General features: G+C 48.1%; 4 protein-coding genes, 1 non-coding gene and 3 pseudogenes across 6 annotated transcripts; 4 read left to right on the forward strand and 4 right to left on the reverse strand.

The window, feature by feature from the left end:
- Positions 1 to 5,083: 5,083 nt before the first annotated feature.
- TXNRD3 (thioredoxin reductase 3) lies at positions 5,084 to 62,906 on the reverse strand. The gene is made up of 15 exons (XM_010380580.2): positions 62,560 to 62,906; positions 53,076 to 53,136; positions 51,923 to 52,032; positions 50,103 to 50,207; positions 49,788 to 49,860; positions 47,842 to 47,961; positions 39,740 to 39,882; positions 37,041 to 37,156; positions 35,966 to 36,191; positions 33,133 to 33,225; positions 19,672 to 19,748; positions 18,952 to 19,108; positions 8,631 to 8,726; positions 6,032 to 6,166; positions 5,084 to 5,505 (listed from the first exon to the last, which is right to left on the reverse strand). The coding sequence occupies exons 1-15, from the start codon at positions 62,596 to 62,598 to the stop codon at positions 5,443 to 5,445; spliced, it is 1,614 nt and encodes a 537-aa protein (XP_010378882.1). The 5' UTR covers positions 62,599 to 62,906; the 3' UTR covers positions 5,084 to 5,442.
- Positions 29,010 to 29,552, forward strand: LOC104675922 (annotated as a pseudogene).
- Positions 62,907 to 91,577: 28,671 nt separating the features above from the next.
- On the forward strand, positions 91,578 to 95,662 carry LOC104675917 (nuclear pore membrane glycoprotein 210-like). Its single transcript, XM_030937300.1, has 3 exons — positions 91,578 to 91,652; positions 94,380 to 94,460; positions 95,261 to 95,662. The coding sequence occupies exons 1-3, from the start codon at positions 91,578 to 91,580 to the stop codon at positions 95,660 to 95,662; spliced, it is 558 nt and encodes a 185-aa protein (XP_030793160.1).
- A 4,942-nt stretch (positions 95,663 to 100,604) lies between these two features.
- LOC115892230 lies at positions 100,605 to 100,708 on the reverse strand. The gene has a single exon (XR_004052119.1). It is a non-coding gene; the product is annotated as a small nucleolar RNA U13 (small nucleolar RNA).
- Positions 100,709 to 111,124: 10,416 nt separating this feature from the next.
- Positions 111,125 to 113,023, reverse strand: LOC104675928 (annotated as a pseudogene).
- A 34,732-nt stretch (positions 113,024 to 147,755) lies between these two features.
- CHCHD6 (coiled-coil-helix-coiled-coil-helix domain containing 6) lies at positions 147,756 to 386,256 on the forward strand. 2 transcript variants are annotated; one of them, XM_010380582.2, is made up of 8 exons: positions 147,756 to 147,907; positions 170,748 to 170,856; positions 174,405 to 174,474; positions 176,893 to 177,037; positions 281,037 to 281,123; positions 339,102 to 339,172; positions 383,269 to 383,404; positions 386,029 to 386,256. In XM_010380582.2, the coding sequence occupies exons 1-8, from the start codon at positions 147,821 to 147,823 to the stop codon at positions 386,032 to 386,034; spliced, it is 711 nt and encodes a 236-aa protein (XP_010378884.2). In that variant the 5' UTR covers positions 147,756 to 147,820; the 3' UTR covers positions 386,035 to 386,256. The 2 variants fall into 2 exon arrangements, with proteins under 2 accessions (XP_010378884.2, XP_010378885.2); XM_010380583.2 differs by having other exon boundaries at positions 281,040 to 281,123.
- LOC104675923 lies at positions 210,146 to 225,873 on the reverse strand (annotated as a pseudogene).
- Positions 386,257 to 409,363: 23,107 nt separating the features above from the next.
- Positions 409,364 to 463,534, forward strand: PLXNA1 (plexin A1). Its single transcript, XM_030942522.1, has 32 exons — positions 409,364 to 409,418; positions 414,590 to 415,859; positions 417,417 to 417,599; positions 429,310 to 429,450; positions 430,585 to 430,685; positions 430,858 to 430,981; positions 431,063 to 431,216; positions 432,055 to 432,154; positions 432,701 to 432,815; positions 436,788 to 436,988; positions 438,844 to 438,940; positions 439,016 to 439,209; positions 439,326 to 439,477; positions 439,554 to 439,674; positions 440,023 to 440,159; positions 441,332 to 441,499; positions 441,758 to 441,851; positions 442,233 to 442,472; positions 442,557 to 442,700; positions 443,101 to 443,335; positions 445,016 to 445,158; positions 446,909 to 447,165; positions 447,576 to 447,642; positions 454,005 to 454,151; positions 454,248 to 454,407; positions 455,078 to 455,181; positions 455,525 to 455,621; positions 455,961 to 456,151; positions 456,333 to 456,502; positions 458,511 to 458,723; positions 458,811 to 458,961; positions 460,089 to 463,534. Exons 2-32 carry the CDS (start codon positions 414,609 to 414,611, stop codon positions 460,182 to 460,184), a joined length of 5,748 nt encoding a protein of 1,915 aa, XP_030798382.1. The 5' UTR covers positions 409,364 to 409,418; positions 414,590 to 414,608; the 3' UTR covers positions 460,185 to 463,534.
- The last annotated feature ends 111,423 nt before the right edge of the window (positions 463,535 to 574,957 follow it).

Here is a 574,957-nt window from a genome sequence, read left to right on the forward strand (position 1 = left end):
CTGTTGTGCATGATACTGTAATCATATTTTCAATTCAATATGGTTTGTTGTTAGTTCTTAGAAATACAATTGATTGGCAGGTGTGGTGGCTCATGCCTGTAATCTCAGCACTTTGGGAGGCCGAGGTGGGTGGATCATGAGGTCAGGAGTTCGAGATCAGCCTGACCAACATGGTGAAACCCCGTCTCTACTATAAATACAAAAATTAGCCAAGCATCTTGTGGTGCATGCCTGTAGTCCCAGCTACTCAGGAGGCTGAGGCAGAAGAATTATGTGAAACCAGGAGGCGGAAGTTGCAGTGAGCTGAGATCATGCCACTGCACTCCAGCCTGGGCAACAGAGCAAGACTCTGTCTCAACAAAAAAGAAAGAAAGAACGAAAGAAGGAAGGAAGGAAGGAAGGAAGGAAGGAAGGAAGGAAGGAAGGAAGGAAGGAAGGAGGGAAGGAGGGAGGGATGGAGGGAAGGAAAGAAAGAAGGAAGGAAGGAAGGAAATACAATTGATTTTTTAAGTTAATTTTGTATTCTTCAACTTTTAAATTCATCTGGAAGTTCTAGTAGTTATTTCTGGCAGATTTCTTAGGATTTTCTATGTACACAATCATGTCATCAGCAAATAAGGACATTTAGGTCTCCCTTTCAAATTTGTGTGCTTTTTATTCATATTTCCTGCACTACTTAACTGACTAGGACCTCCATTACAATGTTAAATAAAAATGGTAAAGTCGGCATCCTTGTCTGTGCTCAGTCATCTTAGTATAATGTTGGTTGTACTTTTTCTGTAGCTGTCATTTATTTGTTTGAGGATGTTCTATTCCTAGTTAGCTTAGAATTTATATCATAAATGCAAACTTGAGGATAAGTGATAAACATAATAAAAAGAACAAAAAAAATCCATCTTCTACATCTATTGAGATAACTCTATTGCTTTCTTTCATTTCTCATATTATTTCATTGCATTCCTGGGATATAAACTTGGTCATGATGTATTATCCATTGTATAATTTGTTGGATTGAAGATAGAATTTTTAGGAATATTGGAGTTGACTTCCATATGTTGTATTGGTCTATAGTTATTTTCTCTCAAAATCTTTGTCAGTTTTTGGGTACCAGTGTTCTGCTGGATGCAAGAGCTGGGAAGTGTTCTTTCCTTCCATTTGTGTAGAATTGGCTTCTTTTTCCCCTTAAATGTTTGAAAAAATTTGACAGCAAAGCCATTTAGTCTTGTCTTTTTCAATGCAGGAAGGTTTTAATGATAAATTGTATTTCTTTAATGAATACAGCAATATTCAAATTTTCCATTTCTTCTTGAGTCAGTTTCTCCAGGTGTTTGTCCATTTTCCATAAGTTTTTTTTTTTTTAATTTAGTGGGATAGAGTTGTTTAAAATATGTTGCTATTATTTTGTTAATTTCTGTATATTTTTCATTAAAAAATGAACATTTTAGGACAGTTTATATTTACAAAAAATGGAGAAAATAATACAGAGTTCCTACACACCCCCTCACCCCACCCAGTTTCCCTTATTAGTGTGGTACACGTTACAATTAATGAACCATGTTACATTATTAACTAAAGTCAATAGTTTACTCAGATTAGATAAAAACATTAGTTATTTTCTGTTCCAGGGTCTCATCCAGGACATTACATTATATTTGACTGGCATGTCTCCTTAGGCTTCCCTTCACTATGATAGTTTTTTAGACCTTCCTTATTTTTCATGACCTTAACAGCTTTCAAGAGTACTGGTGAGGTATTTTGTAGAATACCTTACTTTTGAATACCTTAACAGCAACTTGTCTGATTTTTTTTTTTTTTTTTTTTTTTTTTTTTTTTTTTTTTTGAAGGAGTCTCACTCTGTCAACCAGGCTGGAGTGCAGTGGCACAATCTCGGCTCACTACAAGCTCCGCCTCCAGGGTTCACATCATTCTCCTGCCTCAGCCTTCCAAGTAGCTGGGACTACAGGTGCCCACCACCCAAGTCCGGCTAATTTTTGTATTTTTCGTAGAGATGGGTTTTCACCGTCTTAGCCAGGATGGTCTCCATCTCCTGACCTTGTGATCCACCGCCTCAGCCCCCCAAAGTGCTGGGATTACAGGTGTGAACCACTGCGCTCGGCCGCTTGTCTGATGTTTTAATTAGCTTAAATTGCAAATATTTATTCTCTCACAGTTTCTAAGGATCAGGAATTTGGAGTAACCAACTGAATGGTTCTGGTTAAAAGCCTCTCAAGAGGTTACTGTTAAGCTGCTGGCCCAGGGATGGTTTGAATGGAGTAGCATTCACTTCCAAGCTCGTTCACACAGACATTGGCAGACCTCAGTTTCTTGCTGACTGTTGGAGACTTCAGTTCTTCACCATATGGGCCTCTCCATAGGATTCCTGAGTGTCATCAAAACATGACAGCTGCCTTCTCCCAAAACAAGTGACCTGAGAGAGTGCATTAGGGTGACCAAAACTTAAGCTGCAATCTCTTCATGACCTAATCTTGGCAGGGACATACCATCACTCCTGCCATATGCTACTGGCCACACAGACCAGCCCTGGTGTAACAAAGCGGGCATTATACAAAGGCGTGATTTCCCATTGGTGGAGATCCAATTTAGAGGCCAACCTGGAGGCCCTCTTGCACAGTGAAAGTCTGCAAGAGCAGCAATTTGTCCGCCTTCTTCCTGTCTGCCTGCCTACTGGTTGTACTGTTGAGTGTCTGCAAGAGCTTTCCTTAATGGGACCCTACTTATCATCACAGAAGCCAAGATTTTCCATCCAATGTGCTACATTAACAACTTAATAAATGTTGCTCAATTCTTTAAGTCTGTGAGACAGGTAATACTGTCCATACTTAATAAATGAAGAACAGGAAAAGTTAAGCAATCTATCACACATCTAGTAAGTCATGAGACCAGGCATTCCCAAGTTTATCATTCTTCAAGGCATAGGATCTTCCTATAGCTCTCTTCTTCCTGTGAAGCGGCTCCTGGTTCTACTAACTCTCCAGCTTATTCACTAACCCCTCACTTCTCTCACACCAGCTCCTCCCTCTACCTTCCATCATGCTACATGGAGTTTAAGGTCTTTGGGTTCCTAGTTAGTTCCACAGCTGAAATCCTCTTGCCCATGCCTATATGACACTAGCCTTTTGAAATTTCTTAAGCCTAGCCTTTATGGCCTAGCACAAGGCAAACTCCATAAATATTCCATGCGTGCTTGAAATGAGTATGCTTTCATATTGGGTGCAATCTTTGAGTTGAACTTGTTAATTCTGCTACTCAAAAATAAATCTTTATTGATTTTTTTGTGTGTTTGACCTAATAATTTACTGAAGTATGTTAAAATCTCCACTATAATGGACGGTATCAATTATTTCCTGCAGATCTATATATATCCATATGTTATTAGATGCATACTAGTTTTATCTTCCAGGTAAAATTAGTCTCTCACCAATATATAGGTACCATATTTACCCCAGAAGAGGAAAAAAGAGGGAGAAGAGAAAGAGACAGAGAGGAAAATAAAAGGGTGAGAGGAAGCCAAGACAGAGAGATTTATACGTAAGCATCCTCCCCTCCTTGCAAAAGAAAGATAATTAGCCGTTCCAATGGTCTGTAAACTGGACAGTGGTTACAAATGCTTAAGATGGATTGCTTCTTCCCACCTACATCAGTGAGAAGACAGGCTTCTCTGCTGCCTCTCTCGGCAGTCTGTTTCCCACTCAACTTTCCATTGGGGTACAGCCCATTGGGCTTCCAGCTTTACACAAAGATTTCCTATTAGAAACTCCACCCATGCAAACCTGGGATTTCGTGTTTTTTGCCCCATGCTCAGTGCAAAACAGGAGTTGAAGGCTTCCAGGGTTCTTGGTTTTGCTTCATTTGGGATTCTGGAAAAGCTGGCTCTGTGTGTATGTGGCACTCAGCAATACAGTAACAAAATTATTAAAAATATATTTTATCAAGTATTTAAATCAAGTCTGTCGAAAGCATTAATCACACCCTCTCCATATTGCTTCTAATCTTTAAAATCCCTTTGTCTCCTGCAATTCAGCTCAAATATGGCTACTTTCATTAAACTCTGTTCAATTACCCTACCCCTGCCCCACAGCCAATAGAAATTAATAACATTTCCCTCTGCCTCCTGCTGCACTGTTTCTGCCACATGGATAGCAATTACCCCACCACACTTTACACCTTTTAGACACATTTGTACTTTTTTTCTCCCAAATAAAAAAGCCACTCTATAATTTGGTCCTATGTCAGTTTTCTTTGGGTTCCCAGTCCCACTACCCCGCTGCTCCATTCCCTGCCTCCAGAGAGGGTAGCAAAATGCCTGTCTACAAACAGTGTTCCTAACTGTTGGCTTAACATTTGTCTTTTAAGACAAATGGCTAGAAATTCTGACCCCAGCCTATCCAATCTTAAGCTAAACAGCTAGTGTGGCTCATGAGAGCAAATGGCTTAAAAGAGCCTTGCATTGGCTACTGTGTGGCATACTCAAGAAAACAGAGGTTTTCCAAAAGGACCTTGGATGGGCCTCTGTCTTCAAGGACCTCCGAAATGCTGACATGTTTGTAAATTCTCATGCAACCACTTAATATTACCTGTATTCATTTATGGAACTTGACCATCATTAAATAGACTGTGATAGAATTATTTCACAGTTAAATTAGTTAGATTTCACATAATACAGTATTAAGAACTTTTGGAAATATTACTATTAAGATCAACATGAAAAAGCAATTCAAGTACTTTTATATTACATGAGATATTTTGTTCAGTGTAGAGATATTAATTAGGGGAGAATAACTTCAAGGTTATCACCACCAAGTAATGAGTGTGAGTGTGAAGCACGAGTCAGCTTAAATGTGCCTCAAAAAAGAAAAGAGATGACTAACCTTACATAGTGTGTACAGCTTCCTGCTAATGCACATGGTCCTCTGCAGACAGCTATCCAAATGCAGCCCACAGACACTGTTCACCAGTGAGCATGTGTGAATTCTAGGCCCACACACTAGAAAACCACCACTTTATAGAGTTTCATAACTGAAAACATATTTCCATAGAAACAACAAAGCAAAGGGGATGAAAACAATGGCGACCAGAAAAGCTAACTTAGGTTAATGGTGCCACTCAAAGGTCTTTCCAAGGGAAGCTCAATCCTGGCTTGCGAGAGTCGGCCTTGGCTCACCTCACAACAGGGCTCCAAGCTAAGGCGTCAAGGAAGCAGTCCCACTGCTTCTCGCAGTCAGCGAGACTACAAGGCAGATGCCCACTGCTGTCCTGTCTCCTTGTCTACTTTCTCATCTCAGTGTTGTAAGGCAGCCCTGCACTGGTCCCTGAGTAACAGAGCAGCTGTCATGAGCACAGATTCATGTTATCCAAGAGTGTTCTTATCTTTGAGAGAAATGAGAACATGACAAGGAGAACTAAACAGCAGCAGGCCTAGCCTCAGCAGCCTTTCTGAGTGATGTCTAGTCCCGACGACTTTGTGATTTCCAAAGTCGTGAACACCTGTTCAAGAGAAAGAAAACAAATACATATTAGATGTTAGTACTGCTTTAAGAAAACACATTCTGAATATTACATTTATGCTATTCTTTAAAATATACAAATCTGGCCAGGCATGGTGGCTCATGCCTGTAATCCCAGTACTTTGAGAGGCTGAGGTGGGTGGATCACTTGAGGTCGGAAGTTCGAGACCAGCCTGGCCAACATGGTGAAACCCCATCTCTACTAAAAATAGAAAAATTAGTCAGGCATGGTGGTGCACACTTGTAGTATAGTCCCAGCTACTCAGGAGGCTGAGGTGGGAGAATCACTTGAACCTGGGAGGTGGAGGTTGTAGTGAGTCAAGATCATGCCACTGCACTCCAGCCTGGGTGACAGAGTGAGACCCTGTCTGAAAAAAAATTAAATTAAATTAAATTAAAAATAAAATATACAAATCAGTTACTAATATGACATCTGACAAGTGCTTTATAATAGTTTTTCAAACTACATCAACTGAAGCCAATTTTTAAAACCTCCTGTTTCCTACCTCCCCACATGTGGGGTGAATTCCAATGGTGTCATCAAGTAGCTGTTTTGTGAGCCCACATTTCATCGCAGCTGCAAATCCTTGGGTAACCTCACCGGCGTTTGGTCCAAGAATATGAAATCCTATCACCCGATCCTTTAATACAGAAACAAAACAAAGAGAATCCCTGTAGGTTAATGGTCTGAGTACGGATCCATTCACTGCAAGTTCACAGTTAAAATATACAGTATCTACTACAGAAAAGGAACTTCAATGTCAAAGTCAGCAGAGAACATTACCATGAAACTAAGCCACTGTAAGAGTCTGTTAAATGAGCCAGTAAATGCACATCCAGAGTTAATTTGCACTCAAATTTACTAGAACAAACAATTTACCCACCGCATGAAGGAGTTCATTAGTATGATGTAAATTTCCAAATTATGCTGAGACAATGCTCAACAACAACATAACAAATCTGAATTAAAGTCCAACACTGGAATAACTCTGGGGCAGCAGGTTTTACTGGAAATAAGAGGTTGCTGGCCCAGGAAGCAAGATGCCCTGCTCCCAACATCAAGTGGAGACAAAGGAGAGGCTGGTGCAGGGCTGCCACCCAGGACTGTGTGCTGAGAGGTATGGGGTGCAGGCAATGAGCTGACCCACCGAGATGGGAAGCAAAATGTGCAGTCATTTTCCACAGTAACGGTGCATTCTAGGCTGTCCATTTGTCAATGTTCCTTCATAGCATTATCCTTCACTGTGATCTTCAACAGTAAAAGCATACAAGAGATGAAGAGAAAGACTATAAAAGGGCAACAGAGGCCAGGGCCAGGAGAAATCCTTGCCCACTGAGCTTCTGAAAAAAGCAACAGCTCAGAATAGTCACACACATCTGCATCTGCTAGCGGGCACTCCAGAGGGAAGGCAGGCAGAAGCTGCCTGGGCTGGGGCTTCAGAGTGAGTTCCCAGGGCCCACGGAAGACTACTGCATTGGTACCTGAGGTGATGGGTTGCTCAGCAAACAGAAAAGGGGGACGACTCAGAGCAAAGTAAAGACACTTGGTGAGAATCTCCACTGATAACTGTAAATGAAGGTCCTGAGTGAGGGAAGTCTCATTTACAATTTTGACCTTAGAGCTGGAGTCAAGTATTTCCATTTCATAAGTTCGAGGGTTCTGCTCAAGAAATAGGCATGTGGCCAGGGTAAAGGAAAAGGACACACTCCCTATGGTTAAAGAGCAAGGCCAAGAGTGTGTCCTGGGGACCTAGGCAGGAGCCAGAGGGGTGGCGTGGGACACAGCAGAGGGGCTCAGAGATGGGAAATGGGGCTGACAGCCACAGAGGTGCAGCCCACACCCTCATGAGGAGGTCAGAACTAGCATGACAGCTGCAAGTCCCATCTTCAGCAGCGGCTCTCCCATCAAACCCCAACCCTCTCACTTTCGGAGAGTAACAGTGTGTACAGTCTCTCCCTGCTCCCTTTGGAAAGGCCGCCCACAACTGCCAAAAATTGACCTCAGATAACTCTGTCCCAAAGAATCAGGATGTAGCCCAGCACATGAGCACCCACCCTCAGGAGCACAGCTGCGAACCTGCCCAACCTGGAGCATTTCAGGGCCATTATGACCACCATCCCTGTCACTGCCCTGTAGCCATATGCAACTACCAAGAGACTAAGCCCTAGAGCTCTGGATGACTTCATCATTCAGGCAAAAGAGCACATGCTAATGGGCTACTAGCCTGGGACACCCTGTTCTATTATACTGAAAATAAGATAACTACAGAGATGTGAGAATTAAACAAGATAACAACTGCTGTTCAGTAAACTTTTATGTAAATGTCAATTATTGCAGTTCATATTTATCTATTTGTATGTTTCCTCTCCCCAGATAGATGATAAACTCTTCAAGAGAAGAACCAAGTCTTAACACTGCTTTCTACATTCGGAATTCTTTATAAAGCAAATTATAAATAAACTGTGCTTTAAACTACGCTACTGAGGGAGGCTGTTAACCATTTTGATGCTCGCCACTGGTAACTGGGAGGAGGAAAGCCTCCAATAATGGGCTGCTGCTTTAGTGAAAGCATCAGGAATTAGCTCAGTAAGTCAGGTTTCACTTTGCGTGAAGATCTCCATCTAAAGACTTTTGACACACATTCAGTCTGTTTATAAAATGCATACATACAACTTATTATTTGATGACCAAAATTTTCACAGATCTTCTAGTTCTAAACTATCAAGTTTAAACTATCAGGCTATCAAGATGGCCCTGGGAAAAGGCAGCTTTCAGTGATGTATTTTGAGTGGACACTGGTAGGGCTCAATCACAAACTGTCACTGCTCAGCCTCTGTGACATGTTAACTAAATGACAACAAGGAGGTGCTCTGCATTGTCCTGAAAGCTACCTTAGAAAGATTATAAAAACAGAGCAGTCCCAGCTGCTCAGGAGGCTGAAGCAGGAGGATCACTTGAGGTCAGGAGTTGGAGACCAGTCTGGGCAACATGGCAAGATTCCCTCTCCAAAAAAAAAAGAAAAAAAAATTACAGACATCCAAATACTAAAAATAAAAGCTACATTTAAATATCATAGCATTTTGGCTTCTAGTGATATTACATACATGGTCTAATTTATTGCAGATTATCTTTGCGTAACAAGTGTTGTTCTCTCTGCCAGCTACTGTCCATTCAAGAGGCCAGAACAAAGTATGATATATCTGGAAGATAAAAGAGAGAAAAAGGGCAGAATTAATGTATATGGAAACCATTTCTTGATAGGCTCTTTAATTCTATAAAGGCAATAATCTCCATAGCAGCTTTCAGAAATTTAAAGTTCAGTGACCCCAACTTTATGTATCTGTTGGGAGCCCCGGGGTCAAGGCTCCTGAAATGCTAGCTGTGTTGTGTCCTGTGTCCTGAAATATGTGTGTTGGCTGTTGTTTTGCTTGCTTGGCTGTAAGTCCAAGCAAAAATCCACAAACAAAATTTAGTTTTCAAACATGTATCGAGTACCAGCAACCCAAGGCACAGCACCAGGCACAGGCTCTCGTGCGGGCTGCAGAGTTGAAGACTGAGATCCTGACGTCAAAGCTGACCCTGATAACAGGGCTCACGTTCCAGCAAACTTAAGGAGGAGCAGAAGAAATAAAACAGCTCCAGTCATTTAGAGCTCAGAACATGAGCTCCTGCGATGGGAGAGCAGGAATCATGTCTCTCACATTTCTGTCCCCAGGCCCTCACGTCAATGCCTCTATGCCTCTTCAATCTGGCTCAGTCTTCTAAGAACCAGAATAAAATGCCATGTGCCCTCTCTCCAGCTTGGGGTTGCTGTGGTCTCCCAGTGTTGCACCTCTGAAACACTCCGTACACAAACAGGCAGTTAATACTGGGTGACAGAACTGGAAATGTAGTATGAACAATAATCCACAATGGATGGATTTAAATTTTAAAATACCACCCAGAAATAATCATTTTGAATGTTAGGGAAAAGCATCAATTGCTGGTGCATGTAGAGTTAAAACAAAATTTTTATTAAGGAGGTATCACAATAAACAGTTACTTGCAGCCAAAAAAAAAAAAAAATTGATTTAACTTGTTTTTAACAGAAGAGAAACAAACTCTTCTACCCATTTTTTTGTTTGTTTGTTTTGAGACAAGGTCTCACTTTGTCACCCAAGCCGGAGTACAGTGGTGAGATCTCGGCTCACTGCAGCCTTGACTGCCAAGGTTCGAGCAATCCTCCTGCCTCAGTCCCTAAGTAGCTGGGACTACAGGTGCGCGTCTCCACACCTGGCTAATTTTTGTATTTTTTGTAGAGATGGGGTGTCGCCATGTTGCCCAGGCTTGTCTCGAACTTCTGAGCTCAAGTGACCCACCTGCCTCAGCCTCCCAAAATGCAAGGATTACAGATGTGAGTCACCACCCCCCACCACTTCTACCTATTTTAATACAAACTTTTTAATCTCTGCAGCTACTAGAAACAGAAGAGAAATGTTTCTTTATCTTAGAATACAGTTTCCTAAAAACACATCTCTAAGGTTAAAAAGAGATGGTACAAACTCTTACCAGGTTTTGGGTTTTTTTTTTTTTTTTTTTTTTTTTTGTGAGACACAGTCTCACTCTTTCGCCCAGGCTGGAGTGCAGTGGCACGAACTTGGCTCACTGCAAGCTCCGCCTCCTGGTTTCTCTTACCAGGTTTTAAACATGATTTTTAAAACAGTAAGCTACTATTTCTGATGTGTTCCATCACTTCTGCTATGAAGGAAGGAGATGAACACTCACACTTCTCCCCCATCTCCTTTCATTCTTTCACTGGTTTCGTCAAATGTGGTTTTTCCTTCTAGCACTTTGAAGATTTTACTATATTTAAATTTCTTACCCTTCTGGTTCAAAGTGGATGTGAAGTGTGGATCCAACTTCCAACTTTATATTTTTCCTTAATAGCTACTCACTTATTCCAGTACCCTTTTAATGGATGGCCTGTGTTTTACCATGGATTTAAAATATGACCTTATCACATACTAATTCTTACGAGCATTTGAATTCATTTCTGGGTTTCACATTCTGTTCTACTGATCTTGCTGTCCATCTGTGTGCCACTGCTGCACAACGGTAAGCACTGCAGCCATGTGGTAAAGTTTCATATTTAATTAGGGCTCTCCTCATTATTCTTGAAGTCTTTTTATCAACTTATGCACAATTACAGACATAGTTTTCAAAGCTCTGCTGTGGAAAACAGTGATCTCTGATCCCACCTATTTCAATGAACCTAGAGGCCACTATGTTCAACCTCTTTTATTTAATCATTTGGGTATTTACCTCTATGTTTCTAAATAACATGCTTATATTGCTATTGCCTGATTTTCCTATTTTAGGCTTTATTTATTGATTTGGCTCTATGCAAGAGCAAGATGAGCTCTCTTCCCTGGCCCCTAGCACTCACTCTAGCTCCTTCCTGCCCTCCCCATCCCCATCTTCCCAATACAGTTATATACTCTTAGCTACCACAGTTACCAGTGTTTCCTTTACTATGTAAAAGCTATTGACAGACAACTTGAAAGCAACAAGCAAAGGATGAAGCTGCACCCTTAGCTCACACATTGACAAACATTAACTCAAAATGGACCACAGACCTAACTGCACTCACAATTCCTCCCATCTCCAGTCATGCACAGCATGTGTTGCAAAACAATGCTGGTCTACGATGGACAGCATATATGACTGTGGTCCCATAACATTAAAATGGAGTTGAAAAATTCCTGCCACTTAGTGACATTATAGCCATTGTAACATCATAGTGCAGCACATTATTCACTATTTGTGGTGATGCTGGTGATGCTGATACTGCACTGCCAGTCTCCAACAGTCCAGCATATATAATCATGTACAGTACATAATACTTGATAAAGATAATAAATGTGATATGACTATGATATTGATTTATGTATTTATTATACCGCACATTCTACTATTATTTTAGAATGTACTCCTTCAACTTATAAATTAACTGTGAAACTGCCTCAGGCAGGTCCTTCAGGAGGTATCCAGAAGAAGGCACTGTCATCATAGGAGGTAACAGCTCCATGTGTGTTACTGCCCTGGGACAGGATGTGGTGGGAGAAGACGGTGACATTGATGTTTCTGACCCTGTGTAGGCCTAGGCTAATGTGTGTGTTTGTGTTTTCATTTTTTATAAACAAGAAGTAAAAAAATAATAATAGAAAAAAGCTTACAGAATAAGGATATAAAGAAAGAAAATATTTTGTACAGCTGTACAATGTGTTTGTGTTTCTCTGTAATGGGAACTTCAAAAAAATACTAACAGATCACATTTTAAGTCCTGTCGAAAAGCAACAAATAAATAAATAAAACAGGTGAGTTGATCTGCAGCAAACCTTGGTGAAAAGACCTTAAAGTAATCCCAAAAACTTGGGGAACCTTGTTTCCTATAAAGATATTCCTTTGACTGGGACACAGCCTTCTACATCCTTTCTGTCATGTGCCTGACATCTTTCTACCTTAATTTTTCATTAATTTCAGAAAGTTTTAAAACTAAATGTTAAATCCATAATTATTATCATCAATTTTCCAAGACCAATGCAAAAAGGATAGTAAAGGCCGACCAATGCAAAAAGGATAGCTTATTATTATATAAAGAGTTAATTATAAAACTCTGATAAAATGTTCTCTAAAATGTAAATTTCAAAAATAACCATCTAAAGTAACATAAGGTTTTAATTACACATTTTCCCAGCACCAGAAATTTAAATAGGAGTCTCTTAAATCCTTAGGCCATTTAACTAGGGAATATCAGTGCTATGATTTAAATAAATTCCCAACAATAAATCATACAACTAAAATGCCTTCAAGGAAAAGGACTATGATTTCAATTCTCTTTTACTTGAAATATCAAGTATTAATAACCCTCCAATTCTTTTTATCTCTCTCTCTCCCGCCTACGTTGAGAGAGTGGGCAGAAAAAAGTCAATCAAACTTCCCAGCAAGAGACAATGTAAGAAAATATTTTTAAGATTATAATTGGACAGGGTTAGGGTGTAAAGGAGAGGTAGCAATAAAGGTGTGTAGAGGGCATCCTTTTGGAAATCTGAAGAGCCCACAGGCAGACAACCCTGGAACTTCCCACCTTACCACCCATAGCCATTCCTACTCCTGCATTCCCGAAAGATCTTAAAATAACTTTGAGCTTCCTTGTATAAGTTCGCTCAAATAGATTTTTGTTATGTGTAATTCAAGTGTCCTGACTTATAGATTATACTCTCCTCTTTCCCAACCATATTCTTCTTGTTTACTAGACAGACAGGGTTTAAATTAATTGCTAATTTTCCTAAAATAGGAATATGATTTCCTACAATATAACCATCATAGTAACTTGCAAATTGCTGAAATAAAAAGTGACTGCAAAGAAAAATTGTTGATTAAAACAGTTTTTTTTAAGGAAGTAATAAAACAATCTTACTTCTAGATTCTCTTTTTTATATACTTCAATAGCTTTTTCTTCAGCTAATCCGCAGCAACCATACTCCAGAGGAGTAAACACCGTAGTCGGAACATTAATATAATCACACTGAAAGACAAACAAATTACATTGTTTTATTTTGTGAAACTTTATAGCAAAAATCTATATTACATATATTTATATAAAGAAAATAAATGAGTCCAGTTCAGTGTAACTGATTTTTAAAACATCAACAGCTTCAGGAAAATTCTAAGGTACCTTAACAGAGACCTGGGATGGGCCCCTGACTCAGGGGAAGAGACCACACACTGGCCAGCCATCAACAAATGGGACCGGCTCTCCTGGACCTCTGAATAGAGGTCTAAAAACCAGAAGGAGGAGGTGGAGGTAGTGCCACCCATCTGCCCCTAAAGACACTCTCCAAAATGTTTTCTTTCCACGCCCATGATTCTGGGCTCTGCTCTCCTGGAGCACTTCTTCCAGGCAACCTTGAATTATGCTACTTCACTGGAAGCTGAGACCACCTCTTTGCCTTTTCATATTCCTTATGCCACTGAGAGGCGAGACAAGTATGCAGCTCAACGGTGCTGGACTGAGTGTTCCTGACCATCAAAGTGGGATGGTACATGTGTGAGTGTGTCTGGAGGGGGGTGCTAATATACGGCATGGACAAGGATGACCACAGGTCATCTCTGTAGTCCAGGGATTAAGAAAGAACTATCTCCAGAGCCTTTACCAGACTGAGTCAGAGAAGAATGGACATTACAAGGTGGCACTCCTGCCTAAGAGAGGCCCCAACTTGGGAGAAGAGAGGGCCTCTCTGGCTATGTGGAAAGGAGCTGGAATACTTTGGTGGGTGAACCATGAGACCATGTGCATGGACAGAAAACTGTGTGTAGGTGGCAGAGAAAAGGTGGAAGGTGCCTACCCAGTCACAGTCCCTTCAAAGGACACCACCATCCACAGCACTGTATGTTCCCCAACCCCTGCCAGTGGCCACAAGTGATTAGACTGGGGACAGCCATCTGATCTCACAAGAGCCAACACAAGCTGGCCAGAAATCTACGGAATGGCAGAAAAAGGTGGGCTGAGTCAATCCAATTCTTTCTTTTGTAGGAAAATTAACTAGAAGCAAAGAAAATTTTCCAGGTGGTAGAGGAATGGGAAGAAATGGACCTGCACAGTTGTCGCCAAGTTAGGCCAAGGAAGAGCACATCTCTACAAACCCCTCACTGTGCTGCTGGGCCCCAGAGCAGCTGGGACCTCACCTCCAAATGCAGGCAGGCCCAGCCCCAGTATAGTTCTCTTTCGAGGTTCTTCTGAGATTCTACCTATTAATGCCAGGATTCTTACAGTAACCTCCCTCAGTTTGCCTAGTTTGATTGAGCTTCTATTGTTTGTTACCCCAAAGAAAACCAAAACACCACCAGGTATCTCCCGAATCAATGAGAGGATTTGCATACAACACAGGTAAGTTCTCCATCAGCCTAGATTCTTATACTCTCATGCCACTTCATGGTTGCCTACCTGCAAACCATGGGTTTTATTCTCAAGCATTTATTTTCTTTTCCCAACATGGCTGAGAAAATCGTATAACTATGTGAACTGCCTGGGTACTTTCTGACTTCTCTGAGGCACTCACATGTTGCCAATCCATTTATTGACTGGCAACTGACCCCAGATTCCATAGCTTACATGGGAGGCCTCATTCTTAACAGATGCCTTTGTTTCCTGTTTCATATCAATTAAGAAAAATAAACAGGAAATGGCTCAACTTTGCCCCTCTCTCCTAAAAACCTTCTCCACATCGTAGACCATCTCCTCCACCTGGACTTGACTCATGCTACCCTTCTCATAGGCTTCTTTCTATCTTGTGCCTTTCATCTCTTTCTTTATACTCTACACATATTGCTCCATATTCTAGTCCCTCCTCCCCATAGTCACCACGATTAACTCCTTACAGCATTAGGCAACTGCTCTGCCGACATATACCCCAAAATGTTATTCGCAGTTGAGATAATTCCTTGCACATTTAGCATTCCTGGCCTCCATCCATTAATGCCAGCAGAGCCCCCTCCCCAGTGGCCGGCCTCATGCACCAAATACACCCACCCACAAGGTCTCCATGCAAGGCCTTGGTAGGTACCTGGGGGATGAAGCAAAGCAGCACATTGCATTCTTCGTGAAGAATCCATGCCCAAACCTCTTCATCTGAACACACTCATGCAAAAACAATTGGAGAAATTCAGAATGTGGGACATTCTACAAGAAAAGTAACCTGGATTCATCAAAAAGTCAGAGTTAAGAACTGGAATAAGACAAGGATGCCCACTGTCACCAGTCTTATTCAACACAGTACTAGAAGTCCTAGCCAGAGCAGTCAGGATGAGAAAGAAATAACAGGCATCCAAATTGGGAAAACAGGAAGTGAAATTGTCCCTCTTTGCAGACAATATGATCTCATATGTAGAAAAACCTAAAGATTCCACCAAAAACTCTTAGAACTGATAAATGAATTCAGTGAAGTTGCAGGATACAAAAATCAACATACAAAAATCAGTAGTGTCTCTATACACCAACAACAAACTGAAAAAGAAATCAATAAAGCAATTCCATTTACAATAGCTACAAAAAATAAAATAAAACATTTAGGAATAAATTGAATCAAGTAGGTGAAACCACTCTACAACGAAAACTGCAAAACACTGGTGAAAGAAACTGAAGAAGATACAAAAATATAGAAAGATATTCCATGTTCATGGATTGGAAGGATTAACACTGTTAAAATGACCATACTACTCAAAGCAATCTACAGATTCGATCCAATCTCTATCAAAATACCAATGACAGTCTTCACAGTAGTAGAAAAAACAATCTTAAAATTTTCATGAAACCACAAAAGATGCCAAAAAGCCAAAGTAATACTGAACAAAAAGAATCAAGCTGGAGGCATTACACTACCTGATTTCAAAATATTCTACAAGTTATAGTACGCAAAACAGCATGATAGTAATATGAAAACAGACACATAGACTATGGAACAGAACAGTGAACTCAGAAATAAAACCACATGTTTACAGCTAACTAATTTTTGACAAAGGCACCAAGAACATACATTGGAGAAAGGACGCCATCTTTAGTAAATAGTAGTGGGAAAACAGTATATGTAGAAGGATGAAACTGGGCCTCTGTATCTCACTATGTGGAAAAATCAATTCAAAATGAATTAAAGACTTAAATATAAGGCCCCAAATTATAAAATGCTAGAGGAAAACAGGAGAAATCCTTCTGGACACTGGTCTAGGCCAAGATTTTATAGATAAAACCTCAAAAACACAGGCAACAAAATGAAAACAGATAAATCAGACTCTATCAAACTAAAAAGCTTCTGTAATCAGTAAAGGAAACAATCAACAGAGTAAATAGACAACCTGTAAAATGGGAGAAAATATTTGTAAACTATCCATCTGAGAAGGTACTAATATCCCTATACCAGGAACTCAAACAACTCAGAGCAAAAAAAAGAATCTGATTTAAAAATGGGCAAAGGATCTGAACAGATGTTTCTCATAAGACATACACATGGGCAACAAGTATATGAAAAAATGCTCAGTATCACTCATCATCAGGAAAATGCATATCAAAGCCACAATGAGATACCATATCCTGATTAGAGTGGCTATTATCAAAAAGACAAAAAATAACAAAGGTTGGTGAGGATGTGGAAAAAGGGGAACTCTTACACACTGTTAGTGAGAATGGAAACTAGCACAGCCACTATGGAACACAGTATGGAACGTCTTCAAAATACTAAAACTAGAACCCCCATATGATCCAGCAATCCCAGTACTAATATTTATCCAAAGGAAAGAATCAGTGTATCAAAAAGATATCTGCACACCCATGTTTACTGCAGCACTACTCAAAACAGGAAAAATATGGACTCAATCTAAGCATCCATAATGGATGAATGGATAAATAAAAAGTACTATATAAACACAATGAAATACTATTCAGCCATAAAGAATAAAATCCGATCCTTCACAGCAACATGAACGAGCCTGGAAGACATTATATTAATGAAACAAGCTGGGCACAGAAAGACAAATACCGCATGTTGTCACTCATATGTGGGAGTTAAAAAAGTTGGAGAGGTTGGTTAACAGACACAAAATTACAGCTAAACAGAAGGAGTTAAGTCCTAGTGCTTTACAACACTGTAGGGTGAACATAACTCACAAGAATTCATTGCGTATTTCCAAAAAGTTAAAAGAGGATATAACAGAATGTTCCCACACAAATAAATGACAAATGTTTGAGGTAATAGATATGCTAACTACCCTGATTTGATCATTACACATTGTATCTGTGTATCAAAATATCACTCTGTATCCCATAAAGATGTACAATCATTATGTGTCAACTAAAAATAAAAGGAAAAAAGAGTCATAAAAAGTAAAAAACAAATCAAGGCAGGGGGACTGTATCAGACTAAGAGACTTAAGCGTCAGTAAGAGCCACAGTGTACTGTGCGAATCAAAACACACACACACTCTTACGGAACAACTGAGGAAATGAGTATTATAGTACTTTTGTTGAACTTCTCAGATATGGCAATGGAACTGTATTTACAGAGGTAAACATCTTTGTACTTATGAGGTATATGCTGAAGTAGTTAGGGACAAATGTCATTGATGCCTGCCACTTCAAAAAGTGGCAGCAAAAAAGCTCAGCAAAAGAAAAAAGGAATATGAACTACACATACACATATTCAGAAAAGGAGAGACAGAACAAAAACAGCAGGATGTGAATAACTGGGGAATCTAGGTGAAAGGTTTAATATAGGCGATTGTTTTGGTAGTCTTTCTGTCTTTTGACATCTTTCTAAATAAAAGTTGGGGGACATAAAGGTATCAACAGATCCCTACTGCCTAGAGAAGGCCCTACCAATTCTTCTTTGTGGCAAAGATTTTTGATGATCTGGCACCAAATTAGTTTTCCAACCTCCTTTTCGATTGTACTTCCCTATCACCAGCTACTCTGCCTACACACATTCCAAAATGTTCTATTGCACTGTGTTTTGGACAATTTTTCTTTGCATGAGATGGTACACTCAGCATTCCTGACCCCACCCACTAATGCAGCAGGGCCCTTCCCCAGTCATCCAGTCTCCCACCAACTCTACCACACGGCCACAGACAGAGCTCCTGATGGAGCTGAGCAGTACTTCCCCAGCTGAAAGCTCCTGGGACACTACTCATAGTCCTTAGCACAAGCCAAGCACTACAGGTCTCTGTGTTCTTAGCCAAGCTATCTGCCCACCTGAAAAGTCCTTTGCTTCCTCAGTTTTGAATTACTCATCCTATAAAGCTCATTCCAAATATTTGATTTAAAAATATGGAAAGTGGAAATCCTCTGTAGACATCATCTGATTCACATTCTTGGCTTTGCAGATGATGAAACTAAGGTCCTCAGAAGTTAAACAACCCGACCATGTTTACAGGCCAAGCGGGCACTGAAGCCAGGACCAGAATCCTGACTCATGCCAAGAGCTCCTATGCTATTACAGCGCAACAGTCCACTTAAGAAAAGTTTTCCCCCTCCCTGCAGCTAGAATTAAACAATCCCTTCAGTGTCCCTAGAGCAACCTGTAGACAGCACTCTGGCACACAACCATACTCTGTCTTCTGTTCAGTCTCTGCCTGCCTGACTCGTGATCCCACCTACCGGATAAGCCCCTGGGGCTGACCATGGCCACTGCTTTGTTTATCACCCAGCACAATATCTTGCACACAGTGGACACTCAAAAATATTTATTTTAATCCATTAGTAAATAGTAAGTCTACTACAAATTATATCTCTGAGGAACCCTTTACTGGGAAAACAAGCACACAAGTTTTACTTGTATTAGTTTTAAAAATCATGATCTTGATCACGATATTATCTCAAAAACAGCAGAAACTTACCTTTTCTAAAGAGGCCCCAAAAAGTCTCCGAGCTAGCAGCTTGCCTGACTGTATGGCAACAGGAGTGAGCTCTGGCCTACCCTCCAAAATATCCCCAACAGCATAGACATATGGCACACTGGTCTGTTCCACATCATTTACAGGTATTTTTCCACTTCTATTAGTTTTTGAAATGGGAAAAAAAATATATATTACAACTCACTCTACACTTCTGGGTGACTAACACTATTAGCCAAAAGACTATATACATAGAGAAAAGACCTCTCTTAAAACTCATGCACCTCAGGATATCAATTATCTATAAGGTCAATGACTTAACGTAACAAGGGTTTCTGTAGCTCCAAAAGAAAATATCTCTGGTGAAACCACGGGCATTTCCCGGACGCCTACGATATCTGCAGACTGCCTCCACAGACTCACTTAGAGCTTTGGAATTTATCTCTTTGCCTGACCAAGGACATAAAGATGTGCTCTAAATCACAGACATTAGGTGCATATATCTCTGCAATTATTTTTTAAAGTCATCGTCCAATATATGAGCTTTTAAAGGCATGCAATAAGAGTTACTGATTGATGAAGAAATTGATTATAAAGAGCTGGTACTGAACTTATAAGATAAATTAAGATATATCTCAGTAATTAAATGAGAATTTCTTAGAGGTGACCTGCAGAAACCTGTTGCTTTGTGCAGCAACAGTGCAATGATCCCAATATACTTACTTCTCATTAATTTTGACACCAATCTTCTCCAAGCCTATTTTCCTTGTACAGGAGTCACGACCAATAGCTAACAAAACCTGCATTTGGAGAGAAATCAAAAACACAAATTATCCATATCAGGAATGAAAGAGGGAACATCACTATAGATCCTTCAGACATTAAAAGGGTAATAATAGAATATTACAAACAATCAATGCCAATAAATCTAACAGCTTAAGGTAAAATAGATTCCTTAAAAGACACAACTTACCAAACTTACACAAGTCTGAAAAGCCTACAGGCTAAATTACGTCCCTTCAAAATTCATATGCTGAAATCCTATCTCCAAGTACCTCCGAGGGTGACTATATTTGGAGACAGAGCCTTTACAGAGGTAATTAAGGTAAAATAGGTCATATGGGTATGCCTTAATCCAGTATGACTGGTGTGCTTATAAGAAGAGGAGGACATGGGCAACACAGACCAAAGGATGACCATGTGAGGACACAAGGAGAAGACAGTCATGTACAAGCCTAGGACACAGGCCTCAGAAGAAACTAACCCTGTCAACACCTTGATCTTAGACTTTCAGCCTCTAGAACTGTGAGAAATACATTTCTGTTGTTTAGGCCCCCCCGGTCGGTGGTACTCTTCCAGAACTGTGAGAAAATAACTGTTGGTTAAGCCACCCAGTTTACGGTATTTTGCTATGGCAGCCCTGGCAAACTAATATGCCCTATACCGTTAAAGAAACTGAATTCTCAATTTGTAAACTTCTCATAAATTAATTCTAGACCCAGATAGCTTCTCTAGGAAAGTCTATGGAATACTTCAGTAAGAAATAATGCTAATGGTATAAAAACTCTTCCAGGAAAGAAAGAGGAAAAGGTAGCACTTCTCAACTCCTTTTTTATGAGGCCAGTATAAGCAGCTGACACCAAAATCAGACAAGGGCATTAAAAGAAAAGAAACCCACAAGGCAACACTCCTCATGAATATAGATGTAAAATCCTTAATGAAATGTTAGCAAATCAAATATAAGCAATATATAAAAAGGATAATTGTTTGTGACCAAGTAAGTTTGTCCCCAGAAAGCAAATCTGGTTTAACATATAAAAATCCATCAATGTAATTCATCATATTAACAGAATAAAGAGAAAACAATTCAATCATCTCAACAGATGCAATAAAGCATTTCACAAAATTAAACACTCTTTCATAATTAAAATCTTCAGAATAAAAGAAAAGAAAATTTTCATCACCAGATAAAAGGCATGTGTAGTAAACTTACAGGTCACATCCTGGCAATGATACAAGACTCAGTGTTTCACCACTGACACCAGGAACCAGACAGGCATGCCCACTCTCACAATTTCTAATCAACACTGTATTGGAGGTCTTAGCCAGTGAAGCAAGTCAAAAAACAAACAAAAAAAAAGATTAAAAGCATGCAGACTGGAAAGGAAGAAACAAAATTGTTTTTATTTGTAGATATGAATCCTAACAAGCTACAAGGTCAATATAAAAAAAAAAAAAAAACCTGTATTTTTATATACTACCAACCAACCATTTAAAAATGCCATTTGTTACCTTTAAAAACATGAAGTATGTTTAGCAAAATATGTGAAAGACCTCTAGAGTCCAATGATAAAACACTGCTGAGAAGAACTAAGGAATACACAAATAAATGGAAAAACATATAAGGTTCGTATGTTGGAAAAATCAACATTGTTAAAACGTCAGCTCTTCCAAACTGACTATGGAAAAAAGACAATTCCAGCCAAAATCCCAGCAGACTTTTGTTTCTAGAAATTAAAAAGCTGTTTTTAAAGGTTATATAGAAATGCAAAGAATCTAAACAAAATTAGAGGACTCACTCTACCTGGTCTAAGACTTACCACAGAGATTCGGTAATCAAAACAATGTGGTACTGGGGAAAGGACAAATGGTCTACGGGACAGAATGAAGAGCACAGAAATAGGCCCACAGTTAAATGGTCTTTCATTGAAGATTCCAAAGCAATTCAAGAGAGAAAGGGAAGTTATCGGGAGAACCCACTCCTGATGTTTAACGTGGGTTCTTTTCTATTTCCTAAGTGTCTTGGCTGTGTTGAGAAATAAAGGGAAAGAGCACAAGAGAGAGAAATTTAAAGCTGGGTGTCCGGGGAAGACATCACATGTCGGCAGGATCCATGATGTTCCCTGAGCCGTAAAACCACCAAGTTTTTATTAGCGATTTTCAAAAGGGGAGGGAGTGCACGAATAGGGTGTGGGTCAAAGAGATCACATACTTCATAAGGTAGTAAAATATCACAAAGCAAATGGAGGCAGGGTGAGATCACAGGACCACCAGATGAGGTGAAATTAAAATTGCTAATGAAGTTTCAGCACGCATTGTCATTGATAACATCTTATGAAGAAACAGGGTTTGAGAGCAGATAACCTGTCTGACCACAATTTATTAGGTGGGAATTTCCTCATCCTAATAAGCCTGGGAGCACTATAGGAGACCGGGGCTTATTTCATCCCTTCAGCTTTGACCATAAAAGACGGGATGCCTTAAAAAGTGGCCGTCCACAGGCCTAACTTCAGGGCGCATTCTCTTTCTCAGGGATGTTCCTTGCTGAGAAAAAGAAATCAGCGATATTTCTCCTATTTGCTTATGAAAGAGGAGAAATAGAGCTCTGTTCCATCCGGCTCACCAGCGGCTAGTTCAAAGTTACCTCTCTTGTTCCCTGAACATCGTTGTTATCCTGTTCTTTTTTTAAGATGCCCAGATTTAATACTGTTCGAACACACATGCTCTACAATTTGTGCAGTTGATAGAATTACAGGGTCATGAGGCGACATTCATCCTCCTCAGCTTACAAAGAAGACAAGGGAATTAAGAGATTAAAGTAAAGACAGGCATAGGAAACCACAAGGATATTCTTTGGGGAAGTGATAAGTGTCCATGAAATCTTCACAATTTATGTTCAGAGATTACAGTAAAGACAGGTGTAAGAAATTATAAAAGTATTAATTTGGGGAACTAATAAATGTACATGAAATCTTCACAATTTATGTTCTTCTGCCGTGGCTTCAGTTGATCCCTCCTTTCAGGGTCCCTGACTTCCTGCAACAGGAAGTCTTTTCTTTCTTTTTTTTTTATACTTTAAGTTCTAGGGTACTTGTGCATAACGTGCAGGTTTGTTACATATGTATACTTGTGCCATTTTGGTGTGCTGCACCAATCAACTCGTCAGCACCCATCAACTCGTCATTTACATCAGGTATAACTCCCAACGCAATCCCTTCCGCCTCCCCATAATAGGCCCTGTTGTGTGATGTTCCCCTTCCTGAGTCCAAGTGATCTCATTGTTCAGTTCCCACCTATGAGTGAGAACATGCGGTGTTTGGTTTTCTGTTCTTGCGATAGTTTGCTGAGAACGATGGTTTCCAGCTGCATCCATGTCCCTACAAAGGACACAAACTCATCCTTTTTTATGGCTGCATAGTATTCCATGGTGTATATGTGCCACATTTTCTTAACCCAGTCTGTCACTGATGGACATTTGGGTTGATTCCAAGTCTTTGCTATTGTGAATAGTGCCTCAATGAACATACGTGTGCATGTGTCTTTATAGCAGCATGATTTATAATCCTTTGGGTATATACCCAGTAATGGGATGGCTGGGTCATATGGTACTTCTAGTTCTAGATCCTTGAGGAATCGCCATACTGTTTTCCATAATGGTTGAACTAGTTTACAATCCCACCAACAGTGTAAAAGTGTTCCTATTTCTCCACATCCTCTCCAGCACCTGTTGTTTCCTGACTTTTTAATGATTGCCATTCTAACTGGTGTGAGATGGTATCTCATTGTGGTTTTGATTTGCATTTCTCTGATGGCCAGTGATGATGAGCATTTTTTCATGTGTCTGTTGGCTGTATGAATGTCTTCTTTTGAGAAATGTCTGTGCATATCCTTTGCCCACTTTTTGATGGGGTTGTTTTTTTCTTGTAAATTTGTTTGAGTTCTTTGTAGATTCTGGATATTAGCCCTTTGTCTGATGAGTAGATTGCAAAAATTTTCTCCCATTCTGTGGGTTGTCTGTTCACTCTGATGGTAATTTCTTTTGCTGTGCAGAAGCTCTTTAGTTTAATTAGATCCCATTTGTCAATTTTGGCTTTTGTTGCCGTTGCTTTTGGTGTTTTAGACATGAAGTTCTTGCCCATGCCTATGTCCTGAATGGTATTACCTAGGTTTTCTTCTAGGGTTTTTATGGTATTAGGTCTAACATTTAAGTCTCTAATCCATCTTAAATTAATTTTCATAAAAGGAGTAAGGAAAGGATCCAGTTTCAGCTTTCTACTTATGGCTAGCCAATTTTCCCAGCACCATTTATTAAATAGGGAATCCTTTCCCCATTTCTTGTTTTTCTCAGGTTTGTCAAAGATCAGATGGCTGTAGATGTGTGGTATTATTTCTGAGGACTCTGTTCTGTTCCATTGGTCTGGATCTCTGTTTTGGTACCAGTACCATGCTATTTTGGTTACTGTAGCCTTGTAATATAGTTTGAAGTCAGATAGCGTGATGCCTCCAGCTTTGTTCTTTTGACTTAGGATTGCCTTGGCAATGCAGGCTCTTTTTTGGTTCCATATGAACTTTAAAGCAGTTTTTTCCAATTCTGTGAAGAAACTCATTGGTAGCTTGATGGGGATGGCATTGAATCTATAAATTACCTTGGGCAGTATGGCCATTTTCACAATATTGATTCTTCCTATCCATGAGCATAGTATGTTCTTCCATTTGTTTGTGTCCTCTTTTATTTCACTGAGCAGTGGTTTGTAGTTCTCCTTGAAGAGGTCCTTTACATCCCTTGTAAGTTGGATTCCTGGGTATTTTATTCTCTTTGAAGCAATTATGAATGGAAGTTCATTCATGATTTGGCTCTCTGTTTGTCTATCACTGGTGTATAGGAATGCTTGTGATTTTTGCACATTAATTTTGTATCCTGAGACTTTGCTGAAGTTGCTTATCAGCTTAAGGAGATTTTGGGCTGAGATGATGGGGTTTTCTAAATATACAATCATGTCATCTGCAAACAGGGACAATTTGACTTCTTCTTTTCCTAACTGAATACCCTTTATTTCTTTCTCTTGCCTGATTGCCCTAGCCAGAACTTCCAACACTATGTTGAACAGGAGTGGTGAGAGAGGGCATCCCTGTCTTGTGCCAGTTTTCAAAGGGAATGCTTCCAGTTTTTGCCCATTCAGTATGATATTGGTTGTGGGTCTGTCATAAATAGCTCTTATTATTTTGAGATATGTTCCATCAATACCGAATTTATTGAGAGTTTTTAGCATGAAGGGCTGTTGAATTTTGTCAAAGGCCTTTTCTGCATCTATTGAGATAATCATGTGGTTTTTGTCTTTGGTTCTGTTTATATGCTGGATTACGTTTATTGATTTGCGTATGTTGAACCAGCCTTGCATCCCAGGGATGAAGCCCACTTGATCATGGTGGATAAGCTTTTTGATGTGCTGCTGGATTCAGTTTGCCAGTATTTTACTGAGGATTTTTGCATCGATGTTCATCAGGGATACTGGTCTAAAATTCTCTTTTTTTGTTGTGTCTCTGCCAGGCTTTGGTATCAGGATGATGCTGGCCTCATAAAATGAGTTAGGGAGGATTCCCTCTTTTTCTATAGATTGGAATAGTTTCAGAAGGAATGGTACCAGCTCCTCCTTGTACCTCTGGTAGAATTCAGTTGTGAATCCATCTGGTCCTGGACTTTTTTTGGTTGGTAGGCTATTAATTATTGCCTCAATTTCAGAGCCTGCTATTGGTCTATTCAGGGATTCAACTTCTTCCTGGTTTAGTCTTGGGAGAGTATAAGTGTCCAGGAAATTATCCATTTCTTCTAGATTTTCTAGTTTATTTGCGTAGAGGTGTTTATAGGATTCTCTGATGGTAGTTTGTATTTCTGTGGGGTCGGTGGTGATATCCCCTTTATCATTTTTTATTGCATCTATTTGATTCTTCTCTCTTTTCTTCTTTATTAGTCTTGCTAGCGGTCTGTCAATTTTGTTGATCTTTTCAAAAAACCAACTCCTGGATTCATTGATTTTTTGGAGGGTTTTTTGTGTCTCTATCTCCTTCAGTTCTGCTCTGATCTTAGTTATTTCTTGCCTTCTGCTAGCTTTTGAATGTGTTTGCTCTTGCTTCTCTAGTTCTTTTAACTGTGATGTTAGAGTGTAAATTTTACATCTTTCCAGCTTTCTCTTGTGGGCATTTAGTGCTATAAATTTCCCTCTACACACTGCTTTAAATGTGTCCCAGAGATTCTGGTATGTTGTATCTTTGTTCTCATCGGTTTCAAAGAACATCTTTATTTCTGCCTTCATTTCGTTATGTACCCAGTAGTCATTCAGGAGCAGGTTGTTCAGTTTCCATGTAGTTGAGCGGTTTTGATTGAGTTTCTTAGTCCTGAATTCTAATTTGATTGCACTGTGGTCTGAGAGACAGTTTGTTATAATTTCTGTTCTTGTACATTTGCTGAGGAGTGCTTTACTTCCAATTATGTGGTCAATTTTGGAATAAGTGCGATGTGGTGCTGAGAAGAATGTATATTCTGTTGATTTGGGGTGGAGAGTTCTGTAGATGTCTATTAGGTCTGCTTGGTGCAGAGTTGAGTTCAATTCCTGGATATCCTTGTTAACTTTCTGTCTCGTTGATCTGTCTAATGTTGACAGTGGGGTGTTGAAGTCTCCCATTATTATTGTATGGGAGCCTTAAGTCTCTTTGTAAGTCTCTAAGGACTTGCTTTATGAATCTGGGTGCTCCTGTATTGGGTGCATATATATTTAGGATAGTTAGCTCTTCCTGTTGAATTGATCCCTTTACCATTATGTAGTGGCCTTCTTTGTCTCTTTTGATCTTTGATGGTTTAAAGTCTGTTTCATCAGAGACTAGTATTGCAACCCCTGCTTTTTTTTGTTCTCCATTTGCTTGGTAGATCTTCCTCCATCCCTTTATTTTGAGCCTGTGTGTGTCTCTGCATGTGAGATGGGTCTCCTGAATACAGCAAAGTGATGGGTCTTGACTCTTTATCCAGTTTGCCAGTCTGTGTCTTTTAATTGGACCATTTAGTCCATTTACATTTAAGGTTAATATTGTAATGTGTGAACTTGATCTTGTCATTATGATATTAACTGGTTATTTTGCTCGTTAGTTGATGCAGTTTCTTCCTAGCATCGATGGTCTTTACATTTTGGCATGTTTTTGCAATGGCTGGTACCAGTTGTTCCTTTCCATGTTTAGTGCTTCCTTCAGGGTCTCTTGTAAGGCAGGCCTGGTGGTGACAAAATCTCTAAGCATTTGCTTATCTGTAAAGGATTTTATTTCTCCTTCACTTATGAAACTTAGTTTGGCTGGATATGAAATTCTGGGTTGAAAATTCTTTTTTCTAAGAATGTTGAATATTGGCCCCCACTCTCTTCTGGCTTGTAGAGTTTCTGACGAGAGATCTGCTGTTAGTCTGATGGGCTTCCCTTTGTGGATAACCCAACCTTTCTCTCTGGCTGCCCTTAACAGTTTTTCCTGCATTTCAACTTTGGTGAATCTGACAATTATGTGTCTTGGAGTTGCTCTTCTCGAGGAGTATCTTTGTGGCGTTCTCTGTATTTCCTGAATTTGGATGTTGGCCTACCTTACTAGGTTAGGAAGTTATCCTGGATGATATCCTGAAGAGTGTTTTCCAACTTGGTTCCATTTTCCCCCTCAGTTTCAGGCACCCCTAGTCAGATGTAGATTTGGTCTTTTCATATAATCCCATACTTCTTGAAGGCTTTGTTCATTTCTTTTTCCTCTTTTTTCTTTAGACTTCTCTTCTCACTTCATTTCATTCATTTGATACTCAATGGCTGATACTCTTTCTTCCAGTTGATTGAGTCGGTTACTGAAGCTTGTGCATTTGTCACGTATTTCTTGTGTCATGGTTTTATCTCTGTCAGTTCATTTATGGCCTTCTCTGCATTGATTATTCTAGTTATCCATTCTTCCATTTTTTTTTCAAGATTTTTAGTTTCTTTGCGCTGGGTATGTAATTCCTCCTTTAGCTCTGAGAAGTTTGATGGACTGAAACCTTCTTCTCTCAACTCGTCAAAGTCATTCTCCGTCCAGCTTTGATCCATTGCTGGCGATGAGCTGTGCTCCTCTGGAGGGGGAGATACACTCTTATTTTTTGAATTTTCAGCTTTTCTGCCCTGCTTTTTCCCCATCTTTGTGGTTTTATCTACCTTTGGTCTTTGATGATGGTGACGTACTGATGGGGTTTTGGTGTGGGTGTCCTTCCTGTTTGTTAGTTTTCCTTCTAACAGTCAGGACCCTCAGCTGTAGGTCTGTTGGAGATTGCTTGAGGTCCACTCCAGACGCTGTTTGCCTGGGTATCAGCAGCAGAGGCTGCAGAAGATAGAATATTGCTGAACAGTAAGTGTACCTGTCTGATTCTTGCTTTGGAAGCTTTGTCTCGGGGTGTACCCCGCCGTGTGAGGTGTGGGTTGTCGGTCTGCCCCTAGTGGGGAATGTCTCCCAGTTAGGCTACTCAGGGGTCAGGGACCCACTTGAGCAGGCAGTCTGTCTGTTCTCAGATCTCAACCTCTGTGTTGGGAGATCCACTGCTCTCTTCAAAGCTGTCAGATAGGGTCATTTGCGTCTGCAGAGGTTTCTGCTGCTTTTTTTTGTTTGTTTGTTTAGCTGTGCCCTGTCCCCAGAGGTGGAGTCTACAGAGATAGGCAGGCCTCCTTGAGCTGCTGTGGGCTCCACCCAGTTCGAACTTCCCAGAGGCTTTGTCTACCTAACTTAAGCCTCAGCAATGGCGGGTGCCCTTCCCCCAGCCTCACTGCTGCCTTGCGGTTAGATCGCAGACTGCTGTGCTAGCAATGAGGGAGGCTCCGTGGGCATGGGACCCTCCCGGCCAGGTGTGGGATATAATCTCCAGGTGTGCCATTGGCTAAAACCCTTGGTAAAGCACAGTATTGGGGTGGGAATTACCCGATTTTCCAGGTGTTGTGTGTCTCAGTTCCCCTGGCTATGAAAAGGGATTCCCTTCCCCATTGCGCTTCCCAGGTGAGGCGATGCCTTGCCCTGCTTCAGTTCTCGCTGGTCGGGCTGCAGCAGCTGACCAGCACTGATTGTCCTGCACTCCCTAGTGAGATGAACCCGGTACCTCAGTTGAAAATGGAGAAATCACCTGTCTTCTGTGTCGCTTGCGCTGGGAGCTGGAGACTGCAGCTGTTCCTATTCGCAGGAAGTCTTTTCAATAAATGGTACTAGATATCCATACGGAAAAAAAAGAACTGCACAGTGAGGCACGTATGCTCTATACAACCCATAACACATGTGATGAGGTAGAAAATAAAGTGGCTGCAGATCTAGGATGTGGCTGTGGAGTGCTTAGTCTTGGAACTGCAATGTTAGGAGCCACATTGCATGTTGGATTTGACATAGATGCAGATGCACTAGGAATAACTAATAGGAATGTGGAAGAGTCTGAATTAACATATGTTGGCATGGTTCAATGTGATGCATACTCATTATCTAATGGAATGTCCAAGTCATTTAATACAGCAATTTTGAATACTCCTTTTGGGACCAAAAATAATAAAGGGACAGACATGGCTTTTCCAAAGACCACTTTGGAAATGGCAAGAACAGCAGTATATTCTTTACCCAAATCTTCAACTAGAAGACATGTTCAAAAACAAGCTACAGAATGCAAAATCAGGACAGATGTTATTGCAGAGCTTCGAGATGATCTGCCGGCATCACACAACTTTCAGGAAAAGGAATTAATGGACAGTGAAATGGACCTAATTCAGTTTTCTTTTCAAAAGCCTCCAAAACCAAAAGCAGCTTAAAATCTAATTAAAATGAATGAGAATTCATTTGTTTACTAAAAAAATTAATTCAAGGTAGATTACGGACTTAAACATAAAAGCTAAAACTATAAAGCTTCAGGAAAGAAACAAAGGGATACTTTCATGACCTTTGGGTTAGCAAAGATTTCTTACAGCACACAGAGAGCATGCACCATAAAGTAAAATACTAATAAAATTGAACTTCATAAAAATGTAAAACTGTTAACCCAAAGATACTACTAAAAAATACATAGGCAAGTCACAGCTGTAAAGAAAATATTCAAAATACATATATCTGAAAAAGGAATATGCCCAAGATATATAGAAGCCCTGCAATTCAATAAAAATTCAAACGGTCCAACAAGAAAAGGCTGAAGACTTGAACAAACTTCAAAGAAAAGATACATGAATGGCCAATAAACACATAAAAATTGCTCTACATCATTAGTTATCAGGGAGATGCAAATTAAAGCCATAAGATACTGCTACACATCCAATAGAATGGCTAGAAGGGGAAAGTCAGACAGCCCTAAAAGTCCTAAGGGTCTGGAACAACCAGGCCTTCACATATAGGTGATGGAAATACAAAATGGCATAATCATTTGGAAACTGTTTGGCGTTTCTTAAAAAGTAAAAACCATCCCATGATCAAGCAATTTCACTCCTAGGCATTTGTCAAAGATAAATTGAAATATATGTTGGCTGGGAGCAGTGGCTGATGCCTATAATCCCAGCATGTTGAGAGGCCAAGACAGGAGGATTGCTTAAGGCTAGGAGTTCAAGATCAGCCTGGATGACATAGTGAGATCCCATCCGTAAAAAAAAAAAAAAAAAAAAAGGCTGGGTGCGGTGGCTCACGCCTGTAATCCCAGCACTTTGGGAGGCCGAGGCGGGAGGATCACGAGGTCAGGAGATCAAGACCATCCTGGCGAACATGGTGAAACCACGTCTCTACTGAAAATACAAAAAAATTAGCCAGGCGTGGTGGTGGGCGCCTGTAGTCCCAGCTTCTAGGGAGGCTGAGGCAGCAAAATAGTGTTAACCCAGGAGGCGGTGGAGCTTGCAGTGAGTGGAGATCATGCCACTGCACTCCAGCCTGGGCGACAGAGCGAGACTCGGTCTCAAAAAAAAAAAAAAAAAAATTAGCCAGGCATGGTGGCATGTGCCTGTGGTCCTAGCAACTCGGGAAGCTGAGGTGGGAGGATCATTTGAGCCAAGGAGTTGGAGGCTGCAGTAAGCCTTGATCTCACCACTGCACTCCAGCCTCAGTGACAGAGTGAAACAATCTCTTTCTACATATCTCCCCATAAAAAGATTTCTACAAAGAATCTTCACAGAAGTTTTAATCACAATAGTCCAAACTGCAAAGAGCCTGGTTATCTATCCACAGGAAAATGAATAAACTGCTACATTAATAAAATCTATACAATAAAAAGAACTACTGATGCACACAACACGGATACCCCTAAAAACATCAATCTGAATAAAAGAAGCCAGATACAAGGAATATATACTGTACAACTCCACTTATATGACATTTAGAGGCAAACCAAACAAAATGAGTCTATGGTGACAGAATCAGAATAGTGGTTGCTTGGGGGTCGATGACTGGAAAAAAGCACAGAGCGCTTTCTGGACTCACAGAAATGTTCTGTTACCTAAAGGAGTGTGGATTACATGGAATGTGGACATCTGTCAAAACTGACTGAACTGTACACTTAGGATCTGTGCATTTCACTACATGAACATTATACCTCATTACAAAAATAACCAATTTACAGTTAGATATTATGGACAACTTCATACCAATATATTTGAAAACTCAGATGAAATGGACTAATTTCTGGAAAAACTATAACTAATCAAAAGTAAATCAAGGAAAAAATAAAAAGACTTAAAAGTCCTTTGACTATTAAAGACATTAATCAGTGGTCAAATATATCTCCACAGAAAATTGTATGTGTAGACAGTTGCATCAGTGAATTCTATCAAACATACAAGGAACCAATTCTAATATTACAAGAATTTTGTTAGATAACAGGAAATGAGGAAACATACTCCAAACTTCTTTCATGAGCAGGAATACCTTGATACTCAAACCTAAAATTAAAATCTTTAATATATAAAAGGAAAATTACAAGCCAATATGATTCATAAATATAAATTTATAAATTCTAAATAAAGAAGTCCAACATTACCAAGTTGGGTTTATACAAAGGATACAAAGTTGGTTGAATATTAGAAAATCAATGCAATTCAACAAATTAACAGATTAAAGAAAAAATTCATCATCCACAGCTGCAAAAGAAACACTGTTATAACTGAACATCCATTCCTTTTAAAATATACAAAACAACATAAACAAAAAGACATTGAGAAAACAAAAAACAGAAAAGGAGTTCCTTCACTTGATTAATAGCATATAACAAAACCCTACAGAAAACTACTGGTTTTTAGTGAAACATCTTTTCTTTTGATGTTGAAAATAAGACAAGAGTGCTTGCTATTGCCATTTCTTGTAAGGACTGTACTGGAGGTCCTAACTAATACATTTATACAAGAAAAAAAGAGAAAACCAGTAAAAAGGAAGAAACAAACTGTTATTATTCACAAATAAATAAATGTGTACATAGGAAATCTGAAATAATCTAAGGATAAATTTTTCAGTAAGAGTTTAGCAAGATTACTGAATACTAAATCAAAGAACAAAAATAAGCAGCATTTTTATACACTAGAAACAGTTAAAGATAGCGACATTTTCATTTAAAACACCATTTGTAACTACATATAAATTACATAAGTACCTAGTAATAAATCTAACAGATATTCTTGAAGCCTAAGGAGAAATGTATTAACTTTGCTGGGAATCATTACAGAAGATCTAAATTAATGGATAGATATACCATGTTCATGGATGGGAAGACTGAATATTGCAAAGATGTGTTTCCAAATTTTCCTATATATCCAATCCAATCCTAACCAAAATCTCAGTAGGGTTGACTTTTGGATTTTGGTTTTGTTACATGGTTTTTGGCTTTGTTGATGCTCTCTAGGTTGTATTTTTTAACTGAAAAAATATCTACATAAAAGTATATAAAACACAAATGTATAGTTTCTGTCAAAACTATAAACTAATTACAAAAGAATTGTTGGCCTCCAAAGTATTCCATGGGTTATTTCCCATTGTTTGGACATTTTGTACTGTTTGTTTTTGAGAAAGAAAAATAGCTTTGTTGTTGTTTTTCATTATAAAATATATTCAACATTTATTGCAAAAATATTCAAATTAAGAAATGTATAAAATATCTAATTTTCCAAAAGTAGGCACAAATAACATCTGGATATATATGCTTCCAAATTTTACGTGTAGTCGCATACACATATATTTTACCATGATATTCCTCATGTATTACTGAAAATTCAAATGTCAGCAGCCAAATTATCTTCTATGATAATGCTCTTACAAAGAATTAAAAAATGTAAAAAAAAAGTTAATCCTGGTATAATCTTCCCATAAGTTTCATTTCTGTTAATTTAGGAGTGTGTTCAATAACTTAGTAATGATAAAATAAAAACTCACTGTGTTATAGACTCCTTCAATTGTTTCTGTTCCTTCCGTGGATTTAGCCAATACTTTCAGCTTTCCAGGTGAACCTTTCTCCAACTGTTGAATCTAGTAAGAATGAAGAGTATAATGATGCTATCTAAATATGACAAAAAAGAAATGCACAAAAGGGTGTACACTGGTATGCTTGTGCACATTTGTGTGTTTGGTGGTGGTACATATAATAGGTGTTAGTATAGTTAAGGTGTCTGGACAAGGCAGAAATAGAGAAAAGTGGACTGTCACAGATACATTTTGGAGGTAGAAATGAATTAATGAATTAGCTGAGATTGGAGGGAGCAAAAAAAGAGAAATTAAGGGGTATTCCTAGATACTGGCTTAATACACTGTGTTAATTTACTGAGTCCTGAGGTGGGCCAGAAAGATTAGCAGGATAATATATCTTTTTTGTTGTTTTTGTTTTCTTTATTTTGAGACGGGGTCTCACTCTGTCGCCCAGGCTAGAATGCAGTGGTGATCTCCGCTCACTGCAAGCTCCGCCTCCCGGGTTCACGCCATTCTCCTGCCTCAGCCTCCCAAGTAGCTGGGACTACAGGCGCCCGCTACCACGTCTGGCTAATTTTTTTTGTATTTTAGTAGAGATGGGGTTTCACTGTGTTAGCCAGGATGGTCTCGATCTCCTGACCTTGTGACCCGCCTGTCTCGGCCTCCCAAAGTGCTGGGATTACAGGTATGAGCCACCGCACCTGACTGCCAGGATAATATATTTAGGTAAAAAATCTAGTTTCATTTTTGTCTTGTTAAATTTGAAATGCTTATGAGAGATTCAAGTGGCAATTTCCAGTAGTCAGGAGTATAAATGAGTGTGGAATTCAGGAGAGACTCTTAAATGAGTCTAAATGCTAATGAGAATCATTAGCATTTAGATGTTTAAAACTATGGGCCTAGAGAAGATCATCCAGGTAATACAAGTGCACAGAAGTGAAGAGGGGCCGGGAGGAAAACAAATGGGTGCTGGAGTCTGTAGGTTGAGTAGATGTAGATGGGAAAATATTATAGACTGGGACCACAGAAGCCAGAAAGGAAGGTGCTTCAAACGAAAGGCCAATTTCAGAGCATGCTGCCAAGAGGCCCAATAAGATAAGGACAGAGACACGACCACTGGATTTGATGACAGGAAGTTTGCTAAAAGCCTGACAATCAGTTTCAAAGAAGTGATGGAGATGGAAGCAGCTGACAGTCAGGTAAGTGTGAAATGGAGGCAAGAAATTAGAAGTAGCATGCAGTATTGTTGTTTTTTTGTAAAGGAGAAAGAAAAATAGGGACCCAGCCAGAAAGGCAGCAAGAGTAAGAGAAGGTTTAATTGTTCAAGATGAGAAACAGTGATAAGAATAAAGAAAAAGATTTTCTAGTTTATTTGCGTAGAGGTGTTTATAGTATTCTCTGACGGTAGTTTGTATTTCTGTGGGGTCGGTGGTGATATCCCCTTTATCATTTTTTATTGCGTCTATTTGATTCTTCTCTCTTTTCTTCTTTATTAGTCTTGCTAGCGGTCTGTCAATTTTGTTGATCTTTTCAAAAAACCAACTCCTGGATTCATTGATGTTTTGGAGGGTTTTCTGTATCTCTATCTCCTTCAGTTCTGCTCTGAACTTAGTTATTTCTTGCCTTCTGCTAGCTTTTGAATGTGTTTGCTCTTGCTTCTCTAGTTCTTTTAACTGCGATGTTAGAGTGTAAATTTTACATCTTTCCAGCTTTCTCTTGTGGGCATTTAGTGCTATAAATTTCCCTCTACACACTGCTTTAAATGTGTCCCAGAGATTCTGGTATGTTGTATCTTTGTTCTCATCGGTTTCAAAGAACATCTTTATTTCTGCCTTCATTTCGTTATGTACCCAGTAGTCATTCAGGAGCAGGTTGTTCAGTTTCCATGTAGTTGAGCGGTTTTGATTGAGTTTCTTAGTCCTGAATTCTAATTTGATTGCACTGTGGTCTGAGAGACAGTTTGTTATAATTTCTGTTCTTGTACATTTGCTGAGGAGTGCTTTACTTCCAATTATGTGGTCAATTTTGGAATAAGTGCGATGTGGTGCTGAGAAGAATGTATATTCTGTTGATTTGGGGTGGAGAGTTCTATAGATGTCTATTAGGTCTGCTTGCTGCAGAGATGAGTTTGAGTTTGTGTCCTTTGTAGGGACATGGATGCAGCTGGAAACCATCATTCTTAGCAAACTATCACAAGAACAGAAAACCAAACACTGCATGTTCTCACTCATAGGTGGGAACTGAACAATGAGATCACTTGGACTCGGGAAGGGGAACATCACACACTGGGGCCTATCATGGGGAGGGGGAGTGGGGAGGGATTGCATTGGGAGTTATACCTGATGTAAATGACGAGTTGATGGGTGCTGACGAGTTGATGGGTGCAGCACACCAACATGGCACAAGTATACATATGTAACAAACCTGCACATTATGCACATGTACCCTAGAACTTAAAGTATAATAATAATAATAATAATAATAATAATAAATAAAATAAAGAGAAAAAAATGTTAAAAAAAAAAAAAAGAATAAGGAAAAAGAAAACTACTAACTGAAGGTGGAACATCCTTGAACAGTTGAAACAAAGTGGGAGATGAGGGAACTCAGCCTGAGAGGAGCAAGGACACCTCCTATATCAGAAGAGGATATGAGGGGGCAAATGAGGTTGGCTCTGTAGACTAGGGAGTGGAAACACTGTTTTAACATTATTTGAATAGACTAATTTATGTAATGAAATGAAATAAGGTGGGATAAAGTGAAAAGTTAGAGAAAAGAAATTGCAAATGCCATGCTGCCTTACCATCACAGGTATGAATTTCCGTAAGAACTTCACACCATGCTGCTCCATGTAGGAACCCACTTTTTCTGCCATTTCTTGGTCGAAGCCACGGAGAAGGATTGAGCGTACCATAACTGTGACATCTAGGCCAAAGCCAGCCAGAAATCCTGCACACTCCAGGGCGACATAAGAGGCACCCACCACTAATGTTTTGCCAGGGCAGTAAGGCAGAGAAAAAAGGTCATCACTGAAAAATAAAAATGAAAAAAAGAATATCTAGGCAGTAAGAATGAAATGAGTTATTCATGTTTCAATGTATAATGGTCTTGTGATGACTAAATTATAATTTAGTGCTTGAATGAAGCAACAGCCTTTTGAAATTTGTAACTGAGTCTGCTGTGGAGAGAATGTGGAACAAGAAGTATACTTCAGTTTTTTCAAAATCAGACCACAAGCAAGATTTTAAAAAATAAAATAAAATAGTATAGAAAATATCAGACTATAGAAAATATCAGACTATATTATATGTAATAAAAAAAAAAAAACCTGTTTGTTTCAGAGGTGTATGTATGTGCTATGTGAAGGGGTGTGTGTTTGTTTACCTGAACAAAAAAATGCAACAAAAAAATGTATTTTTTAGTGTGAGTCAGCTCAAAAAAGTTTGCAAGTCATTGCATACAGGTCCTGTTCGACCACTAAGGAAAATTCCCATGAAATCTAAGTGTTAAGAAGAGTGGTACTGCTCCTCTCCAGCTGGTTCATTTTTATCATAAGGACACTAAACCCTAGAGCTAACTGTATTTACTTCTTTGTTTTGGCCTGTAAGAAGTTTAGAACGAAATGCCCAGGCTACTTGTAGCAATCACCAAGACACATATGGCATATTTTTGTACATAAATTTTGCCACTGGCCTTATTTACCTGACCTTATATTCTCTGTTTCATTACTTTTGGCTATTTAGCTTCTTGCACTGTATATATTTTCATTTGCTAATTGAAGTCTTTTGTGGAATAAGACAGGAAGTAAATAAACTGGAAACATGTCAACATAATTCAATTTATTAACAGTAAAGTTAAAATGGTCTATTTAACCTTACCTAGTAATACAGTATTCTTTATCTCCTTGGATTCCTAAATATCGTGGCCTTTCACCCGTTGCTATGACAAACTGTGCAGCAGTATAATAAGTCTCCTGTCCTTTTTTATTGGTCGCCTTGAAAAAAAAGAAGTAAACTTCACTTACTCAGCAAACACTACAGAGTACCAGACACCCTGGACAAAATAGTTACTACCTTCATGGAGCTTCTCATTCAACAGGAACAGCAGACATGTGAAAAAGTAATAACGTAATGTGATAAGCACAAGCACAGAAAACGGAAGTCTTTATGAAATATTAACCAAAGCCCCATGGTGAGGGTAGGGTAGTGGACTAGAAAGCCAATCAAGGATGTATTAAAGAAGGAGTAGAGATTTTCAAGCGGAGATAAGAAAAGTGAAATGATAGGAGAGGAACGGAGACCTGGAAGACAGAATAATGCACACAAAAGCACATGGGCCCAAAAGGAATTGGTGTTTGAAGACTGGAGAGCAGATTCATGTCAGAAGTGACATGAAACAGACTAGAGCCAAGTGCGAGGGCCCTTATGTCATCCTAACAGCTTAGGCTATGGGGAACCAACAAAGGTTGCTCACAATTTTTAAGTATACAAATAATTCATAAAAATATTTTCATTTAAAAAAATTCAAATACTTTCGGAGGCCGAGGCGGGCAGATCACAAGGTCAAGAGTTCGAGAGCAGCCTGGCCAACATGGTGAAACCCCATCTTTACTTAAAAAATACAAAAATTAGCTGGGCATGGTGGTATGCGCCTGCAATCCCAAATACTCAGGAGGCTGAGGTGGGAGAATTACTTGAACCTGGGAGCCGGAGGTTGCAGTGAACCAAGATCATGCCACTGCACTTCATCCTGGGTAACAGAGCAAGACTGTCTCAAAAAACAAACAAACAAAAAAAAAAACCAAAAAACACAAAAACATTCAAGTACTAATGAAGGTATTTAAAGAAGTGTGTTGGCACCTTGAGTGGGATGGAGAACAGAGCCTGGAAAAAGAGCCTTGCTTAGAAGGGCTCTGAAACAGACAAGGAAGTACAGGCTCTGGGGTGAAAGGGAGACTCTGGAGTTTCTCATCTGCAGACTGGGGATGTGTTAGCATCACTAAACAAGGAGCCACACAATAGGCTGGCTTGGTTGGGGCTTATTCAACCATCTGTGCCAGGCAATTTGAGAAATAAAACATGCATTTCTGCGGTGTTTCATGTAAATAACATAATTCAAATTGGCCCATATAAGGTTTTAAAGGGCTGGCTTTATCTTATTTTTTTTTAGGGGTGAAATATATCTTTAACTGACTAAAACACATCATCCAAAATATAGATTATATGGCAAATGATAACAATCGTTAAACCTAGGAATTGAATATTTTGATATTTACTATGTTATGCTCCCAATTTCCTGTTAAATTTAAAAAATTTAAATAAAATGCTGCATATAAGCACTGAAGGGTAGCTTTAAATGGACCATACCTCACATTTTTTTGAGATAACAACTGAATACAAAATAATCTAAAATCTTGTGAAGATTATCTCACACTGTGCTAACAAAGTACAAAAATAAACTAGATGATGACAATATCTGATTGTCTGTCATAATTCCAATGTAAACTGTGTTCCTCAAAATGATCTCATTTTCCATATGTATTAATCTAATAATATATACATATTACAAAGATAAAAGTATAAAATACACTAATTCTAATGCTACTTCTATCAATGCTTTTATGAATAATATAATATTGGAGTTCTAGTTAAGGTTTCATTTTTAGGAAGGATTCCACTAATAAAATTTTGATCTTTTTAGTCTTTTAAACTTTGAACTGCTTAGTTTAAACATGTTCTCTTTTAAGACGGTAATAAAATCAAAGGCAAATAATTTTAAATTAAGAGTTCTTTAAAACACAATTTCTGCAAGTTAACCAAACATGTAGAATCAACAAACAATGGGGGAGAAACACACATACACATGCATGGCCGTGTATGTGTGTGTGCATGCCTGTTACACTCCTTAACATGCAACATGAAATTTTAGTTCAAGGCAACTACAAACAATTGTAAAGAAAGGAGATAAACAAGACAAGAAACTCAAGCAGTACCTTTATTTGATCTAGAACTAGAAATACCATTTGACCCAGCGATCCCATTACTGGGTATATACCCAAAGGATTATAAATCATGTGCTATAAAGACACATGCACATGTATGTTTATTGTGGCACTATTCACAACAGCAAAGACTTGGAACCAACCCAAATGTCCATCAATGATAGACTGGATTAAGAAAATGTGGCACATATACACTATGGAATACTATGCAGCCATAAAAAACGATGAGTTCATGTCCTTTGCAGGGACATGGATGAAGCTGGAAACCATCATTCTCAGCAAACTATTGCAAGGACAAAAAACCAAACACTGCATATTCTCACTCATAGGTGAGAACTGAACCATGAGAACACTTGGACACAGGGTGGGGAATATCACACACTGGGGCCTGTCATGGGATGGGGGAAGGGGGAGGGATAGCATTAGGAGATATACCTAGTATAAATGACAAGTTAATGGGTACAGCACACCAACATGGCACATGTATACATATGTAACAAATCTGCATGTTGTGCACATGTACCCTAGAACTTAAAGCATAATAAAAAAAAAATTTTTTTTTAAAATAAACAGTACCTTTATTTTATGATGTTCAACAAATTCTCCATAGGAATTGACATAGGCCACAGCCTTTTCCCTCAGAGACAACCTGTAGCCCCAGTTTAGAGAGCTGATGTGGTTCTGAATCGCTTTTGTCATCGTCTCCCAGTTGTGCTTCACTAAGAAGAAATAATCAGGGTGAAGATGTTAGGTGAATTTTACCTTTAATGGTAAATTATATATAACTACACGTCAGCCATACTAACAGTGCTTTAAAAATCAAGAAGTAGAAAAGATAAATTAGTAACTTAAATATTTTGTATGCCAGTCATAGTTTATACTCTTCCTATTTTATATTACAAAGAATGTGCAAAAAGCAGAGTTCTGAAAAGAAGAAAACTGGGGAAAAGTCCACGAAGGAGAGAATGGGGAAACTGGCCCTCATGTGGTAATGCCTGCCACGATGTAAGGCAGGAGGCTCACCTCTCCTCAGTAGCACCTCCTAGAACCCTTTCCCATTCCATGGGACTTACTTTACTTGGCCCTTGGATGGGAAGAAGGCCTCAAGTCAGTGAGCTTGGTACACTCACCTCAACAGACTGGCATGGTTCCACTCTCATTTGGTTCACAGGGCATTGGCTTCACGACAGTGAATATCTTACATGTCTTTACAACAAACATGGTTCACGCTCACCACTGTCAACTGTCTATATTACAGTGTTTACCCATTCCTTTGGAAGGTGAGGCAGGATTTGGGTGTTGTAATTCCACGTCATCCCTGTATCTTCTAGGTGGGATTTACTGCATAGTGTTGACCTTGTCTAAAGATGCCAGATCCTGAAGGTCACCCTGTGCAGCTATGTTTATAAGATGCAGGGGTCAGCCCAGCCAGGGCTTTCATCATAACTGGATGTGATCCCCGAAGACAAACCAACAACCTGAGGTCAAGGGTCACATCTGGAAACTTACCCCATCTACCACTGTCAAGAAACGTCCCCCTACTGATCCAGGGACATGGGATGTTACCACACAGGAAAGGGAGATGACTGGAGGAGACAGTCAGTGCACAGAGAGGCTTAGCCAATGTCAACACACACAGCCCTTTCTATGATGCCAGTGTACCACAGTCTCCTAAAATTCTGTAACCTAGAATAGTCGTTTTTGTTACTACATTACCTCATCCTCCCACACCCTGTGATGTTGGTTACAATTCCCGAACCTGTCCCAGCGGTGACCATGTCGCCACAATGGCACATATCCTCACATCCTAAAGATACTTCCTCCCCATCCCCCAGAAAAGCTTTTCTTCCAACCCTTAAACTATTTATCCTAAGAATCCTGTCAGCTCAACTAACAGTTCATGTGTCCTTTTGTTTCTTGTTCTTGTTGCAAAAGGCATCTTAAATTAGAGGCTCTCAAATACAGCTCACATCATAATGGGAATCGTGTTCACCTATACAAATCCTAGGACCTGCCAGAAACTATGGAATCAGGAGTGGGACCCCAGAACCTGTACAGCTAAAAAGCTCCTCCTGGAGTTTTTGATATGCCAAATCAATGAACTGGCACTTTGAAACCACCTGTTCTACTGTTTTATTGATGTGTTTAGTCCTGCAACAGTATAACATTTTTAAATACTGAGAAAGGTCACCCTCTATACTTTCTCAAAGGTTGCTTAGCTATTTTCATATATGTATTTTTCAATACAAATTTTAAAATAATCAGCCAATCTCCAAAAAGAAAAAAAAATGTCTCATGGAGATCTTACTGGACTTATATAAAATTTACAAATAATTTTTAAGATACTGTCTTAACAATATTGAGACATCCTCTCTAAAATCATAGTAAATTTGTTATTATGCCTTTATATTCTTTCCTTATATATCCTGTACATTCCTGGTTGAATTTATTTCAAGTTATTTTCATTTTTTCTTACAATTTTCCATTATACATGTGAGTATGTGTATATATGTATATTACACACATCACACATATATATGCACATACACATGTATATATACCTATATACACATAAGCATACACACACACACACACACACACACACACACACACACACACACACACATACATATTTTAAGAGACAGGGTCTCACTCTGTTGACCAAGCTGGAGTGCCATGGCATGCATGGTCTTGGCTCACTACAGCCTTGACCTCCCAGGTCTAAGCAATCCTTCTGCCTCAGCCTCTCAAGTAGCTGAGACTACAGGCATGAGCCACCATGCCCAGCTAATTTTTCTGTTTTTTATTTTTTTAAAGAAGGAGTCTCACTATGTTGCCCAGGCTAGTCTCAAACTCCTCATCTCAAGCAATCTTCCTGCCAGTCTCGCAAAAGCAATCAACTTAACTCATTAGTTCTAATATTTCTTGTTTCATCTCTTATATATTCTACATACGTTGTATATAATCATGTACAACATAACTCATATTATATATTTAAAATATCTTTTTATTACTCCTTTTCCACACTAATCCAAAGCTCTCAACAGTGCAGATATCAGTAGTGAATGTCGATTCTTGACTTAATTCAAATACCCCAAGTTCTTCTCCCTTAAGTATTTGCTTCTGACTCTTCACCATGTGAAGAGGTATCTCTTTGTTTTCTAAAGCAGGAATGGGTATGAGATTTGTTTGAAATGCCCTCAGAGCTGAAATCCTGGCCTTCATGCTGATTCTGTGCACTCCTGCTGTGCTATCCTAGGCTGATCCCCCTCCTGCACCCCATGGCGAGCCCTACCCAGTCATGTTTGTTCCTTCGAGACACTACTAGAGAGGATTTGCCAATGCTTGTCCTAGAGTTTTGGCACCTCTACGGGGTATAGTTTTCTATTTTTAGACTATCTTTCTGTATTATAGTTATCTCAGCATCCAAAAAAAGGTGGCTTTTCTAAGTCTAGCTTTCCTAGAACAGTGTGAATCAAACTTGTCCAACCTGTGGCCCACGGGCTGCAGGAGGCCCAGGATGGCTTCGAATGTGGACCAACACAAATTTGTAAATTTTCTTAAAACATGAGGTTTCTTTTGCCTTTTTTTTTTAGTTCATCAGCTATTGTTAGTGTATTTTATGTGTGGCCCAAGACAATTCTTCTTCCAATGTGGTCCAGGGAAGTCAAAAGATTGGACACCTCTGGTTTAAATTATAGAGGAAGTGCCTGTTACTTGCAGATTCGGAAAAATTTACCTGTAATGCTAATGGTACCTTTTGGGGACTGGGTTATTCTTACACAATGTTTTTTCTTTGATCATTCAAGTCAATTCTGGTCATTTATATTTTCATAGAAGATATTCCTTTTCATTAAGATATTTAACATTATGACCACTAATTTTTATGCTCAATTTGTGGCATCTCTCCCCACCTGTAGTTATACTTCTTTTCTCGTGTCTGATGCTGCGTATCTGTATGAGCTTCTCCCCTTATTTCCTTAATTGGATTTGCCAAACATTTGCCTATTTTATTTGTATTTTCAAATATACTCTTGGTTTTATCAGTTCTATTTGGGAAGGGAGCTAATATTAATTTCTGAGTTTTTCTGTTTGCTTACTTTTTGTTTATATTCTACCTATCTGATATTAGCTACCACTGATATTATTTACATTTTCCTGCTATATTGTTTCCTATCTGTTTAAAAATTTCTCATCTAAAATTTTAAATAGGAAATTTTTTTCTACTTAAAATGTAAAATTTCCATATTTTCAACAATTATTTCTTTTGGTTTTAGGTATTTGTCTTAAACATAGCATATGGAAGAATTTTGCCATCTACTAACCCAAAAATCTGACTCATTCAGCTTTATCCTAATAAGTAGTATGACTACTCTTATGTAAGGTATCTTATTTTCTGTTGCTATTTTTGTATGTTTGTTTTAACTTGTAGTTTCATGTTGCTTTGCTTTCTATTTTCTCTTTACTACCTTCTCTTTGTATACTTTCCCTTCTTTCTAAACTTTTACTTGAAAGTTCATTCAGTTTCTAATCTGGAAATTATCTATACATTTTAAACTTATTTTAACCTATATTTCTCTCTCTCTTTTTTTTTTTTTTTTTTTTTTTTTTTTTTTGAGAGGGAGTCTCGCTCTGTCACCCAGCCTGGAGAGCAGTGGCATGATCTTGACTCACTGCAACCTCCACCTCCCGAGTTGAAGCGATTCTCTTGCCTCAGCCTCCCAAGTAGCTGGGACGACAGGCGCATGCCACCATGCCTGGCTAATATTTTGTACTTTTAGTAGAGACAGGGTTTCATCGTGTTAGCCAGGATGGTCTCGATCTCCTGACCTCGTGATCCGCCCGCCTCGGTCTCTCTCCCAAAGTGCTTGGATTACAGGCATAAGCCACCGCGCCCAGTCCCTCGCCTCTGTTTTTTGTTTTTGAGGCAAGGTCTCCCTCTGTCACTCAGGTCGCAGTGCAGTGGTGCAATCTCGGCTCACTGTAACCTCTGCCTCTCTGGTTCAAGTGATTCTTCTGCCTCAGCCTCCTGAGCAGCTGGGATTATGGGCACACATCACCACGACCAGCTAATTTTTGTATTTTTAGTAGAGACGGGTTTTACCATGTTGGCTAGGCTGGTCTCACACTCCTGACCTCAGGTGATCTGCCCACCTCAGTCTCCCAAAGTGCTGGGATTACAGGCGTGAGCCACTGTGTCCAGCCTAGCCTCTATTTCTTTATCAATATCAAGAATGTAAGTATCTAGAACATTCTCCCAGAACACAATTTTGGCATCCTTTGACTTCCTCTCTTTTGTTGCTCAGATTCTGTTGACTTCCCTTGGCCCTTTATTGAGTCTATACCTAAATACACCATGTGTTGGCTAGCTAAATACTTCTTAGTCAACCCCCCAAAGCTGACTTAGAAAGCATTTTGGCCAGGCACGGTGGCTCATGTCTGCAATCCCAGCACTTTGGGAGGCCGAGGCGGGCAGATCACCTGAGGTCAGAAGTTCAAGACCAGCCTGGCCAATATGGTGAAACCCCCACCTCCACTAAAAATATAAAAATCAGTCGGGCGTAGTGGTGTGCACCTGTAATCACAGCTACTCGAGAGGCTGAGGCAGGAGAATCGCTTGAATGCGGGAGGTAGAGGAACGCAGTGAGCTGAGATCACACCCCTGTACTCCAGCTTGGACAACATAGTGAAACTCCTCTATCTCAAAAAAAAAAAAAAAAAAAAGAAAAAAGAAAGCATTTTGTATAGGGGGAACTTTGAGACTTTGAGGAAGCTATTTATAAGATTTTACGCATTCAAGAAAATTAGAAAGTATTCAGCACTTAGAACAGAATTAACGTCAATTGACCCCACAGGGGCAGGGAGTGCAGCAAAGCAATATGTGCAGACATCTTGCTATCTCTTCTCTGAGACTGTAAGACAATGAAGAATAGACAGAAGTAACACACAGAAAGGTCCCCAGCTGGCACAGACCACACAGGTCTGATATCACCCACACAAGCCACCTCTGCCTGCTGTGTCTCCAACACAGAGTGAGTGCTATGGTTCACCCTTTACAGCCTCTTCCCTACCAGTGAAGTTTTAGGGGCTTCTCCCCTCTTGGACTCAATTATTTTTAAAACACTGTACTTATTTTTAAAAGATTCCATAAGTACCTGCCAAGTCAAAATGTGCATAATTCAAATCCCATTCCATTTAGCCTCTCTGCAGCAATTGATTCAGTTAGCGCTCTTTTTAGACTACCTAAGGCCCCAGTCATGACCTTAAAAAAGCCAAACCCCTCTTGGCTTCTGTGATTCAACTCTCTTGGTTTTCCTCCTCTTCCTCACCCAGTTACTATAGGTATTAAGATATCTCAGCGTTCTGTCTCTGTTTTCCATGATTTTCATTCTCCCCAATCCCCCATGTGTTGTACCTCTCACAACTCAGCTCTTGCCTAGCTCTCTTTTGGGAACAAATCCTCCCCATACAGCAAACTCTACCAGGATGTTCCCAAGGCACCTGAAGTACAGTGTCCAAGTAAGATGAAGGATTTAGGGAAAAGAAATATTTTTTCTTTTTCGAGACAAGGTCTCATTCTGTTGCCCAGGCTGGAGTGCAGTGGTGCAATCAGAGCTCACTGTAGCCTTGACCTCCTTGGACTCAAGCTATCCTCTTACCTCAGCCTCCCAAGTAGCTGGGACTACAGGTGCATGCCACCATGCCTGGCTAACTTTTCTATTTTTTGTAGAGACAGAGTCTCACTATGTTGCCCAGGCTGGTCTCAATCTCCTGGGCTTGAATAATCCTCCTATCTCAGTCTCCCAAAGTGCTGGGATTATAGGTGTGAGTCACTATGCCTAACCAGAAGAAGGATTCTTGAAAGTGAATAAAACTACCCCAAAATTACACTGCCAAGTAGGGAGGCCTCACTTTATCTACAACCAGCTGATCCTAGCTTGACCTAAAGCTCTCCATTGAGTTGACTGGAAAAATGTGTCCAGCATCAACCCATTATCCTGAACTCAACCCCACCCGCAATAAACAAAAGCTGCCTGTGTTTCCTATCTCAGTGAATGGTATTCCATTTCCCCCTAGTCTCTCTTCCTGCATTCTTTCCTCTCCCTCACTCCATATCCTACCATGACCTGGATGCCCTGTCATAATCACCTGGCTATGGTCAGAACCAGGATCATCTATGATGCTTTAAATGTGCACATTCACTGCCCACATCTACCAGATCAAAATCTCTACAGAAAGAGACAAGTGGTTTGTAATTTTTCTGAAAGTCCACAAGACATTCTGATACACAGCCAAGTCTACATCCAACTGGTCACCACATCTGGTCAATTTTATGCCTTCAACTACCCTCCAACCTGACTTCAGTCTTTGCTCAACCCTCTGTCATTTCTTGTCCCCACTTTCCTATCCTTTCCTCTCTTTTCTAAGTTCCTCAGTGCCATCAAAGGTGTGAAAGTTGTCAGAATCAAAACGGAGTAACTTGTGTAAAAAAAAAACAACTCTCCGACAAACAGAGCTGGGGAAGGCCATGAAGAAAGGGTTTTCTGGTTTCTATGCCTGATAACAAAATCATCACAAAGATTACAAAAACCACAAACTTGACCAAAGGCCATCATAAAACCTTACATAAAAATACATCTTCCAGGACATCTGCCTAGCAACTGCCTGTCCAACCTCGGACTTGAGTCACCCTAGTTATTGATCCTTGTAGCCAATGATAATCATTTCAAAACAATCATATCCTCCTCCTCATTTTTGCGTAGGAAACCCTTGTCTTCGTTTATGTCCCTGAATATGCACATAGTTTACTATGGCACACATATTCCAGCTGCAGTGCCCAATTCCCAAATAAGCATCATTTTCTTTAGGGGGCTTTTTTCTGCTTGCTACTTAGCTTGACAGCGGGACCTGGAATCACAGCCGTGGCTTATGCTCCTCTCCTGCTTCAACTCCCTTCACCTACTCTTCACTCCAGCTGCTACTAACCCCCCAAAACACCATGCTTCCTCACATCTCCATAGCGTTCATCAAACTGCTTCCGGTGTTAAAGGTCCCACTCCTCTGTGACCTTGCTGACACAGCTCAAGGGTCACATTGTCTGAAGAGCTTTCCCTGACACTCCCCCACCACCCTCAAGGCTACATGGAGCCAATACTCAAAACAGCATGGCTAATTTGAGTGCACTGAATGGATCTCCTTGTCTCTCTCCCATGGACTACGTGCTGCTTACAGGCAGCTCTGTCTTCCTCACATCTGTATCCTCAGAGCTTGGCCAATACATGTTTACTGGATGAATTTCTTTTCCACTTTTCATTAACCAAAGATATATATAACCATTGAGAAAAAATGTTATAATAACAGATATAATTCAAACAATAACCTTTGCTATTCTATTTTTCTTATACTTGAAAGAAATCTGAAAATAGTGATTATTTAATCTTTTACATTCTGCTAAGGGGGTGGGATTGCTGCAGCTGAGACAATTCCCTCTCTAGGTGGTGAGGTTCACAAGAGCAGGCCCTTTTGCATCCTCTATGCCTGGCTGACACAGTGGCTTCCTAATGAATGTTCATTAAATGAATTATGAACTCAACTATAAAAATATGAATACCAAGTCTTTATCTAAAAAACTCACTTTTTCTTTTCTCTCAATCTATATTTTATATACCATTACTCACCTTGTTGATCATACTCCCAGCCAAATTTCCTTGAGTCACATAATGCCTGCCCCAAAAGGGCAGCCTGATGCATCAATTTCTTAGGAATACAACCTACATTTACACAAGTGCCACCAAGACCTGAGAAAGAAAATAAGTATTAATGCCTCTTTGTGTGTCTAGTTTCACACATCTGCAGTCATATTATATTAAAACATGTGGAAATGACAAGCTCAATGGTAGGGTGGATGATACCCTACCCCAAAACAAGACACAAGGGATTAACCCAAATTTTCCGACCACAGGTCCACAGAAGAGACCCAAGGATGAGTAAAAATACAGATGTGCACGTGAGAAGTTTTCTGGGCACAGAGTCTAAAACTTTCACTTCAGTCTGATCCACAGAGATCAGAATGATCTAAGATTAATTAGATTTGTACTACACCAGCCCTGTACTCTCCATAACTCTGACTCCTCGGAGCCACGTCTTCAACAGCAAGCTTCCTGGTCACATTTACTCTGAGTCCTTAACAACAAAAAATGGATTATGCAAAACGGAGTTCCCCTTTGCAGGGCAGGTCTCAGATTCTCTCTGACTGCAGTGTCTTCTGGTATGCCAGATAAGTAGGATTATTTCTGGACAAGAAAGGGAGAAGGGGAGGAGAAAAAAAGGAAAGAGGCCAGGGTGAGGGACAAAAAACAAGTGTACACACACCACAAGAACATTATGAGAAAAATCAAGGTAGATTAGCTTTTGTATATAAAATTCTAGGCTATAACCTTCTGAGTAAGTTTGAATTTTAAAAATTGATTTTCACACTTTATGTGAAAAAATCTGCCAGAAAATTTTTTCTAGCAGAAAAGAGAAGACACACTCGAGTTGGGTAACTGAAGGATTAACAGAGAAATTATCACAAAGGTGTAAGCAGGAGGAGCAAAAAGGGATAGAATAGTTCCCTAAACTAGTGACAGCAGGGTACCACTGGCAGCCCCATGTGAAGGGGCAAGGAGACTGACTGCCACCACCCAGAGGGAGCCAGCCATCCAATGGAGGGGGTGGCCTTCCACAGGAAGATGCAGGGACCCAGCAGGGAAGAAGCCAGGGGAATAAAATCCCAACTCCACTCTCCCTCTGCCCTCTTCCCATTACCCCAAAGTGGCCAAGCTGCCCCAGAAGCCAGACGGCAAGGCTGCCAACAGATCAGTCTTATCCCCATAAGGCAGTCTTATCCCCATAGGGCAGGGCAGACGCAGAGGGGGAATGCATTTAAAGAATAAATGGAAAACATCCAGCACAAAATCTATGTGCTCTTTTCACTGTGGAAAAACAACATGGAAAGGTGAGTGCTCTAGTCTACAGTAGACAGCAGTCATAGAGCTGGTCATTGGTCTCGTTAAGCTAAACTGTAATTATTATATACACTCACTCCATCAGCTATTGTGCAGCTAATATAGTCAATTATGAAACCGACACAGAAACAAAGAAAAATGTTTCTGGCAAACTTATGTGATCACGACACAGTATATACACTGTGACCTCAACTATGTGACATGCACACAAAAAAATACGATGGCAGAAGTGCTGAAATACTGGGGTCATGGAATCTTTTTTTCTTTATGTAAAATCTTCCTTACTAATGTTTATATTATCTTTCCAACATCACTGCTTGTTAACGATATCCTCACTAAGACTCAGTTTCTTTTTTTTAATTTTTTTAAAATTTTTTATTTTTTTGAATAGAGACAAGGTCTCACTATATTTCCAGGCTAGTCTGGAACTCCTGGGCCTCTCAAAGTGCTGGGATTATAGGCATGAGACTCTGGGCCAGGCCTAGACTTGCCTGTTTTCTTATCCAAGAAACAGGCGAGTTATACCTCTTGAGATTGTTGTGAGGATTAAATGAGATTACACAAAGCAAGCAACATACGTAAAGAGCAGAGAGGAACAACAGAGAAAAACAGCTTACCCCAGGATGTGCCCTGAGGTGACGGGACAACAAAGTCTAGCACCATAACTTTCTTTCCCAAAATGGCAGCTTCCTACAAACAAACAACAACAACAAAAATTACATATAAAGATCTTGTCACTTTCCTGACACTCCCTCAATTTTTGTCTTCCCTAAAAAACTGTTTTTGTGTGACACACAATCTTTTACCTGAATTATACCAGCTATTACAACAAAAGCTTAAACTGTAACGGTAATTTTTTTTTAAGTAGCAGAAGAAATGACTATGGCAATCATCAGGAAGATTATCTATGAGTTTCATTTCTACGTTCATACCTTCGCACATGAAAGGCCGCCAGAACCACCACCAACAATGATGAGATCATAATCATATGCTGACTCTTCCTCAAGGAGCTTCTGTAACAAACCACTCTGATATGCCTATGGTTTAATTACAGGAGAAAGAACACTGCAGAATTTAAAGTTTTACAGCTGTTTATGTATACCCTATGTTTAACTAGTATGGATTTCTTTTATAAAAATCTTAGGAACAATCTATAATTAATCTAAGTTAGAACTGTAAATTTATCTGGATGCTATTTAAAAATAGGGTCCAACTAGTTAAAACTTATACCAAAGTGCATACGTTTTTGTCCCTTCTGACACCTGACAGCTAGGCATGTGTCAAATAACCTAGAAGGCTGTGGCTCTGTATCGATGTAAAATGAAGTCATTTTCCTTGGTCTAATTATCAAAATGTTATAGTCAAGTGCAGTGGAATAGCCAAGTATCATTTTTCAAGATCCTTGTTCACTTGTGCTAGTTTTCATTTTGAAAACAATTCTTATGCATTATCAGCAAATTTTGTCATAGCTTCTCATAAATCAATCTAACCTTTGTAGTTACACTGGTGAGCTTCCTATACAACACCAACATCTCGCATTTTCTTTCAGCAACAGTCATGAGGCTGGCCCTGGGCCATATCCTCTTGCTCATTTGGCCCTTCTTGTGATCAGAAGTAGCTTAGTTGATGTTAGAGGTTCGATGTGTGATTTAGCAACAGTTTTCTTTATGCCAAGTCAGTTGCTCACTCCCATTACCTTGGCTTTAGACAAATACCATGATCAAACTAGCCCTTCCTGAACAGATGCTTCATAGCTACGTGGATTCACCAGATGCCATGTGTTTCCATGAAGAATGGGTGCCCAAGAAGGTTTTGGGGACATTCTAAAAAGGGCCCCTCTGGCCTCCTTACTTTTAGGTACCCTTAGGGAAATCCACCTCCTCAGGATCTGCCATCCAAAAAATATCTTTCTGTCTTGAAATAATAGAATTGCTCTCTCTGCATCTATAGATTTATTCTTGGACATTATTTTCCAAGTTAGGATTAGCAAGACAAGCACTTCAGAAGGTGTTTAGTGGCTATAATTACAGGACTTAACCACTATGTGCACTAGGTTATAAATTCTAGGACTAATAAAGCAGATTGTTACTGCATAAGGATGCTGATCATAGATTAATACACAACGTAGACAATCTTTTTTCTCCACAAAAATATAATTCTTAATTAAAGCCTCAAATACAACTATTTAATCAATCACTGATTACTCATACTGTATACACATATAAAGGATATCACAGAGTAAAATTTTAATAAAAGTGAATAATTATAAAATAAGGACCTTATTTAATAAACATCAATTTTTATCTATCCCTGCTTACCTAACAATTCCTGTTCATTTGTAGCATTCTAGGAATCAAAATATGAAAAGCCATAGGCCTTTGGAAACCACCACAAAGTTAGAAGTCTTAACAGGAATTCTAATTGCCCTAGACAAGAATGTCAGTGTTGACCTCTTTTTACTGGACAAACAGTAATGCTATCTCTCCCCATCAGGAGGAAAAGACCTGGGATGTCTCCAGGGTGGTTTGTCCTGGTGCCCTCACACAAAAATCCTAGCTTCTGAAGTTCAGGCTGGTAGAAAAGCTAATTTCCCTTAAAGCAATCAATATTATCTGACTGATAATTATCCTATATGCTTCATTTCATAACTTCCAAAAGATGAGTAGACTCCTAAAAACCATTTTCTCCTCCTTTAAATACTTTTTAAAAATGTGAACATACAGCATTGAATAACATATAATACTATTATTACCTGGAAAGTTTGGTCACATCCACCTACATGCACTTTATTCACAAAAACATTGGGCACAGTTTTCTGATTAGTGATTTCTGACAGCACTTCTTGAATCTTGGCCCCATCATCTAAAGAAGAAAAAAACTATACATAAAAACAATGAAAAGGGCTCCAAATCTTTGTGAGTTAAACTAAAGTGTTACAACACTCAAATGTTCACATGTACATACCCATAACAGGTCAGTGTGTTATATAACTTTATGAAATGATAACTCAAGAGGGGAAAACATCCATGCTTTTAAAGAAAATCTTAAAAAATAAAGATCTACTTATTCCTTCAAAGATAAGGAATAAAGACGAAGATAAACTCTTCAAAATTAGATTTTGATATATTATTCAGTGACTATGCCAAGACAAACAGATAAGAGCCCTCTTTAAAGAGCAAATACCAAGATAAAATCTGCTGTAACAAGAACTCAGAAAATACTTCTTACAATTACATTTGAAAACTGTTTATGATCATAGTCCACTATTTATCTTCCATCCCTAAAAATAAAACTGGTCCATGACTACTTAAGACTACCTTATTGGTATGCCCTTTAGAAAAGTCTCCAAGATTCAAGAGCATTTCACTCAATAAGGCAACTTGGTTAAAATGAGTCAGTGAGGTTCTATGAAGGCAGAAATCAAACTTGTTCAGTTCATCACCATGTCCTCACCCTTGAAAAGCTCCTTATGTGTAAAGTGCTCAACTAATATTAGATGTATGAATGCCAAGAATTCAAAAGTATAAAGCTAAAAACTTAATGCACTCTCCCTGGTGGATGACACAGCCAGGAAATGGGAGCGGATCCTTTTCATTTGTTACAGCTTAATCTATTCTGCTAGAGAGCTGGCAGATACATCTGAAATGCCTCAAGTACTTCAAAGGGAGCAGCTTATATATCTTCCTCCCACTCCCTTCCCTCAAATATGGAAAATGTATAAATAAAAATCCTACACCAACTTATCTGCCACATAAGGGTTCATTTTCTGCATGGCTGAATGTAGACAAAAATGCCTCATTTAACCCGAAGACAAGAGTAATCTGAATTGAACAAAGTAAATGGAAAGAAGTCAATCTTGTTGGCATTTATTATAAACAACACCGTGTAGTAACTGGTCTACTTACCAACTTGATCAAGTTCCAAGACGTTACATTCGACTCCCAAAGAAGAAAAGAGTTCTTTCACCTGTAACAAAAATTTAGCTAAGTTTCACTCTCACAAAAGATTCAACAGCTGTGAAATATGAACATAGTAATGAGAGATGTCAAAAAGAAATGTTCTGGAGGAACAGGAGTTCTAGCTGATGGGTGGTTTTTGTTTTTGTTTTTTATTTTTTTCCTTTCCTCTATACATTTTCCCAAAATAATCTTAGGCCATCCCTTGCCTTCTTTTTACCATCTCTTATGACTTTCAAATCTACAACTTTTGCCCAAATCTCTTTTCTGAACTCAAGATAGGCAGTATCTATTTTCCACCTGCATGTCCCACAGGCATTTCACAGGCAACACACCCACAATACTACTCCTTTCCTTCCACGTACCTTTTCCTCTTCCCGTGTTTCCTTTCAACAGTCATTAAATCATTCAAAAAATTTTTATACATCAAACACTTTGAATGGTTCATCCACATTTCTAAGTACTCAAAAGAAAACAAGGAATAAGATACAATCTCTACCCTTTAGTAGGGGAAACAGACAAGTGACAATTTAATTTATAGCACCGTCTCCAGTTGATTAAATAAGAGCAACTACAGCCTTGCTACTCACGCAAACAGAGGGCAGAGGAACAGAAGGACAGCATCACCCAGGAGCTTACCAGACATGCAAAATCAGGACCTGCAGCAGGATCTGCACCTTAACGACTGCAGAGCTCTAATTGGGAATCATTTTTATGCCTCCGTCTCAGGGAACATCTTCCTATCCCACATGAACTCCTCAGCCATTCACTGTCATTACAAAGTTTTAGCAATTCTCTGTTGAACTGGTTCATCTTTCTAGTTCCCCATAGTTGCTATCTTAATCCGAGCCATCAACATTGACTACTGGAAATTCTCAGTAATATCCTACAAGTTCTTTCTGCACCAGCTTTGTCCTCTCTACTTCTGAAAATTACATCCAAAGTGGTCATTTAAAACCACTTTTCACCACTTTACTTAAAAGCCTTCAGTGTCCTCAGCCCTTAAGGTAAGATCTAGAGGTTCCACTTTCAGAATGGAAGTGTGAACAGGGGAAAACTGGGGAAAATTATTTAAAACAACCACTAGAAACTATCTGGAAAGTTCCTACAGGCATTGAGCAAATGAAAAAACACTTATTCAAGAAAATATACTAAATCTCAATTAAAACATGGAGATGCTATGCCATTTGCACCCAATCCACCCCTTCCCTCCCATGCCCTGGAGCAGTTGATGGGAGCTCCACTCTAAATGAGTGTGGTCCAGAAAAACCAGGCTCCCTAGCCCTAACCAGGAAGAAGACAGTGATGCTTTCACCACTTCTTTTTTTTTTAACTTTTAAGTTCAGGGGTACATGTGCAGGTTTGTGATACAGGTAAACTCATGCCACAGGGGTTTGTTGTACAGATTATTTTGTCACCCAGGTGTTAAGCCTAGTACCTATTAGTTATTTTTCCTGATCCTCTCTTTCCTCCCACTCTGCACCCTCAGGTAGGCCTCAGTGTCTGCTGTTCCTATCTATGCGTCCATGTGTTCTCATCACTTAGCACCCACTTATAAATGAGAACATGCAGTGTTTGGTTTTTTGTTCCAGAATTAGTCTGTTTAGGATAATGGCCTCCAGCCCCATCCATGTTCCTGTAAAGGACATGACCTCATTCTTTTCTGTGGTTGCATAGTATTCCATGGTATATATGTATAACGTTTTCTTTATTCAGTCTATCATTGATGGGCGTTGGGTTGATTCCATCTCTTTGATATTATGAAGAATGCTGCAATGAACATGCACATGCATATGTCTTTATGATAGAATGATTTATATTCCTTTGGGCATATACCCAGTAATGAGATTGTGGGGTTTACCCTTCTATTCAAAACAGTAGTACTGCAGCTGAGCACAGTGGCTCACACCTATAATCCCAGCACTTTGGGAGGCCAAGGCAGGAGGACCGCTTGACCCCAGGAGTGTGAGACCAGCATTAGCAACTGAGTAAGACCCCATCTCTACAAAAAATAAAAAATAAAAATTAGCCAGGCATGATGGCACATGCCTGTAGTCCCAGGTACTCTGGAGGCTGAGGTGGGAGGATTGCTGAAGCCAAGAAGTTTGAAGCTGCAGTGAGCCATGATCACATCACTTCACAACAGCCTGGGTGACACAGCAAGACCCTGTCCCCCTCCAATAAAGTACTATTAGTCCTAGCCAGAGCAATACCACGAGAAAAGGAAATAAAAGGCATCCAAACTGGAAAATAAGTTAAATTATCTCTGTTCACAGACAACATGATCTGATGTGTAGAAAACCTAAAGATTTCACAGATGCACACACACCAAAACCGTTGAAATAAAGAAATTCAGCAAAGTTGCATTGTACAAAATCAACACACAAAAATCAGTTGATTTTCTGTATACCAATAATGAACAATCCAAAATGGAAATTGAGAAAAAATTTTCATTTATAATAGCAGGAAGAACTAAATACTTAGGAAGAAACTTAACCGAGAAAGCAAAAGACTTGGATGTTGAAAACCACAAATGTTGCTGAAAGGAATTAAATAAGATAGCAACAAATAACAACATCCCATGTTCATGGATTGGAAGATTTTATACTGCAAAGATGTCAGTAGTACCCAAAGCAATCTACAGATTTAATGCAATCCTTATCAAAATCCCAATGATTTTTTTTACAGAAATAGAAAAATCCATCCTAAAATTCATATGGAATTTCAAAAGACCCTGAATAACCAGAACAGTCTTGTAAAGAAGAACAAAGTGGAAGAACTCATGCTTCCTGATTTCAAACTTTATTACAAAGATACAGTAATCAAAACAGTGCCATACTGGCATAAAGACAGGCTTACAGACCAAGGAAGAGACCAGGGAGCACAGAAATAAAGCCTCATATATACAGGGAAATGATTTTTAACAAGGGTGCCAAGACCATTCAATGGGGAAAGCATCATTTGTCTTTTCAACAAATGATGCTGAGAAAACTGGCTGTCCACTAACAAAAGAATGAAACTGGACCCTTACCTAACACCGTGTACAGAAACTAACTCAAAATGGATCAAAGACCCAAAAGTCAGAGCTAAAACTATAAAACTCTTAGAATAAAACATAAGGCAAAAGTGTCATGGCACTGGCTTTGTCAATGATTTTATGGATATGATCTCAAAAGCACAAGCAACAAAAGAAACAACAGACAAATAGCACCTCACAAAAATTTGAAATTCGTGGTCATCAAAGGACAGTATCTACTCAGGAGGCTGAGGTAGGAGGATCATCGAGTCCAGGAGTTCGGGGCTGTAGTGCATTTTGATCACACCTGTGAATAACTGCGGCACTCCAGCCTGGGCAACATAGCAAGATGCCATCTCTTAAAAAGAAAAGAGGACATTATCAACTGAGTAAAGAGGCGACCCAAGGAACTGAATAGGATATTTGCAAATCACATATATGATAAGGGATTAATATCTAGATTATATAGAGTACTCCTAAAACTCAAGAACAAAAAGTTAAAACCCCAACTTAAAAATAGGCAAAGTACTTGAATAGATATTTCTTCAAATAAAAGATAGAAATGGCCAATAAGCACATGAAAAGTTGTTCATCATCACTAATCTTTAATGAAACGTGAATCAAAATCACAATGAGATAACACCTCACATGCATTAGGATAAGTATTATTTTTAAAAACACAGAAAATAACAAATGTTGGTGAGGATGCAGAGAAACTGGGACCCTTGTGCACTTTGGTGGGAATGTAAAATAGTGTTGCCACTATGGAAAACAGAATGACAGTTTCTCTAAAAATTACAAATAGAAATAGCATATAATCAAGCAATTCCATTTCCAGGTATGTATCAAAAGGAATTGAAAGCAGAGACTCAAATAAGTATTTGTACACCCATGTTCATAGAAACAATATTCATAATAGCCAAAAGGTGGAAGCAATGCAAGTGACCATTGACAGATAAATGGATAAACAAAATGTGTTATATACATACCGTGGAATATGATTCAATCTTTAAAAAAAAAGGAAATTCTGACACATGCTACAACATGGTTGAATGTTCAGGACACTACTCTAAGTGAAATAAACCAGACACAAAAAAACAAATACTGTATGACTCAACTCATATGAGGTACCTAGAGCAGTCATATTCATAGAGACAGAAAGTAGGATGGTGGTTGTCAGGGGCTGGGAGAAGGAGGAAAAGGGAGTAAGTGTTTAATGGGTATAGAATTTCAGTTTGGGAAGATGAAAAAGTTCTGTGGATGGATGCTGCTGATGGTTGCACAACAATGTGCATGTACTTAGTGCCACTGAACTCTACACTAAAAAATAGTTAAAATGGTAAGTTTTATGTTATGTGTATTTTATCACAATATTTTTTAAAAAGCGAACCAATGGTAATATAAATTTGTAATTCACAAATGTATTGAATTCATACAGGACTGGGGAAACATGGCTTAAAATTAATGTGGGGAAAGTACTTCTAAAAGTCAGGACATTTTATTCACTGTTCAGTTTGCGTTATTATTTTACATTTGCCCTTTAACATGGACTCTCCAACTAGTCTAGCTGCCTCTACACTGAGTCTAGTTTTATATGATGGCTAGATTTCAAATCACAGGTCAAATGCTGCTCACAAGTGTGAGATGACTTTTCTTTGCCATATCATTAAGTTCACACTTATTAGCAAGCATTTTAAGACCTCCTTGGCCAGGCATGATGGCTCACGCCTGTAATCCCAGCTCTTTGGGAGGCCAGGCAGGTGGATCACTTGAGTGCAGGTGCTCGAGACCAGCCTGGGCAACACGGTGAAACACTGTCTCTACAAAAAATACAAAAATTACCCAGGTGTGGTGGCATGCGCCTGCAGTCCCACCTATTTGGAAGGCTTACGTAGGAGGATCCCTTGAGACTGGGAGGCAGGAGTTGCAGTGAGCCAAAATCAAGCCACTGCACTCCAGTCTGGGCAACAGAGCAAGACCCCATCTCAAAAAAACAAAGACCTCCCTAAATCACCTTTGAAACTAAATTTCCAGCCATTTTCCAATGAATCTTCCTGATTCCCTTGCATATACCTTGTGCTCAGCCATACTATTTTCCTTTTATCATTATCTATCTTTGCTGATACTAGTTTCTTAACTAGATGCTCTTTCTTACCTACAGACTAACTTATCCCTCAAGGACCAACTTATGTGGCATTTTCTTAGACTGTTCTGATTCTCAACAGAAGCCACTGTTTTATCTCTTATTCCCACAACTCTCGTTTTTCTTATGCACTTCTTTCTACACATGCAAGCTGGCTGATTACAGCTCAATTAGACTATGAGTTTACAGGAGGCAAGACCAAGGTTTGTTCATTTCCGTGTCTCTGCGACACTAAGCACCCAATGACGCTTACTGAATGCCATTAGCAGCCCAATCAAGAAACAATCTCTCTCCTTGACTCTGCAAGGATAAGGACACATGTGGAATATGGTGTCTAATTTTGGGAGATACATTTAAGAGGTTCATGGTCCAAAAAAAAAAAAAAAAAAAACCTGTACAATCAAGTTAGTGAGCGGCCACATGTAAAGACAGACATGTAAGAAAGCAGGCTACTCAGTCAAGCAAGAAAAACACTTGGCAAAAGTACTGGAAGATCTGCCCTCCAAGCAGAAGCAAAGTTCTTAATTCTGCCCACTGGAGCAATGCTCACCTCCAAGAATGAATAAACATTTCAGAGAGGCAGATTTCGCTTCACTTAAAAAAATTCCGATAATCGGCCGGGCGCAGTGGCTCAAGCCTGTAATCCCAGCACTTTGGGAGGCCGAGACGGGCAGATCACAAGGTCAGGAGATCGAGACCATCCTGGCTAACACGGTGAAACCCCATCTCTACTAAAAAATACAAAAAACTAGCCGGGTGAGGTGGCGGGCGCCTGTAGTCCCAGCTACTCAGGAGGCTGAGGCAGGAGAATGGCGTGAACCTGGGAGGCGGAGCTTGCAGTGAGCTGAGATCCGGCCACTGCACTCCAGCCTGGGTGACAGAGCGAGACTCCGTCTCAAAAAAAAAAAAAAAATTCCGATAATCAGAGCTGTCCAAATATGTAATGGGACTCAAAATCGTGGCCACATTACTGAAAATGTTAACACATACAGAATAGAGGATCATTTGTCCTAAGATTTTCTGTATCAGCAAAAGTTTGACTAAAATTATTTAGGATAATTCACCCTATATTATGTGCCTGACACTATTGTCTAGGCCCCAGTAATACAGCAGTAGACAGACACAGTTCTGATCTCTTGGTATTTATGCAAACTACAAAGGAAAACTCTTAAGAAATAGAGACAGAAACAGACCCCAGAAATAGTCCAACACATACATGAGAACCTGACCAATGATGAGTGAGCATACAAACTAGTGTGGAAAGGATGGGGTCTCCGAAAAAGGAAACAGGAACACCTGGTAAGTCACAAAGAAGAAAATAAATTGGATCCCTACTCATATTACCAGTATCAATCCCAGGTAGATGTCAAGAAGGTGGGTATGAAAAGCACACTACTCACTACTCAATTTTCAGGAGCTAAAACAGGAGAATATCTTTATGATCTCTGAATAGAAACAGATTTCCTAAATAAGACACCAAAAGCAAGCCATAAAAGGAAAAGAATGATAGAAGCAAATACATTAAACTTACAAACTTCAGTTAATGAAAAGATCCTTACATTAGTCTGTTCTCCCATTGCTATAAAGAAATATGAGACTGGGTAATATATAAAGAAAAGAGGTTTAATTGGCTCACGCTTCTGTAGACTCCACAGGAAGCATGATGCTGGCATCTCCTTGGCTTCTGGGAAGCCTCAGGAAACTTACAATGATGGCAAAAGGCAAAGCCAGCACTTCACATGGCCAGAGCAGGAGCAAGAGAGTGGGGTGGGGAGATGCTACACTTTTAAATGACCAGATCTCATGAGAACTCACTATCATGAGGACGGTACCAATGGGATGATAATAAACCATTCATGAGAAATTCACCCCCATGATCCATTCATCTCCCACCAGGCCTTACCTCCAGCATTGGGAATTACATTTCAATATTTGGTTGGGGACACAAATCCAAACCAAACCATATCAATCCCATAAAAAGAGTGAAAAAGGAAGCTAAATCTGACAGATTTTCTACAGCAGCAGGTCCTCAAATAACATTAGTTCATTACAACAGTGATTAATAAAACTATTCCCAGCCAGAGCCACTGTCAAGTGGAGTTTGCACCTTCTCTTCATGTTTTCTCCAGGTACTCCAGCTTCCTCCCACATCCCAAAGATGTGCATGTTAGGCTAATTGATGTATCTACATTTTCCCAGTCACAGAAAGTGTGGGTGTGTGTGCAAGTGCACCTGCAATGGGATGGTGTCCCAGCCAGGTTTGGATCCCGCCTAGCACCCTGAGTTGTCAAGATAGGCTCTGGCCACTTGCAATCCTGAAATGGAGCAAATGGGTTGGAAAAGGAATGAATAAGCAAATATAAATTATTGCCAAATAAAGCTTCATAAAGTAGACAATAATCATATAGATGCAAACAATAACGAACGCAGTAAGAGAGCACTCAACAGTGTACCCTCCATATTTCTGATTTTGTTTTTGAACTGCCCAGTGGCACAAGGTGCTCCTTAAAATCCTGTTTTGCAAACATTTTTTGATTTCACCCACTACCATTAGAACCCAACCTCTCCTGATTCACCAGAAATTGGGTAAATAATTTTCTTCCTTGTTCTCTTTAATCTCTCTTAAATGTATGTATAGTTCACATTTATTTCAATGTTTAATACTAGACATGTTTTGGGTCTCTATTTAAAAGTTTGGTGATTTTTTTTTTTTTTTTTTTGTGGTCAGAAATATGCCATAGGAACTTAACTCTTACTTCTATCGATTAGCCTACAATAAAACTGGTTTTGTTACATGTCATTTGGCTTAAGGTTGGTTTCCAAGAACCTATCAACAATGTTGAGTGAGCACTTACTGTATACATAACCAAAGGATAAGCATCCTAAATATATAAAGAACACCTACAAGTCTAGTACAAACAACTAAAAACCACTGCATAGGAAAATAGGCAAAAGGCCTGAAAAAAATGAAAAACACACTATAGAATTTCATAGAAGAGGAAATTCAAATGACCCATGAACACACTGGACTTCATTTGGGAAATGCAAAATTAAACCATAATGGAATGCCATTTCAAAATTGCCAGAATGGCAAAAATTAAAAATATCAACTGTTAGCAAGGATGTAGAGCAAGATGAATTGTTATAAACTAGGAGGAGAATAAATTGGTATAACTACTTGGAAACTCAGTTGGGCATTACCTTGCTAAGGTAGAAATCATGCATCCTTTATGACCCAGCAACTCAGCTTCAAGACATCTATCCTAGAGTAAGTCTCTTGCAAGTGCGCTGGGAGTTATGTGCAAGAATAAGCATATAGCTGTACTGTTTTTTAAGACCAAAATACTAGAAACAGCAAAATGATAAACTCCGGAATGATTCATCCCAGGAAATAGTCAGCAATGAAAATTAATGAACCCCAGCTACAGATACTAATATGCATGAATCTCTGAAACATAACTGTTGAGGAAGAAAACTGCAGATGTATGTATGGTTCGATTTATCTCAAGTCCCAAAACAGGCCAAAAGGAACCAAATATTGATTAATAATGTATATATTTGGTAAAAATGTAAAAAAAAAAAAAGAAATTTTGCATAGTGGTTAATCCTGAGGGAGGGAGGAGACAGCCAAGGAAGTTTCTAGTGTCACTTTATTATTCTTAAAAATGTATATGCATAATATATGTTTTAAGAAACTATACACATCAATGTAAACTTCAAACATATTTGAAAAACACAGCCTATAATTTCATGAACTCAACCTAATAGTTTATGCTTTTGCATACTGTCTTCCACGTATCATTTTTCAACTTTCTGTAAAATGAAGTAAATTCCTGAACGTTGAAAGTCTCTGCCTTACACGTAGGTTATCACCCAAAGACTCGTTTTTAAGTGAAGTACTCTTAAACTCAGAATACATTTGTCCTTAGAAATAATGCCGGATTCCTAGCCCGCGCCGAAAAGTTAAGGCAGTGTGCATGAAGCTGAAATTACCTCACAACCTTCCTGTACCTTCGTTTCACAAGACGGGGAACTGAGGCTCGGCACAGGGTCCTAACCCAGGTCGAGGTCACGCAATTAGGAGTGTTTCTGTTTTGATAAACTATCACAAGCCCACCTCAGGGGAAGCCCAGGGAGAGGAGAGGACGGGCGGCTGACCTCACTGCCGCAGCCCGGGACCCGCGGGCGCCCCAGCCCGGACCCGCCCTGCCGGGAGTGGCGTCCGCGTGGCGGGTCCGGTGGCGCGCGGTGGAGCCGGCGAAGGCCGCGCCTACCCGAGTACTGTGGGGACAGTAGCTCTTGCTGAAGATCATCACCCGGCTGCGCTCAATGAGCTCCCGGAGGCGGCGGCGCAGCTCCTCGCGAGCCTCGGACGAGCTGCTGGGCCCGGGGGACGACAGGTGGGCGCGGCGCCCCGGCGGCGACAACACGCGCGCCCCTCGGACATGGCCCGAGCGGCGGTTGGGGGCATCGCCCGCCTTCCCCGGCCCTGGCGACTGTGGCGGCGACTGCTCCACGGTCTCGCTTTCGCTCCCGGCCGGGCCGGGCCTGCTCACAAACCGAAACGCAGGCGGCGGCGGCGCAGGGACCGGGCTGAGGGGCGGCGAACGCTGCCTTTGCTGGCCACTCTCAGCACCCGCGCGAATCCGCCAGGCAGCCGCTCGCCCCACCCCCAGCACCGCCCGGCGCATGCGAACTGGGCCCCCCGCCCGCCTGCCCGCCTGCGGCGTAGGTATCACCTGCCCTTCTCAAAGAGGCGGGTACCAAGCGCGAGCCTCTTTATCTCCAGGTTGTGCGCGCGTCCCGAGACCAACCAGTCTTGGCGATGCCGCTTGGAGATGGCCTCTGTGCAATGCCTTTTACTCCTAATAATGCCCAACAGCCCATTTAAACCACCTTAAAATATACGTTCTTCAATTTTTATGGGAAGTGTGAATTGGAAAGATTGATATTTTTAAAAGTTTAGATCACAGAAGCTAAATAAATACATTGCGTTTGCTATTGCAATGCAGCTTTAAGATGAGTTTCCTAGGTTGCTACCCGTCAGTTCACTTCTACATAGAATTCCAGAGCCGCCCCTAACAAAGGAACTCTGAAACCTCGAGAACAGGAATCCTCTGTCCATTTCGGGGGGTGGATGGAAGATCTTTGAGCTGAACTAGCCTGCAGTGACTTACAGCCCCCTTCACCACAATGGGTGAATAAAACCCCAATAAAGAGAACAATCAACCACAGGACCAGCAGGTATGAACCGGTTCCTGCCTACCTCTAGGCTGTCATCCCCTGACAGTGTCCCTCGGGTTCATTCTGCTTCAGCTACACGGGCTTTCTCCCTGTGCCTCAGATGCGTCAAAACCATTCTCGCCTTAGGGTCTTTGCACCTTTAGCTTTATCAGTCTAGGATGCTGTCTCCTGCAATGGACTGAATGTATCACCCAGATTTCATATGTTGAAACTCTCATCCTAATGTAACAATATTTGAAAGTTAAGACCTTTGGGAGGTAATTAGGTCATGAGGGCAGAATCTTTGAGAGTGGGATTAGTACCAGTAGTTAGTATCACTAAGAAGAGGCCAGAGATCTAGCTCACTCTCCACCATGTGAGAACATAGTGAGACCTTACAACTGGAATGGGCAAGTCGGCCCTCATCAGAAGCAACCATGCTGACACCTTGATCTCAGACTTCCAGGCTCCAGAACTGTAAGAGATAAAATTTTGTTGTTCATAAGATGCTCTGTCTATGGTGCTTTGTTCTAACAGCTCCAACAGACTAATACCTACTCCAGCAAGTCTGGCTCCTCATTGCCAACTAAGTCTTGGCTTAAATGTTACCTCCTTAGATAACCTTTTCCTGTGTACCCAAAATGAAGTAGCTGCTAATTTCCGTCATTTCACACATGTTCCAGTCCCTTCATGACACATTTATTATTATTTTCAATGACCTCCTATATTTCTGGTTTCCTTGCTTGTTGTCTGCCCTACCCCTGTCTCCATGACCTTGACTGGAATGTGAGTTCTGTGAGAAAAGGGCCTTATCACTTTGGCCCACAACTCTAGCCCCAGAGTTTATCACAGTGTCTGGCTCATAGTAGGCACGGAATACAGTTTTACTGAATGAATGAATTAGTGATTCACACATGTCACATCTTACCAGAACATATATTACCGTATTTTGCTTCTCCTCTTGTCCTCACATGACAGGCTAGGATCTCAAATTCCTCTTCTTCCTACTCTGTTCCTCCAGGGAGCCACAAGTCGGGGAGGTGGAGTACAGACCACGATGTTCAGGGACTGCCTCATGCCACTCCTGTTGTCCCTGGGCCCACATAGCTTATTTCATGCCTTGACTCCACAAGCACTTCCTGAACACCTCAGTCTGTGCTAAGTGTTAGGGAATAAGCACATGGAAAAAAATAGCACCTGTCTTCAGGAGATCAGAGCCCTTCTAGGAGAGATGTCAAAAATAAGAAATGCAAATAAGGAAGTAGTTCTAAAGAGAAGAATAATACCTGAGCTGGATGTGATGAAATGAAGAATCATTGGCCCAGACAATAAGCACTGGAAGAGGGTATCAGAGGGAGGCAGCAGAGCTGAACCACAGAAGCAGGGGAAGGCTGGTATATTGGGGGGAAATGCTGAAAGATCCAAAAATGAGCAGAGGTGAGGGAGAAATGAATGCCATTGAAGTGAGCAGGGGCCAGATGGCTGCGATCTAGTTGACGCTGTTTAGAAGATCTCTAGGAAGGAAAAGGAACATGAGACAATGACTTCAGGCAGCAGGAAGATGACTTTCCTATTAGCCCGAGCAAAAATCAGATTTTGGAAGAACTGAAGAAGAAAGGAAACAGAACAAGAGAGAGGTCCCCTTTATCTTTTTATTTTTATTTGTATTTTTTAAGAGACAGTCTTCTATTGGGACTCTGGACATCTAGACATCAGTGCAGGGGCTTTCTGAGGAGACCAGCCTCCCTGGCAGGCTTAGATGTGATCTAGCCTGAGTCAGGAGGGGAACACACGTGGGGCTGGATGTTCTTTCAGATCCCTGGCAGAGATCAAAGACAGAGTGGTCAGCTTGACCTAGCTTCTGCAAGGGCTGGCTCTGATGTGGGAGAGGGAGGCAGTCCCCAGAGCAGGAATGCCTTCCCTGGGGCTCCTATCCTTGCAGGGGAGAAGCTGGCCATTGTCCCCTCAGAGCCTCCTTCACTGCAGCCCGAGGGGGGCGACTGACAGATTCCTCAGGGGGGCAAAGGGAACGGGTTCCCCAGGGGAGGAAACCTCTGGGCTCTGGCTTCAACCCCCTCCCGGGGAAACATTCACAGTCCCTCCGGAGGAGAGTCCTGCTGCAGGAAAATTCTAGGGCAGAGCCCAGCTGCGAGGGGCCTGGGCTGTTTGTGATAGTACCCCAGGCTCCAAACTCTCTGGGCCTGGGAGCAGTTCCCTTCCTCGGTTACAACAGATTCTTACCCCGCCGTGCCCTACAGCCCGCCCCGCGAGGAAGGGGCCCAGGAGTGGACGGGTGGACAGGTATTCCGGTGTCTCGAGTAGGGGCCAGCCTGAGCAGCACCGCCCGCGTGGGGCAGACAGGGCACGCAAGGCAGGCGCCAGGCTCCAGAGCAGCACCTGACAAGTGTTCCGGCGGCGTCGGGTCTCCATGGAGACGGGGGCGGGGCCAGGCGGCGGTGATGGGGTTGGGGCGGGGCTTTTCAACTGCCAACGGCCCCGCCCAGCCTGGGCAAAGAGACATAGCCTGGCCTGGAAGACCGAGTCAGGGACCCCCAGGCAGAGCCTGAACCCTGACGGCGGCCAGGGCCTCCTCCCTCCAGGCGCTGCTGCCCCTACACGGACGGGCGCCCTCTGCGGGTCCCACGACTCCTCGCTCAGCGCCACCAGATGCCTCACCCGGGCCCACTCCGCTGGGTCACTAGGGACCTTAAAGCGCTGGCCCAGCCGCGGGATCACTCCCATAAGCCTCCCGACCCTCCCATGGGTCCTTTGGAGCCCTGGATTGTGAAGCTGATACTTCCTCAGGGCCGCGCGCCCGGACGCGGCTGCTCCAGGACCACAGCTGACTGAGTGCGGCCGCGTCCCCTGCAGGCCACCCGTCAAGGGCACAGGCCACAGGAGCCCCAAGGCGCAGTGGCTCACCCTGCCCGGTGCTGATCCTTGAGGTGGGGAGAGGGCACTAACTCGGGTCCTCTCCCCTTCCTCAAGGCTTCTTCCTCCCCTGGGGTGAAGGGCTCCCAATCCCAGCACCTTGGGGCCGTCCTGTTTAATTCATGCCCACAAATGATCATGCAGTGTGCTGGGACAGAGAAGACAGGCACGCTGGCCCCCGAGGGGTGAGACAGACTAGTCTATCAGTGCAGAAAATTCCCAATAGGGACAAGGGCCAGGAAGGAAACACCAGGAAAAGTGAGGGTGGAAGATGGGGGTGACCCTACTGCAGGTGGGTGCTCAGGGAGGGCTTCTCTGAGTAGGTGACATTAACTAGATTGGCAAAAGGGATAGGCAGTGCCTGTGTAAGTCTTCTAAGAGAGGGAATGGCAGTGTCCAGCGGGCTGTCCCAGGGATGGAAATAGGGCAGCGGGTGGGGGAGGGGGTGTGAGCCAGGCAGGCAGGACCCAGACACCATGTGATGGGTGCAGTGGTGGGATCCATGGAGGCTCTGAGGAAGCCCTGGGCCTCAGAAGATGGGGAAACAGGAGGACCCACGTAGAGGCCTTCACAACCTTCTAGGGCACAGACAGTGCAAAACAGCTCAGGCCAGAATGCAGTTTAGGTTTCAGAAGGGTGCTGGGTCCCCTACGCTCTTCTTGAGGCTAAAGGGCTCCGGCTCCTTGGGACCTTTCCATGGAGACATGGTTCTGGGGCCCCAGCTACATGGACAGCCTTCTGATGGCTGTCTACAGCCAGGAAGGGGGCTTGGGCCGACCCACCCCTTCCTTGGCCAAGTGGACAGATGAAGGGAGCCTCTGGGAGCAGGATTGCTGGACTGAGAATTAGATTTGGAATGTAATCCAAACCCCCCAAAAGCCACCTCTTCTCTGGAGCTTGGCTTCTTCAGGAAAACTGGGGACAAAGGACAGCAAGAGTAGCTCTCAGGACCCTTGCCTCTCCACCCTGTGATGCTTTTAGATGGTTCTCAGGGGCCACCCTTTTCAGAAAGAATTCTTGGGCTATAGGAAAGTAAAGGCAGGAAACGTGTTTTGAGTGGCAATTAGCCCGAGCTCCAGACTAGGTGTTGGTTTGGTGGGGTTTGCTTTTCCTCCTGCGCCAGCCCCCTTCACAAAACCTGAGTCCTGGCTGGGGCCAGGAGTGAGATTCCTGTTCTAGATTTTCATCATTCCGTGTTGCCCAGGAGGAGGTCTGGGGGGAAAGGAGACAGATATTAGCAAGTATATAAAAGACAATTTAGCCAGAGAAAACCTAAAAGAAGAATCAGGATGAGGGGATTAGGAATGGCAAAGGAGGAGCTGGGGGAGAGGGAGTTGGGGGTGGGGCTGGGACAAACAGAAAGGAAGTGGGTGTGGGGGCCAGGGAAGTAAAGTCCAAGAGGTCAGCGGGACTAGAAGCCACAGCCTTAGTGGGGCCTCAGGAGAGCAGCAAGCTGCGTCTACCTTGGAAAGGTGGAGAAAGGACTGCAGTGAGCTGGGCAGGGAGTAGTGGGGAGGTGACAGGGCAGAGGGACAGACAGGAGAAAGAGATGATGCCCTGGGCCAGGTGGCTGCCACTACTACCATCACTGTAAGTGGAAAACTCTTTGCCTTCTCCTTACCCCTGTGGCTGATGCCCCCAATCTTCTTCACCCTGCTTCTTTAGTAATAGGTGCTGGCAACTAAGGAGCAGAGTCTGATTTGAGGTTGCCTAGGAAACACTCAGGGGCAGCTGTGAACCCACGAGACTTGCCCAGTAGGGAGCTCAGGATACCCAAATTGTACGAGCAAATAAGCTTAGTGAGTGACAGTTCCACCAACGTTCCCCAAAGTCACAGTAGGCATCCACTGCCCCTGTGTGTCCCCAGGCCTGCTCTGCCAGGTGGCTTCGGGGATCCAGGGCTGTACTTCCAATGCTCTGCAGACACCCCTCGGGCTTGAATCCCATCTCACTGATTCCACAAATATTGATTGAGGGCCTACTGGGTGCGAGGCCTGTGCGGCTGTGAGGGAGTCAAGGTCCCTGCTCCAGTGCGGGTGATGGGCATAAAACAAGACAACTTCAGAACCTGAGAAGGGGGACAAAGCAGAGTACTGGGAAGTGGCTGGGTGGGCATGAGGCAGCCTGGAATGGGGTAAACAGCCAATGCTTTGCCATCCATTCTTGGCCAGATATTATTGGGGATCCTACCTGCTCTCTCTACAGCCTTGGTTTCCTCACCTGGATGGTGGAGCTGGAACGCCCACCCCCCGCCCCGCCTGACCCTGCTCTCTGGGTTGCCTCTAGGGAGCCGGCCCTGCTCAGGCCTGTTCCCCTGCTCCATGACTATTAGTTCCTCCCAAGAATGTTCCCCCAAATGGAGGCCACTGGCAACAAAGAAATGAGCAAGACAAGATAGCCCGGCCGGCACCGAGGGCTGCATGGATCCGGAGGCACGGCCTGGGTGGACACTAGAGGGTGCTTTCCATCTGTGAATTTTGCTCAGGTTCCTGGAGCCCCTTCCCTATGGTCCCTTGACTCAGCCCAGCTCACTGAGCCTGGAGCCCTGGCTTCTGGAGAAGAGATGTCAAACTCTACCACAGGTCACAGGTCACAGGTCAGAAACAACTCTGGCCTTATCCGATGCAAGTGGAGGCCAGATCTGGGGAAGGCACCTCTTCTCACAGGGCTGGCACTTCCAGAGGGTGGATGGCAGCAAGGTAGGGAAGACTCTGAGGGACTCTTGGGGAGCTCCAGTGGGACCCAAAGGGGTCCTCTGTCTGGGGTGGCAAAACGGCATTGGGTGGAGGGAGATTCAGTATTGACACCTGGGGGACCCTTGCCCCCAAAGTGGATTTTAAGGACAGCAGCACACTGGGAAGATAAGGGGCCCCACAGCACTCCCACCCTCTCCCCAGCCAAGAGGGCACATGGGGGCTGAAGTTCAGCCCACCCCAGGCCCAGCTCCCTGACCCAGGCTACATCCATCTGGAGGGTGGATTTTCAGAAAGGCATTATACAGGCTAGGAGTGCCCTTCAGGCGGCCGGCTCTCTCATCTGTAAAATGGGCGTCAGTGTCTGATGGCGGGCGCTGAGAGATCCCTGTGGCAGTTTGGACACCTCTGTCCTCTGCTGGATGAGGCCCCTGGGCCAGGCATGCTGGGCTGATGGCAGCCTGGGCATCTTGCCTGGCTCCTACTTGCAGCTGTTAAAGTCCACATATTGTCGAGGTTTCAATGTCAGGTTTTAATGTTCTTGGACCTAAGGATCTTCATTGTCTCCATTCTAAATGCAGGGAGACCTTTGATGTGGACTCTCTCAGGTGTTTTTGCAGTATGCAATGTGTTCTCATTGGTCACCCTGCTGTGTACTAGATGTCAAAACCTCTTCCTCCTGTCCATCTGAGACTTTGGTCCTTTGACCAACAACTCTCCATTCCCTAACTCTGCTGCCTCCCAGCTTCTGATCACCATCAACCTACTCTCTACTTCTATGAGATCAACATTTTTACATCAACACTTCAATGACATCATGAGAAATTTGTCTTTCTGAGGTTATGAATATGCTAAGTAGGTTGATTTTATCATTCCAGTGCACACATCTATCTAATCATTATACTGTACCCCATGAATGAATACAAACATGATTTGCCAATTGAAATAATATTTATAAACATAGTAAATATAATCAAATGCAGGCAGTGCTGCTTGACTGCCCAAACTACTTGGTTTTGTCTTGGTCACAGCTATCCACCTGGTTTGTCAGTGCTATCTTATTAAGATGAGGTTTTTGGGCTCGGCAGAAACAAAGTAATTTCAGCATGAAATTGAGACATCTTCTGGCAGCCCTGTGGAAGCCCTGGCTCATTTTATTCAGAGAGGCTGAGGTTATACCACCTGGCTGCCCAGCATGGAGGGAGCTGGCTTCCTGGGATGTTCCCTGGAACAAGGATTCTTCTGGGTCTCCCCTACTGCTGCTGGTGCTCTGGGAGAAGAGGAAGGCCACAGGGCCATGCTGGGGCGCTTTGCTTGAAATGGTTCATTTCATCTGCAGAACTGGTAGGGGACTGGCAGGAACAGTGGCCTTTTGCCCTGACTCCTGGTCCTCCTCAGGCATCTGAAAATGGGAAAGGCCAGCTGGCTTTGATTCCTCTTTAGCTCCACAGGGAAGGTGGAAACCTTTGCAGATGGGGAAGTTCAGGTGGGGCCTACAGGAGGAAGGGACTGTGCTCTGATGTTTTTCCACTAGATGCTCTGATGCTTTCTATTAGAAATGAAAAAAGTTGGTGAGTGGTACTTTCTTTGAGTAATTTTTTTCTGTAGGTCCTTAGAGTTCTCCAAGTAAAATGGCAGGACCCTGGCCAACATAGTGTACAGGATGATGCCAAGGCTCCAGACACTGGTGGTAGGGACATTGGTATCCATGGCCCAGGAAGAGTTCTGGGGCTACATAAGAGTAAGTCATCTGAAAGGTTCTCAGCCTCTCCCCCTCCCTAAGTGTCATGCTGAAGCCAAAGTCAGTGATATTAACATTGTGTGTGTTCTACATCCAGTAGGATGTTTTGCGGCTGTAGCTCTCAATGTGTGATGTTCTTTCAGTGGCAGTACTGCAGTGCCTACAGAATCTGCCTGAACATAGTCCAGGCCTCCTCCTCCTCGATGTGGCCATGGTGGCATATCTGGTGGTGCAGCTCTCCTCCTCCAGTATACTCCATTGCCAAATGGACAGTGTTTGCTGTGTCGATGTTCAGGTGATTGAGGGTCTTCATGATACTTATCTCTCTCTGGAGAGTGATGCTGGGGCAGCCACGCTTCTTAGAGATGATTTTGATGGCCACCTGGGTCCCAGTTAGCATACGCTGGGCCAGTTTGAGGTCACTGAATGTGCCCCAACTGATGGTCTCAAAAATCCTGTACTTTTGTATCTCCTCATCAGGTGAGTTTGAGACCAAGCCCAGCTCCACAGTGCCTCCTAACTATGCTGAGTACAAATCAACCTCTACCAACTCTTCTAACTAATGAGAAGCACTAATTATACTTCCTAGGTTGACAATACTAACAAACCACACTAATTATACTAAATACACTAATAATACTATAATAACTATGCTAAAATACTAAGCAATGATACTGAATATACTAACTACATTAAAATACTAAGCAATTAAACGGAATATAAACACTACACGAGAATACTAAGCAATGATACTGAGTTACCAACTATGCTAAAACACTAAGCAACCATATAAACTATGCTAAAATACTAAAAACCATACTGACTATGCTAAAAGACTAGGTAACAATACCTACTGTACCAACTATAAGCAAAGATGCTGATGTTACAGACAAAGAAACTAAGGAACAATGCTGACTACACTACACTAACAGTACTACACAATGATACTGAGTGTGCTGACTACTACAAAATACTAAGCAACAATATAGACTATAGTGATCACAATAAGATATTAAGCAACCATATCAACGATACTGACTACACTAAAATATTGAGCAACCATAAAAACTTTGCTAAAATACTAAGCAACCATGCTGATTATGTCAAGTACACTAACAAAACTAGGCGATAATAATGACTATTATAACTATGCTATAATACAAAGAAATAATACTGACTATAATAACTATACTAAAATATAAAGAAACCATGCTAACTATACAAACTTCACTAAAATATTAACTAACCATATTGACTGTACTAGCTGCACTAAACTGCTAAGCAATGATACTGACTATACTACCTATGCTTAAATATTAAGAAATTATACTATCTATATTGACTGTGCTAAAACAGTAAACAACTATACTAAGTATACTCACTAGACTAACAGTGCTAATTAATGATACTGATATATGTTTCCACCCAAATATCATTTTCAATTGTAATCCCCAATGTTGGATGTGGGGTCTGGTTGGAAGTGATTGACTCATGGGGCAAAATTCTTATGAATGGTTCAGTACCATCACCCCTTGGTCCAATATACTGAGTGAGTACTTGGTAATGTGAGTTCTCACAAGATCTGTTTGTTATACAGGGTGAAGTACTCACCACTCTCTATCCTCTCTTGCTCAAGCCAGGGAGTGCTGCACCCATAACACCTTCCACCATGACTGTCAGTTTCTTGAGATCTCCTGTAGAAGGGAAGCAGATGACAGTAACATGCTTCCTGTACAGCCTGTGGAACCATGAGCCAATCCAAACCCTTTTCTTTATAAATTACCCAGTCTCAGGTATTCTTATAAGGTAATGTGAGAATGTACTAAAATGGAAAATTGGTACTGAGGAGTCACGCATGGCTCTACAGGTACCTGAAAATGTGGTAGTGACTTTGGAACTGGGTAATGGACAGAGGTTGGAAGAGTGTTGGGGGTTCAGAGCTCTGAAGACATGAAGATGAGGTAAAGTTTGGAACTTCCTAGAGACTAGTTAAATGGTTGTGACTGAAATGCTCATAGTGATATGGACAATAAAGTCCAGGCTGATGATGTTTCGGAGATGAGGAACTTTTTGGGAACTGGAGCAAAGGTCACTTTTTTTATGTGTTAGCAAAGCCCATGGAGGCATTGTGCCCCTGCACTAGTGATCTGGTCTTTGAAATTGGGAGTGATGATTGAAGGTACCTGAGAGAAGAAATTTCTAAGCAGCAGAGTGTTCCAAGATGTGGTCTGGCTGCTTCTAATGACTGCTGATGCTCATATTCATGAGCAAAGGAATGATGTAAAACTGGATTTTATATTTGAAAGGGAAGCAGAGTGCAAATGTTTGAGAAATTTGTAGGCCAGCCATATGGTAGAAAATAAAAACCCATTTTCAGGGGAGGAATTAAAGCAAACTGCAGAAATTTGCATAAGTAAAAAGGAACCAATGGCTAATAGCCAAGACAATGGAAGAAAGGCCTCCAAGACATTTCAGAGACTCTGTGGCAGCCCCTCCCATCACAGGCCCAAAAGCCTGGGGATGAAGCATAATTTTGTGGGCCAGACCCAGAGCTCTGCTGCCCTGGGTAGCCTTGGGACACTGTTCCCTGCATTCCAGCTGCTCCAACTCCAGCCATGGCTGGAAAGAAAGGCCCAGGTACAGCTCATGCCTCTGCTTCAGGGGGTGCAAGCCATAAGTCTTGGTGGCTTCCAGATAGTATTAATCATTTATAGGGGCATAGAGTGCAAAAGTGGTGGCTTGGGAGCCTCTGTCTAGATTCTGAAGGATGTATACAAATCCCAGATGTCCAGGCAGAAGCTGGCTGCAGGAGTGGAGCCCTCATGGAGAACCTCTCCTAGGGCAGTGGGAAGGGGAAATGTGGGGTGGGAACCCCACACAGAGTCCCCACTGGATCGTTTTCTAATGGAGTTGTGAAAAGAGGGCCACTTCCCTCCAGACCCTAGGAGGGTAGATCCACTGGCAGCTGCATGCTGTGCCTGAAAAAGGTGTAGGCACTCAACACAAGCCTGTGAAAGCAGCCACAGAGGCTGTACCTTGCAAAGCCTTAGAAGCAAAGCTGCCCAAAGTCTTGGGAGCCCACCCCTTGCACTACTGTTCCCTGGATGTGAGACATGGAGTCAAAGAAGATTACTTTGGAATTTTAGGATTTAATGACTTCCCTGCTGGGTTTCAGGGTCGCACGGGGCCTGTAGCCCCTTTGTTAGGGCAGATTCCTCCCTTTTGGTAAGGGAGTATTTACCCAATGCCTGTACCCTCATTGTATCTGAGAAATCACTAAGTTGTTTTTCATTTCACAGACTCATAGGTAGAAGGGACTAGCCTGTCTCAGATAAGACATTGGACTATGGACATTTGAGTTAATGCTGGAATGAGTTAAAACTTCGGGAGACTGAGGGGAAGGTATGATTGTGTTTTGAAATGTTACAGGACATGAGATTTGAGAGGGCCTCAAAACAGAAAGATATGATTTAGATCTCTGTACCCACCCAAATTCTCATGTCCAGTTGTAATTCCCAATGTTGGAGGTGATTGGATCATAGGGGCAGAGTTCTCATAAACAGTTTAGGACTCTTCCCTTTTAGTGCTGTATAGTAAGTGAGTTGTCGTGAGATCCGGTTGTTTAAAAGTGTGTAATGGCTCCCCGCCCCCACTTTTTCTCCTGTTCCAGGTGTGTAAAATGCCGATTCTCCTTTGCCTTCTGCCTTAAGTTTCCTGAGACCTCCCCAAAAGCTGAGGCGATGACAGCATCATGCTTCCTGTACAGCCAGTGGAACCATGAACCAATGAAATCTCTTTTCTTTATAAATTACACAGTCTTGAGTTTTCTTTCAAGCAAAGCAAGAAAAAACTGATACAGATATTAACTTTGCTAACTGCACTAAAATACTAAGCAACCATACTGACTGCACCAAAATACTAAACAACAGTGCTGACCATATTGATGGCTGTAATGATGATAAGCAGCAATACTCACTGTGCTAACCACACTGAACTGCTAAGCAACAATACTACCTGTACTGACTATGCTAAAGCCATAAGCAACCACACTGACCATACTGACTATGCCGAAATACTAAGCAACTACACTAACTATGCTGACAATGCTAACATAGTAAACAACCATACTGACTATACTGACTACTCAGGAACACTAAGCAATGATTCTGACTATAGTGACTACACTGAAATACATAACCAACTATCCTAACTACACTGACTGTGCTAAAATAATAAGCAATGATACTAACTGTACTGACTGCACTAATGATGCTAATGATACTGACTACACTAGAATACTAAGCAATGATAGTGACTATACTGACTACACTAAAGACGCTATGCAACAATACTATTGTTCTAGCATAGTAACTATTGCTACTATACTAGAATACTATCTATGCTAGAATACTGACTAAACTGACTATGCTGTAATACTAAGGAAGTACATTAACTATAGCACCTATGCTAATTTATTAAGGCAACAACAGTGACTGTATTGACTATGCTAAAATATTATGCAATGATACTAGACTAACTTTTTTTTTTTTTTTTTTTTTTTTTGAGACGGAGTCTCACTCTTTCACCCAGGCTGGAGTGCAGTGGCACAATTTCAGTTCACTCCAAGCTCCGCCTCCCAGGTATTCTCCTGCCTAAGCCTCCCAAGTAGCTGGGACTACAGGCACCCACCACCACGCCTGGCTAATTTTTTGTATTTTTAGTAGAGATGGGGTTTCACTGTGTTAGCCAGGATGCTCTTGATCTCCTAACCTCGTGATCCACCCACCTCGGCCTCCCAAAGTGCTGGGATTACAGGCATGAGCCACCGTGCCTGGCCTAGACTAACAACTCTTAACATGCTTAGACATGATACTGACCACACCAACTATGCTAGCAATACTTAACATTGACACTGCCTACACTAACTATGCTAAAATATTAAGAAACCATACTGACCATATTAACTACACTGAAAGGTTAAGCAACCATACTGACCATGCTAACTATGCTAAAATACTAAGCAATGATACTGACTGTACATTTATGCTAAGATGCTAAGCAACACTACTGACTGTATTAACTACACTAAAACAAAAAGCAACAGTACTGACCACACCAACCCTGCTAAAATACTAAGCAATGATACTGAATATGCTGACTATGCCAATATGCTAAGCAACAATATTGACTATATTATGGTAAAATAATGAGTAACAATACAGACCATACTAACTACCCTAAAATACTGAGCAACAATGCTGACTATACTAACTATGCTAAACTATACTAAGCCACAATACCGGCTATACTAATTACCATAACAATACCAACTATCGATACTAACTGTACCGACTATGCTAAAATACTAAGTAACCACACTGACTATACTAACTGGGCTAAAACACTAAACCATGATACTGACTCTCCTGACTACTGTAACGAAACTAACCAATGATACTAACTATACTGCCTATGCTAAAACATGAAGCAACCCTACTAACTATACTAACTACACTAAACTACTAAGCAATCATACTGACTTTGTTAATGATGCTAAAATACTAAGTAACAGTACTGACTATACTAACTACACTAAAGTACTAAGCAATGATAGCGATTATGCAGACTACGCTAAAATACTAAGCAACCATACTGACTCTATTGACTACACTAAAATCCTAATCAACCCTACTGACTATACTAACTGCACTAAAATACTAAGCAACTATACTGACTATATTAACGATGCTAAAATACTAAGTAGCCATATTACTATACTATGCTAAAGTACTAAGCAACGATAGTGACTATGCAGACTATGCTAAAATACTAAGCAATCATACTGACTCGGCCGACTATGCTAAAATTTTAATCAACTCTACTGACTATACCAACTACGCTAAAATACTAAGCAACCATACTGACTAATTAGGCTAACACACTAACATACAAAAGAACCATAGTGACTATGCTAAGTATGATAAAATGCTCTACAACCATACTGACTATACTGACTGGACTAAAATCCTGATCAAACATAGTGACTATACTAACTACCATAAAACACTAAGTGTATTTCCCACACTAAAATTCTAAGCAACAATGTTGATTCTACTAACTATGCTAACATATCAAACAATGATACTCACTATACTAACTATGCTAAAATGCTAAGGAATGAGAGTGACTTTACTGATTATGCTAAAATACTAAGCAATCATACTGACTATGCTAAAATACCAAGCAGTGATACTGAGCATACTAACTACATTAACAATACTAAGCAATAATAATCACTATACTAATTTCAGTAAAATACTAAGCAACAATACCGACTATACCAACTGTGGGAAAATACTTAGCAATGATACTGACTATATTAACTATGCCAAAATACGAAAGAGTGATATTGACTATACTAACTACCCTAAAGTACTAAGCAATTAATCTAACTACACTGACTGTGCTAAAACAGTAAGCAATGTTACTAACTATACTGACTGTACTAACAATGCTAAGCAACAATACAACTATACTAACTGTACTAAAATACTAAGCAATGACACTGACTATACTAACTGCACTAAAATTCTAAGCAACAATACTGACTGTACTGACTGTGCTAAAATACTAACCCATGATGCTGACTAAATTGCCTATACTAAAACACTATCAACAATACTGAGTGTACTAACTACACTTAAGATACTAAGCAATGATACTATAATATCTGCACTAATAACGTTAACTAGAACAACACAAAGTAAATCAGTGAGAGTCCTCCAGTCACCAAAGCAGCTTCCAGAGATAAATTAGACCAAAAACAGTCTCTGTATGTGAATCCATCACAGGGGCTGTTCGCGAGGTCAGAGCTAAACATGGACCATGCCTGGGGATCATTCACAGTGGTTTTCTCACTTTTGTTCCTAATAACATTTTCCCTTTTGAGTAAAGGGTGTTTTATGTCTAGATGGGTTATAGAGATTGATGTTTCGTTTCTTAGCTATTTAAACTGTACAATGCTTCAATGGCATTTTCATTTGTAGTTTGAAAATCTGTAATAACTTTTGGTTTTCGAAGATTTCCTAATGTCTACACTCAAAATATTCCATTCCTTTTCCTTCAACTCTGAATGGTTAGTCCCCATGATTGAGAAGGGAGGGAACATTTTCCTTTCCTTGTGGATCTTTTCCTTCCTCAAGTGGTTGAGATCATGCTGCGGACACGGAAGGAGACAGACACACCCTACCCTCCACAAGCCTAGTCAGGGAGACGCCCCAGCCATGGAGCTCCTTCAGGGTGAAGAGACCCAGGTGAAGCGGGGGCCAGAGAAGAGTGACCTGGGCTGCAGGTCGGCGCTGGGTAGGGGAGGAAGCAGCTCTTTCTCCAGGCCAGTGTGCTGAGCCCTGTCGTGTGAGGAGGGGTCGCCTAAGTGACTTAGGGACAAGGGCAGGAGGGTAGCCTCTGCAAAGGCCCGGGGATGACTGAGGGTGGCTAGCTGGAGTGATGTGCTAGTCTGAAGGTGTGACTGGGGCCAGGTTGGGAGAGCTCGAGTCCCAGGACAGAAGCTGAGCCTGTGTTCTGAAGGCCGCAGGCGCTGTGGAATAGTTCTGAGCCCCCTTGCTACGCCACAGCCTTCAAACCCTGACTATGCTCCTGACCTGGGAGTGGGCTCAACTGAACTTTGACTCCTCACCAGCCTCGCTGCCTCCAGCCTCCCCTACCCATGACCCTCCATTCTGGTTCCCAGAGGGATCCAAGGGAAAGTCACCTCTGGCCTCCACCACCCACCCGGTGGCCCTGAGACCTATGGAGGGAAGCCCTTCTGCTTGTCCACCAGGGCTTACCTGGGCAGCCTGTTCTCCCCACAGCCCTGCCTTACAGACCACCCAGTGTGCCCAGGTTGGTCATATTTCCTGTACACAGTCCCCAATGCCTGGAATCTGCCCCTTACTCTCCTGCACCGGGTGACCGCCTGTCCTTCCAGTTCCAACTGAGATATCCAGCACCCTGGGCAGCATCTCTGAGACCCAGACACAGAGGAACCCCTTCTGTCCTGGATCCCAGAACTGCTTGTGCTTTCCTGCTGTCACGGTGCAGAAACCCCTACCTCCCGCCACACACACACACATGCATGCACACACATGCATACATACATACACATGCACATGCACACACACCCACATGCACATGTACTCACACACACACACACATACTTGCCATTGTCTGGGCACATGGATAGCTGCCTGCTGGACTGCCTCTCCCCAACCCCAGCCTCTCTCAGGGGCCCCAGGCAGAGGCACTGCTATTAATAGTATAGGTGCACTAGACTGCCCAAGCCTGTAATCCCAGCACTTTGGGAGGCCAAGGCAGACAGATCACCTGAGGTCAGGAGTTCAAAACCAGCCTGGCCAACATGGTGAAACCCTGTCTCTACAAAAACACAAAAGTTAGCCAGGCATGATGTCAGGTGCCTATAATTCCAGCTACTTGGGGAGTCTGAGGCGGGAGAATCATTTGAACCCGGGAGGCGGAGGTTACAGTGAGCCAAGATCGCCCCATTGTACTCCAGCCTAGAAGACAATGAGACTGTCTCAAAAAAAAAAGTATAGGTGCATTGGAGGTGGGGTGAATTGGAGGTGGGGATGGGAAGGGCTCCCCAGGAATAATCCTGCCTAGATGACAGCCACCCCATGGGGGACACAGCCACCAGCAAACTTAAGTCTTGAATACGGTGAAGGCAGCAGGTACAGGCTGGAAGAGGAAAGTGAAATTAGATTCCCAGGGTCCCTAAATGTCAGAATGAGGAGGTCCTAATGCCTCATGGGGAGCAAGCTTTGAAAGAGGCTGGGGTCACTTGGGGGCAGCAGTAGGGAGGCTGGCCTGGAGGGAGGTGGCGCTGAAGGGACACACCTGTGCCTGTCCCCGATGGCTCAGTCCTCGCTGACACCAGGAATCCCTTAGTCGGGAGCAGGGGGCGTCATGGCCTCCTGCCTGGTGCCTGAACACCCCAACGGGTTCCCCCAGGACTTTGCACTTCCTCCCTCTGCCCTGATGCGCACCCCCGACCCACCCAATTCTGAAGCATTCAAGCTTCCTCCCCTTGTGGTCTCTGCTCCCCTGACAGCTGCTCTCCCTTGCAGACCCCCTCCTTGTCCTTGTCACCCACACTGCACACCTTCCCATCGCTGACTCAGTCTTGCTCTTCCATCCGTGCATTGGAGTCACCTCTCCCTGTGGGCAGCTGCTGCACCCTGAGTGCCTGGCACACCTGTGGCCCCAAGGAGGTGCTCAAACATACAACTCTCTGGATGCCTCAGATCTGGGTGGCTCCCTTGTGTGACATGTAGGGGGAAGCAGAGCTCGGTGGGTCATGTGCCACCCTAGGCGATGAGGGCTTTCCCTGTCCTCTTGTGAGTCAGCCATGGCCCCTCTTCCAAGGGACCCTCCCCCCACTGCCCAGACTGGCCAGCATCCTTCCCATCCACCCTGAGGTGGTGTCTGCCACACGCTCTGAATCTGGCCCTTTACTGTGAGGCCCCGAAGGTCAGGGGGTGCGTGTGAGTCACACACTGCTGGGGACTGGTGGGGTGGGGTGGTGTCTAAGACAGACTATTGCCAACCCCCTCCTTGGTCTGGAGTGGAGGAGCCACAACTCACTCCATCTTTGGGGGCTGAAGGGAGGCCTCAAAGGGGCTGTGGCCATTCTGCTGGGCTCAGGAGCACCACGGGCTTACTGGGGCTTGTGACTAGGAGCAAGGCTAGGCTCTGAGGCTTTTAGGCCTGCTCTTGTGGAGGGGCAGCCTGCAGGCTGGCCTGATGTTGGCTCTGGGGTGGCCTGTGGCCTCCTACATCTGATGGTTTTGCCCTTGCCCTTCAGCACGACCCTCTGGTCCCTGTGTCAGCCTCTACAGAGCTCATCCTGGTGGAGGATGTGAGAGTGAACCCAGAAGAGGAGACCATCTACAACCACCCTGGCGTTCAGATCCAGCCCTTGCCCTGTCACCCCCTGCCTGGGTAAGGCCCACCGGGGGACCCCTCACCCTCTGACATGCTGCTTGCCCTCCCCTAATCTGTCTCCTGCAGGTGGAGCTCCAAGACAGGGAAGACTCGGGCTACTTCTTCCTCAATACCAGTGCCACGGATGGCATCAAGGTGGCCTGCCAGGAGGCCAGGGCCATCACCGTGGTGAGCCTGGGCCATCGGCCCCCCAAGGCAGTTTTCATTCCTCATCTGGGCCACATGTGGTTAGTAGATTGGTTATTTTTTAAGCTGGCACTTTTTGATGGGATTGTTTGTTTTCTTCTTGCTGATTTGTTTGAGTTCCTTGTAGGTTCTGGCTATTGGTCCTTTGTCAGCAGTATAGATTGTGAAGATTTTATCCCACTCTGTGGGTTGTCTGTTTACTCTGCGAAGATTTTCTGTCACTCTGTGGCTGTCTGTTTACTTTGCTGGCCTGAGGACATGAATAAACATTCTCAAAAGAAGATATACAAATGGCCAACAAACATATGGAAAAACGCTCAACATCAGTAACTGATCAGGAAATGCAAATCAAAACCACGATGCGATACCACCTTACTCCTGCAAGAATGGCCATAATCAAAAAATTAAAAAATAGTAGACGCTGGCGTGGATGCAGTGCATAAAGAACACTTTTACATTGTTGGTGGGAATGTAAAGTAGCACAACCTCTATGGAAAACAGTGTGGAGATTCCTTAAAGAACTAAAAGTAGATCTACCATTTGATCCACTCCTGGGTATCTACCCAGAGGAAAAGAAGTCATTATTCGAAAAAGATACTTGCACATGAATGTTCATAGCAGCACAATTTGCAATTGCAAAAATATGGAACCAACCCAAATGCCCAGTCAACAAGTGGATAAAGAAAATGTGATATATATATAGTTCATTACATATATATATATATTTGATGATATATATATATTATTTCATTATATTTTATGGCTGAGTAGTATTCCATCTGCATCATCATATGCAAAATGGTGGCTGGGGTCTTGCCATTTTATGAGTAGAACTGTAAGGATATACAGGAAAAAATACTTAAAATAGTACTACTACTTTTTTTCATTTTAATGGAAAAAAATTATTTTAAAATTCTTCACACTCAACCCCAGGGAGCAGCTCCCACTGGACCAGCTGTTAAGGGACTCCTGGGTCAATAGCAATGAGAAGACGTGGTTCAAGCCATACAGAGAGCCACTCCTGGACCTCCCAGACCCCCCAGCAACCCAGCTTATAGTGGCTATGGGATTCAAGGAAGTGATATTAAAAAAAAAAAAAAATCATCCCATGGCCACCTACCTAATCATGGAGTTCAGAAAAGTGCAGAGGAGAAAGGGGTCCAACATCGGAGCACAATCCCTCCCTCCTGGGGGGTCCCACCTGTCCTTCCCTATCTGCCACAGTTAAGTCAACCTTCCCTGTCCAACCCAGAGAGGGACTCAAAACCAGCCCACCTTCCCCACTTTCTAATTCACAGAAGCATGAACAGGACCATCCCTGGGAGTCAGGGCAGAACGCTACCTGGCCTGGAGATGAAGCCAGCCATTCCCAGCAAAGCCGCCCACCGTACGCCTGTGGCTTCACCTTCCACAAAGCACCAGCAGCTATGGGGGGAACCCCCAAGGAGCCTTGTCTCAGGGAACCCACCAGAAGTCAGCTCACTCCATGTGGAAGACCGAGAGGAGGTGACTTGGTCTGAGGGAACCCCCGGGAAGCCAGATGGTGTAACCTCAATCTCTGTGACTAAAAGGAGCCACGGATGCCGTTGGCAAAAGATGCTTCAGTTTCATGCTCCAATTATGTTGTTTCTGACTAGCACAAAAAAGTCAAAGGGAGAAATAAGGCAGCACCAGTGAACCCAATGGACAGCTGGGCCAAGGAAAAAACCAAGTGGTTGGGGCAGTCAAGCTACACTTCTGTGTTTTACTACATTGATTATGTTCTTCTTAATATTATTTCAGTTGGCAAATCATGCTTGTATTCATTTATGAGATACAGTGTGAGGATTAGATGGATGTGTGCACCATGGAATGACAAAATCACACTACTTAGCATCTGATCACCTCAGAAAGACAAATCCCACGTGATGTCCCTGAAGTTTCCATCTAAAAATGTTGACCTCATAGAAGTAGTGAGTAGATTGATGGTGAACGGGGGCTGGGGAGCAAGTGTGTGGAGGGGTGGCAGAGGGAAGAAATGGGGGCTTGTCGGTCAAAAGACCACAGTCTCAATAGGAAAGGAGGAAGGGGTTTTGATATCTAGTGCACAGCAGGGTGACCAGAGTCAATGGGAATGTATTGCATACGGAAAACACCTGAGAGAGTCCATGTCAAATCCCTGCATTCAGAATGGAGAAAATAAAGGCCCTGAGGTTCAAGAACATTTAAAACCTTGTGAGAGGTTGACCATGTGTAGATTCCAACAGCTGTGGGTGAGAGCTGGGCAAGATGACGACGCTGCCATGTGCCCAACACACCTGGCCCAGAGGCATTCAGCAGAGGACACAGGTGTCCAAGCTGCTGCCAGGGTCAATGAACAGGATTCAAAAGTCAAGAGGGCATCTGGCAACCCTGTGGCCTTCAATGGCCTATCCAAAGCTACGGGTGAGCTGAAGGACAGCCTGGAGTCTCCTGAAGAACTGAGGGCCCCTCCGCCCCACCTGGCACAGGGCACCATCTCTTCCTCCTGTCTGTCCCCTGCTTCCTCTGTCCTGCCATCTCCCCCTTCCTCCCTACTCAGCTCCCTGCAATCCTCTCTCCACCTTTCCAAGGTAGACACAACTTGCTGCTCTCCTGAGGTCCCACTAAGATTGTGGCTTCTGGTTCCCACACCTCTGTGACTTGATTTCCCTGGCCCCCTCCTTCACTTCCTTTCTGTTTGTCCCAGCCCCACCCCAAGTCCCTCTCTGCCAGCTCCCTGTCTGCCATTCCTAATCCCTTCATCCTGATTCCTTTTCTGCTACATTTTCTCTAGCTAAGTCATCTTTTATTTACTTGCTAATAATCTATCCCTTGTTTCCCTGGTTGTCTGTCTTACGCAACGTGGAGTGATGAAAACCTAGAAACTAGAATCTAACTCCCAGCCCTAGACAGGACTCAGTTTTTGTAAAAGGGAGGAAAAAAACAAAAACAAAAACAAAACACAAAAGCAAACCTCAGCAAACGAACACCTAGTCTAGAGCCTGATACAAGTGTCACTCAAAACGTACTTCCTTTCTTTTTTCCTTCCTTCCTTCCTTCCTTCCTTCCTTCCTTCCTTCCTTCCTTCCTTCCTTCCTTCCTTCCTTCTTTTTTTTGAGACACAGTCTCACTCTGTCTCCCAGGCTGGAGTGCAGTAGCATGATCTCAGCTCACTGCAACCTCCACCTCTTGGGTTAAAGCAATTCCCCAGCTCTTCCTACAGCCATGCGAGTGAGGAGAACCTCACATCTTAAATCTGACTGCTTGACCTATGCCTCGTTTTGTTTACTTTCAGAAATTAGAAAAAAACTTCCTCATTACCAAGAAGAGAACAGCTTTAAGTTAGGAAAAATGTGTACAGTGCCATTGAAACCGAGGCATCCTTTCATTCATATTCACTTTGCACTTATTATTTTATGTAAGCCCTAAGGGTGGACCTGTGGCCAGAGAGATAACTTTTATTCAAGAAATAAGAGTTCCTAGAGGTCAGTAATGGACTAGGCTGCCTCTGTAGGTAGAGAGCTCCCTGTCTCTGGAGGCATTTGAGCAGAAGCTGGGACACTTGTCGGAAAGACTCAAGGTGGGATTCCAGTATGGGTGTCAAGTTTCTCCAGGAGACCTCTGAGCCCCTGTTGAATCTTAAAATGCTGCGATTCTAGGAGTGCCTCCGCAGTTCTGTTTTACAGGTGGCCACAGGGGAGCTCGGGCACTCTCCCTCTCTGGATTGTGGACTGGCCCCTGGCCTGGATGAGTGGCACAGAGTGCCCATTGCAGGCAGGACCCAGGATGAGTCTCCACTATGGCAAGCAGCAGCCCACGCAGCAGGCCATGTGAACTGCCATTGTCCAGAAGTTTCCTTACATGGAGGCGCCCTGCCCACTGGGGTCTCCACTTCCCCTCATTCTGGGCTTGTGCCAAAGATCCTCGCAACTCTAAATGGAAATCGGCCGTGGTTCCTCTGGACTCCTCTGAAGCCTGTGGGTAGAATTTTCCAGGGACCGTTGACGTTAGAGGCAGATCCTGGTGGCTTCTCACAGGCGGCTGTGTCTGAGGGACGTCTACATGTGGCTATGCCTTTTTCCAGCTGCTGAGGAGCAGCACAGAGACAAACAAGCCCCCGACACTCCCCAGTTAGCTCACAGATTTCCTTCCTATTGATATACATTCAGGACGCAAGGATGGCTCACGGGCGTGCTGGCTTCGGAGCGTCTCTGGGGGGCTCTCTGGGGCTCATGCAGCAGGGATCCTGTGGAGGTTTTTATGTCCACACAATGGTCATGGGCTGTGCAGGGTTGTGATGAATTCTGCTCACCCAGCCCCAAAACACTCTGTAGGGGCCTTTATTTTGTTTTTGGCTGGTTTGTACATGGAGCTTTATCTGATTTAAACCTAGAGTTTCCTTCTCAACAATTCTTTACATTTCAATCAAGTCCTCTGGGTGGAACCCATGCAATAATCAGAGCAGGGGAAGGAGCCTAGTAGGCACTTTACGCTTTTCATTAACCTATGCACTCAGCGACACTGGAGAGCCTGTCATGTGCCAGATGCTATGCTGGGTGCTATAGATTTGTCAGGGAATGAGGCCGGTGGCCCTGCTCCTATGAGGCATGGCTTCGTCTTTCCATCTCCTGGGTCCCGTGAGGCACAGCCAGTCATGGGGCCCGTGTTTAGGTGAGGACACACGTCCAGGATGAGGGGGAAGTTGGTGGAAGCTATGGGCCTTGAAGTCAGGTGCATCCTCGTTTTCCCTGAGACTGATCTGTGGACATGATGCATGTCCCCAGCCGTTGCCCTCGGGGAGGTCACAGGGCTGGCCAGGTCCCTGCATAAACTTTCATTCAGCACCCAATCACAGTGCCTGTGATTTTCACATTAGCTTGGGTCCTCCTCTTCGAGCCATGATGGGGGGTAATCAGGGACACAGACCATGACACTCTTGCATGGCACAGCCTGGCCCATCACACAACATTGATGGGTCATTGACATGGGCAGGCTTCAGGAAACAGACATTGATGAGTCCAGTGACATTCAGAAATATCCTCAGGGTCCCTTCTCCCCTGCAGTTGCCACCTGTCAGGGACAAGTCTGAAATGCAATCAGGACCCCAGGAAGGGGGGCTGAGATGATGTGTGCAGAGTCTTGGGGCCTGGCAAGCTCCAGGCCATGTGACAGTTTCAGCCCCCACACGCACAGAGCTGCCTCTGGCTGCACTCACAGCATCTTAATGAGCAATGACGCATTTGTCATCTCCCACTCGATGACAGGACTTTCCCCTTGGCTTAGTGTTTCCCGATGTTCTCAGGTGGCACCTTTAACACTCAGAAATTAGAATTCATTCTGGACATGGGTCACCACCACCTCCTTCCCCTCGTAAATGTTCTCCCATGTGTCAATCAGGAAGCAGGTGGGTCCAGAACACATGGAGAGGCCAGGTGGTATGAGCCTCATACGCAGTGTAGAGTTAAGAGTGGGTGCAGGTCCCCACTCTGCCACCAGCTAGTGACCAAGTGTCCTCAGTTCCCCAAGCCTCCAGAGTTGCCTGGTGAGGACTTCCTTAAAGCATCACTGTGAGGCACTGTGAGGCCCAGTGAGCCACTGTGCACCATCCCGAGGGGCAGGCCAGGCTCCGTGGGCTCCAGAGATGGTGGCTGGATGCCTATCCCCTGGGAAGTCAAGTGGAAGAGCAATTGATTTCCCCACTGCCATTTTAATGTGTCTTTAAAATGTGCAAAATGGTTCTGAAAGAGAAGAAAATGAGCAAAAACCCTTCCCTGCGTTACCCTGTGTGGGGCTCCTTAGTGGGTGCACCATGGAATTTCTTCACATTGTGAAGGATCTACCCACTCCTGACAGCAGTAACTTTTGCAGGAGTTTGAAGTCGGAGTCTCAAACTCTGATTCTGGTGAATCAGCCCCAGCAAAACAAGAACTGGTGGTTCCTGGACCCCATTCCTCAGCCCATATTTGACACTAGGCTCATGTGGTGATGGCTCAGATCACATAGCTACTGTTTTGGAGTATAAGCATGACGTCCACTTTGTGATCTTTATTCATCTACTGTAAGTCATTGTATGGAATAACCCAGGCATGCTGCGTCTGTATTGATGTACCCTGAATAGGTGGTATGTGCAGCTCAGGTCAGCTTGTTGATCTCCTGTGCCCCCAGCCAGTTATGGGCTTGGGCCTTTCTCAGCTTGGTCTTTGCCTTTGGCCACTCTCCCTCCTCCCCTCCCCGCAATTCCATTTTGGCTCCAAGAGGCATCCAGCTCCGTTCCCCTGGGAAGTAGAGAGTTGGAAAGGAGCCTAAGCTGGGAGTTAAGAGTATCTGGTTCTATCCCCAGTTCTGCCTTTTCAAAGCCACACCTCTATCCTGTCATCTGGGCCTGTTTCCTCATCTGTATATTGAAGAGGTTGGACTAGAATCAGCATTTGCCAAACAGGTGAGGGTCCATGAGGTTTGCAGGTGATTTTCAGAATTTCCAAGGCTTGACAAAGCTGGTTTTACTCTGTAAAGTCAAGCAGGCTGGAGCACCAGGTTCCATGACCTTATCCAGAATTACTCAGAGCAGTGGCCCTGGAGCTCATCCAATCAAGACATGCACGGGGGGACCAGTCTGGGCCAGATGCTGGGCTGAGTCCTGAGGGTATGTGAGTACTGGGGACAGCCTGGAGAGGAAGGCCAAGTGCACTGCAGGCCCCATCAACAATGATGGCCTGCAGCAGGTCCAGCCCCCGGGAGAGGGGAGCAGAGGCACTGAAACCACTGACCTGGATGAGGCAAGATTGTTCTGAGGAAGAACACTGGACCTGGGCCTGAAGGATGACTTGGAGCCAGCAGGTGGAGGCTGGGGAAGAGCCCTAGGTCTTTAAGGGGGCTTCGAGCCCCAGAGGCAGGCAGACAGAAGGTAGCTGGCTGCATGAGTGGGAGAGAAGGCCTGTGTAACTGGAGCATAAGCATGGTGGGGGAGTGTGATGTGTGTGGAAACTGGAGAGGAGGCAGGGGCCAGACCACACCAGGGTTTACAGGGCATTCTAAGGCTTTGGGCTCATTCTCAGAGCACTGGGCAGCTGTTGAAGGGTTTTCATCTGGGTGAGAAATTATCCCATTTGGTTTTCTCTTTTGGGTCAGAGACCTGATTTTGTATGTGTGTGTGTAGGTTCTTGATATTGAAACTAGCTTTGCAAACCCTGAAGTGCTTACTTTAAAAACCCCTGCTACTCACCCCATGAATATGAGACCACAAACAGCAAGCAACAAAGCCAGGCCCAGATAGAGGAGTGGGGCAGCTGGCTGGACTCGCTCACTAGCTCCATGACCTGTTCCTGCCTGCCCAGCTCCAATACCACCTGGATGAAATACACGCCTAAGCAATAAGGCAAGTTGTATGCAGTCCATCAAACAGACACGTTACGTGTGTGAATCCTGTGCAGCATGAGAGGGTGATTTTGATGCACTTTTTTAGGGGAGAAAGTCCTGAAGACAGAATACCTAAAAGTGGGTAGATGGCCAGGTGCAGTGGCTCATGCCTGCAATCCCAGCACTTTGGGAGGCTGAGGCAAGTAGACAAGGAGGTCAGGAGATTGAGCCCATCCTGGCTAACACAGTGAAAACCCATCTCTACTAAAAATTAGCCGGGCATGGTGGCACGTACCTGTAGTCCCAGCTACTCAGGAGGCTGAGGCAGAATTGCTTGAACCTGGGAGGCGGAGATTGCAGTGACCTGAGATCACGCCACTGCACTCCAGCCTGGGTGACAGAGTGAGACTCTATCTCAAAAAAAAGTGGGTAGACAGAAAATGATTAAAGTGGGGGCTCTTAGGCTGGGGCAAGTGGATTGCCTGAGCTCAGTAGTTCAAGACCAGCCTGGGCAACACGGTAAAACCCCGTCTCTACTAAAATACAAAAAATTAGCTGGGAGTGGTCCCAGCTACTTGGGAGGCTGGGGCAGGAGAATTGCTTGAACCTGGGAGGCAGCAGCTGCAGTGAGCCAAGATCGTGCCACTGTACTCCAGCCTGGGTGGCAGAGCAAGACTGGATCTCCAAAATAAAAAATAAAAAATAATGGGGTTCTTGCCTTGAGCCCAGGAGTTCAAGGTTGCAGTGTGCTGTGATGATGCTACTGTACTCCAGTCTAAGTGACAGAGCTAGACCCTGTCTCTAAAAAAATGAAATAAAAAAATAAAAACAAGGATCTATTTTAGCCACAGTGGCATACACCTGTCATCCCAGCTGCTGCTCTGGAGGCTGAGTCAGGAGGATGGCTTGAGTCCAGGAGTTTGAGGCTGCAGTGAGCTGTGGTGCTACCACTGCACTCCAGCCTCAGAGAGAGAGCAAGACCCTGTCTCTTAAAAAAATAATAAATAAATGTTAAAAGGGTCTTTGGCAGTGAAAAGGCTGGAAAATCCTAACTCTGGTTTGTTCATTCACTCACACCTTTGCGGTCACTGCTTCACACACAGCTGGGGCTATTGATCAGATACAGAGTTGAGCGAGATGCATGGAGCTTACACTGGGGTGACCTCGTGGGCTGCTCCCAGGTTCTGCGATTCAGTCCGTTCTGGTTGGAACTTCTCACAGACAGCTGCCGCTGAAAAGTAGCTGTCTTGTTTCTGCCAGTCCCTGTCTTGCAGTTTCACAGAAGACCTCACGGGGTGCTTCTCTACCGCCAGGGCTGCAGCAGCAGGTGGCCAGCTCAGGACGTGGCATCCTGGGACTGCATTCTCACTCTGCCCCCAAGTTCCTGCACATCCCAAGGTTGCTGACTGCCCCTCTTGGATCAGCTTCCATTTTCTTCTCTTTGTAAAATGTGCAAAGTGGAGATCAATGTTCAGTGAGATCTAGCGCAGCACTGACATGTTATATCCCAAGCCCATCTCCTGGCCAGCAGTGGGGCTCGTGATGAGAGGTGGGCAGGGCACTATTTGTGGTAGGATTTCCCTTGTCCACTGCTTTCCAGTGCTGGCCTGGTGGGCTCTGCCAGTGGGGTGATAGGCTGGTGCTGAGGGCGAGGCACTGCTCATGGACCTAAGCAGAGGGGGGCTATGCATGTAATCTACCACCCACCCCTCCACCCCGGCCCCGAACCTTGCAGGTGCACCCTTTGCGCCCTGGCTCGTCTACCATCATGACCCATGACTTGTGCCTCGTCTTCCCGTCCCTGGCCAAGGCTGTTGTTTACGTGTCAGACATTCAGGAGCTGTATGTCCGTGTGGTTGACAAGATCAGTGGAAGCTTCATGACAGGGCCCCCTCAGCAGACCTGCAGGAACTGAGAGTGAGGGGGCTGTGGGATGTTTCCTATGGCCTTCGCTTTTGCTCCTGGAGTCTGCATCCCTTCCCCTGTGAGCCTGCAAAGCTGTCTTCTATCTTCTTCGCTCCATGTTGATGATGCAGAGTCCCTCCAATAAGGGACTTCTTCATCCCAGGTGACATCTCCATAAGGCTTGGCAGTAAATCCTGCTGGAAGCTGCCTCTAAATTAGCCGTGACCTGGGAATTCTTGTCTTTTAGCTAGTGTAGGTTATTAACCAGCCAGGCACACGTCTTGCTGAGCATGGATTTTCCCCCGAAAATACAGGTTTTGGGTTCTCTGGAGTTTCAGTGGCAAATCAGTACAACTCACCCATGCCAAGCACCACTGCAAAAAAGGACAAGGAATAGATCTTGTTTTATCTTTCACATCAATAGGGAAATTTTACTACTCCAAATATCTGAGGTGACTGAAGCTGGGCTTCCAGAGGGCTGTGGTTGTGATCCCGAGTGGATAGAAAGGCTGGTGATTAAAAGGGCCTACTAGGCTCCTTAAGAAGCTATTATGCTCTACCCAGTGACCACACACTGAGAACTGCTGATCCAAAGGGAGGGTTCCAGCTGCATGAAAGGTCCTTGTTTTCACTTCTCAGGAAGTGGAGCACAGTCACAAACAGCAGAATACGCCCTAAAGAACCAGAGAGCCTCGGCCGTGGCTGGGAGGCAGCCCCCAGAACCCTGGGGCCCACGCATGGGTCACTGCTCACAGAGGGGTGATGTCCACACCCTGACTTTTCCTCTCATGAAACATGTAAGTCATACTCGATGCCGTGGGTTCAGGGCACAGCAGTTCCTTCTCTCCTCTATCTCAAACGGTCCTTCCCCCGCTCGGGCTGACTCTGAGGAAGGCAACAGTGCTTATCGGGGTCATGATGGAGGTGAGAGCTGAGAGGCCACATCATGCTCCAGCCCCAGCGTGGGCCACTGCATGGCAGCCCCGGCTCCTGGCACACTGCCTCTGTCCCAGCACGTGGTGACTGTGTAGAGGTGGAAGCCATCAGCACTGGGGCCCTGGTTCCATCTGGGAGAGACACAGGCTGGCTGGCACAGTAGGCAGTGATGCACTGCTGTTTCCTCCCCACTCAGGTCACCTCTGAGGGCAGCCCCCAGCCTCAGTCCAACATCCTTTTCTCCATCAGCAACGAGAACATTGCGCTGGTGAGCACTGCCAGGCTGGTATGAGGCCTCACCATGGGGAAGGGCACTGTGTCTGGGCTTGTGCAGGTGGTGGATGCAGACACTGGCAAGGTGGTCATCATCTCTCAGGTAACAGACGTGCTCTTGGAGACTGGCACTATCCGAACTCCCCAGGACAGCCAGCTCTGGTGATAGGCCACTGCTTCCCAGAGCAGCTATGCCTGAGACAAAGGCCTCTTTACTGTGTTTGGGTTCTACCTCTGAGGACCACCTCTCTCCAAGGGTGCTGCTTCTGCCCCCTGGGTCTGCAGTCCCTCCCAGGGCCCCCTGTGCAGGACAGCCCTGCTGACATGGGAGCACCCAGACCCCCAGAGGTTGCTCTTCTCCAGGCTGAGTCTCCCAGTCTTTCCAGCTGCTCCTTACAGGACAAGGTTGTCAGCAACCCCCGGCCCCAAAGGGCCCTCCCACTGGTAGGGCAATCGTGGTGAGGGCAGGTGCTGCTCTAAGCACTCTGCCTTCATGTCCTTCAGTCCTCTCGGTACCCTGTGCATTTTCCTGCTGTCCCCCTTTGATGATGAGGAGACTGAGGGACTAGCTAAAGGCCCACAGCCACCATGTGCCAGTTCTGGGATTGGGCCCAGGGCCGCCCAGCATCAGAGCTCTCGGGCCTTTTTTTGGTCACTCGAATCTGGGCTTGAGCATGTGCTGATAGTAGAGAAGGGATGCTGTGGGCTGAGCATGTGCTGATAGTAGAGAAGGGATGCTGTGGGCTGAGCATGCCTTCTGGGTGCATTGTATGTCTCCAGAATAGTGCAGGTGTATGTGTGGTGAATTAAAAAATTGCACTTCAGCCCTAGAGTTGTATTTCCAGGTGGGAGAAAAACCTGGGTCATCTGCTAGCATCTTCTACACCAGCCGACGTTAAGTCATCCTCCCAGTCTCTGTGCAGGGTGGAGGACTTTCCGAATTGCTTTTCTGGGCTGGCAGTGAAGGTAGGAGGCCAAGTTAGGACAGTCTTCTCCCCGGAGGGTCTCCCTGCCCCACTTTGGTGGGATTGACTCAAGCAGATGAAAGTCGGTGTCTGGAGAGTCTGACAACTTCCCTGCTTTGTGAGGGGTGGGTCTCCTTTGGTCCTCTGGAGAGGAGGTGAGAAACCATTTCCACCTTCTGACCAAGGCTCAGGGCTAAAATTGGGGCCTTTGCATTCTTCGTGACCTCCTTCGCCAGCAGTGACTTACAGAAGCATCTCAGGGAAGGTTGCTTTGGGGTTCCGCTCACGGCTGGGCCAGAAACTTGGTCTGTAACAAGAGCCTTCTGTGATGTTTAATGCAACTGTGGACAGAAACCTGTTTCAGAATCAGTCATCCCATTCTTCATGAGAACTAGGTCCCCTGGAAGCAGTCCGTGCAGTCCTGAGTGTAGAGCATGTAAACACAGCGCCCCAGGAGCTGGAGAGTGAACTGCCCTAGAGGGGGTGCAGGGAAGTCCTTGTTTTCAGAGGCTGACTTTGATCCGCCATTGAGTTCAGTGACTTACTCCTTTTCCCAGCATTTTCCGTGCCTGTCCAAGTATCCCCGTTAAGCCACAAAGTCTGAATCGCAGAGGTGGATGCCCAGATCCAATGTGTGTCGATTTCCAAGACAAAGTCTTGGGGATGTTAAAAACTACCCTGAGAACGTGGCAGGGTTCAGATTGGCTTCCCAGAGTGTCACATGCAGGACTGTGACTTACAGACAGGAGGCCTGGGTTTTTGTTGTTGTTGTTGTTTATTTGTTTTGTTTTGTTTTGTTTCTTTAAAAAGGATTGCAGCCTCAGGAACTGGTTCATTTTCCAGTAGCTAAAAGGGTAGCTGGCTGGAAATTCAGCCAGAGGGGCACAGACCACTGAGTATCCCTCCTCTTTGTTGTCTGACTTTGCTGGCATTCTCCCCTCTGGGTCCCCCATCTGGTGGGTTGGGGAGGTGCTGGTGAAAGGCCCTGGTGGCCCTTGGCAGGTGGAGGGGCTGCATCACCAGCCCCATCTGAAAGGCATCTTCTTGAGCCCAGGCAGGCAAGGGCTTCGCCTGCAGCCCCCGTGTCCTTGCTTGGAATGTGATTCTGGTCAGATGCTTCCAGTTCCATCTGTCCAATCCAGGTCACACGAGCAGCACCCCAAGGCCACAGGGAGGGCCAAGACTAGCAGGAGGAGACTGAGCAGAAGGATAAGTGAAAGGAGGGGAATGGGTGCTTATCAAGCACCTGCTATGTGTCAGGCATTAGCCCAGGTCATGAGGCACAGAATGTGGGCTCAGCATGAGTACATGGCAAAGAGTCTAAGAGGTTTAATCACGTCAGTTCCACATTAGTCAGCAGCACTAGAAAGAAGCCAGGAGAGTTAGATTAATAGGAGTATGGAGTTGAGAATGAAGGAGGTTATAAGGTCTGCTCTAATCAGATTCCACTGGACTCCTGCATTTGTCCCTGTACTCTGTTTAGTCAGATACAGGCAAGCTGGATTTGGGTTTGGGAGGGTCTGGAGACCTGTCGCTTGAGGGCAGCCTGGCCTAGAGAAGAGCAGACCCCAGTCCCTGGCCCCAAGTCTGAAGTGCTGACCTGGAGCAGCTGGATGAGACAGGGTGGCAGCCTCAGAGCACTGGGCTGGGACCTGCGGGGCCGTGGGAGAGGCAGTGGCTGGCTCATGCAGGGTGAGCCACCCACTAAACCAGGCCTCTCTTGGCAGAGGAGCACGGTGCTGGGCATCCTGAGGGGCCTTCTCACCACAGCCTCTGATCTGCAGCCTCCTTCCCTTGAGGGGTCGCATTCCTGGCCAGCACAGCGTCCCGGCACCCCGCGCCTGAGTGCCACGCTCTTTCCCCAGGACCTCGTTCAGGTGAAGGTGCTGCTGCTTGAGGCCATGAGGATCTGCGCCCCCTTCACGCGGATGAGGACGAGCACTCAGGTGAGGGGACCTCCTGGGCTCTGAATCCGGGTTGCCAAAGAGCCACTGCTGGAACTCTGTCCTTGAGCTACAGCACTTCTCCACCTCCTCCGTCTGCCCAGCCTGGGTATCTAGGGGCACAGTGGCAGCTTCCCGCCCACCCCTACCCAGAGAGACCCCCTCCTGCAGCCACTGAAGAAGGCCTGCTTCCTGCTAGCCTGTCACCTTCCCACACCTCAGATAGCACCAGGCGCCTAACAGGAGCGTGGTGACCGTAGCACTTACTCCACTTCATGCTGTCTTGGACATTAATCCGTTTGGTGTTCATAGCAGCCCTGGGAGGCTGGTGTCAGAACCATCTCCATATCGCAGATGAACAAATGAACACACAGAAAGCTTAAGATTCATGCCAGGGCCACATAGCTAGGAAGTGGCAGCACTAGCAGTAGACTGGGCAGCTCGGCGCAGCACCTGCTGTGGCCTTTTGCCGTCTCACCTCCACTTGTGCCCTCAGCAGACTCTCAGCAAATAGAGACTGATGGAGCCAGGGACCCCACCCTTGTGTTCCCTGTGAGCAGGGACCCCAGCTAGATTAGGAGAGAGGGGCCCGGAGAAACCAGCACTGTGGGGCAGGGCAAGCTGTGCTGCTGGGGAACACACAGCCTCCTAGACCTCCAGGGACTCCTTCCACAAATGGGTCTCTTGGCCATGGGGGGGCACAGCCCACTGCAAGGGAGGGACAGCATGGGAAAAACAGTCCCGCCTCTGGTTTGACTGGTATTTCATCAAAATTCCCAAACGTGTGCCGTGTCCTTCTCTAGTTGGGGAAGAACTGGGTACATCTCCTACTGCTTGAAGGAGGCAGCACAGCTTCTGGGGGCATTCCTAGTGCTGGGACCCCGCTGGTCACCAGGCCTGACTTCTCCCCACCGATGCCCATCTATATCACCCGGATCACCAACCACCAGAACCCTTTCTCCTTTGGCAATGCCATGCCAGGCCTGACCTTCCACTGGTCTGTCACCAAGTGGGGCATCCTGGACCTCCAAGGGCAGCACCACAAGGTAGGCAACCACCCACCGAGAGCTCACCTCCCACCCCTGTCCCAGGCCAGCACCCTGAGAGACAGGGACTTCCCACAGGAAGTCCCCACCCTCACACCCAGAGAGGCCCTTTCTGTCCTCTCCCAAGTCTCAATGGGACTCCCTTCAACTAAAGGCTAACCACACAGACAGGGTGGATAGGTTCCTCTCCTAACAGAAGTGGCCATGTTGGGAAGTCACAAAAGTCCTAGGAGGTCAGAATCTGCAGCTTCTGACCGTTTTCTGAGATGATGTCTGGCAGCCCTCAGTTTCCCCTGGTTTATCCCAGAGGCCAAACTCCCCTTCCCTTAGCACAGCGAGGGGCCCTGGCTCCTCCTGAGATGTCAGAACTGGAAGGTGCCAGGGAGAACCTACTAAGTCCCTCTTTGTGTTAAGCAACGCCAGAAACGGGAAGGGACTTGCCCAGGGTTGCCCAGCAAACCAGTGGGGAAATGGGACTGGACACCAGCCCCTGTAACTCCAGGTTCAAGCCCAGGTGGACCTTGGGCACACAGGACCCAAGCGGAGGATGGGTTGAAAGGTCGCTTCCTGCCCGCTTCAGGGACAGTGGGGATGGAGGCTAGGGTAGAGGCCCAGGCCTGGGAATGGAGTTTCCCAAAGGCTGTCTGAAGCTTGTCTAGTGTAGGACGAATGCCTTCCGACTCCGCCCAGTGGGAACAGGGTCCTGTCCCCAGTGCCTGGGGGCTCTCCCAGATTGCTCTAATGGAACACAGGCAGTGAGACTTGTTAACAGATATCCCAAAATAGAGCCATCTGTGGGTACACACTGCAAAACCCAGCATCGCTCTGGGGACCTACACGCACTGAAGGCTGTGGGACGTCCTGTCATGAAGACCCCTGGCTTGCGCCGGTTGGCCCAGTGTTTTCCAAATGCGCATTGTGAGATGCAAGCAGGGCGGGGCCCATGTGCCTTTGATGGGGGGACCATGTCTGTGAGACCTGGCCCTGAGAAGCTTTCAGTCTTCGGGGGAGTGACGGCAGCTCATTGCAGTGGGGTGAGCATCCATGTGCATTGGGTGCTGTGAGAGCTCAGAGCTGGGGCTGAACGAAGTCTTCACAGAGGAGTCATGTTTGAGGATGAGAGGAACTGGCAAAAGCCTGGAGGTGGGAACTCACTTGACATGTGGCAAAAGTAGCAAGGAATTCTGAACTTAGGGTCTGGGGTGCCCCTTCACGCAGCGAGAGACTGGAGCTCACTGTGTCCCAGTGGTCGTTAATGTAATCATCTGTGTTTATTTAACAAACATGCACAGAGCACCCGACAGAGGCTGAAGTGCCCTTGCGCACTTTCCAATAGTACCGCGTCCAGTCCTCAGGTGAGGCCTGCGGGGCAGGGGCCACAGGGGCTGCTGCCTGCTGATGTCCCTGAGACGGGGAGGAGCTGGGAGGGAGGGAGTCAGACCAGTTTCCTCTTGGACAATCACAAGTTAGTTCAGATGATATTAACCACAGGCCCAGGGCTCAGGCCCAAGGGGCGTCTATCAGGTCTGATCAGAGGCCAGTGCGGGGCTCAGGGCACAGCTTTACCTGCCAGTGAGTGACTGCCCCTGAGCCAGGCTGGGCGGCCGAGGAGGCAGCAGCCCCGAGGGGCCTTAGAGAGGGGATTTACACAGGTGGTGGACACATCTGGAGTCTTGCAGAGAAGGGGCCTGGAGTTCCCAGGTAAGTGCTGCCACCATGGGCTCAGGGAGCCACCAGGGCCCCGGAGCACCTCCGTGACCCAGGATCAGATCTGAGCCAACCTCATGAGGCTGATCATCTGCTGGACTGACTCCTCGCCAGGCCCCTGTGTGTGTCTATGTGGATCCTGCAAGAACATGGCCAGACAGAGCCAGCCAGAGGGGCCTGGGAGGTGGAACGGGGGTTGTTCTGAGACGGTGGCAGTGAGGAGCAGGATGTCTCCATGAGAGGAAGGTGGTGCCTTGCCCAGGCTCAGTCCTGGCACAGTTACTCTGAGCAAGACCCTGGCACTGGAGTTGTGTGTGCTGCCCTCCGAGCTCACATTCTAGCAGGTAAAGTTCTCTCTCACTGGGCATGGAGGGAGAAGCTTGTGTTTCCAGGCTCCTTGAAGGAGCTCCCATTAGGCTGCACAAACATGAGTCTGCTTGCCTTTTCTCATCACATCTCTGACCTTTTCCTTTTTTTAATTTTTTTAAATTTTTTATTTTTTTCACACGGGGTCTTGCTCTATTGCCCAGGCTGGAGCATAGTAGTATGATCACAGCTCACTGTACCCTCGAACTCCTGGGTTTAAGCGATCCTCCCAGCTCAGCCTCCTGAATAGCTGGGACTACAGGTTTGTGCCATTATACTTGGCTGTTTTGTAAATTTTTTGTAGAGACGAGATCTCACTATTTTGAGTCATGCTAATCTCAAACTCCTGGCCTCAAGCGATCCTCCCACCTCAGCCTCCCAAAGTGTTAGGATTACAGGTGTGAACCACTGCACCTGATCTCTACCTATTGTTAGTTATTTGTGTCTTTCCTCTTTATATCTACATCAGTTTTCACCATAGAGTTGTCTATATTACTCATTCTTTTCAAAGGAAGTTTTTTATTTGATTGATCAAATTCACTTTTGCTTTCTAATTCACACATTTGTACTTTTACCTTTGTTAGTTCCTTTGTTTTATTTTCTTGGAGTCATTTTGCATTTTTTCCTATTCCTTAAATTGAATATTCAATTTATCTCCTGTTTCCTTTTATAAAATAAACATTAATTTTGCAAAAATAATACATGTTTATCTTTTTTTCAAATAACTCAAGCGACACGTAACAGTTGAAGGGTTGGGAGGCCGAGGTAGGTGAATCACCTGAAGTTAGGAGTTTGAGACCAGTCTGGCCAACATGGTGAAACCTTGTCTGCACTAAAAATACAAAATAATAATAATAATAATAAATAGCCAGGCGTGGTGGCGGTGGCCTGTAATCCCAACTACTCAGGAGGCTGAGGCAAGAGAATTGCTTGAACCCTGGAGTTGGAGGTTGCAGTAAGCCGAGATCACATCATTGCACTCCACCCCGGGCGACAGAGCAGGACTCCATCTTTAAAAAAAAGCTGAAGGGGACAAAGCAAAATATAAGGTAATGATCATCTCAGAGTCTCGCAAGAATGATTTATTGTCAATGTATGATGATCATTATTCCAGATATCTCTCTAAACATTTGAATAGATAGAATATAGAGAGATACTATTTTACAAAATATGGTCATGCTAATTGTAAAATAAAACATAAATTAAATTTTAAGAAAAAAGGCTAAAGTAAAACTGTAGGAATTATTCATTCAAAATTTTCAGACTTTTTTTTCAAAAAAGATGTTAGTTCCTCAAAGATCTCTTTAAAAAAAAACATGATTATGAAACAATGAAATTGAAGTCATTATTATTAACAAGTTCCAATTGTCAACTGTATGTTTTCACTTCTTGGTAAGAAAAATAAAAAAATTAGAACACTTATACTGTCTCCTACCTCTCACTCACGATTTTGTACATTTTATCATTATTTTTTTACATTGTCAGCCTCTGTAATATTAGTATTCTTCTTGGTAACCATACTTCTCACAATTTAGTTTTACTTGTTGAAGTGAATATTTAAGTAGGTTTAATGTCAAACACTAATCTTCTTCTCATGGCTTTTGCATTTATGAATTTTAATATTTTAATCGCTTCTTTGTTGCTTAGTTCGAATTGTTCCAAGTACATTTTTTTCAAAAAGGATCATGGTTGTTGTCTGCCCTGAGCTTTTTCATGCTTGAGAAGGTCTACCTGGTACATACATATATACATGAATGGTTTAGCTAACTGTAACATTCCTGGTTCATACTTTCACTCTGAGCTTTGTACATTTCCCTCTCTCTCTTCTGGAATGGGGTATGGAGATGGACAATTCTGAGAACAAATTTCCACCTTGTATTGTGTATTAGCTATTTATTGCTGCATAACAAATTATCCCAAAACTGGGCAGCTAAAAACAATACATACTTATTATCCCACAGTTTCTGTGGGTCAGAAATCTGGAAACAGTTTAGCTAGATGATACCGGCTTGGAGTCTCTGTGAGGTTGCGGCTAAGCTGACAAATGGGGCTGCAGCCACCTGAAGCTCACCCAGGGCTGATGGATTTTCTTCCAGGCCCACTCAGATCCTTGTGACATGGGCTTTTTGGGGGTCTTCATGGCGGGTTACTCCCTTGATGAGTGACTGAAGAGACAGAGAGAGAGAGACAGACAGAGAGAGAGAGAACCCATTCTAGAATCCACATACTTTCATAACCTAACTTCAGAAGTGACATACCATCACCGTCACTTCCTGCTGCCTTTTGTCACCTACAGATAAACCACTAAGTCCAGCCCACATTCAAGGGGAGAAGAAGTAAGCACCACCTCAACCACAGAAGAACAGAAAGAAGTTGTGAGCATATCTTTAAGACAACCACATACCAGGAACTGCTTTTTTGTGGTATAGATAACTATCTTTTTTAAAATTTACCCTTGACATTTGGAGACTTCATCCAGTTATGTCTGAGTTGCAAATTCAGGTATATCTCTAAAATAATTTTCTTTGATTACATCTTCACATATTGTTTTCATTTTACTTATTCTTTCTTCTTTTTCAGGAAAACCAATTATATGTTGGATTTTCTTTGCCTTCATATTTAATATATCTGTAATTATTGTTATAACTATATTGTTTTCAATTAATTTTTTCATTAACTTGTGTTTCTTCTAGCTTATTTACCACGTCCCTGTGTTTTTAGTTGTGTTTATTCCATGTGCTTCAGTATATAACTATTTGTATATAGATTTACTGCAGAGCGCAAAAGCACATAAAAACAGCAAATATATTCTATATGCAAACAGCTATATATAGTTGCTGCTTTTAATGTGGTCTTGTGCTCTGTATTATTTTTGCTTTTTATTTCTTTTCTAGGCTCTTCCCCTTTCTCTTAATCATCTAATCACATTCTGTGGGCTTATTATCTCTTCTTTAAAACTTTATACTTTTTCTTAAGCTTCCTGCTATTTTTTAAAAGACCAATCATGGGGATTTTTTTTCTTTTTTCATGTCAAACAGGTAATGTGCTAAAGTTGTAACCAGGTTTAAGGGAGGCACATCTCATATATGAGTGTGAAAATCCAATCGTCACGCTTATGAACCACAAAAGGATCTAGATAGTTTTTCTAGCTTTTCTGAAATTGTAAAGAATTGTTTGTGTAAATTCTTTCAGTGTCTAGTTGGATGCTGAAATTCATCCATGATGTGTGCACTTCATCTGCAGTGTGCCTGCAAGCTAATTTCTTCATCCCCTTTTTTCCTTTTTTTTTGAAATGGAAGTCTTGCTACATTGCCCAGGCTGGTTTCCAACTCCTGGGCTCAAATTATTTTATTTTTCCGCCTCAGCCTCCTGAGTAGCTGGGACTACAGGTGTGCAACTCCATGCCCAGATCCTCATCCCTTTTTGGTAGCATTTTTGTATACATCTCAAATGCCACCAATGAGTGCCATGGATTCAGATGGGCAATTAAATTCACAGTCACAATCATCTTTAGTTTAATATGCCATGCCGATAGCTCCACAGAAGGACACAGCACAGAGGCTTCAGCATTCGTTACCTCTTAATCTGACTGGAGGTTCCAACAGCAACCCAGGCACACAACTTACTACATTCCCTTACCCACATGGGACAAGGGCAGCTGCAAGACTAAATGCTCGTGGGCAAACTTGACACAAAAGCATCCCCTCAGTTTCTCTCTAGCTTTTTCTATTATTCTGATCATATAGGCCCAACCCTGATGCCCACTCACAGCTCCCCATTCACGTGTGAGCCCATGGACGAAGGAGGAACAGAAAAGAAAGTGCACACAACAGGACATGTGTATCCACCCCTGTAATTCCCAAGGAAATAGCACTGAGAGAGGAGGCTTGAGGTAATTTTCCCAGATAGGCCACAGTCAGTCCAGGTCTGGTCTCAATCATTTGCTCACAGAACCCTTGCTGGCTTTTTCTAAGCATCACTGTTTCCTTAGGATTTCGCTTGTCCAACCAGAAACCTCTGTGGCCAGTGGCGCCTTTGCCCGAGTTTTGCTCAGGCCTGCTGGGCTCATTCCTCCCACTCAGCCCAGCAGGTTGCACTCAGCTCACTCTACCAGTCCAGATCCCCACCTGCCAAGGGTGATCCAGGCTTGGAGTGGCAAGAGGCATGTGAGTGAGTGAGTGTGGGGTCTGGCCACTGCCCATAGCCAGGCATGCCAGCTGCTGTGGCAGGGTGGGTAGCTCCAGGTGCTAGCACAGGTGACTGCTCCATGCAAAACTGCAGCTGGATCAGATGTACCACAAACAGCTTCTGCTGTGGGTACCCGCATCTGGACAAGAGAAACATGGCAGTGCCCAGAAGCCAGGAGCTGCAGAGCCCCAAAGAGGGTGTCACAGCCCTTGCTTGGGAAGCCTGTAGGTCTGGGCTCCCCAAAGGGCCACAGCTCTTCTCTCTATCTTGTCGCCTGCAATGTGGCAAGCAGCGGGGGGCATGTTTCAGCCCTGTCAGTCCCACCATTCAGTGGGTCCTGAGTTCTTGTCCCATGTCCAAGAAGAACAAGATACATGGACAACTGGAGGGTGAGCAAGGTGGAGAGGAGTTTTATTGAGCAACAGAACTGCTCTCAGGAGACCCAAAGTGGGTAACTCCCTTCAGCAGGCAGGTTATCCTGATGAATGTCCAGCTCTCAAGTGGAAAGGAGACCTGTAGTGGGTAGCTCCTTTCCACAGGCAGGTCGTCCTGACAAGTATCTGAGCCTGGATTAGTCTGGAGTTTTTACGGGCTTAGAAGGGAGGAAGTGCATGCTGATTGGTCCGTGGGTGGTCATGGGTAAGCCTGGAAAAAGTACCATAAGTTCTCACTCTGGGCTGCAGCCTCCATCCAAAACTGGTAGCCCAGGCCCCAGGCTTCAGGTCATCCCTGACTTGAAGGTGGGGTTTCACTGGGGACCTGTCCCTTCCTGCCCAGGAACCTGTCTGCCATTAACATGCCATCCATGGCACCCAGACTGTCCACACCGAGAGGTGCCCAGAGACATGCCAAGCTGCCCTCAGCGCCCCCACCCCCACCCCACCAGCCCCCTTCAGTGCTCGTCAGTGCCCAAAGTCTGGAGGTGGCTGAGGCAGCAGGGGGCTGGTGTGTCAGCACCAACCTGAGTGCACTCACACCCAACTGGGTTATGACAGTACCCAGGCTTGGCCATAATTTTCCACCCTAGAGCAAGTGCTGGGAGCAGGGAGAGCCCAGGGAGCAGGGAGAGCCCAGGGAGCAGGAGCAGGCACTATCAAGCCTACAGGGGCAGGGAGCTTCCTGGGCCCCTGAGAGCACAGGGATGCTGGGGTCTGGAGCCACAGTTGGGCTGCTGCAGCTACACCTGAGAGCTTGGGCTCCTGCACCACCAACTCAGTAGGGGGCGGGGTTCTCATCTGTTTCCAGCTTCCACTGGCTGTGTGTCTCCTGCTGCAGCTGGCATCCTCCCAGCAGCTGCTCCAGATGGGCTGTTGCCACCATCAATCCCCTCTCTGAAGAGGTACATCTAATGGCCATTAGGATAGGGTTGATGACTGCTCTTCAACAGCTTCTTGCTGACAGGGGGCGCTGTTTCAGGGAAAATGGCAGCCAGATCTGTCTCAGAGGCTTATCTAAGGATACCTGGTAAAAAGAGAGCAAATTGTCCAAGGCTCCAGTTGCATGACCGCTTGGAATTTGATGACCTCTAGGTGAGAAGAAACAAATTTTACAAGGAGGTTAAGTATGCTGAGAACAACATTTGGGCCTTGATAGGTTTTATCTTTACCAAGGTGGAAGGCTTGGTGGAGGATTTTAAGAACTTTCCATTGACTGGAGGCTGGTAAATGAAGCTTGCTGTCCTCTGATTGCAGCCATCCTGAGGACTGAAGGGCATATCCCCAAAAGGTGGACCATTCTATCTCCACAGAAGAATACTGGGGTTTCATTTCTTTTATGGAGCCCTCCCAGATCGGAGGGGCCTCAAGTGGATCAGAAATCTGGGGCCCTCTTGCTACTGGCTTAGCTGCTTCATCTGCCAACTTGTTTCCCTCAGCAATTTCATCTGTCCCTTTTTGGTGGCTTTACAATGTATTACTCCACTTCCCATGGAAAGAAGTCTGAGGATAATAGTCTATTGACTTCCTGATGGTATTTAATGGGAGACCCTTTGGCTGTGAGAAAGTCTCTCTCTTTCCAGATGGTGGCATGGGCGTGGAGGACTAGGAAAGTATACTTAGAATCAGTATAAATGTTAAGTTGTTTCCCCTTGCTTAATTCAAGCTCCTTTGTGAGGGCAATTAGCTTAGCTAGTTGAGCACTTGTGCCCGAGGAGAGAGGCATGCTCTCGATAATGTCATTCAGGGTGACTTCTGCATACCCGGCCTTACGGATCCCTTGCTTTACAAAGGAACTTCCAACCATAGAGTTCAGTCTGGGTTCTCTAAGGGGGTTTCTTTGAGGTCCTCTCTGGCCACATAGCTTTGCACTGCTTTCTGTTCGCAGTCATGTTCAAGCTCCCCAGCCTCCTCTGAAAGGGAGGGACAGATTCTTAACTGAACGCAGATCCCTCTAATAGCAGAACTTGATATTTGAGGAGGCAGTTGGCTGTTAGCCAAAGACTTCCCTCAGAAGACAGCTGTCCTGCCACATTTTGTGGGGTCTAAACAGGTAAGTTATTCCCCCATGATAAACTTAGCAGCCTCTGGTACGAGCAAAGCTACCACTGCAACTGCCCAGAAGCAGGCCAGCCATCCTTTAGCTACCAAATTAAGCTTTTTGCTTAGGTAGCCTACAGGCTGCTGGGCTGCACCTTGGGATTGGGTTGGAACTCCCAGAGTTATTCCCTTCCTTTCTGAGACATAATGATTGAACATTTCCCCAGTGGGAAGACTAAGGACTGGTGCCTCAAGCAAGGCTTGTTTTAACTTGTCAAAGGCCCTGTTAGCCTCTGGTTCCCAAGTTAGGGAGTGGGACTTAGCTGCCTGAGTTTCCTTTATTAGGTGATATAAGGGACAAGCTATTTCACCATACCCAGGTAACTATAACCTGTAGAATTCTGTAATGCCTAAGAATCCCCTCAATTGTTTGAGGTTTGGGGAGAGGGGAAAGGAGGAGATAGTCTTAATCCTTTCTTTGCCTAGTGCCTTGGTTCCCTCTGACAAGACTAGACCCAGGTACTTCACTGCAGTCTGACAGGACTGAGCCTTAGAGTTTGAGACCTTGTATCTTCTGTTAGCCAGAAAAATTAAGAACAGCCTTACTACACTCCTGAGAGATTTCCTCAGTTGGGGTACAGAGAGAATGACATCTACATATTGTAAAACCTTAACCTGAGGATAAAGGAACTCAGAGAGATCTTTTTACAATTCCTGTCCAAACAGGCTGTCTCAGAATCCCTGAGGTAGCACTGTCCAGGTTAGCTGGGTGGACTGGATGAGGGATCCTCAAACGCAAACAAATACTGGGAGTTGGGGTGTAATGGTATACAGAAAAATACATCCTTTAGGTTCAGGACTCTGAACCATTAATTCCTTCAGGTATTTAAGAATGTAGGCATTGGGAACCACCAGATGAATTGGAACCACAGCCTCATTAATGAGGCTGAGGTCCTAAACTAGTCTCCACACCCCATTGGGTTTCTGTACTCCCAATATTGGGATACTACAAGGGCTACTGCAGGATTTGAAGAGGCCCTACATCCTCAAGTTATTGATGATGGCTTCTAGTCTTTTCCTAATTTCTGGTTTCAGGGGATATTGTCTTTGGATATGGAAGGAGGTAGGATCCTTAAAGTGGATCCAGACCAGTGTGATGGTTGTGGCTCAGTCAATTTTCCCTTGAGTTGCTCAAACTTCTGGGATAGTACTGGTCTCCACTAGAAGGAGACAAAGTGTTTGTCCTGGAGCTATAAGGATGGTGGTTCCCATACAAGCAAAAATATCCCTGCCCAACAGATGAGCTGGGCTTTCAGGCATGATTAAAAAGGTGTGAGTAAACAAGAGGTCTCCCCAACTACAACTAAGGGGTTGGGGAAAACACAGGGTTAAAGGTTTTCCTGAGATGTCCCTCACGGATGTGCTAAGAGAAGAGGGGGCCTGGATTGGAGAGGAGAATTGAAAGGCTTATTCTGGTTTCCAGAAGGAGGCTCACCTTCCTCCCTTTGGCTTCCAGAATCACCTGGGCTCTTGAATGGTAATGGCAATCTGAACCACCCGCCGAATCTGGGGAGAGGAGCCCTAGGACCTGTCAGTCCTGGTGGACCATTTGGGAGACTGGTTCTGGACCCAGTGACTTCGGTCTCCAGGGATAGTCTACCCTACAGTGGTCCCCATTGCAAATTGGACAGTGTCAGCATGACTTCCTCCTGCTGTAGGGACAGTCCTTCCTAAAGTGCCCTGGCTTGTCACATTTGTAGCAGTTAGCAGGTGCATCTCAGGGACCCTAGGGTTTGTGAGCCTGCAAGGAGGCCATTAGAACCTTTGCCTTTTTCTTGTATCTCCTTTCTCTTTTTTGAGTTTCCTCCTCATCCCTATTGTAAAAGACTGAGTTTGCCACTTTCAGGAGATTCTCTAAAGTACTATCAGGTCATATAACCTGTTTCTGGAGCTTCCTCCTGCTATCAGGGGCTGCCTATGTGATAAACTTATCCTTCAGGATCAGTTGTCCCTTGACTTAATCAGGAGATAGAGGTAGGCTTTACCAAGACCTCTTTGAGCCTTTCTAGGAAGGCAGTGGGATTCTCATCTAATCCCTGGTCTATCATGGATAGTTTGGAGTAATTGAGAGGCTTGGTTCTAGTCCTTCGTAAGCCCTCCAGTATGCATATGTGAAAGTGTTTTCTCCTCCATTCTCCCATTTCATCATAAATTGGTGTCCCATTTACAGTCCTCCAATGGTACTGCTATTCTTCCAATTGGATAAGGCTTATCCCCTTCCTGGGCACTAGATGAGATATGAAGCTCATACCTCAAATTCTCTGCCACTTGCAGGGTGGCCTCTTTTCCAGCGGTAGTCAGGGTCTAATTCAAAAGTAACAAATATCCTTCCAGAAGAGTTTGAATACTTAGGTTAAATTCTGGGAAGCCTCTATACACCTGTCAGGGTCATCTGAAAACTTGCCAAGACTCCTCTTAATTTGCCTTAAGTCCTGTAGTAAAAAGCAGACCTGGACCTTAATGGGGCCATATTCATCAGGCATCTGTTGTAGGGGCAAGAGTGAGACTGAGACTTACCTAAAATGAGAATTTCTAGGATGGGGCAAGCTTGGAAGAGAAGCTGGATGAAGAGGAGCAGAGGGAGTTGACTACCAAACTGGAGTTATCTCTGGGGTTTGCTTCCCTAGTTTCCTGGGATTTTCCCTTGCAGTCTCTCCTAAGATGACCACTAGAAGGGCTGAATAAATCCTACAATGTTGGCAAAGGTCAAGATTACCCTGCAAGGCAAAGAAAGCCTGCACATAAGGGGCTTTGGACCATTTGCCCTCATGTTTACAGAAAAGGTACAGCTGCAGAATGGTATTGAAATTAATTCTTCCTTCCTGAGACCATGCTTCTCCTTACTGAGACCATGGTTCTCCTTCCTGCAGAACATAATTCAACCACACCTTCATGCAAAGGGATATGAGTCACTTTTTCTCCAGAGTCTGAGGGTGAAAGGAGCCTCAGTGATTCAGGATGCACTCTAGAGGAGTGGAGGCTGAAGATGATTGGTTACCATCTGGAAAAGAAGACAAAGGATGAAAAAGGCATTTTTTTCTTTCTCCGGGGTCTGATGGTCAAAGAGTCCCAGTGATTCAGGATGCACTCAAGAGGAATGCAGGCTGAAGATGGTTGGTTATCCATCTGGAAATAGGTGAAAAAGGCATCCCTTTGTTCCTTTCTCTTTCCAGCAAATACCTGAGGTATGTGAGGGAGATTTAAAAAAAGGTGCTCCCTTATTTCTTCTGACCTTATATCCCCAAGTTCCTGTGACCTTTGCAGGTGCCAACCATGGGTGCAAGTGCGACTTTCACCCATGAAGCAGGAAGGCATAGCCAGCAGGAATATTCACACTCACCTATGTGCTGCTTAAGCCTCCCACTGTCGGTAACCTTTGAGTTCCCCGGATTTCATCTATGCCATGGATGTGAGCATGACCTCCCTCCATTAAGTGGGGGGGCCTAATTGGCAGGAATTAGTCATGCTCACCTGCATTGTGCCCTAGACTTCTGCTGTCATCTGCCTCTGGGTCCTTTAGAGCTAGCTTTCCTTTCTAGGGCTTCAAAACAAAGCTTGGGACAAAAAAGCACCTCAGAAGGGTGTATGGATCCATTAAATTAGTCCCAGGTGGCCATCACCAAATTGCAGCCAGCAACTGGGAGGGCAGCCCCTCTGTTGCTTCCCTATCATAAACAGGTGAAGATGTGGGACCAGGTCCTCCTCAGACAAGGGAGAGAAAGGGAGTTCTGGGAACTGGGGACCTGGCCTAACAAGGTGCCTCCCAAGAGGGAAAAACTAATAGGAAACCTCCCTGTATTTGCAGGACTTTATGGACTCCTGACATGGTGGAGGAAAGAGGAAAAAAAACCAACATAAGTGCAGGGGAGAGGAAGGTGCCTGGGGAATCCTCTTGCCCTATGCATGTGGGTTCTTTCAATAGAGGAGAGAAAACTCTCAATTGTTACATCTTCCTTGCTTCTAAGAACAGACAGATACAGCATTGTTCTGATTTACATTCCTGATGACTAAGCCACGTGCTCATGCTACTCTGTAATATTTTGTATGTGGTTTGCAATAACACCCTTAACATTGTATATAAAGAAGAGGACAGCAGCTGGGGCAGTTGTGAAAGAAAGTGTGATAGGTAAGACTGGGGGTGCTAGTGCCAATACTCTAGTGGGTGGTCAGGAACTGTAGTCCAGGAGCCTTTGGAGTTGTAGCCAACATGGATTTGTAGCCTCAGCTGGATACCCTTAGTTGCCCCAGGGCCTCCCTCCAATCCCACACAATGGGTAGACCTCCATGAAGGGAAATTGGATTGGAACAAAACCAACATTCCCAACACCCAAGGGTGGCAGGAGATTGACAGTGTCCTCCCCAGCAAGCTGGTCCTCTGTGTCTTAAGTCTGGTAGCCATGCTAATTGCTTTTAACTGGCTGACAGAGGCCCCATGTTTTTCTTTCATTTTGGATATTGTGGTGTTTAGGGATTCTGATAAAAGGACAGAAAGCAGCAAGTCTGCATTTACTTACCCTTCCCAGATGAGCCCCCACAAGATGTCATAGGATCCTTTTCCTGTGGAAACCTCTATGGCTGGTCGTGCCTTTGCCCAACTTTTGCTCAACCTACTGGATTTGTTTCACCCACTCAGCCCAGCAGGCTGCATTCAGCTTACACCACCAGCCCAGATCCCACACTGCCAAGAGCAAGCCAGGCTTGGAGTGGTGAGGGGCATGTGAGTGAGCAAGTGTGGGGTCCGGCCACTGCGCATAGCCAGGCATACCAGCTGCTGTGGCAGGGCAGGCAGCTCCAGGCACCAGCTCCGTGCAAGGCTGTGGCTGGATCAGATATACTGCAAGCAGCTTCTTTTGTGGGCACCTGCATCTGGACAAGGGGAATGCCATGGCACCCAGAAGCTTGGAGACACCAGGAACTGCAGAGCCCCAAAGAGGGTGTTACAGCCCTGGAGCTCTTATCTCCTTCTTATTGCACACAATGTGGTGAGCGGGAGGGTGTGTTTCAGTCCAGTTTGTGTTACAGATCTGTCAGTTCTGCCATTCAGTGGGTCCTGAGATCTTGTCCCGTGTCCAGGAAGAATGGAGTACATGGTCCACTGTGGAGTGAGCAACTTTATCGAGTGGAACTTTATCCAGAGAGGAACTTTATCGAGTGACAGAACAGCTCTCAGGAAACCCAAAGTGGGCAGCTCCTTCCAGCAGGCAGGTTGTCCCAGTGAGTTTCCAGCTCTCAGCAGAGAGAAGACCCATAATGGGTAGCTCCTTTCCACAGGCAGGTCTGGGCCTGGCTGAGAGTCTGAGCCTGGCTGAGGCTGGGTTTTTTGTTTGTTTGCTTTTGAGGTGGAGTCTCACTCTGTCGTCCAAGCTGGAGTTCAGTGGCATGATCTTGGCTCACTGCAACCTCTGCCTTATGGGTTCATGCCATTCTCCTGCCTTAGCCTCCCAAGTAGCTGGGACTACAGGTGCCTGCCACCACGCCCAGCTAATTTTCTTGTATTTTTAGTAGAGATAGGGTTTCACTGTGTTAGCCAGGATGGTCTCGATCTCCTGACCTCATGATCCGCCCAGCTCAGCCTCTCAAAGTACTGGGATTACAGGTATGAGTCACCGTGCCCAGCTTAGGCTGGGGTTTTTATGGGCTCAGAAGGGAAGAAGTGCATGCTGATTGGTCTATGGGTGGCCATGAGCAGGCCTGGAAAAAGCACCATAATTTCTTACTCTGGGTCAGACTTCACCCAGATCTGGCAGCCTGGCTCCCAGGCATTAGGCCACCCCTGACTTGAAGGTGGGGTTTCACTGGGGACCCGCCCCTTCCTGACAAGGAATCTGTCTGCCATTAACAAGCTGTCCATGGCGCCCAGGCTGTGCACAGCAAGAGGTGCCCATAGGCCTGTGCCAAGCCACCCTCAGCCCCCACAGCCCTCCTGCTGTGCTTGTTGGTACCCAGAGTCTGGAGGAGGCCAAGGTGGCGGGTGGTTGGTACATCAGTGCCACCCTGAGCATGTGCACACTTCACTAGATTGTGACAGTGCCCAGGCTGGGTCACAACTTTGCTCCACCATGGAGCAGGCACCAGGAGTGGGGAGAGGCCAGGGAGTGGGAGCAGGCACTTTCAAGCCTGCCAGGGAAGGGGGCCTCCTGGGCTCCTGAGAGTGTAGGGATGTTGGGGTCTGGAGCCATGGCTGGGCTATTGCAGCTGCACGTGGGAGCATGGGCTCCTGCCCTGCCAACTTGGTAGGGGGCGAAGTTCTTATCTGATCCCACTGGCTTTGCACAGCACACAGTACCAGCCACACCTTCCCTGCTGCGGCTGGCATCCTCAAAGTGGCCACTCCAGATAGGCTGTCATTGCCCTCACAAGTATAATTTATCTTTCAATGGAATTGGCTATTTGCTGGAAAATATTGTAATAAGAAGCAGAGAAAAGACTGTCCACAGCTTCAATTTGGGTTTATTGTCCTTCCTGTGGCCTGAACATCTTGTGTTCCCAAAGTTCACGTGTTGAAGCTCTAATGCCCAGTGGGGTGTTATCCAGAGGTGGCACCTTTTGAAGGTAATCAGGTTTGGATAAGGTCCTGGCGGTGGAGCTACAACGGGACTCTTGGTATGTGGGAATGAAGGGACCAGCGCTCTCTCTCACTCTTCACTGACTGAAGGATACAGCAAGAAAGGGTCTGTCTGTAAACCAGGAAGAGGGGTCTCACCAAGAATGGAAATGGCCAGTACCTTGATCTAGATTTTCCATCCTCCAGAACAGTGAGAAGTAAATGTTTGTTGTTGAAGCTACCCAGTCTGTAGTAATTTATTTTTCTGTTTGTTTGTTTTGCGGGGGCGGCTGTTTAACGAGCGGGGGACAGTACAAAGGAGCAGTTTTCTCTCCATGGGAAAAGATAGGAGCACCTGGCACGGGGCTTGCTTGGGGAGGGAGCAGCTTCTCAGTTGGTTGGGGGAGGGGGAGGTATGTTCCTTGAACCTATGGAAGGGAGGGGGGCCTCAGTGTTGGAGGCATGGGAGTTGGGGGTGTACCCCAGGATTTGAGGGGTAAACTCCAGGAGGCTGAAGATGGACCCCAGGAGCTGAGAGATGGACCCCAGGAGATTGGGGGTGGACCTCCATGGTCTGAGGGTGCATTCCTGGGTCTGGTGGGTGCACTCCCAGGGCCTGAAGGTGAATGGCAGGGGCTGCCAGATGCACCCCTGGGCCCTGGGGGTGAACCCCCACTGATGGGGGAGGATGGACCCCTGGGGCTTGTGGGTGGACTCTGGGGGCTTCAGGATGGACTCCAGGAGCTGGGGGTGGATCCCAGAGATTGGTGGGTGGACCCCAGGGGCTGGGGGATGGATGCCAGGAGCTGGGGGGATGAATCCCAGGAACTGGGGAATGGACCCCAGATGTGGGGGGTGCACCACTGGGGCTGGGAGGTGGACCCCTGGAGCTGGCCGGGGCAGCTGGGGTAGTCCCAGGGGCCCTGAGGGTTCAGGCCCCGTAAGGGGAATGGGTGGCAGAGGCAGGCCTCCTGGCAGGGGTGGTGGCAAAGACTTGGGCAGCGATGGCCGAGGGGACAGACCGTTCGTCAGCGGGGGTGGAGGCTGCTTCACCCCAGGGGTCTGGTGGAGAGGCTGGGTCTTCCCCGTCTTAAAGTGGAACTGGAGGAAGAACTGCTTGGTCTCCCGGTTCCAGTGTGTCCAGAATGTGCCTTCCACCTTGTTGATCTCCCTGCTCGGCATCTTGAAGGCGATGGTCTCATAGGGCTCATCGGCCATCAGCAGGTAATGCCAGCACTAGTACAGGGGCTTCATCCTCTGTTCATATGCAGACATGAAGCAGTGGCACAGCATGATGCCCTCGGCGATCTCAAGGTAGTCGATCTGGAAGAGGAGGCTTGGCTGGCCCATGTCCGAGTCCCTCTGCTTGGTCACTTAGTTGCCTGGGCGGCTGATCTTCACAAACTTCTTCACCTCCGCCTTGACCTTCTCAGGCGAGGCTGGGCAGGGGCCTCCTTGGCTTCCTTGGCTGCTCGTAGGGCCAGGTTGGTCTGGTGCTTCTTTCCCTGGGTATGTGCCAGATAGCTCCACTTCTTGTTGAGAAGCATCAGGTAGAACTTGCATTCGTAGGAGCCCAGGTGTTTTTTCATGAAGTATGGGTCCTTATTGATGTCGATGGACTCCAGGGCCAGCTGCCAGAGGTGCTCCCTGCTGTCATGATTGCTCTGGAGGAGGAGGCAATGCCCTTGCTCCCAGGCTTGCCCCCAGGGTGATGCTGGAAGTCGATGGTGACGGCCTTGGGGCTTTAGCAGACTGGGAGACACTGGAGCCCGAGGCTGCACTACTGCTTCCTCAATCGACCACCACCACGACTTCGCGACTTTGTTTGGCGCACCTTTAGTAATTTGTTGTAGCAGCCTGGACTAAGCCTGTCCTCAGTATCTTTCACCAAATCTGTTATCTCCTTGGCACCAGGGAGGCATCTAACCTTAGTTCTCAAAATTCAAGAGGTTAACAATCATCAAGCCTGTATACTATGAGCGTTTGTACACTGCAGCTCAGTTGTCATTGCTTCTTCTCCCGTCCTCACCCTCTGTAGTCTCCTCTGCCAGAAGCTGGATCATTGAGAGTGAGGAGACCATATTTCCCATTCAGCCTCTCCCACTTCTGGGTATTCCTTGTTTTTCTCTGCATCCTGCTCTTGCCCTTAGAGTTGGTTGATCCATCACAGAACCATTGCATGGGCCTTTCAGAACCATGACACAGTTCTTAGAAAAATCTGTCTTCTAATTAAGATATAAAGAAGCACAGGCTCTAAGACCAGATACCCTGACTTTGAAACCCAGCTCCACTACTCACTAGTTGGTTGTCTTAGCCAATGTTTGTATAAGACTAATCCCTTGTTAAACTCCTACCTTAAAGTTTTGGTATGAATTTTAAGTGAGCTAATTCACATAAAGTACTTAGGACAGCATCTGGCCTATGGTAAGCACTCAATAAGTATTTGGATAACGTCTCGTTATGTATTCCTCTTAACAGCCCTATAAAGTAGAGATTAATGTCTCCATCTCACAGACGAGAAAAGTAAGGATGAGGAACAGAATGTGATTTGTCCAACGTCACAAAAATGGTAAGGAGGATAACTGAGACTTAAATCCTGGCTCATTTACCTCTGGTGGTAGTACTTTTTCCAGAATGAACACTGTACAATGTTGTATTGTTTTTGGTGGATTTTGAGGGAAGGAAGAAAATAGAATTGACTTAACTTCATCATCTTTAACTACAAGTTCTTTTTTCTTTTTGTGCCCATGATGAATACATCTTAAAGCTATGAATTTTCCTCTAAACACTGATTTGGCTCCCCATAGCAGTTGTAATGGTTGGCTATCATTGTCATTTATTTCTAAATGGTTTTTATTTTTTAATCAAAAATTTAAAATCACTTTTTAAAAATTAGATTGATTTTAATTTTCTCTTTGAAATGCAGCAGTTATTTAGGAGGTATGTTTAAATGTTTTTAAAGGGATGGATTTTTTGTTGTCACTGTTGATGCTATGCTTTATTGGGAATTTTCAAATTTATTATCATATAGACCAAAAACTTGGATTCTTTGATTTCTACTTATAAGTTATTAAGATCCTCTTCACAGTTTAACAGCAATTATTTTCTGTCAATGCTTCTTAACTGTTTGTAAAGAATGTGCATTTTCAGCATGCTACATACAAAGTAGAAGCTTGAAATTGTGTCATTTACATTGCAGAACCCTTACTTATTTCTTGTTTTCTTTATATGCCAATTTCTAAGAGGAGTGTGTTAAAAATCTCCCACTATGATTACAGATTTGTTAATTATTCAATCTATTTACTCATATATGTTTTGGACAATGTGGTTGGCTTCCCCAGAATTTGTTCCACCTCTTCTATATTACATCATTTCCAAGTGTTTGGGATATTATTGAGTCTTTTCACAGCACAATAAACCATCGTAATCTTGGATAATTGAATAATTTCTCCCCTTTATTCCAATTTATTTCAAAATTTTCTGCATAAGCCAAATCTAAGACAACCAGTCCCTCTCATCCCCCTGACTGGCCACATTGATTAGTTCAGTCATGGTCATATGACCTAACTTTGTCCATGAAGATTTAGCCCAGGAATTGGTTTTTGTTGGTTGAAATGAGAGATACCTGTCAGGCTACATGCTAATAGGGAAATGTTTGACTCCAACTGCTTCATCAGCCATCCTCTGATCACAAGGAGAGACGGCAGAAGATGAAATTAATGCCCTGCCTGAAAGCAAGGATGAGAGAAATAAGGAAAGTGGGTCTCTGGGAATGTCATTGAGCCACTGGATCAGATTCACCTGACAGCTGCTCTGTCTTTGGACTTTTGTGGTCCATTGAATTCCTTAATTATGTCAGCCAGCTTGAGTTGCATTTTTCTATTACTTGCAACCAAAGCATCTTAACAAATAAATATATTTCAAGGTTCTAATATTAGGTGAAGAAAAATTCATGACTCATAATGTCTTAATGAATTAAACATTTTTCAAAAAATATTATTATTTGTCCTAGTTAATTAGCACATTAGTCCTTAAATTTTTTTTTTTTTCTAAATACTAACATGACCAAATCTACTTTCTTTTGTTGGTATTTGCATACCTATCTTTTTCTAGGCCTTTCAATGTAAATTTGTCGTTTTCTTCTATGTATATCTCTTAGGACAGGATATGGCCTAGTTAATCACCTTTTATGCCTTCTAAGTTCTTAATTAATTGAAGGCAGGTACAATACATCAGATGATAGAGCCAAGAACATATTCCAACAGAAGTAGATTCGTGGTTGCCTTGGGCTGGGGGTGTTGGAGGGGTGAGAAAATAGGGAGGGTGAGAATGGGAAGTGATGGCAAGGGGTTATAGAGTTCATCATTCATTTTGAGTAATCCAAATGTTCTAAAATTGATTGTGGTGATTGATGCACAGTTCTGTGAACATGCTAAAAGCCATTGAGTTGTACACTTTCAATGGGTGAATTGTATGGTATGTGAATTATGTCTCGAAGCTGTGAAAAAAGAAGATATTGAATACATAAAACAAGAATAGGATGCTATGGAAAAGAAGCTGTTATAAAGCCAGAAAATAACTCTTGTAAATTTGAAGTATTATTGTCAAAATGTGTGTGTGCGTCTGTGTGTGTGTGTGTGTATATATATATATTTAAACATCTTATGTTGCATTTTTTCTGTTACTTGCAATATTAATAGTAGTATTTGAAAAAATACATATACACATTTATTTGTCTACACACATGTGTGCACATATATCTATGTCTATATGTATAATAAAATTTCCCACAGTATGGGACAATAAGGTAAAAAAGTTTTTAAAAATGAGAGAAAAGATAAGAAAGCAAGAAAATCAATGCATGAGGTTGAAATATCTAATAGACTCAAAAATAGAAGACAGAGAGAAAAGGACAGAAATAGTAAAATAATAATATAATAATAGGAGACAATTTCCCAGAACTGAAGCGCCTGGGTTTTCAGTTTGAAGGGAACTCAAATGCCCAGCATAGTGAATAAAAGAAGGCCCATGGGACATCAGCACAAAATTCCAGAATATCAAGAATAGTGGAAATATCCTACAAGCTTCCAAAATAGGTGGATGTAGGGAAGGAACATTTTGGCATCAGCTGCCTCATCAGGTACTCCAGCTGCCAGAAGAAAGTGGAGGACTGCCTCCAAATTTCTGGGGGAAAGGAATTTTGAACCTAGACATCTAGGACTAGCCAGCGTTTAAAGGCAAATAGATCTTTTCAGATCTGAAAGGACTCAAGGTTGACCTTGTACACATTTCGAGAAGTTATTTGGGATTTCTCTCCACCAAAAAGGGGATACACCTTGAGGAAGGGCTCCAAGAAGAAAGTGAGTCCATCCTAGGAGGATAAGGAGTAGCAGTCCTTGGATGATAGCCAAACAGCAGTTAGAGAGTGACTGATCCAAAGAGAAGGAGGGAATTGTCCAAGAACAAACCAGAGACTGTAGAGCAGCCTCTTCTCGTCGGTGGGGGCAGTTTGCCCAGTGGAGCCTATCCTCAGCTGATTTCCAGGGTCTGCAAGCGTGACTTTCCAGCAGGCTGCCTTCCCAACACCCAGCCCTCAAGGGCAGATGGTGGAGAAATAACCCACAGACACATAACTACCCAGCTGGAGGACCTTGACCAAGTCCAGGAGCAGAAGAATGAAGGAAGAAGCAGAAGAAAGGAGGTGAGCAGGTGTATCAGTTAGCTGTTGCTGCGTGACAAAACACCCCAAAGTTCAGTAGCTTCAAATAACAACTGTGTAGTACTGCTCATGAGTCTGTGGGCTGGCAGGATGCTTCTGATCATCTGAACCAGACTCAGCAGGGCTCACTCGGGTATCAGCTACACATCAGCATCTGGGATGGCTCCACTGCTGCTGAGTGGTGTCTTTCATCCTGCAGCAGGCTAGCTCAGAGATCTGAAAGGAAGAGGAAGCATGCAACAACTGTTACGGCCTAGCCTCACAACCTGAATGCCCTTACTTCTGCCATGTTCTGTATACCAAAGTTAGTCACAGGCCAGCTCAGATCCAAGGGGTGAGAAATGCACTCCGCATCTTCACGGGAGTTACTGCATAGTCACCGGGCTGAGGACACAGATGCAAGGAGGGCTGCAAAACCACAGCCCCACTGTTGTAACCAACCTACTATGGGGATGGAGAGTAAGGATTTTTTAAAGGTAGCAAAAGGTTACTTCTTCTACCATGTGGGATCTCTTTTCTTTTCTTTCCTTTATTTTGGTCAAGACAGAGTCTCACTCTGTTGTCCAGTCTGGAGTGCAGTGATGCAATCATAACTCACTGGTGCCTCAAACTCCCGGGCTCAAGCAATCTTCCTACCTCAGCCTTCCAAGTAGCTAGAACTACAGGTACATGCTACTGCATCTGTCTGACTCTTTTTTAGTAGGGACAGGGTCTCAATATGTCGCCTAGGCTGGTCTAGAACCCCTGGCCTCAAGCCATCCTTCTGTCTCAGCCTCCCAAAGCACTAGGATTACAAGCATGAGCCACTGCACCCAGCCAGATCTTTTTTCCTCTGTGACCGGGGCAGAAATGGACCATTTCCCAGATGAGAAATCTAGACCTTCTGTGCGGTGCAGACATTGCCGTGTTCATTTCCTTATATTCCACATATAACGAAGTCTCGGGGTGGTCCCAGGCTGGAATTCAGTACGTGGCTGGAGCAGAGCATTGGAGGGGAGACTCTCCCACTGTAGCACATGGTGGCAGCCTAGGGCTCCAACTAATGCTGTAAAGAGAAGGAAGAGCTAGTCACCCACCCGCGCCTGCTTCTTTGCTGAAGTTGATCTTTCCGGAAACCAAGCATGGAGGTTCTGAGGGTAATGAAAGTGCCTGCTCAGGCGGAAACTTAGAATTATGCCAGCTGCTCCCTCGTCTGCAAATGGAGACCTTAAGTCACCTTGGAACAGACTCGCCTTACTATCTCTGGAATCTCCTTAAGCTGTATAAATGCAGGGCAGGCCGGCACTGCTTTTTTTTTTTTTTTTTTTTTTGAGAAAGGATGCAGATTGACCCTCGCTTTCTCTGACTTGGAAATGTCTGCCCTTCCAAAGAATCCTTAATATACAATGCCAGGGAGAAGGGGGCGGCAAATTCACCCAAGGGCCAAGAGCCTGCCAGAAAAAAAGGGATTTGGGACTCTGTTCCCTTCTTTTATTGTAGCCAGAGAGGTCCCCGGTGGGAAGGGTGGCCAGGCCCCAGAGGGTACCTCTCTGCGAGAGGACAAAGTCTGGCTGGCGGTGGCCTAAGCAGCCATGCAGCCTCGGGTACTTACACAGGTTGTGGCAGAGGCTCAGGCCCTGTAAGCAACTAGGCATTCAAAGAGCTGTCGGCTTACAGCCTCCGGGAAACACCTACCTCTGGGGTTCTTGAACAACTTGCGCTGCCGGGAAGCTTGCACGCTCAAGATGCAGGATGCCTGTCAATCGGAGCAAGCGGGCGGACGAAAGGAAACCATGGGGCAGGAGATGGGCCCCTCTGTGTGCGCGACTGGTCTCGGCCCTTTGCTCGGATCCTAGCACTCAGGACAGCTGGCCTCACGCGGAGGTCCTCTGGTTGGCCTCTGCCTCTCCGACTCCCCCACCCCTTAGAACTAAGGCCTCTGGCACTGCTCTCCACAACCCCACCGTCCTCTCTCTGCACCGCCCCCACCCCATCTCAGGGCACAGGACCTGGCATCAGTAGAGGATTCTTGCTCGAATTCGGTACACGCTGAAGCATCCTGCAGAACCCATTTCCACTTTCAGCTGCGTGGGCCGGCAGGGACGCGCTCTTCCTCGCTGGCCAGGCAGGCAGTTCCTTGGGCTGGACGCAGGTACCTCCCCGCCGGGCTTCTCAGAGCGCCTGGTCGCAGCATGCACTTCTGAAGGCTGCCGCGAGGTGGCCCTGCGGCTTCTTGGGAAACACAATGTGAGGTCTCCTTTCAGAGGGTCTGGCCTGGGATGCCCATTGACCCGCGCAAGCGACGGGGACGGGGCACGTGCCTCCCGGGCGCTGTCAGTCGGCCACCCACAGGGACCCAGCACCGCCAGGGCCGGCTAGTCCTGCCCAGAGTGGTTCTCAGGGAAGCTGTATTCCAGTTCAGTGCCTCCACCTCCAGGTCTTGATTTCCTCTTAAAATAAGCAGGATGACATAGATTACGAGGGAATGAATAAGAACACACGCTATGAACTCTAAAGCAGGGCAGAAATGCCTGTTGTGAATGTCGGGATGAAGAGGGAGAGACGAACCCAACACTGCTCTTAAGGAATGTCACCTGGGGGCACTACTAAGACTAACCATACCAGCCCAAGGCAGGCTGAGGCTTGGGAACTGTGAGAGGCTCCGAAGGCATCCTCCTAAAAGAAACATAGAAACTAACAAAACTAAGCGCTTTGGAGCTGGAACTCGTTGAAGCCTCACATCTGCCTCTGATTCTCTACCTTAATTATCCCCATTTTGCAGACGAGGAAACTGAGGCCCAGGGAAGCTGTGACCTGGGGGAGCCCTCATGTTAGTGAGTGGGCAGGAGGGATGCAGAACTGTAAGTGGGGAGAGACACTGGAGGGAGATGGGATGGAGTGAGAGAGAGCAGGAAGGTGAGAAGGATGCCTGCAGGAGGGAAGGGGGCAGCATGGGGCTCCTCGGCAGCCCACAGCTCCTTCCCTTCTCCTCCCAGGAACTCCATCATGGCCCCATAAAACTGGGGCCTGCACACTGGCCTCTCAGATTTGGTTCCTACTCACTTGCAGAAACCACTTCACCTATAAGATTGTATTTTGTTCCTCCACGACAGAAGTATTGTCTGCTGGTAAAAGATGCAGAGTTATAGTTATTGGAGGTGCAACTGGTTTCTGCAAGTTCTGATATCTGGAGACAGATCAGAAACTGGGAGTCACTGGGAGCTGAGTAACTTGATTATTCCACTCCATGTGGTTTCAATAATACATTTATTTATCTCACAGCATTATTTGTGCTTCTCATCCTTCAACCATGATGTGTGGAGCAGCTGAGAATTTTCCAATAGGAGATCTGAGTGTGCTGCTTCCTGCCTGTCTTCCTCCTTTTTTAATGAGTACAAGAATTAGTGGCTAAATAAAATCGACCCACAGGATAGATGCGTACGACTGCTTCATGAACTGACAGATGACAGTAACGGGCAGCAAGCCTGGAAAACCTATCACACAGGCTCAGAGCACCTCTTTTGTCAAGTTATGATGAAGAACATCTATAGGCTCAGGAAAGAAAACTCAGCAGCCAGGGAATGTGGATGAATTTCTTAGGTCTGGCAGACAAGATGTTTATGTCACACGCAGGACTGAAATTCTAAGCCGCAAAGATATCAAGGCTGGGCTTGGAGGAAGATCTGGAGTTTTCTTCATTTACAAAGTCTGTGAATCCTGGATTATCCTGCACTTATCCAAGACACAGGGAAGCAAAAGACACAAGGTTTTTCTTATGAAAAGCAGAACAAGGAAGACTTGGGAGTCCAAGTGAGGTTCCAAGACCCAGCCTGCAGGTGTACGGCTAGGGCTGGAAGTTGTTGCCCATCCCACGAAGACTTTTAGGCCAACCCAGTGTATCCACGCTCAGTCTCTCAATGGCTCAGCAAGGTCAACTATGAGCACTCAACACCCTCCATGGAACCACCTAGGACAGACTTGCTCCACACCCCTCCACACTCGCTTTCGTCCATGCTGGTTCTTCACCAAGGCTGGGTCTCCCCTTTTCAGTTATGTCTGCACCTTGGTTGGATTGGCTGATTTATCTTATTTTCTTGGCTCAACGCTTGGTACAGTCAAGGGAATTTGATACCTCCTGACTTTCTCCCTGCTTCCTTGCTCCCTGCCACCAGGTAGGACACCTCAGCCTAGCTTTGCCTCTCAAGTACCCACCAACTAATCACTAATGGGGCCCAACAAAGCAAGCCATAAAGGAAGGTTCAATGGGTTACAATTTTGAAGCAGTGGGAACAGAAAAGAGAGACAAGGGTGGACAGGAAGAGGCGTGTCAGGACCAGAAGCTGCCACTCTTCTTCCCAGACGTAGCTAAAGAGAACACCTTTGATCAGTTGCCACTTGAGCAAATCCGCAAGAGGATTTGAGAATCTAAGCATAAGTTATTAGAAGGTCTTTGCACTAAATACTGACATTATGAGAGACACCCAATTCAATCAACAATAAAAAGTGTACCTGGGGAATCAGATTTAATAGCGAAACAGAACAGAAATTTTGAATAATCAATGAGTTCAGAGAGGTGTCCAGGAATATTTCCTTCAAAAAAAAAAAAAAAAAAAAAAAAAGGCTGAGCATGGTGGGGTCACACCTGCAATCCTAACACTTTGGGAGGTCAAGATGGGAGGACTGCTTGAACTCAGGAGTTTCAAACTAGCCTGGGCAACATAGCGAGCCACTGTCTCTATTTTTTTTTTTTAAAGGTATTAAATGCTTGATTGCCAAATTAGGAAAAACAATCTCAAAAGATGTGCTGATAAATTAACTGAATATACCTGAAAATGAAATCAACAATCTGAAGATGATAACTGAAGAATTATCCCAGAGCATGACATAAAAGTACAAAGAAATACAAAGGATGAAATAAAAGTTAAGAGATGTGGAAGATAAAGACATTGCAATAGCCACCAAATAAGAGTCTAGAAAGAATAGAGAGAAAGGAGGGGAGGAAATTTTCCAAGAAATAATACAGAAAATTGTCTCCAACCTGAAGAAATGCACAAATGTCAAGATTGCCAGGGCCCCTCCAGAAACTAATGTGATAATAGAACAATAGCTTCAAAGTTCTCAGTGGAAATCAGTTAGAACCTATAGTTATGTTTCACCTATTCTAAAGCTATCATTCATTGTGAGGGCAAAGTAAAGACATTTTCAGGCATGAAAGAAGCCAAACATTTTACTTTATGTAAATGTTTGTGCCACAGGTGCTTTCTAAAATAAATAAATAATAGAAGATGCACTCCGGCGAAGAAAAATGGAGACCTGCAACAGAAATGCGGTGTAAGAAGCAATGGTGATCAAATAAAACAGTAAAAGCCATTTTTGAAGAGTAAAAAAATGTTGATTGTTTAAAAATAAGAAATTTAAAATAACACTGTGGGTACGCTATTTGAAAAAGTGACAGTGTCATAAATGTTCCTGGGTATGTATCCAAAGGGAATGTATAGATATCTGTACCCAAATGATAGATACTAGAATATTCTTAGCAGCATTATTCACACACCCCTAAACTGGCACCAACACAGATGTCTATCAACAGTAGAAGAGATAACCTGTGAAATAGTCATCGAATGGAATATTATACAACACAAGAAAAGTACTACTGCTGTATGCCTTGGTGTGGATGAGTCTCGGAGGCATAGGGCCGAGCAAAAGAAGCCAGACAGAAGGCAATGGATACAACAGTTTCATGTAGATAAAGCTGAGAAGCAGGACACATGGATTTATGGTGATGGAAATGAGAATTGCAGTTTACCTTTGGTAGGGAAGGGACTGAAGGAGACACGGGCAGGCTTCTGGAGCACAGGCAGTGCTCTGCATTATGGGTGTGTGCACCTTGGAAACACATGTAGAGCTGTAGACTTAAGACCTGGGCATGCTACTGTGTGTTTGTTATACTTTAAAATAAAATAATCATGGAACAAAAAATCTGGGGAAGTGGTAAAATGCAGCAGAGGGAAGTAAAAGTGTGGTGTTTGACTCACCATGGGAGTAAAGTAACTACAGACAGTGTTTTAAATATAACTTTAATTACACATTTTTAAAGGGTTAAAATAACAAAATTTGTATGACAAAATGTAAGAAAAAGAGGAAAGAGATGACTAAAAAGCATTGTAAATAGAAGACAAAAAATGGTATAAATAATTATACTATCACACATCACAATAGATGTGAATGGGTTAAACTCATTATTTAAAAGAAAAAACTCTGGCTGGATAAAAATACAAACTCCATCGGTATGCTCTTTAAGTGAAACACAACTAAAAGAAACAATCCAGCAAAAATGTAATGGCAGAAACGGAAATGATAATAAAAACAAAGAAAGATGATAATATTCAAATGAAATGGAATTCAAGGTCAAATCATTTAATAAGAAAAAGAGAGGGATATGTCATATTGAAAAAAATGAACAATACTTAGGTAACAAATGCTAATCCTTTTTTGTTGCACTTAAATCTTAGCTTCAAAAAAAAAGGCAGAAACCTGACAGCATTACGAGTGGAAAAACCTAGATCCTCAATACTTTGGTAGGTGGTTTTCACAAAATTCTCACAGAACAGAAATAAATAAAAAGAGGATTTAAAAAATTAATGAGCTTAATCTAATCTCTCTCTCTCTCTCTCTCTCAACACACACACACACACACACACACACACATGCTCACACACACACCCCTACCTTTCTGCTCAACTAACAGAGATGACATATTCCTTTAACCACAAATGGAATATTCTGAAAACACTAAGCATGCACAAGGCCAGAAAGGAAATCTTAATACATTCTGGAAAGCTGCTACTATTTAGGTCATATTCCCTGATTGAAATGCAATAAAACTAGAAGTTAACCAAAACATTTTAATAGCTCTTAAAGGGAAAATTTAAAAATATAATGCACAAATTACATCTGAATATAAATAGTTCAGGGGCACCATATCACTAAATCTGTGTTTTGAAACCAAAACAGTACGCAAAGGAAAAAATGTGGTTTACATCCATTTATTAAAAAACAAAAAAGGGCTGATCATGGTGGCTCATGCCTGCAATCCCAGCACTTTGAGATACGCAAAGGAAAAAATGTGGTTTATATCCATTTATTAAAAAACAAAAAAGGGCTGATCATGGTGGCTCACGCCTGCAATCCCAGCACTTTGAGAGGCCAAGGCATGTGGATCTCCTGAGGTCAGGAGTTCAAGACCAGTCTGGCCAACACGGCAAAACCCCAGTCTCTACTAAAAATACAAAAATTAGTCAGGTGTGGTGGCACACACCTGTAATCCCAGCTACTTGGGAGGCTGAGGCAGGAGAATCGCTTGAACCTGGGAGGCAGAAGTTGCAGTGAGATGAGATCCCACCAATGCACTTCAGCCTTGGTGACAGAGAAAAAAATAAAAAAGAAAAGAAAAAAGATTGAGAATAAATTAATTAAAAATTCAACTAAAAAACTGTTAAAAAATTTTTAAAGTGGAATGAAAAGATTAACCCTAAAGTAGAAACTAATGAAGAAAAACAATGCAGTTGATCAATGAAATAGATCTTTCAAGAGACAAAACTTTCATGTAACTAAGAAATGGAACTAACAGGGAAACTCAAATAGAGATATATAACGATTTTATTAAACATACAAGACAAAATTATATTTAATAAATATCAATAAATTCAAAGATGTGGGAAAAATGGATGATTTTAAAGAAACCTATAAATTCCTAAATCTGGTTCAAGAACAAATAGTGTGACAATCATCGAATAAAGTTAAAAGGTACTCAGATATCTTCCCTCCAGAGAAATGGCAGTCTGATTTTACAGGGGATTTCCACCAAAACTTCATTTGTGTGATTGTTTCAGGACACAGAAAAAGATCAGAAACTTCTCAATTCATCTTACAGAGGTAATATAACCCAGAAACTTGAAACTAGAGAGGATAGCTCAGAAAAATAAAACAATATGCTTATCTTCCTCATACACATAGATACAAACTCGTAAATAAGATGCCAAATAGAACAGGGCCTGCAGGGCCATCAGAGGACAGGGATGTTGGCTGAACAGGGTCACTTTCTGCCAAAAATCATTTTATGCATTTTTCTGTGTCAACTTATTTTTTTCCTCTTTATATGCCTCTGTCTTCTGGCTGTGTCTCTATATGTTGATTTGTGAGTGTCTTGGCCCTTTCTTCTCTGATCTTTTTTCTTGATTTTACATTTCTGTTTCTTTGTTCATGTCTAGATTTTTCTATGAAAGTGTGTCTTTTTTCTAGGTTTTGTTTTTATCTTTTCTCTTTCTGTCTCTATTTCTCTTTCAAGTAAGGTAAAAAATGTGGAAAATATGTCGATTTTATGATTTTGTGAATTCAAGATGTTCCTTGTTCTTATTTTTAAATTAGGATGAACAGACCAATAAAATGGTCCAATAAAATACTGTTATAGTACAGTATTGTCTTTTAAAATTAAATTTATTTTTTTTTTTTTACTTTTTTAACAGTTAGCAAATTTAAGCTAGCAGTATACTGCAAGACTTTGCATTAGAAATGCAAATATGTGTTAAATTTTAGAAAAATCTACCTATTTAAATCATTGCTTTCCTAGAGTAGAAGAAAAACCACATAATTTCCGTGGAGAACAAAAACACCTTTGAAAATATTCAACATACATACTTTAATGATTTTAAAAATCAAAGCTTCTAAACGACAATGAAATACCACTGCACACCTACTAGAGTGGCCAAAATCCAGAACATTGACAATACCAAATGTTGGAGAGGATGTGGAGCAATAGGAACTCTCATTCGTTGCTGTGGGAAGGCAAAATGGCACGGCCATTTTGAATGGCAATTTCTTATAAGACTAAACTCACTCTTACTACACAATCCAGCAATTACACTCCTTGGTATTTACCCAAAGGAGCTGAAAACTTATGTCCTCACAAAGACAATGACACATATTTATAGCAGCTTTATTCATAATTGCCAAAACTTGGAAACAACCAAGTTGCCCTTGTGTAGATGAGTGGATAAACTGTAGTACATCCACACAATGGAATATTATTGAGCCCTAAAAAGATATGAGCTGTCTTCCGTGAAAACACATGGAGGAAGCTTAAATGCATATCACTCAGTGGAAGAAGCCAGTCTGACAAGGCTGCATACTGGATGATTGCAACTCTATGACATTCTGGGAAAGGCAAAACTATGGAGACAGAAAAAAGATCAGTAGTTGCCAGGGATTAACAGGAAGGGAGGGAAGGGTAGGCAGAACACAGAGGATTTTTAGGGCAGTGAAACTGTTCTGTATGCTACTACAGTAGTGGATACAAGTCATTATACGTTTGTCCAAACCCACAGAGTGTTCAACACCAAGGGTGAATCCTCATGCAAACTAGGGCTCTGAGTGATAATGTGCCAATGCAGGCTCACTGTTTGTATCAAATGTTCCACTCCAGTGGGGATGTTGATAGTGAGGGAGGCTGTGCATGTGAGGGGCAGGGGTACATGGGAAATCTCTGTGTCTTCCACTCAATTTTGCTGTGAACCTGAAACTGCTCTAAAAATAAAGTCTATTTTTTTAAGTGGGGAAAAAACCCCAAAGCCTCTAACAAATTAGGTCCTGTCTTAGCATAATAAAGGGCATCCAAATGCTATGGTAATCATCATACTTGATAATGAAATAAAAGAAAATAGTGTTACTATTATTGTTTTATTCAATGTTTTAGAGTTTCTAGCCAATACCATAATATGCAGGGAAAACAGTATTAATATTCAAAAAATGGGACAAAACTGAGATTATTTACAGAGTAGATGATCAACTGCCTGGAAAACTCTCCAGAGAAATCAACTGATGAACCAATGAGAGAGTCTGGTAGAGCAGCCAGGTATCGGATCTGCACAGAAAAATCAATACCTTAATGGCATACTAATAAAAGCCAATTAGAAAAGAAAATGAACAACAAACTCGTTCTTTTCTTCTTCTTCTTCTTAGAGAGCAACTCTGACTCTGTCACCGAGGCTGGAGTGCAGTGGTGTGATCTCTGCTCACTGCAGTCTTGAACTCTCAGGCTCAAGCAATCCTTGTGCCTCAGCCTTCCAAGCAGCTAGGACTCTAGGCATGCACCACTGCGCCCAGCTAAATTTTTCAATTTTTGGGAGAGATGAGGTCTCACTATATTGCCTAGGCTGCTCTCAAACTCCAGGGCTCAGGTGATCCTCCCACCCTGGCCTCCCAAAGTTCTGGGATTACAGGCATGAACCAACACGTCTGGCCCTCATTCTTACAAATTCCGTACACTATATAGCAAAAAAAACTAATAAAAATGTCTAAAAACTATATCGAAAATCAAGCAAAGTTTACTGAATGGCCTTCAATTGGGTGAGATATGTCAATTCTCCCATAAATTAATCTATGAATTCAATGGAATTCTAATTCCTGTTAGGAATTGGTCTGCACAGCAGGAGGTGAGTGGTGGGTGGGGAGCATTACTGCCTGAGCTCTGCCTCCTGTCATATCAGCTGTGGCATTAGATTCTCATAGGAGTGTGAACCCTACTGTAAACTGCAGATGTGAGGGATCTAGTTTGCACAGTCCTTATGAGAATCTGATGCCTGATAATCTAAGATGGAACAGTTTCATCCCGAAACCAACGTCCCTCCCATCCTCCCCCACCCCATCTGTCCGTGGAAAAATTGTCTTCCACAAAACCAGTGCCTGGTGCCAAAAAGTTTGGGAACCACTGCAACTGAAAGCTAAGTAAGACTTTTAATGGTATATGGCCAGATGATTTTGTTCCCCTGGAAGGGAAACTTTTCAGAGATAGCCAAGTAAATTTGAAGAAAGATAAACAAGGGGTCAATTTCCTTATCAGAGATCCAAATATCTTACAAACTTATAGCAGGTAAATTGGTGATGAATTACTACAGAAATGTCCAAAGAATAGAGAAACAAACCCAGAAACACATTGTGTACACATGGACAAACAGTTTATCACAAAGTTGACTTTTAACATTCAGTAACAAAACAATGAAATAATAAATAACTGGGGGGAGGCAACTGGCCATCTATATGAAAGAAATTCTGTATAGCACAATCCCATAGCAAAATTAAAACAAATTACAAATGGCTTTAAAAGTCCAACATTAAAAGAAAACTTTTTATAATCTCAGGAAATAATTCCTTATTAAGACATAAATTCTACAAGCAAAAATTTTATGATTTAGAGATTGACTGCACAATACAAAACTTGTTTGTCAAAAGTAGCATTACAAATGCATAATGTACAAGTGTGAGCCTGGAAGAAAGTTATTAAAACATCTAACAAAGATGAGTAACACCCAGAACATGTGAGAGACCCTAGAAATCAATACTGAAAAGAACACATTTAAAACAATAATACAAAGATCAAATAAAGAATAAAAGATTAAATATATAAAGTCAGCAAAAGGTAATTCACTGGTAAAATGCATATAAATGACCAAGAAGCAAAGGTAAAAGATGTTTAACTTTAGATATGATACTCAGGGGACTGCAATTAAAATTAAAGAAAAAACATTTTTCTCTACCACGCTGGCAAGAGTTACATATCAACCCCTCTGGCAAAGGTGTGGGAATGAGCATCCCAATAGGTTATTGGCAGGCAGCAGCACACTGTCACAGTTTGTCGAAGGATTCACAAATATCTATGGGAACCTAAAAGGTGCATGAGGTTTGAACCAGCAATTGTGTTGCTAGAAATCTATTCTTCAGAAACACGTGCACAGGTGCACAAAGATATATGCACACTAGAGTTTGTTGTAGCATGGTTTGCATTCATGGTAGTGATCCATTGAAAGGGTAGGGGGAAGGCAGTAGTGGGGGTGTATCCAGGCCAGATCTGCCTCACTCAACACATGTGGCATCAGGAGGCTTCTTGCACCCCTGGAGGGTGGTATGTCCTGCCATGCTGCAGCTCAGAGGGAGGTCTCTCCTAGATCTGTCTGGGTCCCACTGATTGTAGTTGCATGCTGTGGGCAGGTTGGTTCCTTCCTACCCCCAGGGACATCATCCTGGAGATGGGAAAAATAATAACAACAAAAACAATAATAGCACTGCGTCAGATTGTTGTGAGGATTATATGCAACAGCCAGACCATGTTCTAACATTCCCCTATCTTCTTCCTAGGTCCATATCAGAAAAACCGGGGAAATGATCCCTCTGGTCAGGTGGGATGCTCCTTGGAGCTCAGGGAGATGGGAGGGGAGTTAACCCAGCCCAGCCTGCATTATCACAAACACAGCTCCTTTAACATTACCATTATCACAGCCACTATGAGTACTGTAAGAGGCCCAGCTTCACCTCAGCCTCAGATCCACCCAGAAGACATCACATAGCCTTCAACTCCACATCTTGGCTCTTGGCCTATTCTATGGCCCCACCATCTCACTCCTGCTGGGTGCTCTGCCTAGCATGTCCCTCTTCACCCTCTGGAGGCCATCTCTTCTGAGACTCTTCCTCAGCCCCCTTGGGCCCCTGGTCCTCCAGGGACCACTTATGCTGCAGCATCACCACCTGCATGGCACTGTCTGCAGGTCACCCTCTTTCTCAGCAAACGCTTACCTTTCCTTTTGTGTTCCAGGCTCTGACATGCATAGCATGTGGATTTTAATTTCAGGAATCTGTAGTTAAGTTTTTTTTTTTTGGAGGGGACACTGGCCGGACACAGATGTAAATAGGCACAAAATTGTGCCAGCCCCATGGTGGTTTGTGGGGGACTTGGGGGCTTTGGGAGACCCAGTCTTCTAGCTCTATTTGCAATGCAAACACAAAGTTTCTACCTAAAGGGTATTGTTTAGCGGGGCTGATAGAGATTACAGGAGGGATGGTAAAAGTCCCCCCAGCTGCCAACTGGGGTGGTCCCTGCTCTGACGCAGTATTCTGATAGCGACCTTGAATACAGAGGAGGTGACCCTCTCTTTGCTCCTCACCCTGGTAATCTACTCCAACAGCTGCTCAAAGTGCATAGGGTATACAGAGGTCTTTCCTCAATAATCTGTGCCATTTGGCCAATTAGGCAGCTAGAATGACCACTGAAACCTCAAAGGAAGAGTGCCAATGTGTAGCTCTCACTATTGTGTAATGTTATTTCCTTAAAAGTTTGTGCACACATTTAATGAACTCATAAAACTTAAACTATCAGAGTCTTGTGGTGAGGAGGGTGGGTACAGTTCTTGTAACTTCACATTCTAGCAGCTCTGGGTTGAAGTCACCCCTGCAGGGCTGGGAGCTGGGGGCAGGTGTGTGAATGACTCCTCCAGGGGGCTCCTCCCAGGCCAGGTGCCCAGATGGTTTCCCCATCTGTGCTCAGGACATAGGCTAGCAGGGTGCCAAGCCTCCCCAACGAGGAGACTCTTCTCCCTCCCCACGCCCATACCCCTTCCTGAGCCTCAGGCCCTGAGTGCTATGGTCAGACGGACCACTAACCAGGCTGCCTCCATTCCAGCTCCACATCCCACACCCAAGGGCCCAGCCGGCCATGCTCCATGGGGCATGACAAGGCCACGTGGGGTCCTGGAGAAAGCTTCATCTTCTGAGCCATGTGGACCTGGCTGCAAATCTTGACTCTGCCTCCTTCTAGATGTGTGACCTCAGGCAAGTCACATGCCCTATCTGAGCCTCAGTTTCCTCATGTGTAAGATGGAAATATCCAACGTGTCAGGTTCCTTGGAATGCTGTATGTCATAATAATAACCATTGATACTTGAGTGTTTCTGTGGCTGGCAGGGTCCAGGTTCATTCTGCACTCTTGCAGTAAATCAATCAAGTGACAAATTTTGCAAAAGAGAAGAGAGTTATTCCCCTCAAGGGTGCCAAGTGAGGAGGCGGGAGAACAGCCCTCAGATCCTCCTGCTGGGAGATAAGGTTTAGGGATATTTACAGGTTAGGGGAGTGGGGTGCTCTAAGGCTTGGGGGAAAAGGTGATTGGCAGTGGTGAAATGAAGCAACACATTCATTCTGCACAAGTGCAGTCAGGGTTCATGGTATTTCATAGGACATGTGTACAGAAAACGGCAGTGGTAGCATGACCTGAGGGTGGAGGTTTTGGCTCTCTGATGTCAAAAAGCCACCTCTCAGGCACTTGTGCAGACCCAGTTGAAGAGTCAGTGGTCTCAACTGGTTTGAACTGGACAGGAGCTGCCCCAAGTTCCTGAAAAACAATGGAAGTGACTATGAATGTTATCTGTGAAGTGACCAATGAATGTTACCTGTGAAGTAGCCAGTGAAAGTTAAGTTTCAGCATTCAGTGGTGAGGCCTTCAGCTACCACAGACTTTAGCTTCGTGGAAAAATGAAAAAAAATAATAATAATAACAAAAAGTGAGTGGTTGACCAAAAGGAAGCAGGCCAGGCAGTGCTGATCAAATTAACCCCTTGGTTTCATTTCCTCTTTGCCAGGTATTGTTCTAAATCCATTACATGTATCAACTCATACAATCCCATGTCAATCCTACAAGCAGGTACCATTATTATCCCTATTTTACAGATGGTGAGACTGAGAAATGCAGAGATTAAAATACTTGTATATAGTATATTATATATATTACATGTGTGTATATATATATAATACACACATACATATATGTCACAAGCTTTCCTTGCTCTAAGCAGGGTCAACGGCTTGCCCGGCCTCAGCCCCTGCCGTTCCCAGCCCCTGTGAGCTCTGACAGTGCTCTGGGCTGCTCCAGAGTTCAGGCTGTGAACTTTTGCCTGGCTATGGTTGCCCACGCCTGGACTGGCTCTGAGCGTGCTGCAGAGCCCCAGGGCTCCAAGCAGACAGCTCCTGGGAGCGGGCACAAGCCTTCGTTTGAGACAGATCCAGAAGCCCAGCCTCCACCTGAGTCTGGGCTGCCTTTCAGATCACAGCCCTGTGTGCAGGTGTGTGTGTGTGTAGGGGTGTGTGTGTGTGCACGCGTGTGTGTAGGAAGACTAGTGAGAGGAAATGGGATGCAGGCTGAACAAGTTCTGCTCTGAGCAACCTCAGTTCCACTTGCTGAAAGTCCTGTGGCCCATTTGGCTTTGCTGCACCAAATGCTCTCTTTTCACCCTGCTATCCTTGGCCATCCATGTCCCCTGCCTCTCCCACTCCAGCCAGCTCTGCTCAGGAGAGCTGTGATAAGGGGCGACCTTCTTGTGGCACAGCCCCAGGGGAAGCCGCTGGAGATGTTTGGCTGGCTGAGCAGACATCCACTCGGTTGAATGGTTAAAGCCAGGGCTAAAGCTGAAGATTAAAACTCTGAAAAGCAAAAACCAAAAAAAAAAAAAAAAAAAAAGCGGGGGGGGAGGGGATTGAGGCCAAGGAGGCTGATCCTGACTTTCTGCTTGAGCCACTTATGCTTTTCAGCTGATTCATTCCATCTGGAGGCTTTGTTCACACGAGGAATTTCTTGGATGGAGGGAGAGCAAGTGGGAACCGAGCATGGGGACTGGGAACAATGGACGAAGTAGCTTCATTGTCTGGACTCACTCTCTCCCTTTCTGCAATTCAACTCACACACACACACGCACACATACACACTTTATTCACATTGATACACTGCACACACATACACCCTGACACAGATGCAGCACACTCACACTGCACATGCAGCAACCCCGTCACAGCCTGGTCCTGACAGGAAACAGATGGCTGCTCAAATGGGGTACTAGGTGGGGCTTGGATAAAGGTGTGGGCAGGGCTGGTTTTGTCAGGCGGTGCGTCCAGCCCAGGGAACAAGTTGCCATGGTCTAAAGCAGACAGCCATTCTGTGCCCTCTGCCAGGGCCTGGTCTATGGGTGTGTGTGACCCACAACTGCCCAATGCTACTCCAGAAGATTGTTGGTGGCTTCCACAACACATTTCCTTTGTTCTGAGAGAGAGGGAGCTACATGAGGACAGAGCCCTTTTTGCACAGAAGAGGGCACAAGCCATAAGTCTCTGTAGCCTGCATGTGGTGTTAAGTCTCAGGTGCCCAGAAGGCAAAAGTGGTGGAGGCTTGGCACATTTGACCTAGATTTCAGAGGATGTCTGAGGGCCCAGGCAGACGCCTGTCATAGGGGTGGAGCCCCCATAGAGAGACTCTGTTTAGGCAGTGCCCAGTGGAAATGGGGTTGCAACCCCTGCACAGAGTATCTACGGGGCACTGCCTGGTCGAGCTGCAGGAGCAGGGACACCATCCTCCAGACAGCAGAATGGTAAAGCCACCGGGAAAATGCAACCCCAGCCTGGAAAAGCTACAGGCATTCAACTCTCCACCCCTGTGGCTTTGCTGGGCACGGCCCACATCGCTGCCGAAGGCCTTAGGAGCCCACCCTTCACACCAGTATGCCCAGAATGTGAGGCATGGAGGCAACGGAGATCATCCTGGAGCTTTAAGACTGAATGTCTGCCCTGCTGAGTTTCAGACTTGCGTGGGGCCTTGTTAACCCTCTCTTTTGGCCAATTTCTTCCTTTTGGAATTGAGAATGTTTACCCAATGGCTGTATCGCCATAGTATCTTGGAAGCAAATAACTTGTTTTTGATTTTACAGGCTCACGGGTATAAGGAACTTGCCTTGAGTCTAAAATGAGACTTTTGATCTCGGACATTTGAGTTGGTGCTGGAACAAGTTAAGACTTTTGGGGACTATTAAGAAGAGATTATTGCATTTGGCAGTATGAGAAGGATATGAGGTTTGGGGGACCAGCGAAGGAAGGAATGTTATAGTCGGATGTTTGGCCCTCTAAATCTTATGTTGAAATCTGATTCCAAATGTGGGATGTGGGGCTTAATGGGAGGCATTTGGGTCATGGGGGTGGATTCCTCATGAATAATGTTCTCCCGGGGGAAGGGTGCATGAATTCTCACTCTTCTAGTTCCTGAGAGTTCCCTTGAGAGCTGACTGTTAAAAAGAGCCTCCCCTTCTCTTTCTTGCTTCCTTTCTCACCTTGTGGTCTCTGCACATGCTGGCTCCCCTTCACCTTCATTTAAAAGTGGAAGCAGGCTGGGTGCAGTGGCTCATGTCTGTAATCCCAGCATTTTGGGAGACTGAGGTGGGCATATCACAAATTCAAGAGACTGAGACCATCCTGGCTAACATGGTGAAACCTGTCTCTACTAAAAAATACAAAAAAAAAAAAAAAAAAAATAGCTGGGTGTGGTGGCTCGTGCCCATAGTCCCAGCTACTTGGGAGGCTGAGGCAGGAGAACGGCTTCAACTCCGAGGCAGAGGTTGCAGTGAGCCTAGATCACAGCACTGCACTCCAGCCTGGTGACAGAGTAAGACTCTGTCTCAAAAAATAAAAATAAATAAATAAATAAATAAAAGTGGAACCAGCCCAAGCCCTCACCAGGAGCAGATATTGGTGCCATGCTTCTTGTATAGCCTGTAGAATCAAGAGCCAAATATCAATTCTTTTCTTTATCAATTACCCAACCTTGGGTATTCCCTTGTAGCAACACAAATGGACTAAGACAGGCCACATCATTAACTGTCTCCAGGGCTGCTCCAAAGTCCATTTGCCCCCCAAAGCACAGATTGGATCAGGTCCCTCCTCTGCTCCAAAAATCAAGACTTCCCCACTGCCTGCCTTAGGGGCCAAGCTTTGTACCTGTTTTTCAAGGCCATCATCCTCATGATCCAACCACACTTTCCATAATCCCCACTACATCCCATGCTCCTAGCAGTCTGGGCCCTGTCATATCCTCACTCAGGTTCCCCCCTCCTTTACCCCATTAGCCCACTTTTCCCTAACAAAGAGGTTCTTGACAATGGTCCAGGGATAATTTGGGGAAGTCCATTTAGGCCTAATCCAACTCAAAAGCACTGATGACTCAGGCAAACCTTTTATTGGAGATTACATAGAGATGAAAGAGGGGATTGTATTAGTCCTTTCTGTTGCTATAAAGGAATACCTGAAATTGGGCAATTTATAAAGAGGCTTATTTGGCTTATGGTTATGCAGTCTGTAGAGGAAGCATAGCACCACTATCTGCTTCTGGGGAGGCCTCAGGAAGCTTCCACTCATGGCGGAGGCAAAGGGGAGCAGGTGTCACATAGCAAGAGAGGAAGCAGGAGAGAGAGGAGGAGGTGCTCAACTCTTTTGAATAACCAGCTCTTGCATGAACCAATAGAGTAAGAACTTATTACCACAGGGAGGGTACCAAGCCCTTCATGAGGGATCTGCCCCCATTACACCCCCTACCAGGCCCCACTTCAATACTGGGAGTCATATTTCTTTTTCTTTTTTTAAATTTCTTTTTAAATTTTTATTTCCATAGGTTATTGGGGAACAGGTGGTGTTTGATTACATAAGTTTTTAGTGGTGATTCATGAGGTTTTGGCTCACCCATCACCCGAGCAGTATACTTGCACACAATTTGCAGTCTATTATCCCTCACCCCCTTCCCACCATTTCCCCCTGAGTCCCCAAAGTCCATTGTGCCATTCTCATGCCTTTGCATCCTCATAGCTTAGCTCCCACTTACGAGTGAGAACATACGATGTTTGGTTTTCCATTCCTGAGTTGCTTCACTTAGAATAATACTCTCCAATCTCATCCAGGTCTCTGTGAATGCCATTAATTCATTCCTTTTTATGACTGAGTAGTATTCCATCACATATATATTTATATAATATCACAATTTCTTTATCCGCTTGTTGATTGATGGGCATTTGGGTTGGTTGCACATTTTTGAAACTGCGAATTGTGCTGCAATAGACTTGCGTATGCAAGTATCTTTTTCATATAATGACTTCTTTTCCTCTGGGTAGATATCTGGTAGTGGGATTGCTGGATCAATAGCAGTTCTACTTTTAGTTCTTTCAGGAATCTCCATGCTGTTTGCTATAGTGGCTGTACTAGTTTATGTTCCCACCAGCAGTGTAGAAGTGTTTCCTGTTCACTGCAGCCACACCAACATCTATTATTATTTTTTGATTATTGTCATTCTTGAAGGCGTAAGGTGGTATCACATTGTGGTTTTGATTTGCATTTCCCTGATTATCAATGATGTGGAGAATTTTTTCATATGTTTCTCAGCCATTTGTGTATCTTCTTTTGAGAATTGTCTATTCGTGTCCTTAGCCCACTTTTTGATGGGTTTTCTTTCTTGCTAATTTGTTTGAGTTTGTTGCAGATTCTGGATATTAGTCCTTTGTCAGATATATAGATTGCGAAGATTTTCTCCCACTCTGTGGGTTGTCTATTTACTCTGCTGACTGTTCCTTTTGCCGTGCAAAAACTATTTAATTTAATTAAGTCCCAGCTATTTATCTTTGTTTTTATTGCATTTGCTTTTGGGTTCTTGGTCATGAAATCCTTGCCTAAGCCAATGTCCAGAAGGGTTTTTCCAATGTTATCTTGTAGAATTTTATAGTTTCAGGTTTCAGATTTAAGTCCTTGATCCATCTTGAATTGATTTTTGCATAAAGTGAGAGACAAGGATCCAGTTTCATTCTCCTACGTGTAGCTTGCCAATTATCCCAGCATCATTTGTTCAGTAGAGTGTCCTTTCCCCACTTTAGGTTTTTGTTTGCTTTGTTGAAGATCAGTTGGCTGTAAGTGTTTGGGCTTATTTCTGGTTCCATTGGTCTACGTGCCTATTTTTATACCAATACCATGCCATTTTGGTGACTATGGCCTTATAGTATAGTTTGAAATCAGGTAATGTGATGTCTCCAAATTTGTTCCTTTTGCTTAGTCTTGCTTTGGCTATGCAGGCTCTTTTTCGGTTGCATATGAATTTTAGGATTTTTTTCTAGTCTGTGAAGAATGGTGGTGGTATTTTGATGGGAATTGAGTTGAATTTATAGATTGTTTTTGGCAGTATTGGTATGGTATTTTCACAATATTGATTCTACCCATCCATGAGCATGGGGTGTGTTTCCGTTTGTGTTGTCTATGATTTATTTCAGTAGTGTTTTGTAGTTTTCCTTATAGAGGTCTTCCACCTCCTGGGTTAGATAGGTTAGGTATATTCCTAAGTATTTTTTTTTTTTTTTTTTAGATGGAATCTCACTCTGTCACCGAGGCTGGAAGTGCAGTGGCGTGATCTCAGCTCACTGCAACCTCCACCTCCTGGGTTCAAGTGATTCTCCTGCCTCAGCCTCCTGACTAGCTGGGGCTACAGGCGTGTGCCACCACGTCCAGCTAATTTTTTGTATTTTTAGTAGAGATGGGGTTTCACCATGTTAACCAGGATGGTCTCGATCTCCTGACCTTGTGATTCGCCTGCCTCGGCCTCCCAAAGTGCTGGGATTACAGGCATGAGCCACCGCTTCCAGCCAGTATTTTAATTTTTTTGCAGCTATTGTAATAGGGGTTGAGTTCTCAATTTGATTCTCAGCTTGGTCGCTGTTGGTGTACAGAAGAGCTACCGACCTGTGTACATTAATTTTGCATCCGGAAACTTTGCTGAATTCTATCAGTCTTAGGAGCATTCTGGAAGAGTCTTTAGGGTTTTCTAGGTAAATGATCATATCATCAACAAACAAAAACAGCTTGACTTCCTCTTTACCAATTTGGATGCCTTTATTTCTTTCTCTTGTCGATTGCTCTGGATAGGAGTTCCAATGCTATGTTGAAGAGAAGTGGTAAGAGTGGGCATCCTTGTCTTGTTCCAGTTCTCAGAGGAACTTTCAACTTTTCCCCATTCAGTATTATGTTGGCTGTGGGTTGGTCATAGATGGCTTTTATTACATTGAGATCATTGAGATATGTCCCTTGTATGCTGATTTTGCTGGGAGTTTTAATCATAAAGGATGCTGGATTTTGTCAAATGTTTTTCTGCATCTATTGAGATGATCACATGATTTTTGTTTTTAATTCTGCTTATGTGGTGTATCACATTTATTGTCTTGCATATGTTAAACCATCCCTGCATCCCTGGTATGAAACCCACTTGATCATGGTGGATTATCTTTTTGATATTCTGTTGAATTCAGTTAGAGTATTTCGTTAAGGAATTTTGCATCTATGTTCCTCAGGGATATTGGTCTATAGTTTTCTTTTTTGGTTATGTCCTTTCCTGGTTTGCGTATTAGGGTGATACTGGTTTCACAGAATAATTTAGGGAGGATTCCCTCTTTCTCTATCTTGTGGAATAGTGTCAATAGGATTGATACTAATTCTTCTTTGAATGTCTGGTAGAATTCAGCTGTGAATCCATCTGGTCCTGGACGTTTATTTGTTGGGTTTTTTTTGTTGTTGTTTTTTTGTTTTTGTTTTTGTTTTTACAAGAGCTGCTCAAAGGAGCTGTAAATCTTGACACAAATCCTGGAAACACATCGAAAGAGAACCTCTTTAAAGCATACATTTCACAGGACCTATAAAACAAAAATACAATAAAAAAACAAGGTATACAAGCAACAAATAGAAATGGTACCTCTCACATCTCAATACTAACGTTAAATGTAAATGGTCTAAATGCTCTACTTAAAAGATACAGAACTGCAGAACGGATGAGAATTCACCAACCATCTGCTGCCTTCAGGAGACTCACCTAACACATAAGAACTCACATAAGTTTAAGGTAAAGGGGTGGAAAAAGACATTCCATGCAAACGGACACCAAAAGCAAGCAGGAGTAGCTATTCTTACATCAGACAAAGCAAACAGAGGCTCCTGCATTTGGACCCTTCCAGACCTCAACTTACATACCTCTTCACTTGGCTGTTCAATCGTGTCCTTGATAAGAAACTTTAACAGTGAGTAGAGCACTTTCCTGAGTTCTGTCGGTAGTTCCAGTGATTATCAAACCTGAGGGCCAGGGGCGGGGATGGTGGGAACCACTGAACTGGTTGTCAGCCTTGGCACCCCATTTGTGGCCAGCATCTGAAGTGGGGAGCAGTCTTATGTGATTGAGCCCTTAACCTATGAGGCCTGCACTGACTCCAGGAGTTGGTGTCAGAACTGAACTGATCTCTAGGATACCTAGTTGGTGTCAGAGAATTGGAGAACTTGGTGGTATGGGGAAAATGACATGTATTTGGTGTCACAGGTGATATCAGAAGACACCACTGCCACTTTCAACCAAAACCTCCTTTCCCAGATTTTCTCTCCCCACCCAGTTTCTGTCTCTTCTCTTCCCTTCACAAGCCCCACTCCTCCAATACTCTGGCTCTTCCTCTACTCACTTCTCACCCATACCTTGGAAAATCCATCTAGCTTGCAACCAATTCAACAAAATCCTCAGTGGCTAGCCTGAACGGTCTCAACAGGACAAACACTCCCAGACCCAGCTGTTCTTCTTCTTCAGGTCTGAGGAGGGTGGGAACAAGGGGCTCAAGTCAACCCCATCCTACAGCTGAGGCACCTGAGGTTCAGAAAGGAAAAGAGTTGCAGAAAGCCAGGAGATGCTCTGCACCACCACTAGGACCTGCTCCTTCAGCCACTCCTCCCCAGCGGCCCCAGAACCTGACCTTCCAGGGAGCTCCTCCTGCCTACATGTGAGCATCTTCCCTTCCCATCCAGGCTCCATTTCTCACCAGCAGTTTGCAAACTTTAGCCTACAGGGAGCTGTTATTGTTAGGAAAGCAGGAGCCTAGGAGAGTCAGAGCAATGACATTTTAAGTTCAGCTCCATCTTGACTAACAAGACACATTCCTTGCTAGTCATGACCCACAGCCCTAAGATGCTTATGGCTGAGGAAACAGCCTAAAGATCCCTGCAAGGACACTCCTACAACAATGGAGAGTCCAGTTATCCCCATACTCATAACCATATATGCTTTCCAATTAATAGCAACTATTCTTTGATGGACGCACACACTGAAATGTCAAGGAGAGTTTTCTTTAAATCAGCTTTGTCATGCTGTCTGCTCACTCTCACGTAGTCACAGCTTAGTTTAGTCTTTGCATTGACAAGACCCCCTATATAAGAAAAACGTAAAACAAGACTGTGCATTCCTCCACTTGCTTTCTAAGGATGCTCTGCTCTGTAATGGAGTAGCTTTCAATGAACTTGCTTCCTTCACTGAACTTTGAGACTTGCTTTAAATTCCTTCCTATGCGAGATCCAAGAATTCTCTCTTGGGATCTGGATCAAGACCCTTTTTTTCTGGTAACATTATCGGTAAAGAGTGAAATGAAAAAAATGAGAAGTGAAGAGCAGCACAAATAATTTGCCTTCTAAGGTAAATGCATGCCAGCATCGCTGAAAGACCTTTAGCACCCAGGAAACACCTTCCTAAGGCAGAAGATGCATGGACTATAGTTATTGTATAGCAGAAGATATGTATATGCCATCATCAAGACACAACTGCTTATGAAATAAACTGTGGTTTCGTTTCTCTGTACTCTTTCAGCGTGAGGAATGTCTTGGTTATTATCAACATGTTTTTCTTATAGGGACCTTCTCAGAAAACAATAAGGGATCAATGAGTTGTTTTCATCAGTTGTGTGTGATATTATCAGTGCTTACGAGTTGGTTTCCTCTTTCTTCCTATTGAGGGAAGACAGCACCTCTCAGCCTTGCAGTTGGGAGGGGCCATGTGGCCAGCTCTGGCCAGGGAAATATGGAGGGAAGTGCTGGGTTATCCAGGCTGGGAAAGCTGGCGCTCAAAGCTGTAGTCTGGGAGGCTCACTCTACTCTGCTGACTTGCCCTCAGAAGCCACGTGGTCCAGGTAGCACAGTTCTGGCACAGTGGAACCTCTGTTAGCCAGGATTGCCTAGCCCCCTCCATCCACATTTTGCCTGAGTGAGAAATAAAACATGATGGTGTCAAATCCCAAAAATGTTTTATACCTTCCCCCCAGCCATCCTTTTTTTTTTAAGAGATAGGGCCATGCTCTGTCGTCCAGGCTGGAGTGCAGTGGCGCAATCATAGCCACTGCTACTGCAGCTTTGGTCTCCTGGGCTCAAATGATCCTTCCTCCTCAGCCTCTTGATAGCTGGGACTACAGGTATGAAGCCACCATGCCTCGCTAATATTTTAATTTTTTAAGTTTTTTAAATGTTATTTTAGATTCAGGAGGTACACAGGCAGATTTGTTAAGAGTATACTGCATGATGCTGAGTTTTGGGCTTCTCTTGATACTGTTACCCAGATAATGAACATGGTCCCAATAAGGAGTTTTCCAGTTCTTGCCCCCTTTTGGAGTCCCCAGTGTCTATTGTTTCCATCTTTACATCCGTGTGTACCTGATGTTTAGCTCCCACTTATAAGTGAGAATATGTGATATTTCTGTTTCTGCATTAATTTGCTTAGGATAACAGCCTCCAGCTGCATCCATGTTGCTGCAAAGGGCATGATTTCATTCTTTTTTATGGCTGTGTAGTATTCCATGGTGTTTATGTTCCACATATTCTTTATCCAATCTGCTGTTGATGGGCACCTGGGTTGATTCCATGTATTTGCTACTGTGACTAATACTGCGGTAAACATACACATGCAAGTGTCTTTTTGGTAGAACAATTTATATTCCTTTGGGTATATACCCAATAATGGGAATGATGGATCAAATGGCATTTCTATTTTTAGTTCATTGAGGAATCTCCAAACTGCTCTCCACAGGGGCTGAACTAATTTACATTTACACTTGCAGTGCGTAAGAATTCCCTTACAATTTTCTCCACAACCTCCCCAACATCTGTTCTTTTTTTAAATAGTAGCCATTTTGACTGGTGTGAGATGGTATCTCACTGTCGCTGTGATTTGCATTTCTCTGATAGTTATGTTGAACATTTTTTCATATGCTTGTTGGCTGCATGTGTGTCTTTTGAGAAGTGTCTGTTCATATCCTTTGCCTACTTTTCAACGGGGTTATTTTTTTTTTCTTGTTGATTTAAGTTCCTTACAGATTCTGGATATCAGTCCTTTGTTGAATGCATAATTTGCAAATATTTTCTCCCATTCTGTAGGTTGTCTGTATACTCTGTTGCTAGTTTCTTTTGCTGTGCAGAAGCTCTTTAATTAGGTCCCAATTGTTAATGTCTTTTTGTTGCATTTGCTTTTGAGGACTTAGTCATAAATTCTTTAAATTCTTTCCCTAGGCTGATGTCCAGAAGAGTATTTTCTAGATTTTCTTCTAGGATTTTGATAGTTTGGGGTCTTACATTTAAGTTTGTAATCCATTTTGAGTTAATTTTTGTATGCGGTTGAGAGGTAGGGGTCCAGTTTCGTTCTTCTGCATACAGTTCTCCCATTTTCACGGCAGTTTCCCCAGCACTATTTATTTACTCGACAGTCCTTTCCCTGTTGTTTATTTTTGTTGATTTTGTTGAAGATCAGCTGGTTGTAAGTGTGCAGTTTTATTTCAGAGTTCCCTATTCTGTTCTATTGCTCTATGTGTCTTTTTAATTTTTAAATTTTTTCTTGTAGAGATGGGGTCTTCTTATGTTGCCCAGGCTGGTATTGACAAAATGCATAGATGCTAAGTGTCCAGCTTGAAGAATATTGATAAATGTAGACACCATAGCCACTACCCTAATCAGAATAGGGGACATTTTTATCCCTCACAAACATCCCTCAGTCATTCTCCTATCAATTTCCATCCCCCTGCCCAGGCAACAGTGTTTTGCAGTTTTCAGGGAAAAAAATCTTGTAGTTCTTTGGTAAAATTCTTTTGAAGCTATTGTAAGGGGGGTTTTCTGAATTTCATATTTTAATTGCTCATTGCCAGTGCATAAAATAGAATTGATTTTTGTATCTCTTACCCTCAGTCTCGCTCAACTTGCTTATTAGCACTACTAAAATGTGTGTGTGTGTGTGTGTGTGTCTGTGAATCTCTTAAGGATTTTCTACATACAAAATCATGTCACCATGCAAATAGAGATAGTTTTACCTCTTCTATTTCAATCTGGAAGATTTTTATTTCACTTTCTTGTCTAACTGCCCTGGCTAGAACCTCCAGTTCAATGTTGAATAGAAGTGGAGAAGGCAGACACCCCTGTTTCTGATCTTGCGAGGAAAGCTCCCTATTGACTTTTTCTTTTTTTGAAACAGAGTCTCACTCTATCACCCAGGATGGAGTGCAGTAGTGTGATCTTTGCTCACGACAACCTCTGCCTCCCAGGTTAAAGAAATTCTCCTGTCTCAGCCTCCTGGGACTACAGGCATGCACTACCATGCCCGGCTAATTTTTTTATTTTTAGTAGAGATGGGATTTTGCCATGTTGGCCAGTTTAGTCTCAAATTCCTGACCTCAAGTGATTCGCTTACCTCGGCCTTTCAAAGTGCTGGGATTTCAGGCATGAACCACCATGCCTGGCCCCCTTTTGGCTTTTAACATGCACAAAGCAAATTACTTTTCCACTTTACCAGCCCTTCTCTTGTTTGCTTCTGAAGAACCCAATTTAAGACAAGGCACCTCACACAACTGCCTCCTCCAGTGCACCCACCGTATTGGTTGCCAAAGTATTTGTTCCAAAAACACAGTCTTTGAATGACAACAGCTGTTGCTGAATGAGATCCCTTAGTACCAAGCTCTCTGGACAAATACTCCAGGTAATGTCAGCAGCATTCTCACATCCTTCAGAAAAGTGAGGTGCAGAGAGACTCCACGAATTGCCTGAGGGGCTAGTCTAGAAAAAGGCAGAACTCAGCCTTGTCCCCCATCCCACATAAGCACTGTGCTGTCCTGCTGAAGAGCTGGGTCACGTGGTCACTTCCAGTTTTGAGGAAAGCTTTTTTCCCTTCCTCTTTTTTGTTCTGAAAATTTTCACATACATAAAACAGTGAAATAATAATATAGTGGATTCTAAGATACATGTCACCTACAGTCACCTAATGTTAACATTTCTCTTCCACACCATTTGAGTGTAACTTGTAAACATTATGGCACTCCAATCCTAAATATTTCAGCATGCATTTCCCAAGAACAAGAAGATGAACATTAATTCTACAGTATCATCTAGGACACTATTCCATATATAAAGCATTCCCAAAAAACCTAAGTATCTTTTGATAGCTTTCCTGTTGTTGCTGTTGTTGTTTTAGTTCAGGATCCAATTAGCATTCACTGATGCATTTCAGTGCTATGCTTCCTTCGTCTCTTTTTAAATTTTTTTATTATTTTGCTATTTTATTTTATTTTTTAGAGACAGGGTCTCACTGTGTCACCTAGCCTGGAGTACAGTGGTCTAATTACGGCCCACTGCAGCCTTGACTTCCTAGGCTCAAGTACTCCTTTCACCTCAGCCTTCAGAGTAGCTGAGACTACAGGCACACACCACCACACCCAGCTAATTAAAAAAACTTTTTTTTTTTTTAGAGATGGGATCTTGCTATGTTGCCCAGGCCAGTCTTGAACTCCTGGCCCCAAGTGATCCTGCCACCTTGGTCTCCCAAAGTTTTGGGATTACAGTTGTGAGCCACTTCTCCTGGTCTCCTTTGTCTTTTTTAAGCTATCTTTTTTTTTTTTTTTTGGTTTTATTTTCTATGACATTGATATTTTGGAAGAGTCCAGGCCAGTTGTTTCCTAGGATGTTTCTGGATTTGTCTGACTGTGTCCTCGCCATTAGATTCAGGTTACACTTTTCACGAGAATACTACACGGGAGATGTTTTGTGTTCCTTGTTGTATCACTTGGGGAGGGACATTGTGCCAAATGGTCCCACTATTTGAGATGTTAAATTTGGTCATTTGGTTAAGGCAGTGACTTCCAGGTGTCATCATTGTAATATGGTTTTCCCTTTGTAATAAATAAATCTGTGGTTGGGTGGGAGGGAAGGTGTTGTGACAGGTCCACTCATGGCTGCCTAGCACCTGGTTCCCCCTTCCCTGCAACAGAACCCCAATTTCCTTTGCTGCAGGAAAAAATCAGCACAGATGTCTTGGTGGCCCTCTGAACACTCAGTGGCTGTCGGGTCCTGTGGCCAGGTAGGATGGCTCATGCCTGTGATCTCAACACTTTGAGAGGCCAAGGTAATCCCAGCACATTGGGTGAATAGCCTGTTCCTCAACAATTTTTCCACTCAATGACTTTAGTATCCTTTGACAATTTTTGCCTCATTCAGTTAATCCTCTGAAGGTGGAAAAATGGCAATTTAAAAAATATCAAATTCCCACTCTACTGGTTAGCTGGCATTTTTTTGCAAAGAAGAATCTCCCTACTCTCTTTCCCATTCTCTTTGTCACTCTCTCCCTCTCTTCCTCCCTCTCACTACAATAGGCTAATGGATTTACAACAATTAAATGTGCTATAAGCCATTACTCTTTCTATTCTTCTTGATGTTCAAATTGTCCCACATTGGACTACTGGGAGCCTAGGAGGCAATTTTTTTCTAATTGGGCACATGCCTGCACCCAGGAAATTGGGGTTCTGTTGTAGGGAAGGGGAAACTGGGTGCCAGGAAGCCACAAGCAAACCTGTCACAACACCTTCCCTCCCCAGGGCCTCAGTTTTTTGGGCCTTAGAACAGGGTAATAAAACTCCAGGATGATTCTGAGGACTCAATTAATTGGTTCTGGATTAACTGCATGAAATCACGTGTGCTTGTGCCCTGAAGCCTGGCACAAGGAAGGTCCTCAAAAGCTCTGCTTCCCTTCCCCTCCTTTCCTTCACTTCCCTTGCCACTGCCTTTATCCTCCTCCTACTATGGATCAATAATGTTGCATTGTCTTCACCTGTTTGCTCCTCGGTTTCTCATCTGTGAAGTGGGGATAAAGAACATACTGGTTGTTATGAGGCTCACCATTGCTGCTGTAAGTCTGTGAAATTCCAAGACTCCCCAAGGATTCTTCACAGTGGGAGTGAGGCCACAAGTCTCATGGTCACCTTTGGCTCTCACTTGTTTTGTTGAATTAGTTCAGCACAGATGTCTTGATGGCCCTCTGAATACTCGGTGGCTGTCAGGACCCATGGCCAGGTGCGGTGGCTCACCCCTGTAATCCCAGCACTTTGGGGGGCCAAGGTGGGAGGGGTGCTTGAGCCCAGGAGTTCGAGACCAGCCTGGGCAACATAGTGAGACCCAGTCTCATATACATATACATATATATACACACACATATACACAAACACACACACATATATATATGCCAGGTGTGGTGGCATGTTCTGAGAGGCAGGAGGATTGCTGGTGGCATGTCCTGAGAGGCAGGAGGATTGCTCGAACCCAGGAGGTCGAAGCTACTGTGAGCCATATTTGTGCCACTGCACTCCAGCCTGGGCAGCAGAGTGAGACCATGTCTCAAAAAAAAAATTTAATTGGCACTTTGGGAGGCCGAGGCAGGCGGATCACAAGGTCAGGAGATCGAGACCATCCTTGCGAACATGGTGAAACCCCGTCTCTACTAAAAATACCAAAAAAATTTAGCTAGGCGTGGTGGTGGGCGCCTGTAGTCCTAGCTACTCGGGAGGCTGAGGCAGGAGAATGGCATGAACCCAGGGGGCGGAGCTTGCACTGAGTGGAGATCAGTGCACTCCAACCTGGGTGACAGAGCGAGACTCTTTCTCAAAAAAAAAAAAAGTAATTGATGAAGATTATATGTATTTAAGGTATACAATGTGATGGTGTGATATACATACACATTGTGTAATGCTTATCACAATGAAATTAACACATCCTTCACCATCTACGTCATGCACTCGATCCTCAGAACTTGTTCATCTTTTTTTTTTTTTTTTTTTTTGAGTTGCAGTCTTGCTCTGTCACCAGGGCTGGAGTGCAGTGGTGAGGTCCCACTCACTGGAGCCTCTGCCTGCCAAGTTCAAGCAATTCTCCTGCTCAGCCTTTCAAGTAGTTGGGATTACAGGCACGTGCCACCACGCCTGACTAATTTTTTTTTGTATTTTTAGTAGAGATGGGGTTTCATTATGTTGATCAGGCTGGTCTCAAACTCCTGACCTCGAATGATCTGCCCGCCTCGGTCTCTCAAAGTTCTGGGATTACAGGCATGAGCCACTGTGCCTGGCCAGAACTTGTTCATCTTATAACTAAAGTTTGTACCCTTTGACCATTTCCCCATTGCCCCCACTTCCTAATCCCTGGTAAGAAAGGGGTGAGGAGGAATGATTGAGAGAGAGCAGTAAGGCTCTGAGATTGAGAATAGCTGAGGGTGAAGGAGCCAGTAAACATCCCAGAGCTGGTGTGACCATGGAATCTTTAGGAACAAAGGTGTCTGCTAGTTTCATTCAAAATACTTTATTGGCACACCCCACTCCATCCAGGTTGACAATAGGAGCTCCAAATACCTTTTGCCTTTTTCATGTAGCCATCTAGTTTTCCTCAGCTCGGCTTCAGGTGCACTTTTGCAAATCAAAGCCATTCAGCAACTCAGAGGAACAAAAAGGGGCTTAGTTGAAGGTAGCAGTGTCTGACTGGCAACCGTCTGTGTGCTCCCTTACACATAGGGTCCTGTGTAAGAAGCCTACACACAATGCTTGGCACACTGCATTCCACACATGGTGTGTACACTCTTTGGGCAATGCCTCCTAAAGGCTTAGGACCATTCCCTGTCCTCTCGCGGCACCCACACTCAGATCCTGCCTCACAAGACCCGACATGATTTGGTTCCTCACCGTTCCTCTGCTCTCTTCTCACTTTCCAGCCATGGGATGGCCCCTCTTTCTCTTTTCCTGCCTGAGGCTCCCAGAAAATCTCTTTCCCTACCTTTTACATAAATCCTCCTCTCCCTTGGGCTCAGTTTAAACCTTCTGCCTCAGAAGTTGCTCTGGCCGCTGAAATTAAAAGAGGCTTCCTTCTGTTCATTTCACTCGTGGCATCACCATGCAGTTTTCCGTGTATCACCGTCAGTTTCCTTGCGTGCGTGTTTGGCTTTTCACTTGTTTCCCCTCCTTGCACTGTAAACCTCTCAAGGGCAGGACACTCGCTTTCTTGAGCGGCGCTGTCATGCTCTTCACGTGTTTGCTGAATGAATGGAGCGGCGAATGAATGGAGCGGTGAACCCTCAGAAATTCGCCTCCAGATGAGCGCCTTGGCCTTCTCGGCGTCTCCTGGCCTCAGAACATCACCCTTGGCTCTCCCTCAAGTGTGAGCTCCCAAAGCAAGAACGTGACCCTGTCCTGAACCCAGGCCGCCACTCCAGGGCCTCCGCCGGTACACATCTTCAGCCACAGCCTAACGCACTCTAGCAGGCGCAGACCGCCACGCCCCCACCCCTCCAGACGGAAGGACTGCAACCCCCACAAGGCACCGCGACTCAGCGCCACCCGATTGGTGAAGCCTCCGGCAGAGACCAATAGGACGTGGTTTTGTTGGCGTGTGCGGCGGCCGCGCGAGTCCTGGAAAGCGCTGTTGGCTCGGTTACTCTGGAGCCGGGTCCGGATCTGGTGGCTGCCCGCCCTCCAGAGCTCGCCATGGGGAGCACGGAGAGCAGCGAGGGCCGTAGGGTGTCCTTCGGAGTGGACGAGGAGGAGCGGGTCCGGGTGCTGCAGGGTGTCCGGGTGAGCGGCGCCGCCTGGGCCGGGGCGGGCGTGGAGGCCGCGGGCGGGCGGGGGAGGTGCGGGGCGGAGCGCGGGGCCGATGCTTCTTCCACGCGTGAGGGACGTGGGGCGTGGGAGACTCCTGGGGCTCAGGCCAGGAAGAGGCTGCACCGAGACTCGAACCCGAGGCTGGCAACCTTGTAGCTTCGCGACACCGGCTTCAAGGAAGGAGGAGTGGAGAATGGGACAGGTGCGAGGCCCCTGGGACAGGAGGGACGCCCTGGCCACGTCCTGGCTCCGGTCGGCTTAGTTTTTACGTTTCTTGAATTTGCGCCCGGCCTCCCAGCCAGTGTCCCCTCAGGTGCGCGCGTTCAGTTCTGGGTACGCGGTGCCTCCCACCTGGGCTTTGCCTGGGGACTCAGCTCTTCCCCGCCGGTCTGTTCTCCACAGCACTTCTGCGGGGCGCTGGAAGAACCGTAGCTCATATACGATCCCCTTCCCTGCCTGAAACCCTCCAGTGGGTTCCTAGCGCGCTTGGATATTGCCTTACCTGGTTCCAAAGCTGGCCGGTGCCCGCCGACCTCTGGGACTGCATCTCGGGCCATTTCCCTCGCGTGGCACCCGCACGTCGTCCCCAGCCCCAGGACCGCCGTGTTTTCCTGGAGGGTGCCGCTGGCTCAGCACATGGTCTGTGCGCCGGCTGTTCTCTTTCCTTCAGCTCTCCTTAAATCCCGCTCCTTCTTGTAATTCTTGTAGTTCAGATATCCCCTGAGAATCCTTCCCTGACCACCCAATCTGAAGTAGCCTCCTACCACCCGTCACACATTTGTTATTTTCATAGCACTCATCACAATGATCACTTTTTTTGGTAATTGTTTACTTGTTTATTGCATTTACCGCTAGAGTGTAAGCTTGTTGAGGCTAAGGTTCCTGTCTGATTAAAGACTGTCCCCAGAACCCAGAAGAATAAAAGCAGCTCTTATTGCAGTGTAGGGACCATGCGTTGGACTAAGCCCCGTATAAGTAACTGATTTAATTTTCAACAGCCCTGTTTAGCCCATTATTATAGATTAAGGAGAACTAAGGCACTGAGAGGTGAAGGAACTGATCCAAGGTCATGTAAATAGTAAGTGGGAGAACTGGGATTGAAACAAGCCGATTCCGGGGCATGTTGCTGTGCTCAGCCTCTTCCTACACCTGTGTCTACACCTGCAGGTGCTTTGTAAGTAACTGTGGAGAGATGAATGAACCCAGTAAAGGGGACCAAGATTAAATGAAAGACACAGAGCTGGTTACAGGTGAATTAGTTAAGGAGGAATTAGGGAGGTGGCTTAGACAGACTTTAGGAGGTCTTGCAGGTGCTCATTAGCTGTGTGACCTTGGGTAAAAATCTCTTTCGAGCCTCAATGGCCACATTAAAAAAAAAAAAGATGTATCCTGTGTACTGCCTAGGATAAGATGATGTCTGTGAAAGTGTTAAGGAGGCCTCTTTTCTTAGCCTAGCAGAGTACTTGGCACATTTGGTGCTTTCTAGGTGTTGTATAGTTTTGTTGACCTCGCTTGTGGCAAGGATTAAACGGGAGGAGATGGCTTATGTTGGAAGGCCGAGAGGGAGGAACCTGAATTGGAATTTAGAAAGATAAGCTTGGCTCTGTTTGGGCGCTCTCACCCTTGTGATTTGGTCTCCTGTTTTAGGGAATGTTGGAAAGTTAAGTTGGAGTCTTCAGAGGTTCAGGGGAGTACCTTTGGGGGTGCCTTCTTCCAAGTTGATTGGAAACCTCATGTTTTTTGAGTGTTATATAAGACAGGTACATTTTATTTCGAGTTCTCTTAAATACTTCTGCAACATATAAATTCTCTGTATTTAAAGATGGAGAATTGGGCTTAGAGGGGTTAAGGAATTTGCCCAAGGTGTTAACCTGAGTAACTTCTTGGACTTTAATTAAGATCTTTTGGGTGCAAAAGCAACTTTTTCTCACTTCTCTAATTCCCTCCCCTCCCAGCCCCACTGCCCATGATGTATGCAAGGCAGCCTGAAAATTTTGTGACAATACCCGCACCTGTCCTTACAGGGATGATAGTGCCCCACTTAGTTTTAAAACTAGAAGGGACTTTGGTGACTGACTGCTTTCTTTTCCAGCTGGGCAAACTAATCAGAGAGAATAAATGACTTGTCCAGAGGTGCACAGTAAAGTGCACAGCCCCATGTAATGAGAGCCATGTCCTTCCTTCTGCTTGTGTTTGAAAGAGGAAAACTGAAGAAAGGAGGTGATGGTAATGAAGAAAGGATGTTTTGGTGTAGGGGCTTTTTCTGTTAGCAGAGTTACTTGAGGGTTGAGGAATTCACCTTGTCTTTAGGTAAGTAAGTGAAAAAGATTGCCAGATCAACAAAACAGTTGCCAAAGTGAACAAATGAGTTAATTTAATGAGAGGCAGATGCCAAAGAAGATCTGCCCCAGCTTCTTTAGAGCAAGTTGAATATTCTTAATGACCATTTGTATTTAATTCCTGAGGCCTGGTCCTAGAAAGTGTACTAGTCCCTTTAAGGTTATGTATTAGTGGCCAGTAGTGGTGGCTCATGCCTATAATCTCAGCACTTTGGGAGGCTGAAGTAAGCAGATCACCTGAGGTCGGGGATTCAAGACCAGTCTGCCCAACATGGTGAAACCCTGCCTGTACCAAAAATACGAAAGGTAGCTGGGCATGGTGGCACACACTTGTACACCCAGCTACTTGGGAGTCTGAGGCAGGAGGATCCTTGAACCCAGGAGGCGGGGGGTGCAGTGAGCCGAGATTGCGCCAGCCTGGGTGACGGAGAGAGACTCCATGTTAAAAAAAAAAAAAAAAAAAAGATTAAGTGCTAGGCCTTGCTAGTTTACATACTTAATTTGCATAAATTCACAAAGTGTGTTCAAACCGTAATTCCATGGAAGATAAAAGAAATTTAATGAATGCAAAATGCTGCAGTTATATTCAACTCCAGTTTTCAGAGCAAATGTATGAAATATGTAAAGATTTTGTTTCAACCAGTACATTTAACCTCATCCTTCAGTAAGAGAAGGCACACATGGCAGTCATATCCCATATGTGTCCACCTTCCCTCTTCTCCTCTCCACATGAGCTGCCGCCTTTGGTGATTCAGCTGACGTTGGTTGCTTGTGAGCATCCAGACCCCTCACTGTTCACCAACCTTTTCCCCTTTCCCACCACTGAGCCCACTCCTGTTCCAGTCACTTGCATGTTCCCAGAGTCATTATCCCCTCCAGGCTTGATCAACTTTACCATCATGCATTGCTCCCATGAGGCTGATTCTGGACCACGGTGGAGGGGAAGATCAGGAAGAATGTAGTCAGACACACAAGAGAGTCCCCCAGTGTGCCAGTGCCAGAGAGGCCGTGTGCCAGAGCGCTGTACCTGCAGCCGCCAGTTATTCCTCACCTCAGTGAATGTCCACTGTCTTCATGTTACTTGTCCAGCACTGGGCCTGGCCTTGCTGAGACAATGAGGGACAAAGCCGAGGACTCTGTCATCATAGAGACCTCAGCCCAGTAGGGAGAATGGACCAGAAAAGAAGAGACACAGGCAAAAGACTCCAAGAGCTGCAAGAGCTAAGGAGGAAACAAAAAGTGTGCAAAGGCTATTGGGGCTGCCCACTTGAGGTGGGATGGTCAGGCAGTGCCTCTCAGGAGGAGATGTTGACTGTGGCCTAAGCCAGCCCTGTGAAGCGTGTGCATATTCACTCTGTGCTAAGCACTGTGCCTGGTGTATTTGGAGCATCACCCCAGAAATTCCACATGCTTACCTTGTGAGGGGTCATTATCCCCATCTCAGAAGGGGGGAAACGGGTTCAGTGAGGTGAAGTAACCTAAGGTCACAGAGCTGGAACCTCAGGGTCTCTGACTCTGTAGCCCACATGCTTGGCAGCCACAAGGAGGGTAAGATGCTTGAGGAATTGGCAGGTGGCGAGGCCAGACTCAGGGCCCAAATGCCAGGCAGGGCTGTGAACATGTTGTTCTGGAGGCCACACTGCAGTTCTCTGGTCAGGAGCAGAGCTTTGGAAAGGTTCTATCTGGTGACACTGATTTTTCTTTAAAAACAAAAAACAACAGGTTTAAGCCAGGTGCAGTGGTATGTACCTGTAGTCCCAGCTACATGGGAGGCTGAGGCAGGAGGATCACCTGAGCCCAGTGGTTTGAGTCCAACATAGCAAGACCCCATCTCTTGAAAAAAAAAAACAGCTTTATTGAGATGCATTTTACATATTATAAAATTCACCCATTTCAATGCTTTTTAGTAAATTTACACAGAATTGGGCAACTGTCACCACAATCCAATTATAGAACATTTACAAGACCTAAAAAGATGCCTTGACCTGTTTGTAGTCACTCCCCATCCCCACTCCCAGTCCCAGGTAACCATTAATCCTGTTCCTCTATAAATTTACCTTTCTGGACCTTTCATAGATAGTCACCTCTTGGTCTTTCAATGACTTATCCATGGGTCATTGGTTCCAGGACCCCCATGGATACCAAAATCCTTGGGTGCGCAAGTCCCTTATGGAAAATGGTGTATTTGCATATAAATTACACACATTCTCCTGTATACTTTAAATTATCTCTAGATTACTTATAATACCCAGTGTAAACTTTATGTAAATAGTTGTTACACTGTGTTTTTAAATATTTGTATTATTTTTTATTGGTATATTATCTTTTATTCCTTTTTCTCAAATGTTTTCCATTGGATCCATGGATATGGAGGACTGAGTGTAAATGATTCATGCAGCATTTATTTCTGGCTTCTTCCACTGAGCAAGTGTTTTTGATGTTGGTTCATTGATGTAGTAGTATATATCCATAGTCCATCCTTTTTATTGCTGAATGGTATCCTGTTTTATGTATGTACTGCATTTGGCTTATTCAGTCACCAGTTGAGGGCATTTGAATTTTTTCTACTTCTTGGTTATTGTGAGTAATGCTGCTATGAACATTTATGTATTATACAAGTTTTTTTGCAGACAAATGTTTTTAGTTCTCATGGATAGATACCTGAGAGTAGATTTGCTGGGTCATTCAGTTTATGAATTTTATGAATTGTCAGGTTTACTTTTTAAAGAAACTGCTGAACTGTTTGCTGAAGAAGCTGTACCATTTGATATTTCCACGAGCAATATATGGGATTCCAGTTTCTTCATATCTTCACCAACACTTTTTATTATCTTTGATTCGAGCAATTCTAGTGGCTGTGAAATTGTATCTCATCGTGGTTTGAATTTACCTTTCCCTAATAACTAATGATGTTGAGCATCTCTTCATGTGCCTATCCATATATTTTCTTTGGTGAATTGTGTATTCAGATCTTTGCCCATTTTTAATTGGATTATTTATCTTTTTATTATTGAGCTATAAGATATCTTTGTGCATAGTAGGTGTGTGTAGGTTATATGCAAATACTCTGCCATTTTATATAAGGGACTTGAGCATTCTCAGATATTGGTATCCACAGAGGTCCTGACACCAATCCTACATGGATACCAAAGGATGACTGTCCTCAATTCTGCCATTGTAGGGGAAAGCAGCCATAGACAGTATGTTTAAGTGAATGGTTTTGACTGTGTTCCAAATAAAATTTATTTACAAAATCAAGTGGTGGGTTGGATTTGGCTCAAGCACCAGAGTTTGCTGAATCCTGATCTAAATTGATGTTTGCATCATGAGATCTCTTATTTCTCCAGGCTCTGTTGAAAAGATTATTCTTTCCCCATTGAATTACCCAGGAACCTTTGTGAAAATCCAGTGAACATAAATGTAAGGGTTTATTTCTGGACTTTCAGTTCTGTTCCATTGATCTTTATGTCTGTCCTTATGCCAATACCATGCTGTCATGCTGATTATTGTGGCTTTCTTTCAAAATTGGGATGTGTAAGGCCTCTAACTTTGTTATTTTTCAAGATTGTTTTATCTGTTCTGTGTCCTTTGCATTTCTGAATACATTTTAGGATAAGTTTGTCAACTTCTGCAAAGAAGCTGACAGGGATTTTGATAGGATTTGTGTTGACACTATAGATTACTTTTGAGAGAATTGCTATTTTAGCAATATGGAGTCTGCTAATTAGTGAATATGAAGTATCTTTCCATTCAGTAGATCTTTCTTAAGTTTTCTGAGGAGTGTTTTGTACTTTCAGTGTACAAGTCTTGTACTTCTTAAATGTATTCCTAAGCATTTTATTATTTTTGATGCTATTGTGAATGGAGTTGTTTTCTTACTTTTATTTTTCTTTTAATTTTCTTACTTTTATAGTTGGTTTCTGTATATTGACCTTCTATCTTGCAACCTTGTTAGACTTACTTATTAGTTCAGTTAGGGTTTTGTTTTGGGTAGATTTCTTAGGCCTTTTTACAGGTAGGATCATGTTGTTTGCAAATAAAGACTGACTTCTTTTCCAGTCTGGACGCCCTTTTTCTTGCCCTCTTGCTTTGGCTAGAATCTCCAGTACAATGCTGAATAGAAGTTGTGAATGTGAATGTCCTTGCCCCTTGTTCCTGAACTTAGGGAGAAAGCATTCAGTCTTCCATCATTATGTGTGTTAGGTGTAGGGTTTTTGTGGATGCCCCTTATCAGATTGATAACTTTTTCTTTTAATAGTCACAGCCACTGCTTTCTCTGTGTGCCTATGTCCTGTTTTTCTCTTATGAGCTCTAAGAGGGCAAATCCTGGATTTTCATGATAGTGTCTGCTCATTAGTATATACAAGTTGGGTTACATGCTTGGATTAATGAATTGGCAGTCCTTCTCTAGCCAAGCTGGCGATCCTGTGGCAGCTGTGCATGAGAATCTCATTCTTCCAGGCTTTAACACACACTGTTCTGGATGTATGTGGCAGACTTTGTTTTCCGTCACGTGGTTGCCTAGTGAAATGCTTCTGAGCTTGCCTTCTTGACTGTTTCAGCTTGAACATGGAAGTTCCTTATGATATGTTTTACATGATTACTTTTCCTGTTCTTTCTTTTGTTCCTGCTGGATGTTAACCTCTGTGCTTGGGATCCTGTTCACCCTAGAATGTCTGCTTTTTGATTGCAGCATTCATCTTAGTTGACTCGCTTAAAGGCAGTATGGTAAACAGAAAATCCCAGACCTGGACTTATGCCCTGACACTTCAGAAGGATGAGTCTTTCTCCTTATGTGCAAGATAGAGATATGATGTAGCATCTCCATGCACCCGTTTAGCATAGACACTGTGAAGGGGTTGCATTATAAGTCTTCTCTGGTCTTTTACAGCTGTAAAGCTCACCTGGCTAACTGTTTAGATGAGTGCAGTTTGATGGAGCCCACATCAGGAATTGCCAGCTGGAAAGCCAGAAAACAGGTGGCCAACTTCTCTGCTACTTTTCAATGAGAAGTATCTACTTCTGATTTCAAGTCCAGCAAATGGTTCTTGAGTTCACACTGTGTGCCGGTTTCTGGGCTAGCTGCTTTCACATGTGTTATTCTGTTTGATGCTCCTGAATCCATCACATCTTCTGACAAGTGCTGACGCATTAGAAAACAAGGTAAAGCAAATTCTTCAGGGAAGCACGGTGCTTTAGGTCTCTCTACCTTTTCCGCCTCAGCTGCTGAGGAGTGGAAGCTCATCTTAAAGACAGGACGGTTGCAGGCCCAGACACCTGCGTGTAGATTTCCCTCTGGTGCACTCCATTTTTCTGCCTTGGAGGTTCTGAAACTCACTGTGTGTGAGAATGACAGCAGGGGACTGTCTACACAACCACACTGTACTTTAGGTGCAGAAGGAATCACTCTCAAGGGTTTGGTTGAACGTCCTTTAAATTTTATCGTAATAGTAGTACAGTGTAACCAGTAATACAATCTAAATAGTACAACAGTTAAAGTTATTTCCACCTTCTGACTTCAGCATATGACCCTCATATATGATGAGATTCCATTACATTCCTCCTTTCTTATATCACAATACAATGTTGAAGGTCTCTGTATGTAAAAGATACATCTATAAAATAATATAAATGTAAGGTGGTTGTTAATTGTAACTCTTACTAGACTCATCTCGGGCCAGTTACCACATTTGGAAAGTAAAGGTGCTGCACTGGAAGGCAGCCTTGATCCTCCCAGGTTTCAAGTGCTGCCTTTTCCCTTTATTGGAAGGGGTCATTCCTGCTCTCCACAGTGGCACTGGTGTCCAGCATCAACCACCGTCTCTGCCCTTCCTGTGTCTGGTAGGAGCTTCTGACCTTTTCTGAGCCTGCTATCCCTTCTGCGCCCTGTTCCTGGCCATTCTCTTTCATCCTCATTCATGTACCCATGACTTCTGGATTCTAAATATCCAACCCAGAGCTTTCCACATGCCCCTGCCAGCACCCCATGCATGTCCCATGGGTACATGTAATTGACTGTGTCCAAATGGGGCTCACCCACATTTCTTCTCTGCCCCCTTAGAGATGACCCTTGTCTCTTCTGTTGTGAGTAGCTCTACTATCCAGTCCTTCATCCACATTCCTCTCTTTCTCTACATTCATGACAAGTCTTGAGCTTCACCTTCCAGCAGTTTCTCAGTTTTGTCCTCTCCTGTTTGTTCTTTCTACTCTCAGTTCAGGCCTACACCATCTTCCCTTTGACCAGCTGAAAAATTGTTCTTTATTAGCTTGCTTCCTACAAATCTATACTTTCTGGTGCTACCAGGCTACTTTTTTAAAAAAGGTACATTTTACTTTTGAACAGGTTTCCTGCAGATGGTCATTAAATGCAGACAGTTGAAAAGGAGGTGCCCAGGGAAAAGCCCATCTCCCTTCTACTGTGTTTTGTTGGTCCTGCTCCCAGAGGCAGCCCGTGACCAACTTCTCATGTCCCAGGGACTGTTCAGAGTTGAAGGTGATTGTGTCGCATCCTGTCATGTCTCTCCCTTGCCTCGCAGTTAAAGGCATGTTTCCGAGCCTGGCTCACGAGGTCCTCCATGTGTGGGGGCCACTTTCTGCCTTCACTGTGCCTCCCTGCAGGGACACTTGCTCCTGCGGGACCTTAAGCTGCTTCATGCATGTGTGCCTGTGATTCTTCTCCCCTCCTTTGGCTGGCCAAGTGCAAGTGTTGCCTTCAGAAGGAGCCTTCGGTGGTGTCCTCTGCAGACTCTGTGCTCTCCTCCCAGGGCTTACTGCCCTGGGCTGAAATGATCTATTCCACACTTACTTCCTTACTGCCCCGTGAACAGGGGCCACATCTTCTTCATCTCTCTGTCCCCAGCACCTAAGCCAGAGCTTGGCACAAGTCAATAAAATACTTGTTGGATAAACTTTTAAGCCACTGGCTCAGTTTTTCTTGCCTCAAACTATGAGTCCAGAAACGTAATGATATTAATTGATTTTAAGTGATTGCTACCATTTAAAAGTTGGGAGGCTTTACATAAAATTGATTTTTAGCTTTCTTTGAGGAACAAATGGAAAGTCTGCCATTCTCATATGGCAACACTTTCCTGGAGTCGCGAGGTGGCTACACTCTTCATGTGGCCGTGCAGTCTCATCACAGTTACACCATGGTATCTTTGCACGGTGCTTTATATATTTTATTTTTTAAAATCAGGCCTGTTTTATTTGTTTCCACCACCTCCCCAACTCCTGTGGGCATTTGTGTGTGCCATGCTTGGTGTAGGAGGTCTCCAAGGGCTCTTCTTGTTCTGCCTTTCTGGGATTGACATCTGTGGTGAGCAGCCGGTGCATCTAATTTCAGCTCATAGAAAACTGAAGAGCTAGGGAACAAAATCTCCAAGGCAACAGCCTTAGGCAAGGGGGTGATCTTTTTCGGATCACGGGGTTGGGCAACACCTCTACATAGATTGGGGTGTTGGGAATTGGGGTGTTGACTCCAGGAGCTGACAGGCTGAGCCTCTGGGAAGCCTGTCCTTTTGAAACTGGCCGTGTTGGCACTGTCCTGGTGCTAGGCCTGCCCTAGCCCACACTGCCTGCCTGCTGTAGGTCTGAGCTGATTTTATCTCTTCCTTGTTTTCTAGTGCCTGGCACCCGGCAGGCCCTCGGAAAACACTGCGTTGAGTAGGTGGAGCATGGCCGCGTAGGCCTGTCTCGGCTGCTGACCCACTGTATAACTTTGGGAAGTCACTCTCTGTACATCACTGTCTTCATCTTTGGAGTGAGGACGATGACACCGCTCCTGCCTGTGATGCCTCGCTTTGTAAACTGTGTGAACTTTCAATGTAAAGAATAATGCTTGAACTGCTTCCCCATTGTGCCTTCCCAAATGTGCCTAGGTAGTTAACATTTTTAAGGCTAAAAACATGCTCATTTTCACCTTGACATTCAATTAGTTTTCAAAGTAGGTTGTCTGTTTTGTGAGCATACGGATGCTCCACCCGTCCATCTTCCTGGGACTCCATAAAGCAGTGGGTGGGGGAAGTGGGAGCTGCAAATCATTCTATTGTTTCCCAGTCTTCCCTTCTGTGAAAAGGGTTACTTGTCACCTCAGAGCAGCTCCATGTTATTGCCTTTACTTGTGCAGGGGTCCCTGTTAAGTGTCCAGGGTTTGGATTTGAGTCTTGGCCCTAGCACTTCCCACGTTTCACCTCCCTGACTCTAGTTTCTTCATCTGTAAAATGGCGGCTGCTGCACAGAGACTACCCTTACCTGGAGCCTGGCATATGGAGTGTGCTCTAGGATCAGCAAGTCAGGGTCGTTTTTGTCATTAGCCTTAAATAGGCACCCTTATCACTCTTGGGTTGCGGTCTTCTCTTCTAGCCGTGAGCTTTGCTGCCCGCCTCTGGAGTGTGGGGAAATTACATTCTTACTCTGGCCTGCCCTAGGCTCTCGTATGCCAGGGATTCCCTAACATCTTTCTAGAGAGGTAGCCTCTTGCATCTTCCTGTGCAGCCTGTTTGCCTGTGGAACAGAGCTGCATGGATGGACTTGGAACATGACACACTTACAGAGCTCAGTAATGTGGCTCAATAACGATGCCTGCCTTTTTCCCGTGAGCCAGACTCAGGACCTTGCTATCAGTTTTCCCCCATCCCTGTTGCTTTAGGAGTTTTTCTTCTTGTGGAATGCATCTTATTTTTAAATGCCAGCTGGTCACAATTTCTCATGAATCCTTTTAGAATTTTCCCAAGGCCGTGGAAAAGTGCACTGTTTCTGAAAGTACAAATGAGATCACGCTATTCCGTCCATTCCCTTTTCCTCTTACCTGTGCATTCAGTCAGATGGTCTAAATAGTTTTACTTTCTTGGTGTCTTTTGTATCCATTCCATCCTTGTCACTGCTTCAGTTGTCATACTTCTCAGTGCTCCTCCTCCTGATTTGCACTGTTGTGGTAGTGCCCCTGCTACCAGCCCCTTCGTCATCTCAGTCCTGCCTCCTGCTCTGCCAGACCTTCCTGTGCAAAGAGAAGACTGACCACGTCTCTGCTTGTAGGCTTCACTGATTCCCAGGTCCAGCTTCCTTGACTTGCCATCCAAGGCCCTCGACAGGTGGCACTCCAGCAGCTCCAGAAGCTCCTCACACCTGATGTTTTCATGTCCCTGCCAGACTGAGCCGTGATGCTCCTTGGAGCTCCCTCCCTTCCGTGCCTTTGCTCATGCCGCGCCTCTTTCTGGAACGCCACCTTCTGCTCACACCTCTTCTCTGCTATCGTCCCTTCAGGCCCTATTCAGGCCATCTCCCTTCTCTCCTTTCTAGCTGGAACTCAGAGTTCCATTGTTGAACCTCCTGGGCCCTTAGCAGGGCTGCTCGTATCCACTGCTCAGTGGCTTGTCTTCTCTCCCTGTGTGTCTGTCTGTTCCACCCTGCTTGACCGTGAGCTCTTTGAGTAGAAGGTCCATGGATGTCATATCTTTATGTACTCCATTGCACTAGTGCCATGTTATGGACCCGGGCCTCTAATAAATATTTAATTCATGTGGTTCACAAACATTGGAGTGTCTCCAGTGTGCTAAGCCCTGAAGATACAGCAGGAGCATCATGGAATCCCTGTGCCCATGGAGCCGCTGTGCTGTTGGAATGAAGACAAAGAAGTGCTTGGGGTCTGTTGTGCCAGGTGGTCATAAGTGCTGCGAAGAAAGCAAAGCAGAGTAAGGGGAGGTGCTGGCAGGGGTGAGGTCGATGGGGGGCTGGTTCCAGACAGGGGAGTCGGGGAAATGCGTGCAGTCCCCTTTGAGGCTGAGCCTGCTGGGAGTCAGTTGGTTCCCTGGCCTTTCTGCAGCAATCTCGGCCCCTCTGCTTTTTATCGCTTTAGCTTCTGTGGTGGTTGTCCCTTCTAGGGGCTGTTCTAGGCAGTGAGTGCTGCTTAGCAGGTGCATCTCCCCTTGCTCTTGCTGTTGGAGGGACAGCCGGCTGCCCTCAGAGCAGAGCAGCACAGCAGTTAAGCATACAGGCCCGGGGTCAGGTGGCTTTCCCTGCAATCAGGCTTTGGTCCTGCAGCTTCATGGGCTGGGCAAGTTCTTTAACCTCTCTCTACCTTGGTTTCCTCAAGTAGAAGGTGGGTGTGGCATTGTGAGGATTAGTGAGATGGTCTGTGCACAGTGAGTGCTGGATGAATGTTAATCAGTAGGTAGGTAGCGTTAGTAAGGTGGCACAACTCAGTTACAATCACGACTCTCATCCTCATGACCTTATATCATGACCTTATATTGGGTCAGCTGCACACTGCTCACTCCTGTCCTTGTTCATTCAGTTGTTGATAATACCTACTTGAGGTTTTTAAGATGGCACCTTTCTCCTTACAACCTTTTAGTCGCGAGGTGGCCATGTGACTTACTCATAGACCTGTATGGTTTAATAAAGAAACCCATATGGTGGCATGCACCTATAGTCCTGGCTACTCAGGAGGCTGAGGCAGAAGGATCCGTTGGGCCCAGGAGTTCAAGACCACCTGGCCAACATAGGGAGGCCTTATCTCTAAAAAAAAAAAAAAAAAGAAAGAAAGAAAGCTATAGTCCTTTGGGAACTTGCCTCTAAGTTCACAGTTGCTTTTGGGTGAGAGCAACATTTCGGTTAGGGTCAAATTTTGGTTTCTTCCTTGGAAGGAAGTAGAATCTGGGTTCCAAATGCATTTGTTAAGGTGGAAGTGCTGAGGGGTATGTGTGTGTGTGTGGCTAGGGGGTGCTTAGATTGAGGCTTGGGCCTCTCCCTGGCCTGGCCTTGCATCTGACTCAGACTGTCTGTGGGCCTTCCCCACTCTGCACGCCTTCCCACCCTCCATCACGGAGCTTGTAGGGCAAGGACTGTGGGCTGGAGAGGGAAGGAGAGAGAGTCTCTTCTTGGACTCTACTTTGTCATCAGAGACTTGTGGAGGTGCCATCCAAGTGTGCCAGGGTAGTAGCAGGGAAGAGGCCCCTCTCCTTGGTGTCCCCTTGTTACTCCAGGGTGAGGGCAGGTTCAGGTTTGAGCCACAGGATGTCAGAGCTGGAGGGCGCTTTAAAAAGAATCTGTGCAATTTAATTTTGTGTACAATATGGACAAGCTGAGAAGAGACTTACTCAAGGTTGCAAAGTTACACGGAGAGCACTTAGAACAGTGCTGATGGTCTGTGGCAAATGCTAACTGTTGTTATTATTGCTCAACTCATATATTTTTATGTACCCAATATGTGCCTGGTATGGATTATAATTAATATTTGTGTAGCACTCTGCAGTTTTCACTTAATAGCTAATATCGTTTGCATTGTACCAACTGCTTTCTGTAGATTGCTTCATTTAGTCCTAGAAATCACCATAAAGTCTGTGCCATTAATTCTTTCCATCTAACAGATGAGGAAACTGACTTCGAGCTAAGAAGTTCCCTGGCCAAGGTCACACAGCTGGTATGCAGCTTAGCTGGGATTCAAACCTGGGCTGGTCTGACTGCAAAGCACTGAGTTCCTGAGCTGCGCCACAGCCAGGCCAGCCTTGAGGGAGGCTGCATTTCCTAGGTGAGGACAGCGAAGCTCAGAGAAGCTAACGAATTGGGGCAGCAACATGCAGCTGGAGGGTGGGCAGAGCTCCTCCTCCCCTCCACTGCTCTATGTTAGCCCTCTGTCCACTGACCACACAGGACCTCCCGGCCAGCTCTGATGGCACTGTGACCAGCGGACCGTGGCACCAAGCACCCAGTCCCGTCTGGCTCTGGAGTCCTCCCCTCTGGTTCTGTTGGTGCGGGGAGCACTGCCCAGATGGTGTTTATTCTCACATGACTGCTGTGTGTGTATGTATATTTGTTGATTAAAAATATTACTTGCTGTATTTTGTGGCAACATAAAAAAAATTACAAATCTCTCAATGCCAACAAGAATCTTGCCAATGTTTTCATTAACCTCTTACAAACCGAGCTGTGTGGTTCCATTCCCGCCCCCTGGGGTTGCACCTGGCAAATCTGAGCCCCCTGATCACCTGCGCAGAACCCCCGCCATGTCCACCTCATGCACTTGGATCAGATGTGAATGCCTTACCCTGGTCGGCTAGGGGTCATACGGTCTGGCCTTTGCCTACCCCTCTGGCCTGATCGTCTGGTCCCTTCTTTTCATTCACTCTCCTCTGGCCTGCTGGCCTTCTGTGGGGCCCTTGGACATACCAGACTCAGTCCTTCTCAGAGACTGCACTTCTCCCCTCTGCTGGAACTAGGTTTCAGGATGTACGTGTGGTTGAGCACCTCATCCCTGGGCGGGCGTCTAAACAGGAATGTCATGGCTAAGTAGCCTTCCCCGGTGCATACGGCTTCCCTGCGCCCTTGCCCTGCATGCTGCCATCACTTTATGATAGTCATTTCTTCTTTCATAGATAGCAGCAATCACTAGTGCACCTTGTTGGTTCTTCAGCATATGTTTAAGCATTTCTGAAGTGGGGATGTTGTGTATGATAGGAGGAATGTTAGTTCCACTAGAGTTTTTGTCTTTCATCAGGCCGTGTAAAATAATGGTAAGGTTTACAGTTGCTGGTGTCCTGGCTTAGGTGAGGGAGGACATGGGAAACGGTGTATTTACTGTGTATCGTCTCTCACCTGCCATCTGAATGTGAGCTCCAGAAACTCAGGGACTGTGTCACTCCCTTTCAGTGCTCTTGCTCACTGCTTCTAGTGCATTGCCATCACAGTAAGTGCCTCATAAAGAGGGAGAGTGGGCCATGGCTGTGGCACCCTTGTCTGTTTGCTTGTGGACAGGGTGCTTCCTCTGCTCCTTGCCTGGGCTGCACTATCAGAGTCTTATTATTATTATTGTTTTTTGAGACAGAGTTTCACTCTTATTGCCCAGACTGGAGTGCAATGGCGTGATCTCAGCTTACTGCAACCTCCACCTTCCGGGGTCAAATGATTCTCCTGCCTCAGCCTCCTAAGTGGCTGGGATTACAGGCGCCCACCACCACGCCCTGGCTAATTTTTGTATTTTTAGTAGAGATGTGGGTTTCACCATGTTGACCAGGCTGGTCTTGAACCCCTGACCTCAGGTGATCCACCTGCCTCGGCCTCCCAAAGTGCTGGGATTAGAGGCGTGAGCTACTACGCCCAGCCAAGAGTCTTTTGCATGGCAGGGCCTGGTCTTCCCGGTCACGCAGCCCTTTTCCGTGGTGTGGATTAGGACATCGTCAGCTGTGACTGCCATTGTCATGTAGATTACACGTGTCATGGTTGCCTCGTCCTCACCTGCATAGATCCCAGGATCCCTGAGGTTCGTTCCTCAGTGCTGACCTCCCTCAGGACACCCAGCAGGGGCTTTCAGTCCCTCAGGCACCTGGTGCATTCCACAGGGTCCACCCTGAGATGGGGGGTGCTGTCTAGTCGTGTGCTGGTAAATTTCTAACTGGCTCTGCCCTTCACCTCCCTCAAAGGGCCTGGTTTGTAGCATTGGCCAGTTTCTATGGTGGATATACCACCGTGGCCAATTTCAGACTGCTGTCATGAAGACAACCAGCACATGTTTCCTGAAAATTTAAAAATGAGCTCTTAGCCAGTTTCAGCCACCATTCGGATGCCCAGATCTTTTCATTCAGCCTGTGTTCCCTGAAGTGCTGGCTTCAGGAAGTTCCCTGAAGTGTTCCCTCTTGAGTGCTGGCTCCGTGTCCCCACCTACAGGGAAGGATGTTCCACATTCTACTGCTGTCACCTTGCACCCAGCCTGGTATCCTGTTTCTACCCTCAGCGTGTGGCTGAGTGCTTACTGGGAACTTGGGGCTTTAGATGTTTCTCCTCATTCTCCCATACACTGACTCATTCAGGGTCTTAGTTGCTACAGCTGCAAAAAAAGGAACAAATGAGCAAACTTGGGAAGGGAAGGTTTCTCCCTTTTACAAAGGGGGAATTTTTTTTCTTTTCTTTTTTTTTTTTTTTTTTTGGGACAGAGCCTCACACTGTCTGTCACCTGGGCTGGAGTGCAGTGGTGCAACCTCAGCTCACTGCAAGCTCCGCCTCCCGGGTTCACATCATTCTCCTGCCTCAGCCTCCCGTGTAGCTGGGACTACAGGCGCCCGCCACCACGCCCGGCTAATTTTTTGTATTTTTAGTAGAGACGGGTTTCACTGTGTTAGCCAGGATGGTCTCGATCTCCTGACCTCGTGATCCGCCCGCCTTGGCCTCTCAAAGTGCTGGGATTACAGGCGTGAGCCACTGTGCCTGGCCCTACAATGTGGGATTTTTGTATTTGCCTACAATCAAACGGATCTGCTGCCTTCTTAGGATAATTTTCTTAATTTCCTGCCCTTTTTTGTTATTCTCATGTAAGTTATTCCATGAACTTGAGCTCAAAGCTCCTTTTCTTCAACTCTGTGCTCTCATTCATTCCCCACAGTCAGGGCAGCCACCAGACGAGCTTTTCATCCCACCTCCCACGCAGGCCATAATGTTTCCTTGCTCACAAACTTTCAGCGTCTCCTCGGGATGGTCGGACCTCTCCCTCTGCCTGACTTCCAAACTTCTTTCTCTGCCGGCTTCATCCAAGTCCTTCCACCCCACGCCTTCCAAAGTGAACCTATGGCGCCAGGCGCACAGTCTCTTCCTGTCTGTGCCTCTTCCCCGGTGCCCTGCTCTAGGCTGTGAGGCTTCTGTCTTCCGCAGACACCGCCACTTCTCCTGTGTCTAAGTCAGCTTCTGCCCTAGGGAACCCATCCCTCTCTTGGCTGCTTCTGGCCACTGGAATGTTCTGGCGCTTGTGCTGTTCTCAGTGACTTCCTGTCTGGGCTGCTTCTCTTTGTTTTTGGTGTTCTCTCCCTTTTTATTTGTAACAACTCTGTTGAGATGTGATTCATGTGCTGTACAATTCACCCATTTAAAGCATGTGATTTCATAGTTTTTAGTGTATTCACAGGTGTGTGTGATCATTGCCACAATCATTTTTAGAACATTTTCATCACCCCCACCCCCCACCCTCCCCACCAAATCCTACTTACCCTGTAGCTATCAGTCCCCACCCCTGTCCCTGCATTTCCCCAAGCCCAAAGCAATCACGAATCTACTTTTGTATCTAGAGATTTGCCTGTTGTGGACGTATCCTATAATACGCCGCACAGTGTGGCCTTTTGGGTCTGACTGCTTTCAAGGTTCCTCTGTGTTGTAATGTGTCAGTAGTTCATTCCCTTTTATGGCTGAATAATACTCTGTTGTATAGATATACTTCATTTTACTTATCCATTCATTGGTTGATGAACATTTGGGTCCTTTCCGTTTTTTGGCTGTTACAGATAGTGCTGATGTGAATACATGTTTTCATTTGTCTTTGGTACATAGTGAGGAGTGGAATTGTAATATCAAGTGGTAACTCTCCACATCCTCTCAAATACTTATTATAATTTGACTTTAAAAATTTATTTATTTATTTAGAGACAGAGCCTCACGTGTTGTCCAGGCTGGAGTGCAGTGGTGCAGTCATAGCTCGCTGTAACCATGACTTCCTAGGCTCAAGCGATCCTTTTGCCTCAGCCTCCCAAGAAGCTAGGACTGCAGGCACGTGGCACCACACCTGGCTAATTTTAAAAAAGTTTTTTTTTTAGAGAAAGGGCCTCACTGTGTTGCCCAGGCTGGTCTCAAACTCCTGGTCTCAAGTGATCCTCTTGCCTCGGCCCTCCACAATGCTAGGATTACAGACGTGAGCCACTATGGCTGACCCTTACCAGTTGATCTTTTAATTATATCCATCCTCGTGGGTGTGATGTGGTACCTTATTGTGGTTTAAACCCGTGTTTCTCTAGAGACTAATGATGTTGAGCATCTTTTCATGTGCTTATTGACCATTTGTTTATCTTCTTTGGAAAAATTTCTATGTAGATCCTTTGCCCATTTTTAAATAGGATTATTTTTCATTTTATTCAATTCTGGGAGGTGTTTATATATTTTAGATAAAAGTTCCTTATGGTATATGATTTGTAAATATTTTCTCCCATTCTGTGGGTTGTCTTTTCAGTTGCCCTATGGTGTCATTTGGTACTCAAAACTTTAAAATTTTGAAGAAGTCTATTTATTTATTTATTTATTTATTTCATTGCTCATGCTTTTTGTATCACCTCTAAGAATGTATTGCCAAAGCAAAGGTCATAATGATTTAGCCCTCTGTTTTCTTTTTTCTTTTTTTTTTCTGTCGCCCAGGCTGGAGTGCAGTGGCCAGATCTCAGCTCACTGCAAGCTCTGCCTCCCATAGCCATCTGTTTTCTAATAAGTTTTATAGTTTTAGCTCTTAACGTGTAAGTCTCAGATCTGTTTTGTATTAATTTTTGTATGTGGTGTAAGGTAGGTGTGCAACTATATTGTTTTGCAAGGGATGTCCAATTATCCCAGCATCATTGGTTGAAGAGACTGCTCTTTCCCCACTGAACTGTCTTGGCACCCTTGTTGAAATCAATTGACCATAGAGATAAAGGTTTCTTTATGGACTCCTTATTCTCTTCCATTGATACGTTTGGTCTTCTCTTGTCATATGTCATTAACTAGCTGTTTGATTTGTATATATCTTAAATACTACAGGGACTTTATTATTATTATTATTATTATTATTATTATTATTAACAATCTTTTGTTACCAAGGAAATGTTCATGGTAAAAAATTAAGACACAAAAGTACCAAAAGTGAAAATCCTGCCCCAGTTGCTTCTGTCCCCACTTGCAGGACCTCATCCTCTGAGTACTTTGCTAAGTAGTTTTGTAGATTTCTCCTCAGAGCAGACCTGTATATGTGTCTTATATGCATGCATGTGAAATCCAAATGCAATTCACACTTGTGGATATGTGGATATGCATATATTCAAATTCAGCAACATTTATATTTGTATGTCTGCATTATTTTTTACAAAATTGAGATGTCCAAAAAATTCTATGACTTTTTAAACAATCAGCAGTGTATCTCGTGTGTCTTCTGTGACAGTGTATATGTATTCTACCTTGTTCTTTCTTAATGGGTCCATAAAATTCCATAGGGTGTATACGCCAGGATTTCCTCCATCAGTTCTCTGTCGCTGGATGTTTATGTGGTTTCCTTTTCTTTTTTCCCTATTTCCTCCAGTGTCACAGTGAGTGTCCTTCCACATGCCTCTGTGTACATGGGGGAGTACTTTTCTCAATGAGGTATTCTGGAAGTGGAGTTGCTGATCATGTCTTTTGTCTTACAGTAATTTTTAATGTCTTTCCCTCAGCTGTGCTTTATGATGCCTTGCACATATTAGGCACTTAATAAATATTTACTAAAGTGAACGCTTAAGGATTTTTATCCTGGATTGATCCCCAGCTTGCTGTTTCATTTCAGTAAACTGTTTTATGACACCCTTAGGCCTATTTCACATCCTCTAAAATGAATGAGAGTTTTGGTTACCCAGTCTTCATTAGGGGAACTGAGGTGAAATTAGTCAAGCAGTATTTTGATTATCTACTGTATGTGTGGCCCTGGGGATGTACAGAGATGAGTGAGATGCAGGCTTAGCCCTCAAGGTATTTAAAAACCATCAGGATAGGCAGGCGGGAGAGGCAGGCGGGAGGTGTAAGTACTTCTCTGAGAAGCACATGTGTGTTGTCGGGGGGCTCAGAGGAAGGGAAGAGGTGGTACTGGCACACCTCAGAGGTGGTGCAGGCATGGCTCCAGATACCACAGTATAGCGGACATCAAAATAAAGCAAATCATGAACTTTTTGGTTTCCTAGTGTATATAAGAGTTGCGTTTACACTACACTGTAGTGTCAAGTGTAGACTAACATTATGCCTAAAAAGTATATATACCTTAATTAGAAATACTTTATTGGCAAAATATGCTAATGATCATCTGAGCCTTTAGCGAGTCATAATCTTTTTGCTGGTGGGGGGGTCTTGCCTCCGTGTTGATGGCTGCTGACTGATCTGTATGATGGTTGCCGAAGGTGGGGTTGGCTGTGGAGGTTTTACACAATAAGACAACAATGAGTTTGCCATGTCGATCAACTCTTCCTCTCACAAAAGATTTCTCTGTAGCATACGATGCTGTTTGATGGCATTTAACCCACAGTGGAACTCCTTTCAAAATCGGAGTCAGTTCTCTAAAACCCTGCTGCTCAACTCTATCAGCTAAGTTTACGATCCTATTCTAAATCCTTTGTTGTCATTTCAACAGTGTTCACAGCATCTTCACCAGGAGCAGATTCTATCTCGAGAAACCACTTTCTTTCCTCATCCATAAGAAGCAACTCCTCATCTGTTCAAATTTGATCATGAGATTGCAGCAATTCAGTCACATCCTCAGGCTCCACTGCTAATTCTACTTTTCTTGCTGTTTCCACAACATCTGCAGTGACTTCTCCATTGAAGTCTTGAACCCCTCAGAGTCATCCATGAGGGTTGGAATCTACTTCTTTTAAACTCCTATTAATATTGATTTTTTGACCTCTTCCCATGAATCATGAATGTTCTTAATGGCATCAGAGTGGTGAGTACTTTCCTCAGAGTTCTCAATTTACTTTTCCCAGGTCCATCAGAGGAGTCACTATCTATGGCAGCTCTAAGCTTATGAAATGAATTTCTTAAATAATAAGACTTGAAAGTCATAATTACTCCTTGATTCATGGGCTGCAGAATGGATGCTGTGTTAGGAGGCATGAAAACAACATTCATCTTGTACATCTCCATCAGAGCTTTTGGGTGACGAGGTGCCTTGTCAATGAGCAGTAATATTTTGAATGGATTCTTTTTTCCTGAGCAGTAGGTCTCAACAGTGGGCTTAAAGTATTCAGTAAAGCATGTTGTAAACAGATGTTCTGTCATCTAGACTCTGTTGTTCCATTTCTAGAGCACTGGCAGAGTAGGTTGAGTGTCATTCTTAAAGGCCCTAGAGTTTTCAGAATGCTAAATGAGTGTTGGCTTCCATTTAAAGTCACCAGCTGCATTAGCCCCTAACAAGAGAGTCAGCCTGTCCTTTGAAGGTTTGAAGCCAGGCATTGATTTCTCCTCTCTAGCTCTGAAAGTCTTAGATGGCATCTTTTCCCAGTAAAAGACTATTCTGTTTAGTATCGCCACCTTCTTCAATGATCTTACCTAGATCTTCTGCATAACTTGCTGCAGCTTCTCCATTAGCACTTGCTGCTTCACCTTGCACTTGTATGTTATGGAGACGCCATCTTTACTTAAGTCTTGTGAACCAACCTCAGCTCACTTCAGTCTTTTCTTCTGCACCTTCCTCACCTCTCTGTCTTGACTGAATTGAAAAGAGATAGAGCCTTAGGCTCAATTAGGCTTTTGCTTAAGGGAGTACTGCGGCTGGTTTGATCTTCTATCTAGACCACTAAAACTTTCTCCATATCAGCAGTGAGTCCGTTTCACTTTCTTACCGTTCATGTGTTCACAGGAGTAGCACGTGTAACTTCTTTAAACAACTTTTCCTTTGCATTCACAACTTGGCTAACTGTTAGGTGCAATAGGCCTAGCTCTCGGCCTGTCTTAGCTTTTGACATATCTTCCTCACTAAGCTTAATCATCTGTAGCTTTTGATTTAAAGTGAGAGACATGTGACTCCTCCTTTCATTTGTACACTTAGAGGCCATTGCAGGGTTATTAATTGGCCCAATTTTGTTGTGTCTCAGGGGATAGGGAGGCCCAAGGAGAGAGAGAGAGATGGGGGTGGGGGAATGGCTGGTCGCTAGAGCAGTCAGAATACAACAGCATTTATTGGTTAAGTTCACCATCTTACATGGACAATGTTTTCAGTGTCCCAAAACAATTACAAGAGTAACATGAAACATCACTGATCACAGATCACCATAACAAATACAGTAACAATGAAAAAGCTTCAAGTATCGTGAGAATTATCAAAACATGACACAGAGACACAAAGTACATGCTGTTGGAAAGACAGCACCAGTAGACTTGCCTGATGCAGGCTTGCCACAAACCTTCAACTTGTAAAAAAAAAAAAAAAAAAAAAAAAAAAAAAAATGTGTTATCTGCAAAGTGGAATAAAGAGAAATGCGATGGACAGAGGTACCTGTGCTTCACTTGGATGCTGTTGAGGGGCAGCCTTCCAAGAGAAGGGGACACTGAGATACCTCCAAAGAAAGGTTATGATTTGGACAGGTGGAGATATCCCAGAGAGGGAGGTGGCGGGCTGGAGGTGGTTCAGAGGGAAGAGCATGCCTGAATTCAGAGGAGGTGAGAAAATTGATACATCAGGTTCCCCTGAGGACTGGGTGTGTGGAGGGGAGTGATGGCGGTGAAGCTGCAAAGCCAGCAAGGGGCATACATTGGTAGGCTTGAGAGTCCGGATGGGCTCGGCGTGGACCTGGTAGGCACTGGGCCACCACGAGAGGAGTTTTAGTAGAATTGCTTTGTTGGAGTTGGTCTTGAGGAAGCAGTGCATTCAGTTAATTCTGGGACCTGAATAAAGAGGAGGCTTTGCTTCCAGACACTTCTGTGACATAATTTTTTCTTGTTCCTCCTTTCTGTTTCCTTAGCTGTCTGAAAACGTGGTGAACCGCATGAAGGAGCCCAGCTCTGCACCCCCTGCTCCTGCACCTTCTACCTTTGGCCTTCAGGATGGCAACTTGAAAGCCCCTCACAAAGGTATGGGGGTTGTGACAGTTCTGTGGAGTGTGGAGAGACAGTGAAAAGAGTGATGGGTGCTCACCCGAGCCCACCCGACGGCGCGCGGAGCTCAGGTTGGCTTCGGGATGACGTTAAGCAGCTCTGTCTGGTACGGGCTTTCCGGAAGAGCATGGCTTTCTGGGAGTGACGGGCGCTGTCGTCAGAGCTGCCAGGATTCGGGCCAGACCACCTTCCCTCTGTGTCACTTTCTCCATGTGGGAATTGAGGCAGAAGGACCTGAGTTGACAGCTCAGGAAAGAAGTTGCCTTTAAGGGCCCTCAGAGGCAGCATAGCCATGACTCAGCCTCAGCCACTCTAGCCTGACTCCCAAATCAAAGAATTATATGGATTCACGTGAATGGGACCAAATGCGGGGGAATTCCATCAGTGACTTAGGCGCCTGCCACAGCAGCCCTCACCTGAGCCTCAGGTTGAGATCTCCTGTCCTGGCCCTTGGAATGTTTCCCCCTGGGCTTCTAGGAGGGGTCCTAGGTCCTAGGAGTTCCTCTTCCTGGCCCACTGTGAAGCTGGTGCTCAAGCCAGACTGAAAGCTGATTTGTTCCCTACTCTATTGTACCTGTTGCAAATGAAGAAATTTGTGCTTTCCCTAATTAACAACTTGTAGCAAATACAAGGAAATAAAATTTTAAGAAAAAAATTTGTAAGGCATACAAATGTTAAAATATTACAAAATAAAGTCCTTGGAGCAACTGCTCAAAACATACTTGTTTTTGAGAACTTGAGTCTGTCTACCAGACTCAGTAACTTGATTAAAAAAAAAAAAAGATTGGCTGGAGGCACCATGCCACCATGGAAGGACTGACGGTTTACATAGAGAACCACCCACTAGATTGTTCGTCTCGGGCCTGGTCTCGTGTTACAGTTGCCTTTTCTACTCATCTTCCCTGTTGGGTTGTAAGAGTTTAGAAGATGAGAGCTGTATCTTGCCCACTTAGTGTTTACTGAAGGCCACCCAGAGCCAGGTCCCATGCCCTGTGCCAGGACACAGTGATAGGTGGGCAGGGACCCTCTCTCGTGGCACACCTGGCTCTGGTTATGGAGCCAGATGTCGGCCCTGATGTCAGCCAGATGTCAGCCAGATGTCAGCCCAGATGTCGTGTTGTGATGCAACCCTGGAATCTGTCCCGGGAGAGGAGGGACTGTGAAAGGCAGGAGGAATGGTGGTGGGTGGGCACTGCGGGTGGGCAGACAACAGGAACAGAGGTCCGGAGGCAGGGTGCATCCCAGCCTGCTCAGGGGCCTAGAAGCATTGCTGTCTCTGGAATACAAGGTACAAGGGAGGGGGAGATGTTGGAGTGGCAGTCGGGAGCCAGGCCATGGAGACCTCCCCATTGTGGCCAGAGAACTCTGGCTTCATCTTCAAGGGGATGCCTGCCAGGTGTCCCGACACCTCCACCCCTGTGCTGTCTGCCTGGAAGCCAGTGAGCTCCTGGATTTGGACCCACCCCAAGATCTTTCTGAATATCTACCACTGAAGGGGATGTGTGAGATTCCCAAAAACCCCCCAAGAAACCCTTCTCCTTTGCCAATAGGGCTCACTTACTCCCCACGCTGGCTCTAACTGATGAGAAGGGCTTGAGAGGGGTCTAACTTGACCCAATACACTTTAACAAACTAGATTGACTCGAAAGAGGGAGAAAGTGATGATAAAAGTGAAAATTGCCATAATATATAATACTACACATCAGTTTCAGCTTTAGAAGAAATAAGCATTTGCTTCAGTTTGGTAAATTTTGGCAGTTTAGAAAGCAAGAATAGCGGTTCTTTGTCACTTGGAGTTAGTTATAACAATACTTTGCTGTTTAAATGATAGATGTGAGTTTTGTTTCTGAATGTTGAAGAGTCAGCATAAATGACTGTCTTGAAGTTAACTAATTTTAAGATATTTTGTACTTTTAAAACCAGTTTTTGCTTTATTTTAGTGATGAAGTTAGAAAAAGAAGTTAAAATTCTTCTCATACCATACCCCCCAAAAATGTCAGAGGAAATAAAAGATTGAAATGTATGGCTTGAAGCCATAAAAGTACAATAAAAGATAGATTTTCTACACATCATATTAAATGAAGAAACCTTAAATTAAAAACATAGGAAATGTGAATATAAGAAATTAGACAGTTTAGAAAAGAAGTAACAGGAATGGATAAGTTAGAGAAAATATAACATTGGACAGCGTCATAGTAATCTTAATATGTAGCAAGTTCTTAAAGATCTTTAACAAAGACAGCTCAGTAGGAAATGTGCACAGGTGGCCATGCTCATGACAAGATCTCCACGTCAGTAATACTGGAAGAAACGCATATTCAACACTGTGCACTCCCAGGGAGGCGGGGATCGGGCAGGGGCACACAGAAGGGGCAGTGAGGATGAGTGCCACATGCTCTACATCGGCAGGCCTGTTATTTTTGTAGTTAAAAAATGGAGAATTATATAAAAAGCAAAAATACCAGGCATTAAACCTCAGTAAAACTCTTCAGGCAAATAAATAAGCATGGGGAGCACTGGTGTGGAGATGAAATTCCACAGCAGCCTCCTGCATTCACCTCAGTTGAGAACCTGGTGTGTTGCTGAGAAGCATGGGAGGTGCTCTCCTCCCATGAGAGGTGGTTTGAAAGTGTGAGTCACAGCTGACGCTTTCAGAAGTGCCCCCTGAGGTGTCCCTGATGGGTCTGGAGTTGGAGTCACACACCTTTATTGAGCACCTCCCACAGCCTGGTTCTTACATTATGTTCTGTGTGGTTCTGGCTGCTGGTGCATAGAACCCTGTGGTGGAGGGAGGTGTGGGACATCGGAGAAGGCCAAGAAAGGTGGTGAGCTTTGGCTGACAGAGAGCTTTGGAAGGGTGAAGGCTGGGGACAGTGTAGTAACAAAACCTTCAGTATCAGCAAGTGGTGGGGAGAGTGAATTAGATTTGCTCAGAAATCCCCAAATCCGTGATGATCAAAAGGGACTTACTGTAAAAACAGAAAGAGCCCAATAATACTAGGGGCAATAGGGGTTAAGTAGAACTAGGTTTAATATGTGGCATTTGCCACACTGGGGATTGTGCAGACTCAGGTGGGTACTAAGGGAAACAAGATTTAAAGAGCCCCCACCCCTTCCCTTCCCTTCCCTATGCCAAAACCTCTGCCTGGGAGGTTGTCCTCATGAAGCAAAGCAATGACTTCGTGCAGCCACTCCTGGCCTGTGCTTAGGAGATGACCTGGATTCCAAATAACTGTCAGGAGGGTAGGGATGGGTTTGGAACACTGCACCCAGTGTTGTAGGCATCCTGGTGCAGAGACCCCTTCGGGATAAGAGGTGGCTTGGATCATCTGGCTTTCCAGACAGCTTGAATGAAGAGTGTTCCTTGTCTGCCCCTGCGAACACTACTTTGTGGGGACTCATCTGTGGTGCTGCCGTCCAAGGGGCACATTTATTCATGGGGATCTTTCCTCTCTGGGTGACCTCCATATCTTCATGGACCCTGGGGTACCACTGACAGGCCTTTTCTTCTCTTTCCTTTGCAGAATCCACACTGCCCAGGTCGGGGAGCAGTGGTGGCCAGCAGATCTCAGGGGCAAAGGAGGATGTCAAGAGGTGAGCCCGAGAGCCTGCTTGCTCCCGGCACTGCGCTCCGCCTAAAAGCCTCTTTCCTCACTGGGTACCCCTCTCCTTGCCTGAAGCCCTGGAGGGTTTGTCTCACATAATTAATCTCAGTTGCATTGAAGGACAACCCTATGGTATAGGTGTCACTGGTTCTAGTTTAAAGATGTAGAAACACCAAAAGGGCCATAGGGGAATTGATCATTAATGTTCTTCATGCCCAGCAGTTTGAGAGGCCAAGGCAGGAGGATTGCTTGAGGCCAGGAGTTTGAGACCAGCCTGGGCAACATAGAAGGACACCGTTTCTAAAAGATAAAAAACTAGCTGGGTGTTGTGGTGTGTGCCTGTGTAGTCCCAGTTATTCGGGAGGCTGAGGTGGAAGAATCACTTGAGTCCAGGAATCCGAGGCTGCAGGGAGCTATGATTGCACCACCGAACTCCAGCCTGGGTGACCCTGTCTCTGAAAGAAAAAAAAGAAAAAGAATCATTTAAAAAAGCTAGAACTAAACAGTTGAGTGGCTGGAACTTCTGCATGTGTGTGCACATGCAGGCATGTTTTCAGAGAGATGAGGAAGTGGAGCCCTCCCCGTGCTAGCTGTGGTTGTCCAGATGAACTGGCTCCAGGATGTTGGTGATTTTGTCAGTACAGGCCACAACCCCAAGACCTGGCCACACCTCTGACGTGGGGCCTGTTGCCAGAGAAGTTTTAGCAAAGTGGTTAAGGCACAGAGGCCCCAGTGGAGCACAGGGTGGCGTCTTGATCCTGCAACTTGCTAGCTATGTGAACTTGAAAAATCACTGCATCTAAGAAGAGTACTTCTTTAATTGGGCTCTTGTCGTGGTTAAATATGTTAATGTATATCACGCACGTGAGCACAGCACCTGTCCTACAGAGTTCTCAGTGGACCCTCACAGTAGTTGTTACTGACTGGCCTCTTCAGCATCCTTGAGGAAATTGCCCTCAGTATGGTCAGGGGACCCAGTGGGTCAGCTTAGGGTGCCCTGCCCAGTGTCAGCCATGGTTGGGCATTTGCCTTCTAGTAGTTCAGCCATGTTGGGTCTGTTGCATAGTCATGGGTTAAGACCCACGTTCTAAGATTCACTCTCCCTAATAGGTCTCAGCAAGAATAACTGACCTGGCCAGGTGTGGTGGCTCAATCCTATATCCCAGCGAATTTAGGAGGCTAAAGCAGGAGGATTGCTTGAAGTCAGGAGTTTGAGCCCAGCCTGAGCAACATAGTGAGACCCTGTTTCTACAAAAAAATTAAAAACGTTAACTGGGGGTAACACATGTCTGTAGTCCCAGCTGCTCAAGAGGCTGAGGTGGGAAGATTGCTTGAGCCCAGAAGTTGGAGTTTACAGTGAGTTACGATTGCACCACTACACTGCAGCCTGGGCCACATTATGAGACCCAAAACCAAAAAAAAAAAAAAAGAAAAAAAGCCAACTGCTAACCTGAACCCCACTTTTTTGGTACTTTTAAACATTTTCAAAATGGTAAAGTAATACATGCTAATGAAAGATTTAAAAATTTATCAAGTGAAAAAATCACCCATAGACTCATCATCTCAAGACAACCACTATTAATATTTTGGAGTATTTCATGTTCTTCTCCACCCAGAACTCCCTACCCCCTGTTTAGGGTTATTTTTTGAAAGTCATAGATAATTTCATATCTTGCTATTTTCACTTCGTGTTATAATGATTTGTCATTAGTTTCACCTGCTTTATAAGCAGTTTTATTGCTAAAAGCATTTATTGGTTCTCAGTTTTTAGATTCAACCTACAGACAAGTGAAAGACTATATTTTCTAGTGGTGACGTCATAGATCATTATATGATCACACCATATTTACTTTAGCTTGACCTTGATTTTGGGACATTTAGGTTGCTTGCATTTTTTTCACTATAATAAATAATACTATTAAGAGCATCTCAGCACTAATAACTTTTTTCTTCTCTATAGGATTATTTTACTAGGCAGAATGCCCAGAAATAGGTCAAAGGGTAGGAACATATTCAGAGTGAAGAGTTAAATGTTCAAAACAGAGGACTATTACCATCTCCAATCTTCAAGCTCTCAAGTGGAGGCAATCCGTGGATTGAGCCCCTCCCTGAGACTCTCACTGGGCATGGGGCTGCCTACTTGGCCAGGTCTCCTCCTGTTCCTGAGCTGTGTTGTCCTGGCTCAGTGTCATTGTCTCCCCTTGTCTGGGGAGCTGTCACTGATGCCTGAGCTCAGGCGTGGAATGATGGGGCGTGTGGTTTTACAGCACTTTCTCCTTTCCTGGCTGGCCGCTGGCTGGTTTCAGCATTTCCCTGGCAGCTGAAGTGAGTGCGCAGACCTTGTCTTGGCTATGGGCTGCCCGTCATGCCATCTGCATCTGTTTCTCCTCATCTTTCTTCTGCACAGGTATGAACAGGAGCATGCTGCTGTCCAGGATAAGCTCTTCCAGGTGGCAAAGAGGGAAAGAGAGGCTGCCACCAAGCACTCCAAGGCATCCCTGCCCATGGGTGAAGACAGCATCAGCCTTGAGGAGCAGAAGTCAGTCCGGCTGGTGAGTGCAGATTTTCCCTGAACTAGCCTTCTGAGCTGGGCAGCACCCTGGGAAAGAGGGGTGGGCCCTGGCACCTGGTTAGTCTGAAGCCCTGCTGGCTCAGGCTGCCCCTGGGATGTGCTCGGCTTCACGTCTGTGGAAAAGGGTCTTTTGGGAGCCAGAAACTTGGGTTCTCCCAGCCCTGGCTGTGTCAGTGATTTGCTTTGCTGCCTTTGGCATGTTTTTTCAGTCTCTGTGACCTCAGGTCTATACAGTAAGGGACTAGATCACTTGACAGTCTCATTCAGCTCTGAAACTTCACAGATGTCAAGGCTGCAGTGGTATGTGTTTCCGGAGGGTGTGAGGAGAGAGGACTAGAGGCCTGGAGCCATGTAATATATGACAGGGATGGCATCATCTTTAGAGTTAGGCAGGCTGGGTGCAAATCCTGGACACCCTGTCTGTGAGCCTTGCTCAAAGATCGTGATGCTCACACACAGGACTGCCCAGGGAATCAGAGGAGATAGTATTTGTCCAGGACTTAGCATGCTGGCAGACCGTGGGAGTGCACTATTGTTATTGCTATTGTCATTAATACATTTAAGTGATGGGTGGCTATTAGGATATTTTTGCTTAAGTGCAGCATTTATTTTGCAACATGAGAAGTCTCAAAGTGCCCCCAGGGTTGACTAATTCAGTGGCTCACTAGCATCATCATGGACCTGGTGCTTCTCTTCCTGCCACTCTGCCATCCACAGTGTGCCAGTGCATCCTAGGGAGGCTGTCTCCATGGTTAATGAAGGCTGTTACTGCCCCACAAGTCCCATGCAGACAGTAAAACCCTCAGTAGAAGAAGAGAGGCTGTGCTGGCCCTTGTGTCTCTATCACAAGGATAACTTTCCTCGAAGCTCCTGGCAGAATTCCTCTTACATCACACTGACTTGAATTGTACCAGGTGCCCATGGCTAGGCCAGTCCTCAGCAGAGGGGATACAGAGGGCTCCACTGGCTGCACCTAGGGCTCTTTTCTAGTCACATTAGGGAGGTTGCGCATCCAGCCAGAATTAGAACTGACAGCAAGGAAGTTGGGGGAAGGAAGCATGGCTGTGGGCGGCATCTAATAACATCTGCTGGAGGTTTGAGACCAGGAACAGCCTTGCCCTACTTTAGGTGGGTAGCCTGGTACACACGGTGCTGCCTGGAAGGGGGTTGAACACGATATGAGAGCATCATTTGGGATTGTACTCTCCTGGGAGGGGAAGGCAGACATGCTGGCTGGGCACAGGCCTTAGCTTACTAATTTGATGACTACACAAATGTTTGAAGTGTGCAGTAGGCACATAAATGCACGTTGAACCAGGCCCTCTGGGAAATACAAACAATGTAGGATCCTAGCCCTCAGGAAGTTTTAGTCTGTGGAGAAGATAAGCACTGACTTGTGCTTTGAAAAAGGCCAGTTTGGTTACAGTAGTTGTTAAATTGAGGAAAAGATTTGGAAATGCAAGTGTGTAAGCTGCTGGTGGATCAGAGCTGGTAGATCAGAGAGGGCATTTAACCTCAGCCTTAAAGGATGAGGGGCAGCTGGGTTGAGACAGGCGGGTGTTGAGGAGGTGATCAGATCCAGTGAGAAGAGTGAGGTTTGAAGCCAGATTTTAGAAGGCCTTGGATGTGCTGAGGAGTTAACCCTCAAAGTAGCCCACAGTGATCCTGAAACAGTCAATGGTTGCTGAAGTTTGTAAGGATGGGAGTGATGAGATCTGACTTGTGCTTTTAGAACCCTGTGGCATCCTGGTGAAGAATCAGTTGATACAGTGAGAAACTGGGGCCAGGGCATGCCTTCAGAGGCTCTAAGAGTCAGTCTCTGAGAGGCAGATCGGTTGTTACTCCTCTGCAGGCAGCCTGACAACCAAGTAAGAAGGACCCCTATCCTGGAGATGAAGGGTTAATCAGTATGGCATGAGCAGGAAAAGTTGGCCACCTCTAGAGATGTAAGATCACAACTTACAGGTCTGCTGTCTCTTCGTTCTCACCTGGAATGTATTAATTACAGTGAAAGAGAATTCACAGCTTCCCATTCTTCCTTCTGCAAAGGAGGTTGAGCTCCACTTTCTCAGGACTGTCCCTTGGGGAAGAACTTGATTCCCCGCCCCACCCCAGGTCTCCAGATGGATAATAATCTCCTTTTCTGTGCCAGAATTCTTAGGGAATTGTGACGTAAGTTACTTCCTTCATTTTAAAAACATTTAACTGCTTTCATGGGCATTCTCATTTTCTGAATGCTCAGCATTCATTTCTCCATGCAACTGGTGTTCCAGTTTCCTTCCGGGAGTGTTCCTGTTTCCTACTGTGTGTACACTTGGTGGGACTGTAATTCCTCCATGGAAGCTGAATCTGGGCACAGTGCAAGCTCAGCCAGCTTTCACCTCATGCCTGAGGACCTTCAGTTTTGAGTGAGTACAGAGGAGGAATGATGGGAGGCCAGGATGGGAGTTCCTCGTTGTCTCCCAGGTGTTGCGATCAGCCCCTTCATGCTATGAGGTTGTATCTTTTGCCATCTTCTACACTTTCAGCATACCATTGATTTCTGTCTGGTCCTCCTGCCTTCTTGAGGTTTGGATCGTCCACTGATGACCTGCCAATCAACTCTCCTTTGCTTAAGTAAGGTGGAGTTGGCTTCTATTGCTTGATGCCCTTGGAAACGCATCTCCTGTAGGAGGTGCTACAGAAGATGATGTTGAAGGTGTACAATCATATTCAGTATTCAGTACAAAGGAGGAGAAGGGGAGATGGTGTTTGGCATTGTTCCATAAGTTAACAGAGACCCAAGGCAGTCAACTAAATGCTGAGCAGATGCTATGACTATCGCTTCTAAAGAAGGGGTCTCCCTTTGGGTTGGTATGGTTGGGCAGTGCTTTTAGTGGAGGTAAAACTATATTTTCAAAACTATATTCTGGAAGATTTAAATAAGAGGAGAAAGATGGAGAGAAGAACCTTACAAAAGCAGGGAAATTCTTCTTTCCTCTCCTGAGTCGTCCACATGGAAAGATTGAAGGAGGTGGCTAGTTGGCAGCCTGCTGCATGGAGTGCTGAAGGGCCTGGTGGTGTGGCAGTGTGTGGATCACAGCACATCCTCCTAGCCCTCCGGGAGGATTGGACCCTGAGATGGATCTTGCATGGTCGCTGGCAGAATGAGTTGTCTGCCCATTCTTCCTAGGTGCCTTCTCCACTACCCCTACTGTAGTCCTCCCTGTGAACCTGTAGCCTCATCTAGAGGATTTCCTGTTGTACTGAGTGCCGCTTAACATGTAGTGTGCTCTTCCACACTGTTCACTTGCCTCTGACTTTTTCCAATATTGATTTTAAAATCCTCTTCTGCATAAGGGATTGGTCCAGCTTATTATTGGGAAAAGTTCACAAAACTAATGACAAGGAAAGGTAATAATTTTTCTGACCTACTTCTGATGACAGAAGTGTTTCCCTTTCCCATCTAGTGCAGCAGTGATGAACTGTTCTGTGCGTGTCGATGCATGTTTGCTGTCACTGGTGGTGTCCTGGTTCTGGTCTGAGTGAAGGCCATGGGTGTCACTGGATCCTGTGAGAGGTGTTTCCCCTCTGAGTTGATGAAGAAGCTAGGAGTCCAAATCAAACATTCTGGGAAGAAATAAAAAGAACAGTGCTGTTGATCTGAATCTTCTGATGGGTGGAGCCTTAAAAATCCAATGGATGGAGTAATCAAGTCCTGGTTGAGGCTTTATTTTAGGTGAGAATGAGATTTACAACCTTGCCTGTTGCATTTCTGGCACATATTATTAGTTACATAAGAATACAGTACACTTGATAGAAAGCAAAAACTTTCTTGGCGGGGCACGGTGGCTCACGCCTGTAATCTCAGCACTTTGGGAGGCTGAGGTGGGTGGATCCCTTGAGGTCAGGAGTTCGAGACCAGCCTGACCAACACGGTGAAACCCCATCTCTAGTAAAAATACAAAATTAGCTGGGCCTGGTGGCGCATGCCTGTAATCCCAGCTACTTGGGAGGCTGAGGCAGGAGAATCACTTGAACCCGGGAGGTGGGGGTTGCAGTGAGCTGAATCACACCATTGCACCATTGCACTCCAGCATGGGCGAAAGAGCGAGACTCCGTCTAAAGAAAAAAAAAAAAAAAAACTAGAAAGTAAAAAAAAATATATATATAGTGTACACACACATATATATATATATATATATATATACACACACAAATGGACACACACATACTCTGTATTCCTGTTATATGTTAGGCACTGGGTTGATTTCCTAATAAATGGAAATAAGAGACAGCTTCTGACCTTGAGAAGATGTGTTTATTAGGAGAATTAAAATTCCCAGAATTGACCACGTAGTGTTGCAAGGGTCATCCCAGAGGGACAGGAAGACACTCGAGGAGCAAGGAGGCAGTACCACCTGACACTTCCTGGTAGGATGTGAATGAATTCTAAGAGGAGGTGACATGTGAGCTGGATCTTGAAGAATGAATAGAACTTGCCAGGTGGAGAGGAGGGAGGAAGGATGCTGCAGATAGGGAGCACTCTTGAGCAAAGGCCACGCTTTGGGAGAGGATGAGGTCTTTGGCTGGATTATAGGAAGCCGCAGGGTGTGGCGGTGGGGAGGCCAGAGGGGCCAGTGTAGGTGCAGTTGTGGAATGACATCCTGGAAGTCTGATGGGGAGCTCTGTGGAGCAGTTTTCTGAATCTCAAAAGAGATAAATGGGAGACAGCTGGACATTGATCACTAGGAAAATACTTCAGTGGCAAATCAAGAAGCTAAGGTCAAATCCTCCCACTGAAGATTTGGTAACAAGATTGCTTCCCTCCCTGGACGTGCCCCTCTAACCTAAGGATCCACCAGGAGAGTAGCTGTCCTGTCCTGCTCTCCTGGTGGCAGAGGACTTTTGATCTCTTACTCTTTCATTCTCTTCAATGCCCAGATGCTCCAGGTAGCTGCCACCTTAGCTATGTGAACTGGATGCAGTTGGCTCTCCCTGTCCATGGGTTTCTGTATCTGCAGATTCAACCCACTATAGATCGAAGTCCACAGATACAGAGGGCTCACTGTACTATGTCATTTTATGTAAGAGACTTGAGCATCCACAGATTCTGGCATCCGTGGAGGGTCCTGGAACCAATACCCTGTGGTTGACTGTATCATGATTTTAAGATGTTCAAAGTTTTTGAATTGCAATTTTCTAAAATTATGAGGAAGATGGAGGATTGATTTTGGCTTTTTTACAGCTGTAGCCTTTCTTCCTAACAGTCCTCTCCTACATTTTTATTGTCTTATTCCTCAGATCATAAACTCCTTGAGAATAAGAACTGTGGTACAATCATTTTGGTCTTTGTAGTGCTGAGCAAATTTTAGACAGGCAGTGAATGGTGATTAAATGGCACATCTTGAGTAGGTGAGGGTGTGGAGGTGTTACTGCTTTGAAGCCCTCTGTGCAGTCGTCTGTTATCTTTCCCTTGTGATCCCATCACAGTGCCCCACTGCTAATAGTTGGAAGCAAGCACCCATCACAGCCTTTTATAGAAGGGGTGACAATTCAAAGGTCTGACCCGTTTCAAGCAATAAAACAAAACAAAGTTTAAAAAGGCTTTCATTATAATGATATCTGGGAGTCAACTAAAAAGTGGTTTGTCTCCTCGTCAGAGTCTTACAGACTTTAGGTTTATCTTGCTTGGAACAAGGGAGAGAGTGGGCTTTGGGAACTCTGGTCTGAGGTTATGAATTATACTACTTGACATTCAGCCAAGGCAGTCCTCATATCTGGGTCTAGCTGTTTGGCACGGCTGTTTTAGAAGTTTAGTGACCTGGGGACTCTGGTGGCCTTGTTCCTTATACCTCCTCCAGTGTGAGTGTTATGTGGAGATCTGAAAATCCTGTGGAGATCTGCATTGCCTGTGCTCAGATGACTGGTAAAAGGCATAAACTGGTAGAAAAATCATGACATCCATAACCCCTTTCTTTGCTTCCTTGTTTTACTTTTTCATCTCTTCTTATGTCTACTGAGCTTAGTCTCTTGATTAGATCAGAGGTTGACAAACATTTTCTGTAAAGAGCCAGATAGTAAATAATTTACTCTTTGCAGTCGCATGTGGTCTTTACCACATATTCTTTGTTGTTGTTGTTGTTACAACCCTAAAAAATGTAAAAACCATTCTTAGCTCAGAAGCCATACAAAAAAAGGCTGTGTACTGGATTTGACTGGTGGGCAAAAAACCCCTCCTGGACTAGACTATGCAGCTCCAGAGATTTTAATTTTTTATGTCTCTCTGAGTACCCAGGTGTCTCAAGAAACTAGAGGGTGGGAGCACTGGTGGTGGTCCAAGTTGCTTAGTGGCTGTTATTTCTTGTGAGAGGTTTCTTGTCTTGATATTTGACAGCCTCAGTCTTCTGATATGTAAAATGAGAATTTTTCTAGAGATAGCCTAGTGGGCTGTATGGGAAAAGTCACTAACTTCTGCTTTAATTCCTGATTCTTTTATCATTTGGCATTTTTTTATAGTTTGTTTCTCTGCTGAAATACCCCCAGCTCTTTACATGTGTTGCCCACCTGTAGATCCTCTAAACATAGTCTCGATTTGACAGTTCCAACACCTTGATCATCTCTAGGTTTGGTTCTGTTGACTATTTTCTCTCTTGATACTGGGTCACATTTGCTTGCAGTTATATGTGCTTTGTAGTTTTTGATTGGTGCTGGTCATCGTATGCAGGAGACCAGTAGAGACTGAGGAAAATAGTGTTTATGCCCAGAAATGGCTACTCTCCTTCTTTTGACAGGCTATTATTGTGGGAGGTTGAGTAGCCTAGTTGAGTAGAATATGGGCTGTAGTGTTGCCTCAGCTTCAGCCTTTTAATATGTGAGTGTGGGATCAAACCCATTCTGTTTGTCAGGGCTTAGGACCCGAGTACCTGAAGGGTTCGTCTAAGTTCTCGTGACTGGCCACCAGACTATTTTATAGGCCCTACTTGTCTTTGATTGAGGGTCCTTCCTTGTCCCTCCTGCAGCTGCAGACAACTGCTGCTTGGTGGTCAGTGGAAGGCCTGGAGTGCCTACGGGCTTTCTCTCAGTTCTGCTGCTCTGCTCACAGACTTCAGCAGGCCCTGTGCACTGGTGCCTTGGGTGAATATGTGGAGGGAAGGTGTCTCATTCAGTTCTCCTGCTTTATCTTTAAGAAAATAATTAAGAAAATTCTCATGACTGATATTAGAGTTAGTGCACCCTGTTTGTTGTCATCACCTTTAAAGCACCCTTCATACCCCAAAGAAAATGAAAAGGGCAAGGTGATGGGACTGACCTCACTCCTGCTCTGCAGGAGTCCAGGCCTGCATGGCTGCTAATGTACAGGGCTAGTCCTTCCACAGGATATGCAGGGGTCCTGGGTAGAAACACTGGGTAGAAAGGGCTGTGCCACACAGCTGCCCATCTGCATGCCCCATTCACCTTCACATTTGCTCAAAGAACAAGGGTGGTGGGTTATAGTTTAGAGAATTGGAATAATTAATTGGAAGGGACACTGTGAGGCCTCCTGGGTTCCCACTTAACCTGGCCTTGGTGTTATATGATGTGACAAATATTGGAGAAAGGAAAACTATAGATGAGCTTACACGAAAACTGGCTTAATCTTTTTAGTTGATCACACACCAAAAATGAACTTTGAGTTATTTCCTGTATATTTTATCTAAACTGAGGGTGGAGGAAGGCTGTAGAAACCAGACATGGTGTTCAGTCATGGGAACTGAGAGTCTGGCATCTGTGTCCAGGGATGGCCCTCTGTTCATCACTACTGCAGTAGTGATGCCTGCCTTGGCCGGGTTGTTGTGAGAACCAAGTGAGAAACAGATATGTACAATGCCTGGTGTCACAAAATGTTAGAAATGCTATCCTAGCGTGGTGTATTAAGCAAAACACGGGCTGTGAGGCTTCAGCTCTGTTCAGACGGCCCCTGTCACTGTGGTTCCTTCATGTTTCTATGATACTTCCTTACCTGCAAGGCGAGGGGCAGGGAGTGCTGTGCGCTGTTGGGAAAGTTAGGATTTACTCTTCCTCCTTCACTTCCACCCATATCTCCATGACAGAATTGATGTGAACTGATTCTCAAATCAGTGATTTTTTTTTTTTTTCTTAAGGATGTGGAGTCAAGAAACAAGTGAGGTTCATGTAGCTTCTGACTGGTTCTCTGGAGAGAGAGGCTGAATTCATTGCGGGGAGGGGGTCCTAGAAGCATTTTATTCATGGCCAGATGCCATGGGGCATCCCAGAGGTATGGTGTGGGTGTGGAATGAGGCTGTTCCGACTTAACCCTGCTGTTGAAAGACTCTTTTGCCTGTCTCACCTGGCTCTCTGTTCATCTCACTGCCTGGCTTCCACACCTGGCTGTGCATCTGGATCACCTGGGAACTTGTTAAAAATGCAGATAATTGGATCCGATACCGAAACAACTGGATAAGACTCTTGGATGCCTTGAACCTGGAATCTGTATTTCTAACAGCCTCCCATGTGATTCTGGTACAGCAAGCCCAAAGTCAGTGCCTGGACCGATGCCCAGAGCCACTGACCCCAGAGTGGTTTTTGGCCCTTTTTGCAGTCCAGTCACCCCAGGGATGTGAAGTGCTCCCACCAGGGATGTGGCTCCCTGTGGTCCTCAAGCCAGGAGGCTGTACTGTTTGAAAAGTGCACCAGGTGATTCTGATAGCCTCCCCTGCTTTGTCTCCCTCTCCCTGATGCAGCTCCTGCCTAGATGAATAGCTTTGTCGGGCTTATTGACGTCTAAGAGAAACAGATGCTCTTTTCTCTGCCAGGGACTGCTGGAGAAGAGAATCTGCTGTCTGTGTTACCAGTTCCTTGGTGAGGGATCCAGGCCATCTGGGTTCAGCATTTTAGGGGATGGTAGTAAGACCTCTGATCCCGAATCCAAAGGGATGGCTGTGGGATGCAGGTGATACCAAGTGGCACTCATTGCACTCAGCAATAGCTCAGCTTATGTGAGAACCCAGAGCCTCAATTCTTTGCATCAGTGGTAGCCACAGCCCAGATCATACTGGAGGCATGCAGCAGAAGCAAAATAAACCTTCTCGAGGGCTTGTGGGACTCTCAGGAGGGCTGCTGCTGGTCTGGTTATTGTTACTTACTGCTGCCAAGTGGGTGCAACAGACCTGTGGGCTGAGCTTCCAGTATCTCCCCTAAGAAGACTGTTGTGTTCTTGTTTCCTGTCCACTTCATTAGGTGCATTGTGATGGTATCCTGGTGTTATGATTTGAATATTTGTCCCCTTCAAAACTCATGTTGAAATTTAATCCCCAATGTGGCAGTATCGAGAGGTTATTGGGTCATGAGGGCTCTGCCATGATGAATGGATTGAATCCAGTTGTGGATTCACGAGTTGATGGATTAAGGAATTACCATGGGAGCAGGACTGGCAGCTTTGTAGGAAGAGGAAGGGAGACCTGAGAGAGCGCACTCAGCCCCCTCGCCACATGATGCCATGCACCACCTCGGGACTTCTCAGAGTCCCAGCTAGCAAGAAGGTTCCCACCAGGTATAGCCCCATGACCTTGGACTTCTCAGCCTCTAGAACTATGAGAAATAAACTCTTTTTCTTTATCAATTACCCAGTTTCAGATACTCTGTTACAAGCAAGAGAAAATGGACTAAGATACTTGGGGTGGAAGAAATCCTGTTTTTCCCTCAACTGTTTCATACATTTTTAACCACCAGATAGGTGGTGGTTACCCTGGTAGTGGGGAGAAGGACGACGGGGAAGATGTGGGGTTGGGTGGAGAGGTGCCTGGGGGAGGGTGTTCATCAGGACAAGCTGGCCTGTGTGGTGTCATTGAGCAAGGAGAAGGTGAAAGGGAGTCTTTAGCTGTTTTGAACCCTGTGGGGAGCTTGTGGACTCCTCCTCTTTAAAGAAAGCTGTTGCTCTGTGGACTGCTCAGATTCAAGTGTCGGGATTTCAGAATCTCACTGTTCTAGAATGGCCCTGCTGTAGGAAGGGGGAGCCCAACATTTTTTGAGTAGTAGGAGATGTGCATGTGTACTCTTTGTTTAAGAAGCTGGAAGGACACGTGGGTTTTGTAACCTGGGCTTATTTGGATTTTGTGGAGCCTCCCCCATCACCAAATCACAGGTATGCAGATGCCTTCAGTTTTCTTTTCTCTGGCTATGGTGCCTGGCTCAGGTGACCTCTGCTGTGTGGTGATAGAAGCTGGACATCCTCATTAGCTGCTAACTTTGTTAGGCAAATGGCTGATTGCGGTTCCATTCCTGGTGTCACTGCTTCTAATTAGCAGATCGCATGTCTCTGAAAATATCTGTTAGCATCAGGGATGAGCTAAAGAGGCTGACAGCTGGGGCTGGGGGCTGGAGAGAACTGCGCAGAAGTGCTTTCTCTTCAGCCTCTTGAGGGTCCAGGCTGCTGACCTCAGCTAGGCTCCTTGGCCTCTGAGTGCCCACTGGAGCCCAAGGGAAGAGAGCAGCAGGCTTCCTTGAAAATTGCACCAACTGGAGGGGTGATCTGAGCCATCTGGGAGTGGCATCGAAGCAGCAAGTGACACCCTTCCTGACTTCCTACTTTGTTCCTGAGAGAAGCCCAGGCCAGTCTGAGAGTTTTGGAGTTTCTTGTTTTGAACAGAGGTCTTACGTGGTCATGTGTGAAACCTGATTGGATCGGTGCCATCCCTCCTGGCTTACATCAGATGGTGTGCACTGGCAGTGAGGGCACAGACAGTCAGAGGAAGCATCATCACCCCTTCTGCTTGCTCTATACCCGCTCCTCTTCCTTCGGGTCAGTGCCCACCAGCCCTGCCACTCTTCTGTGTGTGGATCAAGTGGGGCAGCCCTTACAGCCCTAGGACAACCTGACAGCAGTATATTTTCCTTTTCTCTCCTGCCAGAGTGAAATTGGGCTGGTGCCTTCCCACTTCTATGCATGCCTCTAGGACACCAGCAGGACTGGGGAGAGGGGAGGGTCTTGGTTATTTTAAGTCTATTTATGCAATTTATTCACATGGTTTTTGGGGAGCTACCATTCTACTTTTTCCTTTTTGTGGAAAAATGTTTTCAATTTGTCAATGAAGCAGATTGTGTTTGCCCTCTTGGGGAGATGCCATCACTGGCTACTGGCAAGGTATAGAATCGAAAAGGATTATTTGGCTGAGAAACGTCAACAAGTGTTTGCAGGGGAAAAGTCCCAGATTATTTCCCTTACCTTTTGTCTACTCGGTGGGTGAGCCAGGGCCCTATCTCCTGTGTGTTGGCTGTGAGCTGAGTGCTCTTGGGTAGACCAATACATGCACCAGCTAGGAGGAGCTTTGGCTGTGAGTGATGGAAGCCCAATTGGCAGTGGCTTAAAGCGGAAGTGTATTCTTCCCATGAACAAGACACCAGGGGCAGCCATCTCAGATGGTTATGGTAGCTTCATGCCTCAGAGGGATCCAGTCACCTGCTGTCCTTTTTTTTCCCCCTCAAGACGGAGTCTCACTCTGAGACCCAGGCTGGAGTGCAGTGGTGCAATCTCAGCTCACTGCAACCTCCGCCTCCTGGGTTCAAGCGATTCTCCTGCCTCAGCATCCCCAGTAGCTGGGACTACAGGCGTGTGCCCCCACACCTGGCTAATTTTTATATTTTTAGTAGAGGCAGGGTTTCACCATGTTGGCCAGGCTGGGACCTCCTGTCTTTTTGACTGGCTGTCCTCAGTGCAGCTCTCCTCATGGTGGCAGAGGGCTGCTGTGCCTTCAACCATCACATCAGTTTTCCAGTCAAGAAGAAGGAAGGGCTGAGAGCCTTGTTCTAGTGAAGTTTTGTTATTTTATGTGGGTAGTGGGAGGGACACTCTTCGCTGGGAATTCTCATTGGCAGAACTGTGTTGCAGGGCCACCTCTAGCTGCAAAAGGAGGGCTGGGATAGTGTTACCTGGACATGTGACTGCCCCAAACAAAATCAGGATTATGTTATTAAAGAAGAGGGAAGAGGGACTGAATGCTGCTCAGGTGGTGAGAGCACTTTCTATAACCTCGTGGCTTAGAAGGAGCCCAGTAGCTGGACTCTGTTACACCTGGGCTCAGATCCCCCAGGTGCTGTCTCTGTGACCCTGGACTCATTATTTAACCAAGTCTCAGTTTCCTCACATGTCAAATGGCACACCTGTCCTAGAGTTGTTAGCATGCTTTCGTAATATGTGAGCAAAGCCTTCAGCACATGGTCTGGCAGATGGAAGGTGGTCAATACATTCTTTTCTTTCTGTTATGCCAAACTCCCCCAGAATGCACTAGAAGAGGAGCTGCACAGGTGACTAATAGAGTCTAAACGATAGAAGTGGGTAGTGATTTTCCACCGTGGCAAAGAAGGGACAGCAAACAGAGTGCTTTTGAGTACAGGATCACCGGCTGTTACTGGGTTGCTAATGTTCTAACCCTCCACCTGGGCTGACTTCAGGCTTCAGAGGCCCCTGAGTACACCCCTCCCCGCCAAGTAGCCTTAATTCTAAAACAGACCTTCCAGATCCCGCTAGTTGTTCTTTCCTAACTCCCAAGGTTAATTTGTGCCTAGAGAGGAGATACAGCCATTCAGGGCTGCTGTCTCTGGGCTTGCATTCTTGCTGATGCCAGGACTGGCTTGTTTCGCTGACCTTGAGCTTGTGAGGGTGAGTGGGTAGGGAGCCCTGGGTGCTTGGCTCCCTGCCCACTTGGGTGTGTTCTTAGCAGAATCAAGGCGCTTTCCACCCCCTACACTTGGTGGTGTCTCCTCCTTCCATATCAAATCTTGGCAAGGCTTCTCTGGAGGATTCTGGTACTCTCTTCTTGGCTATGACTTGGGTGGCTGGGCAGGGTGGCTAAGGGGTATTGCCGAGGAGAGTTAGAGGTGTGTGGCAAAGCCTTTTGCATGACACACATCAAGTAACAAAGCTCTGAGGCCGCTGGGACTAGACACACTGGGGGTGACAGTCTCTGTGGAGGGGCTTCTACTGGGAGCCTTTGCCCCTGTGCCCGTGCCCACAGGGAAGGGAGCACCTGCACATCAGCCTCACACAGCGGGCACGGCCTGGGCAGCCTTACTGGGAAAGTCGTGACTTTGCTTTTCTTGATGCTGACTTCCTGCTTTCTTTCCTCTTCCCTAGTTGATTGGGTGCCTTCCCTAACACGCACAGCCTCTGGTGCTTTTTTTCTCCTTGTGTGTAGTGGTTCCCAAGAGGCCTGGCAGCCCTGCCCTGCCTCGGGCCTGCTCCTTCTCTACACCTCCCCTGGCAGCACCGGCGCTTGGTGTGCGAGTGCATCCAGCGCAGGATCCGCCCAAGAGCCTCTGTTCTTGGGGCTCCCAGGTGTCAGACAATGTTGAACACGGGGCCCATTCTCTAGCTGACTGGTCGTACACGATGTCGGCACCTTATCTTCGTGCTGACACACACTGGACATTAATAGAAATACACCGCCATGTCACATGCGTGGAATTTCAAGCAGCCGGGAGGCGGGTGCTTTCGATAGCCTATCGTGTGCGTAACCTCTTCCAAAGAGGTTTTTGATGAGAAATGAGTAGGGCTGTTAACTCCAGGCAGCCTGGCATGTGGCAGGTTTTCTTTTTTTTCCTTTCCCCTTCTTGATTGTTCGCAGTGCTTCCTTAATCTTCACTCTGGAGGAATGGGCTTTGCCGCTTCAGGACATTTTATTTAATCTGTGGCTGCACAGGCAGCTGCGTGGTTGGCCTGGGTGCTGTGGGGCCGCAAGGTGGCCCGGGAGTACTGGGGGAGCCTCTCCTCAGCCTAAGTTGTCTGGCCCCGGGTTTTTTGCCCTGGTCTCAGCTTTCATGGCTGTGTACAGGGCTTTTGGGATCACTGGCTGCTTCTCTTCTGAGACGGCCTAAGCTTTTGGAGCTGTTTTTGTTTTTCCCGTCATCTCGTCTCCTTTCTCTCTCTCAGGAGCTGCTGGTGATGCCTCAGTTTCTCTAGCTGAAGTCCAAAGCCCAGGAAAAGATCTTTACTCGGATGATCTGGGTCTTGGTGTGGTCTTTGTAGTCGTGTGTGACTTTGCAGTTATCATAAGAGAGACTTGTATTTGCAGCTCATTTCTGCTGCTTCTCTGGGATATCTCCATACACGTTCCGTTTTCCCAGCTGTAAAGTGAGATGATAATGCAATTCGTAAGATTAGTGTGGGGTTTCAGTGAGATAAAATTAAGTGCCTAGGAGAATGTCTAGACTGCAGTAGGCTCACAACAGAAATTATACCTAAACATTTTCTTAGTGAGGCTAAAGGTGACAAACATTCATGGCTACTGGCTTCTGGATCACGCTTCTCAGTCTTCCTACTAGTAAGGCTGGTCTTTAACCTTATTCCAATTGGCATTTTCTTTCTGATGGCACTTTGTGTATCAGAAATCTGCTTTACCACCATCTTAGATTTCATCATGACTCAATTCTCAAGGCCCATCAGGTCTCGTGGCCTGACAACACGTCTCCCTGCCCTCAGGGTCAGTACTGACAACTAGATATAGCCAGCACCCTCCTTCCCTTCATTTCCATGGACTTCCTGCATGTCCACGTTGCTGGATTCCAGCCTTGGGTAAATCCCACCGGCTGGTTTCTCTGCATCCGGGCCTGGGCTCCTGGGAGCCGCTAGAGGCTGAATGAATGGGTTCTCATGCAGTTCGTGCTCTCTGACCTCCTGGGCATTACCCTCTCTGCTGCTGCCTTCCTCTTGCTGTGCTCCAGCAGCACCCTCCTTGCCCTCCCCACATCTACTTGTGAGTTCTCTCCATCCTGGCCTCACCGCCCTCTCCTCCTTGCTTCCTCTCCTCCTAAAAGGGGCCCCTCTGCCAGTGACCTGGATCCTGGATCTAGCTCTTCCCCTCCTCTTAGAGCGTGCTCTGTTACTTCCCCACTTTCTGCTCAGATCTCCTTGTCTAAAACCAATAGCCCTTTCCCAAGCAGCCACTCTGGTTGTCTCCTGGCTCTTCCCTTTCCTTGCCATAGAGTGTCTTGGAATCATAGTGGTAAAGTCATAATCTTTATTCTCAAACTTATTACAATTTGGCGTGATCTCAGAAATTACCATGATTGGTTGGGTGCGGTGGCTCACACCTGTAATCCCAGCACTTTGGGAAGCCGAGGTGGATGGATCACCTGAGGTCAGGAATTTGAGACCAGCCTGGGCAACACGGTGAAACCCCATCTCTACTAAAAATACAAAAATTAGCCGGGCATGGTGGTGTGCACCTGTAATCTCAGCTACTTGGGAGGCTGAGGCAGGAGACTTGCTTGAACCCGGGAGGTGGAGGTTGCAGTGAGCCGAGATTGTGCCACTGCACTCTAGTCTGGACGACAGCGCAAGACTCCATCTCAAAAAAAAAAAAAAAAAAAAAAAAAAAGGAAAGAAAAGAAATTACCGTGCTCTTCTTTCCAACAAATCTGATAACTTTCCTTCTTCACATTTCCTTCAAGGGGTATTTATCACCAAGCAGCTACTCTTCCTTTAAATGTCCCTTGTGTGAGCCTCTGTGCCTTAGCTCTCCTGCCCCCTTTCTGCATGCTCCGTCTGTCCGTTCAACACATGTTCCCTGAGCAGGGCTGCAGCCTGGTCTGGACTGGCCATCCAGAAGTGACCCGATCCTGACCCTGCTAGAGCCCCTGCTCCAGTTGGAGAAACAGATACCAAACAAGTAACTATTACCAGCCGAGATAAGCGTACTGCTGTAGAGAGAGAGTGATAGTGGTGCCCTAATTTAGATTGAGGTCAGCTAATGCTTCTCTGAGGAGTGGACATTTGAGCTGCGACCTAGAGTGTAAGTGGGAAGGAGACAGAGTGAGGAGGAGGAGCTCTGCAGTTCGTGGGAAGTGCACGCCGGACTGGGTGATGGAGAGCTCAGTGAGTGAAAGCAGCCGCCAGCAAGAAGGGTGTGAACAGTGGGTGGGGACTCATGGGCACTTATGGAAACTGGGTTTGAGAAGCAGCAGGGAGTGTGTGAAAGGTTTTCATAGAAGTTCTGGGGAAGATGGCAGAGTGGGCAAGAGCAGAGGCAGGAAAATCAACAGGACTCCAAGAGCCCTTCAGAAAGATCATGGTGACCCAGACAAAGGACAGTGACAGCGTCTGGGGGAAGAATTATGTGGAGACAGAATTGACGCATTTGGTGAGGATGGGGGCTGTGGGGTGAGGAAGAAGGAAGTGTAGAGAATGACTCGGGTTTTTGGCCTGAGCCAGATGCCCTTTTTTGACAAGGAGATGCCTAGACTCCTCTCTGGCTTCCCTACCTCTGGGTCCTTCAATCAGTTATGGTCTAGATTGAGCTGCTGTAGCAGAGAGGCCCCCAGATACAGTGGCATACATAAGAAAGACTTGTTTCTCTTTCATAGAATTGTCTAAAGGTAGTCCAAGGCTAGTGGGAGCTCTGCCAGCCTCAGCAGCCTTGAATGCAAAGTGGTTGCTCCATTTCTCTCCAGTTCCTGAACAGTGTGAAGGGGACAAGGGCCATGTGAGTGCATACCCATTTGGCTCTTTTATGGGCAAGACCAGAACTGGGCTCCATCATTTCTGGATATATCTTGTTGGCTAGAAGAGAGTCACATGACCACTGCTAGTGACAGGTTGTTTAGGAAATGTCTAGACAGTGTAGCTGGATGCCCAGCCAAAGCTCCATACCAAAGGAGGAGGAAAGAATGGCTATGGGGGGACAACTGGAAATCCACCACTGTTGTTTGTTGCCTCTTCGTTACCTCTTGAAAACTCTCACATCCACCTTGGCCCGATGTCTGTTCAGGGCTTCTGTTCTCTAGATGCTGGTTGGCCACACCTCTCCTGGTGCCTTCAGGGACCTCAAACTGAGGACGTCCAGTACAGAACCTGTCTTCTCTCCATACCTGGGCTTGAATCATTTACAAAACATTGAACAATTGGGATAGCTGCTCAATTCTCCATATTTAGCAGTGAAGGGGTCTCGAGAAGGCACAATGCTGTTAATTCTGCCCAGACATTCATGGGGGTTGTTTCTGAGGAACAAGCAAGGAATATCCCACAGAGTTGTCTTTGACTATTTTCTCCTTGTGCTCACCTGGCCTTCCAGGCAGCTGACCTCAGGGCTTCCACCGAGACACCAGATGTGTGTGTTTCTGTTTGGAAGATGATCTGTCAAGATGCCACCCGTGGCAAAGCACACAGCTCTTCCCCTGGCTGGCTGTCCAAAGTATGGCCCTGGCCAGACCTCAGAGAGGGACAGTGTTTTCCACCAGATCAGACAGAATTGGAGAGAAGTGCTCCAGAGTTGGCGACTCCCTCCTGGGAGTTGCTTCAGGATGAGGACTGAGATGGAGGTTAAGCCATGTGGCCTTTGGTGCTAGAGACTCTGCTAGGGGCTGGCCCTGGCTAGGCATGGCTGCTTCTGGGCCTGAGTCTTGAGGGCCTGGACACCCCTGGCATGAGAGGCAAGTTCCCAGAGCTTTCTCCCAAACCTCCCTGTAAATGAGCAGACCCACCTAGCTTTAATGCTAATTCCTTTTGCAATGAGCCTGAACTTCCTTGTTTCCCAGTTAAAGCCAGCCCATTAACACTGCCCCATCTGTCACCATAAATGGAAAGTTTTTCTAACAGGTGGGCAGGCAGTTCTCCCATGCTAATGAGGAATCGATGAAGTTCCTCCAGGGACTGACATTATGGCTATGGGCCTTGCCTTTGCTGTCTGCACAAGAAGGCACAGCTGAGGAAGGGCAGTTGGTGCCCTCTGCTGACCCCAGCACAGCCGTCTTGACCTCTTGAGGCTCTGGAAGGGTAGGAGAGAGAGGAACGGTGGTCTAAGGCTTCTCATCTTTCTTGCCCTCTGGCTTTCCCTGGAGTCCCTACTGGTAGGGCTGAAAAGGAATGTGTGTTTTTCTTTTGTGTCCAGGCCTTGCAGGGCATCTGGGGGACTGTTTTTTGTTTGTTTGTTTTATTTTTTCTTTTCTTCTCTGGGCCTCTGGTTGCACTTCTTTTCCTCACTAAGAATTTGCCACCGTGTGTGGTAGCTCATGCCTGTAATTCCAGCACTTTGGGAGGCAGAGGTAGGCTGATTGCTTGAGGCCACAAGTTCGAGACCAGCCTGGGCAACATGGCAAAACCCTGTCTCTACAAAAAATACAAAAATTAGCCAGGCTTGATGGTGCACACCTGTGGTCCCTGCTACTGGGGAAGCTGAGGCACGAGAATTGCTTGAGCCTTGGAGGTCGAGGTTGCAGTGAGCCGAGATCATGTCACTGCACTCTAGCCTGAGTGACCCTGTCTCAAAAAAAAAAAAAAAAAAAAATGGTGCCTCCATTGCCCTAACTTGATTTTTGTCTGTTCCCCTAGGGTAGCCAGATTCTGCTCCTTTGCTGGGACCCTCTGGCCAGAGCCGACCCGGGTTTTTAGGGTTTTAGAGTGTGAGTTTTTTTTTTTATTCTTCTTCTGTTATGTCTAGCAGCTAGGATTGGAGGCTGTGGTATGGTGTGAATTCAGGAGCCGGGTTGCCTGGGGTGGAATCCTGCTTCCCAGTTGTGCTTCCTGAGGAGGGCACTGAATCCTCTGTGGTCCCTGCTGGTGATCCTGTCTCCTCCCTGGATAGTCGTAAGACTTCTTGAGATAGGGGACAAGCTTAGAGCAGCACCAGGTGCACAGCACATGGAATGTGCCTGTACTGCCCTCTGAGGTTTACCAGTTACGCCCCTCCAAGGGCCCTGTACCCTGTCCACCTCCAGGACATGGCCTCATGCATAGTAAAATTCACTTATCTAATGGGCATGTAAAAATCACAGCTTTTAGGCCAGAGTCTTAGGATGAGGCCAGAGCTTAGAACTTGTGTGTGTGAGTAGGGGCACTCTAGGACTAGCATTTTGGAATTGGCATTCCTGTCCCATGCATTTCCTGTGCTTCACTGGGGACAGGCTCTGGGTGCAGGAGCTGTTTGGGCTTAGAAAAGGTGGGGAAGAAGGCTAGCCTCTGAGAATGCAGCTGACTCCTTCCTATTTTTCATTTGTCACTGGTCCCCAGAAAATGGTTTTCTCCAGTAGTTCTGGTTATTGTCACAGCCTGAGAGAACCCCACTGTGCCTTGTGAATGAAGTCCTGGAACTGTTGGCAGGACTCTGGTCACAGCAGCCTCTCTTCTGGGATCTGGTCTCTTCCCGTTGTGTGTGAGCAGAGCCCACTAGGTGGCAGGCCTGGGCCACTCGTTGACTGGAAGGACAGGCGTGCTGGGAGAAGGTCTTGGGCAGGGTGGGGAGAAGGCCCCTTCCCCCGATGTCATCCTCTGAGGGCCTGTAACCTGGTAACTTTGAGACTGATTAAATCTAGCTGAGGAGGCTGAAAGGCCCTCTACCCAAGGCCTGATCTTTCATCTCCTGTCCTCTTTTTGTTGGGAGACCTGGCTTTTTGGTGTTATCTGACCTCCCTTTGTTGTGGCTACCCTCGGGGGGCAGGTGCAGATGACCAGCTTTGTACTGCCCTGTGGGGATTTAGCATCCCATTCTCCCTGCCCCTTTAGTGCGGTTTGCTGAGGAAGGGCTCCCTTTTCTCTTGCCCTGTTCTCCTCCTCATCCAGAAAGTTACTGATGGCTTGTCTTGGATCCAGAAAATGTGGAGAAGGAGCAGTTGGGATTAGATGAGGAAGGAGAAATGTTGGGGTTTTATGATGGGCTGGGCTGGGGCATTGACTCCTCAACCCCAGCTACTTTGTTCCTAGACCTCGTAAGTCACATTGTCATTGCCAGGTACCCAAGGTTAAGGCCAAATTAAGAACTGTGTCTGTGGACTGCTTCCCCAGCTGGCAGAGGGGTGGGGGATAGGAGGATTCCTCACACTAGGCCTTCTCTTGGTAGCTGGTGGCACCCTTCAAGCGCCTATTTCCTTGGCTGCTTTGTGCAAAACAAGCAGATTCTGACTTTCTTGTGGGCGGATGGACTGTCACACGATTTTGGCAGCCAAGGGGATTTTTTCAGGGCCCAGGGAAGGGACGTGGAGCAAACAGCTAACATAGTAGTGACTTGGACTTCACATGGCAAGCAGCTGTTGCATGAAGGAACCTCAAGTTGGCATCTGTATATGGCCATGCTTGCTTATTTCTGTGAAGAAGCCAAGGTCTGTCAGCAGGAGCTGTGCAGTCCTTTTGCCCACCTGGAGGTTGAGGAGGAGGGGCACTGAGGCACTCATAGCTGGGTGCAGATCATTCCAAAGACATTCCAGGAGCATGCTGCAGCCCGCCTGCATGCCTGCCATAGCTCCAGCTTGTAGACCGGCCTTGGGGTGGAGTTCTCTGTAAACATTGGATGGGGCCTCTGTAGAACTGGCATCAACAGAGAGTTTGTCTCAACCTTATTGGGACCTTGGCTAGCATTCTCTTCCCAGATAAAGATCAGTGTCCTGCCTCTCTTCTTGCCTTCTCTTCATCTGTCCTTGCCCCCGTCTCTCTCTCTGGTGTACAGGCACATTGTCCAGGGCTTCGTGGGCTGCCTTTCTGCAGCAGTGGGTGAAGAGAGGGCCCATGGTCTTGGTTCTTCCTGCTCTGTGGGATGCAATTCTCCAGGAAGAGTCTGGGTGGTAGTGGGCACCAAGGGCTGTGGTGGGCATATGCTGAGCCTTGTTTGAAGTGGTACCACCACGTGGCCTGGAGAAGCTCAGTAGTACCTGCTTTCCCTGAGAGGGGTGGAGAGGAAAGGGATTGCCAGGCTTGAGTGTTTATTGGGAAGGTGATGTATAAATTACATGTGGAGGTGGGGGATCCTGTTAGAATATTCACATGCTTCCTTAGAGTCCCAACAGCATTGACATCCTTGTGACCCCGATCTATAATCTCTGGTTTGTCCACATTAGTCCATAAAATAGTCATAGCAGTTAGAGCTATAGTTCTTTGGATCACAGTCTGAACTGCCTTGCGAGGAAGTAGCAGGTAATAGAAAAGGTTAAAAGAATCTCATCTGTGTTACTGAAACAAGTTGTATGACCTTGGTTAAGTGTCTCTGGGCATCACTTTCCACATCTGTAATACAGGGACAGCAATATTGACTTCACAGGGTTGTTGCAAGGATCGAGTGTAAATATCTTCAAAGTGCCTAACTCAGTGCTTCACCTACCATAGGTCCTAGAAAGCAATCATTCCCTCCAGGAGATGGTGCCAGCAGCTGGCTGTGTCAGCACATGCTGCCCTTCAGCCCACAAGCCATGTACCCAGCCCTTTGGGATCATGCAAATCTCCCTGTGGACATCTGTGCCAGAACACCCAGTGGCACCTCTTGTGGCTGAGCTCTTTCTAAGGTACCAGGTGTTGGCAGAGGAGCAAGCTGGGGTAAGGAGGCGAGCCTGTCCAGGAACATTCTTTCTTTTCCTCTCCAAAGCAGGCTGTGTCTAACAGCTCAGCTTCCGAAGTGAAAATCCAGCGTGCTCCTCCTAATTGGTTTTCAGGGGAGATTGATTTTTGTCAGTGTAACTGCTGCTAGGAACCCTGATGTCTCTCTCCTTAGGGTTCATGTCCCTCCAGATGAATTTTGCTTTTAGCCCCCATCGAATCCACTTGCCACCTTTTCTAGCAGGACCTGTTTAGGAGCCCTGGAGGTGAAATGGTAGGCACCTTTGGCGCTTCGGCCTTTGAAGGCTGTCCCTCAGAATGTCTTCAGGCTAAGAAGCTGATGGGCAGGAAGGGCAGTGGCCACAAGGAGGGAGTGCAGCTGCTGCCAGTCTCCTGGGTCTGGCATCTTCCCGCTGGAGGCAATGAGTTGTCATATTCTAAAATCCTGGGGAAATGGGGAGTGTGGACAGAATCCAAGCTCCTCGAGTACCTGAAGAACAATGGCCTGGAAAAGAGGAGGCCAGTTGTGTTCTGGCTCTAGCGAGGGCAGAGGACAATGGATTGGGCATAAGCAGTGCCAGACAAAAATGTGAGGAGGGAGAAGGGTTCAAAGAAATCAAAGTTGACAGCTTTCCTCAGGACCTGTCCTGGATGGCAGGCAGCATCTTTGTCTTCAGTCGGGAGGAGAGGTACCAGGAATGATCAACAGCTGGGTATGAGTTTTTGAGGTTTCTCTGTCCATCTAGCTCAGCCCTGTCACTGTATAGGGCAGCCCGAGGCCCAGGGTGAGGCTAGGTGGCCCGTCCCAAGAACCTGAGCGAATGCCCATGTCTGCAAGTCCCTGGGCATGTGTCTTGGGGCCCTGGGTAACATCCCTGGCTGGAGGGTCGTCTCTGAGGCTCTGCAGCACAGCAGGTATGAGGAAGTATCTTCCACACTGTTTCTTGAAATCCTGTCATTTTACCAGACTCCCCAGAGAGTCTGCAATATATCTGTATTTCAGTCACTGTAGTTCTCTTTTTGGCAGCCCGATTATTTAGGCCTGACAGGTAGGCACAACTGTCTCATTAGATGCAGATATATTTGTGTGACTTAAAAAAATGGAACATTCCATTAGTCTAAAAAAAGATACCAGTGGCTCCCCTTTTATTCTTAAACTCAATGTATCAAAATTTGTGGTCATTAAATTTATGAGATGGGAATGAAGTCATGGCTTGTACCTTCTTATTGTGAAATATCCAGGTGTTGGTGGCGCTGTTATCTATGTGTGTGTATGCACGCCTGTGCATGTGTGTGTGTGTGTGTGTGTGTGTGTGTAGACACAGCCATTCCTTATGCTGCTGTCCTGGATCAGGTGCTCTGTGTAGGTTTTCTCATTTGATTCTCACAGTGCCCCTTTAGGTAGGGGTAGTGTTGCCCCTTTTTGCAGATGACTTTGAGGCTCTGGGAGGTTAGTAAACTGTCCAGGGCTATACAGTGGGTCTGTGCAGGGCTCGGAGAGAATCCCTGTTGCAGCAGCTGGTTGTCTGTGGGTACTGGTGCTAGAGAGCCTGATGGACATTGCAGCTGGAACACAGGACAGAGTTTCCCACTGTGGTCATGATTCTTTACCAGCCCCTCTGCCCACCTCTACCTTGGACCCATAGCTTAGAATCTGGTGCTGGGAAAGGTAGAGAGAGGAAGTAGAGATTGCAGAAGCCTCTTGGGTGATTCTGTAAAATACACCCACTATTGAGAATCAATGGTTTTTGTAAAAGGAAGAATAGAATAGAACAATAGAAGAACTGAAAAAAAAAAATCAAGAATCATCAATGGGCAGAAAATTATTGGATGAAAGGCTGGAAACAGGATATCCCACACACTAGAAAAGCATCAACCCAAAGATTACTTACTAATTTCAAAAGGGAACAGGTACCTGATATAGTTTGGGCATTTGTCCCCACCCAAATCTCATGTGGAAATGTAATCCCCAGTGGGATGTGGGGCCTGATGGGAGGTGTTTGGGTCATGGGGCAGATCCTTCGTGGCTTGGTGCTGTCCTCACCATAGTGAGCAAGTTTTCACAAGATCTAGTTGTTTAAGTGTGTGGCACCTCCGCAGCCCTTGCTCCTGTTCTCACCATGTGAGATGCCTGCTCCCGCTTTGCCTTCCCACCATGGGTAAAAGCTTCCTGAGGCCTCTCCAAAAGTGAGCAGATGCTAGTGCCATGCTTCCTGTATAGTCTTCAGAACCCTGAGCCCATTAAACCTCTTCTTTATAAATTACGCAGCCTCAAGTATTTCATCACAGTAATGCAAGAACAGACCTTTACCATAGCAAAATGTGGTATAAACCACATTAAATCAGATTTAATGGTGCCAAGAGTGAGAGTAGCTGCCATCATGTATCTCCTGATGCAATACAGTGAGAAGAGCACAAAGGCACCTGGTAGCACCTATTTGACCAAAACATTTAACCTGAACCTCATCATGAGGAAAAGATCAGAGAAATCCAAGTGGTTTTGTAGAGACAGTCTAGCTGGGATCTTCAATGTCAATGTCATAAAAAACTAAATAAGGCCTGGGAAAACTGTTCTACTCGATTAAAGCACGCAAGAGAGACACAGCAACTATAAGAAATGCATGTACTTGACTGAATCTTGGAATTCCAAAAGACCACTACAAAAGACTTGATTGGGACAACAAGGTAAACTGAATGTAGCCTATATGTTAGGTAGAAAGTACAATCATCTTATTGTGGTGAGACAGGAAAATGTTCTTGTTCTCAAGGGGGTGAGATGCATACTCAAGTATTTATGGATGAAATTACAATATATCCAAGTAACTCTTACATGACTCAATAACAATACAGGTAGAGTGAGGCCTGGAGAACACTCTGGCTTTGGAAGGCAGGAAAGGATCTGAGTGAATCATTTCAGAATAGTAGTAGGGCTAACCACTGGATTATAAGAACACCACAAATGAACAGGCAATGAGAAATGAGAGCTGCTGGTAGAAGGTGGCAGGGCTGCAGGAGGCCACAGGACTGGACTGGCGAGAACAGGCAGACCTGACCATGCTGGTGAGCTGAGAGCAAGAGGTAGCGGAGAGTGAGAAAGCACACAGGGCCCACAGATGTGATCCAAAGCAGAGCACAAAAAGTGAAGACTTATTCCAGGAAGGGTATTGACCATTTATTCTTTACTGAACATCAGTTAAAAGGAAATGAGCTTCAATTACAACATAAGTGACGCAGGGTAGACAGAAGGGGTGGCTTTCTAAAAGAACGCATTCTGGCACTGAGGTAACGAGAGAGGAGGACACAGGGCGGTCTCAGACACATCCCTCCTACAAGTGACCTGGCAAAGGAAAGTCTTACTGGCTCCATTCGTCCTCCTCCTATAGTTCAAAGACTGCACACATCTCCTTGCTCACCTACAAACTTGAGAGTGGCTTGAGAATTAAAGCCAAATGCTAAAAATGAGACAGCAAAGAACTGGCTTAATAGACATTATCTTAAGTTAAAAGAACAAAAGTCAACCGCTTAGTGCAATCCCACATGCATCCCATGAAATCACTTTTACCAAAACGTCCATTTTCCCAACTCATCTTCCTCACAAGAAGAAAGCAATCATCCTCCACTGTGTCTACCTTTAGACTGAACGAATGGCCAAAAAGACACAGTGTAACATGCTTTGATTTGCTGTGAAAAATGAGATGTAGTTCAACACCACTGTGATTTGTAATGCCATTTACATAATTAAACATACAGACAAGTGGCATGAGGAAGTGGATATGGTTAATGGAGTTGCAGAAGAGCTAAAAATAGTAGACACAGCTACAGGCTGGAAGGGACGCTGGGGGCGGGACCTACTGATGGGCGCTGATGGCCACAGAAAGATTGTCAATACACCAGAAACATCTTCTCTATTTAGCTGGGGCCTTTTAATCAAGATTTCAAAGCTCCCCACAGACGTGGAGCAGCTGGTAGTGGTCTCTTTCACAGATGCAAACTGAAGGTTATCATTGGGCCACAGAGGGCTTGCCCAAGAGTTCGTCTGCTACTAAATTCCAGCTCAAAAACGTACCAAAAACCTGCCTTCCACCAAAAGACCTGAGAGTGGGTTCATCCAAACCAGTTTATAATCTGGTAGGGCACTGGATCACATTCAGCCTTCAGATTTGTTTTATTTATACCATACCAGTTTCTTCTTATTCTTCTTCCTCCTCCTCCCTCTTCTTTTTTAAAGTCTGAATTAGTTGCTGACACCCAAAAATTCACATAGATACCCCTCTTGGCAGCTGGGTACCCCTGGGCTCATACTCCCAGAGCTCTGCGGTGCTCAGGTGCTCACCAATCCCTGCTGTGTTTTCTTACAATGCCGTACTCGTTTCTGGGGCCTACTTGTCCAGAAGGTATTAAGTTTGCTTCACACCAGTTTTCTTGAAACTGGCTTAGATTTCTAACCTGTACCACCTCATGGTACCTACCTCAAGATATCTATGCAATAAGCAAAAGTGGCATTTCCTATTCTTCAGTCTTTGCAAAATGCCTCCTGGCACTAGTTTGAGCTTGCTGAAGAAGTCTGTGTTCACTTTCTCTACTTTCCCAATGATCTGTACACCACAAAGCCCTTTACTTTTAAAGTTGTCTTTCCAGAGCAATATTTTCCGTCTTCCTTTTCAGCCCCCTTGCCCCACCACCACCTCGTCACTGCTTTAGTGTTGTTAAGGATTTTCCCCTAGACTTCCTCCAGACAGGATGACAAAGTCCCTAAGAACAGGGTCAGTTTCCCTTACCTGAAATGCTTGGGACCAAAGTGTTTCAGACTTTGAATTTTCTGTGATTTCTGAATATTTGCACTATTCTTACATTGAACATCCCATATCAGAAAACCCAAAATCCAAAATGCTCCAAAGGGCATTTCCTTTGAGTGTCATGTCAGCACTTGAAAAGTTTTGAATTCGGGAGCATTCTAGACGGCAGATTTTTAGATCTGGGGGGCTCAACCTATACAACCTGCGATTTTATCAAGAAAAACAAATACGTGTGTGGTTGTTCAGGCTTTCTTCCCTATGCTAAAAAAGAAAGGAGGAAGAGGTAGAAAGCTGTAATATCACCAGTTAATTTACAAGTGCACGAGGATACAGGTGAAAACAAACATACATGAAGTGATTCCTGCTTTAATTAACAAGACACAAGTAGATAAGCAGACTAAGGTTAACCACTCATACTTACCACTGACCTATTATCTACTTGTTTACTATCTCTCCCTCCTTACATTCCATACAACTAGTACGCAAGTGCTAAAGGGTAAGAGCTTTGTTCTGCTCTGCTGTATCCCCAATGCCTGGAACAGAGCATGGTGCACAGAATCTTCAATAAATACCTGTTGAATGAACAGGTAAATGAAAGATTTCCCATTTAGTCCTCATGCCCTGTGAGGCTGCTTGATACTACAACTGAGGAAACTGTGGCCACAGAGTGTTGGTAATTTGCTCAAGGTTATCCAGGACCATCAGCCCATGGTGTGGGTATGACAGAGTAGGGAGACCTGGATTTATAAAGGGAAGCAATCCTGAAAAACACTGGTGAACTACACATTCCACTTCCCCCCTGCCTTACAGCATACAGCATGTACATCAGAATGGAAAAAGCTCTCCACGGTCCAGCTGGGGTGAGAAACAAGTGGACACCCTCCCTTCAGGAAGCCAGGCTCTCCAGCAGCCTGTGGTTCCCCAGGCAGCTCTATTGGAGACAAAGGAGAAGCATTTAGTAATGTTTATCTATTGTGGTAAAATATATATAAAGTAAAATTTGCCATTTAAATCATTTTTAAGTATACAATTCATTGGCTTTAATTATACTCAGAATATTGTGCAACCATCACCACTCTCCTTTTCCAGAACTTTTTTATCATTCCAACATCAAACTGTACCCATCAAACAAAAATTCCCCATTTCCCTTATCTTCAGTCCTGTCAACTACTGCATTCTACTCTGTCTCTGTGAATTTCACTACTCTAGGGACCTTATATGAGTGGAATCATAACAGTATTTGTCCTTTTGTAACTGGCTTATTTCACTTAATATAATGCCTTCAAGGTTTATCTGCATTATAGCATGTGTCAGAATTTCTTTCCTTTTTAAAGCTAAACAATAGACCATTGTATGGACAGGCCACATTTATTCATCTGTTGATGGACACTTGAGTTGTTTCTACCTTTTGGCTGTTGTGAGTAATGCTGTGAACAAGAGAGGGCAAATATCTCTTCAAGACCCTGCTTTCAATTCTTTTTTTTTTTCTTCTTCTTCATTTGGAGACAGGTCTTGCCCTGTCACCCAGGCTGGAGTGCAGTGGCACCATCATAGCTCACTGTAACCTCAAACTCCTGGGCTCACGTAATCCTCCTGCCTCAGCCTCCTGAGTAGCTGGGACTACAGATGTGCACCACCATGCCCACCTAATAAAAAAAAAAAGTGTGTAGAGAGAGGATCTTGCTCTGTTGCCCAGGCTGGTCTCGACCTCCTGGCCTCAAGTGATCCTCCTGCCTTGGCCTCCCAAAGCATTGGGATTATAGGCATGAGCCACTGTGCCCTGCCAATATATACACACACATACACCCATAAGTAAAATTGTTGGATCATGGATTAATTTTGTTTTAAATATTTTTAGAAACTGCCTTACTGTTTTCTACAGCAGCTGCACCATTTTACATTCTTACCAGTTTTTCCACATCTTGGAGATGAGAGGTCCAGCTGTTCCACATCTTTGTCTGTCTCCATCTTCACATGGCATTCTTCCCTCTGTGTCTGTCTCTGTATCCAAATTTTCCTCTTCTTCAAAGGACACCAATTATATGACATTTAGGGCCCACTTCATTTCAACTAATTACATCTGTAAAGAATATAATTATGTATTTCCAATTAAGGTCACATTCTGCACATCGTAGCTCACTCCAGCCTCCAATGGCTGGGCTCAAGCAGTCCTCCTTCCTCAGTTTCCCAAGTATATGTGACTGTAGGCATGCACTACCATGCCTGGCTAATTTTATTTTTTAGTAGGGACAGGGTCTTGCTATGTTGACCAGTCTGGTCTAAAATTGTTGGCCTCAAGTCATCCTCCTGCTTTGGCCTCCTAAAGTGCTGGGATTACAAGTGTGAGCCACCGCACCCAGTCTTGTTAATTGTTCTTTAAATGTTTGGTAGAGTTCACCACTGAAGCCATCTGGTTCTGGACTTTTCCTTGTTGGGAGGTTTTTGATTACTGACTTTGATTACTCTTGTTCTATTTATTCTTGAGTCAGTTTAGGTTATTTGTGTGTTTCTAAGAATTAGTCCTTTTCATCCAGGTTATCCAATTTGTTGGCATATATTTGTTTATAATGCTCTTTATGTCCTTTTTATTTCTGTAGAGTCATTAGTAATGTCCCTATTTTTATTTCTTGTTTTAGGTATTTGTATTTGCTATCTTTTTTCTTTGTCAGTCTTGCTAAAGGCTTGTCAGTTTTGTTGATCTTTTAAAAGAAACAACTTTTGACTTCATTGATTATCTTTTGTTTTTCTATTCTCTGCTTCATTTGTCTCCACTCTAATAATCTTTATTATTTCCCTCCTTTTGCCAGCTTTGGGTTTAGTTTACTCTTTTTCTGGTTCTTTAAGGTATAAACTTAGGTTATTAGTTTGAGATCTTTCTTGTAATGTAAAGATGTATGCTATAAATTTCCCCTTGAGCACTGCTTTCTCTCTATCCTGTAAGTTTTGGTATGTTGTGTTTTTGTTTTCATCCATTTCAAGTTATATCCTGATTTCCCTGTTTTCTTCTTTGATAAATTGGTTGTTGAGTATGTAATTTCCACAATATTTGTGAATTTTTCAGTTTTCCTTCTCATTGATTTCTACCTTCATTTCATTGGGATTGGAGAAGATACTTCTTATGATTTCTGTCATCTAAATTTGTTGAAGCTTGTTTTGTGCCATATATGGTGGAGTGTTCTACATATGTCTGTTAAGTCTCATTGGTTTATAGTATTGTTCAAGTCCTCTGTTTTCTTATTAATCTGTCAAATTGTTTTGTTTATTATTGAGAATAGGGTATTGAAATCTTGAACTATTATTTTAGAACTATTTGTCCCTTTTATTTTATGAATGTTTGCTTCCTATACTTTGGAGCTCTGTTTTTCAGTGCATGTATATTTATACTTGATATATCTTCTTGATGAATTGACCCTTTTGTTAACATACATCCTTTTTTGTTTCTTTTGACTATTTTCTACGTAAAGTCTACTTTTTTCTGCATATTATTATAGCCACCCAGCTCTTTTAGTTATTTTGCATACTTTCAGTTCCAACCTATATGCCTTCGGATCTAACGTAATTCTCTTGTAGACAGTTTATATATCCATTCTGCCCATCTCTGCCTTTTGATTAGAGTGTTTAATACATTTACATTTAAAGTAATTATTGAGAAGGAAGGACTTGTGCCATTTCTGCTGTTTGTATAGCTTTTGTTGTCCCTCAGTCCTTCTATTTCTGCCTTCTTTTGTATGTAGTTGATTTTTCTAATGTAGTTCACTGATTTGATTCCCTCCTGCTTTCATCCTTTCCTTTCCTTTCGTTTCTCCTTCTTCCTTTCCCCTTTCCTCTTTCTCCTTTTTCTTTTCCCTTTTCTTTTCCTTTTTCTCTCTTCTTCCTTTCCTTCTGCTCCTCTCCCTTTCCCTCTTCTCCCCTTTTGTTCCCCTCTTCTCCCTCCCCCTCCTCTTTCAACAAGGTTGTCCTCTGTTGTCCAGGCTGCAGTACAGTGGCATGATCATAGTTCACTGTAATCTCAAACTTCTGGGCTCACACAAGCATGCCTCAGCCTCCTAAGTGCCTAGGCCTACAGGTGTTTGCCACCATGCCCAACTATTGTTTTTGTTTGTTTATTTGTTTGTGTTTTTTTAAAGATGGGGTCTTGTTATGTTGTCCAGGCTGGTCTTGAACTCCTGGCCTCAAGTGATCCTCTTGCCTTGGCCTCCCAAAGTGCTGGGTTTACAAGCATGAACTACCGCACTCATCCTCATTTTTTTTTTAGCGTATATTCTTCAGATACTTTCTTTGTGGTTACAATGGGGATTACAGTTAACATCCAACATTCTAAGAATCCAGTGGAATTGATATCAGTTTAACTTAAAATCTGTGTCAATTCATGGAGACAGAAAGTAGAATAGAAGTTACCAGAGTCTATGGGAGAGGAAGATGAGGAATTATTGTTTAACCAGTAAAGAGCTTTTGTGCGGGATGATGCAAAAGTTTTGGAAATGGATAGTGGTGGTAATTACTCAGCATTTTGGATGTGCATAATGCTGAAATTGTATGCTTTACAAAGGCTTAAAATGGCATATTTTATGTATGTTTTACCACAGTGAATAAAGCTAAAAACAACTAACTCTGCTCCTATATAGCTCTGCTCCCCTATTTATGTTATTGTTACAAATTATATTTTTATACACTGTGTCCCAATAATATACATTTATAATTTTTTTGTTTTTTAAACAATGATGTCATTTATTTAAAATGTTTACTCCAAGAAATATATATGTATAAAATAAGATATATATATATAATATAAGTGTGTATACATATATAATAAGACAATTAACAGCACTAAACCAGGCACCTTCAACCAAATCACAATCTTCTCTTTGATTCCCCTTCATGCTAATCCTCTTTCAAATTTTTTCCCCTGAGGTGGAAGACCAGTCAGATGCCCATGGGGTCAGCGCCAAGCACGTTCCCAGCCGGGCAACTGAGTACCTTTCTCTAGGAGTGCACGACGCCCTTCCCCCCAGCTCCTTGTTTTAAAGGATTTAACCCATTAGGAAATTCATTTTTCGATCTAAGCTAAAAGGAGGTGCGGTTCAAGGCCATCTTCACTTCGACGGGCCCTTTCCTGCTCCAGTCCCTGGCTAGGGTTCTAGAAGAGGCTGGCTGCCAGGTTTACATGAAACTGCCGGAAAATCTAAGTCCAACTCCACCCAGGGCAGCCCCTGCAAAGGTTGGGACCTCGGGTGCTGCGTCCTCAACCCTCTCAGAGACCACGACTCAAAGGAGAGACTTCAAGGATTCCAGGAGCACAGGTGCCTGGGCTGCGTTCCAGGAAAGAGACCTGTCCAGGAAAACGGATTAGGTCGTCGCATGGAAGCATGAGTCAGAGATAGTGGTTTTGGGGTGATTTAGACAAATTAGGTTAGTTTGGCAAAGCTCTGAAGTGGCAGAAGCTTCTCCCCTGGACTACTGATTGAACACAGAACATCTAGAGATGTGCCTGGCGTCAGACTAAGTCTTGGAGAGATGCAGGCCAGTCTGCTCCCACAGGGCCTTGGGACTGGCGGGACAGACACTGCTACGTGCCCTCCAGGGCAGGAGTCACAGTAAGGAGTGACTGGGGTGGAAAATAGCGAAATAAGCAACAACAACTCGATCATTTTTGGCATTTTAACATGGAGACAGTGACAAGTGGTAATAATAGCAAAAGAAAAAAAAAAAAACTTGAAGAGACCAATATTTAACTTTCCCATCCACCCAAGTCTCACATTTAAGTTTTATTTTCATCTGCCCCATAAGCACCACTGAATTAAAAAAACATATATATTTTAAAGCACCCAAACCAGTCCAGACCCTCTGGAAACCACGAGCCCCAGCCAGAGCTGTCGCCTCTCTTGGGTCCAGGCGAGAGGAGGGTTCCAGGAAAGGCACCTTGTAAGTCACTCAGCACAGCGAGCTTGGGCATAGGCACTTGACGGGGACGTGGGTGGCAGTCACAGCATCCGTACTGACACGCAAGGAAGGACACTCTGGTAATCCCAACTATTTGGTACCAGAGCCAAGCAAACATGACTAAAGGGAGCTGGGTCAGCAGAACGGTACCCCGAGTCTCAGCAACATGATGACCTGTGCGAGGCAGGATCCAGGCGGGGGAGAAAAGGAGACCAAAGCACAAGGCGACCAAGGCTGGTACGGAAAGAGCTGATCCTTCTTGCAAGGACTGGAGAATGCCCACTTGACTGCTGGCTGATCAATCTCTAATCGGTGACAAGGCTCAGCCCTGGTTCCACAGGGAGCCATGAAGCTGACTCAGCTGATACAAATGTTCCCACCTCTGCCCCACCCCCAAGTCCCCATGGTTCCACCATCACCTGATTTTCATTTGGACTTCTTTAACAGCTAGAGTAGATATAAATGGCTAAACACAGACCCTGAGTCCCTGTCCAGGGGGAACACAGCAGATTACAGGCAGCCAAGGGGGGAAACAGAACGACATCGGCTTAGGCCAGTCTGCAGGAAAAAGCAGGAAAGGAGGACCCGGAAGCTTCTGAAGCACGCGAGCATGATTTCGGATGGAGGCAGGCTGGAGACTTTGCCTGTCTGCTGCTGGTTCCTGTAAGGGACATTTTTTCTGATTAAATGGCGATTCCTCTTCTATGTAGCATCCGCTTGGATCACGATGCTAATTATAACTGGAAAGGGGTGTTTTGGGAGTGTTTTCAGGAGAGGAAGAAAGAAAAAACTTAAAAAAAACCTAGATTGCTCAAAGTTTCTGCCTCTTTTGTAGGAAAGGTAAGTCAACTATGAGCAAGTATTTTAATTCTACATTAAGGGGGGAAAAACATACTTTGGAAGGCGTACGAAAAAAAGGTAAACATTGGATCACTTGTAAAACGGAACCTCATGGAGTCTAAACAAAAATGCACCTTCGGTCAACTTTTGCTTTTTTAAATTCCTCGTTTGACTTCCCATCCCAGTGAACATGGAAATGACAGCTGCCACGAGAGGTGTAGACTCAGAGGAGTCTCGGGGAGCCTCAGAGGGTTCGGCAGTTGTATTCTGGGTTTCTTGATCTTCTCTTTCTTGGTCTCACTTTTGTCTCTTGCTATCACCAAGGAGTGTGAGTAGCCCATGGTGACCTTCTCTGAGAAAACGCCATCCAGAATCTTCACCTCTTGGGCTGCAGTGCAAGACTTGGGCTTATGGTCCCAATAGCCCAGTTCCCCGAAGGTCGGTGATGGGCCCCAGCTGATGGTGCTCTCGCGTTGGTGGCCACAATGATGCTGTTCTTCCTATAAGTCAGGCTCTGGATTCTGTAGCCACAGAGGTCCTGCACTGCTTTTGGGTACGTGGTAGATTCACGGGAGGTATTGGTGGCCTCCCAGAAAAACAGACCACCCACTTCACTGACGGCAAAGGACCAGGTGTAACCAGCATAGATCTGGGATGCCCCATGCCCAGGGAAGTCAAACAGCTTCACCAGGTGGAGGACCATCTCATCCTTCTGTTCTGCATGGCCCAGCCAGCCATAGCTACCAAAGCCCCAGGAGAAGACTCACTTCTGGGAGTCCAGGAACAGCGTGTGGTTAGTGCCACAGGCTACGTTTCACACAACTACATTTGGTACAAGCAGGATCTGTCTCGATGAAGATGGCCACTCACCGCGGAACCAGTCTGTAGTTGTACTCTATCTTCTGTGCCCAGGCGATGAACTTCCCATCCAAGTTGTGTCCCAGCTGACCATATTCATGGCACCCAAAGGAATAGAGGTTTCCTTTGCAGTCCATTATCATACTGAATTCAGCCCCACGGCCATTTTGGTAATTGGCTGGCCATTGTACATTATCTGTGCGGGGCTGGGGACGGCGTCTGTCTGGTTGCCAAGGCCCAGCTGCCCCATCTTATTCTCCCCAAACGCAAACACGGAGCCCATTTCCATCAAGGCCAAGGTGTGGTTCCGCCCATATGCTGCAGACACGATCACTTTGTAGCTGAGACCCTGATGAGTCTGGGAGATTCTACTCTCTTGGTGTCACCATGTCCCAGCTGCCCTTTCTCATTCCTCGATTTCCAAAGAATCTTTCCTGACTTTTCCTCCCATGCTTGTTAGGTGCTCTCTTTTCTGTTCCGACCATGATTTTGCCACCAGGCACCTGTGTGTTGTTAGTTTACCCAAAGCATTTTCTATTTTTTATTTCTATTTATTTTCAACATTTAGGTTCAGGGGTGCATGCGCAGGTTTATTATGTATGTATGTCACAATGTATTATTATGTATGTCACAGGGGTTTGGTGTACTAATAATTTCAGCACCCAGATAATAAGCCTAGTACTCAATGGGTGTTTTTTCTGATTCTCTCCCTCTTCCTACCTTCCACCCTCAAGTAGGCCCCAGAGTCTCTTGTTCCCCTCTTAGTATCCAAGTGTTTTCATTGTTTAGCTCCCACTTATAAGTGAGAACATGCAACCTTTGGTTTACTGTTACTGTGTTAGTTTGCTTAGGATAATGGCCTCCACCTCTATGTTGCCACAAAGGACATGATCTCATTCTTTTTTATGTCTGCACAGTATTCCATGGTGTACATGTACCACATTTTGTTTATCTAGTGTACCATTGATGAGTATTTAGGTTGATTCTATGTCTTTCCTATTGTGAATAGTGCTGCAGTGAACATATGTGATATGGTTTGGGTCTGTGTCCCCGCCCAAATCTCATGTTGACTCGTAATCCCCAGTGTTTGGAGGTGGGGCCTAGTGGGCAGTGATTGGATCATGGGGATGGATTTCTCATGAATGGTTTAGCACCATCCCCTTGGTGCTGTTTGTGTGATAATGAGTGAGTTTTTATGAGATCTGTTTATTTAAAAGTGTGTAGCACCTCCCCTAACCTCTCTCTCTCTCTCTCTCTCTCGCTCCTGCTTCTGCCTTCTAAGACAGCTGTTCCCCCTTTGCCTTACACCATGATTGGAAATTTCCTGAGGTCTCTGCAGAAGCAGAAGCCACTATGCTTCCTGTACAGCCATGCACAGGAAGAACTTGTTTTTCCTGTGTACCTGTTCATCCTGTACAACAGAACTGGAGCCAGTTAAACCATTTTTCTTTATAAACTACCCAGTCTCAGGTATTTCTTTATAGCAGTGCAAGAACGGACTAATACAATATGCATGCGTGTATCTTTATGGCAGAACAATTTATATTCCTTTGGATATATACCCAATAATGAGATTGCTGGATTGAATGATAGTTCAATTTTAAGTTCTTTGGGGAATCTCGCCACATTGTTTTCCACAGAAGCTGAAGTAATTTACATTCCCACAGCAGTGTCTATAAGCATTCCCTTTGCTCCACAACCTCGCCAACATCTATTATTTTTTGACTTTTTAATAATATTCTGACTGGTGTAAGATGGCAGGCATCTCATTTTGATTTTGGTTTGCATTTCTCTAATGGTTAGTGATGTTGAGCATTTTTTCATATGCTCTTTGGCTGCATGTATGTCCTTTGCCCGCTTCTTAATGGGGTTATTTTTTGCTTATTAATTTGCTTAAGTTTCTTATAGATTCTAGGTATTAGACCTCTGTCAGATGTATAGTTTGCAAATATTTTCTCCCATTTTGTAGGTTGCATGTTTACTCTGTTGATAGTTTCATTTGCTCTGCAGAAGTTCTTTAGTTTAATTAGATCCCATTTGCCAATTTTTGTTTTTGTTGCAATTGCTTTTGGTGTCTTTGTTGTGAAATATTTGCCAGGTCCTATGTTCAGAATGGTATCTCCTAAGTTATCTTCCAGTGTTTTATAGTTCTGGGTTTTACATTTAAATATTTAATCCATCTTGAGTTGATTTTGTATGTTGTGTAAGGTAGGGGTTCAGTATCACTCTTCTGCATATAGCTAACCAGTTATCACAGCACCATTTATTGAATAGGGAGTCTTTTCCTCATTTCTGGTTTCGTCAAAAATTAGATGATTCGTAGGTATGCGGCATTACTTCTGGGTTCTCTGTTCTGTTCCATTGATCTGTGTGTCTGTTTTTGTACCAATACTCTGCCATTTTGGTTACTGTAGCCCTGTAGTATAGTTTGAAGTTGGGTAACGTGATGTCTCCCGCTTTGTCCTTTTTGCTTAGGATTGCCTTGGCTATTTGGGCTCTTTTGTTCTTTCCTTTTTTAGAGATGAAGTCTCACTCTGTTGCCCAGGCTGGAGTGCAGTGGTGCAATCTCGACTCACTACAACCTCTGCCTCCCAGTTCAAACGATTCTTCTGCCTCAGTCTCCTGAGTAGCTGCGATTACCGGCCTGCACCACCACGCCTGGCTAATTATTTTTGTACTTTTGGTAGAGATGGGGTTTTGCCATGTTGGCCAGGCTAGTCCTGAACTCCTGACCTCAAGTGATCCACCCACCTCGGCCTCCCAAAGTGGTGGGATTACAGGCACGAGCCACCACACCTAGCCCGAGCTCTTTTTTGAATATGAATTCAATATGAATTTTAAAATAGTTTTTCCTAATTCTGTGAAGAATGTCATTGGTAATTTGATAGGAATAGCATTGAATCCGTAAATTGCTTTGGGTAGTGTGGCCATTTTAATGATATTAGTTTTTTGTATCCATGAGCATAGAATGTTTTTCCATTTGTTTGTGTCATCTCTGATTTCTTTGAGCCATGTTTTGTAATTTTCATTGTAGAGATTTTTTTACCTCCTTGGTTATGTGTATTCCTAGGTATTTTATTCTTTTTGTGGCTATTGTGAATGGTGTTGTGCTCTTGATTTGGCTCTTGGCTTGGATGTTGTTGGTGTATAGTAACCAATCAGTAATGCTGATTTTTGTGTGTTGTTTTTGTATCCTGAAACTTTCCTGAAGTTGTTTATCAGATCAGGGAGCTTTGGGGAGAGACTAGATGTAGAATCATGTTGTCTGCAAATAGGGATAATTTGACTTCCTCTTTTCCTGTTTGGAGGCTGTTTATTCTTTGTTTTGCCTGCTTGCTCTGGCCAGGATTTCCAATAATATGTTGAATAGAAGTGGTCAGAAAGGACATTCTTGTCTTGTGCTGGTTTTCAAGGGGAATGCTTCCAACTTTTGCCCATACAATATGATGTTGGATGTGGATTTGTCATAGATAGCTCTTATTTTCAAGTATATTCCTTCAATGCCTAAGTTATTGAGGGTTTTTAACATGAAGGCATGTTGAATTTTATGGGAATCCTTTTCTGCATCTATTGAGATGGTCATGTGGTTTTGTTTTTAGTTCAGTGAATGGGTTGAATCACATTTATTGATATGCATATGTTGAACCAACCTTGCATCCCAGGGATAAAGCCTGCTTGATCATGATGGATTAGCTTTTTTATGTGCTACTGGATTTGGTTTGCTAGTATTTTGTTTAGGATTTTTGCATCTGTGTTTATCAAGGATATTGGGCTGAAGCTTTCTCTTTTTGTTGTGTCTCTGCCAGCTTTTTGGTATCAAGATGATGCTGACCTCATTGAATGAGTTGTGGAGAAGTCCCTCCTCCTCAATTTTTTGAAATAGTTTCGGTAGGAATGGCACCAACTCTTCTTCTTTATAAATCTGGTAGAATTCAGCTGTGAATCCATTTGGTCTTGCACTTTTTTTGGTTGGTAGGGTTTTTATTACTAACTCAATTTTGGAACTTGTTATTGGTCTGTTCAGGAATTTAATTTCTTTCTGGTTTAGTCCTGGGAGGTTGTATGTGTCCAGGAATTTATCCACCTCTTCTAGATTTTCTAGTTTCTTTGCATAGAATTGTTTGTAGTAGTCTCTGATGGTTTTTTATATTTCTCTGGGGTCAGTGGTAATGTACCCTTTGTCATTTCTTTTTTTTTGAGATGGAGTCTCGCTCTGTCGCCAGACTGGAGTGCAGTGGCACGGTCTCGGCTCACTGCAACCTCTGCCTCCCAGGTTCAAGCGATTCCCCTGCCTCAGCCTCCTGAGTAGCTGGGACTACAGGCACATACCACCACACCCCGCTAATTTTTCATATTTTAGTAGAGACAGGGTTTCACCATGTTGACCAGGATGGTGTTGATCTCCTGGCTTCGTGATCCACCCATCTCAGCCTCCTAAAGTGCTGGGCTTACAGGCATGAGCCACCGCGCCTGGCCCCCTAAAGGGGGGTTCTCCTCTCTTATTTTCTTTATTAGTCTAGCTAGTTGTCTGTCTTATTAATTTTTTCAAATAACCAGCTCCTGGGTTTGTTGATTTTTTATATGGTTTTTAATGTCTCAATTTCTTTCAATTCAGCTCTGATTTTGGTTATTTCATGTCTTCTAGCTTTGGGGCTGTTTTGCTCTTGCGTCTCTAGTTCTTCTAGTTGTGATTTAGGTTGTTAATTGGGGCTCTTTCTAAGTTTTTGATGTGGGCGTCTAGTGCTATAAACCACCTTCTTAACACTGCGTTAGCTATGTCCTGACAGATTCTGGTATGTTGTATCTTTGTTCTCATTAGTTTCAAATAATTTCTTGTTTTCTTCCTTAATTTCATTACTAACCCAAAAGTCATTCCGTAGGTGCCATATGGCAATAGGAAGTTGTTTTTGGGTGGAGAGTTCTGTAGATGTATATTAGGTCCATTTGGTCAAGTGTTGAGTCCAGGTCTTAAGTGTCTTTGTTAATTGTCTGCCTCAGTGGTCTCTCTAATACTGTCAGTAGGGTGTTGAAATCTACCACTATTATTATGTGGGAATGTTAGTCTCATCATAGGTTTTTCGTTTTTTGTTTTTTTGAGGTAGAGTCTTACTCTGTTGCCCAGGCTAGAGTGTAGTGGCGCAATCTCGGCTCACTGCAAGCTCCGCCTCCTGGGTTCATGCCATTCTCCTGCCTTAGCCTCCCAAGTAGCTGGGACTACAGGTGCCCACAACCACGCCTGGCTAATTTTTTGTATTTTTAGTAGAGATGGAGTTTCACTATGTTAGCCAGGATAGTCTCAATCTCCTGACCTCGTGATCCGCCTGCCTCGGCCTCCCAAAGTGCTGGGATTACAGGTGTTGATCATAGGTCTTTAAGAACTTCCTTTATGAATTTGGGTGCTCCTGTGTTGGGTATATATACATTTAGGATAGTTAGGTCTTCTTGTTAAATTGAGCTCTTTACCATTGTGTAACACCCTTTATCTTTTTTATCTTGTTGAGTTAAAGTCCGTTTTCTCTTAGATTAGGATTACAACTCCTGCTACTTTTTGTTTTCCATTTGCTTGGTAGATTTTTCTGTATTCCTTTATTTTGAGCCTGTGGATGTCATTGCATGTGAGATGGGTCTCTTGAATACCATTGGGTTCTCTTTATCCAGCTTACCACTCTGTGCCTTTTAATGGGGTATTTAGCCCAATTACGTTCAAGGTTAGTATCGATATGTGCGAATTTGAACTTGTGATGTTATTAGCTGTTTATTCAGATTTGTTTGTGTGGTTGCTTCATAGTGTCACTGGTCTATGTTCTTTAGTATGTTTTTGTAGTGGCCAGTAAGTCTTTTCTTTCAATATTTGGTGCTCCTTTCAGAACCTCTGGTAAGGCAGTTCTGGTGGTAATGAATTCCCTCAGCATTTGCTTGTTGGAAATGGATCTCATTTCTCCTTTACTTATGAAGCTTAGTTTGGCTGGATATGAAATTCTTGGTTAGACTTTTTTTTTCTTTCTTAAAGAATGCTGAATATAGGGCCCCAATCTCTTCTGGCTTGCAGGGTTTCTGTTGAAAGATCTGCTGCTAGCCTGATGGGGTTCCCTTTGTAGGTGACCTGCCCTTTCTCTCTAACTGCCTTTAACATTTTGACCTTGGAGAATCTGATGATTATATGTCTTGGGGATGGTCTTCTTGTGTAATGTCTTGCAGGTGTTTTCTCCCTGCAGCATTTTCAAGTAACACCTGCCCTTTTCCAGCCTTAGTTCTGAGTTAGGTGAAAGGGAGAAGTACTTTGCATTAGTCCTACAGGCAACCGTCAGACACGTTAGAACAGATGCACACAATAATTTACTGAATAAGACATGCCCTGCTCCCTCTGGAACCAAGGACCAGAGTCTCACATTGGGAATGTGGCTGCAACTGAGCCATGACAGGGATAGGGCAAAGGCAAGTAAAAACACCAGACAGTTTTCCTTCTGTTTTCAAGTGGCCTTTTCTTTATTCAGCATTCACTTGCTTGTTTTAAACTTTAGACTATTTTTCAGAGCTTTGAGAAAGTTGGTTCTGACAGTTTCTGCGTTTTTTTTTTTTTTTTTTTTTTTTTTGAGACAGAGTCTCAGAGTCCCCCAGGCGGAGTGCAGTGGTGCGATCTTGGCTCACTGCAACCTCTGCCTCCCAGGTTCAAGCAATTCTCCTGCCTCAGCCTCCCAAGTAGCTGGGATTACAGGCACATACTGTCATGCCCGGCTGTTTTTTGTATTTTAGTAGAGATGGGGTTTCACTGTGTTGCCCAGGCTGGTCGTGAACACCTGAGCTCAGGCAATCCTCCTGCCTCGGCCTCCCAAAGGGCTGGGATTATAGGCGTGAGCCACTGTGCCCGGCCTCTGCATGTTTTTTGTATGTTTCTGTGGAAGGATGAGGGCTTGGAATTGCCTGTCCCACCATTTTTCCCTGCTTTGATGATTTTTATCTGAATCACTATGCTAGTGGTTATAAAATGATGATTTTATATTTCTGCAATGTCTTCTATACTTATTAGTTGGCATTCTATTTAAGAGTTTTATTTCCTGTTTATTTTGTTCATACTGATATGATTCAGATATTTTAACAGCATATTTTAAAATATGACTTATTGAGGTATAATGTATAGACAATAAAATTCACACCCTGAGTGCTCAGGTTGGTGACTTTGCTGAGTGTAACATGTCACAACCATATAATAACCACCTTAGTCAAGATACAGAGCATGTTCCTCTTCCCAAAGAGTTCTCTTATGCCCCTTTGCAAAGGCTTTTTTAAAACTTTTTTTATTTGTAAATTACAGATTTACAGGAAGTTGTAAGGATAGTAGAGAGAGAGCCCATGTATCCTTCATTATATTTCCCTCAGAGGTTAAATCTTGTGTAAATATCATACAATATCAAAACCACAAAATTGACATTGGTACAATGTATATGTGTAGTTCTGTGTCAATTTATTACTTGTAAATTCCTGGAACCAGGACTTCGTGCTCCCCACTAGGCCTCTCTTTGGTGCCACCCTGGCTGGGATGGGGAAGGGTACCTGCTTACTGCTCCCCAAGTGATCTCCACCAACAGGGAAGGCCTCACCACACTTCGGTGGTAGTCAGAAATCCACCCACCTCACTCTTCTCTGACACCCTGGCAAGGAAGGTGGGTTGAGGCATCTTGTTTTGTGAAGGTGGAAGTCCAGGGTCTCCAGTTGGCCTTTGCTGGTGGGGGTGGCAGTGCAGCTATTTCTGTGGTGTTAGGCTGGAGCAGTGTAGTTATTATCTAAACATTTTACTGTCTAAAAGTTGCTTGTCTTGCTAAGCTGCTGCTTTCCTGGTCCTTTGGCTAGAAAGAGCTGGCTTTTCTGGGCGGCGGGGGGGGGGGGGGGGCTTTCCTGGTTTATTCCTATTGGCATCTCCTCCAGCACCCAGTCTGAGATAATGAGACAAGAAGAAAACTTAGGGAACCCACTGCCGTGTCGTTCTGGGTCCCGAGACCCCTAGCCACACTGCCTTCTTCTATCCACTTTTCAGAACCTTTTTATATCTGCTTTGTGTATGTAATGTCCAGGGTTTTTAGCTGTATTTGCAGAGGCAATAAGAAGTGAATCTACTCTTGCAGTGTCTTATTTTTTGACTTAAATTTTAAAGATTTGGTTCACATTATCATCACATTTTCCTCCATAAGACAGTAATACCAGTTTATGTTCCCACCAGCAGTGTCTGAGAGTGCCTGTGGCCAACACTGAGTGCTAGCGTCCTTTTCCATCTTGTTGATCTGACAGGCAGAAATGTGTGTCAGTGGTATTAATTTTTGTTTCTTTGGTTTCAAGTAGAGATTGAATATTTTTCGTATATTTATGGGCCTGATTTTTCCCTCTCTTGTGAATTGCCTCTTCATGTCCCAAGAGAGAGAGAATTTAAAATAGAAAGTGAGGAGTAATACGTTGCTGTATCAGTTAAGGCCCAACCAGGAGAAACTACAGCAATTATTGGAGCAGAGAATTTCATATCAAGTCAGTAACTAGGTACAAGGTTGTTAACTAGGTTATTGAAAGGGTAAAAAGGGAACATTAAAGTATTATGGAGGTAGCAACCACAAGAAGCAGCTACCACCAGTTGTAGGGCTGAAGAATCAAAGGGAAGATGTTGCAGTTACTAAAACTCTAGAGGTTAAGGAAAGTCCCCATGTAACTCAGAGCTTCATGGAGGGGCACCTCTTGGCTGGGGCTTTTATCTTCAAGGGTGGGATATGATGAAGTTGCTTCTGTGGATTTTGGAAAAACTGCAGGCTGGAATCAGCGGCTGCTCCAGGGCAGAACTGATCTGGTAAAGGAGCCCTGCTGGGGTGGTGTTCCTCAGAACAAGAAGGGAGAGGAAGCAGACAGGGCACAGGTGCAGATTTCCTGTGGCTTTCCTGAGACCCTCATGAAGCCACATGGCCAAGCGGGAGTGGGATTTGCTGAGTGCCAGCCAGGCCCCGCAGTGTGGAAGACCAATGTGGAAGGTGAGCTGGGATCTGAAGTGCAAGAACATGATGATCAGCTCAGCTACCATTCCCTTAGGAGGTGTTGCCTTGGGGTGAATGTGGAGTGGGAAACATGAATTGGCTGTGCCTCTGGTTGTCTTGGGTCTTCTTTAATAGTTTCTCCTTTAATAGTTTGAACATCTTGCTACAGTGTGTTTTAGTGTGAACATTGTTTTTGGTACAACATGGCTCCTAAATTATATTTTGCATACGGATGCTATCCCGGGTACTCTATGTCACTACCTTTGTAGTATCATACAGAATTGGATATGAAGTTGTATACATGTACTTCACAGGGGAGACAGGGTTTTTCAAGAGTAGTTCTGATTATGTCTGATGCTCTCTTTACTTTAGATCCTAATCCGCCTCGCATTCTCTCAGCTTAGTAAAGTGAGGCTTCAGTTCTATTCCAGTCAAGCTAGAGACCACCATCGGTGACCGCTCCTGCACACATTCCTCTTCTGACTTCCCTGTTTGTTTGTCCTGTTTGAATTGATTCTGAATTCCTAAGGATTGGGATCATATTTATCTTATGCATAGGACCTTGAGGGCACTTAGTAGTTGCTCAACAAATATTTGTCAAATATTGATAGCAACAACAGCAATCATATTTACTTTATATAGAATCACTTAATTCTCATATCAGCTCTGAGTAGTTGTTACCATATTCAATTCTGAGGTGAATTTTTTTCTTATTGTAACATCTTTGAGTTAGGGATACATTTTATAACCAGTGACATAACATCATTTTTTTTCTTAGTGGTAATGGAATAATGGTTCATGTTATAATCGATGGTGTCTTAGATTCAATTAAATATGGTGTTATTCCCACTTTATAGGAAACTGGGGCACAAAGAGGCAAAGTGACTTGCCCCAGGCCACACTGCTAGAGAGCGCCAGAGCTGTGGGTGAAAGTCTGGCCTCTAGTTTGACGGTCTTCGTCTTCACCGTTGCCTCCCTGCCTCTCCATGCCTTTGAGCCAGCCCACCTGTCTCAGTCTGTTCCACCTTCTGTGTCTAGCTCAGACTTCACCTGCCATACCAGCCATTCTCGTCCCATGCTACTCTGCCAGTCAGCTGTCATTTCTTCTCCCCTCCCTTGAAACCCATAGCATTTCTTTTTGATACTTATTTTACCTGGTTTTCTATGTTTTTATTTAATGGATTTGCCTTTTCCAAGTTATTCAGACTTCAAATCAGCTTGTAAGGTAGAAATCATACACAGTCAAAACTACCCAGGCGTACATTTTAGGAAGACTGGTTAGGTTTGGGTTTGCAGTTCAGTACACTCAGTTTTTTCTTCTACATTAGGCAAATCACTCTTTCAGCATCAGATCAGCCCCAGATCATTAGTTACCAAATCAATAGTTATTTCAGCACCAAATCAGAACCACATGAAGTAGTCGCTTGTGTTTTGGAGCCATGTTACAGGAAAAATCCTAATCTTCAACACTGGATGAGCTTGTTAAGTGTAACAGGATACCCTCTAGGAGACACATAGAAATGAGGCAGACTGCAGGAGGCACTTCTTCTGCTTAGAAAGCGCTGCCACACTGCATACTTCCCACTCTGGGGCTCAGCCTGCATTGGCATAGGTGGCAGCAGGCACGATGAGCTCCTTTCCAAGGCATTTGCTCATTGAGAGGAATGGCAATTGTTCTCCATTTTCAAAACTTAAAGAAAACTGGTTTTATTTTAACAGCTGTATTAAGATATAATTCACTTACCATATAATTATCCCATTCAAAGTATCTAACTCAGTTATTTTAAGTATATTCATAGAGTTGTGCAACCATCACCACAATCAATTTTAGAACAGTTTTGTCACTCCCAAAAGAAACTCTCTACCGATTAGCAGTAACTCCCTATTTTCCACAACCCTTAGTCCCAGGCAACATCTAATCAACTTTGTCTCTATGGATTTTTGCATGTACTGAACATGCCATATAAATGGAATCATAGAATATGTGGTCTTTGTGACTAGCTTCTCGTGTAGCATAATGTGTTCAAGATTCATCTATGCTGTAGCATGTATTAGTACTTCATTTCCTTCTATTGCCAATATTCCATTGTATGGCTGTATCACATTTTATATATCTGTTAACCATTTGATGGATATTTGGGCTGTTCCCACTTTTTTAGCTACTATGAATAGTGCTGCTGTAAACATTTGTCTACGAGTTTTTCTGTGGACATGTTTTTATTTCTGTTGGTTATATACTTTGTAGTGGAATGGTTGAATCAAATAGTAACTGTTTAACTTTCTGAGGAATGTTTGTACTGTTTTCCAAAGTGGCTGCCTGCACCGCTTTACATTCGCACTAGTCCACCTGTGTCTGAGCAGATGATGGCTTCCCCACAGTTCTGTGGCCTTTTCCCTCGTGGTCACAAGGCATCCAGTCCTCACATCAGCACCTCAAGCAGGAAAGACACTTCTCCAGCCACTTCTGCACATGTCTCATTGGCTAGAGCTGAGACCTGTGACCATCTCAGACCCACCACCGTAAAGGAGAGTAGGATTACCGTGGTTGCACTAGATTGGGGACAACTTCCCCTGAGGCTGCCAGAAGAGCCTACCTTTCCTGAGATCAGAGGCATGAAGTAAATGCCTACAAAACTATGGCTTCATTTGCATGAAGGAAGGTAGCAGCTTTAGAGGGGAGCGGCTGCTAGGGGGCCAGTGAACAGTGTGTACCCCAGGATCTTTACAGTCAAGACAGTGGAAGAGGCCAAGACAGACATATATGCATGAGACCTCTGTAGGTCTCAGACCAGCAGGGCCATTTCTAGCACAAGAGCTAGAAGCAGTAACACTCTGATTTGGCCTGAGGCAGTGGTAGCATTGAAGTGACAATGTTCATTCTTGCCTGGTTTCATGAAGTAGAACTAGATCCCTGAAGTTTTTTCTTTAAGGGATTTTCCCCTGGAAGTGCATCCTCTAGGAGAACACTTAGTTGCAATCTGCTTGTTAGAAGACAGAGATGCATCTGCTAGCCTCCTGCCTTGTGTGTGGTTTTGGAGTCCAGTTAAGCAGCTGGGCATCAGCCAAGGGATCAGGACTGGAGCAAGGGCTGCCTTGAGTCTGTAGAAAGATGCTGATCTGGAGAAGATGCTGCTGGCAGACCTGCTTTCAGAGCCAGATGTCAGTGTCCTGTGCCCATGCTGTGAGGCCTGCATTCTCCCCGTACCCAACTCATTTCATCCATCTGCCTTTCATTCTTGCTCTTCCCTCCTTCTTTACCCTTGTCTCTCTCAACTTCATTTTCCCACTCTCTTTTTTAGCCTCTTGGTGCTGAGATCCAGAGGCCCAAAGTCTTTTTCTTTTCTTGCAGCAAACAGTATTAGGAAGCCCTTGTCTTTACCAGCAGTGAAGGGGAAAAGCCTCTGCTTGGAGGGTGGAGATTAGGGGAGGGTCTGGGAGTGTCACAGGAGAAATGAGAAACAGATGTAAGATCTGTGGCTGAGCCCAGTCAGAGGAGTTGGCGAGTGGGGAGAGGGAAAAGGAGGCTGGAATTTGGTGGTGGTAGTCATTCGTGTGTTTAATACTTTTGTGGCTTTACTGGTGTTCGTGAAGCAAACGGCTCCCAGCAAGGCAGTGAACAACAAGCCAATGATTAATTGCCCTTTTTAAATTGTAATTATGTCACTCACCAGAACCTGTGAACATTAATTCTCGATTTACAGAGTGAGTAATTGAATAATGAAGGGGCTGCCTGTTTGTTGTGCTGTGTTCTTACTCTTGCATTTCTACAGTGCCAGGCCCTTCTGTCTCTCCTAGTCTTTGGATGTTGCCCACTTCCCTGTTGGTTTTAGCGCCTGTTCTGGCCTCTGACTGCGAGCTGTCTGACATGACATTTCATTGATGGTGAGTAAGGCCCAGAGCGATGTCATATGCTCTAGAGAAAGGGAGGCTAGCCGTTTCTGTTTCCAATCCGATGCTGCCTTTCATTAAATTTCTTCAACGAAAGCCTGCTCTGCCTAACTCAAGCAAAATAATGTGAATTTACTACAAGGATGCAGGGAAGCTCACAGAAGCAAAGGGAAAGTTGAAGAAGCAGGCCTTAGAAGAAGAGAGCTAGACCCAGGGTCCAGGGTGGGGGCACCAGTAGGCAGGTCCTCCCTGCAGGCACCACTCTAGAATGAATCAGCTCCAGCATTTCCAGTCTGCCATTTCACGCTTGATTGCTTCAAATTCCTGAGCAAGTCACACCCTTGGCAGTGGCCGGTGGAGCACTTTGACTGTCTTGCCAGGAATCAGGAATGCACACATTGTGGGAGGGAACAGTCATTCCTCCCTCCACCCCCAAAACACACATAATCAACAGGCTATTACCAGAAGGGGGAATGGATGCTGAGCAGGCAGATGATTTTTGTATATGGCGTAAGGTAGGGGTTCAGTATCAATCTTCTGCATATGGCTGGTCAGTTAGTCCAGTACCATTTATTGAATAGGGAGTCATTTCCCCATTGATTATTAACTATAGTCACCATTCTATACATTAGATATCCAGAACTAAATTCATCTTATGTGTGAAAGTTTGTACTCTTTGACGTACCTCTCCCCTACCCCATAACCTTTGGCAACCACGCTTTGTTTCTCTAAGTTCTACATGTAAGTGAGATCATGTAGTATTTGTCTTTCTGAAATATGCTTATTTCACCTAGCATAATGTCATATGATCATGTCAATAGCTGCGGAAAGCATTTGACAAAATTCAACATCCTTTCATGATAAAAATTGTCAGCTTTCAGTATAGAAGAAATGTTCCTTAGTATACAAAGGCTACATATGACAAGCCCACAGCTAATGTTATACTGAATGGTGAAAGACTGAAAGCTTTTTCTGTAAGATCAGAAACAAGGGTGCCCACTCTTGCCACTTCTATTCAATATAGGACTCAAAGTTCTAGCCAGAGCAGTTAGGCAAGAAAATGAAATAGAAAGCATCCAAATCAGAAAAGAAGAAGTTAATTGTCTCTGTTTGCAAATGAAGTGGTCTTATATATAGAAGTTCCTAAAAACTTCATGAAAAAACTGTTAGAAGTGTAAAGTTGCAGGAAACAATATCAACATGGAAATATCAATTGCATTTCTATATACTAATAATGACCTACCTGAAAAAGAAATTAAGAAAACAATCCCATTTACATAGCATCAACTTTAGGTTTTGAGATGTTTTTCCATTAGTGAGGCTACTTGTTTTGGAGCCTCAGAGGACTTTTTGATCAGCAGCTGTGATCTGTAAGGTAGAGGACTGCATGAGAGGTGCAGCAGCTTGGGGCCATGATCAGGCATGCAGGCCTGCCATTTTATGTGGTGGCAGGGGGGCCTGGTAAACACTGGGATTAAATTCATGAGATTGTCCTTGTTAAGGAACTTGGATCAGAAAGAGATAAGTAATTCAATACTTTTGGGGGAGGGTTAAGAGGGCACTCTTAATGTGAATAGGGGAGAATCTGTTTGAACCTTTTTTTATATCCCTGCCGCACTCATTTTTCTATTGACCTGTCCTGGGAGACACTATGCCTTGTACATGGAGAACTCTTGAGAGCTGCCTGCAGGTAGCTTTCTGTGATAGTTAGTGGATGTGCTTGCCACAAATAGGATGGGCAGGAATCTATTTCACACCCCCCACTGCCTCTTGGTTTTCTGTTCCCCAGTGGTGCCCATCTTTATTCTCCATAAGAAACCCAGGCTTCTAACAACATCTTGAACAACAAAAGTTCTCTCTGACCATAGTTCCACTGCTTTGCTCTTCCTGCTCTCTTTCCTATTGAACTTTCTCTTTCCTTTCAATGCATTCTGAAAACTTCCCTGTTCTCTCAGCCCAGCAGCCTCTTCCTCTTTCCTTTGTCTTCCTACCCAGGGCAGACCCCCTTGTCAGTCATTGTGGATTTCACTCTCCTCCCGCTAGCACTCATTATACATAATATCTGCCCCCACTGCCTTGCTGCTGCTTTTTGCCCCCAAACTGTGGAATGTGGCTGGAGAAAGCTTTGGTGCTAATTTGCAGACTACTTGGTGTACTTCACACAGAACTGCCCAGCCTCGGTGCTGCTCAGCAGCAGCACCGTCCCACCCTCACTCATGCCCCATATAATTTTCTCACAGAAACTTTTCACACATTTCCCTGTTCAGGCATCCCCCAGTGTCAGCAGATACCACTGCCTCTCAGTTCATGGAAGAAAAAAGGGGCCAAATAATCCGACCCCTCCTTCCCCAGTTTCACCCTTTCACATTAGTGTCTGTCTCTTCACTCACTATTTTCCTTTCGTACTTGTGATCCTCACTGGATTTTGAGAGGTTTTTCTTGGACCTTTATATATCAATTGTCATTCCTTTTGCTTATATTTTTCATTTTCCCCTCTCTATTGATTCCTTTTCCTTAGCTTATGTATTTTCCCAGGATTCTCAAAGTACTTTATGTATTTATTTTTTTTCCTGCCTCCAGTGGTTTAGAAGCTGTATTCTTCTATTCTTCTTGTGATTATACTTACATATTTACAAAGGTGTTTAATTCCCATGTTTTCTTCACCCAGTTTTTCTCCAGTAATGTCATCTTGCACAACTTGCACAGCCATAGTACAGAGTTTCTCAGCCGCAGCTCTGTTGACATTTTGGGTTGGATGCTTCTTTGTTGTGTGGCTGGCGGGTGGTGACTGTCCTTTGCATTATAGAAAGTTTAGCAGAATCCCTGGCCTCTACTCACTAGAAACCAATAACACTCTTCTAGGTGTGCCAACCAAAACAATCTCCAGATGTTTCCAAATCTCCTGTAGGCAGCAAAATCACCCTGATGGGGGGTAGGGGCGGGGGAGAAAAATCACCCTAGTTGGAAACTACTCTGTGTTAGTTTTCTATTACTGCTGTAACAGATTACCAGTTGGTGGCTTAAAACACATGAACATTTTATCTTCTAGCTCTCAGAAATGTGACAGTCACTCTAGCTCCCATAGGCAAGGGAGGGCATAACACAATCGTGTGAATAAAAGAAGGGGATCTTTGGGAGCTGCTTGTCACTAATGCTGTACGTTTCCCTCTAAGCTATGCTTTAGCTACAGCTCATAGTTTTTTTTTGTTTCTTTGTAAAATTTACATAATATAAAAAACCATCTTAAACATTTTAAAGTATACAATTAACTAGCATTAAGTACACTCACCATGTTTTACAGCCATATCACTATGCATTTCCAGATTTTTTCATGATCCTAAACTCTGTATCCATTAAATAATAACTGTCCCCAATTAAATAATAAATGTCCCCATTTTTCCTCCCCCCATCCCGTGGTAACTTTCACTTTCTGTTTCTTTTCTTTTCTTTTTTTTTTTTGAGACAGAGTTTTGCTCTTGTTGCCTGGGCTGGAGTGCAGTGGCACGATCTTGGCTCACTGCAACCTCCACCTCCTGGGTTCAAGCAATTCTCCTGCCTCAGCCTCCCAAGTAGCTGGAATTACAGGTGTAGGCCACCATGCCCAGCTAAGTTTCTGTATTTTTAGTAGACCATGTTGGCCAGGCTGGTCTCTAACTCCTGACTGCAGGTGATCCACCCGCCTTGGCCTCCCAAAGTGCTGGGATTATAGGTGTGAGCCACCATGCCAGCCTCTACTTTCTGTTTCTATCAGTTTACATATTCTAGTTACTTCATATAAGTAGAATTATATAGTATTTGTCCATCTTTGGCTTATTTCACTAAGTATAACATTTTCAGGGTTCATCCATGTTATAACACAGATCAGAATTCCCTTCCTTTTGAAGGCTGAGTAATATTCCATTGTGTACATATACTAGTTTGTTTATCCATTCATCCGTTGATGGACACTTGGGTTGCTTCTACCTTTTGGCTGTTGTGAATGATGCTGTTGTGAATGTTGGTGTACAAATATCTGTTCAAGTTCCTGCTTTCAGTTGAATATATACGTAGAAATCCATTATATGGTAGTTCTATATTAAACCTTTTGAGGAAACACCAAACTGTTTTCCGTAGCACTGCACCATTTTATATTTCCACCTGCCATGCACAGGGGTGCCAGTTTCTCCATGCAGCCTACAGACTTTTGATGTTTTATTATTTTATTTTCATTCAGTTCACTATTAAAATACATCTTTTACATTTTTCTTTGAGAAATGAGACCTCCTCTTTGACCCATGATTTGTTTAGAACTGTATTGTTTAATGTTCCAGTTTCTGGAGAGCTCTCTTATTTTTCTTCTGATTTTTAATTTAATACTTTGTGATCAGATAACATTTTAACAATTTCAATTAATTTGAATTTTTAATGTTCATTTTATGAGCTACGAAATGGTCTGTCTTGGTGAATGCTTCATGTATATTTGAAACTAATGTTTATTGTTATGTGAAGTGTTCTGTAAATGTCAGATTCAATTTTTTATAGTGGTTGTTCAGTTCTTCTGTATTCTTGTTAATTTTCTGTCTAGTGGTTGTCTCAATTTCTGAGAGTTGTGTCGAAGTCCTCAACTATAATTGTAGATTTGCCTACTTCTCTCTTCAGTTGTATTACATTTGTTCTGTGTATTTTGGAGCTCTGTTGTTTGGTGCATACACATTAAGATTGTTATGTTTTGGCAAGGAATTGATCCTTTTATCATTATGTAAAGTTTCACTTTTTCTCTGGTTATGTTCTTGGCTTTAAAATCTTCTTTGTCTGGTATTAATATGGCCCATCCAGCTTTCTTTTCATTAGTATTCACATAGTATATCTTTTTCATACTTTATTCTACCTACATAAATTTGCTTGCTAGCGTATAATTGGGTCTTTTTAAAAAAAATCCATTATAACAATCTCTTAATTGGTATGTTTACACCATTTATATTTAATGTTATTAATGATATGTTAGGATTCAAGTTTGCCATTTTACTTTTTGTTTTCTGTATGCTTCTAATGTTTTTTATTCCTTTGTTTCTCCTTTCCAGTCTTCCTGTGGGTTACTTGAACATGTTGTAGTATTTTGTTTTAATTAATCAGAAGTGTTTTGAAATATTCTCTTTGCTTTGCTTTTTAGTGAGTACTGTATGGATCGTGATACACCTACCTATCTCAGTCTACTGTATCAACATTTTACCACTCCAAGTGGAATATAGAAACCTTACCACCAATTACATCCCTTTACCCTCCCCCAATAATGATGTGAGGTTGTCTTAAATATTACCTATGTATATATTGAGAACCACATCAGACAGTGACACAATTTGTTGCTTTCAAATGTCAAACATAATTTTTAAAACTCAAGAGAAGCATTGCGTATTGTATTTACACTTTCCATTGTTCTTTCTTCATTCCAAACATGTTCTAAGTTTGTTCATTCATTTGTCCCTCCTTCCTTCCTTTCTGCCTTTTTAAAATTTTTTTTGTTTCTATCTGAAGAACTTCTTTTAACAATTAGAGCAGTTCTCCTGGGAACAGATAGATTCTTTTCATTTTCCTTCACTAAGTCTTTACTTTTCTTTCTGATCCCTGAAAGATATTTTTACCAGGTACAGACTGTTGGGTTAACAATTGCTTTCCTTCAGATTGTGAAAAATATTCTGCCACCTTCTTCTGGCCTCCATGGTTTCTGTTGAGAAATTCACTGTCATTTGCATCATTCTCCCATAGGTAACGTGTCATTCGTCTCTTGTACTTTCAAGGTATTTTCTTTGTCTATATTCTTCAAAAATTTGATTATGATTTATTTGTCTGGGAGTAGATTTCTTTGGGTTTATTCTATGTGGGGTTTGCTCAGCTTCTTGACTCTACAGGGTTTTCTTTCATGAACTTTGAGAAATTTTCAATCATTATTTCTGGAAGTATTTTTTCTGTATCTTACTTTTCTCCTTTCCTCTAGGACTGTGATGGTTCTTTGCATTTTGTTTTGCCCCCATATTTTTGTTCCAAACTATGATTTTTAAAAGTATAGTTTATAGATATATGTATATACATACATATATGTTTATATATATTTACATTTATTTGTATAAGTTTACACTATCCATTAAGTAATTCCATTTTTATATCTCTATTTCTTATTTTTTAAATTGGGTTCATTTCCTATTTTGCTGGAGTGTTTTCTCCAGTAATCCTTTCAGAAAAAGTTTGAATCTTGTAAACTTTATTTTTTCACATCTAAAAATGTCTTTCATTTTCCAGCTGGTATATAAAACTTCTAGGACTTCTACGGCAAAATAATTTTAACTTGGTACTTTGAAAATATTCTCCTACTGTTTTCTGGTATCTGGTATTGCCAGCTCTTTCCCCTTTCTGCTATTGTTGGACTTCTTACAATAGTATCATATTAGTTGTGTTCACCTCTGATGTCCCTGCTACAGTGTCTTGAAATGAGGGACAGTGTCTACTAAACTTTGTAGATGCAGTCCCTAGGACAATGCTCAGTAAACTACATCAGCAAACATTTGTTACCTTGGATTGAAATGTGGGAAACTGAGCTATATCTGGAGAGCCACGTCAATGATTTGGTCCTCTGGTCTTGCTTATTGTTGATACAATTTTTTTTTTTTTTGAGTGAAAATATTCTCCTAGCCATTTTTAGCTACAAAGAGGTATGCCTTTCCTGAGGGGCTGCAGGTTGCAGTGTTGTGAGAATGGGGAGTGTAGTTCATTCTGAGAGTATGTGTGGCCTTGTTGCTGGGGCTGGCCATCACAGCAGATAGCTGCCCATGTCTCTTGCCCACTAGGAGCTCATTCTCTGGTAGAGACATGCAGACAGGTTCCTGAAGCATAGAAGGACCTCAGTGTGAATCCCAGTTCTGCCATTTGTAAGGTGTTTTCCCTGAAACAGGGTATTTATTCTGTTTTTACCTCAACTTTCTCTTGCATGAAATGAGTTTAGTAATTTCCATCATGCTGGTATGGAAAGCATTAAATAAGAAGGCATATATAAAGCACTTGGCATGTAATTGGCATTCAGTGAATTTTAGTTCTTTTTCCTTTTTTCTTTTGAACTCATTTGTTAGGAAGCTGGAGAGTTTTTCTTTCTGGCTGAGTTAAGAATTGGGCATAGCAAATGTGTTCATCTTCTCAGAATGTTTTCCAGGGTAATGTAACCTAGAAGCAGAAGATTCTGGTTAATTCTTGAAGATCCAACTCAAACCTAGAATTCTAGGATTTTAAGATTTTATGTTTGGTTTGGCTTTTTGGAAAGGAGAGTTCTTTTTCAGTCTCTAGGTTTTCTGGGTTGGTGTCATCTTACCATGTTGGCAAGGTAACTCATATCCCTTGAAGGTTAAATAATGACACTCAGCATTACCTGGTGAGTAGAAAAACCAGTCCAAGGTTTTTTCATTAGGCCCTGCCACTTCTCTCCTGACTTCACTCCTTACTTCAGGCCCCTCTTCTCCATCACTCAGAGAGAACATTCTCAAGGGAAGCCAGGATGGTTTACTTACCCTTCTGCTGGGCCTCTTCATTTATGTTAGAGGAGCCTTCTTGCTTTGGGCAAGGAGAACGGGTATGTATTGGAGGTAAGAGCTCACTCAGGTGATGGCTCACAGTTGGTTTCAGTGGTGGGGTTTGCAGGAAGGGTGGTGACTTCACCTCTTCCCTGATTTTTGTTACAGGTGGCACTCTTATTGGCTAGTGAAATGCATATTCTTGGCCGGGTGTGGTGGCTCATGCCTGTAATCCCAGCACTTTGAAGGCTGAGGAGGGAGGGTTGCTTGAGCCCAGGAGTTCAGGACAAGCCTGGGCACCATAGTGAGGCCCCGTCTCTACAAAAATATAAAAACAAAATTAGCCGGGCATGGTGGTGTACACCTGTGGCCCCATCTACTCAGGAGGCTGAGGTGGGAAGATTGCTTGAGGCTAAGAGTTCAAGGCTTCAGTGAGCTGAGATCATGCCACTGCACTCCAGCCTGAGCAACAGAGTGAGAGACCCTGTCAGTCAATCAACCACTAATTCAAATCAGTGAAATCAGTTAATCAAATGAAGGTTCCTTTCCCCCCAGGATTGCCTGCTCACCTCTCCTGCACTCTCACTCCTTTGGAGTAGTTTCCAATCAAGTGTTTTGTCATCTTCTTGGGGAACATTTGTTCTTATAACTTAGGTAATTTTTCCAAGAGAAGGATTTAAATCTCTGAGAATCGTCATCCTCGTCTGCACCATGGAGTATTGGTATACAGTGGCTCCCAAGGCTGTACAGCTGGCCCAGATATGCCCCAGGGAAGGCCTCTGCCAGCATTGTGCTCCTGGGGTTAGGACTGTGTGTGATTTGAACAATGGAAATGTCAGAGTCCTTCTGTTAGTGGGCTATGGAGAGGGTGCCCTGGAGAGGGTTTCTGTGTGGGGATGGACTCCACCGCACATGTACTTGGGAGAGTTTTTATTTAGGCCCACTCGAAGCCTCTGTGGCTGAACTTGAGCTTCCTTGCCCTCCACTCTTTCTCCGTAGTCCTCACAGTGGTCCTGAGAAGTCAGGGTAGGATCAGGGAATCCTTGGGTGCAGGGCCAGGAGGCCCTTAGATAGAACTCTGCCAGGGAAGCTTTAGGAAAGCTGTCCCTCCCAGTGGCTTTTCTACCCCATCTTTTGCCTATTCCTTGCCCTAGGCTTAGTGTTTTTCAGAGGCTTAGATGGATGAATTGCACCTGGCCCTCTTACCCCTGGAGGTGGAAGAGTGAATGGTGCCTCAACCTCTGGGTCTGTCATACTGTGTCTCTCTCTGCAGGATGTGCAGGAGAGTGGCTGTCTGAGGCTCTCTAGCCTGGCAGGCAGGGAGAGAGGGTCACCACCTGGGCATGTGGAAGCATTCTCTGTGTTGCTTTAGTGGGGAAAACCTTGTGTTTTCTCCTGCCATGAATGCTAAGGAGAGATAGTGAGGATTGTTGAAAGACCACATAAATGGACCTGCCTAAGACAGGGGAGCAGGGCAAGAAACTAGACTTTCCAATTTGACATAGAGCTTCCCTGGAAGTCATTTTCCTAAAAATACTGAAAAGACCTTGAGTTGCTAATTTAAGGGAGGTAATCTCCAGATTTGTCTGTTTCTAGTTATTGTTCCCACTTATTTATAGATGGAAAATGTGGTGTCCCAGGTGTAAGCTGAGGCCCCAAGTCTACCGTGGGACCTCAAGAACATTTTTATTGCCTATCTTGGGACCTTTTTTGTTTTCCAATTGTATTTTTTTTTAATACAGTAGTGACACATGCTTTAAAAAGTTAATACATATTTGTTAAAAACTTAAAAATCCCCTGAAATGTTTAAAAGAAAAAGTGAAAGTCAGCCTCCCTCTCCTTGCCCCCAGGGCCACTCCCAGGATCACTGTGGAGAGGTTGATGGGAATTGTTCTGGAGGCTCCTGACCCAAGCTCTGCTGCTCAGCCCCCCTCCCCACTGGTGTAGTGTTGCCATGTGAGAAGGAAGCGGGAGAAGAGTAACAGGGCACCTCTGTGCCAGTGTCTGGCTCCAGTCCTCCTTGTCGAGGGAGGGTTTGAGAGTAGATGAATGATCTCCTCCGACTGTGCTGTTTCCTTCCCAGGCCTTGTGCTGTATATGCTAATGTGCATTTCACCAGATTTCCCTCTCTGTCCTTTTTAAAAGTTTGTGATTTTTGCTTCACAGTTTGAAGCACAGAATTATAACAGAGGGGTGGTGGGAGGGAAAACCAAGTGGTGCACTGGAGGTTCCGTGGGGGGACCAGTGCAGCAGGGTGACAAGGCACACAGGCCACTCAGGCTTCCTGGGCCAGGGTGTGAGAGGAGTGCTGAGTAGTGAAATCTCCGCTTCATCTCCAAAGGCGAGATAAATGGAACTTCTGAATGCTGATTCTTGGAGTGGCTTTTATTCTTTGACCATCCACTTAGAGATGGAGTGGGAGACACCTGGGCCTGCTGAAACCTTGCTGTTCTTCAAATAACGAAAGTGATTTCATTAGAGGCTTTCTGCTGAGGTTCCTGGGGTCTGTGTTGTCAGCCCACCTCCCTTGCTTTCAGGATGGGCCACAGTTTGATCTGGAAACTAAATGTGCCCCTTTCAGTGGATACGGTTCTCTTTTCCCCGCTGTTTTTCCTTTGTGGCAGGCCTAGTCATGGCGCGAGCATCCTCTCAGCTCCCTGATGGCACTTGCTCTATTATAGCAGGGTGCCCCCGCTCTGTGGCTATGGAGCTGCTCTGGGACCCTCCTGCCAGCCTGTGGGCTCCTCAAAGCAGCGGCTGGGCATGAGTCACCTTCTTGTCCTCCTGGACTCTTCTGGTCAGAGAGGACCTTTGACGGTCACAGATAGCCAGCCGCTCAGTCACTGAGACCAGATGTTGGTTGAATTTCACAGGAATTGCAGCTCAGTCTGCCTTGCCTCTCAGTCCATGAGGGCTCCAGTGCCTGATTCATCCAGGCTAAAAAGATTTGTAGTTGCTGAACATTCTAAGGCCTTTTGTGCCTTGGTCGGTTGCTTTTGTATCCTGGAATGTTCCATTTTTCTTTCTTCCCCAGGTTAACAGGAAAAGTTCCAGGATTGGCTTAAATGTACCTTCCTTCAAGAAAGCTGTCTATGCCCTCTGTTGCTGGCGAGGTGTTCCCTTGCACGAATCCCCATAGCTCCTGGACTTTTGCATTACCAGGCTTGATCCTTTGCTAACATTGTGGTTTGTTTCCCATTTCCTGGAGTGCAGCTTCCTTAAAGGCAGAGTCTGTGTTTTTGTCCTCTCGGAATCTCTAGCATTTATCCAGGAACTTGGTGGGGACTGAAAAATAAAAAGGTGTTGAACGAGTGAAGGAATCACTCTTGTCTCTAGCTGTACTCAACAGATGGGTATGGGCACTGCAAGCTGAAAGATGTACTTGCAAGAGACAGTGGTGTAGAAAGCCAAGGACAAGCCCAGAAGGAGTGCTTATTAGATGATAACTGCTAGGGCAGGACCTCAAGATGCCTTAACAAACTACTGATGTTATTCAACACCCTTCTCATAAAATGTATTTGTTTCTTAGTGGTCTAGTCATATTTATCTTCAGAGTACTCCCGTGATAAAACGTGGATCCATCCTACTTTAGAAAACAAACAGGACGTGAAGAGATGACCATCCAGATGGTCTTTGTGTCAGGGCCGGAACTAGAGATGAGCCAGCTTGTCCTGACTCTGGAAGCAGAGATTCTCAAAGCTCACGTCGGCCCTACATTCCTGGGTGCCTCTCGTGAACCCCACTGACAATGTCACAGCATAGCTACAGTGCTGGGGGGATGCCTGATCTCTTTGCCTGGTGTCTTTTCTCCTGGGTTGGGGTTAGAGGAGAAAGTCGAACAGAACAGCAAAAAGAAGAAAGAAGCACCCAGAATACCACAGCCTAGAGAAAAAGAAGACTGCGCCATCTTGGTCTCTGTCCTTCTAAATAATGCTAGAGTTTTGGGTCATACTTCATACACTGTTTTGTAAACAGTTTTTTTCATTTAGCAAAACATTGTGGATATTTTTCTTGTTCGTAAATACAGGTCTACCCATCATTTTTCAAGTTTGCATAGTATTTCATAATTGGATATGCATAATTAATTTAACCAATTATCTATTATTACACACTTATTTCCTGTTTTTAATGTTAAAATCAACACTGTGCCAAATGTACATCTACATCTTCCCTTCTTTTGTCCATTATTTTCTTAAGGTTATATTTTTAGAAATCATCAACTCATATGCACATTTAAAATTGTACTATATATTAGATTAGTCTTTAGGAAAGATAAAACTCAGGTGATTGTAAGGATGTGAGACTTGAGGGCATCTGGGCTGTGTGCTATAGAAGGTATATTGAACATACTATTTCTCTTTGCTCCGTTCCCAAGCCCAATTAAAAGGAGAGTAAAGACATGGGGAGATAAGGATGATGGCAGCAAAATTGTGATAGCTGGAAAAGAGGTGGATGGTTGGTGGGTAATTGAGAAACTCAGAGACAGCTGGAACTCAGCCTGCAGTGAAGAATCACAGAAGCAGTTGGGTGACAAACCAGGATGTCCGCAAAGAGCTCCAGAATTGGAGGGAGCAGACCCCTCTGAAAGTGGGGTTCAGGTGGAGTAGAGAATGAAAAGATTAGGTTAAAGTCTGTGTGAGGCACAGTCAGATCCCCTCCCTACCTGTGTAACGTGGTAGTTTTATCTCCTTCCCACCAGCAGATTAGTGGTTTATCCTCTAGGTTATCCCCCTGTGAGGATCAAATGAAAGGACTTTGGATGCTGGCACAGCAGGCATCCCAGAGAAAAGGAGCATCATACTCATGACAGGCTGAGACCTTCCACCTGCCCAAGCATTATTCTTCACTATACTCCAAGAAAACAGGCTTTACCACCGCCCTACAGGAGATTAAAAGATGGCTTCATGAGAGGTTAGAGAGCCCAAGGGAAAAGCCTCGTAAACATGGAAATTTGGAAATTCTTCAGTAAAATGTTCTGACCAGATCACTCTACCAATTGACAAATCACTCCCATAGAAACAGACTTTGCAATCATTTTGTCATTGCTTCATTCTTAACTATAAGGAGATAACTCTGTCAAAAGATATTTGATAACTTCCTCTAACATGACCAAAATAAAAACCAATATGAATGTGAGACCAAAACATTCAGCTTCCACAGTCCAAAACAAACACACAGAGAGAAAAGGAAGACACAGAGAAAAAAGGGAAAGACAATGCAGAGGAGCGGAAGAAAAGGTTTTTATTCTTAAGTTAAATCCTCAGAAAAGAGAAAATATTGAATTCATAAAATAAGAGCAGGAAACTGGTAAAAAATCACACTTAGAAAAAAGCTATTAGAAATTAAAAATATGATATCAGAAATGGATAATTCAATAGAAGGGCTAGAAAGTAGATTTGAGGAATTGTCCTAGTAATTAGAACGAAAAGAGAAAGCAATAGAAAATATGAAACATTAGGAAAATTAGAGACTTAGCTCAGGAGGTCAAGCATCCAAACAGTAGTAGCAGTACCAGAAAGAGGAAACTGAAGAAATTATTAATAAAATTATTTCAGAACATTTCCCAGAACTGAGGAATAAGACCTTCCAGATTGAGAAGGGCCCATTAGTTCCTAGCCCATTAGCTTTCGAAAATAGATCTATACCAGGATACATCATGAAATTTTAGAACATAAAGGACCAGAACTGATCCTCGAAGTTTCCAGAGGGATGTGTTATTATCTCCTGCTGTATAACAAATTACTCCAAAACTCAGTGGCTTAGAACAGGAAATGTCAAACTTTTTCACGGTAGTCTTATGGGCCACATGGTCTCTATTGCAGCTACCCATTTTTGCCATTGTAGCACAAGAGCAGCCATAGTCAATATGTGAGTGGTTATGACTGTGTTCCAATAAAACTTATTTACAAAAATACGTGGCCAGGTCAGGCCCTGTGTTTCCTGGCTTAAAACAACAACACTTATGTCTCACAGTTTTTGTGGGCATAGCTGGTTCACTTACCTTTGGATCACACAAAGAGTTTCAGTTAAGATGTTGGTTAGGGCTACGATCATCTGAAGACTTGGTAGGGGTTGGATCCATTTCTGCAGTCATTCAGATTGTTGTCAGAATTCAATTCCTTGTGGGCTGTTGGATTAAGGGCCTCTGTTTCTTGGGTTTGGGTCTCATAGCAGCTTGCCTCATCAGAGTGAGGAAGAGAGAGTGTGAACAACAGAATTCAGTCTTTTGAAAGCTAATCTTGGAAGGGACATTCCATCACTTTTGCCATATTATTTTACTATATTCTGAATGAGGGCTGTAGGTCCAGCCCTTGATATAAGGGTGTGAATACTAGGTGATAGGGATCATTGGGGGCTGTCTTAGAGGGTTGTATAACTCAAGAAAAAAGAAAACATGTTATGGGAAGTAACTTCAAAATGTTTGTGGAAAAATTGAATTAAAAGATAAAAATATAAACTTTGTTTCTCACCATGAGCTTTATCAAGTTCAAGACACTTTTGTACACAGTGATACCAGCCATTTAATCCATTCCCGAAGAATCGAGGGTCCTGGGAATTTAACCATGTCAATGTAGTCTTTTTGGCATTATTAACTGAAGAAAAATGGGTGCCCTTTAAAGATTTTTTAAGATTAAGAAACAAAAAGAAATCAGAAGGAGCCAAATCAGGACTGTAAAGTGGACACCTAATGATTTTCTGTCAAAACTCTCCCCAAATTGCCCTTGTTTGATGAGAGGAATGAGTAGGAGCATTGTCCTGGTGGAGAAGGACTTTCTGGTGAAGCTTTCCTGGGTGTTTTTCTAAAGCTTTGGCTAATTTTCTTGAAACACTCATAATAAGCAGCTGTTGTTGTCCACAGGCAAAATGCATTGAGCATCCCCAAAACTGTTGCCATGACCTTTGAGTGGTCTTTTTTTCTTTCTTTCTTTTTTGAGACAGTCTTGCTCTCTTGCCTAGGCTGGAGTGCAGTGGTGTGATCTCAGCTCACTGCAACCTCCACCTCCCAGGTTCAAGTGATTCTCCTGCCTCAGCCTCCCAAGTAGCTGGGATTACAGGCATATGCCACCATGCCCTGCTAATTTTTTGTGTTTTTAGTAGAGACAGAGTTTTGCTATGTGGGCCGGGCTGGTCTGGAACTTCTGGCCTCAAGTGATGTGCCCACCTTGGCCTCCCAAAGTGCTAGCAGGCGTGAGCCACTGTGTCTGGCCTAAGCAGTCTGCTTTTGCTTTGACGGGACCCCTTCCGCCTCTTGGTAGCCACTGCTTAGGTTGTGCTTGTCTTCAGGATTGTACTAGTAGAGTTGTGTTCTATCTCCTTTTACAGTTCTTCAAAGACATGCTCGGGATCTTGATTTCAGTTGTTCAAAATTTCTACTGTGGAAATTTTAAATTTTACTGTGTAAAGCTCTGCCTTTGTCCTTAGCTGATCTGAGTGCAATAGTTTTGGCACCTATTGAGTGGAAAGTTTGCTTAACTTTAGTTTTCACTCAGAATTGTGTAAGCTGAACCAAGAGAGATGTCTATGTGTCAGCTCTTGTTCTGCTGTTAAACATTTGTCATCTTTAATTAGGGCACAAAGAAGATGAATTTTTGTCCCTGCAGATTGATGTGGATGGTGTGCTGCAGAGGGCTTTATTCTCAACATTGTCTCATTTCTTCTAAAACAAGATATCTATATGTAAACTGCTGATTTCTTTGGGGCATTATCCCCATAAATTTTCAAAAGCATTAATGGTTTCATCATTTTTCTGCCTAAGTTTCACCATAAATTTGATGTTTGTTCTTGCTTCAATTTTAGCAGAATTCATGTTGCTCTGGTAGGAGCTGTTTTCAAACTGATATTTTATCCTTCTCAGTGCTCAAACTAAATCCTGTTCAGACATGTTATAATAAGTTAGTATGAGTTTATTTTGGTGTCAAAAATTGAAATCCATGCATAGTTTTAAAATAATATACATTTTCCATAACTTTATGACTACCCCTCATATACAAAGAGTTAAGAATCAGAGTGTCTTCCTACAACAGCAACACTGGGAGCTACAAGACAATGGATCAATGTCTTTGGAATCCCAAAAGAACAAAATTTAATTTCAGAGAAAACAAAGTTATACTAGAAAAGAAATATAACTAAAGTACATTACATGGCTCAGCTGTGAATAATATTTCCAGTCATACTGTGAACACTAATTATTGAACCATACACACGTTTTGGTTAAACTTGGAGAATTAATAGGGGACAGGAGACTTATATGGAGGAGGTGTGTGTGCAAGAGCGAAATCCTTACTTGTCACAGTGGGAAGTCAATAGATGGCAGAATTAGAAACATTGAGGCGAATACTTGACGAAACAGCTAGACGAATCTAGATTGTCTCCCAGGAAATGGGGAGAGGTGAGCCAAGCACTACGGTTTGTGGTGATAGACTATTTATGTGCTATTTGATGTTGATAGAAATAAACTTTAAAAAGTAATGATACCAAAATGTAGTGTGACATGTTGGATTGGGTACTAGAACAGAAACAAACAGTAGAAAAACTGGTGAAAGTCAAATTGTTTTAAGTTTAATACAGTAGTAAAGTGGGTTTCTTAGTTGTGACAAATGCACTACAGTAATAGAAGATGTTAGCATTAGGGGAAACTGGGCAGGGAGTAAATAGGACTCTGTATTATCTTTACAACTATTTTGTAAATTTAAAACTATTCCAAAATGGAAAGCTTATTAGAGAAAGCTCAATGTGGATACTCTCATACTACCGAGTGAATGCTGGATATTTCCTGAGCTGTGGGACACAAGAGGAAGAACAGGTTGTGGGAGTGGGATGGGGCAGGAGGAGAGGCTGGGCTCAGTTGTAGAGAGAGACCTGTGCCTGGAGGCACATGAGATGTCCTGTAGGCAGGGCCACCAAGTTAGAGACAGAATAATGCACCAGCCCATAGATAATTGGTTGGGAGCAGATGGGATGTGTCTGTGAAATGTGTGTGAAATTGAGAAGAGAAGGGGACTTAGGATAGAGCTCTAATGAATACCAAAAACACTGGGGGAAAAGTGCAGTTTTTACTGCTTGATTTTTGTTCCTAATTTTAATTCTTTGTATGGCTCATTTTTTATGAGACTGGTTGTTGAACCTCTAAATCATTTTATTCTCATCAAGAGCTAACAAACTAAGCTATGCAGAATTAATTGAGCGAAACTGGCCTTGTATGTCAGTAATAGGGAATGGTGTGGACTGGGGTGAGTGTGAATATTCTGCCCAAGGGGTCACTTCAGCTTCAGCTGATCGCTGCCTGTAGGAATATGGCTCTACTGTTAACACATTTTCTTATTTTTCTAAGTGAGAAATCCGGGGTTTCTGGATTTCAAACATCTCAAGTTTTAAGTGTTGGCAATTAATTAATTATTTTTAATGTTTGCTAACCAAACAGAACATCTTGACAAAAAGTGGCTTGCAGACCACTTGTTTATTATTTCCATTCTAATTCTTTCCTGTGAGTGTGGCCAATTTTCCATTTTTTTTTCCCCCTGCCCCAAGCTGTTTTCTGTACTTTGAATCTACACTACTCCAGTAGACCAGCAGCGAGGTGTTTGAGGAGGCTGTTGACAAACTTGGACCAATGACATATTCCTACGCAGCTCTGCTTATTAAATCCCCATGGTCCAGAAGGCACAGGCTTAGTAATGTGAATGGAATGGAATCTGCCAGACATTTAGCTCCTTGCTCAAAGGGACTTTATCTCATAGTTGTCCCTTGTATTTGATGCCCATGTCATGGAGGACAGGACCCAGTATCCTGCCAAGTAAGACAGTATGGCTCTAAGACCTATGTGGCCTATTATTCTGGCCTAGAAGATTAATCTGGCAAAATTTGTTTTCATGTGGCCACGCAGCAACATAGTAAGTTTTCCTTGCAGATATTTGCAAATGAATTTCCATCCCCACCATGTTGCTTGTGGTAAGGGCAAGAGCATAGCTTTAACTATAGTTATTAGAAGAGGAAAAACTCAGGCCCTCTCATGAAGTTTATCTGCAGTTTTCTAGTCTTGTATCTGTGCATGTTTTTTTTTTTTTTTTTTTTTTTTTTTTTTTTTTTTGAGACGGAGTCTTTTTCTGTCGTCCAAGCTGGAGTGCAGTGGCGCGATCTCGGCTCACTGTAAGCTCCGCCTCCCGGGTTCATGCCATTCTCCTGCCTCAGCCTCCCAAGTAGCTGGGACTACAGGCGGCTGCCACCACACCCGGCTAATTTTTTGTATTTTTAGTAGAGACGGGGTTTCACCATGTTAGCCAGGATGGTCTTGATCTCCTGACCTCGTGATCCGTCCGCCTCGGCCTCCCAAAGTGCTGGGATTACAGGCTTGACCCACTACTCCCGGCCGGTTTCTTTCTTTTTTGAAGTGAAAAATCATAGTGGCTTTTTTTCCAGGTTGCTCAAACAAATCATCAATCTTCCATGAAGTCTTAGAAGTACTAACTTATCCTGGAATGTATTTGGCCTCTTTTCTGAGGGCCTCAACATGCAAATTTGAAGGCATAGATTTGGTTTTCCTCCCTCCCCTTCTCTGTGTGGCCTGATCAGAGTCTTTAGTCCATGTTTTTTTTTTTTTTTTTAGGAAAAAAAGCATTACAAGTATTTTTCACATGATGTTATCAATCTTATGTTAAAAATTTGTTAAGAGCATCTTTTCCTGGCTTCTGGTATAACCAAAGATGTTTTCTGGTTTATGCCTTTTGAGTTGCATCTCCATTCTTTTTTTTTTTTTTTTTTTTTTTTGAGATGGAATTTCACTCTTGTTGCCAAGGCTGGAGTGCAGTGGTGCGATCTCGGCTTACTGCAGCCTCCGCCTCCTGGATTCAAGTGATTCTCCTGCCTCAGCCTCCCTCATATGTTGGGATTACAGGCGCCCACCACCATGCCTGGCTAATTTTTTTTTTTTTTTTTTTTTTTGTATTTTTAGTAGAGGCGGGGTTTTGCCGCATTGGCCAGGCTGGTCTCGAACTCCTGACCTCAGGTGATCCGCCTGTCTCAGCCTCCCAAAGTGCTGGTATTACAAGCATGAGCCACCGCGTCTGGCTGCATCTCCATTCTTGCTTTAACTTTTATGATGCTATTTTATGTGGAATACGTTTTCTTCTTTTCCCTGTTGATTGGCACCTTGGGATTTTTATGTGTGCCTTTGAATGCCCTCGTATATTTTGCCTCTTTATCCTGGAGGCTTCTTGCTGGAAGGGCTGGTGTTTGTGACTCATCTTCACCCCAGGAATTCTAGGCTGTCTTGGAGCCTACCATGATTATGTGTATATAATTCTTGCTTTATGTATTATAAACCTGATTAAGTTTGTAAAAATGAAGGTTTGTAAGTATGAGTATTTTTAGGGAGTCAACATAGTGCTCTGGAAGGATATGGAATATAGAATCAGAAATATATAGTTCAGATCTTTATTCTGCCTTTTATTGGCCGCAGGACCTTGGGCAAGTCGTGCCCCTTTTCTGAACCTTGGCTTTGCCCTTTTGTTAAAAGAGATACTGTTTCTACCTTGTTGACCATATCAGATTGTTATTCAGAATCAAGTAGATTATAGGTAAGGAAATTCAAAATTAATGTCAATGCATTATATTCCTATTGTCATTTTTAAATACACTAAGGTACTTTGCTGTTTTAAGAAGTTATGAGATAAATGGTCACCTTACTTCAGTGAGTTTTCCTAAGGTTGCGACTAACTCTCCACTGTAATCTCTAGTGAGAGGAAGGACTGCAAGAAATGTATAATTCCTGAGCATCTGCTAGGTACTGGCCGCTACTGAGGAGCTTTCACCCACATTAGCTCCTTGAGTCATCACGAACAAAATTTGAGACAGGCATTAGTTTTTGGAAATGAAGAAACTCAACAATGAGCAGAGGCTTTGCACGGGTACACAGGACTTATGGGAGACCCCACTCTCATGACCTATCCAGGGCCGTTGGATGCCCATCAGCTGGCCTGGGCATGCTGAATCCAGGGTCCACCCTCACCTGTTTCTTTGCTTACTAGCAGTAGTTCTAGCCCTTTGCCAGTCTTCCAGGAATGGAGCTGGTTTATGTTGGGGACGAGAGGGTGTTGCCCAGAGTGAACTTCAAAGCATTAGTGAATTGGAAGACACTAGTTGATTGGGGGATCTGTGGGGAAGCTATTAGTTCTAGGTCTTGTTTAGTTCTCATCCAGATGGGAGAATGGTAATTTGAGGAAGAGATCAGATCCAACTCAGTATTCGTGGAGTGCAAGATAGAGCTCACCAGAGGAACCCAGCATTAAATGTAGCTAACTGCTAGAATTATTATACCAAGAATATTGATGGGTGGCTTTCTTTGATTTTCTATTTCTGGATTGAAGTACATTTTTCAAGGTGGGTTATCGATATCGGAGGTAGTCAGAAAGAAGTAGAGGTAGGGAAGATGTCTCTATGGAGAGAACAGAGGGAAAGACACCATTTGTTTTAGAAGGGTTGGTGGTAACTCTTTGTCATCACCTCTATTTGCCTCTGTAAAGGAATTTGTGTCTCTTTGCTGAAGCACAGACAGGACAGAGTTTATGAATATGATATCTTGAAATATGTATTTGGTCTTTGTCCTCCTTTTCCTGGTTTACAACTCCTAAAATCCTTGGAATCTCCAGAGTAATGTCGACATCTTTTTGTATGTGAATGATTGATAACTTCAGCATGGGGCTGGTCACCAGAAACACAAAGCAAGATTGGAGGATTGGGCCTTTAGCCCCACGCCCCACCAGCCTGTGGTTAAATTGATCACCAAATGACCAATGGTTTAATCAATCATGCCTATGAAATGATGCCTCCATAAAAACCTAAGAGGACAGACTTCAAGAGCTTCCAGATAACCGAACACTTAGAAGTTCCTGGAGAGTGGTACACCCAGGGAGGGCACAGAAGCTCGGCACCCCCTCCCACATGCCTTGCCCTGTGCTTCTTTTCATCTGTATTCCTTATAATAAACCAGGAAATGTAAGTGTTTCACTAAGTTCTGTGAGCCAGTCCAGCAAATTAATCAAATCCAAGAGAGGGTCATGGGAGCCCCATCCTAGAGCCGGTCAGTCAGCCTTCTGGAGGCTTGGACTTGTGACTGGTGTCTGAAGTGGGGGAGGGGAATGGCGAAGGCAGTTTTGGGGACAGCTCCTAACCTGTGGGATCTGACTCCATTTCCAGGTACGTAATGTTGGAATAGAATTAGAGGATACCCAGCTAGTGTCTGCTGCAGAATTGTTTGTTTACCGATGGGAACAAATCCCTACATATTTTGGGCTCACAGAAGTCTTCTGTATTGATTATTGTGCGGTGTGAGGGCAGAGAAAAAAGGGTTTGAGTTTTTCTTAACAGAATCTAACCCAAATGTAGGAGAGACTTTCAGTTTGGTGATAATGAGCTCTGGAGAAAACACAGAAACAAGTTAATACCCTAAGCCCTTTTATTTCAGGGCTATGTTTTCAGCAAAGCTCTGATATTATTTCCTACCTGATCCTTCAGCATCAGCATTCCCCAGGGACTTAACCTGGGGATGTCTCTGAGCAGTTTCCTGTCTTCCCATGGTTCCAGCCATCCTCTGTATGCCAGAGACTCCGAATTCTGCATGTCCAGATCTACACCACAGCATGGTCACACACAGAATCCTCTGTCTTGTCTGCCAGGCGCACTCTCCTAGTGTGCTCTCGTGGATCCCAGCGCCCTCCACCTCGTTGTCTAAGCTGGAAACCTGGTTGTCATCCTTGACTCCTCCCTCTCTCTCACCTCCTTGCCATTGCAAGGCCTATTCTCTCAACCTTGTGTTTTCCTTCTTAAATCAAGTCTCTGCTCTTTCCGTAGCTACTCTTCTAGTCTAGCCCTTGCTGTTGCTCCTGTGGATTCTCGGCCCCTCACTTATCTGTGTCCACAGCTCTTGCTCCCTTGAGCTCCTCCTTCTACCTACCACCACAATTACCCATCAGAAACACATAACTGGTCATGCTGCTTCTTTGGTCTGAAGCATGCAATGGCTTTCCTACATTTCTGTGATCAAGTCCCCAAGTCTGACCTAGCAGTCAAGATGCTTAACTGTGCCTCTGCTGGCCTCATCCTAGCTTTCCTCAAGGAAGAGACGCTTACCTCTGCTGGAGGCACAGAATCTTCCTCCCCATTTGCAGAACACTCACAGCTTCATCCCTCTGTGCTTTGTTTAGAATGGTCCTACTTAGAAGGCACTTTCCCCCTTCCTCTGCCCCAGGAAAGGTGTCTATTGACATTCATTCAGATGTCATATTTTTCCTCTGTTCTGACTGGCTCTTCTGCCTCCCCAACCACTCTTCTCTTCCTCCCTGTCCTCCCCCTCCCCCTCCCCCTCTGCATCTTCCTCCTCCTTCCTTCTATGTGTTCATACCCACCTTTAAGCCAGGACCTCCCCGAGGAGTGTTGTTAATGGTATCTCCCCCAGCATGAGTGTCAACCATGTACTTGGAAATGTACAGGGGAATGTTAGGGGAATGTCAGGGGAATGATGGAAGCTGAGCACTGAGCCAGGCACATGGGCTTGGTGCTTTCTCATTGGCATTGTCATATTAGTCATGATTAAACTTAACATAAACAGCCACAGCCAGGTGGTTGTGGGGGCTATAGAGCCATTGTTTGGCTCCGTTTTTGTGTGATGAACTGGCTTTCTCACAGCCCACATTTTGCTTAGAGCAGAGGTGCTCAGTGCTGGACTTGTCAAGCCAGCTAGCTGTCATTGCCAGGAAAGCTTCCCTTCAGGAAGGGACTGGCTTGGAGAGACTGCGAACCCTTTCAGGTGCTGAGTATGGGCCCAAGGGACTGTAGCCTGAAAGCACATTAGGGATGAGGAACAGAGAAGGTTCCCATCAGCTTGCTCTTGAGCTCTGTCCTGTGAACATATGTACCTGCAGTGGTGGGGAGCATGAATGGCGTCTTACTTCACATGCACCAGGGGACCTTGTTATTTATTTATTTATTTTATATATTTTATTATTATTATACTTTAAGTTTTAGGGTACATGTGCATGACGTGCAGGTTTATTACATATGTACACATGTGTCATGTTGGTGTGCTGCACCCGTTAACTCGTCATTCACATTAGGTATATCTCCTAATGCTATCCCTCCCCCCTCCCCCCACCCCACGACAGGCCCCAGTGTGTGATGTTCCCCACCCTGTGTCCAGGTGTTCTCATTGTTCAGTTCCCACCTATGAGTGAGAACATGCGGTGTTTGGTTTTGTGTCCTTGCAATAGTTTGCTGAGAATGATGGTTTCCAGCTTCATCCATGTCCCTACAAAGGAGATGAACTCATCCTTTTTTATGGCTGCATAGGAACTTATTATTTAAAGGAGCCCTGCTGTGGATTGTTTTGCAAGGGTGAGGAGGCTTCCTTACCTTAAACAATCACTGACTGCTCTCTCTGGGCTCGGTCTGTGAGTTCAGGGCCCAATACCTCTGCAGAATGTTCTTGCCTGTCTCTTTTAATGACTGAAAGCCAGAAGCCAGCATATCCTTGTAGAAAGGAGGAGTGCAGTTTTGTTGTTTTCTCTTTACAATTGAGTACTTTGGGGTTTTGCCAGATAGATTTTCCTCTTGTCTTGTTTTTTTTTTAAATGAAAAGCTTTCCTGGCAGATGTTGGAAAGCCACTTCTAGGGCATTGATAGTTACCAAAAAAAGACCCTGGCTTCCTTTCCCCATCAGCTGACTGTGCATTTCCCTGTCCCACATCTGTGCTGTCATCCTCAGAAGGCTGAGCCTGCAAGTGCCTGCTCTGGTGTGGCCCTGGCCTTTGTCTGCAGACCTCCACTCCCCACCCCAGCAGAAGTCTGTCCAGCAGGGCACAGTCCATGAGGGGCTGTCAGCTGTTTTCCACTTGAACTGTTCATAGCCTTGTTTTCGCTCTCCCTCTGCTGAACCTGATGCAGTTACTAGCTCCATAGGTAGCACTCGGGGCCCTTTGAGACCTGGTGGCCTCTGAACTTTAGTCCTTCATGACTTCCTGCTTCAGCCTGTCTTCCCCTCTTCTGCCCAGGACTGTGGTGTCTCTGTGTCTCTGTTACTCTTTGCTGTCAGCCCTGAATGTCTTCTTCTTACCCCTTCTTCTCCATTTTCTGTTTGAAATTCATTCTTTCTGGGTTAGGCTACATACCACCTAGGGGCTGTAGAGTGTGCCAAGGACAGCTGAAAAGCCTGGATTTGAATCCTGATTTGGCCACTACCCAGCTGTCTTTGAACAGTTTAGCACCTCCCTTGGAGCCTCTTTCCACACATAGAGTGGGGTGATGGCTGCAGCCATGTTGGGACTGAGTGAGGGGCCTGTAAAGCAAAGTCTGGTCGGGGAGGTGTCACAGTGTTTTCCTTCTCACTTTTTTTAGGTAGCTCTTTCTGGTCTTCCTAACTAGACAGACTCTTTTCTTCCTCTTAATGTTTATGCATTTGGTAGCCCTAAATTAGGTGGAAATCAGTATTTTCCACCTTTTTAATAATTATTTGCAGAAGAACTTCTCTTCTTCCTCCATAAATATACTTTGGCGGCATTTGACTTTTGTCTCAAAGCCGAGCCCAGTCCCTTGCCGGGGTTCTGTGCTCTGTAAATGCCTGCAGAGTTGTGAGTGTTCCACCCAGAAGTTCTGAGTCAGTCTCCCAGATGTGACCAGATCCCCTCGGTGACAGGCAACCTGCTTCTCTGCCTTTCATTTGTTTATTACCTGCATTGGTTTTGATTCTCTATTAAAATGTATTTTTTAAGAGGAAATCAGCGAAGGCATATGGAGTGATGGCCTGTCTGTGTGGGGCCCAGTATTCTGTAATAAGAATTGCCATGGCAACATGGTAGCCTTCACATTTCTCCAGTTAAGAAGATGAACTCTCCTGCCTACAGATGCTGAGTGGATTGGCCACCATTACCTAGTGCTGCAGGTCTCTTCCTGAAAGGCAGTGGGCCTCATTACCAAGGACGGTTTCTCAGCAGGGGATCATCAAACAGCAGTCCTGGCCCTTTGCATCTCCCCATCATCTGATTCTGTTGTCTGAAATCTTGGTTCCTTCTGCAACAGGCCTCCTGGCATTGGCAGCGGATTTAAAGCAGGCCTGGATGTGAGCAGCTGACTGGGACAGCGGCTGGTGGGGCTGTGGTCTGCCTGCCCACTGCATCTGCTCCTAGGCCTACGTGGAGACTGTGGAGGGATGAGTGAATGTTTTCTAAGGAGCAGTGCAGCAGGTCAGCTTAAAGCTGCCAGTATGATAGCAGCAGCCCTGTTGTATCTTATAGGGGCCTCTGCATCCGCTGACTATCCCCACCCCATGCATTCTATGGGTGGCAGACACTTGCTTCCTTTCTGTAAACCAACCTGTCCTCTAAGCTACTGTCACACTGCTTCATGACGGAAAGGCGGGGTTGTAAGCTCCAGTTTCTGGCTTTTTCTCCAGATTGTTTTGTAACAAACTATGCTGAGACCAGGTGCAGGCACAATAGACCTGAATTCTGACAGCCACCCAGGAGTGCACAGCCGCTGTTCTCTGAGCCCATCAATCCCAAATTAGTGTGTGGTACTTGTTGCTGGGCAGCTTGACCTTCCTTGCCTACTGTCTAATATCAGAGTGCCTCACCAGCCAGGTTTCTGGATGCTGTATGAAGGTAACATGGTGGAATCTGGCAAAGCTAGACGATTCTTTGCAAAGAAAAAGACTTGTTTGCCTCTTAGGTCCTTCCTGTGAAGAGGCTATGCATGCAGCAGTATGACAGCCTCAGCATCAGGCCACAGTTCATAGCCAGGCAATGACTGCCATGGAGGCATGGAAGCCAGCTGGCCAAGCCTTCACAGCCCAACAGAAAACTGCTGTCCTATCCTTAGCCCTCAGCATCTGTGAGTTGACTGAGATGATCAGTGGCCACACCTGGTAGAAGTCTCTTGGCAAATAGATCTCTAAATGGACATCTGGCTGCATGTTAGAGAGCATTTGCTTTTGATGGTGTGCACACAGCGGGGATTGGACCTACAAGCCCTGGAGTCACTGTGGCATAAAGAACATGGAAAGGCAGCATGCCCTGGTTAAAATTCTGGCTTTCAAGATTATGGGACCTTGCTCTGAAGGAGAATTCTCTGCTAATAAGGAAATTTTCGGAAAAGCTGACTGAAGGAGCCTGGGAGACTTTTGTCTGGACAGGTGTCTGGGCTTTGTTTCATCATAGGAAACAGTGTAGCTTAGTGAGAAGAACCAGCTTTAGAGGCAGACCTGGGTTCACATCTCAGCTCTGCTACTTACTAAATATTCTTGATGGACTCTCATTGATGCTTCTAGAGGCCATATCTGTCCATGGGACAGGACTATCCTGTCCCATGCCATGACCTGTTTTTTCCAGGAAACTGCCCATCTTCACTAGAGACACTGTAATGGGAGCTGTATTTTCTTTCTTTGTGTCTCTGGCCACTGTGGTTGGTCAACATATTCTTTTAATATGTATTTTATTGAGGTATAGCAGTAAATACGTAAATCTTAAGTCACCAATTCTGCACGTCTTTATGCAGGTGTAATCACAACCTGTTTACATAGGTGTAATCACGACCTGGATCAAGATACAGTCCATTTCTAGAATCACATAAGGTTCCTGAGGGCCCTCTCCTAATCTTTACTCTCCAAAGAGAACCGTTACTTGGACCTCTGCCGCCATGGATTGGTTTGCCTGCTCTTGCACTCTGTGGACTTGGAAGAGTGCAGGACCGTGTTCACGGCTTTCTGGTTTTTCTGGCTCTTTCTGATGTCTGTGAGATTCACCCGTGTTGTATTTAGCAGTAGTTTGTTCTTTTCCATTGCTGTATAGTATTTCCTTGCCTGAATATACCACAATTTATAATGCTGCTATGAATATTTGTGTGTGTGTGGGTGTGTTTTGTTGGACATAAGCCTTTACTTTTGTTGAGAAAGTAAAGGCTGAGAAGTGCGATTGCTGGGTCTCAGAGTATATGTGCTTCTAGCTTTAGTGGATACTGCTGAACATTTTTCTGAAGTGGTTATATCAGTTTACTTTCCCTCCAGCAATGTATTCCACATTCCTACCACCATTTTGTGCTGTCAGTTGTCTTAATGTTCACTATTCTAGTGGAGATGCAGTGTACAGTTCATTGTTTTTAGTATGTTCGCAGAATTGTGCACCAGTAACCATTCTTTAGTTCACTCCCCAGAACCCCATGCCCATCAGCAGTAGTTCCCCCTCACCCCTCAGCCCTAGCCCATGGAAAGCATTACTGTATTTTCTGTATCTGTGGATTTGCCTATTCTGGACATTTCATGTAAATAAGATCATACAATATGTGGCCTTTGTGGTTGGCTTCTTTCACTGAACATAATGTTCTCAAGATTCATCCATATTGTAGCATGTATCAGTGCTTTATTCCTTTTGATGGCCAAATAATATTCCATTGTACAGGTAGACCACATTTTATTTTTTTCATTTGTCAATTGATGGACATTTGGGTTGTTTCAGAACATTTACAAATATTATCTGATGGCCAAATAATATTCCATTGTACAGATAGACCACATTTTATTTTTTTCATTTGTCAATTGATGGACATTTGGGTTGGACGTATATTGTTAATTCCCTTGCATGTTAAATTCTCAGTAGAATTACTCAGATATACGATAATACTATAGTGCAGTGGCACAATGTTGGCTCATTGCAACCTCTGCCTCCCAGGTTCAAGCAATTCTCCTGCCTCACTGAGCCTCCCTAGTAGCTGGGATTATAGGCTCCTGCCACCATGCCTGGCTAATTTTTTGTATTTTTAGTAGAGCCGGGGTTTCACTATGTTGGCCAGGCTGGTCTCGAACTCCTGACCTCGCAATCCACCCACCTCGGCCTCCCAAAGTGCTGGGATTACAGGCATGAGCCACCGCACCTGGCCTATGATAACTCTTAAGTTTAAATTTTTGAAGAACTGCTAGACTGTTTTCCAAAGGAGTATATGACGATTCCCATTTCCCACATCCAACCTCATGCTTGTTCTTGTCTGTTTGATTATAACTAATCCCAGCTCATGCCTTTTCTTGTCTGTTTGATTATAATTATTGTAGCGAGTGTGAAGTGGTATCTCATTATAGTTTTGATTTGCATTTCTCTAAGGTTAGTGATGCTGAGCATCTTTTCATGTGCTTATTGACCATTTATATATCTTCTTTGAAGAAATGTCTGTTCAATTCCTTTGCCCATATTAGTTTATATGTCTTTTTATTTCTGAGTTGGAGAATGTTTTGTATGTCCTGGATGCAAGTTCCTTATTAGATACATAAATATTTTCACTCATTCTGTGGGATATCTTTTTGCTTTCTTGATGGTGTGTTTTGAAGCACAAAAGTTTTTAATTTTGACGAAATTCAACTTACCTATTTTTTCTTTGGTTACTTGTAATTTGTGGTGTCATATCTAAAAATCCATTGCCTAGTTTAAGGTCATGAAGATGGATTCCTGTGTTTTATAAAGTTTTATAATTCTAGCTCTTACATTTGGGTCTTTAATCCATTTTGAGTTAGTTTTGTATATGGTGTGAGGTTGGGGTCTAGTTTATTTCATTTGCATATGGAAAGTCAGTTTATTAGCATCATCTGTTGAAAAGACTATTTTTTCCCCTCATTGTGTGGAATTGGTACCTTTGTTGAAAATCAATTGAGTATAAATATAAGGGTTGATTATATTTATTTTTGGACTCAGAATTCCAGTCCATGTATCTCTTTGTCCTTATGCCAGTACCACACTATCTTGATTACTGGACTTTATAGTAAGTCTTGAAATCAAGAGGTGTGAGTCCTCTACTTCTGTTTATTTTCCCTGACAATTTAGATTATTTGGATTCCTTGAATTTTTCTATGGATTTTAGGATAGATTTTTCTATTTCTGAAAAACAAAAAGGCAGCTGAGATATCAACATTGAACCTGTAGATCAGTTAGATCTTTCTCATTTAGGTCTCTGATCATTGTGAATTAAATTGTATGTAAAGTATTAGGTAGGAATATCCATTTGTTAAAACGATCATTCCTCACTGAATTGCAGGAGGGCCTTTGTCATTAATCACTTGACTCTGTGTGGGTTGTTTCTAGACTGTGTTTAGTTCAAGTGGTATGTGTTAGTAACACTCTTTATTAATTATTGTAGCTTCATGGTAGTTATAATTATCTTGTATATCTTGTATATTAATCCTTTTTTTTTTTTTTTTTTTTGAGGCAAGGTCCCTCTCTGTCACCCAGGCTGGAGTGCAGTGGCATGACTGTGGCTCACTGCAGCCTCAACCTCCCAGACTTAAGTAGTCCTCCCACATCAGCCTCTTGGGTAGCTGGGACTATAGGCACACATCACCACACCCTGTCAGTTTTTTTTTTTTTTTTTTTTTTTTTTTTTTTTTGTAGAGGCTGTATCTCCCTGTGTTGCCCAGGCTGGTCTCAAACTCCTGGGCTCAAGTGATCCTCCCACCTTGGCCTCACAAACTGCTGGAATTACAGGTGTGAGCCATCACACCCAGCCAATTTTGTTTTGTTTAAATCAAAATTATCTCATCTCTTCTAGGTCCTTTATCAATTTCAGAATCAAACTTGTCAGATTAATATCTATAGATCAATTTGTAGAGAATTGACATCTTTGCATTCTTGAATCTTTCAGTTCATTGTATGTGTATCTATTTGTGCAGGGCTTTTCAACAATGTTTCATATATTTCTCTGTAGTGATCTTAGATCTTTTTTGTTATATTTATTCCTAAGGGTTTTATTTTTGGATGCTAATGAAAATACTATTGCTTTTAATTTTTTTATTTCTTGCTAGTATATAGGAATAAAATGGATTTTTATGTATTGACTTTGATAAATTGACTTATTAGTTCATGTATTATGTAGTTCTTAAGTTTTTCTACATATATAGTCATGTCATCTAAAAGTCCTAGCAATTTTACTTTTTTTCTTCCATTCTAAAGTTTGGAATTTTAAGAATTCCATTTCTTACCTTGTTCACTGGCTGAAACTCCAGTATAGTTTTGAATAGAAATTATTATAGTGTGTCCAGGCATGGTGGCTCATGCCTATAATCCCAGCACTTTTGGAGGCCATGGCAGGAGGATTGCTTGAGCCCAGGATTTTGAGACCAGTTGGGCAACATAGCAGCACCGTATCTTTACAAAAAATAAAAAATAAAAAAAACATTATCTGGGTGTGGTGGCACGTGCCTGTAGTCCCAGCTACTCAGGGCGCTGAAGCACAAGGTTCACATGAGTCCTGGAATTTAAGGCTGCAGTGAGCCACACCACTGCATTCTAGCCTGAGTGACAGAGTGAGACTTTGTTTCTAAAAAGTAAAAATAAAAAATAAATTATTATAGTGCATATTTTTCTCTTAATTGTGGACATAAGAGGGAAATGTTCAATATTTCATCATTAATTATGTTGTTAGCTGGTAGGTTTTTATAGATACTCTATGGAATTTCTATTCCCAAGTTGCTAAGAGTTTTATCAAATGCTGGTTCTTAAATCTTTGTTTAAGAACCAACATTTGGCCATGCGTGGTGGCTCAGGCCTGTAATCTGAGCACTTTGGGAGGCTGAGGTGGGTGGATCACCTGAAGTCGGGAGTTCGAGACCAGCCTGACCAACATGGAGAAGCCCTGTCTCTGCCAAAAATACAAAATTAGCTGGGTGTGGTGGTGCATGCCTGTAATCCCAGCTACTCAGGAGATTGAGGCAGGAGAATCACTTGAACTTGGGAGGTGGAGGTGGCAGTGAGCCGAGATCATGCCACTGCACTCCAGCCTGGGTGACAGAGCAAGATCTGTCTCAAAAAAAAAAAAAAAAGTCAAATGTTGGTTTTATTTTGAGATGGAGTTTCACTCTTGTTTCCCAGGCTGGAGTGCAATGGCACGATCTCAGCTCACTGCAACCTCCGCCTCCCGGGTTCAAGCGATTCTCCTGCCTCGGCCTCCTGAGTAGCTGGGATTACGTCACCACACCTGGGTAATTTTTGTATTTTTAGCAGAGATGAGATTTCGCCATGTTGGCCAGGCTGGTCTCGAACTCCTGACCTCGGGTGATCTGCCCACCTTAGCCTCCCAAAGTGCTGGGATTACAGGCGTGAGCCACTGTGCCCAGCCTGACTTTCTTGATTTTCTTAATTGTACACTTACTTTCTATTGCTGGGAAAACTGGCTAGCCGTAAGTAGAAAACTGAAACTGGATCCCTTCCTTACACCTTATACCAAAATTAATTTAAGATGGATTAGAGACTTAAATGTTAGACCTAAAACCATAAAACCCCTAGAAGAAAACCTAGGTAATACCATTCAGGACATAGGCATGGGCAAGGACTTCATGTCTAAAACACCAAAAGCAAAGGCAAAAAAAACCAAAATTGACAAATGGGATCTAATTAAACTAAAGAGCTTCTACACAGCAAAAGAAACTACCATCAGAGTGAACAGACAACCTACAGAATGAGAGAAAATCTTTGCAATCTTCCCATCTGACAAAGGGCTAATATCCAGAACCTACAAAGAACTCAAACAAATTTACAAGAAAAAAACAACCCCATCAAAAAGTGGACAAAGGATATGAACAGACACTTCTCAAAAGAAGACATTTATGCAGCCAACAGACACATGAAAAAATGCTCATCATCACTGGCCCTCAGAGAAATGCAAATCAAAACCACAATGAGATACCATCTCATACCAGTTAGAATGGCAATCATTGAAAAGTCAGGAAACAACAGGTGCTGGAGAGGATGTGGAGAAATAGGAACACTTTTATACTGTTGATGGGACTATAAACTAGTTCAACCATTGTGGAAGACAGTGTGGCGATTCCTCAAGGATCTAAAACTAGAAATACCATTTGACCCAGCCATCCCATTACTGAGTATATACCCAAAGGATTATAAATCATGCTGCTATAAAGGCACATGCACACGTATGTTTATTGGGGACTTTTCTAGTTATATAGCTATCTTTCTATTATTTATTATATCTATTATATCTATTATTTCTATCTATTATATCTATCTATTATTCTATTATTCTATTATTATTTCTATTGCCTCAAAGTCTACTTTAATGTTAATGTTATTACTTTAGCTTTCTTTTAGTGTTTGCATGGTATATCATTTTCCATCCTTTTTTCACCTTCTCATGCTCTTTGTAGTTAAAGGTGTATCTCTTGCAGATAGCTTATAACTTGTCTTTTTCTTCTCTTCAATTTGGTCTAACAAGCTTTGTGTTACCATTTCCAGAATGATGTAACAAACATGATTACTCTTTCCACTGCTGTTTATTTCTCTCTAGCAATTCTGTGTTTCCAGTTGTCATCATTTTCTTCTCTCTGAAGGACTCTCTCCAAATTCTTTTTGTAGTGTCGTATCATCCCACAAGATGTCTCCTTTCATAATTCTAGGTTTTGGTAGACCTACTAATAAAAATACTCAAGAAGTAACCTCCACAGAAACTTCCCCCTTCATCAAATGAAGCAGTCAGGTAAAGCCTTTATTTGAATGATTCAAGGTAACACCGATACTAAGATATTCCAGAAGAGGATTTGGCTTCTCAAACCAGTCTTGGTTTTATTTTCTCTTGCATGGACGTAATTCCATTGTCCAGGCCTTAGAAAGGCTATTGTGATGGGTGGAAATAATATGATTGGAGACCAGTTTATAAGTCGTGAGTTCCTTGGTGAAAATTTTCTATGATGATGCCTTTTATCTATGCAGTCTTGTAAATGCAGGCATGTGTGGACTGTGAGTATTTGGACAGCAAGGAACCAGGAGAAAGCTTTTAGCTTCATATTTGGCAGTAGCAAGTACTCAGTAAGTAGAGAGGAGTGTTTTCATATTCTGAAAGCTAGCTACAGGTAAGTTCTCTTTCCTGTTTTGTGTATGAGGAGACACTAATAGTCATTGCCTTGTATTTGCCTACCATTATGTTAGGCTCTCTGTGTGTTATATAATTGTGTTCTCGTAATGGCAACAGAAGGAGGCATCACTATTCCCCTGAGTTAGATGGGGAAACAGGCCTAGAGAGATTATCACTTTTGTAGTATCTTATATATATCTAATAATAAAAGTGGAGACTAGAGACCATGTCCTCTGACTTCTAAACAGATGTTTGTCACCACACTGTGTTGACAATAGGAATCTACTACTAAGGCCTCCTTTTTGACATGACCCCGAGCTTCCACATCCACAGTGTGGTCAATTTTTGCAGAACTAAGATAAGGTCCAGCCAGTGACTGCAGTGGTAGTGGAAACTGAGAATTCTCTGGTCCACAGAAAGGATGTGTGGGCCTGAGGGACCAGGGAAGGCCACCAGAGGAAATGAGACCTGAGACTTGAAGAGTAAATAGGAATTAACAGGTGAAGGATGTTTGGGGGGGGCCCCAGGGAGGAGAAAACCAAGTAGGGGGAAGCTGTGGTGTGCCAGGAGATGAGGGCAAGAATTTGGCATGTCAAAGAATGCCAAAGAAGTTGGAGGCAAGTGGGAGGAATGACACTGGAGAGGTGAGCAAGAACCAAATTCTTTAGGCTCCCAAAAGCCATTTTGAGAAGGCTTGGACTTTATTCTCTGGGCATTGTGCAACTATTGAAGGCTTCATGCAAGGAAATGACACAATCAGATGTGTGTGCCGGGAAGATTATTCTTGCTGCAGTATGGGGAGTGTTCAAGAGCACAGAGAGGCTGGAGGGATAAAAGCAGTTCCAGGCTGCCATGCGTCATCCAGGAGACAGTTGATGTGGCCTGAGCCAGAATGAATGATGGGAAATAGAAAGAATGATTCAGGAGTGTGTAGCAGGAAAAGTCCACATGAGGTTGCCCTGGTAGAAGGAAGGATGGAAGACCCACCCGACTGCCCACTCAGCCTTGTGCTGCAGCAGCCCTAGGGTGCCTTCTGGAGCACAGTTCCAGAAACAACCTGGTGTGGCTTGTGGGGTATGGGGTTAGGGCTTCACTTTTAACCCTTCTTGGGCTCTGACATGGAGAACCTGTGAAGACTTCTAAGATGCCACTCTCATCTGGGATCTTTCACCATGTGCCAATCACTATTATTGATACAAAGTTAGAGGAGAAAGGGATTTTTGAGCAAGAAAAAGATACAGATGAGTAGTTATGCTGTTAATTGAGCCTGGAAAGTAAAGGAAGAACAAGCTTTCATCCCAGCAAGGTGGGGCAGTGGTGGAGTGGAGGAAGACTGCAGAAAATAAGCCAGAGAGCTTGTTCTCTTCTGGGTCTGGCCCAGAGCACATGCTTAGAAATGCCAAATTCTTGCTCCCTTCTCATGGCACACTGTAGCTTCCTCCTCCTTGGCTCTCTCCTCCCTGTGCCCCTCTGAACATCCTTCACCTATTAACTCCTATTTATTCTTCAAGTCTCAGGTCTCACTTCCTCTGGGAAGCCTTTCCTGGTCCCCTTCTGCAACTCCTTGGTCTTGTCCCTCTCTGTCTCTTCGGTGCATCCTCTTCTCCTTCCCACCATGACGGTTGGGCTCCTCAGGCTTACATCCTCAGCCTCTCTCTTTGAAGACTGTGTGTCTTCCCTGGAAATGTCATCTTACCTCGTGGTTTCAGTTCTCTTCTGTAGGCTAAGGACTCTGCCTAAGCTGTACCCTATGAAACCAGTGGTGCACTTCACATCTTCTCTTGGATGCTCCACAGGTCCCAACAACTCAAACTTGGCCGATTCTCTTCCCACTGGCTTCAGTGCTGTACTCCATGTCCCTGCTTTTTGTCCTGACTGGGGATGCCCAGGCCTCCAGTATCAGTTGGAGTTCTTTGGTTGGAAACAACAGAAATCAGCTCTGTCTAGCTTAAATAAAAGTGAATGTGTGAGGGGACACGGGAGGCTCCCAGAACTGACAGGCAGCTGGCGAATCAGGCCTGGACAGAGGCCACTCTGAAAACTGGGAAGCAGGGCTTCTGTGTTGCAAGCCCATCCTGTTGGATGGGACAGGACACCAGTGATTTATCTGTGGGGCCTCTGCTTACGATTGCCTTCAAGGGAGTCCATGTGATCTTTGGTGAGAAGGAGGAACATCCTGTTTTGGAAGGGGAGTGTATGTTGGCTTTAGAACATTGCAAGTGTTTATTCCACTACCCCTTCAGTCCAGGGCCTGCCTGCCTTTTAGGAGAGGCCCTCCTCAAAGTCATCTTAGCAGCTCTGCTCCCAGGAGCCTGCACTATTTGTACCACTCGGTAATGCCCCCCTTTCATTCCAGCTGTTGATCATTGTGTTCTCCTTTTTGTTTCGATCATTCTGGCTAGGAATTTATAAATGTTGTGGATCTTTTCAAAGAACCAATTTTTGACTTTATTTTTTTTTCCTATTGTTTGCTTTTGATTTCATTGATTTCCACTCCTATGTTTATTACTTCTTTTCTGCTTACTTCGGGTTTAATTAGCTGGGGTTATTTCCTAAAGCTTCTTAAAGTGAAACTATAAATCATAGATGTGGCACCTTCTTTTCTAATATAGAGGTTTAAAGCTGCCAGATTCCCTCTAATGACCGTTTTTACTGCATACCACAAATTTTGCCCTGTATATATGTAGTTCAGTGATCAGTCAGAGGTTTGGGCAAAGTTTCTGTGCAGGTTCTGAAGCTCTCCTTTCTGGGGAGTTCCCCCTCACTCTCCGGATGTTGCACCATCCCCAGACTCAGATTTCTGGTTTTCTGTTTGATCTCTAGGCTCCCCGTGTGGCACCAAATGAAGCCAGCTCTTAGGTAAGACCCATAAAAACAGGAAACTCACCCGGTACCATTTCCTGTTCCCACATATCAGCTCTCCTCCAACTTCTGCTTGCCTTTGGTCATTCTCCAGGGCCTTTAAAGGGTTGTTTTTTGTATTTTGTCTAGAATCTATCACTTATTTCTGCAGGAGATGTTATGGACTGAATGTTTGTGTCCTGCCAAAATTCATATGTTGAAGCCCTAACCCTCAGTGTGATGTACATGGAGGTGGGGCTTTGGGAGGTCATGAGAGTGGGGCCTCCATGGTAGGATTAGTATCTTTATAGGAATTGGAAAAAGAAAGAGTTCTCCTGCCCTCTTTCTCTCTGTCATGTGACGATAGAGCAAGAAGGTAGCTGTCTGCAAATAGAAGAGGGCCCTTACCAGACATCAAATCTGCTGGCACGTTGACTTGGACTTTCACGCCTCCAGAATTGTGATAAAGTAAATGTTGACTGGGTGCGGTGGCTCACACCTGTAATCCCAGCACTTTGGGAGGCCAAGGCAGATGGGTCACCTGAGGTCAGGAGTTCGAGACCAGCCTGGCCAACATGGTGAAACCCTGCCCCTACTAAAAAATACAAAAATTAGCTGAGCGTTGTGGCACGCACATGTAGTCCCAGCTACTTGGCAGGCTGAAACAGGAGAATTGCTTGAACTCAGAAGGCAGAGGTTGCAGTGAGCCAAGACCGCACAACTGCACTCCAGCTTGGGCCACAGAGTGAGACTCTTGTCTCAAAAATAATAATGAATGAATGAATGAATGAATGAATGAATGAATGAATGAATAAATAAATTTGTTCTTTAAGCCACCAGTCTGTGGTGTTTGTGGTAGCAGCCTGAGCTAAGAGGAGGGCTGGTGTAGGAGGAGTTCTTCTGCCATGTGGAAAGTGGACACTTCACTGTTCATGCTGGTGTTGGCCACCTTGTGTCATTATATGCCACTGGGCCCCACCTGGATTGTGAAGACTGGAAGGAGGCTTCTGGATCTTGTGCCTCTTTAGAGCCTCTTAGGGTCCCACTTAGTGAAGGGTTGCAGGCGTTTTTAGCCAGGCTTTCACCCTACAGCTTCAGCTGCCACGCGCCCTGCATGCCTGGGGAGACCTACAGTCCAGCTGCCTCCTGGATGCCCCTTGCTGGAGACCCCAGGTGGCCTGTGGGCAGCATGATCACGACAGAACTTGCTGTCTTCCTCATCCCCTGCTCTACCAGTGTGCCTGTTCACTTTTCTTTGGGGTAGAAACTTTCTTCCTCATACTTTAATTCCTTTTCATAAAGGAGCCTCTTTATGGCTGCTATTTGGGTTTCCGGTCTCTTTGTGTCTTGTCTAAACCATGTGTTGTCTGCATGGTTTTCTTATCCTCATCTCTTGCAGTCTACTCTTAACACGGGCAGAGACTGACTTTAGGAAGAGGCAGTGCTGGGTATTCCTGTCCTTTGGTGAAACTCCGAGTGTGCCTCCGTTACTCAGAGGACAGCATCCAGATCCCTGACCAGATGTTCGGGCTCCTATGGGCGTTGGTTCACCTGCCTTTTCTGGCCTCATTCCCTGTCACTCGTCACTCACTCTGGGCTCCAGTAAAGCAGCAGTGCAGCTGCTCACAGGATAGCGCCTAAGTATACCAGGGCCTGCTCGGGGACCGTACCCTGTGTGCTTTGCCTGCTTCTCTCCTGGGCGGCCCTGCCAGTCTTTAACTAGTAAGCTGCCTCCTCTCTAGGCCTCACTCAATCATTCTAAGGCAGTGTTGGGCAAGCTTGCCTCTTCAGCCACCTCTGTGGTATTTTAAGTGCTGTATTGCTATTAGTTTTATGTCTCTCTCCTCAATGTAAGTGATGAGTGGAGACCTTGTTTCATCTATCTCAGTGCCCACAACACCTTGTACACAGCAGGGCTCAGCAGAACACCCTTAAATTAGCAGAGGTCTCCCCTGGGGCTGTAGGCGATCAGTCCCAGGCTAATATCTGGTGCTGTGGAAAATGTGTGTGTTTACGGCTGGACTCAGAAGATGAGCCCTGTGTCCCCCAAGCTGGGAAACGGGCTCATACTCAATATGTGTGCTTCAGAATTGTCTAAATTTCCATGCGAAAGAGGAGACTGTCAATACTGAAGAGGGGAAAACTCAAGCCATCTTTTACCCCTGACTCCTGCCATCAAGAAGAAGAGTGTGTTTGGTCTAATGTCTGGATGAGAAGATTGTTGGTCTCAGGTGAGCAGTGAGCATGTAATCTGTGTGTTGAGTGAGGAGTGTGAGGGGCTAACTCTGTGGGTGTGGTAGCTGTCACTGTTCTGGGATCTTCCCTGGAGCAAGGCATAAAAAGGTGGGATAAATGCTTTTCAAATATGTCTAAAAATATTTGGCCAACAGGTATTGATTAAAGAAGAGGAAAAAAGGACTTAACAATTATTCAGCTCTTACGAGGTGCCAGGAGCTTTTCACACTTGATGCTGTTAGTCCTTTCCTCAGTATAGATGGAGAAACTGAGGCTCAGAGAGGCAAGGTGACTCTGCCAGGGCCACACACTTAGCAAGGTTCAGAATTGGGATTCAAAACAAGGTCTCTCTGGCTCTAAGTATCTAATGAAATAGTTAATGTATATGATGGCTTATCTAGGACTTATTGTAGGCTGTTGAATGAACATCTCCTGTCTCTTCCTCTCCCCAGAAGCTTACTGCCTTTTCTTATTCTAAGTTAGCCTCATCCAGGGGTGGTGTCCGTGGTTCAGCAATGGCAGAGCACCTTCATCTGCAGGCTTGGTGTGCGCCGTCTCTACCATCTCCATAACATCCCACTCAGTGCCAGTTATCCAGTAGCTGCTTTTGAATATTTGTGGAATAGATGATGAAAGCTGGCAGGATCCTTCCTGCAAACTTGTGCTGCTTGTTTCCTGCTTAAACCTCTCAGATTCTGAGTTGTGAAGTCCTCAGGGCCTGCTTTACAAAGGAAGAATGGTACTGTTTCTTGCCTTTGCCAAGAGGAAGATACAGGAAGACTGGAGAGTCTTTTGGTTCTTAGAATTGCTGCCATATTCATATGTCATTGGGCTTTACTTACTCTTTCCACTTTGTAGCATCCTTGGGAACAGGACTCAAGTAGTGCCTTCTGGTGGTCTGACCCAGAGAAAGGGGGAGGGCTGGTGTAGGACCAGAAATGATTAGAGCCAGCTGAGTTAGGGCCACCACACCCCTTCTCAAAAGGAGAAAAGACCACAAGAGGGGAATTTCTCCCCCAGCCAAGGTCTACAGGTATGGAAAGGGTGGGGAGGACCTCACATTAGCCCCTTGCCTTCACAGTCATCACTTTGGGTTATGCACTTTGCAGATACAGCCCTCATATTGTGCTAGATGCTCCCGAAGTGGCTAAGAAAGTTATGGGGAGAGACAAGGCACATAGCGACACAGTATTCATAGGCAATGAGAAGTAGTCTGTTGCTTGTGTGCATGCATGTGCCCACACACCACTTGCATGCACATGCCCACACACATACATGCACATGTGCACATGCTCATACCTATGTCTCTCAGAACTCAAAGCAGAGTAAGAACCCTGTACTCCAAGGACTTGTTAGTTAAGGATCCATATTAGGGAGACAGTTTTCTCCCGAAGTTGGGGGTACATTTCATATACTGTGACTGGCTCCACCCCCTTCAGGATACCTTGCCTCCTTCCTTGGCACGGGTACAGACACTCAGCTCTTTCCAGAAACTCATACTTCCCTGAAAGACAGAAGATTTGCCACTTCTGAAGATCTGCATAAATGTGTGAAATTTGAAAACAGTTTATAAACAATATTTTGAACAATAGCAGCTTTGTTAGAATCATTCACACAGTGCGTTGCATGCTATATGTCTTTGATGGAGACCTACTGGGAAGCAGTGTGGCAAGTGGGAAGAATGTGGGCTTTGCAACTATGTAGACCTATGGAAGTCCAGCCTTGCTGTCTGATAGCTATGCCATCTTGAGTTCAGGGCCCTTATCCAGCATCCACTCAATACTTAGTGGTACAAGTAATGATGAGTCCTTGGAGAATAAATATACAACCTCTCAAGAAGATTGTTGAAAATTACAGCACTGTATTCGGTGACCTGTGTTTTGCTTTTGTTAGAATTACCAATAACGTTACTTAATAATTCATCATATGTGTGAAATCATGAATGTATCTTGGAAGTATAAATTTAGTCCAACATATATTTATGCATCATTTGCCTACCAAGTTTCATGCCAGACGTGGGGACACCAACAGAAGTGACTCAGGGCTGCTGCTTTCATGAAGCCCCTATATTTGCAGGGGGATCAATAGCTATAGACCAATTAGTATAAGAATACTTAGAATAATTATAGGATATATTTAAGTGCTGTGGGAGTACAGATAGGTGATACAGTTCTGTTTGGATGGAGAGAGAAGAAAAAATAAGTCATTCAGGGATTTTGATTACAGCGACAGAAACCAACTCTGGCTATCATAAGCAGAAGGAATTAATTGGAGAGTTGTTGGGGGCTTGCCTGTGGGCATACAGCTGGAGGGCCAGGCCTGGGGAATGGGCTGGAAGCAGGAGAGCTCCTAGGTCATGAAGCCCTACCAGTTGCATCATTGTACTCTTGCTACTACTGCTGTTGCTGTGGTCTCTTGTCAAGCCAATCTCCATCAGTCCCTCCTTTCTGTGTCATTTATTCAGGGTTTAGTTTTGTGTGATGATGACTATCTGAGCCCAAGTGGGGGGGTCTGTCCCTGGCTACTTCAGGACAGAGAGAGCATACATATCTGATCTCCACTTAGATATAGGACAGCTTCCTATTAGAAATTGGACAGAACCTCCCCAAGACTCCAACACGGGTTTTAATAAGGTGCTGAAGGAAGTGTTGACTGGGTCCTTGACAGTCGGCAACAGCAGAGCACTTGGGCAGGCAGGGTGTAGAAAAAGACACATTTCTGGCAAAGAACAGTTGGAGCCAGAAGCACAGGCCTTGGAAGCCCTGGTGTGTCTGGAGGAATGAGAGCTCCGCTGTTCCATGGGCAGTATTTGTAGCTGGTTGAGACTAGGTCAAAGAAAAGTGTTTTTCTAGTTTCTAATATCCATTCTCCAGAAAAGTAGCCCGGGTGGGGGATCCTAGATAGATCCACAAACAGTTGGAACAGATTTCTGACCAGCCTCTGAGACCCCTGAGGGACAGCTTATCTGGCGGAGATGGCCCAGTGAGCCCCACCCTAGCTGCAGGCCAACAGTTCCCTGTTCTCCAGTGTTGTCCTCTTAGCCCGGGTGTAGGTGCCAACAGCAGAGGCAGGACAGTGCTCCCCACAGAGCCCCGGTCCCTCCAGTAGGTATGGGGTGACTGCCTGCTTGCCTGACATAGTTACAGGCTGAGGGTGTGACCGTGGCCAGGCAGCTTGCTCTCTGGTCAGGTAGGGGCCACTTCTCTGACTCCCTTAACCTCACGGTTCTCCAAAGAACCTCTGTGACTCATCAGCTCACAATCCCTGAGGTCTGAAGTGACGTCAGAGTAGGGCAGGGCGGACTGGTGATGCTCTGGGCATGGAAGACCACACACACCTGGCTGGCTGTGCTCAGTTCATGAATTTCCCACCGGAGACTGGGCAGTTCATCACTCTTGTTCTCTGCAAGGAACTATAGGTCTGTTGCTGGTCATGTTTGAGCAACTTCTCTGAACTCTTACTGTTTGGAGCTGCAGTGAGAAGCAGCAGGCAGCAGAGCTGAATCACTGGCTCCTTTTCTCCCTCCCCATCTCTCTTTTCAGCCTGCAGATTTAGAAGCATGAGTAAGCTCTGCTTTACCCGACTCTTGCTTATTTCAAGCAGCATGCTGTTACCCTGTACGTAAAGACAGCCCCTGCCTCCCTCACAGGCAGGGATTCTATTCTCCAGCATTACTTTTTAAAAGGTGTTCTGCTAGAAAATCGCATATTATTTCTTCTGTAAAGGTTTCTCCTTGCCCCCTTTCCGTAGCTACAGCTGTCACAACCACAGTTAATATTTTGTGTGCCTGTGCATGCGAGTGCATGGTGTGGGAAGGGAGATAATCAGGCTGTCCTCTTGGGCAGAAGCCTTCCAGTTCAGCTTTTATGAGCTGGATTTAAAAAATAAATAAATAGATCATATCGCTCTCTTGCTCAGAGCTCTCCAGTGGCTTCCCGTGCTCATAGAAGGCAGTGCACCACGTCACCAGGGCTGCAGGGCCCTGTGCCGTTAGGCCCCAGCCTGTTTTTCATGCTGCCTCTCACCACTCCCCCACTCCACTCCCAGATATTTGTTATGGTGTTTGTTATGTCCCTCGAATATGTCACATTTGTTCCCACTCAGAGGCCTTTGCACTGGTTTTTTCAGCTAGGAATGAACTTCCCCAAGATCTTCATGGCCTTCTCTCCTGTCATGCAGCTCTCAGCTCAAATGTCACCTCCTGAAAGGGACCTTCTCTGGTCACTCCCTGTGAATGAGTCCTCACCTCCGCCTCTCTGGACCGCCACTCTGTTCTTCACAGCTCTTCTTCACCATCTGACATTACATTCACTCATTAATTTATGTTCATCTGTCCATCCCTTCCTGTGTGTCTCACTCATCGCAGGATCCCAGGCTCTGAGAACAGTCCTGGTTCTGCAAGCATTCAGTGCAATTTTGGTACTGAAGACAGTGCAAACAAGAGTGAAATAGCAGTGGGGACATTGACCGGGAGAGGCAAAGTGCCATAGCAGAGATTGTGTGGAGATGTTGAGAGGAGAGAGGGCATCTGCAGGAATGTGGAGGTGCTGGCTGAGCTAGGTGTGCCTGGGTAGACCAGGGCTCAGCTGCTCTGCCTGGGCCAGGCTGGCTTTGCTCTGGAGGAACAAAATTCATGGCACAGGCCCAGGAAGACAGCATGATGAGGATGCTGACAGGTAAGGACTGTTGAAGGCTGGGAGCAAGTGCAGGGGAGGGGCCTACTGGCCTACTCTTCCTGAGGAGAAATGGACATCGCTTTGGGCTTTCACCGGCCCAAGCTCCCATACGGTTAATTGTTGGTGCTCTGTGCAAATCTGGGGTTCCTCCCAGCCCTCCACTAAAGGGAATTGTGCACCAGAGTGGTTCTACATTTCATTTCCGACCTTATCATCCTTGTGCCCTAGAACTTTATTAGACATTGCAGAGATGATATCATGATTTCTTAAGATAGCCTTGCTTGGCAAATTATACCAGGTAGGATCTTATTACACCAGGAGATGAAGCCCATTACTTTAAAACTTTTCCTCTGCCATGTATTGATTGTGCGGCCCTGGGTGACTTCATAACTCTGTGCCTCATTTTCTTGCCTTTAAAATGGGTTTACACCTGTAATTCTAGCACTTTAAGAGGACAAGGCAGGAGGATTGCTTGAGCCCAGGAGTTCAAGACCAGCCTAGGCAACATAGTGAGACCCCATCTCACCAAAATTTTAAAAATTAGCCAGGCATGGTGTGTTTGTAGTCCAAGCTACTCAGGAGGCTGAAGTGGGAGGATGGCTTGTGCCCAGGAGGTCGAGGCTTCAGTGAGCCAAGATCATGCCATTGTACTTTAGCCTGGGTGACAGAACAAGACCCTGTCTCATTCATTCATACATTCATTCATTCATACATACATATATACATAGTGTTTAATAATACTTAACTATTTCACTAGGTTATTATATAAGTTAATGGAGCACTTGAGGAATTATTTATTGACTGGTAATAAATGGTCACTGTTGCTTTTATAAACTCGTGCCTGATTGTTTCATGAGATGTCACTGATTCTTATTTTGTTATGACCAAGATTATACTTTTGCCCTGAACAATGTCTAGGTGTTGCTAAGAGGAAGGAAGGCTACAGAGAATGTGGTACTTATTGGATAAAATGTGTCAGACATACACAGAGTTAACTGTCTCTGAGCATTTCCACCATCTCCTTCCCTGCTGTCTTGTTCTTTTCTTACTTGGGTAACATGAAGGAGAGCAGGTTCTGGTTGCCTGGGAGGCCATCTGTCCTGTGATCCCTCACACCTGAAGCCTCCGTTCCCTCATCCTCCCAGCCATGGGCACCATGTCCACAGTGCAGATGGGGCGGGGGAGCAGTCTCAACCCTGCAGCCTGCAAGTGGAGATTTGGAAGGAAGCAGCATGAGCAGACACAAGCCTTCAGAACGAGACCAATTTTCATGCGGCTTTCCCTGGTAATAAAAGGAAATGGGGGCTGCAGAGAGCCTACGGTATTTCAGCAGATGGTCTTGTAATAGAATGTTTTTTCAAAGTTTCCTTGTGAGGCATCAGTGACTCTTGGAAAATGTGTATCATGTAATGAGGAACAAAGACGTGGCTTTGAGCATCCCTCTTCATAGCATGTTTCTGAGTTGCCTGTCCCTCCTGGCACAGGTAGGTGATTTTGGAAAGTAAGGAAGATGACCCTAGAGAAGCAGCCTCTCCTGATTTTTCTGTGCCTTTGACAGAGCTGGGACTTGGTCCTAGGGTCAACAATGCCTGTTCAGCTCTGCCCCTCCTCACTCTTCCAGGCTTGGGCCTCAGCAGGACCCATTTGATGTCAATGAAGGAAGGTCTGCATTTCTACAGTCCCTTAATCAGCTACACCTCCCTACTGAATTGTGCCAACCTCGTGGAATGGTGTGCATCTGTCCAAGCTGGCTTATGGAAGGAAGGGAGGGATGGATTCTTGGTGATAGTTTCTTCTTCAGATTCAGCAGACAAGCCCAAGCATTGCCAGGACACCTACAACAGGGCAGAATCACAGCAAACCCTTATGGCAGCCCTATGAGGAAACCGAGGCACAGAGAAATTGCAAATAATTGTTAGAGCCAGAATTTGAACCCAGACCTCTTAACCATCACAGTGTACTGTGCTGTCTTAATGATTAGCATCTCCTTTTCACAAAATCACCTTCTCAGCTTCATTTTATTCCTTTTTTTTTTTTTTTTTCTAAAGACAGTCTTGCTCTATTGCTCACCCAGCATGCAGTGACATCATCATAGCTCGCGGTGGCTTCCATCTCCTGGGCTCAAGTGATCCTCCTGCCTCAGCCTCCTTAGTAGCTGGGGCTACAGGCATGCATCACTATGCCCAGCTAATTTTTATTTTTAATAGTAGAAATGAAGTCTCACCGTATTGCCTGAGCTGGTCTTGAACTCATGAGCTCAAGTGATCCTCCTGCCTTGGCCTCCGAAAATGCTGGGATTATAGATGTGAGCCACCATGCCTGGCCATTTTATTCTTGTAGGGAATATTTACTCCGTGTCACTGGGGATTAAGCAGTAACATAATTCAGCCTCCAGGAACTTGTGGTTTAGGAAGAGTACAAGCAGGTAAACAGAACAGGGAACATATAATTTGTTCTTTGGACATCTCTCTGTATAAACACAAGGACATACCTATGCCAAGTTGGCATCTGGCAATAATTTGGAAATTTATATGACCATATATCCACATGCTAAATACTGTATTAGCTGTGGGAATGTATGTAGCTGTGTATAGAAGACATACAAGTATAAGGTGCACTAATTTCATTTATCATTACAACATAGGTAGACGTAGTTCTCATTTTCAGCTGGAACCTGGAGGGATCATTGTGCTTTTCTCTCTCCTTTCCCCGCTGCATCTAATCGGTCAGTCTTCTGTTGAACCCCTCACCCTACAATCCAGCCTCAGTGCAGACCTTGTCATGCTCCCCAACCTGGATTACTACATCAGCTCTCTCACTAGTCTCCCCACCTCAGGCCTTTTTTTCTTAATATTTTGATAACTGTACTTCAATATAATTCGTTTCCTTGGTAATCTTATGTATTTTTAACATCTTTATTGAGATATTCATAAACCATGAAATCACCCATTTAAAGCACACATTTCCATGGTTTTTAGTGTATTCACTGAGTTGTGCAGCCATTACCACAATTTAAGGTTAGGACATTTTTATCACCTGGATAGAAACCCTGCTTCCATTAATAGTCACTTCCCATCACCCCTGCCCCGGCCCCCAGGGTCTTGGCAAGCACTGATCTGTTTTCTATCTCTATGTGTTTGCCTAATCTGGACATTTCATATCAATAGAATCATATACTATGTGGCCTTTCATGTCTGGCTTCTTTCACTTAGCGTAACGTTTTCAAGGTTAATTTATGTTGTAGCATGTATTAGTACTTCATTGTTTTTTTCTGGCTGAATGATATTCCATTGTATAGATACACCACATTTTAAAATTCATCTATTAGTTGATGGACATTTAGTGGCTAAGTGTAGGGGAAAATGGGAGCTGCCTGCTCTTGGGCACAGAGTTTCTTTTTGGGGTGACAGGAATGTTCTAAAATGAGATAGTTGTGATGATTGCACAACTTCATGAATGTACTAAAACCCACTGCATTATAGATTTTAAAAGGGTTTTATGATATGTGAATATTTCAATAAAAAATCTAAAAACACGTTTTAGAAAGAACTCTGTGACAGTTATTAATACCATAGATGAACATATTAAGAGGGAGAGAAGACAGGTGTAATGAAGGAAGATAAAACACTAATACTGACGTATAACATCCCAGAGCACCTCAGGATCAGTTCGAAGTGTGGATATTAGCCCAGATCATCTCAAAGTTATATTTGTCTTTGAGATATGCCTTTCTATATTAAAAATCTGTTATCTAATATGGTCATGGATAGGTATATTTTCTTTTCTGATTAAATATTTAATAATAACACTTTTATTATGAAAATAATTTCTTGGCTGCCATTTATTCTGAAGAAAATTATAGTGTACGTGTACCAGATATTTGTTTAGTACTTTATGTGTATGGTCTTATTTAACTTCACTACAACCTTATGAAATAGAGATTGTATTAATTTCTCCGTTGTATGGGTTAGGAAACTGCGGCATAGAGAAGTTCTGACTTGACCGCGGTCGCTCAAGTAGGAAGTGACAGATCTAGTATTCAAATCTAACTTTTTCTGAGTCTAAAGCCTGTTCCCTTAAGCCCTTACTCTTTATTATCTTTTAAAATTAGAGTGGATTATCATTAATCTAAAGTAAGGGTTGTGAGGAACATGATTTAGACCCACCATGGATCTTGCAGAGTTTTGACGGTCTCACTATAACCATCATTTATCTTTCCATAGGCATCATCTAGTGCCTTAGTACTCAAATTAACATTACCTAGGCTGAACATGGTTGCTTATGCCTGTAATCCCAGCACTTTGGGAGGTCAAGTTGGGAGGATTGCTTAAGCCCAGGAGTTTGAGATCAGCCCAGCAACATAGGGAGACCCCGTCTTTCCAAAAAAAAAAATTTTTTTTTTAAATTAATTGGGCATTGTGGCATGTGCCTGTGATCCCAGCTACTAGGAGGCTGAGGTGGGAAGATTGCTTGAGCCCAGGAAGTTGAGGCTGCAGTGAGCTGTGATCATGCCACTAAAATTTGGCCTGGGTGAAGGAACAGGACTTTGTCTCAAAGCAAAACAAAACCATTACTTGGGAATGTTGGAAATGTTTAATCTAGTCCAGGCATAATGGCTCACACTTGTAATCCCAACACTTTGGGAGGCCTAGGTGGGAGGACCACTTGAGCCCAGGAGATCAAGGCTGCAGTCAGCCAAGATCATGTCACTGGCCATTCCTTGGAGGACAGAGTGAGACTCTGTCTTTAAAAAAAAAAAAAAAAAAAAGAACTATTTAACCCTGGGCCCATCCCAGACCCAAAGAATCTTGGGCCCAATCTTCATGAGTCTAGACTAATCTAGAAGCTAGAATCTGCTTTTTATCAAAATCCTGGGTGATTCAAATGCACTTTAAACATTTGAGAAGCATGGTTATAATACATGTTCTTAGATTAGTTCTAAGTTTGGTGATCCACCAATGATTTTTGCATTGTCAAAGCACACAGCTCAGGATGGAATGACGTGTTCCCCAAATGTAAGGTTGCTGACCTGGGAGTCAGGAATCTGTCTTCATAGTCCTGCTCCTGTGTGATGTAGCAGGTCACTTAATCTGAATCCTATTTTATTCATATATGAAATGAATAATTTGCTTAAATCTCAATTTTGCATTTAAGTACATTTACCTCATAGATACCACATCAACTGTATCACACATTTTTTAAATGTAGGACTTTTATTCTTGTAATTTTGAAATTTCTATCATTATTTTATCTTAGCCCACAAATTATTTAAGAAGACATATCACCACAACTCATTTTAACTGTCCTTTTCATTGCACTGAAATTCTTTTTTTTTTTTTTTTTTTTTTTTTTGGTGGGTGTGACCTGCAAGAGTGGAATGTTTTTTAAAATGTTCCATTCATCTGTAAAAGAATGTAGATATTTAATTTTGGGAGTAGAGATTCTAGAAATATGTCTATTAGATCAACCTTGTTACTTTTATTAATCAGATACTCTAAATCTTTTTAAACTTTTTCTCTGCTGTCTTAGGGGAAGAGCCTTCAATATTACACCAATAAGCATGATATTTATATAAATTTTTTTGGTACATGTCCTTCATCAAGTTGAGGAAACTTTCTTCTATGACTAGTTTTCTAGAAGTTTTCTCCATGAATGGATGTCATATTTTGTCAAATGCTCTTCTTACATCTATTGAAAATGATCGTATGATTGTCTTCTTATTCTTTGTTAGTGTGGTGAAGTACGTTGTTATGCCAGCATCCTGCTGGCATAAACCCTAGTTGGTTATGGGTATTATCTTTTTTACACATTGATGGAACTGGTTTGCCATTTTTTTTATTAAGGATTTTTACGTCTCTTTTCTTGAGGAATACTGGTTTGGTATCATTATAGTAGCCTTATAAAATGAGTTGGGAAGTGTTTCCTCCTCTATTTGCTGGAAGAATTTGCTTAGAAGTTGTATGATTTCTTCCTTAAATATTTGTTAAAATTGGTGAAGCCATCTGGACTGGGAAATTCTTTGGGGTAAGGCTTGTGTTTTGTTTTGCAAATTAAGGAAAAGTATGTATTTTTAGATGATCAGATATGTAATTTTTATATTTGCATTACTGCATTCATCACGTTGTGTATATTGTTGAGTTGGTTAGTTTAGCTTATTGGATTATGGTTTATATTTCTGAACACATCTGGGAATTTTTCATCTATTCTTGAAATATTCAAATATTTTTCCACTACCACTGTCTCCTCCGAAGAGTTCAATTACATGTATGTTAGACCACTTGATATTGAAATTGTCCCACAGGTTCCTAAGGTAATACTCACTTTTTCAGCCTTTCATTTTAGCTCTTGAAATTCCATTTGGCACTTTTCAGTAGCTTCCATTTATATCATTATGTTTACATTTTCTTTAAATCCTTCAACGTGCTTACAATAGCAGTTTTAAAGTCCTCATCTGCTAATTGCATTATCTGTCATTTCCAAGTCTATTTTCAGTAGTCTATTACTACTGTTTCTTTTGGTTAGGACTCGTGGGTTATTTAGTAATATGCTTATTTTCTAAACATTTGAGGATTTTCTGGGTGTCTTACAACAGTAAGGATTTTCTGGGTGTCTTACAGTTTCTAATTTAATACTTTTTTGATCATAGAACATACTTTGTATGATTTCATCCTTTTAAACTTAATAGCTCAAGATGTCCATTTCAGTGACTGTTCCACGTGTATTTAAGAAGCATATGTTTCCTCCTTTTGTTAGATGTAGTGTTGTATACATGTCATTTGGGTCATGTTGAATGATAATACTGTTCAAATCTTCCATATCCTTGTTGATTTTTTTGTCTACTTGTTCTATCAATATTTTAAGAGCAGGAGATCAAAGTATGTGTGATTATAGATTTACTTATGTTCCTCTTTAGTCTCTCAGATTTGCTTTATGTATTTAGGAGTTTTATTATAAGTACCTATACATTTAGAATTGTTATTCTTGAATAATTGTTCCTTTTATGATTATGAACTGCCCCTCTTTATATCTGGTCTTATTTTTTATCTTGAATTCTTCTTTAATTAATATTAATATAGCTACACCAGCTTTTTTTACTTAGCATTTGCACAATATATATTTTTCTTTTTTTCCCCCAAATTTTTGTGTCTTTGTATTTAAAAGCTATTTCTTATTAATAACACATAGTTAGGACTTTGCCTTCTCATTGGGGAGTGTGATAGGAAGAATAATGACCCCACAAAGATGTCTACCTTCTAGTACCTGGAGCCTGTGCATGTTTTCTCTCACATGGCAAAAAGAACTTTGCAGGTGTGACTAAGTTAAGGATATGTGATGGGGAGATTATCCTTTGTTATCCAGGTGGGTTCAGTGTAATCTCAAGGTCCTTATGAGGGAAGGGGGAAGGCAGGAGAGACAGAAAAGAAGATATGATAAGAGTAGCAGAAGTCAGGGTGATGTGAGGCCATGAGCCAAGGAATGGGGGTAGCCTCTAGCTAGAACTGGAAAAGGTAAGGAAATAGATTATTCTCTAGAACCCCTAGAAAGGTACAGCCCTGCCACCAGCATGATTGTAGTCAAATAAGACCTGTTTGAGAGTTCTGACCTTTAGAATGGTAAGAGAAGACACTTATATTGCTTTAAGCCACTAAGTTTCTGGTAATTTCATACCATAGCAATAGGAACTAATACAAGGACTAAGTTGGTTTATATTTGATGTGATTTCTGATGCGACTATTTAAATCAGCCATCTTGAAGTTTGGTTTCTGTTTGTTCCATCTGTTCTTTGTTCCTCTTTGCTTCTTTCTTGCAGGTTTGTTTTTGGTAGGGGAGAGTGGGGATGAGTCAATATATTTAGAATTCCATGATCTCCTCTATTGACTATTTGTGCTTTTGGGGTTACTTTTTTAGGGTTGCTCTAGAAATTATTTTTCAAAAACATAATCTCAGTTCAAAGATATCCCATTACTTAAGGAATTATTTAAGAATTTTATAAAAGCATCCTGCTTGGAATTTTTCTGAGCTTCTCAGATTTGTTGTCTCAGACTTAGTTGTCTTCAATCAACCCCAGAGAATTCTTGGCCATATAGTTTAATTCTTTTACCCCACTTTTCTCTTCTACTGGGACTCCAATTAAATGTATGCTTTGGATATTTGATATTATTCTGTTGATCTTGGGGGCCCTGTTCCATTTTATTTTTCATTCTTTTGTCTCCTTATGTTTTAATTTAGATAATTTATAATGCCTTGTTTTCAAGTTCACTGATTCTTTGCTCCATCCAATATGCTAATAAATCCATGAATTCATGCCATATCATGCTAGAAATGGATTTCTAGCATTTCCATTTGGTTCTGTTTTATAGTTTCCGGTGGTGTCAGTGAAACTGGTAGAATAAGGGCCTCTAAAAATCCTCTTTCATAAAAGCAATGAAAATACTGGCAAAAGTAGTCAGAATCTATTTTTTCAGAACTCTGAAAATTGACCAAAGGCTTGCATCAATCCAGGAACATTTGTTCAAGAAAAAAATGAATGAGTAAGAAAAGTGAGCTTTGTGGCATTTCAGTTTATCATGTCCCATCCCTGTTTCCCCTGCAGCTCCACAGTAGCCTTGAAAACCCGTAGCCCACAAGCACAGTGCAGACCTGCAGCCTGCCAGCCACCAGAAGGGGCAGAAAAGGGTTGGACCTCCTTCAAAGCTCCATTCCCAGAGAAATGTCATTATTTTTCATGTCTGGTGATTCCCTGAAAGAGACTCCGCTTATAAGGCCGTCTTTATACAACCTGACTCAGAGGTTGCCCAATGCCAACAGCCTTTTCCCAGTGGACATTTGTCAAAAACAAGCAGAGGCAATTGTTGAATAGTATAGCTGCCTGGGGAGGTAGATAACAATTTGGGCAAATAATAGGGTAACCTGAAAGCTTAAAAAGAAAAGCTAGGGAATGAGGTGGCCATAGGAGGCTTTGAAAAGCTCATATGCTATTCCTGGGATTTTAAAAGACCAAGACTATGTATGTGGCTTTGCACAAGATTTCAAAGGGATCCACACCTAAGAACTTCACAATCAAGCTGTCAAAAGGCAAAGTCAAAGAGAAGATTTTGGAAGTAGCAAGAGAGAAGTGACTCATCATCTACAAGGAATCCTCAGTAATATGAAAGACTGATTTCTCATCATGAACAATGGAGGCAAGATAGTTGTATCACTCTGTGGAAATTCTCTGTATCTTCACATATGATATTTACCTTTTTCCACTAGGTTATTTAACATATTCATCATAGTTATTTAAAGTCCCTTTGTCTTAATTCCAGTCGGGGCCATTAATGTGTCTGGTTTCAGTATTTTATCTCTATATGGAGGGTCATTATTTTCGCATGCACTTGTGTGTGTGTGTGTGTGTGTGTGTGTGTGTGTGTGTGTATTTTTAAAGTTTTGATTTAATGTTCAACATTTTGTGTAAACAAAATAAAACAGTAGACATTACACTATATATTTATGTCCAGTGGAGGATTTCTTTTTTTCTGTAAGGCCATTAGTATGGGGGCTTGGGTTTCTTGTAAGTAGCAAGTCGTTAGGTTTTTTTTCCTTTCTTTTATCCAAATTGATAATCAGTTTTCTTTTAAGGGTGAGATTAATCAGTTCATATCTTATGTTAGTTAACAATTACTAAGTAACAAATTACAAAATGTAGTGACTTAAACATTTATTATCTTGTGGTTTCTATGGGTCAGGCATCTGGGCCTGGCTTAGCTGGGTGCCTCTGCCCTAAGGTCTTGTAGTCAAGGTATCTGCCAGGGCTGCTGTCTCATTTGAAGGCTCCACTGGGGGAGGGTCTGCTTCCAAGCTCACTCACATGACTGTGGGCAGGAGTCAGTTCCTTGAGGGCTGATGGACTGAGGGCCTCCAGTCCTCACTGGCTGTTGGTCAGTGGCCACCCTCAGTGTCTTACTATGTAATTTTGGCCTTCTGAGACCTGTCTTCCCAGTGGTAATGGAGGCAACTCATAAAATGGAAGCTTGTCTCATCAATGTGGACAAGGAAAAGAGTATGAGCGAGACAGAAATCACTGTCTTTTAAAACTAAATCTTAGAAGTGACATCCCATCACTTTGCCATATTCTATTTGTTAGTAATGAGTCTCAAGTTCCAGCCCACACTCAAGAGGAGGAGATCCCACCGGGCCATGAGGCCTAGGAGGTGGAGATCATCAGGGGCCATCCTAGAGGCCCCCTTCATGTGCTTTTTGTGGTAACCAATTTACTTACACTTATTTCTGTAGTTTTATTTGGTCTTTTCTGTTTACCATCCTCTCCCTCTCTCTCCCCTCCCCTTTTCCCACTCTCCCTCACTCACCCCTACCAGTGTCTTTCTCCCTCCCCTCGCCTACCTCCCATCCTCTCACCTGCCTTCTACTCTGGCTTCCATCCTCCTTCCCCTCTCTTACCCGTTTCTCCTCTCCAGTCTTTCCCTTCTCATCTTCTGAAACAGCTGTTAGACACATTCTGGACCATCAGTCTGTCTTCCACGGTTCTTAGCTTTTATCAAACTTTTTATCTTTGGGTTTGTTTGTTTGTTTTTTTGAGACAGAGTCTTACTCTGCTGTCCAGGCTGGAGTGCAGTGGTGCGATCATAACTCACCGCAGCCTCAAACTCCAGGGAACAAAAGATCCTCCTGCCTCAGCCTCTCAAGTAGTGGGCATGTGTCACCATAGCCAACTTTTTATTTTTATTTTTTGTGGAAATGGAGTCTCGCTTTGTTGCCCATTCTGATCTCCAGCTCCTGGACTCAAGCAATCCTCCTGACTTTTTATCTTTGTCTTTCATTGGTACATTCTTGCTCAAATCTCCATACTTCATTTCAGTTTGATAATTTTTCCCTTGCTGTCCTCAGCTTAGAGTTTGTCTTATCGATTTCATTTTTTATTTTGTAGATTTTAAATGTATAATCTTTACCTATTTAGTGGTTAGCCTGTTTCAGTTTCATAATTTCTTTTTTGTAATTCAGAAGTTACATTGTTTTATCTTTTTGAGCAACTTAAATATGCATATTTAAAATTATTTATCAATTGGAGGTTGTAATGCTGGCTGGATATCCGATGATGTTAAGGAATTCATGTTAAATTGTTTTTGATATGCAATACTACTATGGTTGTGTTTTAGAAATTAAAAGTCCTTATTTTTTAGAGCAACATATTGAAGCTATGTAGATGAAGAGATCTGTAAGAAACTTGGGTGGAGAAGGTGGAGGGTAGAGATGAAAGAAAATCTCTTTAGTTTCTAATTGTTGAAGCTTGCTGATGGCTATCTGGGGTTTTATTATATTCTTCTTTCTTGTGTTTAAATTTTTGCATAATAAAAAGTTTTTTGAAATCCTTTGTCATATTGTCCTATAAAATTAATGTCATCTGGAGTGAATTCATATTTCAGTTACTGCTTTTATTGGTAGTCTTTTTAGAAATTCTATTTCTTCACATATTTGAGATTCAGTTTGTAGGTTCATTTGGAGTGGGAAGTTCAATATTTCTATTGTCACCTACACCTGCACCCCAGTGCGGGACCAGGTCTGATTTTGGCCTTCTGAGGCCTGTCTCCACAGTGGTCCTGGTGATATTGCAGAGCCAGGAACTGAGTGACTAGGTTCATTTGTCATCCAGGAGTGGGATCTGTAGCTTCCGGGCTTTCTAGGTTTAAGCAAACTGAAAACCCTGTCCCTCAGTGGAGGTCTTCAGAAGTTTTTTATATCAGCTTCTTATTTTAGGGAGATCCCTAGGCTGCAGGTCGCCAGCTTGGCTTCAGGGCCCCGCTTGTGCAGAATGTGGTTTATTCTGACCCTGCATGATAAAGAGGGTTCCTTACTGCCTCTGCCTGCTCCAGACTTGGAGCCAGCAGGCCTGTGGCTTCAGCCCCACCCACTGCTTTGCATTTCTGTTTGGTATTGGACACTTTAATCTTGTTTTTGAACCTGTCTGTGTCTTTTTGGTCACCTGTTCTATAATTTATCTGCCAATGCTATGTGTTCGGAGTAGGGTAGAGGCATCAAAGTGTGAACTCACTGTGTTGTCTTGACTGGAGGAGGTCCTTGACCAAATCATGCAGATTCCTTCAATTCTCTATGCAAAGACTGTCATCTGCTGAGTACACGTTCATAATGGTGATATATTACCTTTATATTAGAAACAACATTCTTAATTCCAAAATTTTTCCCTGAACACTGTCTCAGAAATCTCCTTAGGGAAAATAGCAACCCGCTAACCCTACAAGTGAGTCTGTCTTACGGTCTCCCCAGCACATCTCTCTGAAATTATTTATCTGCACACACATTTGCATCTCCCACTGGGATCTAAGCTTCATGATAGCAGAGATTCTCTCTCTGGCTTCCTTGTTGTGCCCTCAGCCCTTTTACAATTCTGTCTGTCACACAGAGGTGTCCTTCATGGTGTTCTGGTAAGTGATACACTCAGGCACTGAAGCCACAGTTGTGCTGCGTGCTGTGTGGCCTCTCATGAGTGCTAGGAAGCCACTATGAGACTGCGGGGCAACTGTGTGGAGTGGCAGGTACTGCCCAATGTGCTCTTCCATACGTCACAGCTAGGTCATTGAGTGTCTACTCTGGGCCAGGCACTGACACTCAGGCATTTGTGTCATACTCAGTTTCTACAGCCATTTGTCGTGTCACTTCTTGTCCATTGTCAGTCATTGGGATTGCATTCTAAATCTCAGATGAGCAGAGCTGGTGGGCAGTGCTTTGTAGCAGATGAATTAGAGGCGGTGAGCTTGCCACCCTGGTGGCTTACTTGTGACGAAGCCAAGGTGTTGGGGATATGGTGCACATCGCGGAGTTTTCATTCAAGTGGGAGGCATAGCCTCATCCCTCTCCAAACAGTTCATTTCATTCTTAACTGCTGAATTGTGCTGCATTGGACATGAATAGAAAAGTAGGCCTTGATGTCCTCAATGTTTCTTCCTGTTTGTGTGAACAGTCTCTAGCCTAAGGAGGTGCTGATGGCTAGACATCTTCGCCCAACACTTTAGTCCTGTGTCCCATTCCTCACTTGGACATCCTGCTGGCACAGGCCCTGAAAGCTTCAGGATGAGCATTCTGGTAGCCTCGGCCCGGAGGAGGCATCACAGTGTCAGTGGGATGGTGGTGGACAGGTGGACTCACCTCCTTGTCTCTGCTGCTTCACTTAACTGTAGAGAATGGCAGCTGAAGAGCCTTATGATGGTTTTGCCTTCAGACGTCATCTTCCTGCTTGGCTGGGACTGCTGGTCAAAAAATGGCAGGTCCAGAGCCCTCAGAGACTTTTCTTTACTGGCTGCTTAATTGCATCAGACAAGCTTCTCCTCTGACTGCACCAGGGATTGGTAACAGTTAAGTGCTGGAGTGCTGAGAGGCCCAGCGCAGATTAGCCGTGCTTGCATTCCTGGGACACAGCTTCAGCAGCACACTTTGAAAAACCCTGCGAGAAATTCCTGGCATTTAGTCCCACTGTTTGTATTTAGCTTTTCTGAACTGTTGGCATTCCAGAGGCATTCCAGAAGCCTTCCTGGCATTTTTAGATCCTCTGCAGCTGCCTGGGGATCCAGGTTATTACTTCTTCTCCCTGATACAGGTAAGGGGAAAACAGACAAGACAGCATCTTGCTCAGGCTTCCTAGAGGCCAGTCAGTAATAGAGCTAGTGTTAGAACTTAACTCTCAGGGAGGGGTTCAGCCAGCCACCCAAGCCAACTGGCCTGGTGTGGCCGTTTCGCCTGAGTCTTTCTCCTGGTACTCTGCACTCAGGAGCACTGGTGAGTAGTCAGCTCTTATTACAAACTATCTTGCTGGTTGTTCTGCAAGGTTCTATGTCAGTAGGAGTAGCACTGCCAGGGAGATGGGCTTTCAAAAACTTGGGTTCATGTCTTACCCCATATTTTTGAGTGATTCAAACCCATGTGCTGATACCATAGTGTGGCTTAAAAGGAAAAAGCTCAGGACTTGGAAGTCATATGAACTTAGGTTCACAGTCTACCACTGGCTAGCTTGTGCTCTTGGGGGTAGTGAGGATTAATTAAGTGCCATCAGGAACTTAGCGGAGAACCTGAGCACACACAGCCCTAGCACAGGGGTAGACAGCAAGCAGATGGTGTTATTCCTCCCTACAGTCACAAAAGGCAGTCCTGAGCTCCCAGGCCTCTGTGACTGTCTCCACCCTGACACTCAGTGTGGAGTTGTTCCACATTTGACCCGTGGAGGGTAGAAGCGGGCCCTGGGGCCTGGTCCTGGGAAGCCCCCGGAGACTTCGGGGACGTGAGTATCCCAGTGATGGGACTTACATCCCTGCCCTGCCATGTGCTGGTGACCCTTTATGGAGGCCTGTTGAGACCCTGCCCACTTTCGTTGGGGTTTCCGTTAACCTTCTGTACAGCTATGCGTACCCTTCCAGCTTTATACATCATACCTGAGGAAGCTGGAGGTCAGGAACTTGTTCAAGGTCGCCTAGCTAGTTGAGGGTGGGCTGGGTCTGCCAGCCTCAGGTTGCTTGCCCTGGTAAGCTGAGCCCTCAGCCTAACTGGACCTGGAGGGAGGGCCCTTGGCCCTATGCTCCAACAGGGACTCAGCCATCTCCATCAGGCGGGTGAGGGAGCAGCACCCCTCCAGCTGACTCTGTGCCTGTCTTCCTGCAGGCATGGATCCCTGCTCCTTCCAACTCAGAGCGTGAGGCTGTGGCATGGCATGGATTCAAGCGTAAGGCCACCAAGGCCAACACATAGCTGTGTGGCTCATGGCAGCACACCCAGCGGCCAGACACACCTACATTGACCAAAGTTCAGACCCCAGCTACTGTCTGAATGGCTATGAGCTTTCAAACAGCTACTTAGGCTCCCTGTTGTCATCTGGCTTCTCAGCTGTAGTGGGGGATCATGATGATCCCACCTGCCCTTTAGAAGTATGGTAAGGATCAAAGGAAATAACTGTGGGAGCACTGTGAACAGGACTCCCATAATCAATAAATGTTATTGTTTATCTGTGAAATGGCTATAGTAATTACCCACCTTGAAGGATTGTTGTGAAAATTAAGCACAATATATGTGAATGATCTGACGTTTCATAAGGTTTTCAATTCATTATTGCTACTGTTCTCATTGTGAATGTGAGCAGAAATGTCCATCACCTTCTCCCTGCAGCACCATTCCAGCACCATCACTGCTGGCTAACGTGGGCTTTGTTCTCTTCCAAGCAGGCCAGGGAGCTGGAGAGCAGAGAGGCAGAGCTAAGACGCCGTGACAACTTTTACAAGGAGCAGCTGGGGCGTATTGAGAGGAAGGTAAGACTCCTGCTTGGCTGTATTCCTTGGGGCTAGGTCCTAAAGGCATCTGACCAGAACACATCACCATGATGGGGGGAGAGAGGAGTCCACAGGTCCAATACCCATTTGCCCAATTGTCAGTCACTCCTTGGACATGCCCTTCTGCATTCTGCAGCAGGCACCAAAATAGAGCCTTTCAACAAGTTGCATTCATGGAGATAATTGGTTTTTAATTGTCTCCCCACTGCCCCACCTTTTTTTTGTTGAATGTGGCTGGCTCTGGAGTAGTTCAATTTTAGAAAAAAATTCACTTTCACCACAGGGCGGTGCTGAGTCCCAGTATACCTTTTCCACTTTAGTTAAGCTGCATTTGGTAAAAATAATAATAATGTGATGTCTTGCTATACAAATACATTAAAGTTGTATTATTGATTTTCTCCTGGGAGTTGGGAAGATCAAAGTGCACTACAGCTGCACACTCACTGCTTTTCTAAAGATAAGTCTTTGAAATGAATGAGGTTTAAAAACATCATCATGCCTTAAAAAAAAAAACCCTACCACGACTCTTGAAAATTCATTTGGTAACTTGCTTATTTTTTGGTTTAATTTGTGGATCATGACAGATTTTTCAAAGAAATGGCTTAAGATGTGGGGGGGGATGGTTGGGAGGTTAAAAAAAAATTGTTCCCCCTCATGCCTGAGACAGCATACCAAGCAACCTGAGCCATCAACTTATTGCAGGGAAATCTTCGCAAATCATTTGTCATGGTTTGGAGCTTTGAAATTGACAGTTTGCTTGAGGGCCCTGATTTCCACAGGGGTTTTCTCCTGTGCCATGCCACAGTGGAGCCTGGCAGAAATGTGGGTTTCTGGATTTCCAGGCCATGGGGAAAAGAGGGAGGGTCTTCCATGCCCCATCAACACCTGCTTGTCCACCTTTGCCCGTGTTTAGGCGCTGGCCAGAGTTGACATGCCGTGAACACAGAGTGCTGATGGTGATATCCCACAGTCTGAGGAACGGCAGTGCACCTCTGAGCCGCTTTCCGAGTGGCCCTTAACAAGCAAATCTTTCACAGAGCAGTCTCATGTACAGGTTTGACTGTAGCTTATAATGACAAGGATTGTGATTTGAGATCCTAGAAAAGGGTAAAAAAAAATTCCACCAGCCATAGCTCTCATTATCACAGTTTCCCATATGTTCATAGGCACAGGGGTTTTTTTTGTTTGTGTTTTTGTTTTTTTATTTGTGCAATTCTTTGGTCTCCTTTGTGCTCCTCATGTTTCCCTCCCTGGGCTTGGCTGCTAGAGGCATGTGTACATGTCTGTTTCGGGTGGAAGGGAAAGAGCCTCGCAGCATTTTTGCCTCTCTAAAATACGTTTTCCTTTTGTCATTCTCCTCTCTCATCTCTACCCTAGTTCTCTTCTTAGAAACCAAGTCTCTGCTTTGCTAAAGGAGAGGAAATTCTGGATGAGACTTCTTTCTCTTCATTAAATGAAGTCCAAACTACTTACATATACAGGTGTGGGCTTTTTAAAAATCGAGGTTTCCTAGATGATTGTGAAGAGTTATTAAATGCTTCCAGAAGGAGGTGCAAAAGCATGATCTCCTTTCTGACTCTTAAACACAGCATTTTGCTGGTAATAATAAAAAAAAGGAAAGCACCTCCAACATCTCAGGAAATGGAGATTGGTGCGGGAGATAGGAGGATTAAAGGGGAGCCAGGGGGAGAGGCAGAAAGGAGGCAGAAGAATGAGGCTTAATTGTATTAGTTTTGAAAAAGGTTTTCGATCTTCTCCGTGGATAATTTTATTCCTGTAATGGCTGGGAAGATGGAAAACACAGCATCTGACAATCTTTTTTTATTAGCTGTTGCTTTTACACGATTCCACTTTCATTTGTTGAATACTCGCAGACCTTGACATTTCCAGCTTCTGTACACACGGCTCCAGGACTTTCCAATCATCACATCCCTTTCCTTTTCCCCCCAATTTCCTTTAAGTTTAGAAATTGACAGTAAAAACCTGTTCAGGGGAAAGTTGGATAAGCTGCTGCATGATCCTTGACCACCCAAAACAGCTCAGAGTACAGTCCCGGGTGAGAGCAGGTTGAGATGGGGAGGCTGATACCTGTGGCTATTGGCCGAGTCATGGTGTATCCAAGGGGCTAAGTGGAATCCTGCAGCCATCCACCCGTGGAAGCCGGTCAGCCTCCACCTTCTACCTGTTGAGACTGGCAGGTAAGGAAAGCCTGCACAAAATCCAGACTCATTTTCAAGGAGGGAGAGACTTCTGGACCTTTTTGTCTGCAGTATTTATTTCCTAGATGATTATTCTTAAGCATGGAAATCCCATTTTGTAGGGCTCCTGTGCTTTATAATCTTTCTGAGTAATTGTTCCTCACAGCCACACTGCAAGATCTAAGTGAGCAATATTGTTTCCATTTCCCCATAGAAAGCAGTGAGGTGTTGACACAGACAGGGGCCTTGTGAGGGTCTTATGGCACGTGAAGAAGCAGCCTGGACATTGAGTATGGTGTAACTGATGGCGTGTGGGCACCAGAGCCCATGAGCCTTGGCTCCCACACAGCATTTCAGTCAGTGTGCCTCCTTTCAGCTTGGTTTCTCCATCTGTAAAATGGAGATGCTAATGCTTTCTGCCGGTAGTTAATGGGAGGATTAAGGAAAGTAACGCCTGTAAAAGTGTTTGTGTGTGCTAGGCACCTGGCAAGTGCTGGCTCCTTCCCTGGTGCACAGCAGTACTGGGGGCTCTGTTTCATGTCACAGTGCTTCAGGTTTGGATTAATGGATGAGCATGTGTGCATGCACACGTATATGCATGCTGAGATGGATTTTTATCATTAATGGTGACCTGACCCCAACACCTGCTCTCTGTGATGAGGAAGCCTTCTCTCTGGGCTGCATCAGACTTTTCTCTGATGGTCTTGCAGTATCCAGCAGACTGGGGCCATGCACTCCCCAGGTGTTTCCACACATCTGACAGTGTCATAGAACAAGGTCTTTGTCCATTTCTGTGGGCATCTTTGCACGGGACCCCTATTAACTTCAATAGGGATGGCACCATGTTTGAGAGCTCAGACAAGAGCCCCAGAGCCGGCAAATGAGACATAGGGTTTTATTTGCAGAAAAGTTACATACAGGGACAGTCCAGTGGCAGTGGGATGGACAGGAGAACCGCATGGCCCCATGGCTGGCTGAGCAAGCGAACCACTACTCCCAAAGAGCATGTAGTTTCCATAGCATTTTCACTTAGCACTCTGCCTAACAGCTTCTACCTGGCAACCTTCATTTAAACCCAGGGGTGGCCAATCTTTTGGCTTCCTTAGGCCACCCTGGAAGAATTGTCTTGGACCACATAAAATACACTAACACTAATGATGGCTGATGAGCTAAAAAATAAAAAAAAAAATCACAAAATCTCGTAATGTTTTAAGAAAGTTTATGACTTTGTGTTGGGCCACGTTCAAAGCCTTCCTTGGCTGCATGCAACCTCTGGCCTACGGGTTGGACAAGCTTGATTTAACCCAAAACAAAGGGCCTCAATGCCCTGTACAGCTGTGTTCCATGGATTTTCACTTAACAAGGGCTGAAGATTCAGATGTTCCTTATAGATAAGGAATGGATCTCTGGGTTGGCCATTCCCGGATTCCTTAGCTCAGAACTCCAAACATACATTCAGGTGCATCTGCCATACTGGCATATGGACCAGGAACGTGAGACCCTCGACTGCCTATGCTGGCTTGAGTCATGGCCACTGAACCCCTTGCCATCTTAGCTGTGCTACCACCGCACACCTGGCTCCGGAGCCTTTGCTCAGCTGCCACTTTGTAATTTTCTGCAGGAAGCAAAAGAACCAGGAGTGGGATTTACCCACACCGTGCCTGGATTCAGCTATTATGGGGCTAAGGGAGGACTTGTGCCTCTTCAGAACCAGCACACTTTATTGTCTTCTAGTAGAAACCTCGGTGCTGGGTGGCCCTGAAGGAGACCCTGAGAGCCCATGGAGTTGACCACTTGTGGCTGGCCAAGGCCTTGTCTTCTGCAGTCAACCATGGAGCTGAGTAGGGTGGTAGGGATGAGTAGGCTTTGGGGTCCAGCAGACCTCAGTTTACTTCTGCCTCAATCATGTAAGCAGCCTTGTGACCCTGAGCATGTCATTACATTCTCTAGCCTCAGTTTCCTTATCTTTGAAATGAGGATTTAGGACTAACCTGCCAGCTGTTTTGGGGTGAGTGGTAGTTTGTGTGAAGCAACCATCAGAGTACCTGACCTCAGTATCCAGTCCTCTTTCATGTTATTTCTGTCCTCTTCCTCCTCTTTAATAAACGCCAAGCCTTCATTTACTCCACATCAATTTAAATCTGCTAAATGCCAGGCACAGAGATGGCTCAGACAGCTGTGGCTCCTGCCTTATGAATCCCATAGTCAGGTTTGGGAGGGAAGGGAGATGCCGAGGATTAGGATGCCAGATGGGAGGATGCCCATATGCAGGCTTCCTGTGACTAGAGAACCTCTCAGCTCTGTAAAATGCTTCATCTCACTTTATCCAAAGTCAGCAGCTATGAAGTGGAGAAGGTCTTTTTCAGGGTTAGCGTCAAAAACTGAGCCAGGAAGAAAGGGAGAAACGTATTCTTCCTGGACCTTGTCTCCTTTCCCCAGGATTGAAGTCTTCCTCCCTGCACCTTTCAGATGCCTCCCTGCCCTGCCTCTGAGCAGTCAGCCCTTTCCCCCATTGTACTCCCTGCTGCCAATCAAGTTTTCTTAAGAAAAGACCATCGTCTGATCCCGATAGCCCTGCAGTTTTCTCACTGACACTGCTCAATAGACGTGCCTATCCCAGGCACACTGGTGTCAGCCTTGTCCCTTGGTGTGTAGGGAAACACAAGCTACACAAGGTATTTGGTGGAGGAATTAAATACAGGATTTCCACTTCACAAGAAAAGGTGTGGTCAGCAAATGTGAAAAAAGCTCATCCTCAGTACATATCAGGGAAATGCAAATTACAACCACAACATGATACTGTTACACACTTGGAAGAATGGCCAAAGTGGAAAAGACAGACAGCTCCAAGTGCTGGCAAGGATGTGGTTTAACCTAAACTCCAAGACACCATTGGTGGGGTGTAAGTTGGCATAGCCACTGTGGAAGATTGATAGCCAGCATCTTTTAAAGCTGAACTTGGGTATGCCCCAGGACCCAGCATTCTGCACCCGGTGCAGATGTGCCCCCAGGTTCACCAGAAGAGAGACTGTGGAATGTCCATGATAGTGTCATTCATGATAGTCCTGAAAATCAGGAGAGAGGCAAGTGCCAGTAGTATTCATGATAGAGTACTGCTGGCATGAAAGTGAGATGTCCACAGCTGCAGGTGCTGCTGCTGGAACTCCGGACACACTGCTGAGCAAAGGAGCCGGCTAAGGAAGAGGACCTGCAAACTGTGTGATTCCATCTACAGAAGGGGTGAAAGCAGCACAGCACATCTATGTTGTTAGCAACTGAGATAACGGTTACCCTGTGGGGGTAGCAGTGACTAGCAGGGGTTCTGTGGTGGGGAGGTAAGGCTTCCTTTCATGACCCTGGTGTTAGTTACAGGTGTGTTCAGTTGCTGAGAGTTCATCTGGCTGTGCTCTCAGGAAAGAGTCAGCATGTGAGGCTTCATAAAAGTGGGCTACAGCTGAGGAAGGCAGCCCAGCAGGGGTGCCCCATGGCCTCTGCTGCCCCTTGCTGCCAGGCACCCTCTTCGCTGGCCTGCAAGGCTCTGCTCAGGTCCTGCTTTCCAAATCCCAGGGACCTTACAGGCCTTGAACATCCTCTTCCAGGCCCTTCCAGGCCCTCCCAGGCCCATCTGTGTGTTTGTCTCACCTCCTTGTGCGACTGGAGGACAGACCAGTAGGGAGAGGCTACTTGCCTTATGGAGAGACACAGCTGGAATGCAGCAGGCCCGCTGCGAGCCCACATCTGTTTGCACCCAGCCCGCTGAGCTCTTGCCTCCTCTGAGTTCTGTAATTCTGAGTGCCTCCTCTTCTGACCGGGTTACTCCATATCCATTCAGTCTAGTAGAGTTGCTAAAACCCTGTGTCAGGTGCTGTGAGACCTGGGGCATTGGCACAGGATGGGGGCTGGGTGTGGAGCTACACCTCACTGGAGTGCCCCATAGGGACTGCAGAATCACCTGCTGCTCCATCTTCTGTCCCCTGCTGAGGCTTGGGCCCTGTGCATATTCTAGCCCTTGCCACACTGTTTTGTTAGCGCCTGTGGCTGCTCTACATCTGCGAGCACACTCCTTGCTGGTCTGATTCATCAGGTGATTCATCGCCAAGAGCTGGGGATGCGGTGTCTGGCATAGAATAGGTGCACAGTAAATGTTTGCAGGAATAAAGAAGGGAACGTGTGTGTGTGCAATCAGGAAACAGTGACGCAGCGGGGTTCCAGAGGAGGAGGGAGCCTTTGCCCAGAAGTCTTCTTGGTGGGAGCTGTGTTTGGAGGGAGCAGGATGTCAGTGGGCTGCATGCAGAGCTGGTCATGGGGAAACTGGGGCTTCTGGCTTGAGAGCTTGGCCCCAGCGAGGTGCTCTGTGGGAAGGGAGGCCACAGGTGGTGCAGCTGGGAAAACAGGCTGGCCTGAGAAAGAATAATGGTGCCATTAAGATAAAGAGAAAATTTAGGTGAGCCACTACACTTGGGGAAGGTTGTGAGTTTAATTCTAGGCATGCACTTATGAGGCAGAGATGACCAGCAGATGATTGAGAAGTATCAGACAGGGAGTTCTGTGTCCTACAGAATGACAGTCACAATAATTTTGTGAGCATATGCTATATGCCAGGCCCTCTTACACAAGTCATCGTGAATCCTTGCGGCAACCCTGTAAGGTAAATTATATTACACATGTTCTACAAATGCAAAAGCTGGGAAGCAGGCTGAAGCAGCTGCCAGAAGCCATGCATGTGGCTGATAGATGAAGTCAGATCCACGAGGCTCCAGAGCCCGCTCTTCCACCCCCACATGCTACCTCCCACTGCCTCCCGCATCAGTGAGTGGAGAAGAGTCCAGGAAGAATGTGGTTGGCAGTGCCAAATGCTGCCTGTCAGAGACACTGAGGACAAAGTGAGGTCTCGCTTGTACTGGCGTGAAGGCCCTGTGAGCTGTGTCAAGGGCACAAGTCCTGCATTGTCATGGAGACTGAAGCTGGATTCCATGTAGGGTTCAGGTTCCCTGGCACTGGAGAAGGAGGAGGTCTCCAGACACGTGCTCAGTGAGGGATGTGTCTCGTTGGTAGAGCCGCCACCTGCCTGCAGTCGCTCTGATGTGGCCAGCAGGTACTTCTGCGAGTGAGAGAGGCCTACACTTTGTCAGGCCCAGAGTCTGCACCAGAGATTCAGAGCAGAGCCCCCTACAGTGAGGATGTGAGTGTGAGAGGCCTATAAAGAGAAGCTGCCAGAGCCTGGGGATTCAAAGAGAACTGCTAACAATGACCTGAAAACAATACATCAGGAAAGCTTCCCTGGGGGAAGAGGCCCACCTCCCACCGTCATGGGGAGCACTCTTTAACCTGCTGAGTGAGGAATCTGAGCCCAAGGGACTTTTGAAGAGTTTTGAATCAGAAAGTTTTTCATAAGGTTAGGCTAGAGAAGGGTACCGCCAACTGGTTAGCCCATTAACACCTTTTTTTAGTAATGGTACCACCATAAAAGTTAGTAATGGTACCACCACCTCCTTCTCCACCATCACCACCTCCTCCTCCACCACTATCACCACCTCCTCCTCCACCACCATCACCTCCTCCTCCTCCACCACCATCACCACCTCCCCCTCCTCAACCATTACCACCTCCCCCCTCCTCAACCATCACCACCTCCTCCTCCACCACCATCACCACCTCCCCTTCCCCCTCCACCATCACCACCTCCCCCTCCTCCACCATCATCACTTCCTCCTCCTCAACCACCACCACCTCCTCCTCCTCCATCACCACCTCCCCCTCCTCCACCATCACCGCCTCCTCCTCCACCACCACCACCTCCACCTCCACCATCACCATCTCCCCCTCCACCATCACCACCTCCCCCTCAACCATCACCACCTCCTCCACCCCCATCACCACCTTTCACCCCCATCACCACCTCCTTCACCACCATCACCTCCTTCTCCTCCTCCTCCTCCACCATCACCACCTCCTTCTCCACCAGCACCCCCATCACCACCTCCTTCACTGCCATCACCTCCTCCCCCTCCACCATCACCACCTCCCCCTCATCCATCATCACCTCCTCCTCCACCATCACCACCTTCTCCTCCACTTCCACCACCACCTCTTTCACTTCCACGACCACCTCCTCCACCATGACCACTACAACCTCCTCCTCCTCCACTACCACCACCTCATTCTCCTCATCCTCCTTCCCCACCTCCACCACCTCATCCTCCTCCTCCTCTTCCACCACCACCACCTCATCCTCCTCTGCCACCTCCACCTCCACCACATCCTTCTCCCCCTCCTCCTCCTTCATTACCACCTCCACCATCACTACTACACCACCACCTCATCCTCCTCCTCCTCTTCCTGCGCCTCCTCCACCACCTCCACCATCATCACTGCTACCACCACCTCCTCCACCACCACCACCAGCTGCACCATCACCACCTCGTTCTCCACCATCTCCTCTTCCACCTCCACCACGCCCTCCTCCTCCTCCACCATTTCCTCCTCCACCACCACCTCCTCCTCCACCACCACCATCACCTCCTCCTCCACCACCATCACCTCCTACTCTACTACCATCACCTCCTCCTCCTCCTCCTCCACCACCATGACCTCCTCTTCCTACACCACCACCATCACCTCCTACTCCACCGTCATCTCCTCCTCCACCATCACCTCCTCTTCCTACACCACCACCATCACCTCTTCCCCTACCACCACCATCATCTCCTCCTCCACCGTCATCTCCTCCTCCTCCACCATCATCTCTTCCTCCTCCACCATCACCTCTTCCTCCTCCTCCACCATCATCTCCTCCTCCACCTCCACCTCCATCATCACCACTACCACCACCACCTTCTCTTCCTCCACCACCACCACCACCACTACCTCCTATTTCATCACTACCTCCTCCTTCTCCTCCTTTTCCACCACCTCCACTTCTTCTCCTCCTCCTCCACCACCACCTTCATTTCCACCAACTCTACCTTGACATCTACGTTCAATTTTACCTCCTCTACTTGCAACCACCTCCATTACCAACTACACCTCTACCACTTCCACCTCTACCAACTGCTTCACCAAGCCCACTTCTGCCCCCACCACCATCACCACCACCATCTCTGTCATCATCTCCACCTCTGCAGCCTCCACCACCACCACCACCACCACTGCCACCTCTACTCTCCACCACCAGCTTCATTTCCAGTACCTACACTTTAACCAACTCCATCACCAACTTCGCCTTCACCACCACCACCACCACCACTACCATCCACCATTTCCACCATCCTCCATAACCTCCTCCTCCACGTTCACCTGCACTTCTGCAACCTCTGCTTTTCCCTCTTCCTCCACCACCTCCACACCTTCACTGCCACCACCATTTTGATTGCTGCTGCCCCCTCTCCCACCACTACTACTATTATCATCTCCCTCACTGCCCCCACTTCCATTACCACCACATATTACCCTCTTCCTTGAGTCCACTCTGCGTACTGCTTCTGGTATGTTTGCTAAAAATATGTTTCTTTACCTCAGTCTCCTCTCCTACTTTGCAGAAATCCTCTCATATGTCACACTAATCTCTGAGGTGAGGGGAAGCAGAAACTGCAACCTCTCTTGCACACTAGAGAGGCTATGGCCCTCCTGGGCCTTGCAGCCAGGCTTCTCTGGGGTAGATGTCTGAGCCAGGAACCCTGCTGAACCGGCTGCACACCTGCACTTTGCTAAGTACAGTGCCCAAGACCTGCCAGTTTGGTTTCCTGATGGTGGGGTTGGGGAGTGTGGCGAAAATCACAATGAAAATGAGGACACTGAGAGGTTAAGAGTTGGCCTGAGCTGTTCAACCTCAGAGCCAAGATTTAATCAGGGCTTTCAGACTCTACATCTGTAAAAGAGGAATCATAGTAGTTCTGATCTCCTAGGGTGGTTTTGAGAAGTAAATGAATTAATACAATATTGCTAACAGACTATACCTCTCTGTCTCCAAAGCTGGTTTTCTTGGTGCCCTAGTAGTTAACATTTATTGAGTGGTCCCACTTGCAAAGCAGTAGTCAAGCACTTCACCTGCACTGACTCCTTTGACCTTCACAGTGACCCAGTGAGCTGATTGATAACAGTAATCATTGACTTTGCCTGACTCTTTGCTGCAAAAATGCCTGATGCGTTCTGAGTATGTCACAGGTACTAATTTGTTACAGCCTTGAACGCTCCTGTGAGGAAGGGACTCCTGTCATTCCCATTTTACAGATAAAGAAACAGGTCTGGAAATCTGTACCAGTTGTCACGTGAATGATTTGCTGCCCGTAGACCTTGGCAGGCTAAATTCAGGGGATCACTTATTCACCAGTTGACCGTACTGGGCCAGCCACTCAGAGGATTGTTTGAGTCTGTATTAAATTACCTACAATGATCTTTACCCTAAGTGGAACAGTGCGCCGAGCCTTTCTTTCCCTGTCCCCCAGACTTTTTGCCACATTTGCTCGTCTCTCTGCCTTTTTTCTTTTGTTCTTAAGTACTTTCAAGCAAACCCCAGTGACCGTGAAGTTTCCCCCTACGTACTTCAATATGCATCTCTAAAAACTGTGGGCATTTTCTTACATGACTATAATGTTACTTTCTTGCCTCAGATAATTGACATTAGTTTCTCTGATTTTCTCAAAAATATTATCTTCCAGGAGTTTTGTTTTTTTGTTTTTGGTGTAAGTCAGGATCCACCAGAGCCACCGTGCTTCAGTGAGTTCTTAGGCATTTTGCCTGTCGTCTCCTACAGCAGACCCCAGCCTGGGTTTCATGCCAGTGCCTTGTTGCATACACTTAGGTTCTTATTCTCCTGTTCTCTTTCCCTGGTCCAGAGAAGTAAAGGTCAGTGCTGCAGGAAAAGCCAAATATATACCTTTCAGGAGAGCTGAAATTGTCATGCAAGGCCAAGGGGTAATCTCATGGTTAAGCTTGATGTTCACTGCTGCTGATTTATGTCATTTCCTCCATTATTGTTGCTGGGGTCATTTTAAGCACAGGCTGAATCAGTACCTCATCTTGAAGTGATTCCTACACCATAGCTGGCAGCAGCTACATGAATATGCAGCATTTCCTGCTCCAGTGTTATTGTATGTTGGTTTTTTTCCCCTAGCACATTAAGCCTGCTAAATAGGTACTTATGGGTTGAAGAGCCAGGAGTGCCTGTCCATCATGTGTGTGGGTTACCACCTATCCCTGCTGGAAAAGACTGTTAAACAGATAATTTTAATGAAATGGGTACTCTAGGGCCTTTTCCTTTCCTTCCTTTGTCGGCTCTTCCCTGTCCAGCCTTGATCAGCTCGTTTGACCAGTAGAACCCCCTTGGTATTTTTCTTTGCCCCTTGGCCCTTGGGGAGGGGGGCATGCTGAGAAAGGCAATCTGATATTAGCCATTGGCCTCTGCTGGGGCTGTCTATAAAACATGCTTGTGCCACCCCCACTCTGCTGGTGACCGAGTCCTGCCCACATCATTGAGCTAATGTCTCCCATGCTGTCTCTGTCCTCCCTCCATGATGGTGGCTCCTTGCTAATCTCTCATTTGAACTGAAGCTAAAACCTCCTCCACCTATGATCTGGCATCCACCTGTTGCAGGGAGACTCTATCTAGAGTTCATCAGTGGCTCTCACTGCATTCAGGAGAGAGCTGAGATTCCTTAGCTCTGCCTGCAGGGCTCTGTGATCTGGGCCCTGCCTGTGGCTCCAGGCCCTATTCCAGTCATACCTGGCATGCTGTCCAGCAGCATCATCTGTCCCTGGAGAGTAAGGTCACCTGGCAAGCCCTGCCTACCTTGGAAGCCTTTTCTGACCACTTCCCATTGCCCCTTCTTTGTAGGGCTGCCACATGTGGTGGCATAACCTAACACACTTTCCCCCTACAGAGTCCAGTTCAGGTCCTGGTCAACACCTGACAAACATACAGCAACTCTGCAGTCAGGACAGATTGCATCAGAGACCAGCCAGTGGCAGAGCCTGGGCTGAGGTGGATGGACGTAGATGGAGCTCCTCTCTGAGTGTAACTGAGTATTGCTTGGTGCCAGCAGGGGAGCCAGGCCCTCTCAATCCTAAAAACTCTGCCCTGGTACTTGTGTCGTGGGAATTACCCAACCATCTGCTTGGAGCTTACCCAGCAATGGGGCAGCATTGCTTTTTTTGAAAAGAAAAAAGAAAAATTGCTTATACTTGTCTTAGGTAACACATGTTCATGTAGGAAAAAAAACAATGCAGATAATCCCAAAGAATAAGATGAAATTGACCAAATCAGTTCACCTAGAGAGGTAACCATTGTAAATCTCTTGGTGTATACATGCCTGGACTGGCTTCTGCTATGGTAATATTTGTAATGTTATAATATTTGCAAAAATGGAATTGTAACCATACATGCCATTCGGTAGCCTTTTAAAAACGCAGTCTAGTTTGAACCCTCTTTCCGCATCAAATCTATGTGGATGTACCATAATTTACTCCACCAGTCCCCTATAATTGTGCTGTTAAGTTACTTTAGGCTTTTCCTATTAGGAAAAAACTAGATTACTTTGAAAAACTTTCTAGCTGCCTGAACTTGTTTTCTTAAGAGAAATAGATGAAGAATTGTGGTTTACTAGGCTGTAGACCCTGCACATCATAAGGCTTTTGGTTGCCAGATTGCCTTGTATAGGGGCTGTAGCGGCTCTCACTCCACCAGTGGCGTGTGACAGTGCCAGTCTCGTGAGCTGTCATCAGCATTGGGTTGTTTCCTTTTCACTTTTTAAGTTAATTACTCATATAATGCACATTTCCAAAAAGTTAAAAAAACACTGTGAAAGCATGCAAAGTGTGGCTCCTAATCTCCAGAACTAACTACTGGTGTGTATTCTTCCGTACATCTTAAGTAACGTTATTTGTGTAAATAATACAAACATAGTTTGTTTTAACAAATAGGCTCACAGTTTATTATTTCATAGGTTAATTTTGTAACTTGCACACAACAGTACATCTGGGGCAATTTTGCATATCAAGTCTCTTTGCACACCAGTCTCCTTTTTTTTTTTTTTTTTTTTTTTGATGACTGTGTGATAGGGATTACCATTATTTAATCATTTCCTGTGGATGGACATTTACGATTATTTTTATCTTTTACAATTAATTTCAATGGATACATCCAAACTTCTCTTCAAAAATATGTACCAACAAAAAGTGTTTCAGAGTTCCTTGGCCCACACCTACACCATCACAGCATGGTGATGGCACAGAATTTTGCATATCATTATTAATATGGCTGAGCCTCTTTTCATAAGTGTATTGGGCCTTTATATTTCTTCTTTTGAGACTTGCCACTAAATATCATTTGGCTAGTTTTCTGTTAGGCAGTTTGTCCTTTTCTAATTAATTTATAGGACTTCTTTATATAATGTGAATTATTAACCTCTAGTTATTTATTGTTACTCTGTTTTCCTGATCTGTTGGTTTAATTTTATAGATACTACTTTTGGCATTTAGATATTTAAAATCTGTGTAATTTATTATAATTTAAAAGCTCCCCCTTCCCTATTTTCGTCATTTTTTAAGTTTGTCAATTTGATGGACAAAAAATTGTGTTTTGGATCTGTACTTACTTATTACTAATAAAGCAATCACATTTGTTGCTTTCTGAAATCCTGTTTTATTCATTCTAATCATTGTTGGAATCTCCCCTGTTAGAAGGCACTTTCAAGATGTTTTCCGGTTGTCTTCCCAGCTGGCGACGGCTTAGCTGCTGACTAGAAGCTCCCAGGTTGGAAAAGCATGGGCTTTGGGTTCATCCCTGGGTCAGACTCCTGTCCTCAGCACTTGCTAACTGCATTAGTTAACTTTCCTGAGCCTCAATTCCTCATTTTTAATGGACCTTACTGGAGTGTTGCTAAGGGTTCCCTGAGATAATATATGAACATGGCTACTAGAATGTATAGAGAGATACTCAGTCACTTCTTCCTCCTGAGGTGGTTCCTCTCATTAGTGGTCACTCGTAGTTGTTCTTTATGTTGGATTAAGCTCCGTGTTCCAGTATAGAATTAGGACCTGTTGCTTCTACTCCCACCCCACGGAGTCACTGTGGCTGTTACAGAGCCACACAGCACCTACCTGCAGCCTCCTATATGTGTGGAGGTTGGGGAGTTAAGGGCTGACTTCGGTTTTTTTCCTGTGAAACTGTTGTCCCAGGTTCTTTCAGGCACTCTTTGCAAGAAGTGATCCGATACTTCTCCTTTTGGTTTTGTCTCCATCCTTCACGTCCTGGTGCCTGGGTGGGGCTGGATGGCGCTGTGCTATGCCTGCTTGTGAGGGGCTGTCTTCTACAGCGCATCCTGGGGCTTCCAGTCCTCAGCACAGCTCCCTCGGGGCACCTTAGCATGCACACTGGGAAGCCACACTCCCACATTCTGCATATGGCTAGTGTTTTTGGACTTGAGCACAGGGACTTCACAATGCCTGTTAATTTTCATCTCTTAGAATAGACAAAAGGTGATGACGTAGGTCTGGCCTGACCTGTTCTCCAGCAGCCTGGGCTGGGCTGGCTTCTGGGGGCTGCATTTCTGGACCATAAAGTTCTGCCAGGGATCTATGTCCAGTTCACCAATCTGTAGTTTGCAAAGCATCTGCCTTCTCTCCCCTTTGCTGAATTGGACATTGTCTTGTCTTGGGCATCTTCCCATTTTGTCTGAATTCTCGAGAGTGCCTGCAGCGAGCAAGTCTCTTTAGTGAGTGAATTCTGCGCTGAGCTGTGATTCATCTGGGTCAGAAGATTTGGATTCATTTAGTGTGACTAGATGTTCTCTCACAATCTCTTCCCTGACATGCGTTCCAATTCCCTCATATCAGCATTTGATTCACCCTTTTCAGTCTGAAGATTGTTCTCCTTGATAGAAAATGGGAGTTTAGTAGCTCTTTCTCTCTATCATCTGTTCACTGAACACCTTTCACCCCAATATGGGCCTATCCCTTCTTCTTTCTATCACTCCTAATCCAATTTTAAAAGCCCTTTCTTGGTCCTTAACGTTTTCCAAAAGGATCAGCATGTCTGCGGCCTCAGCTCTTCTGATCCCATTCTTACAGGCCTGGGCCACTCAGTCTTGTTCCTGGTTGGTTCCCTGCCCTTCCTGCACTGTTAGGCATGGGTGCTTCTATGAAAGCTTCCTCTGCAGCCACATTGAGGCCCTTAGGTCAGGGATTCTCAGGGGTTTCACTCCTAGAAGCACATGATAGAAACCACCTCTGTGTTCATCAAATTGTAGGTCTCCCTCTCCCCAGGATGACGTGTTCCTTCAGGAGAGCCCTGTCCCCACCCTATGAGTAGCGAGCCTGGCAAGGTCATGATTTTTAGGGTCGTTGGAGCTGAGGACAGCTTATGCTTTTCCCCGTTTTTGTTTTGTTTTGTTTTGTTTTGTTTTTGAGACAGAGTCTTGCTCTGTCGCCCAGGCTGGAGTGCAGTGGCACGATCTTGGCTCACTGCAACCTCTGCCTCCCAGGTTCAGCCATTCTCCTGCCTCAACCTCCCGAGTAGCTGGGACTACAGACACGTGCCACCACATCTGGCTAATATTTCGTACTTTTAGTAGAGATGGGGTTTCACCGTGTTAGCCAGGATGGTCTCAATCTCCTGACCTCATGATCCGCCTGCCTCGGCCTGCCAAAGTGCTGGGATTATAGGCCTGAACCACTGTGCTTGGCCTCCTCTTCCCCTTTTAAAGATCATCCATCATTGTATTTCTCAGAAATTTGTTTTTAAAGACTCCTATCTCTCTTATGTCTTCCCCTTACGGTATGGTGGCTCTCAACCAGAGGTGCTTTTGCCTTTCAAGGGCCATTTGGCAACATCTGGAGACATATTTGGTTGTCGTGACTGAGGGAAGGATGCTGTTGACATCTATCTACTGGGTAAGGGCCTGGGATGCAGCTCTCCACCCTACAGTGCCCAGGACAGCCCGTCACAGCAAGGAATTAGCACAAAATGTTGACAGTGCCTGGTACTGTGTGGCACCAGCCTATAGACTCAGCTTCTTGGGAGGCTGACATGGGAGGATTGCTTAAGCTCAGGCGTTTGAGTCTAGCCTGAGCAACATTGTGAGACTCTGCTCTATTTTTTTATAAGTGCCAAGATGAAGAGATCCTGTTTGGGCCAACTTTGTATGCCTCATAATCACCTGAAGTGCTCGCTAAAAATTGCAGATTTCCACCGCAGAGTCCTAGTCTAGACTCGGGCTCAAGAATCTGCGTTTGGATGAGCACGCACAGGTAATGCCTACATGGACAGTTTAGGGCTCACCTTCGAGAAACACTGTTTAGAATCTTAAGTTAGAAGCGGCATTCCTTGCACTCTTTCTTCCTGGCGTGAGGGCTTCACAGGCTCCAGGCATAGAACCTTCCTTGCCTGAGCTGCCAGGAGCACTGAATTCACAGGCTTGCTCTCCCCTGGGCTGGTCTCAGCTCCTGCACCTTGCTTCCCTGGAGAGCCCCGGTTTTCATCCCTATCTTTTAGAACCAAAGGGCAAAACAGGATGTTCTCCAGGTGAGTAACAGTTGAGGACCCTGCCCTGCTGCTCCTTCCCTGGGCTGTGGTCTGCGGAGGCAGGGACACTGCTGATTTTCCCCGTTTCTCACTGCAGTTTTTCTTTGCTGTGGTCTAAGGCAAGTTGTGTTTATGCAAGTTTCAGAGTCTCAACACAGGAATGTACTTTTTTAACAGGGGCTACTGTCCCTCTACCTTCTGCTCAGCACTGTGCAAGATATCTACAGTCCTGGGACAGCTGCTCTTGCTACTTCCTTGAACACGGCTGGTTGTAAATATCCACCGTCATGTGAACACTTGTATGTTTCCAGTAGGCATTCCTCATCACATCGAACATCCTGGTTTGCAAAGTGTTTTAGGATATTCAAAGAATAAGTGGAGGCCATGTAAGCCCCTCATCTCTCTAGATGAGAAATAGTGATAGTGCTGGAGCTGGGAAAAGACCATAGGCCTATTTGCTCTTCCTGTGTTGCCTGAATGAGACCTGGTGGTTGCTCAAGTGCAGTGAGTAGAAGCTTTGTCTTTTTTTCCCCCTTTCTCCTGAAGCTCTCTCTCCCTGCCTTGCTTTATTTGTTCATTCTTTCAAGTCCATTATTCAGTGCATGGCCTCACCAATATCACCAGTGGTGTTGGCAGAGTAAGAGCTGAGGAGGGAAGACTTCATTGTCTGAGGTCAGAAATACTCCAAGTGCATGAGTTTCCTGTCCTCCCCTATGGCTGTTGATTCAGGATGTGAGATGCCAGTTCAGCTAAGGTTGGTTCAGGTTGGTCAGCCAGAGGAACCTAATCCACAGGGCTGGGGCTGGCTGGAGTGCCGTGATAAGAACTTCTGCAGCTTCTGTGGCCTCTGCAGCACCTGCCAGGCATCTCCACTGAGCAGGCAGGATGGCTTCTCCCAGAGGTCTGTGGCCTTGACATTCTCTTCCACCTGCATGCAGGGACCAGCCATGGCTCCCTTTTGTTGAGTGCTTATGTACCAGGCACTTCACCAGGGGCTTTATCTCTAGTCACACACAGGTCTAGTAATTAGATGCAGGTATTCCCACTGTACCAATGGGAACCTGGGCCTCAGAGAGTATGTAACTTGCTCAAGGCCACACAGCTTGTTAAGTGGTAGAAGCAGGATTTAAACCTGAGGTAGGCTGGCTTCACATCTCTACCCTTGTCTCCATTGTTGAAGCTGTGATTTGTCTTTTGAAAGGGTGGGAAGATTTCCTCTCAGAAATGGAGATGGCCCCTGCACCACAGAACCCAGCTCGCTGCTCTAATTACTCTGGATCCCAGGCCAGGTTGGGTCCCCTCCAGACATTCTGCTTCCATGTCACTTATGAAGTGCCATCCCAGGAACTCATGACACCTCAGGACTGTCCTTCTCAAGGCTGCTCATGGAATTCAGCTCCTCTGTGTGCCTTACCACTTACTCTAGGTGTAACACTAGAGTGTTTAAACACTAAGTGTTTAAAAAGTATTTCCTTTCAGCCATGTTCCTGCTCTCAGGACCAGTTAAAAGTGTTCATAGTAAAGTATAACCTGAAAGATGCCTTAGGAATAAGAGTGGAGCCATTCATTTAGGAGGAGAACATTGCACGTGCCAGTGTGGAGAGCACAGGCCAGACTAGATGGAGCTGGCCAATGTCCGGGCAGAGAGAGGGCACAGGCAGCTGAGCCTATCAGGATGTGTACCGTGTAGCCGTGGGACGGCATTCATCAGGGCAGCTCTGTCTGGAGGGCTCCTCATCACCTGAGGCTGCAGGTGCTCTGTAGAAACCATCATCTTCCCCAGGAAACATGCAATGAGTGGTCCCCTTTCACTACCACAGCAGAAGACTTATGATCTGCTGGGCTCCTTCCTCTCCCTTTCCTTGTATTCAATCCATTCCCGTACTTCCTAAATATTTACAAACTGTTTCTCCTCTCCATCCATACTGCCCCATCATCTGTTACCTGGACTTTTGTGGTCTTCTTGCCTTGAGTCCCACAGCCTCGATAAGTCCATATTTCTCATTACCACACAAAAAAGCCTGCCAGTTCCCTGCTCAGAAGGATGGTCCCCATCCTTATGGTCTGTCCTTCACAGTCCTGGGTGTCCCAGTCCCTCCTGGCTGTTTGCCTGCAGCTCCCCCAGCCCCACCTCGCATGCTCCCACCAGCAGAATGGACCTGCTTCTGCTTTGGGGTGCACTTGGTACACCTTCAGGTCTCTGTGTACTTCTGGGACCTTGTATTAAGTGTGTTCTCCCTACCCTGTCCTGACCAGTGTCCCCCTTAAGACTCAGCCTAACCATTGCCTCCTCCAGGAAGCCTCTCTGGATCCCACTGGCCAGAGCTCAGTGTTTCCTAGCCCCTGTGTTGGCTGCTCCATCGTGCGACTGGTGTGACTCTTGCCTGAATCTGAACCCTCCAGGCTAAGGGTGATTCTTCCTCATCACAACACCAGAATCCAGAGCAGAAAAAGGGAAGAAGGGTGCCCTGTGGGGAAGTACCCACCCTGCATGGGTCCTGGGGAACCCATGGCCTATGTGCCTGTCCAGCAGGGTACTGGCCACCACAGGCTATGCCAGGGAAAGGGCTGCCTGCCTTCTGAAGAGCAGAGACTCAGGCCTGTCAGTGGACACCTGGTACTGTTGGGGAGCACATGGAAAGCTGGCATGTGGAGCCTCTAGCTGGCAGGTGCTGGTGCACTGCTCTTGTGCTACAGTGGTGCAGTGGCACCTAAAAGCCACGGGAGAGCTTCCCTCAGAAATTTGGAACACCAGGGCCAGAGGAGAAAGAGCTGGAGAGAAGCAGGCTCAAGTTTTGTAGTGTTTTAGTGAAAGACCACCAAGGTTTCTGGTGAAGTTTCTTGATGGCATCATACTCCATGCACTTTTAAATACACCAGGCAGTTTAGAGGTGCATCAGCACCCTTAGAATCCTACAGTCCCGGGGTTTGGACTCTAACCCGGGGAGATTAAGGTATTTTCCCAAGTTAGACGGTGTGTTAAAGGGCTTCTAACAAACAATGCACTATATTTTTATTTTTTATTGAAGTGATTTGAAATATCAGAAAAATCACATCCTGTCACATGTTCTCCCTCAGGAATATCACCGTGAAAACCTGTAATGTCCTGTGCTTTCTGCTTTTCTCCCAGGAGAAATATGGGTCGTCTCGTTGTCTCTTGTTAAAATGGTCAGACTCAGCAAACATTTTTTGATATGCTAATGGCATCTAATGAGAACAACAGCTTTCGGTAAAATAAATAGAATGTATTGTAGAATCTGGTAGTTTGCTGGTGGTTGTTGGATATTAGCCAGTGACTTTGTCTGGCCTAGAATAATGGCTAATACTTAATACTTACTCAGCACTGTTAAGTATCAGCTCATATAGCCTGCTTCTTTGTAGCTGCTCAAGAAATGTTCATTATGTGAGTTAGCGGGCAAAGGTGCTCGCTGCAGAAGACTGCTTTCTAATCACGTGTTCTGGGACCCCGGTACCCAGTGCAGGTGTTACGGGTGTGGGTGGTGTTTAGAAAGAAGCTTGATGAGTTCAAATGATATGGAAGCGCAGCAAGGCATTGGGAAGAAGAGTTAATGCAAAGCTTGTTTGAGTCTGGTAAGAAGAAACGGGCCTCAATTGCCAGAACCCCAGGGATGTTTGTCTGTACTTGGGGATTGTGTGTGAGTTAACAGGCCAGCCTGCCAGAACTGTGACAGTGTTGTACTCTCATTCTTGGTATCTGTATTTTGTGACATTTTTTAAAGTGTGGTGAGGTATAATTGTTAACATTTTATGTCTTATTGGCAGTGTTTTATTGAAAATGTCTCACTTCCCTCATGAACACGTGATCTTAAAAACATAGGCAGCACTTTTAAATGTGTTATCGTTATCTCCTATGACCGCTTTTCCCCTGGTGGGCTGGAATGAACTTCATTGGAAATTGAACAAATGTGTGAATTTCACATCAGAGAAATTCATTTTACAACCAGACTCTAATAGAATACATTTATTCCATTAAGATAAACAGATCCCTTTCTCTTTTAGATGAGTTCTCAAAAATGTAAATGATTGAAGAAGAAAAAGAGTTATGAGGAAAGTCTGAAAAGAAAACCCTGGATCCATAATATGTTAAGAGAGAAAGCAGCCAGCAGACTCAGCAGGGTGAAGAATGTGAGCAGAGTGGTGGCAGTGGGTTGCAGTGGAATCCAAGCAGCATCCAAAGCACTTTGGGTAGGAGGAGCATCTAGATCATGAGGATTTTAAGTCACCAGCCTCTGAATTAACAACCATTAATTGAGATTCTGAGGCCAAAATGTGCTTTTGCTAAAATAAGGGGGAAAAAGATAGAAGTGTTAGAATCCACTTATTTTTCAGAAAGAAACTCAGGAAGGATAAACCAGGACCTAATGGAATTGTTACTCACAGCAGGGAATGGGGATGGCATGGGACTTCTTGGAGTAGACTTTTTATATATAGTTTGGCTTTTGAACCCTGTTGATGTTTTGTTTATTCAAAAATTAAGTCAACAAAGATGATGGAAAAATGAATACAAACAGCGTTAAAGGAACCTAACTCTATATATCAGATACCACAACCACACAGAAGGAAAAATGTTAGGTTGGGTGGACGAGCTGCATCAAACTAGATTTAAACAAGCACAAATGAGTGTGTGTAAATCTGGTGAAATCTGAATAAGACTGGTGGATTACATCAATTAGTGGATCAGTGGTTGTGATATTGTCCTGTAGTTATTAAGACATTACCGTTAGGGGAAGGTACATGGGATCATCTGAATTATTTCTTAGCACTGCCTGGGAATCTACAATTATCTCAAAATGAAATGTATAGTTAAAAAAGTAATTTGGGTAGCTTTTGAACATAATACTCTGTACATCCTCAGTAGAGTGTATTCAAAGGAAGAAATGAAACCTTGAGCTTCACTTAGGCTTGATTTCCATTGGTATGGTGATCCCAAGCTGTTTTATTTGTATTCTAGGACTGAGCAAATGAGCACTGGTGCATTAGGAGCTAGAGTTCTCAGTGTAGGGGACAGAAGGTGCAAAAATGGAATGGAGGAAGAAAGACAGAGCCTTTTGGTCTTGGTTTGGAATAAGCAGAATCAGTATGAATTCAGGGTTTTTAAGAAATCTATGTTTCCTAGCTTTGTTTCCTGAAAGAACACTGAAAATGAAGACACATCAGTATTAGTAAGCACTTCTTTCACCTAAATCTTGGTTTCTAAATGACCATTCCTAATTGAAAGAAACCAGTGTTCCCTGAAGTCTGGCTGGTTCCGAGGCTGCAACAGGAAATTGACAGGGTGAGCCTAGGACATTTTATTTTATGAAAAAAAAAGGAAGTGTTCACAGAATGATGACAGTATGTGAGTCCACGTACCACTGAGGATCCAGCCTGAAAGGGCTCCCACGAGCCACACTTAGAATGCACAGTGAATAATGACAGAAATGGATTAGAACACATTGAATGTTTAAAAAGAGAATCTGAGTCCATTCTAATATAAAACATATGGAAGTATGGAAAGTAGGGAAAGGAAAATTGTCTTTACAAAAGAATGCCAACTAGTAAGTACAGAAATAAGGATGAACTGTCACTTTTGCCACCTTCATAATTAATTCAGGCAAAAATCATGTATTGGTCTGAAGCTACTGGATGAAAGATTGTTGGGAAATAGGATAATCACAGGTCTTGTAGCATCACCCCTCAGATTATGTATTATAGTAGGGAAGGGATATGGTTGCAGTTTACCTATGCCTGCATCACCAGCCACCTTTGATAGTAGCATTAGGCAGCCATTCAATTACAGTGGTGGAGGTTGTGAGTCAGGAGCAGGAGGAGCAGTTTGTGTCTGCTCCACAGTCTCCTGGGCCTCATCTGGGAAGACCTGATGGCTGGGAGCTGTAATCACCTGCACCTGTCTTCACTCAGCGCTCGTGTCAGTGAATGCTGGCTGTCAGTTGGGCCTTTGCTGGGCTCTTGGCCACAACACTTGTAAGTGGTCTCTTGGTGTGGCCTCTCTAGGCTTCCACATTATGTGGTGGCTGGATTCCAAGAGCATATAGAAGCACGAGGCATTTTGTGGTCTAGCCTCATTGGTTGCATAATGCCACTTGTGCCATATTTATTCAGCCGTTGGTTGAAGCAGTCAGAGGACCCAAGATCCAGGGAGAGGATACAGACCTCACCACGGTGGGGGGTGGGGGTGTTGGGGCATCACGTCCCATTAGAGTCAGTACATGTGGATTGGGAGACATTGCTGTGGCCATCGCTGGAAAATACCTGCCATGGGATCTTATAATGGAGCAGTCTAGTGGTCACCACCTTAATTGCCTATTACCAGTCATGGGATGCATTGAGAAGGGCACTACATTGCCTCTGTCATTTTTTTTTTAACCAAGAATTTTTAACCTGAATCTAATAATGAGAAAACAATCTTTCACATCTATATTGAAGGATGATCTCCAAAACAGAAGTCCCAGACTCTTCAAAAGTATCAGTCTCACAAGAGGCCAAAGAAAGGCTGGGAATGCTTTAGATTAAAGGAGGATAAAGAGACATGTCAAGTGAATCCAGTGTGTGAACCTTGATTGGATCGTGAATGGGAGAGCAGCATCATTACTAGGGTAATTGGAAAAATCAGATATAGACTATATTAGAAGAACATTGTGCTGATGTGAAATATCCTGAGTGTGTGACAGTTGTTTTATAAAGACAATATAGGAATGTGTCAAAATGTCCTTGTTGTTAGGAGATGGAGCTGAAGTGCTTAGAGGTGAATTGTCATGATGATTGCCATGATGAAATGTGTAAATGTGGTGAAACCCTAACAAGTGATGAATCTAGGTGAAATCTGTATGGGCATTTTTCATATTATTCTGCAAATTTTGTTGGTTTGAAAATTTTTCAGAATAAGAACAAGTGTTGGGTAAACTTACACCCAGACTCTCTTCTTTGGTGGCAGAAATAAGATTTCTGGGAAGATGAAGGAACAAAAAAAAGATTTAAGTGTAAGGAAAAGTAGCCATCAGCTCTGCTCTCTGGTTGAGGAGATGCCATTCTCATGTGACAGTGTACTAGGTGTGATACCCCTGGGGTAAGAGGAGGGTAGTGTGGGCCAGCTGACAGTACCCCTTTCAGTGATGGAAACTCACAGAAAGGAAGTATGGTGAGTGTACAGTCCTCAGTGTTTTATGGGGACAAAGACTAGAGGGGAGGTTGGGACTGAGTGATGGGCTTTATTTCTAGAAGCCCCTCCTGCAGGGCAGCAGGACCCGCCGCCACCAGGCTCCTCCCTGGCCCACATAGGCCTCGGGAGAAAGACCACAGCCAGGCCTTGGATCGGGAGTGGTGACCAAACCCATTAGAAAACAAGATGCGAAATGCTGTGATCTGACGCAGAACAGAACCAAATAGACACCCACAAAGACAGAGTCACCCTGCTGAGATTCCCACATCCCAAGCACCTTACTCTGCCTTTCACCATATTGAATCACTAAGTTTTTAAATATAAACTCATCTGTTAGCCTTACCATCTGAGAGGATAATTCTGAGGTATCCAGGTGATGACTAAGGATCTGAGGGAGACCCACTCACACTATCTGGGGGACAAATTCTAGGCCTAGAGAAATCAGTGAGTAAAAGGGAAAATTTAAAAGCCCAGCAAGAGACATATAAAAAATATATAACATTAGAGGAGAGTTATAGTGCTCAAGGTAAAAACATCTTTTTTTTTTTTTTTCATGTTTTACTAGAGAAAAACTATGTACTCAAGGAAATTAAAGGAAGTCATGAAACAAGAAATAGTGAAAATGATCAAAGGTTCCTTGCCTCGGTTTCTGACATTGTGAGTCAGGCTGTTGAGGTGGAGGCCGGAACATGGATCTAACATGCACAGAATTGGTCCTTGGGATTCCCAAAGAAACCCCAGAGCAAAGGGGCAACAGCAATCATCATAGATGTCACAGGAGGAAAGATATCTGAGTCAGATTCTAAATGGGCAGAGCACACATTTGCAGAACTGCTCACCTGTATGGGAGGACATAGTCTGTGGCCAGGAAAGCTTCCTCAAAAGAAAGTTAATGGCGGCCAAGCCCACATATGTGCCATTTGCCCCAGGCTTGCTTGCACTTTCCAACTGTCCTCGTAGGCCTCCCAGGCTTGCTCTGTACATTCGCTCCTGAATGCGAAATGCAATGGGTAGAACCTGTTTCCTTCCCTGTGTCCTTAGGCAGTGAACAATTCTGCCCCTCCTCTGGGCACCCCACCCCCACACTATGCCCTTTGCCTCTCTTGGGGTCCTGGTGTCTCCCCTCGTGCTGAGTGGTTTCCCTTGTCTGCCTTCGCACAGGGCTCTGTGCTGGACATGCTGAGCGCAGCTTCCCCTGGCTACTTGCCTCAAGCCCTGCATCGAGCAGGGCCCTATGTGTGTTGACAGACTTGAGTGAATATTGATTTAATACAAGTGCATAGCAAAACTTCTGTGAGAAAAGATGTAAGAGGGCTGACCCTCATTGCCCATCATGAGAAATTTATCACTAATACCACAAGTCGTTGCATCTCAAGATTGCTGTAAAAACAGGATTCAGAGCCCCAGAGTTAGTGCTGAGGGGATGGAAAGGAGCTTCTTGAAGGAGTGGGCTGGAGTATTGGAAGGGTGGACGGGGCACTGCTGTGTTTTGTTCTCTCTTTTTGCACTTAACGACCATTTTAAACTATTGATTAAAATAGTTCTTTGATTAAAATTAAAACTAATTGAACTTTTTAATAGATAAGTGCTCTGACAAAGGAAAGAACGAGGTACTGCGGGAGAGCGTCTGAAGGTGGGATCTCCAGGCTGCCCTGGCAGGTCGCTCTGGGCTTACTTGTAAAAAGCATGCAGTTTATATAGCACCCTCCTCCTAGCACCTTCCACTTAAACAAGGACCTCAGGTTCTTTTCATGTCCTGGGTTCCAAAGGACGGTCCAGGAGTTCAGGTGTCCTTTGTAGATAAGGAATGAGTCTCCGGGTCAGCCACTCCCTGATTTGTTATCTCGGAACTCCAAACACACATCTTTCTTAGCCCATAGTGTCCTTCTCAGGGTATGCTTAAGTTACTGCCGTCAGGGGCATCTGCCATATACCCTCCAGGTTTCAGCAGGTAGCAGGAAGCGGTGTGGAGTAGTGGCAAGAGTACTGCTCTTAGATTTCCACCTGGACCTCCCTCTCTGCCTTGCCCCATCCTCTGTAACCTCTCTGAGGCTCCCTTCATGAATGGATATGCCTGCCTCGGCAACTGTGTCAGGATGGAAGAGGAACTGCTATAAAAGGGTTTTATCAAGAGGAAGGTGCTGTGAAGATTCTGTTTGTGCTACTAAGAAACAGAAGTCTTGATTCTCCACTGCAGAGGTTCCTCTGATGTGAACTGTGTCTCTGGCCTCAACTCCGATTCATTTTCTCAGATACTTATGAATTAATTTCTTTTACAAATCATCTGTTGATGATAATAATCATAATAGCTGCAATTCATTTAACACCTGTTATCGCCAGGCCCTATATTAGACACGTATCAGAAATTACCTTTTTTACTCCTCACAGCAATCTGTGAAGGAAGCAGAGTTACCTCCACTTTATACAAGAACAACTTGAACCTGTCTAAGGCAATATCACACATGCAAGACTTCTGGAAGAGCCAGGACGCTCCTTGTGCAGAGGGCTCTTTGATTTGAGGAAGCCCACATGTGATATTGTGAAATACATATTTGGTATTCTGCCCCCATTTTCTGGCATACAACGCCTAAAATCCTTAGGCTCTCCAAAATGATAAGTTCTCTTTGTGTGCCGTGAATGACTGGCAGTCAGCAGCCCCTAGGCAGCTTCAGGTTGGGGCTGCTCATTGGAATGACAGAGGCAGGATTCGAGCCTTGGGACTTTCAGCCTCACCCATACATCTGGGGAAGAGAAAGGGGCTGAAGTTAAGTTCATGGCTGATGGTTTAATCAATCATGCCTACATGATGAAACCTCTATAAAAACCCAAACAAGGATTGGCTGGAGAGTTTCCAGACAGCTGAACACTTGGAGGGTGGTGCTCCAAGGAGGGCATGGAAGTGCCACGTCCCTTTTCCCCATACCTCCCCTACAGGCCTCTTCGATTTGTGAACTGGGACACCTCTGTGTTTCCCCAAGTTCTGTGAGCTCCTCTAATTGAACCCCAAGAGGAGGCTGTGGGAACCCCAACTTGAAGCCAATTGGTCATAAATTACAGAGGTCCTGTGACTGATATCTGAGGCAGGGCAATTTTAGGGACTGAGACCTCAACTTGTGGGATCTGCCACTGTCTCCAGGGAGATGGTGTCACAATAGAATTGGAGGGCACCCAGCTGGTGTCTGCTGCAGAATTGATTGCTTGCTTGCTGGTGGGGAGAAATCCCCACATATTTTGGGTCACAGAAGTCTTCTGTGTTAACTGCTGTGTGGTGTGAGAGCAGAAGAAACACGGTCTGAGTTTTTTCCAGACACAGTCTTTTGAAGCCTGGCTGTGGGAACAGACCATCTTCTAGGGCATACTCCAAACCTTTCCGCCCGGATTACCAGCCACGGCCATCACTGCTGTCCTCACTCTGGGCCCCTGCTGCCTTTGGCCAAATTACAGCGTGTCACACAGCCCTAGCACATCTCGTGTACCATGGTTTCTAATTCTAAGCCTGTTTTCTTTATGCAATAATGCTTAGTATCTGTCTCTGCATACTCTGGGCTGTATTTGTGGATATGAAAATAGAACCTTTTAGAAAATACCTTTTCAAAGCCCCCAAACATCAGGCTTATTTATGTTGAAATCTGTAGGTTTTCTCAGTTCTGGTGACATTTCCTGTTTGCATTTGCACAGCTTGGAGAGCAAATATTCACTGATGGGTTACAGATTTATTTTGTCTTCTGTTCCCATTTCTGTAGTTCAAGTCTTAGCTATTCAGGGCATTCATTTTTGGGGAGCAAAATACTTATTTAAATCTGTTGCTTTTCTTTGTATCAAGTTTTCAAAAGAATTCTTTGGTGAAGAATGGTACAGGCCTTAGGCTGGGACACAGCTGGATCTGAGTCCTAGCTCCTGCACTGGCCAGCTCCAAGCTCCAGGTTCTATGTGTGAAGTGGCATAGACTCTATGAAAGCACTTAGAGATGGCATAGAGTAGGTGCCCATCACAGGCGAATTCTCTTTCCTGTAGATTAGGCAGCGTCCTGCAAAAAAGAAATCTTTCCAGCTGAGTCTTTTACACCCCTTACTAAACACTCAGCAAGAACTATTTGTGTACTTAATATTTAGCAATAAAGGAGGGCATTAACTTAATAATTTATACTACATATACATTGAGCTACATTAGCCCAACAAATCCAGCTATCTACCAACATTTTGAAACTGTTCTAAAATTGGAAATTGTAATTCATAGAAGTTGACAAACCATGAAAAAAATTCATCTGTGTGAAAGAAAAGAGAAACAAAAGTATGTGTATTGTTTTCACTGAGAATTGACCGTAGGAATTGAACTTGTTTTGAATTATTTGGAGTAGTAAAGAGGGTTCATGAAAGAGGTGGGTGTGGAAAAGGATGATTAGAAAATTTGATCTAGCAGTTTTTAAAATTCTTTCTCTTTTGTTTCAACCTCCTTTCCTCCTTTGATTTTCAAAAAAGTCTGAAACTCCAAAACATCAGACAGGTGGGATACTTAACACAAGAGACCGAATTATAGTGTCCCACTGTCATTCCACATTTTGACATAAAAAATCAGATTATTGGAAAGTCACCATTCTCTGGGGCATGGATCTGCCCCTCTGGTGACTGCCCACGTGTTATTGGGTTACCCACCATTTGTGCCGGTGGCAATGTCTCTGCACTTCCTGACTTCCTCTCCTCTCCACTGAGGAGTAGAAGAGTGTCTTAGTGAACGCCCCATCTCGCTGACCTGAAGGCCAGTCCTGGTGTCGGGGGGCAAGTGTGCAGAAAGCCAGTTCAGAGACTCTCAGGCCCAATGCCGTGCCCATTCCAGGGTGAATCTTCATCAGGAAAGAGGGGCTTTGAGATTTGAAGGAGCAAGGAGTTGACGATGCTGGCCAATCCCAGCTCCAGTCAGCATAGGCCTCCTGTTCAGTCCTGAGCTTTGAACACTTGGTTTCAGGGTTTGGAGAATCTACTGTTCCTTTGAGAAACTATTTTTTGATCAGAGTTGTGACTTTCAGATTTGGAGAACATGATTTTTTTTTTCTCCTACCTTTGAATCCTGTCCTGGCCCAACTCCACTTTCTTCCACTTCTTATCAGAGAGAATGAGCCCCGTTTTACTACACACTGGTAGCTACACACTGGCCTGCACTCCTTTAAAGAATCCAGCATCTCAGTGGAAATTAATTTTAAAACATGCATTTCAAAATCAGTTGAATCACATTTGAAAAATGTTTTGTGTAAAAATTATTGCTCAAAATGTAACTGAGTTCATATTGTAAGAGATATGAGCTCTTTCAGAGAGTAATGTAAGATTAATTTGTAAAATTTCAGGAAGGTGGTATGTATCTAAAGAACCATTACTCTGGCCGGGTGCGGTGGCTCAAGCCTGTAATCCCAGCACTTTGGGAGGCCGAGATGGGCGGATCATGAGGTCAGGAGATCGAGACCATCCTGGCTAACATGGTGAAACCCCGTCTCTACTAAAAAATACAAAAACAAAAACTAGCTGGTGAGGTGGTGGACGCCTGTAGTCCCAGCTACTCGGGAGGCTGAGGCAGGAGAATGGCATAAACCTGGGAGGTGGAGCTTGCAGTGAGCTGAGATCCGGCCACTGCACTCCAGCCCGGGCGACAGAGCGAGACCCCGTCTCAAAAAAAAAAAAAAAAAAAAAAAAAAAAGAACCTTTACTCTAACTCCCAGCAGCACCTCATCTGCTGTCAACAGCCTCTGAAGATTCTCTTTTCTTTGGGCAGAAGGGAAAGTGACTGTCCTGTTATTATTTGCACATAAAACAGTTGTGAATTTGTATGTCCTCTTGTTTTGTCACTTTTACCCTCTTTGGCTTCTCCAAAATGAGGAGAAGAGGCCTCTAAGGAGTCAAACCCTAGGAGGGATGATGCTGACAGGAGACATGGAAGGACAGAACTCCCAGGATGAGAATTAGAAGGGCTAGTGCTGGGGGAACCAAGCCTCCTGAGGAGTCTAACTCTGAGCCGGAACGGGCACCGGCAGTAGAGTGGAGCACTGCAGCCATGACAGAAAGAAGGCCAGGGTCTCCGGTGGGAATGAGGAGAGTCACAGATAGGGGAGGCTGCTAGATTGTATCGATTTCAGTAAAAGTCACATTCCCATTGTGACTCTGTTTCCCCTCGTTGCCATTCAGCCCTGCCTGCTCGCTTCTTCTCAGCATACGTTACCCTCACAACTGCAAAGAGAGCGCATAGGCTTAGAACCTGAAGGGCATCAGGATCCAAGAGGAATCAAAGGAAGAAGCAGTGTACTGCTGGGGTCCTGGCCTCCTACCTCCTTGGAACTCATTCCAAGTTGCCATTTACAACCTAGGAGCCCGAGGTGCCTAGGAGCTTTCCAGCCCTTTTCCCAGGCCAGTGCCCCTGTCGGATGGGATTCAGCCTCACTGTGTGGATTCTAGCAGCACAGTGGCCCCACTCCATCAGAAGCCCCAGCTTCTCTTCCACCACTTCCCTCACCCCTCGTCTCATCAACACTGCAGTTTCCTTTTTACTTTCATTGGTTGCTCGTTAGCTTTATAGGCTGCTACCTAGCACTGGACTAGGACTCGTTTGCTTCTGATAGCAAAGTTTGATAAATGCTCTATCTGTAGTCTTTCAGATTTTTGTATCTGTGCTGTGGGTTTGAGCTTTGTGTGTCTTCCTGGTCTTTGTGCTGTGAGTCAGCATAGCAGAATGGAAAGCCATCACCTGACAGTCAGCAAGGCTGGAATGGGAATCTTAGCAGTGCCACTTGATTGACTATGTGACCTCAGACAAGCTACTTACTCTTGCTGAGCATCTTTTTTTCCCCCAATCTATAGAGTGGGGCTATTAATAATTCCTGTTGAATAGCATAGCTGTGAGGATTAATGACCCTGCACATAATTGGTGCTTTAAAAGTGCTAACTTTCATTGTCATGATTTTTCTTTTCCTCCAAGGATGTCTTGGCTTCTTAGATTTAGTGCCATTGTTTCTATCAGCCAGTGCATCATCTAGAGCTGCCTGTGGAGGTGCCAGTGGAGGTTTGTGTGGGAAGATCTGGCTTGGCTCTCATGTGGGAGTATCTGACTTACTCCCCCCAGCCCTGTGTTATGGGCCAAAAGGGCCCCAGAAAAGTTCAGCGAGTAGCCCAGTGTCTCTGGGCTGGATTGGGACCTGAAACCCAGGTTTTCTGACTTGGGCCTCCTATTCCCATCAACCCTTTGTTCTGGCCTTCGGGGACTCCAGATGCTGACCAAAACATAAGTGATGTCCCTGCTTCCCAGGGGCCTCCCGGAAACACTGTGCATTAGGCCACATTGGACCAGCAACAGCATAGGGACTACCCAGGAAGGCATCCAAGCAGTCAATGGTGCCCACCCAGCCGGAGCATCCTTTTTGCTGAACAAGAATCACGGACACAGAACATCGGGAGCCTGGCCAGAGTATGCTAATTGCCAGCTTAAATCCACACCCATTCTTCTTGTTTTCCTTGAGATAAGAACTCCACTTTTATTTGGGTGGCAAAGAATCCTACTAATATCCACTTCCTAGCCTCTCTGCAGCTAAGGGTGGCTGAGGACTTTGTTCTAGCCATGTATGTGTGAGCAGGGGGCTGCTGAGGGACCATCAGCCAGAGTTCTGCCTACTGCCTCTCTCTGGCTGACTAAAGTGTGGGTGTGGGAGGGAGATCTCCAGTACCCTCTCCTCAAGGGAAGGTGACCTTGAGGAGGGTAGCCACACACAAGGATGGCAGAGCAGAAAGACAGAAGAGCTGGAGGCCCTCCAGACTGGGGTTACCATGCCACCAGGACTGCCTGCATCTCAGCTTCTTTTGTAGAGAGAAAAGGACTTTCTCTCCATGTGGTTTGAGCTACTATTACTGTAGGCTTTCTGTTATCTGTAGCTGAATCTAGCCCTAGCTGATAAAGAGCCCCTTGAAACATATTCTGTTATCTAACATCTGAGCTAAGGCACAATGAAGAATTCCCCTTCTGTTGCACTTAATTATATTTATCCATTTAGCCACTCCTCATGCGACAGCCACCAAGCCACTCACTGCACTCCAGCTAGTATCACTAGGGTCAATAAGGGATGTTCCCCCTGCTGTGCCCCACCTGCTGCCTGCTGAGATGGAGGAGCTTCTGGAGGCCACCTGGACAAATGATGAGAGTGTTCTGAAAATGATCAGAAGAGCCATCTGGGGCCCCCGGGTTTTCACCAGGGACAGGAGGCAGCCCTCTTCTGGTGAGTAGACAGGAAGGGATGGTGGAGACAAAGCATAGACCTGTTCTCTGGTCACACTCGGGTGTGCCTGCTCACCCACCGTGGAGCAGTGCTCATTTTCCTATGGCCACATTTGCACATGGGGCTGAGCCGGGTAGCCCCTGTGAGCATGAGGAGCTGACCATGAGGGTCCCCTGGGCTTCTGCTCTGGGGAGAAAGTGGGCAAGTCAGCCCCTCATCCCTGTGCAGTACCCCTGCCACAGGGAGGCCCACATGTGGTGCTTAGCCCCACAGCAGGACTTCTGGTCAGCTCTGTATGGGTGTGGAGACACATAAAACAGGCCTGGTCCCTTGTATGGTGCTAGGGGCCCCAGGAGAGTGGTGAGTGAGTAACCAGCACGGGTTGGTGTGGGGAACTGCAGAAAGCCCCAGGTGGCTGCCCAGCTCAGTTGGGTCTTTGGAGGCTTCTTGAAGGAGGTGGTGGGGTCAGGGTAGACTAGAAGGCCTAGGAAAGAGGGAAGCAGCTCTGGTGGGCACCAGAGGTGATGTCGAGAGAGGAGCCCAGGGCAAGGCTTCTGAGGGCACTGAGGGGCATGGTCTTCAGCCTGAAGGTAGTGGTAGGAGCTGGGGCCACCGTACCAGGTGACTGATGTGTCAATGAGAAGGGCTGCCCTGGAGGCTGCAGACCAGTGTCCTGTGCCTACATACCTGCAGAGCATGAGGCGCTGCGGAGTCCACACATCAGTCACTTCCACGCTGTACCCTAGCCTAGAAGGGGTGACATGCTCTGGGCTTGGCAGTTCAGCAACCTGGCGCCCTTGGTACTCGGGCTCCTCAGCACCCACCAGGGCTGCGCAGCTCCACCCAGCTCCTGCTGAGCCACTGGCTGGCAGGTGCCTACAGGAGCAGACTGTGCCCATCACACTTGCCTCTGTGCACAGTGGCCACACTCTCCAGCCACCTGGGCCCCCATGTTCCTGGCTGCCATCGCCTTTATGATTCAGGGATCCTTGCTGCGGGATATTCTTGTATACCACCACTGCACATCTTTCTTTCCCTCTGCCTTTTTACACTTCCTTCCCAGAGTCTGTAGAGCTGGGGACTCCGTGAGTGTCAGGAATATTATTTATGTGAAGGAGCCTGTTGCCACAGCAACCCCAGAAGATGGCCTGTTGCCTGGTCTGCAGTCTCCGACTAGGTCCGCAGAAAGTGCTCCAGCAGGGAGGTATAGGGGTGGACCCTGCTCCTGCGTTTGTGGTTTGTTGGTACCCTGGGTAGAGGAACCATCAAAGGGGCTGAACCAGCAGCCCTGAGCTGACAGCATTGGCCGGCTCTTTGTCCAGGCCTGAGGCTGACCACAACTGCCACCCTTTCTCCTGCGGGCTGCACAGCCCATGTGGAAAGGGCCAGGTGGAGGGACTTTGAGGTGACCTCCAAGGTGCTCCAGCTCACTGTCGGGGCCTTCCTAGACTATGTGCCAGCCACCTGGAAAGTGGGTGGGTTTCCTGCATGGCTGAGAGGAGTCCTGCTGGTGGTAGGTGAAGCCGGGAGTTGTCAGCATTTTGCAGAAATCATCAATAGCTGAAAAAGGGCTGGAGGCTCAGCCACTTCCCAAGCATGCACATGTCCCTCATGAATGGGTAGGGCCTGGAGCCAGCTCTAGCCCCCATTGCTGACTGCTGTGGTCCTGCAAGGCTCGGTGACACAGGCACACGAGGTCCATTGGTTTTCGGTTGGAGGGGGGGTGTTGGGAGTGCAGTGTCCCACCTAAAAACAGGCACATTGGGTTAGTTCCATCAGACCCTCTGATGGACTGTGCCTGTACAGCCCCAGGACTCCGTGAGGCCCCTGGGGGACAGAGTCAGGAGGGGAGGTTGGGGATGAGAATAGGGACTGGGCTCTGTGTCATATACACAAAGCAGCAGTGCTTGCATTTCTGTAGTTGTGGGGCTTCTGAGTAAGAGTCCACTTGAACAACAGTTCTTTAGCCTAAATTTAAAAAACACTGTGCTAGATGTCCTTTAAGAACCCTACTAAAGCAACATTGTAAGATTTTATGATTATTTGTGTAACTTAATAAGTAACACCTTCAGTGGCTTGATTTTTCCAGATGTATTTCTGAACAGCGGTTCTCAGCCTGTTTCTGTCCCTAGTCCACCTCAGGACTATGGTGCTTCCCTCCAAGGCACAGTGTCTCACTTTGACTGGGGTTCCCCAGGGAGTGGGGAGGGAATGTTGGAGATGGGGAGGCATTGAAGCTACATGGTACTGAATTTCTCAGTGAAAAAGGATGTGAGGGACTTTTTAGGAAGTGCCCAGTGTGATTGCAATTTGGCCAGGGGGCAGATTGGGATGGGGTGAATTTTTTAGCAGCTACTATATGCCAGGCACCGCCGTCGGTGCTGGGGAGTCAGCAATAAACAAGACATTGTTTCTTCCCCAGGACATACCCTAGTAGGGAAACAGCCGGTAGACCAGCATGCTGTGGAGACGTGTCAGGTGCCGGTGGGGTGCTGCAGCCCAAGTATACTGTGTCGGAAAGGCCTGGGGGTTGCGTTAGCTGGTCCTGTGGAGCCTTCCTAAGCAAGTGACACTTGAGACCTGAATGTGGAGGTGGCAGTAATGGAAGTGATCAAGGGGTAGATCTGGATCCAAGCTCTAGGAAGATCCTTGAGCAGAAGGCAGAGCTGACGGCAGGGCTTTGAGGTGGAAATGCATCTGCAGGTTTACAGGGCAGGGGAATGGCCGGTGCACCAGGTGTCTAGTGGGAGAGGGGCGGCAGCGGTGAGACCAGTGAGGGGCAGGAGGGCCCTATTAGATAGGCCTCTGTAGGGGCCAGGAGGGAGTTCCATGGTCATCCCACAGGGATGAGAAGCAGATGTGACTTTGCACTTTGGGAAGATGGCTGCAGCTGCCTTGAGGAGGGTAAGCCAGTAGGGTGAGTCTGGAACCTAGAAGATCCATTAGGAGGTGGCTGTTCAGCCATCCCGTGTGAAACGGGGCAGCTGGAACCAGGGTTGAGGGAGTGGGGTTGTGAGAAGTGCTTGGGCTTGAAATGTGTTTGGGGTAATGACACCTTACTGATGGGCTTGAGGGGTTAAGTAAGACAGAGCTAGATCAAGGGCAGCCTTAGGCTCCTGGCTTGAACCACTGGGTGTGGGGAGAGAGAAGAAAGGCTGGTGGCAGGTGGCATGTGAGTTGGAACTAGCTGTGTTCCAGAGCTGCGATGGTGGCCCCGTGTTCTGGGGTAATGAAATCTAAGCCACCGGCTTTTGGGAAGCACCTGTGCTTGTCACTGAGCTGGAGTGTCCAGGAGAAGCATCCTGTGCAGCCTGTGGCAGACATCGCAGGGGCCTTGGTCCAGGCAGGTGCCAGCAACAGTGTCTCGCAGCCTACGTGTTGCATGGTTTTTCTCATGGGGACCCAAAGCCTCAGCTCTGAGCAAGACACCGGGGGGATCCTTTGTGCCTACTGCAGCTCCTCCTCTGGAAGATGTCATTATGGCCCTTTCAGCGCCAGCCTGGGCGGGCTCAGCTGCAACACTGAGTCCCATGCTTGTACAGGCCTGGAGTCCCTCATATGAGAGCTGGTTGTTCTTCAGTTAAGGCGCTATGACTTAAAGAGACTGCAAAACCTCAAACAACAGCCATGGAAAACATTGTAACCCAGCTGGGTTTCTAATCCATGCACGTCATCCAGCCCAGCCCCCGACTCTATCCAGAACATTCTTCCACAGCATCCCCAATAAATGGCTCCTCACCTTGGTCTTTCCTGCCATAGGGTGCTCACAACTTCACAGTGTAGTTCCTTTCTTTGCCTACAGCCCTGAGACTTAGAGCTGCTTCAGCGTTGGGCACCCCTGAAATTCCTGCTACATGGTTTTGCTTCTGACCTCCAGGGGCACACAGGTCCATCCCTAGTCCACATCCAGCTTTCAAGACCCTGAAGATGGCATTTGTGCCCCTTTCCTTCTCTGCATAAAGCCCCCCTTCTCTAGACTGTATTCCCTTACTCTCATTTCCATATGAGATATGAGTTTAGAAACTCCTGAGGAACTGGCATACTCTGTTCCTCTTAGATTCGAGGCCTAAAAACAAATGCAGCTCCTCTGCTGTAACACAGCACACCCATGCCTTGCCTGGCACTTCTGCCTGCCATTGTGTCTGTCTCAGGTGAAAATGGTGCTGACTGGGCGTGATTTCCTTTTCTCAAATAGCTCTTATTTCCTGAAAGTCTCTTCAGCTGATTCTTTTTTTTTTTTTTTTTTTTTTTGAGACAGTCTTGCTCTGTCTCCCAGGCTGGAGTGCAGTGGCGCAATCTCAGCTCACTGCAAGCTCTGCCACCTGGGTTCAAATGATTCTCTTGCCTCAGCCTCCCAAGTAGCTGGGATTACAGGGACCCACTATTATGCACAGTAATTTATTTTCAGTAGAGATGGGGTTTTGCCAGGCTGGTTTCGAACTCCTGGCCTCAAGTGATCTGCCGTCTCGGCTGGCCTCCCAAAGTGCTGGGATTACAGGCATGAGCCACCACGCCCAGCCCGCTGATTTATTTTTAATTGAGTGATCTCTAGGCTTTGAATAGAACAGTATATAATTATTTGGATTCCTGAGGATAGCAGGTTTTTTCTCTCCACTCTCTGTCATTGAGGTGTCTTATAGCCCTGAGTGACTCATTCATATTCTCTGCTTTGTCTAGCCCTGTGGGAATTGGCGACCTTGCCACCAGTGCTCTGGCCTCCTTGAATGAGGTCAAGACAGACATTGAGCATGGCTAATAGTTTCCATTTCTTGCTCAGGAATTGTGATAAAAGCCATTAATCCAATGAGTCCTAGTCCTTTATTACAAAAGATAAAATGACAGTGCAATGATAACGAGGCTCCAGATTCAGGGGTTCAGTCTATAGGGAAATTTGCCTATGAAAGGAACCCCCATAGCCAGCAGGGCTCTACCTGGGGAGAAACACTGAACCCCGCTAAGGGGAGATAGTTAAAGCATGGCTTGGTTGGGCCAGACCCCTTCAGCAGAGTACAGATGCATTGACTGTCCTGGGTGTCCTGTGCAACCCTGCTCCTAGGCCTGGAAGAGAGGCCACCCAAAAACAGGTGCCTGAAAGCTGTGGGAGAAGCAGCCAACTCCTGGGGGATGTGCATTAGATGTGCTGGTGCCCCTAACCCCAGAAGGGATGGTGACGGGCAGAGTAGGAGGCAGCTGGGCTTCGAGATGGCCCTGCCCTAGGCGGGCGGTGTGCTGCTGAGAGGGCTGCAGACGCACCTCCAGGGCTCCACCCAGAAGAACCAGGTGCGTTTAGGAGGCTGTGCTTGGCTGTTACCCGGTTAGGTTTTTGTGTTTTCCTCACCTTTGTGATTGTCCTTCCTCTAGCTGGGAGGCAGCTGTGTCATGGTAACACTTCAAACCCTTTTCCTGAGATGCCCCATGGCACACCCAATGTCCCCCCCTCCCCTTGCTTGAGGCCATGTGTTTTTCTTAGACACAACCTGGCACTGCCCAGTGAAGGCCCAAAAAAGTGACGTGCTGCCCCTTGGGGGCTGGTCCTTCCTCAGTGTTTGCCAGGAGCCCAGGGGTCTCCTAAAGGCGCACAAGGGTCTTTGTGAAGCAGGTTCTCTGTTCTAAGGGGCCACTTGAGGCTCATGAAGAACTCAGGCCTTTCCAAGACAAAGGACAGACATTAAACATATGGAGAAAGGGGCATGGAATGCAGGATGCTGTTGTGCACGGAACAGGATGGATGGGAGCGGCATTTGGAAGACAGGAAGCAGTAGGGGAGAGGAGTTCTGTTCCAGACTAGGTGCTCCTCAGGGACAGGGCCCATTTCTTCCTCGGTGTGTGCTCAACCCTCAGCACCGCGCAGGATACCCAACAGGCCATCCAGCCAGCGTCAGCACACGCCCATGGCGGTGGGAGGCAGACTGAGTGTGAGCTCTCAGCAGACGGAGCAGGAGGCTGGTGAAGGGGTGGTGTTGGGCACATAAAGGAGGTCTGGAGGGATCACAGACTGGGCCATACAGCTGCGGCGGGAGCAGCACTGCAGTTGTCCTTCCAGTGTGTGCGACAGCAGGAGATATCTGGAGGCACTGCAAAGACACGTGCAACAAAATGTGCTTTCCATTCACCTCTTCATGTAATTTAAAGAGCCACATGTGTACATGGTAAAACATTTCAGTCAATGCAAGATTGAACACCTTTTTCCTGCCAACCCCTTATCCCACTCACCAGAGAGTAGCCACTATTAACACTTTCTTATGTATCCTTTCAGAAATTTGTAATGCATATTCAAGCATATACTTTACCCAAATGAAATCACATGATATTGTTCTGTAGCTTGCTTTTTTCACCTTAATAATATGTCTTGCAGTTCTTTCTCTGTTGTATATATAAACCTTTCTCATTCTTGCTAATGGTTGCATAGCTAAAATCATAATAAACCTTTCTCATTCTTGCTAATGGTTGCATAGCTAAAATCATAGATTCTTCAAGCTGAAAGGAACCTTCAAATCAGTGTGATCTAATTGCCTCATTTTGCTAGAACCTGGAATGGTGAGGTGACTTGCCGGAGGGCACAGTGAGTTAGCGGAAGGAAAGTATTCCTCTGAGAGCTATTTAGAAGGAAGAGCTTCATGAGGGGCTGGGTGCTGGGGTGACAGATAGGAATGACCATTACTGGTTGGCTGCATTTCATCAGCAGCAGCATCTGTGTCCATCATTCTAGGCTATTTGCAGCAGGAGAAAAGAGGGGGGACTAGAGAGAGGAAATAATAGCCCTCTGCACACACTGAAGTTGAGTTCACAAGATACTTGGGTGGAAATGTCATTTGGGCCAGTAGAAATTTGTGTTCAAGTTCCAGTGAAAGGCCCTCTGTCTTAAGCAACAGAACCAAACACCCATTATTTGGAGAACAAGCGTTTTCCTAGAAATCGCTGGATTTTGTATGTGTCCCTTTGTAGTTCTTTTTAGGCATGGAAACAGAGCTGGTTGCAGGAGGGTGTGACTCCTGCTGGCCCCAAACTTGTTCCTTTGCTGTATTTGCTGACCCCATCCCCCACCCCTTCCAGTTCCTTCTGGCATCCTGCCATGTGACTTAGGTTGGTAGGAATAGGCATGAGCGAAAGCCTTCTAAAAGGCCTTAGGGCAGCTGCTCTGTGTGGCTGCCTGCTTGCCATACAGAAGATGGATCAGAGATGAGACCTCTTGCCTCTGCCACACCGAAGGACAGGGTGTTTATTCACTGCCAAGCCTCTGGCTCACGGTGTGCCAGTGAGAGCTGGGAGGGCTCTGAGAGATGTTCTGGCTCACCAAGTCCCACCCCGGGGTCTCTGTGACCCCCAGGGTTGCCTATTCATTTGCCAGGGTGGAAGATGTGAAACCACAGCCTAGGAAGGGCACATCTTCCTGGAACGTCAGTTTTACATGAAGCTTTGAGGGGAAAGATGCTATTTTTATATTAAAGCAAACATTGATATTATGAAATAGCATGGAAAAGTCAAGTTACTTTTCAAGATAAAACAAGCAATTTCAAAGCAATTTTATCTTCCCTTGCCTTGGGCAACTTCAAGCTTTAACCCCTACACCCTGGAGGGCATATGTTCTCTCTCCTCTGCTCTTTGGGACTTTGTCAAAAAGTACTTTAGATTGGGGTAGTCTTCTCAATAAAATGAACTTTATCTTAAAGATGTACCTAGCCCAGAACCAGGAGGTGGCAGGGCCCTGGACGGCTCCTGGCCAGGTCTCTGCCCTCTCTGTGCTTAGCTGTATTTGCTCCCTGCTGCTCGGTCTCCACATAACCCATCTGCTTTTTCTGGTCTCTCAGAGTTACTTTCATCTTTGGTCGACCTCAGCCCCAATCCCCCCGGTGACTTTCTCTTGCCTTACCTCCATTGCCAACTGACCACTCACTTCTTTGTCTATTCCCAAAGGAAATCTGCTTGGCCCAGCTTCTCTTCTCATACCTGATCATCCCGGCTGTGGATCTGCTGCCCTGTGATCAGATCAACTGAAGTGAGGAGTTCAGGGGCCTCTCATATGAGACATGTTTCCTTAGATGTCAACCTCTGGAGTGGCAGGAGTGGGCTAGCAGACCCTCGAAGGGTATGTGGACTCATGCATGATGCTCCAGTTCAGCCATCTGGAACACAAAGGAGACATGAGGGCTAGAGAGGGAAACGGTGAGTGGTGGAGATGGACCCTGACCTCCTGAGACTTCTTTCCCAGGACCTCACTTTTCTGCATTTTCCCTGTCCCATCCTTTCAGTTTGAAGGAACACCTCCTACTGCTGTAGTCCAGGTTACCAGTGAGGACCTTAACCTGCCAGAGTGCATCAGCATAGACTCCCCAACATGGACGAGGTGTGGAGAGTCAGATGGGAGCTGAAAGGAAGGGATGAGGGGCAGAGCATCAGTGTGGGGTCCTGATGTGCAGCCTGTGCTGTTCGGGGAGAGAGAGCTGCGCTGACAGGGTCCCCCAGCTGGCGCATACTCCCCAGGGTCCCACAGACGCTGCTGCTGCAGCAGGGCTAGCATCTCTATTCATCGAGACTGGCTGCATTTCAGGAACCATTAATCCTCTTTGTATCTCTGAGTACTATGACCATGGACAAGGTTCTCTTCACAAGCATGCCGTGGTATCAATAGATAACGACTCTGAAAGATTTTTCTTCTTTTGGATTAATATAGTGGTGATGCTGTGGGTTAATGTGCTGGAGACAGGGTGTTACTCTTTTAACTAGGACATTATTAACAGAGCAAACCTGCTTTTTCATCTGATTTTATCCTGTGCCTGTTTCTTACTAGCTTTTTACTGAAGGACTTTTTTAAATTCCCCATTGTCTGATGCAGAAAGTGTAGGCAGTTCGTGGTTTTGGGAGTCAGACAGACCTGGGTTTAAATTTTTCCTCCACTACTCACTGGTTCTGTGACCTTGAACAACATTCTTCATCTCTCTGAACCTGTTTTCTCAGCTATAAAAAGGAGATGATGTTCCCAGCCTTCTCTGGCTGATAGGATTTAATGAGATCACTTGCAGTGGCACTTTGAGCCTCTAGCCATTCTGACCGTTTTTCAGTTTGTCCCCCTAGGCCCTTTGGCTCCCCATTTGCTCTGCCTGGAATGCTCTTCCCTTCCCTGTCCCTTCCCTCCAGCTGCCTGGCACCTTATGGGCATGTACACCCCAGCATAGGAGCCCTCTGCATGTGGACAGTCCTGGGTTTTCTACCAAGTGGGATTGTGGCCCTAGATGAGTCTTTCATTCTTGGCCTCTGCCTGTGAAGTGGGGATCATGGAAACTCCCTCAGCGTCGCCATGAGGACCACCCTGGTGCATGGAGAGGCCCCGCAAAACCTGTCTCGCGAATACTGTGCTCTGCTGATAGGCAGTGGCCTCCTTCTCTGTTAGAGTTTTCACAGGCTCGGGCAGCTGTGGGTGGGGCCCTTCAGGTCCACAGGACCCAGTGCAAGATCAGCACCCTGCCGCCAGCCCAACTCGCACCCCCTGAACTGTCCTTCCAAAGTCAGGCTGGGAATGAGGTCCGCCTGCTCTTCCCCAATAAAGCTGAACATTAAAACTTGGGAATTGTTTTGTTTTGCTATTTGCTTGCCCCTCTGGGCTTCCCTTTATTTCCCAGCTGGGAAGTCACCAGGAATAGACACGGTTACTTATTTACTGAGCACCTGAGTTGTGCCAGGCACGGCGCTGGACACGCATCTGGCCAGCTGGGGCACAGAGGAGACATGGGGACTGGAAAGGAAAACAGGGAGATAAGGGGTTTTGTATGGAATGATATGTTGGAAGTGGATAGAGGCATTGGTGGTGAATTAATTAATTAATTTACTTTTTAATTTTTTTGAGATGGATTTTTGCTCTTATTGCTGAGGCTGGAGTGCAATGGTGCAATCTCAGCTCACTGCAACGTCTGCCTCCCAGGTTCAAGTGATTCTCCAGTCTCAGCCTCCCAAGTAGCTGGGATTATAGGCACTCATCACCACGCCCAGCCAGTTTTTGTATTTTTAGTAGAGATGGGGTTTCGCCATGTTGGCCAGGCTGGTCTCAAACTCCTGACCTCAGATGATCTGCCCTCCTCAGCCTCCCAAAGTGCTGGGATTATGCACATGACCCACCATGCCTGGCTGTGAATTTATTAAATGCCACTGAAATATTCACTTTAAAATGGTTAAATTTATGTTACGTGAACTTCACCTCAGTAAATATTAAAAGGAGGAAATTAGTAAGATGGGAAGTAGTAAGTACATCAAATGTACATGTGTTGAGGGCCTGTGGGGCATTTGGTTGCCACAGGCAGTTGTGAGGCTCTGGGTGCCACCACTGACTCTGAGGGTCTCGGGCTAACATTGTTTTCTTCGGTGATGTCTAAAAGAGTAGACTATGTAGCTCAAGCTTACTGTAACTGCCTTTCTGTGCAGTGTTTGGTGGGATCTGATGACATTGTTCTGGGCCAGGTGGCTAAATGTTGAGATGCCCAGGTTGTGTGATAGGTTTAATTACCATATTGGAAAAATGCTAAGAAACACATCAACGTTAACCCACAGAGTTTTCCTTATTCCTATCCTGGTCATTGTTTTGATTATGATTTAGATAAAGATGAAGAAACCTACTCATCAAATTTGCAAAATTTTCCAAAGCTTGGATGGGTAGTAAATGTGTTGAATGACCATCAAAGACATTTGCAGTATCGGGCTGCCTGGAATCCATTTTCCTTTCTTCGGTGTCAGTATCTGGATTTTCGTTTGAAAACCTTCCTTTTCTATTCATATAGCCCATGCGTTTCTGAGTGAGATGAACCCAATGCTAATTCTAATGTGTTCTCCAAGTCACTGATGTTGATGTACATACACCATCCTCCTGTCTATCGTGGTTGCTTTAGATGACACAGCCCACCCAGAAGACAGAAGAGAAGTTTGGGGACCTGGGAGAAATAATCCCTTGGGCTTCAGAGAGCACAGCTCTTTTTTCTTTCATCCATACACCTTTCCTGGTCTTGAGGGTGCCCTTCCATAGCGCACTGGAAAGGGACACTTTGTCCTCCTGCTGCAGCCCTCAGCAGTGCAACCGAGAGGAAAACCACGCTTAGCATGAACCTGACCTGAAGAAGGCAGAGCCAGGAGATGGAAATCACCAAATTTGTGGTGATCTCATCTAGCCACTTGATTTGTACAGCACCACTGGATGTTAAAGTTGTGAGAGCCAATAATTCCCTTGAGCTGATCAGACCACTTTGATTCTAGTTGTCTGTTACTTAAAACCAGCAGTGTCCTGATTGTCACAGTGATAAGTCAGTCTCCCACAATCTCACCAGATCTGATTTGTTAAATTATATGTTTTTTAATTTTTTTGTGTTGAAATTTGACAGGAAAAAGTATTGGGCTCTTTTGCTATATCCCAGAAAGCTCACTGTACATGTAGTGTGTAGCAACGTGAACGGAAAAGACCTTGGGAGTTTTCCTTGACATTAAGCTCAGTGTGATATGGAGTTGGAGACCAGATCTTAACCCTAGCCTTTTTACTTCCTACCTTTATGTCCTGGGCAGGTCAGTTGACTTTTCTGAGCCTGGCGTATATCGCCTGTCAAATGGAGTGACACCTACCTTTCCAGTGTTGTGAGAATCAAAGGAGACACTGTTTGTAAGTCACTCAACTTTCCGCGTTAGGCCATTCTTGCATTGCTGTAAAGAAATACCTGAGGCTGGGCAATTAATAAAGAAAAGAGGTTTAATTGGCTCACGGTTCTGCCGGCTGTACAGGAAGCACAGTGCTAGCACCTGTTTCTGGGAATACCTCAGGAAACTTCCAATCATGGCAGAAGGCGAATGGGGAGTAGGTGTCTCACATGGCTGGAGCAGGAGCAAGAGAGAAGGAAGGGAGATGTGACACACTTTTTTTTTAGACAGAGTTTCACTCTTGTTGCCCAGGCTGAAGTGCAATGGTACGATCTCAGCTCACTGTAAACTCCGCCTCCCAGGTTCAAGTGATTCTCCTGCCTCAGCCTCCCGAGTAGCTGGGATTATAGGCATGTGCCACCACGCCTGGCTAATTTTGTATTTTTAGCAGAGATGGGGTTTCTCCATGTTGGTCAGGCTGGTCTTGAACACCCAAACCAGGTGATCCGCCCATCTCAGCCTCCCAGAGTGCTGGGATTGCAGGTGTGAGCCATGACGCCTGGCCAGGTGCGACACACTTTTAAAAAACTGGATCTTGCCTGACCTCACTCATCACCAAGGGGATGGCACTAAGCCATTCATGGGGGATCCACCTTCATGATGCAAACAGCCCCCCAGGCCCCACCTCCAACACTGGGGAGATGTTGACGTGATATTTGGCAGGGACAGAGATCCGAACTGTATCACCAGCACAGCACTTGGCACAGAGCAGGTGCTGAAACAGCTTCATAGGGGCAAGTGGTGATGCATACGTCAGCTTCGAGAAGGAAAAGGCCAACTCTGACTAACTTACTGGCTAAGAAACATGTAACAGGAGACCCAGGGTGGTATAGCCTACATGGTTGGCTTCACCCATAAACTGCTCATTTCTCTGACTCTTAGTTTTGCCCTCCTCTGACAGGAGACGCTGTCTGTGTCTCAGAATTTCCTGGCAGTCGTCCTAAGTTTCACTCATCCTGACTGGACCACCTTAGTTACTCATCAGTCCTGTGGCCAGGGCACTGGAATGCACTAGTTGGCCTGACCTCAGTCGCATCCTGCCACCTGTGGATCTGGGGGCTGTAGTCCACTTCCCTAGAAGTACATGGATTCCCCACAGGAAGTGGGAGCTATCAGAGAGGGAGAAAAGGAATGGATGCTAAAGAGGCCACCAAGAGGAATTGACTCCAATGGAACCATCCAAATACGGTCTAAGACTGTCTCTAAAAGTATAATACATATGATAAAGTCCTGCTCAGACTACATCTTAGATTTATATTTCATTCTGGAACATAGATCAGTTGAGGCTCTTTTCAAAGAGTGCAAGCAGGATTTGGGGAATATTTGAAATTATGCCATGTGAGGAAGGGTGGTGCCAGTAAGAGAAGACTCAACAGTGTCATGATAACTAGAGGGTCACGGTTCTCCTTTGTGACCACACGTGTGAAAGTGGTGCCAGTAGCTACTGTCACTTACTGAGTGCTTGTTGCACTGCCTGGCATTGTACTCAGCTTTACCCCTGCATTGTCTAATCCTTTAGTATTCCTCTGAGGGAAGGAACAGATCTACTGGATAGCTACTCCTACTGCCCTCATTTGTTAGATGAGGAAACAGGAACATGCAGGTTAAGTAATTCATCCTAAGGCATAAAACTAGTGAGTGGAGAATCCAGGATTTAAACTCAGGTCTCCATTTTAAATTCCAGATTCCCTGACCTTACAACAATGATTCTCAACATGAGCTGCACATTAGAATATCTTAGGAGAGCTTCTGTAATATACTGATGCCTAAGGCCCACCCTAGACCAGTAATCAGGGTCTCTGTGGTATGGGGTGGGCTCAGGCAGAACGTGTAACAGTGGCTCAGGTATTGCCAGTGCACAGCCAGGGCTGGGGACCGCTGGCCTAGAGTCGAGGGCCACAGCATGGCTGTCTTCCAGAGCCCAGTGGGAACTGCAGATACATGAAGGATAGAAGGACTCTTAGGAAGAGGAGAGCAAGACCCAACCAAGGACATTCATATTTTTAAAAAATCAGTGTAGGCTGGGTGCGGTGGCTCAAGCCTGTAATCCCAGCACTTTGGGAGGCTGAGGTGGGTGGATCACGAGGTCAGGAGATTGAGACCATCCTGGCTAACATGGTGAAACCCCGTCTCTACTAAAAATACAAAAAAAGTAGCTGGGCATGGTGGCAGGTGCCTGTAGTCCCAGCTACTCAGGAGGCTGAGGCAGGAGAATGGCGTGAACCCAGGAGGCAGAGGTTGCAGTGAGCTGAGATCATGCCACTGCACTCTAGCCTGGGCGACAGAGCAAGACTGTATCATTAAAAAAAAAAAAAAAATCACTGTAGTGCTTGGAACCAAGACCCCTAGAGGCCTCCCTTCTGCACACCCAATGCTCCTCAGAGCTCATACACGTGGGCCACCTGCAGGCTTGTAAAGAGCAGGTGTGGAGAAGGGTCTGAGAGATTCTGCATTTGCAACAGGCTTCCTGGCCATGTTGGTGCTGCTGGCACGGAAGACATCTTTTGAGTAGCAAGGCTGTATACTGCCATACTGCTAAAGACTGAGCAGGCAGAAATTAAGTCAGGAGTCGGTGGTGAGTTTCCTGCGAAGGGAGGTCAGGAGGCATGCTTGTAGCTGCCTGCCTGGGGGCAAGGCCATCTCCTCGGGGTATTCTGAGGGGGACTGGGGCCTGCTCTCAGGAGTGTGGCTGGCCACTGTCAGGAGGGCTGAGCATCTCCAACACTGAGAAACGCTGAGTGCAGTGCCTTGTCCAGCCTTCCCTCCGCACGCTACCTGAAAGCGGAACTCTAGGATCAGCACAAAGAGCAGAAGCATCTGTTAATGCCTGCTTGGCCCAAATGCACAGTGTCTGTAGATCTGATGCAGAGAACCACCCCCGCCTTCAGTCTGAGCAGCTGCACTGGATCCTTAGGGCATAACGTCCCTTAACCCTGGAATTCCCTCCCAACCTTGGATTTCCCAGATTTTGGGTTGTCCTTGGATTTTTTTACTCTTCTACTCTGTTGCAGAGAATCATAGCAATCCACAACCATCAAGACCCTGTACAATCTTATTCAGGGGTCAGATCACTAGTAAGTAGCAGAATCAGAATTAAAATTCGTGTCCCTTAATTTTTAAAAATATGTCTGTTGTGCTATGCATTTTGTTTTCAAACTCTTTAGATATTCATTTAGTCGAATATGTTTTTCCAAATGTAAAAACCAACCATCCAGCAGCACCAAGGCGTGGCTGGCTGCCTAGCCTTTGTGCAGATAGTGGTGCCACCCAGCTGGACGGCCCTGCCTCCTCCCATACCCTGCCAGTGGAGTGATTATGGCAGTAGATTTCCTTGTCAATCCTGTTTACTCCAAGCACACTGTGGCATTCCCTCCTTGTCTGCCCTCACATGGCTTCTGTCTTTCTGGGTTAAATGCTGTTTTGTACTTTGCAGCCGTTTGAAGCTCTCTACCTTCCTTTCTACTTTAAAACCCTCTCCCTGGCCTCAGGTTGGCTCCAGGGGATCCCATCCTCATCTGCAGGCCCTGGGTCTAGGTAGGATGAGACATACCTTACCTTTTACATACTATAGCATAATTTTAAAAATTTGTTTTTGCACATCGCTTTAAATGGGACTTTGATCTTGTGCCTTTAACTGTTGATCAGGCATTTCTTCCATGAAGTTTTTCTTGAATAATCCCATTCCTCTGAACACTTTTTCTGTTATCTTATATACCAAAACACAAACCCTTCCCTCATACTGTCTTCTACGGGGACAGTGTCACAGAGCTGCCTCTCACCCCTGGTTAGTCCCTCCTCTTACAAATCACTGGGTAGATTTGGTTAGCCCTGTAGTCTTCAAAAATTCCTGTGCGTGCCCTTTCCAGGAAACTATAGGCTAAAGCCCTTTGTATGTGTCTCCTCTGGGGCTCTCCTGCCAAAGTCCACCAAAGAGGTGGGTCATTCCCACCCAGACACTTGTCTTGGCCACTTGCAGTGAGAAATATCTCTGGGATGACACTCAGCACTCCCCCAAAGGCTGATGGCTGCTGTTTAGTATTCAGTGTGAATCACCTTGTTAAAAAGCCTGTGCGGCTATTGCTAATTAACACAGCTTTATGCTTATCTGTAGCTTTACTCTTTGCAAAGTCTGTGTGTGTGTGTGAGTGTATACATACATATATACACACAACTACATGCAGCAGCAGCATATGCACACCGCAGTAATGACTGAAATGATAGATTCAGCCACAGACCCAGAAGAGGCATGGTCTAGAACACTCGGCTGTAAGCCTTGGACTCCGCATCATGGCACCAACAGAGAGAGAGTGACATAGAGGGATCTTTTCTCTTCCTTCTCACGAATGCCAGTACTTCTGGGAGGGTCTCACCTAAAGCCACTCTCACGAACACTCTAATTAGCAGTTCACACTGTAGCAAGATTTAGATGGCAGCCAACCAGCTGCATTAAGAAATAGGACATGGAATAGATGTCCTAGAACGAGGTGCCTAGAAGGGGAAGGGTAGGGTGCCCTGGTGGAGGAGGGAAGGGGCTTGAGCTAGGAAGTGAGGTGTTGAGGCATGGCTTTTAGGACTGCCTCTGCTGCCTCCAGGAGGCTAGGCCGGAGGCGGGAGCAGTGGACTTCACTACCTTAAGCTAGAGGTGATGAGGGCAGAGCAGTCTGGAATGTGTCACATCCAGAATGAGCCAAGAAACAGCGCCTTCATTCATATTTTAAGCAGGCATCTGTCAGACCCATGGTTGGCCAAGCATTAAGCCATCAAGGTAAAAAACTGACTCTGAGCCCATTCAGGTCCCAGTCTAAGCCAGGGAGACAGGCATGTCAGCAGATGATTGCAGTGGGAAATGCCGCTGAAAAGTGTCTTGGTACAGCACACTGGGAAGGAAATGGTTAGTTTTGCCTGGGAGAAGAATGACATTGTTCAGCAGAGATGACCTGGTTGTTCGGTCTCAAAGCATGAACAGGAGTTTCTCGGATAGACAGGGAAGAATTAGCAGAGGAAAGAACATCTAGAACATCATGGAGGCTTGGAAACAGCAAGGCGTTGCAGGAGAAGTGCAGTCCCCTATGGGGACAGTGCCAAGATTATTTACCAGAGAGGGCCCAACCTCACAGGGGGCATCTTGGATGTCATGCTGCAGGCAAGGGGAACCATGCAAGTTCTCAGCTGAGAGCTGTAGAGGAGGGTTGTCCCTATAGCCGCAGTCAGGGGATGGAGCAGCAGGGTGGCCAGGATGGGGGTGTGTGAGATGCATCCTTGTGTTTGTCCACTCATAAGATGATAAAGACTGAATGAAAGCAGTGACAGGGAACAGAAAGGGAAGGAGTCTGGTGACAAGCAAGGAGACAGGGTTCTCTGAATTTGGTTGCAGCCTGAGATAGGGACCCATGGAATAGGAAGCAGTGGTGAATGACAAGTAGCCCTCCAGGAGCTGGATAGCTAGTGGTATTCAGTACTTCAAGAACTGCAGGAATCAGGGACATGATGTGAGAACCAAGAGACGAGGGCACGTAACAGGAGAGTTCTGGAAGGAGAATGACTGGCAGAGGGAAAGAGGAAATACGAGTGGGATCAGATCATTGATGGAGCACAGTTCTGACGAGGGCCAAGCCTTCCTGAGTAGACGCTGTACAGACACCATCAGATCTGCATCTTAGACTCCAGCCTGTCCTCAGCACCTCACTCCCACTCCAGCTGCTGTCTTGACTTCCCTACCCATTGTCTCCTCTACATTTCAAACTTAGCAGGTCCAAGCCTGTGGTGTTGTCTCATTCTGAACTGCCACTAGTGGAGATGGTGTTCCACACTTCCTCAGCTAATGACCCACCCGTCTCTCTGGGCCACTGCAGCCGCCTCCGGGCTTCCAGGGTGACGGCCGCTTCCACTCTTTCTTCCCAGTCAACACCATTACATGGCAGCCAGCAGTCCTTCCAGAATGGACATCAGATGGGGTCTTTTCCCTGATTAAGCCCAGTGGCTCCCTACTGACTCTGGAACGGGCTCTGTGGCTTGAGGCCCAACCCTACTGGCCCTCCCTGCATCTGTGCCTCACGCCCTCCAACACCTTCCGACTGCGCTCATCTTGCTACTTTACACTGGGCGTAGTCTCATCCCAGACTTTTCCCAGTCTTGACTTACTTCTCTTGTTCACATCATTCAGACTTCTGCCCAGTGTCAGCCGGGGGTACGGGAGGGAGAAGCCTTCCCTAGCCAATCATTTAAAACAATACCCCTACCTTGTTGCTCCTTTTCACTTTATTTAGCCTGCTGTGGTTTTGGTTTTTTTCCCTCCATATCCAGAGTGTTGGCTCTGTGAAGGCAAGGGCTTCACCTCTCTTGGTTCCTGCTGTGCTCAGTCTGTTTGCATTTATTATTCACTGGATCCTCAGCACTCCTGAAAGCTAGGTAGACATTTTTCTCCCTGGACCAATGAAGAAGCACATTCAGGGAAGGGGGAGCCATCATCCATGTCACAGTAGATGCTGGAACAAAGAACCCAGATGGCTGGTGGGCATCTCTTCTGAGGGTGTAGGGGCTATGGGTATGGGCAGAGGCATGCCTGGCCCTGGTGGAAAGTGCTGGGGGTATGTATGCCCAGCGGCAGCTGCTATTGTCTCTTGGGTGGAAACGAAGTCATCTGACAATGGGAATTCAGAGGTAATGGGTAGAGTTGAGATAGCTAAGAAGGGGAATGGGCAAAGATGCCAACCTAGGGTCTCAGGAATTACAAGTAACATGGAAGGTTCAGTTGAGCTGACTTTGCATTGACTCCAGTCAAGGCAGATCTCTGAATCTCTTCAGGGTCTGTGCACGCTTGTTTTGGGTAAGTGAAGAGCAAGTCAGGAAAGAGGGGTCTCCCTCTCCAGATGACAGCACAGTAGGGCATCGCCGACTAGCCTCATAAGTTTGCCAAGTACCAGATGTGCAGCCACTTAACAAAATTAAAATTCTCATTCATTCATTCATTGGATGGATAGCTGACTGCATGTCCTGAGCTTTTAATTTTTTATATTGATTATTTGGACCTTTTTAAAAAGATTTGTGTTCATTTCTCACTTACTTGTGGTTTTTACTATTTTCACATCAGAAACTCTTTCTCCGAATCCTGAATATGTTTATTTTCTTCACTTCCCTTAAAATGTAACGTTCCTGTGAATTTTGAGAAGCTTTGGATAATTAGGCTGTTAAGTTCCAAATCTCACCAGATGACCAGCGTTTGGCCATGTTGACAGCATCTTGGCATAGGGCTCTCCTGTCTTCAATCTGTTCCTCTCAGATTTCTGGGATTTACTTGCATTGTCAACCCTTGGCCCTTTTCCCACCTGCACTAATTTTGCTGGGAATCTCTCCCCTGCTCTGGGCAGCAGGATCCTAGGCTGCACATTTTTCTACATGGAACCATGTGCTGGCATCTGCATGGCCTTTGGTTTGTTATTTTTCTTCCCAAGAGACAGCTTGGTAGAATAGAAGGCTTGACGCTGTGTGGAAAGCCACCAGGCCTGTCCTCGGATCCTGTTGTTTTGCTTGAAGTTTTGACACCCAGAGTAGGACCCTTTGCCTTGCTGAACCTTGGTTTCTTCATCTGTCAAAGGGGTGGTATTTCTTACCATGAAATACTGCTTTTAGCTTGCCAGGAGTTGACCTGTTGGAAAGTCTCTGCTTCAGTGCCTGGCCTGAGGAGGGCTTTCGAACCTTGTGAGTGGACATATCCCTGTTTGATTGAAGTTTTGAATACATTGCTAGTGGGAGCAGAGCACAGTCAGTGACTGTTGGCTCCTGCATTCTCCCAAAGCATTTGGAGAAATGTTCTCACTTTGTGGGAAAGGTTCTAGGTTCCTGATTCTCACTTCCTCCCAGCCATCTTGGCCCCACCCTCAGCCTCCTCTGTGCTTTGGTCGGATTCTGTGCTACCCTCAGCTGGCTTCCACCCCAGCCTATCAGCTCCCCTAGAGCAGGGCCTCCTGGCACAAAGTGGGAATAGTGGGAATCAGCAAACTTTCTTGATTAACTCTATAAATGACTAGGTCCTGATCATCTTTTTGGATATTCTCAAGTGGGATCATCTTCTAGGATTTTCTGTGGTGGTTCTGACCCCTATGTCCATTTACTCAACTTTATATTCAGGGCCTGCTGTCTGCCAGGCACTGTTATAGGCTCTGGGGATAGGTTAGTGAACAAAACAAGCTAAAGTCCCTATCTGTGTGGAGTTTACATCCCCAAGGAGACTTCACTCTTCTGATACTCTCAGATCTCTCTTCCAAATATATATTATATATTTGGTTTTTATGCATTTGAGTAGGAGAGGTTTAGTTATTAAAACATGTATTGAATATTTACTTTGTGCCAGGCACTGTTCTAAGCATTTTATATGCATTTTCATTCGATTCCCACAAAACTGCAGAAAGGAAGTTCTGTCATTGTTGTCATTTTACAGATAAGAAGTTGAAGAAACACCCAGAGGTCTTAACCCTTGCCTGTGGTTACACACCCGGAAGAGGTGGGTCCTGACCCTGCACAGGCAGTCTGACCATGGTGTGCACACGTTGCTGCTGCCCTGTGCTGCTGCTCTGTTCTTGGATTGCTCCTGAGACCTTGGTTCTTTCTTTGCTATTAGCCGTAAATCCTCAAGTGTTGTGACCCTTTTAGGCTCTTTCTCTCCTATGGCGCCCAGCGTAGCCTGTGCACGCCATAGGCTGTGAATGACTGCTCTTAACTCGGGAGGTGGGTGGGGGGTGTCTTTCAGGGCTCCGGTTCAAAAGTTGCTCTCCCCAACCTCCACAGATTAGACTCTGTTGTCTTCACATCTGTGATTACACACACCTTAATGCACTGGTCCCATGCTGCTCTACAGTTATGGGGGTTCCCCTCAGACCTCGGCCCCATGTCCTCCTCCCTCCCGCCCCGCACCTGGATTCTGGCTTTGGGGCAGGGGCTGCCAGGTGATCTCTTCTGCTCAGATATATTTTGTCATCTTCTCCTCCCTGGCCTCCTCACCATGCTTCCCTCACCCTCACCCTTGCTTTTGATCTCACAGATCCAGGTCCTTGGAGAAATCAGACAGTATGAAATATGAAAACTGCTCGGGAAGTAATTGAAGAAACACTGTGACTTTGGAAACCCATGGAGATAACACTCACCCCTTCTTACTCACGTTATTTAATTTTTAATGGCATATTTAATTAATGGAGGTCAGGCCTCCTGCTTTCAGATGTGCATGTGGGGCAGCTGGAGGAGGAGGAGGGGCAGCTGTTTACAGGGCAGAGGAAAAGACTGCAAATTTGGGAAACGAAAGAGTCCGACGGGAAAGAAAACCACCCAGAAATAATAGTCCCTGGTCACTGGGTGCTAATTAATGTGTGAGAATTCGGTAGAGTGCACTTCAGAGAAGTTTCCCAATGTCTCTCAGTGGGCAGCAGGGCTCCTTTACAGGCACAGTCACGCTGCCTTCCCAGGCACTGTGCTGCAGGGTTCCAGGAGCTCTCTAGAACTGACGGCCTAGCTAGGGAGAGCTGGACACCATCGTCCACACAGCTGCCAGAATGTTCTTTTAAAAACACAGATCAGCTGGGCACAGTAGGTCACGCCTATAATCCCAAAACTTTGGGAGGCCAAGGCAGGCAGATCACTTGAGCCCAGGAGTTTGAGACCAGCCTGGCCAACATGGCGAAACCCCCTCTCTATAAAAAATACAAAAATTAGCTGGGCAGGATGGTGCATGCCTGTGGTCCCAGCTACTGGGGTGGCTCTGAGGTGGAGAGATAGCTTGTGCCCAGAGGTCGAGGTTACAGTGGGCTATGATCAACCATGGCACTCCAGCCAGGAGTGAGGCCCTGCCTCAAGAAAAAAAAAAAAAAAATCTTCCCTGCCCCTCCATCACTGAAAAAAGAAAGGCTTCTTCACCCTCATTGCCCATGAGGTGCAGTCCAAGCTTTTGAGCCTGCAGCTGGTGTCCTCCACGTCCCCTTCTGGCCATTGCCCTGTGCCTCTGCAGCAGCAGTGGCGTCTCTTGCCCCGTACACAGCCCTGTGGCAGCCCCAGGCTCCTCGCACTACTGCCTATGTTCAGGAGACCTCCCTCTCATTTGGCTCATTTCTGCTCATCCTTTAAAATTCATTAAAATGGATATAGCCTTTGACCCAAGAATTTGACTTCTACAATGTTCCCTACAGATATACTTAGGCACAAAGTTCTAGATGCCAAGATGTTCCTCTTAGCTTTGTTTATAATAGTAGAAGACTAGAAACGACCTCTGTACAAGGATGGGTAGCTGCTTGAGTGATACTCAAGGGATGATACTATAATGTATTCATTCCTACTACTAAGTGCTGGTCAGCCAGAGTGGGTGAGGTCTCTGAGGATCAGTGGAAAGATGAAGTATGGCACATCGTGTCTGCTGCGGTCCAGTGAGTGTCAGGAACAAGTGGGGCACATGTGTGTGCTCACACACACTGAGGGCTGAGACCAGACTGGCCAAGAGGCTCACTGTTCACTGCATACCCTCCATGCTTTCTACTTTTGTTTTTTAAAACCATATGTAAGTATTTTCAAAAACATTCTTTAGTGTAAATAAAAAAGATTAAGCCTCAGTTAGGTATTGGCTCCCAGGAAATCAGTCTGACCCATGATTTCTGCCAGGCTGTCCTTTCAGGTGCCCCACAGCACCTGGGATAACTGGCTGAGTGCCCCATTGTAATTATGATGCCACCATCTCAGAGCTCCACGAGGCCAGGGAGCAAGCCACACTTGTCTCAGAACCCTCTGGCACTTGGCGGGTTCTCAGTATGCACGTTGGTAGTGTCCAGTCCTTCTAGATGCCCTGACCTGGTGATTGGTTGAGGAGTCCACAGAGTGCCCTGCCTCCCCAGAAGAGGGAGTCTGGGTCCATTCCAGCAGCCTTGGAAAGGCCTGATGGATGAGCAGCTTTGTGAACACAGGAAGCCGGCTCAGTACTCCCAAGTTGTGAACCGGAGATCTTCGAGTGCCAAGGGAGCTGCGGTTGTGAGGACATCCGTCCCTGTAGGTCTGCTCAGGCAGATTAGATGAGGAGGGTAGGCAGGTCAGGACAGGACAGGATGGGGAATTTCTCTGAGTCATTCTGAAGAACAATAGAGGAAGCTGCAGCAGGGTAATCACCGCCACTTCTTGGCCTGTGGGTACTTCCTGTGACAAATCAAGTTGACCACATGTTCAAACTGAGCTTGCAATCAAACCTAAGCGCTATCCAAATTCACCAGAGCCAGGCTATTTCTGGCAGTATGGCATCTTGAGCATAGTCTCTGAGTGTCTCCTGAAGCCCACAGCGGGCCGAGCCCATCTGGGCCAAGGATTCGCTCTCTGAGAAGGTCGGCAACAGGTGCCTGGGCCTGCAGGACGGTGACCTGACACTCAGGAGTCCTGTGGGCACAGCCATAGGAAGAGGGGTTTGGCTCAAAGAGAAGGCCTGAGCCATGAGGTTGTTTTGTGGGAAAGGAAGTAGGCCAGGATGAATTGTGGGGGGCGGGGCTTAGGATGAGGCATATTTTAGCTCTGGAAAATTCAGTGGCTGTGGTGGGCTGAGGTGGATGCTGTGTGCCAAACTGTCTCTCCGCTAACTGCAGGCTGGGTGATGCCCTGTGTTGCTGTTAAGAGAAGTGACTTGCCCAAAGAACACCACCAGCATATGCCAAAGCACAAATCAAAATGTGGGTCTGTGGTCCATGCCGTCTCCTGATGAGGTCTCATGAAGGGGAACTTCGGACGGAGCTAAGCGATCCCCACCCAGGCTGTGGCGGAAGGGCGTTTGCATGGAGTGGGAGGGAGGCCCGAAGTTGTTATGTCTCTGTCCCTATCGCCTCGCCCAGGACAGGCAGTGCTGGTGAGGTGAATACTAGACTGGTCGAGGCAAAGACATAATCTCTCATTTGAATGTGAGGGCTCTAGAGAGAACACTGGAGCCCCCTTGCTGGGCATTTTGGCAGCAGCTGGCTGTGGTGGGAGGAGAACCTGTATTTACTTCGTGCCTGCTGTGTGCCAGGAGGTTGGCATTTCCCAGCTGGCATTCCTGGTAGCCATAGAGGGAGGCATCCATTATCTCCTTGGCTCAGAAGCAAGGAGCAATGAGGTGACTTGCCTAAGCTCACCAGGCATTGGAGGGTAAAAGGCCCAGAAGTGGCCCCCAGGCCTCCCTGACTCCCCTAGCCCAGCCCAGGTCAGAATGCCAGCACCTGGTGTTTCTTCCTCATCCCGTGAGCCAAGTGCTCTTCCCCAGGGGCTCACCTTCCACATTTGCCTCCCAGTCAGCATTTCTCTGAGGTCACAATGCAGCAGGGGAATCCTTGGGGTAAGACTAGAGGGGTGCCTGGTTTCCATCTGGACCTGCCTTCCATGCCCTATAGCCTTAGAGGTGGGGGTCCATCCCTGCCTCAGTTACCTTCCCTGCAGAAGGCTGAGGGGGTCCATGGTGCACAGGAAGTGCTTTCCCTGAGTGGCTCTGCCCCTGCACACCTCTCACTTCCTGTCTGCCCAGCTTCAGCCAGGCTAGCTGTGTGCCTAGTGGGCAGAGAGAGCCAAGCTGAAGTCCTACAAATGTGCAAGGCAATGCAGCTCTAAAGTTCCTTCACTGCCACACAATCATGTTTCAGGGACTGACTGATCTGTGCCTGCATTAGGTACCTGAGGCCTGAAGCTCCCATTTGCTCATCTGTAGAACAGGGATAATCATGCTGCCTGTATGAGCTTTTTTTTTTTTTTTTTTTTTTTTTTTTGGAGTTTCACTCTTGTTGCCCAGGCTGAAGTGCAGTGGCTGTCTCGGCTCACTGTAACCTCCACCTCCCAGGTTCAAGCGATTCTCATGCCTCAGCCTCCCAAGTAGCTGGGATTACAGGCGCCCACCACCACACCCAGCTAATTTTTTATTTTTAGTAGAGATGAGGTTTTGCCATGTTGGCCAGGCTGGTCTTGAACTCCTGACCTCAGGTGATCCACCCACTTCAGCCTCCCAAAGTGCCTGTGTGAGGCTTTGAGGAGTAGATGTGGTTGTGTCTGCAAAAGATCTGACCTCAAGCCAACTCCACGTGACATCTGCTGCGCCTTCCTCATCCGCACTGGGGAGGTCTGACCATGGGCCGTGCCCCACCTCAGGTTGTTTCGTTTCTGAAACTGCTTCCTCATGAGTCAGCCCAAGGCTGGCCTTCTCCCTGCTGCCTACATGTCCACATGTGGGCTTCACCACACTCCCACCTGGAGCACGGCGGGAGGCTGCTAGCATACGTGTTAATTTCCATCTCCCCTCAGAACATGCGAAGGTGCTGGAGCTTCACCAAGAAAGGAAGATGTGGGCCTGGGCCTTTGTGGCCTGGAGCAGCTCGCCTCTGAGGCACAGCAAAGTTCCATAACCTACCCAGAGCCACACGGTGGTGGCACCAGGGCTTAGACCCAGCTGTGTTTTGCCCCCAGACCTGGGCCTTCCCTCCACAAACCTGGGTCTGTAGGTGCACACGTAATGGGTGATCTCAGGACAAATTAAGTGTGTGCCTGTGGATGCTCCCCTCAACAATCTGGACGGGTGGTTGCTGTTCCGATGAGTAGGGTGGTCAGGGTAGGCAGCAGACTGTGTCCTAGACTGGGAATCCAGACACCTGGGTTGTAGTCCTGACACTGCCCCGTTGCTCTGTGACTTTGGACAAGTCATTTCACCTCTCTGGGAAGGGAAGTCTACCTGTAAAATAGGGGTTGGACCAGATCAAGACTGAGCAATTTTTTTCTTTAAAGGTAGTAAGTATTTTAAGCTTTGTAGGCCATGTAGTCTCTGTCATAGCTGTAGCACAGAAGCAGCCACAGATAATACGTGAACAAATGAGCGTGGCTGTGTGCCCGTAAAACCTTATTCACAAAAACAGGTGGCAGGCCGGATTTTGCTCGTGAATCGTGGTTTGCTAACCCCTGAGCTAGAGGATCTCGTAACGCACTTGCAGCCATTGCTACTCTAGGATTCTGTAGCAGCGGCCATGCGTGGTGGAGCTGGAACCCAAGCTGTGGATTAATCACCAGTCGGCTTTGATGCCGGTCAAGCAATTAGCATCTGTCAACTTCTAATGTGGTTGCATCCCATGAGGGAGCAGAGGGAGATTTCAGTCTTTGGTAACCAGTTCTGTTTTTCTCCTTGTAGAGTGCTGAGATGTATAAACTGTCTTCACAGCAATTCCATGAGGCAGCTTCGAAGATGGAGAGCACAATAAAGTAAGAATATGTTTATTATTCTTTGTAAACTTGGCCCACATTTGTAAAAATTCCCACATGTAGCTTGAAACCTGCCACCACCTGCCTAATTTCAAGTTTCCCTAATAATACACACAACCATCTGTTCCTCAGCTCCCTCACCTGGATCTGAGGTAGCCATTGGTCATCTGTAATTGGCCAAATTAGCACTCAGTTCTTATCTAGCTCCTTGGCAAATTGGAGTGGGGCTGGGGTAGACTTGCAGAGTTATTTTCAGGGCCCAGTGTCTGGTGAGCAGGGGCTCCTTTCCTTTTGTGGCTAGCTGAGGAACTGGCCGTCAGGCCCCAGAAGGAGTTGGGGCAGGGGTTCTGCTGGCTTCTCTCCCCTCTGACTGTGGAGGGGTTTTCAGGGGAAGGTGTCCCCTCTCAGTGCTTCCTGTGCCTGGTACTGGTACAGTACCAGGTACTGTAATCCCAGTGCACTGGTAATCCCAGTGTACCCTGTGCGCACTCTTGCTTGGGGTGGCCCACACTTCATGCCCAGAGGATCTGAGGCCCAGAGAGCTGCTGGCTTGCTCAGATCACACAGTCCTAAGTGCCAGCATTCTGTCCCCTGTCTGTGGTGCTCCTGTACTGTCCATTGAGGACTCAGGAGCAGGGAGGTGCTCACAGTGTGCCCAGTACCAATGTGGCTCTACTCAGTCAATAGTACAGTTCCCTGGAAGGTCAGAAAGTGATCCTTGCTGGAAGGAATTGGGTCTTATGGGTTCTCTGTGTGAAGTTGGTCTCTATGGACCTGAGAGACCTTCATAAATTAGCCAAGGGGCTGCCACCAACTCCATCCACTCCCTGGGAAGGCTGCTTCCTCCCAAGAGTGAAGTGGGGCAATTCACCCGGCAGCCCTCAGGGCACAGAATTGTGAGCAGTGAGTCTAGCCTCGTGAGAAAGAAGTGTCAGAGACAGGTTTGCATGATACTTGTAAAAACAGCTGTGCAGAGAACTGTGAGGAGCGAGAAGGACAGTGGGGACAGACGAACAGTCAATATAGATCCAAAGGCACAGAATAGGACAGGCAACAATGTAGGCTTATTTTGGGATCTTTTTTGAGACAGGGTCTCACTCTGTGGTGCAGGCTGGAGTGTAGTGGTGCAATCATGGCGCAATGCAGCCTTGACTTCCTGGGATCAGGTGATCCTCCCACCTCAGCCTCCCGAGTAGCTGAGACCACAGGTGTGTGCCACGCCCAGCTAATTTTTGTATTTTTTGTAGAGATGGGGTTTCACCATGTTGCCCAGGCTTAGTGTAGGGGTTTTCTTCTTGAACACTAAACACCTAAAGCTCATGGGGATACTATATATTGTGGCAGAGCCATTTAAGAATGTGTTTGGGGAAGAGAAAATAATTATCTTGAAATTTTGCTAGACGTGGTGGCCTTACACCTGTAATCCCAGCACTTTGGGAGGCCGAGGTGGACAGATCCCCTGAGGTCAAGAGTTTGAGATCAGCCTGGCCACCATGGTGAAACCCCATCTCTCCTAAAAATACAAAAATTAGCTGGATGTGGTGGCACATGCCTGTAATCCCAGCTACTTGGGAGGCTGAGGTGGAAGAATCACTTGAACCTGGGAGGTGGAGATTGCGTGAGCTAAGATCATGCCACTACATTCCAGCCTGGGCAACAGAGCGAGACTCCATCTCCAAAAAAAAAAAAAAAAAAAAAAAAGAAGATCAATTATCCTGAAATTTCAAGTCCTGTAGCAATACTAGGAGCCTGGGAGGAAGAGAATCTTCCAATAGGCAGATAGAGACAAGGCCAGGTGTTGAGATAGAAGCACAGCCCTGCTGGTGCTGGGACCACACAGAGCCTGAGTGAGTGAGCACTAAGGCTGCCTGCATCTAGGAGTTGGAGGGTGCTGCACTGCCCTGCAGGGTGTGAGCCACCCCCCACACAGACAGCCTGCCCCCACTGATGGCCAGCCCTCAGTTTCTGAAAGGTTTCTGAAAGGTTTCCCCTGGTATGTCCTCTTCATCTGGGGCTGAGAAATACCTGGAATCACAGAACATTGAGAAGGAGAGCTGTGGTGGCAGCCACATCAAAGAGGCTGATGAGCGACAGCTACAGCATGGATGTGATCCCTGGAGGTGGGCCAGGCCACAGCTGCTGCCCCTTCTCTTACCCAAGCAGCTTCTTTCAGGGCCAACGGCCCCTCCCTTTTTACCTGGAGCCAGGACCCACCTACCAAGGAGAAGATGCACTGGGGGAGAAGTTAGGCAGCTTTCTGTTGATAACCATAATGTTTGTCACCTGCCAAGTGGCCCACCATCATTGGGCAGCCCCTTTGTGAATTTGGCTTTATTGTCATAGGCTTTCTCATCCTCATATCCCCCGAAGGCAAGGTGGGATGGATGTGAATGTATTTTTAATCTGAGTGAAGCATAAGGGTTTTTTGTGTGTTTGTTTACAGCATCCCTTGATAATAATTACCACTATTTACAAGCAGTAAGTACTCTGCAAGGCATTTCAACTCCATTCTTTTTTTTTTTTTTTTTTTTTAACTCCATTCTATATTTACTGTTGTTAGTTTCACATACAAGTGAAGGGTCTGGAGAGGTCAAATAACTCATTTTGTCCATGGTCACAGCTAGTTCTGTGGCAGGGCTGGAGTTGCTCTTCCTTTGTTTGTCTTTGCATCATTGCTGTCCCTTGCAGGCCCTACCTGGATGTAAGATGGCAGCAGGGTGGAACTCTCAGAGCCTGCCTGGGTTTTGGACTCTGACCAGGGCTCAGACCTCAGCCCTGCCCCTTAGCAAGTCTCTTCACTTCTACAGTCCCCCGTTTCCTCACCTACAAAACAAACAGGGCACACTCTTTAATCTTTAAGTGATAATTAAGCAAGATTCCACATAGAAAGTTGACCTAGGATGTCAACAACTGTTGTTGATACTAGTGTGACTGTTTGCTAAGGACTAAATGTTTTGTCTCTCCAGAACTCATATGTTGAAACCTCACTCCCAATGTGATGATATTAGGAGGTGGGGCCCCTGCAAGGTGGTTAGATCAGGAGAGTGGAGGCTTCGTGAGTGGGATTCATGCCCTTATAAAAGGGACTCCAGAAAGCTCCCTTTCCTTTTCTACCATGCTGAGGACACGGAGAAGACATCATCTATGAACCAGAAAGTAGGCCCTCACCAGACATCAGATCTGCCAGTGCCTTGATCTTAGACTTCTCAGCCTCCAGAACTGTGAGGAAGAAACGTCTACTGTTTATAAGCTGCCCAGTCTCTATAGTACTCTATTATAGCAGCCTGAATGGGCTAAGATACTGTTAATAATGGCAGTCATTTTAGTCACTATTTTATAGCACCTAGCTTGGTATACAGTAGAACAGATTTGATATATAAATTGAGTTTATAAAAACACTTTTCCTTTTCCCAAATATAGTAAACAGGAAACAGTATACAGTTAGAAATTATTTAACTTAAACATCAAGAGAAATGTTTGAGATATTTCCTGGATTAACAAATATTGTAAATTACATCATAAATGTCATAGAAATAAATGTCAACTGCTGATAGCAGTAATATTGAGGAGTTTTCTTCCAAGACCATGGAGTATCTTTTAACAACTTTGAGTAAACTGTTTGCTTAGATGGTAAACTAGATGTCCATGTATTCATTCATTCATTTAATACACATGTATAAAGTGCCTGCTGTTTGCCAGACACCATGCTAGGTCCTGGGGATACAGTGATGAACAGGACAGCTGCAGTCCCTGCCAGCAAGGAGCTTATAACATTTGGAGAATGACAAACAATGTTTTAAAATTAATTGCACAACAAGCAGTTAGTTACCCAATTAACTGATTATAGCAATGAGTGCCATGAAAGAAAGAGTCTAAATTAGAAAGAACATGTCACATGGTAGGAAAAAGCATTTTAAACAGAAGGATTAGTATGTGCAAAGGCCCTGAGACAAGAAGCAATTTAACTTATTGAAGGAATTGAAAAAAGGCCAGTATGTCTGGAGAGTAATGAATGAGAAGAGAGAAAAAGAGGAAGCTCCAAGAAGTGAGCATGAGCCAGACCATGCAGAACTTTGTAACCATAGTAGGAATTTTAACTTGATCCTTAGGGCAGTGAAATTACCTTTTTCAAAGCTTTATTTATCTTCTAATGTATGCATTTAAGGCTACAAAGTTCTCTATAAATACAGCTTTAGCTACAAGTTTTGATATATTTTTAGTATGAATCAGTTAAAATTTTTCCAGTTTTCATTCTGATTTCTTCTTTACTCATAGGTTATTTCAAAGTATATTGTTGAATTTCTAAACACTTAGGGGTTTTCTAGTTACCTTTTTTATAATTGGTTTCTGTTTAATTCTTCTGTGATTAGAGAACATACTCTAAATTCTTTGAAAATTTTTGAAAGTTGATTTATGGTCCAGTATATTATGTGCTTTGGTAAACTGTCCATGTGCATTTAAAAAGAACGTATATTCTGTCAGTAGATGTAGTGTTCTGTATTGTCAATTAGGTTAAGTTGGGTAGTCATGTTCAAATTTTCTGTATTTTTAATGACTTACAGATTTATTGTTTTTTTCTGACACTTTCCTTCTGAGTAAATTTTTTTTTACTATTTCTTTTCTCTTTCTTTCTTTTCTTTCATTCTTTTTTTTTTTTTTTTTTTGACAAGGTCTCACTCTGTCACTACCCAGGCTGTAGTACAGTAGCATGATCACAGCTTACTGCAGCCTCAACCTCCTGGGCTCAAGAGATTCTCCCACCTCAGCCTCTTGAGTAGCTAGGACCACAGGTGTGCACCACCAGACTCAGCTAACTTTTTAAATTTTTAGTAGAGAAAGGGTTTCACTATGTTGTCTAGGCTGGTCTTGAACTCCTGGCTTATGCGATCTTCCTGCCTCAGACTCCGAAAGTGCTGGGATTATAGGCAGGAGCCACTGCATGTGGCTGGCCTTCATTATTATTTTTTTTTTAGTGTATCTTTTCTGATAGAAGTTCTATTTTTAATTATATGTAAATACCTTTTTCACCTTCACTTTGAAAAATATAGCAGTCATTTCTTTCAGCTCTTTGAAGATATCTTTACATTCTCCTTTGTTGTTGATTTTGTTGTCATTCCTTTACTTCTTTTTTCTCTGTTTTTAACATTTTCTGTCTTTGGTTTTACTAAGCTGTACCTAGTTATAGATTTTCTTTATTCTTTTTGGGATTCAGGTCTTGAAGTTTGACATCTTTTTCTCAGTTTTGGAAATCTCTTACCATTATCTCTTCAAATAACACTCTCCCCTATTTTATCTTTCCTCTTTCCTGAAGTTATATATGTTACTATCTCATATGTCTCTTGTTCTTTTTTTTGTTTGTTTTTTCTCATTTAAAAAAAAAATTTCCATGCTGTAGTTGGAGTTCTCCTTATTGGTCTTTTAGTTCATGGATTCTCTTTATTGTGTCAAGTGTGCTTTAAATCTATTGCATTCAGAATTTCAGTTACTAAATGTTTTTCATTATAAAAGTTCCATTTGCTTTGCTTTTTTTTTTTTTTTTTTTTTTTTTTTTTTTTTTTTTAAGATTCCCAGTCTCTGGTGAAATTCTACCTTTTGCTCTCTATTTTCTTGAACATATTAGTTACAGTTGTTTTAAAATCATCGGAGGGTCTATTTCTGTTGCCTTTTTTTTTTTTTTTCTTGTAGTCCTATTTATTTGTATGTCTGTTAATTCTTGACTGAGTGCCAGAAATTGTCTGGAAAGATGACAGAGGTCCTCTGTGATACGACCTTCCCCAGAGATGCCTAGGATGTGGGTTTCAAGGGTCCCTCTTTCTTGGTGAGCTCTAAACCACTATTTTTGTTTCCTCAGCTCTGCGAGACTTCTGAAAACTCCACTCTTTCAGTGACTTCTTTTAGTTAGCTTCTTAGCTTCTTGCCTGAGTAGCTCAAGAATTTGACAAATGTTTTAAAAGAAGAAAACCACTGAGTATTGTCTCACTGTTTTGTAGCTCCCTTCTCTCTGGAATCCTGGTTCCGTAAGTCCTAGCTGCCCGGGCAGCCTCCACAGGAGTATTACCTCCCTATCATCCTGTGAGACTGCCGAGAGCCTCCACAGCTTTTCTTGCCTTTCAGCTGAAGCTATTTGCCTGACATTCAGCCTGTCTTCCTGATCCAAGAATGGGCAGAAACTTTGAGGGGGAAAGTGGCTCTAATAACAAACACTCACCTCTCCACAGTTCCCTTCACTTCATAGTCTTGGGCCTCAAGTCTTAATTGCATTGGTCCTTAGATGCCTTCACACAGATTTTTTGTATTCCAACTTAATTTCTTTTTCCCTCAGGGGAGAGCATAGGCCTTTCACAAGCTGCTCCATTGTAGCTGGAACCAGAGATCCTAACTGAGTTTTTGAGGAATGACTAGAGTTTGTCAAGCAGTAAAGGGCCACCCCAGGTAAAGGAAACTAAAATCCTAAAGCCAGACCCTGTTCGTTTTAGCAGCATAAGGCATCAAAGACACGGGTGACTCTCCCGACTTGTCTTGGGACACCAACCTGTACTGAGGCCTGGATCAAGCCCAGCATATGTCAAGATCTCAGAAGACTCCTGCCTCAGGGCCAACAGGGAGCTCTCCACCGAAGAGGAGTGTTGATGGCAAGGCTAACAGTCACAGACTAGGTCCTCTTGTTTTGGAAGAATCCTATTGTTAAGACAGAAGTGAATATTCAAAGTGTGTATGTACACCCCCGCCCACCCACCTCACAGCAGCACAGAAGGAAGAATAGTTCAAATTTTCTGAAGGAAGAGATTAAGACCCCAGGGAACCTCCTGCATTTATTGTGTCACATCTATTTTTTATGACAACCTTCAGTCCGCTTCCCGTGGGATTCATTCAGAATCTGTCTTGGCTTCTCCTTGTCAGGAAACTTGTACAGTCCTCCCTGGCCCCACAGAGAGCCAGCCCTCAAAGAGGTTAGAACAATTGAGTTGAAGGAAGAAGGTTATTAACTATTTCCTGAAACTGAACCATTGTGCTCCAAGGACTTTGATCCAGAGAGGCCTGATTAATGTGGATGTGGCAGTCTTGGGACTTGCTAGAGCAGAGCTGCTGTTGTGTACTTTCACCTGCACTTGGAGGACAGGACTTAGTAAACTCTGGGAGAGGCTTTAGGGCTTTAGGACCCACCTGAGAGAATGAATTGTTTCTAGGCACTGGAGCTTCCCCAGTTTGCATTTATTTAGTGAGCTAATGATAGATGACCTATTAAAACAGTGGTCGTTTATTTAAACCCCAAAGAAAACGGCGTTCTAAACATTCTGTAATCCAGATAACATTCGTCTTAGCCTGAATTTAAAAGATGTTACCATATCTCACTTCCCTATGTAGAGAACCTTAGATGACCTTTTAAAGGAAATGTTTTCTATGCAGAAATTTACTGAGATGTGCGGCTTAATCTGATGGACCTGGCTCTTTGAGAAGTTAAATCAAAACCTGTTTAATACATTCATTCAACAAATCAAAATTTAGTTAATTTCTTATTTGAAAAACTTTTACTGAACATCATCACGTGCCAGCAACTGTGCTTGGCACGTGTACTGTACCGTTTCCTATCTTCACAAGAAGCTCAGGTAGCAGAGGCCATTATTATTACCATTCTGCGGATGTGGAAATGAAGGTAAGTTCATTGACCTCTCAGACTCAGTTTCCTGGTCTGTAAAACACGGACGATGGTGGTGCCTACTTCTGTCAGCTTCTTATGAAGACCAGATAAATATGATAATCCAGATTTGCTTACAGACACACCCCAGGGAGAGGCAGGTGGGATTTGAACCCTGGTGTGGATGAGTCTCACCTTGCTCTTTTCTGCTGTACTGAGATATGTATCTCTAGAATGTACAGGATGGGGGCATTCAGCTGCTTGCTGCTTACCTGACTGCCTGGCTGTCCCAGTGCTGGCTGTGCCCTTCCCTGAATTTCAGCCCACCACATTGTATGTGTGTGTGTGTGTGTGTGTGTGTGTGTGTGTGTGTGTGTGTGTGTGTGTTTGTGTGTGTTTACCCGTACTTGTTTCCTAAGCTGTGGCAACTTATGCAGGCATTTACTCCCATGCCAGTGCTTACAGAGTTCTGCCACCTTTGTAACAAGGAAAACAAAGATGCATGGAGAGAGAGTTGACCAACAGAGGTTAGTGTTTGTGTAGCATATGGGAATGGAAAGTCAAAACCAAAGACACCTGGTGACAATTTTCTCTCAAGATCACACCTCGGCTGGTTCTGTGGGTGGTGGTGAACCACCATCACTGGTGGCATTGTGGGTGTGATAAAGAGACTGCTTTTGTCTTGTGCCCAGGGCAGATGTCACACATGGACCCCAGCGGTCTGCTGAACCTGGATGGGGACTTGAGATCCTTCTTGCCACTGCACTGTAGCAGCTGGTCTCAGCCATGTGGGGTTGGCATCCAGACTGAAACCCATTTGACATCCCAGGGCCAGATGAGTTCTAAAGACAGGGTTTTCAATTCTGAATCTCTGTTCTTGGTCTCTGATTTCAGAACACAAAATCTGTTAAGCTGTTTGTCATTGTATATCCTACTTTCTGTCTAAAATGACCTCCCTCTTTTTTTCTTATGGATCACTCTGTTTAAAATTTAACTTAAGCATCTTTTCTGCTTACTGTTTGTCTTACCCAGAGGTCAATCTAATGTCTTATTTATCTCTGTATCCTCACCATCCAAGCCAGGACTTAGCCTTGATAGATGCTCACCAAGTCAGTGTCAGATGGGTGGGTGAACTGACACCCATTGTGGAATTTAAAAATAAGTGGTTGGCTGTTTAAGCACCTACTCATGCAGCAGGGCTCTGTCTGGATCAAGGCCCTGAACGGGGACAGGGCCTCACCTCATTTGAGACGGGGCTTTGACGAGGCAGGAGCCCCACACAGGGCAGAGACTTTGCGGTGACAGAGAGTGCAGCTCTTAGCAGTGCTACTTGACGTGTGACCTGAGTTGGATGACATAAATGCTGAGACAGACTTCCCTTACTTCTGAAGGTTGTTTTGAGGGCATCATGAGGTAGTTTGTTAAGCCTCTAGGAAAGTGTCAGGCACATAGTAAGCACTCAATAAATGGTAGCTGTCGTTACATAGAAACTCACATTTTATTAAGAGATTGGAGTATAATAGTCAAAAGAGTGCACATTCCTAGGTGTGTAGAGGATATCAGTCACTGAACCTGGAGCCAAGAAGGAAAGGACGTAGGACCCAGCAGCTCTCCTTTTGGGAATGTACCCCAGAGAAATGCTCAGCTCTGTGCACCAGCAGCCATGGGCACAAAGGGCACTGTGACCCTGATTCTGAGTGTGGAAATCGGAAGGAGCCTCATACCTAGTGGCAGGTGATGCATAACACAATTCCCCCAACCCTGGAGCTCTAAGCGACAGCTACAGCATGCGCTGTGCACACTGGCCCGCAAAGGCGCCAGAGACCTCTGGTTGAGGAAAAAGCGAGTTGTAGTTTACAATGCATGTTGACACACATATGGTAGCACCATCTCTGTTCTGTAGACGTATTTATGTGATACAGAGAAAAAGTCTGAAAAAGATATGTTCCTGACGGGAGATAATAGTTATCTCTGGTTAGTTCAGAGAAGTTCAGGATTATAAAAAGGATCAACAGGAACTGTAGCTTTATTTGAAATATTTATTTAAATATATATACACACACACTCTCTCTCTTTCACATATAGCTTGTATAGTTAAAAATTAATAAGACTACAAACACAACCACAAGGAAAGGAACAATAATGACTTGGACCAGGGGTGAGGGAGGTTCTTAGTGCAATTGGACATCAGATCCCCAAGCTAAGGGTGACCCCATGAGACAGGCACTGTCCCTCGAGCTGGATTCCTGGTTGTGTGAGTGGGAAAGATTGGGAGTGTGCTGTTTGTCAGTCAGGGCTTGGCTTCTGACCCCCTGAAGCATATGAGGCAATCTCCTTTCCTCATGAACTTGAGCTATGGTTTTGAAATGTCCTTTAACTGGGGACCTAGTGCTCAGTTTGTGGACATGTGAACACCTGAGGCACAGATGAGCTGTGATTCTGGGTGAAGCCAGAATGGCTGGGCCTGGAGGGCCTCTCCTACATGGGCATGGTGAGGCTCTTGGGTCAGAAACCCAGCAGCAGGAGCTGAGGTTGCAGGAAAGGTGGGTGCCTTTCCTTCCAGGCCTCCATCACCTGGCTTTCATTCAGGCCTGGCTCACTAACTTGCTCAGGAGCTGCTGGCCAGGTTTTTGCATCTGTCATTTCATGTGTTAGTGAGGAGTAATGAGAGACGAAGCTTGCAGCAGTCAGTGTAGCTTTTGTGCTATCAGGTGCATCCAAAGGCTCCATCAGGAATAATTTTGAACCTTTACCTGGAGTAAATGAAACAGGAATTAGGCAGTGGTTTTCTGCTCCCCATTCTGTCCTGTCACCATGAATAAACAAGTGCTGGGCACCTGGCACTCCATTTGGGGCTGTGCTGTGCAGGCAGGCAGTAGACAGATTGGAGAGGCTCCAGAAGGAGAGACCAGAACGGTTAAAGGGTTGAAAAGGTAAGCACACAGTTTGGGCCTCCAGGAAAGGAGAAGGCTGACCAGAGGGTGGAATTTTATTCCTCTGAGAAGGAAACATTGTCTGAATAGTATCAGGGCTACAGCCTCGGACTGCAGCTGTGAAAACTTAAGTTACATCTGGCAAAGAACTTCCTGACTTGCAATGAGGCATTATAATGTGATAACCAAGGGAAGTTGTACAGCCTTCATCTTCCTGTGTAAATGTTTAAGAAAAAGCAGCAATGTCACTCTGTACTGGAAATGTGGTATACAACCAGCCCTCCTCATCTGACCACGAGCAACAGAAGGGCTACTTCCTCTGTGGCAGCATCGGTGTTCTGTCTCTGTCTCCCTTGACTGGCAGGCAGGCAGCCAGCCACCATGCTTCTCCTAGGAAGTATCGTAGTGGTTTTCTCTTGGACCCTGGTTATAGCAGGGAGGCCTTCTGCTTTTTAATGACTTACTCTCATAACCCCTGATCCAGCACTGGGGGCCACCATCCACAGAAGGGAGCCACAGAGGGCCTGGAGTGTATTTGCCACATAACTGTCTTCCTCATTTTTTTAAATCATCATTTCTCCTTAAAGACAGGATTAAATGATGGTGATCTAGAATTTAACCTCTGATACAGTCCAGTAAGCCTTTCCTGAGACTGGCTCGGTGGTGGGCTCTGTGCCAGAGAGGATGTGTAACGATGGACAAGACCATCCTGGAGGCCCTTGCCTCCACTGCAGAGCACAGATGCACTCCCAACCACCATACTTGCAGTATCCCTACCTCCCCACTCAGCACTCTTGTTCCTCTAGGCTCAGCTCAATGTGTCTTTCTTTATAAAATTGAAAGGCTCTCTAAAATCCTCCTGGCCCACCCAAGACAGAGTTAGCTCTGCCCTCTTTGCTGCCCCCAGAGAACCTGGGCGGCCCAGGGACAATACCTGGCTGCCACTTGTATGTCTGTTTTGTACTTACATATTCAGGCATTGCATTTTGCTAGACTATGGGCTCTTTGTGGATAGCAACCTTGTTTTATTCATCTTTGTATCCTCAGGGTCCAATACTTAGGAACTCAGGGAATACTGAATGGAGGAAGAAACCCCCCATGACAGATGGTGAGTGCCACAGCTGTGCATGAGGAAAGCACTCCCACAGCAGAAGATGGCAGGACTAGCTTTGCCTGAGCAGTGTGGCTTCAGAGATGAAATGACCTTGGGCTGAGCCAAGATGAAGTGAACCAGGGCAGGCTGTGGGGCCAGGGGTCATTGTGAGGGGAGACTCAGGTGGGCCTCTCTTCCTAGAGTTATTAGGGGAAGGATGAGGACGAGGCATGCTGGTCAAGAAGCAAACATCCGAGAGGGTAGAGATGAGGCTGGTGGGACAGGGTGATCCCAATGTGAAGAACCTTTGGTACAGTCTAAGGAATTCGAGATTCATCCTGCAGGCAGCGGCAAGTCATAAAAAAGGCTTTTAAGGCCGGGCGCAGTGGCTCAAGCCTGTAATCCCAGCACTTTGGGAGGCCGAGGCGGGTGGATCACGAGGTCAGGAGATCAAGACCATCCTGGCTAACATGGTGAAACCCCGTCTCTACTAAAAATACAAAAAACTAGCCGGGCGTGGTGGCGGGCGCCTGTAGTCCCAGCTACTCGGAGGCTGAGGCGGGAGAATGACGTGAACCTGGGAGGCGGAGCTTGTAGTGAGCCGAGATCGCGCCACTGCACTCCAGCCTGGGCAACACAGCAAGACTCCATCTCAAAAAAAAAAAAAAAGGCTTTTAAGCAGGGAACTGATATGATTGGATTTGTGTTTTAGAAAGAGATCTGGCAGCATTTGGGAGAACCAAGCAGTAATGATGTTGAGAGCAGAGACAACACTGCCAGCCAGGAATGACTCACCCATTGCACAGATATTCCACTCCCACGCCAGCACTGTTCTGGGAATACAGTTGTGAACCGGCAGGAGGCTTCCTGCTCTCAGGGCAGAGAAACAAATGGTCAGCAACAAAATAAGATGATTTTATACAAAGTGCTATGAAGAGGGAACAGTTGGGTAATGTGACAGAGGACGGCCAGGACTCTGTCCATCTGAGAATTAGGACACTCTCTGACATTCAAGCAGAACTGAGTGCCGAGGAGGAGCTGGGCAGATACCTGACTACCGAGATTCTGGCCTCTAAGCAGCAGCTGTGACCAAGAGAGAGCTGGGCCCTGAGGGAGGTGGCTAGAGAGGTGGCTGGGGAGCCAGCAAGCACAGGGCAGCAGGGAGGCTTCTGATCAAGGCATGGGGCATGCGCTGAACATGAGCACCAGGAGCATTCGTCCGCTGCCCACCGCCAGGGATGTGTGCAGAGCAAGAGCCCCATAACTGTCCCAGTGCCCAAACGAGGGGGCACAGGAAGCTGTCTGGGGGGCAGTGGGCTCAGCACAGTCCTGTTGGCTTCTAAATGCTGAAGCGTGTGTAGAGGGCGTCTCGTCCAGCCAGCTCTGAAAGTGGCAACTGCAGGCTTAAGGGGAAGGGCAGCCCCACTGTGCGCAGGCTTCAGCCCAGTGCTTTCTGAGTGCTCAGAGATCCATGACTCAAAAAACTGGGCTTAGAGATGACAATTTGTTAATCCCCTCCCCTCGACTGAGTTGAAAATGGCATTTCATTCCCAGCTCTGTTAATGGACTTACTTCCGGAATAAAGCCAGCGTCCCCAAAGGCAGTGGCTATGGTTCTTCTCCTTTGTGTCACTTTTGTTTTGAGTGTTACATTTAGATTAGCTTCTGGGGGGATTAAATGTTATTACAGCTGAGGAATCTTTTTTTCTTTTTTTAATCAGTAGAGAGGTTACCGCTTAGCATCATTGCTGTTAGATTTATTTTCTTAAGTCTTGCAGCCTCCCCTGTTCCTATTCTTAAGAGAAAGCTTTGCATCGGTTATGTCTGGTTATCTGCACCTTGGGGGAGCAACCCTTGTCACAGACAGCACCTTTCCATCCGCACAGCAGAGCTGACGCGGCCCTGCAAGGTTCCCACGTGGTGTGCACACACTGCTTCTGAGGACACAGCCCGGGCGGGGAGGAAGTTGCTTATTGGTAAAGTGTTCCCCTCAGGTCTGGCTACAGTAGACCATAGTACTCAACCCAGGGAGACTGCGCTGACTTCCATGAGAGCCCATCAGAGGGATTGCTGTGGCAGAGGCTGCTGAGACCCGTCTCCTGGCATCTGGTTCTTATTGGACCAGGGTGGATGTTGCAGAAAGACCGATTTCTTCTGTGGCATTGTGTAAAAGCATATCCATCTTAACAGATCTTGAAGTTTAGAGGTTTAGAGACTGGTATCAGGTGATTGTGTTTCAGGATCTGACAGCCTCTAGACCATGGGAACAAAGTCCACATTCAGGGCTGGTTGGGGTCTCCACCTACCACCATCACAGAGCCGTCTGCGTCTCTGAACATGCCAGCCACAAGAGCCAAGCCTGAAAGTGTTCACCATCAGAGGAATTATGTCCCCAGTGCAGCCTGGCCACACATGACCTGTGGCACTCCATTCATGCCCACCCCATGGTGGCAGCTCCAAGCTAGAGTAAAGCCCTGTGAGACCTAGCTTGCCTGTAACTGTTGGTCACTAGTTTTGTTTGTTTCTGGTGTAGCTAGATCCAGGAGAGTCAAGTCCAGGATTCTGAGACTAGTCCGGTCTCCCTGGGAAGTGGAGGCTCTCTATCTGCACTGAGCCATACTTTCTGAGAAAGCACTATGTGTTCCATCGTCATCATTCCCACTGTCCCCACCACCACACACACAGATGAGGTCCTGAGTAACTGCCTAGTGGCATCCCTGAAACTACAGGCCCCGTAGCTGGATGGACCCTCAGAGTCATCTAATCTAGTTAGATACAGGTTGGGGTCATTCATGTGTGGTCACCCTGGGAACTCTACTCCCTCTGCTGGAACAAGTTCCGTTGCTAGTGCCCATCCTCACACCTCCCGTTTCATCTCTGTACAGCCCTGGCTGTTAGAAAAGAACTCTCTCTGATGGAAACAGCTTAGGCCTGGCTTTTGGGAGCTTCCTAGTTCTGCCCTCTGAGGCTTTATAGAGCACAGCGAAAGTGCCTGTGCATGCAGCTGGGCAGATATCTGAAGATAACTTTTATGTCCCCCTGTGTCTTCCTTTTCCTTCAACTTTATCCTTCTGTAACTCATCCACTGAAGCACACACCTAACTTAGGGTCCCTGTCTCCTCTCCACCTGCTCCCTTTTAGAATTGGGCTCTGGGGAGCCAGAGCAGCTAAGCAGCCAGAATGCAGTGCAGGCATTGCCTCCCTTGTCTAGTGACTGAGCTCTGTCAGCAGCATGTACACTGGGTTGCAGCACCGAACTCACCGTGTTGTCCACTGTGTCCTTGGCTGGGCCCACTAACTATTCATATAAAGCTTCCTGTGAACTCGCCTCCATGAATAGCTACTAAGTGCCCTGTTTAGACTTGAGTACAGGACCTTATATTTATTCCCAGTAAACTTCATTCTGGTAGATTCAGTTCAGCCCATAGAACAATTATTTGAATATATAGATTCTGTCATCTCTCTCAACCCTTTTTTTTTTTTTTTTTTTTTTTTTTTTTTTGAGACAGGGTCTCGCTCTGTCGCCCAGGCTGGAGTGCAGTGGCACGATCTCGGCTCACTGCATCCTCTGCCTCCTGGGTTCAGGTGATTCTTCTGGCTCAGCCTCCTCAGTAGCAGGGATTACAGGCATCTGCCACCATGCCCAGCATGTATTTTGTATTTTTAGTAGAGACAGGATCTCGAACCCTGATCTCAAGTGATCCACCTGCCTTGGCCTTCCAAAGTGCTGGGATTACGGGCATGAGCCACTGCCTGACCCCTCCCAACTCTTTTATATAAACCTGCTAAGTATGCCTTCCACAACTAAGTCATTGATGAAAATATTAAGTTGTACAAAAATGAGGACCTCCATTAAAGCTGACCTCATCCATCTGGGTACAGTGATCCATCTAGTTCCTAACATACCTCCTTGGATATCCAACCCATGTTATTTCTTTCCCACTAGGCTGGACCATGAAGGATCCTTTCTAATAATGTAGGAAGTGTCTAGAGCTATCAGGCCACTGCATGCCCTCAGTCTCCTAGCCAGGATCCCTGTTAGAAGGGAAGAGGAGGGAATGTGGTTTGACATGTTTCCAACATACTCTTCTCTTCTTAGTCATCACCTCTTCCTTTTCCAAGTACTCCAAACCAGCCTCTTTATGAAACCATTCTAGACTCCTACTTGGGCTCTGCCTTCATCTGATGGAATGTACCCTTTTGAAAATCATGACATTGAAGACTGTTCCTTTCTAGTTTTCCTTTGTTTCCCATTCTCGAGAGTTCTGTAAAGGTGACCCGCAGTAGCTTGGTGATCCAGCCATAGTTCTCTTGGTATTCCTGGGCACAGTTGAGTGGACTGAGAAGGCTGCAGTCATGGGAAGTAACTTGGCCCTCTCTGGCCATCTTCCTTTCCACAAAGACTTTCCCCACTGTCATACTTCACTGCCAGCATTTGTTCTGTCTTCGGGGAGGTGGCCAGATAGAAATAGAAAACATGGGCTTTGGAGCAGAAAACCTCAAGTCAAATCCTGTCTATGCCTCTCGCTTGTGTGAAGTTTGGTTGGTAACTCCCTCTAAGCCTCAGTGTTCTCTTCTGTAAAAGGGGTGAGCCACCCATTGCTCACAGGACGGTTGTGAGGGCTAAGTAAGGAAACCTCTATCCATCCCTACCCTTTCCCTTCTCTCTTTGAAGTCCGAAGGTCTATCTCCTTTAGAAGCAAAGCAAGAGGTGCTGTTTCAGCACCCTTTCTAGCTCAACCACACCCACCACCTCCCATTTCATCTCTGTACAGCCCTGGCTGTTGGGAAAGAAATCTCTGATGGAAACAGCTCAAGGCTGGCTCTTGGCAGCTCCCATAGGTTCTTGTCTGCCAAAGGCCCCCAGCCTGGGGTGTCTACAGTGAGGTCTTCCCGTCCCACTGCACTCCCTACTGCTGCTCACACTGACTACCCTGTCATCAGAAAGTCCCAGGGTAGCCGGCTGTCTTCCTGCTCTGTGGGGACAGGACTTGGTGGAGCAGGGCACCGAGGGAAACAAGGCTTTGCTTCCCACGGTCACTACCCAGCACCCAAAGCTCTGACCAGCCATACCCCTGGGGACCCCCTCCACCTACCTTCCCATGGAAAGAGTTGAGGTCCTTTGTAGAGTCAGCCTTGGGTTTCCCAGGGACCAGGGGCAGGGAGTGCCCTTTTCCTTATGCTGGTTTAGTCGAGGTTCAGCACATGAAGGTGGAATTCGCGCAGGCCTTTCCTTCTCCTGGGCCCAGCACAGGCTGGCGGGATGTGCTTGCTGGGTCACCTGCCTCTGCAGAGCTGACCCAGCCTCATCCGCCAGTCCCTGGTCTTGGTGGTGCTGCTGCAGAGTGGCCTCCTCCCTGTTATGGCCCTGTTTACACAGTCTGTGCTCCTCACAGTGTGGCCCTGCGACTGACACACCCCAGTGCAGCTTGAGGAGCTGATAAACTTTGACTTTGGGCTCTTTCACCTTAGGCAGCTACCTGAGTCTGCCCCCCAGGTCATTTCAGGTAGACATGCCAAACACTTCCCTTTCTTCTTAGTGCCCCTTGACATACATACCTCCCAGCAACCCACTTTGGGACCTTTCTAAGCTCCCCTTCTTAGTTCTCTGTTCCAAACTGATTACCAGGAGACCTGGGATCTAAGTCAATAGTGTTTACTCCAAAATACCAGCTTACAGGCCCCTGGTGTATTCTGCACTTGAAAAGAGGGGCCAGGACAAAACTGTTCACAAAAGAAAAGCTCATCTCGTCCCACCTCACTTAAACCCACCTGGGATGGGGAGCCCTCACCCCATTTTTGTGATGAGGAAGGGAGGTTCAGCTAGGCTGACGCATCTGAGATTGCTGGGCTGGAAGTGGCAGAGCCAGGATTCAGGGCCTGGCCTTTCTTGTCCTCAGCCAGGCACACAGGTTTCACCCTGCAGGCACCTGAAGTTCAGAATCGCTGAGGCAGATGTTTATCTAAGAGCATGGAGGCTCCAGTGAGATGTGCATTCCTCTTGTTGTCTTCCTTTAGAGGAGAGAGGGGCTTCGGGGCCTTCACCATGCCCTGCTGCCCATAGCGCCTCTCGGTAGCCCTGATGACACCATGCTCCACAGATCTGCCTGTGCCGGTGCACAGTGACCCTGGTTTGTGGCAGCCCATAGACCACTTGCCTCAGAATCATGGAATAGAGTCCAGGCCCTACCCCAAGCGAGGCCCTTGGAATCTGCCATATAAACAAACTCCCAAGTGATTGCTATGAGTCCTGGAGTTTAGATCAACTGCCAAAATGAATGTATTCCAGCCAGCAAATTAATCACTTCCTTAGGAAATCCCCCCAGGGAAAGCCTCTAAATCTGTCCTGACTTCTGAACTGCCTCAAAGAGACCTGTTGCTTTTTCCTCTGGTGAGGAGGCCTTCCCCCACCCTGCTTCTTCCCAGAGTTAGGGCCCAGAGAACGTTATCCTGAGCCTTGAGTCCTGAGAGCCCATGGTGGGCGACCAGCAACCCTGCAGAGAGCCTGAGCCCTTCCCGCAGGAAGGGGGGCGGTCCTCGTGGCTTGAGGCTTGGCACTGGCACTGGCTTCTCAGGCTGGCACACGCCTTCCTTCTGCCTTGCTGGCATGGCAGAATGGCACGTGTGCCCAGTGACCAGATCGGGCTGTCACAGCTGGACGCACTCAGTGCAAGGGTGCAAGAGGGCCCTTGGAGCCTCCTTGTCCATTTGCTGAGCAGGCCCAGGGCAGGTGGGGCTTCTCTGGATGTTATTTAGCAGCAGCCCTGGCTGCCACTGGGCTGAGGGCCCTGGGTTGCCCTATTTGAAGATTGTTGTTTACTGCTTCTGAAAGGAGCATGGTCCTTCTGGGGTGGGGTGACTGCTGAGGGAGCTTGGGGTTTGGGAGGGAGGGGTGTCTGGAGAGTGAGATCATGCCTGCGCTATTACTGGACTCACCCACAGTTCTGAAAAGTCAGCTCACACTGTGAGCCTCATCTCTTCATCTATGTCATGACACAGTTGGACCACAGAGTCTCTAAGGCCCTTCTGGAATGGAAGCCCTACCTGCTTTCGTAGGCCCCTCTTCTTGCCCCTCTGAAGCCTGGTACAGCCTCCCCTTACACTCGTGCTGTGGGGGTCATTTGTTCCCCAAGGCTTCTCTGGTAGGCTGGGTCCTCAACCCTCATTTCCTACCATTTGCAGCAGTGAGATGAATGAATGGCTCAGGAAGTTTTTGGTGGCAAGTTAAATTTCATCTCAGTATTCTTGTATTATCCATTTGCATTGCTATAAAGGAATACTTGAGGCTGGGTAATTTATAAAGAAAAGAGGTTTATTTGGCCCATGATTCTACAGGCTGTACAGGCCTGAAACCAGCATCTGCTCAGCTTCTGGGGAGGCCTCAGGAAGCTTACAATTATGGAGGAAGGCAAAGAGGGAGCTGGTGTGTCACATGGCAAAAGACAGAGCAAGAGAGATGCCAGGCTCTTCTAAATAATCAACTCTCATTATTCGCTCATTACCGTGGGGAGGGCATCAAGCCATTCATGAGGGACCCCGACCCCCATGACCCAGACACCTCCAACCAGACCCACCTCCAACACTGGGGAGTCACATTTCAACATGAGATCTGGAGACTGAAATATCCAAACCACATCAATTCTTCATTCACACTTCATGTTTTTTAAACCTTCTATAAGGAGCGAATAAAATCATCTTTTAGAAAATTTGATGTTTTTGTTTATCTTTAAGATACAAGCCAATGAAAACTGATTGCAGCATCAAAATACCCCCTTCTCCGCACATACTGTCTCTCTCACACATGCATGCATTCACGCACTCTCATATTCACTCTGCCTGTAACCAGAAAGCTTGCCCGGTCTGTGTTGGGATTCTGCCCTCTTCTCCTGTCAGCGGCCTCAGCGTTGAGTATTTCCCTGGGCTCACGGTCTGAGAACCTGGATTGAGCTCACAGAAGTCAGACCACTGGAGTACAAGCATGGAAAAGCCCCCGGTCTATGTGTAGACATATTTATTTGCTGCTAGAGAGGATATATTAGGAGTCAAAGACAAGCTCCTACCAGCAGATTCCTAAAGGAGGTTTGTGCTATAAAAGATGACTCTGGTTATCTGGGTTCTTTGAATTTCAGAGATAGATGAATTGCCTTCCAGACTTTTCTATGATAACGGTTGTCAGGAATGCCTGGGAGTTTTACTTAAGCTAACAAATGATTACCCTTCCCATTAGCTCTACAAACAGGCCCCTAATTAGTGAATTGGCTAATGACAGCTGCCTCTGGGGTCATTAGTCCTGACAGACAGTGCTGCAGTGTTCCGGGTACTGTGTCACTGTCATGAAGCATGTTGTCAGGCTCCACAGGATGTCAGGGCTGGGGAACACTTGGAATGCACCCCCCACGCACACTTTTTTTTTTTTTTTCTGAGACAGAGTCTCGCTCTGTTGCCCAGGCTGGAGTGCAGTGGTGCTATATCAGCTCACTGCAAGCTCCGCATCCCAGGTTCACGCCATTCTCCTGTCTCAGCCTCCCGAGTAGCTGGGATTACAGGCGCCTGCCACCTCGCCTGGCTAATTTTTTTGTATTTTTAGTAGAGGGGGGGTTTCACCATGTTAGCCAGGATGGTCTCAATCTCTTGACCTCATGATCTGCCCGCCTCGGCCTCCCAAAGTGCTGGTATTGCAGGCGTGAGCCACCGTGCCCAGCCTCCCCCCACCGCCTTTTTACCTTTTGTGTCATCTCCTGGGTCATGTAAATTAACACCTACTTCAGACAGGTATGGATTTCTAAATATGAATTAAACATGGATTTTTAAAATAAAGGAGGACTGAGGAAATGGTCACATCAATTCTGGACAAGAAGACAGTTTTTATGAAACAGTTCCACTTTAAAGACACGTCTAGTCAGAGTTGGGAATCATTTTGGAAAGAACATCTATCTTGCCATTCGTTCCAGGGTTTACTTGTGAGCACGAATCACCTGCTGTCTCTGGCCACCTGGGATGCTCAGCCAGTGCCTTCAGAAACATTTCTGCCCTGAATGTCAGGTAGTGGTGAGCAGAATGGCAGGGCTGGCATGAGGCAGAAGGCTCAGTGTGTCCCAGATGTGATGTTCCCTTTTGAGAGTCTCCCTCCCTCCAGATCAGCAAGTGTTAAGGCCGGCCTCATCTGTGTCCCTCCTGATCGCTTAGATGATCTTGAAGTGTGGACCCTCCTGGGACACGCAGCATCTCCTGACAAAGCTGAACCCCAGAATAACTAGTCTGGAAGGCCCAGGCTTACGTGATAACCAGGTTAAATCCCAGGCTGATGTTCCATAGACAAGGACAGCATTGCATGGTTGAAGCACAGAAAAGTTCTGGGGCTGGTGAGTGCAGAGTGGGACAGCTATTGTGACAAAGGCGCTCTGCACTCAGGTTTTGTTACTATGTAGATTCCTGCTACATCAGCTCAAAACCATGTGCGGCTTAGTCTAAATACCTATTTAAGCAAAGGCCAAAAGTCTGTTTGAAGATATAAAGGGAAAAATAGTATTCATAATACAAAGCTTGAGGCTAGTCATAGATGTACAATTTCTGCACAATAAAAGTGACTAATGAAACTGCATTTAATTGTTCAAAAGTAACAGAAATGCATATTGAGGAATTAAGAAAAATTACAAAAAGGTGATTATACAGCGTAGCAAATCTCTAACATGGATTAAACAGAATTGTTTAGGAGATAAAATATCAGCATGAACATGCATTTTGAAAGAGGGAAGAACAATGCTGGGTTTAGGTAGGGAGAGCCCAGCTTCTGCTTTTGCTTGGGACTGATGTGGCAGGAAGTTGCCGGTTCATGGCCTGGGAAATCCATAGATGAAAAGACCTTGGCCGCTCCTATGGAATGCACATATGTACTTGACCTATGTAAAATGTATATATGTATGTAAAATGTACATATGCATGTAAAATGTACAGGGCATCCCCAAACCTAACAGGTGCCTGCATCTGGGAAGCCAGCTTGTGCTGTGAAATTCTCATAACCTTAGATCAGCCTTTCCTCTCAACCAGGTGAACCTAGGTTCACATCCTCCTGCGACTTCTTAGTCTAGATCCTGGAACAAGTGGCTCAACTGTGCTGACTCTGGTTCCTCATCTGTGTAGAGGCGTGGTGATACTGCCCTTGCAGAGTGGAGGACAGGATAGTATGAGATCATGTTCACAGAATACTAGACCAGAGCTTGGCTCAGAAATGTTAGTCCTGGGCTGCCACGTCCTGTCAACACTGGCCACATATGGCTATTGAAGTGTGGCTCGCCCAAATTGAGACATGCTATAAGTGCAAAATGCATATTGGATTTCAAAGACTTAGTACCAAAAAAAAGTAAAATCTCTCCTATAATTTTTTATGTTGAAATAATATTTCTCTATATTTTGTCAAATACATTATTAAACTTAATTTTAATTGTTTCTTTTTACTTTTTTTTTTTTTTTTTTTTTTGAGACAGAGTCTCACTCTCTTTCCCAGGCTACAGTGCAGTGGCGCAATCTCAGCTCATTGCAACCTCCACCTCCTGGGTTCAAGTGATTCTCCTACCTCAGCCTCCGAAGTAGCTGGGTTTACAGGTGTGCACCACCACGCTCAGCTAATTTTTTTGTATTTTACCAGAGACAGTTTCACCATGTTGGCCAGGCTGGTCTCGAACTCCTGACCTCAAGCGATCTGAGCCACTGCACCTGGCCTCTTTTTACTTTTTAATGTGGCTACTAGAAAACTGATAATTCTGTACGTGGCTTGCAGTCTTTCTGTTGGACAGCACTGTTGGTCCTTCCCCTCCTTCACTCTGGCCTACTGCCTCCCATCTTAGCATCCCACCACCTTGCATGCAGCCTTACACTGGAGTGGTTTGTGTCCCTGAGGTATTTGCTCCAGGTCACGTGGGTAGAGAGCTGGGCAACCAGTGTTGTTCTGGTATAACACCCTTTCCTTTCTCCATTTTAAACATGAGGAAGCCATAAGTGAAATTTAGTGCCTTTGCCTAGGTCAGAAGCCAGTTAGTAGTCAAGTAGGGACCTAAATCCAAGTGTTCTGGCTTGGGTCCACTGTGATTTCCACCACGCCATACGGCCATTCATTTTATTGGCTGGAGTACAGCAGCATCTAAGCTGGCATTGAGCTTCACTTCCATGCTGAGTTGGAGAGACTAAGATTCTGAGGGACCAGGAAGAAGCAGCCTGGGTGGTGAAATGTAGACAGAGATTTGGATGAGAGATGGGGAGTGAGTGTTAGGATCTGAGCCTGGTACGTCTCTCAGGACTGGTGCCTGTGTGGCTTGTCTCGGAGAAGGCTAGGGGAAGGTGATGCCAGACGGTGCTGGTCTTGGCCTGTCCATGGGTTTTGGAGTCTGATGGGTGACCTGGGCCAAGTCATTCTATCTGCCTAAGCCTCAGGGTCTTCATTTGTAAAACAGGTGTATTTTGTTACAGAGGTTTTATGAAGATTAAATCCCATGCCTTGCAGATGCTCACTGCCTGTTCGCGGGCTTTCCTGTCTGCATGGGTTTGCTCTGTGAGTCAGTGGTCCCTCATCAGAGCCTGTCCCAGAGGATGCTGGGTGGCTCTATAGGTTTTGTATCCTCAGGCTGACAACAGCAGGCATGTATTGGTAAGAATCTGAGCAGAATAGAGGCATGTGAGCTTCAGAGGGCTGGAGGGTGTGGGGGGAGATAGTATTATAGAGCTCTTTTGGTTACTGCTGGGGGAGTGGGATTACAATAACTGCTGGTACCCAGGCCCAGGTGAGGATCCCAAAGTGAAGATCCTGAGAATCCTGAGGGATGCCTTTTCTCCAAGCCACATGACTGAGAAAATGGGGGATACCCAGGCTATGCGCGGAGGACAAGCTACAAATTATCTTACTGCGCAGACAGCCAGCAGCGAGTCACAACCCCAGGAATCCTGAGAAACAGCTCTTCTTATCCAGGTCACCGTACTCATTCTCTGATTTGTGAAAGTCCAGGCTAGGACAGAATCCATTTCCATCAGGGAAATTGGCAAGGCTCCATTAGCTTGTGACTGTTGGCCTGGGGGCAAGGATAGGGGAGTGGGAGGATGCTTAACAAGGTGGCCACACAGGCACCATAGCCAGAGCGCCAGCTGGAGGGAACAGCAGCCTGAGTTCTAGTTCCAGACCCACTGTGTGCTCATTCTGTGCCACAGGGCTAATTACAGAGCCTCTCTTCGTCTGTCTTCTCAGCTGTAAGATGGTGATACGAGAACAAGGCAATGAGCTGGGTGTTTAGATGCTGTGGAGTGTGTACGTGATGCAGTAAGCAGAGTGCCTGGCATGTAATCAGGATTCGATAAATGGTAGCTGTTCTTATTTATTATTGCTGTCGACTCTGTTAACATCCAGCATCCAGTTTAGACTCTTCCAAATTTCAATTTTTTTGTGCCATCAGCCACATTAAAAGACTGGTGCCAATAAGGTTTTAAAATGAAATGCCTCTCATAACAGAGAAAGTCCCAGTAACTATAAGACGTTCCTGTGCTTACTCAAGAGAACATGCTTTATCCTGGGGCCATGCCCTGGGTAATCACAGCAATTCATAGCAGGAAAGCTGGCCCTGTAGGTTCCCGCAGGACTGAGGGGGCTGTGTGGCTCCCACAGGTCCCCATGCAGGGGTCTCTGCCTACAGGCCACCAGGGCCCAGGAGGCCACCACTGCCAAGAAGCTGTTCCTACCACCGGCAGCGATCTTCGCCCCAAGCTCCCTGCGTGTTGGGCTTGTCCTTCATTTTGTGTTGGCCAGAGCCTAGCTCCATTTGCTATTTGGTACTCTTTTTAATTCTTCTGTGGACAGAAAGAGAGGTGGAAGGGCACTTGTATTTATCAGACTCTTCCTGTGGTTCAGGCAAACCTTGAAGCACTTTGTGTAGGTTATCTCATTTATGACTCTGTTTTTATAGATAATTAAATTGGGAGTCAGTGAAGTGAACAGACTTGCCCAAGTCACGGAGCTAGTGAGCAGGAGAGTAAGGTTCCAGTTCAAGCCAGCCTGCCTCCAGAATCCACCACTCCAAGGTGTGACAAGGGAACACAGCTGGGACAGGATCAAGCAGTAGGGTTTTGAGTGCCAGGGGTTTGGGCTTTATTTTGATGCCTTGGGAAACCATCAGAAGTGTCTGAGCTTTGAAATGACATGGTCAGATGTGTGTTTTAGGAAGATAACTCTAGAAGTAGTGAATTAAGTCTGTAAAGCCACAACTTTCTCATCCTATCCCTGTACAGTTGGTTATTTTTAAACCCAAGTGCAGGAAATGTTGTTTCTCTCTGATTTCATGCACATTTCAGCCTACTGTTTCAGGCTGTGTCTTTTAGCCTGTGTGTGTTTGTGTGCCTGTGTGTGCACAGGAGGACGTGGGGGAACACAGTACACCAGGAGCAAAGAAGAATGCCTTTGGATGGCATCTGCCATGCAGCCACTGGCTTTGACAACTGTGACTTGTGACAGTTCGGAAAACAGGAATTTTATCTCTCACATACCTCGGCAGACATGGAACAAGATGGGACGCCAAAATAAAATGACTGATTCTTTAACAAATACACCAGAATTTACACATATTCCACTCACTCCATCTGAGCAAATTGATTGGGACTTCTATTTTTGAATCTCAGAGATAAGGACATCGTTTATTCTCCCCTTCTCAGTCAACAAATATTCATTGAGTTCCTACGATATACAGGCATTCCTTTACTCTGCATTTCTTGTCCCTCAGGCCTCATCTTCTGTGATTATTAGATGATGTGCATGTGCATATATATCATCACTGTAAAAATGGACCTTTTAAATCCCTCCTGGGACTGTGCATAGTCCTAGAAATCTACAGTATGTACATTTAGTGTCCACACATTCTCTGATATGCTATTTACTGTAGCATCTTAAAATGAGGAGGGATGCAAAATATTCAGAGTATATACATATCTTCCAGGTTTTTCAAAAGGAAGAAGTTTCGTCTTCAGATTTATAAAAATGATACATGAATATTGTAAAATGAAATCAAACAATACAGAAAAATACGAAGTTTTTAAAAATCCAGAATCTCTCCCTGCTTCGGTTTGGTGACATCACTCCATGTTCACGGAGCACAGCCACACAGCTGCACATAAATGAGACCATGAGTTTGTGTTCAACACACGGCTCAGTGTGTGCTATTTTCCCTCATCCACATGCTGTGCACAATATTTGTATATCAGTAAATGTAGATTTAGATCTTCATTTTTAATTATCCTATTATTCTCATATATGGTTACACCGGATTTTATGTAACCAATCACTTACTGATGAATCCTTGTGTGGTTTTCTATATTTTATCAATATAATCAGCACTGTGACAGACAGCCTTATTTGTGTTTGTGTGCTTATATATTTATTCTAGAGGGAGTTTCTGGGTCAAAGGATACACACACCAAAAAAACCATATGCATACAGGTTTAAATGCCATATGCATACAGGTTTAAATGCCATATGCATACAGGTTTAAATGCCATATGCATACAGGTTTAAATGCCATATGCATACAGGTTTAAATGCCATATGCATACAGGTTTAAATGCCATATGCATACAGGTTTAAATGCTTACATTTGACCTGCTAACCCTTCAGAAGAGAAATGTGCCAATTTTCAGTCCAAAAATGCTAGAGAGTGTTCCATTTTCCCAGGACTTCCCAAGAAGCACAGGATTTTCAGCAATATTTTTTCAAAGCATCTTTACTGCTATCAAAGGAGAAAAATACCCTCACTTTTAAAACTCCTCCTTTCTTCAAGTATTAAGTGAGGGTAAAACCCTTTCTTATATTATTGGCTCTTTGTTTTTCTTTTTTTATGAGTTGCTTACTTACAGCCTTTCCCATTTTTCTCCTTGTTATTCATTTTTAACAGGTCTGTGTGTAATGGCGTTATTAATCTTTTATCATTTTTCTTGTGACTGTTTTCTAGTTAATTTTTTGTTTAACTTTTGCTTTTTGGAAGTTGATGTGGAGATAGGAGCCAAATTTATTTTTGTTGCTCATTTTTCTATTTGTAACTTACATTATGTTACAAAGACCTCTCCACCCCAGTGAAGGTCTATAATCGTATGGACTCATTTTATTAGGACAAGCACTTCTATGATTATATTTTCTGCCATTTAATTGTTGTTCCAAATAACCTCCCTAGGATTTACTTAGGAGTAAGAAGCAAACGAAGTAAAGATCTGCTTTCATTTTATTTTTTCCAAACAAAGTATCCTTTGTCCCATTAGCACTGATATAAGATTTCACTTAATCTTATGCTAAATTCCTTCTTACACATTTGAGTCTATTTCTAGATTCTTTTCCAGGCCACTTCTGCATGTTTTAAACATGTTTAAGGCATATTAGGAAGCTACGGTTATTTAAAATATTAAATATCTGGCTGAGCAAGCTCTTCTGCCTTGATGATCTTTTTGCATTTTCTTTTTTGAGGTTGACTTTAGAAGTACTTTGTCAAACTTTCCCAACCCCACTCCCAGCCAGGAAAAGAAAATCTAGATAGACTCTTTTTTTGGGATAAGTGCATCCTTTTGAGTACATCCAGTCCTTTCAAATTGCTGTCATTGTTGGTCTATTTTGAAATAATTTCAAACCCATAGAAAGATTGTAGGAACAAACACCGCAAAGGATTTCTGCATCTCCTTAACCAAGATTCCCTGATTTTTTACATGTTGCAGAATTTGCTTCATCACCTTTTCTCTCTACATGAAAACATTATCTTTTTCTGACATGATCACTCCTTACCCCTAAATACTTCCATCCACCATGGGCCTCCCAAGAATACCTCCTCCTTGGTCACCTCACACTGCTGCTGATGAGGAAATCAGCACTGACTCAACAGGACTGTCAGCCCACAGACCACACTTCGCCTGCTACCCTAATGTTGTCATCTTTTCCTTTCTGGTCCAGGGATCTGTCACGCATCATCAGCTCCTTCATATGGAACAGTTCCTTAGTCTTTCATGTCTCTCTCCACCCTGACAGCCTTGAAGAAAGTTCAGGGCTTTCATCCTTAGGGAGAGCCCCAGCCTGGGCCCACCTGGTGTTTCCTCATGACCAGACTGAAGCCATGCATTCTTGACAGGAAGACCCCAAAACTGGTGCTATGTTCGTCGAGGTGCATCCCATCAGGAGGCTCAAGAGGCCACCTGTCCTACCACTAGTAATGTTGACCTAGACCTGGTCACGTTGGTATCTCCATGCTCTCCCTGCTGTGAAGGCCTTATTTCCCCTTTGTGTTTGGTTAGTATTTTGTGGGGGAGATACTCCAGTATTATGCCAGTATCCTGATCCTCATCTAACTTCCACCTATCAGCCTTAGCTTCCATTGAGAACATTGTGATGATCTATTTCCATCATTTCTTCTACATGTATGAATTGATATTATATTAAAGGAAGAGTTTCCCCTTCTCTCTTTAGTTATGTAACTATTCATTTATTTGGTTATTAGTAAGGATTCAAGGACTCACATTTATTCATTGGGCTATAATCTATAGTTTAATTTATTTTAATATTCAAAATGCCATAGATTTTGCCCTTCAAACTGACTCTCCTTCCTTTGGCATGTCTCTTCATTCTTTACTTTCTAGCATAAGGTGTTCCAGGCTCATCTTGTCCTTTCTGTGCCCCAGTCCTGGAGTCAGCCGTTGCTCCCAGGAGCCACATTCCTTCTGTTGGAGGATGCTGCTAGAAACCACGCTCTGGGGTCTGAGCTCCGGGTGTGCTCCCTGCTACGGAGGTGTCATTGCTTCTAGGTGCTCTCAGTGGGAAGAGCTGGGAAATATGGGTGCGTGCACACAAAGTGCATGTGTATGTAGATGTGTGTGCATGTATATCCACAGTGCATGCATGGGGACTTCCATCTGTGTGTGGTAGGGGGGTAGTATTTCACAAGTCCATAGTGATAACTTCCAGTTCTAATACCCAGAGGCTCTTTGTAAGGCTCTCTCTCTCTCCTTTTCCATGTGTAAATCTCCCTTCTCATAGAGCATGAGACTTGGCTGTTTTCTTCAACAGGGTATATATTTGCTCAATCAGTGAACTTTTGTCTCAATGTAACCAATCTCTCAACCATGCCAGCTGCCTTTTCACCTGCCAGATCCCCTCCCGGACCTCACTGGCTGCCTCAGCTGCAAGCAGGCCATTGCCACCACCTCCTGGTGACACCCCCACTACCACCCCACTCCCTGTGACTTCCGCTGGGAGGGAAAAGGACAATTGAAGGACAAGGCTTCCATTCTTTGTTTTTTTTGAAAACAACTCGAAGTTCTTTGGTGACTTCAGGTTGATGGGAGTTAGGAAATGGGAACAGAGCGTGCCTTCACCTCTGCATGGCTGTGGGATGTGTCCACTTTCCTTCTGCCTTGTTTTGCCTCCTTGCCTGGGGTCAGGTTGTATCAGGTGTCTCACCAGACCCCGGTAGCAGGTAGCTGACCCTGTGGTTGTTCTAAGAGAAGTCAGTTCTGGTTCAAAGCCAAGGTGTGGCAGTAGAAGTTGCGGCACATTTTCTGGGTGCTTTCTATCCTGAAAACACATGGTCTACAGTCCCCCTTTTTTTCTGGGTGACATGTGAGGTATGGCGAGAGGTGAGTCCTGGAGGACCTCTTTGGCCTCCTCTGGTGTCCGTGATGGGGTGGTGAGGTAGGGCTGTCATAATGAAGGAGGCCCAGTGTCTGAGAGCTCTTCTTTGCAATACTTAGGGTTTACCACAGTGTTCTGTGCAGCTCCAGTTTCTGAATGTGCTCGGGGAAGACAGTAGAGGGAGAGGATGGGGTCATAGATGGGGGCCCAGGTCTTCTGGAAGGCCCTATAGGAATCTGTTTTTCCTTTTAGGTTATGAATGAGCTGTCAGCTGATAAAACACTATGGCAGCTTAAAAAACTGTGAACTTCACAAAAACTAATTCAGAATGGACCATAGACCTAAATGTAAAACACAAAACTGTGAAACTCCCAGAAGATAACACAGGAGAAAATAGATGTCCTTGGGTTTGATGATGACTCTTAGATATAATGCCAAACAGTGCATGAAAGGAAGAATTGATAAGTTGGATCCACAGTGAGGATGAGTGAAGGAGGTAGGTTACAGAATTTTCACACACAGAATTTTCACACACCTGGCAGTAGGCGCTGAACTGTATTCAGGAGCAGAAGCGAGGAGAAGGTGAGAATGCAGGACATGGCATGGCTCAGACAGATGCCTGTTCAGCCAGGGGCTGGGTGCATGGCCCAGGGCTCGGCCCACCAGGTTACAAAGGCCCCAGCTCAGACTGCATACATCCACATCCAATGTGTCAGTCAGATCTGGCCTCTGCCCCTAGAAGCTGGAAGAAGGTGGAGCCCCAGTGACTCTTAATTATTGATGCTCTGCCTACCTCAATTTATTTATAGAATATCTGCTTCCTGCTTAGTATTCTGTGAGGACCTTAGAGCAGAGGTAATAAGCTGTGGTTCCTGGCTTCCAGGCACTCCTGTCTAGTGGGGAGACAGCATGCCCCACATGACTGGGTGCAGTGTGCTCAGATGGTCCATGTCACGGGACCCTCTCAGGTGAGCAGGCCAGGGAGGCCACAGAGCAGAAGTGACTGTTGGGTCAGTAACACTTCTTCCCAATGAGAGGGGACAGAGAGGCGGGGCTGGCGGCCTGTCCACATAGGACTACACAGACGCACAGCACCTGTGTGACAGTGGGAAGAGGGGCAGGTGACCTTCAGGGGAAGTTGCAGTTAGCAGACAGACATGGGGGCAGATTGGAGGAGGAGTCAAGAGTGTTCCTGAAATCTGGGGCCCCAGACGCGGGGACAGTTGATGACAATCAGGCAGGATGGAGACTTACCTTCTCCTCAGGACTGGGGCCTAGAGGGGCCAGAATGCCTCGCTGTGGAGCTGGCCTTGTCTCTAGGCCTTGTGGCTGTGGGTGGGTGAGAGGGGTCCCTGAGGGCAGGGCAGAGGTTTCAGTTTTTGTGAGTCTTGTCACCATGGGATGGGCACTTAGTTAAGTAGTTGTCCATTGAAGGAAGGAAGGATATTCATTTAGCGTAGGTCTTTACGGGGGCGTTTTAGGCTGGTACGATGGAGTTTGTGGAAAAGGCTGGGGAGAAGAGGCCAGTCAGGAGGGAGGCTCAGGACAGCAGAGCAGGAATGGGCAGCTCTTGTGAGGAGAACTTTGGCTCACCACGAACTGGCTATGTGCTTGAGTGGAGCTGGCCAGGCCTCGGGTTCTGGGAGCTCTGACCTTTAGGATTGCTGAGGCCAAAGCACAGAGCTGGAAGGGCAGGCCTTGCAGGGGCGCCATCCTCTGGGGAGTTTTGGGCCAGAGCACCCACCCCATCATGAGTCAGAAAGATCCCTCTAGTTGATGTCAGCAAGGAGCCAGGCTGGAGGAGCAGACTCGAGCAGGGAGACTTGGGTTGGGGAGACTCGAATAGGGAGACTTGGGAGGGGGAAGTCGGGAACAGGGAGACTCTAGGTGGGAGACTCAGGGGAAACTTGAGAGTGGGGAGACTTGAAGAGAGAGACTCGGGAGGGGGAGACTCGGTGTAGGGGAGACTTGGTGTGGGGGAGACTTGACGTGGGAGACTCGATGTGGGGGAGACTTGATGGGGGAGACTCGGTGTGTGGAGACTTGATGGGGGAGACTCAAGTCAGGAGACTCAGAGAGACTCAAGTGGGGAGACTCGGGGGGAGACTCAAGCAGGGAGACTCGGGGGAGACTCAAGCGGGGAGACTCGGGGGAGACTCAAGCGGGGAGACTCGAGTGGGGAGACTCAAGGGGAGACTCGAGCGGGTAGACTTGAGTGGAGACACTTGAGGGAAGACTCAGGGAGACTCGAGGCGGGAGACATGGGGAGACTAAAGGAGTAGACTCAGGAGGAGACTTGAGGGGGGAAGTGAATTAGCCAGAAGGTGAGCAAAAGTTTCCAGGAGAGAGGTGACTCTAAGACGACAGCGGGTGGGGAACAGGCGGCCGCCCACAGTCTAGAGTGCTAGGGACCCACCCAGTGCCATTTGGGTGACAACTCCCTGCTTTGTTGAGGACCCAGTGCTGGGGGAGGTCACGTCATAGGATAGTGGTCAAGAGCCTCCTGCAACCCCACACAGAGCAGGGTTGGGAGCCCACAGACTCCCCTGTGTCCAGAGGCCATGGCTGCAAGGGGCTGCCATGGTGAGTCTCATTGGCAGAAACAGTGCCAGAAAGCTCTTCAGTCACAGGCGGGCTGGGAGTCGTCATCCCCCAGCACCAAAGGCCACCGTGGCCCTGCACTTTCCTTCCGCCTAGACAAAGCCCAGAAAGCACCCCACCTGGCTTCCTCTGACATCTAGTGAATGGGGGTGCATCCCCTCTTACGGAAAGTGTGCATTCTTTCATTTTTTTCCAACGAAGGAACAAAGAGGAATGGCCCTTTCTTCTTTCCGTGTGTGCACACGCATGTGTGTGAGAGAGAGAAGGGATAGTCCTGGACAATACTGTCACAGGCAGCCTCTGCCTCACTAAGCAGCAGCCAGGGGCTTGTTTGTGTCTCAGGCCCTCTTGGGAGCAATGCACCCCCAGGCTCTCTCACAGGCCTGGGCTCTCAAACCGGCCCTTCTCCCGCCTGAAGGATGGGGCAGCTGGAGCCCGGCATCCCGCAGTTGATAGCGATCCTGCATGGCGTGTTGATCGATGGCAGGACCTCTGGGTCCCACTTACCCGGGCTGAGTGGCACATCGTCAATAGCAGTCAGTTAACCAAGTCCTTAGTAACCAGCTGGTCTCATCAGCGCCTCAGCCCTAGCCACGGGTTAAAATAGAAACCCCTCCTGAACAGCTAGATTGGACCTGACGAAGATGAATGTCTAATTCACTCGGAATCTCCTTACCGCTGCCTGTAATAAAAAGCCTGCTCCATATATTCACCCCCCTGCTGATGTTTCTCTGAAATTAAGTATCAGGAGGACATATAATAGCCCAGTTCCACACCAGGCCAATATTATCAGATTGATGTCAGCAGTGATAATAGGAGAAGGATAAGTTGATGAGATTCCATTTATTAAATAAAGTGAAGAGAGCACACAGAGGATTTGGGGCCGCACGTGTGAGCAGGCGCTGGGCGCACTCTGCAGCAGAATCGATGAGGGAGAGAGAACAGGGCCTGGGGTCTGGCCCCGAATCCCTCTTCTTGCCCACCTGGGAGCTGGAGTGCCCGCAGGGATGGGAGCAACTTGGCCGCCTACGATGTGTGCACCCAAGATGGGAAGGTGCCACCCATGATCCTGCCAGGCCGGGCTCATGGCGGAACACTTCCATTCACTTCCATTCGCTTTTCTTCCCACCTCTGTGTTGATGTGGCAGGCTGCCATGAGTTCGTGTCTTCCTCTCTCACTTTCCTCCCTGTGGCTCCTGGGCTGGGAGCTTCCCGGCTGCCCACTGGGAGTTGGCAAGCTTCTGCCCCATGCAGAGCCCTGCCTAACGTGGTTTGGAGCGACTGTCTTTGGTTTTTCTGAGTACCCTTGGTTGTCTCTTTTAGAATGTCTTGGAATTTTCTCAAGGCAGAGTGGAGCTCATGTTGCGTTGCACAGAGCAAGAGCTATGGAGCTGAGCACACTCCGCTCTTCCTATCCCGGCTCCTCCCACTGCTCTGTGACTGTGGGCCAGTCACGTGAGCTGCCTATGACTCACCAACCCCATCTGCAGAACGGGACAGGAAGGCCCAGCTCACAGGGTTGTTGTGAACCTAGAACACAGGAGGCGCTGACAGGCAGAAATTCCCAGGACCACAGACATCCAGATTCACTCTCAAATGAGGCCGAATTTTCTGTTGTGCTGTTGACCATCAACTCCCCTCCCACAGCCTGATCCTCACCCCAGATCTCTCCCACTGCGGAAGACTTCCTGGGCAGCACCTGGAAGCAGCTTTAGGAACCTGCTCATAGGCTACGGCTCCTCCCCTTTTCGGTTATGTGGGTTAAGGTGAGTCAGTTCATCTCTAAATAAGATAACACCTTACGGGGAGGATGGAGATTGGAGACACCATGTGCAGACCCTGGCATGGAGCCTGGCATGTGGTGGCCATTGGAATGTAGCAGCTATTGCTGATGTGTGCCTGGGCCCAGCCACCATGCCGTGGAAAGTGCACGCTGCTCTCAGAAAGGGATCAGTGATACATTGGTCCCCCGGTCATTCCTGCCCATCCCTGCTCCCCACTCTACTTCTGGGGAATGGGTCCAACCCCTTTGTGGCATGCCTAACGACATGGGTTTCCCAGAGCTGCCAAAACAAAGCACCACATGTCAGGCCTTTCAGCCCAGAAACTTATCCTCTCATAGTTCCGGAGGACAGAGGTCCACAATCAAGGTGTTGGTGGTCCAGGTTCGCTCTGAGGCTGGAGGTGGAATCTGTCTCGGCCCCTCCTAGGCTTCTGTTGGTGCTGGCATCCTTGGCATTCCGGGACACACATACTGGTCGGCACACATATTGCTCTACTGTCAGCCTCAGTCCCCCTAGTGCCTCCTCCCTGTGTGGTGGTCTCTGTGTCTCGTCTCTTCTTCATATGAGAATATGAATGGGATTCATACTGGATTAGGGGCCTACCCTAACCCATATGCCCTTGTCTTAACTAATCACATATGTAACAACCTTGTTTCCCAATAAGGCCATGTTCCAAGGCTCCAGGAAGGACATGAATTTGAGGGGATCATCAAACCCACTAACCTTTGCACATGTCTAGTTCTCAGGAGCCCCTGGACCCCTCAACATGGCCAGGTTGTCTTCTTCTGATAATTTGTGACCAGCACCCTCTCCAAACTAACTTAATCCAAAAGTGGAACATATAGGTTTATGCTACAGGAAAGCTAAAAATAGTACCTGGCTTCGAATTGAGGAACTCATTTGGTGTTTGGGTTTGTTTCCTTTTGGACAGTGGGCCATGGAGTTTGGAAGCCCAGTTTTATGTTCTCCCTGGAGGATCACGGTTTCACCCCATGAATGGGCCCATGAATGGGTTTGTACTAGCCCAGGCTGGCTCATGCAGGCCAAACCCATGCTACCCACGCCAGGAGGGGAGACCTGAGAAATACAGGGGTGTCTCTGCCTTACCTGAGAGTCCTGATGTGTGAAGTCAGTGCATTAATAGACAGCGGTGGCACAGCTCCTGCCTTGTAGCACTGCCCGGTCCAGTGTTTTCTTCCCTTCAATGCCCCTGCTTGGCAGAGTCTCAGATACAGCCAGTTGTGTGCTTTGAACCAGCAGGTGTACTGCTGACTTTGAGCCAAGGAGAACAGAGGGGACAACCTGACCCTGCCCAACAGTCTGCAGTTCCTATCTAGGCACAAACAGGCAACACTTCATAACCCAGTGGCGGCCCTGGACCCAGGAGGTTTGTGCAGTCATGGACAGCTACACAGGCACCTGCCATGGACGGAAGGGAAGGCTGCACAGACACCTGCCGTGGACGGAAGGGAAGGCTGCACAGACACCTGCCATGGACGGAAGGGAAGGCTGCACGGACTCCTGTCTTGGATGGAAGGGAAGACTGCACAGAGGTCTGCTGTGGATGGAAGGGATGGCTGCACAGACTCCTGCTGTGGACTGAAGGGAAGGCTGCACAGACTCCTGCCGTGGACAAAAGGGCAGGCTGCGTGGACTCCTGCCGTGGACGGAAGGGAAGGCTGCACGGACTCCTCCCGTGGACGGAAGGGAAGGCTGCACGGACTCCTCCCGTGGACGGAAGGGAAGGCTGCACGGACTTCTGCCGTGGACGGAAGGGAAGGCTGCACGGACTCCTGCCATGGGTGGAAGGGAAGACTGCACAGAGGTCTGCTGTGGACGGAAGGGAAGGCTGCACGGACTCCTGCCATGGGTGGAAGGGAAGACTGCACAGAGGTCTGCTGTGGACGGAAGGGAAGGCTGCACGGACTCCTCCCGTGGACGGAAGGGAAGGCTGCACGGACTCCTGCCGTGGACGGAAGGGAAGGCTGCACGGACTTCTGCCGTGGACGGAAGGGAAGGCTGCACGGACTCCTGCCATGGGTGGAAGGGAAGACTGCACAGAGGTCTGCTGTGGACGGAAGGGAAGGCTGCACGGACTCCTCCCGTGGACGGAAGGGAAGGCTGCACGGACTCCTGCCATGGACGGAAGGGAAGGCTGTTTGGACTCCTGCCGTGGATGGAAGGGAAGGCTGCGCGGACTCCTGCCATGGATGGAAGGGAAGGCTGCGTGGACTCCTACTGTGGATGGAAAGGAGGTTGCACAGAGGTCTGCTGTGGATGAAAGGGAAGGCTGCACAGACTCCTGCTGTGGACGGAAGGGAAGGCTGCACAGAGCTTTATCACTAATGGGAAGGAAAGGCTGCATGGAGGCTTGCTTAGATAGAAGGGAAGGGTGCAGATTGTCTTGGACATGAAGGGAAGGCTGCACACAGAATTCTCATGGATGGAAGGAAAGCTGCACAGAGGAATGTTGATGATGAGAAGGGAAGAATGCAGAGCCTTGCCATAGATGGGAAGCAAGGATGCACAGACGCTTTTTTGATGAGAAGAAAAGGCACAAAACCTTGTCATGGATGGAAGTGAACGCTGCACAGATGTCTTGTCATAGAAGGAAGGGAAATCTTCAGAGCCATTTGTTAGGGAGGAAGGGAGGGCTGCACAGTGGCTTGTGTTATGAATGGGAAGGAAGACTGCACAGAGGCTTGCCATGGGTGTGAAGGGAAGTCTCCACACAGAATTCTCATTCCTGCACAGATGAAGGGAAAAGAAGGCTGCGCAGAGGACTGTCATGGATGGAAGTGAGCACTGCACCAAGTTTTGTCCGTGAGGGAAAGGAAGGCTTCAGAGAGGCTTTCTGTGCATGGAAGAAAAAGTTGTATGTGGGGTAGTCAGAGACAGAGATAAAGGTTGCACAGAGGCCTCCCATGGAAGGAAGTGTAGTTTACAGGAGCTTGTCCTACAAGAAGGAAGGTCTGCAGAGAGGCTTATCGTGTATTGGTGGGAAGGCTGCGCACTAGAATGTCTATGAAGGGAATGGAAGACTGCAATGAAAATTGTCAGATAGAAGGGAATGCTACAGAGACACTTTTTTTCTTTTGAGACAAAGTCTTGCTCTGTCTCTCAGGCTGGAGTGCAGTGGCATGCTCTCTGCCCACTGCAACATCCGCCTCCTGGGTGCAAGTGATTCTCCTGCCTCAGCCTCCCAAGTAAGTGGGATTACAGGCTCTCACCACCATGCCTGGCTAATTTGTGTATTTTTCGTAGAGATGAGGTTTCACCGTGTTAGCCAGGTGGGTCTCAAACTCCTGACCTCAAGTGATCTGCCTGCTTCGGCCTCCCAAAGTGCTGGGATTATAGGCATGAGCCATTGCACCTGGCCTGCACAGGATTTTCATGGATGGGAGAGAAAGGCTGCACAGAGGAATGGCTATGATGTGAAGGAGAAGGTGTTCAGAAGCTTGTCATGGGTGGGATGGGGCAGCTGCACAGAGCCATACCATTGTTGGGAAGGGAATGATGCAGAAAGCATTGTTGTTGATGGGAAGGAAAGGTTGCATGGATTGTTGTTATGGATTGAAGGTTGCATATGTCATAGATGGGAAGCGAAGATCTCACGGAAGCTTGTCATGGATGAAATTGATATGGTTTGGCTCTGTTTCCCCACCCAAATCTCATCTTGAATTGTAATCCACGTGTCGAGGAAGGAAGGTAATTGGATCATGGGGGTGGTTTCGCCAAGGCTGCTCTCATGATGGTGAATTCTCACGAGAACTGATGATTTTGTAAGGGGCTCTTCCCCCTTTGCCTTTCTGTCTCACCTACCACCATGTAAGATGTGCCTGCTTCCCCCTCCACTGTGATTGTAAGTTTCCTGAGGCCTCACCAGCAATGCAAAACTATAAGTCAATTAAACCTCTTTTCTTTATCAATTACCCAGTCTCAGGCACTTATTTATAGGAGTGTGAAAACAGACTAATACAAAAAAAATGAATACTGTACAGAATGTTGTCATGTAACTAAGGGAAGACTTCATAGAAGCTTTCCATGGATGGAAGGAAAAGTTGCATAGAAGCTTTGCCTGGATTGGAAGGGAGGTTGCTCAGAGGCGTGTCATGAGTGGAAAGGGAAGGGTACAGAGGTTATGGATGGAAGGGAAGGTTGCACAGAGATTTATGGATAGTGGACCCAGACCAGAGGGAAGGAAAAGGGAGGGAGGATCTCCTGGGTCTCTAGCTAGTTATGGGTTCTTCACCAAGTGTAGTGCATTCTGCCTGAGGAGAAGTGGGAATGAGACCAGGGGCCAGTCGGCCACCAGACATGTGAGGTCAGTTCCCTCATCCAACTGGGGATGGGCTGGGGACACAGACCACCTTCTCAGGGCACTCAGGCTGGCAGCAGAGTTATACCAGCTCTCCAACAATGGCAGGGTGACAGGTCACAGTGTCAGGGTGCTTGAGGTAGCCTGAGGTCCATGGGAGACCTAGCAGACCATGAGGTCTGGGTATAGTCTAACTAGGCCTGAGATCTGGCCCTGCTTTTCAAATGGTGAACTTAAGCAAGTTACTGTATCACTTGGAGACACTGGGTTTGTTTTTGTTTTGTGTTGTGTTGTTTTGTTTTAAGGAAAAACAGAGCTTCTACCTTATATGGGCCTGCTTGGGATTAAATGAGATAATGCTTAGCACATTGTGCAGTGAGTTGTGATTACCCAAGAAATGAGTTTTTGAACTGCCTTGGTGTTTTAGAAATCTGTGGCCTGCATTATGTTCTAAAAGCATCACTGTTGGCTGGAAGTAGAGAGGACCATTGAGAGGCTGTTTAATGACAGTGAAGACAAAGGCATGGGCTAGGGCTCTCCTGTAGGCTAGACTTGGGGGTGCTCTGTGGGCATGGGGGCTGGAGAAGTTGGGTGCTCCGGGTATGCAGCTGGACCAGCTGGGTGTTGGTGCTGCCTACCCAACTGAAATTCAGAAGGAGGAGATGCTGGGGTGAGGGCTAGCCATGCCTGGTCCCGGTGGGCCTGTGGCCACCTGCTGGGCTGCATGGCAGGCAGGGACAGCAGGTCTTGAGCTGGGCACCATGCTGGTATGCTGAGGGGACAAAGGCAGGGCCACAGGTGGAGCTCACACACAAGCGGAGGCCCAGGGTCCAGCAGAAGAGAACCAGAGTGAGGGACCAGAGAGGCAGTGAGGGCCAGGCGGGTGTTGTCAGCCGAGCAGTGAGGCTCAGCATGGGGCCCAGGGGAGTGGGGCAGGGGGAGCCCCAGGCAGCACCTTTCTGAGCAAGGAGAAGCTGCTGTGGCCTGGAATGGAGAAGGAGGCAAAAGGGGGTTTCGATTGGAAAAGCTTTTCCGTATTTTGAGAGATGAATGTGTTTTGGGTGGAGTGCGGGGAATGGAGAAGGTCCAGGAGAGGAGGTCAGTGGGAGAGGCCTGCTCAGGCACAGGGGTTGGGAAGGAACCACGTGGGGCCTCTGCACTCTGCTGTGTCTGTGGTCTCAGCAGACATGGTGGGAGCTCTGGGAGTCAGGCAGACCTATGTGGCCTGCTCGCCAGGGACCAGGACCCATGTGCCCTGTCCATGGTCATCACACTCTCAGGGCCATCAGGAGGCTGTGTGTGGGGTCTTCTGTAGTCCTATTTACTGAACGCCGATGAATCCTTCAGGGCCACACTGTGGTACTGAGCACATTCTGACTGGGCCGTCTTGGGCATCACCTGCCATTCTCCTGCCATCCTCTCAACAGCTCTGGGGGGTGGGGTCCTCCTCCATACCTGATGCACCGACCACATAGTGGAAAGTGACAAAGCCAGCGCCTTGCCCCAGGTTTGTCTGATCCCAGAACCTGTGTTCTTTCCACTAGACCAAGAGTCCCAGCCTCAGGCATCTGCCAGCTCCTTGTTGAAGGGACACCATGATCATGCAGACACGCTAATGCCTTAACATGCCTGAGGAGGAGGCACCACTGAGGCTGGCCGAGGTCTGAACTAGGTCTTGAGTGATAGCAGAGCTTATGCTGTAGAGGGAGGGACCCTTTAAGGTAAGGTTCCACCCTCCAAGCCCTACGTCTGCAGTTCCACCACCCCAGCATATCCTCAGCTCTTCTCTGCCAAGTGCCTCCAGTAACCCAGCCCTTCTGTAAGCGCACCCCACTCCGGGCCCTGGCCCCACCTCAGTTTCTCACACTGATGGCTAGGTTGCTATGAGAACTGCGCTTCACAGCACACACTTCTGTTCATCTCTGGGGCAAGCGGTGTTACTGTTCCCATTGTACCGATGAGGCACATAAGAGCCAGTGAGGTGAGCCAACTTCCTGGGCATTGCCTATGATGCCTGTGCAAACAGACACCCCATACACCAATGCAAATGGCATGAACCCCTTCGAAGCCACATGGACCATTAGATCTTCATTCTCCAAGGAAATGTCCTCACACAGGGGTATAGGACTTATTTCTATCCCTGGTAAGTTCGTGGCACACTTTGGATACCTTTATCTGTGCATGTGAAGAGTAGCTGTTTGCAAGACGATGTTTTTGAACATGGGAGCTGTTTTGTATGCATTGTAAATAGGGTCGTGGTGTGCCAGGGCTGAGAGGGGTTCAGGGTGGATAGAGTGCACCTACTTTTGTGAATGGCTTCACCCAAGGCCTAGCCCTGCCTGCTTCAGAGAAAGCTTTTTATTTCCAGAGCTGTGCTCTCCCTCTCTTACCCATTCAGAGCCTTTTTATGGACAAATGGGTGAAATTTCTTCCAGTTGACATTTGCCTCCCATTCTGTCTCCTCGTATTGCTCTGATAAGTCCCAGCAGAGAGGCTGCCATGGTCCCACGGGCAATACTGGCATGGAGGGGATAGATTTCGCCACGGCCCAGTTTCTCCTGAACTGGGAGCCCACTGGGAGGTTTGCCCTCAAAACACAGAGGCCCTTGTCCTGGGACCTGAAACCAAAGTAAGAGAAGCCAGTGAGGAGGGGACACAGCCAGGTTGACCATGGGGAGAGGGGCAAATGTGGCTGTGTCTTCCTGTGCATTACCATTCTGCAAAGGAAGTGTCAGCATCTCTGTTGTGCCTCTGTAGAGGGCAGGGCTTGGCAGGTCAGCGCTCCAGCTCCATGAGGCTCAGCCGCATGACTCAGCTGGGGCCACTTAGCCTCCGCCTGTCCTGTCCCTGGCACCTCTTATCACATAGATCAGTAAGCCTCACAGAGTTACAGCTTAGGACAGCTCTGCCCTTACCAAACCTGGGGCTTCCCCTGAGCCACTCATCATGACACACAGGGCCCCTCAGTGCCTGCTGGCCTCCACAGTGCAGCCAGGAACCAGGCTCACCAGGGCCCCATGAGGGCAGGGTGGGGTCCCACTTCAGGGTAGTGCAGCAGAGGCTATGATGGAAGTCATGCTCTGGGGTCTCAGACTCTAGAGGTCCAGCACCGTCAGGAGGAGCAGAAGACATGGCAAGAGACTGGTAGGAGGGGACAGCAGTGCAGGTAACGGGAGAGAGCCCAGGGAGACCGGCAGTGCCACTGAAGGCGCCCACTGCCCTGCAGATTTAACCCTGCCTGGGGAAGGGAGAGCACAGCCTTCCAAGGATGGAGAGCCAGGGAGCAGAACAGGAGGGGAGGCCTCTGCAATGAAGGCAGAGAGCCAAGATCTGACCTGTGACTTAAAAGCGCTCCTAAAACAGGTGTCAGAACAGTCAGAACCAAAGTCATGTGTGCAGTCCCTGGGAACGCCTGCCTGAGATAAAATGCCATGAGGCCAGCTGTCCCCCAAGAAAGAAGCAGCCTAAAAAGCCCACAACTAGACACACCCATGTCACAGTTCTTAAATACAGATGTGGAGCCGTGCTTAAGCACCTGGGGAGGAATCAGGGGCTGCCCCAGACACCCCAGCTGTATTCTTGCCCTAGCTGCCTGTGTGGCAGCTGACGCAGGCCAGCAAAGTGGGTCTCCAGAGCCGGGCAGAGGACTGCACGCCAGGGGCTCATCTGCCCTGCATATGCAAGAACGAGAGGTCAGTGCAGATAAAAGACCCCCCCACACCCCCCACCCAGTCCTCTTCAGGAAATAAGAGGACCCTTTAAGAATTGGTGTATGCAAGGCCGGGCGCAGTGGCTCAAGCCTGTAATCCCAGCACTTCGGGAGGCCGAGGCGGGCGGATCACGAGGTCAGGAGATCGAGACCATCCTGGCTAACACTGTGAAACCCCGTCTCTACTAAAAAATACAAAAAACTAGCCGGGTGAGGTGGCGGGCGCCTGTAGTCCCAGCTACTCGGGAGGCTGAGGCAGGAGAATGGCGTAAACCCGGGAGGCGGAGCTTGCAGTGAGCTGAGATCCGGCCACTGCACTCCAGCCCGGGCGACAGAGCGAGACCCCGTCTTAAAAAAAAAAAAAAAAAAAAAAAAAAAAAAAAAAAAAAAAATTGGTGTATGCAGTGTAGACATGAGTCAGAATTGTGACCTCAATGGCTAGGATGGGGTGGAATTCAAGGACCCAGGCCAGTGCTAGGCCACCATGGCCTGCCCCGGCAGGAAGGGGAAGGCGTGCTCTCCTTTCACATCCTTTACCTCGGCAGTGGTGTGGCATGGCAGCCACAGGCGGCTGCACCCCACCCCACACTCATCCCTCCCCGTCTTTAATTTAGGGACTGTTCGTTTTGCTGGTGCCCTGGGGATGAGTCTTGCTGGCCTTAGCTGAACATGGGACACACACTGCTCATGTTAGCGATGATGTTAGACATGGGTATGTGACCTGGTCCTAGACAGTGAGTAGAGGAGAAACCTGGAGTGGGGTTTGAGGGGAGCATTGTCCCACCTAGTCAGATGAGACAGCAGGGAGACCTGCTCCTCCCTGCTACCTTTGATCTCTACTGCAGAGAGGACTGCGCTGCATTCAGTGGCCTGAGGATGACATGGACAAGAAGGGAAGGCCAGGCCTGGGTGGCATCGCTGCTAAGTCAGCAGTGTACAGAAGTGTCCACCCACAGACTTCTGGAGTGAGACAGCTAAATACAGGGTCCTGTTCCCAAGCTGTCGATCGTACTGATGCTGGTGGTTTCTAGCTGAGGAACTGTGTTCGAGATATTGTTAGATGACAATGGCTCTGGAGACCCTGGTAGGAGAGCAACTGACCTACATGTCTCTCCACGTGCCTGAAGCAGAGCTGTGGCATGTGTGACAGTGATCCTTTCTATTGCTAAGAAACTTGAGGAATGGCTTTTTACATTTTTACAGCTCTTTTTGGTGCCCTTAGCCATGAGTGGTGTTCAATTTGGAAAGGCTGTCAAGTGCTACAGTGGGTCCATCTACAGCTGGGAAGGGTCCTGACCTAAAACCCACTTAAGAAAACAAATTAGCAGCAACAGTACATCCAAAGCCATGTAAATAAATATGCCCCGCTCCTCCACTGTCCAGCTGTGTGGCCTTACTTCTCTGAGCCTCAGTTTCCTGATGTGTGAACAGCATGATGAACGATAGTGTCTGCTACCAGAGCTGTGAGGAGCAGCACTGAGCACGTGCAGTAGCCAGAGGACAGTGCCTGGCCGGCAGGGAGTGCACAAATGTGCTGCTGTGTGTGTCAGTGAGCGACTGTGTGTGTGTGTGTGAGAGAGCGAGGGGGGGCGGGGGAGAGGAATCTGGAAGGAGACCAACCGATCCAAAACTACGCTCAGGAGGCTGGGCCAGTGACTGAATTTAGTGTCATCTATGTTTGCTCTTTTTTCCCACAATTTTAGAAAGTGAACTTATTCACTTTTGTGGGTTCTAAAACTACTTTGAAAAAGAAAGAAAAGAATAGTAAATTACCCACCAAAGTATTATCGTGGTTACTTCTAAGAAGTAAAAAGAACATTTTTCATTTCTTCAGACATTTCTGTAGAGTTCATTTTCCTTGTTGCACACATATTAGTTTTAAATCAGGAGAAAAGTAAGTCACATGGTTATAGTCATGGGTAAACCACAGGCACAGGAAAGCAGCTGACAGCTATGCTGCGCACAGTGGGGCGGGCTGTCCCAGGCATAGAGGGATGGCTATTCTGGGCGCAGCGGGGCAGGCTGTCCTGGAGGTGAGCTGCACCATCCTCATGGGGGCCCTCCAGTGGGGGTCAGCTCGCTGGGCTTTCCTGCCTCCTGGAGGTGCTCCGGCCCCAGTGAAGGAGCCCGGTGTGGAGCCCCAGACCACAGCACATTTCAGTGTCTGCTATATTGTGAGCCTAAGCCACTGACCACAGGGCTTGACCCCTGCGACCGTCCTCTCATTTCTAGAATGGGAAAGCACAGTGCATCTCTCTGAGGCTTAAAAGGACGCTGGTGGGTGTCAGGGGCTTAGCCTAGCACCTGGCAGGTAGGTAGAGTGAATGTGAGTTGTTTCTTTCCCCTGCCTGCTGGCACCTGAGCCCCAGGCCTGCCTGCTTATGTCTTCTGCAGGCCCCGCAGGGTGGAGCCCGTCTGCTCAGGGCTGCAGGCCCAGATCCTCCACTGCTACCGAGATCGCCCGCATGAGGTGCTGCTGTGCTCAGACCTGGTCAAGGCATACCAACGCTGCGTGAGCGCCGCCCACAAGGTAAGGCCTTGCCTGCCTCCCAGGTTTCCAGGGGCCTTGGGAGGTAGGGGAGGTGCCTCTGTCTAGTATTGGAGATCTCTGCCTACCTTTTCCTGTTAGAGTCAGATGCTCCACCTGGAGGTATCTGCATTTGCAAAGGGAGGGATTCTTGGGTCTTTGCTTTCCTCAGTCACCTGCACACTCTCCTGGCTGCTTCCAGGAGCGCCTTGGACATCTGGCGCTGGGGAGATGATCCCTGTGGTGTTTGCCCTATTAGGCTGGGTGGGAGCAGGCTGGGTAAAGTCAGGCCCCACCTTGAAGGGCCGGGCCCTTTGTGGGTGCCAGGGACTTCTTAGCTCTTGGCACTTAGGGGTGGGAGCGTGGCAGAGGCCCGAGTGCAGCCTAGGGGTCCCAGCAAGGACAGGCCATCTGGAAGAGGAATGGGAGCGGGTACGGCCATCAGAAGCTGCTCACAGCCACCCCCCCGAGCTGGTCTAGAGGGGTGTGCTGACTTGGCCTTCCTGGTGAGTGGTCCCAGGCCTCTTGTGCTCTCTGGTCACCTCCCACTCCAGTGGGCCTCGGTTGTCCTGGATGCCTGCGATGTGCTCCCAGCCAGCTCCTACTGTCTTCCTCCCCCACCCCCAACTGCTGCTGTCTATCCTAGATAAGTCCTCCCCCTTCCCAGGTCCCGTAGGGTTCTCTGGTGCAGTCAGGCTGTTCCTAGCCACACCTCACCCTTGCCCCACCCCAACAGGACAGCTCCCACCTTGGGGAGCATCATTCACTCTCAGGACACCTAGTTTGGGCTCCCTGAGGAGTGCAGCCTGTTTGTGAAAATGTATGGGAAAAGCAATAGAATGAGGTCTCCTTTCCCACAGAAAAGCCTCTTTGGCCTGAGTAGGAGACAGGCTGCTTTAGGTACTTGGAGTGGAAAAGGCTAAGGCCAGATGCTCTGTGCTCTCCAGCTATGTCCGAGGGGAAATCTCTCCCACTGAACTGAGGGGGGTCCTGCAGCCCCGGGCCTGTGAGAGCTTCCTCGGGTCATGCCCTGCTCACACCCATCTGCCAAGGCTGATTGTTCCACCCTGGGCTGGTGACAGCCCCGACCAGCACTGACTGTCCCTTCATGGCCAGAGCACAGCCCAGAGGTAGCTCCACACAGGACGAGTGGATGCAAGGCCTCTGTCAGCCTTCTGAGAGAGGGAAGCCCTGGGTAGGACAGGCGGCCTCCTCCTCCATCTCAGAGTGTAGAAGGCTGCTCACTCTGCTTCCACGTGGGCAGGAGGCGCTGGGGTGCTGGGTAGGCTGGGCCAGACCAGGGCCCTTTGCACTGACCAGACACTTAACTCCCTGCTCACCAGCAAGATGAAGCCTCCAGATCCTCCCCACACCCAATCAAGGGCAGCTTCGAGTCTCTGTTCATCATACACCTGACTCTTTACCCAGGGATCTGCTGCAGCCTCTTGGCTTCCTGGCAGGGCCTACCCCTCAGTGACCAGCCCTCGACTCCATCCTCTCTCCATCCAGCCTCACCTCTGTGGTAGTTTTCAGCCCCTACCCACCACCCCCAAGAGCATTTCTTTAACAAGCACACCTCACCAATATATATTCCTTGCACCTAAGCAAAAATGTGATTGCCAAGGAACACAGATCACATTAAACCCTGAGAGAGGCTCTGGGACACTGTCAGGCCTATCTCCCTCCTTCCCGGCCCCTACCCCTCACATGACTAGCAAAGAAACCGGAGACTGAGTGATGGCAGCACCAGAGGTGCTGTGCTGCCTTGGCAGTGTGTGTGCATTTGGGTTCAGCATATTCAACCTGACTCCCTCGGAGCCCCAGCACCCAGACACTTGGTTGGTGCCCTGTGTATGAGATATGGCAAGTGCTGGAGAAACTCTCACCACCCTTCGCCAGCCTCCACCTCAGAAGGCTGCTGGCAGAGCCAGAGAGCAGGGGGGTGAAGGGTCCCTAAGAGAGATTTGCTTCTGCAAGGGGCCAAGTGGCAGGGGACAGAGGCCCACATGGTCAAGGGCCTTGGCGTGGGGCAGCACTGCTTCTCTCTCCAGGATCTAGCATCTGCCCTGGGGCTCCTAGGGCAGGTAGGTGATGCCTAGGCCCAGAGCCTGGCGCCTGCCTGTGTATAAATGTGCTGGGCATCTCAGATGAGGACAGGGACCTCAGGCTCTCCACAACAGGACCCTGACTGTGCGGACCCCAGCATCCCAGCAGGCTCCCGCTGAGCTGCGAAAAGTCAGAGAAGAGAGGGGAGGCCTTGACGAGGCAGAGCAGAGTTGGGTTAGACTCTTCTATACCCAAGGTGCTTGTCAGAAACACCGCAGCAGGTTGAGGGGATGGGGGCAGGGGACCTGCCTTCTGAGCCAGCCTTGGGAGAGTAGAGGAGAGGAGAGCATGTGCTGGTGTCACTGTCGCATGGAGTGAGGGCCTGTCCCCTGCTGCTGGGGACTGTGCTGCGCTCCGCGGTACAGAGGTAAAGAGATTCACTGATGGGTCTCCAGGTGAGGAGGGAGACCAACTCACAGCTGCTCCCTGGGAAGTGCTTGCTGTCACAGGGTAGTCTGCACAGAGCTGCTGGGCCTGGGCGGAGTGGGCCCTGACTCAACTCTGACCTGTTCTCTTTGTAGGGCTGAGGAGCAGACGTCGTTCCCTGCCCTGGCAGTGACTTGGAGCCCTGAAGAAGGGACCAATCATGGGACCACAGTCCACAGAGCCCTAGGCCACAGACACTGTGCCCTGCCGTTTCCTGCTGGGCCCCTGCATATGCCCCTGAGCCTGGGGCTGCCATGTGTTTAGGAAACAAAGTATGCGCTACTGTCTGAAAACAAATAAAGCAGATGCCTTTGTTTTCAGTCGTTGACTCACTGGCAAACAGTCACTGCTGCCTACTCTGCGTCCAGCCCTCTGCTGGACACCAGCGAAGTGGAGCTGAGGAAGATGGGCTGCTCCCCTCGGGGAGTCCCTGGACTGGCAGGGGAGATGGCCTGGGAACCCCTAATTACATTGCAGCAGCAACAGCAGGCTGCTGCGGAAGCAGGGATGAGAAGGAAGGGGAGCAGGCCTTTCTAGGGATGGCACGGAGGGAGAGCAGGCCAGCTTCCTGCAGCGAGTGCTGCCTGCGCCCAGGGCGGAAGCTGCCCAGACAAGGGCAGGGCAGGCTGGAGACCCAGCCGAGTGGATCCCAGGTGTGAGGGCAGCAGGGGGTGGAGGAGAGCAAAGGCAGGCAAGGCAGTCAGGCGGCGTGGCTGCAGAGGCGGCAGGACTGGGGTGCGGCAGGCTGAGCTGGCACTGTCTCTGAGTGACGTTGCTCCGGCTGTCAGGTGGTGCCAGGGAGACAGGACTCAACGCCAGGGAGCATCACCAGTGTGTAGGGCCCCACACAGCTCAAGCCCAAGGCGGGTTAGTGGGGCTGATTGGCAAGACTGAAACCAACTGAGTGACAGAAGAGGCCAGGTGACTTTGAAGTCTGTGACTTGGGTGTCGGGGGTTCTAAAATAAGGAATGCAGGGGTTGAGGAGGGCAGATGACAAAGTGGGTTTGGGACATGCTCTGCCTGGTTGGTGTCCAAACACTGGCCTTCCAGTCCTTGACCTTTGGCCATGTCCCCCACCCAAGGTGCCCTGACCACACTCAGCCTGTACCATGCCAGCAGGAAGATTTTGGGGTGGAGCCTGAGATTCTCTAACTGCTCTGCTGGTGACCTTGGGTTTCCTGATAGAGCCCTTGGGGAGTCCCCATGCCATCTGGAGCTGAAAGCCCGCAGCCTTGACTCAGACTTGGCAGCACAAACTTCCCTTCTCAGATTCTCAAACTCAGAGCTCAAGGGGTGAGTTGGGGCTTGGGCGTGTCCTTTTGGCTGGGCGGGTAGCATACTAGCAGCCAGGCAGACAGCTTTGGGAGACTCCCTCTCTAGGAGTCCCGGGTCAGCCTGTGGAAACACACAAGGAGACTCCATGCAGTGTGATGCAGCGAGGAGGGGTGGGGCACTGGGCACCCTGGCCTGCGCCCTTCGGGGAGGGGCCTACTAAGAGGAGGGGTGAGGGGTCACAGGTCAGGCCTGTCCACCATGCTGTTCTGACTCCCTCAGAAGTGTTTGGCTTCCAAGGCTTTGTCCAACTTCAGATCTCACAGGAATAACTTTCAGCTGTTCATCCTCTTCTCCAGGTGTCATTTTTGGGGGTTCGAGACACATCCTGGGGTGGGAAACAGACTCCCATGTACACAGACACCTGTGGGCTGGGTGTTGCCTGAGCCTGTACTAGCTCGCTCTGTCTGGGTAACAAACCACCCCCAGACCTCATAGCTTAAAACAACGCCCATTTTATGTGGCTCCTGATTCTGCTGGGTGGAGCCTATGGCCCAGGCCCACTCATGTCAGCCAACAGACCTGTGACCCCAGATGGCCTCCCGTGTCCAGCGACCAGTGGCCCCATGGTTTCTTCCAAATGGCCCCTCCTCCTCCAGGCTAGTTCGGGCTCCAGTCTCAGGCTCCCACACAGCCAGAGAGCCAGCTTCCAGGGGCAAGGACTTCCTGATCCTCTGCCTGCAGCTCCTTGTTCCTTCATTCCCTGGTAGCCAGTCTGGGCAGATTGCAGTTGGCCTGAGAGGAGTGAAAACACCTCTTTGGCCTCTGAGCTCCACAAAGCTACCTCCTGCTTTGGGAATAGGGCCAGAACGAGGTTGGCAGTGGCAGTGGACGGTAGCAGCAACAGCCCTCTCCCAGGGCCTGTGCAAAGAGGCGTCCAGGGACAGAGGCTGGCAGAGCAGCCTCATGAGATGGTACTGTTGCCCACACATCACTGCATGATTGACTCAGACCAGGAGCTGACAGAGGTTTGAATGCCAAAGAGCAGAGCTGGGGAGCAAGGCCACAGGTGTGGGAGGTGCGGGGCAGGGGCCGGTAAGGCTCTCCAGGGGCTCATGCAGAATCCAGGGCCCTTCCTTGAGGTCCCCCACTGCTTCTGGCCCCTGGCTGGCTGGGTCTGCTTACCCCTCTCCCTCCTCCCCATAGTGTCCTTAGCCCTGGGCCTCCCACACACCCAAATCCACACATCTGTCCCCAGATCTTGCTGGATTTTCATAAACTTCCACTTGGTCCTAAAAATAAGACTCACGCCTGACCCTGACCAGTCTGTCCACTTTCCACCTCCATGTCTGGCTCATGGCCCCTGCCTGAGATTCTAGTCTCCTCCTCCTTCAGGCTCTGTGCAGGAGCTTCTGGTCTCCTTCCACATTACTCAAGGGTTAAGCCCTGTGTGAGTCCTCAGAGCCCTCCTCCTGGGTGTCTACCCAGCCCAGACACAGGCCTCCAACCCAGAGGCAACACAGTGTGCACAGCCCGCCGGCTTCTCAAGATCAGCCTGACGTGGGCTCCCCTTGGCCACCCCTGGTCCCTGGTACAGGCAGGTAGGGAGTCGTTTGGGGACCAGGACTAGTCTCAGATGAGGACGGGGCACCTGTCCTCATGATGATGAGATGTAAGGACCATTACCAGCTTCTTCAGTGTCTCCAGGCCTGTTGGCGTCTGCCTGGAGTCCTGGGTCTTGGCACCTCCTGTAGTGGGTTCAGGCAGGAAGGGAGCCCGGTGCACACAGGAAAATCCACAGGCTCTGCAGGCCTGGGGGCCTCAGTTTAAATCCTGACTCTGCCTCCTGTTGGCTGCCAAGAAAGGCCAGCAATTCCCTTAGGCCTGACCCTCAGTTTCCTCATTACAGAACAACTAAAGCAGTGTCTAGGATTTATAGGGAACACCAGTGGCCCACTCCGCATCCACCCATCTTCTTTTAGAAATAGCTTTTCAAGTTTTCTGAAGAACCACTCTCCCCAACTCTATCAACGACTCCTGTTCCCCTCTTCCCACCACCTTCACCTCCACACAGGGAGAGGGTTCTAGAGAGCAGAGCCAGCAGAGGCACACAGCCACGGGATGGAGAGACTGTGCAAGGTCATTGAGCACCTGGATCCAGCCAGACCTGAAGTTAACATGAGCTAGCAAGTTTCCCTTTTTGTCTGAACTGGGTTTTTGTCATTTGCAACAGGACTTCTCTGTGAGAGAGCATTGTTCTGGGAAGCAAATGTTCTCCTGTCAGCGCCCAGCTTCCCTTTCCTTTGAGCCAGGTTGAGGTGGGGAGGGGAACACTGGCTTACACTGACTCTCCCCTCAGGGCAGCTTCAGAAACTATCCCAGGCCCAGCTGCAGACTCTGCCATAGGGACCACAGGGCAAGACTCAGGAATGGACTTTGTAACTGGAGAGGAGCAGACAGACATGCTAGTGGCAAAGTCTGAGGCGCTGATAGGGAGGTGGGGGTAGCATTCTGGGATTTCTTCAACCAGACCAGTTGGAAGTGAGGCACCCCTGCACACTTCACCTGGTGAGCTCCTGTCCATCCTTAGGGGCCCAGCTCTGACCTCCACCCCTCTGTGCCCCCATGCACACCTACATACCTTTAGGTAGAGGCTGGAGGCTCTTCTGAGTGAGTCCCTACAGTCTTCACCTGAGTGGGTAGAGACAAGGCCTGGGGGAGCTCCAGTGGATGGGGCTCTACTCCCCAACTCCAGCACCCCTGAAGGACCAGGGCATGTTCAATCATTTCTATCAGCTTCTCTCTCCCTCATTGTTTTCTGGGGGCTTTGGATTGGGATGGGGGAACGAGCTCCTGACTGTGCACATGACATCGCGCATTCCTCTCCTTGGGTCTCAGTGTCCACCATGCAGGATGATTGTGCAAATGTGTGTGCACTGGTGTGAACTGTGTGTCCAAGTATGCAAGTGTGTGTGTATGGGTCTGTGTGCACATGTCCATCCTGCGTGTGTATCCATGTGTGTGCACACATGTGAGTGCATGGTGCGCCAGCACACATGTGCAAGCATGTGCATAGGTGTGTGTGTACCTGTCCATCTGTGTGTGTTCATGTCTGTGCCTGTGTACTTGAGTTTACGCACAGGCAGCCAGTCATGCTCAGCACCTACGGATGCTCACGGGCTCTTCCCAGCCTGGATATCAGCCATTTCTCCACTTCCTCAGAGCCAGATCTTTGCCCCTCCCCTGCTGGAGACTGTGTGTGTGTCCCCAGGGTCATCTGTAACACTGTGTGGGAGCGTGAATGTTTGTGTGCTCTTGTGTACCTACACCTCAGTACCTCCATGTGGCTATGTGTGGTAGGAGGTCAGGTCTGAGAGAGAAATGCACAGGTGAGGGGTGTATCCAGCAGGGTGTGCACCTGGAGGCAGATGCTGCAGGCTCGTGCCCCAGCTGAGTGACCGTTAAGCGGGAGTATTAATACTCATCCCACCAGTTGCAGGGGCATTCTTGGTGATGACATTGGTTGTATCATTCAGGGTCCGACCAGGAAAATAGCACCCTCACTTTTGAGCAGGGAGAGCTGAATGCAAGGGATTGGTCACAAAGGAGATGGAGGAACTAAAAACCCAGATGGGATAGTGTGAGAGATAACTCAGATCAGCAGCCATAGGACCTCCTGCCACCTGGGGCTGCAGAGACAGAGGGAAGAGGCAGGATCACCCAATGGAAGCTGGCACCGCAGGGGCCCTGCACAGGGGAGCTGGGGCCTCTGAGGAGTCACAGCAGCTGTGAGAGGGCTGCCCATGTCAGAGGAGGTGGAAATTCCCTGGCTTCGTTCTGCCCTTAGCCGTAGTTAGTGCCTTCCATGGCGGAAAGCTGGAGCCGAGGCAGCCGGGAGCTGCTGCCGGCCACCCCCTGTGGTAGAGGAGTGGGTCTGAGGAAAAGGCCCAGGAAGGTGCCTCAGTGGAACCGTGTGGGCTGTACTGAGTGGTGTGTGTGCCTGCATGTGTGCCTATGCTCAGGTGGGCATGTGAGATGTAGCTGGAATGGCAGGTGTGTGCATGTACCTGTGCACCTTTATTCCTTGTGTCAACAAGACAGCCTACAGAGAATAGTGCCGATAATCAAACTGAGCATTTATCAGACCTTTACCATGTGCCAGGTACTGTGCTGAGCCCTTTATAAATACTTACTTGGTTAAGGTTTCACATGACCTTGTGAAGTAGATACTGCTGTTATCCTCATTTTATAAGTGGGGAAACTGTGGACAGAGTGTGAGTGATTTGCCCAAGATCACGCAGTCTAAGAGCCAGGGCTAGGCTTGGAGCCAACTGGCTCTAGAGTCCTGTGCCCAGTACCAAACTGTGCCTGCTATTGGAGTCAGGGCCCTACCTGTGTGCCAGGCGGGGCTCTGACACCCAGAGTCTTGCTCTGCTCAGCTCCAGGGACCCAGCTGAGGAGCCAGTCCATTCCCCTTGCCTCTCCAGATGGGAAAGGTGGCCGCTGGCAGAAATGGCTGTTTGTTCCTTCCTACGTCATTACTGGCCTGGGGAAGTCACGTGACCCCAGGTCGGGATCTAAGCCAGGCATCACCAGCAAGGTGGCTGTGAGCCCTGGAACAACAGTCCAGGTGAGGTGGGAGAAACTGGTCCTGCCTCAGCCTCTCGCTGCAACCTCACCCTCCCATGGTACTGCCACCCCCGCAGGTGCAGATGTGGCCACAGATGCCCAGAGTCAGGTGACTGGGAGGGGAGTGGGAGCACCCAGGAAGGTGCAGAGTGGTCACAGTGGTGCTGCCACGGGAGGTGAATCACTGAGACCCCCTGGGAGGACTCATTGGGTGAAATGCATCAGAAGCCTTTCAGGGTGTGCAAACTCACAAAAACAAGCAAAACAAACCCCACAACATCCCTCTGTTTGCTGTTTACAAGAGACATCACCTTAATTATGAGAGCACAAGTTGATTGACAAGAAAGGAATAGAAAAAGTCCTGCAAACTGTAAGAAAGCTGAAATGGTTGTATTAGTATCAGACTGAGCAGACTGAGACAGGAAGCGTTATAGGCAACAAAAGGGGGCATTTTAAATAACAGAAGGGACAGCTCACAGGAAGACTTAGAACCCCAAAATAAAACATGGGTACACCTAACAAAGAGCTTCAAAATATAGGAAGCCAAAACTGGCAGAATGGAAAAAGCAGTAGCCCAGTCCGGAATCATCACTGGAGATTTGGCAATGTCTACACCGTTTGCACAGCAATTCTAACTCTAAGAACCAGTCCTAAGGAAGGAAGCATGTGTGCAGGTCCTGTGTCCTGGGCGCTCGCCCTGATGTCTGCTCACTGCCTCCTCCCTTTGTTCACACATAGCCCTGACGCACCCGCCCTGGAGCCGGAGCATCCAAGCCTTGAGCCACTCCTGAACATCTAAGTCTGTTTTCTCATCTGTAAAGTGGGGACAAGCATAGGCACCATCCCCTAAGGGAGCTGAACGCTCCTGGAGTTGGGAACATAGGGCAAGTCTGCCCTCCAGGGAGGCCTTGGCTGCTGAGAGCCACTTTACCAACAATCACACCCTAGGGGCCAGGAGCTTCATCCTTTGCCTGGTGATGGGGTGGGTTGTAAAGGGTGCCTTCACTGGGAGTGACTTGGAAGGGGGTCCCAACTCGGGAGCTAGCCCAGCCCGCCCTCTGCCCACTGCCCCCTCCCTCATGATGTGGGTGTGGACCCTGGTACCTTCCTGAGAACTGCCCTGCAGGTTCATCTCTGAGTCGGCTGCTCAGGGGACACAGGGAACTAACATTGCTCTCCCCTTTCTATCCTAGGTGCCCTCCAAGCAGTAGTGATACCAGTCTATTTCCTCATGGGCTTAGGGTCTAGCAGGAAAGGTGGCATTTGCCATCAATTGTGGTGAGGCCCCCAAGCCCAGGGCCTTGGAGCTTGGCCTAGGTCAGTGGTCCCCAGCCACCAGTTTTGTAGAAGACAAACTTCGCATGGATGGGGTTGAGGCGGTGAGGAATGGTTTCAGTATGAAACTGTTTTCCCTCGGGTTACTGGGCATGAGCTCGATTCTCATAAGGAGTATGCAACCTAGATCCCTCGCATGTGCAGTTTACAATAGAGTTTGCACTCCTATGAGAATCTAATGCTGCCTCTGATCTGACAGGAGGCGGAGCTCAGGGAATGCTCACCACCCACCGCCCCTGTTCCTAACAGGTCAGGGACTGGTACTGGTCCACAGCCCGGGAATTGGGAACCCCTGGCCCCAGTCATGAGAGGTTAGAGGGCTGAGCCGGTGCTAGCCAGGTGAAGGGGCTGCTTTGTTCATGCTTTTTTCAGGGGGTGGGAGTTCTTTTGTTGTTTAGAGCCAGTATCTCACTCTGTCATCCAGGCTGGAGTGCAGTGGCTTGATCCTAGCTCGCTGCAGCCTTGACCCCCTGCGCTTAAGCAATCCTCTTGTCTCATTCTCCCAAGAAGCTGGGACTACAAGTGTGTGCCACTAGTGTTTATAATAGTGTCAAAATATTGGAAACAACCTACATACAAAATGCCCAACAATAGGGGATGAAATAAAATGTGGTACCTCCATAAGAAAACTCTAAAGCCTCTAAGAATAGGGATACTGAGTGTATTCACATGGCACTCTCTCCACTCCATTTAAAGAAGTAGCATGCACTGTACAAACCCATTCTTTAGATGAAAAAAATCTTACCTATGCATATGTAAAAATATATAGATGCCCAGAGAAAAAGGTCAAGAGTGTTATACATTAAAATGTTATCGTGCTTTTCTCTGGGGATAGGATTATGGATGTTTTGGGTTTTGTTTTATAATTGACTGTATTTTCTGGTTTTCTAAGTTAATCTGAATTTTGCTTATTACCCCCAGGCTAGAAGCCTCCTGAATGTAGATATTGGACACGGTCTTCCGCAGTCTGGGCCTGTCCGGTCATGGCCAGGCAGGGGTCCACTCTTCCAACACATCTGGAGTCTTAATTGGGTGCTACCTGGGCCCAGCTGTTCAGCCCCCAGGCCGAGCCTGGATCTCCTTGAGTAAGGTGCTTTCCCTGCCTGCCAAGCAGAGAGAGGCAAGGGGATAAACCCTGCGGAGGAGGAGAAGGGGGAGGAGGGACAAGGCAGGAGGCCACTGTGTGCCAGAGGGAGGCCCCTAAAGCCACAGGAGTGGCAGCCGCAGGAGGGATCTCCGTTGTTTATTCACCCTTTGTGTTCATCTACTGAAGATGGAGCATGAGCAACACAGAGGGAAAAGCCCTGTCCTCTGAGCTTAGATATTGGTGGGGGAGACAGACCAGATCAAAAACAGGTTCTATAGGGTGGTACACAATGCAGAAAAAGCAGAGGGGATGGGACAGCCCGAAGCAGGCTGGGACAGGGGCTGCGGTTCCCTGCACTCCTCCTCTCCTCTCCCAGGAGAGACACCCACACATAGGCGAGCCACCTCATTGCCCTGGCCCTGGGACCAGCACCGCCCAAACCGGGTTCTCCATAAGGAAAAACACTTCCCCCTCATATGTGATATCCTGCCTCATTAAATTTAATGGGCTGGTTATTCCCGCTAAATAAACATCAACTAATTATAAAAAACGTATTTGCCGAGGTTTGACTATGAAATGGACAAACCAATTACATGGTTATTCAGCCTCAAAACACACTCAGTAATGAAGTGGGGTGCAGACCAGCAGCAGGAGGGGTGGGGGAGCACCTGGGAGGCAGAGCTCCCCTCTACCCTTTCCCATGCTGCAGAGCTTGGGGGTCCTCCAAATGTCAGCATGCTGGACAGAGGCTCAGTGTCGGTCACCCCCTCCTGCACAAGTGACAGAACCCTCGTTGAAACTGACTACCGCAATGAATGTGTAGGCTTCAGAAGTCCAGGAGGGAGCTTCAGGCCAGCTGCATCTAGAGGCTTAACCACAGTTACTGGGACCTGGACTTTCTCCTCCCAGCCCAGCTCTTTCTGTCCCCATCGTTCTGTTCTCAGCTTTCCACGGGTCTGAGCTCTGGTGTAGCTTAGCAAGGTCCTCTGCTGAGGGGCTCGCCAGGCCAAGATGAGGTGAGGCACCCCCTGTGTCTCCATGAGAGGCTCCAGCAAAGCTCACCTTACAAGGAGAATTCCTCTTTCCCTGAACTTCCATTTCAGGGTTAAAGGTCAGATAAAAAACAGTAACAAAAAAAAAAAAAAACCCTACCGCTCGCTAAGAAAGTAATATTAGAAAATCCTCCAGGGAGACCAGTAAGCATATGAAAAAAACTGTTCCACATCATCACGACTAACCAGGGAAATGCAAACTGAAACCACCAAGAAGTGCTTCTACATCCAAGCAATGGCTGAGGTGAAAGGACAGGCAATACCCAACGTCAGTGAGAAGGAGCAACCCCCAGGGGCTCACTGCTGCTGTGAGGAGTATGAAAGGATGACAGTTGCTTCGGAAAATGGCTTGGCAGTTCCTTATAAAGTTAAACATCCGCCTACACCGCGATGCAGCAATCTTACTCCTGAGTTAATACCCAAGAGAATGAATATGTATGTCCTCTAAATAGTACGCACAAGAATGTTCATAGAGCCTTACTCATCACAGCCACAAGGTTAAAATAACCCAAGTGCTCATGGAAAGTAGAATGGTTAAGTTGTAGTTTATTCATACGATGAAATACTACAGCATCACGAAAAAGAACACACTCGAGCTCCCTGTAGCAACATGGATGGATCTCTCAGACATCTCATGGTGAGAGACAGAGGTAGATACAGAAGAATTCACGGTTGTATTAGCTATCTACTGCCTTCTAACTAATAACCACAAACAGTCGCTTGCAGCAATGCATGTCTGTCCCCCACTTCCCGTGGGTCGGAGCTCTGGTGTAGTGCAGCGGGGTCCAAGACTGCCCTCCAGATGTGGCCAGCCTGGGTTCCTCTCTGCAGCTCAGGCTCCTCATTCAAGTTCACCTGGATATTGGCAGAATTCATTATCTTGCTGGAGGACTGATGGGCTGTCTTTTTGCTATCAGCTCAGCTAGAGGCTACCAGCCATCCTCTGCCTGGAGACTTGCTCACAGACCCTCCATTGCCAGCAAAGGGATCTCCTGCATGTATAACATAATCATGAGAGGGACGTGCCTTCACATTTGCCTAATCTATTGCTTAGAAGCCAGTCACACGCTTAAGGGGGGGATTATAGAGATGTGACTCATGGGGGACCTGCCATGGTACTGGATGGGTCTCTTTATATGAAGTTCAAAGACAGGCAAAACTAACCTATGGTGAAGGAGTCTGATAGGGGTTCTCTGGGGGGCGGGGGTGGGGTCAGAAGAACCTTTGTTTTGTGGAGATAACACATGTATTTGTGTAGAAGTGTAAAGATGCATTCATTGACCTGTGTGCCTAAGGATTGGGGACTTCACTGTATGTAAAGGAAATAAGGAGGGAAGGAGAAGGGAAAGGAAAAAGGAAGGAAAGAGGGGAGGAGAGAGAGATCTATCTAAAAGTAGCTCTTAGTTTGTATCTTTTTTGCAAACAGAGAGGCAGGATGTCCCTCTGTGTCTGCATGTTGGACACAGTGTATACATCTCTTCATCGACACAGGAGACACCCATATCAGTTTTTGCTCTGGTGAGCTGGGAGCAGGTGCTGGAGGGAGGCCGACTTCATTGTATCCTTTTATGCACTTCTTGGATTTTTGATTTTTTTTTTTTACAATGAGCATATATTTTAATACTTAAAACATCTTTTAAAAAAAAAAAAAAAAAAAAGGCCAGACAGACAACTTGAAGGGTAAAGGGTACTTGGGGCGGTGGTGGCTATGATATCAGAGCAGTTGTCCCCACACCATCCCCACCTTATAGTGTGAAGTTGAGAGGTGAGTGCAGCTGTAAGTCAGGGGAGACTGCTAGCATCTGTTCCAGGTTGGGGAAAATCTCTTATATTTTCCTCCTAGTGGCTGCAGCAAAGGGTCAGATAGGGACACCACACCTGGGAATGCACACAGAGGAAGATGATACCAAGAAATAGATGCCTGGTGACATTATGGGAGCCCCTGGATTCAGTCCTGCCTGAAGCCAGACAGGGAAGCACATCGATGAATGTCCCTCGGGATGAAACAAAGCTGGGTTTCAGCCAGCTTCTTCTAGTGCTGTCCTGCTCATGGTTTATGTCCGGTGTCTACTCTGATTGGCTGTTAAACATACACGTATTTTTCAGTTTTTAAAGATGGAGTCACACTGTGTTGCCCAGGCTGGAGTCAACCTCCTGGATTCAAGTGATCCTCCCACCTCAGCCTCCCGAGTAGCTGGCACTGCAGTTGCATGCCACTGCGCCTAGCTTTGGCTGTTAAATATTTTAAATGTCATTTTGGTGTTTGTTGCTTGAGCCCAAAAAGCTCTGCCATCTGGATGGGGTCTCCAGGCCATGGGACTTGGAGCTGGGTGCTGTGTGTTCAGGTCCAGCCCCTCCCTTTGCTGCTCTGCTGCCCCCTTCTCAGTGGGCCTGCATCCCTGGGGCTGGTACCTGGCACACCAGGTGCCCAGGAAGGGCAGGCGGCTCAGTTGGCCTGGGCTTCTGAGGGCACAGGAGAGCTGGGCTGGTTCTGTCTGCGTGTTTTCTGTGGAATGCAGACCATGCTGGCAACACCAGGGCCTGGGGACACCTCTGCTTCTAACGCAGGCCGAGGACTGGGGGTGATACCCCGTGGTGAGCTGCAGCTGCTCCCCACAGAGGCCGGGTGGGCGGGTGCTTCAGGGCAGGCTTCCCAGAAGAGGAGGAGTCTGCGCGGGGGCTGAAGGAAGGTCAGCAGGGTGACCTCAGGGGAAATACGTTGTTCCCTCTCTCTCCAGAACAGAGGAGCAGAACAAGCATCATGTGCAAAGCTTGTGGTGAACCAGGGAAAGCACAAAGCACCCCCGTGATGGAGAGTGGGGGTAGGATAGGAAGAGAGGTTGGCAGAGGGAGGGCGCCTCTCTGCTTCCTCCAGGGGCCTCTGTGGCTCCGACTGTCCAGAGCAGTTGCTGAGTGTGTCCCTGGGGCCTGTCACTTCTTCATGCCTTGGTTTCCTCATCCGTGTAAAGGGGGCAGTCACGGCCCCTCCCCACCCACCCAGTGGTCAAGATGCCTTGGGGAACCTGGCACAGGGCTGGCCCTTCAAATGTCTTTGCTCTGGTCCTCACAGAGACCCCAAGGCCACGTGATTTGTGGTGTGGTCCCAAAAAGGCACTGACGGATGGTGTCGGGAGGAGACTTCATGTTGCTGCCTTCAAACCCTGTGCTCTTTCAGAGGAGCCCCCAGCTGCCATGGTGGCATTCCCCACTGGGCCAGGGTTGCCCCATAGGGCTGAGGCAGAGGATGGTATAGTGGTTAGAAAAGGTCCCCAAACTCCCGCCCTCCCTTTCCATCTCCACTCCCACCCATGCACCGACCCGTCAATAGTGCAGGCTGCTGCAAAGAGGCATGCGTGGGGCTGAGGGTGAGTAGGAGGCTCCCAGCGGGCTCTCCGTAGCTGGGGCTGGAATCCAAGGCTAGCAGCTCAGGCCCCTGGAGGCCAGCCTGTTGCTGGCCAGGTGGCAGACTGTGTTTTCCAAAGACTGCCTCCCCTGCATACCCATCCTGCAGGGCTTTGCAATGCACAGTGGGCCTGACACCCCTGCCAGAGGTGGGGGCTGTGCTCTGTTCCCTGGAGAGCCATGGGGCTTGTCACCAATCTGCCTGATGCAGCATAGCCCAGCGGTGGTGCCCTGCAGGCTTCTGAGCTCCAAACCCCCACTTCTCCTCTGCCCTCCCTCTCCCTGCCCCCTGGATGGGAGCTGTGCATGGACACATAAGAAGGCCGGCTGCCCTGAAGCCATCATGCTGCAGAGGCTGTGGAAAGGCCCCACAGAGCTAGACAGAGCTGTCAAATAGCCCTGCCCCGGGGAAGTCTTGCCAGACAGGTGAGGAGCTGCAGCCTGTGCAAGTCCCAACTGAGTCCTCAGACACTGGGACAGAGACCAGCCTTTCCCACTGTCCTCTCTGAATTCCCCACAGAGACCATGAGAGAGAAAGGCAGCTATTGGCCGAAGCCACTACATTTTAGGGTGACTTGTGATGCCGCAACTGATAGCGACTGCACCCCCACAGCCCCGATGGATGCTTTGCCTGGCACTAGGCTCTGTGCCCCTGAGAAGATGGGCTCCCTGGCTTGCCAAGCTGCTGTTTGTGGGGCTGGATAATAAGCAGCTGAATGGACCAGAGACTATCAGTTGGTTGAATGGGACTGGGGTGCATTTTCCATCAGGGAATCGGGAGCTCCTCTGAAGAGGCGATATGAGCTCTGAGGCCTGGAGAAGGAGGAGATGGCTCTGGGAGCTGGGGCCAGGCAGCCTGACCCAGGATTGCCGTGATGGCCTCTGCTGGGTATGGCCCCCAGAGGCCTGCTGGCCTGTGAGCTCTGTGGGGGTGCACAGGGCGCTGGTTCTGCCCAAGAGGAAATGCCAGCAGTGGAGTTGGTGCTGGTGTAAGAGCAACAGCAAAGGTATTTTTTTAACTTTTTATGTTGAAATAATGATAATATGTAACAATTACAGATTTACAGGAAGTTGGAAAGAGTAGAGAGAGAAGCCTGTGTACCCTTCACCCAATTTCCCTCAATGGTCACATTCTACATAACCACCACACATCAGAAAAGGGACATTGGCACTGGTGTGACAAGGGTGTCAAGCCCTGTGTCACTTTATCACACATGGAGATCCATGTTCCTGTCCGTGTAACCAGGATACAGAACTGTTCCCTCTCCACGGAGACCCCCTGGTACTCCCCTTCACAGTGACATTCACCCCCACCACCCCAGCCCCTGGCAGTCACCAATCTCCTCTCAATCTCTATGATTTTGTTATTTCAAAAATGTTATATAAATGGAATTATGCCATTTACGTTTTCTGTAATTACTGATGTAGCTTCAGTCTGCTGTTTTATTTGTTGCTTTGTTTGTTCCTGTGTTTGTTGGTGGTGGTGTTTCTCTATTTTCTTTTTTCTGCCTTGCCATGTGTTACTTAGACATATTTAAGCATCTATTTTGGTTTATGTACAGTGCTTTTAGTGTATTATCTTTGTATAGATTTCTAGTGGCTGCCATATTGCATTATACATATGTACTTATCACAGTCTACTGCCATCAACATTTTACCATTTCAAGTGACATGTAGAAAGCTTACCTGTCTTTGTGTCCCTTTTCCTCTTCCACTTATAATATAATTATCTTTTTTTTTTTTTTTTTTTTTTGAGATGGAGTCTCGCTCTGTTGCCCAGGTGGAAGTGCAGTGGCCGGATCTCAGCTCACTGCAAGCTCCGCCTCCCGGGTTTACACCATTCTCCTGCCTCAGCCTCCCGAGTAGCTGGGACTACCGGTGCCCGCCACCTCGCCCGGCTAGTTTTTTGTATTTTTTAGTAGAGACAGGGTTTCACCGTGTTAGCCAGGATGGTCTCGATCTCCTGACCTCGTGATCCACCCGTCTCGGCCTCCCAAAGTGCTGAGATTACAGGCTTGAGCCACCGCGCCCGGCCTATAATTATCTTAAATATTTTTTCTACATACATTGAGACATTCAACAATGCTATAATTTTTGCTTCAACCATCAAATGTAACTTAGAAACCTTCAGAGAAGGGGTCCGTTTTATCTACCCATAGTTTTGTTCTTTCCATTGTGCTTTCTTCCTGATGTCTCAAGATTCCTCCATTATCACTTTCTTTCCATGAGAAGAAATTCCTTTGGCCCTCCTTTCACAGCAGGTTTGCTGGCAACAAACTTTTTCCTTCACCTGAGAAGGTCTTGATTCCCTCTCATTCCTGAGGGATAGTTTCACTGGGTATAGAATTTATGGTTGACAGCTCTTTTCTTACGGCACTTAAAAACGCTCCACTTGTTTCTTGCCTCCATGCTTTCTGATGAGAAATCTATGTTGTTTGGAAGGTGGCGGCTTTCAAAATTGGGGTTTGTCATTGTTGTTTAGTTTTTGGAAGTCTGACTGTGATATGTCTTGGTGGGGATTCCTTTGGATTTATAATGTTTGGAGTTCATTCAGCTTCTTGAATCCTTACATTTATGTCTTTTGCCAAGTTTAGGAGATTACTTCTTCAACATTTTTTCAGCTTTGTCCTCTTTCTCTTCTCCTCCTGGCAATTAGATGACATGAATGTTAGATCTTTTGTTATCTCTCAGAGAACTCTTTTCTCCCACCCCTAGTCTATTTTCTCTCTGTTTCAGACTTGGTGGTTTCTATTGCTCTATCTCCAGGTTCACTACAACTTTCCTTTGACCCTCTGTTCTGCTTTGGAGTTATCCATTAAGTTTTTATTCTGATTACTGTATGTTTTAAAAAAATTCTAAAATGTCCATTTGGTTCTCTTTATAACTTCTGTTTCCTTGCTGAGACATTCTTTATTTTCATTTGTTTCAAGCATGTTCATAATTGCTCATCAAAACACCTTTATGATGCCTGCTTTAAAAGCCTCATCAGGTAATCCTGATATTCCTTCCTGTTCAACATATACCAGTATTGGTGTATGCTGATTGTATTTTCTGGTACAATTGACAATTCTCTGGTTCTTGCTATGACAGGTGATTTTTTTATTGGATCTTGAAAGTTTGGGGTATTGTATGTTGAGACCCTGGATTACATTTCAATCTTCTGTTTCACAGCTGGCCTCTCCTGACCCCATATGGTAGACAAAGAGGGGTGCTATCCCATTACATCAGGAAAGGGGGAGGGAAACCCAGCTTCCCCACTTTAGCCCAGGTGTTTTTAGCACAATGAGAAAACTTGGGCTGCTTCCCTCATCTCCAGGGAAGCAGGAGGCTGATCTCTTGCTACCCTGCTTCTTGGCAGGGCAGTGAGGGGCAAGGGCTGCTAGGCCTTATAAAGAGGGTGCCAGGGATGGCTTTTCCAGAGGCTGTGGTCCTGGAGAGGGCTCCCATACTTGGGAACATCTTTGGTGACCTGACTGTGACCCCCCAGGGTGACAAGCAGCATTCTGGGAGTGGTAGGAGCTGGACTGAACCAGGGACTGCAAACTGGAGGCCTGCTGGCTGGGATCTTCACACTGAAAGGTCTTGTTCACTCCACACTCTCCCAATAACATGTGCATGCATTCCACTGCTCACTGCTGCTGCAGCCCTCACCTGCTCCGGCATTCAGCCTGTCTCACTATTTACCTCCATCAACCACTTGGCCGCTGAAGTCATCTGAGTTTGCAGCCCAGGAGGAGGCGGTGCCAAGTCCCCCCAGTGCTCCAGTGATTGTTTGCATGTGTGTGGGCAGGTAGGGGGCAGGGGGAGGGACTCTGCTACTCTGTCTTTTGTGCAATAAAGTATTGATGTTGACCTGATTTTGTCTCCAGGCCGGGAGTGGGGTGGTGACAGACCTGAGCCCAGACTGGTCAAAGGGAAAGGAAGCCAAGGAGGGCTCCTGAGGTGGGGTGGGGACTGCAGAGAGGCTTCCTGGAGGAGGGAAGAAGGAGCTTGGGCCTTGAAAAATGAACGGTGGCAGGGCACAGTGGCTTACGCCTTAATCCCAGCACTTTGGGAGGCTGAGGCAGGAGGATCACTTGAATCCAAGAGTTCGAGACCAGCCTGGCCAAGATAGGGAGACCCCCCATTTCTACAAAAGAAAAAATAAAATAAAATAAAAATAAAGAGCGAGGAAAGGGCCAGGTTGGGACCCTCTTGGCCAGGAGCACAGCATGGGGAAAGGTCTGGTGTGGAGGTGTCTTTGGAGCAACAGTACAGTGTGCAGAGAGCACTGGGTACCAGGGAGACATGGCTGTAGGGTGGCCTGTTGGCCCCACAGGGTCCTGAGTGCAGGCATCTCCACACTACCCGCTGGGCCACATGGCTGAGCATGGGTTGCAGTGCCCACAGGGGAGCCACACCGCTTGCTCTGGAAACTGGGCCCCGCCACCACCTGGCTGTGGCCTTGGTCAGGTCAGCCCCTGACTTGCTGCTGTGTCCATATGTGTAGATGGGGGACAGCAGTCTGCCCACCTCATAGAGGAGCTCAGCGGGTAAAAACGTGGATTCCTGCCTGGTGCATGCTGAGCAGTTGGTCCCAGCTGGATGTGGGGGAGGGTGGACAGTGGATGGGCTGTGCTGGCTGTCCAGGTGCACATCGGGGCTGCAGTGGCTCCTGGTGGGTTTGACCTGTCCTGCATCCAGGCCCACTTGTTTGATAACTGCACCTGGATTTTCTTTGGGGAACCACTTTCCCAATTCCACCTACTCACTCTGGAGAGGTCCCTGATCCCAGCCAACTATCAGGCCACAGTGACGGGTTCAAGGGGGCCACGCGATCCAGTCTGGTTCACCGAAGCTTCATTCTGGAAACTTCCCTAGACCTATGAGGAAAGAAAAGCTTGGAGCTGCCAAGGCCACCAGGTGCAGAAGGGCTGCGTGGGCGTGAACCAAGCCAGCGGCCAGCAGAACCCTGCCGTGCCCAAGATCCTGTAGGTCTGAGCTGCTGCTCACTTGAGTCCAATAGATGCCTCTTGGAGCCTAAGTCCAGTCAGGTGTCTGTCACTTGGAACCAGCAGCAGGGGTGGGCAGAGAATGGTGCTGGGTGAGCCTTCTCTTTGGCATGCCTGCAGCTGGGCTGAGCCCTTCTCCTCTTGCATGGGGAGGAGGACCAGAAAAAAAACCTCAGAGTTGGAGGATGAGTCCGTGAGCACCAACCTTAGGCATCGCGTCTTTTCAGGCCTCTGCAATAGTCAGCAGTCTCCCCACATCCATGCTACCTCCCAATGTCCTCTCCACCCAGTGGCCAGAGTGGGCTTCCTGGAATGCAACAGTGACTGCATCTTGCCTGCACACCTACTGTCAGCGGCTCCCTGTGGGCCTAGGCTCACAGTTTGACCCCACATGAGCTGAGATGACCACAGCGCTCCACACTCACGACCTGGCACAGGGGACATCTGTTCCATGCCAGGCCACAAGCAGGGTGACAACAAAGTGCACAAGGCTCTGACCCCATGAGCAGGGAGGACAAGTGAGGGAGCAGTGACAATAAAATGGTGACATGGGAAGTCAGAGGGAGGAGGGCCACCCAGGGTCTCCCAAGTGGGAGAATGGGTAGAAGTGCCACAGACAAAGGGGGAGGATGAACCAGTGTGCCAAGGGACAGGGAGGCTGGCATGTGTGCACGGGAAGGAGAGAGGTGGGAAGCAGGTCCAAGTGTGTGTGTTCTTGCGTATGTGAGTGGATGTGCATGTGCATGCTTGCATATGAGCGTATGTGTGCATGCTTGCATGTTGGAGTATGTGTGCTTGCATGTGTGAATGTGTGCATATGTGCTTGCATGTGTGAGTGTGCTTGTGTGTCTGCTTGCATGTGTGTGCTAGCATGTGTATGCGTGCTTGCATGTGTGAGTGGATGTGCATGTGTGTGCATGTGTTTGCATGTTTGAGTATATGCATGTGTGTGCCTGCATGTGCGTGTGTACTTGCATGTGTGAGTGCACTTGTGTGTGTGCTCGCACATGTGTGTGCAAGTGTGTGCTTGAATGTGTGTGTCTGCTTTCATGTGTATGTGCTTGCATGAGTGTATGTGTATGTTTGAATATGTGTGCGTGTGCATGTGTGCACATGTGTGGAGGCATTTCATGTGTTAAAAGATGCCACTAGAGGGTCAGAGCAGAGGGATCGCCTCAGCTCTCTATCAGATCCCTGTGGACCACAGTGTGGAAAGCAGAGTTGGGAGGACTGAGCTGGCAACTGAGGGTCCCCATGTCCTCCAGGTAGGAGGTGACAGAAGCAGGGGAAGTGAGACAAGGATGGGTTAGGAGTATTTGGCAGTGGTGGTGCCAGGTTCCAAAGTGGGCCCAAGCAGGAATCCAGATGTTCCCCACAACCAGCTTTGAACTCAGTGGCCAGGGATCTGAGGGCCATCTCCTAGAGCTGGGGGTGCCTGGATCCTCCCCATCTCCTCCTCACCCAGCAGCAGTGGGATTGCCTCAAGGGGAAGGAGGTCCTGAGTGTACTTTAGCAGAAAGCTCTGACTCGTACAAATGCAGAACAGTCCCCAGAGCTGCCCCTGGGGCAAGAGCAGGGGAAGGTGCCAAAAGAGGCTCCTCTCCAGACCCCACTGAAATGGAACCATGTTCCTAAGAATCTCCTGCACTACTCTACAGACTCCCCAGCCCGCTGAGCTGCTGAAGGCAAACAGAAGCTAAACCAACAGGGGAAACCCAGAGGGAAGAGCCCAGCAGCCTGCTGAGTCACTTCCCCTCTATTTGATGTGGGGTCAGGAGCCCCAAAACCACAGACCCCGGCTCCAATCTCAGCTCCTCCAGGGTTGCTCACCTCCAACTTCTCCATCTGCATTTGGGGTGCTGCAGTCCCTCCTCAGAGGGCAGTGTCAGGACCCAGTGAGGTCACACCAGGAGCTCAGAGCTAAACAGAGGGCAGCTGCTGCTGGGGCCAGACGGGACCCGCAGGGGCTCTAGAGCCTGCCTCACGCAGCCCATCCCTAGCAAGAGGCACTCGCCTCTGTCTCCCACAAACCACCTGTGGAGTCTTCTCCCCACCTTCCTGTGGGGGCACAGCCTTTTCCTTGTTGACTCTAGGGAGTTCTTTATATATTCAGGATACACATCCTTTGACAATTAGATGTGTTATAAGCCATCTTTTTCTAGATCCTGACTTGTCTCATTATTTTCATTATTTGTAACTTTTAATGAGCAAAAGTAACTGACTTTAATGTAGTCAAATTGACTCATATTTTCCTTTATTTTTTTAGCATCTTGTTTATGAAATCTTCCCCTAGCCCAGGGACAGGAAGCGAATCTGCTCTCTGGTCTCCTAAAAGCCTTAGAATTTTCTGTGTGGCGCTGAGACCTAGGCCACCTGGAATCCACGGTTGCTCATGATGGGAGAAGGGATTCCAGGGTGTAATGAGAGGGTCACACGAACAGATTCTCACTGTGATGGCTCTTGCTGCTGCTGTGTGGCCAGTGGACAGAAAGGCGTTACCAAGTAGAGCAGGCAGAGCAGAGAGGAGGTGCTCCTTCCTGAGGAGCCCAGAATGGGGACGGAGGGAAGTGGAAAATTCTGGAATATGTTTTTGGGAAGAATCTACCAGGCTGAGGGATGCAGGGGGCATGAGGAGCATGGAGGTTCCCAGTAGGGCAACCTTGGGGATGTGGCGCATTTCCCAGAGACGGGGAGAAAGAGGGGAGGTACCTGGTTAACGAGGAGCGTGGTTCTGGCCACTCCGAGTTCAGTGGCCCTGGAACTTCCCCAGACGCAGCTAGAGACACGGGGCTGGACCTCAGAGGAGAGGCCTAAGCTCTCCCAGGGGACCCTGAGCACAGAGCAGGAAGCTCCTTGAGGAGTGTCTTCCTCGTGGCAAAAGGGCAGGAACAGGCAGACAGCAGGGACAGCCCCTGGTGCTGGTGACAGGTGGCACACACAAGAGCTGATGAACATTCCCTGAGGTCAGCCATGGCGTCCACACTCACTGTGTCCCTCACTACAGCTCTGCAAGCTCTCACATCCGTTTCACAGATGAGGAAATTGAGGCTTAGAGAGCAGTCAGGACTTGCTTTGCCTTCACTAGCCATGAGGCTGGATCTGTGCCCACACGTGTGTCTCAGCAGTCCATGAGGAAAGAAACCTCTCCGGTCTTGTTTGCCAGGGAAGGGAGGGGAAGTGCAGCCCAGCGGCTGGGTCAGGACCACAGACTGGAGGAGCCAGACTCCTGGGGTTAGCCTCCCAGCCGGGTCTTCTACCCACTGGGGAACTTGGGCAAGTCTCCAGCCTCAGCCCACCCATCTGTAGAAGGTAGCAGAGCCAGCGCTGTATTAGTGCTTGGGAAATAAAATAATATATATAACTTTTGAGGAAGATGTTCTGCCTCATTCAGGAACATGTAAGTTAAAACCACAATGAGGCTGGGCATGGTGGCTCATGCCTGTAATCCCAGCACTTTGGGAGGCCGAGGCGGGCAGATCACTTGAGTTTGAGTTTGAGACCAGACTTGCCAACATGGCAAAACAAAAATTAGCTGGGCATGGTGGCACATGCCTGTAATCCCAGCTACTCGGGAAGCTGAGGTGGGAGGATCACTTGAACCCAGGAGGTGGAGGTTGCAGTGAGCTCAGATCGAGCCACTGCACTCCAGTCCGGGTGACAGGGTGAGACTCAATGAGCCTGGGTGCTGTGTCTCATGCCTTTAATCGCAACACTTTGAGAGGCTGTGGTGGGAGGATCACTGGAACCCAGGAGTTTGAGACCAGCTTGGGCAACATAGAGACCTTGTCTCTATGTTGAAAAAATATTAGCCAGACATGGTGGTGCCCATCTGTAGTCGCGGCTACTCAGGAGGCTGAGGCGGGAGGATGGTTTGAGCCTAGGAGCTTGAGGTTACAGTGAACTTTGATTGCACCACAACACCCCAGCTTGGGTGACAGAACGAGACCCTGTCTGTCTCTAAAGGAAAAAACAAAAAAAGCAGACAAGCAAAACCACCTAGTGAAAAACCAGTTCATGCCACTAGATTTGCAAAACTAAAGAGTGCCAAGTATTGGTGAGGATGTGGCACAGCCAGACCCTTCCACATTCCTGCTGAGCTGCTGGGAGTGTAAACTGGGACTTTCACTTGGGAAGACGGTTTTGCTGTATCTCCTAAAGCTAGATATATCCTACCCCATGACCCTGCAGACCATCCCTGGATCTAAAGGTGCCCACTGAGAGGCACGCACAGGATGCTCATCACAGCTTTGCTCATCATGGCTCCAAGTAGGTGACAATTCCATGTCCATCAGCAGGAGAATGGGTGAGCAGGCGCCCAAGGCGACAGAATACCACAAAACAGGCTGCGAGGACGATGGCTGCGAGCAGCCGCCCTGTGCCCCTCACCACACAGAGCAGACGGAGAAAACAGCACAGGCTGAGTGACCCCGTTTCCATAATACCCAAAACAAGCCAACCAAACAGCATCCCATTCTGGGATGCAAATATAAGAGGTCACATCCAAAGAAATGCAGTTAAACATGAACACAAAAATGAGGGTTGTGGCTGCTCCTGAGGAGGGAGGAGCAGGGTGAGACTGGGAGGGACATCTGGGCCCAGTATGAGTCCCTTCCCTTTCCCTCCTAACCATGTGAACTGTAGAGGGTTCCTCTTCTGTAGGGGTGACGTGATTCACACAGCAAAAACCGCACCCCTCAGGCTACAGATGGAGGCCCAGTCCCCAGCCGGGTTTTCCCGGCCTTTTTGCTCTGTTATTGATGCTCCCGCTGCCGGCTTCCCCTTGGCCCGGTTGCCCTCCACCGGGAGGCCCTCCCGGATGCCTCCGGCCTGCGGGTGGCGGTTGTGAGTACAGTCACTGAGTGCTGGGTGTCTGCCCCTCAGCCTTGCCATGCAGGCTGGGGGTATTGCCTGGGCAGCTCCGGCTCGTCACCCTGGACTCTGCAGCCCCACACCTCGCACCCTCCAGACCCGCTGCCCCAGGCTCGGCCGGAGTTCGCGTCTCACCACGCCTCTGCCGCGGGACTTTCCTCCCTGGGCCGCGTCCCCAGCCGGGAATGCGCCACCAGCCTGGGGCCTGCAGGGGGCGCCCGGGCTCCCCGCGCAGGTGCCCCCCCATCTGACAGAGAGGAATGCGCGAGGCCGAGAGATAGGAACACCCGGCCCCGCAAGGTCTGGGAACTGCGACTGCCTTCTTCAGCCTCAGTTTCTCCTCCCGTGAAAGGAAGCCATGCTCCTAGCCTGGACACACTGAGCCAGGCCCTGTTCCCGGGGTCGCGGGCTACCCGGCTCGAGGGCGCGGGGCTCCCGGAACTGTCCGCGCGGCCCCGGCGCCCAGAGCGTTGAGGCGGGCAGCCGTATCGCCCTTTGAAGGCGCGCGGTGGGCCCCTGCGGGCGCGCGGCGCGGGGCAGAGCGCCCTCTGGAGGCCGCCGCCGGCCCCGCCCCCGCCCCGCCCCCGGGCTCTGGGCGGCGCATGCGCGCGGCGCGGCGCTCCGCGGGCGGTGAGAGCGAGGCCGGTCCGCAGCCGCGCGGCGCTCGGCGCCCCATTCATGCTGGGCATCGGCTGCACCACCACGCAGCGGAGCCCGGGCGCGGCGGCGGCCTCGGCCTGGGCGGCCTGCGCGGCTTCGGTGGCCCCGCGGCGGGGCGGGCGGCGGCGGCGGCGCGGGCGGCTGGGCGCGGCGATGGCCGGCGGCGGGGCGCGCCCCGGGGCGGCGGGTGAGTCGGGGCGCAACTTTCCCCGCGGCGCGGGACGGTGGGCGGGGGCCGGACCGGGCGGGGATTCCGGGCCGGGCGACCAGTGGGTGGGCGCGGGGCGGCCTCCGGTGGCGGCCCTCTCGGGAGGCGGCAGGCAGGGGGTGTGCGCGGGGACTGCGGCGCGCGTGTCCGCGGCCCGCGTGTCCCTGCGGCTCCGGCCCAGGCGTCCGCGTGTGTCCGGGCGCGGCCGCGGCGCCGACGCGGAGAGACCGCACCCCCGTGCGGCTGGGCTGGGACCGCGGCCCGGGGCGCAGCGCCGCGGCCTCCCCCGCCCCCCGGCCGGGCCCGCCGAGCCCCGCGGCAGATCCTGGGCGGCCGGGGGCGGGCGCTGCCCCTCCACAGAGGCTGGGGATAAAGTTTGCGGCGGCCCCGCGGGGAGGCCCTTGCGGTGCCCAGGCCCGGCCCGGCCCGGCCGTTGGACCTCGGCTTGGACCTCCGTCCGCGGGCGAGGACGGGATGGCCAGGCCTGGGTTGGGATCGGAGCCGCCCGGCAGGGCCGCGGCGGCCGGAGGAGGTCGTGCGGGCTAAGCCCCCGGCCAGCCCTGGGACGCGGGGTGGAAGTTGGAGCCACTTCCCGGGACCACCGCTGCCACCGCCCCCTGTGGCCCAGGATGCGGGGAGATGGGCTCTGGGTGCCGCCTGGGAGGCCGCCCCGCTCGGGCCTCCTCGGCCTCCCCCTCTCGGGGCCTCTCCAGGGTCAGCCGCTTCCCCCGGAGGCTTCCGATTGCTTCCTGGACAGTCCCGGGCCTGGTGTGCGGCGAAGCTGGAGGCGGCGGGCCGATTCCGGCTGCCAGGGGAAGGGGGAGTGGGGACTCCAGGGAGGCCCCTCAGCCGGCGTGAGGTCCCAGGTGCAGCCCTGGAAAGGAGGGGAGGGGTTCCGAGAGGCGGCCCCGGGCCTCGAGCTGCCCCCGACTTCTGTGTGGGGTGCTGGGGCCACGCCCCTTGAAAGAAAGGGGTGTGTGTGCGGGGGAGGGGACGTGGTCGAGCCTCTGTCCCCTCAGCGCGGCTCCTGTGTCTCGGGCTGCTCCGTGCTGCCCCACCTCCTTTCACACGTAGCCGGTTTTGGGTTCGGTGCAGGGATGGGGCCCAGTCTCTGCCCCCCGGGCCCTTGAGGAGCTTGCCTCAGGTCCCCTCGCCTTCCTGCGGTTTGGAGTGTGCGGCAGAGGCCAGGTGCTGCACCAGGGGCACCAAGACGCTGCCCAGCCCTTGAGGAGCACCCAGTCCCCTGCTAGAGGCAGGCATGTGAACCAGTGATTCGCTGCAGGGCCAGGCTTCCATTCCTGGGGGGTGCCGGTGGGGCCCAGGAAGGGCGTTTTGGGCAGAGAGGACAGCACGGGCGGAGGCCTGGGTTTGTGGCCTTGGTGTGTGCTCTGGGGGCAGGGGACACATGAGGTGCCTGTGGACAAAGCAGACAGCCCTTTGCTGGACTCCTGTTCCCCCATGGTCGTTGCCTGCTTGTTTTGAGCCCCCAGGAAGGCCCCCGTGCCCAGAGCAGCTTAGAGCAGCTGGCCAGGAGGAGAGGATGCCCCAGGGGAAGGCCCGCAAAGGTGGGCACTTTTTCTAGAGAGCAGGACTCCAAGGCCTTCAGATCCAGATTCGCTAGGACTGGTGGGGAGCAGGGCCACTGAGACCACCTCCCGTGACCCCCATTGTGGGGGAGGCGGGGTGCCAGGAGCAGCTTTCTTTCCCCAGCTGCTGTTGTGAGCCACTGGGCAGGATGGCAGCCCCACACCGCAACCTGCCTAAGCCATACCAGGATCCGGTGCAGGAGGACTTGGGGGGATTGGACTCTCCCTTGTGGGGAGGGCTTTGGGGGCCTTTGTTTCTCAGGGTGAGAGGGAGCTGTGGTGTCACCCAGACCAGGAAAGGAAAGGGAACACTGCTGGCTTGGCATTCCACCAGGCGGCGATCCCCTCCTGTCCAGGAGATGAGCCCCTGGGCTGGGGCTCCTACCCGCTGGCTGCCGGGTCTCCGCCTCTCTCCTTGGCTAGCCCCATCAGCATCCCAGCGCTAGTCCAGCCTCCCCCGCCCTGGCTCTGGCTCTGCCTCAGCCCAGAACAGCTTTGGCCATGCCGGAGAGCCACAGCCATTCTTACTGCCCTTTTTGCACAGCCAGTGTTTCCCATCCCAGGCCTTTGCTCCTCCTATTCTGCCCCCCACCCCCACCACGAATGCCCACCTGCACCAGCTCCCAGTCTACCTGGTCCCAGAGCAGGTGGAAAGGCCCTTGAGGACTTTCCCCAGCCACAGTGGCCAGCTCTGCTCCTCGGTAGAGTACAGCATCTGCTGGTGCTCCCCTCTCAACCCCAGCATGGCCCCTTGGCACCCTGGCACCTGGCACCTGGGCCCAGCTTTGGAATGAATGCTTTTTTTCCTGGGCAGACCCAGGCCTGTGAGAGTTGAGCCCTGCAGGCTGGCTGGCCAGCCCAGTCTCTGGAAGCTCAGAATTTGGGCCCTGTCCTGCTGGGACTAGTTGGGTGACCTTGAGTCTGAGCCCCAAGTCTTATACCCCTAAAGTGGAAGAAGTGGCCCAAGCATTGTCACTGGCCTTTGTTAGATGCTGGGGATGAGGGACCCAGCCCTAGGCTTGGGGCTCCCCCTTTCTTGGCCGGCAGCCCTGTGCCCGCAGGCAAGTCCCTTCCCAGCAGCCTCTTTTGGGGCAGTAGGGTGAGGGTGGGGTTTGGGGCGGTGGGCCCAGGGCCAGGCTGGAGTTTGGATGGTGGCTTCTTAGCCTGGTGCCTCCTGTTGAATATAAAAAGTAGGGCCCATAATTGCATTAAGACATGTATAATTATCCCAGAGAGGGGAGAGCCCAGCCCCTGGTAATTGCAGGCCTGCTTTGAACTGATAAACGGTGAGTGATTCATGTTTTCTTTGGAGTTCACATGTGCTCAGCTCCCAGCCCCGGCCCCACTGCCACTGTGAGGAGACTGCTCCTAGGTCTTCCTTGAGTTCTGGGGCGGGGGCGGGAGTGGGGACTCCTCCCTGCTGTTCTTGGGGAGCTGTCCGGCAAAGGCAGCTGGTAGTCTGCTAGGAGCACCCTGCAGTTCCTGCTCTGGGATTCCAACCAAAACTCTTTGCTTCTGAGAGCCTCGGTTTCCCCACCTGAGCAGTGGGTGTGGGGGGAGTGAAGCAGGAATGGGGAAGCATGGGGGCTGCCGCGCCCAGGCCTGGCTGGCCCTCCGCATGCCCTTCATTCATTCGCTCACTCGTGGGGATTTATTGAGTCTTCCTGGGCCCCTGGTTTGGCTTGAGGATGCAGTGGCAACCACCCGGAGCCAGGCCCTGCTCTCACAGGGCAGCCATTCTGGAGAATGGGAGCAATAAGTAACAGAGACCCTTAACGAGTCCTGTGCTGCAGATGAGAACCGGGTGACTGAGCGGGGTGGGGAGTGGAGACAGTGGTCCCAGAGGCCTGGGGGAGGGGCAGGCAGCCCCACATTGCATGTGGGCACCAGGTGCAGAGGCTGATGGGACTGTGCCCAGCTCCCCAGTAGACTTGGAGAAGACATCCATCTTCAGGCCTCAGCTTCTCCATCTGTAAAATGGGGCCAGACCATACAAAGGGTGTCTGGGATGGTGTGTGCAAACTGGCTGGCTGAGGTTTGAACTCAGGACTCAGGACTCTCAGCCTTGCTGTGGCTGGCTCCAGCCAGGAGTGGATGAGAGGCCCCAGCACATCAGGCACATCCAGGGCAGCAGGCCCTACTGGCACCAAGGAGGTGGCACTGCTGACTATGTGGGCAGGTGTACCCTTTCCTCTTTCATCCATGAGAGAAGAGCTTTCATCCCGCTTTTGCAAATGGGGAAACTGAGGCTAGGAAAAGGGAGTGTCCCCATCAGAGTCATCTGCCTACAGAATAACAAGATCTAGATTTAGCTCACTGCCTGGCTGCCAGTTTGCTAGGCACGGGGTGGTGAGACTTTTCCAGAGGCAGTGGAGGCCAGGACAGGATATGGGGACTCCCACCAGGATCTGGGCAGCGCTGACCTCGTGTGCAGGTCAGAAGAGTGGCCTTAGCCTCTGCACAGGGACATGGCTGTAGGTGGTTGTGGGTGGAGGGAGCTGAGTACCCTGGCAATCCAGGAAGGAGGGGTGGGCATTTTGTGGAGTTTGGGGTGGAGTCAATGAACCTTGGTAGTGATCGTGACTAGGAAGTGAGGGCCCGATGTGGAGCAAGGCGGGAGGGGGCCACACAGGTCTGGTAAGTATGGGGTGCTGAGGTTGGGAAGGGGTCACTGTGGAGGGGTGAAGTGCAGGGAGCACCTGCTGGCCTTCCCTGTGGAGGAATTCCTCTTTCCTTGGAGTTGGGTGTGAGGCTGGGGGCAGGAATGACAGCCTGGAGAGAGTGCTGAGTCAGAGCTGGGTGGGCAAGGGGGCCTGGGAAGGGGCCGTGTGGCAGGGCACCCGTCAGCTGGGCTGGGGATGTGGGTGGGACACATTGCCTGGCTTCTGGACTGCAGTTCTCAAGCTTCATCCCACATGGGGCTTGGGGTCCCATGGAGAGCAGCCCAGGCTGCCACCTATCCACAGTGAGAACTGCTGCCTGTGTGGCCTGGGCCTCCATGTGCTCCGTGGTGCCTGTGCTGTGGGCTGTCCGGGCATGTTCAGGGGAGAGGCAGGACTGTGGAGGCGGGAGTGAGCACTAAAGCCCATCTGTGTCAAGCTTCTGTAGGGGATGGTGGTGGAGTATGTCCCCACCAGCCTCAGGCAGGGAGCTGGTGCCCACCCTGGGAGTACAGAGCTGTGGGGAGGGTCCTGCTCCCCAGGGTATAGGGAGGCTCTGGGTGAGGGATGCTCTCCAGGTTGGTGTCAGCTGGGGTTCCAGTCCAGACCTCAGGCCCTTGTCACCTGCCTTCCTGTTCCTGGCCTTCGCCAGTGATGGCAGGGCACAGGTGCCGACGGAGTGACCTCTTGCCAGGTGTCCTAGGGATGCCTGGTGCACCCCACAGCTTATAGGGCTTCAGGCCAGGGAGGTGCCCGGTTTGCCCCTGGCTCCTCCTGGTGGGTCAGGTCCTGCCTCCTGGAGGTGGAGTGGGCACGCCCAGCACAGGAAGGGCTCACACTGGGGGATCATGATATGGGATGGGCCATGCCTGCATTCACATGCCCTCTTCTGCCCCTTACCCAGGGCTGAAGCTTCCGGCACCATGATGCTCACCCCAGCAGGACCAGAGCTCCGAGGCCCAAGGCCCCAGCCTGCCATGCCGCTGCCACCGCGGAGCCTGCAGGTGCTCCTGCTACTGCTGCTGCTGTCACTGCTGCCGCTGCCGGGCATGTGGGCTGAGGCAGGCTCGCCCAGGGCAGGCGGGGGTTCGCAGCCCCCTTTCCGCACATTCTCGGCCAGTGACTGGGGCCTCACCCACCTGGTGGTGCACGAGCAGACAGGCGAGGTGTATGTGGGCGCAGTGAACCGCATCTATAAGCTGTCGGGGAACCTGACTCTGCTGCGGGCCCATGTCACGGGCCCCGTGGAGGACAACGAGAAGTGCTACCCACCGCCCAGCGTGCAGTCCTGCCCCCATGGCCTAGGCAGCACGGACAATGTCAACAAGCTGCTGCTGCTGGACTATGCCGCTAACCGCCTGCTGGCCTGTGGCAGCGCCTCCCAGGGCATCTGCCAGTTCCTGCGGCTGGACGATCTCTTCAAGCTGGGTGAGCCACACCACCGTAAGGAGCACTACCTGTCCAGCGTGCGGGAGGCGGGCAGCATGGCGGGCGTGCTTATTGCTGGGCCGCCGGGCCAGGGCCAGGCCAAGCTCTTCGTGGGCACGCCCATTGATGGCAAGTCCGAGTACTTCCCCACGCTGTCCAGCCGTCGGCTCATGGCCAACGAGGAGGACGCCGACATGTTTGGCTTCGTGTACCAGGATGAGTTTGTGTCATCACAGCTCAAGATCCCGTCCGACACGCTGTCCAAGTTCCCGGCCTTTGACATCTACTATGTGTACAGCTTTCGCAGCGAGCAGTTTGTCTACTACCTCACGCTGCAGCTGGACACACAGCTGACCTCACCCGATGCTGCCGGCGAACACTTCTTCACCTCCAAGATTGTGCGGCTCTGTGTGGACGACCCCAAGTTCTACTCGTATGTTGAGTTCCCCATTGGCTGCGAGCAGGCAGGTGTGGAGTACCGCCTGGTGCAGGATGCCTACCTGAGCCGGCCCGGCCGTGCCCTTGCCCGCCAGCTGGGCCTGGCCGAGGACGAGGATGTGCTGTTCACTGTGTTCGCCCAGGGCCAGAAGAACCGTGTGAAGCCGCCCAAGGAGTCAGCATTATGCCTGTTCACACTCAGAGCCATCAAGGAGAAGATTAAGGAGCGCATCCAGTCCTGCTACCGCGGCGAGGGCAAGCTCTCTCTGCCATGGCTGCTCAACAAGGAGCTGGGCTGCATCAACTCGGTGAGTACGGCAGGGGCGCCCCTCCTCCTGAGGCCCCATTCCCTCCAGGGATGACAGCGTCGGTGTCAGATGCATACTCAGTGGTGCCTGCTTCGTGCTCGGCCTGGCTTTTGGCTTGGCCGTCCCAAAGGCTCAGCTAGGTGGGGCTGCCCTTTTCCATCCCCCAGAGAGTAGGTTTGGACCCAGGGTGCTAGCCCCAAAGGCTGCTTCCAGCCATGACGCTCTCTGGTGTCTCAGAAGATGGGATGACGAGGACCTGCTGGCGTAGTCCACAGCCCCCAGTCAGCTAGGGGCCAGCCACATGCCTGGTCCTGTGCCTGGTGCTTGCCTGCTCTATCTTGTCCCCCATCCTACAAATGATCCTACAAGATCAGAGAGGTGGGGTAACTTGCCCTGGGTCAAACAGCAAGTGAGAGGCTGGAGCCAGAGCCTATCAGGTGAGCCCAGACACCATTTCCATGGAGCATTTGCGTCCCCCACATGGCCCTGGTGGCACCTGCCCGCTGGGCCTCTGCCTTTGCCCAGCAGTGGGAGCTGATGGTGCTCTGGTGCAGGCCATAGTCCATACCTTGCAGAGACTCCCTGACTCCAGGGAGCCACAGCACCCCAGCACCTGTCCCAAAGGCACAGCTGGGACTGGGCCTCTATGCTGCTGCCTTTCAGGGAGCGTCTTGTTCACACTCCTGGGCAGGCTCAGAGGGCATGGGCCTTGCTTAGGGTGGAAAGTGAAGGGGCTGGGAATTGGCCCAGACCTGGGACCCCTGAGGCCAGGTGCAGGGGAAGGCCTGGCTCTCTCTAGCTGTAGTCTCCCATGTCTGACCTGAGGGTGATGCTGGTTTTGTCCTCAGGGCAGAGTGGGACTGCAAGGGCCCCTCAGCCCTTTCGTCTCATGCTCACTGCCTGTGTGAGGCAGGGCCCATGTGTGCTTAGCAGATGCAGTTGTCTACCCTCCCCTTGGCTTTTCAAGGAACATGTTTTCTCTGTACCATACAGATGAAGACACTGAGGCTTGGAAGGGCAGCGCCTGGGTGAAGCCCCACCACACTCTGTCTTTGTGCCCTGCCCCAAGGCTGGGGTCTGCTCTTTCCTCCCTGGGGACAGTTCCCACTGCCCCCTCCCACCTGTTCATTCCGTGTGGCCTAGCCCTGACCCAGCCTCCCCTGCTCCTTCCTCCTGAGCAGCCTGGCCTCTGCCAGCGAACCCGCTGCAGACGAGGACCATCTGCCCCATTTCTTCCCACACCCCTTCCCTGCCTGCCCTACCCTCTCCTTAGGCCTGGCGGTGGAGCAGCACCCCCTCCACGCTGGCCCCCAGCTGCTCTGGAACCTCAAGCTATTGATTGCTTTCTCGTGCTCTTAGCTGGGAGCCCGCCCTTTGCCTTTCAGGTGTGACCTGCTTCCTCCTGTCTTAAACCCTCTCTGTCTGCACATCTTCTCCTCTGGGGGCTATCCCCAACCTCTCTAGAAAGACAGCTGCACTCCCAGCCCTGCCCAGGGAGGCCCAGTCCTCCAGGAGAAGGCACCCAGGGAGTAGCTCTCACCCTGCCCCTTCCCACAGCCCCTGCAGATCGACGATGACTTCTGCGGGCAGGACTTCAACCAGCCCCTGGGGGGCACAGTCACCATTGAGGGGACGCCCCTGTTCGTGGACAAGGATGATGGCCTGACTGCCGTGGCTGCCTATGACTACCAGGGCCGCACTGTGGTATTTGCCGGCACGCGAAGTGGCCGCATCCGCAAGGTCAGGCCTGGGTCGGGTGGGGTAAAGAGGGGGCTTGGAATGCAGTCCCTGCCTGGGGCAGGAGCAAAGGCTTGAGGCCGTCCCAGGTGGTGGGCCCAGTGCTGCTCTATGCTGTGGGAGGCTAGATCTGACATATGGGGGGCAGGGGGAATGTTGTCCTACACTGGGCCCAGTGACCTTGAAGGGCTCCATTCCCCTCTGTGCCTCTGCCCATGACTGGCCCCAGGCCTGCTAATCTAGGACACTTCGAGACCACGCAGGAGCCTGTGCAGGGGCCCAGGGATGCTGAGGCTGGGGCGGGCTCTCCAAGGGCACTTGCTGACCTCCTGGGGAGGCTACTGTGTGTGGGTGGTGAAGGCAGGCCTGCGCAGCCCCCTCCCCTCTGGGCTCTGCTCCCCAGCCAGGAGATCCAGTGTCTGCTGCCTCAGCACTCTGCTGGGCCGGAGGCCTTGGCTCTGCCTCTCCCCATCCCCTCTACTGGGCCAAGGGCAGGGCAAGGGTAGTGCCCCCACCTGTCTTTGGCTGGTGCTTGAGGAGCTCCAGCACGCAGCCCTGGGCCGGCCCTACGGTGGCAGGGTGAGGGCTGGGTGCTGCAGGGATGGCTGTCCGGTCTTCAGGGTTCTCCTTTCCTTCTCCAGAACAGTGGGCTGGACAGAGGCAGTGCAGAGCTTCCTGGAGGGCATGGGTGGAGGGGAGCTGCCTGGGCTGGGGTGGCCACCAGGCTGGCCTGGTGTGGAGGAAGCTCGCAGAGAGACTGAAGGTTGGGGATACCTGGGCACCCCAGAAGCCCAGTGGGCAGTGGTGGGCCCTGGGGGTGCATAACAGGTACCAGAGGCTGGTGCCAATGCAGATGTGGGCCTGCAAGTGGGGCTGGGCTGGGGGCTGGCCAGCGCTTGCAGCTCTCAGCCCCGTGCCCAGTGTTGGGAAGGGGGCCTCCCATCTCTGCCATGGTAGTTGCCCTGGGAATGGTGGGGAGTCCTGCCCCTCCCTGGCTCTGTGATCTCTGGGAGGGGATCCCCTGCAGCCTCAACTTCCCCTCTGAGAAATGAGCCAGATGTTCAGGCTCTGGGCTGGGGTGGGGGTTGCTGGTGGTCTTGGGGCCAGTGGGGGCCCAGCTGCTGACTATAGGCCCCCCAGGGTGGGGGTGCCCTGGGGTCCTGTTGGTTCTGCTTACATTGGCTATGAGGCTGAGGCTGATGAGGGAAATCCTGTGACCCCTGAGTCGGGTCCTCTGCTGTGACCTCCCTCTTGGTCCCCATGTAGGGTGCTGCCCTGTGGCTCTGGTATGAGGTCCCCCACCCCGTCCTCCCAGCCTGCACTCCCTCTCCTCACACTGGGAGGCACACAGGGCTCTCGAGTGCATGGGGTGGGTGTTGGGGTGGGTTTTGCCAGGCAGCGGGCCGTTCCTATGTGGAAGCCCAGTGCAGCAGCTTAGAGACATTTCATGGGGCGCCCCAGAGCCTGTTATCCAGCGAGTGAACAGGTTCCTCTAGCCCTGCCCTGTTCCTACTGCCCAGCACTCACTCTTTTGTGCCCCAGGGGCACTGTTTAGATCGGAGCTTTGCTGGGGGAGCAGCAGGACGCACAGCTGTTCCTCTGGGTGCCAGCTGGCCTGTCTCCCTGCCTCCTCACCCCAGTCCCACAGAGGGAAACTGAGGTACGGCGCATGGAACTGTGGAGTTGGGCTTGGGCCCATCTATGGGAAGAGGCTGCTTCTGGGATGAGATTCTACCAACTCTTCCCCTCCCTCCTGCCCCTACTCCTTCTCCCAATTTTCCCCTTCCTACCCCGAGTCCCAAGGTGGGCCGTTCTCAGGGAGGCAGGCAGGGGTGGAGTCTGTCCTCTGCTCCCTGGACCAGGCGCCTGCTTGAGCCTGGCTTTGTGGGCAGCTGCTGGAAGATGCAGCTGGGAAGATGGAGGCTGCATCCTCAGGGCCTGACATGGCTAGTTCCTGCCTGGTGACCCTGGCCGGGCCCCCACCCCTCAGAGCCCCAAGTTCTCAGAGGCTCTAGGTGCTCATACCTGCCTCCCAGCGCCCATCCTGGGTACTGCCTCCCTCCACCACCAAATAAGTCTGGGCTGGGTGCCGTGGGCCACATGCGAGTGGATGGCACCCTTTGGGAGCATCTGGGGTCAGCTGTGCCCAGGGGTTCCTGGCCTGGCGGAATCTGTAATCAGGGACTTGGGCCTGAAGTTTGTTCGGAGGCCCCCCAGGAAAGGCACACCTCTGCTTTGTCCTCCTGGATGCAGACACGGTCATGTCAGTGAAGAACCTGTCACCTATACTCTTTTACCCAAATCCACCTGCTCTCAAACTGTCCAGCAGCTGGGCATGTCCCATGCAGGGTTTTTGAACTTCAATGTCATGCAAATGGCTGCATGTCAGCGTGGGTCCCAGCCCTCTCCCGCCCACTGTGTTGCCCTGAGCAAGCCATCCAGCCTCTCTGAGCCTTGGTGTCTCCTCGTACCATGCGGACCTGGCATGCTTGTGTGGCCTGGGGTGTGTGATGAGTGCTGACCATGCGCCAGCAACCCGCAGAGGCCTCATAGCAGCCTGTCATCTGTTTTACAGGTGGGGAAACTGGGTGCTCAAGGCGGGTGCTCAGGGCTGCTGGCTCTTTCCTCCCTTTCTGTGGTTCCTTGGAGGAGGCTGGGCAGAGTTCTCTCTGAGGAGCCCCTCGCCACCCACTCCCACCTGTGCTACAGTCCAAGACCCTCGCTGTCTGGCCAGCTCCTGCCCTCGGACCTGGCTGGGGGCGCTGCTGCATGGGTGCATTTCAGGGTGGGTGCCTGTTCCATCCTCTCTGCCTCCCTAGTTACCGTGGGGCCTTCAGAACCTAACTTCCCACCACAGGCCACATGGGCAGAGGGTGCCCTGGGTTTGGAGCGAGGGGCCAGGAGGAGGGGATCTACCCTCACTTGTTCTGGGGCCTGGGTTCGAGTACCACTCTGCTTGCCTTGGCTCTGTTATGTCCTGCAGACTCCACCGCGAGGCCTCTGGCCTTGCTCCGCTGTGAAGGACGCTTGCTCCCTGCTGGCCACACAGGCTTCTTGACCTGGCCTGGGAGCAGCAGAACTTCGCTTCTTGTCTCTCCTTGTCATCCTGACCCAGCCTGTGTGTGGGGCTGGCTGTGGTCCAGGGTCCAGAGCCAGGGTAAGGAGGGCCATGCTGAGCCCCGCCCCCAGGCCGCCCTGCCTCTCTCTTGCTCTCAGGGCCTTGGGAGGGGCCGGACCCCCGGGGCTCCCTCTTGCCTGTTCACATAGGGCTCCTCTTCCCCTGAGGCAGCTGGCCTGGCTGTGCTCTCAGAGCTCAGGGCCCCGCCTCCTGCCCTCTCCACTTGGTCTGCTGGAGCTGGGCCCTGGGGACCCCCAGCCCGTGCCTGACCCAGGGGCAGGCCTGCCAGGCTGACCACTCCCCCATCTTTCCCAGGCCGGTCCTGTCCGGACTTTAAAAAGTGTCTGGGGAGCTCCAGAGACTTGGCTGGCCCCAGGCCAGCCCCTGCCAAACTGTTGTGTAAAATTGTAGCCAATTAATTTAAGACCTGCCAACTTAGGCTATAAGGCCAACTGGGGGTGCCCCTGTCCCCCTCCTTTCACCAGAGCCCTGCCTGGCACCTGCCCCACCCCCACAGAGGCAGCGTCTCCCCCTGGGATGCCTCTCTCAGCGAACTTCCTGGGCCCTGCTCCCAGCTCCTCCTGTGGCCGCTGGGGACCCCAGGCCGTGTCAGGAGCTCCCAGGAGCAGCCCCTGGTTCGGGTCCTGTAGCATCAGCCCAAGTACCCCCATGGGAGGGGAGAGCACAGGCCCCGGCCTCCTGCAGAGCGGGTGCCATCCTCCTACAGAGGGAAGCTGGGGAGAGCCTTGCCCTGTGGGGGGCGGCTGAGGGGCACCCGAGGCCAATCCTGCTCTGGTCCTGCTGCTGCTGCAGGGCAAAAGGAGCCAGCCTCTGTCTGAGTCCCAGCCTGCCCATTCTGGAAATATAGGCCCGACTGCCCAGGCACCCGGTTTTTCAAGAGATTCTGGAAACCTGTGTTTTGTGTGAGATCTCTTGATTATTAAATGTTGGCAACAAATCTACATTTTAAGAGAGTGTAACAGGACCAACTCAAGCATCCCTTTGGGCCACCAGGACCTGCACTGTGGCCCTAAATAGCTCAGGGAAGCCACCCACCTGGGTTATGGGGCATGGCCCTGGTGAAGCCCCATCCTCTGGGGCCTTGGTTTCTTTCCCTGGATGTTGGGTACGTCTGGGCTACACCAGGGAGGCTTGGGGCTCCAAGTTCCTTCTGGAGCTGGCCCCTGATGAGCCATCACAGCATCTCCCTGTGGCGGTCCCTGCACGGAGGCTGCAGCTGCAGTCCTCTGTGTGCGTCCTGGCCTGGCTGGCCCCTGTCCCTGTGCTCATGGGCCCTCAGGACTCATGCTGTGGCACTTCCTGTAGCTTGCCTGGTCCACACCACTCTTCAGCACTCCTGGGGGTTCCCAGTGGCGGGACCTGCAGCAGCTGGGTCCTTGAAGTGCTTAGGAGGCCTGTGGCATTAGTTGCCATCCATGAGCTTTGGGAAGTCATTCCCAGGTGCAGGGCCTGGAGCTGGAGTGAAGCCTCTGGAGCCCTGCACAGCATTGGAGGTGTCCTCTGCCCGGCCCTCTTCCCCTCTGCAGATAGCTTAGCACCTGCTCTGTGCCTAGGCTACCTGGGGACAAGGAACACCTGCCCCCTAGGCCCTGCTGCTCTAGAAGCTTTCAGCATGCTTTAGAGACCTCTTTACACTCCCCTCATACCCCCTGGACCCCAGGCAGGATTTTGGAATTTATAAGTTCTGGAAGTTGAGTGGCATCTCACAGCCCACGCAAGTGCAAGGCAGTTGGTGGTAGGTGCCCACTGTGGGGCTGGCAGCTTGAGCCTCATCAGGTCTCCAGTGAGCTTCCCTGTCAGGGTCTGTGCCAGGGATGTGGTAGGAGACCGTCCTGAAAGAGCTGGACCCAGGGGGACAAGAAGTGTGCTGGCCACAGGCAGCCCTGACCCAAGGGAGGTGCAGGGCAGGACTGAGCCCCCAGCCCCGCCACGGGGAGGCTGCTGTCCCCCACCATTGAGTTTCACCTTGTGTGTTGTTGAGTGAGGGACAAGGGGAGTTGATTTCAGTGACTTGCCCTTGAAGCCTGCAGTCATTCCCAGGTACAGCCTGTGCTGCACTGTTGGCATTCTTGGGGGATGTGCCCCTTGTGCCTGCAGCGTGTAGCCTACTCCCGAACCTGCAAGAGGGTCCCTTGCCCTGCATGGTCAGCCTGTAACAGACACCACATGGAAGTGACACACATGGAAGCATGCATTGGGGGTGTGTCACGGGAGAGCATAGGCACCCACCATCCCCAGCAGCCCCTCCGGGTCCTTCCCTTCCCAGGGTGACCGCCCTGGCCGGCTTTGTCAATGCTGTGTGCTGCTATGTGGGCTCTGGGGTTGAGTCATCATCTTTTGTTTGGCAAGACTCTTCCTTACCTGTGGGCAGCTGTGGTGCGTGCCATGTCCTCATGTTGCGTGTTTCAAGGACACATGCCTGTGCATCCTGCCCACTCTGGATGGCCGTGGTGTTGTCAGTCCTTGCAGGCCTGTTGTAAGCACGACTGTGTGTGGATTCCCGTGGCAGAAGGATGGATTTCTGTTGGGTTTCAGCCTGGAAGCCAGGCTGTGGAGCCTCTGTTGTTGTTCTGCCTTAACTCTCTGGGACCGCTTCTGCTGCTGCTGAAGGACTTGGTGGGGGCCTGTGGCAGTGCCCCGCAGCATGCGGGGTTGATGGGCACGAAGCACGTGCTCTGGGGCGGGCCACGGGGTCCGTCTTTGCTGTGCCCCTGCCAGTGGTCTTGGTGGGATGGGGCAGAGCCAACTGCCTGTCGTGGCTGCTCTCTGTGGGGCCTGAGTGTTTGCTGCCACTGTCCGCCCACACTGGGCCAGCAGTCCCAGTCCCCTTCGGGGGGCCATGCACGGTAACCTGTCGACATCTGTGCTTCCTGGTGAGCGTGTGCCCTTTCTGCCTCTCCTGGATGTGGTTGGTCACTGTGGGCCGAGCCATGAGGATGTAGGGAGCGACAACCTCCTGTTCGCCCTGTGGGCATAATGAGTGCCGTCCCATAGCTAGTGGTGCGTGAGGGTGCATAAGCATCCCTTCTGCTTCCCAGCGGCTGGCAGGGCCACCCATGGGGCATGCACGGAGGGCCCTGGCCAATCAGGCCTAAGCCCAGGCACGGGTCCCTCAACACCGTTGATAAGATGGAGGCAGCAGTGGCTTCCCCATGCCCCCGTCTTGTGTGTGCTCGGGCTCATGACCAGCCTGGCAGGGGCGGCCTCGTGAGTATCCGCACTGGGCAGTCACCTTCCCCCACAGGCACATGGGGCCTGTGGTCCCAACCACAGCAGAGACCACGGTGTAGGAGGCCCTGCCGGTGCGCAGTGGGTATAGAGGCTGGAACAACCCAGGGGGCAGGGTGGTCTGCTGGAAGGGTGTTCTGGGGACAAGGAATAGGAGGGCCAAAGCTCAGAGGTGCCCCCGTGGGTGCTGGGAACCGCACTGTACCTTCTGGGGTTTCAGGGGCTGCCTTGGGCGCACTGTGCTTGTGTGGTGGGTCACTTCACCGGAGAAGGTGGCAGGACCAGCTGGATGTGGGGGTAGGTGCTGATGTGGGTCTTTGAGGGCCCAGGACCATGGGGTGGCACTAGGGTCAGAGCTGGAAGTGGCATTGAGGTCACAGGATAGAGGAGACAGGGCACCAGGCTTTTGGTGAGTTTAGAGAAGACACTGGGGCAGATGGTGCCTGCTGCCTGCGTCCCCACAGGACCCGTGCTGGTGACAGTCTGGCTGTGGTGGGGACTATGACCAAGCCTCAGGTTAGCCTGGAGCCCAGGCAGTAGTATGTGACCGAGGTGGTGCAGTCTATGGTGGTTCATGGTGGCCCCACTAGGTGTGGCCTCACCAGCTGGGGCTAGGTTCCCCAGGCAGCTGTGCACATCTGCCCTGCAGCAGGGCCAAGCAGACATGCCCTTTGAAACCATGAGCTCCTGAATTCTCACACAACTCTGTGAGGTGGATGTTGGCAGATGAGACCAGGGGTTGGGGAGGTCTACTCCTTGCTGAGGGGTTGCTGCTGGGGCAGACTGGAGCCTGTCTAAGGCAGCCCTGACTGTCCTCCACTTGCCAGGACTCTGACCTCAGTCTCTGCTCTCCCCTGTGTGCTGGGGGTTGGGGGTGGAAGAGATGGGATTCCTAGGACACCCTCTCTCCCAACAGGTGTGTCTAGCCTGATTCCAGCCCTCGGGCTTCCTGCGAATCTTGTTTTAATTACCCAGTTACTGCCAAGAGGAAATCACTAATTGCTTTTCCAGTATCCAGTTCCTCCTGGCCTTTCTGAGAGTGGTGGGGACCCAGGAAGGAGGCCTAGAACCTGTCCACAGCCAGAGGAGGGGGCAGTCCTGTGAGGGGTGAGGAGGGTCCGGGAGTGGGTTCACTGGGGCCTATCTCAGCTGTGCAGTTCTGGCTGGGAAGGGGAGGGGCAGGTGGGCTCTGCGCCCTGTGGGGGTCCTGAGAAGTGAGGGCAGCAGAGGCTCCTGTCCCTCGAGCAGCCCTTCCTGGGACCCCCTCAGGCTGGGCACGGGTTTGGCAGCTGCCTCTGCAGAAAGGCTGAGAGGCGTGTGAAGTCTCCACGCATGGGCACCTCCCTAGCTGCTGCCCCTGGTCTTTGCCTGTTCCCACCTCATCCTGCCCTTCTCCCAGCCCTGGAGCCAGGAGGCAGCTCCACAGGTGCATCCCCGCCTCACAGGCAGGGGAAGGGCCAGGCCCCTGGCTGCCATCATGGGGCACGCAGAGCCAGGCAACTCCCCTTGCCAGGTCAGGGCCAAGCCGGGCAGCCCCCTGCCTCCTGGCGGCTGGGGCGCGTGCCGGCCCTGGCACTTAGCCTGGGTGCCCCAGACATCCTCCCGGCACCCCCGCCTGCCCTCAGCCCGGAGAATGGGCCCTTTGTTGGCTCTGGGCGGGACGGACAGCTGACCTGGCCGGGCCCTCAGCTGCCCGCCTGCAGCAGTTGGCCAGGGCTGTGGTGGTGATAGGAGTGGGTACAGCCAGCAGGGCCAGCCTGGGGCCTGCAGTGAGCCCTGCCTGCTGTGTCCTACGGGCAAAGGGATGGACCTACTCCCTGGCCTGTCTGTGGGGAGGGTCAGGTGAGCCCTATGGCAGTGGGAAGTGCTCAGTCCAGGAGTGAGGGCCATGCCTGGCCTGGCCCGGACACGGAGAGGCCTCCGGACCCGGCGCTTTGGGACTGCACTTTGGTCTCAGCTCAGAGCCCAGGGTCGACTCACCCATGTGCATGTAGGACAGGGACTCAGGGTAGACGGTCCAGGCAGAAGTAGGTGGGGGCATCCTGTGTCCCCCCAAGCTAGGGGTGGGTGGGGGCCTGGTGCAGCCAAGGGGCATATCCAGGGAGGCTGCTAGCTCTGCTGAAGCCCCTTGGGTAAAGGGGAGAGTCCTCTCAAGCATGGGGCAGCATGCATGGGCAGCGCCAGCTCCTGGTTTGTGCTGGGAGGTGGGAGGGTGGGCTGTTGGGGCCAGTCGTGGAAGGTTCTGTTGGTCTTTGGGGAAAGATGTGCAGAGCAAGGAGGTGACAGCTGGGGGAGGATTCCAGGGCATGCCTGTGGCCCGGCCCCACGCCCGGGACACGTCAAGCCTCTCGTTTGCCCTGCCAGCTGCCCAGCTGCTGTGGGAGGGGCTTCTGGGCCCAGCCACCTCAAGGGTGGGCTGCCTCCAGGCGGGTGGCCCACGAGTGGACAGCTGTGGCCAGGGTGTGGGCGTCGGCACGTGGACTCCTGGCCGGCATGTGCCCCGCTGTCCTGCCAGCCGCTCTGGCCTCAGGCCCACCTGCCGTCTGTGCCCCTGTGCTCCGGTTCTCCTGGAATGCCCTCCTGCCGGGTGCTGCCTCCTGCTTCCCACTTTGTGAGCAGCCTCTGTGCTCCTCCCAGGTGCAGTTGCAAGTCCAGGGCCCAGGGTTCCTCTGGCAGGTGCTGTGTGAGTCTCAGTTTACCTCCTGTCTGTGTGGTTTGATAAAGCTGGCTTGGCTACACAGGCCCTTCACCCTGAACGCTGGCTAGAACACAGACACATGTCCTGGGGACCATTGTCCTAGCTGGATGTCCTGCAGAACATGTGTGGGTCCACAGGGGCCCTGCTGAGTCTGGACTGTGGCGCCTCAGTGAATAGTGTGGGGCCTGTGCCTGTGTCGCGTCCATCCTTTGGCCTGGTGTGCTGTGCCGTAGTAGCCTCCTCAATGCTCCACTCACACTGGCCACGCCATGGCCTCTCTTGGAGCTCTGTCTCTCTGGGCCCAGCCTGTGTGTGTGAAGGGGTGGGGGTGGCCCAGTGCAGGGCAGGTGGGTGGACAGATGGGTACATGGCGGATGGACAGCTGGACGCGTGTGCTCCCGGCTGCAGCTGTCAGAGCCACCTGTCCGGATGGCATGCTGCTGGGCGGAGCAGAGCATTCTGGAGCCTGGGGCCCAGCCCATGGCTCCTATGGCTTCTTCCCTTCCTGGGACCCCTCCTTGCACCCCTCACCTACCGTTTCTTGCCTTGGAGCTGGTGTGCCCCCTGGATCTGCCCTTCCCTGACCCATTTCTTCACCCCTTGGTGTGACATCTGCGCCCCCAACCCTGAGTGGGTGGATGCCTGGCAGGCCGGGCCAGGGTCAGGCTCTGGCATCATGTGGCCCTGGCTCTTGGGGAGGCGGGTCATGTCCTTGTTGAGACACCTCTCAAGTACTCCCTGCATGCTGGGCCAGGGTCCATCAGCTTAGGCTGAAGAGGCCCTACTGCCAGGGGCAAGAGGAGCCAGGGGCCATATCCCCTGGTGCTGGTAGGGGATGGGGAGCTGGGGCTGGGCTTCACAGTGGGAAACCACTGGGGAGATCCACAGGGCTGTGGGGATGGAGGAAATGAGAGGAATCGCAGTGCCTAACCCGGGTCTTCTGAGTTGGAGCTGCAGGTCTGCGCACTGGGCACGCCTGCCCCAGCTTCCACCCAGTCTGTGTCCTGCTCTCCTTGCCTTCCTGCCCCCACTCCCTGGTGGCTGTCTTAAGCCACTGGCCCAGATGTGTGGTTGGCTGCTCAGGTGTGGTGATTGCTATGGGCCTGGCCACCCTGGGTCCCCCTGCTCCTGCCTGGCACACCTGGCCTGGTCCTCATGTAATGCTCAGAGCAACTCTGTCTGAGAGAAGCAGAGAGAGGTTTGGACCCAGGCAGTGTGGCCCAGAGGCTGGTCCTGGCTGGCATCCGCCTGGGTCTTGAGTACCTACCGTCTGGCCACTGACCCAGAGCAAGGCAGGGGGTTTGTGGTGCTGGCATCCTAAGCGTCCGTCGGGCAGGCCTTAGGCCAGTGGTCATTTTGAACAAGGACTCCCACTCCTGCTGTGGTTGCAGGGCAGGCAGGTGTGGGTGCACTGGGTGCGGGTGTGGGTGCCGTCCAGGCCCCACCGGCAGGGGTGCTGGGTGGCTGTGGCCTGGTTGCCCCTAGGCTGCCCGCTGTCCCTGCTTCTCTCCTCCCAGAGGCCATGGGCCATGGCCCTGCAGCCAGTACAGCTAGGCCCATCCTGGCCGCCTCCTCCCCTGCCCAGCTCTGGGCTCCAGTCTTCCGGGTCTGGTTTGACTTAAGCCTGCTTGGTGGCGAGGCAGCTGAGCGGATGTAGCGGGTGGCCGGCGGCGCTCAGGAATGCAGCCCTCCCCCTCTCCCAGCCCACAGCCTCTTTGGCCCAGAAACACAGCGCCCCACCCTGGCTGGCCGCCCTCAGCCCAGGCCTGATGGATCGGGCTCCAACCAGGGGCTTTTGCTGGGCCCTGCCCTATCACCGTGAGGACACAGAGGCGGGGTACTGAGTCTGGGCCCAGGCTCCTGCCCTGAAGTGGAAGTGGAGAGGTAGAGCGGGAGCAGGAGCGGGTCAGGCTAGGAGAAGCAGGCCACAGCCCGCAGCCTGAGAGCCTGCCCTGGACTCAGAGCTGGGCAGACATGCCCCAAGAGTCCCGTCTCTGGAAAGCCCCCTGGGTCTCTCTGTTAATTAAATACATTTGTTTGGTAAAAGCAACTAAAAATACTTGCAGCATCGCAAGCTGCAGAGGAGAAGAGCTGGCTAATTAACGCCTGGTTTGTTTGGGATCTGGAATACATTTCCATGCCAATGAGACGCCCATCCTCCTCCACTGCCTTGCTGGGATGCCCCCACCCCTAGGACACCCCATCCTGGAGTCTCCTGGTCCACTGCCCTAGACTTCCTGCGAACGCTGGCCTCTGCTCCCCACAACCAACATCCCTCCTTCAAAAGCCCAGCCTGGCCCCAGGGATGGCTAGGCACCCTTGGGACTCCTGTAGCCTTCACTCTGGGTGTGGCCGTGCTGCTCCATGGTGGGTGCTGGGCTGTGGTTGTCTCCAGGTCCCAATACCCCCTGGCCTCTCTTGACTGATAAAGGGGCTGAGTCCTAGACTGGCCTGTTGGGGTCTGAGTTTGCCCTGCACTGGGGCTGGAGCTGGGGATGTGGAGAGTGAGTATGGCTGGCGCTGGTACTCTGCTCATGCATGTCTGGGCAGCTCGGGGAAGGGCTTTAGACTCTTGACCCTCGATGGGGGGTGGGGCTGGGTCAGGGAGTTATCAGCACAGCCCCAGTTAGGACCCCTTGCTGCTGCAGATCCTGGTGGACCTCTCGAACCCCAGTGGCCGGCCCGCCCTGGCCTATGAGAGCGTGGTGGCCCAGGAGGGCAGCCCCATCCTGCGAGACCTCGTCCTCAGCCCCAACCACCAGTACCTCTACGCCATGACTGAGAAGCAGGTGGGTGCTGCACCAGTCAGACGGTGTGGCTGAAGGTGAGGGCCCTTTTACCAGGAACCCCAGTCACAGAGCAGTAGAGGTGGGGCCACATCACAAGTTGGGCGTCTGTGGCTCCTGGTGAAAGTGGTTTCAAGCTGGTCTGTGCTTTGCCTCCCTGTAGACTTGTGGGCTCGACTGGGTCTGCAGGGGAACTGGTCTGGTCACCAGGGGCCCTACAGCCTCATTGCTGCCTCCATATTTTCCTGGGCTGGGTCTGGAATTCCCACCTGTCCTCTGTTGACTTCCTGACCACAGAAACAGATGTGTGAAAGAGCGATTTCAGAGGCAGGTGTCACTGGAGAGTTTGGGGTGTGTGCTGGGCCCCTGAGTCCTCAGGCCTAGGGCTGGGTCTCTGTCCAGTGGATCTGCCCATGGGGGCTGTGGCTGGCCTGGTCTACCCAGCCTGATACCTGGCCCAGTTCTGTAAGGCCATGGACTTGAGTCCCTGGCCTGGCCTGCCTGGAGTCCACCCCTCCCCTTTGACCCAACCTAGTAACCTCGTGGCAGCTGGAGAGTGGGCAGATGGGGCAGGTGGGGCCAGGTTGGGCACATCAGCTGAGGCCAGGCCTCCCTCCACTTGCGGCTGGCTCGTTTTTCCTCTGCCCCTCCTGGGCACAGTGGGGTTCTGCCTTCCTGGGGACCTCAGGGACGTGTCTCCTTGGGCACTGGGATGCTGGGCTGAGCCAATGAGTCAGAGTGAGCTGAGGCCCAGCCTGCCCCTCTGAGTGTTGTCTGGACCTGCATTGGAGCTTGGGATTGGGACCCGCCAAGCCCATTGATCCCTGGGGAAGCTCAGAGCTGGGATGGAGTCCAGACAGATGGAGAGGAACTCTGGTTGAAGCTGCAGGTGCTTCTTTAATTGGTTTATCCCATATGGACTGTTCTTTCTGGCTGCTGCCCCCGAGGTTTCCAGGGCACAGGCCTGACCTGTGCGACCTGGCTTGGCCAGGGCAGGGTTGCCAGATCTGCCTTTGAATAGACTGAGAAGTGCAGGGCCTCCCCGGGCTTAAGGAGAGCAGAGTAGGGAGTCAGAGGTGAGGATGGCTGGGACCCCTGGGGTGGTACTGGAGGGGCCTGACACCTCCCCCACCCCAGGTGACGCGGGTGCCTGTGGAGAGCTGTGTGCAGTACACGTCCTGTGAGCTGTGTCTGGGGTCACGGGACCCCCACTGTGGCTGGTGTGTCCTGCACAGCATGTGAGTCTGGGCAGGTGGGCAAGGGCAGTTGGGGAGGGCCATGGTGGTCTCACAGTGAGGAGGGGGAGCCTGGTGCATGGCAAGCCACCCTGAGTTCTCTGCCCAGGTCCTGCCTGGCATGCAAGCCCTGTAAGTCTCCCCATCCGCCCAGCCTCAACCCCTCTGCCTGCAGCTGCTCGAGGCGGGACGCCTGTGAGCGAGCAGACGAGCCCCAGCGCTTTGCCGCGGACCTGCTGCAGTGCGTGCAGCTGACTGTGCAGCCTCGTAATGTGTCTGTCACCATGTCCCAGGTCCCAGTAAGTGTGGCACCCCAGGTGGTAAGCGGTGGGGGACAGCCATGGGGACCCTGCTCACCACGCCTCCTCCTGTCTGCCCAGCTCGTGCTGCAGGCCTGGAATGTGCCTGACCTCTCAGCTGGTGTCAACTGCTCCTTCGAGGACTTCACAGAATCTGAGAGCGTCCTGGAGGACGGCCGGATCCACTGCCGCTCGCCCTCCGCCCGGGAGGTGGCGCCCATCACGCGGGGCCAGGGTGAGTGGCCCCAACACAGTGGTGCCTGCTGCCTGGCCAGGTCCAGGGCTGCAATCCAGTTGCTGCCTGTTTAGCGCCTCCCTTGTTCAGTTCCAAGGGCATGTTGGTGACACTCTGACAGCTGATATGGGGGGGGTTCTTATCACCTGCTGGTCTGGGAGTAGAGAAAACCCTCCAGGCATGCAGCCAGAGCGAGAGCCTTCCTGCCAGGGAGGTGGACAGCGGATACATCCTTCTTAGGATTTATCTTATGGGCTCACCATATATTTACAGTAGGAATAGACGTAGACACATGAGCATACTTCACCTCTGCTGCCATAATTATTGCTATCCCTACTGGCGTTAAGGTCTTTAGGTGTCCCATGGTGACCTAGAGGGTGGAAGAGCAGGGCAGGGTAGGTGGGATGAAGGGACCACATGGCAGATACCTGAGGTCTTACAGGGGGCCGCAGGCTGGAGGTGGGAGCGGGTGAGGGGTGGGCCATGCGTGGCGCAGGTTTGGTGGGGGACAGTGTCATGGGGACTTGGGGTGCAGGACCCCTCTGGCTGCCATAGCCCATTGGACAGTCGCTCTGCAGTCTCTTCCCCAGGAGCAGGCAGCCTGGGGGCCTGGGGAGAGTCTCACAGTTCTGAACCCCTCACGCTACTGAGCAGGAGGCAAGCAGGGCAGATCCTAGGCCCTGGTCACCTGGGGGCTGAGGGGGCTGGACGCGTGTTTGACATGACTGATGGTGGCAGCTAGGAGGGTCTCCGGGCAAGTCGTTCCCCTGTCTGGACTAGACCTGTGCGGGGGTCCTGGGCAAGCGGTCCTGGTGACTCAGCCGTGCTGCTCCTGCAGGAGACCAGCGGGTGGTGAAACTCTACCTGAAGTCCAAGGAGACAGGGAAGAAGTTCGCGTCTGTGGACTTTGTCTTCTACAACTGCAGCGTCCACCAGTCGTGAGTGTCCCTGGGCCCCTCCGCCCACCTACAGTGGCCAGCCTGGCAGACCCTGGGGTGTATCAGAGGAAAAAAGACAAGCTCCTGCCCTGGCGATCCTGCTTTCTGCAGGGAGGTGATGTGCATGACCCTGTCCAGCTCTGTGGCAGCACATGCTGCTTCAGTTTAAATCTAAGTTTGGTAAAAGGAGTCAAGACTTAAAATGAAGTTCCTTAGTTGCACTAACACATTTCTGGTGCGAGTATCCATGCCTGGCTGGCAGTCAGGTGATGATCAAGGCTCTGGAGGAAAAAGCGGCAAAGAGGAGAGGGAGCTTGGGGTCAGGAGGGTGGGCAGGCAAGACCAGCTGTCAGGGAGGTGTGAGGTGGCAGAGGGGCAGCCATACTCAGGTTTGGGGGAAGAACTTTACAGGCCAGGGGCAGTCAGTGCCAAGGCCCTGAGGTGGCACTATGAATACCAGCAGGGGCGGCACGGTGTCCGTCTGATCGTGGGAGACCCCACATGGTTGCGGTTCCCCAGGCTTCAGCACCCACCCTCTCCCTGCAGCTGCCTGTCCTGTGTCAACGGCTCCTTTCCCTGCCACTGGTGCAAATACCGCCATGTGTGCACACACAACGTGGCTGACTGCGCCTTCCTGGAGGGCCGTGTCAACGTGTCTGAGGTAAGGCCGGGCAAGGGTGAGGCTCAGGTTTTCAGAGGTGGAGCAGAATTGGGTTGAGACATCCCATCTGGATGTCACCTGAGGCCTGGCCCCGGGAGTGCCTGTGGGTGTCTGGGATGTCAGCGTGTGGTGCATGCACCACCAGCCTGGGTCAGTAAGGTGACCCTGGATGCCAACTGGGAGGCCTGTGGGGTCACTGTCTTGGCCTGAAGCCAGGCCTGTGGTATTTGTTGGTGACCCCTGGGTGTCCTTTGTGACACTCAGGGAGGGGGAGAAGCCTCAGATGAGTTCTGCCCCTGGGCCTCTGTGTGGGGGCTGCAGACACAGGCTCCTGGGTGCAACGGGGGGCACTGTCAGGCTGCACAGCGGGTGCGCGCAGAGCCTGGGGTGCGGGTGCCTGGCTGGGCAGGCACAGGGGCCTCGGTGTCAGGCAGGGGAGCTTGCTGGCCTAATGTGCCTGAAGGCTGGTGAATTCTGGAGTCACCAGGCGCTGAGTAGTAATTGCTAGTAATTAGGTAGTAATTATTCCGGGCTGGGCAAGGCACTGGCTTTATGAGTAGCGGGCTATTCCTTTTGGAATCTGAGGCGCTTAAAGCAGGACAAGGCAGGACCCAGGGCCCACAGGTGCTGAGTGGCGAAGCTGGGGCTGGAGCTGTGGCGGCCCCCACACCCACAGGCTCTGGCTGTGGGTGTGGAGCCAGGACTTGCAGCCAGGTCCCTTTCCTTTGCTGTGGACACTACACCCATTGGCTGGAGGGGGCAGATTCTGCTTGCCAGGGAGACCTTGGAGGCTGCAGCTGGGCTGCACTTCTCTGCCAAGCTGGGGACTGAGGAAGTTGCATGGCGGCCTTCTCTTCTCTGGGTCCGTTCTCACAGAGGCCCCCCGGCCCCACCGTCACCCTCTGGACTGGACTTTTCTGTTCCCTGGCATGACATCAGGGCACAGGACAGCACCGAGGGCAGCAGGGACCACGGTGCCTGTGTCAGGATGACTGCCTATGACAGTGGGTGTGTGGGAGCTAGGAACACAGTGGGGGGCTTCCCTGGGGGTGCGGCCCGCCCAAGGAGCCAGGCTAAGGTATCCTGGGGTGTGGGCCGAGTGCAAGGTGGAATCTGAGGCGGGAACTGGTCCTGGGGCCTCTCGGGCCAGGGAGAGCTGGGTGTGAAGTCACTGTGGTGTGGGTGTACAGATGCACTGGCTCTGGCGCTGTGTGCCGCCTAGGGTTCAGGCGGTGGGGAAAGCACAGTGGTCATCAGGGGTGGTAGCAGGGCCCTGGGCAGCTTGGGGTGGTTTTGGGGCTGAGATAGCCCAATTCCTCAGTGGTGGCCTTCCCTGAGCCTTCCCCATCCATGCCATGAACTTCGGGGCACCCTTGGGGAGTGGAGGAAACAGACCCTGGAGTGGTGGCCCTGGGACTCAGGGCATGGGGAGGCAGAGCAGGCAGGGCTGGGCTGGGGGGTCGCAGGACCGTGTGGGAAATGGATTCTCTCCACAAATACTTTACTCTTTTTTTTAGCTTGAGTCCCAGATTCTTATGGAGCTGTTCCTAAGGGGCGTGACATGAGTCCTCCCGGACTCAGGGCACAATGGCCAGTGGCGTCCCCACCCCTCACAAGCCCTCTTTCCGTCTCTGTTTCTGGTGGGTTCCTCGAGCCACCTCCTGAGACAGGAGCATACTACATCCAGCTTCCTGCTGAGATAGCCAGGCCTAACCCCCAAGGCCACTGCCCGCCCCCTGCCCCCATGCTGGGAGGGGGTCTCTGTGGCCCCTTCTTGGGCCTGCCTGCACACTGGGGTCTGTGTGTTTTGTCTGAAGGCGGAGTGGCCTGTGCATGTTGATGGGAAGGGCCGCCAGACTGAGCCCATGGAGGCAGCTGGTTCTGTGTGCCAGGGCCTAAGGGCTCCCACATGGAGCCCCCACCGAAGCAGAGCTCATGAGACGCACTAAGTCAGGACTTTCTCTTAGAAATGCCTGTTTCTGGACTCTGCAGAAAGGGCGGGGTGTGGTTGCGTCTTCACATAACATTTGTGTGCCCTGCCAGTCGGCTCCCAGACCTGAGTAGGTCTGTAGACTTCTTGCATGACGGGGAGGCTGGGGTCCCTTGAGGAAGGAGCCTGGTGCACTGGCAAAATGCACCCGGTTAGTCTTCCCCCAGCGTTTCCCAGAGGGACCTCCAGCCTTTTTCCGGGGAGACTATGCACTGGGGAAAAGGTTGTAATCAGAGCCTTTGGGGACAACTGGACCTGGCTCTGAAGAGGGACCTCCAGCCTTTTACCTGGGAGACTATGCACTGGGGAAAAGGCTGTAATCAGAGCCTTTGGGGACAGTTGGACCTGGCTCTGAACTGTCACTAATCCCAGGAGACCCATGCCACTGTGGGCCTGGGTCAGAATCGGGCCAAGTGGAGTCAGGTGATTACTGGAGTTTGAGCCCAGGCTTGACCCAGTGGGCCGCATGGGTACAGAGCTTCCTCGGTTCTCACTCAGCTTGGTGTTGGGGAGGAGATGGGGTGGGGGTGTGGGGAGCACTTGAGAGGACCGGGTGTGGCCCAGACAGCCAGTCAGCTTCCTGCCCCTGGCGGAGGGCAGGAGTGGCGAGGGGACAGGCCAGCCTCAGGGTGATGGGGCAGGCAGGTAGGGGCCAGCCACATTGGCCTCGATGCCTGCTGGGCCCACACACTCACACTGGTGTTGTGGTGGGTGATGCTTTTTCCTGGCTGGGACCTGGGTTCTAGGGGTGGGCCATGACAGACCTCATGCTGGGTGAGCCAGCTTCATGTCTTGTGCCAAGAGGTTTCCTGGACTTACAGGCACCAAAGCAGCCCAGGCCTCACCATAGTTGCCTTCTGGCTTGCTGCAGGCTGAGCTGCCTGGGCTCCTCTGGGCATTTTTCAGTTGGGTGGACAGTGGGGGCAGCTCAGCTGGTGTCAGACTGACCATTCTCTAGAGCTCACGGGCAGCCTAGCTTGGACTGAAAGGAGTCTCAGTGCCCTGAGCCACCTGTTTTCATGGCTGGGGCCCTAGGGTGACAAGGCCTGTGTCACAGTGAGACTCCAGCCTGAGCCTCAGCATGCAGAGTCACTGGGTGCACCTCAGACTGCCAGGGAGGTGCGGCATAGGTATGGCCACTGTGTGTGCCTGTGCCTTCCGGCTGCAGCTGTGGTGGGAACACACAGTTGCAAGTGCAGCCCCTAAGTTGAGGCCAGTGGCCCTAGCTGCAAGGTGCCACCACCTGCTTCTCCCTGGTGGACACAGGGGCATCCCTGCAGACCCAGAGATTAGTGGTCAGCTTGCCCAGCTGGGCCTTGTTAACTCTGCTTCCCTGGAGCTCCTGAGGGGCTGGGCCAGAGTCCAGGCCCCCTCCTGGGTCCTGGAAAATCTCTGCGGAGCTGGGCCTGGGCCTGCCTGCCTGCCTTGGGGGCTGTTGCAGGGCTTGGGGATTACAGCCTGTTTTCAGCATCCCTATTTAAAGCCCAGCTTCTCAGTGTTCCCAAGGGACCATCTCCTGAGGCCAGCAGCAGCCATGCTGCAAGGAAGCTGGGCCATTGCATCAGTTATTGTTGCCGAAATGCTGGCCCCAGAGGCCAGGCGTGTTTTTCTGCTGGGCTCTGGTTATTTTTATACACTCTCTGGGCCCCCAGTGCAGAGCCTGCAGCCCCAGAACCCCACTCTTTCCTGCCTCTGGGGCCTTTTCAGCTGCTGGCCAGATGGGGCTCCTTTGGTCTCTGGAATGGTGGGGGTCCTAGAACATGGGACAGGGCATTCAGGGGCCAGAGGTAATAGAGCTTGTCTGGATCACAGTATGCAGTCACTGTCCCAGCCAGCGGTTCTCGGTTTGCCAGTGCATAAAATGGGTACATTGGTGCTTGGCTGGGAGCACCACAGGCCCAGTGCACATCTGGAGTGCAGTGAGGTGCACCTTGCTCACTGGTCTCCACCCCTGGGCTCAGCCAAACTCTTCTTATCCCCAGGACTGCCCACAGATCCTGCCCTCCACCCAGATCTATGTGCCAGTAGGAGTGGTAAAGCCCATCACCCTGGCCGCACGGAATCTGCCGCAGCCACAGTCAGGCCAGCGCGGATATGAGTGCCTCTTCCACATCCCAGGCAGCCCGGCCCGTGTCACCGCCCTGCGCTTCAACAGCTCCAGCCTGCAGTGCCAGAATTCCTCGGTGAGGTGGCCAGGCCAGGGGCTGGGGGCCATGAGCTGGAATGGGCTGGTTATCCTCATGGCCCTGGGTCCTGGCGTGTGCTTGTTCACAAAGGGCGGTGCACGTGCTCACATGTATCTCTGATGAGTCAGAAGCCACTCCTGGCTTCCCCAGGCCATTGCCAGGCCCTTCAGATGTGCCTGGGTCATGTGGGCAAGTGGGCTGCAAGGGGCCCATGCTGTCGTGGTAGCTGCTGAGAGCACCCAGATGTGTGGTAGGAGCAGCCTGAGTGTGGGAGTGGACAGCAGCCAGACTCATGGGACTCGCACACTGCAGTCTCCGTGGGTCCTAGGCATGGGCTGATCGTCAGGTCTGAGTGTGTGTAGGAATAGCCAGGTGGCAGCCAGCCTTCATCACTGTGGCTCCCGGAGGGCAGAGGTCAGGGTGCCAGAGTGCATGGTTCCGTCCATTCCTCGCCAAATGGAGAAAACACTCCCATTGGCCCACACTTGCACACTAGCAGACGGGTGTTGCCTGTGGTCCTAGAAGAGTATGTGTGGACCTTCAGATTTGACACAACAGTGTTTGAAAAGCTCTACTGTCAGGTGCAGTACGTTCAGCGACGGGATCTCTATAGAGCCAGCTGTTTCCTGAGTGGTGGGGAAGTGGGGCCCAGTTGCCCAGCAGTTGGAGGCCTGGGCTGAAGTCCTGCACTCCCAGCAGGCCTCTGTCTCACCTGCTCAGGACAGGTGTGATCCAGGGAGCTGTGGGCTTCCAGGAACTCACTGCAGGGGCAGGTGGCTGGGCTGTTGTGTGGGGCACTGGGCAGTCAACAAGGTCTTGGCTGGACCCCATCCCCTGGAAGCCCTGGGGAGGGCCTTGATGGGGTCAGAGGTCTGGAGCCCTTTGGCTGACTCCTGGTCTGTCCCAGCAGGGTGGGGTAGGCTCTGGAGGATCACAACAGGCTTCCTGGGGCATGGTGGGTTGCAGGTCTGCCATGAGGATCACTCCTGGCCACCACAGCTATCTGGAGTTCCCTCTGCCGTCCAGCCTTTCGAGACATTTCTGCTGTATCACCAAGTCTTCGCCTGCCCTGCACCTTCCACCTGCGTCTCCCTCCCCACCCTCCCTTCTCACCAGGCCCACATTAATCTTCCCTTCAGCTGTGTTTAAAGGGAAGAGGGAGTATCGGGGAATTTGATAGGATCCAATTAAATTCCTGCAGATAAAATAATGATGAATTGCTGGGCCGCCCCTTGGAGACGCTGGGCTCCCTGCACCACCCCAGCACGGGAACAGAGTTGAGGTCATCCGCAGCAGAAAGTCGGGCACAGCTGGAGCCCTAGCCAAGCTCCCTGGGAGGGGCAGTTCCCCTGGGCCCAGCCCAGCCTTGTTGGGGAGGGGACGGGGAGCAGGGCTGCACCTGACAGTGATTCTGCCTGTCTCTGCCTCAGTCTGGGGATAACAGATCTCCCACCTCAAGGCAGGGCATTCCTGGCCCATTCAGCAAAGATACTGAGGTTCACAGAGCATGCGTATTCTAGGGCCAGCTGGGAGTCCTGATTTCCCAGCCTGGCTGACTGCAGGGAGTGGTCAGAGGCTGCCTGTGGTTGGAGGTGGTCTCCAAGGGGGTGCCACAGAGGTGACTGTGGGAAGCACAGAGGTTCCCCTGGAAGGGCACCTCATATGGTTGCTAGGCTGGAGAGAGGGACCTCTAGAGCCAGGAAGGAAGCCCTGTGTAGGGTGAGGGTGGAGAGGGAGCGGTTGTGGCTGCAGAAACTTCCCGCGGAGCTAGCGCCCTGGTGGCTTTGTGGACCTGAGGCTCCGGCCTGGAGGCCGCTTAGCTGGGAAGCCTGACCTCCCCATCACCCAACAGTACTCCTACGAGGGGAACGACGTCAGCGACCTGCCAGTGAACCTGTCGGTCGTGTGGAACGGCAACTTCGTCATCGACAACCCACAGAACATCCAGGGTGAGTGGGCGCCTGGGCGGGGTGGGCGGTGGGCGGGCCCGAGCTGACCGCACCCCTCCCCACCTCTTGCCGCAGCACACCTCTACAAGTGCCCGGCCCTGCGCGAGAGCTGCGGCCTCTGCCTCAAGGCCGACCCGCGCTTCGAATGCGGATGGTGCGTGGCCGAGCGCCGCTGCTCCCTGCGGCACCACTGCGCGGCCGACACACCTGCATCCTGGATGCACGCGCGTCACGGCAGCAGTCGCTGCGCCGACCCCAAGATCCTTAAGGTAGGGCCCCCAGCCCTGCCCCACACCCCATGCCCCGCCCCACCCCGCCCCGCCCCGCACGACCCCAAACCCTACGCCCGGCGGGACGCCTGTACCCCAGCCTCTGCCTCCGGCAGCTGTCTCCCGAGACGGGCCCGAGGCAGGGCGGCACGCGGCTCACCATCACAGGCGAGAACCTGGGCCTGCGGTTTGAGGATGTGCGTCTGGGCGTGCGTGTGGGCAAGGTGCTATGCAGCCCCGTGGAGAGCGAGTACATCAGTGCGGAGCAGTGAGTGCAGCCCTGGGTGTGCGCGGGGCGGGACGGGGCGGGGCTCCTGCAATCCCTGAGGCCCGCCTGCCCACAGGATCGTCTGTGAGATCGGGGACGCCAGCTCCGTGCGGGCCCACGATGCCCTGGTGGAGGTGTGCGTGCGGGACTGCTCACCGCACTACCGCGCCCTGTCACCCAAGCGCTTCACCTTCGTGGTGAGTCTGCTGCCCTTCCTCTCTCCCTGTTCCCTGCTTCTCTGAGAGGGTGCCACTGAGGGCTCCTGTGCCTCTTCAGGGCCCCTTGTCTGGCCACGCTCTGCCACTGCTCTTCCATGGCCTGGGTGCTGCCCCTCCCCTCCTGTGCCTAGGCCAGCTCCAGAGCTCCCTGGCTCACCTTGGGCTGTGCCTGAGAAACCTGGGAGTACTGCCTCTGAAGTGCAGCTCCCAGGCATGCGGCCTCCTAGTCTGGGGAACTGGAGGGGTAAGCAGGCCAAGTGGGGCCTTTCTCCATGTGGCCCCAGGGGGACTTTCCTGAGAGCTTCAGCAAGTTCCCTCTTCCTGCAGACACCAACCTTCTACCGTGTGAGCCCCTCCCGCGGGCCTCTGTCAGGGGGCACCTGGATTGGCATCGAGGGAAGTCACCTGAATGCAGGCAGTGATGTGGCTGTGTCGGTCGGTGGCCGGCCCTGCTCCTTCTCCTGGTACGGGGTGCAGGTGGGGGTGGGGGCCTGGCTGCCCCTCCTCCTGGTTCAGATGGTTGCATGCCCCCTCTTGTTGCCTGGGCAACGAGGCTATGGAGAGCCTGGCTGGGGTGATCACTGTGAAACCCAGAGGCGGAGGTTACCATGGAAAAGGGCTACCTCCAGAGTGGGAGGACTGGGCGGTGATGGGGGCGGGGCCTGCCTTTGGGGGCGGGGAAACCTGGCTGCCTCTGCCCTGATTTTTCCCTGTGGGTATGGGGAATCCCTTGGGTACAAAATAAGAAGTATTTTTAAAAAATATTAAGAGAGAAAACAGAAATCTTAACAAAAGCCCTGAGGCTTGAAGTGGATAATTTTAGATTAGGGATGATAGTGGAACGTCCCTTTAAATATTTTCCTGTGGTAATTACCCGTTATCAGACTAATTATTGGTGTCTGCAGCTGAGGGGGCCTGGCGGCTGTGGGGCTCCTGGCAGTGGTGAAAGAGCTGAAGGTCCGGACCCAGGTGCGGGCCATGCCCGGCTGCCTGCCCAGTGGGGTGTCCCCATGACACCTGGGCCAGCTCATCTAGTCTCCTCACAGCCCCCTGGGATGCAGGGATAGGGCGACAGGTGCCAAGAGGGAAGGTGTCTGCCTGGCCCAGGGTATTAGGAATGGGCACTCGGCTCCCAGCACTTGGAGCACGGGCTGAGTGAGGGTGGCCCTGGGACAGACAGGGAAGGTCAGGCCAGGGCTTAGTCTCGCCAGCCCTCCCTAGGGACAGAGGGAGGGCAGCGTGAGCCTACCTCCCAGCCTGGCATGCGTGGGGTGGGCCTGCTGCTCACTGCCTCTGGGGAGGCAGAGGCCTGCTGGGTGTGGAGCCCTGGCCAGGGTCACCTGGAGTGGGTGTGGGTGACAGGGAGGCTGTGATGAAAGCAGACCTGGAGAGGCGGCAAACCAGGTCCCAAATGCCAGGCTGGGCAACAGTGGGGGCCTGAAGGGGCTGGGAGCCAGGGCGAGGGTAGGACAGACATACACAGTCCCGGGAGGGAAAGTAGCAGTGATAGTATGCAGCCACCCAAGGCAGTACCTGTGACAGATGGCGCCCTGCCCACTGTTCCTCAATGCATCTGCGTTCCACCTGCCTGAGTTCCGCCTGTGTGCTCCTCACTGTCCCACCCGGGCACCTCCAGGAGGAACTCCCGTGAGATCCGGTGTCTGACACCCCCCGGGCAGAGCCCTGGCAGTGTTCCCATCATTATCAACATCAACCGCGCCCAGCTCACCAACCCCGAGGTGAAGTACAACTACACCGAGGACCCCACCATCCTGAGGATCGACCCCGAGTGGAGCATCAACAGGTGGGGCCCAGCAACACCCATTCCCTGTCCCCAGCTGTTGAGAGCAGCGCCGAGCCGGGAGCTCTTCCACCAGGCACTTGGTGGTGGCCCTCCTGCATGCTGGGTACTGTCCTGCTGGGAAGCACCCCTTGCCAAGAGCTTTCATCTGTTTCCTGTCTTTGGGGAAGGCAGGCTTTGCCTGGCTGAGCTGTGGCCCGTGTTTCCAGCTCACTGGGCCCCAGCATCAGCTGGTGACCCCCCACCCCTGTTCTGTTCCAGTGGTGGGACCCTCCTAACGGTCACGGGCACCAACCTGGCCACTGTCCGTGAGCCCCGAATCCGGGCCAAGTACGGAGGCATTGAGAGGGAGAACGTGAGTCCCTGCCCTCAGCTGCCCACCTCGGTCCAGGCCTTCACCTGGGATGGGGCTCCTGCTATAAATGCTCGTGTCCCTGCCCCTACCCCTGCCTCTTCCCAGCTTATGCCAACCTTGACTGTGCCTGGAGACCCCTGGGGAGGCACCTGTCCCGCTTGGCAGGTGGAAGGTCTGGCTCTGGGCTGCTGGCTGTGCACACCTCTCCTTCAGGCCACATGTCCCTGGTCCATGTGGGGTGGGTGGCCCAGGACCTCCCCTGCTGGTGCCTGGCATCATCTATGCAGGGAGCAGGCAGCCCCCAGGCCAGGGGCTCTGTCACTGAGAGTTGCCGGGCCACTCGGGGAGGTCCTGCCCAGCATCCCTACCCTGTGTCTCCAGGGCTGCCTGGTGTACAATGACACCACCATGGTATGCCGCGCCCCGTCTGTGGCCAACCCTGTGCGCAGCCCTCCGGAGCTGGGGGAGCGACCAGATGAGCTGGGCTTCGTCATGGACAACGTGCGCTCCCTGCTTGTGCTCAACTCCACCTCCTTCCTCTACTACCCTGACCCCGTACTGGAGCCACTCAGTCCCACTGGCCTGCTGGAGCTAAAACCCAGCTCCCCACTCATCCTCAAGGTGGGTCACTGTTGCCCGTAGGCTGGGCCGTGCCAGGGAGGAGGCCCCTTGTCCTGGGCTCTGGCTCACCCCCACCTCCTACAGGGCCGGAACCTCTTGCCACCTGCGCCCGGCAACTCCCGACTCAACTACACAGTGCTCATCGGCTCCACACCCTGTACCCTTACAGTGTCGGAGACGCAACTGCTGTGCGAGGCACCCAACCTCACAGGGCAGCACAAGGTCACGGTGCGTCTGTTCACCAGGGGTGCGGAGCTGGGAGAGCCATGCCCCACCTGTGGACGCTGCCCCACTAGCACAGCCCCAGCTCTGACCTTGCCCCAGATTCACCCCTAGCTCAGAGGGTGCTCAGCTCCAGTGCAGGCCCTGCCTTAGCCCTCAGCCTGCTGCCTCCTTGAGCCCCCCAGACTGCCTACCCACCCTGAGCCCTTGCCATGCCAGTGCTGCCCTGACTGAACAGGCGCCTGCCGTGGGTCCCGGTGTCACCCTGCTGACCACTCTGTGCCCCTGTCGGTGGGACCTTGCCCACAGGCAGGTGTGTGTGTGTGTGTGTCTTGCCCATCGGGAGGGGCTCCCAAGCTTTGTGGAAAGCATGGGTGGCTCCTGAGTGGCCTCCACCCACTGGCAGGTGCGGGCTGGCGGCTTCGAGTTCTCGCCAGGGACACTGCAGGTGTACTCAGACAGCCTGCTGACGCTGCCTGCCATCGTGGGCATCGGCGGGGGTGGGGGTCTACTACTGCTGGTCATCGTGGCCGTGCTCATCGCCTACAAGCGCAAGTCACGAGATGCCGACCGCACACTAAAGCGGCTGCAGCTCCAGATGGACAACCTGGAGTCCCGCGTGGCCCTCGAATGCAAGGAAGGTCTGTTGGGGCTGGGGCTCACTGGGGCAGCTGCCACCTCCAAACCAGGCCCTGGCTCATCCCCACACCTACCTCCCACCACCCCAACCCTGCTTCGGCTCAGTTTATAATGTTCCTGATAGCCTTGCTGTGCCAGGCCTGGTCCCAGGGCAGTGGGCGGGTGCCTGACCAGGGCCTGGCCCTGCAGCAGGTACCACATCCTCAGTGTGCTGCTTGTGACACAGAACTCAGAGCCAGACTGTTTGCGTTTGTATCCCAGCTGGGCTATAAGGCTGAGGGTGGCTATTTACCTTTCTGTGCCTCAGGCTTGTCATCTGTAGAGTGAGCACAGTGACAGTGCCTACTTCTCCAGGCACTGGGAGTGGTGGTGGGTTGGCTGGTGCCAGTGGAGCAGCAGAGAAGGGTGCTTCCGCCATGCAGCAATGGGGAGCCCTTGTGCTTTGGCAGTCCCTGGGCACATAGAGATCTTGGCCTGAGCTGACCTTTGTCCTTGATATGTCTATAGGGGGCGTCAGGCCACACCATCCTCCTGATCCATGGCAGGTGTGAGTGGCAGAAATCTGTTCCATGTTGGGCGAGACTTTGAGCATTTGCCGATAGTAACTCACACATGTTCAGGGCTCTAGGGGGCAGATACTAGGAGTGCTGCTGCTGCAGTGGAGGACCTTAGCCATGTGGTCCAGCATGGGGTTGTCATGAACTCCACTGGGACTCCACTGGGATGGGGTGTTTTGTTTGCACAGGACTCAGCCAGTCTTAAAATGCAAAGTTCTGCATCCTGGGAGCCCTCTCAGTCCCAGACAAACCTACATGGCCCTGTGGTGGGCTGAGGGTGGCCCTACCTCTTAGGCAGCCCTGGTGGGACCAGAGGCAGGTGTGTGTTGGGGCCAGGTGGGAGGCAGGTGGCCTGGGCCTCCCTTGTGCTCCCACCTGCTGAGGCTGGCTGTCTGGTGAGGCTGGCATGTGTGGATGCGGTGGCTGGCGGCTGCTCCAGGCCAGCCAGGTGCAGATAACTAGATGCCTGGCAGCGGTGCCCAGGAGACGAAGGCTCCAGCTCTTAATTAAACCTGTCAGATGTCCCCCAGAGCCTGTCTGGCACTCCTCTGGCTTCTGATCAGATAGCCTGATCCTCGGGCTGCTGCAGGGCTGACACCTCACAGCTCTGGAATGTTCTGTCAGGGGCTTCACTGCCCTGCCTGCCTTTGTTCCTGACAGAGGCAGAGCTGGCCCTGAGCAGAGTGGGCCACACTGAGGGCGCACCAGGCCTGAGATGTGCATGCAGTGGTGTGGGGGCTTGGCGACAGCCTGCAGCCCTGGGACCTCACCCCTGGCCGCACCCCACCACCTCCCGGTGGTTAGAAGGAGCCCGAACTCCAAAGCTGCTCAACGCTTAACTGCCAGTGTCTGAGATGCAGGAGGCCCCGCCCAGCCTGCCCCTGGTGCCGATGCTTTCTCTGCTCTTGTCTTGCTTGATCCTGTGGGAAGCTCACAGAGGAGAGTTACTATCCCTGTGCTAGGGCTGTGGTAGCTGGGGGACGGAGAGGCACAGTAGTTTCCTTGAGATCATAAAACCAGTAAGTGTCAGAGCCAGGATTTGATGTAGGCCCCAAGAGTGGGAGGGTTGGGGCATGGAGCAGGGCCACCAGGGCATGCTGTCCCTGATGCCACATCTGGCCACAGCCTTTGCAGAGCTGCAAACAGACATCCATGAGCTGACCAACGACCTGGACGGTGCCGGCATCCCCTTCCTCGACTACCGAACATACGCCATGCGGGTGCTCTTTCCCGGGATCGAGGACCACCCTGTGCTCAAGGAGATGGAGGTAGGACCACTGGCTCTGGGGTCACAGGAACTCAGAGGCAGCTGCTATCTTCTGCCTTTGGGGCTCCTTGGGTGCTGATGGATGGTATGGGGCAGCCTGTGCGACCTGGGGGAGGGTCCAGGCCTGCAGGGCTCTGGGCTCAGCCGAGTGGGGAGCAGGTGCTAGGAGGCAGAACCAAGAGCAGGCCAGCACAGTGGGGCCCTCAGCCCTGGGGCTGGGGCAGGGGAATGGCCAGTGTGGCTCTGCTCCATGAAGTACCTCCAGAGGGTAGGGGGAGGCTCTGGCCCCAGGGCCTGCATGGGATGCCAGGCCTCATCTCAGCAAACCACTTGTCAGCCTGGGCTTCTGACACCTCTCCGGTGGCTGCCCCTTGGGCCCTGCCTCTGTTGGGGGTCCCACCTGCGGCTCCACTGGCCTGGTCTGCTGGGTGGTTCTGGATGTGAAGCCTCGCTGGGCAGGGGCTGTGTGCTGGGAGGTGCGGGTGGCTGATGAAGTCTGCTATGGCAGTTTGGGATGGGAGCGTGTGACTGGCATAGCACCAGGGCCTCAGAGAGTAGGGCTTTGCCCCGTAGACCTTGGCAGCAGCCTGGCGAGGGAAAAGAGGGCTGGCTCCCACGTCCCCAAAGGGCCCCCAGTGGCAGGCAGGCTAGGAGGCAGTCCTCGGCGAGCCACAGCCAGGGACTCAGCAGGTCAGCTCGGTCATACTCTCCAGCTGAGGGCACCCCCCCACCATGTGCCTTGGATGTTGTGCCTTGGATGTCCCCTGTGGTGGCTCTGTTGGTGGGTAGTCCCTTTTGAGCTGATACTGAGCAGGCCTTCCCACCTTGGGCCCTGGGGCTGCATGTGGCTGAGTGCTGCCATCCTGTTCCTGGGCTTGCTGCCACGTGGGGCTCCACAGCTTCCCCAGGTTGTATCTCTCTCTCAGTGCCTCCATTTGCTGTGTCTGTCAGACTGTCTCTTTCAGCCGTGACTGTGTGTGTTCTACCTGGGCCATTACCTGTCTGCCTGATACTTGTTGGCCTTGGCTGGGAGCCTGGTATCACTGGTGGCTCTGGGCTTTGCCTAATAGGGAACATCTTGCCCTGATAAACCTTAGTATGAACAAGAGAAAGAGAGTAGGGATCCTGGAACCAGCTATGCCTCTAGTCCACTCCTTTTTCCTACCTGCAGTGTGGCCCTAATCAAACCTCTTCCTGTCTCCAACCTTGTGTCCTCATCCGTGAGATGCAGAGGCTGATTGTGCATTGGTTATCATTGTCAAGGCGGAGGGAGAGGGTAGACTTGCACTCCTGGTTCCCAGTGTATGGGGGCATTGAGTTGGACTCCCTTTGAGCTGTTGCAGGCCAGCTGCGGGGGTTGCTGTTCAAAGGGCCCAGCCATGGAGTGGGTGGCGTGAGGAGCCCCTCTCATTCTGCACCCAGCCGCACTGCTAACACCTTTGTCATGTTGGCTTGTGGTGGGCTTCTCAGGCTGCCGCAGGGACTCTGTGGCCAGGGCTGCCCTGATGGCAACAGACAGTGGTGGCAGCACCCAGGTCATGTCCATTTTGCTAAGGACAGGTGAAGCTTGGGAATGACCCGCTGAGCTGAGGAGTCAGGGCAACTTGTCACTTGCCTTCCAGGCCTGTCCTCTGATGGGACCCTGCTATACCAGCCAGGCCTGGACAGCCCCTCACCGGTCAGCTTGGAGGCGGGGGCTGGGGCTGGGGCTGGGTACTCCTTTGTGCTCAGAGCTCCGTGTGCTCCCTCAGGTGCAGGCCAATGTGGAGAAGTCACTGACACTGTTTGGGCAGCTCCTGACCAAGAAGCACTTCCTGCTGACCTTCATCCGCACACTGGAGGCGCAGCGCAGCTTCTCCATGCGCGACCGCGGGAACGTGGCCTCGCTCATCATGACGGCCCTGCAGGGCGAGATGGAATATGCCACGGGCGTGCTCAAGCAGCTGCTTTCCGACCTCATCGAGAAGAACCTGGAGAGCAAGAACCACCCCAAGCTGCTACTGCGCCGGTGAGCCTGGGGGGCACTGGGATTGGGGGAGGCAGGGCCATGCCTCCAGCTTTGGACAGGCCGGCCTAGCAGGCCCAGAGACACTGCTGTGGCGGTTCCCACTGGGCAGGGGTGGGGGGACTCACCTGGCCTCTGAGGCTCAGCTGCCACCTCCCTAGGTACTGATAGTGAGGACCCAGGCTTGAGTCTCCATACTCACAGGCCTGGGCTCTGGGTGAAGGGCTGGGGTCTCCATGGCAGCCCCGGAAGCCCCTGCTGCCCACTCATGTGGGTGCCTTTCGACACCTGACCTTCGGTGCTTCAGGAAGCGGGGCAGGGTGGGGTGGGATCGGTGGGCGAGGCCTGCAGGGGCCCTGTGCCTGCTGGACAGCTGGAATGACACCACTCTGCCCATATTCTGTGCCCCCCAGGACTGAGTCGGTGGCAGAGAAGATGCTAACCAACTGGTTCACTTTCCTCTTGTATAAGTTCCTCAAGGTAAGCAGAGGCAGGAGGAAGCAGGTGTCAGAGGCAGTTGAACAGCGGGAGGGGAAAGTGGAGAGAGGTGGGGATCAGTGGGAGGTGCTGGAGAATGACAGCACGTGGGGTCTTGGTCGAGTTCTGGCTCAGGCCTAGGCCCCTGGACATGCAGCTACTCCCGGCTTCTGGCTCCCGGCTCCCTTGTCCCTCCTTCTGAGGCTGTCAGGCCCTTGCGCAGCCCACCAAGGTAGGTGTGGGAGTTCAGATACAGGCTCTCAGTGCCCACAGCTGGCCTGGGCTCAGGAGGGTGGGGGCACCCTGGGCAGGGGCCTCTGAGAGTCCAGCACCCGGAGTGGGGCCAGCCTGGGGGTGCCTGAAGGCTCTAGTCCACCACCTATCATGCCTATCATGGGGACAGGTGGCCGCACTGGGCTTCCCCTGTGCTGTCCATTCAAGCCCCTCCAACCCCCCCAGCAGAGGGACGCTGCCATTTTCAGAACAGGAATAGGGTGTAGGCCAGAGACTGCAGGCCAGGGCCCAGGCTGGATGGGGATCTAGGTGGGCTTTAACTGGGCTGTAAGCAGTTGAATTGCTGTCTGCACTTCCAGTGTTGGGACTTACACAGACTCGGGTATCTGGCTTCTCTTGGAAAGTCTGAAGGCCTGGTTAGCCCACTCCTGAGAGGTGGAAGGAGCCCAGTGTGTGCATGGTGAAGTGCATGCTCCTCGCCTGGCTTCAGTGGTCCCTGTCACTGCTCTGTGGGTGAGGGTGACTGACAGTGTAGCCCAGTGATCGAGGGTGGGCGCTGGCGCTGACTGCCTGGGTTCGATTCTCCTGGTTTCCTTACGGAATCCAGGGATGGCATATCTGTCTCCCCTGGCCCGTGGGGCTTTCAGGCCTCCTGCAGCCAGATACTGCTGAACTCAGGTGATCAGCGCACAGATCCCTGCACAGAGCGGAGTCCTGGCTGGGCATCCTCGCTGTGGAGAGAGACACTGGACAGGAAATACAGCAGACAGGCCATGGGGCAGAGCCAAGCAGGGAGGGTGGGATTCGAGCAGAGGTCTGAAGACCAGGCCGGTAGAGGGAAAAGAGTCCCAGGCAGAAGAGGCTACTGAGGAGAAGGCGCCAGGTGGGATAGGCAGGGGCATGGCTTGTCTGTCCTAGGTCTTCTCTGGAGGTGGGACATTTATGTGTATATAGCAGTCCCTGGCACATAGCAAGTGCCCAGTAGATTATAACATCCTTAGGCAGAACTGGAAGCAGGTAACACAAAGTCGTGCATGTCCTGTAGAAAGTACAGTTCTATGAAGACTGCATAGATGTGTGCATGCTGGGTAAGCTGGGCTCTGTGAGCTTAAAGCAGCAGGTGCCCCGGGTGAGGTGAAGAGGGCCCTGCTCACCTGGGTCCCCGTCTGATCCCGATTCTCCACACCCACAGAGACAGGGCTCAGGGCAGCAAATGTCTGTAAGTACTGATGTTGGGTGTGGATTATCTTTCATGCCAGGATACAGGGGGCAGCCTCAGCCAGTGCAGAGTGCGGCCCCACAGGGTGCTCTAAGCAGAGAGGGTGGCAGTGGGACGCCGTGGAGGGGTTGTCCTCAGGCTGGATCGGGAGTTCCATGGAGAGCTGGGGACATTTGGGACAGGCGCTGAGGGATGTGTGGGCAGGGGAGGGAGGGAGAGGGAGGCCAGTCTTGGCCAAGGGAGCCATAGGAAGGGGACACAGGGAGGAGGGAGGCAGGGGTGACCATCTGGGTGACAGTGGTGCAGGTACAGTGGGTGCGGGCTGTGTGTTGGGGGTTTCACAGCCCATGCCCATGACCCCAGCCCACCTCGTTATTAGTGGGGTCCCAGTGCAGGGGACGGGCAGGGGCCAGGAGCTGTTAGATCTCCTTAGGTCATCACTGCCCTCCTCCAGTTCTAGGAGGACCCCTATATATGCAAGAGAGGGCATGTACTGGGTGCAAGGACATGGCCCAAGGCGGAGAGGTGCAGACAGCCATGCTGGAGCTGGGCACCCCCTGGATGGGACTGAGATGGGCCCAGGGCTGTTTCCATCCACATAACTGGCCAGTGACTTTTTTTTTTTTTTGCCACCATATTTGGGGTTTTTTTTTTGTTTTTGTCTTTTTTAAGATAGATGTTATTGTTTAGAGCAGTTTCAGATTCACAGTAAAATTGAGCAGAAGGTGCAGAGGTTTCCCATGCACCTGCTGCTCCCACACATGCACAGTCTCCCCACTGTCAGCAACCCTAGGAGAGGGGTGCATTTGGTCCAGTCAATGGACCTGCCAGGACACATCTTCACCACCCAGTGCCCCTCATTTCCACGCGGGCTCACTCGTGGTGCTCTGCATTCTGTGAGTTTGGATGAATGCACAATGCCATGTATCCACCGTTACAGCATCACACAGAATAGTGTCGCTGCCCTAAAAATCCCCCAAGCTCACCTGTCATCTCTCCCTACCCCTGAGCCCCTGGCACCCATTGATCTCATTGTCTCCATAAGGTGTGCCTTTTCCAGATGTCACATAGTGGAATCGTGTACTATTACTGTAGCCTTTTCCAACTGGCTTCCCTCACTTTGCAATCTACTTTGAAGGTTCCTTTATTTATTTTCATAGCTTGATAGCTTATTTCTTTTTAGTGTGCCACAAACTTAAAAAAATTTGTTATGGCGAAATACACATGACATAAAATGTACCATCTTAACCATTGTTAAGTGCACAGTTGAGTGGTATTGGATGCATTTACAGCAGTGTTGGCCATGGCCACCTGCTCCATGAGTCTTCATCTTGTAAAACTGAAACTCTGTCCCCACTGAACACCCACTCCTTGTTCCTTCCTCCCCAGCCCCTGGAACCATTCTACTCTCTGTCTCTGTGAATCTGACAGCTCTAGGGACCTCATATGAGTGGAATCATGCATTGTTTGTCCTTTTGTGGCTGGCTTAATTTCATCAGCTTAATGAGGAAGTAATCCAGGTGTCCATCTTCAGGTGAATGAATAAGCAAAATGTGGTCTGTGCATACAATGAGATAGTAGTCTGCCTTAAAAAGGAAGGAAATTCTGACATGCCGCAACGTGGATGAACTTTGAGAACACAAACTCTTTTTAAACAACCCAAATACTTTTCATTCCTTGCTGTCTTTAGAAACGAAAACTTTAACTACAAAAGTAACCCATGACATTTTAGCACATGTAAACAACCTGGAAGGGAGGATGGAGGGGTGAGCTCCCCACCCCTCTGCGGTTCTGGTGGTAATGACCACCAGAGTTTTGGTGCCTGTCCTCCCAGGCTGGGGTCTGAACTGAAGCAAATATGAATAGACTATGCTTTTTAATATTAAGATGAAGGTTAGTATCGGACCTTTTTTCTCATTAGAGAGTTTTAAATTTTTTCAGTACCACAATTTTCACTGTGCCTCGCTCCCCCTCTATCCTCACGTTGGCCATAGTGTTAGGCCCACCTTTGTGGGTGAGCACACAAATGCTTGCCTTGTGTTTTTATCAACTGCATAATGTTCCGTGGTGTGGCCATTTCATCATTTGTTTAACTGTGGCACCGCTGATGGCCAGGGCTGCACAACTTGGATTTGGATGCAGTTGTCTCTGCTTGCCTGGTCCTGTTTAAGTGCCTTTCCAGAAGAGTGAGTGCAGGTGATCAGGCACACTCATTTTTCATTGTAATATATGCTGCTGCATTATCCTACCAAAAAACGTTGCAAATGTACCAGTTCATCATCTGAGAATCTTACCCAGGCCTGGGATAGCACTTGTCTTATTGATCTTTTTCACCTCTGCCCATTTGAAAAGTACACACTGGTAGGTTGTTGCCTTAGTTGGCATTTCTTTAACAAACCTTGGACATCTTTTTACATATTTGATTGGCTGCTTTTATTTTTTCTTTGAAGCCAAGTTTGTAAATGTCCATTTTTACCCTTTGCTTGTTTTACTAGGGTCATTTCTTTTAGATTATAGGAATTTTTATTTTTTGTTTTTGAGACGGAGTTTCACTCTTGTTGCCCAGGCTGAGTACAATGGCGCAATCTTGGCTCACTGCAGCCTCCACCTCTCTGGTTCAAGCGATTCTCCTGCCTCAGCCTCCGGAGTAGCTGGGATTACAGGCATGTGCCACCATGCCTGGTTAATTTTGTATTTGTAGTAGAGACCGGGGTTCTCCATGTTGGTCAGGCTAGTCTCAAACTCCTGACCTCAGGTGATCCACCCACTTCAGCCTCCCAAAGTGCTGGGATTACAGGTGTGAGCCACCGCACCCAGGAACTTTTTTAACATACACACTTCCCATCTTTTCAAGCTCACGTGTTCTACTGAGAAATGATTTTTATTTATATGGTGTGGGGTAGGGATCTGGTTTGATCCTCCCACCTCCCCATGCTCACCGTGGAGAAGTGCTTGTGGTAATGTCATTTCTGGAACTGCCTGTATTATCCTTCTATTAGAAAAGTGGCACTTTTTGTTGGGCAGTTTTTGCACATTCCTGACTGGTGCTGGGAGGAGTCTGAGGTCTTCCTTTTCCCCCATCACTGCACAAGAGATTGAGGCTACAACAAGAAAAGGACTGGGCCTTCCTCTTCCCTGGCCTCTGAGCTCTTGGAACCTGCTTTGCAGCCTCCAGGCTGGCCTGGCTGAAGAAGTGGGTGGAGTAGGGCAGGGCCTGCTGCCTGGGTTGAGTGTGAATGCCCGGCTCAGCCTGAGCCTTCTCTGGGGACACCTGGCTTGTATGGGGCAGGCGCTTTGGGGTCAGCTGGATCTGGGTTCAGATCTTGGCTTCTCCAGTTTCTTGCTGTGTGACCTTGGGCCAATAGCTGCACTCCCCTGACCTTCAGAGACTAGCTGCGGTCCTTTCACTCTCTGAGGCCAGGCCTGGGAACCCTTGGGCAGGTGTCTCACTTTGGGAAACCCTCAAAGGCTCTCGTCTTCCTGTCGCATTAATGGCTCTCCATCCAGATCTGTACCCCTTTTCCTCCTCCTTCGTGGCTAACTTAATGAAACCAAGTTTGCAAATGAAACATAATTTCAAAGACAGGCATGTTGTTGGAAGGTCTGGGATGGTCTTAACAGCTGTCTCTCTAATTACCTCAGATGCTAATGAGGTGCCTGAAGCCTCTGGTTACAGGAGCAGAGCTGCTGTTTGTTTGCCAGGGCCGGATAGGAAGCAAGGCTGCCAAGCCCGCCCCTCCATCGAGGTGCACACACACCTGAAGGCCCTTGGGCAGGCAGGGCCTGCAGCAGACCCTGTGCCTAGTCTCTGGGCGGGCCTTGCCTGTGTGGCCGACTCAGCCAGCCCAGATGTGAATGTTTCTCAGGGACAGCTCTCCATTCACTCAATTCGTCTAGCAAGTGTCTGTGATGTCCCATGCACAGGCTTAGCCAGTGCTGGCAGTAGGGTATGGTGAGCAGGCCAGGCAGCTCCCACTCCAGAGGGGTTGGCAGGGGTGCGCAGGTTCCTTCAGAGAACAACAGATAAGGGGGGAGACCAGTGGGGCGGTGGTGGGGGGTACGTGTGCTGGGAGCTCCCTGGGAGCCTTTCTGGAAAGGGCACATTGGGTTGTGTCCAGAAGGGCCCATGAAGATGCCAGGGGAAATTTCTGGTTGTAGAGGCAGCAGTTGCAAAGGCCCTGAGGTGGGACAGGAGGCAGTGCTCATGCTACAGCATGGGGAGCCAGAGGGTGAGGGGTCAGAGTGGTCAGGTGCCCGCTGAGGGCCCGGGACTGTGCTGCTGGCCCTGTGCTGTGCGCTTGGGTGCTGGTGAACCTCCCTGGGTGAGCAAGCCTCCCCAGGTGAGTATGTCAGCATCCATGACACACCATAGGTGTGTCCCAGAGTAATATGGGGGGCCCAGCTGGGTGGTCCCTCGGAGGCCAGCGGATCACAGTCACACTTGACGTTGCGTAGTATGGGGTCTGCTTGTGCCACGGGTGACGGGCCATGGGGAGGTTTGTCCTTAGCACCTCCAGCTGGGGAGCAGGCCCCTGGGAGGCTGGGGCTGGGCGGGGATCCTGCTGAGACCCGGGGAGACTTCTGGGTGAAACAGACAGGCCTCGGCCCTCCTTGATGCAGGCCCTGTGTGCCACGCCATTTTCCTTGATATGCTACGGCGTCTCCTGGCTCGTGTGTAATTTAGGGTTTTCATGGATATTTGTAGGGTGGGGTGGGTATGTTTTGTTTCCTGATTTTCTTGCAGTCTCTGCTGGGCTTTGGGACTAAAGCTATACTTGCCTCCTAAAGAGCTGGGAAGTGCCGCTCATTTCTCCTTGCCGGGAACACTGTGGCTGGCACTGGACGGGTGGAGCGGCAGGCGGTGGGTAGACTCAGGGGTCCTGGCTGCAGCCTTATGCCACCACCCCCACAGGAGTGTGCTGGGGAGCCGCTGTTCATGCTATACTGCGCCATCAAGCAGCAGATGGAGAAGGGCCCCATCGACGCCATCACGGGTGAGGCACGCTACTCCCTGAGTGAGGACAAGCTCATCCGGCAGCAGATTGACTACAAGACGCTGGTGAGTGTGACCACCCTCTGTCCTGGGTGCCCTGGTGCCCCCCACCCCCCAATTGTGGGGCTGACACTGCTGCCCTGCTCCATACCCCGCCCGCAGACCCTGAACTGTGTGAACCCTGAGAACGAGAATGCACCTGAGGTGCCGGTGAAGGGGCTGGACTGTGACACAGTCACCCAGGCCAAGGAGAAGCTGCTGGACGCTGCCTACAAGGGCGTACCCTACTCCCAGCGGCCCAAGGCCGCGGACATGGACCTGGGTGAGTGGGCAGGGCCGTGGCTGCCCGGGGTGTGTGCTGGAGCAGAGGGGCAGGGCCATGGCCCAATACTGAGCTTGGCGGGGAAGTCCAGGTCAGTCCTCCGCACCAGGCTGGCGCTGGTCTGGAGGGCAGTGGAATGGCGAGTGGGCTGTCCAGTCCCAGGTTGGGTGTAGAGGGTGGCTACCCTGCCCTGGGCAGAGACTCTGGGAGGTGGTGGGTTCCAGTGTACTCTGGGAGGCAATGGGCTCTTGGAGCCCTGAGGGGGATACTCAGGCTCATGAGAGGGGCAGGTGGAACAACTGAGGGCCAAAGGGGATGGGGCAGGTTTGGGGTGGGGCCCAGAGTCCTGCAGCAGATGTGACTGGAGAGGCCGAGTCCCCGCAGAAGCCTCGGTGCCAGGCTGAGGAGTTGGGGCCCTGAGGTTTGGGGAAGGCAGGGCAGACCCCCTTAGGCTGGGGTTGCTATGGCAGATTGGGAGGGCTGTGGCAGCTTGCGGGGGGCTATGGCAGGTTAGGGGTGCTGCAGCAGGTGTGGAGATGTGTCCCTGGTCTGTGCTGGTGCTAAGAGCTGCAGGTGGGCCCTGTCCCACCTGTGTGATGGATCACTGCTGTGATGGAGGAGGGAAAGAGGGCCCCAGCGGCCCCACCCTCCAACTCCCTCCTCTCCACAGAGTGGCGCCAGGGCCGCATGGCACGCATCATCCTGCAGGATGAGGATGTCACCACCAAGATTGACAACGACTGGAAGAGGCTGAACACACTGGCTCACTACCAGGTGGCTCCTGGCCCTCCGACCCTAGCACAGGCCTCCCTCCCTTTGGGGCTTCCACAGCGCAGCTGCCAATGTTTGCAGCATGTGGGCTGGACAGCAGCTCGATCTCTCAGGGAGAGGAGGGGAGGTGGTCGTGTATATGTGTGGACCGTCCTAGGACCCAAGCTGGGCTTGTGGGATTGCCTGGCAGTCCTGGGCTGTCCTGATGTAGAGACCCAGACTGAGTGAGGCGGCTGCCTCCAGGCACAGCACTAGGGTGTCACTTGGCTTCCCAGCCAGGGAGCAGGAGTCTCGTGGTGCAGGGGCACCCTGGTGGGTCACAGGGTCCCTGGCCCTCTGCCCACAGGTGACAGACGGGTCTTCGGTGGCACTGGTGCCCAAGCAGACGTCCGCCTACAACATCTCCAACTCCTCCACCTTCACCAAGTCCCTCAGCAGATACGGTGAGTGGCCAGGCAGCGGGCGAGAGGGCAGCGCATGGGTCCCTGGCCTGGGCAGGACGTCCCCCGGGCTCCCACGCTGCAGCAGCCGGACGGGAGGACCCAGGGGCCGGTGTCAAGCCTGTCACTTGCATTCTTGACCCTACCCTCCAACTCTGGAGGCTGCGCCTCCCCCCGACTGTGTGTCCATACACAATTATGCCACCTTTGTGGTGTCATTGGCTGCCCCAAAATCCCACATGGGTGGGGGTGCCATCCCCAGCTTTCAGACGGGGAAACTGAGCCTCGGGCGGGGGGCGCGGGGTGCCAGCCAACGCGGGCGCTGACAGCCTGGTGCTGCAGAGAGCATGCTGCGCACGGCCAGCAGCCCCGACAGCCTGCGCTCGCGCACGCCCATGATCACGCCCGACCTGGAGAGCGGCACCAAGCTGTGGCACCTGGTGAAGAACCACGACCACCTGGACCAGCGCGAGGGCGACCGTGGCAGCAAGATGGTCTCGGAGATCTACCTGACGCGGCTACTGGCCACCAAGGTGGGCCTGGCTGGCAGATGGGGGCAGGGGACGCTGGGCCAACCGAGCTTGGAGAAAGCGCCAAGCCCGGAGCAAAGCCCTCACTCCCATGCTGCTCCCATGGCCACTTGCCTAGTCACCCAGGAGGTGTAGGCAGCCAGGCAGAGCCCTGGAGCTCAGTGTTCCTGCCTGCCCCCCGCAGGGCACGCTGCAGAAGTTTGTGGACGACCTGTTTGAGACTATCTTCAGCACGGCGCATCGGGGCTCGGCCCTGCCACTGGCCATCAAGTACATGTTCGACTTCCTGGACGAGCAGGCTGACAAGCACCAGATCCACGATGCTGATGTGCGCCACACCTGGAAGAGCAACTGGTAACGCAGGGCGGGGGCACGGAGCAGCATCCCCCAGGGCCAGGCCAGATGTGTTCCCAAGGCCCAAGGGCCTGTTCTGATCAGGAGCCCGCAATTGGGGCTGCTTGGTGTGGGGACACAACCCAGCAGGGTCATGGCAGGCCAGCCCTGTGCTAACTGGCCTTCCCTATCTGCCTGTGCCCCTTGACCCATGGCTTACCCTCTGCTCCAGCTGCTGAGCCCCTCCCACTGCTGCAGGAACTGTGTGCAGGTGTGAGTGGCCCTGGGTGTGCACAGCTGTGCAGACATGAGTGTTGGCTGCAGCATGAGAAACAGGGCACACTGAACCAGCCCTGAGCCACCTGGTTGCAGTGATGAGGGCAACAGGGATTGCAGGTACTCCTGGTACTCTTTAGTGCGAAGAATTTACAGCCTCACCACTGCAGTGCAGGGCCGGGCCAGAGCCTGCTTACTGAGGCGCAGAGACCCAGCCACTTGCCACGATCTCACGGAGCAGGTGGAATACAGAGCAGAGCCTGCCCAGACTGCACCGTGCACAGCTACACCAATGTGAGCTGGGGCTCTGTGAGGCTGGGTTTCGTTATGAAGAGGCACCTAGTCTCTGAGTGGCCTCTCCCCAGAGTGTCTGCCTCCCTGGCCAGCTAGTCCCTTGCTTTTCTCTGGCCTGGCCTACTTCTGGGACAGTGACCTGCTTCTTCCCTGGTCATGGGCTGCCCAACTTGGCAATGTTGGCTTTCTCTCTGCCACACAGGCAGGCCAGCCCTTGGCCTCACTCCTTACTCAGGACCCCTAAGCTCTGGTCTGTAGCCCCCTGCCCCAGTTGGCACACTCTAGCCACACGCTAGCTCCTGGAGCAGATCCCTGCTGTTTGTGTGTGTGTGTGTGTGTGTGTGTGTGTGTGTGTGGCCCCCACCCCAGCAGACAGCCGCACTCTTGCCTGCTGCAGGGGAGCGCCTCTCTGTGCACCAGCCCCCACAAACTGCATGGCCCAGGGGTTCTGGGGTAGGACTACTCCCCCTAATCCCCCATACTTGGGGTCAGGTGGATGCCCTCGCCTATATGGCTGGACCCTGCTTCTCCAGGAAGTGCCCCTCCTCACCCTGCATCCTGCTGGGGTCTCCCACCAGGGAGACCTCCACTGTCTTAGCTCCCCTCTCTCCTGGACTGTCCCTGCCACCTCTGCAGGCTCCCAGGCCAGCAGCCACCCCGACTTGGTCTTGTCCAGCCCATGTGTTGCTTCCCAAACCTGGGATGCAGCCACCCCAACCTGTCTCAGCTCCACCCACTGCTCGCGGAGTCTTGGGTTGAGATGAAGTGTCACAAAGCCCCTCTCCTGGGCCATGCTGATTGGGCACAGCAGGAGAGGGGGGCCTCCAGGGACACAGTGTCTCCAGATCACCATGCTCTGGGAGAATGCTCTGTCATAGTGGAACATTCTAGACCGGTGCTGTCCAGGGTGGTGGCTCCTGAGCATTTGAAATGGCACTGGTGTGGCTGAGGGTCTGGGCTCTTAACTTCATTTAAGTTAAGCAGCCATGTGTGGCCAGTGCTGCCAGGCAGCCCAGCTGATGGCAGTCCCTGAGGTGGTGTTTGGGGCACAGAGGGCTGGTCTCTGTAGGAATGGGTGCCCTGGGGCAGAGCTGAGCTGCAGGTCTCAGTGCAGGAGCCAGGAGTGCAAGCCAGCATGCAGGCCTAGGGGGGCAGTGGCTGTGGGGAGTGGGCTCCTGAAGGCCTGGTCACATCTTGCCCTTGTGCAACCGAGTGCATTTGAGCACGCCTGTCTCGTGATGCTCTGCGTGAGATGCAGGTGGTGGGGGCAGCACATCTCTGGTTGGGCGGCAGGGGACGGCCCTCACTTACCCATGGGCCCTGTACCTCTGTGGGCCTCGTTTCCCCATCTGCATGGAAAGCCATGCCCACTTTGGATTCGGAGCCAGGAGGGCCACAAGGTCGCTGCTCAGGAGGGAGCAGAGGCCTGTCTGAGCGGCGCCTGGACTCTCGCCTGCAGCCTGCCCCTGCGCTTCTGGGTGAATGTGATCAAGAACCCACAGTTTGTGTTCGACATTCACAAGAACAGCATCACGGACGCCTGCTTGTCGGTGGTGGCCCAGACCTTCATGGACTCCTGCTCTACCTCTGAGCACAAGCTGGGCAAGGACTCGCCCTCCAACAAGCTGCTCTACGCCAAGGACATCCCCAACTACAAGAGCTGGGTGGAGAGGTGGGCGGAGGGGGCAGGGGTTGGGGGCAGTGGCCTGGGGGGCAGCCTGGACTCTGCTTATGTGCCCACCTGGCCGCTCACCTGCAGGTACTATGCGGACATAGCCAAGATGCCGGCCATCAGTGACCAGGACATGAGTGCGTATCTGGCTGAGCAGTCCCGCCTGCACCTGAGCCAGTTCAACAGCATGAGCGCCTTGCACGAGATCTACTCCTACATCACCAAGTACAAGGATGAGGTGAACACCATGGGAGCCCGCAGGCTGGGCTGGGAGGACTCGCTGGCCCCTGTCAGAGCCACCTGCTCTGCCCAACCCTGCCACTCCTCCCTGAATCTCTGGGCTGCCATGGGCCACCTTCACTCCTCTGCACCCGCTGGCCACCTGGTTCCTTGGTGCCAGGAGGGAGCCTGCCAGGCCGAGCGGAGAAGGCCGTGGTGGAGTCACTGTGTGCAGCCATGTGGGGTCAGGGATGGGGAAGATGGGATGGCAGCTTCTTCCTGAGGGAGAGGGTGTGTGGGTGGTGAGCAACTTCCCTGAGGGGCACATTTCAGGGTTTTCCAGGCTGGAGCAGCGTCTCCAGGGCTGGGCATAGGGTCTTGGCAGAGCTTTCCTTTCAGTATCTTTTCTGCTGACTTGGAGTGAGGCCACGTACATGGAACTGGGCAAGGGGTCCAGGAGACATCCAGGAAGGACTGGCTCCTGGGCTGCACAGGACAAGAGCACGGGGCCAGAAGGCAGGACAGGCTCAGCCTGTGCCAAAGCTCTGAGGGCTGAGAAGGCCACGGGAGTGAATCAGAGCCACCCTGGGGAGGCCGGGGCAGGTGCAGCAGAGGCAAGGAGCCTTCCCAGGGTGCCGCAGGAGGCAGGCAGGAGGCAGAGGGCTGTCCTCAGGCAGGTGCCCCAGGGGAGCAGAGGAGCAACCAGAGACCGCATGTATTAGGGTGGGGGGTGGGAACAAAAGCCTGGGTTCCGGGGCTCACCAGGGAAATGGGAGCTGAGGCTCTCTGGGGAGCTCTGCTTTAAAGGGGCACAGAAACCCCAGGGTGTGAGGACTGGATGGAGACATGTCAGCAGCATAGCCAGGCAGCCAAAGAATCAGAGCCTGCTGTTTTAGGGGGTGAGAGTAGGATGATGACGGTGGCGGGGCTCATTCTCCATATTGGGGTCCTGGAGGGTCCAGGCTCACAACCAAGGTCCCTTGGCCAGGGATAGATGGGGTTGAACCTGTGGCACCTGTTCTGGAGGCATCCCAGGGATACATGGGGTTGAACTTCTGGCACCTGTTCTGGAGGCATCCGCCCTGGGCCTGCTGAGTGTGTGGAGGCTGGTGGCCCGGCATGCTGACAGCTCTCCTGGCCCTGCAGATCCTGGCAGCCCTGGAGAAGGACGAGCAGGCGCGGCGGCAGCGGCTGCGGAGCAAGCTGGAGCAGGTGGTGGACACGATGGCCCTGAGCAGCTGAGTCCCGGCTGTGATCGTCCAGCAGGACGCAGCGTGAGGGCGGCCGAGCAGGGACCGGGGCAGCCCTCGCCGCATGCGTGTGGAGTGTCCGGTGGTGCTCGGGCCGCCGCAGTGCAGTGACTGCCCGGCCCTCCCTCCCCTGCCTCGCCCGGCCGGGTCCCGGCTCTTCCTGTGTGGAGGTGATGGTACCTGCCACACCACAGCTGCACACACAGCTGCTTGCTCAGGGGCCGGGACAGCACGGGGTGCTCAGGCCGGCCAAGGACCTTCATTGCCTGGCAAGAGCTGCCTGGTGGCCTTCATGGGAGAAGGGCTGACCTCTGAGGGGCTGAGGGGTGAGGCCAGGGCCCTCCAGGGGGAGGGGTAGCCAGCTTGGGCTGTCCCCTTGAGACCAGGACAAGAGGCTGGGGGTGTCAGCATTCCCGGCTTCCCAAGCTGCCCCCAGGTGGCAGAGTCTGAGGGTCTGGGGATCCGGTTGGCAGCTGGAGAAACAGGCAAAAAGCCCATAGCCGGGCAAGAGGAGCTCAAGTCAGTCTGGGCCCATTGCCACCACCTCCCACATCCAGCACCCACGCCCGCTGCACCGCTGCCATCCTCAGATTCACCGCGTGCTCTGCGTGGCCGAGGCCGGAGCACCACATCCACCTCGCCCCAGAGAGTCCCTGCTCCCTCCTATGGAGGGGCTGTGGGCCAGGCTGCTCAGACTCCTGGGTGGCTTCCAGACGGACCGGGCAGCCCCTCTCCGTCCTCAGGGCTGTGCCTCTGGGAGCCACTGGGCCAGGGGCCTTGGGTCACAGAGAGCACGTTCCCGTTATTTATTCCCCTCCACGTCCTACGCAGGCTGCCCTGGCAACTGCCTTCAAGGGTAGGCCGAGCTCTGTGCCGTGGAGCCCCTGAGGGCAGCCCCTGAGCACTCCTTTCTCTCCACTCTCTCTGTCCCTGCCCGGCAGCTTCCAGTGTGGCATCTCAGCAGGGTCCTGGCCCCTCCAGAGCAGTGGGACATCTGGGGACTGTTTTTGTTTGTAGGGGAAAAAATTCTGCTGCACTCTGCTTGGGCCTTGAGGTCTGTGGCAGGGCCCCTCTGGCCCGCAGTGGCCTGGATCTATCTGGGCCATGAGTGATGGGCAGTGACCAGAGGGACTGGAGGCCAGCGGTGTCCACCCTTGCCCTCAGCAAGAGAGAATGCATTCTTAAAAGAAAGCTGTACATGTATATATATGCACATATATATATGTGGCTCTAGCCTCAGGCTCCAGCCCCAGTGGGGTACTGTACAGTTAACTGAAGAGGAATTTTAAAGACGATTTGAACAAAAAAATGAAGGCAGTGGGAAAGCAATGCCAAATGACTGTGGAGAAAGTGGCCGGAGCCTCCCTGGAGTGGAGCAGCCCTGAAGTCCCCTGACCTGCGGGCCGCTGTTTTGGTTTGACATGACAAGGAAAGGACTTCCTGCCGACCCTGAGAGCCTCCGGGGTGCCGTGGCACCACGGGGCGTGCATGATTGTGCTAGCGTTTAGTCTGAGTTGATCTTTTTAAAACTGCAAGTGTTGAATACTAGAGGTTGTTAGACCTTTTTTTATGTTTTTTAATTAGTCACTTGTAAAAGCAAACAAGCGGTCCATCCCCTTTTCAAGGTCACTTTTTTGATGGTACCGAAGATCCCATGGACTTTAAGGGACAGCTAACTGTGGCCAGCCCCAGCCTCGTATCCTCAGCCAGGCCCAAGGAGAGCACTCAGCCCCACGGGGGGTGCCAGTCTTGCAGTCGCCCCTCCTGAGCAGCGTGAGCCAGATGACGCCGCAAAGACCCACCCCTCTCCTGAATGAGGGTCGGTGTGGAGTGGGTGACTGCTGACTCGCAGCTCACTGGCCCCGTGGGCACCATGCCAGGGCTGGGGCGTTCTGCTGCTGCCACACCCAGCTCAGGCCTGGGCCCGCCCTTGCTGCCAGCCCACTGAGGAGGTGGGCTTACCCCCTGGACAGACTTGGGGGCCAGAGCTGACTATGGGGGCCAGTCCATATATAGTGGGTGGGCTGTTTTTTTCAGTAGGCCCTAGCATTGTCTGGGATTCCTGTCCCTGAGTGCGCCTCCACCTACTTTCTGATGCTTCCTGGCTGCGGTGGGGTGGGAACCTCAGTTTCCCCCAAAGTCTTCCCTGGATGCTGGTTTCAGGTTGGAGTCCCTGGTTCTTCCAGTTCCTCACGGGTTAGATAGGGACTCCTGCATCACCTTCAGAATCCAGTTCCAACCCCCACCCTCAGGCCTTGTGCCCTGCTCTGCCCTGCCAGGCTGCCCTTGTCCATGTGAGTAGCATGGGCGGGTGGTGGGGACGACAGTGGTGATGAAGGGGGTGCACCACAGGCCTCATATGGAGCAGTTCCCACAGGGTCGTGTGGCGGGGGCCTGGGCACCACAGAGCACATGGCTGTGTCTAGGCGCAAGCACTTTAGCAGTATCTGTTTACATGCGCAAGGATCAAGCCGACTACCCGTGCTGTCTACTGGGACAGCAGTCTCCGAGCTACTCCATACCTCCCTCTGCCAGGTCGTGGAGTTGGGTCCCAGTTCCCACTTGTCACTGGTTCCCACTGTGCTCCTAACTGCAGCACCCGGGAGCTCTGGCCTGGGGCTGGAGGCCCTGGTAGGAACTGCCGTTGGAGTCCGCTCTGTGCCCAGCTGCAGTGAGCGGCTCCCATGGGCCCTGTGTCTGCAGGGAGCCAGGGCTGCGGCACATGTGCTGTGAAACCGACACCCACCTGGCGTGCTGCTGCCGCCACTTGTTTTCCACAGCATTTCCTACCTTACTCCGTGTCCTCCCTCTCCCCGAGCCTGGCTCAGGAGTGCTGGAACAGCTCAGGCCTCGGCCTGGGAGCCTGGCCTCTTGATATACCTCGAGCTTCCCCTGTGCTCCCCAGCCCCAGGACCACCGGCCCCTTGGCCTGAAGAGCTGGGAGCCCCAAGACCTGCAGCGTGGAGTCCAGGCCAAAGCCCGGAGCGGCGTGTCATCCCACCAGAGCCTTTGCCCTGGCTTTCTCCCTGTCTGGATTCAGTGGCTCACGTTGGTGCTACACAGCTAGAATAGATATATTTAGAGAGAGAGATATTTTTAAGACAAAGCCCACAATTAGCTGTCCTTTAACGCCGCAGAACCCCCTCCCAGAAGAAGAGCGATCCCTCGGACGGTCCGGGCGGGCACCCTCAGCCGGGGCTCTTTGCAGAAGCAGCACCAATGACTGTGGGCCCGGCCCTCAGATGTGTACATATACGGCTATTTCCTATTTTACTGTTCTTCAGATTTAGTACTTGTAAATAAACACACACATTAAGGAGAGATTAAACATTTTTGCTAAAAGCTCTTGGCTCCAGGTTTTCCTTGCTGGGAGGCAGGGGCGGTCGCAGAACATGCACATCCCAAACGCGGAAGCGTCTCTCCTTGGGTGACTCAGCCACACCCAGGACAGATGGCCACACTCTGTGAGCTGGGTGCACTCAGTCCAGGTGACACATTGGAGCCCTTGGCGGAAGCTAAAACACCAGTGCCTGACTCCCACTGGAGCCTTGGAGCTTCAGGGGACTGAGCGGTGGTCACTTTTATATGCTCCCCAGGCGATTCTCCGGTGGCACCCCTAGCTCGGAGCAGTTGCTTCCAGCCCATGCCGCGAGGCAGGAATTTCTGGGTGCCTTGTTAACTAAAATCAGATTCTGACCCCGAGGGGCCCATGAGCAACAGCCTGGGGGATCCGAGGCTGCAGTCCTGGGCCCCCTGCCTTCAGTAGCCAAGGCTGGAATTGTGTTTCCCAGACTCGCAGCCAAGGAACCGGGTTTGAAAAATGTTGGTCTTTCCAACAGAGACAGGCTATGCTGCTTCATCTCATGAAAATGTGTACAGATACTGATGATGGAGGTGTGGACGCAGCTTCTGCCAGTGCATTGCTTTGATCAGTGGCCCCATCCCTGGGCTCATTTCATCCATGGACCAACAGGGGTGGCTGCTCCTGCTGCAGAGGGTGGGTGCGGGGTCAGGTGTGACACGACCCCAAGGGTCCTGGGCACCTGCTTTGTAGCTGTGTCTTCAGGCAGACCCCAGGCTTGACCATCTGAGCAATGCCTGTAAGTGAACTCGGACTACAAGCAACCCTGTGAGGTTGGGGGTAGCTGCAGCTGAAGCTGAGGAATTGAAGCAGAGGTTGCACAATGTGTCCCAGCCACATGGTGGTAAGCAGCAGCCTGCCCAAACGTAGGCCCTTGGGACCCCAGGCCCTCCCCACCACCCCCAAGCTCCCACCTGTCTCCCTCCAGCCTCTCCATGGACTCGTTGCTAGGGCTGACAGTGGCCCATAAGTCATCATCAATACCTCCCACTCCCAAACAGGCGCATCTTGACAGTGGTGCTGCAAGCACCAGCTCCGTGCCAGGCTCAGTAACTGGAGAGAAATCAGTGTAATCACCATAAAATTGCATCGGAAACAAATTTAGCAAATGTGGTCCCGTTTAGGGTGTGACGCAGCCTGTTCTCATGGTTCAGTCCCCTTCAGCTTTTTTTCCAGCACAATCAGCCCTGCCTCAATTACCCTCATTAGGCCTCCGAGGGCTCTGGCCCGTCAGCCTGGAAGCTGAGCTATCGCTGAGCCGCAATCAGCGCTCACTGTGCGAGTGATCGGGTGCAATTACACAGCAGCGGTGATGGGGCCTTCTGATTGCTGCGCGAGTGCACTGGCTCCTGAGGGTATTAAACCATCAGCTATTAATGCTGGTGGCTCTGAGCAGGGCACCTGGATGGGCTGTCTGCAAGGCAAGGGCAAAGTCAACCTGTGGGTCTGGGCAGGATGGAGGCACCTCCCCACCCAGAGCAGATCCAGAGGTGACTTCGGACTTCCCACCTAGGCCCCAGAGCAGCCACAGCTCAAGAACAAACACAGGCTCTGAGCAGAAATAAAAAATAACAGGCCAGGCTAAAACCTGATACAGTGACTCTAGATGGTGCAGTGCCCTGAAGAAAACTGGCGGCATGGGAGGGTGCCCACCTGGCCAGGTGGGCAGGGAAGGCCTGGGAAGGGATGGAGGAATCGAGGCCTGAGAAACAAGGAGCCAGCTGAGGTGACATCGGGGAGATCATTCCTGTGTCCGGAGGAACGGAAGAGGCCAGGTCAGTTCTGTGCAGGGAGGTGCAGGAGGTGCTATGCCTTGGGGAGTGAGGAGGGTGGGCTCTGATTCGTATCTGGCAGTCGCGGGATGAGGCCAGAGGAGGCTGGAGACCAAGAGGCTCCTGCAGGTGTCCCCAGAGCCCATGGTCCACAGTGCCCCTTTAGGGCCTCCCTGGAGAGCCATCAGCCCTGATGGTGGAGCTTTGGGGGCAGATGTGTTCTTTCTGAGGACAACCATCATGGAGTTGTCAGTGGAAGTGACTTGGGTCATATCCAGGCTGAGCGTCTAGTCCTGGAGCAGAGCCTCCAGCCAGCCTGCACTGGTCACGTAGGCAGGTGCACCACAGACCTTTGGGGGAATGGTACACGGATATTGGGGAGTGGTTTCTGCAGCATACAAGGCTGCCAGGCTGCAAGTCAGTACCAGGACCAGCCCCAATGTAGGGAAGAGAACCTGGGAGCAGAGAGGTGAAGTCACTACCCTCAAGGACACACATTTACCCATGGTGGGACCAGGATTCAAATTCAGACTCTCTACCTCGTGCTGCAGCGCTCCTCCAGTGGCTGGAGACTCCTTGAGCACAACACCAGGGCCTGATGCCCAGAGTCTAGACACAGAGCAGAGGGGCGTGAGGAGCTGGCAGTGAGCGACGCCCTGGGGCCTCAGGAACTTTGAGGAAAGCATGTTCTCAGGAGCATTTCCCCTGTAGCTGCCTTGTAGATACCACCAGCCACAGCCCCTTGAGTCTGCCCCCGTGGCTGGGAGACTCATGCCCTCTCCCCAGTGTGGAGTCTGTTTGAGAGATGGGCTTTCCAGCCATCGTTGCTGCATCCAGCTAAAACCACCCTGAGAGGCACCTGAGCACATGTTCCCTGCTGGGTGCCCGCTTGCATTAGAAATGATAGAAACTTAAGCTGGCTGGAGCAAGAAAGGGAACTGGCGGGCTCTTGAAATTGAAAAGTCCAAGGGTGCATCTACCTCAGGCATGGCTGGATCCAGGGGCTCCTAGAGGTCATGAGGAGTCTGTCCTCCTTCTCTGTCCTTTGTATGGGCCTCATTCTCAGGCCACCTCTTCCCAAGGTGGGGGGCAGCGATGACCACCAGCGGCTCTAGGCCTACCAGCTGAGCAGTCCCGGCGAAAACAGGACACCCTTGGTCATTGCGCACATTCAGGTAGGGATTTCATTGGCCAATGTTTGGGGCGATGTCTTGATTTGCTATTTGAACCAGTCATTCCGGCCTGAAGGACGAAGTACTCTGATTGGTAAACCACATGCCAGAGGAGGGATTAGTCCATTTGAACAGCAGGGTTTTGCAGATTGTGGAGAAGTGCACAGGTGGAGGGGAGGGTCTCCCCCTTGCTGGTGGGAAGGAAAATCGTACAGTTATCGTCGACAAGGTGTGGTGGCTTCTGAAAAGTTAAGTATAGAATCACCATGCAACCCAGCAACCCCGCTTCTGGGTAAACAAACACACAAAAGAATGGAGAGCAGAGTCTCAGAGACACTTCCACACCCACGTTCACAGCAGCACTATTCACACAGCCAAAAGGCGGAGGCACCCCAAGCATCCATCAACAGGTGAATGGACAAAAAGTGGTGTATCCAAACAGTGGAATCCCATTCAGCCTTTGAAAGGAAGGAAATTCTCATACATGCCATGATATGGATGAACTTGAAATAAGCCAAGCACAAAAAGACAAATACTGTATGATTCCACTTTTACAAGGTCCCTAAAGGTCCCTAGGCAGTCACAGTCATAGAGACGGAGATAGAATGGTGGGTGCCAGAGGGTGCAGGAGGAGGGATGGGAGTTAGAGTTGGATGGGGACAGAGCTTCAGTGGAGAAGATGAACATTCTGAGACGGATGGTGGTGATAACTGCAGAACAATGGGGATGCTCAGTGCCACTGAGCTGTACACTTAAAAATGGTTCAGATGTTATACTTTATGTTACGTGTGTTTTCCCACATTTAAAACTAATAATAAAGTTTTTAAAAAAGAGTTTGAGCTTCACTGTGTGGACGCAAATGCCACAGACTGTCCTCAAGCAGGGGACACACACCACCAGCTGTAGCAATGCTGGCGCCCCAGCCTCCCTGCAGCCCTGGCCTCTCCTTGCTCACTGCCCTAGGGATGCTGGCATCTCTGGCTGCTGCTCACAATGTCCAGGGCAGAGCCTCTCATCTCCCTACCATGCCCCATCGTGGGCTCCCCATCTTGGCAAAGCCACCTCCAGATGGAACCCTCCCAAACCCACAGAAGCTCCTGCCCCACCAAGCAGCCCTGCCTGGGTGACCTGCCACATGCTGTCTGTGGCAGGCCTATCCCTCGCCGGGCTGCAGTCACAGGCAGCAGGGCTACCCCAGGACCAGCACCATGGCCTCCACCCCAGGCAGGGCCAGGATGGAGAAGGAGCTCAGGATGTTCAGATTCCCAGACAGCACGAGTCCTGTCGGCTCTGCCCCTGTCCGGGGACGTCCCCAACTCTCTCCGAATCTGTGCCTCTGCCCAGAATCTCAGGTTCCAGTTTCCATCTTGCAACTCATTGCTCCCAGGTGAACGTTCCTGAAGCCCAGCTTTGACAAATACGCTTTTCTTTGTTTATGAGACTGTTTGTATTTTTTCTAGTGGATAGACATTTTCTCCTTATATAACCACTGTGTCATTATCACACTAACAAAATTAATGTTTGCATATTCCAATGTCCTTAACTGTCTCAAACCTGAATTTTTCACAGAGGGATTGCTTAGATTTGGACGAGGTCCCCTGTTATGCTTGGTTTTCTGTCTCCCCTGTTTGGATCCCCAGCGCTCCTCTTCTGTTTTCCAGCCGTTTTAATTGCAGAACCAGGTTATGTGTCTGAAGACTTGGACACCACGGACTTGGGTGGCATTTGACAAGTGGCTCCATCCCTGCTTGCTGGGTTGCAGGTTCAATCTCCCAGCAGGCAGTGCTCCCTGCCGCACCTGCCAGGAGGCCCTGGAGAAGTCGGGCTGACCAGGAGTTCGGGGCACAGCCTTGGCATGCCCTCGCCTTCGCATCTCTTGCTCCATGCACCCAGGTCTTCCATCTACCTGGACTTTTTCTCTGAAAACGCTCTCCCTTTTTCGACCAGAAGAAATTATTCAAATGGAAAACTTGATGGCACTGAGTGGATACCGTGAATAGGACAGAACCATTCCTAATAGAGGAGGTCTGTGCAAATAACTACAATAGAGGTAAAAATAATCTTAAATTCTAGCAAAAAGCTGTTGCCCACGTAAAGGCTTTCCTCTGATCAATGGCAAGGTGCTAGTGAGAGGCTGAAGACCCTGGCAGGGCTCTGTTCTTGGTGCGCGGATCTCTGGGCTACATTCTGCCTGCCGGTTCAGGGGTCTTTCTCTGGTCTGCCATTCTCTCTCTGGGGACGTGTGACCTTGCAAAGTCCACTTCTCAGCTCCCTTCACTGGCTGCCTGGAAGGAGATTGGGTGGGAGAGAGAAGAGGCCCTGCTCTTAGCTCCCCTGGCCCTCCCTTGGGGTAGGCATCCTCCCTTGTGCTGGCCTGTGCCGGTGACAGCCCCTCCTCCCCCTGCCCCTCTGGCCTGGGTGAGCACAGCTTCCTGCTGCCCCCTCCCTTTGTGGTGCCCTGTGATGGTGACTGGATGTGTCAACTTGCCTGGGCCTTGGATGCCCAGATACGTGGCCAGGCCTTGTCTGAGTGCTTGTGAGGACGTTTCTGGATGAGATGAGCATTTGGGTGGAGACTGAGTGAACCAGACCACCCTCCCGGGCGCAGGTACGCCTCCTACATCAGGCGAGAGCCTAGAGAGAACAAAAGCTTGACCCTCCCCAGAGGAAGAGAATTCCTCCCGCCTGACAGCCTTTGGGCTGAGACACGGGTCAGACTCGAACTGAAACATGGACTCTCCCTGAGTCCCAAGCCAGCCAGCCTCCTGGCTCTTCTCACGCTCGCCCTGCAGGCCCCGGGACTTACCCTCCATGATACCACAGGTCAACTCAGAACAACCACCTGTCTGTCTACCTATAGCTACTGAGAACCCTGACGCATTTCCCTCTGCCGATCAGCCTTCCTTCCACCAGATGCTGCCTGCGGCTCGGGGTCCTACCTAAGGCTCTCACCAACCACCCAGACGCTGCCTGGTGTGAGCAGAGCTGGGGCCCAGCTTGCCCTGTGCATTCTCTTGCCCCTGCCATGCCCTCCCCAGCACTTTTCGTCTTTTGTTCCATGTGGCCGAGCCTGCCCGGTGACTTCCACCCCTCCAAGTGGGGCTCTGAGTGGGGCTCACCTCCCCTGGGCTTGGTTTCTCAGACAACTTGGCACCCGCAGGTGTGCGACATTCCTGTCATTCTTTGCACATTTGCCAGCCTGAAAGGCTGAGGGAGGGTGCAAAAACAGTTTTAAGTCCAAGAAAGAGAGCCAGAAGTCCTCTTGTCTCTTACTGAAACAAATTCCTTAAAAAGTAGTTTTCAAGACACAAATTCTTTTTTAAAATGATCAGTCCACGAGAGCAGACGCGGCAGGCCTGACCGGGATCCTGGTCTTATGGCCTGTGCCTCCTGTGGTTCGGAGCAAGTCTGTCTCTTTCTCAGCCTCAGTTTCTCCATTGTAGAATGAAGGAACAATTATAATGGCCAGCGCCCTCCCCTGCAGGGTGGGGTGGAACTGTGTGATGATTTCGTGCCTTCTAAACCCATGTTTCCTGGAGGGTGGATATTGCCTGGGACAAAGAAGCCCTCATTCCTCCTGGTCACAGGCCATTGAGACAGAGGGAACCAGGGTCGCCCAACCCTTCAGCTGCCTCACCTGTCAAAAGCAAAGCTTGGATAGGAAGAGACTCAGTTAACCCTCTACGTCTGGCAGGGTCAGGGGTCATGGTGAGGGAGGCCCCAGCTCTCCTGGTGGGACTGAGAAAGGTGGGTGTGAAGGAGAGGCCTGCTTTCTCCCCTGAGAGACAGCACCCCTTGTTTCCTATGGAGGGGTGAGTGATCCAGAAGTTCCCTATGGCCCCTCAAGGGGTAGAGAGGTGCTGAGAAGCCTGCCAGACCAGCAGGGCCTGGAGTCAGGAGGAGGGGGCTGATGGGTGGGGCTGCAGAGCCAGCACACATCTAGAAGCCAGGGGCATTCAGGGCTGAGAAGCAGAGGGGAGAGACAACTCCAGGGAGTACCAAATACACTCTAGTCTATCCTGATGTTGTCCCATGGAGTCGTGCAGTACACAACCCGCATAGCTGTACATGGTGGCCCTGAGTGTGCTAAGGCATTCCCACAGGATGCCCACAGAGCTGACCTCCCCTTCCCTACTGCCGGAAAGACCCTGGAGCTTTGCGTTAGGCCCCAGTGTCATCTTGGGAAGAAGGAAGAAAGATCCTGATAGGAAGCTGAACTGCGACCAGAACTTACCATTTTCCCACAAGAGACTATGAAAACAAGAGAGATCATTTAAATAGCACTAGATTCAGCTATTTTCGAAGTTTGGAATGTTGTTCCTGCTTCCCAGTAGGACAGAAGCTTGGGAGCAAAATTAGGTAAGTTACAGACAATTAAGAAGCTCCATTAACAAAATGCCTGAGCAGAGCTGTGTACATTCTCAGCCCTAGAGAGTCCGGGCTCAGGTGTAGGTGGAGGGTGGGGGATGCTGCTTCTCCTGCCCTGCCAGCAGCAGAGGAAGTCACACCCCCAGCAGACACATGGGGCCCAATTGGCCAATCAGAAGATCCCTTCCTCCTGTCAGGGCTCAGCATGCCAGTCCATGGGACATTTTCTTCCCCTGAAAAAGAGATTGCTCCTTTACATAGCGGGGAGTTTGTAAACCAAGAACTGCTGGGGGCCACTCCATGAACCGAAGAGAGAAGATAATTCAGAGGAATTCAGAACCAAGAGATGGGGGGAGAGGAAGGGAGCGAAGGGAAGAGAGAAGGAGATAAAGAGGCAGAGGAGGAAAGAGCGATGGGGAGGGAGAAAGGGAAGGAGAAAAGGACAGAAAGGGAGAGAGGGAGGGAAGGAGGGAGAGAGGAAGTGGGAGGGAAGGGGAAAGGGGAAAGAGAGAGAGATAGAGAGGGAGAGGGGAGGAAAGAGAATGAGAGAGAAAGAGAGGCAGAGAAGGAGAGAGAGGAGGAGAGGGAGAGGGAAGGAGGAAAGGACAGAGGCAGAGAGAGAGGGTGGGTAGACAGGGAGAGAGGGGAGGGGAAAGGGAGAGAGAAAGTTTAAACTTCTGGATCCAGTGGTGTCTAAAGACTAGAACTGTCAGGGCCTTCAGTTAGGTTTGCCAAGTCCCATTTCTCCCTTTGCCTAAGCCAGTCTGTCACTTGGGACTTACAGAGGACAGCTCTCTGCTGTGGCTGCTGGGCACTTCAAATGTGCTTCGTCTGAATTGAGATGTCCTGTGTGTGCAAAACACACATCAGACGTAAAATATTAAACATTTTAAATGGGTTACATTTTGAAATTATAATGTTGGATATATTGGATTAAATAAAATATGGTATTAATATTAATTTTACCTGTTTATTTTGCTTTCTAAAATATGGCCACTAGAAAATTTAAAATTACGCTCCTGGCTCATGTTGTATTTCCATTAGACAGGGCAGGGCTAGGCCCATTTTCTGGGTATGAAAGAATATACATTGTAATTTTGTGTGGGGAGGGGGCTATCTATCTTAACACCAGCTGCTTCTAAAGAGAATGATTTCTGCGAAGCAGAGTGGGGCTTGGCTTTCTGAGTAGATGATGGATCTCATATGCAAGTTTTGGGTTAGAACTGAAAAAGAGAAGAAATGCTTTGCCTTTTTGTTTATTATTATTATTATTATTATTATTATTATTATTATTATTATTGTCTGAGACAGAATCTGGCTCTGTTGCCCAGGCTGGAGTGCAGTGGCACAATTTCAGCTTACTGCACCCTGCGCCTCCTGGGATCAAGGGATTCTCCTGCCTCAGCCTCCCAAGCAGCTGGGACTACAGGCACATGCCACCAAACCCTATTTTCTTTTTTCTTTTTTGAGATGGAGTTTTGCTCTGTTGCCCAGGCTGGAGTGCAATGGCTCGATCTTGGCTCACTGCAACCTCCGCCTCCTGGGTTCAAGCAATTCTCCTGCCTCAGCCTCCAGAGTAACTGGGATTACAGGCATGCACCACCACGCCCGGCTAATTTTGTATTTTTAGTAGAGACAAGGTTTCTCCATGTTGGTCAGACTGGTCTTGAACTCCCAACCTCAGGTGATCCACCGGCCTTGGCCTCCCAAAGTGCTAGGATTAGAGGTGTGAGCCACTGCGCCCGGCCATGCTTTGTTTTTTGTTGTCTCAACAGCTTTACTCAGAATTCACATAACACCCAATTCATCCACTTACGGTGTGTAACTCAATGGCTTTTTCTATCTTCACAGAGTTGTGCAACCATCACAGCTCTCCAATTCCAGGACATTTTCATTACCACAAAGAGAAACCATGTACGTCCCCTTTCCTCCATACCCCCCAGCCCCTGACAACCAGTGTTCTGCGTTCTGTCTCTGCAGATTTGCCCATTCTGGATGTTTCATGTAAGTGGAATCATAAATTAGTAGTTCTTTCCGACTGGCTTCTCTCACTGCGCATGTTTCCAAGGTTCACCCGGGTTGCAGCATGTGTAAGTATTTCCCTTTTTATGGCTGAATAATACTCCACTGTAGGGTGCAGCACATCCTGTTTATCCACACGGCAGTTGATAGGCATTTGTGCTATTTCCACTTTCTTGCTAAACTGAATAATGCTGCTGTGAATATTCAGGTACAATTTTTGGGTGAACATTCATTTCTCTGTTGTAAAGAGCTAGGAGTAGAATTTCTGGGTCACATGGTAACTCCATATTTAATCATCTAACGAACTGCCAGTCTATTTTCCAAAGCATCTGCACCATTTTACATTCCACCATGGATGGAATCGATGAGGGTCCCAGTTTCTCTGCTTCCTTGTCAGCGCCTGTTCTTATGGGTTTTTTATTCCAGCCATCCTAGCAGGTGTGAGGAGACCCTGCTGCGGCTTTGATTTGCATTTCCCCGAGGGGTAGTCATTTGGAGCAACGGTTCGTGTTCTTCGTGGCCACTTGTATATCTTCTTTGGAGAAATGTCTATTCAAGTTCCTTTCCCACTTTTAAATTGGGTTATTTATCTCTTTATTATTGAATTATAATAGTCCTATATATATTCTAAATACAAATCCATTATCAGATGTATGATTTGCAAAGTTTTTCTCACATTATGTGAGTTGTGTTTTCACTTTTTAAATGGTGCCTTTTCAATGCTTCTAATAAGAGAATGAGAAATCTGAAGTTACTTTCAGGGGTATGGCATGGGATCCAGGAGAGGGAGAGTGGAGCTGCAGGCAGCGCAGTGCCCAGGGAAGACGGAGGAGGGGTTGCAGGTGGGGCGGGGCCCAAGGTAGACAGAGGAGGAGCCGCAGGGAGGACGATTCCCAGGGAAGACAGAGGAGGAGCAGGCAGACAGGGTGGGGCCCAGGGAAGACAGAGGAGGAGCTGGCAGGGAGGGCGGGGTCCAGGGAGACAGAGGAGGAGCTGCAGGGAGGGCGGGGTCCAGGGAGACAGAGGAGGAGCTGGCAGGGAGGGCGGGGTCCAGGGAGACAGAGGAGGAGCTGCAGGGAGGGCGGGGTCCAGGGAGACAGAGGAGGAGCTGCAGGGAGGGCGGGGTCCAGGGAAAACAGGAACGCCAATGATAGACACCAGAATGTGGAACAGAAGTTCCTTTGACAAGTCTCTTGGTAATAAACCGTCTCTTTTTTTCCTGAAGTTACCTTTGATTCATTCCACCCTCTTTCTTGAAAGATAGTTTTGTTGGGTATGCAATGCTAAGTGGAGTCATTTTGTAGCACTTTGAAGACACAAATCCACTGTTCTGTGGCCTCGGTGGCTGCCCTGAGGAGGTGGGCTGTCAGTCAAACTGTGTTTCCTCAAAGGTGATTTTCTTTCTTACTGGCTATTTTTAGAATCTTCTTTTCATCTTTGGTGTTCTGCAATTTGGATACAATGTTTTGTCGACCCCTGCCTCACAGCTGGGGAAGAATGTTCTGGATATCAACACTTCCAGTGGGGGTCTTCTAGAGAGCCCACCAGAGGTCATTTCTCAGCCTTCCCAGTGATGGAGTGAGCATGCCATTCCCACTGCTCCATACCTTTCTCCTGAATCGCTGCAGTGGTGTCTGTTTTGTGCAACAAACCCTTACTGGACAGGGGCCCTCACCCCCTGCCATGATCCTGTGACCAGCATTTTGTCCTTTCTCTAAGTCCTACAGGCCCTGACCCTGATGAATGTCTTGAGGGGTGGGGCTCACACTTCCCCCAGGGTTTCTCCACCTCTAGGGTTTCCCATTCTGGCTCCCACCCACCGAGGGAGCACTGTGCGGGAGGCAGGGAGCTCCTCTTTGGCCCCATTTGGAGGCTGGCCATGCTGCTTGATCACGGTCATTTCCTTAGAGATCTGAACCAGGGTGGGCACGATGCGGATGGGGAAGCATTACTGTCGCAACCCCATCCCCAGTCTGACAGCTCCTCCTAACCAGCAGGGCTCCTCACTGGCCTTTTTCATAAGCCGGGGTCTTTTCCAGCAGTCTGTAGCTCAGGTTACCAACAGAAGCCCATCTCTGTCTGCAGTCTTGGACACTGTACCTGGGACAGGCATCTGTTACCCAGAGAGCTGCTGTAGCCACCAGCAGGTGAGAGGTTGGCATGTTCTGTAGCTTAACCATCCAGTAGTTGAAACTGTCCCTTCTGCCTCCACCCACAGAGGTCGATGATGGCTGGGGGTGCCTGCTTGGACATCAATAGAAAGGGCAGGCAGCATGGCCCCTGCCTCCTGGCAGCGTAATCCTGGATTAGGAGGCTGCTGCATGGCTGCAGAGCCACTTCATTCCTAGGGCGAGTTCCCAGCAGGCCCGATAAAGGCCCATTAAATCTCCCAGGTGGGGGCCCTTGAGGGCTGATAGGCAGTCATTCTTGACTTTTGAATTCCTGCCAGTTGAAATACTTCCCATAGCAAATGACTCTCAAAATGCCTTCCATGGTGAGGATGGGTTGGAGTTCAGAGGAGAAATTTCCCCACTGCTCTGTGCCTGGGAGGCTTGCAGATCCACAGCAAGGGGCACGATGAGGGTGGATGGCCAGTCATCCTGGGGTTGGGTTTCTGGGTTCTGACCGCTGGGCTCTAGAAATTAATAGCCACCAGGCCTAGGAATTCTAAGCTTTGCTGGTCTGAATTCTCCATCCACCACAACTACTCCAATGCCTTTTTCTCAGAGACTCCCTCCCTGTTCAAATGGCCATTTCCAACAGTGGCCCCTGTCCCTCAGTCCTGCCATCTTTTCCTCAAAGCACACATCGCATTCATTTTATCTATCTGATTTATTGGCCTGTGAGAACAAGGGTTTTGTCTGTCTCAGTTCCTGCTGTCTCTTTAGCCCCTGGGACAGTGCCCAGCACACAGTAGGTCCTTAGTAAATACCCAGTGAATGGAGAAATGAATGACAACTGAACGCTGGTCTTTGCACACATGGTTGTGCTTCTGTGCACATACTCTGCCTATCTCCAGCCAAACAAGTGTGCAAAGTTGTCCCCCACTCTCCTGGCACCACAGATACCTCTCCAAGGTGGCATGAGCTGTCTACACAGCCATTCCCAGGGCTTTGCAAGACCCGAAAATTGGGTACAATGGGCAACTTCTCCCATCCCAGGGTAGAACTTCTGTGCTTTAAAGAACCACAGGCCTCTCCACCCTCTGTGGGGCCATTACTGTGGTCACCAACCCTGCTGTGTCCACAGAGCTTTGAGTGCAGGCTTCACAGGACCGCCCCACACAGAAGCCACTGTAGGCTTCAGGTTAGGAGGTGCAAAGGCTGTCAGGGCCGTGACTGCAAAGCTGTCCCCATCACATCCCGTGCTGCCCCTTGCAGGAAGACACAGAGTCCATTTCCCATCCCATGAAACCAAGCTGCTTCCGTGACCCACTTTGGCCCATAAAGTGTGGCAGAAGTGCTGGTGGTCGGCCTCAAGGCGGTGCCGCTCTGTCTGGAATCAGGAGAACAGGTCAGGGAGCTGCTGGGGCCGAGTCTGGAAGGTCCTCGGTGTTCCAGTTCGCTGTTCGCTCAGAGTGCATCCAAAGGCCAAGGACCTGGAGCCCTTCCCACACTTGCGGCCGACGCTAGGCCCGGCCTTGGAGTGCACAGTACTGCCCTGGCTTGGCTGCCCAGGATCTGAACTCCCTCCCGACCCCAGGTGGCTCTGCCTGCCGAGGCTCAATCTTCCCTTGCATGGCTATGCAAAGGTGCACCCACAGCTGCATGGCAGCAGCAGGGGGCTCCACACCAGCCTGGGCTGGGGTGTGGTTTTTGGCTGTGGTCCTGGCTATGGCCTTTTCTGCCTTGTCCCTGTTTCCTCTGGGCCTCCTGGAGAGCCTCTGAGCTAACCCTGTCAGTGCATAGAGCCTCCCATGTTTGCAACTAAGAGCCTTGATGGTGTCAAGGTCCCTGCATGGACCAGGCCCTGGAGTCAGATTTACCAGGTGCTTGACCAGTCAGACAGCGCTTCTCTCTGGGTCACCCAGGACACCCATTCTCTGCAGTTGGATAAGGCAGGGTCAGGAAATAGGGGAGGACCTGTGTATACTCCCAGATGGCAAATAATGTGCCAACATGTGTCCTGTGGGGCAGCATAATGGCCCCTGTCTACAGACTCTTTCCCTTCCCACTCAGAGTCTTCAACCCAGGACTTGCTTTTTCTGAACCTAAGCACATCATCCCCAAACTCTGCCACTTCAGTCCTGCTGGTACCCCAGGCACTCTCCCCACACCTGCCTGGGGCTCCCCAGAGCTCCTGAAACATCCCAGCAAACAAAAACGTCCTCCTGGGCAAAGATGCTCGCTTTTCCTCCTCCACCTGCCCACCCCCAATACACAGTCTTTGCATCTCCTGCAGGCAGCCCGGTGGGTGCCAAGCCCCTGGTGGACCACAGCACATGGGATTCGTGCCGTCACTAGTGCATGTCCTGATTCTCCGGATTTCTCAGGCTCCGTCGTGCTGGGGCGCACGCTGGGAGGCTTATGTGTATTACACTGTTCCTCATGTCTCCCTTTTGTACACTCAGGTACCAGTGATGGGTCAGTCCTTCCAAGACACCCTCTAAGAGCCCAGGGGCTCTGCCACTCACCAGGGCCCACTCCGCTGTCATAAGCTTGAGTCCTGGGTGGGTCTTCATTTGGAACTTCTCCCGCTTCTTCAGTGTTGGGCCTTCATGAGTGCTAAGTTATCTACACACAGTTCTGGCACCATCCTTGGCGTGCGTGCCCAGGAGGCACAGCAGAGATGTTCTCATGGCCCGTATGGTGACCTTGCAGTGCAACTTTGGCCAAAAACTGTTCCCTAGCCACAGAGCAACTGTGTCAGCCAGAGTTCTCAGCTGCAGGCAAACAGAAATGAGCTCTGATTTGAAGGGAATGAAATCTATTGAAAGGCTATAGGGGACCTCACAGAGCCTCCAGGAGTCCATGCAGCCAAAGTTGTGCTGTGAGGCTGGACTGAGGTACACGTGGCTGCTGCCTTTGTGCATTTGCCAGTGTTGCAGTGCCCTTGGCCATCCTGCAGTCGCTGCTGCAGTTGCAGCAGCCTCTGATGCCCTCACTGTGGTCCTTGCTTGTGTCACCAGCTTCCCAGTCAAAGTTGGGGGTGGGGGGTCTGATGGTGGAGCCTAGGTCCTGCTCTCTAGCCCTGGGCACCACTGGGAGCTTATTAATGCCCATATCTCAGGCCCCAATGAGGCTTGGGGAGAACTTGCATTTTAACTAGATTCCCATTGCATTCATTATCTTTTCCCGCATAACAATTATTGCAAAACTTAGTGGCTTAAGACAGCAAATGTTGATGATCTCACACTGCTTCTAAGGGCCAGGGAGTGGCTGGGCTGGTGGCTCTGCTTCACTGTCTCATCAGGCTGCCGCCAGCTACAGGGTTGATTGGGGCTGATGAGTCTGCTCCCAAGGTGACTTGCTCACTGCTGGTGTTGGCAGAAGGCTGTGGCTCCTCATTGTGGGGACTCTCCATGGGACTGCTTGAGTGTCCTTGCAATATGGTGACTGGCTTTCCCGGAGCGAGTGACCCAAGAGAAAGTCATGTTGTGACTTAACCTTGCAAATCACATGTGTCACTACACAGGTTGGCCTCACTAAGCCTGTGAGGGACTGTGAGGTAGAGAAGGTGAGGACCTGGGCTTTTGTGGGGCTCTGCTCACAGAAAAAGTATTCACCTTGCAGGACAACCAAAAACAATGACTAGGATTATTCTGTTGTTCTTTTTCTAACCTACTGAGTTGGACGTTTAATTCAATTATTTGCATTGCTTTTTGTTTATTAATATAAACATTTAAGGCTATGAATTTTCCTCTGAGGAACAAGAGCTCCAATGTAGTGATTTTATTATTTCTGGATATGTCAATTTGGGATTTTATTTCTTCTTTGATCCAAGTTTTGCTTAAGAGAAGTTTACAATTTCCAAGCAAGGGGCCTTTATATTAGTTGTCTCTGGTTTTATTGCATTGTGAATAGAGACTTTTTTCTGTAGTTTTTTTTTTAACAAAATAAAATATATATGGCTTAAAAATTCAGATCGTAGCATTATCAAGCTTAAAACAAAAATCTGTCCCCTTTCCTTCCCTTGGACACTCCAAGTCCACTTAGTCCTTGAGGTAACTGTCTTCAGCCTTCTCCAGTGGTTTTTCTGTTATGTCCCAACCCAGGCCTGAAGAACAGGACTACACCGCCAATTCCAGACGTTCCAGTGTTAGGCACTATCTGCTGACTATCGTTGGCATAAGACAAGGACACAGCTGTTTATCTTCCCCTCTTTTGTACACACGTCCCCTCTCCCTGTCCTATTCTTGCGGTCATATCACGATTTTTGGTGACATGCATTTCTAGCATTGGTATTGCTCTGGTTGTATAAATATTATTCATAGATGAGTCCCATAGTGCACCATGATTACATTGTTTTTCTTCTGCAATTTTCTCTCTGGATTTGCCCCATTTTAGGGGTTTGCTTGGTTTTTACTGTTGTTGGTTTCTCAAACATATTTGGTAATCCACCAATTTTAATTTTTTCTTGACAACATCTCTCCTGGAGCCCCGGATGCTTACACTGGCTGTCGCTGTGTTCTTGGTCTCTCTGTCTTCACCGCCCTGGGAACCCCCTGGCCTTAGCCCTGGGCTCCAGCCTCAAGGTTGTTACTGAGCAAAAGGGGCTCACTGCCTGCTGTGCTAGAGGCCAACACCGTGATACAGGGCTTTTGAGAAAATGAAAGCTTTATATCGATAGTTGACTCCCAAGGAGATAGGCATCCTTCTCATGTCTGTCCTCTGTGCTGGCTTCAAGGCAGTGCTTTGATTAGAGAAGATTCAGGGGGTGGATTCTGGGACTGGCAGGTGATTGGCAGAAGGAGAGCGAAGGTCTGGAAAGTCCTTGGGCATGTGCAGTTATCTCTTCATGCCTCCTCATAGGTCTTAAGTGCAAATACTAGGGGGAGTTAGTCAGAAACATGCAGGGGAAGTTCAGGCTGTGACCAGCAAGCTCCTTCTGCACATACTGTAATTGGCCATCTTGGTTCCAACTGATGTCAGCCAGTTCTTTTATCTTGTAAGCAGAGGGAGTTTCAGCGTTTCTGCAAGTTGTTTCTTTTCTTATCTGCCATCCTGCGAACTCAAGAATTTCTGTTAGTCACCGGTTTTTAAAAAGCTCTTTGGGGCATTGTTTCAGGGTCTGATATCCTCATGCCCCTTTCTGCCCTGGCTTGGGCGTGCACATAGACCTAGCACATTCTCCAGTAGGCTCCATAGTAAGTGTGCAGGGGAGAGGCAACATTTTTGAAGCCTTAAGTATCTGAAACTATTTTATTTTACATTTACATTAAAAAAATTTTTTTCCATGTATACTGAGGATACTTTGGCTGGGTATTGAAATCTAAGTCAAAGCCATTGTGTCATCATCTTCTAGCTTCCACAGTGCTGTGGAGAAGTCAGACGCTGTTGGAACCTTATCCTCTGTGACCCGATCCTCTGTTATCTCCTTGATTTGACATTTATGGAAATGTGCTTTGGTGAGAGTCTGTCTTTATTCATTGTACTGGACCCTTTGTGAGGCCCCTCAGTATGGGAACCAATGTCCTCAGTTCTGTAATGCTCTCTTTTATTATTTATTGGATGATTTTCTCCCCTTAGTGTTCTCTGTTCTGAGTGCCTGTTATTTAGATGGTGGACATCCTGGACTAACAATCTGATTTTCTTTTGTTTCTTCCTTTTGCCATTTTGTCTAACTCTCCTGAGTGTTTCCTCACTCTTACCTACCTCTCTTCCAACTGAATTTTCAAATTTATGCTCCATGTATTTCATTTCTCAGAGCTCCTTTCGTTCTCATCATTTTCTTTGCTAGAGCCTCTTGTGCGTGTTCTCTGGATCTTCCCTTCTCTCTCTGAGGACACTCCCTTCAGTTTCCTTCTGAGACCCTTTGTTCTACTCCCTATTTTTCAGGCTACAGGCTTTCTTTAGGTGACCCCTTGACTTTCTGTTCATATTTAAAAGGGAGGCACTAAAAGCTGATTAAATACATAATATGTATTTGTAAGAGCCCAAATTGGAAACAACCCCAATGCTCATTCACAGTAGAGTGGACAATAGTGTATCCATACAATGGAATGCTCTCCAGCACCAAGAATAGACCATCTGTGTGCAAGTCACGGGGCAAATCTCAAATATCATGCTGAACAGAAGAAGCCAGGCTTGAAACAGCATACCTTTGCCTAAACCAGGCAAAACAAATCTGTGTGCCAAGAGTCACGATAGTGTTATATTTGCCTGGGGGTGGTGACTGGAAGGGGCTGAGGGGGCTTCTGACATACGGGTTTATTCTACCTCTCGATCTGGCTGACTAAGGGCATGTCCAGTTAGTGAAAAATCATCATGATAGACTCTCAGGATGAGTGCACTTCACTGTCCAGCAATTATACTTTCAGCTAAAACCATACAAAGGAAATCCGCGGGACTTGTGGGCTGGTGGGTGACCCCGGGGGGCCAAGCTGTTCCTCCAGAGAGCAATCTTCCATTCTCCTGCCTGGGTGAGCCATTTGTGAGTGGACTGGGAGTGGGGCAGGGGTCACTTGGCTCCGTGGGCAGGCTTCTCACACACTCCACTTTTTCAGTAAGGAGCCTCACTTCTGCCCTGAGAAAGGCTGAGCTCCCCACCTCCAGAAAGTCTGGGTTCACCCTCCACAGAGAATAAACCTCCCATCTTCAACTAGGATGCTGGGGGATAGGGATCCAAATGCCCAGACCTTACCTCCAGGGTGTCTGGTGCCTCCGATTCTGCAGGCTTGCTGGGACTCGTGATTGGCCTGATTCTGCCTGGCTTCCTTAATTCTTGTTTCAGAACAGTTTTTGTTTCACTGCATTTTCTGGGCCTCTATTAGTAAATGAGGGACCATCTGGATTAATTTGCTAACACTTATTTTTTCTCTCATATTTTCTCTCTCTTTCCTTTTGTTCTACTTTCTTGCAGATTTCTGCAACTTTATGTTTTAATCCTAGGGTAGATTTTTTAAAATCAGCTATCATATTTTAATGTTGCCATTACATTTTTTATTTTGAGATAATTACATTCACATGCAGTTATAATAAATAATACAGATATTTCTATAAACTCTGTACTCAATTCCCCCAGTGGCAATGGTTTGCAAAGCTATGGTAGAATATCACAACCAGGATATTGACATTAATGCAGTCAAGATAAAGAACATTTCCACTGCTTCAGGTATCTCTTGTAGTCCCCCTTTTTTATGACCAAAGCAACTTTTCCTTCCCCCATCCTTCTAACCTTGATCCTTGGCAACCACTAATCTGTTCTTCAGTACTATAATTTTGTTATCTCAATGGTATTATAAGAATGGAACCACAGAGTATGTAATCCTTTGGACTTGGCTTTTCCACTCAACAGAATTCTCTGGAGATTCATCCAAGTTGTTGCATGTATCAATAGTTCATTCCTTTTATTGCAAAATAACATTGCATAGTACAAGGTACTACAGTTTGTTTAGCCATTCTCCTTTTGAAGGATATCTAGATTGCTTCCAGATTTTGGCTATCATGAGTAAAGCTGCTATGAGTATTTACGTGCAGATTGTTGCAGGAACATACTTTTTCATTTCTCTGGAAGAAATGTACAACAGTACAGTTGTTGGGTTGTATGGTAGTTGCATGTTTAGTTTTATAAGAAACTGCTGAGCTCTTTTCCAGACTGGCTGTACCATTTTACATTCCTACCACGAATGTATGAGCGATACAGTTTCTACACATCCTCACCAGCATTTGGTGTTATCACTATTTTCCATTTTAGCCATTCTGTTTGGTCTATAGTGTATCTCTTAGTGGTTTAACATGCATTTCCTTTATGGATAATGATGTTGAACATTTTTTTATATGCTTATTTGCCATTTATATGTCTTCTTTAATGATATGTCCATTTGTGTCTTTTGTCCACTTTCTAACTAGATTTTCTTGTTTTTCTTTTTAAACTTTTAGCTACCCTATTAACTGAAGGGATCTTTTTTTTTTTTTATTGCTAAGTTTTGACTGTTCTTTTTATATTCTAGATACTAGTCCTTTATTGGATATGTGGTTTGCAAATATGTGTCCTAGTCTATAGCTGGTCTTTTCACCGTGTTAAAAGAGGCTTTTGCAAGCAAAAGTTTGTAATTTTAACAAAGTCCAGTTTGTTATTTTTTCTTTTTATGGCCTATGCTTTCTGCGTCAGGTTGAAGAACCTTTTGCCTAGCTCCAGAGTTTCTGTAATGCTTTTTTTTTCCTGAAAGTTTTATAGTTTACATTTAAGCCTGTGATCTATTTTGAATTAAATTTTATGTAATGTATGAGGTGTAGGCTGATGTTCATTTTTTGGCAGCTATCATTTAAAAACTAAATAATAGACCACTTTTAAGTTTTGGATTTACAGAGAAATTGAGCAGATTGTATAGAGTTCCCGTGTAACCCCACCCCTGAACACAATTCCTCTGTTATTAACATCTTGCATTAGTGGCACACTTGTTAGAGTTAATAACCCAATATCGATTCATTATTATTAACTAAAGTCTATAGTTCACACTTGGTTGTACATTTCTGTGGGTTTTGACAAATGCAGAATGTGGTGCATCCCTATTCAGTGTCAGACGGGAACTCCACGGTCCTAAAATTGCCCTGTGCTTTAGCAACCATTGATCTTTTCACTGTCTCTATAGTTTTGCCTTTCCTAGAATGTCATACAGTTGGGATCATACAGTATATAGCCTTTTCATACTGGCTTTTTTCACTTAATAACATGCATTTAAACTTTCTCCATATATTTTTGTGACATGGTAGATCATTTCTTTCTTTTTTTCAGAGACAGGGTCTCACTCTGTCACCCCAGGCTGGAGTGCAGTGGTGCCATCACAGCTCACTGAAGCCTTGACATCCGGGCTCAAGTGATCCCCCTGCCTTAGCCTCCCAAGTAGCTGGGACTACAGACACATACTGCCACACCTGGCTATTATTTAAAATTATTTTTTGTAGAGACAAAAAATTATTTTAAATAATATTTTTGTCTCTACAAAAAATATATATTTTTTGTCTCTACAAAAGGCCTGTTACGTTGCCCAGGCTGGTCTTGAACTCCTGGGTGCAAGCCATCCTCGTGTCTCAGGCGCCGGAGTAGCTGGGACCACAGGTGTGGGCCGGATCATTTCATTTATTTAGTCACCGAAGAGCATTCTGTTATGTGGATGAACCTCATTTGTTTATCCATTTACCTATTGACAGACATCTTGGTTGAGTCCAGTTTTTGAAAAATATGAATAAAGCTGCTATAAACATAGCAGTAGGTTTTTGTGTGGACATAAGTTTTCAATTCAGTTGGGTAAATACCTAGGAGTGTGATTGCTGGATCATATGGTAAGACTATGTTTAGCTTCGTAAAAACTGTGTCTTCCACAGTGACTGTACCATTTCACATTCCCACCAGCAGTGAGGGAGAATTTCTGTTGCTCCACATCCTTGCCAGCATTTGGTGTGTTTTTTTTTTTTTTTTTTTTTTTCAATTAGCATACTGTTCTTGTTTTATAGCTGTAGCATTTCTCTCATTTCTAGAAAACTATTAATTAGAATTTTTGGTAAATTTCCTTTTGTTTCCTGCTGTAATGTTGGTTTCTTTAATTTCCTTTTCCATGTTTACTTTGTTTTCTGTCTCTCAAGCTGGGGCTTTCTGCAGATGTCTGGTCATCCTCAGCTCACCATTCATCAGCAAGAGCTGATTGGATGCTCATGGGCTGGGCTTCGCTTTTTGGTTAATTGCAAGCAAGAGCAGCTGTTTGACTGCAGGGGGACCACCGAAGGTTTCCTACTTGGTGGGGGAGTTGGGGAGTGGCCTCCTTCCTGCTGCCCTATGTTGGGTAGAGGAGGGGGCTGGGCTGGGGGGATTTAACCAGTAGTTGTCCAGACTTTCAGAGAGTTACCCTTATGTCCCCAAGCCTCTCCCATCTCCCATGTTCACTACATCCACAGAAGAATCTATAGTGTCCCACTGGGGCTGGGGTGGCGCCTGCCTGGGTGTTGAACATGGGCAGGGGCAAGCATGGGCGTTTTCGAGTAAATATTTCAACCGCTCCCTCTATGGTCTTCTGGGCTTCTCATCCCTTCCTTGTTGCTGCCATCAAGTCCTGAGCCTCCCAGGGTTTCTGCAGGGAAGACAAGCTCACTTCTTGTCTGCAGCGTTTGCCCTGGAGGACGAGGCTTTCCGACCCATTAAGTCAGATGTCCTATCTCTATTCTTCCACAGGCAGAAGGTTTCTATCCACTGACATTCCCATTTATACCTCCTATGTCAATGTGGGTTTACAATTTTAAAACATTTTAATTCCTTAGGCAGAAACAGAGATAAACATATATAGTCAGTCAATCCATCACCTTTAACCAAAATCTCTCATCATTTTATAATTATAAAGTTAGTGGATACAGGCCATGTACAATGGCTCACACATGTAATCCCAGCAGTTTGGGAGGCCAAGGCAGGCCGATCATCTGAGGTCAGGAGTTCAAGACCAACCTGGCCAACATGGTGAAACCCCATCTCTACTAAAAATACAAAAATTAGTCAGGCATGGTAGGGTACCTGTAATCCCAGCTACTTGGGAGACTGAGACAGGAGAATCGCTTGAACCTGGGAGGCAGAGTTTGCAGTGAGAGTGAGTCAAGATTGAGCCACTGCACTCCAGCCTGGGCACAGAGCCAGACTCTGTCTCTAAATAAATAAATAAATAAGATTAGTGGATACAGAAATATCTTAAACAACATAGACAGATGCAAAACAAAACAAACAAACAAACACAAAAAAATGACATTTTCTCAGCACCTTTTGCCACTTTCCCCTTCCCTAGATGCCACACATTAACTGTTAGGAATGTGTCCTTTCTCTGTGAATATGGACAGCTGCAGACTGAGAATGTGTGCCTATGTGTACACATTCCCTGACTGTCCTTGTAATCACGCTCTGCGTCTTGAAGAGTGCTCCTGGAAGGCACTTGCCACCCCACCGTGGCATGGGGGTGGTGGTGGGGTGCTAGGTCATGAGCTCCCTTAGCAGGGGTTTCGCCTCAGGTGCTGAGACAAGGTCAGCAGTGACTGAGCAAGATGGAGGCCTGTCTGGTTCTGCCTGGTGCAGGCTTCCCTCCCAGCCATCTTTGCTCTGAGCTCCCCATCGGGCTGTCAGGTCTGCAGCAGGGAGGAGGGCTCCCTGCCCAGTGCTGCTTCCGCCTGTCCTTTCCCAGGTGTGACTCCAGGCCTCCTTCTTTGTCCTCGCCGTCTCAATGTCAGCTCCTGGAGGAGCTCCGGACACACTCTTAGACTGAACCCTGAGTTTTCTCAGGTCCCATTCACCAGGGATGCTTTTGTAAACCAAAGGGCATACGTCTGGCCCATTCTTTTTCAGAGCTGTGTGATATTTTATGGCAAGAATGTAGCATAAGTTACATACAGTCTCTTGGGTTTTTGTTTATTTGTTTGTTTTTTGAGATAGGGTCGCACTCTGTCACTCAGGCTGGAGTGTAGTGGTGGGATCTCAGCTCACTGCAGCCTTGACCTCCTGGCCTCAAGCAGTCCTCCCACTTCAGCCTCCCTATAATTCCTATAGCTAGGATTACATGTGTGCACCACCATGCTTGGCTAATTTTTAAATTTTTTGTAGAGACCAAGCCTCCCTATGTTGCCTAGGCTGGTCTCAAACTCTTGGGCTCAAGCAACCTTCCTGCCTTGCCCTCCCAAAGTGCTGGGATTATAGGTGTGAGCCAGTGTGCCTGGCCCACATGCTCTTGCTGATGGAATCTTAAGAAGTCTAATTTTTCCTGTGAAAAATCTTGCGGAAAAAAGCCGTTTTAAACATGTGTTTCATGTTATTTTATGTGTGTTATTATAACATATATCATTATATATTACATAATACATATGTAATACAGATGATATGTGTGACTTAATATGTATAACATATGATATAATAGATATCATGTTGTTATATGTGTATCACATGTTGTATACATACAAATGTGTATAACATATTAAATATATGTTTCATAAGTATTTCAGCCCAACAGATTAGTTTCAAAACAAGATATGCCTATGTTTATTTTCTCTGTCTGCCTCTCCCTCAGGACTAGGTGCCTGGTTGACTTGGCACATTCTCTGGAGAACAGTGTGTGGAGTGGAATTGTGTGGGTGCTGAGGGCCTGCGGGCCCAGGCGGGGCCATTCACACAAAGGCAGACCAGATGATCACAGCCCATCCTGCCCTCCTTGAAGACCACCCTAAGGAGGCTGTGGTACATGCCACTCTGAGTTCTGTTGGAATTTCTACATGAACTAGAGAATTAAAAAATAGACATTTAATTCTCCTCCAAGGTCACTGTGGGATTGAGAGGTCCTTCTTACACGTTGATTCTTAACTATGTTTTGCCTTCCTATTTTTGTCATGTCTCCCTTAAGTCAGTCGTGCAGTTTCTCCCTCTGGCCTCCTCCGACCCCTGCACTCTGAGTTCTCCTCTGAGGCTTGGAGCCCTCCTTCTCAGTGGTTTTTGGGGGCTCTGTTTTCCCAACCCACCCCTTCCAGCTGGGACAGTCTCCCTGGTCCCCCAAATACCGGAGAGGCCAGGCATTGTTTTTAGCGCCCAGCACCCTCCCCTCCCCACCTTCAGTTCAGTGGGTGCCTTGTGGACACAGCTCTGACGCCACGTGGCATCATCTCCACAGGACACAGCATTATGTCTCAGTGCACGTGGCCGATGACAAAAAATAAAACACACAGCAAGAGGCAAAGGTTGGGGAGATGCCACCCTCAGGACAGGGGCAGGGGTGGAGGTCCCACCCCTAAGTGCTGGTGGGCCATGCCTCTGGGACCAGATGCCACCTCAGCTGACAGTGCATCACAAGGACCAGAGCTGAGGACGATCCGGAGGTGCCTGGGGCCAAGGCTTGTTCCACTGGCAACACGGGCAAGTGTGCCGGCCAATAGCTGTCTCACCAGCGGGCTGATTAGCAGCTCCCGGAGACGGCTACAGATTCTGCAGGAGAGGACATGAGGGGCCCACATAGGTGTCACCAGCGGGTGACCAGCTTAGGACTTCATGACTCATAAGTAGGTCCTTATGAGTCATGAGTATTCTCACTGAGCCATGAGTATTCAGTATGCTGCTGGCTCATGCATATTTGGTGTGCCATGAATATTTCGTGCCTACTTGGCCCTTCTCTGCCTTTATCTGTGTTCAGCCCCCATGTGCCCCTCGTGTTCCCCAGCGCGGCTCACAGACCACTCACTAGCTTGCTTGTTTGTGCGTCACTCTTGAAGTCCACCCACTGCCTTGTTTTCTTTCTTTTTCAAAATTGAGAAAGCCCATTTGGGGGATATTTGAATATATTTATTCTCATACAACAAATAGCAAATATACATGGCAGTCAATCTTCTTTAAAATAATTTTATAAAATTATGTCATACACTGCTCACATCAAAGTGTGTATAAAATATATTTATATAGTTTTAGAATCATAACAAAACAAATAGCTGTGCCCCCTCTCAGGTTAAAAAAGGTGACACTAGTGTTCTCCTAAAGCAGCCCCTCGGCCCTCCCCTTCCTCCCCCAGCATGGCTCCCTCTTCTTTAGTGTGTTGCTAAACATGTATTGGCTTCTAGCAACAGTTCCATCCCTAAACAGCGTGCTGTTTGGCTTCTGCGTTTCCGAGTTGAAAGGAATGCAATCACACCACACACATTTTCTGGGATCTGCTTCTCTTGCTCAACATCATGTTTTTGAGGTTGATTGGGGTTGCAGGGATTCCTTCGGGGGACCAGCTGCACATGCTTGCCTGGGATTGAGGAGTTTCCCAGGACACGGGGCATTCAGTGTGGACACCAGGAGAATTCTGGGACAGGCCCGACTCATTTCGTTGCTGTAGAAGGTCCCGTGGTGTGAGCCTGCCACAACTTGTGTCTGTGGATGTTTGGGCTGCTTTCATCATTGAGCCATTTGAACAGGGCTGCTGTGTGCAACATTCCTGAATGTGCCTCTGGGTGCTGGGAGGCCAGGTGGGTGCGTGCAGACACCTCCAGATAACAGCATGCTGTTCTCCCAAGGGACTGCAGCCATTCACATGTCCTGGTGGAGGAGGAGCACGGCCATTCCTCCAAATCCCCGCTGAAACTGGTGTGGTCCAGTTTCTAATTCTTCCCCATTTGGTGGGTGAGAAGTCAATCTCACGTGATTGTCATTCAGATCCCCAAGGTTACTAACAAGGTTTATTGGTCATTTTGATTTTCTTCATAAGGAATGCCTGTTCCTGCCTTTCAATCACAGTCTCCTTACTATTGGCATCCTTTATATATTCTGGATATTAATCCTTTGCAGTTACATGTGTTACAAATATCTCCTTGCAACTTGTCATTTGTGATTTCATTTTTTATGGGGCTTTTGGTGAACAGAGATTCTTTATTTTAATGGAACTGATTTTGTCTCTTCCTTTGTTTCTGCTCATTCAAGGGCTCTCTCAAGACATTCTCCCATGTTGTGTTCTGGAAGTTCCATAGTTTTGCCTTTGGTCCATTTTGGTTGATCATTGTGTGAGGTGTGAGGCAGGGGTCCAGCTTTAACTTGACTCTCATGGGATCACCGATGAACAACACTGATTTTTGCACTGGTTTTGCACCATTCATATTCTGGTTCCCATGGCCGTTCAGGATTGTCTCTGGGATCTCTTCTGTTCTCTGTGAATGACTTTCCCTCTGCAGCCTGGTGCCTGCTTGGCAGACACCTCCAGGAGTTGCCTTTGGGAGGGGGCACCTTTCTCCTTGGTACCAAGGGCAAGGAGGGGTGTCCAGGCCTCTCTGTCCCCATGCAGTCTGGGCTGGGGAGACATGGGGGACGGTGTCCAGGGGCAGGACTGGGAGCAGGCCTTGAAGGCCATAGTGAGGGTGTGGACTTGACAATGGGTACAGAGAAGCAGTGGATGCCCTTTAGTTGGGGAACGTATGACAGATACATGGATGACATATATGATAGGTAGGTATATGCACACATAAGTGTGAGTGTGTTTGCACCTGGCTGTAGGTATAGATCTTACAGAAGCCATTTGGTGGCACAGAGGTCAGTGTGGGCCAGAGTGATGGCAAGGGTCAGGGGCTACCTCTCAAGGGGATGGCCAGCCTGTGGGCCTCCGTGCATGGTTAACTCCCATCTTTACCTGTGCTCACTGAGCCCCACCGTCTGACACACCATGTCATAGCTCGATTAGGTCCATGACTCCTCCTCCCTGAGTGTGACTGACACATGCACAGTCAGTGGTGAGCACTCACCGAATGAGTGGATGAATGAGCAGGTGAGTGATGGGTCCCATACAGGGATGGGCACTGAGAGGACCAAGGATTTGAAGGAGAGAAAAACGGGTAATGCCAGCGCCAAGCTGTCCCCTGATGCAACTCAGGGAAACCCATCAGAGCACTCCCTTATGTGGCCACAGCCTTTCAGGGCTCCAGAAGCATCACACGCCCTTGTTCCCATCTTGACTTCCCTGCCTCCTTTCATGGAAGACAGCTCAGCTGTGAGTCCAGTTTGATGTCCAGGGGGCAACATGAGTTTTCCAAGGCCCCAGAGTGGATCTGTGGACCAACCGGAGCACCCAACACCAGCACATCCTGGACAGAGGACGTCCCGCGTGCAGGCCTGGCCCAGCACCCACTGACCTGTCTTTCCTCATCCCAGCCATGGAGCATCTGTTTAATACCTTGATGTCTCTTTCTGAAGAGCTGTTGCTTGGCAATGGTTGCTAGGGAAAATTCATCATTAACTAAGAGTCAGGGCTCTTGATCGGAGGCCTTCAGGAACACTGTGAGCCTGTAGGATGTGGTGGGCAGAATCCTGAGATGGCCTGGAGATTCCTGCCCCAGGGGCACACGTCCTGTGTGATCCATCCACTAGAGCTTGGGCAGGACCTGTCAATAGGATGGGACAGCTGCTCCCTTGATGAGGTCACATTCAGTGGCCAAGGTGACGGACAGTCTAACGGAATCAGGCAGTATTAGATTAGACTCAGCAGTCCAGGGAGAGGAGCTCCTGCTGGCTGCTGATAGGCAAGTGCCACATTACTAGAGGCCATGTGCCAGAACTGGCGGGCACTGTCCATGAGTTGGGAGTGGCCCCCCTCACCAGCAGGAAGACAGGACGTCAGTGCCACCACTGCAAGGAGCTGAGTACTGCCAACACCCGGCAAGCTCACGGGAGGGCCCAGGAGCCTCAGCTGAGATCCATGCCCTAGTGACCTGGAGATCCAGCCTAAAGACACCTGTGCCGAACCCCGGCCTGCATGGGCAAGGTTTTAAGTCACTTTCTTTTGTGGTAACTTGCTGTGTAGCATAGAAAACGAATACACAGGCCTGGGTGTGGGGAGAGGAGTCTGCTTTTAGGAGCAGCCTTGGTGCTGAGTTTGGCTGCTGGGACCAAGAAGGAGAAGAAAACAGGAGCCCGGAAGGATTGGGCCATGGCCCTGTGCCCAGTGTCTCACACACAGGTTCTCAGAAGGTCTCTGCAAGGTGGGAGTTCTTGTCCCCCTTCACATATGGGCCCTGGTGGGCCCTCACACATCCAGGCGGCGATGAGGCTGGGACCTGAGCCAGAGGGACCCCAACTGCTGCGGGGGTACCCACAGAGGTCAGTCTGTGAATAGAGTTTTCACAGGCCATGGGACTGACACATGAACTGTTGGGAGGCTGACGGCCCTGGTGCCCCCACCCACATCCCACCATGCCTGGGGAAGTACAGCTTCCTAACCACTCCTGCCCAGGCTTCCTCAGTGGAGCTTCCTGGGGTGCTCCTGGTTCTCGTGTTCAGTGTAGCTCTCACCAGGGAAGAGGATCTCCAGCTCTTCTATTGGTCCCTCTGGCTTCTAGGGCTGAGCCTGGAGTCCCATGGGTTCAGGCCTCTCTTCACAGGGTGTCAGCAGGTTCGGCCACCTGCCTCCTCGCCCCACGTGGCCTCTGAATGTGGGATAATGGGGTGGCCACTTCAGGTTGCGGCCAACTGCCCCTGGAGGCCTGGATGCAATGTCAGAGCCTCTTGGTCCTGGAAACCTGTGGTGCCACCCTCCGAGAGAGGGTGTCCTGGGCTCTCAGAGGATAAGCATCTCAAAGATCCTCAAGCAGCCCAGGAGAGCAGCAGGTAGAGCACATGGAGGTGAAGGGGTCCCGTCCCACCCATGTCGGGCCCCAGCTCACACTGCCCGCCTGCCAGCATGAGCCGCAGCAAAAGGCCTACCAGCAGGTGAGAAAGGGGATGCAGATGAGGGGGATCATCCCGGGAAGCTGCAGAGACAAAAATAGAGAATCAGGTATCACAGCGTAAGAAGTAATATTGTTACAGTGCATGACACAGGATCTAGAAACAAGAGAGTCACAGAAACCTAACAAAGATGAGAACTTTAGAATGTAAATGTAATAAGAGATAGGAAAATGAGATGCAGGATAAGGAGATAAAAGGCGAGAAACCAACGAGCTGCCAAGCAGAAGGCTGGAAACACAAAGGAGCGAACATTAAGAACAAGGGCGAAGCTCATCGCCACAAGGTAATTTATTAAGTAGATGAAACCATAGGTTGAAAATGAGAATTAAGGGCTAGGGAGTTATGGGTAAAAATGAATATAACAACCAAAGAGAAAGTATAATCACAGAGCAACATTTTAAACGATTCTCTCCTGTCCAAAAACGCACAAGTTACCCAACCTCCTTCCAAGTAAACAGGACCAGAAAGGAGAGAGGAAGGGGAGAGGGAGAGGCAGAAGGCAGGGAAGGTCAAGTTAACATACAAATCAATACAGTAACACGAGCGTCACCAACTGAATAGTTACTAGTAAAATCTGTTTCTTTCTTCAAAAAGCACAGACCCCATCCCCAAAGAGGAAACTTCTGTGGATAACCAGACCCTTCTGGCCAGCGGACTCCAGGAGCTGCTGCTGGTCCTCCAGTGCGGGCTGAGGGTGTCCCGAGCCCTGTGCCTGGCTCCTGAGCTCACAGCCTGTTGTGGATCACCTGCATGCTGGCCCTGGCTGGTCTTGGTCTAGTGCACAGGGTCCCTGGCGTGGCTGTCCACGTCTTCCTGGTTCCCACACTGTCTCACACTACCTGCCACTGCTCTGCCATCCTCCATCCTTGCTGCTCAGAACCCTGTAGCCCTGACACTGCCAACCCCCAAGCATGGAGGTGGCAGAAGTCCTCACCCACAGCCACCCTCAGGCTGTCCTGGTTATGGAGGGCAGAGGCTCTCAGACCTGAGCCTGCACAGAGCCTCAGGTCTGGGCTTGCTCCAGGGCAGGGCCCCGGTACGCGAGGCTGGGTGACTCCAACAAGCCCCCAGGTGACAAGCATGCCACCAGCTAGGACCATACTTTGAGTACTTTGGGAGTTGCTACTGAGGAAAGAAAACCTTAAAACCAGCTTCTAAGTGAGCCTGCTCCCACACTGCTTTGGCCGCGAGTCCCTGGCCCTGCCACACCATGGGACCCTCATCCTCACCATGAGAATTCCCTCAGCTGAGCCAAGGACTCTCATCTGCCCACTTCTGCCCCAGCACCCAGACAGAGCGAGCCAGTCAGGGGTGCAGATAACTGCCCCCACGGCCCCTCTCATCCACAGGGAAGACAGATACTGCCTTCCAGAAGGGACCCTGGCTTGTCCCTTACTGACTCAAAAGACCTGGAAAATTGTTTCCTAAAAGGAAAGACCCATCCTCGTTCTGCACCTATAAAGGCACGGCCTGCTTATAGCCAAGCTGGGAGAACTGGGAATGCCTGGGTTCCATCACTGCACAGCAAATCCTCCACCTCCACCTAGTGACACCAACTTGAGCCATTTTATTGCACTCATAGATGTTGTGGCTACAGTTTGGAGAGGGCAAGGCAGGTGATGGCTGGCTTGTACTCCAGGCCCAGCTGGGAAGACTCTGAGGCTGGAGGAGACAGAATGGGAGGTGAGTGGGGGCTCCTTTGCTTACATATCTGGTGCCAGGGCTGGGAGAACTGGAAGGCTAAGACTGGTGACTCGTGAATGGCCTTGGGGTGGTGGAGCCTCAGCTGCAGTGCTCCAGGGAACGAGAACAGGTGGTGTGGCTGTCCTGACCTCACCATGGCATCACACAGCACCACTTCCAGCACTTTCTGCTGGCTGCAAGCAAGGCTCCATCCTGCCCACATCCAAAGGGCAGTACAGGAGGATGGGAAGGCCACCCTGCAGAAGGGTGTCAAATGGAAAGTGTCATTGCAGTTGTCTCTGGAGAATCTGTACAGGTCCCTGCTGAGATGCTCAGAGAGCTTGGAGAACCCTCGAGGGAGCTGCAGTCATCCTGAGAAGGGACATTTAAGTTGGGGCTTGGAGGATGAAGGGGTCATCCTGGCAAGGGGTGAGGGCAGTGAGTAGAGGAAGTGCGGATGGGGCAGACTGTGGGGTGAGGACCAGGTGGCCCTGCAACAGTGGAAGCATCAGAAGGGGGTAGAAGATGCAACCTGGCAGGCCGGGGCGAGGAGGGGGAGGGAAAGCCTCATGAGGCTCCGGAGTAGAGACATGCCATGAGCTGAAGCAGGAAATATGTTGTAAAAGAGTGGCTGCCAGGAGATCTGCTTTGACACTCTTTCAATAGGCCAGACAAGAGAAGATGGTGGCAGGGACAGGGTGGGGCAGGTGGCAGCTGTGCAGAGGGAGAGGAATGAGTGATTCAAGAGAAAGGGGCCGAGCCAACAGAGCTCTGGCTGAAATGGGCCTGGGGTGCAGGAAGGGCGTGGTCACATGATGCCCAAGTATAATTGGGGGTGCAGGGGTGCCACTTAGAGCCCAGGCATTGGTGCCACTTGTGGACAGTGTGCCTGGGGCAGCAGTGTGTCCCTTGCCACTCCAGCAGATGTGGGTGTCGTCCAGAGGGGTCTGCTCCTTAGCCAGCCAGCCACCCCAGAGTCCCTGAGCAGCCCCATGGAGGCTGAGTTGGCGCTTGTCCTCCAAGGGGGTTTCAAGCATGGTGGCTGGTGTGAGACAGGCCCAGTTTCAGCCCTGGCTCCACTCTTCACTAGCTGGGAGACCTCAGGCAAGTCGCCTTGGCTCTTTAGGCCTTGGTTTTCTCATCTGTAAAAGGCAGTGCGGGTATGTGCCTTGCAGGGGTGTTGGCAGGATCAGTTAGTGCTGTTATGTGGCCAGAGCTGGGTAATGTTTGCCGAATTGGCACATGCAGGGTTCATCTGCTGCCCCACATGGGCTTAGCAGATCTGGGGCAGGAGGGGAGAGGAGGGAGGGCCCAGCGAGGCAGCCAGTGCAGATCCCCGGGGAGTGGCAGAAGTGTCTTCAAGGTAGGAGCTGAGATAGGCTCCCCCAACTGCCAAGAGCAACTGCCAAGACAGTGGGAGCTGCCATTGCAAGCTCTCAGTGGGCACAACTGCATGACCAAGTGTTTCAGGGAAGAGAAGGGGAGACAGAAGCCACCAGAGCCCTGCGCAGAGTGTTGGCCCCAACCTGAAGGTCGCCAGAGCCGCTCAGCTTCATGCACACATGGCAGGGGGGAAGCACCAGCAACAGACCCCACATGTGACCCTCAGAGGTCTCTGGTGTCCCACGGGACTGAACCTTGGCCGCCTTCAGTGGCCACCTGCCTGTGATGAGCCCTTCCCGGCAGTTTCCCTTCCCCTTCTCATTTCTTCACGGTCGTCCAGGGGGTCCTGGGCTCAGCCCTCATGAACACTACTGGCACTGGAATCCTTGCATAGCCTTGAAGGAACCCATATGGAGATTGTGGGGCTGGGCAAGGCTAGGAGGTGTGGGCCTGCCTTCAAGCTGGGCGAGGGTCCCACTTGTGCAGAGTAGCCAGGCCCAGGCACGGGGTACCTCCCTTGTGTCGGATCACACACCTGTTCACTCACAGGAGAAATGGGAGAACTAAGAACAGGATTGGGAAGCACAGGGACTTTCCCAAGACAAAGGGAGGGTGGAGACAGGGCTGGAGCAGAGAGAGAAAGAAGAGAGACAGAGATGGATGGGGGAGAGTGACCCTCTGCTCTCCAGCACATACTGGGTGTGGAACATCCGGCAGGTAGGTGTGGCGCCCCTTCCTAGAAGGAGACGCAGGCCTGGCAGGTTGGGAGGGTGGGGACCAGACTCTGCCAGCCTCTGAGGACACAGGTAACTGGGAGCTGGCCCTCTGTCCACATTGTGGTGTGCTGCCCACATCGTGGTGGGCAGTGCAGACAGGGCAAGGATTGGGGAGAAGCCTCACTCTTGACCACTGCAGAGTGGAGACCAGTGGTCAGAGGGCCATGGCCAGCTGCTGTGAGAACAAGAGGTGCCTGCTCCCCTCCTAGGCCTTCCTCTCCTGCATGGTATGGCCAGTGGGGGCGGGTGGAGGGCTGGGGTTTGCTGGTCTAACTTCACTGATACGGCCCCACCCCTACCCCAGCCCCTAGGCCCAGCCCTCGCATAGAAGTCATCCAGGGAGCTTCCCTCTCCACTCCCCACCCGACTCTTCCTCCTGAAAGATGCATGGAGTGTGAAAATTTCATCAAAGCAGCTTGCTTCCTGGGCTCACAGGCGGGGTGGGTGTCTGGAGCCCTGGGGCCTCAGGCCTCCCTGCTGCTCGGTCAGCCCTGGATGCCCCTCTGGGCTGCTGCAGAACTGGGACAGGCAGTCGGTGGATGGCTAGAGTCTCCTTGGTGTGTGTGTTAGGAGGGGCTGGGGAGGGACAGAGGAAGCGTCAGGCCAGCTCTGTGGGGTGGGGGCAGTGCTGACACCTGCAGGAGGGGCTGCAGCTGGACAGGCATCAGAGTGGGATTCGGAGCGTTCCCAACGTCCCAGTGACCATGACTGGTTGCTCCACCAGCAAACATTCACTCATTGACTCTGCAGCTTTTCATTATTGTTATTTTTGTGAAACAGATAATGCATTTGCATGGTTTTAAAATGAGATGGGCATTTCAGGCTACTCCTGTTCTTTTGCTGCCAGGAACAATGTGATATGGGTAATCTTGCTCAGAGTCACTTGGAATGTGGGTAGGTACACCTGCAGGGCAAAATTCCGCAGGTGGGATTGCTGGGTTGATGGATAATATTGATGGGAATTGCCACACTGCCTTTCACAGAGGCCATGCCACGAACCCTCCCAGGAGCAAGGCAAGCAGTGTTCACTTTCCCGAGGTCTGGCCCACAGAGCAGACTGAAAACACTTGGAGTTTGGCCAATCAGATAGAGAAAACATATTTTGAAAAATATAAAAAAGCTGGATTGTTTTTTTTGGCCTCTCTGAGTGGCTTTCTTAGCAAACAGCTATAGGGTAAATTGTCCTGTGGCCAAAGTATAATGAGCTTATTTTAACTGTGTATGTGGTGCATGTAGGAGCATATATGCATGCATATGTGTGTGGTCATGTGCAAGTGTTCATGTGTGTGCATGCATGTGCTAGCATGTGTGTGCTTATTTTACCTGGAGCATCCAATCCAGTCCTGGTCACTTGGCAGGAGGAAACTCAATCTGAACACAGCCAGGTAACCTCTGGGAAGACAAGGCTCATTCCCATGGCCCTGCTCCCAAAGAGCTGAAGTTAGTGAGGCCTGGCTGGTGAGTTAGTGACAGGGTCAGCTCCAGAGCAGGGCAGTGGGGGGCAATGACTGCAAGTTAGGGGAGCTTGGGGGTGAGGCAGCCTCAAGCAAAGGTTTGGCTGTGGCAGACAGCATGCTTCCATTGGGTGCTCCTAAATACTTGGAGACATTGGAGGGTAAAGGCAGAACCTACCAGGGCTCTGCAGAGAGCTGGGCTAGTGGGGGAGATGTCCCAGGAAGCTGAGCTGTATACTAGCCACCTCTAAACACAGGGGCCTCAAACAATATCATATACTATTTTTAGAGTTTAAGTATTGGCAAGCTGAGCTGGGAAGTCTAGGCTGAGCGTGGCTGGTCTGGGCTGAGCTCTGTGGTCTGGGCTGTGCTTGACTGGACAGGGCTGAGCTCCATGGTCTGGGCTGTGCTTGGCTGGTCTGGGCTGAGCTCTGTGGTCTGGGCCGTGCCTGGCTGGGCTGGGCTGGGCTGAGCTTTGTGGTCTGGGCTGAACTCCACGGTCTGGGCTTGGCTAGTCTTGGCTGAGCTCTGTGGTCTGGGCTATACTTGGTTGGTCTGGGCTGAGCTCCATGGTCTGGGCTGTCCTTGGCTGTGCTGGGCTGTGCTTGGCTGGTCTGGGCTATGCTCTGTTGAACTGGGCTGAGCTCCATGGTCCAGGCTGATTTGCTTTAATGTGACCCCCAGAGCAAATGCCAGAGAAAAGGCAAGTAGGCAAGGCAAAAAAAACTTTATTTACAAGCCAATGTGAAGGAGGGAGCGAGGTTCACCGGTCTCTGGCGGTGGAGGCCGAAGAAGTCGCTCCGGCGTTCTCGGGCGAGGTTCCCAGGTCCGCACAGGAGCAGGGGCCAAGGAAGTTCGCACCGGCGTTCTCGAGCGAGGTCCCTGGGTCCCGCGTACGAGGAGGGGCCGAGGAAGCTCGCCCCGGCGCTCTCGGACGAGGTTCCTGGGTCCCGCGCACAAGGAGGGGCCGAGGAAGCTCGCTCCGGCATTCTCGGACGAGGTCCCTGGGTCCCGCGCAGGAGGAGGGGCCGAGGAAGTTCGCTCCGCGTGCCCGCTGGGAGTGGCTTTTATGTCCTGGGCCCGGGAGTGGGAGGGCAGTGGGCGGGACATAGGCGGGTCGGGGGCGGGTCAGTAGGCGTGGCTAGGTGGGCTCCGGTTTCTCTCGGTCGGAGGTCAGGTTGCGCCTGCAGTCGACCCGTGTCTTTCCCAGGCGTGGGAAATTTGACGGTGAAGAACCCGGAACTGCGCCATCTTGCCTCCGTTTGTCCAAACACAGGCTATGTTTGGCTGGGCTGGGCTGAGCTCTGTGGTCTGAACTGAGCTCTATGGTCTGGGCTGTGCTCTGTTGCGCTGGGCTGAGCTCCGTGGTCTGGGCTATGCTTGGCTGGGCTGGGCTGAGCTCCATGGTTTGGGCTGAGCTCCATGGTCTGGGCTATGCTTGGCTGGGCTGTGCTTGGCTGGGCTGGGCTGGGCTCCATGGTCTGAACTGAGCTCTATGGTCTGGGCTGTGCTCTGTTGTGCTGGGCTGAGCTCCGTGGTCTGGGCTATGCTTGGCTGGGCTGGGCTGAGCTCCATGGTCTGGGCTATGCTTGGCTGGGCTGTGCTTGGCTGGGCTCTGCTTGGCTGGGCTGGGCTGAGCTCCATGGTCTGAACTGAGCTCTATGGTCTGGGCTGAGTTCTGTGGTCTGGGATTGTTTAAGAGCCAGTGTCCCATTGAGGCTGGCTGCTCTAGAATGACCTCCACAGGGACCACCTGGCTCCATAGGGCCTCCCATCCTCCAGCAGCCTCCAGGCTGAGTTTGTGGTCAAGCAGAGGCAGGGCTCTGAAGGAGAGTGAAGTATAGGCTGAGCAGTGGCACATCACTCCCACCCATGCTAATGGTCAAAGCAAAATCAGGCCAGTCAGAATCACATGGTGGGGCAAGGGACTCCAGAAGAAGGATGGAGCCCTGTGACCAGTTTTGCAATCCATCTTCTTCAGGAGGACAGAGGCCATGGGGGCCATGTCCCTGGGGCCATCTGTGCAAAGCTGGCCTCCAACAACATTCAACCCGTAGCACCTAAGCTGGGGGCTGGGACCCAGCAATGGGCAGCAGGTAGCTCTGCTCCTGGAGAATGAGAGTCAGTCACACCAGTAGTGGGAGCACCATGAGTCGTAACAGGAAACATGGGAGAAGGACTCTTGGAGAAGCAGCCTGGGCCGGGGTTGAAGGGTACATAGACATGCACCTGGGCGGTAGGGGTGAGGCGGGGCACTTTCTCCCTCCTGGTCCTCCCTCCTGGCCTGAAGGCAGAAGGCAGAGGAGACCCAGCCCTGGAGCTGAGGAGGGAGGGGATCCCAGCATTCGAGCTGCAGGCCCACAGCCCTACACGGGCTGTTCCTGCGTGGGCAGCCCAAGGATTAAACAGATTTTGTTGGGATTACTGGTGCCAATCAAGTTCAAGTGCATTTTTAAGAGCTTAATTTGCGGCCCTAGGTTTCGAATAAAATCATCAAGTCCAGTCGATTAAACTCATTAAGGCGGGTGGACTGGCTGGTGTTCACACTGCCATCAGATTTGGAGAATTAATTAGGGGCCTGTTATCCTTTGTTGGGATTAGCGGAGCCAGCCCAGAGGCCCAGGGTTTCTGCTAAAAGACAGGCCCGTAATCTCTTTAGTGGGGCCTTGGGAGACAGAGATCTGGGTGGCTTTTGAGCAGGAAGCGTCACACGGGTGTCTTTGATTCTGCGTGTGCAGACTGGCTGTGGGTTGGGGGTGCGGGCAGGCTCGAGGGCTTGGGCCGTCCTGAGGGTGGCTGGCCCAGACGACACTTCAGGCCACACGACCCTGCACACCGTTCATGACCTATTCCCCCGTCTCACAACAACTTAGGAGGAGGGCCCTAAGAGGACTTCTGCTGGCTCCTCTGCCTTCAAAACCACCCCTGACCCCAACTGCTGGAGTCTCAAGGCTCTATCTCCTTGTGAACCAGGCGGTGTGAGCAAGCTGGCCACCAAGAGCATCCTAATCCCTTCGGGGACATTGATTGGTCTCTGAGTGGGTGGGTATGTGACCCAAGAAGAGCCAGTCAAGGCCATGTCAGGGGGTGGTTGGGGGTTCTGGTATAGCTGAGGGCAAAAACAGTAAGGCTGGAGCTGCCAGGTCCTGCAGGCCCTGCCTCAGGATGGAGAGAGAAAGACAGTTTCTAATGACACTGGGTGAGCTGCTGGATCTAGCCACACCTAAAGTTTATCCCTGGACTTTTTAGTGACATGAGCCAGTCCATTCCTCCTTGGAACAGGGTCTCTCTCACTTGCAACCAAGGGACAAATCAGCCCAGGTCTCAGGTCTCTTGCTTTCCAGAGCATTAGGGCTGAGAAAAAATTTAGAGGGTCTTTTTTCTTTTCCCACCCATTTTACAGAATGGGGAAACTAAGGCCCAGAGAGGAGAAGGACTTGCCTAAGGCTGCTGCAGATATTAATGGCTTCTGGTCTTCCAATGCCTCCCGGGAAAGAATCCTCCCTGCACCTCCCTGGTGGCTCTGGCCAGGCCAGTGCTGAGTGGGGTTTACCAGGTGTCCTTACCAAAGGCAGACTGTGGTCAGGGCAAGTGGATATGCTGTAGACATTTCCAGGAATTGGGGGGAGCAGAGCGCCCCACAGGGTCACCCACATGGGTCCCAGGTGATGGCTGTTACCCAGCCCAAGACCCTGGCTGGTATCTCTGGGCATGGCGCTGGGCCCTGAGTCTTTTCTGGGGCCTGTCTATCCTGAGAGGTGGCACAGCAGGGGGGCAGAGGAGGGGCTCAGAGCCAGATTACCAGGGTTCAAATCCTTCCTGGTCAGTCGCTCGCCGTGTGACCCTGGATTGGTCGTTTGGCTTCCCCGAGTGCACGCTTTCTTCATCTGTCTGAGGGGGTAGTGGTGACAGTGGGGCTGCGGGAGGCCTGGGAGGCAATGCAAGTCTAGCAGGGAGCTTCGTGAGTGTTGTGGTCCACATTGTACCCTGCCCCTTGGTGCTGCCTACTGACCTCTCTGCCTCCACTCTTGTCCCTCCCCCATCAGTTCTCAGCACAGCAACCAAGGGCATCTTTTAAATATTAAAAGTCAAATCCTGCCACTTCCATGCTTAAAGTCTGTGAAGAAGCTTAGAATGCAGCTTAAATGCCTCGCTGTGTCACATGTCCTGGCAAATATGGACAGGTGACAAACCTTGAGTAGCTCCGTGGTGGAACATACCAACCATGTTGTTCTGCTCGGGCATTCTGTGTGCAAGGACTCCAGGTGGGACCTGAGCACATGGCTTGCTTCTGCTGTACCAGATCTGGCTCAGCGGAGCCTGTAGACTGGAGCGCCTGCCCACGTGTCCCTGAGGGACTCTAGCTTCCTCACAGCATGGTGGACAGGTGCTGAGAGGGGCTTCTGGAGAGCACAGGAGGAAGCAGGAGGAAGCTGCATGACCTTTTCTGACCTAGCCTGGCAAGTTACATAATGTCGCTTCCACTGGACTCTAGTGGTCCAGGAAGTCACAAGTGCGTGCCGTTTCAAGGCCAGGAGACATAGATGGGGAGTGGCTATGTCACTTGCAGAAGAGCATATGAAATGAGAGACACTGGTGAGGCCATTTCTGGAAACCATGGACCGCCCTAGAGAGGCTCTCCCTGACCCCTGGTCGAACCACTGCCCCCTCCAAGAATGCTCTAGCAAAGCCCCATCCAAGAGAAAGATTATGCAAGTCACAAATGTAATTTGAAATTTTGTAGTAGCCACATTAAACAAGAAATTAATTTAAATGTATGGATATATTTGCAAGTCTATTTATATTTACTTATCTTTCATGTATTTTTAACCTAATTTATCCAAAATATTATTATTCAACACATAATCAACATAAAAATGTCAGTGAGGTATTCTGTATTCTCACATTCTTTTTATTGTACTATCTTTGAAATTTCATGTACTTTACATGTATAACTCACGTCAATTCAGAAGCTAAATTTTTGTAGGAAATACTTGATCTGCTTTTAGGACTGATACAATGTACTGTTGAAAGAGACTACTTCCATAGTCACCTTGTTCCAAAATAACTGAACGGATTTGAGCATCTATTTTAACATTTAAATGACTTAAAATTCAATACAATGAAAAACCCAGGTCCTCAACCTCAGCAACCACCTCACCTGTGCTCTGTAGTCACATTTACCTAGTAGAGACAGTTTCTGTCATTGTAGAAGGTTCTACCGGGTTGTGCTGCGCTAGGGCAGTCCCGGTCCCTGTCCACGTAGCACTCACCACTGTCTGCAAAGATCTCATGTTGCTTGTTCAGTTGTTCACCTCCTCTCCCTTCCTCTGGAGCATAAGGACATTGTTCCTGCCCAGATAACCATGCCTGGCCCACAGAAGGCACCAGCGAATAACTTGGGAAATGAGTAAGTAAAAATCGAAACTAGGTGCCACGCTGCATCTTCTCAGTCAATCCTCAGCACAGCTTTGAGGGAGGAACTGGGGCCCAGAGAGCCACAGGTGCTACCCAAGGTCATATACCCGAAGGGCCAGTGCAGAACTGAGGTGTCTGCGTCCAGTGCAGAGCACTGCTCCACCTCCCCTGTCTGTACCCGAATACTTCAGCTTTAAAATCCATTTTAGAACTTCTTTTCTTTAATCTTAGAATATGGCCTTGAAATGTACTTTGAAATTCTTTGTTTCCCTCCCTTTCCCACCAGACCCTTCCTTGTGTCATGCATGCTCATCTAACTATGAATACATACTTGCTTAGAAACTTGGGCTAAGCTTGAAACAAGCCAGCATGCAGGTGCAGCTGCGGAATTCTCCCCCACCTAGAGATTACCTCAAGGTGGTAAATCTGCAGCCCGGCCGCCATTGAGATAGTGTCAACCGGTATCCAGAGGGACTCAAGATAACCCTTGGAAGAAGGAGTGCAGACCTGCGCCTTGCACCTCTCCGGCATGCTTCCTATACAAAGTTTCCTGTTTAAACCGCCTCAGTCAGCCCAAAGATTTGGGTTGGCTTCTTTGAGGCTGATGCCTGGCCAGCTCCTCATCTGCTGGTGTTTGAATAAGGCCACTTTCCTTCCATCACACCTGGCCTCTTGTATATTTGGCTTTTTGAGCAGCAAGCAGCCAAACTTGAGTTCCTTTCTAAGACCACAGGACTTCACAGCTGGAGGGGATGGGACCCCTGCCCTTGGGCAGCTTATGACCTGTCACGGGAGACGAACATGCAAGAAAAAGACATTAGCAGGACAGGGAACATGCTGTTGTGGGTGTAAGCAAAGCCTGCAGAGACGAACTTCATCCTGGCCATTGGCAGAGGCTCCACTGAAGATGTGGTGATGGTCCTGGGCAGCTGTGTTCACCAGAACTCTTCTGGTTCAACAGGCAGCAGGGACAGCATGCTGGCTCAAATGGGCCCAAGAAAAGAGGCATGTATGGGCACCCACGGCAGAAGAGGGCTGGGCCTTGGGTGCGGCTGGGCCCCAGCCCTTCAGTGATGGCCTCAGGCCTGTCCCTCTCCAGCCCTTGGCTCTGCCTTCCTCTGTTTGGGCTCTGTTCTTGGGCAGGCTGTCTCCGTGGCATCACCACTCCAGGCTGTGGCCTCTCTTCAGCTACACCAGCGACAGAGATGTTTTCTTTCCAACAACTGCTACCAAAGTCCAGGATTTTGCCTTATTTGTGTCTGCCGAGATCATGTACCCATCACTGAACAAAGGAAAGAAATGCAGTGATTAGCCAGGCCAGGTCACCTCACCACCCTTGGACCTGGGGATGAAGGTAGCACCGAGAAAACTTCATGGCCTGAGAGTTGGGTGGTCCCCACAAAACATTGGCTGTTATTATGCACACCAGGCAAGCAGGACCACAGATCATGGGTGGGAAAGCACTCTGCAAACTGTCAAGTGCTCCTGCAATCTGCAGGTAAGACGCCTTCTTGTGGGAGGAGGAACCGAGACCCAGCATTAGGGGAAGGGCGCCCTGGGTCAGCCCTACCTGCCCAGTGCCCGCCTTGTCTGCTCTCTGGGCATAGATTCAACTCCAGTTTTGAGTCTGTCAGAACATGTGATCCTTCCAGGTGCGGGGACTGGCTCAGATATGGGCAGCCCAAGAGTTTCCCCAGCTTTTTTTTTTTTTTTTTTTTTTTTTGAGACCGAGTTTCGCTCTTGTTGCTTAGGCTGGAGGGCAATGGCACCATCTCCGCTCACTGCAACCTCCGCCTCCCGGGTTCAAGCGATTCTCCTGCTTCAGCCTCCCGAGTAGCTGGGACTATAGGCATGCACTAATTTTTTTATTTTTAGTAGAGACGGGGTTTTCTACTTGCCCAGTCTGGTCTCAAGCTCCTTACCTCAGGTGATCCACCTACCTTGGCCTCCCAAAGTGCTGGGATTATAGGCATGAGCCACCACGCCCGGCCCCAGCTTGTTTTAAGGGAAGGGATGAGAAATGTGCCTGCAGATGTTGAGGGCATCTTGTTGGCCACAAGGAGAAGCCAGTGTGAAGGGTGAGGCTGACCCGGGAGGAGGGAGGTCGAGGTAAGAAGAGGGTGTGTGGTCGTGACAATGCTGCCGAGTCATACCTGAAGTTGATGTCCCCAATCCATGCCCCAGATGCATGAGCCAGTAGCGAAGGACCTGGCTCTGCCATGCAGGGTTAGTGTGGACTAGGCTGGGCCTCGAGTCTGGGATGGGATCTGGCACCAGGCTTACCTGTGTGAGCCTGGAACAGTGTCCCAGCTCCTTGCCCAGCACTGCATGCATGGAATCATGTATGTAATGTGCCAGGCCTGTGTCACATGTTCAGTAATGTGAATTCCCAGTCCCCACTTCTTCTGCAGGCAGCTTCCCACGGGGTCTGCCCTAATCTTCCTGCCCACATCACAGCACCAGAAATTCCACAATCTCCCTCATCTGTAAAGTGGGGATAACGATTCCTCCTGCACAGGCAGGAGGAATGTTTACATGCATGTAACATATGGATGTTATGGATGTCAAGTGTGCTTGTTGTACATGTGTGTGTGTTGTATCTACATGTATGTTTGTGTGCTGCATATATAGTAGCGTGTGTGTTTGCATGTATGATATATGTGTGTGGTATATGTATACATGTATGTATGTATGTGTATGCATGTGTCATGCATGTCTGCATGTGTGATGCATTGTTTGCTTAGTGACGTGCACCTCACAGTGAGGAGTGGATGGCACAGAAGCTAGAATGATGTAGTTTGGATTTGTGTCCCCTCCAAACCTCAAGTTGAAACTTGATCCTCAGTGTTGGAGGTGGGTGTGTTGGGAGGTGTCTGGGTGATGGGGGGGGTCCCTCATGAGTGGCGTGGTGCCCTCCCCACGGTGATGCGTGAGTTCTCATTCCATGAGTTTCTGCAAGATCTGGTTGTCAGAAGAAGCTCGGCACCTCTCTTCTCCCTCTCTCTTTCTCTATCTCAGTGCGACCTCTGCGCATGCATCCACTTTGCCTCTGCTGCGAGTGGAAAGCTTCCTGAGGCCTCCCCAGAAGCAGAAGTTGCTGCTGTGCTTTCTGTGCAGCCTGCAAAACCATGGGCCAAACAAACCTCTTTTCTTTATCAATTCCCCAGCCTCAGGTGTTCCTGTATAGAGACGCAAATGGTCTGAGACCTAGCACTGAGCCTGTGCGTGGTGAGTGCTTAGAAACCACACTGACCAGCCGGGCATGGTGGCTCAAGCCTGTAATCCCAGCACTTTGGGAGGGCGAGACGGGCGGATCACGAGGTCAGGAGATGGAGACCTTCCTGGCGAACACGGTGAAACCCCATCTCTACTAAAAAAAAAATACAAAAAACTAGCCAGGCGAGGTGGCAGGCGCCTGTAGTCCCAGCTACTCAGGAGGCTGAGGCAGGAGAATGGCGTGAACCCGGGAGGTGGAGCTTGCAGTGAGCTGAGATCCGGCCACTGCACTCCAGCCTGGGCGACAGAGTGAGACTCTGTCTCAAAAACAACAACAACAACAAAAACAAACAAAAAAAGAAACCAAAAAAAAAAAAAAAAAAAAAAAAAGAAACCACACTGACCACCAGCACCCATATGTGCACACTGTTCTAGTAGTGTGATCAGTATCCATGGCAAGGACACCGTGGCTCCACATGTCAGTAAGAGGCTGGCTTGGGGGCCACCCTGATCACCTGCACTGCCTTGATGCAGGAGACAGCCACCATTACCCTGTGGAGTAGCCTGCACTGCTCATCTGGGTGAAGCTGGCCTCGTGCCCCTTCTCTCTTTGTTCTCTCCGGGAAGTTCTCTCCCAGGTCCTTTCCTCTCTGCTGATCAATAGCATCTTGAGCAGACTCATCTTGGAAATTCTCATCCAATGGTTTCCTTAGCAACCAGCCCACAGGCAGCTGCCCTCGGTCAGCCTGCTTTCTGATCTGAAGCTCAACTTAGAACCCAAAGGCTTTCCTTAGATACTCTGTCCAGCACCTCCCCTTCCTGGCTGGGGGCTGTAGGGTCCCTGTCCATCCTCCCTTCAAGTAGGTGATGCTAATGGGGCTTCCTGCAGAGCCGGGTGAGCACAGTTAGGGCCCTAGGCAGGGCTGCAGGTAGACCTCAGTTCAGAGGCTTGGGCTGGGGTGTGTATGAGTGGAATGATGACTAGGCATCTGTTTTAGACCAGGGCAGGCACGTAGTCCCAGTTATGTGACCACAGATGTGACCTGGGCACTGGGCAACCAGAATAGCAGCCGACCATGCGCAGTGGGTGCTGGGCCACCTGTAACACCCTGGGAGTCAGGGTTCTTGTTATCCCCTGCAGAGAGGAGGAAGCTGACTGAGGGAGCAGGGCACACAAGGAGGGAGGCCAGAACGGGATGTGAATCCTGTTGTGTTCGAGCACAAAACTCAGGTCCTCCTGGAAGGGTGGCCTACAGTCAGTGGGCCCCAGAGGGTGTCTGGAGAGGCTGTGACATTGACAGACTCAGTGGACAATGCCTGGGACATGGGCTGGAGCTGGGAATTGCAGCCCCCAGCCTGGAGCTCCTTTGTGGCCACTACCCACCCCACGTGCATCCAAGCACTCCAGGCTGTGCACAACCTGAGCAATCCTGTGCAGAAGAGGCGCGGCACCCCAGCAGCGATGTGTCCACTGATACTTCAGGAAAAGCAGGGGTGAGGAGAACAGAATTCCTGATTCCCAGGAGCCACTGGAGGTGTTGCGTGGGTGCCTGGGATGAGCCACAGGGGCTCCCAGGACACACAGGCCATGTCAGAAGATAGGCAGCTGGGGCTCCAACCCCCATGTGCTTGGTCTGAGCTATGGTGTTTAAAAGCAAAGGCTCTGGATTCAGGCTGGAGATTGAATTCTGGATCTGTCCTGCCTCGCTGGCTGTGACCTCAGGTAAGCTACTTGCCCTCTCTGTGCTCTGGTTTCCTCACCGTTGGGAACATTAAGAAAGTTAATATTAGAAAAGCCTCTCAATAGTACTTGGCATACAGTAAGTGCTTCCCGGTGTTGGTTAAATAGAATGGGGCAGCCCCAGGGCCACGCTGGGTCACTCCAGCTCTGGACCTGGCCTTGTCCAAGCAGGCACCAGCAGTACTGTGTCCCAGCCCGTTTCTTCATGCATAGTTGTTCCCAGTACAGTCTCCTCTCAGAGCTTATAAACCCATGGGGGCTGTGCAGGGAGAAGGAGTCTGGAGACCAGGAACACTGGAAAGGACTCTTCCTGCTGCCTCCCTGGGCCCACCTTAAACACATACACACACACACACCTACGTGCACTTCCCTCAAGTGTGGGTGGGGACGTAGACTAGACTTACTGCAAACCCAGCAGTGCTGGGGGCTGACAGGCCAGGCATTGGAATGTCCACTAGAGACCCTTCGAGGGCCCTGATTTTCCTGTGTGTGGCTCTAGGACAGGACTGGCTGTCAAAGTCGTTTGGACCTTGGCATCCCACCCTTGCACCCTGCTGCACCAGGAGCCACTGCCCAGGTTGGAGAGATGGGGCTGCTAGTAGGGTCCACCTGCAGCTGGCTTTTCTTAGCTAAGCAGCAGTGGTGTGACTGCCTCCCCAACCACCGCCACCCCCCCACCAGGCAAATTAAAGTCACAAGATGACACTGATATTTCCCATTCATTAGTAAAGATTAAAAACCTGAGAGCACCCAACATGAGTGAAGGTGTATTCAGATGGGCATGCTTGGCCTTGGCAGGTGGGCATGTGAATTGGCCCAGCCTTTCTGGTGGTAATTTGGTTAATCTACCAATGCCTTAAAAACATTAAGGCTGGGTATGGTGGTGCACATTTGTAGTCCCAGCTACTCAGGAGGCTGAGGCGGGAGGATTGCTTGAGCCTAGGAGGTCAAGGCTGCAGTGAGCCATGATCAAGCCACTTAACTCCAGTCTGAGTGACAGAGTGAGACCCTGTCTCAAATAAAATAAAATAAAATTAAAATTAAAATGTTTATATCCTTGAATCTAGAAATTCCACATCTGGGGATCAATCCTAAGGCAATCATTTTCTTTTTGTTTATTTATTTATTTAGGCAATCATTTTCTTATCCCACTCCTCCATACAAAAGGCTATCAGCCTTCTGGGCTAGAGCCAGCTCATTCTGGCTCTTGAGAGATGAATGTTAAGTATTCTGGACAATTCGCCAGCCAGTTGTTAGACTGTTGGTAGCTTGGCCCCGACACGGTGCAATATTTACACCATGGGCATCAGCAATGGCTACAACTCAGAGCTCTGCATTTTTCTGGAGAGCTGGCTTGTCAGCTCACCAGACGCTCATCTGCCATGCTATTCTGTAGCCACTCACTCATCTGGACATCCCAGTGAAGACAAGGTCCAGTGTGTATGTGAGGTGGACACAGTAGGCTGCATGCTGCGGATTGTGGAGAAAACGGAGCGAGTGTTGGAGTACGTGTGTTTAGATGTGTGTGGAAAGCCTCTTAGAGGAGACGCAGTGCCCAGGACCAGCTGCTGCCTCAGGATGCAAAGGCAGTGGGAATGAACGAGAGAAACTCACTTTTTCTACATATCCTTTTGTAGTCTTTGAATTGTTTCCATGTTCCAATTTTTTTTAATGCAAAAGACAGTAAAAAAGAAAAATCTTTTTTCACAATTATGTTCTTCTTGTTGTGAGTCGTTTGTGAATGTGAAAAATGAGACAACATAGCTGTCCGTGTAAAAGGGAAGGCTGAGTAAATCCTGCATGGTGGCTCCAGGCTGGGACACCATGGGCTTATTACAAGTGGGTGTTCACAATTATTATCACAATGGGGAAGCTGCTACTGAGTTTACTGCAATAAAGCCTATTAGATAGTTGTATACACAGTATTATCTTGATTGCACACAAAAAAAACCCAAACACGTTGGTGGGAAATATTCCAAACCATATACAGTGTGTTTCTGGTTAGTATCGTTATGAACAATTTAAATTTTCTTTTGCAGTTTTTCCTGCACTTTTCTGATTTCCTGTGTTGAGTATGAGTTACTTTTGTGCCCACTCCCCCACAAAATTCTATGTTTTGGTACAAGGGCTGAGGCCAGGCAAATTGCATCCGCCACAATCCTGGCAGGTCGCACCACCCTTGCTGCTGGCCTGGGCCTTCCACAGCCTTCCTGGTGCAAGGTCTATGTTTCTGTGTCCTTCCAACCACTGCGCCCTTGCCTGCCCTGACTGTGGTCCTGGCCCCCTCTCTCCCCTCTTGGTGTGCATGTGACCTTGGGGGCCACTCCTTCCGCCCTGGCTCAGCCCCTGGGAGCACCCTGGGCCTGAAGCGAGCCTCTGGGCTGGGATTCCCTCAGCTGCAGAGGGAATGATGACAAAGCCTCTCCTCCTGCGGTGCTGTGACAGTGAAGCACAGTGCGTGGGCCGTGCCATAGGACTGGACAGACACATGGCACAGTTCAACAAACCAAATGTAATCAGGCTTGGCCAGAGGTGGAAGGAAAATCCCATTTCAGGCATTTTTGGGGTCTCCCTCCCTAGTGTCACATGAATCCCAAGGAAGAGAGGCTGAGGGTCTCACAGTGACCCAAGGGTCTGCCAGGAGTTTTCTGGGACTTCTCCTTGCCTGCGCTGATGAGTCCTTTTAAATGGGAAGTCTCTGACGGGGGCTTGGAAGATGGCAATTCCATAGTGCAAAAAATCCACCACAAAACCCACAAAACACTGTCTTTCTGTTATGCCTGAGGCACATAACGGGGGGTAGTTCCTCCTTATCCACAGTTTCAGTTACCCGTGGCCAACCACCATCCAAAAATAGGTGAGGGTAGTTCAAGAAGATATTTGGAGAGAGCGAGGCCACATTGACATGATTATGCAATATTGTCATGATTGATCTGTTTTATTATTGGCTGTTGTTATTCATCTCTTACTGTGCCTAATTCAGAAACGAAATGTACGTGTAGTGGATGTGGGGTTTGGTGCTAGCCAGATGAGGGGGAACTACTGTATTTAGGAAAATTTGCTAGGCATGCTGTCCCTGGGATCTGGGGTTCAAGCCTGGCTTTACCAAGGCCACTGTGTGCCTCTGTGCCAGTGACTTCACCTCCTTGTGCCTTAGTTTCCTCACTGTGAAAGGGGACCTGGTGCACTCACCTCAGAGAGAAGTTGTTCAGATTAGAGGTTGTTCGGCACCCTGCCATGCAGCCGCCTGGGCCTGTGCCCTCCTGGCCTGGAGTCCACCTCTCCTGGGAGGGGTCACTGCTGCTGTGTGTGCCCTGGGAACCCCCCACTCCTGCACATCCCTTTTTCCCGAGCCCCCACTGTAGGCCCGGCATTGCTGCCCCTCCCACATGTTTTGTCTCTCATTTCTGGGGTAACATTTGAACATCTGTGTATTTCACATAAGAATCCTGATTTCTGGTTTCTCCTAAACTGTCACAGCCACCTGGCTGGACTTGGCTCCCAGGACGCTCACTAGGTTAGGGAGGGCCGCCTCCTTGTGGGTGAGGGAGCTGCAGACTGGCCTCCCGCCTGGCCCCTGGGGCCTCTGGGCAATCACCTGATAGCACTTCTCCTGAATGGAGTGGACTGGCTTCTGGATGAGGTGGGGACAAATACCTCACAGGTTTCTCCTCTTTCCTGACCCCACATCCAATGCCTAGGCTGAAATTGGCCTGGGGGCGATCTCAGGAGATGAAAGGCACACTTCTTAGAAGGGCAGTGGGGGTGGCCTCTGAACTCACTCCCTGCCACGGACAGGCCCAGCGTGTTGCCTGTGTGCGGAGAGGAGCAGATGTCCCCGGGCCACCACTCTGAGTGTCCTGGAGCCCAACAGAGTGCTCTCACTGATCCCGCAATGAAGGGAGGGTTGGGGGGCAAGGCATGGACCTGGGGGTCATGAGCTTGCGCTTGGGATCCCAGGCTGGCAGGCAACCGGCAGGCCACCCCTCCCTGGCCTGGAGGGGACCATCTAGGTTCTCCCCTGCATCCCCCTGGAACCCAGGTCCCCAGCTCCTGCCTGCCCCACCCTCTGCCCACAGCTCCCTTGACCAGTACCTGACCTTGACATTCTGTCACCATCCTTTGCGTGTTAGTGGCATCATTTACATTGATTAATGACACCAGAGAAGTCCCTGTGTTTCTGTCTCACTCTAAAATCTTAATTACCCCTCTGGAGGTCCTACAATCTACATCTGTGATGGGGCTTCATTTCTGCCAAGGCCTGCAGGCAGCATCTGGCCAGTGGTCCACTGGGACCTCTGACTCATTCTTTCTGTTGTCTGCTCTGTACCAAGCTCCAGGCTGGGCTGAGGACACAGAGGTGAACACAAAGTTCTATGCCTGCACTCAAGGAACTCCCAGGGTGGTGGGGTTGGGGGAGACACACATGTGTACAAATAATTAGAATTCAGAGGGGGGTCGGGTCCTTGCTGTAAAAGAAAGAAGCCCAGGTCTGGGGGACCCTGGAGGAAGCACCTGGCTTGGGCAACAGAGCCAAGAAGGCTCCCTGGAGGAGGGGACACCTGGGCTGGGTGTTGAAAGACATGTTTTGCAGGCTACAGGGAAAGAGACGTGCAGTGGGCATAGCAGCTGTGAAGATAATGACTGGGGGCAGGGAGGAAGGGGCTGGGAGGTGAGGGTATGGAGGAGGGCTGAGGCTAGGTCCAGTTGCACAGATGGCCGGTTCCTCTTTCAAGTGCATTTATGGTGTTACCAGAGGCCAAGGCTGGCAGGGGTGGGACAGAGAGCCCGGCTCAGGGCTCTGTCAGACCAGGGCCATGATTCCAACTCCTCATTTCCAGCCAAGTGACCCTGGCACATCACACACCTCTCTGGGCTGTGGCGTCCTCATCCGTGAAATGGAATCTATGAGAGTTTCAGGTGGGGGCTGTCCACACAGGGATGGCTGCAGGAGGGGGTCTCTCCTCTGTCCCCCAGCTGAACCCTGAAGGTGGTCCCCGTTGGTGCCCTCCTCCCTCTCAGGAGACTGTGTCAAATGCCACAGGGAGCTGAGTTTGGCCCTGTACCCTGGTTGAGGAGTTGTATGTATTTTTCAGGGGTATTGCCTGCAGAGGCCCTGGCAGGTCTGCTCACCCTGGGCCCCCCAAGGGAGGAAGAAGGGAGATGCAAATAGCTGCCCTCTCCTCTGTCCACCCAGGGCCAGCCCAGCTCTGTCCCTGCACTGGGCCCCCAGGGAGGGCTGCTCCCATAGGAACCAGGTCATAGGGCATGGCAGGGGGCTGCGTGAGTGCCCAGGGCTGGGGGCCACCTTCTCAAGGGGCTCTTGAATCTGACTGAAGGCCATACCCAGTCCGCTTGGGTCGCTATTACCATAGAGCAAACTTCACAGTGTAAACCCAGATCATTTTGCTCCTGGATGTTCTGGTTCTAGGATTCCAGAAGGGTGCTTGGGGGCAGCTCATCCCTGTGTTATGACAGGGGACAGGGAGCATACCTGCAAACCCGAGATGTGGGTCAATGGTTCCGAGACAGGCTCTGAGGTCAGCTGACCCTGGCTATATTCACAGCCACAGCACGGGCCAGTTGTGGCATCAGTTATGCAGTAATGCTACGTCACAGCTGCCCCAAGCGCTGGGCCTCATAGTTGGCATTTACCCTCACCCCCGGCCCTGGCTGGGTGGCCCATCCTTCCTGCTTCTTGGACTGACAGCTCTTCTGGGCAATCCTCATGGCAGATTTTGGATGTTCCTTGAAGGTGCCTCTTAAAGCCTCAGCTTAGAACTCACACCTTCCACCTCTGACCATGTTCCAGTGGCCAGTGCAGGTCACACTGGTGAGCTCCGAATCACTGCGGTGGGGAGGATGCTCCACTCATGGAGGGGGAATGAAAATGATGAACAAAGGCTAATCCACCCCACTGTTTGTGTCACCTTGGCCAGCTGCCCACCCTGTCCGTGTCTCCGTTTCCTCTCGTATTAAGTGGGGACGTTAACCAGCCATGACAGACCATTGTGTGAAATTCGCCTCCAAACATTTCTCCTTTTTCCCATGGCTGGGAATTCAAACAGGGCAAGGCGAGCATGACTTGTCTCTGCTCTGTGATCTCTGGGACCTCAGCTGGAAGACCTGAAGGCGGGGGTTTGGGGGCCGAGGGGCAGAGCCATGTGAAGGCTTACATGCACACATGACTGGTAGCTGTGTTGGGCCAGAGGGGGCTTTTAGCTGGAACACCTGCATGTGGAGTCTTCATGGCCTGGGCCCCCTTATAATAGGGTGGCTGGGTTCCCAGTGTGAAGGTCCCCAGGGACAGAGGAAGTCAGTGAGGCAGGAGGGCACCACAGGAGGCAGGAGGGTGCCACACCCTCCTTTTAGGACCTGGGTTTGGGTGATGCTCAGTGTCCTTCTGAGCCTTCTACTGTTCGCTGCTCCAGGCAGTTCCCTGTGGGTGTCGGGTGTAGGGTGGACTCCGGATGGGCTCTACTGCCATCTGCCACCACAAGGTTACCTTCCTTATAGGGTCGTTGTGAGGCATTAATCGGTTAGATGCTCCTCATAATGGACTTAAACCAGTGCCTCATATGCAGTAACTGTCTATTATGTTTACTATCATGATTATGAGAGACAGCTGGAAGGAGTGGTCCCTGGTACTGTGGGAGCTTAGTAAGGGAGCCGTCACCTCATCTTGGGGAGGGACTGTCAAGGAAGATTGACCTAAGGAGGGGCCATTTCAGCAGCAATCAAAGACAGAGTGCTGCGGAATGGACTCCAGGCAGAGGCACAGCACATGCAAAGGCCCTGAGGCTGGCAGGGTGTGAGAGAGACAGAGGGAGAGAGAGAGAGCAGAATGAACTGAACAGAAATCTGGGTTCCAAAGCTGGTTTTCTCAGGACTAAATTAAGAAATGAAGTTTTGTGTCATCTGGGGAGGGGCTACCAGACCATGATTTTGCTGTGGCTGGGGCCTAAAGTAGGTCAGCCAGCCTCGTATGGGGAGCAGCTAAGGAGGCCACACTGACCTGTTCCCTTCCGGTTAAGGGGGTAAGAGTGGAGGCTGCAGCTGAGAGAGGCCTCTCATCTGAGGAGCCTGCAGGCACTATGGCAACCCCACCCTGAACACCCCAGGTGAGGCTGAGGACTGGGGTCCCCTGCCCCCTAACCTAGAGGCCCTAGCCTCCTGAGCTGACCTTCCTCTGGGATGGCCTCTCGCCTCCTTAACTGTGACCAACCCCCAAGTCTGAGGGCGAAGTCCATCCCCGCCTTAGTTTGGGCTCCGGTTGCACAGGGAGTGGGGAGACCCCCATCTCTGAAGGCCTCCTCACAGAGCCCCAGACCTTCACCTGCTTTACCCTCAAGAAATACCCTGTCCAGTTCCATGGACAACCCCTAGGGGCTGGGGCACAGTAGCTCAGCCCCCATGGGTGGGAGTGGGTGACATGGAGCAGCCCCTCCCTGTCCCTCACACCACTGCCCAATGCAGCAGATGGGAAGGCTGCTCTGTGGCCTGCCTGGAGGGACAGCAGGAGAAAGATTTAATTGCAGCCTGGCCCATAGCCTCCTCTGCACTGACCTCCTGCCTCCTGCCGGCCACGCCCCAGGCTGGGCATGCTTTAATTAAAGACCAAGAGCTGCCAAGAGGAGGCCCTGCTGTCTGCCTCCTGCTGCCTGGTGCGGCTGCCACGTGATTACCAGCTGACCCTCTGCAGGGGCGAGGGGTCTGTGGCCTCGCAGAATCAATAGGGCAGTGGGCCGCACTCGGGCTGGTGGGGGCCACAGTTGCTGGGCTGTTCTCTGATCCATCGACCACAGACAGCAAGACACAAGCCCTGGAGTTGCCCTTTGTAGAAAACCAGACTTCCTGGGGGTACTCTGCTTCCTTTTCATCTCTGGGATGTCTGTGAGCCACATGGGTCAGGTGTAAGTCAGCCGTGCAATGAGACTGTGGCCAAATGATGCCAGAAGCCAGCATTAGTGGGGACACCCTTGGGTCTCCATCCATGGGAGCAGCACAGCATGGAAGCTAAGAGAACAGACTTGGAGCCACCACCTGGTTGCGCATCTGTGACTTCCTAACTGTGCAACCTTGGGCAAGTCACTCAACCTCTCTGAGTGAGGTTCTTCATCTGTACATTGGAGAGATCCACAGTCACCTTCTGTGAGGACTGAATGAGTGGGCAGAGTGCCAAGGGGGTGGGTAGGCCCTGTGAATGCCCACTGTGGGTCCTCAGCCACTTCTGCGAGGCCCCGGGCTGGGGTACATGTCCTGTACATGTGCACACAGACTGCTCACCTCTTCGAGTGCCTGCCAGAGGGGCTCAGCAGCCTGGGGACAGGGCAGGCTGGAAGTTCATGGATGGAATGCCCTGGGAAAAGTCCTTGGCCCATGAAGAACCGAGCTGGTGGATAAAGACCCCAGTCTCTCTGTCCTGTAGCCTCACAGGGGGCACTTCTTTTTTTTTTTTTTTTAAGTGTTTGTATTGTTTTTATTTTATTTTGCACAGTTCTTTTTATCCTTAAGTTATATGTCATTAAGGATATAATATCTAATGCCTATTTTAAAAATTTGATTGTGGCAAAATACATATAATATTTTTCATCTTAACCATTTTTATATTTGGTAGCTTTAAGTACATAAACATTGTTATGCAACCAAACTCCAGAGTTCTTTTCTTTTGAGACAGGGTCTTACTCTGTGACACCCAGGCCGAAGCACAGTGGCATGATCTCTGCTCACTACAGCCTCTGCCTCCCCGGTTCAAGCAATTCTCCCACCTCAGCCTCCCAAGAAGCTGGAATTACAGGCGTGTGCCACCACGCTTGGCTAATTTTTGTGTTTTTTGGTAGAGACAGGGTTTCACCATGTTGGTTAGGCTTGAACTCCTGGCCTCAAGTGATCTGCCCACCCTGGCCTCCCAAAGTATTGGGATTACAGGCGCAAGCCACTGTACCTGGCCCGTAATTCTTTTTTTTTTTTTTTTTTGAGACGGAGTCTTGCTCTGTCACCCAGGCTGGAGTGCAGTGGCCGGATCTCAGCTCACTGCAAGCTCCGCCTCCCGGGTTTACGCCATTCTCCTGCCTCAGCCTCCCGAGTAGCTGGGACTACAGGTGCCCGCCACCACGCCCGGCTAGTTTTTTTTTTTTTTTTTTTTTTTTTTTTTTTTTTTTTTTTTTTGGTATTTTTTTAGTAGAGACGGGGTTTCACCGTGTTAGCCAGGATGGTCTCGATCTCCTGACCTCGTGATCCGCCCGTCTCGGCCTCCCAAAGTGCTGGGATTACAGGCTTGAGCCACCGTGCCCGGCCTCCCGTAATTCTTTTTATCTTATAAAACTGAACCTCTGTGCCCATTAAACAATTTCCCATCCCCCTGCCCTAGCCCCTGACACCCCCAATCTACTTTGTGCCTCTATGAATTTGACCACTCTAGTACCCCATATAAGTGGTATCATACAGTGTTGGTCCTCCTGTGGCTGTCTAATTTTACCCAGCATGATGTCCTCAAGGTTCACCCATGCTGTAGCAGGGGTCAGGATTTCCTTTCTTTATAAGGCTGAATCAGTTTATTGTATGTATAGACCACATTTGGAAAAATAAGTTCAGTCATCCATCAACACTTAGTTCAGTCATCCATCAACATTTTTGGCCATTGTGAAAATATGATTATGAAAAATACTGCTTTTGGATTGTGTACAAATATCCAATTGAATCCCTGTTTTCTTTTCTTTCTCTTTCTTTCTTTCCCTCCCTTCCTTCCTCCCTCCCTCCCTCCCTCTTTCTCTCTCTCTCTTTCTCTCTTTCCTTTCTTTCCTTTCTTTCCTTCTTTCCTTCTTTCTTTCTTTTTTGAGACAGGGTCTCACTCTGTTGCCCAGGCTGGAGTTCAGTGGCATGATCTCCACTGATGGCAACCTCCACCTCCCAGGCTCAAGTGTTTCTCCTGCCTCAGCTTCCCAAGTAGCTGGAATTAGAGGTGCGTGCCACTACTGCCCGGCTAATTTTTGTATTTTTAGTAGAGACGGGGCTTCACCATGTTGGCCAGGCTGGTCTCAAATTCCTGATTTCAAATAATCCAGCCACCTCGACCTCCCAAAGTGCTGGGATTACAGGCATGAGCCACCATGCCTGGCCTGAATCCCTGTTTTCAATTCTTTTGATCACACACCCTGAATGGAGTTTCTGGGTCAAATAGTAGTTCTATTTTTTGAGGAACCACTGTACTGGTTCCGTAGTGGTTGCACCATTTGACATTCCCACCAACAGTGCACAGGGGTTCCTATGTCTCCATATTCTCATCAACACCTGTTATTTTCTGCTTTTTTGATAGCAACTATCCTAATGGGTATGAAGTGGTGTTTTATTGTGGTTTTGATTTGTAGTTCCTCAATGATTAGTGATGTTGAGCATGTCTTCATGTGCTTTTTGGCCATTTATATATCTTCTTTGGGGAAATGTCTATTTGAATCCCTTACCCATTTTTGAATTGCGTGTGTGTGTGTGTGTGTGTGTGTGTGTTGTTGTTGTTGTTGTTGCTGTTGAGCTGTAGGAGTACTTTATATATTCTAGGTATTAACCCCTTGTCAGATACATGATTTGCAAATATTTTCTTCCATTCTGCTGGTTTCCTTCTCACTCTGTTGATTGTGTCCTTCGATTCACAGAATTTTTAAAACAATGTAGTCCAATTTATCAATTTTTGCTATTGTAGCCTGTACTTTTGGTGTCATATCTAAGAAATCATTGCCAAAGCCAATGTCATGAAGTTCTTCTCCTGTGTTTTCTTCTAAGAGTTTTACAATTTTAGCTCTTATGTTTATGTCTCCCATCTATTTTCAGTTAATTTTTATATATGGTGTGAGGTAAGGGCCCAAATATGTTCTTTTGCATGTGGAGATCCAGTTTTCCCAGCATCATCTGTTGAAAAGGTTCGCCATTGAGTAGTCTGGGCAACCTTGCTGAGGAGCACTGGACTGTATATGTGAGGGTCTGTTGCCATGGCAGGGGATCTGGGCATATGCTCCAAGGCTCATAAAGGCCCCAGCAGGATGGCCCTTGGCTGCCCACAGTGGTTGTTTGCTCAGATCAAACTCTGTGCTGCCTGCTTTCCTCTGCACTTCATTCCCCTTCCCTTACTTATGTTTCCTGGATCCTTTCGTTTCTCAAAAAACCACCTACACCCAAGCCCTTGCTCACTGTGTTGCCCAGGCTGATTTTGACCTCCTGGACTCAAGTGATCCTCCTGCCTTAGCCTCCCAAAGTGCTGAGATTACAAGTGTGAGCCACCCTGCCTGGCCCAAGAAATGTTTTTAAATTTGTTTCTTTACGATAGTAATCATGGATATTTTTAAGAATCTGGCATTTCTAAGGCCTCCAATTGGCTGCTTCCACACATTTTACATTCTTTATTCATCACATTTACTCTAAAAGATCCCTGTTACAATCTGTGCCTGATCAGAGAGAAGAGAGGGGCTTGTGGAGGTTGAGTGCCAGCCCAAGGTCATGGCTGGAAGTGGCTGAGGTGGGACTGCACTGGGACTGTCTGATCCCAGGTCTGGTCTCATTCCTGCCCTGCACCAGAACCCATGGAGCTCTTGCGAAGGCTGCTTAGCACTTCTGGACACATCAGGAACTGGATCGTGTGCCTACCCTCAAGGCACTGCTGCATCTGCAAGAGGGGGCCCGTCTTTCTCAGAGGGGGACAGTGCAGGCCCAGCCAGACATGGACACCAGGCACGCCCTCTCTGCAGGCAAGCAGGGTTTGGGGAAGGCTCAGAAGCTCAAGGAACCATGCTCTCTACTGTGACTGTCAGCAACAGAAGCTGTCATCCCCCAACCCTGAACACACTGCTGTTCCAGCCTTGCCCATCACTCCCTGTCTCCCACCCATAGAACCCAGGCCTGGTTTGGGCTCAAGGTTCTCCATAAGCAGGAGGTAGATAGATGGGGCCCATATTTGCTGCTGCAAGCCTCCCGCAGTAGGCTCCTTCTGTGCTAGCTGGATGGGCTACTATTCCCTTTTCACAACTGACAACTCCAGATGGATTTGGCACACACACTTCTCCACATCAGAGTGAGAGGTCACAAATGGGGTGGGAAGGGAATCCCTGACCAGCCGGTGGCTGTGGGAGGGCTCCCAGGGTAGCCAAGAATGTATGCACTTGACCTGCAAATGCAATCAGAAGATGAGTACTCCAAGCAAGGGGCTCAACATGTGCAGAGGCACAAACCAAATGCCCCTGGAGCAGCAGGGCCAGCCCTGCAAGGTTGCATTGTGGCAGCAGTGTAAGCATTAAGCAGTCATGCAGTTCCTGAGCTCAGCAGTGGCAGCTGCGAGGGGAGCCTGTCCACTTCCACAGGCTCAGTCAGCAAGGACACAGCGAGCCCACATGATTCAGTCTGTTACTTACACAGATGGCAAAGGCGAGATCAGCCTGGTGTCAGCCCCTGCAGCCCCAGTCCTCCAGCACGACACTGGGCCAGACGGCACAGTGGTGGGTTCCTAACTGCAGGCAAGCAGTCCTGTCATTTGCTGCTGCACCTGGAAGAGGGGGACCAAGGAAGACCCTGGCGTGGCTGGAACCAGGAGGAGGGTGAGAAATGGCCTTGTGATAGGTCTTCATAGTGCCATCTGTCTTCCCAGTTCTCAGGGAATTCCATCAGGGTGAGGGCCATACTGAAGTGGAGCCTCACCTGCACAGCCAGGGTGGGGACATGCAGGTGGGCTGTGGCCTCCCCTTGGCCCTAGTGACCTCAGCACCAGGGTAGCTGGCCCAGGTGGAGGCTGAGTTAGACACTTTGGTGGCTCCGAGAGTGGCATCTTCATGGGAGTGTGAGTTGCCTGCCCTTAGCCCCACAAGGGGCTGGCTTGGGTGTGCCTGTCTTTGCCTGTTCAAAGGGGCCAGGCTGTCCAAACAGACACCGGATCAAGGACAAGTTAATCCGCAGCACAGGTTAAACCACTCTCCCGTCCCTGTAGAATCTCACTGCAGCTCAGGGTAACTTCCCCGGGTGCATTTCTTTCTCTATGTCTAGCTCATCATATGATATATAAAAGAGGAAAAGATACAAGCTGGTTATTGCTGAGTAACATATTCCCTGAAAACTCAGTCTTAAAACAACAATATGCCAGGCTAGGAATTGGGATAGGTACAGTTGAGAAATTCTCCTGTTCCATGTGGCACAGGGTGAGGTGCTTCACTGGTCTGCAGTTGCCGGCTGAGTGGTCTAGAGGGCTAAGGGCAGCTCCCTCCTCTGTGGCACTTGGCAGAGATGGCAGGACAGCAGGTCTCACTTGCATTCTCAGTCTCAGTGGGGCTCCTCTGTGTGACTTGGGCTTCCTGGTGTAGCAGCATGAGCCGTGGTACCTCTGTAAACACTGAAGCTGAGTTGCGTGGCTGCCCAGGGTGGTTGACTCTTACCTGGCCCTCAGGGCTCCTGGAGAGCAGGCAGCGGCTTGCAGTCTGTCTAGAGGCTGGGCTCAGCACTGGCCTCTTCTGTGGGCCCAGCAGGCCTCGGGGCCAGCCTGGATTCAGAGTGGAGTCAAGCTCTAGCTCTAATGGCAGGAAGAGCAAAGACTGTGCCACACACACAAAAAAATCACCCACATATCATTCGACCTTCCTTATTTAAGACTGCAACATATTTTCTTCAAGTCTTTTTTTAAAAACCATATTGTGGTCATATGTTCTGCTTTTTTAACTTAACATTCCACTTTGAACATTTTCCTAGGTCACCAAAACTTCTTCCTAAGTTCCATTTTTGATCTTTGTAGGTATGCACCGTGATATATGTAACTGCCTCCCGACAGCGAAACATTCAGGGTTTTCTCTTCTTCGATAGCAGAGACGCGGCTGCCTTAGCTATCTTTTATGGAAACCCTTGCTTCGCTTTGCTTGCCATGGTGCCGTCAGTCTCGCCTCCTGATGCTGCAGGGAGCCTGTCCCTGGCCTCCCCTCCCTGCCTGGGCCTAGGCCTGATGCTCCTCTCCTGTGACTTTTGTCTCCTTGAGCTGTTCCCCATGCACATGCTTGGCCTATTCCCTGGGCTGGGACTCTGTTTCCTTGGTGTTTCCTGTAAGGCTCCCCCTTCTCAGTGTTGGAGTCTGAAGCACCTCGTAGAGCTAATGGTGGAGTCTTCACCGTGGTCTGTGCCCAGCAGCCAGGGAAGCTGGAAAGTGGATGTTTGCAATTCTCATTTAGGGAGCCAGATTTCCACTCCAGGAAATTAATAGCAAATAAATGAATAAATGATAGTGAACGAATAGTGATAGTGAACCTCAAGCATTCCAAGAATTTGGGGCAGCCATGAGTGACAGGTGTCCATCACAAGTGGTAATGCCATTCCTCATTGCCAGTGATATCTAGCGGATGCAAAGGAAGAGGTTATGATTCTTGTCTGACAAGTAAGGCATGGTAAGAGGAAGTCATTTGCCCAAGGTCACACAGCCACTGCGAGGCTGAGCAGAGGCTCAGATTCCAGTCTGTCCATCTGCAAACCCAAGCTCTGGTGGGTACCTGGGGGTGTGACTGCCACAGAAGCTCAGCTGTGTAGTCAGAGCCATCAAAGGACAGGGGCAACCTGGGGAGGAACCACTGCATATTCTGCCTTGGCTTCCCTGATCCTGTTCTCAGTCGAGGCTGGGGCTAAGGAAGGGGCCCCCGCACCCTGACCTCCCAGCCAGCAACCAACTGGAGGGAAGTCTTCTTCTCCCAACTGCAGCCCACAAGCCAAATCAAACCTGCCACCTATTTTAGTGAATCAAGATTTATCAGAACACAGCCACACCTATTCTCTAAGGTTTCATGGCTGCTTTCAAACTGTGGCTGTAGAGTAAAGCAGTTTGACAGACACTGCATGGCCCCCAAGTCAAAGATACTTACTTTGCAGAAAAAGCTTTCCAACTCCTGGTCTGTCTTTGTCTTCAGGCCTAGACCTGTCATTCAGACTTTGGACCTTGAAAGTATTGTATCCCTCCAGAGTCCTTTAGGAACATGCAAACCATCCTGCACGCAGGGTAACTGTCAGGATTGTCCCGTTCCTGTGTCCTCACGCCTTCTTTTCAGATGTTTTCTCACTGTGACTCGATGGTCCTGATGGGTCATTGAGGGCAGGGTACAGTTGGAAATAGATGGCTTGGGATCAGCTTCTGGAATAACCACTTTTTCAGGACTGTTTGGATTGTAAGTGACAATCCCAGTTCAAACAAGCTCTGGCAAAAACAGAAACTTACAGGCTCATATAACACAAAGTCCCCAATTATTTTTGGCTTCAGGCATGGCTGGATCCAGGTGCTGAAAAGCTGTCTCTCCACCCTTTGGCTCTGTTTTCCTCTGCATTGACTTCATTCTCAGGCAGACTTTTGCTATGTGGTTAGACAAGAAGTCCACCAATGACTGAAGGCCGAAGCCTTCCACCAGACAGTGTCTTACCCCAGTAGCTTCTGTCAAAGTCCTTAGAAGGAGCTCCGGGGCTAAGTACTGACACCATCCACTGCTCACTGTGGTTGGGGCTTGGATCAGTCTGGCTGCCCAGGCTTGGGTCAGGACCTGGGGCTGGGTCCATTCCATCTGGTCACAAGTGCAGAGAGTAGAGGTGGGAGGCCCCCCCGAGGATGCCCTTCTGTTAGTAGATGGGAGTGGGGCAGAAACACACTGGCACTGGAGCAGGCATCCTCTGCAGGCCAGCCCCATCCCTGGCCCACTGCTGGCGGCAGCCCTGGTGCTGCCTTTCCTGCTCTTCTGGGCCTCGCTTTGCCATGTAGCCTTCGCTGCGCGTGGGGCCCCATCCGGGTCCTGAGCATACAGTGACTTGTGCTTATGACCTCTATACCTGCCTCTGCTCACGTTAATTTCCTGAGAGGCTCCTGTGGCTGCTGTCAGGATCTGGGAACTCAGAGGAGGCTCCAGACTGTGGAAGAGGCGGGGCTGGCATGCTGGGCTGATGGGACAGCCTGAGCAGGTTCAGGGTTGGTGTGACCTGGCAGGAGGGGGTGAGCGCAGGGCCACACATGGCCAAAACAGGAGGTAGATAGCTGAGTGGCCAAGATCCTTGCTGCCAGCTGGGGGAGATGAGGGCCTGTAGAGACCCTGAAGGGAGCCCAGGGCCAGCTCTAGAGGGGGGATTTGGGGCCATTTAAGAGGCTCTCTGTTGGACCCTGGGGTCAGAGAGGTAGAAACACCCAGACACCTCCAGGGGTTCCACCATGCCAGAGGAAGACGGATAATCAGGCAAGCAAGCTCAGGGCTCCTTGGAGAAAGGGACTCCTGAGAAGAGGATTGAGAGGCACCTGGCGACAGGGACAGGGCAGGCTGAGCAAACCACCTTGCAGTCCCACAGGATCCGAGATGCCCTTTGAGGGCCCCAGGGGATGGGGGCAGGAGAGGTGCTAGTGGAAGACTCCAGCCCTCCAGGGTTGGGCCAGTCCAGGCTGAGAATGCAGGGCTGGCGGACTCCATGCTTCCCACAGCCAGGGCCCCAGGGTGCCTGCCACAGCTGAGACCCTGCACAGCCACAGAAGAAGGGCATGAACTTAATTTTAATAATCAGAGTGAATTAGAAATAATATTGCATTGGGAATTCTCCTCTTCCAATTTTGCAAACTCTCTGGAGATAATTGGAGGCTCCCTGGTGTGTCAGAACCCAGGGCGGGGAGTCCTGGGGCGGGGGCGAGAATCGCTGCCGCTGAGCCATCTGCTCCTGCCCGGCTCTCCAGAGCGGCAGATTCTAAATGTGCTTATTTAATCGTTTCTCCCCCAAAGTCGTTGCGATTCCTAGAGATGTTTTTGAGATGGATGGCTTACCCCAGGAACCAGCTGGGCCGCTCTTGTTATTTTATATAGGGGGAAACTGAGGGCCGGGAAGGGGGAGAGAGTTGCTGGGAGCTGGTAGTTGGGCGCCGGGGAGGTGGAAAGGAAAAAGATGTCCCCGCAGGAGCTGACAGCAGGGCCTTTGCCACTCAGCAGCGTGGGGGCCCATGCTGGATGCCAGGGCGGGGAGGAGAGGTTGGTGAAGATTCTACATCTTCTTTAAGGTCACCTTCACCAAATGCCACCTGCCAAAACAAGCTCCCGACTCACACCAGCTGCTCCTGCCCTAGACTTGACTTCTCACCCACCAACATGCCCGCCCCCTCAGATGTTGGCTCTGGTAAGTGCCAGGGTGGAAAATGAAATTGCAAATTCAGTTAGGCCAGGGCTCAGTGGTAACAGCTTGATGTGTGGTTGCTTCACACACACACACACACACACACACACACACACACAGTGCTTCGAGTGCATGCTGCCTGAATTCAGGACTTTCATACTCAAATGCCTACGGAGGCCAGTAGGTGAGACTACAAGGAGTGGTGGGGACTGTGGCAAACTGGAGTGTACCGCCCATCTAAAGGGGCAGCAGCTGCTCATCTCTAGGCAACGGTTGCCATGCAGGAATGCCAGCCCAGAGTGGCTAAATCTTGAGGGCTTTTTGAAAGAAGTTGAGAATTCTGATTTTTAAATGAAGACTTCACATTTTAAAATGTTGGCTACTTACTCAAATTTTTATAAAACACTAAGTGGGCCATACAAAAATAAGTCTGTCAGCTGGATTCATCCTGCAGGCTTCTTCATCTGAGAAAGGGACCTTGTGATGGCGATAAAAATACTGATTGGTGGGGGAGGAGGAATAAACGTTTAGTACTTGTCAGTTATTTATCAAGTGCATGTTGGCACTGGGAGTACTGCGACAAACCAGACCAACAGGGCTTCTCCTCTGGTAGGGAGACTGCCTGACACAAGTGATCCCATCAGTCATCACCGAACAACCATGCGGGCACAGCCCTTTGCGAGCCAGTGCTGCGTGGGGAAAGTCCATGCCCCGTGTTGGCCCCACCGCCCGACTGACCCATCGGAGAGGGTGAAGAGCCGCTTACCTGCAGATGGGCTCCCTGGGGCCTCTGTAGACAGAAAACTGGAAGGGGGAGTGGGTGGTGCCCTGGCAGCCTCTCCTGCTGCTGCACCAGCACCCCCAGCCAGAGCCTCAGAGCAGATGAGTAAGACTGAGCAGTCCTGAAGGCCCAGGTCTCATGGTCCTGCATTCTGGAAACTGGTCGACTTACACTATGAAGCAAGATGGAAAGAAATGCAAATACCTATGTCCCTTCGTGTAACTGTCTCCGGGAAGCCTGACCGACCTTGTTGCTGGTGTCTCTTGTCTATCTGCCTCTCACTCCCCTCTCTGAGGCCCCGAGGCAGGTACCAGGTTTTCATACAACACCACTATATTGGTCATGGTGGGTGTGGGGAGGGGCCGTCGGCTGAGCTGGCTGATTGCATGGCTTTCCTGGGAGTTTTTTGAACTGGAACTAAACAAGAATGGCAGAAGCCTTCAGCAGCCATGCTTTTCCCAGCAGGGGAGAAGCCGGCCTCAGCCAGAGAGGAGAAACCACTGATCAGAAGGAGCCGGGATGGGACTAGCTGGGGAGCATCCTAGTGGTATCACAATTGCAGTCCTGGTTCCCACAGTCCTGCGACTCCTCTTCTAATGAGATACCTGGATCTTTCTAAGAACTGCCTTCTGTTGTTTGTTTTTAAACCGATTTACTTTTATTTTTTATTTTTTTGAGACAGGATCTCACTTTGTCACCCAGGCTGAAGTGCAGTGGCATTATCATAGCTTACTGCAGCCTTGACCTCCCAGGCTCAAGCCATTCTCCCATCTCAGCCTGTCGACTAGCTGGGACTACAGGCACGCACCATCATGCCCAGTTAATTTTTTGAAGAGATGGAGTCTCGCTATGTTGCCCAGGCTGGTCTTGAACTCCTGGGCTCAAGTGATCATCCTTCCTTGGCCTCCCAAAGTGCTGGAATTATAGGTGTGAGCCACTGAACCTGGCCTTGTTTATTTTTTAATTTTTAAAAATTGTGATAGGCTGGGTGTGGTTGCTCACACCTGTAATCCCAGCACTTTGGGAGGCCAAGGCAGGTGGATTACCTGAGGTCAGGAGTTTGAGACCAGCCTGGCCAACATGGTGAAACTCTGTCTCTACTAAAAATATAAAAATTAGCTGGGTGTGGTTGTGGGTACTTGTAATCCCAGCCACTCGGGAGGCTGAGGCAAGAGAATCGCTTGAACTCACTCGGTGGAGTTTGCAGTGAGCCGAGAACGCACCATTGCATTCCAGCTTGGGTGACAGAGCAAGACTTCGTCTCAAAAAAAAAAATGTTTCACAAAATATATACATAAAATTCACCATCTTAATTTTTAAGTGCACAGTTCAGTGGCACTCAGTGCATTCACGCTGTTGTGCAAACATCACCACCATTTAGCTCCATAACTCTTTTCATCTTGCAAACCTGAAATTCTGTCCCCATTAAACTCCCCATGCCCTCTTGCCAGCTCCTGGCACCCACTCTTCCACTGTGTGTCCCCGTGAGTTTGGCTACGCTAGTGCTTCGTTTGGTGGACCTGGGCGTTGTTTGTCCTTTGGAAGCTGCCTCATTGCACTCAGCATAATGTCCTCAATCTAACAGCCATCCTCTTTCCTGAGCAAGTTCAAGTGGGGATTCTGTCACATGCAAACAAAATGACACTGACTAATTCAATCATTACAGCTTTTGAAAAAGCAATGTAATTTAAACCACAATATAGAAGAGTGTTGAAAGAAACACAAACATTGATGCTTAAGGTAAAAACCTTCTTTTAGTCACTAAACTCAACTGGCCTGACCACTGCCTGATGGAAACGATGAATTTTCTTTCATTTTTTTTCTTATGTAGGTGGCTGCTGCCCAGCCATCCCACCCGCAGTCCTGTGCCCGCTTTGCCCTGAACCCTCAGACACTGGCCACATGTGAGGGTACTGTGCCAGGTGGCCTCTCACCCATGCTGGGTGGTCATTGGTGGGTTCAGGTGCAGGTCAGAAAATGCTAGGGCCCGCCTCAGGCAGGTCAGGCTTTTCCGCTTCCCAGTTAGCAGCCCTCAACGGCAAAGCATTCTCCGCGTGGTCCCACAGCCTTTGTGGGTCTACCATGGAGCTTTCCGTGGACACACACACTTCCCAGTGCCAGCAGGGCCAAATATTTAAACCACTGATTTGCTCTAACCCAATGACTGGTTATGCCCAGGCTGGGCGGGCTAGAGGGCTGCACTCCACCTTTGCCTGTCTTGGGTCCTTCTGCATGGAGGTTTTGTTCTGGGGCTGTCCCCAGCCTGCTCTTCTCGAGTATAAAACAGAAACCAAGGCTAAACAGCTCACACGTCAGGCTCCAGCCAGCACAGACCCCAAAGATGCCTGGGGCCAAAGTGGTGTCTGGACTCTGGGGGATGAAAGCGGAGGAGAGGTCAAGAAGGAGGCTTGGTAGGGTCAACTGGAGTAGGGGGACCACTGAGGACTGGGTGATGAGGCATTTTCGGGGATTGGCTGTTGTAACTCAGGGCAGTTCCTTTTCAGGAGAATGACACCCTAATGGCGTTTGCCCCAGCCCCAGGAGCCCCATGGCCAGTGACTGGTGAAGTGACCCTCATGGTAGGGACAGCTCGGTGCTGCAACTCAGAGGTCCCGGGAATCTCCAGTCTCCAGCCGATACCACATCTCTGCTTAGCTCCTTCTCAGCCCCACCTTAATCCTCTCCTTCCTTCTCCTGAGAGCCTCCCTCAGAAGACAGGTCTGCCTGAATCTTCCTCAGGCTCTGCCTCCAGGAAACCCTGCACGAGGCAGAGCTGGGGGCAGAATAAGATGGCAAACAAGAAACAAAGATAGGAGTTTTGGAAGTAAGAGGAGCTGGGACTGGAAGGCACTGGGTTTGGTGAGCAAGGCCAGGAGCCAGGCAGCAGGGCTGGGGAGATGTCATCTTAGAGAGGGGTGGGCTGGGCTCCACGTCAACAGCTCCTTCGAGCCCCCTGCCCTGCTCCCTGGAGGTTGGCAGGATCATTGTAGGGTGTACTTCTTGGGAACTCGGGGTGGTTTGGGGTGGACCCTGATGATCTATTTCAATAGCTCTGCATTAAGTTCATAGATCTCAGGGAATAGTGACTAACATTGTGAAGTTAGGGTTTCTGGGCTGTTGTTCCTCAGGTAAACAGAGAAGAAGAATGAGGAAGCTGATCGTGGTATGTGGATGTGTGGATGTGGCACGTGTCCCATTGGTAGTAGCTGGATGGCAGTGGCTTGAGAAACAGTTTTGTGGGATGGACTTAGGGTCGGGTGCGGTGGTTGGGATCAGGGCCTGAGGCTGTAACACCCCCACCCTGTGAGTAGGCATCCAGGGCTGCATGAAGTCCCCAGGGCAAGCAGTGCCTCTGGGCTCTAAGCACAGGCCTCGGGGGGCTCCAACTGCCCACAGTCACCTCAAGGCCCCAGCCTGAGTTCACCTGCCCAGTCTGTGCCCACCCCAGGCCCATGGGCCCTCCCTCTCTTGACAGGGCAGTTTAGAAACAAAAGACTGGGCGTGGCCCCAGATGTGGGGTCCCTGCTACATGTGTGCCGTGCCCTTGAGGGGATCACAATGTCCTTTTGCCAAAAACCAGCATCCATTCAATTTCAAGTGTTCAGAAGGCAGAACTTTGTACTGCTCCTGTAAGAAAAAGGAACAGGTCCCATTCGCAGAGCTCAGAGCTGCGACTCCTAGGTGGGAAAGCAGCTTGATTGTATGCCAATGTGTCCACCTGAGAGGAGGGGATGCGCCTGCCCAGGAGACAGGAGAGAAAAGCCACTAACAGAAGCCTCTCCAACCCAGCACCCTGCACCCCTGGAACCGGGGCTGCAGAGGAGCAGCAGAGATGGAAATGGGGAATCTGGAGCCACGAGTGCCCAGGAATCATTCACCTTTCATTGCATCCCTGTGAGCCAGTGCCCCCCAGGCCTGCTGGGCACAAGGGAGGATCCCGGGCTGCCACCAGCCACGCTGAAACTGAGTCCTGCGGGCAGCCAGAGCTGGGATGCGCGGTGAGCGTTCAGTGCAGTCCCCATGTCAAAGGCGTAGTCCCCCAAAAAGAACAGAAAAGACCTCACTGATCATTTTTGTATCGAATACATAATGGAATGCTAACATTTTAGATATATTCAATAAAATAAAATATGTATTGAAAATTAATTTCACCTGTGCCTTTTTACTTTTTAAAAATGTGGCTTGCAAAACATTTAAAATCACATGTGCAGCTCTCATGACATTCCTGTGGACAGCGCTGTTATGGCTGACAGACGCTTGAAAGAATGAAGGCTTGAACACAGTAAGGGCCATGGGCTGGGGCCCCCTCCTGGGGGTGAGGTGAAGGGCCCGCGTGTGCGTGGGAAGTGGTGCACCTCTCTGTGAGACCCACCTTCGTCTGCCGATGGGGATAATGGTTGTGCCTGTCGTCTAGGGCTGCTGTGAGGGTCAAGTGAGATTGTCATCAACAAGGATGAGAAATGATGAAATCCATGCACAGGGAGGCTCTCACCATTGCTCTGTAATGGTGGCTATGAAGCTGAAGTACTGTCAGGGGATAATTCTCAAACCTTCTGTTGACCCACAGCTGGTGGGTGAGGGGACTTCAGTTGGGAGGGGTCTGGGGTCAGGAGGCTTGGGCTCGAGCCAACTGGGCCTGGCACCTTTCCAGCAGAAGAGTCCCTGGCACACTAATAACAGCAGCTTCCACCTTCCAGGAGGGGAGGGTCCTGTGACACTCCCTGCCCAGGGTCTCAGGTGAGCAAAGGCTGTTTGTGGGAGAAAATGGGGCTGGGTCCATGGAAGGAGAGCTGTGAGGCTTTTGACGAAGTGACAGTTGTCTGTGGGCCTTCTGCAGAGAGTGCACTGGGTGGAGAAAGCCTCTTGTCACCCCATGCACTCCTACCTCCCAGCCCTGCTCAGCCAGAGGTGGAGAAAGGATGACTCTGGACAGTGACAGGAGAGGAAGGGGTTCCCTGCAGGGAGATGACCTGGCTTTGTGCCTTTGAGGCAGGTGAACGTGTCCACAAGAGGTGTGCCCAAGCAGAGGCAAGTGGAGTGGAGACCCTGGGCCATCCCTGGCTCCTGGGCCTTTTCCCGATGCCTTTGAGGCTGGATTCTGGGTTCACACCTTCTCCTGCAACTTGCATTTTCACAGGTGCCTCATGTTCCACCTGGATTGGTCCACATGTGAGTGTTTCCAGAGGCAGTTGAAATGATGAGTGGGAAGTAGCAGAACTACTGGGTCTCTCATCCATCTTTTGGCTTTAGCAGGAAGCCCCACGTCACATGCCCACGGGGACTGGTGGGACCAGTGAAGCAGGCTGGTTCCAGACAGCAGGGAACAGTGGGGGCTAGGCTGAAATGGAGAGTGTGGCCCGCTGACGGGCAGCAGCTGCCCAGCTGAGGCCGATGCTTGTCATGGGGAAATGTGGGCTCGGTTTTTCCAGGGCTTCCTGTTTCTAGAGAAGTTAGAAAATTAGATTTGGGGGTAAAATCTAATTTGTAAATATTAGCAATGGTTCAATAATGATGATGATGATGATGACAACATTATGTGGGCCAAATGAAACACATTATGGGGGGAATCCATTTGTGGCTTTGGACTAGGGGTTCTGACTTCTTATTTGTTGGTGTTCTACCAATCTCTTGTTTTATTTTATTTATTTTAAATTTTAAACGAATTTTTTAGTTTTCATGTTTGTGGGTACAACGTAGGTGTACGTATTTATGGAGTACATGAGATGTTTTGATACAGGCATGCAATGTGTAACAATCATGTTATGGAGAACTGACCTCTTGAGTAGGCTGTTTTTAGGGTCTGATTTTGCCCTGGGTCCTGCACGTTATCACAGGCCCTAAGAGCTAAGTAGAAGGGACTCTAGTCTGGTCTAATATGATTTAGTACAGTCTGGTCTGATTTAGCCTGGTCTGGTCTGGTCTAGTCTAGTCTGGCATGATTTGGTCTGGTCTAGTCTGCTCTGGTCTGATCTGGTTTAGTCCAGTCTGGTCTGCTCTAATTTGGTCTGTTTTGCTCAGGTCTAGTCTAGTCTAGTCTGGTCTGGTTTGATCTGGTCTGGTCTGGTTTGATCTGGCCTGGTCTGGTTTCGTCTGGTTTTATCTGGTCTGGTTTGATCTGGTCTGGTGTGGTTTGATCTGGTCTAGTATGGTAGGGTCTGGTTTGATCTGGTCTAGTCTGGTCTGGTTTCGTCTGATTTGATCTGGTCTGGTCTGGTCTCGTCTGGTTTGATCTGGTCTAGTCTGGTCTGGTCTGGTCTGGTTTGATCTGGTCTGGTCTGGTCTCGTCTGGTTTGATCTGGTCTAGTCTGGTCTGGTCTGGTTTGATCTGGTCTGGTCTGGTCTCGTCTGGTTTGATCTGGTCTGGTCTGATTTGATCTGGCCTGGTCTGGTTTCGTCTGGTTTGATCTGGTCTGGTCTGGTTTCGTCTGGTTTGATCTGGTCAGGTCTGGTTTGATCTGGTCTGGTCTGGATTGATCTGGTCTGGTCCGGTTTTGTCTGGTTTGATCTGGTCTGGTCTGGTTTCCTCTGGTCTGGTCTGGTTTCATCTGGTTTGATCTGGTCTGGTCTGGTTTCGTCTGGTCTGGTCTGGTTTGATCTGGTCTGGTTTGATCTGGCCTGGTCTGGTTTCGTCTGGTTTGATCTGGTCTGGTCTGGTTTGATCTGGTCTGGTCTGGTTTCGTCTGGTTTGACCTGGTCTGGTCTGGTTTGATCTGGTCTGGTCTGGTTTCGTCTGGTTTGATCCGGTCTGCTCTGGTTTCGTATGGTTTCATCTGGTCTGGTCTGGTTTGATCTGGTCTGGTCTGGTTTTGTCTGGTTTGATCTCGTCAGGTCTGGTTTTGTCTGGTTTGATCTGGTCTGGTTTGATCTGGTCTGGTCTGGGTTGATCTGATCTGGTCTGGTTTCATCTGGTTTGATCTGGTCTAGTTTGATCTGGTCTGGTCTGGTTTCATCTGGTTTGATCTGGTCTGGTTTGATCTGGTCTGGTCTGGTTTCGTCTGGATTGATCTGGTCTGGTCTGGTTTGATCTGGTCTGGTCTGGTTTGATCTGGCCTGGTCTGGTTTCGTCTGGTTTGAACCAGTCTGGTCTGGTTTGATCCGGTGTGATCCGGTCTGATCTGGTTTGATCCGGTCAGATCTGGTTTGATCCAGTCTGGTCTGGTTTCGTCAGGGTTGATCCGGTCTGGTCTGGTTTTGTCTGGTTTGATCCGGTCTGATCTGGTTTGATCCGATCTGGACTGGTTTGATCTGGTGTGATCCGGTCTGATCTGGTTTGATCCGGTCTGGTCTGGTTTGATCCAGTCTGGTCTGGTTTTGTCTGGTTTGATACGGTCTGGTCTGGTTTCGTCTGGGTTGATCCGGTCTGGTCTGGTTTTGTCTGGTTTGATCCGGTCTGATCTGGTTTGATCCGGTCTGGTCTGTTTTGATCCGGTCTGGTCTGGTTTTGTCTGGTTTGATCCGGTCTGATCTGGTTTGATCCGGTCTGGTCTGTTTTGATCCGGTCTGGTCTGGTTTTGTCTGGTTTGATCCGGTCTGATCTGGTTTGATCCGGTCTGGTCTGTTTTGATCCGGTCTGGTCTGGTTTGGTCTGGTTTGATCCGGTCTGTTCTGGTTTGATCCGGTGTGGTCTGGTATGTTCCGGTCTGATTGGTTTGATCCAGTCTGGTCTGGTTTCGTCTGGTTTCGTCTGGTTTGAGGCGGTCTGATCTGGTTTGATCCGGTCTTGTCTGGTTTGATCCGGTCTAATGTGGTTTGATCCGGTCTGGTCTGGTTTTGTCTGGTTTGATCTGGTCTTATCTGTTTTGATCCGGTCTGGTCTGGTTTCATCTGGTTTGATCCGGTTTCATCTGGTTTGATCTGGTCTGATCTGGTTTGATCCGGTTTGATCCGGTCTGATCTAGTTTGATCCGGTCTGGTTTGGTCTGATCTGGTCTGGTTTGATCCAGTTTGATCCGGTCTGATCTAGTTTGATCCGGTATGGTCTGGTTTCATCTGGTCTAGTTTCGTCTGGTTTGATCCGGTCTGGTCTGGTTTGATCCGGTCTGGTCTGGTTTGATCCGGTCTGGTCTGGTTTGATCTGGTTTCACCCGGCCTGGTCTGGATTCGTCTGGTTTGATCCGGTCTGGTCTGGTTTCGTCTGGTCTAGTTTCGTCTCGTTTGACCCGGTCTGGTCTGGTTTCATCTGGTTTGATCCGGTATGATCTGGTTTGATCTGGTCTGATCCGGTTTGATCCGGTCTGATCCGGTTTGATCCGGTCTGGTCTGGTTTGATCCGGTTTGATCCGGTTCGATCCGGTCTGGTCTGGTTTAATCCGGTTTGATCCGGTCTGATCTGGTTTGATCCGGTCTGATCCGGTCTGGTCTGGTTTGATCCGGTTTGATCCGGTCTTATCTGGTTTCGTCTGGTTTGATCCGGTCTGGTCTGGTTTGATCTCGTCTGGTCTGGTTTGATCCGGTTTGATCCGGTTTGATCTCGTCTGGTCTGGTTTGATCCGGTTTGATCTGGTCCGGTTTGATCCCGTCTCTCTGGACTGGTTTGATCCGGTTTGATCTGGTCTGGTGTGGTTTGATCCGGTTTGATCCGGTCTCATCTGGTTTCGTCTGGTTTGATCCGGTTTGATCCGGTCTCATCTGGTTTCGTCTGGTTTGATCTGGTTTGATCCGGTCTGATCCGGTCTGATGCGGTCTGGTCTGGTTTGATCCGGTTTGATCTGGTCTCATCTGTTTTCGTCTGGTTTGATCTGGTTTGATCCGGTCTGATCCGGTCTCATCTGGTTTCGTCTGGTTTGATCTGGTTTGATCCGGTCTGATCCGGTCTCATCTGGTTTCGTCTGGTTTGATCTGGTTTGATCCGGTCTGATCCAGTCTGCTCCGGTCTGGTCTGGTTTGATCCGGTTTGATCCGGTCTGGTCTGGTTGCGTCTGGTTTGATGATCCGGTCTGATCCGGTCTGGTCTGGTTTGATCCGGATCCAGTCTGGTCTGGTTTGATCCGGTTTGATCCGGTTTGATCTGGTTTCGTCTGGTTTGATCCGGTCTGATCCGGTCTGATCCGGTCTGGTCTGGTTTGATCCGGATCCGGTCTGGTCTGGTTTGATCCGGTTTGATCTGGTCTTGTCTGGTTTGATCCGGTTTGATCCGGTCTGGTCTGGTTTCGTCTGGTTTGATCCGGTTTGATCCGGTTTGATCCAGTCTGGTCTGGTTTGATCCGGTTTGATCCGGTCTGGTCTGGTTTCGTCTGGTTTGATCCGGTTTGATCCGGTTTGATCCAGTCTGGTCTGGTTTGATCCGGTTTCATCCGGTCTGGTTTGATCCGGTCTGGTCTGGTTTGATCCGGTCTGATCCGTTCTGATCCGGTCTGGTCTGGTTTGATCCGGTTTGATCCGGTCTGATCTGGTTTTGTCTGGTTTGATCCAGTCTGGTCTGGTTTGATCCGGTCTGATCCGGTTTGATCTGGTTTCGTCTGCTTTGATCCGGTCTGGTGTGATCCGGATCCGGTCTAGTCTGGTTTGATCCGGTCTGATCCGGTTTGATCTGGTTTCGTCTGCTTTGACCCGGTCTGGTGTGATCCGGATCCAGTCTAGTCTGGTTTGATCCGGTTTGATCCGGTTTGATCTGGTCTGGTCTGGTTTGATCCGGTTTGATCCCATCTGGTCTGGTTTGATCCGGTCTGATCTGGTTTGATCCGGTTTGATCCGGTCTCATCTGGTTTGATCCGGTCTGGTCTGGTTTCGTCTGGTTTGATCTGGTCTGGTCTGGTTTGATCCGGCCTGGTTTCGTCTGGTTTGATCTGGTCTGGTCTGGTTTGATCCGGCCTGGTTTCATCTGGTTTGATCCGTCCTGGTCTGGTTTGATCCGGTCTGGTCTGGTTTGATTCGGTTTGATCCGGTCTGATTTAGTTTGATCCGGTCTGGTCTGGTTTCGTCTGGTTTCATCCGGTCTGCTCTGGTTTGATCCGGTCTGGTCTGGTTTCGTCTGGTTTCATCCGGTCTGCTCTGGTTTGATCCGGTCTGGTCTGGTTTCGTCTGGTTTGATCCGGTCTGCTCTGGTTTGATCTGGTTTGACCCCGTCGAGTCTGGATTCGTCTGGTTTGATCCTGTCTGGTTTGATCCAGTCTGATCCGGTTTGACCCAGTCTGATCCAGTTTGATCCTGTCTGATCCAGTTTGATCCTGTCTGATCAGGTTTGATCCAGTCTGATCCGGTTTGATCCGGTCTGGTCTGGTTTTGTCTGGTTTGATCTGGTATGATCTGGTTTGATCCGGTCTGATCCAGTTTGATCCTGTCTGTTCTGGTTTGATCCGGTCTGATCTGGTTTGATCCGGTCTGGTCTGGTTTGATCTGGTCTGATCTGGTCTGATCCGGTCTGATCCGGTTTGATCCGGTTTGATCTGGTTTGATCCGGTTTGATCTGGTTTGATCCGGTTTGATCTCGTTTGATCCGGTCTGATCTGATCCGGTTTGATCTGGTTTGATCCGGTTTGATCTCGTTTGATCCGGTCTGATCTGGTTTGATCCGGTCTGGTATGGTTTCATACGGTTTGGTGTGGTTTCATCCGGTTTGATCCGGTCTGGTCTGGTTTGATCCGGTTTGATCCCATCTGGTCTAGTTTGATCCGGTCTGATCCGGTTTGATCCGGTTTGATCTGGTGTGATCCAGTCTGATCTGGTTTGATCCGGTCTGATCCGGTTTGATCCGGTTTGATCTGGTCTGGTCTGGTTTGATCCGGTCCGATCCCATCTGGTCTGCTTTGATCTGGTCTGATCCGGTTTGATCCGGTTTGATCCGGTCTGATCCGGTCTGGTCTGGTTTGATCCGGTCTGATCTGGTCTGATCCGGTTTGATCTGGTTTGATCCGGTCTGGTCTGGTTTGATCCGGTTTGATCCGGTCTCATCTAGTTTGATCCGGTCTGGTCTGGTTTCGTCTGGTTTGATCTGGGCTGGTCTGGTTTCATCCGGTCTGGTCTGGTTTCGTCTGGTTTGATCTGGTCTGATCCGGTTTGATCCGGTATGGTCTGGTTTGATCCGGTCTTATCCGGTTTGATCCGGTTTGATCCGGTTTGATCCCGTCTGGTCTGGTTTCATCCGGTTTGATCCGGTCTGATCTGGTTTGATCCGGTCTGGTATGGTTTCATGTTTTCATCCGGTTTGGTGTGGTTTCATCCGGTTTGATCCGGTCTGGTCTGGTTTCATCCGGTTTGATCCGGTCTGGTCTGGTTTCATCCGGTTTGATCCGGTCTGGTCTGGTTTAATCCGGTCTGGTCTGGTTTGATCCGGTCTTATCCGGTTTGATCCGGTCTTATCCGGTCTGGTCTGGTTTCATCCGATCCGGTCTGGTCTGGTTTAATCCGGTCTGGTGTGGTTTGGTCCGGTCTGGTCTGGTTTCATCCGGTTTGGTCCGGTCTGATCCGGTTTGATCCGGTCTGGTCTGGTCTGATCCGGTCTGATCCGGTTTGATCCGGTTTGGTCCGGTCTGGTCTGGTTTCATCCGGTTTGCTCCGGTCTGATCCGGTTTGATCCGGTTTTATCCGGTCTGATCCGGTTTGATCCGGTTTGGTCCGGTCTGATCCGGTTTGATCCGGTCTGGTCTGGTCTGATCCGGTCTGATCCGGTTTGATCCGGTTTGGTCCGGTCTGGTCTGGTTTCATCCGGTTTGCTCCGGTCTGATCCGGTTTGATCCGGTTTTATCCGGTCTGATCCGGTTTGATCCGGTTTGGTCTGGTCTGGTCTGGTTTCATCCGGTCTGGTCTGGTTTGATCCGGTCTTATCCGGTTTGATCCGGTCTGATCCGGTCTGGTCTGGTTTCATCCGGTTTGGTCCGGTTTGATTCGGTCTGGTCTGGTTTCATCCGGTTTGGTCCGGTTTGATTCGGTCTGGTCTGGTTTCATCCGGTTTGGTCCGGTTTGATCCGGTCTGGTCTGGTTTCATCCGGTCTGGTCTGGTTTGATCCGGTCTTATCCGGTTTGATCCGGTCTGATCCGGTTTTATCTGGTCTGGTCTGGTTTGATCCGGTCTGATCCGGTTTGATCCGGTTTGATCTGGTCTCGTCTGTTTTGATCCGGTTTGATCCCATCTGGTCTGGTTTGATCCGGTCTGATCCGGTTTGATCCGGTTTGATCTGGTGTGATCCAGTCTGATCTGGTTTGATCCGGTTTGATCCCATCTGGTCTAGTTTGATCCGGTCTGATCCGGTTTGATCCGGTTTGATCTGGTGTGATCCAGTCTGATCCGGTTTGATCTGGTCTGGTCTGGTTTGATCCGGTTTGATCCCATCTGGTCTGGTTTGATCCGGTCTGATCTGGTTTGATCCAGTCTGATCTGGTTTGATCCGGTCTGGTCTGGTTTGATCCAGTCTGATCTGGTTTGATCCGGTTTGATCTGGTTTGACCCAGTTTGATCCGGTCTCATCTAGTTTGATCCGGTCTGGTCTGGTTTCGTCTGGTTTGATCCGGGCTGGTCTGGTTTCATCCGGTCTGGTCTGGTTTCGTCTGGTTTGATCTGGTCTGGTCTGGTTTGATCCGGTCTGGTCTGGTTTCATCTGGTTTGATCCGGCCTGGTCTGGTTTCATCCGGTCTGGTCTGGTTTGATCCGGTCTGGTCTGGTTTGATCTGTTTTGACCCGGTCTGATCTGGTTTGATCCGGTCTGGTCTTGTTTCATCTGGTTTGATCCGGTCTGGTCTGGTTTGATCCGGTCTGGTCTGGTTTCGTCTGGTTTATCTGGTCTGATCTATAAGACCAATCTGTAACCCAACCACCTTGGGCACATGTTCTCAGTACCTCCTGAGGCTGTGTTGCGGGCCATGGTCCTCATATTTGGCTCAGAACAGACCTCTTCAAATATTTTACAGAGTTTGGCTTTTTCCATCAACATTCTCTTATGGAAATATTATATCACTTCCAGTATTTGTTGTTGATTCTATAAAAAATAACTTAGTTACTTCTTTTCTAACTGTTAAAATTTACTTTTGCTGTCTTATTGCTTTCACTAGAACCTCCAGAGCAACTTAAAATAATGTTAGTAATAGCAGACATGTTTGTCTCATTTCTGAAAATGCCTCTAGAGTCTTCACATTAAGAATGACTTTTGTTTTTAAGATAAGTAAGTTGTACTGTGTTAAGAAAGACCTTTTTCTGTGTGTAGTTTTTCAACTGTTGTATTAAGAATCGGTACTGAATAAATGCCTTTTGCACATTCATCTAGATCACGGATGGATAGTCCAAGGGCCTAATATGGGTGGCCTGTTTGTGTAACCTGTGAGCTAAAAGTGACTCATACATCTAAAGGGATGTTAATAAATAAAACAAAAAACCCCACAATATGCAACAAAGGTGGCATGTGGCTCACAAAGCCAAAAATATTTATTATCTGGCTCTTTACAGAACATATTTTCCAATTCTTTATCTAGATAATTGTGTAGATTCAAAGATTTATATTCTTTGAATTATTGATGTGATACTATTAATATTTAATGTTGAACCATCCTTGAATTCCAAGACCATTTGAATTTTGGCCAAAATTCTATTGCCATCCCTAGGAGAAGAAAAGAAGGGGTTGCACTTCAGAAGGTGAGGGCCCTGGGCATTCTTTAGCCATCGGGCAGAACTCCTGAGCATCCATGTTCTGAGAAAGACAGAAAAATCTGGCAGAAGGGAAACATTGCATTTCAGGGGGGATTTTGTGGTTGACTTGTTGGTGGGTTTCACCCTTGGGCAAATTACATCAATGACTATTTTCAAACCTATTGACAGTGGGGTTAGAAACATTGGTGTCACAATCTCATTGGTTTCCTGGGAGGGAGAGAGTGTCCAGTGGAGATCTGGTGCACATTTGGAAAGCTGGAATGTCTGGACCTTCCCTTTATGGAAGAGTCTATGTGTCCAGCATTTAGAACATGTGTCGTAGGGTCTGAGTCAGTAAGCTGTCACAACTCTTTCTGCAATAAATCAAGAGCCAGTGTCAAAGCTTGAGACAGACACCAAGATGCCTGCAGCCAGAGTTGAAGGTCACAGTGGGACAGTGACCATCCTCCATCCTCCATGACTCTTAAAAGAGGCATGTCCAATACTTAATTGCTGATTGTATTGCTGTGATATAGATGATTACCCTCCACTTTCTTAAATTCAATAAAATGTACAATGCAAACATGTCGCATGTGTTTATGACATTTCGTTTTGTTAGCTTAATGGTCAGCTAATGTTTGAACAGAGATTTCCTAAACTCCTGGAACCAGTATGTCTCCTACTCTTTGCTGATGGGCTCTGTGTGTGTAGGAGACACTTTCAACCCTTGGCTGGGCGGTTCACACCTCCACCTTAGCCTTCACTTCATGTTGTGTAGATTCTTCAGGCCAGCCAGCGGTGAGAACTTGGGCTCCTCAGGTCTTTTCTGAGCATGTGCCCAGGCCTGAATGTACACACAGCCCCATGCACCTGCATGGCTTTCTAGATTCCCAGGGATGTGTCGGTTCACTGTCCCTATCCCTATGGACATCTAATTTCTCAATTTTTCCTCTTAAGCTTTTTGGTTAACTTATTATTTGTGCCAACTATTATCTACTGCCTCAGGAAGCCTCAATATTCAACAATTGCCTTGATGGTTTTGGCAAATAATTCCAGGAGACAGGCAGTTTGCACTGGGTGAGATGGGTCAGGTCAAACAAAGACAGTTTTGTAAGTGAGGTCTTCCAGGGAAACACCAGTCAGGTCAAATAATGACAATCCTCTGGGAAGGGGCTTTGAAGCAGCTCCAACCCTATGCTGCCCCTGCAGGGACAGGCAGACTGCTGGTTTTCACCATGATTGTGGCTGTTGAATTTTGAGGTGTCTGGAAGCTGCCGGAGGGGGGAGGAATGGAATAGGACAAGTTAAAATGCCACGAAGCTCACTGTTCTTCCTGAGAGTCAGCCTTTTTTCTTGATTAAACACTCTTCAGATTGCTGCAAGCCCTTGGTTAATTTGCAGCGTTCTGAAATGTTGATTCTGACTATTTTTTGACAGGGTTCTCACTGCTTTGAAGGAAGAGAGAATTTTTGGAGGTCCTCGCCCAGCCGTTCTCACTGATGTCACCTCTCTGAGCGAATCTGAACTCTTACTTTACATGTGTGGTTTGCCATCCACAGGGGCTAAGTAGTAAAACGGGGTTCCGTGGTTGTGCATTCTTTAGCATGGCAATTGTCCCTTCTCTCCGCTTCTTTTCAAGCCAGGGAGACTTGTCCCAACATCGGGACAGGAACCTAGCTGCATTGAGTAGGGAAAGTCAGGAAAGACCTGCTTCTCAGATGTTCATTCTCTGTACCTGCTCCATTTAATGGGTCCTGTGTGCTGGAGCTCTCCTTCTGCAAGCCTGGGCCCTGTTCTGCTTGTGGGCTTAAAGAGTCTGTGGCTTTGGCAATTAGCTGGCTCAGTTTTCTGTCCCTGCTCTGGAGACCTCCCATCATAAGTTCCTGCTTCTCCTTGTCATCCTTCTATCTTGCACAGCTGGATGGCAGAATAATGACTATTAAGCGCTTCCTGCACTGAATTCCCCAAAGATGCTGGTCCATTAGGAGAGACTACATCTGCCACCAGCAGCATGCAGCTGGTTTGGTTTCATCTGTTCAGACCTAGGTGGAGGCCTAGGAAGGGCACACACTGGCTGCCCTTCATGCTGCCCGGTTCTGTGGGCCTGAGTCTGACCCTGGAGGGAGGCTCAGGTCCTCTGCAGAGAGTGAGGCATGTGGCTCCCTGCCTCCACCAAATCCTACCTCTCTCTGCCTGCGTGGTGTGGGCTCCACTCTGAGACAGGCAGGGACAAGGCCTGGGCCTGGTCAGCAGTGAGAGGCTGGGAAGGGGTCTAGGATAAGGGCTTGTGTCCTCAGGAGGCTTCCATATGAAAGCAGTGGGGTTCTGAGCACACTCCTGCATGTGCCCTGTCAGGAAGGGCAGAGGGAGCGCTCATAGGCTCAAGGAGGAAGGCAGGTTCAGAGACAAGTGCAGGAGGCAGAGCCTAGAGGAAAGGTCTCAGCAGAAGAGGTCACTAAGGAAGCGTTTTAGAGTGCACACCTCCTTGGATGGGAGTAAGGCTGTTTACATCTCTAAGACTGAACATGTGTTGTTTCTCTAGGCCTTAACCTTCTCTTCTCTGAAATGGGGATAGTGATTCTTTGCCTGTATGAAGTCCAAGGTCAGATAGAAATGATTCCTTTTTAAGATCAGGAATTGGACTCCTTATGCAGAGAGTAAATGCAGGTGAGATGCTGTATAGGGCCCGGCCCTGCTGCTCCATGGACGGTACCTCATCGTCCTGTTCTGGTTGGAGGTCCTGTGTCTATCAGGGCTCTTCTGGCTGCCAGAGAAAGAAATCAAAATTCACTTAAGTAAAGGGCCAGCTTGATTGGCGTAAGAGTCTGGAGCAGGTCTGGGCAGTGTGGTGGGCCCAGCCTGGCACACAGCACCTCAGGAATGAGCTCTCCACACCCCTCTTTCCCATTCCCTCTGCATCAGCTTCATTCTCAAGCAGGCTCACTGCACTTTACTCCAGGTGGTCCCAGGCAGCTCCAGCCTCTATTCTACAGCTCACCAACCCCAGGGGAAGCAGGGTCCTTTAAATCCCAGGCTGACTTGTGTTGGTCTACACTGAGTCCTGTGCCCATCACTGCACCAATTGGCTGACCCTGGAAGTTCAGGTCTGGACCACTGCCCATCCTTGGAGAGGAGTGGGGACAGGGTCAGGAAGGTATCTTGGCCCTTTTTACACCACATGAAATGAAAGCAGTGGCACACTTCCCCATGAAAGATCAGGGTGCTGTTGCCAGAAGGGTGCTGGGCAGCAGAACCCCAGGTGCCCACTGCATGGCTCTTAACCAGGTCCCACACCCAGGGCTATGCCCAGCTCAGCTTTGCATCCTTCCTGTCTCCAGTCTCACCTCTTGGCTTTGCTTAGGGGTCTGTGCTTTTCCTCCTTGCCCAGCCAAGCCTCTCTCCACCCTGAACCACTGTGCTCCAGGACAGCCGCAAGCCCCAGAGACCCAGGACTCTACCCTTACCTCTGTCCCATCTAGGCCCATATTGGGCCCTTAGCTGAGTCAGTCTGCTGTTTTTTGCTCAGGTCTTGGCTAATCCATTGATTTATTCACCCATTTACTACTTTGTTTACCTACTCATTTATTTAACAACTCTTTTTGAGTAACATGTATAAGTCACTATCCTAGGGAATGGAGTTTAGACAATGGATCTCCAATGGTCCTAAGTCAAGGGGACTCTCTTCTCCTTGCCATTACCCAAATTAACAATTGATTTTAAAATTGCTTTATTGGAGTATAATTGCCATGCAATAAGCTTTACATACTTAATGTGTACAAGCCAATAAGTTGTGACACTGTATATTCCTGAGAAGCCATCATTGTCATCAAGACAGCAAATGCATCGTCACCCCAAGGCCTCTGTAGGCCCCTTTGTCATTTTAATCACCTTTCCCTCCTGCCCTTCCCCGCATCCACAGGCAACCATCGATCTGCTTTTGGTCACTGTAGGTTAGTTTGAACTTTCTGAAATTCTTAGTAAATGGAACCACACAGTATGTGCTCTGTTTTTGTCTGACTCTTTCACTTTGCATGGTTATTTTGAGATCCACCCTGTCATTGTGTGTATCAGTAGTCAATGCCTTTTGATTGTTGAGTGGTGTTTCATTGCAAGGATGGTCCAGTTTGTTTACCCATTTGCCTGTCAGTGGAGTTTGGGTTTGCTGAGAATACGTGTATACAGATCAGGATTGTGAAGGGACAGGATGGAAACCTGACAGCTCCAGGATTTGTGATTGCAGCTTTCTGAATCTCAGCACACCAAGAAGGCCAAGGGCTGGCATTTGGAAAGCGTAAGGACGTGTTTGTCCACAGGCTAGGATGTCCCACATTGTGTTCTGCAGGAACTGGATTCTATGTTAAGAGGTTAGGAAAATGTTCCCCCTTCTTAGAAATTCACCTTCTATATGAGCTTATTAAAGTCTCTGAGTAAAGTCCTGCAGTAAAAAGAATCTGATGTCCCATAATTAGACACTAATTAGACCATATAAACTCTTTCCCCCCTTTGTCCTAGTGTTAACTATAAATCTCTTATGGAAGGTAGTTTGATGGACATTGCTGTGGACCATGGGACTGTGGGCATGCTAGGGAGAGGTACCTGCTCCCAGAAACATTTCAGAGTCCCAACATTCATCTAGGAAGTCTCATAGGCATTCACAAGTAACTCACAATGTATGAAATTATAAAATACTTCAAGCACACAGAAAAGTGTTGAGAATAAAACAACAGACACTCATGTAAACACCACAATGCTTTGTCAGCATTCTACCTCTCTGTGTGTTTGAGTTATGTGTGTGTGTGTGTGTGTGTGTGTGTGTGTGTGTGTGTGTCATTTAAAGAAGAAAACATCACTGATATAGCCAAAGTTCCCTGATCATGTCTTCCCCATTTGACTACCCTTCCCTCCTTCTTAGCAAAAGCCACCATCCTGAATTTGGCATTTGTCATTTCTATGCATATCTTCATTCTTTTACTACATGTTTTTGTATCTCTAAATAACATATAGTATTGTCTTGCATGGTGATATGGTTAGGCTTTGTGTCCCCACCCAAACAAATCTCATCTTGAATTATAATCCCCATGATACCCACAATCCCCACATGTCAAGGGAGAGAACAGGTGGAGGTAACTGAATCATGGGGGGGGGGGCGGTTCCCCCATGCTCTTCTCACGATAGTGAGTTCTCACAAGATCTGATGGTTTTACAAGCGGCTTTTCCTGCTTCCATCAGCACTTCTCCTTCCTGCTGCCTTGCTTCCTCTTCACGTTTCAACACGATTGTAAGTTTCCTGAGGCCTCCCAAGATATGCTGAACTGTGAATCAATCAAATCTCTTTCCTTTATAAATTACCCAATCTCAGGAATTTCTTTATAACAGCATGAAAATGGACTAATACACATAGTTTAACATTTCACAAATGATAATATATTATGTGTAGAATTCTCAGCTTACTTTTCTTAGCTGAAGCTGATTTTTAGATTTAACTGGAGTTCATTCATTTTAAGTGCAGCATAATATTCCATTGAATACATAGGCCACAATGTGGGCTTCACTGTCTTGCTGGTAAATGTCTGGGTTGCTTCTCATTTTTCTCCACTATAAACAAGGCTACACTGACAATTTTTGTGCATGTCTCCTTGTCACATATGTGAGTTAGGCATGGAATTGCTGGGTCATGGGGTAGGGGTATCAGTAACTACTTAGAATTGCCAAAAGGATGGCAGCAGTTTTTACTCTTACCTACAATATAAGAGAGTTCTAATTTCTCCACAGTATCAAAAACACTTGTTATTTCCAGACTTTTAAATGGCAGAAAAAATTCCTGGTCTACAATGGGCACTCAATAAATGTGCACTGAAGGAAGTGAAGTGTTTTAATCCACATCTCCCTGGTTACTACCAATGCCCAGCACCTTGCATATGCTAGCCGGCTCCCACGATCCCCTTCTGCGAGTTGCTTATCTATGTCTTTTATCCACTCCTTTGTTGGCTTGCTTGGCATTTCTTCTCTGATTTGTAGCAGTTCTTTACATATTCTGAATAATAATCTTCTGTCAGTTATGTGCAAAGCAAATATCTTTCCCAGTTTGCAGCTTGTTTTTTCATTTTGATAATTATGTCTTTTGTCTTACAGATGTTTTAAATTTTAATGTACTTGAAGTTCTCAGTCTTTTCCTTCATAGTTTGTGATTTTTGTGTCTTTTTCAATAAATCTTTCCCCACTTGAAGTCATAAAGATATTATTCTATTTTTTTCTATAAGCCATCTAGTTTTTCTTTACCATATAATTCTATAATATACCAGGGTTTTGATATGTAAAGTTTGAATTAAAAGTTTCAATTTAATTTTTTTTCTGCAGCGAGAACTATTTTAGTTTTCTACCACATGTTCCTGCTGCTCTGAAGTGCTAGTTCTTTCCTTTTGTGTCTGAGCCAGTGTCAGGGCTTCCGTTCTGCCCTTTGGTTTATTTTCTTACTGTGCCAGCAGCTCACTATTTCAGTCACTAAAGCTTTGTAGTCCATCTTAATAACTATTTTGGTGGGTCCCCCTGCGTTTTTGTTCAGGAGTTGCACAGCTTTTCTTAGTCTTTTATTCATCCACATAAATTTTAGGATTCATTTGTCATGTTCCTTAAAACTGGGATTTAGTTGAGATTAAATTAAATTTATAGATCAATTTGAGACAATTGCCATCTTTATGATATCATGTCTTCTCACCCATGAACATGGCATATCTATCTAATTTACTTTGGTCTTCTTTTATGATTTTCCATAAAGTCTTATAATTTTCTGCACAAAGATTATATATATCTTTTGTTAGATTTCTTCTTAATCCTATTAATTTTTTGCTATTTATTATTTGTATCTTTTTAAAATTAAAAACCATCTATTGCTGTAGTACAGGGATACAATTCGGTTTTGTATTTTGATCCTGCGTCCAGCCACTTTGCTCAACTCTTGAATTAGTTGCACTGGGTTGTTTCTAGACTCTCTGGGACTTTCAGTTTAGAATCTTTTAATTGGTGAATACTGAAAATTTTTGTTTCTTCTTTTCTAGTCTTCATATATTAAGCTTCGTTCCCTTGTCTTACTGCTAAGGCTTTTAGTACAGCTTGAAAAGCTGTGGTAGTAGGGGGTGTCTTTGTCATGCTCCTGACTTTTCTTGGAATGCTGCTACTGTTTCATCATTAATCATGACTTCATAGTGGGTTTTCCTTTTTTTCAGGTTGTATTATGCTAAGGAGTTCTTTTTATTCCTATTTTGTTAAGAGGCTTGGTCATGAATGGACATTAAATCATATTAAGTACTGTTCTACATCTATGCAGATGGTCTTATGTTTTTTTCCTTCAATTTCCTTCGATTTATTCTACTGAGAATAAATAAGTCAAGAGTTGCTTCTAATGCAAACACCCTTGCATTACTGGAAGAGAGTTATTTTGGTCACATATGTGGAGATAAATATCTGGAGTTAGTTCAGTCTTTATGGAGGGTTTTTCTGATGTGGAAGTAAATGAACCCCCATCAGATGAGAAGAAGCAAAGGTTATCCATTCGGAGCTCACCACGGCAAGGGAGCCGTCTCCGTCACTTATGTTTTGACAGAGACTCAAAGGCAGGCAGTGGGAAGTGTGAAGTGGGAAACTTTACGGTGGAAAAGAGGGAAGGCCCATTGTGCCCTGGTGGGAGGCTGTTGGCACAGAGAAGCTGTGGACGGGCTGACTAGAAACAGAACGTCTTATGTGGTTCTCTGGGAGGGCACATTTGGCTTTTTCTGGTTGGTCCTAAGCTGGAAACAGGGATACAAATTTGGGAAGCCGTCAGTTATTAATCAAGTCCTGGCTATTTTGGGGGGGTTATTACAGGCATTATTCTTTGGTTCCCTGGTCTGCTTGCTGGAGAAAGGGGTCTGACTTCCTAGAGTCTGACTTGCAGAGCAGCCTGGCTTCCTGGCTGGTTGCTACAGACTGTGGGTTGGAGCCTCTATTTTTATATATTGTCTAGCCATTGTTTGCCTGTAGATTCAGTCTCTCACCTGAGAGGAGGTGTTAGTTTCATCCTCATGTTGTCTAAGGCCAGGGCTTCTGCTCTTGTTCCTGCAGGGATGTCAGGATCAGAGATCCTCATACGCCCAAGCCCCCACCAACACCGCTGCAGAGGCTGTTCCTTCTGCTCCTTTGTTGTTCCAGTGTTCAGTTTTCTTCTGGTTTCTAGATCTTGGCATTTCCCCACCTCCATTTTTTTTTCTTTTACCAGTTTCCTTCCTTTAAAGGAATATTTGTTATATTTTATCTACTGTTTCTATGTGTTTGTGGCAGGGGAATTTTCAGGTTATCTAGTCTGCCAAGTTGCCAGTACCAGAAGTCTCCAGCATCTTTTAAAGTGTGAAGCGTTTCATTCATTTTTCGCTCGAAAACATTCATTAACTGTGTCTTGCAGAGGGCTCGAGCTGGCAGCCCTGAGTGAGATCTGGCCCTCACTCATGTTCTTGATAAAAATGAAACTGAAAACAGTTTGCTAAAATTATGATGTAGATGCTTTAGTAGAGAATGTCCTCTTTGTTTCCTGGATATTTAGAACTCGCAGTAGATTGCTTGGTAAAAGAGCCCCAGTTACTCCCCTCGCACCTGTGCCCTGTGGTGTAGCACCTCCCGTGCAATGCTGGTCCACCCTCTGGCTCTGGGCTGTCCTGGGGCCTGCTTCGGCCAGCAGACTGTGCTGGCTCCAGCCTAGGCTGCAAGAGGCCCTGTCCATCTCCATACTTGCTTTTGGGACTGTACAGCTTCTGTGGGAGCCAGCCCGGGCTAGCCTGCTGGAGGATGAGAGACACGTGGAGTGAGACTATGTTGCATCACTCTCAGCCACCATGCTGCAGCCCACAGGAGAATAAGCAAGCCCAACTTAGGCCAACATAGCCCCACCCAAACCCAAGGACCAACTGGTGAGCCCCTCCCTGATTGCTGTCTCACAAAGTCATGAGCTAAACAGTTAATGTCTTAAGCTACTAATTTTGGGAGTGGCTTATTGTGTAGCAAAAGCATCCTTTCCTGCCCGTCGCTGTGTCTCAGTTTGCGATCTGTGGCCTCTTGTATCCCATGCCTTGTCTGGGCCCTAGATGCACAACCTAGGGTGAGTGGCAGGAAGCACTCGGGTCAAGTGTGACATTGGCCACCTGTATGCAGGATGGTCCTGGCTGTCAGAGGTGTTGTGTGCAGAGCTGCAGTGTGAGTTGCTGAGCCACCACAGTGGGAAGGCAAGTCCTGCAGCTTCAGGGACTAGAGGATGGGTGTGGAGGTGTCTGCAGAGAAACGTGTGAGGGGCCTCTGCTCTGCCATGGAGGAGCAGGGCTGGGAAGCTGGACCAGAGTGTGGGGTGGTTGGAAAGGGGTTTTTGCCATAGGTTGGACGTGAACTTGCTATGTGACTTGGGAAGTTCTGTCTTCCATTGGAGCCAAATTTTTCCCATCAAACAACAAAGAGGACTGGGATAAGACAGGACTGGGATGAGATGCCTGGGCCAGCCCAGGAGGCCCAGGGAGCACACGCTAGAGGGCACCTGCAGATCCAGGTGTCCTGTGTCCCGAGGTCCTGCCCCACTCAGGGCTGGAGGTGTCTTGTTTGGTCCAGAGCCCACGCACACCCCCTGCCCTTCTCTGTTGTCCCCTCCTGCTCCTCCCCTGTGGCCTGGTCCTGGAAATGTGCTCCCAGGTGGCTGATAGCCAGTCTCGCATGGAGCCCCTGGGATGCAGAGAAGTCCACACCCAAAGCTTTGGCTGTCGATGGTGGCTCAGGCATCTCTTCTCTTTTTATAGGTGACCTGAGAAGACGGGTGTATCTTCAGGAGCACAGGGGCTTATTCTGGTATTCTGGAATTCAGGTTTCAGGAGCTTGTTCCAGGACAAGCACTTTGGAACATTATCAGTCAGATGGAGTTGGTGGCAAGACAATACCACACTCTAGGGTTAGCTTTCGGCAAGACAGAAAGAAACCCACCTCAAAGCTATTAAAAAAGAAAGAGAGTTAGTTCATATTGGTTTGAGTTTTTTGCAATCTAAGGGTAGATCTTGTCAGACTACAGGCCGCAAAGAAGTTCTGGTGCTGAACAGATGCTGCTGACCATGCGTCTCCCTCATGGTTCAGCTCTGCCCCTCCTCTCCCATGTCACTGCTGAGTTGGTGTTGGCAGCTCCAGGAGCACATGAGAGCAGGAGGAGAGCCTCCCCTATGCAGCGATTGAGAAACATTTATGCGGATGAGTGTGGGTCATGTACTCACCCTTGAACCAAGACTTGTGACCAAGGGGACAGAAGAAGCTTGACCTGAGCCACTGGGCTGCGAGTGGAAAGGGGCTCTCCAGGGGAGATGGGGGCTGCTAGAAAGGACAGGTGTCCATTCCTGGGGATCCTCAACATCCTCCTGATTCCTGTGTTATGTCCATCCCAGCTCTGGTGGGAAGACAGGAGGGACAGGGTGCAGGCTGGTCCCTGCCAGGAGAAGAAGAGTACTCTCATAATGTCAGAGAGCCTTCCTGGGGAGAGGGCTTCATGGGAGATGCAGAGCCAGCCTGGACATCTGACTGCAGCCCTGCTCTGGTGTCCTCCCTCTCCTTTAGTCCCCCTCCCCCCGCCAAGGAATCTCGGAAAAGCACACACCTGACCTCCGGCTTAAATCCTCTGGTAGTGCCTACCACCACCACTTGTCTCCAGGATAAAGGCCAGCCCTCTGAGAACAGACCCGGCTCCACCTTTGGCTGCTTTGCTCATTAACCATAAGAGGCTTCGCCCAGCAGAGCACATCTCCAGACCAGGTCCTTACTGGCAGGCAAAGGAGAAGAGGAAGTCCCTGGATTGGAGCTAACCCATCCAGGCTCCAGTACCACCCCTAGACCCTACCTGGCCCTGCACAGTCGTGTATCTGCACACCAGGTGGGGCTATGCATTTCAAATACTTCAACCCATCCAACCCGTGCACCAGCCCTGAGGTGCGTGCCAGGCAGGGGAGCTGAGCAGATCCCCAAATGTCCAGGAACCAGAGAGAAGCAGAGCTGGGCTGTGGACCCAGGAGTTCAGTCCAGAGCCCATGCTCAGTCACGCCGATGTGACAGCTGCATGTGTTTGCTGACAGCCTGGTGAGCCAGGGCCTTGGGAAGTCACCCGTCTTTGGACTTCAGTGCTCTCACCTGTACAAGGTGCACTGAAGCTGGGTCCCAGCTCTGCAGCCCAGAGCTGGGGGGTGCCAGTGAGTCCTGTGGGCTGAACCACGGTGGGTTGAGTCCATTCACAAAGCCACAAACAATGATTAAGCACCTGTCATGCACTGGCCCCTGTTCTAGGGGCAGGAAGTAAAGCCCTCAGGAAGCAGACAGACAGCCTCCTGGAAAGACAGTACCCTAGAAGCCACCTGAGAGCATAAGGGCTGTGAAGAAATGAAGCAGGGTGCTGGGAGGGGGCCTGGCCTGGGGGCCCCAGGAGAAGCTGATGTTTCAGCTGAGCCTCCAAAGGCCAGAGGAGCAGGAGGTGCTGGGGAGGGGGCCCCAGGCTGTGGATGGAAGAATGCACGTGGGGGCGGGGGCCAGTCGGGAGGCGCTCTGGCGGGAGCACAGGGGCAGCTCAGCCAGGCAGATAAGAGAGGGGCCCGGCGGTGAGGGGAGGGCGTGGGAGTGCAGATCTTCAAGCAGAGTGTCAGGGTCTGGTGGTTGTTTTGTAAAGATCTCTCATGGACTTTGTCATGTGCCAGCCCTGTGTCTTTGGGCAGTTTTCTTTCCTCCATGGTCCTCAGTTTCTGCAGATATTGTATGTGCAGGCTAAGGTTGGGACATCCAGTCTCCACTCAGTTCCAGGTGGTTCCACCCTGACCTCCTCTTGCCCTCCCCTTCCACAGAGGCTTTAGAAGGGCCTGCGTCCCTCCTTGGCCCCTTCCCTGAGGAGGGGGCATCCCCTAGTTACCTCTCCTGTTGCACTGGAGGTGACACGCCTCGAGGCTGGACAGGCTGCAGGTTGCTGGAGGGTCTTTCCTCCCCAGGCGCAGAGAACCCAGGGTGGGGCAAATGCCTCAAGGCTGCGCCAGGCAAAAGCCACAATCTGATCTTCTTATTGTGGTTGATTTTAGGAGCTAGAAAAAAGCCAATTGTTTGCTTTCAGCAGGAAGAATGGTGAACCCAGACCTCTCTGCAGTCAGTGCAGGAACAGAAGAAATGTGCTCCCGTTCTCCTGGAGGAAGGAGGAGGATATTTGGTTTCAAGGGAGAGGAGGAAAGGGAGGGAGAAGTGGCTTGGGCAGCCCAGGGAGTGCCCTGACCCAGGGAAGGGGATGCTCAGACCAGCCTCCCCTGCCTTGAGAAGCATTTTGTGTTTGAAAACAAGATCCAAATACTTCTCACTGTGCCAAATCATGCCGTAGAGCAGTTAAAACAAAAGCCCTCTTGACCCTCCCACTGTGGTTTGCTACTCCCCTTCCTGAGTTAATAGTTGGTTTTTTTTTTTTTTTTTAAGGATTTCTGTTTTTGTACTGGCTTTTTAAAAAAAATGCACATGCATATGTACATTTAATTGTAGTTTAAAAATAAATGGGTTCATATTATACAATTATTCTATAATCTGACTTCTTTCTCTTGATAAAATGCTTCTAAGATATTTCTTAATCTCAATATATGTTCATCACTTTCTTAATAATGTGCTATTATTTCTTAACAATTCTCTAATTGAAGAATAGATTATTTCCAATTCTTTCTTTTTAGGAAAAGATATGTTTGTGCATGTGTTGTGTGTGTTGTGTGTGTGCATGTTGTGTGAATGTGTGCACTCGGTATCTTCTCTTCTAATGAAGCAGGAGACCCATCTTAGGGCACTGTCCAGCCACATTTCGCCAGGTTCTGTGGGACCTGGGCCCTAGCCTCAGAGCAGGCGGGCCTCTGACTCAGACATGGCCTAATCTGCTTTAAGTATGGGCTCCGGGAGGGTCGTGTGGCTTTAGCTGGGTCAATCAGAGTCCCTTCTGAAACCTACATGTGGAGGTAAGCTCCCTTTTGTCCAAATGACCCCCAAGGCTGCCAGTAGGCAGCTTATGTGAGCAGAAGAGGTGAGAAATGGCATCCACGGGAGCACCCTGGGCTTCTCAGATTTTGGTTCCAACAGACTTGAGGTGGGCTCCTCTGTGTCCTCCTGGTCACATGAGTCCATACATCCTCTTTCCTCCATAAGCCAGCTTAGGGTGGGCTTCTGCATTTATGTAGTTCCTACTGTGTACCTGGTTCTACCGTGGGCTAGAAATTACAGATGGGCCGTTGCTCTCAAAACACTTACATTATGTCAGAGGTTGAGGAAGCAATCCACAAGTAAAGAAATGCATCATCAAGTGACCTTCAGATAATGGAAGTGATTTCCTGGGAGGGAGTCCTAACTGAAGGCAGTGCTTTGGGAAGCTACTCTGCCATTGTGACTGGCTACACAGGGGAGTGACGACTGTAAGAATTCTGCAACTGACTGTGTCTGACTGCACAGGGAGGCTTACAGAACAAAATGATACACTCAGAGCTTTTAAATCTCATCTTATGATATGGTCAAAGAATTAGCAAGCTTCTGTGACATCCCTGAAACAATCTCTCTCCTTTGTAGCTACAGGGCTGATATAGCTGAAAATAAGACTCCAAATTTGATGATGGGGTTGCAGAGTTACAGCATAAATTGAATTCCCAGCCATGACAGGTCTGTTGTGGAGATGCTAGGGCACTGATGGGAAAGGAGAGGAAATCTGAGGTTTGGAACAACGGCATGAACCTGAAAAACAGCTTCTCTTCCTGTCTGGAGAGATGAGTCTTTCCTTTCTTAAAAACCTTGTAATGAGCTCACATGGGTCAGTTTTGCAAGAAGATGCCAATTCTTCACAAAATTTACCCCATGCCCCTCTTGCCTTCAGAGCCCAGTATGCCCAGGAAGCAAGACTGAAAAGGAGAAGACAATTTAGGGCTTCACTGGGTTTTCCTATGACTAGTTGCTGGAGGAAGTTGCCCCCGCTTTACAAGTACTTCTGCACGATATGGCAGCACCACCAGAACTGGAGGGCCACTGCACACCCTAGAAACCATGTCCCATTGATTGGATAGAGATATGGTCAGAGGTATGAATCTATACTTATTCATGGCAGTGGCTAATGCTTTGGGACTTGGAAAGAACAAGATTTTAGGACTGGTGGCCAGGAGCTTTGGGGAGGAGGTATGTGGGTGGAAATCTCAAAATAGGCACAGAGACTGTGGGAATATTTATATTTCCCAAGTGATTGCTCTCCAAAAGGAGAAGGGATTCCTGGTCATCAGGAACATGACATGTTCTGTGAATGTCAGCCAACCTCTTTCTGCAGACTAGTTCTTTCTCATGGAGGCAGTATATAAGGAAACTATACATGGGCCAAGCAACATGGACTTTCCTCACTGATGTATATCTGGCTATCGCTCCTAGTAAATGCTCAACCTATCAACAAAAAAGACTAGCATTAAGTCATGGATGTGGCACCATGCTGTGTGGGGACTAGCTAGCCACTTGCTGGCAGATTGACTATGTAGGACTCTACCTATCATCCTCAATGAAATAGATACTTCTTCTGGAGATGGATTTGTCATCTCTGCTTGCAAGATTTCTGCCAACCACATTACCTGCAAACTTATAAAAATGCTTTATTCGCCATTGTGGCATCCTGAAAAACATTTCTTCTGGCCAAGGGACTTATTTTATGTAAAATATATGCAGCAGTGGACTCACAGCTGTAGATTTTACTGGCTTGCTACCTATATTGTTACCCAGAATCAGCTGAGATTACAGATCAAGAGTCAGCAAACTTTCTGAAAACGGCCAGATAGTAAATTTTAGTATTTTAGGCTTTATGGGACATATGGTCTCTGTCACAACTGCACAACTCTGCTGTCATAGTGTGAAAGTGGCCAGTGACGATGTAGAAGAGAATGGGCCTGACTGTATGTCAATAAAACTTTATTTACAAAAATAGGCAACAGGCCAGATTTGGCCATGGGCCGAAGTTTGCCAGTGCCTAATGTAGATGATTGGAATTGTGCACTGAAGACTCAACTGTGGGGCCAGCAAGAAGAATACACTCTGCAAAGGCAGGGTGTTGTTCCACAGGTTCTCGTCTGTGCTTTGAACCTTTGCCCAATCAATGGTGCTGCTTTTCCCACAGGCAGAATCGTGGGTCCAGGAATGAAGGGTAGATATGGGAGCAGCTCCTCCAGGCCCAGGCATGTGTTTGTGAAACTGTCGCTTTTCATCTCCACAGTTTTTGGCACTGCTGGTTTAGACACTGTATTTCCCAAGGCAGAAATGCTTCCAGCAGGGGCCGCAACAGTGGTTCCAATGGACTGGAAGTTAAGGCCACCCCCGGGGTGATGAGCTCTTTATACCTCTGAGTCAACAGGTAAAGAAGAAGACTTTTCTACTGGCTGAGACGATTGGTCCTGCTCATCAAGGGGAAGTAGGTGTACTGCTGTGTAAGGACGGGGAAGTTTATGCTGGAACCAAGGGCACTCTCTGGAAGACTTCTTAGTAGTTCTATATCTAGTAATAAAAGTTAGTGGAAGACTACTGCAACCCAATAACACCAGCACCACGGAGAGTGCCTTCCCATTCAGGAAGGAATGGGAGTCACCCCATCAATAAAGAACCACAACAGAAGGGCTGGCTAAAATTAAAGAGAGCTTGAAACAGACAGCAGGATGAGGAGGTGAGGAAAGGTCACTCTGGCCGCACAGTCAGGTACAGCATCAAGGATGGGCATGCCACTTTCTTTCACTTGCTCTTTCTTTATTCACATACATTTACAAGTTATTTCTTTGTCCCCTGCTCTTTTATATAAGGCATGTTTGTGATGTCTAACTTTAAAATTAGCCTTGTGCCAAAGAATATTTGGGTTAGATGGTGACTGAACTGGAAGGCTGCCTAAAGATGATCTGACCCCCTTTTCCATCCAGGGGCAGGAATGTCTTGGTTTGTGCAAGGGATTATTGTAAGCATGCTCCTGTCTTCGCTGTTTTTGTATGGGTGCGTGAAGAAGTGTAAAAGGTGAGAATGGCATGGTGCTGAGGATGAGGACTGTGATGGTGACTCAACTGTAGACGACAGCCCCGCTCCGGCTCTTCATGTGGCTGGGAGGCTGGATGCCTGCAAACTCTGGGGCTTCTTAAAAGCTGACTCCTTGTTAGATTCCACAAATGGAAAGCCCGAGAAGAATGGAATGGACATGGGCAGCAGCAGATGTAGCATGGGGCCACAGACACAGCTCCTGGGTTCCAGCCCAGCCTTCCTGGTTATGTGGGCCATTGGAACTGTCCGAGGAATTAGAAGGGCATATCAGCAGTGGGTTCTGCCGTGGCCTCAGCAGCACAGTGCTCGTGGGCCTGGATTCTCATGTCCAGGGCAGTGCGGACCCTGCCTCCTGCACAGAGGTGTTGGGAGGGATGAACACACAGAAACAGCAGCAGCAAGTCCTGCAGCAGCCACAGCAGCCCAGCCACCATGGGCCCCAGGTTGCCCCACTTTCCCTTTGCCCCCAACCCTGGGTGGTAGACTCTTCCTGCCATTATAAGTATTTGGGTAAACTTACCTTACCCCTTTCTTTGTAGCCCAGACCTTCCGGTGCTTTTGTAATGAATTTGCTATATAAATCCCTGTTCCTGGCTGGGTGCAGTGGCTGACACCTGTATTCCCAGCACTTTGGGAGGCTGAGGCAGGAAGGATTGCTTGAGCTCAGGAGTTTAAGACCAGCCTGGGCAACATAGTGAGATCCCATCTGTACAAAAACTACACAAAGTTGGCCGAGCATGGTGGCACACACCTGTAGTTCCAGCTACTTGGGAGGCTAAGCTGGGAAGATCTCTTAAGCCTGGGAAGTTGAGGCTGCAGTGAGCTATGATTGCACCACCACACTCTAGCCTGGATGGCAGAGCAAGACTCTGTTTCAGCAACAACAACAACAACACCCCAACCACAACAATAAAACTCCCTGTTCCCAGTTTTACCTGAGGCATCTTAATTTCCTGCCTGGATACAGACTGCCACAGAGTGTGACAGGGTCAGGGGTCCTTTAGCAGGCTGGTCAGGGAAGGCTCCCCAAAGAGGTGACATTGGAACTGACATATAACTGACAAGGAGACAACCATGCTGAGGTCTGGCTTCAGGGAACATGTTTGTACATATATCCCCTATGCAAGTGCAAACAGAAAGATTCCTAGAAATGGAACTGCTGGGTCAAAGGGAATATAGATTTCATATTTCGGTAGCTACTGTCAAAATACCATTTAGAATGGCATAGCAATTAACAGTCCCACAAACAAAGCATGCACTCTTCCATATTAATCACTTATTCATCTATTTCAAGATGTCTACTATATGCCAAAAACTGTGCTTGTGTTGGTGTGGAGGGAGGTGGGTTGGGTAATCATAAAGAGGAAAGGATGAGAACAATACAGACATGAAAGATAAATCCTTTACCTTTGAGGAGCTCATCCCCCACGGGGGACAGGTCTGTGACTGCTGCAGCTGCTGCCACCACTTCCTTCCATTCTCCTTCCTAATGAGTAGCCAGCTTGCAAGAGCCCAGGACATAGTCTGCAGGCTTCCAGCCTCCCAACCACATAGAAGAGAGCACAGAGGGCTGGAGCAGGGTTGATGGTGCATGCACCTCCCAGGACAGTCCACCTCTTGGACTCCTCAGCATCCATTCCACCCTCTTAGCCCCACCGTAGTCCACCCCATTATCCACGGGGGATGCTTTCCAAGACCCAGTGGATGCCTGAAACCACAGATGGTACCAAACCCTATGTACATTATGTTTTTTCCTAACATACATTCCTACGGTAAATTTTAATTTATAAATTAGACACAGTAAGAGATTAACAACAATGACTAGTAATAAAATTGAACAATTATAACAATATACTCTAATAAAAGTAGTGTGAATGTGGTTTCTCTCTCTCTCCGAAAAAATATATCAATATTTTTGGATGGCAGTTGACCACAGGTAACTGAAACCATGAAAAGCAAAAACTGCAGATAAGAGGGGACTATGGTATTTACACTTCCACATGAAAATAAAAATGCCAACACCATGTTTCTACTTCATGTGCTGCAACCGCCCCTGTACAAGTGAAGGCACTCTCCCCTCTTCCCTTCTCCCACAAAGAGGGAGTGAAGTGAAGAATCGGGTATCAGGCAGGCTTCCTGGATGAAGAGTCATTTGAGTTGGGCTTGAGGGACGAGCCGGTCTCCAACAAGCATAAGAAGGAAAGAATATTTGGAATAGAGGAAAGAAAGCCCCGCAGAGCATAGTTTGAAACCTGCTGGTCCCAAGCAGAGACAGGTGCAGCTAAGGAGTCTGTCAGGCTGGAGAAAACCGGCCCTCACTCTCACTCCTTAGTTTGCACTTGGCTTCAGAAGGCTTTCGTGTTATTTTATCTGACCCTTACGGGTTTTCTGGGGTCTCCCATCGCCTTTATTCTCATGGTCTGACTCCTGTTATGCGCTAGGCTGCAAGTAACAGGACTCCAGCTCCTGTGGTTTAAACAATACGAGAACTTACAATTTTACATGAGGAGAAGTCAAAGGGCAGAGCTGTTTTAGGCCGGTTACTTCAGCTGCCATGCCATTGAGGACTCGGGTCTTCCCCTTTCTCTTCTCTGGAAGCGCTCCTTGCAGGCTGTTTGTGGATGAAGGTCAAGCTTGGACATCCTTTTTTAGGAACCTTCAGCTTCTGAGCTTTTGTGAATGTGAGTCTGCAGAGCAGGGCAGATGTTTTGTTCTTTAAGAAGCAGAAGAGGAAATGATGGTTCTAGGTAGGTCTCAGCCTCAGCAGTACTGATATTTGGGGCCAGATAACTTTTGTTGTGGGGCTGTCCAGTGCATTGTAGGATGTTTAGCAGCATCCTTGGCCTGTATTCACTAAAGACTAGTAGTGGCTTCACCCCCAGTGTGACAACCAGAAATGCCCAGATATGGCCAGTTCCCCAAGGGGACAATATCCACCTGAATGAGAAGCACAGGGATGTGTTATTTCCCCAGGACAAAAATCTTAGAAGTGGAACTGTGGGATGTAAGGGTGTGAACATTTTCTTAAATATATGTATATAATTTTGGCTGGGCGTGGTGGCTCACATCTGTAATCCCAGCACTTTGGGAGGCCGAGGCGGGAGGATCTCCTGAGGTTAGGAGTTTGAGATCAGCCTGGCCAACATGGTGAAATCCCATCTCTACTAAAAATATAAAAATTATCTTGGCATGTTGGCACATGCATGTAATCCCAGCTACTCGGGAGGCTGAGGAAGCAGAATCGCTTGAACCCAGGAAGCAGAGGTTGCAGTGAGATTAGATCACATCACTGCACTCCAGCCTGGGTGACAGAGTGAGACTCTGTCTCAAAAATAATAATAATAATAATTTCTAATTATAAAATTAACGCATTATAGCTGCACAAAACCTGGACAATGCAAAAATGCACAAAGAAAAAAAAAACTAAAATCACTCCATTGCACCATCCAGAGATAACTGTTCCTAATATTTCATTTTATAAACTTCTGTCATTTTTCTATACATATAAATAGATGCATTTTTCATTTTCAAACAAAAAAGAGATGATAATGCACACGCTATTTTGTAATGTACTATTTTCATTTAACAGTGAATGACGACCGTATTTTCATATCAGTGAGTATAATTCTGCCACACAGATTTTACTGGCTGTTGGTTTGTGACTGTAAGATTGTATTATAATTTACTCAATCCCCTATTCACTCTTTAAAACACTTATTTTTATTTCACAATTAATGTATGTTCATTGTAGAACAATTTCTAAATGAAAATAACCACGAAGTAGGAAATCAAAATTACCCAGGATCTCACCAGCCATGGGTAATCAGTGCTAATATTTTGCTGTCCCTCCTTTCTTACTTTTCTTATAAAAATTGATTTTTTGGCATCTATTATTTTATCACTTGCTCTTTTCACTTAACAATGCAATGTTGATACATGTACTTGTATAACACCATTATTGATGTCTGCATAGAATTCCATTGTATAAAAATACATGATTTATACAAGAAGTGATTGCTTATTTGCTGACATTTAGGTTTCTTTATTCACCATTACAAAAAGCACTGCAATAAACAGCCCTGTAGCTAATTCTTTTCTTAGGACAAACTTCTACAAGAACAGGTGGGTCAAAAGGTATGCAAAATGAATATGGAAAACGAAATTGCCCTCTAAAAAGCGAATACCACTTTCGGTTTCCAGCAAGAAAGTATAAATGCCCATGTTCCCGCACTCTTGCTAACACTGAATATAATAATAGTAATAATGAAGTGCCAACTTTACAGGTGAAAAATGGTAGCTTGTTGTTTTAATTTGCATGTACATGAATATTAATGAGGCTGAACAGTTTTTTTCAAATGCCTTTTGGTATTTGTATTTCTTCTATTGATAATTGTTCGTAGTCTTTGCTCATTTTTCAATTTGTATGTTAACATTTCCTTGATTATTTATATGTCAAGGATATTAACCCTTTACCTGGGTACATAGATTGCAATTATTTTCCCAAATTCATTATCTGTTTTTCACTTTGTTTTTATTTTTCATTTCATTTATTCCATCTGTTTAAACCAGTAGAAGTTTAAGATGTTTATGTAGTCAAATTTGTTATTCCTTGGTGGTTTTTTTCTTTTTTCTTTTGGGAGGCATTCCCCACATCAAGATTTATGTACACTCATTTATAAGTGAGGGAGGGAGGTGGTGCAGCCACTCCAGATAAGGGTGCCCAGAGCAGGGCAGGGCAGGCTTATTTTTAAGTTGATTTTTCTTTTTTCTGTTCATTTTGATTCAGTGGCATTAGAACAAAACCATCTTTACTCACCACGCAGAGCAGTGCCCTGGTCACCAAGGAGTGTTGCTTGCAGGCCTGGCTCCACGTTCCCTGGGTGGTCTGGTTTGGCGCCGCCAGAACTCTTTGATATATGATAGCTTCCTAACATGTTTTCATATCTGCTGGGGCAAACATCTCCTCAGTTCACTTCTTGTCACTATTTCCCTATCCATTCATAAATGAAATCTTCCTCGTAAATTTTGCAATATTTTTTTCAAAGTTGAAAAGATAAAATGCTCATTTGTATTTGGAATTAAATTGTACTGTCTTGAGAGGTCAGTTTGGGCTGAATTTATATAAGTACTATATTGAGATTAAATCTTGTTACACAAGGATAAGATACAGGTTTCTATTCATCCAAGTCTTCTTTGTACCTTTCTGAAAGATCTATATTGGAAACTTTTATAGTTAAAAGCAAAAGCGTTCCCTGCTCATTTTTGGTTGAATTGCACTGGGGTCAAAGAATGCGGTCTTCACAGTTCTCTCTGCCTTTGCTTTTTGTTGGTAGATTTTATGTAGATATTTTGATGGTTGATTATTTGACCAGTGTATTCCAGGCATGTTGCAAAGGAAGGCAAGATTGTGAGAAATAAAGTATAGTCCTCAATTAGAAGAGTATGTTCACAAAACTCACTCATAGTTCTGAAGGTTTTTATTTTCTATATTTAAATGCTATGTAACTTGGTACATAAAATGTCATGACAGTTTGGTTCTCCTTATCCCATGCCATGCTTTTTGTCTTATATGCTACTGAATCTGAAATTAATATTTGGCCCATGCTGTCCTTCTGATTTTATGTTCTGGTATGCTTTTTTTTTTTTTTTTTTTTTTTGAGACGGAGTCTTGCTCTGTCACCCAGGCTGGAGTGCAGTGGTGTGATCCTGGTTCACTGCAACCTCTGCCTCCCCAGTTTAAGCGATTCTCCTCCTGCCTCAGCCTCCTGAGTAGCTGGGATTACGGGTGCCCACTACCCTGTCTGGCTAATTTTTGTATTTTTAGTAGAGGCAGGGTTTCACCATGTTGGCCAGGCTGGTCTCAAACTCCTGACCTCAAGTGATCCACTCATCATGGCCTCCCAAAGTGCTAGGATTACAGGCGTGAGCCACTGCACCCAGCCATATTCTGGTATACTTTGATTTTTTAGAACATTGCTTCAGAACATCTCTTATGAATAGTATTCAGCTTGATTTTGTTTTACTCAATATGAAAAGATGCACTTTAATAGGGCTTGCTTTAGACTTACTGTTAAACAAAAAGCTAAAAAGCTATTGTAGTTAATAATTTCAAGCTTCCTTCTCTCATCTTTTCTGATTTTCTGCTTTTTGCCCCCTTCAGATTCTGTTGCCATTTCACCAGATTTTTTATGTACTTCAAGGTTTTAGAAAGGTCGTGTATTCTATTCTTAGCTTTAACTAATTTCAGCTCTTTGGACACATTCTAACCCTTATGTTTCTGGCTGCCAGATTCAAGAGTAAAACACGGCCTATGTTGAAGTCCTCCTGTTTAAGACTACTATTAGGATATTTTGGTTGCAAGAGACAGAAGTTCCCAATGAAATGGCCTTAATTCCAAGCGGAATGCATCAGCTCCCATAAGTGCCGAACCCAGGAGTATGTCAGCGTCTGACAAGGCCACTCTGGGGCTCACCTTTAGTGACGTGCATTTGTGATCGTATAATTATCTGCTTGGCCGTCTGTCCCCCACTGGTGGTGGGCTTGCTTGGTGAGCCTGTCAGGAATGCTTCCGGCTGACCAGCAGTGCACTCAGGTATAGGCATATTTGATGGTCGTGTAATAGCTGTAAATCAGGAGCCAGGCAGGTGCATGGGCCTGAGTGAAGGAACTATTTACAGAGGCCTGGACAAGATGCCAAGGACTCACCAGGGACAAGGAGGCACCCAGAAGTTAGCAATGCTGCGGGCTGTTGCCACTCCAGGCCTGAAGGTCTAGGGAAGGAAACAGTGTTGCCAGAGCTCAGGGGAGGGGCCCCAGACAGAAGGTGCCGCTGGGAGGGAGGGGTGCAGCCTCTCCATATAAGGGTGCCCAGAGCAGGGAGGGATGGGAGCCAACACCCAAGCCTCTTTTAATTCCCTCCAATCTCTCTCCAGCACCCGCACTGGCCAGTGTCGCTGCGAGGCAGCCAAACTGGTTGGAGTCTGCAGGGGTCGGCCTTCTAAGCCCTGGGTGTCTGGATGGGGCATGGAGAGTGACCAGCCGGGGTGGCTTCAGAGAGCTGACAATACTAGAGTGCATGCGCCGGGTATGGTGGCTCATGCCAGCACTGTGGGAGGCTGAGGTAGCCAGATCACTTGTGGCCAGGAGTTCGAGACCAGCCTGGCCAACATGGGGAGACCCCATCTTTACTAAAAATACAAAAATTAGCCAGGTATGATGGCGCATGATTGTAATCCCATCTACTTGGGAGGCTGAGGTGGGAGGATCCCTTGAACCCAGGGGGCAGAGGTTGCATTGAGCCAAGATTGTGCTACTGCACTCCAGCTTGGGTGACAGAGCGAGACTCTATCCCCCCAGCACCCCTCTAAAAAAACCAGGGTCCATGTGATGGTCTCTGCCTTCTCCTGCCTTCTCTCCATGGTGGGGGGAATGCCTGTCGCAGCTCCAAGCCTCCCACGCTCCTGTGACACACTCGCACCCAGGGAGACGTAGGGTGGGCACGAAGTCCCGCCTGTGTTATTGTGTGTTGCACTAGGGGAGAAGCTTTCCCTGAGACCCCCAGCCAACTTCCCCAGGTAGCGCTGGCCACAGCTGGGTCTCAAGCCCACCACACTTTCCCAACTACAGGTCAACATGATGGAGTGCCCTGATCACCTTAGACCATGGTGATCCACACCAGGGCTCTTAAGCCACCCTCTCTGGCCCAGGCCCACAGAAGGGTGCCGCAGGGTTAGCAATTCTCAGGCCCCATCCCGCTTACCTGCCTGCAGGAGTTGACATGATCACTCTTTTTTGTTGTTTTTCTTAAATTGGCTTTATTGAGGTATAATTTACATACGGTAAAATGCTCTCATTGGAAATGTACAATTTAATGAGTGTTTACAAAAGCACTCATACTTGTAACGACCACCATCCAGCTACAGAACACTCGCATCAGCCCAAAAAGTCCCCTAGAGCCCACCTGCAGTCAGTTCCCACCCCGAAACCACAGCCCTGGGGAACCAAAGATCTGCTTTCTGTCACTAGGATTATTTTGCATTTTCCAGAATTGCATATAAATGGAATCCTATGGTCTGTGTTCCTTTGTGTAGAGCTTCTTTTGTCAGCACGATTGTGTGAGAGTCACCAGTGTTGTGGCTTGTATCAGCAGCTAATCCCTTCTTACTGCAGAGTGGCTTTCCACTGCACGAACCTGCCACTGCTGTTTATCCACTTCTTCCATTTTGAAGCAGTTTCTTGGCTTCTAGAGAAACTCTCCTTTTCTCGTTTATCTCCTCTCCCTTACCTCTTAACTTGGGGGCTCCCAGGGTTCAGGCAGGTCCTTTTCTTGTACTCACCCAGTTTCAGGGCTTCACATGCCTTCTAGAGACAGATCCCCAAATCTCAGCCTGCCACCAGTCCTCATAACTTGTGCACACAGATGTCTCCTAACAGCTCCCACTGCACATGCCTGCATGAATTTCTTCTCCCTGCTGTGACAAATGACCACAAATTTCACTGCTGAAGCAAAGCAAATGTGTCCTTTCATAGTTGTGGAGGCCAGAAGTAGTGGCGTCAGGGTGTTGGCAGGTGGTTATTCTGGAGGGAGGACAAGCTTCTAGAGGCCTCCTCCGTCCTTGGTTCGTGGCCCCTGCCTCCTTCTTCAAAGCCAGCAGCGTAGGTCCCTTTCTGACTCTGACCCTCTGGACTCCCTCTTATAAGGAGCCACTTTGTAATCACATTGGGCCACCTGGATAATCCAGTATAATTTCCCAATCTCAAGATCCATAACTTAAAAAACTTGCAAAATCCCATTTGCCACAGTGGTGATATATTCTGGGGACTGGGATAGGGGTATCACTGGGGCTCATGACTCCACCTTCAACCATGTCCACATAAAATCCTAGAACTCTGACCTTCCCTCCACCGGCTCTTCCCATCTAAGATATTGCCCCGGGCTGGCCTGACCTCCCCTCACCCTCACCAGCCCATCAGCAACATCTATTGGCCCTCTCTCTGAAATACACCCAGGACCCAGACACACTCCTCTCACTGGCGCTGGGCCAGGCCTGCACTTTCTCCTGGGCTAATGTGCTAGGCTTTGTTGGCCTGCCTGCATTCCAGCTCCTGCCTCACTCAGGGTCAACGCCAGGGCCTCAGAGTGGCCTGTTCAGCCTCACAGGGGTGGCCTTTGTGCCTTTTGGGCCTTCTTTTCAGCCCCCTCCCGTCCCCCACTGAACGGGGCAGGCGGCCCCTTGCTCCTGTCGCATGGTGCTCCTTCTGCCTGGAGCCCCTCACCTCCTCTCAAAGGGGCCTTCCTACTCCACCCCCACCCCTGCCTGCTGGCCCTGGTCCCTCCCCTGCTCTGGACTGCTTTCCCCAGCACCAAGCTTCTCATGCACGTGTCCTCTGCTCACCGCCCATCTTTCCCATTAGAAGGAAAGTCTCATGAAGGTGGGCTCTCCACCCGTGTCGTTCACCCGTGTATCCTGAGTGACATGCAGCTCTACAACATGACGGGGGCTCAGCACACATTCACCGAACCAGTGAACCAGGGGAGCCAGATCTCAGGGGAAGGCAGGCGGCACAGGCTTGCCTTCCTGGTAGGTGGAGTGAGGACAGGGCTTCCTGTGGGGAGGAGCTCAGTGAGTGGGATGGTGGCCTTCAGAGCTGGGCTTCTGCTGGGGTGGGGTCTGGGTGGGAATGAGGTAAGACTGGAAGCAGGAGCTGGGAGAGGGAGGCTGCCCTAGGCAGCTGAGGAGGAGGGAGAACATGCTACAGGGCTGGGATATTGGGGGCTGGGGAGGGGTCTCTTCATGACAGCTGTGCTGCCCACGGTGTGTGTGAATGGGTGCCTGTGGGTGCCTGTGTGGACATGCCTGTGGCAGGGGAGCGTCTGCTCATGGTGCCCTGAGGTGTGCTTCTGGCAGTGTGTGTCTGGAGGTATGATTTGTGTGCATGTGTGTGTCCTTCTATATTTATGAGTATCTGTGTGTGTGAATGTGTGTCTATGTCCGTGTTCATACATGCATTCATACATGAATGTGTCTGAGTGTGCCTTCGTGTCTGGGAGTGAGTGCGTCACCATGCATCTTTCGATCTGGATATCTGTGCACATGTATAAATGTGTGTGTGTCTGGAAGTGAGCGTGTGAGCGGGTATGGGTCTGATTATCAGGTCTGCATGTCCTGCTGTGTCCCCGGGCTGGGCATCTGTATATGATGTGGTGGCTAGCCGTGCATGGTCATGTCTGGCCCCACGCATGGCCCCAGAGGGTGCACACTTGTGTCCATGCACACGGTACCTCTGCAGCCAGGCCCTGCCAGCCCGCTCCCCTCCGCCGTCCGGCTGAGGGCTGCCTGGGGCGGGTCTGAGGAGCCAGAGAGCTCTTCGCCCTGTCAGTGTTAGGGAAATCTGTGTCATCAGGCGCAGGATTGGAAAACAGCCAGCGCAGGGGGACCCTTGAGCCTGAGCCCTCCCCTCCCGCGCTGTCACCAGGGCCACTGGGCTCGGGTTAACTGATCGCAGGGAAAAACCCATTAAGCGCCTGCCTCTCCCAGTCATCCGTTATCGCGCGGACGGTCGCCGTCCCGGCTGACACGCGCTCGCTCTTCTTCACGTAATTGGAGAAAGTTTTCCCATTACCCGCTGTCTCTGCTAGGCGGCTCTCCCGCCCCCGCACCCTCCCCGCGGCCCCTCTGCCGTCACGCGGGTTCTTTTCCTCCTCCTTAAGAGGCTGACCTAATTTCCACTCTTTGTCATTTTCTCCCGACCAAAGTCGGAGTTGGCTTTCTCCAGGAGCTGCTGGGAGCCTGGGCTCCCACTGAGCAATCCAGAGCAGGATGAGTTCGTCCGAGGTGCATACAAGATGAGAAACAGAGCGCCGGGTGCAGCGCCAGGCACCGAGCTGGGCTCCTCAAAGGCAGGCTCCAGTCCCTCTTCCCTGCTTCTTTCCGTGGGAAGGCAGAGGTGACTGTGGTTTCTAGAGGGGCAGCAGCAAAAACGAAAACCTACTGTCCTCCTCCAGCGGCTGGGTCCTACCTGGGGAGGGTCTGTGCTCTTCACCAGCACGGCCCCCAACCCCAGAGGGGAGCCCAGCCGGAGGTTTTCTCTTGCTGCCTGGGTGCCTGAAGTTGGCAGATTGGCCTCCCAGGTACCTTGCTGCACCCTCACCCCGCCTTGAGTCAGCCTCTGCACCTCTTAGCGTCCCTGAGAGGAATCCCCTTCCTGGCACCCATCGTGCACACCGCAAACTGGACAATGCCCCAGCCACCCTCAGCTCTGCTCCCTGTGAGAGGCACGGACCAGGCGTGGTCCTGACTGGGGCTGGCTTCTCTGGGGTATGCGAGTGCCCGTGGGGCGTGTGGGAGGGGGTGTCTCACCCGGTGCTTCAGGCCTGGAAGCCAGGGTAGAGCCTCAGTGGACACAGCCTCATGGCAGAGGAGCTGCAGGAACGCGTTTGGACCTTTCTGCTTCCCGAGGCAGGCAGACTTAAGGGGAACTGAGCTGGAGAAGGCCTCCATAGCTCAGTTCACACCCTGATGCCAGCCTCCCAGGAGGCCCTGGTGGGTGAGACCCGAGAGTGCAGGTTGCCAGCAATTTGGGAGCTTTCCTGGGATTTCATTCTGCTTCCCCCTGACCTCCTAACCTTCTGATTTCCTGACCCTCTGACCCCTATCTCCTGGACCTTGGGTAACCATTGCCACAATCCCTGCCCTGCAGACCTCCACACCAGCCTCTTTCCACCCCTGTGCCCCACCTCCCTGCACTGCCAGAATGATGCTCCTCACCCTGGGCCAGGAGATAGCTTTGGCCGTGTCCACTTGTGACTGGACTTGCTAGTGCCCCTGGATTCTGTCCCTCTGGGTAGGGTCAGTCACGGTTCCTCTGTCCTCCAGCTCATCCTCACCTGGTGCCACCTCATGCCCATTGGCACCCGCAGTTTCAGTCCTAAACTTGGAGCAGGAGAGAAGGCTGCCCCTTGTGGGTCCCAGCCCATTTGCAGATCGCTTATTCTCTTTGGAGAATGGGTTTCTGCTTTGCTTTTTGACGTTTCTAAGTTCCATGCACTAAGTCTGCAATCTTTCATGCACATATCCACATGAGTGACATCATCCAGGCCCAGAGAGCGAACACTGTTTGCACCTGGGAGGTCACTTGCGGCACCGCTAGGGAAATATCTGCCCCTACAGGCCAACCACTATTCTGATTGGAGATTAGTGCTGCCTACCCTTGACCTTCATGGATGCGGAAGCAGCCAATAGGAGCTCATTTGTATCTGGCCTCTCTCACCACACCTCATGCCTGTGAGCATCCCTTCTGGGTCGGTGCATCAGCCACTGTGTGCTATGGTATTGTTATACAATATTGCAAGGTAAGCATACGCTCTGTAGCATTTTGGAAAATTTTAATTAGTTGACAACACTTAAAATTCAAGAGATTTTACACAAAAATACAGATATCTGACTTCTATGCAAATATTAAGAGCTCTGGCATCAGGACCTGCATTCCTGTGCTACGGCAGATGGTGGTACTCAGTAAGGCGGCCTCCCATGTGAGCCACAGTCCCCACCTTGCCCTATGGTGGGCAACAGCTGGGAAGGCTCACCCACATGCATTGCCATTCCAGACTTGCTGGGCATCTGGGCTGTGACCCCTGGAAGGTCTGGAAGGGATCATCTTACCTCCTCCAGTGTGGTTGATCAATTGCAAGAAAGATCTCAAGTCCCTCCCTTTCCTGTGCACATGTCCCTTCACAATGGGACCTGTGTCCTCCACTCCAGGGGGATCCACTTCTCCACCTCTGGAATAGGGACTTGGTCTTGTCACTTGTTCTGTTAGCAAATGGGACACTGGGGCTTGTTCTCTCATGCTGCAAGGCTGTCATAGGAATGAGCCCCATCACCTGCTGCTGAAGGATAAGAAGACACATGGAGAACTGAGGTATCACGGCCAACAGAACTGCCAACTGTCAGACATGGGGGTGAGCCATTCTAGAACTTTCTTCTGACCTGGGAGAGCTCAGCAGATCCAGGTCAGGCCAGCACTCAGATGACCCATAGAATGGGGTGCTAAATAAAACTGTGGTTGTTTTGAGCCATTAAGTTTTGGGATAGTTTGTTCCACAGCAGATGTTAGCTGATACATCATGCTTGTGCCAGTGAGCAGACTTTGCCCCCAGGGGGTGTTGGAGAAGTTCCTGCTCCTTCTGACAAGGTAAGTGGACCCCATTCCACAACTCCCAGGGGACTGTCCAGCCCTCTCCATCCCTTTCCACAAATGCCCTGCTCCATTGCCTAGCTGATAGCCAGCCTGTGCCAGGAGACCTCGGGGGTCCTCTGCTTCTACAGGACGGGTTCAGTTGACTAGCATTGGGCACTTGGGAGGGTTTTGAAAAACATGCTATTGGGATGTCTCCACCACATCACTCATAACTCCTCCTGGTGCTCAGAAGCCCCCCACCTCCACTGTCCACACTGCTGGGCTGGTCCATCTAGCACTGGCCTCACATATGGCATCCCCCCCACAGGCACTGTGCCCCTGGGCTGCTATGGGCCCAATGCTCCTGCCCAGCCAACCTGACTTTCAGGTGCCCTGGGTGCAACCTCCTCAAATCCTCATCTGGGCCTCTGACTAACTCATGGCCACAGGCACTTTTTGCCTTTCTAAATATTGACAACTACACGGTGTGAGCTCTGACCAAGCAGAACAGACACAGTGGGTGTCAAATGCCAGCCTGCTGGTGTCCCAACTCCTCCATACCAGCTCACAGCACATGCACACACAGGCACACAGACACACATGTGCACATGTACTCACATGCACACATGTAACACCCTCCCATGCACACACCCACAGATGCACATGCATGCACACAGACACATGCTCTGCTGTGACCCTTTCACTTCCTTGGGGCCACTTCAGCAGGTCTAACTCCTGCCCCTGTGGCCACCTCTCCTGCAGGGTAGGTCAGAGTGGATGTGGCCTCAGTTTCCTCCTCTGTACTTGAGGAGGATTGGACCAGCTGTTCTGTGAGGCACTCTGGCAAACTAGCCACATTGTCTGGGGCACTTCCTTCCTTTACTACCACCAGTTCCTGGGCCTCAGTTTCCACATCTCTGTAATAGAACTCCCAGCTCAAAGTCTGCGTCCCAGTGCACTGAGCGTGTGTGCAGCACCCTGGGTGGCAGAGGACCACAGCCATGAGCCTGAGGGTGTGGGTCTTGGAGGGCGCCCTACCTGGGCCTCTCAGGAGGCCTGGGGGGATGTGGCCGTGTGTTGTTTTCACGGAGCCCAGACCAGGTCAAAGCCTTTGCACACTCTAATTCCTTGCTGGAGCCTCTCACCTGCCTCACCCAGATAGTGCCTCAGATTGGGATCCCTTGGTCCCCGGGGAAAGCTCCCCTGGCCTCCCAGAACAGGTGAGATGCCCACCTCGGGGCCTTATAGGCCTGTGCCCATGGCTGGGCCACCTCGGTAGATCTGTAGCTGATGACCTGATGGGCCCGCCTGTCTTCCCTGAGACACAGCTCTTTGCAGGCTGGGCTGGCTGTTTCTGCTCACCCATGCATCCCCAGAGCCTGGCAGTGCCTGCCACAGTAGGTGCCCATGACGACTCACTGGCTGGGTGGAGCGGCCCAGCGGTGGCTCCTGGCCAAAAAGGGGCTGGGAGGCTCTGCAGCAGGCACCCCCTATGACTCTCTTCCAAGGCTGCTTTGGCCCCGCCAACATTTCTGGGCTCTGCCAGGGCGGGAGACGTCAGCTGAACTGAGAGGGATCCTCAAAGTGACAGGTGCTTCTTAGCTCCGGGCGTGCCCCAGGCCCAGGCTGAATTGGCTGGTACAGCAGCCCCTGTTTCCTGGGCTAATTAGGGAAAGAGGGCTGGGAAGGGAGGGGCCAGAAGTGGAAGATGCTCTATTCTGGGCTCAGACCAAAGGCAGCACAGCTCACTTGTGAGAATGGTGTGTGTGTGTGTGTGTGTGTGAGAAACAGAGCGAGACAGACACAGAAAGGGAGAGAGATCAAGACAGAGAGGAAGAGACAGAGAGAAAGAGGGAGAGACAGACACAGAGAGACAGACACAGAGAGACAGAGATGGAGGGAGGGTGTGTGTGTGTGTGTGTGTGGATAGAGGGGCATGTGTCTGGATTGCACACGTGTGTATGTGCTGTGTCTTTGTGGATATGTAGGCATATGCCTGGATACACACTTGTTTCCATGTTTTGTGAGTGTATGAGTACATTTGTGCCTTGTGTGTCACTGTGAGCTTGTGTCTGAATCTGCATGCATGCTTTTATGGTATGCACACTTGCTCCTGCATGCATGTTTATTTCTGTGGGTGATGTTTGCACTTTGTGTGTCTGAGTATGTGTGTATGTGTGTGTGCGTGCGCGCAGCACTGTGGCTCTATCCCTGCACCAGAGTTTCCATTTCTATGCGAGGACTGGAATTGTTGTTCTTGGTGTGGCCCCTTTCCATCTCGTTGGCTCCCCTCTGGGCCAGATCCTCTGAGGAAGGACAAGGCCCCGGGGCGATGGCCTCCTGATTGCCCCGTCGGTCATCTGGCTCCTGCCCATCCTGGGCCCCCCAGACTGGGCTCCTGTCCATCTGCCTGACCCCAGGCCTAGAGCCTGGTTCCCACATCTTGGGCACATCACAGCTTCAGCAGACGCTATCAGACTGCAGCAATGGTCCCTCTATGAACCCCATGGACACCCCTCTTGATCCTCTTTCTTAATAAGGGGACTACAGAACGCTGGATCTTGCTGGGTCATCATGTCCTATATTGTGGCCATTTTGTGAGTGATAATTCCATGCGGTCACAGGTGCTGACTAGGACTGTGGTGGGCAATTGTGCCAATGCCGCTAAGTCTCGTCCACAGCTGTACTGTGCCCACCCATACATCTGCCTGGGATATGCTGAGGGAGCTGTGTGGTCTGCCAAGTCCCTGGAGCCTGGTTTCCTTGTCTGCACAGTGGCGCTGCCCTCCCAGCTAGAGGAGGGTGCAGGAGGGAGCTCTGCCCTGGGGAGGCCTCGCTGGCATCTGTGAGCCCTGCTTGGCTTAAGGCACTGGCTAGGCAGTGGGGCTTGTGAAAGGGCAGGGAGAGTAAGCGAGAGGGTGATGGAGAGGTGAGTGGGGAAGAGGACAGCAGGTGTGCGGAGCGGGGCTGGGGAGAAAGGTGGGCTCTGGCGTGGGGAGCTAGCGGTGTGCACTCATTGTGGGTGCCTTTCCTCTCCTGGCTGTGTTGGAGGAGGGAAATGATGCCATGTGGAGGCCAAGGGAGTGGCTGCAGGGGCCCCGTGAAAGAATATGGTGGCTGGCACCGAGGCTGGGGCTGGACAGTGTTGGGGTGGGGTTCGAGGTGGGGAGGGGCAGGGAGGCAGCAGGGAGGGGTGGTGCCTGGTCCTTTGGCACTCACACAGGGCCCAGCTGCTCGTTGGCTGTCTGGAGCATCCCGGGCCTGCCTGGATGGGCAGGAGGTGACCCTTGCCCAGGGAAAGGCCTCGGCAGGATACCAGCTGACCAGCCCTGGAACAGCCACCAGTGTGGGTGAGTCCTCAGTTTCCACACCAGAACAACAGGAGGAGCAGCCCCCAGGGGGAGGGTGGGTGATGGGATGAGTGGTAATGAGTGGTAATGGGTGTCATCAGGCTGGGCACTGCAGAGGACTCAGTGGGGTTGGGGTGAGTGGCAGGTGGGCACCATGGGTGCCAAGGAGACTCTGACATACCCCCTCTAGTCAAGTAAGGTGGCAGAGCCAGTATGGACAGGGGAGTGGGGGGCCCTGGCAGGGGAGGCTCAGGGCCAGGTGGGCAGCTGCTGGAGCTGAGTTTGGGGAGAGATGATGGGACGGCTGTGGCAGAGTCAGCTCAGCCTCTGAGAGGACAGGGAGCTGGGGTGGGGGCTGCAGTCCTGGCCTCCCCACCTCTTCCACCCCTCACCTTCCCCTTGCGCTCTTGGAGCAGAACATGGGCCCCAGGCCCCCATGGCCCATCTCGGGCTTCGCCTCATAACTCTTCATGGCCAGGGTAGCTGCTCCTGCCTTGGGAAGCCTGTTCTTTGGGGCACCAGGCCTGACCTGAAACCCCCACCTGGAACCTGACTCTGTTCAGCCAAAACCAGTGGCCCACACTCCTAGAGCCTCAGGTCCCATCCTGTTGGGTGCCAGACACCGTCCTTTCGGGTACCACACAGCATCAGGTCAGAGACACACCAGCCTGGTGCTCAGAGGAGTCCCTGTGTGTGGGGTGGTGGCATCCTGCTGTCATGAGAAACCAGACTCTACCACAGCTAGCAGGGGCCCTTGGCTCCTGAGAAACCCCTTCACTCCCCAATGCTCTCACCTGTAAAAGTGGGGGCTCATGGCATAGGGCTCAGAGGTAAAGGGGAGCCCTGTGAAACCCTGGTACATGGCACCAGTCAATAGCAGCTGTCCGGTGACCTCATCTTTCTCCTGCCTGGCCTCTCCATGAGCCACCAGGGATGGTCTTTGGGGGGATTTAATAGCCTGGTGATGGGGAGTTTTATGCAAATGAGACCCGAATTGGGCGTGGGCTTCCTATTCCTGTGGACAGGATGATAATTAGGGAATCCGTATGGAGGATGTTAGCTTGTGAAGGGCCTTAGATACCAGGGAGTTTGGGCAGATTGTTGGGCTAATGGGGAAACTGAGACTCAGGCAGAAAGCCTCCAAGGCCCCGGGCCACCTACCCTAACAGAGGGCGGCCTGTTTGTAGTTCTCACGAGAAGGATACTCCTGGCCTGAGGTCCTGCTGGGAGCTGCCCTTCTTGAAAAAGTCCCTGCCAGGGGGCTACAGGTGAGTCAGGACAGGCGCTGCCAGCCCCGGCTCCCGGCTGATGGCCATCCTGCGAAACAGACCTCGGCTATCTCCCCGAAACCGACAGTTATTGCCACAGATAAGAGCAGAGTAAACATGAAATCCTTTAATGCATTTGCTAACAACTGTTCTCTGTTTATCGACACCAGGCCAAGCGGGAACCTTGGCTCTATAAAGCCGGGATGCTGGGCACGGGTTGCCGCCTGCCTGCACTCAGCTGGGCAATTTTGGCCAAGCCCAGGCCTCTCTGGATCTCGGTTTCTCCATCTGTGAAACAAGCAGTCCCAATGTGACGGCCTAGAAGGCGCGGGCATCCTGTGAGCTGATGTGTGAGGACAGGCAGCGCGTGCAGGTACGTGACGCATGCACACACAGACTCACTTGGGGAAGTCAACTGTCAAGCTCAGTGCTTTAAAATGTGCTTATTTATTTGGCTTGTTTGTGCGCCATCTCCTTGGCTGCCTTTATAAATATTTATCAATGTTTTTGCAGTGACATTTACTGGGAGGAGGTGAGAACCGACAGAGAGGAAAGGATGTCAGAGAGGAGCTGACAGGTGGAGGGCCCCCAGCCGGGGAAGGAGGAGGAAGACAGGGTCTGGCTCCAGGGGGATAGGGGCAGTGATGTGGGACCTGACCTAGGACTGAGAAGCTGGGATTTGAAAGTGGGACCCAAAATTCAGGGCATCAGGTAAGGATGAATCAGGACTATGAAGAACCAAGTAACCTTGGACAAGGCCTTGGGCTTCACCATCCACAGCTACTTATTAAATAACAACTCTTAGCCTTGACTTGTGCCTGCCAGACACTGTTTTCAGTATTCCCTTATTTAGTCCTTATAAACAACTCTGATGAAAGGACTGCAATCCTCCCTGTCCTACAGATAAGGAAATCAGGGCACTGGGATTTAGTTACCTGCTCAATACACACTATTTTGAAATCCAGAGCCAGGCTGTAAACCCAGGCAACTGGTTCCAGGGCTCTCACATAGCCACTTAGCCACTCCTTAGCCAGCACTCCATCCTGGGCAGATCATTTGCTTCTTTAAACAAATGTCCCTTACAGCCTGCTCCATACCTGGCCAGTCCTGACCTTGTTTCTGACCTTGAGAAGCTCAGGGAAAGTTGAGCATGAGACTGTTGTTGTGTAGTGAATGTTCAGAGAACATTGGGAGGGCGTTTAATCCTCACCCAAGTCAGCAGTGGCTAACTGATCTTGGCTGGCTCAGGAAAAAAGTGTCCTCAGTCCAGAGTGGAAAGGAGAGGCCTGGTAGTAGAGGGATGAAGCTGGAGGATGTGGCAATCAAAGAGAAATATGGTGTTGAGTCTGAGGAACAGAGAGGTAGAGGCTGTATCAGCTAGCTTTTGCTGTGTAACAAACGACCCCAAAGCTTCCACGCTTAGTACAACCACCAATTATTTAGCTCATGATTCTGTGAGTTGGAAATTTGGACAGGGCAGGCTTTGCTCTTCTATTTTTTGGAGGTAGGGTGTTATAATTTTACTCATTTATGAATATTATTTTCTTAGTCTTTTGAAAAAAATGTTAGTTCTAATTATTATGGGTACTTAATAGATGTGTATATTCATGGAGTATATGTGGTACTTTCGTAGGCACGCAATGTGTAATAACCAGTTGAGGTAACTGGGGTATTCATCACCTCAAGCATTCTTCATTTCTTTG

Source organism: Rhinopithecus roxellana, chromosome 1 (assembly GCF_007565055.1).
Source record: "Rhinopithecus roxellana isolate Shanxi Qingling chromosome 1, ASM756505v1, whole genome shotgun sequence".
In the NCBI taxonomy this organism is placed as follows: domain Eukaryota; kingdom Metazoa; phylum Chordata; class Mammalia; order Primates; family Cercopithecidae; genus Rhinopithecus; species Rhinopithecus roxellana.

Bases quoted from the DNA above. Each gene is read 5' to 3' on its own strand.
- TXNRD3 (XM_010380580.2), bottom strand. From the start codon at position 62,598: ATGATCTTCAGCAAGAGCTACTGTCCCCACAGTACTCGG. The intron at 37,157-39,739 runs GTACTGTTTATT...TTTTTTTTCAAG, and splicing joins TTGAACATCATAAAATAAAG to GCGACCAATAAAAAAGGACA. The intron at 19,109-19,671 runs GTAAGTATATTG...AAAAACTAATAG, and splicing joins GGTGTCAAAATTAATGAGAA to AAGTGGAAAAATACCTGTAA.
- LOC104675917 (XM_030937300.1), top strand. From the start codon at position 91,578: ATGGGGAAGGGCACTGTGTCTGGGCTTGTGCAGGTGGTGGATGCAGAC. The intron at 91,653-94,379 runs GTAACAGACGTG...CTCTTTCCCCAG, and splicing joins AGGTGGTCATCATCTCTCAG to GACCTCGTTCAGGTGAAGGT. The intron at 94,461-95,260 runs GTGAGGGGACCT...GTCCTTCTCTAG, and splicing joins GGATGAGGACGAGCACTCAG to TTGGGGAAGAACTGGGTACA.
- CHCHD6 (XM_010380582.2), top strand. From the start codon at position 147,821: ATGGGGAGCACGGAGAGCAGCGAGGGCCGTAGGGTGTCCTTCGGAGTG. The intron at 170,857-174,404 runs GTATGGGGGTTG...TTTCCTTTGCAG, and splicing joins CTTGAAAGCCCCTCACAAAG to AATCCACACTGCCCAGGTCG. The intron at 281,124-339,101 runs GTAAGACTCCTG...TTCTCCTTGTAG, and splicing joins TGGGGCGTATTGAGAGGAAG to AGTGCTGAGATGTATAAACT.
- PLXNA1 (XM_030942522.1), top strand. From the start codon at position 414,609: ATGATGCTCACCCCAGCAGGACCAGAGCTCCGAGGCCCAAGGCCCCAG. The intron at 443,336-445,015 runs GTCTGTTGGGGC...ATCTGGCCACAG, and splicing joins GGCCCTCGAATGCAAGGAAG to CCTTTGCAGAGCTGCAAACA. The intron at 458,962-460,088 runs GTGAACACCATG...CTGGCCCTGCAG, and splicing joins TCACCAAGTACAAGGATGAG to ATCCTGGCAGCCCTGGAGAA.